The sequence below is a fragment of the Salmo salar genome, chromosome ssa12 (assembly GCF_905237065.1).
Source record: "Salmo salar chromosome ssa12, Ssal_v3.1, whole genome shotgun sequence".
Classification (NCBI taxonomy): Eukaryota; Metazoa; Chordata; class Actinopteri; order Salmoniformes; family Salmonidae; genus Salmo; species Salmo salar.
The window spans coordinates 101,127,325-101,677,876 of NC_059453.1; the positions used below are offsets into that span (position 1 = coordinate 101,127,325).

General features: G+C 44.5%; 6 protein-coding genes, 2 long non-coding RNA genes and 1 pseudogene across 11 annotated transcripts; 5 read left to right on the forward strand and 4 right to left on the reverse strand.

The window, feature by feature from the left end:
• Positions 1 to 7,271: 7,271 nt before the first annotated feature.
• Positions 7,272 to 44,525, reverse strand: nuf2 (UF2 component of NDC80 kinetochore complex). Its single transcript, XM_045692005.1, has 13 exons — positions 44,250 to 44,525; positions 43,836 to 43,974; positions 43,487 to 43,561; positions 38,335 to 38,411; positions 33,700 to 33,761; positions 27,391 to 27,488; positions 18,428 to 18,501; positions 17,500 to 17,593; positions 17,319 to 17,381; positions 16,964 to 17,242; positions 10,669 to 10,844; positions 10,310 to 10,445; positions 7,272 to 10,161 (listed from the first exon to the last, which is right to left on the reverse strand). The coding sequence occupies exons 2-13, from the start codon at positions 43,956 to 43,958 to the stop codon at positions 10,054 to 10,056; spliced, it is 1,365 nt and encodes a 454-aa protein (XP_045547961.1). The 5' UTR covers positions 43,959 to 43,974; positions 44,250 to 44,525; the 3' UTR covers positions 7,272 to 10,053.
• A 4,513-nt stretch (positions 44,526 to 49,038) lies between these two features.
• On the forward strand, positions 49,039 to 90,722 carry LOC106566283 (CCHC-type zinc finger nucleic acid binding protein). 3 transcript variants are annotated; one of them, XM_045692006.1, is made up of 7 exons: positions 49,039 to 49,340; positions 56,654 to 56,776; positions 60,121 to 60,128; positions 78,630 to 78,695; positions 81,731 to 81,801; positions 89,218 to 89,345; positions 90,024 to 90,722. In XM_045692006.1, exons 2-7 carry the CDS (start codon positions 56,673 to 56,675, stop codon positions 90,139 to 90,141), a joined length of 495 nt encoding a protein of 164 aa, XP_045547962.1. In that variant the 5' UTR covers positions 49,039 to 49,340; positions 56,654 to 56,672; the 3' UTR covers positions 90,142 to 90,722. The 3 variants fall into 3 exon arrangements, with proteins under 3 accessions (XP_045547962.1, XP_013989646.2, XP_013989647.2); XM_014134171.2 differs by lacking the exon at positions 60,121 to 60,128 and having other exon boundaries at positions 49,046 to 49,340; XM_014134172.2 differs by lacking the exons at positions 49,039 to 49,340; positions 60,121 to 60,128 and adding an exon at positions 54,767 to 54,797.
• Positions 90,723 to 91,667: 945 nt separating this feature from the next.
• LOC123725589 (uncharacterized) lies at positions 91,668 to 91,842 on the reverse strand. Its single transcript, XR_006758130.1, has 2 exons — positions 91,763 to 91,842; positions 91,668 to 91,732 (listed from the first exon to the last, which is right to left on the reverse strand). It is a non-coding gene; the product is annotated as an uncharacterized lncRNA (long non-coding RNA).
• An 18,219-nt stretch (positions 91,843 to 110,061) lies between these two features.
• isy1 (ISY1 splicing factor homolog) lies at positions 110,062 to 163,613 on the forward strand. Its single transcript, XM_045692007.1, has 10 exons — positions 110,062 to 110,250; positions 117,642 to 117,664; positions 125,920 to 125,971; positions 126,114 to 126,222; positions 126,321 to 126,433; positions 131,337 to 131,454; positions 131,558 to 131,680; positions 139,509 to 139,621; positions 140,810 to 140,902; positions 162,741 to 163,613. The coding sequence occupies exons 1-10, from the start codon at positions 110,248 to 110,250 to the stop codon at positions 162,846 to 162,848; spliced, it is 855 nt and encodes a 284-aa protein (XP_045547963.1). The 5' UTR covers positions 110,062 to 110,247; the 3' UTR covers positions 162,849 to 163,613.
• LOC123725590 (uncharacterized) lies at positions 137,469 to 137,997 on the reverse strand. Its single transcript, XR_006758131.1, has 4 exons — positions 137,927 to 137,997; positions 137,763 to 137,838; positions 137,567 to 137,686; positions 137,469 to 137,512 (listed from the first exon to the last, which is right to left on the reverse strand). It is a non-coding gene; the product is annotated as an uncharacterized lncRNA (long non-coding RNA).
• A 14,106-nt stretch (positions 163,614 to 177,719) lies between the features above and the next one.
• Positions 177,720 to 233,091, forward strand: LOC106566275 (probable E3 ubiquitin-protein ligase makorin-2). Of its 2 annotated transcripts, XM_045692008.1 has the most exons (9): positions 177,720 to 178,006; positions 197,589 to 197,717; positions 197,852 to 198,042; positions 209,144 to 209,463; positions 210,049 to 210,254; positions 210,298 to 210,306; positions 210,917 to 211,025; positions 217,887 to 218,033; positions 231,734 to 233,091. In XM_045692008.1, exons 1-9 carry the CDS (start codon positions 177,981 to 177,983, stop codon positions 231,890 to 231,892), a joined length of 1,296 nt encoding a protein of 431 aa, XP_045547964.1. In that variant the 5' UTR covers positions 177,720 to 177,980; the 3' UTR covers positions 231,893 to 233,091. The 2 variants fall into 2 exon arrangements, with proteins under 2 accessions (XP_045547964.1, XP_045547965.1); XM_045692009.1 differs by lacking the exon at positions 210,298 to 210,306.
• Positions 233,092 to 237,301: 4,210 nt separating this feature from the next.
• On the forward strand, positions 237,302 to 254,380 carry LOC106566277 (uncharacterized; annotated as a pseudogene).
• A 7,386-nt stretch (positions 254,381 to 261,766) lies between these two features.
• LOC106566274 (synapsin-2) lies at positions 261,767 to 484,785 on the reverse strand. Its single transcript, XM_045692010.1, has 13 exons — positions 483,490 to 484,785; positions 457,518 to 457,575; positions 430,692 to 430,783; positions 407,372 to 407,528; positions 405,156 to 405,245; positions 331,293 to 331,355; positions 329,029 to 329,171; positions 318,472 to 318,546; positions 312,675 to 312,777; positions 285,185 to 285,316; positions 280,414 to 280,465; positions 267,266 to 268,415; positions 261,767 to 262,491 (listed from the first exon to the last, which is right to left on the reverse strand). Exons 1-13 carry the CDS (start codon positions 483,891 to 483,893, stop codon positions 262,335 to 262,337), a joined length of 2,676 nt encoding a protein of 891 aa, XP_045547966.1. The 5' UTR covers positions 483,894 to 484,785; the 3' UTR covers positions 261,767 to 262,334.
• Positions 338,082 to 383,704, forward strand: LOC106566273 (metalloproteinase inhibitor 4). Its single transcript, XM_014134161.2, has 5 exons — positions 338,082 to 338,681; positions 360,227 to 360,324; positions 370,285 to 370,399; positions 381,189 to 381,313; positions 382,354 to 383,704. Exons 1-5 carry the CDS (start codon positions 338,528 to 338,530, stop codon positions 382,549 to 382,551), a joined length of 690 nt encoding a protein of 229 aa, XP_013989636.1. The 5' UTR covers positions 338,082 to 338,527; the 3' UTR covers positions 382,552 to 383,704.
• Positions 484,786 to 550,552: the final 65,767 nt, after the last annotated feature.

Below are 550,552 nucleotides of genomic sequence, written 5' to 3' on the forward strand. Positions count from 1 at the left end.
CTTCCTTTGTCACCAGGCTGCAAGACGGTTGCGCAGGTGCCTTGCCTGCTGGGATCAATGGCGTTGGCGATTAGCGTGGGCTCAGCAGCCTTGGCCTCTGTGGCAGGTTTCTCCCACCTCCCCGCCGCTTTGATCTGATGCTGCCGTTGGGCGAAGCCACTTTCTAATATCCATCACGCTATCAGCTACCTCGCTAACTGTTAACATTAGCTAAATTCCATCCAGCTGCGCAGTGAAACTTTTATTTTGTAGCACGTAACTTTGAAACCCTAACCCTTCTACCGTGAAGGCCAATCAAAATGTTTTTTGTTTTTTTCAACTGGTAAAATGCAAGGGAGTTGGATGAACGAAGTGTAACAGTTCAGCTTCCGTTCCTCGCCCCAACCTGGGCTTGAACCAGGGACCCTCTGCACACATCGACAACAGCCACCCTCGAAGCATCGTTACCCACAAAAGCCGTGGCCCTTGCAGAGCAAGGGGAACAACTACTTCAAGGTCTCAGAGCGAGTGACGTCACCGATTGAAACGCTATTAGCGCGCACCCCGCAAACTAGCTAGCCATTTCACATCGGTTACAGAAGCATACACAACAAATCGGTTGGGCATGACGGAGGGGGCAGAATAGGGATCCAAAACTGATGGGGCACAATATTCCAACTAAGGGGGCATTGCCCCCTCGTAGGCCCAGGCCTGAATCACCTCTGCTTGTCTAACCAACGTAAGCCAAATATGTGACTCGTTTCAGGAAACTAGGTGTACTACTTCACAGGAGCGCTATTTGAAAGTAAACTTTTTTTTTTTTTTTACTCAAAATGCGTTTTTGGAACATGTGAACTTTCATGTGGCATAATAACAAACTTGTATGCCATCTGTAAATATGAATAAAATTGTTAAATTACGAGCTTTGTTGGTTAAGCCACTGAAAGACAGCAAACTTCCCGCTAGCCATGATTGGCTGAGATAACGAGTGGGCTGGGCATGCCGAGAAATGAGTTTGGATTGGTCTGCCATGTAGCACTCTTCTGTTTATATCACGTAGTAGAACTGCATGAATGTTGCTCTCCACTTTCTGGGGGACCGAGTTTTGAAATCAGTGGAATTAGAGTATGATAACTAAGGAGATATTTGATTGCAAATATGCAGACAGAGTCGAAAAGAGAACACGCAGAAGGCTGTTGTATATAACACCTGTCTCCGGATTACATCTTCAAACTAAGGGCAACCATGGCATACCTGACAGAGAGGGAGAAGCATCCATCCATGTATACGGGTAAGAGAGTCTAGCTAGCTACATTTTCAGATATTACACGTTTCTAATATTGTCAGAAAGTCGTTTTCATTTCAAGTTAAACTGTACTATTAGCTAGCTAGCTAACGTTGTGTATGAAACATTACGTGTACGTTACGTGTTGTTAGTCAACTTTCAAAGCAGAATTACTTTCCCATTGTTCCTCAACTGTAGTGTATGATATACCAGTCTCTACTTTAATCCAATGTATAAAACACAATTTCAAATTTTGCTACATTAGACCGAATCGAGCCAGTCGGTCACGTATGATGTGGCTGTCCAAGGTACTGATTTATGTGTAAGTAGAAAAAAACATGTTGACTCACCCTACTTGTAGAGAAATGCCAATGCCATCCTCCTCTCTTTCATGTTGGCGAAACGGTCTATGACTCTGTCATACAGTTACACGCTTTACATTTTTGTTGTCCTAAGCTACCTGGCTAAAATGCTTGCTCGCTAGCCTAACTTCCTTTCATGGGCAATGATTAGCCAGCTGGTTAACATTAGCCTTAAGTTACTACATTTAGCCACATGTTGAACTTACATCCTCTCAGGCCAGGGGCACAATGTACGAGTCACCATTAGAATCATTGGCCAGTACGGAGAATTAAGTAAAACCACAAGTCCAAATCCTTATCTCCATCCATGGCTAATTTTGGAAAGGGCTGATTTTAGCTAGCTAGCTAGCCTCCGGAGGACAACGACACAACATTTCAAGTTTTCTTTCAATGTCGTTTGGCTTCTATTGTGATGTGATTGGTGTGAAGCCAAATAAAAAAAACTGTCAGTCCACTTTTGGGACTGTTCACAGCTGAGCTCACTCAGTTTAGCTCAACACTGATTGGCTATTTTATTTTAAAACATATCAACAGAGGCCTTCCACAAAGTTGGAAGCACAGAGTCATCTATAATGTAATTATAAGCTGTAGCATTTAGATTTGCCTTAACTGGAACTAAGGGGCCCGAACCATGAAAAACAGCCCCAGACCATTATTCCTCCTCCACCAAACTTTACAGTTGGCACTATGCATTGGGGCAGGTAGTGTTCTCCTGGCATCCACCAAACCCAGATTCGTCCGTCAGACTGCCAGATAGTAAAGCCTGATTCATCACTCCAGAGAACACGTTTTCACTGCTCCAGAGTCCAATGGCAGCGAATTTTACACCACTTCAGCCGACCCTTGGCATTGCGCATGGTGATCTTAGGCTTGTGTGCGGCTGCTCAGCCATGGAAACCCATTTCATGTAGCTCCTGACGAACAGTTCTTGTGCTGACGTTGCTCCCAGATGCAGTTTGGAACTCGGTAGTGAGTGTTGCAACCAAGGACAGATGATTTTTACACGCTTCAGCGGTCCCATTCTGTGAGCTTGTGTGGCCTACCACTTCCTGGCTGAGCTGTTGTTGCTCCTAGACATTTCCACTTCACAATAACAGCACTACCAGTTCACAGAGGGCAGCTCTAGCAGGGCAGAAATTTTACGAACTGACTTGTTAGAAAGGTGGCATCCTATGACGACGCCACGTTGAAAGTCACTGAGCTCTTACCTTACAAAAAAGATTGCAGTTACTGCAGTCGACTGTGGTATTTTGGACGCAGTAATTGCAAAATAACTGCAGTGTACTGCAGTTATACAGCACTCAGTGAAGTTACACTGCAAGATTACTGCAGTAAAAAAATACTGTTATTTTGGACACAGTATTTGCAGCATACTGCAGTTATACTGCACTCTGACTGCAATCTTTTTTTCGTAAGGGTTCAGTGGGGCCATTCTACTGCCAATGTTTGTCTATGGAGATTGCATGGCTGGGTGCTTGATTTTACACACCTGTCAGCAACGGGTGTGGCTGAAATAGACGAATCAACAAATTCTTGCTAGCAATCTGGCCATCCAGAGCCATGACGACACGGTGACTTCTTCCGCATGGAAATGTGCACATTCTAACCATCTATGGGGCAGAGGTCTGTGATTTGTTGTGATTCTGGATGGACAGATGACGAGCAACAACGACAAGAAACTGCCATGTAGGGGGCTCGTTTCGTCTTGATAGCATGTCTTGTTTTGAGGTGTTTTGACTGATTTCATGTCAATGCCAATATGGGAAAAAATTTGCTTGCTAGCTAACCAAGAACTGTAAAAATGTATTTGAGAGACAAGTGCTCATTGTCCAAATGTATTTACGTTTTCAATAAACATTGGAGACGAAATATCGGTTACACATCGTCAACATTCTAAGCCAACCACGTCTATAAAACCTGCAGAGGATGTCTCTTTCTGTTACTACGCACAGAACATGGTAGTACTTGAGCTGGAGACTTATATTTCCCTCACTAACTGTAAACATCAGCTATCTGAGCAGCTAACCGATCGCTGCAGCTGTACATAGGCCATCTGTAAATAGCCCACCCAATCTACCTACCTCATCCCCATATTGTTTTTATTTACTTTCTGCTCTTTTGCACACCAGTATCTCTACTTACACACCATCCTCTGCTCATCTATCACTCCAGTGTTCATTTTCTAAATTGTAATTACTTCACTACCATGGCCTATTTATTGCCTTACCGCTTCACGGCATTTGCACACACTGTATATAGACTTTTTGTTCTACTGTATTATTGACTGTACGCTTGTTTATTCCATGTGTAACTCTGTGTTGTTGTATGTTGTCGAACTGCTTTGCTTTATCTTGGCCAGGTCACAGTTGTAAATGAGAACTTGTTCTCAAATGGCCTACCTGGTTAAATAAAGGTAAAATAAAAAAGTACTTGGTTTACTTTTCAATTCTGTTGCTATAATTCTATATTATGGATTTGTGTTACAAAATACATGTTAACAAAACATACAGCACTTGGTCCTTTGCAGCTCAGTAGGTAGAGCATGTTGCTTTTATCAGCAGGGTAGTGAGTTCGATTCCCGGGACCACACATACGTAAAAATGCATGCGCTTATAACTAAATCGCTTTGAATAAAAGCGTCTGCTAAATTACACATTACTAGCTCTACAGTATTGATTGCCCCATCTTCTGTTCTCCTGTTTGAAGGAAGAATGTGCTGGGGTCTAGGACTGGATTCAAACCTTATGTTAGGTCGCGTCAATTCGAATCTGGTATCAGAACAAAATATTCAGCACATAGTAACTTATGATTTCTTTGTACTTTAATTAATGCAAACATTTGAATGGTAAATATGTGGTTCGTATATACGGGGTCGCTGTGTCACCACGCAGGGCAGACAGAGAACTGAGTTACACATCCTTTGCTTTTCATTAAATACTCTGACAGAGATAGTTCCCGCTCACTGCTGGCCTGTCAGAGGGAGGATGAGCGTGGTTTAAACTTCCTCATCCTATCGTTGGCGTGCAGGTTGGTCCCAACCTCAAGACGCCTCCTGTTGCCGGGTGTAGTTATTATCTTTGGCAGTCGATTTATCTTGTGACGGCACAATGCACAGTTCTCTAAAACCCCGACACCCCTCTGCATATACATTTCACCCATATCCTGCCCTTATCTTTTAACAAGCTCTTCCATATCCCTGATTTACAGCATCTGCATTCTTTCCATATGACTCAACATCCCATGAGCCCCTTCCTCTCACACAGCAGTATGCTCTTATCATATAGAGTATAAACTTAATATTATAGCATAGCTTCTTTGTTATATTATATAGGTTATGCAAACAAATAGTTGGTCAAACCCTAACACTTAGCACCGAAAATCAGTGTAGTGTGGTGGAAATTTAAAGGTAATTTCCATTGAGCCGACTTCTATACGGTTTACGTGTGTAGAACTTTCTCGCATGCTTGTTCGTGGGTGGAATTGTTTTATTGGGGCAGTGGACTCTTAATTGCGTTCCACCGAGACAGGAAGTCCACCTTGTGTAGTGTTTATCCACTATATTCCCAAACTGGGGTACCTGGTATCTGTTGAGGGTTTCACTTTCTTTCTCACATTTTCAAACAGTTATGTTTTCCAACGGGGCTATACATTAGGTTGAGGTTTCTCACCTTAGTAGCATCATTTCACTGCCATTTAGTGTTCAGTGAAATAACACAATGACAAATACAGGTAACCGAGTCAAATAATTAACATCCAATCACATTAACCGTTACTCTCTCGCGGGAATTCCACTAACGGTCCGTATGTAGCCAATCGGTAGCTGCTGCTCATGTTGGTATCTGTACTGATGGAGCTAAAGCCATGACAGGAGACATAGTGGAGTGGTAAGGCGCCTGCAAGCAGTTGCTCCCGACGCCACCTGGGTCCACTGCAGCATCCACCGAGAGGCTCTTGCTGCCAAGGGAATGCCTGACAGCTTGAAAGACGTTTTGGACACTACAGTGAAAATGGTTAACTTTGTTAAAGCAAAAGGCCCCTGAACTCTCGTGTATTTTCTGCAATATGCAACTATGCAATGATATGGGCAGCGACCATGTAACGCTTTTACAACATACAGAAGAGCGCTGGTTATCAAGGGGCAAAGTATTGGCACGTTTTTTAAATCGAGACACGAGCTTAAACTTTTCTTTACTGTCCATAATTTTCACTTGTCTGACCTCTTGCATGATGACGAGTTTCTCACACGACTGGACTACTGGGTGATGTTTTTCTCTCCTGAATGATCTGAATCTGGGATTACAGGAACTCTCCGCAACTATATTCAATGTGCGGGACAAAATTGAGGCTATGTTTAAGAAGTTGGAGCTCTTCTCTGTCTGCATTAACAAGGACAACACACAGGTCTTTCCATCATCACCTCTTCCGGTCTTTGTAGCTGGGTCAGAGGTTGATGGAGTTGCAGGGCAGAGAGCACGGGTGCGCCTGGACGGTTGGTTGGCTGTTGGAGAGAGGGGCCGGGGCGGTGGAGAGAGGGGCCCGGGGCGGTGGAGAGAGGGGCCGGGGAGGTGGAGGGGCCGGGGCGGTGGAGAGAGGGGCCGGTGAGATGATGAACCAAGGGGCAATGAACCATCTATAGATGGGCCCTCAGTGCTCTGCTCTGTCCAAAACACACACCCCACCTCTACAAGCAGATGGCCAATACATAGCAAGCTTCTTAAAACATCTCCATGGTCTCTGTTGAGTTGAAACGTTTACCCAAAAGAACTGATTTCATAAACATCTGCTAATCATTATAACACCACAGTGTCTGTGTTCAGATGTTTGAACTAGCCCTGCTAATATGTATGATTTGACAACAGGCACTGAACATTTCACACTCAATTTCTCCTTTCCAGAAAAGTAACTAGGTCTGCTGAACATAAGACCACAAACACACCCCTCAGCCCCGCTCCTCCGCAACCCAACTCCTCCAGCCCAACTCCTCTGCAGCCCTTCACCCTTCACAGATCCACGTTTCTTTGATATTAGCGTTCAAATTTCCTGAGGTCTGTGACATATCCCTCCAGCGGTTGTGTTTTGGTGCTGCTTGTCAGAATATGACCTCATCGAAAGGGTTGGAAAGGTGTTCATGTCTCACCAGTTTGCACAGACGCTCCTCAAAACTGGACAAAGACGCAAATCTCAAAATAAAACCACAAAACAGGAAGATTCCGCTGCTGCTTCTTTTCTGTGGGTTTAATGGCTACACCAAAAAAGTGTATTGCCGCCACCAACTGGACAGTTTGAAACCAAACATTTTTAAAAATCCATAGGTAACAGCAGTGGCGACCTGTCATTCGGGGCAGGTGGGGCACGCCACATTTTCAGCAAAAACAAAAAAGAAAACTCCCACTTCTTCCTTCTTTTAGTTCACCATATCTCCCGTTCCAGGACCCGACGGGGCGGCGCGGCTCCGGGACCCGACGGGGCGGCGCGGCTCCGGGACCGGGACCCGACGGGGCGGCGCGGCTCCGGAATTGGTTTGGAGACCGTAAAACAGCAGCCATCTCCTCCGGCACCATCTAATTATATATTCATGCTATGCAAATGTTTTGTCTAATATACAAGATTGAAAAGTGGTCACATTAATAGATGGTGACACCGCAGAGTGAGGAGAGATTTTTATTCACAAATAAAAGTTGCATGTTATCAAAATAGGACATGGAGAGGAGTCAACAACACTGGGTTAGAAGTTAGCAGAACTAATGACAGGGATGGAGAGGAGTCAACAACACTGGGTTAGAAGTTAGCAGAACTAATGACAGGGATGGAGAGGAGTCAACAACACTGGGTTAGAAGTTAGCAGAACTAATGACAGGGATGGAGAGGAGTCAACAACACTGGGTTAGAAGTTAGCAGAACTAATGACAGGGATGGAGAGGAGTCAACAACACTGGGTTAGAAGTTAGCAGAACTAATGACAGGGATGGAGAGGAGTCAACAACACTGGGTTAGAAGTTAGCAGAACTAATGACAGGGATGGAGAGGAGTCAACAACACTGGGTTAGAAGTTAGCAGAACTAATGACAGGGATGGAGAGGAGTCAACAACACTGGGTTAGAAGTTAGCAGAACTAATGACAGGGATGGAGAGGAGTCAACAACACTGGGTTAGAAGTTAGCAGAACTAATGACAGGGATGGAGAGGAGTCAACAACACTGGGTTAGAAGTTAGCAGAACTAATGACAGGGATGGAGAGGAGTCAACAACACTGGGTTAGAAGTTAGCAGAACTAATGACAGGGATGGAGAGGAGTCAACAACACTGGGTTAGAAGTTAGCAGAACTAATGACAGGGATGGAGAGGAGTCAACAACACTGGGTTAGAAGTTAGCAGAACTAATGACAGGGATGGAGAGGAGTCAACAACACTGGGTTAGAAGTTAGCAGAACTAATGACAGGGATGGAGAGGAGTCAACAACACTGGGTTAGAAGTTAGCAGAACTAATGACAGGGATGGAGAGGAGTCAACAACACTGGGTTAGAAGTTAGCAGAACTAATGACAGGGATGGAGAGGAGTCAACAACACTGGGTTAGAAGTTAGCAGAACTAATGACAGGGATGGAGAGGAGTCAACAACACTGGGTTAGAAGTTAGCAGAACTAATGACAGGGATGGAGAGGAGTCAACAACACTGGGTTAGAAGTTAGCAGAACTAATGACAGGGATGGAGAGGAGTCAACAACACTGGGTTAGAAGTTAGCAGAACTAATGACAGGGATGGAGAGGAGTCAACAACACTGGGTTAGAAGTTAGCAGAACTAATGACAGGGATGGAGAGGAGTCAACAACACTGGGTTAGAAGTTAGCAGAACTAATGACAGGGATGGAGAGGAGTCAACAACACTGGGTTAGAAGTTAGCAGAACTAATGACAGGGATGGAGAGGAGTCAACAACACTGGGTTAGAAGTTAGCAGAACTAATGACAGGGATGGAGAGGAGTCAACAACACTGGGTTAGAAGTTAGCAGAACTAATGACAGGGATGGAGAGGAGTCAACAACACTGGGTTAGAAGTTAGCAGAACTAATGACAGGGATGGAGAGGAGTCAACAACACTGGGTTAGAAGTTAGCAGAACTAATGACAGGGATGGAGAGGAGTCAACAACACTGGGTTAGAAGTTAGCAGAACTAATGACAGGGATGGTGAGGAGTCAACAACACTGGGTTAGAAGTTAGCAGAACTAATGACAGGGATGGAGAGGAGTCAACAACACTGGGTTAGAAGTTAGCAGAACTAATGACAGGGATGGAGAGGAGTCAACAACACTGGGTTAGAAGTTAGCAGAACTAATGACAGGGATGGAGAGGAGTCAACAACACTGGGTTAGAAGTTAGCAGAACTAATGACAGGGATGAGAGGAGTCAACAACACTGGGTTAGAAGTTAGCAGAACTAATGACAGGGATGGAGAGGAGTCAACAACACTGGGTTAGAAGTTAGCAGAACTAATGACAGGGATGGAGAGGAGTCAACAACACTGGGTTAGAAGTTAGCAGAACTAATGACAGGGATGGAGAGGAGTCAACAACACTGGGTTAGAAGTTAGCAGAACTAATGACAGGGATGGAGAGGAGTCAACAACACTGGGTTAGAAGTTAGCAGAACTAATGACAGGGATGGAGAGGAGTCAACAACACTGGGTTAGAAGTTAGCAGAACTAATGACAGGGATGGAGAGGAGTCAACAACACTGGGTTAGAAGTTAGCAGAACTAATGACAGGGATGGAGAGGAGTCAACAACACTGGGTTAGAAGTTAGCAGAACTAATGACAGGGATGGTGAGGAGTCAACAACACTGGGTTAGAAGTTAGCAGAACTAATGACAGGGATGGAGAGGAGTCAACAACACTGGGTTAGAAGTTAGCAGAACTAATGACAGGGATGGAGAGGAGTCAACAACACTGGGTTAGAAGTTAGCAGAACTAATGACAGGGATGGAGAGGAGTCAACAACACTGGGTTAGAAGTTAGCAGAACTAATGACAGGGATGGTGAGGAGTCAACAACACTGGGTTAGAAGTTAGCAGAACTAATGACAGGGATGGTGAGGAGTCAACAACACTGGGTTAGAAGTTAGCAGAACTAATGACAGGGATGGAGAGGAGTCAACAACACTGGGTTAGAAGTTAGCAGAACTAATGACAGGGATGGTGAGGAGTCAACAACACTGGGTTAGAAGTTAGCAGAACTAATGACAGGGATGGAGAGGAGTCAACAACACTGGGTTAGAAGTTAGCAGAACTAATGACAGGGATGGTGAGGAGTCAACAACACTGGGTTAGAAGTTAGCAGAACTAATGACAGGGATGGAGAGGAGTCAACAACACTGGGTTAGAAGTTAGCAGAACTAATGACAGGGATGGAGAGGAGTCAACAACACTGGGTTAGAAGTTAGCAGTCATCTTGACGATGTCGTCGTTGCCCTCGACGACGTGGTTCTGTATGCGTTTATGGAAATGATCCAGAGCTGCCAGCAGACGATCAAACAGGTCCTGGTGGAAATATAGAGAAATATGAGAAGGTGATTGGCTCAGTGTCAAGGTTGATATTATACTACACACCTCACTATATATTATACTGTATAACTACACATCTCACACTATAGATATTATATATGTAAGGTGTGTAGATATACAGTACCTGAGCTTTCTCAGTCTCCTGGCTGCAGGTGTCCCTCAGGTTGGTCATCTGACTGCGGAGGTGTTGAGTCTCTCTGTCTCTCTCCTGGATCTGGTCGGCTATCTGCTCCCTCTTCTGGTGAACATGGTCACACTGACTGGAGAGACACACATATTTCATTTAAGCATACGCCTCCTCTCTCCCACTCCTCCACTCCCCTACTCCTCTCCTCCCCTGCTCCTCCTCTCTCCCACTCCTCCCCTCCCCTACTCCTCTCCTCTCCTGCTCCTCCCCCTCCCCTCCCCTCCTCCTCCTCTCCTCCCCTGCTCCTCCCCCACTCCTCCCCTCCCCTACTCCTCCCCTCCTCCTCCCACTCCTACCCCAGTACATCCTCAATGTGTTGATCCTTAATCTCCTTCTTCTTCTGTCGTCGTATCTGTTGTTTGGACTCCTTGTCCATCTTCATCCCTAAAGATCTCTTCAGCTGGCCCTCCTCCACACCATGGTTCTTCAGTTCCTTCTGCTGTGCCTCATACACACACACCAGAGCCTGGGCCTAACACACACACACACACACACACACACACACACACACACACACACACACACACACACACACCTTAGCCTATTGCACCTCAGACGGCAAAAGCATTACATTTGAGGTCCAAGTTCAATAACCCAGTAGGACAGCACCCAGTAGGACAGCAACACAGTAGGACATCAACCCAGTAGGACAGCAACCCAGTAGGACAGCAACACAGTAGGACAGCAACACAGTAGGACAGCAACACAGTAGGACAGCAACACAGTAGGACAGCACCCAGTAGGACAGCAACACAGTAGGACAGCAACCCAGTAGGACAGCAACACAGTAGGACAGCAACACAGTAGGACAGCAACACAGTAGGACAGCAACACAGTAGGACAGCAACACAGTAGGACAGCAACACAGTAGGACAGCAACACAGTAGTACAGCAACACAGTAGGACAGCAACACAGTAGGACAGCAACACAGTAGGACAGCAACCCAGTAGGACAGCAACACAGTAGGACAGCAACACAGTAGGACAGCAACCCAGTAGGACAGCAACCCAGTAGGACAGCAACCCAGTAGGACAGCAACACAGTAGGACAGCAACACAGTAGGACAGCAACACAGTAGGACAGCAACACAGTAGGACAGCAACACAGTAGGACAGCAACACAGTAGGACAGCACCCAGTAGGACAGCAACACAGTAGGACAGCAACCCAGTAGGACAGCAACACAGTAGGACAGCAACACAGTAGGACAGCAACACAGTAGGACAGCAACACAGTAGGACAGCAACACAGTAGGACAGCAACACAGTAGTACAGCAACACAGTAGGACAGCAACCCAGTAGGACAGCAACCCAGTAGGACAGCACCCAGTAGGACAGCAACACAGTAGTACAGCAACACAGTAGGACAGCAACCCAGTAGGACAGCAACCCAGTAGGACAGCAACCCAGTAGGACAGCAACACAGTAGGACAGCAACACAGTAGGACAGCAACACAGTAGTACAGCAACACAGTAGGACAGCAACCCAGTAGGACAGCAACCCAGTAGGACAGCAACCCAGTAGGACAGCACCCAGTAGGACAGCAACACAGTAGTACAGCAACACAGTAGGACAGCAACCCAGTAGGACAGCAACCCAGTAGGACAGCAACCCAGTAGGACAGCAACACAGTAGGACAGCAACACAGTAGGACAGCAACCCAGTAGTACTAACGTCTACATGGTGCTGTTGGGTCTAACAACAACAGTACTAACCTCTTCCTGGTGCTGTTGGGTCTAACAACAACAGTACTAATCTCTTCCTGGTGCTGTTGGGTCTAACAACAACAGTACTAACCTCTACCTGGTGCTGTTGGGTCTAACAACAACAGTACTAACCTCTTCCTGGTGCTGTTGGGTCTAACAACAACAGTACTAACCTCTTCCTGGTGCTGTTGGGTCTAACAACAACAGTACTAACCTCTTCCTGGTGCTGTTGGGTCTAACAACAACAGTACTAACCTCTACCTGGTGCTGTTGGGTCTAACAACAACAGTACTAACCTCTTCCTGGTGCTGTTGGGTCTAACAACAACAGTACTAACCTCTTCCTGGTGCTGTTGGGTCTAACAACAACAACAGTACTAACCTCTACCTGGTGCTGTTGGGTCTAACAACAACAGTACTAACCTCTTCCTGGTGCTGTTGGGTCTAACAACAACAGTACTAACCTCTTCCTGGTGCTGTTGGGTCTAACAACAGCAACAACAGTACTAACCTCTACCTGGTGCTGTTGGGTCTAACAACAACAGTACTAACCTCTTCCTGGTGCTGTTGGGTCTAACAACAACAACAGTACTAACCTCTTCCTGGTGCTGTTGGGTCTAACAACAACAGTACTAACCTCTACCTGGTGCTGTTGGGTCTAACAACAACAGTACTAACCTCTACCTGGTGCTGTTGGGTCTAACAACAACAGTACTAACCTCTTCCTGGTGCTGTTGGGTCTAACAACAACAGTACTAACCTCTACCTGGTGCTGTTGGGTCTAACAACAACAGTACTAACCTCTTCCTGGTGCTGTTGGGTCTAACAACAGCAACAACAGTACTAACCTCTACCTGGTGCTGTTGGGTCTAACAACAACAGTACTAACCTCTTCCTGGTGCTGTTGGGTCTAACAACAACAACAGTACTAACCTCTTCCTGGTGCTGTTGGGTCTAACAACAACAACAGTACTAACCTCTTCCTGGTGCTGTTGGGTCTAACAACAACAGTACTAACCTCTTCCTGGTGCTGTTGGGTCTAACAACAACAGTACTAACCTCTTCCTGGTGCTGTTGGGTATAACAACAACAGTACTAACCTCTTCCTGGTGCTGTTGGGTATAACAACAACAGTACTAACCTCTTCCTGGTGCTGTTGGGTCTAACAACAACAACAGTACTAACCTCTTCCTGGTGCTGTTGGGTCTAACAGCAACAGTACTAACCTCTACCTGGTGCTGTTGGGTCTAACAACAACAACAGTACTAACCTCTTCCTGGTGCTGTTGGGTCTAACAACAACAGTACTAACCTCTTCCTGGTGCTGTTGGGTCTAACAACAACAGTACTAACCTCTACCTGGTGCTGTTGGGTCTAACAACAACAGTACTAACCTCTACCTGGTGCTGTTGGGTCTAACAACAACAGTACAAACCTCTTCCTGGTGCTGTTGGGTCTAACAACAACAGTACTAACCTCTTCCTGGTGCTGTTGGGTCTAACAACAACAACAACAGTACTAACCTCTACCTGGTGCTGTTGGGTCTAACAACAACAGTACTAACCTCTTCCTGGTGCTGTTGGGTCTAACAACAACAGTACTAACCTCTACCTGGTGCTGTTGGGTCTAACAACAACAACAACAGTACTAACCTCTTCCTGGTGCTGTTGGGTCTAACAACAACAGTACTAACCTCTTCCTGGTGCTGTTGGGTCTAACAACAACAGTACTAACCTCTTCCTGGTGCTGTTGGGTCTAACAACAACAGTACTAACCTCTTCCTGGTGCTGTTGGGTCTAACAACAACAACAGTACTAACCTCTACCTGGTGCTGTTGGGTCTAACAACAACAGTACTAACCTCTTCCTGCTGCTGTTGGGTCTAACAACAACAGTACTAACCTCTTCCTGGTGCTGTTGGGTCTAACAACAACAGTACTAACCTCTTCCTGGTGCTGTTGGGTCTAACAACAACAACAGTACTAACTTCTTCCTGGTGCTGTTGGGTCTGACAACAGTACTAACCTCTTCCTGGTGCTGTTGGGTCTAACAACAACAGTACTAACCTCTACCTGGTGCTGTTGGGTCTAACAACAACAGTACTAACCTCTTCCTGGTGCTGTTGGGTCTAACAACAACAGTACTAACCTCTACCTGGTGCTGTTGGGTCTAACAACAACAGTACTAACCTCTTCCTGGTGCTGTTGGGTCTAACAACAACAGTACTAACCTCTTCCTGGTGCTGTTGGGTCTAACAACAACAGTACTAACCTCTTCCTGGTGCTGTTGGGTCTAACAACAACAGTACTAACCTCTACCTGGTGCTGTTGGGTCTAACAACAACAGTACTAACCTCTTCCTGGTGCTGTTGGGTCTAACAACAACAGTACTAACCTCTTCCTGGTGCTGTTGGGTCTAACAACAACAGTACTAACCTCTACCTGGTGCTGTTGGGTCTAACAACAACAGTACTAACCTCTACCTGGTGCTGTTGGGTCTAACAACAACAGTACTAACCTCTACCTGGTGCTGTTGGGTCTAACAACAACAGTACTAACCTCTTCCTGGTGCTGTTGGGTCTAACAACAACAGTACTAACCTCTTCCTGGTGCTGTTGGGTCTAACAACAACAACAGTACTAACCTCTACCTGGTGCTGTTGGGTCTAACAACAACAGTACTAACCTCTTCCTGGTGCTGTTGGGTCTAACAACAACAGTACTAACCTCTACCTGGTGCTGTTGGGTCTAACAACAACAGTACTAACCTCTTCCTGGTGCTGTTGGGTCTAACAACAACAGTACTAACCTCTTCCTGGTGCTGTTGGGTCTAACAACAACAGTACTAACCTCTACCTGGTGCTGTTGGGTCTAACAACAACAGTACTAACCTCTTCCTGGTGCTGTTGGGTCTAACAACAACAGTACTAACCTCTTCCTGGTGCTGTTGGGTCTAACAACAACAACAGTACTAACCTCTACCTGGTGCTGTTGGGTCTAACAACAACAGTACTAACCTCTTCCTGGTGCTGTTGGGTCTAACAACAACAGTACTAACCTCTACCTGGTGCTGTTGGGTCTAACAACAACAGTACTAACCTCTACCTGGTGCTGTTGGGTCTAACAACAACAGTACTAACCTCTACCTGGTGCTGTTGGGTCTAACAACAACAACAACAGTACTAACCTCTTCCTGGTGCTGTTGGGTCTAACAACAACAGTACTAACCTCTACCTGGTGCTGTTGGGTCTAACAACAACAACAGTACTAACCTCTTCCTGGTGCTGTTGGGTCTAACAACAACAACAGTACTAACCTCTTCCTGGTGCTGTTGGGTCTAACAACAACAACAGTACTAACCTCTTCCTGGTGCTGTTGGGTCTAACAACAACAGTACTAACCTCTTCCTGGTGCTGTTGGGTCTAACAGCAACAACAGTACTAACCTCTTCCTGGTGCTGTTGGGTCTAACAACAACAGTACTAACCTCTACCTGGTGCTGTTGGGTCTAACAACAACAGTACTAACCTCTTCCTGGTGCTGTTGGGTCTAACAACAACAACAGTACTAACCTCTTCCTGGTGCTGTTGGGTCTAACAACAACAGTACTAACCTCTACCTGGTGCTGTTGGGTCTAACAACAACAGTACTAACCTCTACCTGGTGCTGTTGGGTCTAACAACAACAGTACTAACCTCTTCCTGGTGCTGTTGGGTCTAACAACAACAGTACTAACCTCTACCTGGTGCTGTTGGGTCTAACAACAACAGTACTAACCTCTTCCTGGTGCTGTTGGGTCTAACAACAACAGTACTAACCTCTTCCTGGTGCTGTTGGGTCTAACAACAACAGTACTAACCTCTTCCTGGTGCTGTTGGGTCTAACAACAACAACAGTACTAACCTCTACCTGGTGCTGTTGGGTCTAACAACAACAGTACTAACCTCTTCCTGGTGCTGTTGGGTCTAACAACAACAGTACTAACCTCTACCTGGTGCTGTTGGGTCTAACAACAACAGTACTAACCTCTACCTGGTGCTGTTGGGTCTAACAACAACAGTACTAACCTCTTCCTGGTGCTGTTGGGTCTAACAACAACAGTACTAACCTCTTCCTGGTGCTGTTGGGTCTAACAACAACAGTACTAACCTCTTCCTGGTGCTGTTGGGTCTAACAACAACAGTACTAACCTCTTCCTGGTGCTGTTGGGTCTAACAACAACAGTACTAACCTCTACCTGGTGCTGTTGGGTCTAACAACAACAGTACTAACCTCTACCTGGTGCTGTTGGGTCTAACAACAACAGTACTAACCTCTTCCTGGTGCTGTTGGGTCTAACAACAACAACAGTACTAACCTCTTCCTGGTGCTGTTGGGTCTAACAACAACAACAGTACTAACCTCTACCTGGTGCTGTTGGGTCTAACAACAACAGTACTGACCTCTACCTGGTGCTGTTGGGTCTAACAACAACAGTACTAATCTCTACCTGGTGCTGTTGGGTCTAACAACAACAGTACTAACCTCTTCCTGGTGCTGTTGGGTCTAACAACAACAGTACTAACCTCTTCCTGGTGCTGTTGGGTCTAACAACAACAGTACTAACCTCTACCTGGTGCTGTTGGGTCTAACAACAACAGTACTAACCTCTACCTGGTGCTGTTGGGTCTAACAACAGTACTAACATCTTCCTGGTGCTGTTGGGTCTAACAACAACAGTACTAACCTCTACCTGGTGCTGTTGGGTCTAACAACAACAGTACTAACCTCTACCTGGTGCTGTTGGGTCTAACAACAACAGTACTAACCTCTTCCTGGTGCTGTTGGGTCTAACAACAACAGTACTAACCTCTACCTGGTGCTGTTGGGTCTAACAACAACAGTACTAACCTCTTCCTGGTGCTGTTGGGTCTTGTTCATGGAGCTCTGGAGGTCCTGCAGTAGTTTAAATATCAGCTGAATGTCAGCCTCGCTTTGAGTCACACCCTGGACATCACTCTGCAGCCCAACCAGACGCTCGTCTGCCGTCTCGATGGCCAATTTGATGTTCTTCACGTTTTCCTTCATCTTCTCCATCTGAATCTTCATCTCTTCAGGAGACTCAACGATCTGAGACTTTAGCTTACCAATGTTCTCCTTTAGAGTGGCCACATCAACCTTCAACTGGGTCTGACAGACACACATTTTAGTCGTAGGATTATCATTTTAACATTTCAAAGCATTCTTCAGCTTGATCATAACGTACCAATTTTTGGGACTTCTCTGCCATCTCAGTTTTCCACTCTGCAATATTCTCATTGATAGCATTCTGAAACAAAACATACAAGTTTCTTCTTGAACAAGTCCACATAGTCCCTCCCCGTTTGTCTTTTGTTCCATATGGTACCTAATGAATATGACCTGGTGGAGTACTGTACAGTACCTACCACTTCCTGGTATTGGTGCATGGTGTTGGTCTGCAGGTCAGAGAGAGCAGAGTCCAATTCCCTCGCTTCAGCCTGCTGCTCTGGGGGGATGGTACTGAAGAGAGGAGGGGAGTGAGAGGTCAGGACTCTCTGTATAACAGATCGTTTCATCTTCCAGGGCTGCATCTCAATAGTCTAATGCCCTACAGATCGTTTTATCTTCCAGGGCTGCATCTCAATAGTCTAATGCCCTACAGATCGTTTCATCTTCCAGGGCTGCATCTCAATAGTCTAATGCCCTACAGATCGTTTCATCTTCCAGGGCTGCATCTCAATAGTCTAATGCCCTACAGATCGTTTCATCTTCCAGGGCTGCATCTCAATAGTCTAATGCCCTACAGATCGTTTCATCTTCCAGGGCTGCATCTCAATAGTCTAATGCCCTACAGATCGTTTCATCTTCCAGGGCTGCATCTCAATAGTCGAATGCCCTACAGATCGTTTCATCTTCCAGGGCTGCATCTCAATAGTCTAATGCCCTACAGATCGTTTCATCTTCCAGGGCTGCATCTCAATAGTCTAATGCCCTACAGATCGTTTTATCTTCCAGGGCTGCATCTCAATAGTCTAATGCCCTACAGATCGTTTCATCTTCCAGGGCTGCATCTCAATAGTCTAATGCCCTACAGATCGTTTCATCTTCCAGGGCTGCATCTCAATAGTCTAATGCCCTACAGATCGTTTTATCTTCCAGGGCTGCATCTCAATAGTCTAATGCCCTACAGATCGTTTCATCTTCCAGGGCTGCATCTCAATAGTCTAATGCCCTACAGATCGTTTTATCTTCCAGGGCTGCATCTCAATAGTCTAATGCCCTACAGATCGTTTTATCTTCCAGGGCTGCATCTCAATAGTCTTGTGGCATCTCCTTCACTCGTTCAACACTTACGTCAGCTTGTCCATTTTCTTCTGAGCTTCTTTAGTTCCTCGTGAGTAAGCCTGGAGCTTGTCCATGTCTTCTCTCTGAAACAACGAGAACAGACTACTGTTACCGTACTGTACACTACCGTACCCTCACACTACCGTACCCTACACTACCGTACCCTACCCTTCACACTACCGTACCCTACACTACCGTACCCTACCCTTCACACTACCGTACCCTACACTACCGTACCCTTCACACTACCCTACCCTTCACACTACCGTACCCTACACTACCGTACCCTACCCTTCACACTACCGTACCCTTCACACTACCGTACCCTGCCCTTCACACTACCCTACCCTTCACACTACCCTACCCTGCCCTTCACACTACCCTACCCTTCACACTACCGTACCCTACCCTTCACACTACCCTACCCTTCACACTACCGTACCCTTCACACTACCCTACCCTTCACACTACCCTACCCTACCCTTCACACGACCCTACCCTTCACACGACCCTACCCTTCACACTACCCTACCCTTCACACTACCGTACCCTACCCTTCACACTACCGTACCCTGCCTTTCACACTACCCTACCCTTCACACTACCGTATTCTACACTACCCTACCCTTCACACTACCCTACCCTTCACACTACCCTACCCTTCACACTACCCTACCCTTCACACTACCGTACCCTGCCCTTCACACTACCCTACCCTTCACACTACCGTATTCTACACTACCCTACTGTACCCTTCACATTACCCTACTGTACCCTTCACATTATTGTACCCTGCCCTTCACACTACCGTATCCTACCCTACCGTACCCTTCACATTACCCTACCGTACCCTGTCCTTCACACTACCCGTACCATAGCCTTCACACTACCCTATCCTACACTACCGTACCGTACACTTCACATACCCTACCGTACCCTTCACAGTACACTACCGTACCCTGCCCTTCACAGTACCCTACCATACCCTGCCCTTCACACTACCCTACCATACCCTGCCCTTCACACTACCCTACCATACCCTGCCCTTCACACTACCCTACCATACCCTGCCCTTCACACTACCCTACCATACCCTGCCCTTCACACTACCCTACCATACACTACCATACAGTACCCTACCGTACCCTTTACAGTACACTACCGTACCTTTCACAGTACACTACCGTACCCTTCACAGTACACTACCGTACCCTTAACAGTACCCTACCGTACCCTTAACAGTACACTACCGTACCCTGCCCTTCACACTCCCCGTACCATACCCTTCACACTACCGTACCCTTCACAGTACCCTACCGTACCCTTCACAGTACCCTACCGTACCCTTCACATTACCCTACCGTACCCTTCACATTACCCTACCGTACCCTTCCGTACCCTTCACAGTACCCTACCGTACCCTTCACCATACCCTACCGTACCCTTCACATTACCCTACCGTACCCTTCCGTACCCTTCACAGTACCCTACCGTACCCTTCACCATACCCTACCGTACCCTTCACAATACCCTACCGTACCCTTCACAGTACCCTACCGTACCCTTCACATTACCCTACCGTACCCTTCACATTACCCTACCGTACCCTTCCGTACCCTTCACAGTACCCTACCGTACCCTTCACCATACCCTACCGTACCCTTCACATTACCCTACCGTACCCTTCACCATACCCTACCGTACCCTTCACATTACCCTACCGTACCCTTCACATTACCCTACCGTACCCTTCACAGTACCCTACCGTACCCTTCACCGTACCCTACCGTACCCTTCACAATACCCTACCGTACCCTTCACAGTACCCTACCGTACCCTTCACATTACCCTACCGTACCCTTCACATTACCCTACCGTACCCTTCACATTACCCTACCGTACCCTTCCGTACCCTTCACAGTACCCTACCGTACCCTTCACATTACCCTACCGTACCCTTCCGTACCCTTCACAGTACCCTACCGTACCCTTCACAGTACCCTACCGTACCCTTCACAATACCCTACCGTACCCTTCACAATACCCTACCGTACCCTTCACATTACCCTACCGTACCCTTCACACTACGCTACCGTACCCTTCACACTACGCTACCGTACCCTTCACACTACGCTACCGTACCCTTCACACTACCCTACCGTACCCTTCACACTACCCTACCGTACCCTTCACACTACCCTACCGTACCCTTCACACTACCTTACCCTTCACACAATCCTACCCTACCCTTCACACTATCCTACCATATACTACCCTACCATATACTACCGTACTAGAGGTCAGCCGAATGATTTAGGGCTGATTTCATAACAATTGGTAATCAGACTTTTTGGATGCCGATTATGGCCGATTACGTTGCAATCCACGAGGAAACTGCGTGGCAGGCTGAGCACCTGTTACGCGAGTGCAGCGTCAAAAGGACCTGGTGGCTGCAAGGAGCCAAGGTAAGTTGCTAGCTAGCATTAAACTTACCTTAGAAAAACCAATAAATCTTTACATAATCACTAGTTAACTATACATTGTTGATATTACTAGGTTAACTAACCTGTTCTGCGTTGCATATAATCAATGCGGTGCCTGTTAATTTATCATCGAATCACAGCCTACTTCAACTTCGCCAAACGAGTGATGATTTAACAAAAGCACATTCGCAAAAAAAGCACAATCATTGCACAAATGTACCTAACCAAAAACATCAACGCCTTCCTTAAAATCAATACACGGAAGTATATATTTTTTAACCTGCATATGTAGTTAACCTCTCTGCGAGTAAGGCTAGTTTCCTGAATTTCTGCCTGTCTGACGTGCCCAAAGTAAACTGCCTGTTACTCAGGCCCAGAAGCTAGGATATGCATATAATTGGATAGAAAACACTCTGAAGTTTCTAAAACTGTTAAAATAATGTCTGTGAGTACAACAGAACTGATATGGCAGGTGAAAACCCGAGGACAATCGATCCAGAATTTCTTTGGGGGGAGCTCAGAATGACTTCCAATGCAATGCTATTGAAAGATCTAATTTCCGCCTCCCAGATTGCAGTTCCTATGGCTTCCAGTAGATGTCAACAGTCTTTATACAAGGTTTTAGGCTTGTTTCTTTTTTAAATGAAGAAGTATTTGTAGTCGTTCCAAGTCTTTTTGCGCGCGTAAACGTGGGCACGCTCTTTGTTCTTTTCCTTTGCTATTGAACATAGTAATCTCCGTCTGAAATACTGTAATTCATTTAGATATTAGACAACATGAGGATTAACCTGATATGGATAGGGGGCAGTATTTTCACGGCCGGATGAAAAAACGTACCCGATTTAAACTGGTTACTACTCTTTCCCAGAAACTAGAATATGCATATTAAATTTGTAAGTCGCTCTGGATAAGAGCGTCTGCTAAATGACGTAAATGTAAATTACTAGATTTGGATAGAAAACACTGAAGTTTTTAAAACTGTTTGAATGGTGTCTGTGAGTATAACAGAACTCATATGGCAGGCAAAAACCTGAGAAAAAGTTAACCAGGAAGTGTAGGATCTGAGAAATGTAGTTCTTTCTAGTCCCTTTCGAAACTACAGTATCTGTGCTGTTACGTTGCACTTTCTAAGGCTTCCATTGGCTGTCTAAAGCCTTCAGAAAGTGGATTGAGCCTTCTCCTGTCTCTGGGCAGAGTATAGGAGTTCAGTTACTGAGTGGTCTGCCTGAGGACAAAGCGATTGGATATGCGCGTTCCCGCGAGCACGCTGTTTTTTATTTTCCTCCTTGAATGAATACACTATTGTCCGGTTGGAATATTATCGCAATTTTACATTAGAAATATCATAAAAATTGATTTTAAACAGCGTTTGACATGCTTCTAAGTACGGTAATGGAACATTTTCACTTTTTGTGTCTCGAAATGCGCTCGCGCGTTACCCTTTGGATAGTGACCTGAACGCACGAATAAAACGGAGGTATTTGGACATAACTATGGATTATTTCGAACAAAAACAACATTTCTTGTGGAAGTAGCAGTCCTGGGAGTGCATTCTGACGAAGATCAGCAAAGGTAATACAATATTTCTTATACTAATTCTGAGTTTGTTGCCGTGATGGCGAGCTATGTACTCAGAATATTGAAAAATGTGCTTTCGCCGAAAAGCTATTTTAAAATCTGACACAGCGATTGCATAAAGGAGTTCTGTATCTATAATTCTTAACCTGTTATGGCTAGGGGGCAGTATTTTCACGGCCGGATAAAAAACGTACCCGATTTAATCAGATTATTAGTCCTGCCCAGAAACTAGAATATGCATATAATTATTAGCTTTGGATAGAAAACACTCCAAAGTTTCTAAAACTGTTTGAATGGTGTCTGTGAGTATAACAGAACTCATTTGGCAGGCCAAAACCTGAGAAGATTCTATACAGGAAGTACCCTGTCTGACCATTTCTTGCCCTTCTTGATTATCTCTATCCATTACAGAGGATCTCTGCTGTTACGTGACACTTCCTACGGCTCCCATGGGCTCTCAGAAGGCGGCAAAAAGCTGAATCGTGGCTTTGCAGGCTCTGGCTGAAAAAAAGTAGCGCGTTTGGATAGTGGCTGGTCACAGTACTGTGAGACTCAGGCTCGTGCACGAGGGGATCCCATGCTTTTATTTTCTCTCTCTTTGTACGTATACACGCTTTCCCGGTCGGAATATTATCGCTTTTTTACGAGAAAAATGGCATAAAAAATTATTTTAAATAGCGGTTGACATGCTTCGAAGTACGGTAATGGAATATTTAGATTTTTTTTGTCACGAAATGCGTCGTGCTCGTGACCCTTATTTACACTTCGGATAGTGTCTTGAATGCACAAACAAAACGGCGCTATTTGGATATAACAATGGATTATTTTGAACCAAACCAACATTTGTTATTGAAGTAGCAGTCCTGGGAGTGCATTCTGACGAAGAACATCAAAGGTAATCAAACTTTTCTAATAGTAAATCGGAGTTTGGTGAGTGCTAAACTTGGTGGGTGTCTAAATAGCTAGCCGTGATGGCTGGGCTATCTACTCAGAATATTGCAAAATGTGCTTTCACCGAGAAGCTATTTTAAAATCGGACACCTCGATTGCACAAAGGAGTTCTGTATCTATAATTCTTAAAATAATTGTTATGTTTTTTGTGAACGTTTATCGTGAGTAATTTAGTAAATTCACCGGAGGTTTGCGGGGGGTATGCTAGTTCTGAACGTCACATGCTAATGTAAAAAGCTGGTTTTTGATATAAATATGAACTTGATTGAACAAAACATGCATGTATTGTATAACATAATGTCCTAGGTGTGTCATCTGATGAAGATCATCAAAGGTTAGTGCTGCATTTAGCTGTGGTTTGGGTTTTTGTGACATTATATGCTAGCTTGAAAAATGGGTGTCTGATTATTTCTGGCTGGGTACTCTGCTGACATAATCTAATGTTTTGCTAGCGCTGTAAAGCCTTTTTGAAATCGGACAGTGTGGTTAGATAAAGGAGAGTCTTGTCTTTAAAATGCTGTGAAATAGTCATATGTTTGAAAAATGGAAGTTTTTGTATTTTTGAGGAATTTGTAATTCGCGCCACGCCTATCATTGGATATTGGAGCAGGTGTTCCGCTAGCGGAACGTCTAGATGTAAGAGGTTAAAATAATTGTTATGTATTTTGTCAACGTTTATGATGAGTATTTTTGTAAAGTCACCGGAAGTTTTGGGTGGGAATACATTTTCTGAACATCACGCGCCAATGTAAAAAGCTGTTTTTGGATACAAATATGAACTTGATTGAACAAAACATACATGTATTGTATAACATAATGTACTAGGAGTGTCATCTGATGAAGATCATCAAAGGTTAGTGCTTCATTTAGCTGTGTTTTGGGTTTTATTGACATATATGCTTGCTTGGAAAATGGCTGTGTGGTTATTTTGGTCTATGTATTCTCCTGACATAATCTAATGTTTTGCTTTCGCTGTAAAGCCTTTTTGAAATCGGACAACGTGGTTGGATTCAGGAGAGGTTTATCTTTCAAATGGTGTAAAATAGTCGTATGTTTGAAAAATTGAAATTATTGGATTTTTGAGGTTTTGTATTTTGCGCCATGCGATCCCATTGGCTGTTGGCTAGGGGTTCCGCTAGCGGAACGCCTTGATGTAAGAGGTTAAAAAAAACATTGTTTGACTCGTTTGGACGAACTTTGCTGGTAACTTTTTGGAATCCTTTGTATGCATGTTGAAGGAGTGGACTATTGAATTCAATGGCACCAACTAAACCGCGTTTTTGGGATATAAAGAAGGACTTTATCAAACAAAACAACCATTCATTGTGTAGCTGGGACCCCTGGGATTACAAACAGAGGAAGATCTTCAAAAGTAAGTGATTTATTTTAATCGCTATTTTGTGTCGCCTGTGCTGGTTTGAAAAGGATATTGTTGTGGGGCGCTGTCCTCAGACAATCGAATGCTATGCTTTCACCGTAAATCCTTTTTGAAATCTGACAACGCAGTTCGATTACCAAGATTCTAAGCTAAAGAATCATGTATGACACTTGTATTTTCATGAATGTGTAATATTACGATTTTGTATTTGGCGCGCTCCGATTTCACCGGATGTTGTCGAATTTGATCCCGCTAGCGGGTTCTCCGCTCTAAGAGGTTTTAAAAGAACTGCATGTTAACAGGCAATATTAACTAGGGAAATGGTGTCACTTCTCTTGCGTTCAGTGCTAGCAGAGTCAGGGTGTATGCAGCAGTTTGGGCCGCCCTTCTCTTGCGTTCAGTGCTAGCAGAGTCAGGGTGTATGCAGCAGTTTGGGCCGCCCTTCTCTTGCGTTCAGTGCTAGCAGAGTCAGGGTGTATGCAGCAGTTTGGGCCGCCCTTCTCTTGCGTTCAGTGCTAGCAGAGTCAGGGTGTATGCAGCAGTTTGGGCCGCCCTTCTCTTGCGTTCAGTGCTAGCAGAGTCAGGGTGTATGCAGCAGTTTGGGCCGCCCCTTCTCTTGCGTTCAGTGCTAGCAGAGTCAGGGTGTATGCAGCAGTTTGGGCCGCCCTTCTCTTGCGTTCAGTGCTAGCAGAGTCAGGGTGTATGCAGCAGTTTGGGCCGCCCTTCTCTTGCGTTCAGTGCTAGCAGAGTCAGGGTGTAGGCAGCAGTTTGGGCCGCATGGCTCGCTGTGAACTGTTGAAAGGCCATCTATTCCTAACAAAGACCGTAATTCATTTGGCAGAATTCTACAGAATTATTACATAACGTTGAAGGTTGTACAATGTAACAGCAATATTTAGACTTAGGTTGCCACCCGTTCGATAAAGTACGGAACGGTTCCTTATTTCACTGAAAGAATAAATGTTTTGTTTTCGAAATGATAGTTTCTGGATTTGACCATATTAATGACCAACGGCTCGTATTTCTGTGTGTTTATTATAATTAAGTCTATGATTTGATATTTGATAGAGCAGTCTGACTGAGCGGTGGTAGGCAGCAGCAGGCTTATAAGCATTCATTCAAACAGCACTTTACTGCGTTTGCCAGCAGCTCTTAGCAATGCTTGAAGCACAGCTCTGTTTATGACTTCAAGCCTATCAACTCCCGAGATTAGGCTGGCAATACTAAAGTGCCTATAAGAACATCCAATTGTCAAAGGTATATTAAATACAAATGGTATAGAGAGAAATAGTCGTTGCGTCATAATTGCTATAACTACAACCTAAAACTTCTTAACTGGGAATATTGAACCACCAGCTTTCACATATTCTGAGCAAGGAACTTAAATGTTAGCTGTTTTACATGGCACATATTGCACTTTTACTTTCTTCTCCAACACTATGTTTTTGCATTATTTAAACCAAATTGAACATGTTTAAATATTTATTTATGTATTAAGTTAAAATAAAAGTGTTCATTGTTAATTCAATATTGTTGTAATTGTCATTATCACACACACACAAATAAATAGGCCAATTAATCGGCATCGGAGTTTTTTGGTCCTCAAAAAATCGGTATCGGTGTTGAAAAATCATAATCGGTCGACCTCTATACTGTACCCTACCCTACACTACACTATCCTACCGTACCCCACCATACCCTACACTACCATACCCTACCGTACCCTACCCTACTGTACCCTTCACACTACTGTACCCTACCGTACCCTACCATACACTACCCTACCGTACCCTTCACACTACTCCACCCTACCCTACCGTACCCTTCACACTACTGTACCCTACACTACCGTAGCCTACTCTACTACACCCTACCCTACCATACCCTACTGTACCCTACCGTAGCCTACCATACCATACCCTACCCTTCACACTACTTTACCATACCCTACCGTAGCCTACCCTACCGTACCCTTCACACTACTGTACCCCGTACCCTACCCTACTGTACCCTTCACACTACTGTACCCTACCCACTACTGTACCCTACCCTACTGTACCCTACTAATCACCTAGTACAGACTACTGTTACAGTACCATACTAATGAAGCACACAATGCAACACATAATAGTGTTTAGTCTTAGAACACAATGCAGCTAGTCTGGTACAATGCTTTTAAGAGCTACCAACCAACATTCTGTTGTTACACCATATAGCCCTACCCTCACAGCACACAAGGTCCCGTCTCTGACAACGTGCTCTGCAGGGGTAACTGAGCAGGAGGGGATAATGCGTCTCCGTGGTAACTGAGCAGTAGGGGATAATGCGTCTCCGTGGTAACTGAGCAGTAGGGGATAATGCGTCTCCGTGGTAACTGAGCAGTAGGGGATAATGCGTCTCCGTGGTAACTGAGCAGGAGGGGATAATGCGTCTCCGTGGTAACTGAGCAGGAGGGGATAATGCGTCTCCGTGGTAACTGAGCAGTAGGGGATAATGTGTCTCAGTGGTAACTGAGCAGTAGGGGATAATGTGTCTCCGTGGTAACTGAGCAACAGTGGATAATGTATCTCAGTCAGACTTACAAATCTCTCCTGGTGTCCCATAGTCATATCCAGCCTCTGCTTCCTGAAGTGAAGGTAGTTCATGATGCCACTCAGGATGGTCACCGTCCTCTTCACCTCTGTGAAGGACAGACGGGGAGACAGGAAGGTTACCTAAGGGTGATGGGCCTGGATAGGAATTTAACATATCAGCTAACAACATGATATGAATTAGCAATCTGGTGCCTGACTGCAGAGTCGATGACATGGCACACAAGATTGGCGCTAGGCATGTGCATCTTTCCCTTTCAAGCCGATTCGATACATGGGCTCTCTAATACGATAAGTTTTAGTTTGAAACTATTCGGTTTGATTAAAGGAATGAATTGATACAATGCAGAAACATTAATTTCCCCATTGTAAATGAAAATCTGCTGCTGATGGAGGTCGTGAGCTAGCGTGTGACCCTGATTTGTGCTCCGTCACCCTCGACCCCCCTATCTGAGATATCTACTGCAGCCCTCATCCTCCACATACAGCACCCGTTCTGCCAGTCACATTCTGTTGAAGGTCCCCAAAGCACACACATCCCTGGGTCGCTCCTCTTTTCAGTTCGCTGCAGCTAGCGACTGGAACGAGCTGCAACAAACACTCAAACTGGACAGTTTTATCTCCATCTCTTCATTCAAAGACTAAATCATGGACACTCTTACTGACAGTTGTGGCTGCTTTGTGTGATGTATTGTTGTCTCTACCTTCTTGACCTCTGTGCTGTTGACTGCCCAATAATGTTTGTACCATGTGTTGTGCTGCTACCATGCTGTGTTGACATGTGTTGCTGCCTTGCTAGGTTGTCGTCTTAGGTCTCTCTTGTTGTGATGTGTTTTGTCCTATATTTATATTGTATTTTTAACCCATGTCTACACAACTGGCAGCTTCATTAAATAGTACCCGCAAAACACCAGTCTCAACGTCAACAGTGAAGAGGCGACTCTGGGATGCTGGTCTTCTAGGCAGAGTTCCTCTGTCGAGTGTCTGTGTTCTTTTGCCCATCTTAATTTTAATTTCTATTGGCCAGTCTGAGATATGGCTTTTTCTTTACAACTCTGCCTAGAAGGCCAGCATCCCGGAGTCGCCTCTTCACTGTTGACGTTGAGACTGGTGTTTTGCGGGTACTATTTAACGAAGCTGCCAGGTGAAGACTAGTGAGGTGTCTGTTTCTCAGACTAGACACTCTAATGTACTTGTCCTCTTGTTCAGTTGTGCACCGAGGCCTCCCACTCCTCTTTCTATTCTGGTTAGAGACAGTTTGCAGTGTTCTGTGAAGGGAGTAGTACACAGCGTTGTACGAGATCTTCAGTTTCTTGGCAATTTCTCGCATGGACTAGCCTTCATTTCTCAGAACAAGAATAGACTGATGAATTTCAGAAGAAAGTTCTTTGTTTCTGGCAATTTTGAGCCTGTAATCGAACCCACAAATGCTGATGCTCAAGATACTTAACTAGTCTAAAGAAGGACAGTTTTATTGCTTCTTTAATCAGGACAACAGTTTTCAGCTGTGCTAACATAATTTCGTAACTGCAAAAGGGTTTTCTAATGATCAATTAGCCTTTTAAAATCATAAACTTGGATTAGCTAACACAACGTGCCATTGGAACACAGGAGTGATGGTTGCTGATAATGGGCCTCTATAATTAATGGAATATCTATGTAGGCGTACAATCTGCCATTTCCAGCTACAATAGTCATTTACAACATTAACAATGTCTACACTGTATTTCTGATCAATTTGATGTTATTTTAATGGACAAAAGAAATGTGCTTTTCTTTCAAAAACAAGGACATTTCTAATTAACCCCAAACTTTTGAACGGTAGTGCATATTGTATTGATTAAAAGTAATGTGTGTTTAAAGATATACATATACATTTTATTTTATTTTTTAAATATCACATTTACATCAGTATTCAGACATTTTACTCAGTACTTTGTTGAAAGCACCTTTGGCAGCGATTACATCCTTGAGTCTTCTTGGGTATGACCCTACAAGCTTGGCACACCTGTATTTGGGGAGTTTCTCCCATTCTTCTCTGCAGATCCTCTCAAGTTCTGTCAGGTTGGATGTGGAGCGTTGCTGCACAGCTATTTTCAGGTCTCTCCAGAGATGTTAGATTGGGTTCAAGTCTGGGCTCTGGCTGGGCCACTCAAGGACATTCAGAGACTTGTCCCGAAGCCCATCCTGTGTTGTCGTGGCCGTGTGCTTCGGCTCGTTGTCCTGTTGGAAGGTGAACCTTCGCCCCAGTCTGAGGTCCTGAGCGCTCTGGAGCAGGTTTTCATCAAGGATCTCTCTGTACTTTGCTCCGTTCATCTTTCCCTCGATCCTGACTAGTCTCCAGTCCCTGCCGCTGAAAAACATCCCCACAGCATGATGCTGCCACCACCATGCTTCACCGTAGGGATGGTGGCAGGTTTCCTCCAGACGAGATGCTTGGCATTCAGGCAAAAATGTTCAATCTTGGTTTTATCAGACCAGAGAATCTTGTTTCTCATGGTCTGAGAGTCTTTAGGTGCCTTTTGGCAAACTCCAAGTGGGCAATCATGTGCTTTTTACTGAGGAGTGGCTTTTGTCTTGCCACTCTACCATAAAGGTCTGATTGGTGGAGAGCTGCAGAGATGGTTGTCTTTCTGGAAGGTTCTCCCATCTCCACAGAGGAACTCTGGAGCTCTGTCAGTGACCATCAGGTTCTTGTTCACCTCCCTGACCAAGGCCCTTCTCCCCTGATTGCTCAGTTTGGCCGCGCAGCCCGTTCCAGGAAGAGTCATCTTCCATTTAAGAAGTTCCTGTCTCGGAGCTCTATGGACAATTCCTTCGACCCCATGGCTTGCTTTTTGCTCTGACATGCACTGCCACTGTAGGAAGAGTCTTGGTGGTTCCGAACACCTTCCATTTAAGAATGGAGGCCACTGTGTTCTTGGGGACCTTCAATTCTGCAGACATTTTTTGGTACCCTTCCCCAGATCTGTGCCTCGACACAATCCTGTCTCGGAGCTCTACGGACAATTCCTTCAACCTCATGGCTTGGTTTTTGCTCTGACATGCACTGTCAACTGTGGGACCTTATATAGACAGGTGTGTGCCTTTCCAAATCAGGTCCAATCAATTGAATTTACCACAGGTGGACTCAAATCAAGTTGCAGAAACACCTCAAGGATGATCAATAGAAACAGGATGCACCTGAGCTCAATTTAACTAGGCAAGTCAGTTAAGAACAAACAATTATTTACAATGACGTCCTACCAAAAGGCAAAAGGCCTCCTGCGGGGACGGGGGCATGAGATTTAAAAAAAACTAAAACAATATAAATAAAGGACAAAACACACATCACAATGAGACAACACAACATAGAGACCTAAGACAACAACATAGCAAGGCAGCAACACATGACAACACAGCATGGTAGCATCACAACATAACAACAACATGGTAGCAGCACAAAAAAAGGTACAAACATTATTGTTCACAGACAACAGCACAAAGGGCAAGAAGGTAGAGACAACAATACATCACACAAAGCAGCCACAACTGTCAGTAAGAGTGTCCATGATTGAGTCTTTGAATGAAGAGGTGGAGATAAAACTGTCCAGTTTGAGTGTTTGTTGCAGCTCGTTTCAGTCGCTAGCTGCAGAGAACTGAGATAGGGGAGTGAACGTGTTGTGATAAGGGGGCTTTAACAGATAATCTGTGATAGGGGAGTGAACGGGTGTTGTATGTGGAGGATGAGGGCTGCAGTAGATATCTCAGATAGGGGGGGGAGTGAACGGGTGCTGTATGTGGAGGATGAGGGCTGCAGTAGATATCTCAGATAGGGGAGAGTGAGGCCTAAGAGGGTTTTATAAGCATCAACCAGTGGGTCTTGCGACCAGTTTACAGAGGATTATAGAGTGCAGTGATGTGTCCTATAAGGAGCATTGGTGGCAAATCTGATGGTCGAATGGTAAAGAAAATCTAGCCGCTTGAGATCACCCTTCCCTGCCGATCTATAAATGATGTCTCTGTAATCTAGCATGGGTAGGATGGTCATCTGAATCAGGGTTAGTTTGGCAGCTGGGGTGAAAGAGGAGCGATTTCGATAGAGGAAACCAAGTCTAGATTTAGCCTTAGCCTGCAGCTTTGATATGTGCTGAGAGAAGGACAGTGTACCGTCTAGCCATACTCCCAAGTACTTGTATGAGGTGACTACCTCCAGCTCTAAACCCTCAGAGGTAGTAATCACACCTGTGGGGAGAGGGGCATTCTTCTTACCAAACCACATAACCTTGTTCTGAACACCTCCAAAAACAAAGGTCAAGGGTAGAGAAAGCTTGTTGGACACTAAGAAATATTTGTTGTAGAGCATTTAGCACAAAATCCGGGGAGGGGTCAGCTGAGTAGAAGACGATCATCTGCATATAAATGGATGAGAGAGTTTCCTACTGCCTGAGCTGTTGTTGTTGATGTAAATTGAGAAGAGCGTGGGGCCTAGGATGGAGCCTTGGGGTACTCCCTTGGTGACAGGCAGGGCTGAGACAGCAGATTTTATATATATATATATATATATATATATATGAATGTAGTTTACCTATAGCCAGATGAGTGTAGTTTACCTATAGCCAGATGAGTGTAGTTTACCTATAGCCAGATGAGTGTAGTTTACCTATAGCCAGATGAGTGTAGTTTACCTATAGCCAGATGAGTGTAGTTTACCTATAGCCAGATGAATGTAGTTTACCTATAGCCAGATGAGTGTAGTTTACCTATAGCCAGATGAGTGTAGTTTACCTATAGCCAGATGAGTGTAGTTTACCTATAGCCAGATGAATGTAGTTTACCTATAGCCAGATGAATGTAGTTTACCTATAGCCAGATGAATGTAGTTTACCTATAGCCAGATGAGTGTAGTTTACCTATAGCCAGATGAATGTAGTTTACCTATAGCCAGATGAATGCAGTTTACCTATAGCCAGATGAATGCAGTTTACCTATAGCCAGATGAATGTAGTTTACCTATAGCCAGATGAATGTAGTTTACCTATAGCCAGATGAATGCAGTTTACCTATAGCCAGATGAATGTAGTTTACCTATAGCCAGATGAGTGTAGTTTACCTATAGCCAGATGAATGTAGTTTACCTATAGCCAGATGAGTGTAGTTTACCTATAGCCAGATGAGTGTAGTTTACCTATAGCCAGATGAGTGTAGTTTACCTATAGCCAGATGAATGTAGTTTACCTATAGCCAGATGAATGTAGTTTACCTATAGCCAGATGAGTGTAGTTTACCTATAGCCAGATGAATGTAGTTTACCTATAGCCAGATGAATGTAGTTTACCTATAGCCAGATGAGTGTAGTTTACCTATAGCCAGATGAGTGTAGTTTACCTATAGCCAGATGAGTGTAGTTTACCTATAGCCAGATGAATGTAGTTTACCTATAGCCAGATGAATGTAGTTTACCTATAGCCAGATGAATGCAGTTTACCTATAGCCAGATGAATGTAGTTTACCTATAGCCAGATGAATGTAGTTTACCTATAGCCAGATGAATGTAGTTTACCTATAGCCAGATGAATGTAGTTTACCTATAGCCAGATGAATGTAGTGTACCTATAGCCAGATGAGTTGTGCTTAGGCTACTTTTAATCAGGTAAAACACCATTTTCAACAGCGCATTTGATACAGAAATAACCTGAGCAAATTACTTTGGTTGCCACTCAACTAATAAAGCCTAATCTTGCACAAGCCATTTCACCAACATTTGAATGTTGAAGGTGACCTGCAGATGTGCCAGATCAGGAAAAGGCCTACCTCTCATTGGTCAGCGGGCGAAGCTGCGCACAGTTTGACTAGACTACTGATATTGCCTGGTGTTGTTCGGCATGCAAAATGACTTGTAGATCAATGACTGTCAATATAATTACATGCTTAGTTCAACACTGAAGGAGAGGACGCAGAGGTATTTTCTGGAAGGTAGAAAGAAAGCATTTTAGTGAACCGGCGATCCGTAACCTTGCATGCTACATTTGGATCGTTTGGGGTTCCACGCTCATATCTGAAACATTTGAACCTGGGACCGATGCATATTAGTGAATCGTTACGTCCCTAATTGATGCAATTCAATGTAGTTGGGCAGGAACTTGACTAAGATGGACGTTCAGTTTCCGACAGCAGCCAGGTGACATCCTCAATGTGAGACAAATATCTGCTAGGTCATATGGTGAAAATAACCCTTCCACTGCAACATCTTGGCACCAGTCAGCTAAGGAAGACAGAAATAGTGTAGATGTCATCCTCTTTCAGACAGCTCATACTCACTGGGAGCCAGCAGGTCGTTCAGTGAGAAGTCATACACGTAGCACATCCGCAGGAACTGACGCCTGGAACAGAAGAGACACACAGCATGAAAAACACCGACTCCACACTGTTAAAACAGTATAGTTGATTCACACTGTGACAATAATTTCTAATAATTTCTAAGAAACAAGGTTCATGAAATCAATTACTTGCTTGTAACAGATGACATTCATATTCTGACTATCTCTGAAACTCACTTAGATAACACCTTTGATGATTCAGTTGTAGCAATATAGAGTGGTGACTGACTTTCATCAAGCTGCCCACTAAAGAAAAACCTTCAAACTGTAACCAGTCAACCTACCAGGGTAGTTACAAACAGCACAGGAATTAAATCCACATGTACAGTGAGGGGAAAAAGTATTTGATCCCCTGCTGATTTTGTACGCTTGCCCACTGACAAAGAAATGATCAGTCTATAATTTTAATGGTAGGTTTATTTGAACAGTGAGAGACAGAATAACAAAAAAAACCAGAAAAACACATTTCTAAAATGTTATCAATTGATTTGCATTTTAATGAGGGAAATAAGTATTTGACCCCTCTGCAAAACATTATTTACCGTAATTTCCGGACTATAAGCCGCAACTTTTTCCCCAGGCTTTGAACCTCGCGGCTTAAACAATGACGCGGCTAATATATGGATTTTTCCCGCATTCAATTTTTTTTTAATTTTTTTTTTAAAAAACACATTCTGTGACGTGCTCAGTTTTTGGGCGGCATGAAGCTTTCATTAGACCAATGAAATTGCCGAACGGGTTAAGGTCAAACAACTTTTTGGTTTACTGTTTAGAATAAATCGAGCGCTCTCAAACTTCCCATCATTCTGATTACGGTAGTTATTTTGTCACCCTCATCATGGCAAAGACACGGAGAAATGCATATGATGCAGCTTTCAAGTTGAAGGCGATTGATCTGGCTGTTGGAAAAGGAAATAGAGCTGCTGCACGGGAGCTTGGTCTTAATGAGTCGATGACAAGCCGTGTTTCGTTAAAGCCTGTGTAAAGTTCAGTTGTTTCAATGTACCGGTAGACACCTGCGGCTTATAGACATGTGCGGCTTATTTATGTTCAAAAAAAAAAATTAAACATTAAATTCAGTGGGTGCGGCTTATATTCAGGTGTGCTCAATAGTCCGGGAATTACGGTAGTACTTGGTGGCAAAACCCTTGTTGGCAATCACAGAGGTCATATTAGTGGGTCGCCAAAACCGTTCGGATGCTACAGACGTTTGTGAGAAGACCGATTTTAGGGATGTCTCATGGTCTGACAAACACCAGTCTAGTTCTGCCACCTTTCACCGAAGACGCGGAAGGAAACACATCTCTAGCTTAAAATAGACAATTTAAAAATTCCCATCAAAATCTATGTTAAATCGATTTCTTCAGGGTGCGGATTTTTTAGTCTAAGGGTTAATGATATTTTCATTGGCAAGGTTAGCAGACTTTGGCATAACTTGCCAGCAACACATGCAAAACCTACACATCCAAGTATAACTGACGAAATTATGAAAGGCAAGCGTTGTAAATTTAGTGTGGAAGAGGGGGGTAAACAATTCTAGCAACAATGACAACTTGGATGGAAAATTACTGCAGACGATATTGCCACTCCTATTTGCTCTCTCTTCAATCTAAGCTTACAAAGAAAGTGTGTACCATGAGGCCTGGAGGGAAGCAAGTCATTCTTCCACTCAAGAATAGTTAAGCACCCTTTACTAGCTCAAATAGCAGACCAATCAGAATGTTACTAACCCTTAGTAAACTTTGTGTTTGACCAGATACAATGCTATTTTACAGTAAACAAATTGACAGACTTTCAGCACACTCATAGAGATGGGCATTCAACATGCATGGCACTTACACAAATGACTGATGATTGGCTGAGAGAAATTTATGATAAAACGATTGTGGGGGCTGTCTTGTTAGACTTCAGTGTGGCTTTTGACCGATGACAGTCTGCTGCTGGAAAAATGTACATGTTTTGGCTTTGCACCCCCTGCTATAATGGCTTTGCACCCCCTGCTATAATGTGGATAAAGAGTTCTGTCTTACAGAACACAGAGGGTGTTCTTTAATGGAAGCCTCTCCAACATAATCCAGGTAGAATCAGGAATTCCCCAGGGCAGCTGTCTAGGCCCCTTACTTTTTTCAATATTTACTAATGACATGCAACTGGCTTTGAGTAAAGCCAGAGTGTCTATGTATGCGGATGAATCAACACTATACAGGTCAGGAACTACAGCGAGTGAAATCACGCAACACTTAAAGAGATGCAGTCAGTTTCAGAATGGGTGGCAATAAATAAGTTAGTACTAAATATTTCAAACACTAAAAGCATTGTATTTGGGACAAATCATTCACTAAACCTCAACTAAATCTTGTAATGAACAATGTGGAAATTGAGGAGACTAAACTGCTTGGAGTAACCCTGGATTGTAAACTGTTACGGTAAAAACATATTGATGCAAGTATCTAAGATGTAGCTAAGATGGGGAGAAGTCTGTCCATAATAAAGTGCTGCTCTGCCTTCTTAACAACACTATCAACAAGGCAGGTCCTACAGGCCCTAGTTTTGTCACACCTGGACTACAATTCAGTCGTGTGGTCAGGTGCCACAAAGAGGGACTTGGGAAATTGCAGTTGTCTCAGAACAGGGCAGCACAGCTGGCCCTTAAATGTACACGTAGAGCTAACATTAATATGCATGTCAATCTCTCACTGCTCAAAGTGGAGGAGAGATTGACTTCATCACTACTTGTTTTTGTAAGACTATGAGAGGCGCGCAGTACTACTCCACATCAATTTTCTATTCTATTTAAGTAGACAAGTCAATTAAGATCAAATTCTTATTTACAATGACGGCCTTCCCCCGGCCAAACCCTAACGACGCTGCGCCAATTGTGCCCCGCCTTATAGGACTCCCAATCGTGGCCGATTGTGATACAGCCTGGAATCGAACCAGGGTCTGTAGTGACGCCTCTAGCACTGAGATGCAGTGCCTTAGACCGCTGAGCCACTCGGGAGCCCTAAAACTCATGCAAGAAGTAAAATATGGAGAAGAATAATACAAATACACCTTATGGAACAGCAAGGACTGTGAAGTCACACTCACAGGCACACAACAAACGCCCTACACACCTGGATAGTGTGTTGTAGTAGACTAGTGGCCTGAGGACTTAATTTACTGTGAAATCTGTTGGAAAATGTATTTTAATGTTTAAAAATGTTACTATAATGTATATTATACTGCCTTAATTTTTGCTGGACCCCAGGAAGAGTAGCTTCTGCCTTAGCAGCAGCTAGTGGGGATCCATAATAAATACAAATACAACTCCATGACCCCGAGCCATCCACCAGGGATCCATAATAAATACAACTCCATGACCCCGAGCCATCCACCAGGGATCCATAATAAATACAACTCCATGACCCCGAGCCATCCACCAGGGATCCATAATAAATACAACTCCATGACCCCGAGCCATCCACCAGGGATCCATAATAAATACAACTCCATGACCCCGAGCCATCCACCAGGGATCCATAATAAATACAACTCCGTGACCCCGAGCCATCCACCAGGGATCCATAATAAATACAACTCCGTGACCCCGAGCCATCCACCAGGGATCCATAATAAATACAACTCCGTGACCCCGAGCCATCCACCAGGGATCCATAATAAATACAACTCCATGACCCCGAGCCATCCACCAGGGATCCATAATAAATACAACTTCATGACCCCGAGCCATCCACCAGGGATCCATAATAAATACAACTCCATGACCCCGAGCCATCCACCAGGGATCCATAATAAATACAACTCCATGACCCCGAGCCATCCACCAGGGATCCATAATAAATACAACTCCATGACCCCGAGCCGTCCACCAGGGATCCATAATAAATACAACTCCGTGACCCCGAGCCATCCACCAGGGATCCATAATAAATACAACTCCGTGACCCCGAGCCATCCACCAGGGATCCATAATAAATACAACTCCGTGACCCCGAGCCATCCACCAGGGATCCATAATAAATACAACTCCGTGACCCCGAGCCATCCACCAGGGATCCATAATAAATACAACTCCATGACCCCGAGCCATCCACCAGGGATCCATAATAAATACAACTTCATGACCCCGAGCCATCCACCAGGGATCCATAATAAATACAACTCCATGACCCCGAGCCATCCACCAGGGATCCATAATAAATACAACTCCATGACCCCGAGCCATCCACCAGGGATCCATAATAAATACAACTCCATGACCCCGAGCCGTCCACCAGGGATCCATAATAAATACAACTCCATGACCCCGAGCCATCCACCAGGGATCCATAATAAATACAACTCCGTGACCCCGAGCCATCCACCAGGGATCCATAATAAATACAAAATAACTGACTCCACACTGTTAGAACCTTATGACAGATTCACACTTAAATCAGTGTGGAATGAGTTTCACAGATCAGTAACGAGCAATCTCAGGTCACGAGCAATCTCAGGTCACGAGCAATCTCAGGTCACGAGCAATCTCAGGTAGACGACGCCAATTGGCATCCTCAGGTAGACAACAACTCACATCCTCAGGTAGACACTCATGACAGCAGTGGGCCACTCATGGAGCTGAGGGTGCTGGATGTTCTCAGAGAATGGGACCTGTAGGGAAACACATCAGATAGAAATAACAGGGTTCAGATTCATCAGATACATACAGTGCCTTTAGAAAGTATTCACAGGCCTTTTCCACATTTGTGATACGGCCTGAATTTAAAATTGATTATATTTAGATTGTGTCCCTGGCCTATACACAATACCCGAAAATATGAAAGTGGACCTACGTTTTTAGAAATTGTTACAAATCAATAAAAAATGAAAAGCTGAAATGTCTTCAAGTCACACAATAAGTTGCATGAACTCACTTTGTGCAAAAATGTTGTTTTTTTTGAATGACTACTTCATCTCTGTATCCCACACATAGAATTATCTGTAAGTTCCCTCAGTCAAGCACTGAATTTCAAACAGATTCAACCACAAAGACCAGGGAGGTTCTCCAATGCCTTTCAAATAATGGGTCACCATAAGACCAATGGGGACTTTAAAAGAGTTAAGAGTTGAATTGCTGTGATAGGAGAAAACAGAGGATGGATCAACAACATTGTAGTTACTCCACAATACTAACCTAAATGACAGCGTGAAAAGAAGGAAGCCTGTACAGAATAAAAATATTCAAAAACATGCATCCTGTTTGCAATAAGGCGCTAAAGTAAAACCTGCTAAAAATGTGCCAAAGAAATGTACTTTATGTCCTGATTACAAAGCAGTATATTTGGGGCAAATCCAACACATTACTGAGTACCACTTCATATTTTCAAGCATGGTGGTGGCTGCATCATGTTATGGGTATGCTTGTCATTGGCAAGGACTAGGGAGCTTTTGTTTTGTATAAAAAGAAACATAAATAGCTAAGCACAGGCAAAATCCTAGAGGAAAACCTGGTTTGGTCTGCTTTCCAACACTCACTGGGAGACAAATTCACCTTTCAGCAGGACAACAACCTAAAACACAAGGCCAAATATACACTGGAGTTGCTTTCCAAGATGACATTGAATGTTCCCGGGTGGCCGAGTTACAGTTTTTACTTAAAATCTGCTTGGAAATCTAATGGCAAGACATGAAAATGGCAGTCTAGCAATGATCAACAATCAACTTGACAGCGCTTGAAGAATTTTATAAAGAATAAAATGTGCAAATATTGTACATTGAAGAATTTTATAAAGAATAAAATGTGCAAATATTGTACAATCCAGGTGTGGAAAGCTCTTGGAGAGTTACCCAGAAAGACTCACAGCTGTAATCGCTGCCCATGGTGCTTCTACAAAGTATTGACTCATATCCTAACTGTAGGTAGTGAGTGTAAGGCTGGTCAACATGAGTCTGGGACTCAGGGGTGTGAATACTAATGTAAATGGGATGTATTTCGTTTTCAATACATTTGCAAAAATGTATAAAATGTTTCGCTTTGTCACGATGGGGTATTGTGTGTAGATGGGTTAGATAAAGAAAAAAATATTGAATCCAAATGGCGTTCCGTAGCAGAGACCCAAACGGCGTTCCGTAGAGACCCAAACGGCGTTCCGTAGAGACCCAAACGGCGTTCCGTAGCAGAGACCCAAACGGCGTTCCGTAGCAGAGACCCAAACGGCGTTCCGTAGCAGAGACCCAAACGGCGTTCCGTAGCAGAGACCCAAACGGCGTTCCGTAGCAGAGACCCAAACGGCGTTCCGTAGCAGAGACCCAAACGGCGTTCCGTAGCAGAGACCCAAACGGCGTTCCGTAGCAGAGACCCAAACGGCGTTCCGTAGCAGAGACCCAAACGGCGTTCCGTAGCAGAGACCCAAACGGCGTTCCGTAGCAGAGACCCAAACGGCGTTCCGTAGCAGAGACCCAAACGGCGTTCCGTAGCAGAGACCCAAACGGCGTTCCATAGAGACCCAAACGGCGTTCCGTAGCAGAGACCCAAACGGCCCAAACGGCGTTCCATAGAGACCCAAACGGCTTTCCGTAGCAGAGACCCAAACGGCGTTCCGTAGCAAAGACCCAAACGGCGTTCCGTAGCAGAGATCCAAACGGCGTTCCGTAGCAGAGACCCAAACGGCGTTCCATAGCAGAGACCCAAACGGCGTTCCATAGCAGAGACCCAAACGGCCCAAACGGCGTTCCATAGCAGAGACCCAAACAACCCAAACGGCGTTCCGTAGCAGAGACCCAAACGGCGTTCCGTAGCAGAGACCCAAACAACCCAAACGGCGTTCCGTAGCAGAGACCCAAACGGCGTTCCGTAGCAGAGACCCAAACGGCGTTCCGTAGCAGAGACCCAAACGGCGTTCCATAGCAGAGACCCAAACAGCCCAAACGGCGTTCCGTAGCAGAGACCCAAACGGCGTTCCGTAGCAGAGACCCAAACGGCGTTCCGTAACAGAGACCCAAACGGCGTTCCGTAACAGAGACCCAAACGGCGTTCCGTAACAGAGACCCAAACGGCGTTCCGTAACAGAGACCCAAACGGCGTTCCGTAACAGAGACCCAAACGGCGTTCCGTAACAGAGACCCAAACGGCGTTCCGTAACAGAGACCCAAACGGCGTTCCGTAACAGAGACCCAAACGGCGTTCCGTAACAGAGGCCCAAACGGCGTTCCATAGCAGAGACCCAAACGGCGTTCCATAGCAGAGACCCAAACAGCCCAAACGGCGTTCCGTAGCAGAGACCCAAACGGCGTTCCGTAGCAGAGACCCAAACGGCGTTCCGTAGCAGAGACCCAAACGGCGTTCCGTAGCAGAGACCCAAACGGCGTTCCGTAGCAGAGACCCAAACGGCGTTCCGTAGCAGAGACCCAAACGGCGTTCCGTAGCAGAGACCCAAACGGCGTTCCGTAGCAGACCCAAACGGCGTTCCGTAGCAAAGACCCAAACGGCGTTCCGTAGCAGACCCAAACGGCGTTCCATAGAGACCCAAACGGCGTTCCATAGCAGAGACCCAAACGGCGTTCCGTAGCAGAGACCCAAACGGCGTTCCGTAGCAGAGACCCAAACGGCGTTCCGTAGCAGAGACCCAAACGGCGTTCCATAGCAGAGGCCCAAACGGCGTTCCGTAGCAGAGACCCAAACGGCCCTAACGGCGTTCCGTAGCAGAGATCCAAACGGCGTTCCATAGCAGAGATCCAAACGGCCCAAACGGCGTTCCATAGCAGAGACCCAAACGGCGTTCCGTAGCAGAGACCCAAACGGCGTTCCATAGCAGAGACCCAAACGGCGTTCCATAGCAGAGACCCAAACGGCGTTCCATAGCAGAGACCCAAACGGCGTTCCATAGCAGAGACCCAAACGGCGTTCCGTAGCAGAGACCCAAACGGCGTTCCGTAGCAGAGGCCCAAACGGCGTTCCATAGCAGAGACCCAAACGGCGTTCCGTAGCAGAGACCCAAACGGCGTTCCGTAGCAGAGACCCAAACGGCGTTCCGTAGCAGAGACCCAAACGGCCCAAACGGCGTTCCGTAGCAGAGACCCAAACGGCGTTCCGTAGCAGAGGCCCAAACGGCGTTCCGTAGCAGAGGCCCAAACGGCGTTCCGTAGCAGAGACCCAAACGGCGTTCCGTAGCAGAGACCCAAACGGCGTTCCGTAGCAGAGACCCAAACGGCGTTCCGTAGCAGAGACCCAAACGGCGTTCCGTAGCAGAGACCCAAACGGGGTTCCGTAGCAGAGACCCAAACGGCGTTCCGTAGCAGACACAAACGGCGTTCCGTAGCAGAGACCCAAACGGCGTTCCATAGCAAAGACCCAAACGGCGTTCCATAGAGACCCAAACGGCGTTCCGTAGCAGAGACCCAAACGGCATTAAAATGTGCAGTTTTCACACAACACAATGCCACAGATGTCTCAAGTTGAGGGAGAGTGCAATTGGCACTTTGACCGCAGGAATGTCCACCAGAGCTGTTGCCAGAGAATTTAACGTTAATTTCTCTGCCATAAGCCGCCTCCAAATTCCTTTTGGGTGGGCCTATGCTCTCCCAAGGCTGTGCCCCTGCCCAGTCATATGAAATACATAGATTAGGGATGAAGTTATTTCAATTGACTGATATGAACTGTAACGGCGTAAAATCTTTGCATGTTGAGTTTATATTTTAGTTCAGTAAATACAGTACCAGTCCAAAGTTATGACACACCTAATCATTCCAGGGTTGTTCTTTATTTTTTACTATTTTCTACATTGTAGAATAGTGAAGACATCAAAACTATGAAACACACACACACACACACACACACACACACACACACACACACACACACACACACACACACACATATATATTAGAACCTTTATTTAACTAGGCAAGTCAGTTAAGAACAAATTCTTATTTACAATGACTGCCTACCCCGGGCAAAACCCGGAAGACTCTGGGCCAATTGTGCGCCGCCCTATGGGACCCCCAATCACAGCCGGATGTGATACAACCCGGATTCGAACCAGGTACTATAGTGACGCCTCTTGCACTGAGATTCAGTGCCTTAGACCGCAGCGCCACTCGGGAGCCTGAGTGGGGGCATCGGGAAAAGCATTGTACGACATCTTCAGTTTCTTGGCAATTTCTCGCATGGAAAAGTCATAATTTCTCAGAACAAGAACAGACTGACGAGTTTCAAATGCTGATGCTCCAGATACCAGATACTCAACCAGTCTAACGAAGGACAGTGTTATTGTTTCTTTAATCAGAACAGTTTCCAGCTGTGCTAACATAATTACAAAAGGGTTTTCTAATGATCAATTTGCCTTTTAAAATGATCAACTTGGATTAGCAAACACAACGTGCCATTGGAACACAGGAGTGATGGTTGCTGATAATGGGCCTCTGTACACCTATGTAGATATTCCATTTAAAAAAAATCAGCCGTTTCCAGCTACAATAGTCATTTACAACATTAACAATGTCTGCACTGTATTTCTGACCAATTTTATGTTATTTTAATGGACAAAGAAATTTGCTTTTCATTCAAAAACAAGGACATTTCTAAGTGACCCCAAACTTTAATACAGTAGTGTACATTGTATTGATTAAAAGTAATGTGTGTTTAAAGATAGATAACCATATATGTACAAGCAAGTCGCTACATCCGCAATAAGCTAAACATGTGTATGTGACCAATAAAATGATATTTGTAGTGTAAGTGTACATACCATGTAATGACACTCAGGCTTGAAGCGGTACAGGAGTTGCAGTATTCTCATGTACAGTCTCTGTACTGCATCTGGCTACAATGAGGACAACAACATTGTATTACACTACCAACATTGGCAGCTACAAATAAATGATCACTTTTATATGAGTCATGTACACAATACAGCCTCTGTGTGTGTGTGTGTGTGTTATGGGTCTGTGTGTGTGTTATGGGTCTGTGTGTGTGTTATGGGTCTGTGTGTGTGTTATGGGTCTGTGTGTGTGTGTGTGTGTGTGTTATGGGTCTGTGTGTGTGTGTGTGTGTGTGTGTGTGTGTTATCGGTCATGCTAATTTATAACGTGTATTACCTTCGGGCTCGGGGCCAGGTCGTTCTTAGTGAAATGTTTTGCCTCCTGCCCGGTAAGGACCTCCGTGCGGAAAAAGGTAACAATGGCGTCCACCTTATACACTGGGAAAGTGTTCTCCGTCATGGTTCCTAGGGGGAAACTGAATCAACAAGCAATTCAAATTCAGATCAATGTTTTCACTTGGGTATTTGGTTACGGTACACTTCCATTATTCATATCTGTACATTTGAACTTGTTATCTGCTTTAACGGTAATTAGCTAACGTTAACTATTCACTATTTAACGTTAGCCCAGACAGCTAACTTGGCTACCTCGCTTGCTTTGTCTGACACATAATCGTTGTAAATGTTTAAAGCTAGATTATTCAAACAGTGATTCTTAGTATAACGACTTTGCAGTGAATAGTTTGATTACCTGATATTGTGTTGTGTTGTTGACGACGGAGCGAACAAGTAGCTAACTACTTCACGTCAGGTATTTTGATTTTTGGCGCTTTCGCGGTAACTTCCGTGTTTTTCTTATTCGTCTGTTGATTATTGGTGAGCGACAGCGCCACCGCATGGTTTGGGGTCGTCACTGGTTTAAACAGCGACAAAGTCATAAACCATGCCCATTTCTACAGTTTCTCTTCTTAAAATCTCATTTTCAACCTAACCTTAACCACACTGCAAACACTTGGTGGCAGGTAGCCTAGTGGTTAGAGCATTGGGCCAGTAACCAAAAGGTTGCTGGATAAAATCCTGAGCTGACAAGATAAAAATCTATTGTTCTGCCCCTGAACAAGGCAGTTAACCCACTGTACCCTGGTAGGCTGTCATTGTAAATAAGAATTTGTTCTTAACTGACTTGCCTAGTTAAAATAAATTAGCCTAACCTTAAATGATGATCAAAAACCATTTCAGTTTTCATGAATTTTTAAGACTTTTTGTAAAGTTACCGATAAAACTCATTTAGAACACGCAGTCCCAATCTACATCTGGTTAGCTAGCTGCCGCAGAGAACTCCACATGTCAGGTGGAGTTACAAGCAGAAAGGTAAACAAAGTCTACTTATAAAGACGGAAAAGCTGGGTTACATGTAGCATAGTCAGTGTATGGAGAAGTCAGGGCTAGCCAGCCAGACACTTCAGAGGACATGGGCTCCTTGGCCTGGGCCACGTTGGGTATGTTTTTATATTCTGGAATGTTCAGTTGAACGGAAACGGTGCTGTACTGAATGACGAGTTGGAAAACGGGGAGGGGTTGTGAAACGCTGTCAGCATGGCCAATGTAGCCTAGTGGTTAGAGGGCCAGTAACCGAAAGGTTTCCATCTAGCAAAGAGGAATCGGCCCAGAAGTGTCCCTCTTCCGTGGGACCGGAACTGATTGAATCAGCCAGGAATCGGGTGTCGGACTCGGCCCGGAATCAAAATGAATGACTGCCCAGAATCGGCCCAAGTACATCGGCCGTTTCCGCCTACCGGAATTCAGCCGACTTTGGCGACATCTTAAAGAATCCCCCCAGAAGCGGCCCTATGAAAATGTAAATAAATGTATTAGAGGTCGACCGATTAATCGGAATGGCCAATTAATTAGGGCCGATTTCAAGTTTTCATAACAATCGGTAATCGGTATTTTTGGACACCGATATGCCGATTTTTATATAAATATATTTTTATATACCTTTATTTAACTAAGCAAGTCAGTTAAGAACACATTCTTATTTTCAATGACGGCCTAGGAACGGTGGGTTAACTGCCTTGTTCAGGGCAGAACGACAGATTTTTACCTTGTCAGTTCGGGGATTCGTTTTTGAAACCTTCCGGTTACTAGTCCAATGCTCTAACCACCTGCCTTACATTGCACTCCACAAGGAGCCTGCGTGGCAGGCTGACTACCTGTTACGCGAGGGCAGTAAGAAGCCAAATCAAATCAAATCAAATGTATTTATATAGCCCTTCGTACATCAGCTGATATTCTCAAAGTGCTGTACAGAAACCCAGCCTAAAACCCCAAACAGCAAGCAAAGCATGTGAAAGAAGCACGGTGGCTAGGAAAAACTCCCTAGGAAAAACTCCCTAGAAAGGCCAAAAACCTAGGAAGAAACCTAGAGAGGAACCAGTCCTCTTCTGGCTGTGCAGGGTGGATATTATAACAGAACATAGTCAAGATAAGTTGCCAAGATAAGTTGCTAGCTAGCATTAAACTTATCTTATAAAAAACAATCAATCTTAACATAATCACTAGTTTATCTAGCGTGTCCTGCGTTGCATATAATCGATGCGGTGCCTGTTAATTTATCATTGAATCACAGCCTACTTCGCCAAACGGGTGGTGATTTAACAAGCGCATTGCGAAAAAAGCACTGTCGTTGCACCAATGTACCTAACCATAAACACCAACGCCTTTCTTTAAAATCAATACACAAGTATATATTTTTAAACCTACATATTTAGTTAATATTGCCTGCTAACATGAATTTCTTATAACTAGGGAAATTGTGTCACTTCTCTTGCGTTCCGTGCAAGCATAGTCAGGGTATATGCAGCAGTTTGGGACACCAGGCTCGTTGCGAACTGTGTGAAGTCCATTTTTTCCTAACAAAGGCCGTATTTAATAATGACATAACATTGAAGGTTGTGCAATGTAACAGCAATATTTAGACTTAGGGATGCCATCCGTTAGATAAAATATGGAACGGTTCCGTATTTCACTGAAAGAATAAACGTTTTGTTTTCGAAATGATAGTTTCCTGATTCGACCATTTCGCTACACTCGCAATAACATCTGCTAACCATGTGTATGTGACCAATAACATCTGATAACCATGTGTATGTGACCAATAACATCTGCTAACCATGTGTATGTGACCAATAACATCTGCTAACCATGTGTATGTGACCAATAACATCTGCTAACCATGTGTATGTGACCAATAACATCTGCTAACCATGTGTATGTGACCAATATCATCTGCTAACCATGTGACCAATAACATCTGCTAACCATGTGACCAATAACATCTGCTAACCATGTGACCAATAACATCTGCTAACCATGTGACCAATAACATCTGCTAACCATGTGACCAATAACATCTGCTAACCATGTGACCAATAACATCTGCTAACCATGTGTATGGACCAATAACATCTGTTAACCATGTGTATGGACCAATAACATCTGCTAACCATGTGTATGGACCAATAACATCTGCTAACCATGTGTATGGACCAATAACATCTGCTGACCATGTGACCAATAACATCTGCTAACCATGTGACCAATAACATCTGCTAACCATGTGTATGGACCAATAACATCTGCTAACCATGTGTATGTGACCAATAACATCTGCTAACCATGTGTATGGACCAATAACATCTGCTAACCATGTGACCAATAACATCTGCTAACCATGTGACCAATAACATCTGCTAACCATGTGTATGGACCAATAACATCTGCTAACCATGTGTATGTGACCAATAACATCTGCTAACCATGTGTATGGACCAATAACATCTGCTAACCATGTGACCAATAACATCTGCTAACCATGTGACCAATAACATCTGCTAACCATGTGTATGGACCAATAACATCTGCTAACCATGTGTATGTGACCAATAACATCTGCTAACCATGTGTATGGACCAATAACATCTGCTAACCATGTGTATGGACCAATAACATCTGCTAACCATGTGACCAATAACATCTGCTAACCATGTGACCAATAACATCTGCTAACCATGTGACCAATAACATCTGCTAACCATGTGACCAATAACATCTGCTAACCATGTGTATGGACCAATAACATCTGCTAACCATGTGACCAATAACATCTGCTAACCATGTGACCAATAACATCTGCTAACCATGTGTATGGACCAATAACATCTGCTAACCATGTGACCAATAACATCTGCTAACCTTGTGTATGGACCAATAACATCTGCTAACCATGTGACCAATAACATCTGCTGACCATGTGTATGGACCAATAACATCTGCTAACCATGTGACCAATAACATCTGCTAGACATGTGTATGGACCAATAACATCTGCTAACCATGTGACCAATAACATCTGCTGACCATGTGTATGGACCAATAACATCTGCTAACCATGTGACCAATAACATCTGCTAACCATGTGTATGGACCAATAACATCTGCTAACCATGTGTATGTGACCAATAACATCTGCTAACCATGTGTATGTACCAATAACATCTGCTAACCATGTGTATGGACCAATAACATCTGCTAACCATGTGACCAATAACATCTGCTAACCATGTGTATGGACCAATAACATCTGCTAACCATGTGACCAATAACATCTGCTAACCATGTGTATGGACCAATAACATCTGCTGACCATGTGACCAATAACATCTGCTAACCATGTGACCAATAACATCTGCTAACCATGTGTATGGACCAATAACATCTGTTAACCATGTGACCAATAAAACTTGATTTGAAATGTTAGGCGTTCCTGAGAAAAGGACAGCCAAATAGGCCTACCAATAAACATGTATCCATTAGCTAAAGTTAAACTATGCCCTGGCACCATAGAAAGCCTATCAAAGGTTTGATACTTCGGCACTACAGACAGGGATCGGTAGTCTACTTTGTGAGTGGCTGTCTGGCTAACACATTTGATTAATAAATTGGGGGTGAACGCCGACCTTGCAGGAGAGAAACTGCGTTACACCAGTGTCCTGAAGACGACCTTGTCGGTGGTCTGGGTATGTGGCGGAAGGGATGACATGACATGGACGTTGTGCTCCTTCCTCGAGTTGAGGAGCTCCATGTTGAAGACGTGGCTGCTGTCAGTCAAAATCAAATCAAATTTTATTTGTCACATGCGCCGAATACAACCTTACAGAGAAAGCTTACTTACAAGCCCTTAACCAACAATGCAGTTTTAAGAAAAATAAGTTTTGAGTTAAAAATAATTAAAGAGCAACAGTAAAATAGCAGTAGCGAGGCTACATACAGGGGGTACCGGTACAAAGTCAATGTATGGGGGCACAGGTTAGTCGAGGTCATATGTTAATGTAGGAGTTAAAGTGACTATGCATAGATAATAAACAGAGAGTAGAGGCAGCGTAAAAGTGTGCGTGTGGGGGGCTCTTGAGCAAGGCACTTAACCCTAATTGTAGGGAGAAAGCTATTTTTACCAGAAGCCTGCCAGCTCCTGGAGGTACATGTCCTGACTCTGCTCTGTCAGAGCACCTCTCATTTTCTCCTCACTCCACTGATTGTGTTTCATCCATTTTCTTTTTTTACTGTACATGGCGTGACGGTTTAACAAGGCTCCTTCCAACAGATACATGCAGTATAAACAACAGAGGCCTAGTATGGGGAGCCGACTTAATGTAACTGTTTGAAAAGCAGAGCAGAGCCGTGTGCAGAAGCAGCGCCCATGTGGAGGGGAGAAGCACAAGGACCGTGTGCAAACCGCGTGTGGCGCAGAGGAGAGACCGAAAACAACCAGGCGCAGTCTGAGGTGAGTGGCTGTAATAAAGGACAACAATATAACCTGTGGAAGATATGTTTAAATACTTCACATGTGTCGTAAAGATTCGCACTCTGTCTAAAGTACGACCGAAATGTAAATAAATGCACGACGAGCTGTTGTGATTCCTTGGCTAGCTAGCTAACGTTAAATACATTTTGCAGAATTTAATTATTTATTTTTTCCAGATCCAGACTTTGTCTCGAGGAAAAAAAATCAGCAAATGTATTGAACTCACAATTGGAAATGATTTTTATAAAACGCATATCGTCTTTGTTTTGGTGTTGTTTACCAAGTTAGCCACCGTAGACAGATACGGTGGTATCGAAGACTACACGGTTTCTAAACCCCGCGAAACATCGCGAGACTTCCGGCCGAGCAGGCCGGGATTTGAGAAGTCTCAGGTTCACTTCTCAACATTTCCCCAAATATAAAGGCACAACCTGGATTGAACATGTTAATACTCCAACCGCGTGAAAGTGACAAACTGACACGTTTTCATTTTTAATTAAAAACAACTTTATATAAGAGTGCATTTCTGATTTGACGGTTTGCACATGCGTAGTTCGACGTGGGAATGAGCGTAGCGACGTCGCCTATTTATTAAATTATTTATTGCAACAATATTACCCATCAATACAGGGACATTTCTGTGAATACAATGACCTTTTTTAAAATAATATAACACAAGGCAAACCCCTCGCCCCACCAAAAAAAGATTAATTTAGGACATCATTAATATGTAACAAGGCAATGAGACATTAACGGACATTCAGAGACACGACTTATAATTTTTCAAACTTTTTAAGTTTCACAAGTTTCACAAGTTTGAGGGATTTAGAAAATTGTAACAGTTCAATAAAATAAAAAACTGCAAAATAAGGAATTTTTCCACTCCATTTACATTTGTGAATATAATATTTGGCCAAGAGAAGAATAATGTTAATTGTTATGATCATGATTACAAGGATAAGCAAAATGCCATTTAACATCATCAAAGATAAACATAGGTAATCCTGGAGATTTCATAAACAACCATTCATGAATTTCAATCCATAGTTTATACTAGAATGGCGGCATGAAAAAAACAACAACTAGATTCTGAATCAGAGGAACAAAAAACACAAGGCATTTTGTCAAAATTGAATCTTTTGTGCAAGAAATCATTAACAGGGTAGATGGTAGAAAACATTTAAAAATGTGTTTCTTTAACTTTTGGGATAACTGGACAAGTAAGGAAAAAGATAAGTCACTTTTGACCATCATGGGCTGGTCACTTCCATAGGATATACAGAATTATAATCACCAAAAATGACTTCATTAACTGCCAATCGTATCCACTTATTGTTGCTTTTTTTTATCCAAAAGATTCAAGTCATTACTTTGTAAACTAGGAAAAGTGGGAACAACCTCATAAAATAACAACGTGTTCTTAATAAGTCCATGTAAAGGAAGTGGAATTCCTTTGCAAACCTTCATATATTCTCTACAGTAATATTAACCTGACATTTACCAATGAACTCATCAAACGGCAAAAACTCCCCAGTGTTGTCTACCAAATCACATAGACAATGAATACCTTTGTCAAACCAAAGGCCTTTGAAAATGGATTCCCTATTAATTTTAATAACTATATTATTCCAAATCAATGTTTTGTGGGAGGGGAATTGGGCTTGAATATCATTTTCCAGAAAAATAACATTTTCTGGTGAAACTTACACAAATTCACAGGTAATTTTAGAGGGTCAAAATCAAATTTCATTAGGAATTCAAGTCCACCAAGTTTATTAAACAGACTGTTAGGGATATCATATCACATAGAGGTAGGATTAGACAGACATCATTTCAACCATTTAATTCTAAAAGCACCTACTAACGACTCAAAATCAATAGCCTGTAAACCTCCACGATCATAGTCTTTCACTAATTGTGATTTCCGAATATAATGCGTTTTATTCCTCCAAACAAATCTAAATAACAGAATTTACTTTTTTTATGTTATTAGAAGAAAGAAAACAGGGACTGACTTGGGTAAATTATTCTAGATAAACCATCTGTCTTGGACAAAAGAATACAACCCAAAATTGAGATATCAATGAAACTCTCATGGAATTAATCCTATTTTTTTTTATGTTTAAAGATTCTCTATCTGAAACGTTTTTAGTGATAACACTTCCTAAATATTTAACTTCCTTTTTAACAGGTATGGAGGGAATGTTGACGGAGTATGACATCGCCTAGTTACAGTGGTTGTCAACTGATTTTGCCTGGGGACCCAAATTTGACAATGACAATTAAGTCGCGACCCAATATTATGGACTATTGATTCCATTTTGTAATGTCATATTGCAGCTGTCTTCTTGGGCACGCTTCACTTCAAATCAAATGTTATTTGTCACATACACATAGTTAGCAGATGTTATTGTGAGTGTAGTGAAATGCTTGTGCTTCTAGTTCCGACAGTGCAGTAATAACGAACAAGTAATATCTAACAATTTCACAACAACAACAACCTAATACACACATCTAAAAGGGGTGAATGAGAATGTCCATATAAGTATATGGATGAGTGATGGCCGAGCGGCATAGGCAAGGTGCAATATATAAAATAACTATATACATGTGGTATGAGTAATGTGAGATATGTAAACATTATTAAAGTGTCATTACTTAGAGTTGCATTGTATAAAGTGACTAGTGATCCATTTATTAAAGTGCCCAGTGATTGGGTCTCAGTGTAGGCAGCAGCCTCTCTGAGTTAGTGATGGCTGTTTAACAGTCTGATGGCCTTGAGATAGAAGCTGTTTTTCAGTCTCTCGGTCCCAGCTTTGATGCACCTGTACTGATCTCACCTTCTGGATGGTAGCGGGGTGAACAGGAAGTGGCTCGGGTGGTTGCTGTCCTTGATGATCTTTTTGGCCTTCCTGTGACATCGGGTGCTGTAGGTGTCCTGGAGGGCCGGTAGTTTGCCCCCGGTGATGCGTTGAGGTTAACAGGTTTTTTCAGTGTGTCGCCGTGCGCTTTGTTGATCAGATTCTGAATCTTGAAATCAGCATTGGGAAACATGTCAATCCTCCCGTTAGAAACATGATTTGCCCAAAGAGTAAGCTTCATCTTGAAGGAATCCACTTTGTCCATCTGTTCAAATCGATTGTGCCCCGGTCCCTTTCTTTGGCACATTGAGCTAATTCAGATGATCAAAAATAACCGCCGGGTAGGCAACCTTCGCGAGCCATTCCTCACAATCCAAATGTTCAGTCAGAGGTGACTTGTTTGCCACGTTTCTTTCAGAAATCTCAGCTTGAAGCTCAAAAAAGCGACGATTCATCAAGCTGCAGTGCGTAATGTCCATTTGCACTGATGCGCTCTGATGTCTGGCGCGTTGTCCTCTGACATGTCCTGGATTCTCCTCCTCATGGTGTCAAGGATAAGGGTATGATGGTTTTAAGTTTGTTGGTGGCTGACTCTCCCAACATTTCTGTGCACATATCAATCGCAGAAGGGAGTATGAGATCCTCTGAGCTGGTGTGGGCTTTTTTGCACTTAGCAATGCGCTGGGCAACAAGGCGTGATGCGCAAAGTGCCTTTTCTTGTACCGTTCAGTCGTTCTTCAATGCATCTTGTGAGGCCTCCAGATATTGACATTTTATTTTAAAGTCAGCTGTCTTTGTGGCTTGGTGTCCAGATGCCTTTTCCTTTTGGAGGGTTTCATGCTCTCATTGGCTAACAGCTCATTCCATAGGATGCACAGCGGTCTACACTCACCCTGCCTGTCTTCTATATATGTAAAACCATATTTGATGAAGTCGGGGTGGTATTTTCTCTTCTTGACAGGGACCGGGTTGTCTGCCTTGTTGACATTGGAAGCAGCAGTAGATAAAGAGGAAGCTGCACCTTTTAAAAAAAAACTGGTCCATGATTTTAATCTGACAGCTAGCCTACATGTGCAATGTTGCAGAACGACATTTTTTACTGGATCAGTGTGTGTGTTTAGAAATCTGTCATTTCATTGGATCAGTGTTTGTGTGTGTGTGGGGCGAGAACGTTATTGTATTGGTCAGTGTGGATGTGCCAACCCTCTGAAACTAGCTAGCCATTTCGCTCTGCACGTGTAAAGTCAGCAACAATAAGCGGTGCGACGGTATCCTTTCAAAATAAAAGTTTAGGTGCAGCGGTTACCTTTCAAAATAATATGATTATTTTTTATATATTCCTGCGACCCCTTAAAATCCTCCCGCAACCCCCAAGTTGAGAATCACTGGCCTAGTATGATTGGGGATTTACAGTGCATTCGGAAAGTATTCAGACTCCTTGAATTCTTCCACATTTTGTTCCGTTACAGCCTTATTTAAAAAATGTCTAGTCTACACAATACTCCATAATGACAAAGCAAAAACATGTTTTTAGACATGTTTGCTAATTTCTTCAAAATAAAAACGGAAATATCACATTTACATAAGTATTCAGACCCTTTAGTCAGGACTTTGTTGAAGCACCTTTGGCAGCGATTACAGCCTCGAGTCTTCTTGGGTATGACGCTACAAGCTTGGCACACCTGTATTTGGGGAGTTTCTCCCATTCTTCTCTGCAGATCCTCTCAAGCTCTGTCAGGTTGGATGGGGAGCGTCGCTGCTCAGCTATTTTCAGGTCTCTCCAGAGTAGAGGTTGACCGATTATGATTTTTCAACACCAATTCCGGTTATTGGAGGACCAAAAAAAAGCCAATACCGATTAATCGGCTGATTTTTACATATATAATTTGTAATAATGACAATTACAACAATACTGAATGAACACTTATTTTAACTTAATATAATACATAAATAAAATCAATTTAGTCTCAAATAAATAATGAAACATGTTCAATTTGTTTTAAATAATGCAAAAACAGTGTTGGAGAAGAAAGTAAAAGTGCAATATGAGCCATGTAAAAAAGCAAACGTTTAAGTTCCTTGCTCAGAACATGAGAACATATGAAAGCTGGTGGTTCCTTTTAACATGAGTCTTCAATATTCCCAGTAAAGAAGTTTTAGGTTGTAGTTATTTTAGGAATTATGATGCGTCGACTATTTCTCTATACCATTTGTATTTCATATACCTTTGACTATTGGATGTTCTTAACTGTGTCCTTGGGGACCTTCAATGCTGCAGAAATGTTTTGGTACCCTTCCCCATATCTGTGCCTCGACACAATCCTGTCTCGAAGCTCTATGGGAAAATCCTTCGACCTCATGGCTTGGTTTTTGCTCTGTCATGCACAGTCAACTGTGGGACCTTGTATAGACAGGTGTGTGAGCCTTTCAAAATCATGTCCAATCAATTGAATTTACCACAGGTGGACTCCAATCAAGTTGTAGAAACATCTCAAGGATGATCAATGGAAACAGGATGCACCTGAGCTCAATTTACAGTCTCATAGCAAAGGGTCTGAATACTTATGGAAATAAGGTATTACTGTTTTCTTTCACTTTGTCATTATGGGGCATTGTGTGTAGATTGAGGAAAAACATTTTATTTAATACATTCTATAGTAAGGCTGTAACGTAACAATGTGGGAAAAGGGGAAGGGGTGTGTGTGTGTGTGTGTGTGTGTGTGTGTGTGTGTGTGTGTGTGTGTGTGTGTGTGTGTGTGTGTGTGTGTGTGTGTGTGTGTGTGTGTACAGTACCAGTCAAAAGTTTGGACACACCTACTCATTCAAAAGTTTCTTTATTTTTACTATTTTCTACATTGTAGAATAATAGTGAAGACTTCAAAACTATGAAATAACACAATGGAATCATGTAGTAACCAAAAAAGTGTTAAACAAATCAAAATATATTTGATGTTTGAGATTCTTCAAAGTAGCCACCCTTTGCCTTGATGACAGCTTTGCACACTCTTGGCATTCTCTCAACCAGATTCTCAAATCATATACATTTATTTTAATGCATTCAATATTATTTTTCCAGTCTTCCACAAATGTGGACTGTCCCGAGCTCACTGGCGTGGGAAACTCTGAGGGCCCAGAATATTTTATACAATGTTGCAAGTTTGTGGCTACACATGGCCTGTCTGGAAATGTGATTTATAGGATATTTAGTTTTACCAGGATGTTTTCTACCTGCAGGCTGCAATGTTATTTTTTGGAGGGCTTTATGTAGGCTATTTTTACGTAGTTGGCAACGGCAATAGAAGTTACCTTTTTAGGTTTGTTTGTTTTCATTTAGATTTTGATAGAATTTTGAAGAAATAAAGACGTTATAATAAATTAAACAGTTTCATGAAAATTTGCATATGAAAACCATAACTGGCACGCAGATCGGTAGAAATGGTAAGATAAAGTGGCATTCTACGTGAGAAAGGTTGACGACTCCTAGAGTAATGGCAGAATCAGCGAAAGCCAGCAGGAGCGGGAGGAGAATGGTTGGGTCAGGTTAAAGGTTTTCTCTTCTCCTTATCTAGATCTCTGGCACCCTCTTGAGGCATCAAACCTTAAGCTTAAAGCATCAAACCAGCTCAATGCACATAGGGTGTGTCTATATATGAAAAAATTACTCATTGAAATATTTAGAGAAATCAATTGGTCGAAGAACAAATGACTTTTGGTCTACCAAGATTTTGTTTAATCGAGGGACAGCCCTAGACTGTCTGGCTGTATTAGGGCTGACTGTATGTGTTTAATCGGGGACAGCCCTAGACTGTCTGGCTGTATTAGGGCTGACTGTATGTGTTTAATCGGGGACAGCCCTAGACTGTCTGGCTGTATTAGGGCTGACTGTATGTGTTTAATCGGGGACAGCCCTAGACTGTCTGGCTGTATTAGGGATGACTGTATGTGTTTAATCGAGGACAGCCCTAGACTGTCTGGCTATATTAGGGCTGACTGTATGTGTTTAATCGGGGACAGCCCTAGACTGTCTGGCTATATTAGGGCTGACTGTATGTGTTTAATCGGGGACAGCCCTAGACTGTCTGGCTATATTAGGGCTGACTGTATGTGTTTAATCGGGGACAGCCCTAGACTGTCTGGCTATATTAGGGCTGACTGTATGTGTTTAATCGGGGACAGCCCTAGACTGTCTGGCTGTATTAGGGCTGACTGTGTATCGGGGACAGCCCTAGACTGTCTGGCTGTATTAGGGCTGGTGTAATCGGGGACAGCCCTAACTGTCTGGCTGTATTAGGGCTGACTGTATGTGTTTAATCGGGGACAGCCCTAGACTGTCTGGCTATATTAGGGATGACTGTATTTGTTTAATCGGGGACAGCCCTAGACTGTCTGGCTATATTAGGGCTGACTGTATGTGTCTGTCTCTCTTCTCAGGTTGTAGGAACTAGTGGAGATGAGTAGTAATGAGTGTTTTGGATGCGGACGTACCGGCCACTGGATCAAGAACTGTCCGAATGCCGGGCGGGGACGAGGCAAGGGCCGCGGGAGGGGGGAAAGGTACTGACTACATTACAGGGTAGTGATCAATAGACGGGGAAAGGTACTGACTACATTACAGGGTAGTGATCAATAGATGGGGAAAGGTAAGGTACTGACTACATTACAGGGTAGTGATCAATAGACGGGGAAAGGTAAGGTACTGACTACATTACAGGGTAGTGATCAATAGATGGGGAAAGGTACTGACTACATTACAGGGTAGTGATCAATAGATGGGGTAAGGTAAGGTACTGACTACATTACAGGGTAGTGATCAATAGACGGGGAAAGGTAAGGTACTGACTACATTACAGGGTAGTGATCAATAGATGGGGAAAGGTACTGACTACATTACAGGGTAGTGATCAATAGATGGGGTAAGGTAAGGTACTGACTACATTACAGGGTAGTGATCAATAGACGGGGAAAGGTAAGGTACTGACTACATTACAGGGTAGTGATCAATAGACGGGGTAAGGTACTGACTACATTACAGGGTAGTGATCAATAGATGGGGAAAGGTACTGACTACATTACAGGGTAGTGATCAATAGACGGGGAAAGGTAAGGTACTGACTACATTACAGGGTAGTGATCAATAGATGGGGAAAGGTACTGACTACATTACAGGGTAGTGATCAATAGATGGGGTAAGGTACTGACTACATTACAGGGTAGTGATCAATAGACGGTGAAAGGTAAGGTACTGACTACATTACAGGGTAGTGATCAATAGATGGGGAAAGGTAAGGTACTGACTACATTACAGGGTAGTGATCAATAGATGGGGAAAGGTAAGGTACTGACTACATTACAGGGTAGTGATCAATAGATGGGGAAAGGTACTGACTACATTACAGGGTAGTGATCAATAGACGGGGAAAGGTACTGACTACATTACAGGGTAGTGATCAATAGATGGGGAAAGGTAAGGTACTGACTACATTACAGGGTAGTGATCAATAGATGGGGAAAGGTACTGACTACATTACAGGGTAGTGATCAATAGATGGGGAAAGGTACTGACTACATTACAGGGTAGTGATCAATAGATGGGGAAAGGTAAGGTACTGACTACATTACAGGGTAGTGATCAATAGATGGGGAAAGGTAAGGTACTGACTACATTACAGGGTAGTGATCAATAGATGGGGAAAGGTACTGACTACATTACAGGGTAGTGATCAATAGATGGGGTAAGGTAAGGTACTGACTACATTACAGGGTAGTGATCAATAGACGGGGAAAGGTAAGGTACTGACTACATTACAGGGTAGTGATCAATAGACGGGGTAAGGTACTGACTACATTACAGGGTAGTGATCAATAGATGGGGAAAGGTACTGACTACATTACAGGGTAGTGATCAATAGATGGGGTAAGGTACTGACTACATTACAGGGTAGTGATCAATAGACGGTGAAAGGTAAGGTACTGACTACATTACAGGGTAGTGATCAATCGATGGGGAAAGGTAAGGTACTGACTACATTACAGGGTAGTGATCAATAGATGGGGAAAGGTAAGGTACTGACTACATTACAGGGTAGTGATCAATAGATGGGGAAAGGTACTGACTACATTACAGGGTAGTGATCAATAGACGGGGAAAGGTACTGACTACATTACAGGGTAGTGATCAATAGATGGGGAAAGGTAAGGTACTGACTACATTACAGGGTAGTGATCAATAGATGGGGAAAGGTACTGACTACATTACAGGGTAGTGATCAATAGACGGGGTAATGTACTGACTACATTACAGGGTAGTGATCAATAGACGGGGTAAGGTACTGACTACATTACAGGGTAGTGATCAATAGACGGGGAAAGGTACTGACTACATTACAGGGTAGTGATCAATAGACGGGGTAAGGTACTGACTACATTACAGGGTAGTGATCAATAGATGGGGAAAGGTAAGGTACTGACTACATTACAGGGTAGTGATCAATAGACGGGGAAAGGTACTGACTACATTACAGGGTAGTGATCAATAGACGGGGAAAGGTACTGACTACATTACAGGGTAGTGATCAATAGATGGGGAAAGGTAAGGTACTGACTACATTACAGGGTAGTGATCAATAGACGGGGAAAGGTAAGGTACTGACTACATTACAGGGTAGTGATCAATAGATGGGGAAAGGTAAGGTACTGACTACATTACAGGGTAGTGATCAATAGACGGGGAAAGGTACTGACTACATTACAGGGTAGTGATCAATAGATGGGGAAAGGTACTGACTACATTACAGGGTAGTGATCAATAGATGGGGAAAGGTACTGACTACATTACAGGGTAGTGATCAATAGACGGGGAAAGGTAAGGTACTGACTACATTACAGGGTAGTGATCAATAGATGGGGAAAGGTAAGGTACTGACTACATTACAGGGTAGTGATCAATAGACGGGGAAAGGTACTGACTACATTACAGGGTAGTGATCAATAGATGGGGAAAGGTACTGACTACATTACAGGGTAGTGATCAATAGATGGGGAAAGGTAAGGTACTGACTACATTACAGGGTAGTGATCAATAGACGGGGAAAGGTAAGGTACTGACTACATTACAGGGTAGTGATCAATAGATGGGGAAAGGTAAGGTACTGACTACATTACAGGGTAGTGATCAATAGATGGGGAAAGGTACTGACTACATTACAGGGTAGTGATCAATAGATGGGGTAAGGTACTGACTACATTACAGGGTAGTGATCAATAGACGGGGTAAGGTAAGGTACTGACTACATTACAGGGTAGTGATCAATAGATGGGGAAAGGTACTGACTACATTACAGGGTAGTGATCAGTAGATGGGGTAAGGTACTGACTACATTACAGGGTAGTGATCAATAGATGGGGAAAGGTACTGACTACATTACAGGGTAGTGATCAATAGACGGGGTAAGGTACTGACTACATTACAGGGTAGTGATCAATAGATGGGGAAAGGTAAGGTACTGACTACATTACAGGGTAGTGATCAATAGACGGGGAAAGGTACTGACTACATTACAGGGTAGTGATCAATAGATGGGGTAAGGTACTGACTACATTACAGGGTAGTGATCAATAGATGGGGAAAGGTAAGGTACTGACTACATTACAGGGTAGTGATCAATAGACGGTGAAAGGTAAGGTACTGACTACATTACAGGGTAGTGATCAATAGACGGGGTAAGGTCAGGTACTGACTACATTACAGGGTAGTGATCAATAGACGGGGTAAGGTCAGGTACTGACTACATTACAGGGTAGTGATCAATAGACGGGGAAAGGTACTGACTACATTACAGGGTAGTGATCAATAGACGGGGTAAGGTACTGACTACATTACAGGGTAGTGATCAATAGAGGGGGAAAGGTAAGGTACTGACTACATTACAGGGTAGTGATCAATAGATGGGGAAAGGTACTGACTACATTACAGGGTAGTGATCAATAGACGGGGAAAGGTAAGGTACTGACTACATTACAGGGTAGTGATCAATAGAGGGGGTAAGGTACTGACTACATTACAGGGTAGTGATCAATAGACGGGGAAAGGTAAGGTATTGACTACATTACAGGGTAGTGATCAATAGATGGGGAAAGGTAAGGTACTGACTACATTACAGGGTAGTGATCAATAGATGGGGTAAGGTACTGACTACATTACAGGGTAGTGATCAATAGATGGGGAAAGGTACTGACTACATTACAGGGTAGTGATCAATAGATGGGGAAAGGTACTGACTACATTACAGGGTAGTGATCAATAGACGGGGAAAGGTAAGGTACTGACTACATTACAGGGTAGTGATCAATAGATGGGGAAAGGTACTGACTACATTACAGGGTAGTGATCAATAGACTGTGAAAGGTACTGACTACATTACAGGGTAGTGATCAATAGACGGGGAAAGGTACTGACTACATTACAGGGTAGTGATCAATAGATGGGGAAAGGTAAGGTACTGACTACATTACAGGGTAGTGATCAATAGATGGTGAAAGGTAAGGTACTGACTACATTACAGGGTAGTGATCAATAGATGGGGAAAGGTACTGACTACATTACAGGGTAGTGATCAATAGATGGGGTAAGGTACTGACTACATTACAGGGTAGTGATCAATAGATGGGGTAAGGTACTGACTACATTACAGGGTAGTGATCAATAGATGGGGAAAGGTAAGGTACTGACTACATTACAGGGTAGTGATCAATAGATGGGGAAAGGTACTGACTACATTACAGGGTAGTGATCAATAGACGGGGAAAGGTAAGGTACTGACTACATTACAGGGTAGTGATCAATAGACGGTGAAAGGTAAGGTACTGACTACATTACAGGGTAGTGATCAATAGATGGGGAAAGGTAAGGTACTGACTACATTACAGGGTAGTGATCAATAGACGGGGAAAGGTAAGGTACTGACTACATTACAGGGTAGAGATCAATAGAGGGGGAAAGGTAAGGTACTGACTACATTACAGGGTAGTGATCAATAGACGGTGAAAGGTACTGACTACATTACAGGGTAGTGATCAATAGATGGGGAAAGGTACTGACTACATTACAGGGTAGTGATCAATAGACGGTGAAAGGTAAGGTACTGACTACATTACAGGGTAGAGATCAATAGACGGTGAAAGGTACTGACTACATTACAGGGTAGTGATCAATAGACGGTGAAAGGTAAGGTACTGACTACATTACAGGGTAGTGATCAATAGACGGTGAAAGGTAAGGTACTGACTACATTACAGGGCAGTGATCAATAGACGGGGAAAGGTACTGACTACATTACAGGGTAGTGATCAATAGATGGGGAAAGGTACTGACTACATTACAGGGTAGTGATCAATAGATGGGGAAAGGTACTGACTACATTACAGGGTAGTGATCAATAGATGGGGAAAGGTACTGACTACATTACAGGGTAGTGATCAATAGATGGGGTAAGGTACTGACTACATTACAGGGTAGTGATCAATAGACGGGGAAAGGTACTGACTACATTACAGGGTAGTGATCAATAGACGGGGTAAGGTAAGGTACTGACTACATTACAGGGTAGTGATCAATAGATGGGGAAAGGTACTGACTACATTACAGGGTAGTGATCAATAGACGGGGTAAGGTACTGACTACATTACAGGGTAGTGATCAATAGATGGGGAAAGGTACTGACTACATTACAGGGTAGTGATCAATAGATGGGGAAAGGTAAGGTACTGACTACATTACAGGGTAGTGATCAATAGATGGGGAAAGGTACTGACTACATTACAGGGTAGTGATCAATAGATGGGGAAAGGTACTGACTACATTACAGGGTAGTGATCAACAGACGGGGAAAGGTAAGGTACTGACTACATTACAGGGTAGTGATCAATAGATGGGGAAAGGTACTGACTACATTACAGGGTAGTGATCAATAGATGGGGAAAGGTAAGGTACTGACTACATTACAGGGTAGTGATCAATAGACGGGGTAAGGTACTGACTACATTACAGGGTAGTGATCAATAGATGGGGAAAGGTACTGACTACATTACAGGGTAGTGATCAATAGATGGGGAAAGGTAAGGTACTGACTACATTACAGGGTAGTGATCAATAGATGGGGTAAGGTACTGACTACATTACAGGGTAGTGATCAATAGACGGGGAAAGGTAAGGTACTGACTACATTACAGGGTAGTGATCAATAGATGGGGAAAGGTAAGGTACTGACTACATTACAGGGTAGTGATCAATAGATGGGGAAAGGTAAGGTACTGACTACATTACAGGGTAGTGATCAATAGATGGGGAAAGGTACTGACTACATTACAGGGTAGTGATCAATAGATGGGGAAAGGTAAGGTACTGACTACATTACAGGGTAGTGATCAATAGATGGGGAAAGGTACTGACTACATTACAGGGTAGTGATCAATAGACGGGGTAAGGTACTGACTACATTACAGGGTAGTGATCAATAGATGTGGAAAGGTAAGGTACTGACTACATTACAGGGTAGTGATCAATAGACGGGGAAAGGTAACGTACTGACTACATTACAGGGTAGTGATCAATAGATGGGGAAAGGTAAGGTACTGACTACATTACAGGGTAGTGATCAATAGACGGGGAAAGGTAAGGTACTGACTACATTACAGGGTAGTGATCAATAGATGGTGAAAGGTACTGACTACATTACAGGGTAGTGATCAATAGATGGGGTAATGTACTGACTACATTACAGGGTAGTGATCAATAGACGGGGAAAGGTACTGACTACATTACAGGGTAGTGATCAATAGACGGGGAAAGGTACTGACTACATTACAGGGTAGTGATCAATAGATGGGGAAAGGTAAGGTACTGACTACATTACAGGGTAGTGATCAATAGACGGTGAAAGGTACTGACTACATTACAGGGTAGTGATCAATAGATGGGGAAAGGTACTGACTACATTACAGGGTAGTGATCAATAGATGGGGAAAGGTAAGGTACTGACTACATTACAGGGTAGTGATCAATAGATGGGGAAAGGTAAGGTACTGACTACATTACAGGGTAGTGATCAATAGACGGGGAAAGGTACTGACTACATTACAGGGTAGTGATCAATAGACGGGGTAAGGTACTGACTACATTACAGGGTAGTGATCAATAGATGGGGTAAGGTACTGACTACATTACAGGGTAGTGATCAATAGACGGGGAAAGGTACTGACTACATTACAGGGTAGTGATCAATAGACGGGGTAAGGTACTGACTACATTACAGGGTAGTGATCAATAGATGGGGAAAGGTACTGACTACATTACAGGGTAGTGATCAATAGAGGGGGAAAGGTAAGGTACTGACTACATTACAGGGTAGTGATCAATAGATGGGGAAAGGTAAGGTACTGACTACATTACAGGGTAGTGATCAATAGATGGGGAAAGGTAAGGTACTGACTACATTACAGGGTAGTGATCAATAGATGGGGAAAGGTAAGGTACTGACTACATTACAGGGTAGTGATCAATAGAGGGGGAAAGGTAAGGTACTGACTACATTACAGGGTAGTGATCAATAGAGGGGGAAAGGTACTGACTACATTACAGGGTAGTGATCAATAGATGGGGAAAGGTAAGGTACTGACTACATTACAGGGTAGTGATCAATAGACGGGGAAAGGTAAGGTATTGACTACATTACAGGGTAGTGATCAATAGATGGGGTAAGGTACTGACTACATTACAGGGTAGTGATCAATAGATGGGGAAAGGTACTGACTACATTACAGGGTAGTGATCAATAGATGGGGTAAGGTACTGACTACATTACAGGGTAGTGATCAATAGATGGGGTAAGGTACTGACTACATTACAGGGTAGTGATCAATAGATGGGGTAAGGTACTGACTACATTACAGGGTAGTGATCAATAGATGGGGAAAGGTAAGGTACTGACTACATTACAGGGTAGTGATCAATAGATGGGGTAAGGTAAGGTACTGACTACATTACAGGGTAGTGATCAATAGATGGGGTAAGGTACTGACTACATTACAGGGTAGTGATCAATAGACGGGGAAAGGTATTGACTACATTACAGGGTAGTGATCAATAGACGGGGAAAGGTACTGACTACATTACAGGGTAGTGATCAATAGACGGGGAAAGGTAAGGTACTGACTACATTACAGGGTAGTGATCAATAGATGGGGTAAGGTACTGACTACATTACAGGGTAGTGATCAATAGATGGGGAAAGGTAAGGTACTGACTACATTACAGGGTAGTGATCAATAGACGGAGAAAGGTATTGACTACATTACAGGGTAGTGATCAATAGACGGGGAAAGGTACTGACTACATTACAGGGTAGTGATCAATAGACGGGGTAAGGTAAGGTACTGACTACATTACAGGGTAGTGATCAATAGATGGGGAAAGGTACTGACTACATTACAGGGTAGTGATCAATAGACGGGGAAAGGTACTGACTACATTACAGGGTAGTGATCAATAGATGGGGTAAGGTACTGACTACATTACAGGGTAGTGATCAATAGACGGGGTAAGGTACTGACTACATTACAGGGTAGTGATCAATAGATGGGGTAAGGTAAGGTACTGACTACATTACAGGGTAGTGATCAATAGATGGGGAAAGGTAAGGTACTGACTACATTACAGGGTAGTGATCAATAGACGGGTTAAGGTACTGACTACATTACAGGGTAGTGATCAATAGACGGGGAAAGGTACTGACTACATTACAGGGTAGTGATCAATAGACGGGGAAAGGTAAGGTACTGACTACATTACAGGGTAGTGATCAATAGACGGGGAAAGGTAAGGTACTGACTACATTACAGGGTAGTGATCAATAGATGGGGAAAGGTAAGGTACTGACTACATTACAGGGTAGTGATCAATAGATGGGGAAAGGTAAGGTACTGACTACATTACAGGGTAGTGATCAATAGATGGGGAAAGGTACTGACTACATTACAGGGTAGTGATCAATAGATGGGGAAAGGTAAGGTACTGACTACATTACAGGGTAGTGATCAATAGATGGGGAAAGGTACTGACTACATTACAGGGTAGTGATCAATAGACGGGGTAAGGTACTGACTACATTACAGGGTAGTGATCAATAGATGTGGAAAGGTAAGGTACTGACTACATTACAGGGTAGTGATCAATAGACGGGGAAAGGTAACGTACTGACTACATTACAGGGTAGTGATCAATAGATGGGGAAAGGTAAGGTACTGACTACATTACAGGGTAGTGATCAATAGACGGGGAAAGGTAAGGTACTGACTACATTACAGGGTAGTGATCAATAGATGGTGAAAGGTACTGACTACATTACAGGGTAGTGATCAATAGATGGGGTAATGTACTGACTACATTACAGGGTAGTGATCAATAGACGGGGAAAGGTACTGACTACATTACAGGGTAGTGATCAATAGACGGGGAAAGGTACTGACTACATTACAGGGTAGTGATCAATAGATGGGGAAAGGTAAGGTACTGACTACATTACAGGGTAGTGATCAATAGACGGTGAAAGGTACTGACTACATTACAGGGTAGTGATCAATAGATGGGGAAAGGTACTGACTACATTACAGGGTAGTGATCAATAGATGGGGAAAGGTAAGGTACTGACTACATTACAGGGTAGTGATCAATAGATGGGGAAAGGTAAGGTACTGACTACATTACAGGGTAGTGATCAATAGACGGGGAAAGGTACTGACTACATTACAGGGTAGTGATCAATAGACGGGGTAAGGTACTGACTACATTACAGGGTAGTGATCAATAGATGGGGTAAGGTACTGACTACATTACAGGGTAGTGATCAATAGACGGGGAAAGGTACTGACTACATTACAGGGTAGTGATCAATAGACGGGGTAAGGTACTGACTACATTACAGGGTAGTGATCAATAGATGGGGAAAGGTACTGACTACATTACAGGGTAGTGATCAATAGAGGGGGAAAGGTAAGGTACTGACTACATTACAGGGTAGTGATCAATAGATGGGGAAAGGTAAGGTACTGACTACATTACAGGGTAGTGATCAATAGATGGGGAAAGGTAAGGTACTGACTACATTACAGGGTAGTGATCAATAGATGGGGAAAGGTAAGGTACTGACTACATTACAGGGTAGTGATCAATAGAGGGGGAAAGGTAAGGTACTGACTACATTACAGGGTAGTGATCAATAGAGGGGGAAAGGTACTGACTACATTACAGGGTAGTGATCAATAGATGGGGAAAGGTAAGGTACTGACTACATTACAGGGTAGTGATCAATAGACGGGGAAAGGTAAGGTATTGACTACATTACAGGGTAGTGATCAATAGATGGGGTAAGGTACTGACTACATTACAGGGTAGTGATCAATAGATGGGGAAAGGTACTGACTACATTACAGGGTAGTGATCAATAGATGGGGTAAGGTACTGACTACATTACAGGGTAGTGATCAATAGATGGGGTAAGGTACTGACTACATTACAGGGTAGTGATCAATAGATGGGGTAAGGTACTGACTACATTACAGGGTAGTGATCAATAGATGGGGAAAGGTAAGGTACTGACTACATTACAGGGTAGTGATCAATAGATGGGGTAAGGTAAGGTACTGACTACATTACAGGGTAGTGATCAATAGATGGGGTAAGGTACTGACTACATTACAGGGTAGTGATCAATAGACGGGGAAAGGTATTGACTACATTACAGGGTAGTGATCAATAGACGGGGAAAGGTACTGACTACATTACAGGGTAGTGATCAATAGACGGGGAAAGGTAAGGTACTGACTACATTACAGGGTAGTGATCAATAGATGGGGTAAGGTACTGACTACATTACAGGGTAGTGATCAATAGATGGGGAAAGGTAAGGTACTGACTACATTACAGGGTAGTGATCAATAGACGGAGAAAGGTATTGACTACATTACAGGGTAGTGATCAATAGACGGGGAAAGGTACTGACTACATTACAGGGTAGTGATCAATAGACGGGGTAAGGTAAGGTACTGACTACATTACAGGGTAGTGATCAATAGATGGGGAAAGGTACTGACTACATTACAGGGTAGTGATCAATAGACGGGGAAAGGTACTGACTACATTACAGGGTAGTGATCAATAGATGGGGTAAGGTACTGACTACATTACAGGGTAGTGATCAATAGACGGGGTAAGGTACTGACTACATTACAGGGTAGTGATCAATAGATGGGGTAAGGTAAGGTACTGACTACATTACAGGGTAGTGATCAATAGATGGGGAAAGGTAAGGTACTGACTACATTACAGGGTAGTGATCAATAGACGGGGTAAGGTACTGACTACATTACAGGGTAGTGATCAATAGACGGGGAAAGGTACTGACTACATTACAGGGTAGTGATCAATAGACGGGGAAAGGTAAGGTACTGACTACATTACAGGGTAGTGATCAATAGACGGGGAAAGGTAAGGTACTGACTACATTACAGGGTAGTGATCAATAGACGGGGAAAGGTAAGGTACTGACTACATTACAGGGTAGTGATCAATAGATGGGGTAAGGTACTGACTACATTACAGGGTAGTGATCAATAGACGGGGAAAGGTACTGACTACATTACAGGGTAGTGATCAGTAGATGGGGAAAGGTACTGACTACATTACAGGGTAGTGATCAATAGATGGGGAAAGGTAAGGTACTGACTACATTACAGGGTAGTGATCAATAGATGGGGAAAGGTAAGGTACTGACTACATTACAGGGTAGTGATCAATAGACGGGGTAAGGTACTGACTACATTACAGGGTAGTGATCAATAGATGGGGAAAGGTACTGACTACATTACAGGGTAGTGATCAATAGATGGTGAAAGGTACTGACTACATTACAGGGTAGTGATCAATAGACGGTGAAAGGTAAGGTACTGACTACATTACAGGGTAGTGATCAATAGATGGGGTAAGGTACTGACTACATTACAGGGTAGTGATCAATAGACGGTGAAAGGTACTGACTACATTACAGGGTAGTGATCAATAGATGGGGTAAGGTACTGACTACATTACAGGGTAGTGATCAATAGATGGGGAAAGGTACTGACTACATTACAGGGTAGTGATCAATAGAGGGGGTAAGGTACTGACTACATTACAGGGTAGTGATCAATAGATGGGGAAAGGTAAGGTACTGACTACATTACAGGGTAGTGATCAATAGACGGTGAAAGGTACTGACTACATTACAGGGTAGTGATCAATAGACGGTGAAAGGTACTGACTACATTACAGGGTAGTGATCAATAGATGGGGAAAGGTACTGACTACATTACAGGGTAGTGATCAATAGACGGGGAAAGGTAAGGTACTGACTACATTACAGGGTAGTGATCAATAGACGGGGAAAGGTACTGACTACATTACAGGGTAGTGATCAATAGATGGGGAAAGGTAAGGTACTGACTACATTACAGGGTAGTGATCAATAGATGGGGAAAGGTACTGACTACATTACAGGGTAGTGATCAATAGACGGGGTAAGGTACTGACTACATTACAGGGTAGTGATCAATAGATGGGGAAAGGTAAGGTACTGACTACATTACAGGGTAGTGATCAATAGATGGGGTAAGGTACTGACTACATTACAGGGTAGTGATCAATAGATGGGGAAAGGTACTGACTACATTACAGGGTAGTGATCAATAGATGGGGAAAGGTAAGGTACTGACTACATTACAGGGTAGTGATCAATAGATGGGGAAAGGTAAGGTATTGACTACATTACAGGGTAGTGATCAATAGATGGGGTAAGGTACTGACTACATTACAGGGTAGTGATCAATAGATGGTGAAAGGTACTGACTACATTACAGGGTATTGATCAATAGATGGGGAAAGGTACTGACTACATTACAGGGTAGTGATCAATAGACGGGGAAAGGTACTGACTACATTACAGGGTAGTGATCAATAGACGGGGAAAGGTAAGGTACTGACTACATTACAGGGTAGTGATCAATAGATGGGGAAAGGTAAGGTACTGACTACATTACAGGGTAGTGATCAATAGACGGGGAAAGGTACTGACTACATTACAGGGTAGTGATCAATAGACGGGGTAAGGTACTGACTACATTACAGGGTAGTGATCAATAGATGGGGAAAGGTAAGGTACTGACTACATTACAGGGTAGTGATCAATAGACGGGGAAAGGTACTGACTACATTACAGGGTAGTGATCAATAGATGGGGAAAGGTACTGACTACATTACAGGGTAGTGATCAATAGATGGGGAAAGGTAAGGTACTGACTACATTACAGGGTAGTGATCAATAGATGGGGAAAGGTACTGACTACATTACAGGGTAGTGATCAATAGATGGTGAAAGGTAAGGTACTGACTACATTACAGGGTAGTGATCAATAGATGGGGAAAGGTAAGGTACTGACTACATTACAGGGTAGTGATCAATAGATGGGGAAAGGTACTGACTACATTACAGGGTAGTGATCAATAGATGGGGAAAGGTAAGGTACTGACTACATTACAGGGTAGTGATCAATAGACGGGGAAAGGTAAGGTACTGACTACATTACAGGGTAGTGATCAATAGACGGGGAAAGGTAACGTACTGACTACATTACAGGGTAGTGATCAATAGATGGGGTAAGGTAAGGTACTGACTACATTACAGGGTAGTGATCAATAGACGGGGAAAGGTACTGACTACATTACAGGGTAGTGATCAATAGACGGGGAAAGGTAAGGTACTGACTACATTACAGGGTAGTGATCAATAGATGGGGAAAGGTAAGGTATTGACTACATTACAGGGTAGTGATCAATAGATGGGGAAAGGTACTGACTACATTACAGGGTAGTGATCAATAGACGGGGAAAGGTAAGGTACTGACTACATTACAGGGTAGTGATCAATAGACGGGGTAAGGTACTGACTACATTACAGGGTAGTGATCAATAGATGGGGTAAGGTAAGGTACTGACTACATTACAGGGTAGTGATCAATAGATGGGGAAAGGTAAGGTACTGACTACATTACAGGGTAGTGATCAATAGATGGGGTAAGGTACTGACTACATTACAGGGTAGTGATCAATAGACGGGGTAAGGTACTGACTACATTACAGGGTAGTGATCAATAGATGGGGAAAGGTAAGGTACTGACTACATTACAGGGTAGTGATCAATAGATGGGGAAAGGTAAGGCACTGACTACATTACAGGGTAGTGATCAATAGATGGGGTAAGGTACTGACTACATTACAGGGTAGTGATCAATAGACGGGGAAAGGTAAGGTACTGACTACATTACAGGGTAGTGATCAATAGACGGGGAAAGGTAAGGTACTGACTACATTACAGGGTAGTGATCAATAGACGGGGAAAGGTAAGGTACTGACTACATTACAGGGTAGTGATCAATAGATGGTGAAAGGTACTGACTACATTACAGGGTAGTGATCAATAGATGGGGAAAGGTAAGGTACTGACTACATTACAGGGTAGTGATCAATAGATGGGGTAAGGTACTGACTACATTACAGGGTAGTGATCAATAGATGGGGAAAGGTAAGGTACTGACTACATTACAGGGTAGTGATCAATAGATGGGGAAAGGTACTGACTACATTACAGGGTAGTGATCAATAGACGGGGTAAGGTACTGACTACATTACAGGGTAGTGATCAATAGACGGGGAAAGGTACTGACTACATTACAGGGTAGTGATCAATAGACGGGGAAAGGTACTGACTACATTACAGGGTAGTGATCAATAGATGGGGAAAGGTAAGGTACTGACTACATTACAGGGTAGTGATCAATAGACGGGGTAAGGTACTGACTACATTACAGGGTAGTGATCAATAGATGGGGAAAGGTAAGGTACTGACTACATTACAGGGTAGTGATCAATAGATGGGGAAAGGTACTGACTACATTACAGGGTAGTGATCAATAGATGGGGAAAGGTACTGACTACATTACAGGGTAGTGATCAATAGATGGGGTAAGGTACTGACTACATTACAGGGTAGTGATCAATAGACGGTGAAAGGTACTGACTACATTACAGGGTAGTGATCAATAGACGGTGAAAGGTACTGACTACATTACAGGGTAGTGATCAATAGATGGGGAAAGGTCCTGACTACATTACAGGGTAGTGATCAATAGACGGGGAAAGGTAAGGTACTGACTACATTACAGGGTAGTGATCAATAGACGGGGAAAGGTACTGACTACATTACAGGGTAGTGATCAATAGATGGGGAAAGGTAAGGTACTGACTACATTACAGGGTAGTGATCAATAGATGGGGAAAGGTACTGACTACATTACAGGGTAGTGATCAATAGACGGGGTAAGGTACTGACTACATTACAGGGTAGTGATCAATAGATGGGGAAAGGTAAGGTACTGACTACATTACAGGGTAGTGATCAATAGATGGGGTAAGGTACTGACTACATTACAGGGTAGTGATCAATAGATGGGGAAAGGTACTGACTACATTACAGGGTAGTGATCAATAGATGGGGAAAGGTAAGGTACTGACTACATTACAGGGTAGTGATCAATAGATGGGGAAAGGTAAGGTATTGACTACATTACAGGGTAGTGATCAATAGATGGGGTAAGGTACTGACTACATTACAGGGTAGTGATCAATAGATGGTGAAAGGTACTGACTACATTACAGGGTAGTGATCAATAGATGGGGAAAGGTACTGACTACATTACAGGGTAGTGATCAATAGACGGGGAAAGGTACTGACTACATTACAGGGTAGTGATCAATAGACGGGGAAAGGTAAGGTACTGACTACATTACAGGGTAGTGATCAATAGATGGGGAAAGGTAAGGTACTGACTACATTACAGGGTAGTGATCAATAGACGGGGAAAGGTACTGACTACATTACAGGGTAGTGATCAGTAGACGGGGTAAGGTACTGACTACATTACAGGGTAGTGATCAATAGATGGGGAAAGGTAAGGTACTGACTACATTACAGGGTAGTGATCAATAGACGGGGAAAGGTACTGACTACATTACAGGGTAGTGATCAATAGATGGGGAAAGGTACTGACTACATTACAGGGTAGTGATCAATAGATGGGGAAAGGTAAGGTACTGACTACATTACAGGGTAGTGATCAATAGATGGGGAAAGGTACTGACTACATTACAGGGTAGTGATCAATAGATGGTGAAAGGTAAGGTACTGACTACATTACAGGGTAGTGATCAATAGATGGGGAAAGGTAAGGTACTGACTACATTACAGGGTAGTGATCAATAGATGGGGAAAGGTACTGACTACATTACAGGGTAGTGATCAATAGATGGGGAAAGGTAAGGTACTGACTACATTACAGGGTAGTGATCAATAGACGGGGAAAGGTAAGGTACTGACTACATTACAGGGTAGTGATCAATAGACGGGGAAAGGTAACGTACTGACTACATTACAGGGTAGTGATCAATAGATGGGGTAAGGTAAGGTACTGACTACATTACAGGGTAGTGATCAATAGACGGGGAAAGGTACTGACTACATTACAGGGTAGTGATCAATAGACGGGGAAAGGTAAGGTACTGACTACATTACAGGGTAGTGATCAATAGATGGGGAAAGGTAAGGTATTGACTACATTACAGGGTAGTGATCAATAGATGGGGAAAGGTACTGACTACATTACAGGGTAGTGATCAATAGACGGGGAAAGGTAAGGTACTGACTACATTACAGGGTAGTGATCAATAGACGGGGTAAGGTACTGACTACATTACAGGGTAGTGATCAATAGATGGGGTAAGGTAAGGTACTGACTACATTACAGGGTAGTGATCAATAGATGGGGAAAGGTAAGGTACTGACTACATTACAGGGTAGTGATCAATAGATGGGGTAAGGTACTGACTACATTACAGGGTAGTGATCAATAGACGGGGTAAGGTACTGACTACATTACAGGGTAGTGATCAATAGATGGGGAAAGGTAAGGTACTGACTACATTACAGGGTAGTGATCAATAGATGGGGAAAGGTAAGGCACTGACTACATTACAGGGTAGTGATCAATAGATGGGGTAAGGTACTGACTACATTACAGGGTAGTGATCAATAGACGGGGGAAAGGTAAGGTACTGACTACATTACAGGGTAGTGATCAATAGACGGGGAAAGGTAAGGTACTGACTACATTACAGGGTAGTGATCAATAGACGGGGAAAGGTAAGGTACTGACTACATTACAGGGTAGTGATCAATAGATGGTGAAAGGTACTGACTACATTACAGGGTAGTGATCAATAGATGGGGAAAGGTAAGGTACTGACTACATTACAGGGTAGTGATCAATAGATGGGGAGGTAAGGTACTGACTACATTACAGGGTAGTGATCAATAGATGGGGAGGTAAGGTACTGACTACATTACAGGGTAGTGATCAATAGATGGGGGTAAGGTACTGACTACATTACAGGGTAGTGATCAATAGACGGGGAAAGGTACTGACTACATTACAGGGTAGTGATCAATAGACGGGGAAAGGTACTGACTACATTACAGGGTAGTGATCAATAGACGGGGAAAGGTAAGGTACTGACTACATTACAGGGTAGTGATCAATAGATGGGGAAGGTAAGGTACTGACTACATTACAGGGTAGTGATCAATAGATGGGGAAAGGTAAGGTACTGACTACATTACAGGGTAGTGATCAATAGATGGGGAAAGGTACTGACTACATTACAGGGTAGTGATCAATAGATGGGGAAAGGTACTGACTACATTACAGGGTAGTGATCAATAGATGGGGTAAGGTACTGACTACATTACAGGGTAGTGATCAATAGATGGGGAAAGGTAAGGTACTGACTACATTACAGGGTAGTGATCAATAGATGGGGAAAGGTACTGACTACATTACAGGGTAGTGATCAATAGACGGGGTAAGGTACTGACTACATTACAGGGTAGTGATCAATAGACGGGGTAAGGTACTGACTACATTACAGGGTAGTGATCAATAGACTGGGAAAGGTACTGACTACATTACAGGGTAGTGATCAATAGATGGGGAAAGGTAAGGTACTGACTACATTACAGGGTAGTGATCAATAGACGGGGTAAGGTACTGACTACATTACAGGGTAGTGATCAATAGACGGGGAAAGGTAAGGTACTGACTACATTACAGGGTAGTGATCAATAGATGGGGAAAGGTAAGGTACTGACTACATTACAGGGTAGTGATCAATAGACGGGGAAAGGTACTGACTACATTACAGGGTAGTGATCAGTAGACGGGGTAAGGTACTGACTACATTACAGGGTAGTGATCAATAGATGGGGAAAGGTAAGGTACTGACTACATTACAGGGTAGTGATCAATAGACGGGGAAAGGTACTGACTACATTACAGGGTAGTGATCAATAGATGGGGAAAGGTACTGACTACATTACAGGGTAGTGATCAATAGATGTGGAAAGGTAAGGTACTGACTACATTACAGGGTAGTGATCAATAGATGGGGAAAGGTACTGACTACATTACAGGGTAGTGATCAATAGATGGTGAAAGGTAAGGTACTGACTACATTACAGGGTAGTGATCAATAGATGGGGAAAGGTAAGGTACTGACTACATTACAGGGTAGTGATCAATAGATGGGGAAAGGTACTGACTACATTACAGGGTAGTGATCAATAGATGGGGAAAGGTAAGGTACTGACTACATTACAGGGTAGTGATCAATAGACGGGGAAAGGTAAGGTACTGACTACATTACAGGGTAGTGATCAATAGACGGGGAAAGGTAACGTACTGACTACATTACAGGGTAGTGATCAATAGATGGGGTAAGGTAAGGTACTGACTACATTACAGGGTAGTGATCAATAGACGGGGAAAGGTACTGACTACATTACAGGGTAGTGATCAATAGACGGGGAAAGGTAAGGTACTGACTACATTACAGGGTAGTGATCAATAGATGGGGAAAGGTAAGGTATTGACTACATTACAGGGTAGTGATCAATAGATGGGGAAAGGTACTGACTACATTACAGGGTAGTGATCAATAGACGGGGAAAGGTAAGGTACTGACTACATTACAGGGTAGTGATCAATAGACGGGGTAAGGTACTGACTACATTACAGGGTAGTGATCAATAGATGGGGTAAGGTAAGGTACTGACTACATTACAGGGTAGTGATCAATAGATGGGGAAAGGTAAGGTACTGACTACATTACAGGGTAGTGATCAATAGATGGGGTAAGGTACTGACTACATTACAGGGTAGTGATCAATAGACGGGGTAAGGTACTGACTACATTACAGGGTAGTGATCAATAGATGGGGAAAGGTAAGGTACTGACTACATTACAGGGTAGTGATCAATAGATGGGGAAAGGTAAGGCACTGACTACATTACAGGGTAGTGATCAATAGATGGGGTAAGGTACTGACTACATTACAGGGTAGTGATCAATAGACGGGGAAAGGTAAGGTACTGACTACATTACAGGGTAGTGATCAATAGACGGGGAAAGGTAAGGTACTGACTACATTACAGGGTAGTGATCAATAGACGGGGTAAGGTACTGACTACATTACAGGGTAGTGATCAATAGATGGTGAAAGGTACTGACTACGTTACAGGGTAGTGATCAATAGATGGGGAAAGGTAAGGTACTGACTACATTACAGGGTAGTGATCAATAGATGGGGTAAGGTACTGACTACATTACAGGGTAGTGATCAATAGATGGGGAAAGGAAGGTACTGACTACATTACAGGGTAGTGATCAATAGATGGGGAAAGGTACTGACTACATTACAGGGTAGTGATCAATAGACGGGGTAAGGTACTGACTACATTACAGGGTAGTGATCAATAGACGGGGTAAGGTACTGACTACATTACAGGGTAGTGATCAATAGACGGGGAAAGGTACTGACTACATTACAGGGTAGTGATCAATAGATGGGGAAAGGTAAGGTACTGACTACATTACAGGGTAGTGATCAATAGACGGGGAAGGTAAGGTACTGACTACATTACAGGGTAGTGATCAATAGACGGGGAAAGGTAAGGTACTGACTACATTACAGGGTAGTGATCAATAGATGGGGAAAGAAGGTACTGACTACATTACAGGGTAGTGATCAATAGATGGGGAAAGGTACTGACTACATTACAGGGTAGTGATCAATAGATGGGGTAAGGTACTGACTACATTACAGGGTAGTGATCAATAGATGGGGAAAGGTAAGGTACTGACTACATTACAGGGTAGTGATCAATAGATGGGGAAAGGTACTGACTACATTACAGGGTAGTGATCAATAGACGGGGTAAGGTACTGACTACATTACAGGGTAGTGATCAATAGACGGGGTAAGGTACTGACTACATTACAGGGTAGTGATCAATAGACGGGGAAAGGTACTGACTACATTACAGGGTAGTGATCAATAGATGGGGAAAGGTAAGGTACTGACTACATTACAGGGTAGTGATCAATAGACGGGGTAAGGTACTGACTACATTACAGGGTAGTGATCAATAGATGGGGAAAGGTAAGGTACTGACTACATTACAGGGTAGTGATCAATAGATGGGGAAAGGTACTGACTACATTACAGGGTAGTGATCAATAGATGGGGAAAGGTACTGACTACATTACAGGGTAGTGATCAATAGATGGGGAAAGGTACTGACTACATTACAGGATAAATGAAAGGTCAAAGTTTAGTAAAAACGCTTTGAAACTGTAAATTAATGTTCAGGTAGTATTCAACCTTCCCATGCAACTCCGTTTCAAAACATTTTCTCCTGTTTGGTGTTCCAGAGCATGGCCCTGGGCAGCACTGAGCCTGTGTGTTAACTTGGCCCTGGGCAGCACTGAGCCTGTGTGTTAACTTGGCCCTGGGCAGCACTGAGCCTGTGTGTTAACTTGGCCCTGGGCAGCACTGAGCCTGTGTGTTAACATGGCCCTGGGCAGCACTGAGCCTGTGTGTTAACTTGGCTCTGGGCAGCACTGAGCCTGTGTGTTAACTTGGCCCTGGGCAGCACTGAGCCTGTGTGTTAACTTGGCCCTGGGCAGCACTGAGCCTGTGTGTTAACTTGGCCCTGGGCAGCACTGAGCCTGTGTGTTAACTTGGCCCTGGGCAGCACTGAGCCTGTGTGTTAACTTGGCCCTGGGCAGCACTGAGCCTGTGTGTTAACTTGGCCCTGGGCAGCACTGAGCCTGTGTGTTAACTTGGCCCTGGGCAGCACTGAGCCTGTGTGTTAACTTGGCCCTGGGCAGCACTGAGCCTGTGTGTTAACTTGGCCCTGGGCAGCACTGAGCCTGTGTGTTAACATGGCCCTGGGCAGCACTGAGCCTGTGTGTTAACTTGGCCCTGGGCAGCACTGAGCCTGTGTGTTAACTTGGCCCTGGGCAGCACTGAGCCTGTGTGTTAACTTGGCCCTGGGCAGCACTGAGCCTGTGTGTTAACTTGGCCCTGGGCAGCACTGAGCCTGTGTGTTAACTTGGCCCTGGGCAGCACTGAGCCTGTGTGTTAACATGGCCCTGGGCAGCACTGAGCCTGTGTGTTAACTTGGCCCTGGGCAGCACTGAGCCTGTGTGTTAACTTGGCCCTGGGCAGCACTGAGCCTGTGTGTTAACTTGGCCCTGGGCAGCACTGAGCCTGTGTGTTAACTTGGCCCTGGGCAGCACTGAGCCTGTGTGTTAACATGGCCCTGGGCAGCACTGAGCCTGTGTGTTAACTTGGCCCTGGGCAGCACTGAGCCTGTGTGTTAACTTGGCCCTGGGCAGCACTGAGCCTGTGTGTTAACTTGGCCCTGGGCAGCACTGAGCCTGTGTGTTAACTTGGCCCTGGGCAGCACTGAGCCTGTGTGTTAACTTGGCCCTGGGAAGCACTGAGCCTGTGTGTTAACTTGGCCCTGGGCAGCACTGAGCCTGTGTGTTAACTTGGCCCTGGGCAGCACTGAGCCTGTGTGTTAACTTGGCCCTGGGCAGCACTGAGCCTGTGTGTTAACTTGGCCCTGGGCAGCACTGAGCCTGTGTGTTAACTTGGCCCTGGGCAGCACTGAGCCTGTGTGTTAACTTGGCCCTGGGCAGCACTGAGCCTGTGTGTTAACTTGGCCCTGGGCAGCACTGAGCCTGTGTGTTAACTTGGCCCTGGGCAGCACTGAGCCTGTGTGCTAACTTCTAAGTCATTCCTATTGCCACATGTCTAGCAAAGCAATGATGTGATTTTCCAATAATAATGTTCTTCCTGTTCCTCAGATCTGTTCTGCTATCGCTGTGGAGAGCCTGGTCACGTCGCCAGGGACTGTGAGAGGACTGAGGATGGTGAGGACGTCTCCATCTTAGAACAATGTTGACCACACTTGTGTGGACATCACACCAATTTAGAAGTTTGACTGGTAGTGTGATGTCGGATTAGTGAGATGTTCCTGTATGTGTTAGTTCTCTCCCAGCGTGCTGTAACTGTTCTGTGTTTCTGCAGCGTGTTATAACTGTTCTGTGTTTCTGTTATAACTGTTCTGTGTTTCTGCAGCGTGTTATAACTGTTCTGTTTCTGCAGCGTATAACTGTTCTGTGTTTCTGCAGCTTGTTATAACTGTTCTGTGTTTCTGTTATAACTGTTCTGTGTTTCTGCAGCGTGTTATAACTGTTCTGTGTTTCTGCAGCGTGTTATAACTGTTCTGTGTTTCTGCAGCGTGTTATAACTGTTCTGTGTTTCTGTTATAACTGTTCTGTGTTTCTGCAGCGTGTTATAACTGTTCTGTGTTTCTGCAGCGTGTTATAACTGTTCTGTGTTTCTGCAGCGTGTTATAACTGTTCTGTGTTTCTGCGGTATAACTGTTCTGTGTTTCTGTTATAACTGTTCTGTGTTTCTGCAGCGTGTTATAACTGTTCTGTGTTTCTGTTATAACTGTTCTGTGTTTCGGTGTTATAACTGTTCTGTGTTTCTGCAGTATAACTGTTCTGTGTTTCTGCAGCGTGTTATAACTGTTCTGTGTTTCTGTTATAACTGTTCTGTGTTTCTGCAGCGTGTTATAACTGTTCTGTGTTTCTGATATAACTGTTCTGTGTTTCTGCAGCGTGTTATAACTGTTCTGTGTTTCTGCAGCGTGTTATAACTGTTCTGTGTTTCTGTTATAACTGTTCTGTGTTTCTGTTATAACTGTTCTGTGTTTCTGCAGCGTGTTATAACTGTTCTGTGTTTCTGTTATAACTGTTCTGTGTTTCTGTTATAACTGTTCTGTGTTTCTGCAGCGTGTTATAACTGTTCTGTGTTTCTGCAGCGTGTTATAACTGTTCTGTGTTTCTGTTATAACTGTTCTGTGTTTCTGCAGCGTGTTATAACTGTTCTGTGTTTCTGCAGCGTGTTATAACTGTCCTGTGTTTCTGCAGCGTGTTATAACTGTTCTGTGTTTCTGTTATAACTGTTCTGTGTTTCTGCAGCGTGTTATAACTGTTCTGTGTTTCTGTTATAACTGTTCTGTGTTTCTGCAGCGTGTTATAACTGTTCTGTGTTTCTGTTATAACTGTTCTGTGTTTCTGTTATAACTGTTCTGTGTTTCTGCAGCGTGTTATAACTGTTCTGTGTTTCTGTTATAACTGTTCTGTGTTTCTGCAGCGTGTTATAACTGTTCTGTGTTTCTGTTATAACTGTTCTGTGTTTCTGTTATAACTGTTCTGTGTTTCTGCAGCGTGTTATAACTGTTCTGTGTTTCTGCAGCGTGTTATAACTGTTCTGTGTTTCTGTTATAACTGTTCTGTGTTTCTGCAGCGTGTTATAACTGTTCTGTGTTTCTGCAGCGTGTTATAACTGTTCTGTGTTTCTGCAGCGTGTTATAACTGTTCTGTGTTTCTGCAGCGTGTTATAACTGTTCTGTGTTTCTAGTATAACTGTTCTGTGTTTCTGCAGCGTGTTATAACTGTCCTGTGTTTCTGTTATAACTGTTCTGTGTTTCTGCAGCGTGTTATAACTGTTCTGTGTTTCTGCAGCGTGTTATAACTGTCCTGTGTTTCTGCAGCGTGTTATAACTGTTCTGTGTTTCTGCAGCGTGTTATAACTGTCCTGTGTTTCTGCCGCATGTTATAACTGTTCTGTGTTTCTGGTATAACTGTTCTGTGTTTCTGGTATAACTGTTCTGTGTTTCTGCAGCGTGTTATAACTGTTCTGTGTTTCTGCAGCGTGTTATAACTGTTCTGTGTTTCTGATATAACTGTCCTGTGTTTCTGTTATAACAGTTCTGTGTTTCTGCAGCGTGTTATAACTGTTCTGTGTTTCTGCAGCGTGTTATAACTGTCCTGTGTTTCTGCAGCGTGTTATAACTGTCCTGTGTTTCTGCAGCGTGTTATAACTGTTCTGTGTTTCTGCTATAACTGTCCTGTGTTTCTGCAGCGTGTTATAACTGTTCTGTGTTTCTGCAGCGTGTTATAACTGTTCTGTGTTTCTGCAGCGTGTTATAACTGTTCTGTGTTTCTGCAGCGTGTTATAACTGTTCTGTGTTTCTGTTATAACTGTTCTGTGTTTCTGTTATAACTGTTCTGTGTTTCTGTTATAACTGTTCTGTGTTTCTGTTATAAATGTTCTGTGTTTCTGCAGCGTGTTATAACTGTCCTGTGTTTCTGCAGCGTGTTATAACTGTTCTGTGTTTCTGCAGCGTGTTATAACTGTTCTGTGTTTCTGTTATAACTGTCCTGTGTTTCTGCAGCGTGTTATAACTGTTCTGTGTTTCTGCAGCGTGTTATAACTGTCCTGTGTTTCTGCAGCGTGTTATAACTGTTCTGTGTTTCTGCAGCGTGTTATAACTGTTCTGTGTTTCGGTGTTATAACTGTTCTGTGTTTCGTGTTATAACTGTCCTGTGTTTCTGCAGCGTGTTATAACTGTTCTGTGTTTCTGCAGCGTGTTATAACTGTCCTGTGTTTCTGCAGCGTGTTATAACTGTTCTGTGTTTCTGCAGCGTGTTATAACTGTTCTGTGTTTCTGCAGCGTGTTATAACTGTTCTGTGTTTCTGCAGCGTGTTATAACTGTTCTGTGTTTCTGTTATAACTGTTCTGTGTTTCTGCAGCGTGTTATAACTGTTCTGTGTTTCTGTTATAACTGTTCTGTGTTTCTGCAGCGTGTTATAACTGTCCTGTGTTTCTGCAGCGTGTTATAACTGTTCTGTGTTTCTGCAGCGTGTTATAACTGTTCTGTGTTTCTGCAGCGTGTTATAACTGTTCTGTGTTTCTGTTATAACTGTTCTGTGTTTCTGCAGCGTGTTATAACTGTTCTGTGTTTCTGCAGCGTGTTATAACTGTTCTGTGTTTCTGTTATAACTGTTCTGTGTTTCTGCAGCGTGTTGTAACTGTTCTGTGTTTCTGCAGCGTGTTACAACTGTGGTCGTGGAGGACACATCTCCAGAGACTGTAAGGAGCCCAAGAAGGAGAGGGAACAGGTGTGTTATAACTGTGAAGGCTTGGGTGTTGTAATATTATTATCTAGCAGGCCGGTGTGCTGATGTTGTTATTATTAGCTCCCTATAAAATCACTTATTTTTTTTGCCCGATTCTGTTTTTTGTTGTTGTGGGGGGGGGGGGTGTAGTTTCCTTTTAATACAAGTGTTCACCAGCCAGAGACTGTTGTTTGGTTAGCAGTGTTTCTGTAGCACAGCCACCTAGCACTGTTGTTTGGTTAGCAGTGTTTCTGTAGCACAGCCACCTAGCACTGTTGTTTGGTTAGCAGTGTTTCTGTAGTACAGCCACCTAGCACTGTTGTTTGGTTAGCAGTGTTTCTGTAGCACAGCCACCTAGCACTGTTGTTTGGTTAGCAGTGTTTCTGTAGTACAGCCACCTAGCACTGTTGTTTGGTTAGCGGTGTTTCTGTAGTACAGCCACCTAGCACTGTTGTTTGGTTAGCGGTGTTTCTGTAGCACAGCCACCTAGCACTGTTGTTTGGTTAGCAGTGTTTCTGTAGCACAGCCACCTAGCACTGTTGTTTGGTTAGCAGTGTTTCTGTAGCACAGCCACCTAGCACTGTTGTTTGGTTAGCAGTGTTTCTGTAGTACAGCCACCTAGCACTGTTGTTTGGTTAGCAGTGTTTCTGTAGTACAGCCACCTAGCACTGTTGTTTGGTTAGCAGTGTTTCTGTAGCACAGACACCTAGCACTGTTGTTTGGTTAGCGGTGTTTCTGTAGTACAGACACCTAGCACTGTTGTTTGGTTAGCAGTGTTTCTGTAGCACAGACACCTAGCACTGTTGTTTGGTTAGCAGTGTTTCTGTAGCACAGACACCTAGCACTGTTGTTTGGTTAGTAGTGTTTCTGTAGTGCTTCTGTGATGGTGCAGAGTTTTCAAAACAAATGATCTCTATAATTCTGCCAGGTAGGCATATGCTACTTTGTAGTTAAAATTTAATAGAGGAGGTTTGGGAAAGTCTTTCCCTCTACCAGAAGACAGTTATCATTAGCATTATCTCTAACAGCTGCACAGAGTGTAGACCAGACATACAGAGCAGCACAACACACAGTGTGTAGACCAGACATACAGATCAGCACTACACACACAGTGTAGTCCAGACATACAGAGCAGCACTACACACAGAGTATAGACCAGACATACAGAGCAGCACTACACACAGAGTGTAGACCAGACATACAGAGCAGCACTACACACAGAGCAGCACTACACACAGAGTGTAGACCAGACATACAGAGCAGCACTACACACAGAGTGTAGACCAGACATACAGAGCAGCACAACACAGAGTGTAGACCAGACATACAGAGCAGCACTACACACAGAGCAGCACTATACAGAGTGTAGACCAGACATACAGAGCAGCACTACACAGAGTGTAGACCAGACATATAGAGCAGCACTACACACAGGAGTCAGACAGAGCAGCACTCACACAGAGTGTAGACCAGACAAACAGAGCAGCACTACACAGAGTGTAGACCAGACATACAGAGCAGCACTACACACAAGAGTGTAGACCAGACATACAGAGCAGCACTACACACAGAGTGTAGACCAGACATACAGAGCAGCACTACACACAGAGAGTGTAGACCAGACATACAGAGCAGCACTACACACAGAGTGTAGACCAGACATACAGAGCAGCACTACACACAGAGAGTGTAGACCAGACATACAGAGCAGCACTACACACAGAGTGTAGACCAGACATACAGAGCAGCACTACACACAGAGTGTAGACCAGACATACAGAGCAGCACTACACACAGAGAGTGTAGACCAGACATACAGAGCAGCACTACACACAGAGCAGCACTACACACAGAGTATAGACCAGACATACAGAGCAGCACTACACACAGACAGACAGGGGCCCTGTGCTCTTTCAGGAAGTTGCACTGATCCAATCACTGATGCATTTTGTTCGTATCTTATGATTAACTTGGGCAAATTAATCCATTTCATAATTTTCACTATGAAAATGTTTGCACTCACTACTGTAAGTCGCTATGGATAAGAGTGTCTGCTAAATGACAATAATACAGTAAGCTTTCTTGAATTTGTTCTGTATTTGGGGACTGTGAAAAGACCCCTGGTGGCATGTCTGGTGGGGTAAGTGTGTGTGTCGGATCTGTGTGTAGTTGACAATGTAAAAAATGTGGGATCTAACACAATCTATATATTTTTTATTTAACTAGGCAAGTCAATTAAAAACTAATTCTTATTTACAATGACGGCCTGGGATAAAAAAATGTAAATGTTTTTAAATATATAAATATAGGACAAAAGACACTTCTTATAAGAAGAAGTGATGCAGTCAGTCTTTCCTCAACTCTTAGCCAAGAGAGACTGGCATCCATAGTATTAATATCAGCCCTCTGATTACAATGACGAGCAAGACGTCCCGCTCTGTTCTGGACCAGCTGCAGCTTAACTAGGTCTTTCCTTGCAGCACTGGACCACACGACTGGACAATAATCAAGATTAGACAAAACTAGAGCCTGCAGGACCTGCTTTTTACAGTGTGGTGTCAAAAAAGCAAAGCATCCCTTTATTACGGCCAGACCTCTCCCCATCTTTACAACCATTGAATCTGTATGTTTTGACCATTAGAGTTTACAATCTAAGGTAACGCCAAGTAATTTAGTCTCCTCAACTTGTTCAACAGCCACACCATTCATTACCAGATTCAGCTGAGGTCTAGAACTCTAGGAAGGATTTGTACCAAATACAACGCTCTTAGTTTTAGAGATGTTCAGGACCAGTTTATTACTGGCCACCCATTCCAAAACAGACCTCAACTCTTTAAGGTTTTCAGTGACTTCATTAGCTGTGGTTGCTGATGCGTCTGTGGTTGAATCATCAGCATACATGGACACACAGGCTTTGTTTAATGTAGAGGTCGACCGATTATGATTTCTCAACGCCGATACTGATTTATTGGAGGACCAAAAAAAGCCAATACCGACTAATCGGACGAATTAAAAAATAAATAATAATAATTATGTATTTTTTTTTATATATATATATATGTGTAATAATTACAACACTACTGAATGAACAATGAACACTTTTTTATTTTAACTTAATATAATACATAACTAAAATCAATTTAGTCTCAAATAAATAATGAGGCATTTTCAATTTGGTTTAAATAATGCAAAAACACAGTGTTGGAGAAGAAAGTAAAAGTGCAATATGTGCCATGTAAAAAAGCTAACGTTTAAGTTCCTCGCTCAGAACATGAGAACATATGAAAGCTGGTGGTTCCTTTTAACATGAGTCTTCAATATTCCCAGGTAAGAAGTTTTAGGTTGTAGTTATTAGAGTAATCATAGGTCTATTTCTCTCTATACCATTTGTATTCCATATACCTTTGACTATTGGAATGTTCTTACAGGCACTTTAGTATTGCCAGCCTAATTCTGGGAGTTGATAGGCTTGAAGTCATAAACAGGGCTGTGCATCCCAGCATTGCTAAGAGCTGCTGTTTAAATGAATGCTTACGAGCCTGCTGCAGACTGCTCTATCAAATATCAAATCATAGACTTAATTATAATAAACACAGAAATATGAGCCTTAAGTCATTAATATGGTCAAATCCAGAAACTATCATTTATTTATTCTTTTTATTCTTTCAGTGAAATAAGGAACCGTTATGCATTTTATCTAACGGGTGGCATCCCTAAGTCTAAATATTGCTGTTACATTGTACAACCTTCAATGTTATGTAATAATTCTGTAGAATTCTGCCAAATGAATTACGGTCTTTGTTAGGAATAGATGGCCTTTCAACAGTTCACAGCGAGCCATGCGGCCCAAACTGCTGCATACACCCTGACTCTGCTAGCACTGAACGCAAGAGAAGGGCGGCCCAAACTGCTGCATACACCCTGACTCTGCTAGCACTGAACGCAAGAGAAGGGCGGCCCAAACTGCTGCATACACCCTGACTCTGCTAGCACTGAACGCAAGAGAAGGGCGGCCCAAACTGCTGCATACACCCTGACTCTGCTAGCACTGAACGCAAGAGAAGTGACACCATTTCCCTAGTTAATATTGCTTGTTAACATGAAGTTCTTTTAACTACATATGCAGGTTTAAAAAAATACTTCTGTGTATTGATTTTAAGGAAGGCATTGATGTTTATGGTTGGGTACATTTGTGCAACAATTGTGCTTTTTTTCGCGAATGTGCTTTTGTTAAATCATTGCCCGTTTGGCAAAGTTGAAGTAGGCTGTGATTCGATGATAAATTAACAGGTACCGCATTGATTATATGCAACGCAGGACAAGCTAGTTAACCTAGTAATATCATCAACCATGTATAGTTAACTAGTGATTATGTAAAGATGTATTGTTTTTTCTAAGGTAAGTTTAATGCTAGCTAGCAACTTACCTTGGCTCCTTGCAGCCACCAGGTCCTTTTGACGCTGCACTCGAGTAACAGGTGGTCAGCCTGCCACGCAGTTTCCTCGCGGATTGCAACGTAATCGGCCATAATCGGCATCCAAATAGTCCGATTACCGATTTGTTATGAAAACTTGAATTCGGCCCAAATTAATCGGCCATGCAAATTAATCGGTTGATCTCTAGTTTAATGCCAGTGCCAGGTCATTGGTAAAAATACACCTGTTTGTTGTTGGCATTTCCTGCAAAAGTTTGTAATTAATGAAATAATTGCCATCTGATTTGATGAAAGATGGAATTGAATTTCTGCCCATAATATAATTTATAGTTTTAAGTTTTTTCCCATTTTTCTTTATCATTGTCATATCTTGGCTTCATAATACAGTTTCTTATTTTTGTTGAGTTTAGTCACATAATTTGCATTTAGTCAGCCAGTCAGATGTACAGCCAGACTTATTAGCCACTCTTTTTGCCCCATCTTTCAACTACACAGACATATGAGTCACAGCTAAATCTTTTGTATGATCTCTCATACACTATGTTAGGCCCAGCTGTTGGAACTTTGTCTTTCCTGGATATGGCCACTATAATTGTGATCACTGCATCCAATGGGTACGGATACAACTTTAGAACAAAATTCTACAGTATTAGTAAAAATGTGATCAATACATGTGGATGATCTTGTTCCTGTAGTGTTTGTAAACACCCTGGTAGGTTGGTTAATAACCTGAACCAGATTACAGGCACTGGTTACAGTGAGAGGCTTCCTCTTGAGCGGACAGCTTGATGAAAACCAGTCAATACTCAGGTCCCCAAGAAAGTAGACCTCTCTGTTTACATCACATACACTATCAAGCATTTCACACATATTATTTAGATACTGACTGTTAGCACTTGGTTGCCTATAGCAACACCCTTAAAGAAAAGGCTTTGCCAATAAGATCTCCTCTGAGCATTACAGGGATGTGGCTCTGAATATTCAGTTGAAGTCAGAAGTTTACATACTCCTTAGCCAAATACATTTAAACTCAGTTTTTCACAATTCCTGACATTTAATCCCAGTAAAAATTCCCTGTCTTAGGTCAGTTAGGATCACCACTTTATTTTAAGAATGTGAAACGTCAGAATAATAGTAGAGAGAATGATTTATTTCAGCTTTTATTTCTTTCATCACATTCCCAGGGGGTCAGAAGTTTACATACACTCAATTAGTATTCGGTAGCATTGCCTTTAAAATTGTTTAACTTGGGTCAAACGTTTCGGGTAGCCTTCCACAAGCTTCCCACAATAAGTTGGGTGAATTTTGGCCCAATCCTCCTGACAGAGCTGGTGTAACTGAGTCAGGTTTGTAGGCCTCCTTGCTCGCACACGCTTTTTCAGTTCTGCCCACAAATGTTCTATTGGGTTGAGGTCAAGGCTTTGTGATGGCCACTCCAATACCTTGACTTTGCTGTCCTTAAGCCATTTTGCCACAACTTTGGAAGTATGCTTGGGGTCATTGTCCATTTGGAAGACCCATTTGCGACCAAGCTTTAACTTCCTGACTGATGTCTTGAAATGTTGCTTCAATATATCCATATCATTTTCCTCCCTCATGATCCCATCTATTTTGTGAAGTGCACCAGTCCTGTGTGCTGCGGGGTTGAAGCTATGAACCCATAGGCTTGGCGCTCTCATCCCTTCCAGGAGGGAGGGTGTTCTATGAGCCTGTCATAGCAGATGTAAGCAATGTCCCCACGCGCTCTGTCAGCTTTCATGGCTGGGATCAGTTCTTTCCTCTTCTGGGGCACAGCTTCAAGATAGTCCTCGTTGAGGAAGATGAACCGTCCTCTCAAGTTATTGGCTCTTTCAAGAGCCTTGGTCTGTCACCTGGACCGGTGGCCGGGGGCGGTGGTGGGTTTTCCAGTCCTGTGGGCCGCGATCCACCGCGATCCACCTCAATCTTCTTGTGGTGCATCTTCAATTTCTCAGAGATCATTTCCCTCACATTGTCCTCAGACTCCGTCCAAGTCTCATTTGGAGATTCTGCAATTCCGTCCACAGCCATGTTGTTCCGTCTTGATTGTCCCTTGAGATGATCTGATTTCTCCATCATTGTTGTCATGGATTCACACACAGAACTGTTCCTCAGGTCCTGAACCTCTCCGGTCAGGTCGTCCATTTTTTTATTAGTTGAATCCACCAGTATTTGGACAAAACACTTGAAAATATTTTCTTGTTGTAACAGCTGCTTTTAGAACTCTCTTTGTTCGTGTTTAAAAGATCCTTCACCTGTGGTTTAGAGACGCCACTGTCCTTAACGGTAGTCCCGCCAGCTTTGGTCTTTGTCATGGCAGCAATGTAGGTTACGCTGTTACTCCTCTCAGTTCCAGACAGGGCAGGTCTCAGGGAAGATTGAAAATAACAACAACAAATAGCAGGGCTCTAGACAGCAACAGGCCCAGGAGAGTCCGCTGTCCCAGCCATAATGGATAACAGCGTTGCAGGCTGCATTCAGGCCCTCAACACTGCTAGCTTGATAGCCTACTGATGCTGACTGCGTCTGTGTTCCGTCCACATTTTCCACAATGCAGATTTTATAGGCCCCTAATATAATACAGGTTTTATAGGCCCCTAATATAATGCAGGTTTTATAGGCCCCTAATATAATGCAGATTTTATAGGCCCCTAATATAATGCAGGTTTTATAGGCCCCTAATATAATGCAGATTTTATAGGCCCCTAATATAATGCAGGTTTTATAGGCCCCTAATATAATGCAGGTTTTATAGGCCCCTAATATAATGCAGGTTTTATAGGCCCCTAATATAATGCAGGTTTTATAGGCCCCTAATATAATGCAGGTGTGTTATCGCTGTGGCAAGGCCGGTGATTATATTCTTAATTGTTACTGTTATAATGCTTTCCAGGTCTGTTATAACTGTGGCAAGGCCGGGGTGTTATGTCATTGTGTTACTGTTATCATGTTATAATGCTATACAGGTCTGTTATAACTGTGGCAAGGCCGGCCATGTGGCCCGGGACTGTGACCATGCCAACGAGCAGAAGTGCTACTCCTGTGGAGGCTTCGGACACATCCAGAAGGGCTGTGACAAGGTCAAATGTTACAGGTGAGTTAACACACACCCAGAAGGGCTGTGACAAGGTCAAATGTTACAGGTGAGTTAACACATCCAGAAGGGCTGTGACCAGGTCAAATGTTACAGGTGAGTTATCACACATCCAGAAGGGCTGTGACCAGGTCAAATGTTACAGGTGAGTTATCACACATCCAGAAGGGCTGTGACAAGGTCAAATGTTACAGGTGAGTTATCACACATCCAGAAGGGCTGTGACAAGGTCAAATGTTACAGGTGAGTTAACACATCCAGAAGGGCTGTGACCAGGTCAAATGTTACAGGTGAGTTAACACACATCCAGAAGGGCTGTGAGAACATATTGTTTTGTTACAAGGTGTACTGGCCAGTGTATCGTTAAGCTGCTTCCCTGTGATATGTTTGAGTTGTGGCAGCCCTGAACAGCTTTATAAATGGACATCAAGAATCAGGTGTGTGTGTGTGTGTGTGTGTGTGTGTGTGTGTGTGTGTGTGTGTGTGTGTGTGTGTGTGTGTGTGTGTGTGTGTTGATCAGCAGGCAGGACTTCTGTGTCCGGTACAAATTAGTTGGTATCAGGCCTAAACATCACCTTTCCAAAAGATGAGACGTTATAGCAGAATAACAAATGAATGAAAACACTCTCTCTTGTCTTAGCTAAACCTCATCTCTCTCTCCTCTCTGTCTCCCACCAGGTGTGGTGAGATCGGCCATGTTGCCGTCCAGTGCAGCAAGGCCAGCGAAGTCAACTGCTACAACTGTGGAAAGTCTGGTCACCTGGCTAAAGAATGCACCATCGAGGCCACGGCCTAGCGCTCTGCTGCCTTCCTACGCCCCTCCCTTTTCACATGGATGGTTGTATTATTTTGTCTGAATCGTCCCCTCTGGCCCACAGCAGGCTACGGAGGATAGTCCCACACCAGTCCGCTGGAAAAGCAGGACAGGGGGGTAAACATCCACTTTCTGCATTTAATCAAACATGTTTGTTTAGTTTGGTAGAGGTTAATGTATAATGCTTGTTAAAGAACCCCCTTTCCATGCCACTGGTGACCAGGGATGAATGATGAGTGGATGCCCTCCCTACCAGGTCTGGGAAACCAGCACTTAGTGAGAGTGAGTGGGTAGGAAGTCTGAGCTTCCCATAAAGATTGACTTTGTTTTAGTTTTCTTGAACAAAACGGAGTCTACCTGCAAGAGAGTGACTGACAGCAGCCCCGGCCAGCGGTCATTATGTTTACGGCTCAGTCCAACGGCAGCAGGCAGACAGACAGATAGACGGCAGCAGGCAGACAGACAGATAGACGGCAGCAGGCAGGCAGACAGTCCAATGGCAGCAGGCAGGCAGGCAGACAGACAGACGGCAGCATGCAGACAGACAGTCCAATGGCAGCAGGCAGGCAGGCAGACAGACAGACAGACGGCAGCATGCAGACAGACAGTCCAATGGCAGCAGGCAGGCAGACAGATAGACAGACGGCAGCAGGCAGACAGACAGTCCAATGGCAGCAGGCAGGCAGGCAGACAGACAGACAGACGGCAGCATGCAGACAGACAGTCCAATGGCAGCAGGCAGGCAGACAGACAGACGGCAGCATGCAGACAGACAGTCCAATGGCAGCAGGCAGACAGACAGACAGACGGCAGCATGCAGACAGACAGTCCAATGGCAGCAGGCAGACAGACAGATAGACGGCAGCATGCAGACAGGGAGACAACCCCCCCAACACTGTATGAAAACTGTGAGAGAAATTACAAGATTGTTATAATACTTTTATTGCATCAAATGGCTGTTTTATGCAACAGCATAGAGGGTTCTTATAACTCTATTGTGTCTGTGTGAACTGAAAGTGGGCCTCTGGGAGATTTAACACTAACAGGAGATTTCCGATGTCTTTTGGGTGATAAAACCTAAAGAGACCGCATTCCATAGCATGAGTTAATGTTTCTGTTCTATATGGTACCAGGGGGAGATGACCTCAGGGCCAGACCCTGGTCTTTACACAATGAGTACTGTTTTTACAGCAGATACTGTCTGCTGTGAATAACAAGTATCTTTCATACTAATCTTAACCTTGTGACCCATTCCATACATCTGTTGTTCGTCATGTAGACTGAAAGGGGTGTATCTTGGCTGTAAAAGACCTTTGTACTTTTGTCTCGGGGGCTCTAAATGAATCATCTGAGGGTGATTCACCTCTAAACGAATCGTCTGAGGGTGATTCACCTCTAAACGAATCGTCTGAGGGTGATTCACCTCTAAATGAATTGTCTGAGGGTGATTCACCTCTAAATGAATCATCTGAGGGTGATTCACCTCTAAACGAATCGTCTGAGGGTGATTCACCTCTAAACGAATCGTCTGAGGGTGATTCACCTCTAAACGAATCGTCTGAGGGTGATTCACCTCTAAACGAATCGTCTGAGGGTGATTCACCTCTAAATGAATCGTCTGAGGGTGATTCGTCGACCAGCCATCATTATCGTCGAGCACTCAATCGATTCACTTTATATGTGTGTGTTGTATTGACCTGCTCCCTTATTAATAAGTGAATAAAGATTTAGTTTAAGTACAACTCTGACTTGTGATAAGTTTCTCTCATTTTATTGTAAAGAAATTAACCAACACAATAGACAGTCAAAGCAAATAAAATAAAATGATTATCAATTCATAAAGGTGCATTTCTTTGAACAGTGTCAGTTGTTGAAGGTCCAACACACTGCAGAAAGAGTTTTGATCTCATGATTGGAGCATGGATGATGTATTATAACCATGGAGAAAGATGAAACTTCAACAAGGAACGAGTAGATAAGAAAATCTAAACTTTCTTTTTTGTACAATATATCACTTCGACTACTGTAAAAAAAAATATAATTTGCTTGTACTCCATTTTTAAGTGGAAAGGTAATGCAACTGAAGTCCTAGGATATTAAAATGTGTAATGTAATTGTAACCTGAATAAAGAGCCAATTTGTAAGTCGCTCTGGATAAGAGCGTCTGCTAAATGACTAAAATGTAAAATGTAAGAGCAGGAAGGTGAGTTTGAACATTCTGAGTTCATATCTTCAAACGGTTAATGTTTTCTGTTTATTCACATTGACGTATAATGACAACACATGAGGTTGGTGGCATCCCTCAGCAGCCTCCACTGATTGACAAGCATGTTTACAAACTACGTGTACATACAGTATTTTTCTCACTGTCTCATGGAGTACTGATGACACATTCTACATGTGTGAAGAACTTTGAGTTGGTTAAGTGAGTTTTGATCTATTATAGCTAAACGAGGTTTAGGGCTCGCAAACATCGCGATCTAGCGTTCGTCTGCCGATCGTTCGGTAAATTGTTTCGCGCGATTCTCCAAGCCGACTCGGTGCGTGCACTATTCGCAAATTACGTTCCCCAAGTACTCAGCCAGCGAATTATATCGGCATGTCTGAGCCCTTTTAAAGTTGCTGAGCTAGATCTAGTTAAAGGAGGGTTAGACCTTTTGAGTTGACCTAAGAGTGTAGAGTTTTTATTTTACCTTTATTTAACTAGGCGTCAGCTAAGAACTAATTCTTCTTTTCAATGACGGCCTAGGAACAGGCAGAACGACAGATTTTAACCTTGTCAGCTCAGGGATTCAATCTTGCAACCTTTAGGTTACTAGTCCAACGCTCTAACCACTAGGCTACCTGCCCCGCCCTGAAGCAAGGGGTCGCCGGCCCTTTGGTGCAGAATGAAAAGACTGTTCTAATTCTTGTCATCTGGAGCTATGGATCCATTTCAGCACCACAGAGAGTACCTTCAGGTGATGTTAGCAGTGTAAATATAGCCAGTTAGAAAACAGACTTTACACACAGAGAAATCACATTCCACATCTCCCACCTTTCTCTTATCAGACTTAAATACTAGGTGTACAGTATGTAAATCAAGTCTATGTACAGTTATAATAATCAAGTAGTAAATACGTAATTCCAATGAAGAGAAAAGACCATGTAACCAGGGAAATTATGCACCCGCACAGTCTGAGTTGACACAAAGTACAGGGGTTGGAGAATTCTCCAGTCTGAGTTGGCACAAAGTACAGGGGTTGGAGAATTCTCCAGTCTGAGTTGGCACAAAGTACAGGGGTTGGAGAATTCTCCAGTCTGAGTTGGCACAAAGTACGGGGGTTGGAGAATTCTCCAGTCTGAGTTGGCACAAAGTACGGGGGTTGGAGAATTCTCCAGTCTGAGTTGGCACAAAGTACAGGGGTTGGAAACACCTGAAACAGCTTTTTCCTGCAATCTAGAGCCATAATCATTATGCTTATGTCAAAAATATGTATATTTTTCTGCATATCTAAGCATACCTCTTGAGCTGTCTGCTGGTTCTTTTTTTATAAGAAACTAAATGTGCATTTCTGCATCTCTGCTAAAATCTGGGTAAAAGATAATAAGACTCACATTCCTTTCTAAGTACATTTAATTATTACTAACTTTTCTAAAGTCCAGCAGACATGCCAGCTAAGATAGTTAAACAAGCTAGCTACTCCAACTTGATTGATAGCCTGAAATGGCTTCTTGGTAGCTAGTTATGAGATTGGGAACTGATCTGGGCTAGCTAAAGGGACCCCGCTGGTATTGATATGGCGACTCAACTGTTTTATCAAGATCATGGAAAGGCTCAGACATCTGAAAAAATACATTTTAATTTAGCTTTGGGTAAGAATATCTGTTACTGTGTCACCAATCTGCAGTCTAGAAGGGTATAGGGGTATCTCTATAGTAGGAGGGGATCTGTCTATATTGTTGTCTAGAAGGGTATAGGGGTATCTCTATAGTAGGAGGGGATCTGTCTATATTGTTGTCTAGAAGGGTATAGGGGTATCTCTATAGTAGGAGGGGGATCTGTCTATATTGTTGTCTAGAAGGGTATAGGGGTATCTCTATAGTAGGAGGGGATCTGTCTATATTGTTGTCTAGAAGGGTATAGGGGTATCTCTATAGTAGGAGGGGGATCTGTCTATATTGTTGTCTAGAAGGGTATAGGGGTATCTCTATAGTAGGAGGGGATCTGTCTATATTGTTGTCTAGAAGGGTATAGGGGTATCTCTATAGTAGGAGGGGGATCTGTCTATATTGTTGTCTAGAAGGGTATAGGGGTATCTCTATAGTAGGAGGGGATCTGTCTATATTGTTGTCTAGAAGGGTATAGGGGTATCTCTATAGTAGGAGGGGATCTGTCTATATTGTTGTCTAGAAGGGTATAGGGGTATCTCTATAGTAGGAGGGGGATCTGTCTATATTGTTGTCTAGAAGGGTATAGGGGTATCTCTATAGTAGGAGGGGGATCTGTCTATATTGTTGTCTAGAAGGGTATAGGGGTATCTCTATAGTAGGAGGGGGATCTGTCTATATTGTTGTCTAGAAGGGTATAGGGGTATCTCTATAGTAGGAGGGGATCTGTCTATATTGTTGTCTAGAAGGGTATAGGGGTATCTCTATAGTAGGAGGGGGATCTGTCTATATTGTTGTCTAGAAGGGTATAGGGGTATCTCTATAGTAGGAGGGGATCTGTCTATATTGTTGTCTAGAAGGGTATAGGGGTATCTCTATAGTAGGAGGGGGATCTGTCTATATTGTTGTCTAGAAGGGTATAGGGGTATCTCTATAGTAGGAGGGGGATCTGTCTATATTGTTGTCTAGAAGGGTATAGGGGTATCTCTATAGTAGGAGGGGGATCTGTCTATATTGTTGTCTAGAAGGGTATAGGGGTATCTCTATAGTAGGAGGGGATCTGTCTATATTGTTGTCTAGAAGGGTATAGGGGTATCTCTATAGTAGGAGGGGATCTGTCTATATTGTTGTCTAGAAGGGTATAGGGGTATCTCTATAGTAGGAGGGGGATCTGTCTATATTGTTGTCTAGAAGGGTATAGGGGTATCTCTATAGTAGGAGGGGATCTGTCTATATTGTTGTCTAGAAGGGTATAGGGGTATCTCTATAGTAGGAGGGGGATCTGTCTATATTGTTGTCTAGAAGGGTATAGGGGTATCTCTATAGTAGGAGGGGGATCTGTCTATATTGTTGTCTAGAAGGGTATAGGGGTATCTCTATAGTAGGAGGGGATCTGTCTATATTGTTGTCTAGAAGGGTATAGGGGTATCTCTATAGTAGGAGGGGGATCTGTCTATATTGTTGTCTAGAAGGGTATAGGGGTATCTCTATAGTAGGAGGGGATCTGTCTATATTGTTGTCTAGAAGGGTATAGGGGTATCTCTATAGTAGGAGGGGATCTGTCTATATTGTTGTCTAGAAGGGTATAGGGGTATCTCTATAGTAGGAGGGGATCTGTCTATATTGTTGTCTAGAAGGGTATAGGGGTATCTCTATAGTAGGAGGGGGATCTGTCTATATTGTTGTCTAGAAGGGTATAGGGGTATCTCTATAGTAGGAGGGGGATCTGTCTATATTGTTGTCTAGAAGGGTATAGGGGTATCTCTATAGTAGGAGGGGGATCTGTCTATATTGTTGTCTAGAAGGGTATAGGGGTATCTCTATAGTAGGAGGGGGATCTGTCTATATTGTTGTCTAGAAGGGTATAGGGGTATCTCTATAGTAGGAGGGGGATCTGTCTATATTGTTGTCTAGAAGGGTATAGGGGTATCTCTATAGTAGGAGGGGATCTGTCTATATTGTTGTCTAGAAGGGTATAGGGGTATCTCTATAGTAGGAGGGGGGATCTGTCTATATTGTTGTCTAGAAGGGTATAGGGGTATCTCTATAGTAGGAGGGGGATCTGTCTATATTGTTGTCTAGAAGGGTATAGGGGTATCTCTATAGTAGGAGGGGATCTGTCTATATTGTTGTCTAGAAGGGTATAGGGGTATCTCTATAGTAGGAGGGGGATCTGTCTATATTGTTGTCTAGAAGGGTATAGGGGTATCTCTATAGTAGGAGGGGGATCTGTCTATATTGTTGTCTAGAAGGGTATAGGGGTATCTCTATAGTAGGAGGGGGATCTGTCTATATTGTTGTCTAGAAGGGTATAGGGGTATCTCTATAGTAGGAGGGGGATCTGTCTATATTGTTGTCTAGAAGGGTATAGGGGTATCTCTATAGTAGGAGGGGGATCTGTCTATATTGTTGTCTAGAAGGGTATAGGGGTATCTCTATAGTAGGAGGGGGATCTGTCTATATTGTTGTCTAGAAGGGTATAGGGGTATCTCTATAGTAGGAGGGGATCTGTCTATATTGTTGTCTAGAAGGGTATAGGGGTATCTCTATAGTAGGAGGGGATCTGTCTATATTGTTGTCTAGAAGGGTATAGGGGTATCTCTATAGTAGGAGGGGATCTGTCTATATTGTTGTCTAGAAGGGTATAGGGGTATCTCTATAGTAGGAGGGGATCTGTCTATATTGTTGTCTAGAAGGGTATAGGGGTATCTCTATAGTAGGAGGGGATCTGTCTATATTGTTGTCTAGAAGGGTATAGGGGTATCTCTATAGTAGGAGGGGGATCTGTCTATATTGTTGTCTAGAAGGGTATAGGGGTATCTCTATAGTAGGAGGGGATCTGTCTATATTGTTGTCTAGAAGGGTATAGGGGTATCTCTATAGTAGGAGGGGGATCTGTCTATATTGTTGTCTAGAAGGGTATAGGGGTATCTCTATAGTAGGAGGGGATCTGTCTATATTGTTGTCTAGAAGGGTATAGGGGTATCTCTATAGTAGGAGGGGGATCTGTCTATATTGTTGTCTAGAAGGGTATAGGGGTATCTCTATAGTAGGAGGGGGATCTGTCTATATTGTTGTCTAGAAGGGTATAGGGGTATCTCTATAGTAGGAGGGGGATCTGTCTATATTGTTGTCTAGAAGGGTATAGGGGTATCTCTATAGTAGGAGGGGGATCTGTCTATATTGTTGTCTAGAAGGGTATAGGGGTATCTCTATAGTAGGAGGGGGATCTGTCTATATTGTTGTCTAGAAGGGTATAGGGGTATCTCTATAGTAGGAGGGGATCTGTCTATATTGTTGTCTAGAAGGGTATAGGGGTATCTCTATAGTAGGAGGGGATCTGTCTATATTGTTGTCTAGAAGGGTATAGGGGTATCTCTATAGTAGGAGGGGATCTGTCTATATTGTTGTCTAGAAGGGTATAGGGGTATCTCTATAGTAGGAGGGGGATCTGTCTATATTGTTGTCTAGAAGGGTATAGGGGTATCTCTATAGTAGGAGGGGATCTGTCTATATTGTTGTCTAGAAGGGTATAGGGGTATCTCTATAGTAGGAGGGGATCTGTCTATATTGTTGTCTAGAAGGGTATAGGGGTATCTCTATAGTAGGAGGGGATCTGTCTATATTGTTGTCTAGAAGGGTATAGGGGTATCTCTATAGTAGGAGGGGATCTGTCTATATTGTTGTCTAGAAGGGTATAGGGGTATCTCTATAGTAGGAGGGGATCTGTCTATATTGTTGTCTAGAAGGGTATAGGGGTATCTCTATAGTAGGAGGGGATCTGTCTATATTGTTGTCTAGAAGGGTATAGGGGTATCTCTATAGTAGGAGGGGATCTGTCTATATTGTTGTCTAGAAGGGTATAGGGGTATCTCTATAGTAGGAGGGGATCTGTCTATATTGTTGTCTAGAAGGGTATAGGGGTATCTCTATAGTAGGAGGGGATCTGTCTATATTGTTGTCTAGAAGGGTATAGGGGTATCTCTATAGTAGGAGGGGGATCTGTCTATATTGTTGTCTAGAAGGGTATAGGGGTATCTCTATAGTAGGAGGGGATCTGTCTATATTGTTGTCTAGAAGGGTATAGGGGTATCTCTATAGTAGGAGGGGATCTGTCTATATTGTTGTCTAGAAGGGTATAGGGGTATCTCTATAGTAGGAGGGGATCTGTCTATATTGTTGTCTAGAAGGGTATAGGGGTATCTCTATAGTAGGAGGGGATCTGTCTATATTGTTGTCTAGAAGGGTATAGGGGTATCTCTATAGTAGGAGGGGATCTGTCTATATTGTTGTCTAGAAGGGTATAGGGGTATCTCTATAGTAGGAGGGGGATCTGTCTATATTGTTGTCTAGAAGGGTATAGGGGTATCTCTATAGTAGGAGGGGATCTGTCTATATTGTTGTCTAGAAGGGTATAGGGGTATCTCTATAGTAGGAGGGGGATCTGTCTATATTGTTGTCTAGAAGGGTATAGGGGTATCTCTATAGTAGGAGGGGATCTGTCTATATTGTTGTCTAGAAGGGTATAGGGGTATCTCTATAGTAGGAGGGGATCTGTCTATATTGTTGTCTAGAAGGGTATAGGGGTATCTCTATAGTAGGAGGGGATCTGTCTATATTGTTGTCTAGAAGGGTATAGGGGTATCTCTATAGTAGGAGGGGGATCTGTCTATATTGTTGTCTAGAAGGGTATAGGGGTATCTCTATAGTAGGAGGGGATCTGTCTATATTGTTGTCTAGAAGGGTATAGGGGTATCTCTATAGTAGGAGGGGGATCTGTCTATATTGTTGTCTAGAAGGGTATAGGGGTATCTCTATAGTAGGAGGGGGATCTGTCTATATTGTTGTCTAGAAGGGTATAGGGGTATCTCTATAGTAGGAGGGGGATCTGTCTATATTGTTGTCTAGAAGGGTATAGGGGTATCTCTATAGTAGGAGGGGATCTGTCTATATTGTTGTCTAGAAGGGTATAGGGGTATCTCTATAGTAGGAGGGGGATCTGTCTATATTGTTGTCTAGAAGGGTATAGGGGTATCTCTATAGTAGGAGGGGATCTGTCTATATTGTTGTCTAGAAGGGTATAGGGGTATCTCTATAGTAGGAGGGGGATCTGTCTATATTGTTGTCTAGAAGGGTATAGGGGTATCTCTATAGTAGGAGGGGATCTGTCTATATTGTTGTCTAGAAGGGTATAGGGGTATCTCTATAGTAGGAGGGGGATCTGTCTATATTGTTGTCTAGAAGGGTATAGGGGTATCTCTATAGTAGGAGGGGGATCTGTCTATATTGTTGTCTAGAAGGGTATAGGGGTATCTCTATAGTAGGAGGGGGATCTGTCTATATTGTTGTCTAGAAGGGTATAGGGGTATCTCTATAGTAGGAGGGGGATCTGTCTATATTGTTGTCTAGAAGGGTATAGGGGTATCTCTATAGTAGGAGGGGGATCTGTCTATATTGTTGTCTAGAAGGGTATAGGGGTATCTCTATAGTAGGAGGGGATCTGTCTATATTGTTGTCTAGAAGGGTATAGGGGTATCTCTATAGTAGGAGGGGGATCTGTCTATATTGTTGTCTAGAAGGGTATAGGGGTATCTCTATAGTAGGAGGGGATCTGTCTATATTGTTGTCTAGAAGGGTATAGGGGTATCTCTATAGTAGGAGGGGATCTGTCTATATTGTTGTCTAGAAGGGTATAGGGGTATCTCTATAGTAGGAGGGGATCTGTCTATATTGTTGTCTAGAAGGGTATAGGGGTATCTCTATAGTAGGAGGGGATCTGTCTATATTGTTGTCTAGAAGGGTATAGGGGTATCTCTATAGTAGGAGGGGGATCTGTCTATATTGTTGTCTAGAAGGGTATAGGGGTATCTCTATAGTAGGAGGGGGATCTGTCTATATTGTTGTCTAGAAGGGTATAGGGGTATCTCTATAGTAGGAGGGGATCTGTCTATATTGTTGTCTAGAAGGGTATAGGGGTATCTCTATAGTAGGAGGGGGATCTGTCTATATTGTTGTCTAGAAGGGTATAGGGGTATCTCTATAGTAGGAGGGGGATCTGTCTATATTGTTGTCTAGAAGGGTATAGGGGTATCTCTATAGTAGGAGGGGATCTGTCTATATTGTTGTCTAGAAGGGTATAGGGGTATCTCTATAGTAGGAGGGGGATCTGTCTATATTGTTGTCTAGAAGGGTATAGGGGTATCTCTATAGTAGGAGGGGGATCTGTCTATATTGTGTATACTATCCTGACCAGACCAATACAGGATCCTACCCTGAACAGAGGTCCTACTGCCACTATCTCTCTCTCCTGACAGCCTGAGTAACCTGGCACTCCACACCTCATCACTGGAGTTCCCGAAGCGGGGGAGGAAGAAAAAGGATTAGGGTTAGGATGGGGGATAAACAGTTAGGATGGGGGATTAGGGTTAGGATGGGGGATAGAGGGTTAGGATGGGGGATAAACAGTTAGGATTGGGGATAAACAGTTAGGATTGGGGATTAGGGTTAGGATTGGGGATAAACAGTTAGGATTGGGGATAAACAGTTAGGATTGGGGATAAACAGTTAGGATTGGGGATAAACAGTTAGGATTGGGGGATAGAGGGTTAGGATGGGGGATAAACATTTAGGATTTGGGATAAACAGTTAGGATTGGGGGATAGAGGGTTAGGATGGGGGATAAACAGTTAGGATTGGGGATAAACAGTTAGGATTGGGGATTAGGGTTAGGATTGGGGGATAGAGGGTTAGGATTGGGGGATAGAGGGTTAGGATTGGGGATAAACAGTTAGGATGGGGGATAAACAGTTAGGATTGGGGGATAGAGGGTTAGGATTGGGGGATAGAGGGTTAGGATTGGGGATTAGGGTTAGGATGGGGGATTAGGGTTAGGATTGGGGTTAAACAGTTAGGATTGGGGATAAACAGTTAGGATTGGGGATAAACAGTTAGGATTGGGGGATAGAGGGTTAGGATTGGGGGATAAACAGTTAGGATGGGGGATAAACAGTTAGGATGGGGGATAAACAGTTAGGATTGGGGGATAGAGGGTTAGGATTGGGGGATAGAGGGTTAGGATTGGGGGATAGAGGGTTAGGATTGGGGGATAGAGGGTTAGGATTGGGGGATAGAGGGTTAGGATGGGGGATAAACAGTTAGGATTGGGGATAAACAGTTAGGATTGGGGGATAGAGGGTTAGGATTGGGGGATAGAGGGTTAGGATTGGGGGATAGAGGGTTAGGATTGGGGGATAGAGGGGTTAGGATGGGGGATAAACAGTTAGGATTGGGGATAAACAGTTAGGATTGGGGGATAGAGGGTTAGGATGGGGGATAAACAGTTAGGATTGGGGGATAAACAGTTAGGATTGGGGGATAGAGGGTTAGGATTGGGGGATAGAGGGTTAGGCTTGGGGGATAAACAGTTAGGATTGGGGGATAGAGGGTTAGGATTGGGGGATAGAGGGTTAGGATGGGGGATAAACAGTTAGGATTGGGGTTAAACAGTTAGGATTGGGGATAAACAGTTAGGATTGGGGATAAACAGTTAGGATTGGGGATAAACAGTTAGGATTGGGGGATAGAGGGTTAGGATTGGGGGATAGAGGGTTAGGCTTGGGGGATAAACAGTTAGGATTGGGGGATAGAGGGTTAGGATTGGGGGATAGAGGGTTAGGATGGGGGATAAACAGTTAGGATTGGGGTTAAACAGTTAGGATTGGGGATAAACAGTTAGGATTGGGGATAAACAGTTAGGATTGGGGATAAACAGTTAGGATTGGGGGATAGAGGGTTAGGATTGGGGGATAGAGGGTTAGGCTTGGGGGATAGAGGGTTAGGCTTGTGTGTTTCTTCCCAGCTCGGCCCAGTGTATGGTGGGAAGGATGCAGAGCTTACAGCAACAGCACATTGACAGCCAAAGGGAGATAGTGGACCTACAGGAAGGGCTGAGACGGGTCAGAACAGCTGAGATGGACCGGGTCAGAGCACAGATAAAACTGCTGGAGGCCCAGATGCAGGTGTAGAGAGAAAAACAGAGACATGGCCTGATCTTATGTACTTTTGCATTTCATTTATAAAACATGAGACTAATAAAGCATATGGGTAGAACATGCTGTCATTGGTACGTAATCTGTCTCTCTCTTCATTCAAATGTTAGGATGTTGGAGCCCCGTCTCTCTCTTCATTCAAATGTTAGGATGTTGGAGCCCCGTCTCTCTCTTCATTCAAATGTTAGGATGTTGGAGCCCTGTCTCTCTCTTCTCACAGAATCCAAGATGGCGTAGCAGTCAGACGACTTTGTCTTGTCTCGTCCCATGTATATATCTTTTTCTTCGCATTCTTTTTAATATATTTCCTAAACCTCAACTTCTAAATCCTCTCCTGCAACCCGCCTCATCCAATGTGGTGTGGATCTGTTTTTTCTTCTAAAGTATTTATATTTACCTCCGAACTGGAATACCTCAACTGAAGCTAGCTAGCTAACTAGCTACCAGCTATCAGTCAGCTAACCTTTAGCTCGGAAAGCTCTCGCTAGTTCGTACAACGCGTTTCAAACAAGAGCATACCAGACCTATTTTTCTCTCCATTCCCCGGATTCCTACCGCAAACTCTGAACCCTTTCATCTGGATCATGGCAGCTAGCTAACCACAACCCGGGTTGACTACTCCTGGCTAACGTTTCTGTGCTGGAGCAAGCACCAACTAGCCTGGGGCTAGCCCATGCTAGACCCATCTCCCGGCTAGGGCTCCTGGGCTACTCCTGAAGCTCGGCTACAATATCCGGACCCCTTCTACTGCCGGTACGGGGCACGGAACCCCGCCGATCCTTTACGACTGGAATACCAACATAATCTGCCTGAGGATCCCAACAGGCCCCTCAGACGCGACGTCCCCTGAAGGCCCATTCTGCTAACCGCAGCCTGCTAGCTATCGAGAGCATATTGGACTGTTAGCCGATCCACCGGCCAGTTTCTTGGACCACTATACCCATTTGGACTTGAACCCCTCTGCTACTTGGAACCCTACTAATTCCACGACTGGTCTATCAACGTCACCGCACGAGGAGGCAAAAACAGACTTTTCCCCCATCGCGACGTCCCTATAAGGCCCTTATGCTAGCTTGCTAGCCCCGGCCTGCTAACTGCTAGCTTGCTGCCCCGGCCTGCTAACTGTCTGAATCGCCGTGTCCCCAGCCAACCCAACCATTCACTGGACCCATACGATCACTTGGCTACGCATGCCTCTCCCTAATATCAATATGCCTTGCCTATTACTGTCCTGGTTAGTGATTACTGTCTTATTTCACTGTAGAGCCTATAGCCCTGCTCAATATGCCTTAACCAACGGTGTTGTTGCACCTCCCACATATGCGATGACATCACCTTGTTTAAACATCTCTAGAGACTATATCTCTCTCTTCATTACTCAATGCTTAGGTTTACCTCCAACGTACTCACATCCTACCATACCTTTGTCTGTACATTATGCCTTGAATCTATGCTATCGTGCCCAGAATCCTGCTCCCTTTACTCTCTGTTCCGAACGTGCTAGACGGCCAGTTCTTTTAGCCTTTAGCCGTACCCTTATCCTACTCCTCCTCTGTTCCTCTGGTGATGTAGAGGTTAATCCAGGCCCAGCAGTGCCTAGCTCCACTTCTACTCCCCAGGTGCTCTCATTTGTTGACTTCTGTAACCGTAAAAGCCTTGGTTTCATGCATGTTAACATTAGAAGCCTACTCTCTAAGTTTGCTTTATTCACTGCTTTAGCACATTCTGCCAACCCGGATGTCTTAGCCGTGTCTGAATCCTGGCTTAGGAAAACCACCAAAACCCCTGAAATTTCCATCCCTAACTATAACATTTTCCGCCAAGAAATAACTGCCAAAGGGGACGGTGTTGCAATCTACTGCAGAGATAGCCTGCAGAGTTCTGTACCAAAACAATTCGAGCTTCTACTTCTAAAAATTCACCTTTCCAGAAACAAGTCTCTCACCGTTGCCGCTTGCTATAGACCACCCTTTGCCCCCAGCTGTGCCCTGGACACCATATGTGAATTGATTGCCCCCCATCTATCTTCAGAGCTCGTGCTGCTAGGTGACCTAAACTGGGACATGCTTAACACCCCGGCCATCCTACAATCTAAGCTTGATGCCCTCAATCTCACACAAATTATCAATGAACCTACCAGGTACAACCCCAAATCCGTAAACACGGGCACCCTCATAGATATCATCCAAACTAACTCGCCCTCCAAATACACCTCTGCTGTTTTCAACCAAGATCTCAGCGATCACTGCCTCATTGCCTGCATCCGTAAAGGGTCTGCGACCAAACGACCACCCCTCATCACTGTCAAACGCTCCCTAAAACACTTCAGCGAGCAGGCCTTTCTAATTGACCTGGCCCGGGTATCCTGGAAGGATATTGACCTCATCCCGTCAGTAGAGGATGCCTGGTTGTTCTCTAAAAGTGCCTTATTCACCATCTTAAATAAGCATGCTCCATTAAAAAAAAATTGAACCAGGAACAGATATAGCCCTTGGTTCACTCCAGACTTGACTGTCCTTGACCAGCAGAAAAACATCCTGTGGCGTTCTGCAGTAGCATCGGATAGCCCCCGTGATATGCAACTTTTTAGGGAAGTTAGGAACCAATATACACAGGCAGTTAGGAAAGATAAGGCTGGCTTTTTCAAACAGAAATTTGCATCCTGTAGTACAAACTCAAAAAAGTTCTGGGACACTGTAAAGTCCATGGAGAATTAGAGCACCTCCTCCCAGCTGCCCACTGCACTGAGGCTAGGAAACACTGTCACTAACGATAAATCCACAATAATTGAGAATTTCAATAAGCATTTTTCTACGGCTGGCCATGCTTTCCACCTGGCTACCCCTACCCCGGTCAACAGCCCTGCGCTCCCCACAGCAACTCGCCCAAACCTCCCCCATTTCTCCTTCACCCAAATCCAGATAGCTGATGTTCTGAAAGAGCTGCAAAATCTGGACCCCTACAAATCAGCCGGGCTAGACAATCTGGACCCTCTCTTTCTAAAATTATCCGCAGAAAATTATTGCAACCCCTATTACTAGCCTGTTCAACCTTTCTTTCGTATCGTCTGAGATTCCCATAGATTGGAAAGCTGCCACAGTCATTCCCCTCTTCAAAGGGGGGGACACTCTAGACCCAAACTGCTACAGACCTATATCTATTCTACCCTGCCTTTCTAAGGTCTTTGAAAGCCAAGTTAACAAACAGATTACTGACCATACTGGCCGTATTTATCAACCTGGCCAAGGCTTTCGACTCTGTCAATCACCACATTCTTATTGGCAGACTCAACAGCCTTGGTTTCTCAAATGATTGCCTCACTTGGTTCACCAACTACTTCTCCGATAGAGCTCAGTGTGTCAAATCGGAGGGCCTGTTGTCCGGACCTCTGGCAGTCTCTATGGGGGTGCCACAGGGTTCAATTCTCAGGCCGACTCTTTTCTCTGTATACATCAATGATGTCGCTCTTGCTGCTGGTGATTCTTTGATCCACCTCTACGCAGACAACACCATTCTGTAAACCTCTGGCCCTTCTTTGGACACTGTGTTAACTAACCTCCAGATGAGCTTCAATGCCATTCATCTCTCCTTCCGTGGCCTCCAACTGCTCTTAAATGCAAGTAAAACTAAATGCATGCTATTCAACCGATCGCTGCCCGCACCTGCCCCCCGTCCAGCATCACTACTCTGGACGGTTCTGACTTAGAATATGTGGACAACTACAAATCCCTAGGTGTCTGGTTAGACTGTAAACTCTCCTTCCAGACTCACATTAAACATCTCCAATCCAAAATTAAATCTAGAATCGGCTTTCTATTTCGCAACAAAGCATTCTTCACTCATGCTGCCAAACATACCCTCGTAAAACTGACCATCCTACCGATCCTCGACTTCGGTGATGTCATCTACAAAATAGCCTCTAACACTCTACTCAACAAATTGGATGCAGTCTATCACAGTGCCATCCATTTTGTCACCAAAGCCCCATATACTACCCACTACTGCGACCTGTATGATCTCGTTGGCTGGCCCTCGCTTCATACTCGTCGCCAAACCCACTGGCTCCAGGTCATCTACAAGTCTCTGCTAGGTAATGCCCCGCCTTATCTCAGCTCACTGGTCACCATAGCAGCACCCACCCGTAGCACGCGCTCCAGCAGGTATATCTCACTGGTCACCCCCAAAGCCAATTCCTCCTTCGGCCGCCTCTCCTTCCAGTTCTCTGCTGCCAATGACTGGAACGAACTGCAAAAATCTCTGAAGCTGGAGACTCTTACCTCCCTCACTAACTTTAAGCACCAGCTGTCAGAGCAGCTCACAGATCACTGCACCTGTACATAGCTCATCTGTAAATAGCCCATCCAACTACCTCATCCCCATACTTTATTTATTTATCTTGCTCCTTTGCACCCCAGTATCTCTACTTGCACATTAATCTTCTGCACATCCTACCATTCCAGTGTTTAATTGCTATATTGTAATTATTTTGCCACCATGACCTATTTATTGCCTTACCTCTCTTATCCTACCTCATTTGCACATGCTGTATATAGATTTCCCTACTATATTATTGACTGTATGTTTGTTTATTCCATGTGTAACTCTGTGTTGTTGTATGTGTCGAACTGCTTTGCTTTATCTTAGCCAGGTCACAGTTGTAAATGAGAACTTACCTACCTGGTTACTGACCTACTGGCTACTGACCTACCTGGTTAAATAAAGGTTAAATAAATAAAAAATCATTCAAATGTTAGGATGTTGGAGCCCTGTCTCTCTGTTCATTCAAATGTTATAACCATATCCTGTATAAAACAAATGGCTGTTATCATACACTGTATAAAACAAATGGCTGTTATCATACACTGTATAAAACAAATGGCTGTTGTTACCATAGTGCTTACAGTTAGTTTTACAAACGAAGTCAATTAATTATCTAACAACTATGTTACTAAATACTGTTGGTCTGGAGGGTAGTAGGTATTTATTTTACAGTATAGTGGGGTTAGGACAACCCCTTTATATTAAAGACCCCTCACGTAGTGGGGATAGGACATCCCCTAAATATATTAAAGACCCCTCACATAGTGGGGATAGGACATCCCCTAAATATATTAAAGACCCCTCACATAGTGGGGATAGGACATCCCCTAAATATATTAAAGACCCCTCACATAGTGGGGATAGGACATCCCCTTTATATTAAAGACCCCTCACGTAGTGGGGATAGGACATCCCCTTTATATTAAAAACCCGTCACATAGTGGCGATAGGACAACCCCTTTATATTAAAGACCCCTCACATAGTGGGGATAGAACAACCCCTTTATATTAAAGACCCCTCACATAGTGGGGTCCTAAACACACACAAAGGTTATTATGTTATTTATTCAAACAGCAAAATGTAAAACATGTAATAAGAAAAGGGTGAACAATAGCTGCAACCTGTAGAGAGCTGACATAACGTTCAGATTACGTTCAGAACCTGTAGAGAGCTGACATAACGTTCAGATTACGTTCAGAACCTGTAGAGAGCTGACATAACGTTCAGATTACGTTCAGAACCTGTAGAGAGCGGACATAACGTTCAGATTACGTTCAGAACCTGTAGAGAGCTGACATAACGTTCAGATTACGTTCAGAGCCTGTAGAGAGCTGACATAACGTTCAGATTACGTTCAGAACCTGTAGAGAGCTGACATAACGTTCAGAACCTGTAGAGAGCGGACATAACGTTCAGATTACGTTCAGAACCTGTAGAGAGCTGACATAACGTTCAGATTACGTTCAGAGCCTGTAGAGAGCTGACATAACGTTCAGATTACGTTCAGAACCTGTAGAGAGCTGACATAACGTTCAGAGCCTGTAGAGAGCTGACATAACGTTCAGATTACGTTCAGAACCTGTAGAGAGCTGACATAACGTTCAGATTACGTTTCAGAACCTGTAGAGAGCTGACATAACGTTCAGATTACGTTCAGAACCCGTAGAGAGCTGACATAACGTTCAGAATACGTTCAGAGCCTGTAGAGAGCTGACATAACGTTCAGATTACGTTCAGAACCCGTAGAGAGCTGACATAACGTTCAGATTACGTTCAGAACCCGTAGAGAGCTGACATAACGTTCAGATTACGTTCAGAACCCGTAGAGAGCTGACATTACGTTCAGATTACGTTCAGAACCCGTAGAGAGCTGACATAACGTTCAGAATACGTTCAGAGCCTGTAGAGAGCTGACATAACGTTCAGATTACGTTCAGAACCCGTAGAGAGCTGACATAACGTTCAGATTACTTTCAGAACCTGTAGAGAGCTGACATAACGTTCAGATTACGTTCAGAGCCTGTAGAGAGCTGACATAACGTTCAGATTACGTTCAGAGCCTGTAGAGAGCTGACATAACGTTCAGATTACGTTCAGAACCTGTAGAGAGCTGACAATGTTCAGATTACTTTCAGAACCTGTAGAGAGCTGACATAACGTTCAGATTACTTTCAGAACCTGTAGAGAGCTGACATAACGTTCAGATTACGTTCAGAACCTGTAGAGAGCTGACATAACGTTCAGATTACTTTCAGAACCTGTAGAGAGCTGACATAACGTTCAGATTACGTTCAGAACCTGTAGAGAGCTGACATAACGTTCAGATTACGTTCAGAGCCTGTAGAGAGCTGACATAACGTTCAGATTACGTTCAGAACCTGTAGAGAGCTGACATAACGTTCAGATTACTTTAAGAACCTGTAGAGAGCTAACATAACGTTCAGAATACTTTCAGAACCTGTAGAGAGCTGACATAACGTTCAGATTACTTTCAGAACCTGTAGGAGAGCAAAGGAAAATTATTCAATGTTTTATAGTCAATGCTTAATTTTTTTCATTTATTTCACCTTTATTTTATCAGGTAGGCCAGTTGAGAACAAGTTCTCATTTACAACTGTGACCTGGCCAAGATAAAGCAAAGCAGTGCGACAAAAACAAACAACAGAGTTACACATAAACAAATGTACAGTCAATAACACAATAGAAAGGGAGGTAGGCAATAAATAGGCCATAGCGGCGAAATAATTACAATTTAGCATTAACACTGGAGTGATGGATGTGCAGATGATGATGTGCAAGTAGACATACTGGGGTGCAAAAGTGCAAGAGGGTAAGTAATAATATGGGGATGAGGTAGTTAGATGGGTTATTTACTGATTGGCTGTGTACAGGTACAGTGATCGGTAAGCTGCTCTGACAGCTGATGCTTAATGAACACCGTGACAAACATAACAGTTATCTAGGCTATTTCAGCTGTGTGAATAGTAAACAAGCACCATCAGGACAATTCTTAGACGTGATGGCTACGCAATATTCACAGTTTTGTGTAGCATTCTTACAATATACCCACAATATATCATGAATGTAGGCAGTTGAGGTAAAAATGCACAGAAAGAATACAACAAACATAGTTACAACAGTCAGAGTCATACAAAAATAAAGAAACAGCTTACACCATGAGATTCAGTTCGATTGTTTATGAAGCCTTTTCAACAAATCTGGACTATTTGATCATAAAAAAATGCGTTATGTATAAGCTAAAACAAAAATCAGAATTGCCGCACGTTTGAGTGCCTTTGCCTCAACTTTCAACTTTGACTCCAGAATGCAACGTTCTACTTCCGGTTGGTTTCGCAGCGTGCACCACAGAGTTTCTCAACTCAGAGGCGCAACATCACGAGACTTCCGGGAAAGGTCGGAGTTTGGAGTTTGAGAAGTCATTGAGAAAAGTGAAAAATACTTCCTTAGTTGTTAATTTTCGCGAAATCTAAAGGCATAGCCTAGATTCGAGACAATGTCTTAAGTAGTTGAACATGTTATTACTCCAACCGCGTGAAAGTGACAAACTGACAGTGAAGTGCCTTTGAATTGACGGTCTGCACATGCGCAGTTCGGCGCGAGACGACCGTTAGATCCGATGACTAGTTTCTGCGCATGCGCTCATCTAGCCGACGTCGCCATGACATCGCCTTCACGTGTGATTTCTATTGGAGGAGCAGTTTTAGCCTATCTTCATACGGTACTGTCTTTGGTTCACCCGCTTTCAACTTGTGAAAAACATCTAGCAAACGTTTCGGAAGAGGTGTTCAAAGACTTGAAGTAACTACTTTAGCTAGATAATCAATATATATGGTAAGTAATAAACGTACTTCATTTATTTCGTCAGAGATAAGTAATAATTGAAGAAGTTAATGTAGCTATCAATCTTGCTATTAGCTAGCTGGCTAACTTTAGCTGCTAGCCCAAGAAGCTAGCTTGTTATCACAAATGTTTAAATAAAAAATCCTCGACTAACTAGCTAATTGTTTGAGTTAATTTCCCATGAACCAAGTGATACTACTGACTTTCATAGCTGTAAGAAACGCACTATTTAACTATGGGAAAATCCATCACTTTTAGACAGCATCTCTTTTGATTCAAACAACTTTCCATACATGTTTGCCTATGGGAGATGTGGTCAGAACGTTACATTTTGGACCTGGTTGCCAAAACATTCAGGAGATATAGGTGCTCAAAGTTAACCCTTATTGCATGCATTTATATTTTAGTCATTTAGTAGACGTTCTTACCCAGAGCGAATTACAGGAGTAATTAGAATTACAGGAGTAATTAGAATTACAGGAGTAATTAGGGTGAAGTGTCTTGCTCAAGGACACATCAACAGATCTGACACTTGGACTGCTCGGGATTCCAGCTAGTCAAAAAGTTAAGATTTAAAGTGGGCTTTTTGTTGTTGTTTTGAAATAGATATCGCTTCTCCCTAAATAGCAGGAAGCAGAGTGTACAGTCAACTTGCCAGTTCTTGATTATGGTGACACCATTTACCAGATTGCAGCAGCCACTACTCTTAAACCTTTGGATGCTGTCTACGATAGCGCCATTAGTTTTTATCACTGGTGACAGTTTTAATACTCACCACTGCATCCTGTATCAAAAGGTTGGAGTCCTGTAGATCAATTCATTATTCCATTTTTGTTTCCAAAGCCCTACTACACAAGCTTCCAACTTACCTAACTCTGTTGCTAACATATAAAAGAACGAGATACCATACCCACTAGCAGGATTGGTTAATTCTTGAGGTCCCTCTGGTTTCTACCAATTGAGGCAAATCCTCCTTTAGCTTATTTGCTCCAAATTGTTGGAATAACCTACAAAATGTCTTGCATCTTGATCCCCTAGTCCTCCTAGTGCAGTTTAGGACTTTGTTGTTGAGTGAATTTATTGAGGATTGCAGTTGTTTTGATTGTAGTGGTATATTTGTTGAAGTTGTGTCTTGTTATTTTTATTCTTGTTTTGTGATCTTAATTGTTCTTCATGTTGTGACAAAATGTTTGTACTCAATACACCATTGGGAATGAGACCCTGGTCTCAGTTGGGCTACTCTGAATAAATACAAGTTAATAATAAATCAAATAAATTGAAGACTTGTCTGGGGTAAATGGGGGAGAGAAAAAAATGTCGGACAACCAGAATATACATTTCAGCTGTTCGAATGGACAAGTAAAAAAACATCACTATCAAACTATTCCTCCGATCAGGCAGTGGCGCTGCCGCAGCACACAGCAGGGCAGTGCATAGTTTACTTTCTGAGTAAATTGCCTATAGTCCTATTTGCTATAGCCCATTTCATTTAATGTGTTATATTTACACAAAGCAAGGGAACAATGTAGAAAGAGCTAGTCTCACCAAAGCGGTGCAAAATATCCGGTCAGAAAATGTTGTTTCTCTCTCTTGACTGTTGGATGATCTGGGTTATTTCTCTAGCGGACACTCCAGTGTCTGTCTGATTGTTGTATCAGTCCATATCTTTGACCTGGCCTATTAAACCCCTCAGTGACCTGGCCTATTAAACCCCTCAGTGACCTGGCCTATTAAACCCCTCAGTGACCTGGCCTATTAAACCCCTCGGTGACCTGGCCTATTAAACCCCTCGGTGACCTGGCCTATCAAACCCCTCAGTGACCTGGCCTATTAAACCCCTCAGTGACCTGGCCTATTAAACCCCTCAGTGACCTGGCCTATTAAACCCCTCAGTGACCTGGCCTATTAAACCCCTCAGTGACCTGGTCTATTAAACCCCTCAGTGACCTGGCCTATTAAACCCCTCAGTGACCTGGCCTATTAAACCCCTCAGTGACCTGGCCTATTAAACCCCTCAGTGACCTGGCCTATTAAACCCCTCAGTGACCTGGCCTATTAAACCCCTCAGTGACCTGGCCTATTAAACCCCTCAGTGGATGACCTGGCCTATTAAACCCCTCAGTGACCTGGCCTATTAAACCCCTCAGTGACCTGGCCTATTAAACCCCTCAGGGATGACCTGGCCTATTAAACCCCTCAGTGACCTGGCCTATTAAACCCCTCAGTGACCTGGCCTATTAAACCCCTCAGTGATGACCTGGCCTATTAAACCCCTCAGTGACCTGGTCTATTAAACCCCTCAGTGACCTGGTCTATTAAACCCCTCAGTGACCTGGTCTATTAAACCCCTCAGTGACATGGCCTATTAAACCCCTCAGTGGATATGACCTGGTCTATTAAACCCCTCAGTGACCTGGTCTATTAAACCCCTCAGTGGATATGACCTGGCCTATTAAACCCCTCAGTGGATATGACCTGGCCTATTAAACCCCTCAGTGACCTGGTCTATTAAACCCCTCAGTGACCTGGCCTATTAAACCCCTCAGTGGATATGACCTGGTCTATTAAACCCCTCAGTGACCTGGTCTATTAAACCCCTCAGTGGATATGACCTGGCCTATTAAACCCCTCAGTGACCTGGCCTATTAAACCCCTCAGTGACCTGGTCTATTAAACCCCTCAGTGACCTGGCCTATTAAACCCCTCAGTGGATATGACCTGGCCTATTAAACCCCTCAGTGACCTGGTCTATTAAACCCCTCAGTGACCTGGCCTATTAAACCCCTCAGTGGATATGACCTGGCCTATTAAACCCCTCAGTGACCTGGCCTATTAAACCCCTCAGTGGATATGACCTGGTCTATTAAACCCCTCAGTGACCTGGTCTATTAAACCCCTCAGTGACCTGGTTTACCTCAGTGACCTGGTCTATTAAACCCCTCAGTGACCTGGCCTATTAAACCCCTCAGTGGATATGACCTGGTCTATTAAACCCCTCAGTGACCTGGTCTATTAAACCCCTCAGTGGATATGACCTGGCCTATTAAACCCCTCAGTGACCTGGTCTATTAAACCCCTCAGTGACCTGGCCTATTAAACCCCTCAGTGGATATGACCTGGTCTATTAAACCCCTCAGTGACCTGGTCTATTAAACCCCTCAGTGGATATGACCTGGCCTATTAAACCCCTCAGTGACCTGGCCTATTAAACCCCTCAGTGACCTGGTCTATTAAACCCCTCAGTGACCTGGCCTATTAAACCCCTCAGTGGATATGACCTGGCCTATTAAACCCCTCAGTGACCTGGTCTATTAAACCCCTCAGTGACCTGGCCTATTAAACCCCTCAGTGGATATGACCTGGCCTATTAAACCCCTCAGTGACCTGGCCTATTAAACCCCTCAGTGGATATGACCTGGTCTATTAAACCCCTCAGTGACCTGGTCTATTAAACCCCTCAGTGACCTGGTCTATTAAACCCCTCAGTGACCTGGTCTATTAAACCCCTCAGTGACCTGGCCTATTAAACCCCTCAGTGGATATGACCTGGTCTATTAAACCCCTCAGTGACCTGGTCTATTAAACCCCTCAGTGGATATGACCTGGCCTATTAAACCCCTCAGTGACCTGGTCTATTAAACCCCTCAGTGACCTGGCCTATTAAACCCCTCAGTGGATATGACCTGGTCTATTAAACCCCTCAGTGACCTGGTCTATTAAACCCCTCAGTGGATATGACCTGGCCTATTAAACCCCTCAGTGACCTGGCCTATTAAACCCCTCAGTGACCTGGTCTATTAAACCCCTCAGTGACCTGGCCTATTAAACCCCTCAGTGGATATGACCTGGCCTATTAAACCCCTCAGTGACCTGGCCTATTAAACCCCTCAGTGACCTGGTCTATTAAACCCCTCAGTGACCTGGTCTATTAAACCCCTCATATTTTCCTTGCCAAAAAATCCGATACCAATATTGAAAATTTTAGCCTGTTACGGCTAGACATTCCTTTCGATAACATCCGGTGAAATTGCAGAGTGCGAAATTCAAATTAAATTATTCGAAATATTTACCTTTCATAAAATCACAAGTGCAATACACCAAAATAAAGCTTAACTTCTTGTTAATCCAGCCGCCGTGTCAGATTTCAAAAAGGCTTTACGGCGAAAGCAAACCATGCGATTATCTGAGGACAGCGCCCCATCATAGAAACACATGAAAGTAATATTTCAACCAGGCAGGTGCGACGCGAAAGTCAGAAATAACGATATAATTAATGCCTCACCTTTGAAGATCTTCTTCTGTTGGCACTCCAAAATGTCACAGAAACATCACAACTGGTCCTATTGTTTGATAAATTCCTTGTTTATATCCTGAAAACGCCCGTTTATTTGGCACGTTCGATTCAGAAAATACACCGGTTCCAACTCGCCCAACATGACTACAAAGTATCTAATAAGTTACCTGTAAACTTGGTCCAAACATTTCAAACAACTTTCCTAATCCAACCTTAGGTATCCTAAAATGTAAATAATCGATAAAATATAAGACGGAATATACTGTGTTCAATAGCGGATAAAATCAACGTGGAGCGAGCTCCAGGTCGTGCGCAACAAACAATGGAATCCACTTGGCTTGACACTTAAAGTACAGCCGTACTTCTTCATTTCTCAAAAGAAGAACATCAACCAATTTCTAAAGACTGTTGACTTCTAGTGGAAGCCATAGGAACTCCAACCAGGTGCCTCATAAATATAGTTCCCCATAGAAAACCAATTGAAAACACAGTGAACTCAAAAAAAAATAAAACATTTTGTCCTCGGGGTTTCGCCTGCCAAATAAGTTATGTTATACTCACACGTTATTTTAACAGTTTTAGAAACTTTAGTGTTTTCTACCCAAATCTACCAATTATATGCATATCCTGGCTCTACTAAATATATTATTTATCACTGTCATGATAACTCTTGTCCCTCCTGTTGCATTCCAGCTAAATGCGTAACAGTCTTTTCTATTGTACATTTTCTTTTTTAGCTGTCCACTAGGGGGCGTTAACATCGTCTAGGGGGCGTTAACATCCTCTAGGGGGGCGTTAACATCGCTTGGGGGGCGTTAACATCGTCTATGGGGGTGGCGTTAACATCGTCTATGGGGGGCGTTAACTCGTCTATGGGGGCGTTAACTCGTCTATGGGGGGCGTTAACATCGCTAGGGGGCGTTAACTTCGCTAGGGGGGCGTTAACTTCGCTAGGGGGCGTTAACATCGTCTAGGGGGCGTTAACATCCTCTAGGGGGGCGTTAACATCGTCTAGGGGGCGTTAACATCGTCTAGGGGGCGTTAACATCGTCTAGGGGGCGTTAACATCGTCTAGGGGGCGTTAACATCGTCTAGGGGGCGTTAACATCCTCTAGGGGGCGTTAACATCGCCTATGGGGGGCGTTAACATCGTCTAGGGGGCGTTAACATCGTCTAGGGGGGCGTTAACATCGTCTAGGGGGGCGTTAACATCGTCTAGGGGGCGTTAACATCGTCTAGGGGGCGTTAACATCCTCTAGGGGGGCGTTAACATCCGCTAGGGGGCGTTAACATCCGCTAGGGGGGCGTTAACATCCGCTAGGGGGCGTTAACATCCGCTAGGGGGGCGTTAACATCCGCTAGGGGGCGTTAACATCCGCTAGGGGCGTTAACATCCGCTAGGGGGCGTTAACATCGCCTAGGGGGGCGTTAACATCGCTATGGGGGCGTTAACATCCTCTGGGGGGGGCGTTAACATCGCCTAGGGGGCGTTAACATCCTCTAGGGGGCGTTAACATCGTCTAGGGGGCGTTAACATCGTCTATGGGGGCGTTAACATCGTCTATGGGGGCGTTAACATCGCCTAGGGGGGCGTTAACATCGCTCTGGGGGGCGTTAACATCGCTAGGGGGCGTTAACATCGTCTAGGGGGGCGTTAACATCGGCTAGGGGGGCGTTAACATCGCTAGGGGGGCGTTAACATCGTCTAGGGGGGCGTTAACATCGTCTAGGGGGCGTTAACATCGTCTAGGGGGGCGTTAACATCGTCTAGGGGGCGTTAACATCGTCTAGGGGGCGTTAACATCGTCTAGGGGGGCGTTAACATCGTCTAGGGGGCGTTAACATCGTCTAGGGGGGCGTTAACATCGTCTAGGGGGGCGTTAACATCGTCTAGGGGGCGTTAACATCGTCTATGGGGGGCGGTAACATCGTCTATGGGGGGGCGGTAACATCGTCTATGGGGGGCGGTAACATCGTCTATGGGGGGCGGTAACATCGTCTATGGGGGCGTTAACATCGTCTATGGGGGCGTTAACATCGTGTATGGGGGGGCGTTAACATCGCCTATGGGGGGCGTTAACATCGCCTATGGGGGGGCGTTAACATCGCCTATGGGGGGGCGTTAACATCGCCTATGGGGGCGTTAACATCGCCTATGGGGGGGCGTTAACATCGCCTATGGGGGGGCGTTAACATCGCCTATGGGGGGCGTTAACATCGCCTATGGGGGGCGTTAACATCGCCTATGGGGGGCGTTAACATCGCCTATGGGGGCGTTAACATCGCCTATGGGGGGCGTTAACATCGCCTAGGGGGGCGTTAACATCGCTAGGGGGCGTTAACATCGTCTGTGGGGGGCGTTAACATCGTCTGTGGGGGGCGTTAACATCGCTATGGGGGCGTTAACATCGTCTGTGGGGGGCGTTAACATCGTCTGTGGGGGGGCGTTAACATCGCCTAGGGGGGCGTTAACATCGCCTAGCGGGGGCGTTAACATCGCTATGGGGGCGTTAACATCGTCTGTGGGGGGCGTTAACATCGCCTGTGGGGGCGTTAACATCGCCTGTGGGGGGGCGTTAACATCGCCTGTGGGGGGGCGTTAACATCGCCTGTGGGGGGGCGTTAACATCGCCTGTGGGGGGGCGTTAACATCGCCTGTGGGGGCGTTAACATCGCCTGTGGGGGGGCGTTAACATCGCCTGTGGGGGGGCGTTAACATCGTCTTGGGGGGGCGTTAACATCGTCTATGGGGGGGCGTTAACATCGTCTATGGGGGGGCGTTAACATCATCTATGGGGGTGGTCACCAACCAAGCGCAGACGTTTATTTCAGATCCCTCCTATGTACTTTTCAGTCACCCTTTTGGCCGATGGTATTATGGACTCTTTTTCGCACAAGTAAAAAATCTGTTGTACATGGACAAGTTAAAAACTCTTATCTTTTGTTTTGGCATTTAGGTGCAAAAATTCACTTTCTGAGCACTTCTAAAATGGGCAAATATGTATGGAAAGTTTCATTCAAATAGAAAAGGTTGCTGTCAGTGATTGGGTTCAAATGGATTGACCATTTATTGTTTTCTTTCTAATAGGCTCGTAATGCGGAGAAGGCCATGTAAGTATATGCTTGCCTTATATTGTGATTTATATTTGAGCCATAGGCCTACTGTCATAACTTAATGTCAGAGAATACTGATGCTATTTCTGTTTATATTCCATGTGGTGTCTCGGTCACGTAGCCACTGAACATGTCACTCACTGTGTTATGCTCTGGTGATGATGCAGTGTTTTCTATTCGCGCCGGCTGTCGACTAATCAGCTGGTTACAGGCTCATTTTCAGCCAGCTATGTTTTCCATTTCATATTAACTAGGCTACTTTTCATTTAGAAGTTTCAATTCGCTAGTCTGTCGAGCCCTTTCCTGCTGGAATGAACGATAAGCATCTCCTAGTGATCTATTGATAGGTCAGTCACAAAGCCAGCGATGACAGAAATACAGCAGAGAGGAAGAGGCGACAGGTTTCACTCTCGCCAAAATCTGTCCAAAATAAGCCCTATGCATTTCTATGGATTTAATTTGGTCTCCTGCCTTCCCGCTTTTGGGACAACAACTTCCATTGTTGGGGTGGAGACCTGAGCATCTCATCATTATATACAGATCTCTAGTTGCAGTTGAATGTATTTACACCGAGGAAGGAGAGAAAGCATGATGCTCGTGAATTTGCATGTCCCATGTAATGTAAACGGTAATGATGAGTCAATCCCCTTAGACAAATTATTGTTTTCTGACTCATTTATTTTATTTTGTGTGTTTCACATAGCCAGCCACTCAAAGTCGTGGCGACAGTAGGCTATTTACTGTGCGTTGATTGACAACTGAACAGCAAGTGCTGACTAGTTGATATAAAAGGTGTTAAACTGACTGAATAAAGTCTCTATGGGGCGGCAGGTAGCCTAGTGGTTAGAGCGCTGGGCCAGTAACCAGCAGGTAGCCTAGTGGTTAGAGCGCTGGGCCAGTAACCAGCAGGTAGCCTAGTGGTTAGAGCGCTGGGCCAGTAACCAGCAGGTAGCCTAGTGGTTAGAGCGCTGGGCCAGTAACCAGCAGGTAGCCTAGTGGTTAGAGCGCTGGGCCAGTAACCAGCAGGTAGCCTAGTGTTAGGCTGGGCCCGGGTTGAGCGCTGGGCCAGTAACCAGCAGGTAGCCTAGTGGTTAGAGCGCTGGGCCAGTAACCGAAAGGTTGCTAGATCGAATCCCCGAGCTGACAAGGTTAAAAGTCGTTCTGCCCCTGAACAAGGCAGTTAACCCACTTTTCCCTGGTCGTCATTGTAAATAAGAATTTGTTCTTAACTGACTTGCCTAGTTAAATAAAAATAAATAAAATATCCCTTTGCCATTCTTAAATCATGCCATGTAGTTGTATAGTGCATTCGGAAAGTATTCAGATCCCTTGACTTTTTCCACATTTTGTTACGTTACAGCCTTATTCTAAAATTAATTCAATAAATAACATCCACACACAATACCCAATAATGACAAAGTGAAAACGGGTTTTTAGAAAAAGTTGCAAAAGTATTACAAATAAAAAACATACCTTATTTACATAAGTATTCAGACCTTTTGCTATGAGACTTGAAATTATGCTCCGGTGCATCCTCTTTCCATTGATCATCCTTGATGTTTACACAACTTGATTGGAGTCCACCTGTGGTAAATTCAGTTGATTGGACATGATTTGGAAAGACACACACCTGTCTATATAAGGTCCCACAGTTGACAGTGCATGTCAGAGCAAAAACCAAGCCATGAGGTCGAAGGAATTGTTCGTAGAGCTCCGAGACAGGATTGTGTTGAGGCACAGATCTGGGGAAGGGTACCAAAACATTTCTGCAACATTAAAGGTCCCCAAGAACACAGTGGCCTCCATCATTCTTAAATGGAAGAAGTTTGGAACCACCAAGACTCTTCCTAGAGCCGGCCGCACGGCCAAACTAAGCAATCGGGGGAGAAGGGCCTTGGTCAGGGAGGTGACCAAGAACCCTATGGCCACTGACAGAGCTCCAGAGTTCCTCTGTGGAGATGGGAGAACCTTCCAGAAGGACAACCATCTCTGCAGCACTCCACCAATCAGGCCTTTATGGTAGAGTGGCCAGACGGAAGCCACTCCTCAGTAAAAGCACATGACAGTCTGCTTGGAGTTGGACCAAAAGGCACCTAAAGGACTCTCAGACCATGAGAAACAAGATTATATTGTCTGATGCATAGTCACTGTAACTCTACCTACATGTACATATTACCTCAATTACCTCGACTAACCGGTACCCCCTATATATAGCCACGCTATTGATATTTTCTTGCTGCTCTTTAATAATTTGTTACTGTTTAACATTTTTTACTTTACACTTATTTTTTCTTAACTGCATTGTTGGTTAACTGCATTGTTGATTAAGGGCTTGTAAGTAAGCATTTCACTGTAAGGTCTACACCTGTTGTTTTCAGCGCATGTGACAAATACAATTTGATTTGATGAAACGAAGATTGAACTCTTTGGCCTGAATGCCAGGCGTCACGTCTGGAGGAAACCTGGCACCATCCCTACGGTGAAGCATGGTGGTGGCAGCATCATGCTGTGGGGATGTTTTTCAGTGGCAGGGACTGGGAGACTAGTCAGGATCGAGGGAAGGATGAACGGAGCAAAGTACAGAGAGATCCTTGATGAATCCGGCTCAGAGCGCTCAGGACCTCAGACTGGGGCGAAGGTTCACCTTCCAACAGGACAACGACCCTAAGCACACAGCCAAGACAACGCAGGATGGGCTTCGGGACAAGTCTCTGAATGTCCTTTTGTGCCCCAGCCAGAGGACAGACTTGAACCCAATCTAACATCTCTGGAGAGACCTGAAAATAGCTGTGCAGCGACGATCCCCATCCAACCTGACAGAGCTTGAGAGGATCTGCAGAGAATATTGGGAGAAACTCCCCAAATACAGGTGTGCCAAGCTTGTAGGGTCACACCCAAGAAGACTTGAGGCTGTAATCGCTACCAAAGGTGCTTCAACAAAATACTGAGTAAAGGGTCTGAATACTTATGTCATATCAGTTTTTTTATATATTCTTTTGCCCAAATTTCTAAAAACCTTTTTTTTTTTTTTTCAATCAAATCAAGATGTATTTGTCATGTGCTGAGTACAAGTGTAGAGCTTACAGTGAAATGCTCACTTACAAGCCCTTAACCAACAGTTCAGTTCAAGAAGAGTTAAGAAAATATTTACCAAAAAAATAAAGTAACATAATGAGGCTGTATACAGGGGTTACCGGTACCGAGTCAGTTTGCTGGGTTACAGGTTAGATGAGGTAATTTGTCCATGTAGTTAGTTTGTACATGTAGGTAGGGGCGAAGTGACTATGCATAGATGATAAACAGCGAGTAGTAGCAGTGTACAAAGCAAATGAGGTCTGGGGGGGTCAATGTAAATAGTCCGTTGGCCATTTGTTTAGTTAAGGTGTTCATCAGTGTTATGGCTTGGGTGTAGAAGCTGTTAACCTCTTACATCTAGACGTTCCGCTAGCGGAACACCTGCTCCAATATCCAATGATGGGCGTGGCGCGAAATACAAATTCCTCTAAAATCCGAAAACTTCAATTTTTCAAACATATGACTATTTCACAGCATTTTAAAGACAAGACTCTCGTTAATCTAACCACACTGTCCGATTTCAAAAAGGCTTTACAACGAAAGCAAAACATTAGATTATGTCAGCAGAGTACCCAGCCAGAAATAATCAGACACCCATTTTTCAAGCTAGCATATAATGTCACAAAAAACCAGAAGACAGCTAAATGCAGCACTAACCTTTGATGATCTTCATCAGATGACACACCTAGGACATTATGTTATACAATACATGCATGTTTTGTTCAATCAAGTTCATATTTATATCAAAAAACAGCTTTTTACATTAGCATGTGACGTTCAGAACTAGCATACCCCCCGCAAACCTCCAGGGAATTTACTAACAATTTACTAAATTACTCACGATAAACGTTCACAAAAAGCAGAACAATTATTTTAAGAATTATAGATACAGAACTCCTCTATGCACTCGATATGTCTGATTTTAAAATAGCTTTTTGGTGAAAGCACATTTTGCAATATTCTAAGTACATAGCCCAGCCATCACGGGCTAGCTATTTAGACACCCGGCAAGTTTAGCACTCACCAAAATCAGATTTACTATTACAAAAGTTTGATTACCTTTTGTTGTCTTCGTCAGAATGCACTCCCAGGACTGCTACTTCAATAACAAATGTTGGTTTGGTCCAAAATAATCCATCGTTATATCCGAATAGCGGCGTTTTGTTCGTGCGTTCCAGAAACTATCCGAAATGGTAAATCAGGGTCACGCGCATGGCGCATTTCGTGACAAAAAAATTCTAAATATTCCATTACCGTACTTCGAAGCATGTCAACCGCTGTTTAAAATCAATTTTTATGCAATTTATCTCGTAAAAAAGCGATAATATTCCGACCAGGAATCTCCTTTTCGGCAAACAGAGGAAAAAACACAAAGACGGGGGCGGCCAGTGCACGCGCCTAAGCCCACAGTCCCTTGATCGGCCACTTGAGAAAGGCGATAATGTGTTTCAGCCTGGGGCTGGGATGACGACATTCAGGTTTTTCCCGGGCTCTGAGAGCCTATTGGAGCCGTGGGAAGTGTCTCGTTAGCGCAGAGATCCTTTGTAATAGATAGAGATGGCAAAGAAGTTCAAGAAATGGTCAGACAGGGTACTTCCTGTACAGAATCTTCTCACGTTTTGGCCTGCCAAATGAGTTCTGTTATACTCACAGACACCATTCAAACAGTTTTAGAAACTTTGGAGTGTTTTCTATCCAAAGCTAATAATTATATGCATATTCTAGTTTCTGGGCAGGACTAATAATCAGATTAAATCGGGTACGTTTTTTATCCAGCCGTGAAAATACTGCCCCCTAGCCATAACAGGTTAAGGAGCCTTTTGGACCTAGACTTGGCGCTCCGGTACCGCTTGCCGTGCGGTAGCAGAGAACATTCTATGACTTGGGTGGCTGGGGTCTCTGACAATTCTATGGGCCTTCCTCTGACACCACCTAGTATATAGGTCCTGGTTGGCTGGAAGCTTGTCCCCAGTGATGTACTGGGCCGTTCGCACTACCCTCTGTAGTGCCTTAAGGTCAGATGCCGAGCAGTTGCCATACCAGGCGGTGATGCAACCAGTCAGGATGCACTCGGTGGTGCAGCTGTAGAACGTTTTGAGGATCTGGGGACTCATGCCAAATATTTTCAGTCTCCTGAGGGGGAAAAGGTGTTGTCGTGCCCTCTTCACGACTGTCTTGGTGTGTTTGGACCAAGATAGTTCGTTGGTGACGTGGACGCCAAGGAACTTAACTCTCAACCCGCTCCACTACAGCCTGTTCGGCCCGCCTTTTCCTGTTGTCCACGATCAACTCCTTTTGTTTTGCTCACATTGAGGGAGAGGTTGTTGTCCTGGCACCACACTGCCAGTTCTCTGACCACCTCCCTATAGGCTTTTGTCATCGTTGTCTGTGATCAGGCTTACCACTGTTGTGTTGTTAGCAAACTTAATGGTGGTGTTGGAGTCGTGTTTGGCCACGCAGTCGTGGGTGAACAGGGAGTACAGGAGGGGACTAAAGTACACACCCCTGTGGGGATCAGCATGGCAGATGAGTTGTTACCTACTCTTACCACCTGGGGACGGCCCGTCAGGAAGTCCACGATCCAGTTGCAGAGGTGTTTAGTCACAGGATCCTTAGCTTAGTGATGAGCTTAGTGATGAGCTTTGAGGGCACTATGGTGTTGAATGTTGAGCTGTAGTCAATGAACAGCATTCTCACATAGGTGTTCCCTTTGTCCAGGTGGGAAAGGGCAGTGTGGATTGCAATTGAGATTGCGTCATCTGTGGATCTGTTGGGGCGGTATGTGATTTGGAGTGGGTCTAGGGTTTCTGGGATAATGGTGTTGATGTGAACCATGACCAGCCTTTCAAAGCACTTCATGGCTACAGACGTGAGTGCTACGGGTCAGTAGTCATTTAGGCAGGTTACCTTAGTGTTCTTGGGCACATGGACTATGGTGGTCTGCTTGAAACATGTAGGTATTACAGACTCGGTCATGGAGAGGTTGAAATTGTCAGTGAAGACACTTGCCAGGTGGTCCGCGCATGCATTGAGTACAAGTCCTGGTAATCCAAGGATTTTGCTTTGTCATTATGGGATATTGTGTGTCGATTGGTGAAGGGGGGGGGGGAAACTATTTAACAATTTTTGAAGAAGGCTGTAACAAAATGTGGGAAAAGTAATGGGGTTTGAATACTTAACGAATGCACTGTATGTCCATGGTGTCGCATCGGGAATGGTGTCGCATCGGGAATGGTGTCGCATCGGGAATGGTGTCGCTCGCATCGGGAATGGTGTCGCATCGGGAATGGTGTCGCATCGGGACACGTAAACCAAAATAATTCTTAGGTTTCCTTTCCTAGGATATCGGGGTTTGCCAGACAATGATGGTAAAGTGAGAGACTCTCGTCAGTCAGTGTAGCCAACCGAATCACATCGGTGAGAAAGCTGTTCATTTGGGTTAACCCTAACCCTAATTTTCATAGGATACTGGTGGACTTTTTGGTGATCATCTGCAGATAAATTCTGAAAATATTCTATGAAGACGGTGAATCATCACTGTTGGTAGTGGAGAGCCTCATTCTGGGCCAAATATGATCGTTATTGCCCTCGCAGAATCCACACATTAAAACAGAATGAAACAATTTTAGTAGGGAATTAACTGAATGTATTGAACACTTATTCATTTTCCCAAGTTTATCATAAGACATGAACCGAATGCTTCAGTGATTCGTATTTCCTGCAAATTTCTGAAGAGGCAACAAGAATGCCCCTGCGTTTACGTAGCCGTTAGCGATGATGCTAATGAAAGTAGCCTGTGTTTACTTGGCAGAATGATATCGTGATGATTTTCATCAACCCAGTAGGTGTTTGTTTGGCAAACTCTACCATCACACGTGCACTACAAAAACACAGCTAAACGGCCTCTTGCTTGGTGCTCACTTGAATTAAAGGATAACTAAAACCACAAACATTTCCAAAAGTGGTCTCCTCACGTGGTGTAAGCATTGTTGTGGACTTTAGAACGCGCGGGGAGGGGCATTTAGAACGCGCAGGGAGGGGCATTTAGAACGCGCAGGGAGGGGCATTTAGAATGCGCGGGGAGGGGCATTTAGAACGCGCGAGGGAGGGGCATTTAGAACGCGCGGGGGAGGGGCATTTAGAACGCGCGGGGAGGGGCATTTAGAACGCGCGGGGAGGGGCATTTAGAACGCACGGGGAGGGGCATTTAGAACGCGCGGGGAGGGGCATTTAGAACGCCGCGGGGAGGGGCATTTAGAACGCGCCGGGGAGGGGCATTTAGAACGCGGGGGAGGGGCATTTAGAACGCGCGGGGAGGGGGCATTTAGAACGCAGCGGGGAGGGGGCATTTAGAACGCGCGGGGAGGGGCATTTAGAACGCGCGGGGGAGGGGCATTTAGAACGCGCGGGGAGGGGCATTTAGAACGCGCGGGGAGGGGGCATTTAGAACGCGCGGGAGGGGCATTTAGAACGCGCGGGGAGGGGGCATTTAGAACGCGCGGGGGAGGGGGCATTTAGAACGCGCGGGGAGGGGCATTTAGAACGCGCGGGGAGGGGCATTTAGAACGCACGGGGAGGGGCATTTAGAAAGCGCGGGGAGGGGCATTTAGAACGCGGGGAGGGGCATTTAGAACGCGCCGGGGAGGGGCATTTAGAACGCGCCGGGGAGGGGCATTTAGAACGCCCCGGGGAGGGGCATTTAGAACGCGGGGGGAGGGGGCATTTAGAACGCGGGGAGGGGGCATTTAGAACGCAGCGGGGGAGGGGCATTTAGAAGCGCGCGGGGAGGGGCATTTAGAAGGCGCGGGGAGGGGCATTTAGAAGGCGCGGGGAGGGGCATTTAGAAGGCGCGAGGGGAGGGGCATTTAGAAGGCGCGAGGGAGGGGCATTTAGAAGGCGCGACGGGGAGGGGCATTTAGAACGCGCGAGGGGGAGGGGCATTTAGAACGCGCGGGGAGGGGGCATTTAGAACGCGGCGGGGGAGGGGCATTTAGAACGCGCGGGGGAGGGGCATTTAGAACGCGCAGGGGGAGGGGCATTTAGAACGCGCGAGGGGAGGGGCATTTAGAACGCACGGGGCCGGGGACCCTGGCTGGCTACTCTATGTACTGGTCATGAATGTATTATTAATCAGTGTGTATTTGTATTAACTTGTGAAATGCACCTCGTCTCCCCAGGACGGCCTTGGCCCGGTTCAGAAATGCTCAGCTGGAGGAGGGCAAAGTCAGGGTGAGGAAGATGATGTCATCATGTCCTTTAGGGGAATGATTACACATTTTAGATTTCTTGTCCCAGAGTTCACTGAACACCATAAAGTCATGTCGTCGTGGCTCTTGTGTTGTCATCCTGACATGTTTGTTGACTGTTCCAGGAGAGGAGACCGTTCCTGGCCTCAGAATGTACTGAGCTGCCGAAAGCAGAGAAGTGGAGACGACAGATTATCAGTGAGATCTCCAAGAAAGTTGCTCAGATTCAAAACGGTGAGTTGTCCTACATGTGACATTGAACCGTTTAATAAATGTTTATGAATGAAGAGCATAACCTCATCCATGTGTTTGCCTGTTATTCTCTCTGATAGCTGGTCTGGGAGAGTTTAAGATCCGGGACCTGAACGATGAGATCAATAAGCTGCTGAGAGAGAAAGGTCACTGGGAGGTCAGGATCAAGGAGCTGGGAGGACCTGACTACGGGGTAATGGAGTTGGGAGATTTCAACCTTTATCCTATGGTGGTTATGTGCCCCCTCCATCCAGTTATGTGCCCCCTCCATCCAGTTATGTGCCCCCTCCACCTTCCATTAAAAGGATCACATACATTCTTACATCACATTTAAACCAGTCAGTCCATCATGTTACATTCACTAACAACACAGAGGACATCACTACATTCACTAACAACACAGAGGACATCACTACATTCACTAACAACACAGAGGACATCACTACATTCACTAACAACACAGAGGACATCACTACATTCACTAACAACACAGAGGACATCACTACATTCACTAACAACACAGAGGACATCACTACATTCACTAACAACACAGAGGACATCACTACATTCACTAACAACACAGAGGACATCACTACATTCAATTCACTAACAACACAGAGGACATCACTACATTCACTAACAACACAGAGGACATCACTACATTCACTAACAACACAGAGGACATCACTACATTCACTAACAACACAGAGGACATCACTACATTCACTAACAACACAGAGGACATCACTACATTCACTAACAACACAGAGGACATCACTACATTCACTAACAACACAGAGGACATCACTACATTCACTAACAACACAGAGGACATCACTACATTCACTAACAACACAGAGGACATCACTACATTCACTAACAACACAGAGGACATCACTACATTCACTAACAACACAGAGGACATCACTACGTTCACTAACAACACAGAGGACATCACTACATTCACTAACAACACAGAGGACATCACTACATTCACTAACAACACAGAGGACATCACTACATTCACTAACAACACAGAGGACATCACTACATTCGCTAACAACACAGAGGACATCACTACATTCGCTAACAACACAGAGGACATTACTACATTCGCTAACAACACAGAGGACATTACTACATTCGCTAACAACACAGAGGACATCACTACATTCGCTAACAACACAGAGGACATCACTACATTCACTAACAACACAGAGGACATCACTACATTCACTAACAACACAGAGGACATCACTAACAACACAGAGGACATTACTACATTCGCTAACAACACAGAGGACATCACTACATTCGCTAACAACACAGAGGACATCACTACATTCGCTAACAACACAGAGGACATCACTACATTCGCTAACAACACAGAGGACATCACTACATTCGCTAACAACACAGAGGACATCACTACATTCGCTAACAACACAGAGGACATCACTACATTCGCTAACAACACAGAGGACATGACTACATTCGCTAACAACACAGAGGACATGACTACATTCGCTAACAACACAGAGGACATGACTACATTCGCTAACAACACAGAGGACATCACTACATTCGCTAACAACACAGAGGACATCACTACATTCGCTAACAACACAGAGGACATTACTACATTCGCTAACAACTACACTATTTAGATACAGTTGAAGTCAGAAGTTTACATACACTTAGGTTGGAGTCATTCAAACTTGTTTTTCAACCACTCCACAGATTGCTTGTTAACAAACTATAGTTTTGGCAAGTCGGTTAGGACATATACTTTGTGCATGACACAAGTCATTTTTCCAACAATTGTTTAAAGACAGATTATTTCACTTATAATTCACTGTATCACAATTCCAGTGGGTCAGAAGTTTACATACACTAAGCTGACTGTGCCTTTAAACAGATTGGAAAATTCCAGAAAATTGTCATGGCTTTAGAAGCTTCTGATAGGCTAATTGACATCATTTGAGTCAATTGGAGGTATACCTGTGGATGTATTTCAAGGCCTACATTCAAACTCAGTGCCTCTTTGCTTGACATCATGGAAAAATCCAAAAAAATCAGCCAAGACCTCAGAAAAAAAAATGGTAGACCTCCACAAGTCTGGTTCATCCTTGGGAGCAATTTCCAAATGCCTGAAGGTACCACGTTCATCCTGTTTGAGTTTCTGCCTATAGGAAGGGAGGAGCAAAATGGAGTTGTGGTCAGATTTGCCTGAAAGGAGGGTGGGGGAGGGCCTTGTATTCATCGCAGAAGTTAGAGCAGCAGTGATCCACGAGATCTACTGTCAATACACTGATAGAATTTAGGTATTGTTAAAATTCCCAGCTACAATAAATGTAGCCTCAGGGTGTACGGTTTCCAGTTTACATAAAGTCCAGTGAAGTTCCTTGATGGCCGTCTTGGTATCGTCTTGAGGGGGGGGGATGTACACGGCTGTGACGATAACCGAGGAGAATTCCCTTGGGAGATAATACGGTCGTCGTTTGATTGTGAGGAATTCTAGGTCAGATGAACAAAAGGACTTTAGTTCCTGTATGTTACAATTACACCATGTGACGTTAATCATGAAACATACACCCCCCCCCCCGCCCTTCTTCCCAGAGAGATGTTTATTCCTATCGGCACGACATCGGTTTTCAGTGCAATTTTGACGGCCAACTACAAGCTGATAAAGATTGAGAGGGTTTATCTGCTGTTAGATATGAGCTCATCTCGCTCTGGATCACAGTAGTTGTTGCTGATTTGCGACTGAAGGGCGGAGAGCGTACCTTTTTTTCATGGTTGTTTGGTCAATCGGACTGTAAAGTTCCCAAATGTATGAGGACTGCCGTGTTGTTGAAATATTTGTAGAAAACCAATCAGGTGTATTTTGTGGCTTTTGTGAATGCTTTCTAAAGTCACGCTGTTGCTACTGCTTGTAAACACACAGTCCAGTTCAAAGTGAATGGTGCCAGGCCATGTGGCAAATGGCTTGCTTGCATATAGGCCTACTGTAGCTCTGATTGGCTATGGCGCACTGCTCTGTGGCCTGGACAAGACACGTTTTTATTACTCTAGAATTGTCACAAATGCCTTACTCTATTATTCCAAAACCTTCTATGGAAGTATGAAAAAGGTTGGTGGTTCGAATACCCGAGCCGACAAGGTGAAATATCTGACTGCCCTTGAGCGTCTCAATCCATTGCATCTGCCGATGTCACTCTTCCGCATCGGTGGTGAAAGGTGACAGAGCTACACTGGTGTTTGTCAGACCATGAGACAACCCGAAAATCGGTCTTCTCACAAAATCGTCTGTAGCGTCCGAACGGTTTGGCTTACAAACTATTATGACCCCTCTATGGAGAAATGAGACTCTCACGAACACTATGGTGTTCTCCAACCCCCACAAGCGTCTTGGGACTCGTCTGAAGTCGGACCAGCCAATCTGCCAACTTCCAATCAGTCCAAAGTGTGTGTGTGTGTGTGTGTGTGTGTGTGTGTGTGTGTGTGTGTGTGTGTGTGGAGGTGTGTGTGTGTGTGTGTGTGTGTGTGTGTGGAGGTGAGCGAAAGCTTAGGAGGGACAAGCGGGAGGGGGGGTACCTGTACCAGATAGGGGAGGGGGGGGGTACCTGTACCAGATAGGGGGGAGGGTACCTGTACCAGATAGGGGGGGAGGTACCTGTACCAGATAGGGGGGAGGGTACCTGTACCAGATAGGAGGGGTACCTGTACCAGATAGGGGGGGGGACCTGTACCAGATAGGGGGGGGTACCTGTACCAGATAGGGGGGGGGGGAGGGTACCTGTACCAGATAGGGGGAGGGGGGAGGGTACCTGTACCAGATAGGGGGGGGGGGTACCTGTACCAGATAGGGGGGGAGGGTACCTGTACCAGATAGGGGGGGGAGGGTACCTGTACCAGATAGGGGGGAGGGTACCTGTACCAGATAGGGGGGGGGGAGGGTACCTGTACCAGATAGGGGGGGAGGGTACCTGTACCAGATAGGGGGGAGGGTACCTGTACCAGATAGGGGGAGGGGGTACCTGTACCAGATAGGGGGGGGTACCTGTACCAGATAGGGGGGGGGGTACCTGTACCAGATAGGGGGGGGGGGGTACCTGTACCAGATAGGGGGGGGGGTACCTGTACCAGATAGGGGGGAGGGTACCTGTACCAGATAGGGGGGGGGGTACCTGTACCAGATAGGGGGGGAGGGTACCTGTACCAGATAGGGGGGGAGGGTACCTGTACCAGATAGGGGGGGGGGTACCTGTACCAGATAGGGGGGGGAGGGTACCTGTACCAGATAGGGGGGGAGGGTACCTGTACCAGATAGGGGGGGGGGTACCTGTACCAGATAGGGGGGGGAGGGTACCTGTACCAGATAGGGGGGGGAGGGTACCTGTACCAGATAGGGGGGGAGGGTACCTGTACCAGATAGGGGGGGGGGTACCTGTACCAGATAGGGGGGGAGGGTACCTGTACCAGATAGGGGGGGGTACCTGTACCAGATAGGGGGAGGGGGGGTACCTGTACCAGATAGGGGGGGGGGTACCTGTACCAGATAGGGGGGGGGGTACCTGTACCAGATAGGGGGGGCCCAGATAGGGGGGGTACCTGTACCAGATAGGGGGGGGAGGGTACCTGTACCAGATAGGGGGGGGAGGGTACCTGTACCAGATAGGGGGGAGGGTACCTGTACCAGATAGGGGGGGGGGTACCTGTACCAGATAGGGGGGGGGGTACCTGTACCAGATGGGGGGGAGACAGGCCAGGGCAGATGGTGAACAGATCGCCAGGTGTAATCCAAGCAACAGGCAACGGGAGTAGGTTTCACACCCTAGTGGGAGAAGTTTTTGTCGTGAAGCTGAGTAGGAGAAGTCGTGTTCAACCTTACCAGACCGGTGCGTGGTGGAGACATAAGTTCGAAGTGAAAAAGCTGAACGAAACACACTTGTAAAATGGCTAAATTCCAAAGCCAAATCAGAGTCAAGTCATTACCTGATCACTGATGTAATGTTAATGAGATATTAAGTGACTCTCAGTACAGTGTTAGTCTTGTCCTGAATAATCTTTGTTCTCTTGTATCTATCTTCCAGAGAGTGGGACCAAAGATGCTGGACCACGAAGGGAAGGAGGTCCCAGGAAACAGAGGATACAAGTACTTTGGAGCAGCTAAAGACCTGCCTGGAGTCAGAGAGCTGTTTGAGAAAGAACGTAGGTTTACTGGCAATTTATACTCCATGGATGATATCCAGTTTAGTTTAATACCATGTTTATACCACTGTTGAATGTGTACTGATCACCACCCCCCCCCCAGCCATCCCTCCCCCCAGGAAGAGCAGAGCTGAGCTGATGAAGGACATCGATGCTGAGTACTACGGATACAGAGATGAGGATGATGGGGCGCTGGTCCCTCTGGAGCAAGAGTACGAAAAAGAAGGTATTCCCCTGCTGGTTGACCCCCCCCCTCTGTTGTAGATTACCGTAAATTCCGGACTATAAGCCGCAACTTTTTTCCCACGCTTTGAACCTCGCGGCTTAAACAATAACGCGGCTAATATATGGATTTTTCCCGCATTGAAAAAAAAAAAAAAAACACATTCTGTGACGTGCTCAGTTTTTTGGCGGCATGAAGTTTTCATTAGACCAATGAAATTGCCGAACGGGTTAAAGTCAAGCAGTGACGAGAGCAACGATGAAAACGATCCAATATCGGATGAAGTAATTCTGAGGCTATTCAACTCCGACGCCGAAGGAGATGACTTCAGTGGTTTCAGTCTACAGGAGGAGGAAGATGGTGACCAATGACTTTCTTGGTAGGCTACTGTTTACTGCTAATTTTGTATTTTTTTGTTACAAGCCGTGTTTCGTTAAAGCCTCTAAAGTTCATTTGTTTCAATGTACCGGTAGGCACCTGCGGCTTATAGACATGTGCGGCTTATTTATGTTCAAAATAAAATAAAAAATGTAATTCAGTGGGTGCGGCTTATATTCAGGTGCGCTCAATATTCCGGGAATTACGGTAATATCCTCCCTGCTGGGTGTGTGGTACTGAGGCCATGGTGAGGAGTTGGGCAGGTCACTCAGGAGTCCTCCTGTGTCTCTGGAAAGGGAACGTGTCAGCACAAGACTTTAGTTAACGTGACTCCAGGTTGTGACATTGGGCTGTCCCTCTGCTGTCCCAGGATGTGACATTAGGCTGTCCCTCTGCTGTCCCAGGATGTGACATTAGGCTGTCCCTCTGCTGTCCCAGGATGTGACATTAGGCTGTTGGCCTCTACCCTCAGCTGGAGGAGGTTGGCCTCCTCTACCCTCAGCTGGAGGAGGTTGGCCTCCTCCTCTACCCTCAGCTGGAGGAGGTTGGCGGCCTCCTCTACCCTCAGCTGGAGGAGGTTGGCCTCCTCTACCCTCAGCTGGAGGAGGTTGGCCTCCTCTACCCTCAGCTGGAGGAGGTTGGCCTCCTCTACCCTCAGCTGGAGGAGGTTGGCGGCCTCCTCTACCCTCAGCTGGAGGAGGTTGGCCTCCTCTACCCTCAGCTGGAGGAGGTTGGCCTCCTCTACCCTCAGCTGGAGGAGGTTGGCCTCCTCTACCCTCAGCTGGAGGAGGTTGGCCGCCTCTACCCTCAGCTGGAGGAGGTTGGCCTCCTCTACCCTCAGCTGGAGGAGGTTGGCCTCCTCTACCCTCAGCTGGAGGAGGTTGGCCTCCTCTACCCTCAGCTGGAGGAGGTTGGCCTCCTCTACCCTCAGCTGGAGGAGGTTGGCCGCCTCTACCCTCAGCTGGAGGAGGTTCGGCCTCCTCTACCCTCAGCTGGAGGAGGTTGGCGGCCTCCTCTACCCTCAGCTGGAGGAGGTTGGCGGCCTCCTCTACCCTCAGCTGGAGGAGGTTGGCGGCCTCCTCTACCCTCAGCTGGAGGAGGTTGGCGGCCTCCTCTACCCTCAGCTGGAGGAGGTTGGCGGCCTCCTCTACCCTCAGCTGGAGGAGGTTGGCGGCCTCCTCTACCCTCAGCTGGAGGAGGTTGGCGGCCTCCTCTACCCTCAGCTGGAGGAGGTTGGCGGCCTCCTCTACCCTCAGCTGGAGGAGGTTGGCGGCCTCCTCTACCCTCAGCTGGAGGAGGTTGGGGCCTCCTCTACCCTCAGCTGGAGGAGGTTGGCCTCCTCTACCCTCAGCTGGAGGAGGTTGGCCTCCTCTACCCTCAGCTGGAGGAGGTTGGCCTCCTCTACCCTCAGCTGGAGGAGGTTGGCCTCCTCTACCCTCAGCTGGAGGAGGTTGGCCTCCTCTACCCTCAGCTGGAGGAGGTTGGCCTCCTCTACCCTCAGCTGGAGGAGGTTGGCCTCCTCTACCCTCAGCTGGAGGAGGTTGGCGGCCTCCTCTACCCTCAGCTGGAGGAGGTTGGCGGCCTCCTCTACCCTCAGCTGGAGGAGGTTGGCGGCCTCCTCTACCCTCAGCTGGAGGAGGTTGGCGGCCTCCTCTACCCTCAGCTGGAGGAGGTTGGCGGCCTCCTCTACCCTCAGCTGGAGGAGGTTGGCGGCCTCCTCTACCCTCAGCTGGAGGAGGTTGGCGGCCTCCTCTACCCTCAGCTGGAGGAGGTTGGCGGCCTCCTCTACCCTCAGCTGGAGGAGGTTGGCGGCCTCCTCTACCCTCAGCTGGAGGAGGTTGGCGGCCTCCTCTACCCTCAGCTGGAGGAGGTTGGCGGCCTCCTCTACCCTCAGCTGGAGGAGGTTGGCGGCCTCCTCTACCCTCAGCTGGAGGAGGTTGGCGGCCTCCTCTACCCTCAGCTGGAGGAGGTTGGCGGCCTCCTCTACCCTCAGCTGGAGGAGGTTGGCGGCCTCCTCTACCCTCAGCTGGAGGAGGTTGGCGGCCTCCTCTACCCTCAGCTGGAGGAGGTTGGCGGCCTCCTCTACCCTCAGCTGGAGGAGGTTGGCGGCCTCCTCTACCCTCAGCTGGAGGAGGTTGGCGGCCTCCTCTACCCTCAGCTGGAGGAGGTTGGCGGCCTCCTCTACCCTCAGCTGGAGGAGGTTGGCGGCCTCCTCTACCCTCAGCTGGAGGAGGTTGGCGGCCTCCTCTACCCTCAGCTGGAGGAGGTTGGCGGCCTCCTCTACCCTCAGCTGGAGGAGGTTGGCGGCCTCCTCTACCCTCAGCTGGAGGAGGTTGGCGGCCTCCTCTACCCTCAGCTGGAGGAGGTTGGCGGCCTCCTCTACCCTCAGCTGGAGGAGGTTGGCGGCCTCCTCTACCCTCAGCTGGAGGAGGTTGGCGGCCTCCTCTACCCTCAGCTGGAGGAGGTTGGCGGCCTCCTCTACCCTCAGCTGGAGGAGGTTGGCGGCCTCCTCTACCCTCAGCTGGAGGAGGTTGGCGGCCTCCTCTACCCTCAGCTGGAGGAGGTTGGCCGCCTCCTCTACCCTCAGCTGGAGGAGGTTGGCCGCCTCCTCTACCCTCAGCTGGAGGAGGTTGGCCGCCTCCTCTACCCTCAGCTGGAGGAGGTTGGCCGCCTCCTCTACCCTCAGCTGGAGGAGGTTGGCCGCCTCCTCTACCCTCAGCTGGAGGAGGTTGGCCGCCTCCTCTACCCTCAGCTGGAGGAGGTTGGCCGCCTCCTCTACCCTCAGCTGGAGGAGGTTGGCGGCCTCCTCTACCCTCAGCTGGAGGAGGTTGGCGGCCTCCTCTACCCTCAGCTGGAGGAGGTTGGCGGCCTCCTCTACCCTCAGCTGGAGGAGGTTGGCGGCCTCCTCTACCCTCAGCTGGAGGAGGTTGGCGGCCTCCTCTACCCTCAGCTGGAGGAGGTTGGCGGCCTCCTCTACCCTCAGCTGGAGGAGGTTGGCGGCCTCCTCTACCCTCAGCTGGAGGAGGTTGGCGGCCTCCTCTACCCTCAGCTGGAGGAGGTTGGCGGCCTCCTCTACCCTCAGCTGGAGGAGGTTGGCGGCCTCCTCTACCCTCAGCTGGAGGAGGTTGGCGGCCTCCTCTACCCTCAGCTGGAGGAGGTTGGCCGCCTCTACCCTCAGCTGGAGGAGGTTGGCCTCCTCTACCCTCAACTCAAATCGCTCATTCACTCTCCATGTCTCCTGCTTTCTGTTTCATCATGACATTCTGGAACAAAGCAGTATTGTTGGTGTCATGGTATCTCTCCCCTGAATTTGTGCCTTAATTCAATACTTAACCCAATACACAATACTTAACCCAATACACAATACTTAGCCCAATACTTAGAGCGTTGGACTAGTAACCGAAAGGTTGCACGATCGAATCCCCGAGCTGACAAGGTCAAAATCTGTCATTATGCCCCTGAACAAGGCAGTTAACCCACTGTTCCTAGGCTGTCAATGTAAATAAGAATTTGTTCTTAACTGACTTTCCTAGTTAAATAAAGGTAAAAAATAAATACCCAGTACTTAACCCGATACAACCCAATACACAATACTTACCCCACTTGAACCCAATACACAATACTTAGGCCAATGCAACCAAATACTTAGGCCAATACAACCAAATACTTAGGCCAATCAAATCACATTTTATTTGTCACATGCCCGGAATACAACACTTTACAGTGAAATGCTGACTTACAAGCCCTTAACCAACAATGCAGTTAAGAAAATACCGAAACAAAAAGTAAGAGAATGAGAATGACAAATAATTAAAGCGCAGCAGTAAATAATAGCGGGCTGTAAACGGGATACCGGTACAGATGGTAATATGTAGGTAGAGTTATTAAAGTGACTATGCATAGATAATAACAGAGTAGCAGCGTAGGGAGGGGGTTGGGGGCAATGCAAATAGTCTGGGTCGCCATTTCATTAGCTGTTCAGGAGTGTTATGGGGGTAGAAGCTGTTTAGAAGCCTCTTGGACCTTTACTTGGCGCTCCGGTACCGTTTGCCGTGCGGTATCAGAGAGAACAGTTTATGACTAGAGTGGCTGGAGTCTTTGACCATTTTTAGGGCCTTCCTCTGACACCGCCTGGTGTAGAGGTCCTGGATGGCAGGAAGCTTGGCCCCAGTGATGTACTGGGCTGTACGCACTACCCTCTGTAGTGCCTTGTGGTCGGAGGCTGAGCAGTTGCCATACCAGGCAGTGATAAGACCAGTCAGGATGCTCTCGATGGTGCAGCTGTAGAACCTTTTGAGGATCTGAGGACCCATGCCAAATCTTTTCAGTCTTCTGAGGGGGAATAGGTTTGTTGTGCCCTCTTCACGACTGTCTTGGTGTGCTTGGACCATGTTAGTTTGGTGATGTGGACGCCAAGGAACTTGAAGCTCTCAATCTGCTCCACTACAGCCCCGTCGATGAGAATGGGGGCGTGCTCTGTCCTCCTTTTCCTGTAGTCCACAATCATCTCCTTTGTCTTGATCACGTTGAGGGAGAGGTTGTTGTTCTGGCACCACCCGGCCAGGTCTCTGACCTCCTCCCTATAGGCTGTGTCAGTCATAGTTGTCGGTGATCAGGCCTACCACTGTTGTGTCATCTGCCAGCTTAATGATGGTGTTGGAGTCGTGCCTGTCCATGCAGTCATGAGTGAACAGGGAGTACAGGAGGGGACTGAGCACGCACCCCTGGGGAGCTCCAGTGTTGAGGATCAGCGTGGCGGATGTGTTGCTACCTACCCTTACTACCTGGGGGCGGCCCGTCAGAAAGTCCAGGATCCAGTTGCAGAGGAAGGTGTTTAGTCCCAGGATCCTTAGCTTAGTGATGAGCTTTGAGGGCACTATGGTGTTGAACGCTGAGCTGTAGTCAATGAACAGCATTCTCACATAGGTGTTCCTTTTGTCCAGGTGGGAAAGGGCAGTGTGGAGTGGCAATAGAGATTGCATCATCTGTGGATCTGTTTGGGCGGTATGCAAATTAGAGTGGGTCTAGGGTTTCTGGGATAATGGTGTTGATGTGAGCCATGACCAGCCTTTCAAAGCACTTCCTGGCTACAGACCTGAGTGCTACGGGTCAGTAGTCATTAAGGCAGGTTACCTTAGTGTTCTTGGGCACAGGGACTATGGTGGTCTGCTTGAAACATGTAGGTATTACAGACTCAGTCAGGGAGGGGTTGAAATGTGTTCAAAACAAGGTAAAACAACGCTAAAAGACAAACAAAATAGCATGGTTGGTTAAGAGCCGGTAAGACGGCAGCCTTCCCCTCCGGCACCACCTTCACTAGTCCAATACAACCCAATACTACACAGTACTACACAGTACTACACAGTACTTAACCTGATACTACACAGTACTACACAGTACTACACAGTACTACACAGTACTTAACCCAATACTACACAGTACTACACAGTACTTAACCTGATACTACACAGTACTACACAGTACTTAACCTGATACTACACAGTACTTAACCTGATACTACACAGTACTTAACCTGATACTACACAGTACTTAACCCAATACTACACAGTACTTAACCTAATACTACACAGTACTACACAGTACTTAACCTGATACTACACAGTACTTAACCTGATACTACACAGTACTTAACCCAATACTACACAGTACTTAACCCAATACTACACAGTACTACACAGTACTTAACCTGATACTACACAGTACTACACAGTACTTAACCTGATACTACACAGTACTTAACCCAATACTACACAGTACTTAACCTGATACTACACAGTACTTAACCTAATACTACACAGTACTTAACCTGATACTACACAGTACTTAACCCGATACTACACAGTACTTAACCCAATACTACACAGTACTTAACCCAATACTACACAGTACTACACAGTACTTAACCTGATACTACACAGTACTTAACCCAATACTACACAGTACTTAACCTAATACTTTACACAAAACAACCCAATATTTAACCCAATACACAATACTCAGCACAATACAACCCAAGGCACAGTACTTAGCCCGATACAACCCATTCCAGGCTGTATCACAACCGGCTGTGATTGGGAGTCCCATAGGGCGGCCCAGCGTCCTCCAGGTTTGGTGTAGGCTGTGATTGGGAGTCCCATAGGGCGGCCCAGCGTCCTCCAGGTTTGGTGTAGGCTGTGATTGGGAGTCCCATAGGGGGGCCCAGCGTCCTCCAGGTTTGGTGTAGGCTGTGATTGGGAGTCCCATAGGGCGGCCCAGCGTCCTCCAGGTTTGGTGTAGGCTGTGATTGGGAGTCCCATAGGGCGGCCCAGCGTCGTCCGGGTTTGGCCGGGGAAGGCCGTCATTGTAAATAAGAATTTGTTCTTGACTGACTTGCCTATTTAAATAAAAAATACACAATGCTTAACCCCATACAACCCAATACACAATACATAACCCAATACATAACCCAATACACTATACATAACCCAATACACAATACATAACCCAATACACTATACATAACCCAATACACTATACTTAACCCAATACACTATACTTAACCCAATACACTATACTTAACCCAATACACTATACATAACCCAATACACTATACATAACCCAATACACTATACATAACCCAATACACTATACATAACCCAATACACTATACATAACCCAATACACTATACATAACCCAATACACTATACATAACCCAATACACTATACATAACCCAATACACTATACATAACCCAATACACTATACATAACCCACTACACTTAACCCAATACTTAACCCAATACATAACCCAACACATAACCCAATACACTATACATAACCCACTACACTTAACCCAATACATAACCCACTACACTATACATAACCCAATACACTATACATAACCCACTATACATAACCCACTACACTATACTTAACCCACTACACTATACTTAACCCAATACAACCCAATACACAATACATAACCCAATACACTATACATTACACAATACATAACCCAATACACAATACATAACCCAATACACTATACATAACCCAATACACTATACATAACCCACTACACTATACATAACCCACTACACTATACATAACCCACTACACTATACATAACCCACTACACTATACTTAACCCACTACACTATACTTAACCCACTACACTATACTTAACCCACTACACTATACATAACCCACTACACTATACATAACCCAATACACTATACATAACCCACTACTTAACCCACTACACTATACATAACCCAATACAACTCTATACATAACCCACTACACTATACTTAACCCACTACACATGGTCGCCTCAAGTAACGTGTGTGTGTGTGTGTGTGTGTGTGTGTGTGTGTGTGTGTGTGTGTGTGTGTGTGTGTGTGTGTGTGTGTGTGTGTGTGTGTGTGTGTGTGTGTGTGTGTGTGTGTTTCAGTGATATTGAAGGCAGTGGAGAAATGGAAAGCGGAGAGAGAAGCGCGGCTTGCAGGAGGAAGAGAGGAGGTAGAGGAAGAGGAGGAACACATGTATGCTGTAAAGGAGGATGAGGTGAATATCAGTCAAAACATACTGACTCTGATTTACTGGCCATTTTAAAGTCAAAAGGTATTCCCATGATAACCTAACCTTTTGATCTGTCAGCATTCAGATGATAACCTAACCTTTTGATCTGTCAGCATTCAGATGATAACCTAACCTTTTGATCTGTCAGCATTCAGATGATAACCTAACCTTTTGATCTGTCAGCATTCAGATGATAACCTAACCTTTTGATCTGTCAGCATTCAGATGATAACCTAACCTTTTGATCTGTCAGCATTCAGATGATAACCTAACCTTTTGATCTGTCAGCATTCAGATGATAACCTAACCTTTTGATCTGTCAGCATTCAGATGATAACCTAACCTTTTGATCTGTCAGCATTCAGATGATAACCTAACCTTTTGATCTGTCAGCATTCAGATGATAACCTAACCTTTTGATCTGTCAGCATTCAGATGATAACCTAACCTTTTGATCTGTCAGCATTCAGATGATAACCTAACCTTTTGATCTGTCAGCATTCAGATGATAACCTAACCTTTTGATCTGTCAGCATTCAGATGATAACCTAACCTTTTGATCTGTCAGCATTCAGATGATAACCTAACCTTTTGATCTGTCAGCATTCAGATGATAACCTAACCTTTTGATCTGTCAGCATTCAGATGATAACCTAACCTTTTGATCTGTCAGCATTCAGATGATAACCTAACCTTTTGATCTCTCAGCATTCAGATGATAACCTAACCTTTTGATCTCTCAGCATTCAGATGATAACCTAACCTTTTGATCTGTCAGCATTCAGATGATAACCTAACCTTTTGATCTCTCAGCATTCAGATGATAACCTAACCTTTTGATCTGTCTCTCAGCATTCAGATGATAACCTAACCTTTTGATCTGTCTCTCAGCATTCAGATGATAACCTAACCTTTTGATCTGTCTCTCAGCATTCAGATGATAACCTAACCTTTTGATCTGTCAGCATTCAGATGATAACCTAACCTTTTGATCTGTCAGCATTCAGATGATAACCTAACCTTTTGATCTGTCAGCATTCAGATGATAACCTAACCTTTTGATCTGTCAGCATTCAGATGATAACCTAACCTTTTGATCTGTCAGCATTCAGATGATAACCTAACCTTTTGATCTCAGCATTCAGATGATAACCTAACCTTTTGATCTCTCAGCATTCAGATGACGAGTCTAGAGAACAGATGGAAGGAGAGGATGGAACTCTCACTTCCTTTATCGCTCACGTCCCTGTGCCGTCACAGAAAGAGGTGCCTGCATTCACACACACATCTCTAGACTGTGTAGAAAGTCATGTTCCAACGAGTCTGAGTGGGGCTCAGTACATTAATGCTAATCTATTAGTATGTACATCTCTGTTTCCAGATTGGGGATGGATAGGGCTAGTTTAGTGATGTCTTTGATCCTCTCCAGATTGGGGATGGTTAGGGCTAGTTTAGTGATGTCTTTGATCCTCTCCAGATTGGGGATGGATAGGGCTAGTTTAGTGATATGATCCTCTCCAGATTGGGGATGGATAGGGCTAGTTTAGTGATATGATCCTCTCCAGATTGGGGATGGATAGGGCTAGTTTAGTGATATGATCCTCTCCAGATTGGGGATGGGTAGGGCTAGTTTAGTGATATGATCCTCTCCAGATTGGGGATGGGTAGGGCTAGTTTAGTGATATGATCCTCTCCAGATTGGGGATGGATAGGGCTAGTTTAGTGATATGATCCTCTCCAGATTGGGGATGGATAGGGCTAGTTTAGTGATGTGATCCTCTCCAGATTGGGGATGGATAGGGCTAGTTTAGTGATATGATCCTCTCCAGATTGGGGATGGATAGGGCTAGTTTAGTGATATGATCCTCTCCAGATTGGGGATGGATAGGGCTAGTTTAGTGATATGATCCTCTCCAGATTGGGGATGGATAGGGCTAGTTTAGTGATATGATCCTCTCCAGATTGGGGATGGATAGGGCTAGTTTAGTGATGTCTTTGATCCTCTCCAGATTGGGGATGGATAGGGCTAGTTTAGTGATATGATCCTCTCCAGATTGGGGATGGATAGGGCTAGTTTAGTGATGTCTTTGATCCTCTCCAGATTGGGGATGGATAGGGCTAGTTTAGTGATATGATCCTCTCCAGATTGGGGATGGTTAGGGCTAGTTTAGTGATATGATCCTCTCCAGATTGGGGATGGATAGGGCTAGTTTAGTGATGTGATCCTCTCCAGATTGGGGATGGATAGGGCTAGTTTAGTGATATGATCCTCTCCAGATTGGGGATGGATAGGGCTAGTTTAGTGATATGATCCTCTCCAGATTGGGGTTGGATAGGGCTAGTTTAGTGATATGATCCTCTCCAGATTGGGGATGGATAGGGCTAGTTTAGTGATGTCTTTGATCCTCTCCAGATTGGGGATGGATAGGGCTAGTTTAGTGATGTCTTTGATCCTCTCCAGATTGGGGATGGATAGGGCTAGTTTAGTGATATGATCCTCTCCAGATTGGGGATGGATAGGGCTAGTTTAGTGATATGATCCTCTCCAGATTGGGGATGGATAGGGCTAGTTTAGTGATATGATCCTCTCCAGATTGGGGATGGATAGGGCTAGTTTAGTGATATGATCCTCTCCAGATTGGGGATGGATAGGGCTAGTTTAGTGATATGATCCTCTCCAGATTGGGGATGGATAGGGCTAGTTTAGTGATATGATCCTCTCCAGATTGGGGATGGATAGGGCTAGTTTAGTGATATGATCCTCTCCAGATTGGGGATGGATAGGGCTAGTTTAGTGATATGATCCTCTCCCGATTGGGGATGGATAGGGCTAGTTTAGTGATATGATCCTCTCCAGATTGGGGATGGATAGGGCTAGTTTAGTGATATGATCCTCTCCAGATTGGGGATGGATAGGGCTAGTTTAGTGATATGATCCTCTCCAGATTGGGGATGGATAGGGCTAGTTTAGTGACATGATCCTCTCCAGATTGGGGATGGATAGGGCTAGTTTAGTGATATGATCCTCTCCAGATTGGGGATGGATAGGGCTAGTTTAGTGATATGATCCTCTCCAGATTGGGGATGGATAGGGCTAGTTTAGTGATATGATCCTCTCCAGATTGGGGTTGGATAGGGCTAGTTTAGTGATGTCTTTGATCCTCTCCAGATTGGGGATGGATAGGGCTAGTTTAGTGATATGATCCTCTCCAGATTGGGGATGGTTAGGGCTAGTTTAGTGATATGATCCTCTCCAGATTGGGGATGGATAGGGCTAGTTTAGTGATGTGATCCTCTCCAGATTGGGGATGGATAGGGCTAGTTTAGTGATATGATCCTCTCCAGATTGGGGATGGATAGGGCTAGTTTAGTGATATGATCCTCTCCAGATTGGGGATGGTTAGGGCTAGTTTAGTGATATGATCCTCTCCAGATTGGGGATGGATAGGGCTAGTTTAGTGATATGATCCTCTCCAGATTGGGGATGGATAGGGCTAGTTTAGTGATATGATCCTCTCCAGATTGGGGATGGATAGGGCTAGTTTAGTGATATGATCCTCTCCAGATTGGGGATGGATAGGGCTAGTTTAGTGATATGATCCTCTCCAGATTGGGGATGGATAGGGCTAGTTTAGTGATGTCTTTGATCCTCTCCAGATTGGGGATGGATAGGGCTAGTTTAGTGATATGATCCTCTCCAGATTGGGGATGGATAGGGCTAGTTTAGTGATGTCTTTGATCCTCTCCAGATTGGGGATGGATAGGGCTAGTTTAGTGATATGATCCTCTCCAGATTGGGGATGGATAGGGCTAGTTTAGTGATATGATCCTCTCCAGATTGGGGATGGATAGGGCTAGTTTAGTGATGTCTTTGATCCTCTCCAGATTGGGGATGGTTAGGGCTAGTTTAGTGATATGATCCTCTCCAGATTGGGGATGGATAGGGCTAGTTTAGTGATATGATCCTCTCCAGATTGGGGATGGATAGGGCTAGTTTAGTGATGTCTATGATCCTCTCCAGATTGGGGATGGATAGGGCTAGTTTAGTGATATGATCCTCTCCAGATTGGGGATGGATAGGGCTAGTTTAGTGATATGATCCTCTCCAGATTGGGGATGGATAGGGCTAGTTTAGTGATATGATCCTCTCCAGATTGGGGATGGATAGGGCTAGTTTAGTGATATGATCCTCTCCAGATTGGGGATGGATAGGGCTAGTTTAGTGATATGATCCTCTCCAGATTGGGGTTGGATAGGGCTAGTTTAGTGATATGATCCTCTCCAGATTGGGGATGGATAGGGCTAGTTTAGTGATGTTTGATCCTCTCCAGATTGGGGATGGATAGGGCTAGTTTAGTGATATGATCCTCTCCAGATTGGGGATGGATAGGGCTAGTTTAGTGATATGATCCTCTCCAGATTGGGGATGGATAGGGCTAGTTTAGTGATGTCTTTGATCCTCTCCAGATTGGGGATGGATAGGGCTAGTTTAGTGATGTCTTTGATCCTCTCCAGATTGGGGATGGATAGGGCTAGTTTAGTGATATGATCCTCTCCAGATTGGGGATGGATAGGGCTAGTTTAGTGATATGATCCTCTCCAGATTGGGGATGGATAGGGCTAGTTTAGTGATATGATCCTCTCCAGATTGGGGATGGATAGGGCTAGTTTAGTGATGTCTTTGATCCTCTCCAGATTGGGGATGGATAGGGCTAGTTTAGTGATATGATCCTCTCCAGATTGGGGATGGATAGGGCTAGTTTAGTGATATGATCCTCTCCAGATTGGGGATGGGTAGGGCTAGTTTAGTGATATGATCCTCTCCAGATTGGGGTTGGATAGGGCTAGTTTAGTGATATGATCCTCTCCAGATTGGGGATGGATAGGGCTAGTTTAGTGATGTCTTTGATCCTCTCCAGATTGGGGATGGATAGGGCTAGTTTAGTGATATGATCCTCTCCAGATTGGGGATGGTTAGGGCTAGTTTAGTGATATGATCCTCTCCAGATTGGGGATGGATAGGGCTAGTTTAGTGATGTCTTTGATCCTCTCCAGATTGGGGATGGATAGGGCTAGTTTAGTGATATGATCCTCTCCAGATTGGGGTTGGATAGGGCTAGTTTAGTGATATGATCCTCTCCAGATTGGGGATGGATAGGGCTAGTTTAGTGATATGATCCTCTCCAGATTGGGGATGGATAGGGCTAGTTTAGTGATATGATCCTCTCCAGATTGGGGATGGATAGGGCTAGTTTAGTGAATTGATCCTCTCCAGATTGTGGATGGATAGGGCTAGTTTAGTGATATGATCCTCTCCAGATTGGGGATGGATAGGGCTAGTTTAGTTATATGATCCTCTCCAGATTGGGGATGGATAGGGCTAGTTTAGTGATGTCTTTGATCCTCTCCAGATTGGGGATGGATAGGGCTAGTTTAGTGATATGATCCTCTCCAGATTGGGGATGGATAGGGCTAGTTTAGTGATATGATCCTCTCCAGATTGGGGATGGGTAGGGCTAGTTTAGTGATATGATCCTCTCCAGATTGGGGATGGATAGGGCTAGTTTAGTGATATGATCCTCTCCAGATTGGGGATGGATAGGGCTAGTTTAGTGATATGATCCTCTCCAGATTGGGGATGGATAGGGCTAGTTTAGTGATATGATCCTCTCCAGATTGGGGATGGATAGGGCTAGTTTAGTGATATGATCCTCTCCAGATTGGGGATGGATAGGGCTAGTTTAGTGATATGATCCTCTCCAGATTGGGGTTGGATAGGGCTAGTTTAGTGATATGATCCTCTCCAGATTGGGGATGGATAGGGCTAGTTTAGTGATATGATCCTCTCCAGATTGGGGATGGATAGGGCTAGTTTAGTGATATGATCCTCTCCAGATTGGGGATGGATAGGGCTAGTTTAGTGATATGATCCTCTCCAGATTGGGGATGGTTAGGGCTAGTTTAGTGATATGATCATCTCCAGATTGGGGATGGATAGGGCTAGTTTAGTGATATGATCCTCTCCAGATTGGGGATGGTTAGGGCTAGTTTAGTGATATGATCATCTCCAGATTGGGGATGGATAGGGCTAGTTTAGTGATATGATCCTCTCCAGATTGGGGATGGATAGGGCTAGTTTAGTGATGTCTTTGATCCTCTCCAGATTGGGGTTGGATAGGGCTAGTTTAGTGATATGATCCTCTCCAGATTGGGGATGGATAGGGCTAGTTTAGTGATATGATCCTCTCCAGATTGGGGATGGTTAGGGCTAGTTTAGTGATATGATCCTCTCCAGATTGGGGATGGATAGGGCTAGTTTAGTGATGTGATCCTCTCCAGATTGGGGATGGATAGGGCTAGTTTAGTGATATGATCCTCTCCAGATTGGGGTTGGATAGGGCTAGTTTAGTGATTTGATCCTCTCCAGATTGGGGATGGATAGGGCTAGTTTAGTGATATGATCCTCTCCAGATTGGGGATGGATAGGGCTAGTTTAGTGATATGATCCTCTCCAGATTGGGGATGGATAGGGCTAGTTTAGTGATGTCTTTGATCCTCTCCAGATTGGAGATTGATAGGGCTAGTTTAGTGATATGATCCTCTCCAGATTGGGGATGGATAGGGCTAGTTTAGTGATATGATCCTCTCCAGATTGGGGATGGATAGGGCTAGTTTAGTGATGTCTTTGATCCTCTCCAGATTGGGGATGGATAGGGCTAGTTTAGTGATATGATCCTCTCCAGATTGAGGATGGATAGGGCTAGTTTAGTGATATGATCCTCTCCAGATTGGGGATGGATAGGGCTAGTTTAGTGATATGATCCTCTCCAGATTGGGGATGGGTAGGGCTAGTTTAGTGATATGATCCTCTCCAGATTGGGGATGGGTAGGGCTAGTTTAGTGATATGATCCTCTCCAGATTGGGGATGGATAGGGCTAGTTTAGTGATATGATCCTCTCCAGATTGGGGATGGATAGGGCTAGTTTAGTGATATGATCCTCTCCAGATTGGGGATGGATAGGGCTAGTTTAGTGATATGATCCTCTCCAGATTGGGGATGGATAGGGCTAGTTTAGTGATATGATCCTCTCCAGATTGGGGATGGATAGGGCTAGTTTAGTGATGTCTTTGATCCTCTCCAGATTGGGGATGGATAGGGCTAGTTTAGTGATGTCTTTGATCCTCTCCAGATTGGGGATGGGTAGGGCTAGTTTAGTGATATGATCCTCTCCAGATTGGGGATGGATAGGGCTAGTTTAGTGATATGATCCTCTCCAGATTGGGGATGGATAGGGCTAGTTTAGTGATATGATCCTCTCCAGATTGGGGATGGATAGGGCTAGTTTAGTGATATGATCCTCTCCAGATTGGGGATGGATAGGGCTAGTTTAGTGATATGATCCTCTCCAGATTGGGGATGGATAGGGCTAGTTTAGTGATGTCTTTGATCCTCTCCAGATTGGGGATGGATAGGGCTAGTTTAGTGATATGATCCTCTCCAGATTGGGGATGGATAGGGCTAGTTTAGTGATATGATCCTCTCCAGATTGGGGATGGATAGGGCTAGTTTAGTGATATGATCCTCTCCAGATTGGGGATGGATAGGGCTAGTTTAGTGATATGATCCTCTCCAGATTGGGGATGGATAGGGCTAGTTTAGTGATATGATCCTCTCCAGATTGGGGATGGATAGGGCTAGTTTAGTGATATGATCCTCTCCAGATTGGGGTTGGATAGGGCTAGTTTAGTGATATGATCCTCTCCAGATTGGGGATGGATAGGGCTAGTTTAGTGATGTCTTTGATCCTCTCCAGATTGGGGATGGATAGGGCTAGTTTAGTGATATGATCCTCTCCAGATTGGGGATGGATAGGGCTAGTTTAGTGATATGATCCTCTCCAGATTGGGGATGGATAGGGCTAGTTTAGTGATGTCTTTGATCCTCTCCAGATTGGGGATGGATAGGGCTAGTTTAGTGATGTCTTTGATCCTCTCCAGATTGGGGATGGATAGGGCTAGTTTAGTGATATGATCCTCTCCAGATTGGGGATGGATAGGGCTAGTTTAGTGATATGATCCTCTCCAGATTGGGGATGGATAGGGCTAGTTTAGTGATATGATCCTCTCCAGATTGGGGATGGATAGGGCTAGTTTAGTGATGTCTTTGATCCTCTCCAGATTGGGGATGGATAGGGCTAGTTTAGTGATATGATCCTCTCCAGATTGGGGATGGGTAGGGCTAGTTTAGTGATATGATCCTCTCCAGATTGGGGTTGGATAGGGCTAGTTTAGTGATATGATCCTCTCCAGATTGGGGATGGATAGGGCTAGTTTAGTGATATGATCCTCTCCAGATTGGGGATGGATAGGGCTAGTTTAGTGATGTCTTTGATCCTCTCCAGATTGGGGATGGATAGGGCTAGTTTAGTGATATGATCCTCTCCAGATTGGGGATGGTTAGGGCTAGTTTAGTGATATGATCCTCTCCAGATTGGGGATGGATAGGGCTAGTTTAGTGATGTCTTTGATCCTCTCCAGATTGGGGATGGATAGGGCTAGTTTAGTGATATGATCCTCTCCAGATTGGGGATGGATAGGGCTAGTTTAGTGATATGATCCTCTCCAGATTGTGGATGGATAGGGCTAGTTTAGTGATATGATCCTCTCCAGATTGGGGATGGATAGGGCTAGTTTAGTTATATGATCCTCTCCAGATTGGGGATGGATAGGGCTAGTTTAGTGATATGATCCTCTCCAGATTGTGGATGGATAGGGCTAGTTTAGTGATATGATCCTCTCCAGATTGGGGATGGATAGGGCTAGTTTAGTGATATGATCCTCTCCAGATTGGGGATGGATAGGGCTAGTTTAGTGATGTCTTTGATCCTCTCCAGATTGGGGATGGATAGGGCTAGTTTAGTGATATGATCCTCTCCAGATTGGGGATGGATAGGGCTAGTTTAGTGATATGATCCTCTCCAGATTGGGGATGGGTAGGGCTAGTTTAGTGATATGATCCTCTCCAGATTGGGGATGGATAGGGCTAGTTTAGTGATATGATCCTCTCCAGATTGGGGATGGATAGGGCTAGTTTAGTGATATGATCCTCTCCAGATTGGGGATGGATAGGGCTAGTTTAGTGATATGATCCTCTCCAGATTGGGGATGGATAGGGCTAGTTTAGTGATATGATCCTCTCCAGATTGGGGATGGATAGGGCTAGTTTAGTGATGTCTTTGATCCTCTCCAGATTGGGGATGGATAGGGCTAGTTTAGTGATATGATCCTCTCCAGATTGGGGATGGATAGGGCTAGTTTAGTGATATGATCCTCTCCAGATTGGGGATGGTTAGGGCTAGTTTAGTGATATGATCCTCTCCAGATTGGGGATGGATAGGGCTAGTTTAGTGATGTGATCCTCTCCAGATTGGGGATGGATAGGGCTAGTTTAGTGATATGATCCTCTCCAGATTGGGGATGGATAGGGCTAGTTTAGTGATATGATCCTCTCCAGATTGGGGTTGGATAGGGCTAGTTTAGTGATTTGATCCTCTCCAGATTGGGGATGGATAGGGCTAGTTTAGTGATATGATCCTCTCCAGATTGGGGATGGATAGGGCTAGTTTAGTGATATGATCCTCTCCAGATTGGGGATGGATAGGGCTAGTTTAGTGATGTCTTTGATCCTCTCCAGATTGGAGATTGATAGGGCTAGTTTAGTGATATGATCCTCTCCAGATTGGGGATGGATAGGGCTAGTTTAGTGATATGATCCTCTCCAGATTGGGGATGGATAGGGCTAGTTTAGTGATGTCTTTGATCCTCTCCAGATTGGGGATGGATAGGGCTAGTTTAGTGATATGATCCTCTCCAGATTGAGGATGGATAGGGCTAGTTTAGTGATATGATCCTCTCCAGATTGGGGATGGATAGGGCTAGTTTAGTGATATGATCCTCTCCAGATTGGGGATGGGTAGGGCTAGTTTAGTGATATGATCCTCTCCAGATTGGGGATGGGTAGGGCTAGTTTAGTGATATGATCCTCTCCAGATTGGGGATGGATAGGGCTAGTTTAGTGATATGATCCTCTCCAGATTGGGGATGGATAGGGCTAGTTTAGTGATATGATCCTCTCCAGATTGGGGATGGATAGGGCTAGTTTAGTGATATGATCCTCTCCAGATTGGGGATGGATAGGGCTAGTTTAGTGATATGATCCTCTCCAGATTGGGGATGGATAGGGCTAGTTTAGTGATGTCTTTGATCCTCTCCAGATTGGGGTTGGATAGGGCTAGTTTAGTGATATGATCCTCTCCAGATTGGGGATGGATAGGGCTAGTTTAGTGATGTCTTTGATCCTCTCCAGATTGGGGATGGATAGGGCTAGTTTAGTGATATGATCCTCTCCAGATTGGGGATGGATAGGGCTAGTTTAGTGATATGATCCTCTCCAGATTGGGGATGGATAGGGCTAGTTTAGTGATGTCTTTGATCCTCTCCAGATTGGGGATGGATAGGGCTAGTTTAGTGATGTCTTTGATCCTCTCCAGATTGGGGATGGATAGGGCTAGTTTAGTGATATGATCCTCTCCAGATTGGGGATGGATAGGGCTAGTTTAGTGATATGATCCTCTCCAGATTGGGGTTGGATAGGGCTAGTTTAGTGATATGATCCTCTCCAGATTGGGGATGGATAGGGCTAGTTTAGTGATGTCTTTGATCCTCTCCAGATTGGGGATGGATAGGGCTAGTTTAGTGATGTCTTTGATCCTCTCCAGATTGGGGATGGATAGGGCTAGTTTAGTGATATGATCCTCTCCAGATTGGGGATGGGTAGGGCTAGTTTAGTGATATGATCCTCTCCAGATTGGGGTTGGATAGGGCTAGTTTAGTGATATGATCCTCTCCAGATTGGGGATGGATAGGGCTAGTTTAGTGATGTCTTTGATCCTCTCCAGATTGGGGATGGATAGGGCTAGTTTAGTGATATGATCCTCTCCAGATTGGGGATGGTTAGGGCTAGTTTAGTGATATGATCCTCTCCAGATTGGGGATGGATAGGGCTAGTTTAGTGATGTCTTTGATCCTCTCCAGATTGGGGATGGATAGGGCTAGTTTAGTGATATGATCCTCTCCAGATTGGGGTTGGATAGGGCTAGTTTAGTGATATGATCCTCTCCAGATTGGGGATGGATAGGGCTAGTTTAGTGATATGATCCTCTCCAGATTGGGGATGGATAGGGCTAGTTTAGTGATATGATCCTCTCCAGATTGGGGATGGATAGGGCTAGTTTAGTGATATGATCCTCTCCAGATTGTGGATGGATAGGGCTAGTTTAGTGATATGATCCTCTCCAGATTGGGGATGGATAGGGCTAGTTTAGTTATATGATCCTCTCCAGATTGGGGATGGATAGGGCTAGTTTAGTGATGTCTTTGATCCTCTCCAGATTGGGGATGGATAGGGCTAGTTTAGTGATATGATCCTCTCCAGATTGGGGATGGATAGGGCTAGTTTAGTGATATGATCCTCTCCAGATTGGGGATGGATAGGGCTAGTTTAGTGATATGATCCTCTCCAGATTGGGGATGGATAGGGCTAGTTTAGTGATATGATCCTCTCCAGATTGGGGATGGATAGGGCTAGTTTAGTGATGTCTTTGATCCTCTCCAGATTGGGGTTGGATAGGGCTAGTTTAGTGATATGATCCTCTCCAGATTGGGGATGGATAGGGCTAGTTTAGTGATATGATCCTCTCCAGATTGGGGATGGTTAGGGCTAGTTTAGTGATATGATCCTCTCCAGATTGGGGATGGATAGGGCTAGTTTAGTGATGTGATCCTCTCCAGATTGGGGATGGATAGGGCTAGTTTAGTGATATGATCCTCTCCAGATTGGGGATGGATAGGGCTAGTTTAGTGATATGATCCTCTCCAGATTGGGGTTGGATAGGGCTAGTTTAGTGATTTGATCCTCTCCAGATTGGGGATGGATAGGGCTAGTTTAGTGATGTCTTTGATCCTCTCCAGATTGGAGATTGATAGGGCTAGTTTAGTGATATGATCCTCTCCAGATTGGGGATGGATAGGGCTAGTTTAGTGATATGATCCTCTCCAGATTGGGGATGGATAGGGCTAGTTTAGTGATGTCTTTGATCCTCTCCAGATTGGGGATGGATAGGGCTAGTTTAGTGATATGATCCTCTCCAGATTGAGGATGGATAGGGCTAGTTTAGTGATATGATCCTCTCCAGATTGGGGATGGATAGGGCTAGTTTAGTGATATGATCCTCTCCAGATTGGGGATGGGTAGGGCTAGTTTAGTGATATGATCCTCTCCAGATTGGGGATGGGTAGGGCTAGTTTAGTGATATGATCCTCTCCAGATTGGGGATGGATAGGGCTAGTTTAGTGATATGATCCTCTCCAGATTGGGGATGGATAGGGCTAGTTTAGTGATATGATCCTCTCCAGATTGGGGATGGATAGGGCTAGTTTAGTGATATGATCCTCTCCAGATTGGGGATGGATAGGGCTAGTTTAGTGATATGATCCTCTCCAGATTGGGGATGGATAGGGCTAGTTTAGTGATGTCTTTGATCCTCTCCAGATTGGGGTTGGATAGGGCTAGTTTAGTGATATGATCCTCTCCAGATTGGGGATGGATAGGGCTAGTTTAGTGATGTCTTTGATCCTCTCCAGATTGGGGATGGTTAGGGCTAGTTTAGTGATATGATCCTCTCCAGATTGGGGATGGATAGGGCTAGTTTAGTGATATGATCCTCTCCAGATTGGGGATGGATAGGGCTAGTTTAGTGATATGATCCTCTCCAGATTGGGGATGGATAGGGCTAGTTTAGTGATATGATCCTCTCCAGATTGGGGATGGATAGGGCTAGTTTAGTGATGTCTTTGATCCTCTCCAGATTGGGGATGGTTAGGGCTAGTTTAGTGATGTCTTTGATCCTCTCCAGATTGGGGATGGTTAGGGCTAGTTTAGTGATATGATCCTCTCCAGATTGGGGATGGATAGTGCTAGTTTAGTGAAATGATCCTCTCCAGATTGGGGATGGATAGGGCTAGTTTAGTGATTTGATCCTCTCCAGATTGGGGATGGATAGGGCTAGTTTAGTGATATGATCCTCTCCAGATTGGGGATGGGTAGGGCTAGTTTAGTGATATGATCCTCTCCAGATTGGGGATGGATAGGGCTAGTTTAGTGATATGATCCTCTCCCGATTGGGGATGGATAGGGCTAGTTTAGTGATATGATCCTCTCCAGATTGGGGATGGGTAGGGCTAGTTTAGTGATATGATCCTCTCCAGATTGGGGATGGGTAGGGCTAGTTTAGTGATATGATCCTCTCCAGATTGGGGTTGGGTAGGGCTAGTTTAGTGATATGATCCTCTCCAGATTGGGGTTGGATAGGGCTAGTTTAGTGATATGATCCTCTCCAGATTGGGGATGGATAGGGCTAGTTTAGTGATATGATCCTCTCCAGGTGGGGATGGATAGGGCTAGTTTAGTGATATGATCCTCTCCAGATTGGGGATGGGTAGGGCTAGTTTAGTGATATGATCCTCTCCAGATTGGGGATGGATAGGGCTAGTTTAGTGATATGATCCTCTCCAGATTGGGGTTGGATAGGGCTAGTTTAGTGATATGATCCTCTCCAGATTGGGGATGGATAGGGCTAGTTTAGTGATATGATCCTCTCCAGATTGGGGATGGATAGGGCTAGTTTAGTGATATGATCCTCTCCAGATTGGGGATGGATAGGGCTAGTTTAGTGATGTCTTTGATCCTCTCCAGATTGGGGATGGATAGGGCTAGTTTAGTGATATGATCCTCTCCAGGTGGGGATGGATAGGGCTAGTTTAGTGATATGATCCTCTCCAGATTGGGGATGGATAGGGCTAGTTTAGTGATGTCTTTGATCCTCTCCAGATTGGGGATGGATAGGGCTAGTTTAGTGATATGATCCTCTCCAGATTGGGGATGGATAGGGCTAGTTTAGTGATATGATCCTCTCCAGATTGGGGATGGATAGGGCTAGTTTAGTGATATGATCCTCTCCAGATTGGGGATGGATAGGGCTAGTTTAGTGATATGATCCTCTCCAGATTGGGGATGGATAGGGCTAGTTTAGTGATATGATCCTCTCCAGATTGGGGATGGATAGGGCTAGTTTAGTGATGTCTTTGATCCTCTCCAGATTGGGGATGGTTAGGGCTAGTTTAGTGATATGATCCTCTCCAGATTGGGGTTGGATAGGGCTAGTTTAGTGATTTGATCCTCTCCAGATTGGGGATGGATAGGGCTAGTTTAGTGATATGATCCTCTCCAGATTGGGGATGGATAGGGCTAGTTTAGTGATATGATCCTCTCCAGATTGGGGATGGATAGGGCTAGTTTAGTGATGTCTTTGATCCTCTCCAGATTGGGGATGGATAGGGCTAGTTTAGTGATGTCTTTGATCCTCTCCAGATTGGGGATGGATAGGGCTAGTTTAGTGATATGATCCTCTCCAGATTGGGGATGGATAGGGCTAGTTTAGTGATATGATCCTCTCCAGATTGGGGATGGATAGGGCTAGTTTAGTGATATGATCCTCTCCAGATTGGGGATGGGTAGGGCTAGTTTAGTGATATGATCCTCTCCAGATTGGGGATGGGTAGGGCTAGTTTAGTGATATGATCCTCTCCAGATTGGGGATGGATAGGGCTAGTTTAGTGATATGATCCTCTCCAGATTGGGGATGGATAGGGCTAGTTTAGTGATATGATCCTCTCCAGATTGGGGATGGATAGGGCTAGTTTAGTGATATGATCCTCTCCAGATTGGGGATGGATAGGGCTAGTTTAGTGATATGATCCTCTCCAGATTGGGGATGGATAGGGCTAGTTTAGTGATATGATCCTCTCCAGATTGGGGATGGATAGGGCTAGTTTAGTGATGTCTTTGATCCTCTCCAGATTGGGGTTGGATAGGGCTAGTTTAGTGATATGATCCTCTCCAGATTGGGGATGGATAGGGCTAGTTTAGTGATGTCTTTGATCCTCTCCAGATTGGGGATGGTTAGGGCTAGTTTAGTGATATGATCCTCTCCAGATTGGGGATGGATAGGGCTAGTTTAGTGATATGATCCTCTCCAGATTGGGGATGGATAGGGCTAGTTTAGTGATATGATCCTCTCCAGATTGGGGATGGATAGGGCTAGTTTAGTGATATGATCCTCTCCAGATTGGGGATGGATAGGGCTAGTTTAGTGATATGATCCTCTCCAGATTGGGGATGGATAGGGCTAGTTTAGTGATGTCTTTGATCCTCTCCAGATTGGGGATGGTTAGGGCTAGTTTAGTGATGTCTTTGATCCTCTCCAGATTGGGGATGGTTAGGGCTAGTTTAGTGATATGATCCTCTCCAGATTGGGGATGGATAGGGCTAGTTTAGTGATATGATCCTCTCCAGATTGGGGATGGGTAGGGCTAGTTTAGTGATATGATCCTCTCCAGATTGGGGTTGGATAGGGCTAGTTTAGTGATATGATCCTCTCCCGATTGGGGATGGATAGGGCTAGTTTAGTGATATGATCCTCTCCAGATTGGGGATGGATAGGGCTAGTTTAGTGATTTGATCCTCTCCAGATTGGGGTTGGATAGGGCTAGTTTAGTGATATGATCCTCTCCAGATTGGGGATGGATAGGGCTAGTTTAGTGATATGATCCTCTCCAGATTGGGGATGGATAGGGCTAGTTTAGTGATATGATCATCTCCAGATTGGGGATGGATAGGGCTAGTTTAGTGATATGATCCTCTCCAGGTGGGGATGGATAGGGCTAGTTTAGTGATGTCTTTGATCCTCTCCAGATTAGGGATGGATAGGGCTAGTTTAGTGATATGATCCTCTCCAGATTGGGGATGGATAGGGCTAGTTTAGTGATATGATCCTCTCCAGATTGGGGATGGATAGGGCTAGTTTAGTGATGTCTTTGATCCTCTCCAGATTGGGGATGGATAGGGCTAGTTTAGTGATATGATCCTCTCCAGATTGGGGATGGATAGGGCTAGTTTAGTGATATGATCCTCTCCAGATTGGGGATGGATAGGGCTAGTTTAGTGATATGATCCTCTCCAGATTGGGGATGGATAGGGCTAGTTTAGTGATGTCTTTGATCCTCTCCAGATTGGGGATGGATAGGGCTAGTTTAGTGATGTCTTTGATCCTCTCCAGATTGGGGATGGATAGGGCTAGTTTAGTGATATGATCCTCTCCAGATTGGGGATGGATAGGGCTAGTTTAGTGATATGATCCTCTCCAGATTGGGGATGGATAGGGCTAGTTTAGTGATATGATCCTCTCCAGATTGGGGATGGGTAGGGCTAGTTTAGTGATATGATCCTCTCCAGATTGGGGATGGGTAGGGCTAGTTTAGTGATATGATCCTCTCCAGATTGGGGATGGATAGGGCTAGTTTAGTGATATGATCCTCTCCAGATTGGGGATGGATAGGGCTAGTTTAGTGATATGATCCTCTCCAGATTGGGGATGGATAGGGCTAGTTTAGTGATATGATCCTCTCCAGATTGGGGATGGATAGGGCTAGTTTAGTGATATGATCCTCTCCAGATTGGGGATGGATAGGGCTAGTTTAGTGATATGATCCTCTCCAGATTGGGGATGGATAGGGCTAGTTTAGTGATGTCTTTGATCCTCTCCAGATTGGGGTTGGATAGGGCTAGTTTAGTGATATGATCCTCTCCAGATTGGGGATGGATAGGGCTAGTTTAGTGATGTCTTTGATCCTCTCCAGATTGGGGATGGTTAGGGCTAGTTTAGTGATATGATCCTCTCCAGATTGGGGATGGATAGGGCTAGTTTAGTGATATGATCCTCTCCAGATTGGGGATGGATAGGGCTAGTTTAGTGATATGATCCTCTCCAGATTGGGGATGGATAGGGCTAGTTTAGTGATATGATCCTCTCCAGATTGGGGATGGATAGGGCTAGTTTAGTGATATGATCCTCTCCAGATTGGGGATGGATAGGGCTAGTTTAGTGATATGATCCTCTCCAGATTGGGGATGGATAGGGCTAGTTTAGTGATATGATCCTCTCCAGATTGGGGATGGATAGGGCTAGTTTAGTGATGTCTTTGATCCTCTCCAGATTGGGGATGGTTAGGGCTAGTTTAGTGATGTCTTTGATCCTCTCCAGATTGGGGATGGTTAGGGCTAGTTTAGTGATATGATCCTCTCCAGATTGGGGATGGATAGGGCTAGTTTAGTGATATGATCCTCTCCAGATTGGGGATGGGTAGGGCTAGTTTAGTGATATGATCCTCTCCAGATTGGGGTTGGATAGGGCTAGTTTAGTGATATGATCCTCTCCCGATTGGGGATGGATAGGGCTAGTTTAGTGATATGATCCTCTCCAGATTGGGGATGGATAGGGCTAGTTTAGTGATTTGATCCTCTCCAGATTGGGGTTGGATAGGGCTAGTTTAGTGATATGATCCTCTCCAGATTGGGGATGGATAGGGCTAGTTTAGTGATATGATCCTCTCCAGATTGGGGATGGATAGGGCTAGTTTAGTGATATGATCATCTCCAGATTGGGGATGGATAGGGCTAGTTTAGTGATATGATCCTCTCCAGGTGGGGATGGATAGGGCTAGTTTAGTGATGTCTTTGATCCTCTCCAGATTAGGGATGGATAGGGCTAGTTTAGTGATATGATCCTCTCCAGATTGGGGATGGATAGGGCTAGTTTAGTGATATGATCCTCTCCAGATTGGGGATGGATAGGGCTAGTTTAGTGATGTCTTTGATCCTCTCCAGATTGGGGATGGATAGGGCTAGTTTAGTGATATGATCCTCTCCAGATTGGGGATGGATAGGGCTAGTTTAGTGATATGATCCTCTCCAGATTGGGGATGGATAGGGCTAGTTTAGTGATATGATCCTCTCCAGATTGGGGATGGATAGTGCTAGTTTAGTGATATGATCCTCTCCAGATTGGGGATGGATAGGGCTAGTTTAGTGATATGATCCTCTCCAGATTGGGGATGGATAGGGCTAGTTTAGTGATGTCTTTGATCCTCTCCAGATTGGGGATGGATAGGGCTAGTTTAGTGATATGATCCTCTCCAGATTGGGGATGGATAGGGCTAGTTTAGTGATATGATCCTCTCCAGATTGGGGATGGATAGGGCTAGTTTAGTGATATGATCCTCTCCAGATTGGGGATGGATAGGGCTAGTTTAGTGATGTCTTTGATCCTCTCCAGATTGGGGTTGGATAGGGCTAGTTTAGTGATATGATCCTCTCCAGATTGGGGATGGATAGGGCTAGTTTAGTGATGTCTTTGATCCTCTCCAGATTGGGGATGGTTAGGGCTAGTTTAGTGATATGATCCTCTCCAGATTGGGGATGGATAGGGCTAGTTTAGTGATGTCTTTGATCCTCTCCAGATTGGGGATGGTTAGGGCTAGTTTAGTGATATGATCCTCTCCAGATTGGGGATGGATAGGGCTAGTTTAGTGATATGATCCTCTCCAGATTGGGGATGGATAGGGCTAGTTTAGTGATGTCTTTGATCCTCTCCAGATTGGGGATGGTTAGGGCTAGTTTAGTTATGTCTTTGATCCTCTCCAGATTGGGGATGGTTAGGGCTAGTTTAGTGATATGATCCTCTCCAGATTGGGGATGGATAGGGCTAGTTTAGTGATATGATCCTCTCCAGATTGGGGATGGATAGGGCTAGTTTAGTGATATGATCCTCTCCAGATTGGGGATGGATAGGGCTAGTTTAGTGATATGATCCTCTCCAGATTGGGGTTGGATAGGGCTAGTTTAGTGATATGATCCTCTCCAGATTGGGGATGGATAGGGCTAGTTTAGTGATATGATCATCTCCAGATTGGGGATGGATAGGGCTAGTTTAGTGATATGATCCTCTCCAGATTGGGGATGGATAGGGCTAGTTTAGTGATGTCTTTGATCCTCTCCAGATTGGGGATGGATAGGGCTAGTTTAGTGATATGATCCTCTCCAGATTGGGGATGGATAGGGCTAGTTTAGTGATGTCTTTGATCCTCTCCAGATTGGGGATGGATAGGGCTAGTTTAGTGATATGATCCTCTCCAGATTGGGGATGGATAGGGCTAGTTTAGTGATATGATCCTCTCCAGATTGGGGATGGATAGGGCTAGTTTAGTGATATGATCCTCTCCAGATTGGGGATGGATAGGGCTAGTTTAGTGATATGATCCTCTCCAGATTGGGGATGGATAGGGCTAGTTTAGTGATATGATCCTCTCCAGATTGGGGATGGATAGGGCTAGTTTAGTGATATGATCCTCTCCAGATTGGGGATGGATAGGGCTAGTTTAGTGATATGATCCTCTCCAGATTGGGGATGGATAGGGCTAGTTTAGTGATATGATCCTCTCCAGATTGGGGTTGGATAGGGCTAGTTTAGTGATATGATCCTCTCCAGATTGGGGATGGATAGGGCTAGTTTAGTGATATGATCATCTCCAGATTGGGGATGGATAGGGCTAGTTTAGTGATATGATCCTCTCCAGATTGGGGATGGATAGGGCTAGTTTAGTGATGTCTTTGATCCTCTCCAGATTGGGGATGGATAGGGCTAGTTTAGTGATATGATCCTCTCCAGATTGGGGATGGATAGGGCTAGTTTAGTGATGTCTTTGATCCTCTCCAGATTGGGGATGGATAGGGCTAGTTTAGTGATATGATCCTCTCCAGATTGGGGATGGATAGGGCTAGTTTAGTGATATGATCCTCTCCAGATTGGGGATGGATAGGGCTAGTTTAGTGATATGATCCTCTCCAGATTGGGGATGGATAGGGCTAGTTTAGTGATATGATCCTCTCCAGATTGGGGATGGATAGGGCTAGTTTAGTGATATGATCCTCTCCAGATTGGGGATGGATAGGGCTAGTTTAGTGATATGATCCTCTCCAGATTGGGGATGGATAGGGCTAGTTTAGTGATATGATCCTCTCCAGGTGGGGATGGATAAGGCTAGTTTAGTGATATGATCCTCTCCAGATTGGGGTTGGATAGGGCTAGTTTAGTGATATGATCCTCTCCAGATTGGGGATGGATAGGGCTAGTTTAGTGATATGATCCTCTCCAGATTGGGGATGGATAGGGCTAGTTTAGTGATGTCTTTGATCCTCTCCAGATTGGGGATGGATAGGGCTAGTTTAGTGATATGATCCTCTCCAGATTGGGGATGGATAGGGCTAGTTTAGTGATATGATCCTCTCCAGATTGGGGATGGATAGGGCTAGTTTAGTGATATGATCCTCTCCAGATTGGGGATGGATAGGGCTAGTTTAGTGATATGATCCTCTCCAGATTGGGGATGGATAGGGCTAGTTTAGTGATATGATCCTCTCCAGATTGGGGATGGATAGGGCTAGTTTAGTGATATGATCCTCTCCAGATTGGGGATGGATAGGGCTAGTTTAGTGATATGATCCTCTCCAGATTGGGGATGGTTAGGGCTAGTTTAGTGATATGATCCTCTCCAGATTGGGGTTGGATAGGGCTAGTTTAGTGATATGATCCTCTCCAGATTGGGGATGGGTAGGGCTAGTTTAGTGATGTCTTTGATCCTCTCCAGATTGGGGATGGATAGGGCTAGTTTAGTGATATGATCCTCTCCAGATTGGGGATGGATAGGGCTAGTTTAGTGATGTCTTTGATCCTCTCCAGATTGGGGATGGTTAGGGCTAGTTTAGTGATATGATCCTCTCCAGATTGGGGATGGATAGGGCTAGTTTAGTGATATGATCCTCTCCAGATTGGGGATGGATAGGGCTAGTTTAGTGATATGATCCTCTCCAGATTGGGGATGGATAGGGCTAGTTTAGTGATGTCTTTGATCCTCTCCAGATTGGGGATGGATAGGGCTAGTTTAGTGATATGATCCTCTCCAGATTGGGGATGGATAGGGCTAGTTTAGTGATATGATCCTCTCCAGATTGGGGATGGATAGGGCTAGTTTAGTGATATGATCCTCTCCAGATTGGGGATGGATAGGGCTAGTTTAGTGATATGATCCTCTCCAGATTGGGGATGGATAGGGCTAGTTTAGTGATATGATCCTCTCCAGATTGGGGATGGATAGGGCTAGTTTAGTGATATGATCCTCTCCAGATTGGGGATGGATAGGGCTAGTTTAGTGATATCATCCTCTCCAGATTGGGGATGGATAGGGCTAGTTTAGTGATGTCTTTGATCCTCTCCAGATTGGGGTTGGATAGGGCTAGTTTAGTGATATGATCCTCTCCAGATTGGGGTTGGATAGGGCTAGTTTAGTGATGTCTTTGATCCTCTCCAGATTGGGGATGGTTAGGGCTAGTTTAGTGATATGATCCTCTCCAGATTGGGGATGGATAGGGCTAGTTTAGTGATATGATCCTCTCCAGATTGGGGATGGATAGGGCTAGTTTAGTGATGTCTTTGATCCTCTCCAGATTGGGGATGGTTAGGGCTAGTTTAGTTATGTCTTTGATCCTCTCCAGATTGGGGATGGTTAGGGCTAGTTTAGTGATATGATCCTCTCCAGATTGGGGATGGATAGGGCTAGTTTAGTGATATGATCCTCTCCAGATTGGGGATGGTTAGGGCTAGTTTAGTGATGTCTTTGATCCTCTCCAGATTGGGGATGGATAGGGCTAGTTTAGTGATATGATCCTCTCCAGATTGGGGATGGATAGGGCTAGTTTAGTGATGTCTTTGATCCTCTCCAGATTGGGGATGGATAGGGCTAGTTTAGTGATATGATCCTCTCCAGATTGGGGATGGATAGGGCTAGTTTAGTGATATGATCCTCTCCCGATTGGGGATGGATAGGGCTAGTTTAGTGATATGATCCTCTCCCGATTGGGGATGGATAGGGCTAGTTTAGTGATATGATCCTCTCCAGATTGGGGATGGATAGGGCTAGTTTAGTGATATGATCCTCTCCAGATTGGGGATGGATAGGGCTAGTTTAGTGATATGATCCTCTCCAGATTGGGGTTGGATAGGGCTAGTTTAGTGATATGATCCTCTCCAGATTGGGGATGGATAGGGCTAGTTTAGTGATATGATCCTCTCCAGATTGGGGATGGATAGGGCTAGTTTAGTGATATGATCCTCTCCAGATTGGGGATGGATAGGGCTAGTTTAGTGATATGATCCTCTCCAGATTGGGGATGGATAGGGCTAGTTTAGTGATGTCTTTGATCCTCTCCAGATTGGGGATGGATAGGGCTAGTTTAGTGATGTCTTTGATCCTCTCCAGATTGGGGATGGATAGGGCTAGTTTAGTGATATGATCCTCTCCAGATTGGGGATGGATAGGGCTAGTTTAGTGATATGATCCTCTCCAGATTGGGGATGGATAGGGCTAGTTTAGTGATATGATCCTCTCCAGATTGGGGATGGATAGGGCTAGTTTAGTGATATGATCCTCTCCAGATTGGGGTTGGATAGGGCTAGTTTAGTGATATGATCCTCTCCAGATTGGGGATGGATAGGGCTAGTTTAGTGATATGATCCTCTCCAGATTGGGGATGGATAGGGCTAGTTTAGTGATATCATCCTCTCCAGATTGGGGATGGATAGGGCTAGTTTAGTGATGTCTTTGATCCTCTCCAGATTGGGGTTAAGTTAAAAACACGCACCGCAACTTTGTCGACTACTAAGCATTTTTTAAACGCTTTGGGCTGGATGTGTTAATGTAAAGTTTGAATATGCATAATCTATGAGCAGACTTACTGCTTTACCTCAGTTAGCGATGAAATCCCTAGTTTAAAAGTGACTGTTTTCTGGAAACTGTGCAGCACCATTTTCCCTAAATGGGCCAGCACCCTAGCCGTTCGAGTTCTAGCCAATGAGCTTCAGCCCCTCGCCATTTGAGCGACAGCTAGAAAGAGGCACATCATACACACACACACAGCAGAGCGATGACGTACACAGTTTTCTGGGACGTGAACGCTACTTTCAGAACTACTGGCTAAGAAGTATACAAAAAAAAGTACCAGAGAACCTCTTGAATAAATCTTTGTGTTTCTAGATTGAGGAGGCGTTGGTGAGAAGGAAGAAGATGGAGCTCCTTCAGAAGTACGCCAGTGAGACCCTGATGGCCCAAAGTGAGGAGGCCAAGACACTGCTGGGGCTGTAGTGGAGAGAGGGAGATCGAGGACTGAATGGGCTGTAGTGGAGAGAGGGAGATCGAGGACTGAATGGGCTGTAGTGGAGAGAGGGAGATCGAGGACTGAATGGGCTGTAGTGGAGAGAGGGAGATTGAGGACTGAATGGGCTGTAGTGGAGAGAGGGAGATCGAGGACTGAATGGGCTGTAGTGGAGAGAGGGAGATCGAGGACTGAATGGGCTGTAGTGGAGAGAGGGAGATCGAGGACTGAATGGGCTGTAGTGGAGAGAGGGAGATCGAGGACTGAATGGGCTGTAGTGGAGAGAGGGAGATCGAGGACTGAATGGGCTGTAGTGGAGAGAGGGGGATCGAGGACTGAATGGGCTGTAGTGGAGAGAGGGAGATCGAGGACTGAATGGGCTGTAGTGGAGAGATGGAGGAGAGATCGATCTCTCTAGGGCTGAAGGAGTGTAATAATGTTGGGATGAGGTGTCATGGCCTGCTTTTCCCAGACTATATAACCAACTCCTTCCTATTCTTAGTGCTCGTACTAAACTAATCAGAGGTTTGGCTGTAGCAGGAACAGACCTGGGACCAGGTTAGTCATGAGAATGGGATAATGTCTTGCTTGGTCTGTTGGAGGTACAGAACCACATTGTCTTGTATCATGATGTAATGTTACAAGCCTTGTAAATAAATAACTTTCTTTTTTTTTTAAAATTTTTAAAACAATTTTACATTTTCCGAAGTACTCTATTTTCATCTGAATAAAATATTGTCCATCATTCCTTTCCACCACTGGTAGCGTTGATTCTAGCATTTCCATTATTGACCTGTTGAATGTTTCTGCGTTAGACCCCATGCCTCCCATCACCCTGTGTGTGTGTGTGTGTGTGTGTGTGTGTGTGTGTGTGTGTGTGTGTGTGCGCTGTAAACAGTAGATTGGAGGAACGCTAGTTCATGTGACAGTAGGACCATAGGAACTAGTGACTCCCTCCCCAGCAGGACTCAAATATACACTGAGTGGACAACATGCTCTTTCCATGACATGGACTGACCAGGTGAATCCAGGTGAAAACTTTGATCCCTTATTGATGTCACTTGTTAAATCCACTTCAATCAGTGTAGATGAAGGGGAGGAGACAAGTTAAAGAAGGATTTCTAAACCTTGAGTCAATTGAGACATGGATTGTGTATGTGCCATTCAGATGCTTAGTAGACAAGACAAAAGATTGAAGTGTCTTTGAACAGGGTATGGTAGTAGGTGCCAGGCGAACCGGTTTGTGTCAAGAACTGCAACGCTGCTGCTTTTTCACGCTCAACCGTTTCCCGTGTGTATCAAGAATGGTCCCCCACCCAAAGGACATCCAGCCAACTTGACACAACTGTGGAAAGAATTGGAGTCCACATGGGCCATCATCCCTGTGGAACCCAGTTATAACTAAAAGCATTGTGTTTGGGACAAATCATAAATTAAACCCTAAACCTCAACTAAATTTCGTAATGAATAATGTGCAAGTTGAGGTGACTAAACTGCTTGGAGTAACCCTGGATTGTAAACTGTCCTGGTCAAAACATATTGATACAACAGTAGCTAAGATGGGGAGAAGTCTGTCCATAATAAAGCACTGCTCTGCCTTCTTAACAACACTATCAACAAGGCAGGTCCTACAGGCCCTAGTTTCTACCTTCTTAACAACACTATCAACAAGGCAGGTCCTACAGACCCTAGTTTCTACCTTCTTAACAGCACTATCAACAAGGCAGGTCCTACAGGCCCTAGTTTCTACCTTCTTAACAGCACTATCAACAAGGCAGGTCCTACAGGCCCTAGTTTCTACCTTCTTAACAACACTATCAACAAGGCAGGTCCTACAGACCCTAGTTTCTACCTTCTTAACAGCACTATCAACAAGGCAGGTCCTACAAGCCCTAGTTTCTACCTTCTTAACAACACTATCAACAAGGCAGGTCCTACAGACCCTAGTTTCTACCTTCTTAACAACACTATCAACAAGGCAGGTCCTACAGGCCCTAGTTTCTACCTTAACAACACTATCAACAAGGCAGGTCCTACAGGCCCTAGTTTTGTCACACCTGGACTACTGTTCAGTCGTGTGGTCAGGTGCCACAAAGAGGGACTTGGGAAAATTGCAGTTGTCTCAGAACAGGGCAGCACAGCTGGCCCTTAAATGTACACGGGGAGCTAACATTAATATGCATGCCAATCTCTCACTGCTCAAAGTGGAGGAGAGATTGACTTCATCACTACTTGTTTTTGTAAGAGGTGTCAGTTTAAAATACTAGCACACAGCTCTTACAAAAACAAGTAGTGATGAAGTCAATCTCCCCACAAGACATGCCACCAGAGGTCTCTTCACAGTCCCCAAGTCCAGAACAGACTATGGGAGGAGCACAGTACTGCATAGAACCATGACTACATGGAACTCTATTCCACATCAGGTAACTGATGCAGCAGTCGATCAGATTTAAAAAGCAGATAAAAATTCACTTTATGGAACAGCGGAGACTGTGAAGCAGCACAGACACATGTAAACACACACACATGGATTTTGAGTTGTAGACCTGTGGTAGTGGTGTATGGGCCTGAGGGAACACGGTGTGTTGTGAATTCTGTAATGACTGTATTGTAATGTTTTTAAAATGGTATAACTGCCTTAATTTCCCCAGGAAGAGTAGCTGCTGCCTTAAATACAAATAACAGCATTCCCCTGCGTTCCACTGGCCAAGTGAGTCTGCAGTCACGTGGTGCCAAAGAAATGGCTTCAAATGTCCTATCATTCTGTCATCAGGTAGGAGGGAAATGTAGAATGCTAAAGACTCATCTTCAGTTTACTATTTTAATAGATGACAACTGTTTATTACAGATTTCTAAGTCTACCTTTTGGGTTTATAGATCAATTATAAATCAGTAATAAACAATTATGTCAATTTGAAACTGTAAAACCTAAAAGTCCTTGATAGTTTATGGCTGGACCTTTTTAATAATAATAATGTAGTAGGAAAAATAATGGAATGGAATTGGCCTATATAGAACATTACGTTCCATTTAGGACAAGAAGACAGCTGACAGTGAGAATGGCACTGGAGGGGACAGTGAGAATGGCACTGGAGGGGACAGTGAGAATGGCACTGGAGGGGACAGTGAGAATGGCACTGGAGGGGACAGTGAGAATGGCACTGGAGGGGACAGTGAGAATGGCACTGGAGGGGACAGTGAGAATGGCACTGGAGGGGACAGTGAGAATGGCACTGGAGGGGACAGTGAGAATGGCACTGGAGGGAACAGTGAGAATGGCACTGGAGGGAACAGTGAGAATGGCACTGGAGGGAACAGTGAGAATGGCACTGGAGGGAATAGCAGCTGTTTTACGGGCTCCTGACCAATTGGGCTAATTGGTGTTATTTAGTGCTTATTGTAATTTTTGGGTGGGACAACTCAAATCAAATGTTATTTGTCACATGTGCCGAATACAACAGGTGTAGACCTTAGTGAATTGTTTGCTTACAAGTCCTTAACCAACAATACAGTTAAGAAAAATACAAAAAAAAGAGAAATAAAAGTAACAAATAATTAAAGAGCAGCAGTAAAATAACAATGTGGAGGCTATATACAGGGGGTACCAGTACAGAGTCAATGTGGAGGCTATATACAGGGGCACAGGTACAGAGTCAATGTGGAGGCTATATACAGGGGGTACCGGTACAGAGTCAATGTGGAGGCTATATACAGGGGGCACCGGTACAGAGTCAATGTGGAGGCTATATACAGGGGGTACCGGTACAGAGTCAATGTGGAGGCTATATACAGGGGGTACCGGTACAGAGTCAATGTGGAGGCTATATACAGGGGGTACTGGTACAGAGTCAATGTGGAGGCTATATACAGGGGGTACCGGTACAGAGTCAATGTGGAGGCTATATACAGGGTATTACGGTACAGAGTCAATGTGGAGGCTATATACAGGGTGTACCGGTACAGAGTCAATGTGGAGGCTATATACAGGGGGGTACCGGTACAGAGTCAATGTGGAGGCTATATACAGGGGGTACCGGTACAGAGTCAATGTGGAGGCTATATACAGGGGGTACCGGTACAGAGTCAATGTGGAGGCTATATACAGGGGGTACCGGTACAGAGTCAATGTGGAGGCTATATACAGGGGGTACCGGTACAGAGTCAATGTGGAGGCTATATACAGGGGTACCGGTACAGAGTCAATGTGGAGGCTATATACAGGGGTACCGGTACAGAGTCAATGTGGAGGCTATATACAGGGGGTACCGGTACAGAGTCAATGTGGAGGCTATATACAGGGGGTACCGGTACAGAGTCAATGTGGAGGCTATATACAGGGGGTACCGGTACAGAGTCAATGTGGAGGCTATATACAGGGGGTACCGGTACAGAGTCAATGTGGAGGCTATATACAGGGGGTCCCGGTACAGAGTCAATGTGGAGGCTATATACAGGGGCACCGGTACAGAGTCAATGTGGAGGCTATATACAGGGGGTACCGGTACAGAGTCAATGTGGAGGCTATATACAGGGGGTCCCGGTACAGAGTCAATGTGGAGGCTATATACAGGGGGTACCGGTACAGAGTCAATGTGGAGGCTATATACAGGGGTACCGGTACAGAGTCAATGTGGAGGCTATATACAGGGGGTACCGGTACAGAGTCAATGTGGAGGCTATATACAGGGGGTCCCGGTACAGAGTTAATGTGGAGGCTATATACAGGGTATTACGGTACAGAGTCAATGTGGAGGCTATATACAGGGTATTACGGTACAGAGTCAATGTGGAGGCTATATACAGGGGGTACCGGTACAGAGTTAATGTGGAGGCTATATACAGGGTATTACGGTACAGAGTCAATGTGGAGGCTATATACAGGGGGGTACCGGTACAGAGTCAATGTGGAGGCTATATACAGGGGGTACCAGTACAGAGTCAATGTGGAGACTATATACAGGGGTACCGGTACAGAGTCAATGTGGAGGCTATATACAGGGGGTACCGGTACAGAGTCAATGTGGAGACTATATACAGGGGGTCCCGGTACAGAGTCAATGTGGAGGCTATATACAGGGTATTACGGTACAGAGTCAATGTGGAGGCTATATACAGGGGGTACCGGTACAGAGTCAATGTGGAGGCTATATACAGGGTATTACGGGACAGAGTCAATGTGGAGGCTATATACAGGGGGGTACCGGTACGGAGTCAATGTGGAGGCTATATACAGGGTATTACGGTACAGAGTCAATGTGGAGGCTATATACAGGGGGTACCGGTACAGAGTCGATGTGGAGGCTATATACAGGGGGTACCGGTACAGAGTCAATGTGGAGGCTATATACAGGGGGTACCGGTACAGAGTCAATGTGGAGGCTATATCCTCGTAACAGCCACTGGCAGCCTGTGGCGCGATTTTCAAAACCTTAAAAATCCTATTACTTCAATTTCTCAAACATATGACTATTTTACAGCTATTTAAAGACAAGACTCTCGTTAATCTAACCACACTGTCCGATTTCAAAAAGGCTTTACAACGAAAGCAAAACATTAGATTATGTCAGCAGAGTACCAAGCCAGAAATAATCAGACACCCATTTTTCAAGCCAGCATATAATGTCACCAAAACCCAGAAGACAGCTAAATGCAGCACTCACCTTTGATGATCTTCATCAGATGACAACCCTAGGACATTATGTTATACAATACATGCATGTTTTGTTCAATCAAGTTCATATTTATATCAAAAACCAGCTTTTTACATTAGCATGTGACGTTCAGAACTAGCATACCCCCGCAAACTTCCGGGGAATTCGCTAACATTTTACTAAATTACTCACGATAAACGTTCACAAAAAGCACAACAATTATTTTAAGAATTATAGATACAGACCTCCTCTATGCACTCGATATGTCCGATTTTAAAATAGCTTTTTGGTGAAAGCACATTTTGCAATATTCTAAGTACATAGCCCAGGCATCACGGGCTCGCTATTTAGACACCCGGCAAGTTTAGCACTCACCATAATCATATTTACTATTATAAAAGTTTGATTACCTTTTGTTGTCTTCGTCAGAATGCACACCCAGGACTGCTACTTCAATAACAAATGTTGGTTTGGTCCAAAATAATCCATCGTTATATCCGAATAGCGGCGTTTTGTTCGTGCGTTCCAGACACTATCCGAAATGGTAAAGAAGTGTCGCGCGCATGGCGCAATTCGTGACAATAAAATTCTAAATATTCCATTACCGTACTTCGAAGCATGTCAACCGCTGTTTAAAATCAATTTTTACGACATTTTTCTCGTAGAAAAGCGATAATATTCCGACAGAGAATCTCCTTTTCGGCAAACAGAGGAAAAAATCCCAAAGGCTGGGGCGGTCGGGTCATGCGCATAAGCCCAGTGTCCCTTGATCGGCCACTTGAGAAAGGCGATAATGTGTTTCAGCCTGGGGCTGGAATGACGACATTCTGTTTTTTCCCGGGCTCTGAGCGCCTATGGACGACGTGGGAAGTGTCACGTTAGAGCAGAGATCCTTAGTAAATGATAGAGATGGAAAAGAAGTTCAAGAAATGGTCAGACAGGCCACTTCCTGTAAAGGAATCTCTCAGGTTTTGACCTGCCATTTGAGTTCTGTTATACTCACAGACACCATTCAAACAGTTTTAGAAAATTTAGGGTGTTTTCTATCCATATGTAATAAGTATATGCATATTCTAGTTACTGGGTAGGAGTGGTAACCAGATTAAATCGGGTATGTTTTTTATCCAGCCGTGTCAATACTGCCCCCTAGCCCTAACAGGATATACAGGGGGTACCGGTACAGAGTCAATGTGGAGGCTATATACAGGGGGTACCGGTACAGAGTCAATGTGGAGGCTATATACAGGGGGTACCGGTACAGAGTCAATGTGGAGGCTATATACAGGGGGTACCGGTACAGAGTCAATGTGGAGGCTATATACAGGGGGTACTGGTACAGAGTCAATGTGGAGGCTATATACAGGGGGTACTGGTACAGAGTCAATGTGGAGGCTATATACAGGGGGTACCGGTACAGAGTCAATGTGGAGGCTATATACAGGGGGTACCGGTACAGAGTCAATGTGGAGGCTATATACAGGGGGGTACTGGTACAGAGTCAATGTGGAGGCTATATACAGGGTGTTACGGTACAGAGTCAATGTGGAGGCTATATACAGGGGGTACCGGTACAGAGACAATGTGGAGGCTATATACAGGGGGTACCGGTAGGGGGTACCGGTACAGAGTCAATGTGGAGGCTATATACAGGGGGTACCGGTACAGAGTCAATGTGGAGGCTATATACAGGGGGTACCGGTACAGAGTCAATGTGGAGGCTATATACAGGGGGTACCGGTACAGAGTCAATGTGGAGGCTATATACAGGGGGTACCGGTACAGAGTCAATGTGGAGGCTATATACAGGGGGTACCGGTACAGAGTCAATGTGGAGGCTATATACAGGGGGTACCGGTACAGAGTCAATGTGTAGGCTATATACAGGCGGTACCGGTACAGAGTCAATGTGGAGGCTATATACAGGGGGTACCGGTACAGAGTCAATGTGGAGACTATATACAGTGGGTACCGGTACAGAGTCAATGTGGAGGCTATATACAGGGGGTACTGGTACAGAGTCAATGTGGAGGCTATATACAGGGGGTACCGGTACAGAGTCAATGTGGAGGCTATATACAGGGGGTACTGGTACAGAGTCAATGTGGAGGCTATATACAGGGGGTACTGGTACAGAGTCAATGTGGAGGCTATATACAGGGGGTACCGGTACAGAGTCAATGTGGAGGCTATATACAGGGGAGTACCGGTACAGAGTCAATGTGGAGGCTATATACAGGGGGTACCGATACAGAGTCAATGTGCGGGGCACCGGTTAGGCGAGGTAATTGAAGTAATATGTACATGTGGGTAGAGTTATTAAAATGACTTATGCATAGATAACAGAGGTTGGAGTCTTTGACCATTTTTAGGGCCTTCCTCTGACACCGCCTGGTATAGAGGTCCTGGATGGCAGGAAGCTTGGCCCCAGTGATGTACTGGGCCGTTCCCACTACCCTCTGTAGTGCCTTGCGGTCGGAGGCTGAGCAGTTGCCGTACCAGGCAGTGATGCAACTGGTCAGGACGCTCTCAATGGTGCAGCTGTAAAACCTTTTGAGGATCTGAGGACCCATGCCAAATCTTTTCAGTCTCCTGAGGGGGAATAGGCTTTGTCGTGCCCTCTTCACGACTGTCTCGGTATGTTTGGACCATGTTCGTTTGTTGGTGATGTGGAAGCAAAGGAACTTGAAGCTCTCAACCTGCTCCACTACAGCCCCGTCAGTGAGAATGGGGGCGTGCTCGGTCCTCCTTTTCCTGTAGTCCACAATCATCTCCTTAGTCTTGATCTTGTTGAGCGACGTGAGTGCTACGGGTCTGTAGTCATTTAGGCAGGTTACCTTAGTGTTCTTGGGCACAGGGACTATGGTGGTCTGCTTAAAACATGTTGGTATTACAGACTCAGACAGGGAGAGGTTGAAAATGTCAGTTAAGACACTTGCCAGTTGGTGAGTACACGTCCTGGTAATCCGTCTGGCCCTGCGGCCTTGTGAATGTTGACCTGTTTAAAGGTCTTACATCGGCTGCGGAGAGCTTGATCATACAGTTGTCCGGAACAGCTGATGCTCTCATGCATGTTTCAGTGTTACTTGCCTCAAAGCGAGCATAGAAGTAATTTTGCTCATCTGGTAGGCTCGTGTCACTGGGCAGCTCTCGGCTATGCTTCCCTTTGTAGTCTGTAATAGTTTGCAAGCCCTGCCACATCCCGTGTGGCTCAGTTGGTAGAGCATGGTGTTTGCAACGCCAGGGTTGTAGGTTCGATTCCCACGGGGGACTAGTACGGGGGGAAAAAATGTTTGAAATGTATGCATTCACTACTGTAAGTCGCTTTGGATGAGAGCGTCTGCTAAATTACTAAAATGTAGAAAAACATCCAACGAGCGTCGGAGCCGGTGTAGTACGATTCAATCTCAGTCCTGTAATGATGCTTTGCCTGTTTGATGGTTCGTCGGAGGGCATAGCGGGATTTCTTAGAAGCTTCCGGGTTAGAGTCCCGCTCCTTGAAAACTGCAGCTCTACCCTTTAGCTCAGTGCGGATGTTGCCTGTAATCCATGGCTTCTGGTTGGGGGTATGTACGTAATGTCACTGTGGGGACGACATCATCGATGTACTTATTAATGAAGCCGGTGACTGAGGTGGTGTACTCCTCAATGTTATCGGAAGAATCCCGGAACATATTCCAGTCTGTGCTAGCAAAACAGTCCTGTAGTTTAGCATCTGCTTCATCTGACCACTTTTTTATTGACCGAGTCACTGGTGTTTCCTGCTTTAATTTTTACTTGTAAACAGGAATCAGGAGGATAGAATTATGGTCAGATTTGCCAAATGGAGGGCGAGGGAGAGCAATGTGGTCACACATCACATTGATGACCTGTGGCATTTAAAGTAATTACTGTGAATTCCAAATATATAGTAATGATGAAACTGGACTATTGTATATAGACATTGTTACTTAGTCAGTCCTATGCTTTTTAGTCTCTTTATTGCCTCAGACACAACGTCAGCTGTCTCTTGGGCTGGCGTTGCCGATTTAGCCAGGAAATAGCTAAATACCCGCGTGGGAGACGTAAACAAGCAGGGGTAAGACAAGTGTCTTATTAGGGAGTGGAAAGTTAAACAGTAGTCATGTATTGTCTGATAACTCAGTCACATAATTACCTGTTTCCATTTTGAACCATAACAATCCTGGCCTGATTGACAACGTCGCCCTTGATGGTTAAGCCGTCGATGGCGTCCCTTTCGCAATCTAGATGGTTTTTTTTTTTATTACCGTTACTTCAAACATTAGGGACACATTTATTTCTGTTGTGCTCATATTTCTGACCAGGAGTTCCATCTTTTCCATGACTGAGTCAAGGAATCCTGTCTTCAAAATAAAATAATTATTAATTTAGTAGTTAGTAGTGTATATGAACTCATCCCTGTAGTCTGCAGACTTCTGGGGTATATGTCACCTTCTCTTCAATCAAAACGGACACATTCCTCTGTGAGATACCACCATAACAACCATTGCCTGATTAGCAGTAGTGTAAAGTACATAAGTAAAAATACTTTAAAGTACTACTTAAGTAGTTTTTTTGGGGTATCTGTACTTTACTATTTATATTTTGGGCAACTTTTACTTCACTACATTCCTAAAGAAAATAATGTACTTTTTACTCCTATATTTTCCCTGACACCCAAAAGTACTCATTACATTTTGAATGCTTAGCAGGACAGGGAAATGGTCCAATTCACACACTTATCAAGAGAACATCCCTGGTCTTCCCTACTGCCTCTGATCTGGAGGACTCACTAAACAGAGAACATCCCTGGTCATCCCTACTGCCTCTGATCTGGAGGACTCACTAAACAGAGAACATCCCTGGTCATCCCTACTGCCTCTGATCTGGAGGACTCACTAAACAGAGAACATCCCTGGTCATCCCTACTGCCTCTGATCTGGAGGACTCACTAAACAGAGAACATCCCTGGTCATCCCTACTGCCTCTGATCTGGAGGATTCACTAAACAGAGAACATCCCTGGTCATCCCTACTGCCTCTGATCTGGAGGACTCACTAAACAGAGAACATCCCTGGTCATCACTACTGCCTCTGATCTGGAGGACTCACTAAACGGAGAACATCCCTGGTCATCCCTACTGCCTCTGATCTGGAGGACTCACTAAACACAAATGCATCTTTTATAAATTATGTTGGAGTGTTGGAGTGTGCCCCTGGCTATCTGTACATTTTTAAAACAAGAAAATGGTGCCGTCTGGTTTGCTAAATATAGGGAATTTGAAATTATTTATACTTTTACTTTTGATACTTAAGTATATACTTTTACTCAAGTAGTATTTTAGTGGGTGACTTCCACTTTTACATGAGTAACTTTCTATTAAGGTATCTATACTTTTACTCAAGTATGATCATTTCCCCCCCACTGCTGATTAGCCACACTTTATCCTATGAAACATTTTCAGTTGCTGCCCTCTTAAACCTGATTGATCTTTTGAAGCAATGCTCTAATTCAGGGCTGCCCAACCCTCTTCCTGGAGATCTAACATCCTGTCGGTTTTCAGTCCAACCCTCTTCCTGGAGATCTGACGTCCTGTCGGTTTTCAGTCCAACCCTCTTCCTGGAGATCTAACGTCCTGTCGGTTTTCAGTCCAACCCTAATTTAGCGGTTCTGATTCAGCTTGTTAAGGTCTTGTTGAGCAGCTAATTAGTAGAATCAGGTGTGTTAAATTAGGGTTGGACTGAAAACCCACAGGACGGTAGATCTCCAGGAAGAGGGTTGGGCAGACCTGCTCTAATGCTACACATGGTGTATGTCCTTCTCTAATGCTACACATGGTGTATGTCCTTCTCTAATGCTACACATGGTGTATGTGTCACGGTTGTCGAAAGGAGAAGAGCGACCAGCAGCAAGAGCGACATCATTGATGTATACAGAGAAAAGAGTCGGCCCTAGAATTGAACCCTGTGGCACCCCCATAGAGACTGCCAGAGGTCCGGACAACAGGCCCTCCGATTTGACACACTGAACTCTGTCTGAGAAGTAGTTGGTGAACCAGGCGAGGCAGTCATTTGAGAAACCAACGCTGTTGAGTTTGCCGATAAGAATGTGGTGATTGACAGAGTCGAAAGCCTTGGCCAGGTCGATGAAGACGGCTGCACAGTACTGTCTCTTATCGATGGCGGTTGTGATATCGTTTAGGACCTTGAGCGTGGCTGAGGTGCACCCATGACCAGCTCGGAAACCAGATTGCATAGCAGAGAAGGTACGGTGTGATTCAAAATGGTCAGTGATCTGTTTGTTAACTTGGCTTTTGAAGACCTTAGAAAGGCAGGGTAGGATAGATATACGGTTGAAGTCAGAAGTTTATATACATTTAGGTTGGAGTCATTAAAGCTCGTTTTTCAACCACTCCACAAATTTCTTGTTAACAAACTATAGTTTTGGCAAGTCAGTTAGGACATCTACTTTGTGCATGACACAAGTCATTTTTACCCCAAATATTTACAGACAGATTATTTCACTTCTACTTCACTGTATCACAATTCCAGTGGGTCAGAAGTTTACATACACTAAGTTGACTGTGCCTTTAAACAGCTAGGAACATTCCAGAAAAGTATGTAATGGCTTTAGAAGCTTCTGACATCATTTAAGTATTTTGGAGGTGTACCTGTGGATGTATTTCAAGGCTTACCTTTATACTCAGTGCCTCTTTGCTTGACATCATGGGACAATCAAAAGAAATCAGCCAAGACCTCAGAAAAACAATTGTAGACCTTCATAAGTCTGGTTCATCCTTGGGAGCAATTTCCAGATGCCTGAAGGTACCACGTTCATCTGTACAAACAATAGTATGCAAGTATAAACACCATGGGACCACGCAGCCGTCATACCGCTCAGGAAGGAGACGCGTTCTGTTTCCTAGAGATGAATGTACTTTGGTGCGAAATGTGCAAATCAATCCCAGAACAACAGCAAAGGACCTTGTGAAGATGCTGGAGGAAACAGGTACAAAAGTATCTATATCCACAGTAAACGAGTCCTATATCGACATAACTTGAAAGGCCGCTCAGCAAGGAAGAAGCCACTGCTCCTTAACCGCCATAAAAAAGCCAGACTACGGTTTGCAACTGCACATGGGGACAAAGATTGTATTTTTTGGAGAATTGTCCTCTGGTCTGATGAAACAAAAATAGAACAGTTTGCCCATCGTTATGTTTGGAGGAAAAAGGGGGAGGCTTGCAAGCCGAAGAACACCATCCCAACCGTGAAGCACGGGGGTGGCAGCATCATGTTGTGGGGGTGCTTTGCTGCAGGAGGGACTGGTGCACTTCACAAAATAGATGGCAGGGAAATTATGTGGATATATTGAAGCAACATCTCAAGACATCAGTCAGGAAGTTAAAGCTTGGTCGCAAATGGGTCTTCCAAATGGACAATGACTCCAAGCATATTTCCAAATTTGTGGCAAAATGGCTTTAGGACAACAAAGTCAAGGTATTGGAGTGGCCATCACAAAGCCCTGACCTCAATCCTATAGAAAATTTGTGGGCAGAACTGAAAAAGCGTGTGCGAGCAAGGAGGCCTACAAACCTGACACAGTTAAACCAGCTCTGTCAGGAGGAATGGGCCAAAATTTACCCAACTTATTGTGGGAAGTTTGTGGAAGGCTACCTGAAACATTTGACCCAAGTTAAACAATTTAAAGGCAATGCTACCAAATACTAATTGAGTGTATGTAAACTTCTGACCCACTGAGAATGTGATGAAAGAAATAAAAGCTCAAATAAATCATTCTCTCTAATATTCTGACATTTCACATTCTTAAAATAAAGTGTTGATCCTAACTGACCTAAAACAGGGAATTTTTACTAGGATTAAATGTCAGCAATTGTGAAAAACTGAGTTTAAATGTATTTGGCTAAGGTGTATGTAAACTTCCGATTTCAACTGTAGGTCTGCAGCAGTTTGGGTCTAGAGTGTCACCCCCTTTGAAGAGGGGGATGACCGCGGCAGCTTTTCAATTTTCGGGGATCTTAGATGATACGAGAGGTTGAACAGGCTAGTAATAGGGGTTGCAACAATTTTCTGCGGATAATTTTAGAAAGAGAGGGTCCAGATTGTCTAGCCCGGCTGATTTGTAGGGGTCCAGATTTTGCAGCTCTTTCAGAACATCAGCTATCTGGATTTGGGTGAAAGAGAAATGGGGGAGGTTTGGGCAAGTTGCTGTGGGGGGTGCAGGGCTGTTGACCGGGGTAGGGGTAGCCAGGTGGAAAGCATGGCCAGCCGTAGAAAAATGCTCATTGAAATTCTCAATTATCGTGGATTTATCAGTGGTGACAGCGTTTCCAAGCCTCTGTGCAGTGGGCAGCTGGGAGGAGGTGCTCTTATTCTCCATGGACTTTATTGTGTCCCAGATGTTGACATGACCAATCCAATCGAAGCTACGGTTGGTATATCTTCATTTGACGTCATTTTATCTGTGGCCAATGACCTTGAGCTTTCTTGGATGGGCACTTCTAATGTTACTCTATGGCAGCACCCAAGGGGCTTGAATTCTCAAGCTCTACCCGTAGATTATGCGGTGACCTAGTGTCCCCATGCATGACAGAACACTGAGCCAATCACAGCGCGACTAGAGAACATTACCAACCTCTATGCTCCATATTTTCCGCTGGCTGCCCCACCACCACAGAAAGCACTGAGCGAGTCTGAAACACCTGCATTTTGGAGCTGCCTAACTCAAGACAGCAAAAAAGAGACCATGTTTGTTTGCAGCTTTATTAACTCGATTGTTTTTATTTACATTGTTTGCAAACTGATGTGATACCTGTTAATGCCAAAATAACATGCAAAACAGGCAAAAATAAATAACATTACACTAAACAGGTGGGGCTCAAACTCTGCCCCTTTTTACACTTCTTGCATTGCATTGGGTTTTGTACATATGCTCTGACATGTATCTTATATCCCAACTTTATATAGAGTGGTTAACACTCATCAAACATCAGTAATACAGATACACTTTGCTCCCTTCCCCATACGGTCATTAGACGTGCATTAACTACTTCTGGAATTTTTTGCCTATGATATTGACTATCAATGTCCAAAAGGACTCCAGTGATAACACCATACACCTCCTGGTTACTTTGTCTGCATCCACTTTTCCCAACGCCTTCTTCACCATCCTCGTGACTTCAAACGGGTTTTCCCAAATAAACCCATTCTAAGACTTCACTGTTGTCCACTCATCTTTGTCGCTCATTGTACTGGACCTGCTTTCAGCTTTTCAAACGACGCTTCTGCTTCAGCCATTTCCCCGGCGACCAGTCTGCCAACACCGCGTCCGGAACCTTAACATCGGAACCTTATTTTTATTGATTCTGGGGGTTCATAGGCGGGTGTTTCGGTTTGCACTCAAACGTGACAACGAAAACATAAATACTGTTGCGCCAATGTTATCGATGAACAAAAATGAGCACGAAGCAAGTCACCTGCAGGTAGAATTGTTTAATGGTTTTACTATTCCTTGAGTACGTTTCTTGCCTCAAGCTGTGTGATGTTTCCGGTCTTGTAATTAGGAAATGTTAGCTAGCTTCTTAGCTAGCTGGCTGGCTAGCCAACATTAGCTAACTCGTTGCCGTTGCTAGTTAGCTTGCTAACGTTAGCTTTGAAGCTGAGACCAGTCTGGTGCGACATATGAGAACATGCGGTAGTATGTTGCTCAGATTGAACATGTCCATTGATCACGCGATTTGTGTTTTTGTTTGCTAGTTAGCGCTAAAGTGTAGCCTAGGTAGCCGACAGTGGGCGCTAGATCTGCACTATAATCGATGATGATGCCCGGCTCTTATATAAATAGGCTGGACACATGACATGTTTAACAAAGCTTTTTCAGTTAACTAGTTCATTGCATCCGCCATGGAGCCCAGTTTCATAATATGACCATATTTCTCAGCTGCTTGCTGTACTTTTGAAGTAATCACGAAAAAACAGGCCTTATTTTAGGGCATTTTCACCATACCAGCTCCTATTAGTTATATTGAGCAACATGGCACCAACTCTCCTTCCGACTGTACTATTCCCAGCCCATTGTTCTTTCACCTGCTTTGTTATTGTTAGCAATCATGCTGACCACACCGCTCGCATCCACGAGCATTGCAAAATAAATGTAAACATGCATGTTATTCAATTATTGCGCCAACGAGCTCTGCGTTGCCAAGTGCTAAAATAGAAGTCAGTTGTGAACTCGGTGCAAGTCCTGCCTCTCCCATCTCCTGGTTGGTTTATAGAAGTAGATACCCACGTGCCATCTCCTCAATGGTTATACCCACGTGGGTGATTGAAAGATGATCTAAGTTAGGTCGGTTGTCGTGGTAACTATGAAAGGTAGATGCCAATCGTCATATAAAGTCCAAAGAAGAAAAAACCCTTGAAGGAGGAATGATGACTAGAAATGATTCGGTTGGCCGTTTTATGTGTGGATTAATTGTCGGAGTGGAGGACCTTGAGCATTTCAGGTAAAATAACAACTCAACGTTTATATCCCAGGACAAATTAGCTAGCAACAGCAAGTTAGCTTAATAGGACAAATTAGCTACAAACTGCAAGCTAAATAGCTAAATTGCCATAAATGTTTAATGCTCTTCGACCTGTCCCCATATTAATATAGTTGGTTCAGAGTTTGTTTTTATATTTCAACCTGCGTGTCATGATCGCGTTTGGTGTGGGGCGACAAAATCAACTTGCGAATGATGGCGTGCGACTGGATGTTGATTTTTGTACCCCCACACCAGACATGATCAGGACATGCAGCTGTAAATATCAAAAACTGAACCAATTATTTTAATTTGGGGAGAAGTCGAAAAGCATTAAACATTTATGGTAAGCTAGCTAGCTAGCTAGCTTGCTTTTGCTAGCTAATTTGTCCAGGGATATAAACATTGGGTTGTTATTTTACCTGAAATGCACAAGGTCCTCTACTCCCACAATTAATCCACAGATAAAACGGTGAACCGAATTCCTTTCTCATCATCTCTCCTCCTTCCTCAGGCTTCTTTTTTACTTCTTTGGACTTTATATGGTGGTTGGCAACCAACTTTACAGTGCATTACTACTAGAGGTCGACCGATTATGATTTTTCAACACCAATACCGATTTATTGGAGGACCAAAAAAAAAAGCCGATACCGATTAATCGGCCGTTTTACTTATATATATAGTTGAAGGCGTAAGTTTACATTCACCTTAGCCAAATACATTTAAGATCTGTTTTTCACAATTCCTGACATTTAATCCTTGTAAAAATTCTCAGTTTTAGGTCAGTTAGGATCACCACTTTATTTTAAGAATGTGAAATAACCAGAATAATAAAGAGAGTGATTGATTTATTTCAGCTTTTATTTCTTTCATCACATTCCCAGTGGGTCAGAAGTTTACATACACTCAATTAGTATTTGGTAGCATTGCCTTTAAATTGTTTAACTTGGGTCAAACGTTTCAGGTAGCCTTCCACAAGCTTCCCACAATAAGTTGGGTGAATTTTGTCTCATTCCTCCTGACAGAGCTGGTGTAATGGAGTCAGGTTTTTAGGCCTCCTTTGCTCGCACATGCTTTTTCAGTTCTGCCCACAAATGTTCTATTGGATTGAGGTCAGGGCTTTGTGATGGCCACTCCAATACCTTGACTTTGTTGTCCTTAAGCCATTTTGCCACAACTTCGGAAGTATGCTTGGGGTCATTGTCCATTTAGAAGACCCATTTGCGACCAAGCTTTAACTTCTTGACTGATGTCTTGAGATGTTGCTACAATATATTCACATAATTTTCCTGCCCTCATGATCCCATTTATTTTTGTAAAAGTACACCAGTCCCTTCTGTAGCAAAGCACCCCCACAACATGATGCTGCCACCACCGTGCTTCACGGTTGGGATGGTGTTCTTTGGCTTGCAAGCCTCCCCCTTTTCCTCCAAACATAATGATGGTCATTATGGCAATACAGTTCTATTTTTGTTTCATCAGACCAGAGGACATTTCTTCAAAAAGTACAATCTTTGTCCCCATGTGCAGTTGCAAACCGTAGTCTGGCTTTTTTTATGGCGGTTTTGGAGCAGTGGCTTCTTCCTTGCTGAGCGGCCTTTCAGGTTATGTCGATATAGGACTTGTTTATCTGTGGGTATAGATACTTTTGTACCTGTTTCCTCCAGCATCTTCACAAGGTCCTTTGCTGTTGTTCTGGGATTGATTTGCACTTTTCACACCAAAGTACGTTCATCTCTAGGAGACAGAACGCGTCTCCTTCCTGAGCGGTATGACGGCTGCATGGTCCCATGGTGTTTATACTTGCGTACTATTGTTTGTACAGATGAACGTGGTACCTTCAGGCATCTGGAAATTGCTCCCAAGGATGAACCAGACTTGTGGAGGTCTACAATTTTTTTTTCTGAGGTCTTGGCTGATTTCTTTTGATTGTCCCATGATGTCAAGCAAAGAGGCACTGAGTTTGAAGGTAAGCCTTGAAATACATCCACAGGTACACCTCCAAAATACTTATAATGTCAAAAGCTTCTAAAGCCATGACATAATTTTATGGAATTTTCCAAGCTGTTTAAAGGCACAGTCAACTTAGTGTATGTAAACTTCTGACCCACTGGAATTGTGACACTGAAATAATCTGTCTGTAAACAATTGTTGGAAAAATGACTTGTGTCATGCACAAAGTAGATGTCCTAACCGACTTGCCAAAACTATAGTTTGTTAACAAGCAATTTGTGGAGTGGTTGAAAAATTAGTTTTAATTACTCTAACCTAAGTGTATGTAAACTTCTGACTTCAACTGTGTGTGTGTTTTGTAATAATGACAATTACAACAATACTGAATTAACACTTATTTTAACTTAATATAATAACATCTTTTTGGTCTCCAAATAAATAATGAAACATGCTTAATTTGGTTTAAATAATGAAAAAACACAGTGTTGGAGAAGAAAGTAAAAGTGCAGTATGTGCCATGTAAAAAAAGCTAACATTTAAGTTCCTTGCTCAGCACATGTGAAAGCTGGTGGTTCAATATTCCCAGTTAAGAAGTTTTAGGTTGTAGTTATTATAGCAATTATGACGCAACGACTATTTCTCTCTATACCATTTGTATTTAATATACCTTTGACTATTGGATGTTTTAATAGGTACTTTAGTATTGCCAGCCTAATCTCGGGAGTTGATCGACTTGAAGTCATAAACAGAGCTGTGCTTCAAGCATTGCTAAGAGCTGCTGGCAAACACAGTAAAGTGCTGTTTGAATGAATGCTTATAAGCCTGCTGCTGCCTACCACCGCTTAGTCAGACTGCTCTATCAAATATCAAATCATAGACTTAATTATAATGAACACAGAAATACGAGCCTTAATTCATTAATATGGTCAAATCCGGAAACTATCATTTCGAAAACAAAACGTTTATTCTTTCGGTGAAATACGGAACCGTTCCGTATTTTATCGAACAGGTGGCAACCCTAAGTCTAAATATTGCTGTTACATTGCACAACCTGTAATGTTATGTAATAATTATGTAAAATTCTGGCAAATTAGTTTGCAACGAGCCAGGCGGCTCAAACTGCTGCATACACCCTGACTCTTGTGTGCAATGAATGCAAGAGAAGAGGCACAATTTCCCTAGTTAATATTTCCTGCTAACATGAATTTCTTTTAACTAAATATGCAGGTTTAAAAAAATATACTTCTCTGTATTGATTTTAAGAAAGGCATGTTGATGTTTCGTGCAACGATTGTGCTTTTTTTCGTGAATGCGCTTTTGTTAAATCATCACCCGTTTGGTGAAGTTGAAGTAGGCTGTGATTCGATGATAAATTAATAGGCACCGCATTGATTTTATGCAACGCAGGACAAGCTAGTTAACCTAGTAATATCAATCATGTGTAGTTAACTAGTGATTATGTGAATATTGATTGTTTTTTTATAAGATAAGTTTAATGCTAGCTAGCAACTTACCTTGGCTCCTTGCTGCACTCGCGTAACAGGTGGTCAGCCTGCCACGCAGTTTCCTCGTGGAATGCAATATAATCGGCGTCCAAAAATGCCAATTATCGATTGTCATAACTTGAAATTGGCCCTAATTAATCGGCCATGCCGATTAATCGGTCGACCTCTAATTACTAGAACTGTCATCCACACTCCAGTCAGTTGATCTGTCAATCACCCACGTGGGTATATGCTCTTAAAAACCAATGAGGAGATGGGAGAGGCCTGACTTGCAGCGTGTTGAGCATCACAAATAGAACCTATTTCTATTTTTAGCGCCTGGCCACGCACACTCTCGCTGTGGTGCGCAAGCAGTGTGGGTGCAATGATTGAATAACATGCATGTGTACATTTATTTTGCAGTGTGGGTGTGGTCATGATGTGAGTCCTGCCCACGTTGCTGGTAGTTAAATTGTATACAACAACAGGAAATGACTCATGGAACTCTGTGGTCGTCCCATTGTTTTCTATTTGGTAATAGAGGCATGTCTGTCTATTTCGTCAAATATCTCGCAATGTGTATATTTAGATTTTTTTCAAGTCAAACGCCATTTTAATCATGGGAATCTCCTCTTTCCAATCATGTAAGTTTGGGCAGCGAGCTCGGTTGTCATCCAATGCTAGCCCCAAATACCTTTTGCCCTTGGAACGCTGAGCTCTCCCCATTGGCATGCATCTCCATAGGAAAACAATCTATTTCGCCAAATATCTCACAATGTGTATATTTACATTTTTTTTCAAGTCGGGCACCATTTTCAATCAGGAGAATCTCCTCTTTGTAATTATTTAAGTCTGGGCAGCAAGCTCGGTTGTCATCGGTCACTAAACCAGAAATAGTCTGTTTAGTCCGTTTTCATTTTTTCCTGCTCTATCATTACGCAGACATAAGCACAGTTGACACCATCGTGGTGCAGATGTTTACTTTATACACAAGTGGTTTTTTTATTTACATTTTTTTTTCCTGTTTCGTCTCACGAACAGAATCTTTTTTTTTTTTTTTGTGCCATTTAGGCGAAATGGAATTCGAAGCATCACTCCAGTCAAAACAGGCTCTGCGAACGTTCATTTGCTGTGGACTCGCGCTAGCGTTCCAGCTTAGCCAACGTTCTTTTGCCGTTTTTCAGCCTTGGGTGAATTTTGACTCGTTCTATTGTCCAGGCTAATATAAAGCATCCTCAATTCAGGCTGCAAACACATCATTTCCCTTCCTATCTAGCTTTAATGGCCGTTGGGAAAAATGTGTACTGTCTTAATAAAAATAAAAAAAGTTCACATTTTTCGGACAATTTAGGATGTTGCACACCACGTTCAGCCAAGGGTGTGCAATATCCTAAGTTAATGGAAAATGGTTTTATTAGGACGTTAAGGAGGAAAGTGATTCCTTTGCAGCCTGAATGGAGGATACTTTATGTACAAGCCGGAACACCAGTGTATTAGCTGGAATCCACATCAATCCTAGATGATAGTGCAGATCTACTGCCCTCTATTGGCTGCCTAGCCTATAGAAAGTGCAGCTACAGATTGTTACTCCAGATCATGTGATTTAATCCAAAGATTTATGGTATCCATTACTGGGAGTTACAAATTAGGTACTGTGATGTAGCACAGAATTTTCGACCAACCTTAGTATCGTAAGTTATCTTTGTTCTTGTTTCGGCCAAATATGTATCTTTTAAAATGTCGGTGTGTAGTTGCAGGTGGTGCATTTGAATTTAGAAAATGCATTTTTCTCTATGTAATCCAACACCGCCATCTGTCTATTTCAAATCTTCTAATTGAGTGAGACAGGTGAGTCCACCCCAAACTTTCTCGCCATGATGACACTTGCCTGTCTTGATCAATGAGATTTGAAATAGACAAGATGGCGGCGTACACATTGTTTGATTACTAAAAGGCCGACCTAAGAGGAAGTTGCTGCACCTATTTCCAGTAATTCCTGTCCTAGAGTGGAAATTCTCTTTTAGGTTCCACCTCTAAGACTGATGCAGGCTGCAAATATATATTCAGGAATTGGAAGTGGGAAAGTTGTGGTGATTTCCACATTTAGCAGAGAAATAACCACAAATAGGCCACTGACTGACAGCTGTCAGTGTAGCTAGCATGCAAGCCTTAGCCAGCTAATGAAAGTTATGTCAATTTTCAGTTTGTCTGTAATTATGAAGTGCTTTGAAGGGCTGATTATGACACACATCAACACCATCATCCCAGACACCCTGGAAAACCACCATCATCCCAGACACCCTGGAACCACCATCATCCCAGACACCCTGGAACAACCACCATCATCCCAGACACCCTGGAACAACCACCATCATCCCAGACACCCTGGAACCACCATCATCCCAGACACCCTGGAACCACCATCATCCCAGACGCCCTGGAACCACCATCATCCCAGACGCCCTGGAACCACCATCATCCCAGACGCCCTGGAACCACCATCATCCCAGACGCCCTGGAACCACCATCATCCCAGACGCCCTGGAACCACCATCATCCCAGACGCCCTGGAACCACCATCATCCCAGACGCCCTGGAACCACCATCATCCCAGACGCCCTGGAACCACCATCATCCCAGACGCCCTGGAACCACCATCATCCCAGACGCCCTGGAACCACCATCATCCCAGACGCCCTGGAACCACCATCATCCCAGACGCCCTGGAACCACCATCATCCCAGACGCCCTGGAACCACCATCATCCCAGACGCCCTGGAACCACCATCATCCCAGACGCCCTGGAACCACCATCATCCCAGACGCCCTGGAACCACCATCATCCCAGACGCCCTGGAACCACCATCATCCCAGACGCCCTGGAACCACCATCATCCCAGACGCCCTGGAACCACCATCATCCCAGACGCCCTGGAACCACCATCATCCCAGACGCCCTGGAACCACCATCATCCCAGACGCCCTGGAACCACCATCATCCCAGACGCCCTGGAACCACCATCATCCCAGACGCCCTGGAACCACCATCATCCCAGACGCCCTGGAACCACTCCAATTCGCATTCCAAAGATGATGCAACCTCAGTTGCGCTTCACATTGTCCTCTCCCACCTGGACGAGGGGACATAACTATGTGAGGATGCTGTTCATAGACTACAGTTCAGCGTTTAACACCATAGTCCCTTCCCAGCTCATTACCAAGCTAGGAACCCTGGGACTGACCCATCCCTCTGCAACTAGATCCTGGACTTCCTGACGGGCCGCCCCCAGGTGGTAAGGGTAGGTAACAACGCCTACGCCATGTTGATCCTCAACACGGGGGCCCCTCAGGGGTGTGTGCCTAGTCACTTCCTGTTCACCCAGGACTGTGTGGCCACTCAGGACTCCAACACCATCATTAAGTTTGCTGACGACACAACGGTGGTAGGCCTGATCACCGACGGCAATGATTCAGCCTATAGGGAGGAGGTCAGAGACTTAGCAGTGTGGTACCAGGACAACATCCTCTCCCTCAACATCAGTAAGACCAAGGAGCTGATTGTGGACTATAGGAGAAAGAGTGGAGAGCACACCCCCATACACATCGACAAGGCTGTTGTGGAGCAGGTCGAGTGCTTTGAGTTTCTTGGCGTCCACATCACTAACGACCTAACATGGCGCACACACACACACACACACACACACACACCCACCCGCACCGTCATGAAGAGGGCATGGCAGCGCCGCTTCCTCCTTAGGAGGCTGAAAAAATGTGGCATGGGCCCTCGCGTCCTCAAGTTCAACAGCTGCGCCATTGAGAGCATCTTGACTGGCTTCATCCTCGCTTGGATATGGCAAATGCATCGTCCTTGACCGCAAAGAGTGGCAGGTAGCCTAGTGGTTAGAGCGTTGGACTAGTAACCGGAAGGTTGCAAGATCGAATCCCCGAGCTGACAAGGTAAAAATCTGTCGTTGTGCCCCTGAACAAGGCAGTTATTAACCCACTGTTCCTAGGCCGTCATTGTAAATATGAATTTGTTCTTAACTGTCTTGTCTAGTTAAATAAGAGCTACAGATGGTGGTGCGGACAGCCCAGTACATCACTGGTGCCGAGCTCCCTGCCATCTAGGAACTTTATATCAGGCTGCGTCAGAGGAAGGCCCGAAAAAATTCCCCAAGACTCCAGCCACCCATCCATCAACTGTTCACTCTGCTTGCAAGCGGTACCGGAGTATCGGCAAGCGGTACCGGAGTATCGGCAAGCGGTACCGGACTATCGGCAAACGGTACCGGAGTATCGGCTCTTGGGCCAACAGGCTCCTAGACAGCCATAAAACTGTTAAATAGCTGGACTGCTAATTAGTCAATTAATGGTACTCAAACTATGTGCACTGACTCACTCTGATCCTATGCACACTCACTAGACTAAACAGTGCCTTCAGAAAGTATTCACACCCCTTGAGTTATTCCACTTTGTTGTTGCAGCTTGAATTCAAAATTGTTTTAAATTAGGATTTGTTTTGTGACACTGGCACCACAATTTCCAAGTGTGTGTAGAGTTATTTTCTACATTGTAGAATAATTGTGAAGACATCAAAACTATGAAATAACACATGGAATCATGTAGTAACAAAAAAGTGTTAAACATCAACATATTTATATTTGAGATTCTTCAAAGTAACCACCCTTTGCCTTGATGACAGTTTTGCACACTCTTGGCATTCTCTCAACCAGCTTTATGAGGTTGTCACCTGGAATGCATTTCAATTAACAGGTGTGCCTTGTGAGTATAGAGACTAAGTGGAGTCGCAATTCAACGGCTTAGACATGAGACGTATGTGGCAGGGTCTACAGACAATCACGGACTACAAAAGGAAAACCAGACACGTCGCGGACACTGACATCTTGCTTCCAGCCAAGCTAAACACCTTATTTGCCCGCTTTGAGGATAACACAGTGCCACCGAACCGGCCCGCTACCAAGGACTGTGGGCTCTCCTTCTCCGTGGCCGATGTGAGTAAGAAACTTAAACGTGTTAACTCTCGCAAGGCTGCCGGCCCAGAAGGCATCCCTAGCCAGGTTCTCAGAGCATGCGCAGACCAGCTGGCTGGTGTGTTTACTGACATATTCAATCTCTCCCTATCCCAGTCTGCTGTCCCCACATGCTTCAAGATGGCCACCATTGTTCCTGTACCCAAGAATGCAAAGCTAACTAAAATAAATGACTATCGTCCCGTAGCACTCACTTCTGTCACCATTAGGTGTTTTTAGAAACTAGTCATGGATCATATCACCTCCATCTTACTTGTCACCCTAGACCCACTCCAATTTGCTTACCGCCCCAATAGGTCCACAGACGATCCAATCACCATCACACTGCCCTATCCCATCTGGATGAGGAATGCTGCTCATCATTAAGCTTGAGACACTGGGTCTGAACACCGCCCTGTGCAGTTGGGTCCTGAACTTCCTGACGGGCCGCCCCCCAGGTGGTGAAGGTAGGAAACAACATCTCCACTTCGCTGGTCCTCAACACTGGGGCCCCACAAGGGTGTGTACTCAGCCCCCTCCTGTACTCCTTGTTCACCCACGACTGCGTGGCCACGCACGCCTCCAACTCAGTAATCAAGTTTGCAGACGACACAACAGTAGTGGGCTTGATTACCAACAACGACGAGACAGCCAGAGGGAGGAGGTGAGGGCCCTCGGAGTGTGGTGTCAGGAAAACAACCTCTCACTCAACGTCAACAAAACAATGGAGATGATTGTGGACTTAAGGAAACGGCAGAGGGAGCACCCACCTATCCACATCGACGGAACAGCAGTGGAGAAGGTGGAAAGCTTCAAGTTCCTCTGCATACACATCAGGGACAAATTGAAATGGTCCACTCACACAGACAGTGTGGTGAAGGCGCAACAGCGCCTCTTCAACCTCAGGAGGCTGAAGAAATTTGGCTTGTCATCTAAAACCCTCACAAACTTTTACAGACGCACAATCGAGAGCATCCTGTCCGGCTGTATCACAGCCTGGTACGGCAGCTGCTCCGCCCACAACCGTAAGGCTCTCCAGAGGGTGGTGAGGTCTGCACAAAGCATCACCGGGGGCAAACTACCTGCCCTCCAGGATACCTACAACACCCGATGTCACAGGAAGGCCAAAAAGATCATCAAGGACAGACGACCACCCGAGCCACTGCCTGTTCACACCGCTATCATCCAGAAGGTGAGGTCAGTACAGGTGCATCAAAGCTGGGACCGAGAGACTGAAAACAGCTTCTATCTCAAGGCCATCAGACTGTTAAACAGCCATCACTAGCACAGAGAGGCTGCACAGACTTGAAATCATTGGCCACTTTAATAAATTGAACACTAGTCACTTTAATAAAATCTCCACACCGTAACTGCAGTCCCTGGTTCGAATCCAGGCTGCATCACATCCGGCCGTGATTGGGAGTCCCAATTGGCCCAGCGTCGGCTGTGGTAGGCCGTCATTGTAAATACGAATTTGTTCTTAGCTGACTTGCCTAGTTAAATAAAGGTGTAAAAAAAAAAAAACTTGTTTACATATCTTGCATTACTCATCTCATATGTGTATATACTGTATTCTATCATTTGCAGCTTAGTCTATGCCGCTCTGACATTGCTCGTCCATATATTTATATATTCTTAATTCCATTCCTTGCTTAGATTTGTGTGTTTTGGGTATATGTTGCGAAATTGTTAGATTACATGTTAGATATTTCTGCACAGTCGGAACTAGAAGCTTAAGCATTTCGCTACAACCGCAATAACATCTGCTAACCATGTGTATTTGATATGTTAAAAATTAATTTATGGAATTTATTTTCTTCTTAATGCATTTGAGCCAATCAGTAGTGTTGTGACATGGTAGGGGTGATGGTATACAGAAGATATAACTATTTGGTAAAAGACCAAGTCCATATTATAGGAAGAACAGCTCTAATAAGCAAAGAGAAATGGCAGTCCGTCATTACTTGAAGACATCAAGGTCAGTCAATCCTGAAAATCTCAAGAGTTTTGAAATATTCTTAAAGTGCAGTCACAAAAACCATCAAGTGCTGTGATGAAACTGGCTCTCATGAGGACCACCACAGGAAAGGAAGAGCCAGAGTTTCCTCTGCTGCAGAGGATACGTTCATTAGTTACCTGCACCTCAGATTGCAGCCCAAATAAATGCTTCACAGAGTTCAAGTAACAGACACATCTCAACTGTTCAGAGGAGACTGTGAATCAGGCCTTCATGGTCGAATTGCTGCAAACAAACCACTACTAAAGGACACTAATAAGAAGAAGAGACTTGCTTGGGCCAAGAAACACGATCAATGGACATTAGACCAGTGGAAATCTGTCCTTTAGTCTGATGAGTCTAAATTTGAGATTTTTGGTTCCAAACGTCGTGTCTTCGTGAGACACCGAGTAGGTGAACGGATGATCACCGCATGTGTGGTTCCCACCGTGAAGCATGGAGGAGGAGGTGTGATGGTGTGGGGGTGCTTAGCTGGTGACACTGATTTATTTAGATTTAGACACTTAACCAGCATGGCAACCACAGCATTCTGCAGCGATACGACATCCCGTTTGCGTTTAGTGGGAAAATAATTTTGTTTTTTTACAGGACAATGACAAACACACCTCCAGGCTGTGTAAGAGCTATTTCACCAAGGAGAGGGATGGAGTGCTGTATCAGATGACCTGGCCTCCACAATCACCAAACCTCAACCCAATTGAGATGGTTGGGGATGAGTTGGACTGCAAAGGAAAGCAGCCAAGTGCTCAGCATATGTGGGAACTCCTTCAAGACTGTTGGAAAAGCATTCCAAGTGAAGCTGGTTGAGAGAATGCTAAGAATGTTCATAGTTGTCATCAAGGCAAAGGGTGACTACTTTTAAGAATCTCAAATATAAATCTTATTTTGATTTTAGTTACTACATGATTCCATATGTGTTATTTCATAGTTTTGATGTCTTCACTATTATTCTACAATGTAAAATTAAAGAAAAACCCTTGAATGAGTAGGCGTGTCCACTTTTGACTGGTGTGTGTGACACACTCACACGTTCAAGTTTGGGGTCACTTAGAAATGTCCTTGTTTTTGAAAGAAAAGCAAAAATATTTGTCCATTAAAATAATAGCAAATTGATCAGAAATCTGGTGTAGACATTGTTAATGTTGTAAATGACTATTGTAGCTGGAAACGGCAGATTTTTTATGGAATATCTACATAGGTGTACAGAGGCCCATTATCAGCAACCATCACTCCTGTGTTCCAATGGCACGTTGTGTTAGCTAATCCAAGTTTATCATTTTAAAAGGCTAATTGATTATTAGAAAACCCTTTGCAGTTATGTTGGCACAGCTGAAAACTGTTGTTCTGATTTAAAGAAGCAATAACACTGGTCTTTTAGATTAGTTGAGTATCTGGAGCATCAGCATTTGTGGGTTTGATTGCAGGCTCAAAATGGCCAGAAACAAAACTTTCTTCTGAAACTTGTCAGTCTATTCTTGTTCTGAGAAATGAAGGCTATTCCATGCGAGAAATTGCCAAGAAACTGAAGATCTCGGACAATGCTGTGTACTACTCCCTTCACAGAACAGCGCAAACTGGCTCTAACCAGAATAGAACGAGTGGGAGGCCCCGGTACACAACTGAGCAAGAGGACAAGTACATTATAGTGTCTAGTTTGAGAAACCGACACCTCACGAGTCCTCACCTGGCAGCTTCATTAAATAGTACCCACAAAACACCAGTCTCAACAGCAAATGAAGAGGCGACTCCGGAATGCTGGCCTTCTAGGCAGAGTTCCAAAGAAAAAGCCATATCTCAGACTGGCCAATAAAAAGAAAAGATTAAGATGTGCAAAAAGAACACAGACACTGGACAGAGGAACTCTGCCTAGAAGACCAGCATCCCGGAGTCGCCTCTTCACTGTTGATGTTGAGACTGGTGTTTTGCGGGTACTATTTAATGAAGCTGCCAGTTGAGGACTTGAGAGGCGTCTGTTTCATCCCCGAGTCACCTTTTCGCCTCTTCACTGTTGACGTTATAAGGAAATCTGTCAATTGAAATAAATTCATTAGGACCTGATCTATCGATTTCAAATTATTGGGAGTACAGATACAGGTGAAGTAGGAAGTTTACATACACTTAGGTTGGAGTCATTAAAACTCATTTTTTAACCACTCCACAAATTTCTTGTTAATAACTATAGTTTTAGGAAGTCGGTTAGGACTTCTCCTTTGTGCATGACACAAGTACTTTTTCCAATAATTGTTTACAGGCAGATTGTCACTTATAATTCACTGTATCACAATTCCAGTGGGTCAGAAGTTTACATACACTAAGTTGACTGTCTTTAAACAGCTTGGAAAATTCCAAACAATTATGTCATTGCTTTAGAAGCTTCTGATAGGCAATTGACATCATTTAAGTCAATTGGAGGTGTACCTGTGGATGTATTTCAAGGCCTACCTTCAAACTCAGTGCCTTTGCTTGACATCAGGTGGAAAACAGCCAATATCTCAGAAAAAAAATGGTAGACCTCCGCAAGTCTGGTTCATCCTTGGGGAAAATTTCCAAACGCCTGAAGGTACCACGTTCATCTGTACAAACAATAGTACGCAAGTATAAACACTTTGGGACCATGCAGCCGTCATACCGCTCAGGAAGGAGACGCGTTCTGTCTCCTAGAGATGAACGTACTTTGGTGCGAAAAGTGCAAATCAATCCCAGAACAACAGCAAAGGACCTTGTGAAGATGCTGGAGGAAACAGGTACAAAAGTATCTATATCCACAGTAAAACAAGTCCTATATCGACATAACCTGAAAGGCCGCTCAGCAAGGAAGAAGCCACTGCTCCACAACCGGCGTAAAAAAGCCAGACTACGGTTTGCCACTGCACATGGGGACAAAGATTGTACTTTTTGGAGAATTGTCCTCTGGTCTGATGAAACAAAAATCAAACTTTTTGGCCATAATGACCATCGTTATGTTTGGAGGAAAAAGGGGGAGGCTTGCAAGCCGAAGAACACCATCCCAACCGTGAACCATGGGGGTGGCAGTATCATGTTGTGGGGGTGCTTTGCTGCAGGAGGGAAAAATTATGCGGATATATTAAAGCAACATCTCAAGACATCAGTCAGGAAGTTAAAGCTTGGCCGCAAATGGGTCTTCCAAATGGACAATGACCCCAAGCATACTTCCAAATTTGTGGCAAAATGGCTTAAGGACAACAAAGTCAAGGTATTGGAGTGGCCATCACAAAGCCTGACCTCAATCCTATAGGAAATGTGTGGGCAGAACTGAGAAAGTGTGTGCGAGCAAGGAGGCCTACAAACCTGACTCAGTTACACCAGCTCTGTCAGGACGAATGGGCCAAAATTCACCCAACTTATTGTTGGAAGGTTGTGGAAGGCTACCTGAAACGTTTGACCCAAGTTAAACAATTCTAAAGGCAATGCTTCCAAATACTAATTGAGTGTATGTAAACTTCTGACCCGCTGGGAATGTGATGAAAGAAATAAAAGCTGAAATAAATCATTATTCTGACATTTCACATTCTTAAAATAAAGTAGTTATCCTAACTGACCTAAGACAGGGACTTTTTACGAGGATTAAATGTCAGGAATTGTGAAAAAATGAGTTTAAATGTATTTGGCTAAGGTGTATGTAAACTTCTGATTTCAACTGTATGCATCTGTTGGTCACAAATACCTTTAAAAAAATTTTCTGGTCATGTAGGACAACACATCTCCTTTAATTTAAGTTGATCAGGTGTTTGATTGTGGCCTGTGGAATGCTGTCCCACTTCTGTTCAATGGCTTTGCGATGTTGCTGGATATTGGCGGGAACTGGAACACGCTGTCATTCACTTCGATCCATAGCATTCCAAACATGCTCAATGGGTGACGTGTTTGAGTATGCAGGCCAAGGAAGAACTGGGACATTTTCAGCTTTTTTCACAACATTCTATTCTCTGGCAACAGCTCTGGTGGACATTCCTGCAATCAGCATGTCTATTGCACGCTCCCTCAACTTGACATCTGTGGCATTGTGTTGTGACAAAATAAAGTGGTAATCCTAACTGACCTAAAACAAGGATTTTTTTACTAGGATTAAATGTCAGGAATTGTGAAAAACTGAGTTTAAATGTATTTGGCTACGGTGTATATAAACCTCCGAAAATAAGCGACACCTGGAGGGGTTGGAGACAATGACAAGGAAAAAACAGATCAGGGTATGACACTGACCATAATTCTATCTATCCTCCTGATTTTTATTTAATTAAAAATTAAAGAGGGAAGCCCTAGAGACAAGATCATTAAAAAAAGTGGTCAGATGAAGCAGATGCTGAGCTACGGGACTGTTTTGTTAGCACAGACTGGAACATGTTCCGGGATTCCTCCGATGGCATTGAGGAGTACACCACATCAGTCATTAGCTTCATCAATAAGTGCATCGATGACGTCGTCCCCACAGTGACCGTACGTACATAGCCCAACCAGAAGCCAAGGATTACAGGCAACATCCGCACTGAGCTAAAGGCTAGAGTTTCCGCTTTCAAGGAGCGGGACTCTAACCCAGAAGCTTATAATAAATCCCGCTATGTCCTCAGACGAACCATCAAACAGGCAAAGTGTCAATACAGGACTAAGATTGAATCGTACTATACCGGCTTTGAAGCTCATTGTATGTGACAGGGCTTGCAAACCATTACAGACTACAAAGGAAGGCACAGCCGAGAGCTTCCCAGTGAAACGAGCCTACCAGATGAGCTAAACTACTTCTATGCTCGCTTCGAGGCAGATAACACTGAAACATGCATGAGAGCACCAGTTGTTCCGGAAGACTGTGTGATCACGCTCTCTGAGTAAGACCTTCAAACAGGTCAACATTCACAACACCGCAGGGTCAGACGGATTACAAGGATGTGTACTGTGAGCATGCGCTGACCAACTGGCAAGTGTCTTCACTGACATTTTTAACTTCTCCCTGTCCGAGTCTGTAATACCACAACATGTTTTAAATACCACAACAGCTAAAATTAATTACTAACCTTTGTTGATCTTCATCAGATGACACTCCCAGGACTCAATGTTACACAATACATGCATGTTTTGTTTAATAAAGTTCATATTTATATCCAAAAACCCCATTTTACATTGGCGCGTGATGTTCAGAAAATGTTTTGCCACCAAAACTTCCGATGATTTTGCAGAGAGCCACATCAATTTACAGAAATACTCGTCATAAACGTTGATAAAGTATTCAACAGTTAATGAAAGAATTATAGATAAACATCTCCTTAATGCAACCGCTGTGTCAGATTTCAAAAAAGTTTCACGGCGAAAGCACACGTTTGCAATAATCTGAGTACAGAGCTCAGAAAACAACCACAAGCCAAGCAGAAACCCGCCATCTTGGAGTCAAGAAAACTCAGAAATAGTTTTATAAATATTCACTTACCTTTGATGATCTTCATCAGAATGCACTCCCAGGAATCCCAGTTCAACAATAACATTTCGTGTTGTTCGATACACTTCATCTTTATGTCCAAATACCTCCATTTTGTTTGCGTGTTAGGTTCACTACTCCAGGCGCACGCTTGCTAACTTCAGACGAAAAGTCCCAAAAGTTATACTACAGTTTGTAGAATCATGTCAAACGATGTATAGCATCAATATTTAGGATGTTTTTAACATAAAACTTCAATAAAATTCCAACAGGACGATTCCGTTCTCTTTAGGAATGAATATGAAGTCAGCTCGTTCCCAAGCCTGTGTTCGTGACTGAACTCGTGCCTTATCCTGGGACACCGGTTTCCAGAAGCTCTTGTTGGCTGTCTGTTCACAGTAAAAGCCTGAAACAACGTTCTAAAGACTGTTGACATCTAGTGGAAGCCTCAGGAAGTGCAACATGACCCCGTAAACACTACAAATTCAATAGAAATCCACTTGAAAAACTACAAGCCTCAGATTTTCCACTTCGTGGTTGGATTTTCCTCAGGGTTTTCGCCTGCCATATGAGTTCTGTTATACTCACAGACATCATTCAAACAGTTTTAGAAACTTCAGAGTGTTTTCTATCCAAATCTACTAATAATATGCATATCCTACCTTCTGGGTCCAGTACCAGGCATTTTACTTTGGGCACGTTTTTCATCCGGACGTGAAAATACTGCCCCCTATCCCTAAGAGGATTTATTAAGCAGACCACCATAGTCCCTGTGCCCAAGAACACTAAGGTAACCTGCCTAAATGACTACCGACCCGTAGCACTCACGTCTGTAGCCAGGAAGTGCTTTGAAAGGCTGATCAAAGCTCACATCAACACCATTATCCCAGAAACCCTAGACCCATTCCAATTTGCATACCGCCCCAACAGATCCACAGATAGGAACACCTATGTGAGAATGCTATTCATTGACTACAGCTCAGCATTCAACACCATAGTGCACTCAAGGCTCATGAATAACCTACAGACCCTGGGTCTAAACACTTCCCTCTGCAACTGGATCCTGGACTTCCTGACAGGCCGCCCCCAGGTGGTGAGGGTAGGTAACAACACAGCCGCCACGCTGATTCTCAACACAGGGGCCCCTCAGGGGTGCGTGCTCAGTCCCCTCCTGCACTCCCTGTTCACTCATGACTGCACGGACAGGCACGACTCCAACACCATCATTAAGTTTTCTGATGACACAACAGTGATCACCGACAATGCCTGATCACCGACAATGACGAGAGAGCCTGTAGGGAGGAGGTCATAGAACTGGCAGTGTGGTGCCAGGACAACAACCTCTCCCTCAACGTGATCAAGACAAAGGAGATGATTGTGGACTACAGGAAAAAGAGGACCGAGCATGCCCCCATTCTCATCGACGGGGCTGCAGTGGAGCAGGTTGAGAGCTTCAAGTTCCCTGGTGTCCACATCACCAACAAACTAACATGGTCCAAGCACACCAAGACAGTCGTGAAGAGGGCACTACAAAATCTATTCCCCCTCAGGAGACTGAAAAGATTTGCCATGGGTCCTCAGATCCTCAAAAGGTTCAACAGCTGCACCATCGAGAGCATCCTGACTGGTCGCATCACTGCCTGGTATGGCAACTGCTCGGCCTCCGACCACAAGGCACTACAGAGGGTAGTGCAAACGGCCCAGTACATCACTGGGGCCAAGCTTCCTGCCATCCAGGACCTCTATACCAGGCGGTGTCAGAGGAAGGCCCTAAAAATGGTCAAAGACTCCAGCCACCCTAGTCATGGACTGTTCTCTCTGCTACCGCACGGAAAGCGGTAAGGGAGCGCCAAGTCTAGGTCCAAGAGGATTCTAAACAGCTTCTACCCCCAAGCCATAAGACTCCTGAACATATAATGAAATGGCTACCCAGACTATTTGCATTGCCCCCCCCCCGCCCTCCTCTCTGTTGTCATCTATGCATAGTCACTTTAACAACTCTACCTACATGTACATATTACCTCAACTAACCGGTGCCCCGACACATTGACTCTGTACTGGTACCCCCCTGTATATAGTCTCGCTATTGTTATTTTACTGCTGCTCTTTAATTACTTGTTACTTTTATTTCTTATTCTTATCTGTAATTTTTTTACTGAATTGTTGGTTAGGGGCTTGTAAGTAAGCATTTCACCGTAAGGTCTACTACACCTGTTGTATTCGGTGCATGTGACTAATACAATTTATAAAAGTGGAAGGATGAAAGCAACAGTAGGCTGGCGTCTGCTCAGATAATGCCCCAGTGCAGGGTAAGGTTCCAAGGTATATTCAAGTAGGCCTCGAGTTTCATAGACCTGTTTTGTATGTCTCCTTAAACTCTGTATGCAATATTGCACTATTGTCCAGTGTGTTTGCAGCTACATGAAACAAAGGTAAACGGAGACCACAAAAAGCTTTTCAGCTACAAACACTGATCAAACAAAGACATGCTTGTCTCCATCTTGAAACGGGAGTATGAACCTAATCAGACTATATATCAGTTCTCAGAACACCGGCCTGAATAAGCAGAAACCAAGGTATCATGACTAACCCACAGCTTGCTCATTCTGCCGTTTTTTTGTGTGTTGCTGTGCAGGTATTTTCTCCATGGTGTCTGCCGAGAGGGGAATAGATGCATGTTCTCTCATGACCTGACCACCAGTAAACCTTCAACCATCTGTAAGTTCTACCAGAGAGGTGTGTGTGCCTACGGAGACCGCTGCAGGTAAGATCCAACATACTGACCACACCCGATGGGCTGGAATGTACAGTTACTGTATGATGTTTTATACTCATCTATAGTGTTCAATAAATGTGTGTTTATTATCATAGTGTGTGTTTTGACTGTGTCTGTTGTAGGTATGACCACATCAAGCCGGCTGGTGGTGGTGGTGGAGGAGGAGGGAGAGTTGTGCCCATGGACCTCCCTAACAGAAACCCCATCACTGCTGGGGCCTTCATCCCCCCTGGGGTGCCTGGACCTCTCGCCCCCACTGCACCCCAAGCCAGGCATCAGGGCGGGAAGAAACCGCTGGTGCTGAGAGATAGAGGTAAGCAAGGTGGAATCTCACTGACCAGTTTACATGCCCACCAATATCCCGTTATTATTCTGTTTTTGAGTTGACGCTAGGACTGGGCAATATATACAATTAATTTGATTCATTCAAATGTATGTTTTTGCGCGGTATTTGAAATGCCTGTGTCAAGAATGAAGGTTTTGTTATTTTTCATTTTTATGAACGTTTGTCCGCTTGTTCTCATGTTGTCTTTTTGGTCTTGTCTCGTTCGCTCCTGTGCTGTGCATCTTCCCATTTACACCAAAGATCTGTATATAATGACGAGATGCTCACGTCTCCACCCTAACAATGGGAGTCGTCCCAAAGGCAGGAAGGCAGGCGACAAGCTTAAGGACAAAATAAGCCCATAGAAACGCATTGGCCTTATTTTGGACAGAATTTTATCAAGAGTGAAACCTCTCGCTTTGCACCTTCCTCTATGGTTTACACACACACACCAAGCCCCTCCCCTTCCTCTCACGCCAACAAAGTTGAGAGATCACATCTTCCCCTCTGACAAAGCGGTTTCAACTCGCTAGTTGTATTTGAGGTTTGGTCCAACAGAATCAGTCATATCAGTCAACTTCTCCTCTAATACAGTAAAATTAACTTTTCTACCCGTTTTGTCTCAACTACTCAAAATGCAAGCAGAGCAGACACTCTTGTTTTAGTAGTATCAATGAACATTGATTATTGAAAATGAATGCTCAGTTTGTTGCGCACGGCATTGGGGTACCACTGTAATACTAGCTGCCTTGTCTGCAATAAGTATAAAACACAATTATATATATTTTGTATTGCTTTTTTCCCCGCATTATTTAACTGATTTTATACATAATGTTGCTGCCACCGTCTCTTATGACTGAAAAGATCTTCTGGAAATCAGGACAGCGATTACTCACCTCGAACTGGATGAAGATTTTTTTATTTTAAGTCCGACGCGAAGGATATACTGCCTCTCCGAGACCAGGCCCAAATCCCAGTCATTCGTGTGAAGAAAAAAAAGGAAATACAAGGGTTGTAGATCGGGGTGCCTTGGGAGCATTCGTCGGCGAGTGGGTAACCCGCCTCTACCATCCGTTCTATTGGCCAACGTGCAATCACTGGAGAATAAACTGGATGATTCCGGTTGAGACTATCCTACCAACGCGACATAAAAAATTGAATATTTTATGTTTCACGAGTCGTGGCTGAACGACGAACGGATAATATTCATTTGGCTGGGTTTTCATCGGCAGTACGGAACAGCTGCGTCTGGTAGGACGAGGGGTGGGTGTGAAACTATTTGTCAATAACAGCTGGTCTACCAAGTGTTTTCCACACTCCACCAAGAGAGTTTTCATCTATATTTTTTGAAGCTGTTTATTTACCACCACAGACCGATGCTGGCATTAAGACCGCACTCAACCAACTCTATAAGGCCATAAGCAAACAAGAAAATGCTTATCCAGAAGCAGCGCTCCTAGTGGCCGGGGACTTTAATGCAGGGGAACTTAAATCAGTTTTACCTAATTTCTACCAGCATGTTACATGTGCAACCAGAGGTAAAAAAATTCTAGACCACCTTTACTCCACACACAGAGACACATACACATCTGACCATAATTCTATCCTCCTGATTCCTGCTTACAAGCAAAAACTAAAGCAGGAAGTACCAGGGACTCGTCAGATGACGCGGATGCTAAGCTACAGGACTGTTTTGCACAGACTGGAATATGTTCCAGGATTCATCCAATGGCATTGAGGAGTATACCACCTCAGTCATCGGCTTCATCAATAAGTGCATCGACGATGTCGTCCCCACAGTGACCGTACGTACATATCCCAACCAGAAGCCATGGATTACAGGCAACAGAGCTGCCGCTTTCAAGGAGCGGGACACTAATCCAGACGCTTATAATAAATCCCGCTATGCCCTCAGACGAACCATCAAACAGGCAAAGTGTCAATATAGGACTAAGATTGAATCCTACTACACTGGTTCTGACGCTCGTCGGATGTGGCAGGGATTGTACACTATTACGGACTACAAAGGGAAACGGACACAAAAAAAAAAAACTTTCTGAACGTGATAATACCTTGACAAAGTTGTTAAATAGCATGTTAGTACATATTCTTTCAATATTAGAACGTTTTAGAAAGTTCTGTTACGTACCTGTAATAGTAGAAAGAACGGACACAAGTTTACGTCTGCATAGTTCTGGCTTTTTCTTTATTCTGAAGAATGGAGCGCATGCTTGGCCAGAACTCGCTGTTTCTCCTACTGCCACAGTGCAACATCGCCATCTATTGGCCTGATGGACTAAAGCATACTGACAAAAGCATAATGCTAAAGCATGTGGAATATACAATTTTGATTTATACAAATACATAAACAAATTAGTTAAAAATAATGGGTGTCTGTTTATAGTGACTTCAACCTATTGCAGCCACAAAGCTCATCACTAAGCTAAGTACCCTGGGACTGAACCCCCTCCCTCTGCAACTGGATCCTGGACTTCCTGACGAACCGCCCCCAGGTGGTAAGGGTTGGCGGCATCATATCTACCACACTGACCCTCAACACGGGGCCCTTGAGGGGTGTGTGTGCTTAGTCCCCTCCTGTACTCCCTCTTCACCCACGACTGCGTGGCCAAACACGAGTCCAACACCATCATTAAGTTTGCTGGTGACACGAGTGGTAGGCCTGATCACCGACAGCGATGAGACAGCCTACAGGGAGGAGGTCAGAGACCTGGCAATGTTGAGCCAGGACAACAACCTCTCCCTCAATGTGAGCAAGACAAAGGAGATGATTGTGCACTACAGGGAAAGGAGGACTGAGCACGCCCCCATTCACATCGACAGGGCTGTAGTGGAGCAGGTCGAGAGCTTCAAGTTCCTTGGTGTCCACATCACCAACAAACTATCATGGTCCAAACACACCAAGACAGTCATGAAGGGGGCACGACAACACCTTTTCCCCCTCAGGAGACAAAGTTTTGGCATGGGTCCTCAGATCCTCAAAAAGTTATACGGCTACACAATAGAGCATCCTGACCGGTTGCCTCACCGCCTGGTATGGGAATTCCTCAGCATCCGACCATAAGGCGCTACAGAGGACAATGCGTACAGCTCAGTACATCATAGGGGCCAAGCTTCCTGCCATCTAGGACCTACAGGTGAAGTCAGAAGTTTACATACACTTAGGTTGGAGTCATTAAAACTCGTTTTTCAACCACTCCACAAATTTCTTGTTAACAAACTATAGTTTTGGCAAGTCGGTTAGGACATCTACTTTGTGCATGACACAAGTCATTATTCCAACAATTGTTTACAGGCAGATTACAACAAATCATCCTTCACTCATGCTGCCAAACATACCCTCGTAAAACTGACTATCCGACCGATCCTTGACTTTGGCGATGTCATTTACAAAATAGCCCCCAACACTGTACTTAGCAAACTGGATGCAGTCTATCACAGTGCCATCCGTTTTGTCACCAAAGCCCCATATACTACCCACCACTGCGACCTGTATGCTCTCGTTGGCTGGCCCTCACTACATATCCGTCGCCAAACCCACTGGCTCAAGGTCATCTATAAGTCTTTGCTAGGTAAAGCCCCGCCTTATCTCAGCTCACTGGTCACCATAGCAGCACCCACCCGTAGCACGCGCTCCAGCAGGTATATTGCACTGGTCATCCCCAAAGCCAATTCCTCCTTCGGCCACCTCTCCTTCCAGTTCTCTGTGGCAATGACTGGAACGAATTGCTAAAATCTCTGAAGTTGGAGTCTTATATCTCCCTCTCTAACTTTAAGCACCAGCTGTCAGAGCAGCTTACTGATCATTGTACCTGTACACAGCCCATCTGTAAACAGCCCACCCAACTACCTCGTCCCCAAATTATTACTGTTGGGGTCCTTTTCTTGGGCTGTTATTTAATAATGAATTGTCAATGTGCACTTATAAATCATATCAATTTTAATCAAAATACAGCTGTAGACAGAAGTCAAGGATCAAACTTACAAATTATTTCTCTCCAGAGTTCTGCAAAATAGGAAAAGTTGCTTTTAGTCAACCCCTAGTGATGTAACTGCCTACTTCAACACCTTCTACTCATGAGACCAAGCCCATGCATATCAAATCAAAGTTTGTCACGTGCACCGAGTTCAACAGGTGTAGACCTTACAGTGAAATGCTTACTTAAGGCTCTAACTAACAGTGCAAAAAAGGTATTAGGTGAACAATAGGTAAGTAAAGAAATAAAACAACAGTAAAAAAGACAGTGAAAAAAAAACAGTAGCGAGGCTATATACAGTTTTGCAAACTTGCAGGAGAGAACAATAGAACAATGTTTTCTAAGGGCTCAGCAGTAATTTTCCACTCCCGTGTGGCCTTATAGTGGTATGTCTGACTTGTCTCTTATCTCTTTCACTCCCCTGCAGGGTTTTGTGTCTATGAATCTCTTTTAGCCTCGAGGCGCTTTCTCACAGACACCCTGTTCTGACTGCAATAACTCACACATCTCTCAGACCGTTTCTTATAAGAAGCAGAGACTAGAAAATAACTGTGGAACATTATTAAACCTTATAATGCATATATATATATATATATATATATATATATATATATATATATATATATATATTTATATTGCTAATCTGTAGTCCAGGACCCTATAAATGTAGTGGAGGAAGGGTCTTATAGCCCTTCCCCTTCTATTAATACAACATAAGCATAATCAGGGACTGCGGTTGAAAATTAGCCGGCTGGCTAAAACCGGCACTTTTACTGAAACGTTGATTAATAATGTGCACTGTCCCTGTAAAAATAAACTCAATCAAATTATTATAATACATCGAACATTTGGTGCAGCCCCTATCATGACCCCAAGGTGAGCCCAAGGTGAGCCCAAGGTGAGCCCAAGGTGACCCCAAGGTGAGCCCAAGGTGACCCCAGGGTGACCCCAAGGTGAGCCCAAGGTGACCCCAAGGTGAGCCCATCATTACTTACCCTCTTGCTCTTCTCGTGCTCTTTTTCACCCCAGTATCTCTACTTGCACATCATCATCTGCACATCCATCACTCCATTATTCATTCTATTATCTATTATAATTCATCACTCCATTATTAATTCTAAATTGTAATTATTTTCGCCTCTATGGCCTATTTATTGCCTACCTCCCGACTCTTCTACATTTGCACACACTGTTCATAAATAGAAAAATCTTTCTTTTCTATTGTGTTATTGACTGTACGTTTATTTATGTGTAATTCTGTGTTGTTTTTTGTCGCACTGCTTTGCTTTATCTTGGCCAGGTCGCAGTTGTAAATGAGAACTTGTTCTCAACTGGCCTACCTGGTTAAATAAAGGTGAAATTAAAAATGGCATAGGTGTTGTGTGATGTTTTCATCTGATTGTTGTTAGCAGCTGATGTTATTCTTTAATAACACAGACCCCAAAGAAAATCGGGGGAGGAAAATAGGTTTATTCAAATAGGACAAATCATGCTTGGAAGTAGATGGTAATTCTCCCCTGTCCTCGGTGATGCTCTCCAGTGATTCTCTCCTGTGGTTCTCCCCACAGATCAAAGGGACAGGATCTAGTTTTATAACCCAGCCCTAGCCTGTGGTTCACCAATTAGAAGTCCTTGCAGTACAACTGAGCCTATGGCCAAATAACAAGTGTCCTATTTCAGGCTCACTGTATAGACAAATTCCTCCCATGTCTCTGACCCATTTGATAAATGATTCCCTATTACAGAAAAAACACTATTTCCATTGATCGTTGAGTCTATTGACTTCTCGTCCTCTTGACCCCTCGTACTCTCTCTGCGTTGTGTATTTATCTTCGAAATATTCTTCTATTTTCAAACAGATCACTTCAGAAAGTATGCTACCTGCGCAGTTCGATCCACAATAGTAATTTAGCCTACTATCATTAATTTACTATAATTTAAATTAAGTTTCTGTTTATAATTTCCAACATTTGGTTGGCCATTTGTTTGTCAACTATAGTTGGATACATTCAGCTTCTCTTCTGTCTTAAATTGTTGCCCTGTCCTAAAAGACTAAATAAATGAGCCTTCACCAGATTGTCTTACATTGATCTAATGAATGTGTTTAGTAATCTAGTTAACACCGGTGAAGTTGAGTTGTTTCCTTTAGGGACCGGGGAGAAAAAGCAATAACTCCTAAACAGTGGAAAGATTGTTCCTGTACAATATGTCCAAATATCATTAGTTTGACCGGTTTTAAGGAAATGAAAAGCTGAGAACTAAGAAACACATTTCTGATAAGACTTCACACAGCCATGCAATCTTCATAGACAAACATTGGCAGTAGAATGGCCTAACTTGAGAGCTTAGTGACATGGCACCGTTATAGGATGCCACCTTTCCAACAAGTCAGTTCATCAAATTTCTACCCTGCTTGAGCTGCCCCAGTCAATTGTAAGCGCTGTTATTGTGAAGTGGAAATGTCTAGGAGCTTCAACGGCTCAGCCGCGACGTTTTAGGCCACACAAGCTCACAGAACGGGACCGCAGAGTGCTGTAGCGCATTAAAATCATCTGTCCTCAGTTGTAAAACTCAGTATCAAGTTCCAAACAGCCTCTGGAAGCAAAGTCAGCACAATAACTATTCGTCGGGAGCTTCATGAAATTAGTTTCCATCGCCGAGCAGCCGCACACAAGCCTAAGATCACCATGTGCAATGACAAACGTTGGACGGAGTTGTGTAAAACTCGCTGCTATTGGACTCTGGAGCAGTGGAAACACGTTCTCTGGAGTGATGAATCACGCTTCACCACCTTGCAGTCTGATGGACAAATCAGAATGCATAGTGGCAACTGTAAAGTTTGGAGGATGAATAATGGTCTGGGGCTGTTTTTCATGATTCAGGCTAGGCCTCTTAGTTCCAGTGAAGGGACATCTTAATGCTCCAGCATACAATGACATTCTAGACAATTCTGTGCTTCCAACTTTGTGGAAACAGTTTAGGGAAGGCCCTTTCCTGTTTCAGCATGACAATGCCCCCATGCACAAAGTGAGGTCCATATAGAAATGGTTTATCGAGATCGGTGTAGAAGAACTTGACTGGCCTGCACAGAGCCCTGACCTAAACCCCATCGAACACCTTTGGGATGAATTGGAACGCCGATGCTGTTGTGGCTGAATGGAAGCAAGTCCCCACAGCAATTGTTTTATATATTGAACTTTTATTTAACTAGGCAAGTCAGTTAAGAACAAGTCTTTATTTACAATGACGGCCAAACCCTAACCCGGATGACGCTGGGCCAATTGTGCGCTGCCCTACGGGACTCCCAATCACAGCCGGTTGTGATACAGCCTGGAATCGAACCAGGGTCTGTAGTGATGCCTCTAGCACTGAGATGCAGTGCCTTGGACCGCTGCACCACACTCGGGAGCGATGTTCCAACATCTACAGTGGCTTGCGAAAGTATTCACCCCCTTGGCATTTTTCCTATTTTGTTGCCTGGAATTAAAAATGATTTTTTGGAGGTTTGTATCATTTGATTTACACAACATGCCTACCACTTTGAAGATGCAAAATATTTTTCATTGTGAAACAAACAAAAAATAAGACAAAAAAACAGAACTTTAGTGTGCATAACTATTCACCCCCCCAAAGTCAATACATTTAAAGCCACCGTTTGCAGCAATTACAGCTGCAAGTCTCTTGGGGTATGTCTCTATAAGCTTGGCACATCTAGCCACTGGGATTTTTGCCCATTTTTCAAGGCAGAACTGCTCCAGCTCCTTCAAGTTGGATGGGTTCCGCTGGTATACTGCAATCTTTAAGTCATACCACAGATTCTCAATTGGGTTGAGGTCTGGGCTTTGACTAGGCCATTCCAAGACATTTAAATGTTTCCCCTTAAACCACTCGAGTGTTGCTTTAGCAGTATGCATAGGGTCATTGTCCTGCTGGAAGGTGAACCTCCGTCCTAGTCTCAAATCCATGGAAGACTGAAACAGGTTTCCCTCAAGAATTTCCCTCTATTTAGCGCCATCCATCATTCCTTCAATTCTGACCAGTTTCCCAGTCCCTGCCGATGAAAAACATCCCCACAGCATGATGCTGCAACTGCCATGCTTCACTGTGGGGATGGTGTTCTCGGGGTGATGAGAGGTGTTGGGTTTGCGCCAGACATAGCGTTTTCCTTGATGGCCAAAAAGCTCAATTTTAGTCTCATCTGACCAGAGTACCTTCTTCCATATGTTTGGGGAGTCTCCCACATGCCTTTTGGCAAACACCAAACGTGTTTGCTTATTTTTCTTCTTTAAGCAATGATTTTTTTTCTGGCCACACTTCCGTAAAGCCCAGCTCTGTGGAGTGTACAGCTTAAAGTGATCCAATGGACAGATACTCCAATCTCCCCTGTGGAACTTTGCAGCTCCTTCAGGGTTATCTTTGGTCTCTTTGTTGGCTCACTGATTAATGCCCTCCTTGCCTGGTCTGTGAGTTTTGGTGGGCGGCCCTCTCTTGGCAGGTTTGTTGTGGTGCCATATTCTTTCCATTTTCTAATAATGGTTTTAATGGTGCTCCGTGGGATGTTCAAAGTTTCTGATATTTTTTTATAACCCAACCCTGATCTGTACTTCTCCACAACTTTGTCCCTGACCTGTTTGGAGAGCTCCTTGGTCTTCATGGTGCCGCTTGCTTGGTGGTGTTGCAGACTCTGGGGCCTTTCAGAACGTGTGTGTGTGTATACACGGAGATCATGTGACACTTAGATTGCACACAGGTAGACTTTATTTAACTAATTCTGTGACTTCTGAAGGTAATTGGTTGCACCAGATCTTATTTAGGGGCTTCATAGTAAAGGGGTGAATACATATGCACGCACCACTTTTCCATTTTTAATACTTTTTTTGAAACAAGTAATATTTTTAATTTCACTTCACCAATTTGGACTATTTTGTGTATGTCCATTACATGAAATCCAAATAAAAATCAATTTAAATTACAGGATGTAATCAACAAAATAGGAAAAACGCCAAGGCAGATGAATATTTTTGCAAGGCCCTGTAGTGGAAAGCCTTCCCAGAAGAGTGGAGGCTGTTATAGCAGCAAAGGGGCGACCAACTCCATATTAATGCCCATGATTTTGGAATGAGATGTTTGACGAGCAGGTGTCCACATACTTCTGGTTATGTAGTGTACTTTCTGCTTGCATAATAATGTCAAAGATGACATTACACAGACATTCACATTTTCCCAAGACATGCTGAAAGATCTTATTTCTCCACTCCTGTTCCCGAGACATTAACATGTGTTGTATAATTTTGCAAAAGTTAATATTATACTAGTCTACATGTGAGAGGGTACCGTTGAAGTCGGGAGTTTACATACACCTCAGCCAAATACATTTAGTAAAAATTCCCTGTCTTAGGTCAGTTAGGATCACCACTTTATTTTAAGAATGTGAAACGTCAGAATAATAGTAGAGAGAATGATTTATTTCAGCTTTTATTTCTTTCATCACATTCCCAGTGGGTCAGAAGTTTACATACACTCAATTAGTATTTGGTAGCATTGCCATTAAATTGTTTATCTTGGGTCAAACATTTCAGGTAGCCTTCCACAAGCTTCCCACAATAGGTTGGGTGAATTTTGTCTCATTCCTCCTGACAGAGCTGGTGTAACTGAGTCAGGTTTGTAGGCCTCCTTGCTCGCACACGCTTTTTCAGTTCTGCCCACAAATTTTCAATAGAGTTGAGGTCAGGGCTTTGTGATGGCCTCTCCAATACCATGACTTTGTTGTCCTTAAGCCATTTTGCCACAACTTTGGAAGTATGCTTGAGGTCATTGTCCATTTGGAAGACCCATTTGCGACCAAGCTTTAACTTCCTGACTGATGTCTTGAGATGTTGCTTTAATATATCCACATAATTTTCCTCCCTCATGATGTCATCTATTTTGTGAAGTGCACCAGTCCCTCCTGCAGCAAAGCACCCCCACAACATGATGCTGCCACCCCATGCTTCACGGTTGGGGTGGTGTTCTTTGGCTTGCAAGCCTCCCCCTTTTTCCTCCAAACGTAACAATGGTCATTATGGCCAAACAGTACTATTTTTGTTTCATCTTGCCAGAGGACATTTTTCCAAAAAATACGATCTTTGTCCCCATGTGCAGTTGCAAACCGTAGTCTGACCTTTTTATGGTGGTTTTGGAGCAGTGGCTTCTTCCTTCCTGAGCGGCCTTTCAGGTTATGTCGATATAGGACTCGTTTTACTGTGGATATAGATACTTTTGTACCTGTTTCCTCCAGCATCTTCACAAGGTCCTTTGCTGTTGTTCTGGGATTGATTTGCACTTTTCGCACCAAAGTACGTTCATCTCTAGGAGACAGAACGCGTCTCCTTCCTGAGCGGTATGACGGCTGCATGGTCCCATGGTGTTTATACTTGCGTACTATTGTTTGTACAGATGAACGTGGTACCTTCAGGCGTTTTGAAAATTGCTCCCAAGGATGAACCAGACTTGTGGAGGTCTACAATTTATTTTCTGAGGTCTTGGCTGATTTCTTTTCTTTTGTCCATGATGTCAAGCAAAGAGGCACTGGGTTTGAAGGTAGGCCTTGAAATACATCCACAGGTACACCTCCAATTGACTCAAATGATGTCTATTAGCCTATCAGAAGCTTCTAAAGCCATGACATAATTTCTTTCAATTTTCCAATCTGTTTAAAGGCACAGTCAACTTAGTGTATGTAAACTTCTGACCCACTTGAATTGTGATACAGTGAATTATAAGTGAAATAATCTGTCTGTAAACAATTGTTGGAATAATGAGTTGTGTAATGCACAAAGTAGATGTCCTAACCGACTTGCCAAAACTATAGCTTGTTAACAAGAAATTTGTGGAGTGGTTGAAACACGAGTTTTAATGACTCCAACCTAAGTGTTTGTACATTTCTGACTTCAACTGTATAGTTGTGTCTCAGATTTAAATAAATAGTTTTAGTATGTAGTTTGTCACTAGGAGGTGTCCATGTGATGCAGCCAGTACTATGAATGGTGAATCCAGTATTCTGTGGCCTTGACTTCAGCTGTCTTTCACTCTCTGTTTGTGCCTGTGTGTTCCAGCCCTGGGGTGTGACAGTACAATGATGCCCTTCGGTGGGGGTGGCTCAGAGGCGGACTGTTGGACGGAGTACCATGACAACAGTGCCCATGCCAAACCTCCACACTCCTACCTGGATGCCATCAGGACCGGTCTGGAGTGTTCTGCCACGGCCGGCCCCTACCATGTCCCTGGCACCCAGCCACAGCTCTGTCCCTACGCCGCTGCAGGACAGTGTAACTACGGAAACACCTGTCCCTATCTCCACGGTGATATGTGTGACATCTGCCGTCTGCAGGTGCTCCACCCACACAACCCTGAGCAGAGGAGAGCTCACGAGAAGGTAGGACCCATATTTTAACCCTGACCCCCACATGACCCCGAGCAGAGCTCAGGAGAAGGTAGGACCCATACTTTAACCCTGACCCCCACATGACCCCGAGCAGAGCTCAGGAGAAGGTAGGACCCATACTTTAACCCTGACCCCCACATGACCCCGAGCAGAGCTCAGGAGAAGGTAGGACCCATACTTTAACCCTGACCCCCACATGACCCCGAGCAGAGCTCAGGAGGAGGTAGGACCCATACTTTAACCCTGACCCCCACATGACCCCGATCAGAGGAGAGCTCAGGAGGAGGTAGGACCCATACTTTAACCCTGACCCCCACATGACCCCGATCAGAGGAGAGCTCAGGAGGAGGTAGGACCCATACTTTAACCCTGACCCCCACATGACCCCGAGCAGAGCTCAGGAGAAGGTATGAGGCCATGTGGTTCTGTAGTCTCTAATTACACTGTCTGATGCATCTTTATGTTGATAGAAGTGTGTCCTATGTGGAGGACAATGGACAAGTCAAACAAAACTGTTGGCTGAAGATGATACTGTTTTGGATATTAATCAGTACATGTGTCGCCCTCCTCTGTCAGATGTGCATGTTGGTGTTTGAGGCGGACATGGAGAAGGCGTTTGCAGCGCAGCACAGCCAGGACAAGGTGTGTTCTATCTGTATGGAGGTGGTTTATGAGAAAACTGCTGCCTCGGAGAGACGCTTCGGGATCCTCTCTTCCTGCTGCCACACATACTGCCTCTCCTGCATCCGCCAGTGGCGCTGCGCCAAGCAGTTTGAGAACAAGTGAGTTGATAACTACTATAAACACCAAGCAGTTTGAAAACAAGATCATCAAGTGTTGATGGTTGCTAATATACTATGGTAGTAGAGCTTCTACATAATAGGGAGGATGTGGTAGTTGATTCACCACAGTAACCACCAGGGGGCTAATGTAAAGGCATAACCTCCACTGTTATTACTGTGTAATACTGTATCAGTTAATCATGTAACCCTGATCACGTTTCAGCAGGATGCCACTGTAGTGGCATTGTGGTACTCAGCAGTTATGAAGTAGCACAGAATCACTGGACATAGTATACAATGTTGTGGTTAGCCTTCCCTGTAGCTCAGTTGGTAGAGCATGGTGTTTGCAACACCAGGGTTGTGGGTTCGATTCCCACGGGGGGCCAGCACAGAAAAAAAAAAAAATGTATGAAATGTATGCATTCACTACTGTAAGTCGCTCTGGATAAGAGCGTCTGCTAAATGACTAAAATGTAAATGTAAATGGTTAACTGTCTGTCTGTCTGTGGTCAGGTCTTGTCCAGAGTGCAGGTCTTGTCCAGAGTGCAGAGTGGTGTCTGAGTTTGTCATCCCCAGTGGTTACTGGGTGGAGGACCAATGTTGTGGTTAACTGTGTACACAGGGATGTGGCTAACCGTGTGCCTCTCTCTCTCTCTCTCCAGGTCGTGTCCAGAGTGCAGAGTGGTGTCTGAGTTTGTCATCCCCAGTGGTTACTGGGTGGAGGACCAGGATGAGAAGAACAGACTGATAGAGGACTTCAAGTCTGGAGTCAGTGTGTGTGTGTGTGTGTGTGTGTGTGTGTGTGTGTGTGTGTGTGTCAGTCAAAAGTTTGGACACACCTACTCATTCCATTTACATTGCAGAATAACAGTGAAGACATCAAAACTATGAAATAACACATATGGAATCATGTAGTAACCCAACAAATATTTTATATTCGAGATTCTTCAAAGTAACCACCCTTTGCCTTGATGACAGCTTTGAACACTCTTGGCATTCTCTCAACCAGCTTCATGAGGTAGTCACCTGGAATGCATTTCAATTAACAGGTGTGCCTTGTTAATTTGTGGAATTTCTTTCCTTCTTAATGCGTTTGAGCCAATCAGTAGTGTTGTGACAAGGTAGGGGTGGTGGTATACAGAAGACAGCCCTATTTGGTTAAAGACCAAGTCCATATTATGGCAAGAACAGCTCAAATAAGCAAAGAGAAACGACAGTCCATCATTACTTTAAGACATGAAGGTCAGTCAATACGGAAAATGTCAAGAACTTTGAAATATTCTTCAAGTGCAGTCACAAAAACCATCAAGCATTATTATGATGAAAATGGCTCTCATGAGGACCGCCACAGGAAAGGAAGACCCAGAGTTACCTCTCCTGCAGAGGATAAGCTCATTAGAGTTAACATCACCTCAGATTGCAGCCCAAATAAATGCTTCACAGAGTTCAAGTAACAGACACATCTCAACAGCAACTGTGTGAATCAGGCATTATTGGTTGAATTGCTGCAAAGACACCACTACTAAAGGACACCAGGAAACACAAGCAATGGACATTTAGACCGGTTGAAATCTGTCCTTTGGTCTGATGAGTCCAAATCTGAGACTTTTGGTTCCAACCGTCGTGTCTTCGTGAGACACCGAGTAGGTGAACGGATGATCTCTACATGTGTGGTTCCCACCGTGAAGCATGGAGGAGGAGGTGTGATGGTGTGGGGATGCTTTGCTGGTGAGACTGTGATTTATTTAGAATTCAAGGCAAACTTAATCAGCATGCACAACAATACGCCTCCCATCTGGTTTGCGCTTAGTGGGACTTTCAACAGGACAATGACCGAAAACACACCTTTTTTTATGTGACCTTTATTTTAACTAGGCAAGTCAGTTAAGAACAAATTCTTATTTTCAATGATGGCCTAGGAACAGTGGGTTAACTGCCTTGTTCAGGGGCAGATGACAAATTTGTACCTTGTCAGCTCGGGGATTCGATCTTGCAACCTTTCAGTTACTAGTCCAATGCTCTAACCACAAGGCTACGCTGCTGCCCAAGGGATATTTGACCAAGGATGGATTGCTGCATCAGATGACCTATCCTCCAAAATCACCCAATCTCAACCCCAATCTGAGATGGTTTTGGATGAGTTGGACTGCAGAGTGAAGGAAAAGCAACTAACAAGTGCTCAGCATATGTGGGAACTCCTTCAAGACCGCATTCCTCATGAAGCTGGTTGAGAAAATGCCAAGATTGTGCAAAGCTGTCATCAATGCAAAGGGTGTTTACTTTGAAGAATCTAAAATATGAAATATATTTTGATTTGTTTAATACCTTTTTGGTTACTACATGATTCCATGTGTGTAATTTCATCATGTCGATGTCTTCACTATTATTCTACAATGTAGAAAATACTAAAAATAAAGAAAACCCCTTGAATGAGTAGGTGTGTCCAAACTTTTGACTGGTACTGTATACATGACAAAACATATGTGAACACCTGCTTGTCAAATATCTCATTCCAGCATCTTTTGAGAAAATGTGAATGCGTGTGTGACGTCGAAGGTGTTCATCACTCGAAAGGAAACGCGTTTTTCACTGCTCCAGGGTCCAATGGCAGCGAGCTTTTCACCTCTCTAGCTGACGCTTGGCATTGCGTATGGTGATCTTAGGCTTGTTATGGAAACCCATTTCATGAAGCTCCCGATGAACAGTTCTTGTGCTTACGTTTCGTCCAGAGGCAGTTTGTAACTTGGTTGTAAGTTTTGCAACTGAGGACAGACGATTTTTACGCTGTGCATGCTTCAGCACTCAGCGGGACCCGTTCTGTGAGCTTGTATGGCCTACCACTTCGCGGCTTAACAGTTGATGCTCCTAGACGTTTCCACTTCACAATAACAGCACTTACAGTTAACTGGGGCAGCTCCAGCAGGGCAGAAATATGACGAACTGACTTGCTGGAAAAGTGGTATCCTATGATGGTGCCACGTTGAAAGTCACTGAGCTCTTCAGTAAGGCCGTTCTATTGCCAATGTTTTTCTATGGACATTGCATGGCTGTGTTAGCAACAGGTGTGGCTAAAAAAAAGCAGACTCCACTAATTTTAAGGGGTGTCCACATACTTTTGTATATATAGTGTACATAAACCCTAAGAACAGCCTCAGTTCATCAGGGCATGGACTACAAGGTGTCAAAGGCGTTACACAGGGATGCTGGCCCATGTTGACTCCAATGCTTCCCACAGTTGTGTCAAGTTGTCTGGATGTCCTTTGGGTGGGGGACCATTCTTGATACACACGGGAAACGGTTGAGCGTGAAAAAACCCAGGTGCTCCTGGCACCTACTACCATCCCCCGTTCAAAGGCACTTCAATCTTTTGTCTTGCCAATTCACCGTCTGAATAGCACACATGCGCAATCCATGTCTCAATTGTCTCTAGACTTAAAAAGAATTATTTGACCTGTCTCCTCCCCCTTCATCTACACCGGTTGAAGTGGATTGAACAGGTGACATCAATAAGGGATCATAGCTTCACCTGGATTCATCTGGTCGGTCTGTCATGGAAAGAGCAGATGTTCCTAATGTTTTGAACACTAACTACACATTAAGGATGAGAACAACAGTTAAGGTCTGCAGTCAGGTACAAGCTAATACTGTGTGTACTAACTACACAGCACACTGACCACAGCTCTATATGATAGACAGGAGGACTCTGACTACAGCTTTAGAACAGAAGAGATCTGTGGGCTGCTGACCTTTTACTGTGTCTCAAAGCAGAACAACATAATACCATCTAACCTCATAGTGGAACAACGTAATGCCAGCTAACCTCATAGTGGAACAACATAATGCCAGCTAACCTCATATTGGAACAACATAATACCAGCTAACCTCATAGTGGAACAACATAATGCCAGCTAACCTCATAGTGGAACAACATAATGCCAGCTAACCTCATAGTGGAACAACATAATGCCAGCTAACCTCATAGTGGAACAACGTAATGCCAGCTAACCTCATAGTGGAACAACATAATGCCAGCTAACCTCATAGTGGAACAACATAATGCCAGCTAACCTCATAGTGGAACAACATAATGCCAGCTAACCTCATAGTGGAACAACATAATGCCAGCTAACCTCATAGTGGAACAACATAATGCCAGCTAACCTCATAGTGGAACAGCGTAATACCAGCTAACCTCATAGTGGAACAACATAATGCCAGCTAACCTCATAGTGGAACAACATAATGCCAGCTAACCTCATAGTGGAACAACATAATGCCAGCTAACCTCATAGTGGAACAACATAATGCCAGCTAACCTCATAGTGGAACAACGTAATGCCAGCTAACCTCATAGTGGAACAACATAATGCCAGCTAACCTCATAGTGGAACAACATAATGCCAGCTAACCTCATAGTGGAACAACATAATGCCAGCTAACCTCATAGTGGAACAACATAATGCCAGCTAACCTCATAGTGGAACAACATAATGCCAGCTAACCTCATAGTGGAACAACATAATGCCAGCTAACCTCATAGTGGAACAGCGTAATACCAGCTAACCTCATAGTGGAACAACATAATGCCAGCTAACCTCATAGTGGAACAACATAATGCCAGCTAACCTCATAGTGGAACAACATAATGCCAGCTAACCTCATAGTGGAACAACATGAGGTTAAACAAACAAACACACCGCCTCAGTGTTAACAGTAGTCTTCCTACTAGGGCACACCACCTCAGTGTTAACAGTGGTCTTCCTATAGGACACACCACCTCAGTGTTAACAGTGGTCTTCCTACTAGGACACACCACCTCAGTGTTAACAGTGGTCTTCCTACTAGGACACCACCTCAGTGTTAACAGTGGTCTTCCTATAGGACACACCACCTCAGTGTTAACAGTGGTCTTCCTATAGGACACACCACCTCAGTGTTAACAGTGGTCTTCCTACTAGGACACACCACCTCAGTGTTAACAGTGGTCTTCCTATAGGACACACCGCCTCAGTGTTAACAGTGGTCTTCCTATAGGACACACCACCTCAGTGTTAACAGTGGTCTTCCTACTAGGATAACACCACCTCAGTGTTAACAGTAGTCTTCCTATAGGACACACCACCTCAGTGTTAACAGTGGTCTTCCTACTAGGACACACCGCCTCAGTGTTAACAGTGGTCTTCCTACTAGGACACACCACCTCAGTGTTAACAGTGGTCTTCCTACTAGGATAACACCGCCTCAGTGTTAACAGTGGTCTTCCTATAGGACACACCACCTCAGTGTTAACAGTGGTCTTCCTACTAGGATAACACCACCTCAGTGTTAACAGTGGTCTTCCTACTAGGACACACCACCTCAGTGTTAACAGTGGTCTTCCTACTAGGACACACCACCTCAGTGTTAACAGTGGTCTTCCTACTAGGACAACACCACCTCAGTGTTAACAGTGGTCTTCCTACTAGGATAACACCACCTCAGTGTTAACAGTAGTCTTCCTACTAGGACACACCACCTCAGTGTTAACAGTGGTCTTCCTACTAGGACACACCACCTCAGTGTTAACAGTGGTCTTCCTACTAGGACACACCACCTCAGTGTTAACAGTGGTCTTCCTACTAGGATAACACCACCTCAGTGTTAACAGTGGTCTTCCTACTAGGATAACACCACCTCAGTGTTAACAGTGGTCTTCCTATAGGACACACCGCCTCAGTGTTAACAGTGGTCTTCCTACTAGGACACACCACCTCAGTGTTAACAGTGGTCTTCCTATAGGACACACCGCCTCAGTGTTAACAGTGGTCTTCCTATAGGACACACCACCTCAGTGTTAACAGTGGTCTTCCTACTAGGATAACACCACCTCAGTGTTAACAGTAGTCTTCCTATAGGACACACCACCTCAGTGTTAACAGTGGTCTTCCTACTAGGACACACCGCCTCAGTGTTAACAGTGGTCTTCCTACTAGGACACACCACCTCAGTGTTAACAGTGGTCTTCCTACTAGGATAACACCGCCTCAGTGTTAACAGTGGTCTTCCTACTAGGACACACCACCTCAGTGTTAACAGTGGTCTTCCTACTAGGACACACCACCTCAGTGTTAACAGTGGTCTTCCTACTAGGACAACACCACCTCAGTGTTAACAGTGGTCTTCCTACTAGGATAACACCACCTCAGTGTTAACAGTAGTCTTCCTACTAGGACACACCACCTCAGTGTTAACAGTGGTCTTCCTACTAGGACACACCACCTCAGTGTTAACAGTGGTCTTCCTACTAGGACACACCACCTCAGTGTTAACAGTGGTCTTCCTACTAGGACACACCACCTCAGTGTTAACAGTGGTCTTCCTACTAGGATAACACCACCTCAGTGTTAACAGTGGTCTTCCTATAGGACACACCACCTCAGTGTTAACAGTGGTCTTCCTATAGGACACCACCTCAGTGTTAACAGTGGTCTTCCTACTAGGACACACCACCTCAGTGTTAACAGTGGTCTTCCTACTAGGATAACACCACCTCAGTGTTAACAGTGGTCTTCCTATAGGACACCACCTCAGTGTTAACAGTGGTCTTCCTACTAGGACACACCACCTCAGTGGTAACGGTGGTCTTCCTATAGGACACACCACCTCAGTGTTAACAGTGGTCTTCCTACTAGGACACACCACCTCAGTGTTAACAGTGGTCTTCCTACTAGGATAACACCACCTCAGTGTTAACAGTGGTCTTCCTATAGGACACACCACCTCAGTGTTAACAGTGGTCTTCCTACTAGGACACACCACCTCAGTGTTAACAGTGGTCTTCCTACTAGGATAACACCACCTCAGTGTTAACAGTGGTCTTCCTACTAGGATAACACCACCTCAGTGTTAACAGTGGTCTTCCTACTAGGATAACACCACCTCAGTGTTAACAGTAGTCTTCCTATAGGACACACCACCTCAGTGTTAACAGTGGTCTTCCTATAGGACACACCACCTCAGTGTTAACAGTGGTCTTCCTACTAGGACACACCACCTCAGTGTTAACAGTGGTCTTCCTACTAGGACACACCACCTCAGTGTTAACAGTGGTCTTCCTATAGGACACCACCTCAGTGTTAACAGTGGTCTTCCTACTAGGACACACCACCTCAGTGTTAACAGTGGTCTTCCTATAGGACACACCACCTCAGTGTTAACAGTGGTCTTCCTATAGGACACACCACCTCAGTGTTAACAGTGGTCTTCCTACTAGGATAACACCACCTCAGTGTTAACAGTGGTCTTCCTATAGGACACCACCTCAGTGTTAACAGTGGTCTTCCTATAGGACACACCACCTCAGTGGTAACAGTGGTCTTCCTACTAGGACACACCACCTCAGTGTTAACAGAGTAACTCTGGTTCATAGGCACATGATTACTGCTTACAATAGCTGTAGGATCAACAGAGGTATTCTGTGTCAATGCCCGTAGGATCATGTAAATGTGATGCAGCCTTATGATGACTCATTGTCAGAATGGTCGGGATTAACTGAGCTGGTCTTGGATCATTGAACAGTCAGTTAGCCATGTAAATACTTTGACCAGGGTGCTGGTCCCTAACTCTAACCCTGTCCTGTTGTCTTCCTTCTGTAGTAAGAAGGCGTGTAAGTACTTTGACCAGGGCCGGGGAACCTGTCCGTTTGGAGGGAAGTGTTTCTACATGCACGCTTACCCCGACGGAACACGGGCCGAGCCGGACAAACCTCGCAAGCAGCTGGGCTCTGAGGGGAACGTGAGGGTAAGACACCACTACTACTCTCATTACTCAATGACTCCTCTCTGACACCACTACTACTCTCATTACTCAATGACTCCTCTCTGACACCACTACTACTCTCATTACTCAATGACTCCTCTCTGACACCACTACTACTCTCATTACTCAATGACTCCTCTCTGACACCACTACTACTATCATTACTCAATGACTCCTCTCTGACACCACTACTACTCTCATTACTCAATGACTCCTCTCTGACACCACTACTAGTCTCACACCACTACTACTCTCATTACTCAATGACTCTCCTCTCCTCTGACACCACTACTACTATCATTACTTAATGACTCTGCTCTGACACCACTACTACTCTCATTACTCAATGACTCTTCTCTGACACCACTACTACTCTCATTACTTAATGACTCTTCTCTGACACCACTACTACTCTCATTACTCAATGACTCTGCTCTGACACCACCACTACTCTCATTACTCAATGACTCCTCTCTGACACCACCACTACTCTCATTACTCAATGACACTTCTCTGACACCACTACTACTCTCATTACTCAATGACTCTCCTCTGACACCACTACTACTCTCATTACTCAATGACTCCTCTCTGACACCACTACTACTCTCATTACTCAATGACTCTGCTCTGCTCTGACACCACTACTACTCTCATTACTCAATGACTCCTCTCTGACACCACTACTACTCTCATTACTCAATGACTCTGCTCTGACACCACCACTACTCTCATTACTCAATGACTCTGCTCTGACACCACTACTACTCTCATTACTTAATGACTCTGCTCTGACACCACTACTACTCTCATTACTTAATGACTCTTCTCTGACACCACTACTACTCTCATTACTCAATGACTCTGCTCTGACACCACCACTACTCTCATTACTCAATGACTCCTCTCTGACACCACCACTACTCTCATTACTCAATGACTCTTCTCTGACACCACTACTACTCTCATTACTCAATGACTCTCCTCTGACACCACTACTACTCTCATTACTCAATGACTCCTCTCTGACACCACTACTACTCTCATTACTCAATGACTCTCCTCTGACACCACTACTACTCTCATTACTCAATGACTCCTCTCTGACACCACTACTACTCTCATTACTCAATGACTCTGCTCTGACACCACTACTACTATCATTACTCAATGACTCTCCTCTGACACCACTACTACTCTCATTACTCAATGACTCCTCTCTGACACCACTACTACTCTCATTACTCAATGACTCTCCTCTTCTCTGACACCACTACTACTCTCATTACTCAATGACTCCTCTCTGACACCACCACTACTCTCATTACTCAATGACTCCTCTCTGACACCACTACTACTCTCATTACTCAATGACTCTTCTCTGACACCACTATCACCACTCGGTTCGATACTGAGACCAAAACAGTTGCGTTTCTGACTGTTTTTCTTTGGCAGTGAGACACACAATTTTAATTGGTCGCAAGGGTGCCAGTAAAAAATGTACCTGGTCATGTTCGTTTTTGGTTCACAATTAGCTTTTTTTATTATCATGATTTATTCAAACAGTAATGTTTAATTTACCCCCCAAAATAAGCCAGCATTCTGAAGAGGCAACAACGGCATGGGAATGCCCCTTTCTGTTTGTGTGTGTAGGGCCTATATGTCTACCACTGTGTAGCTGCTAGCAATGCTAACGATAGCACTAACAGTCTGAGTCAATCGAGTGGCCATTTGTTTTGAAAACTCAATCACAAGGCCGCCTGCAGACACACTGTAGCCGGCCTGTCCACAAGCTCATCTTCCCCTAAAGTACATTTGAATTAAATTGCCAAAATTATGTAGCCGAATTATCAGACTCCTGTCTATACAGACACAAATGTAATAATTCAGAATAGGCTACTATACCAGAAATAGGCTACTATTCCATGATTTGGCCACAGAGAATCATTAGCTTCTTTAAAAGGAATAAGCTATGGATTGTTTTAAATTGCATTGCCTACAGTCGGAAGGGCCCACAATTTGTTGAGTTGCGTCGGTCAGTAAAGAGGCCCAGCCAAGCATTTTACAATATTTCATCATAGTTTGGAAAGCAAATAGCTATTGCTGTAAAGAATGAGAAACACTGTCTTTTGCAGTTATTCAAATTCTAGAAAAAGTATTCGGAAAGTATTCAGACCCATTTACATAATATTCAATAATATTTACATAATATTCAGACCCTTTAGTCAGGACTTTGTTGAAACACCTTTGGCAGCGATTACATCCTTGAGTCTTCTTGGGTATGACGCTACAAGCTTGGCACACCTGTATTTGGGGAGTTTCTCCCATTCTTCTCTGCAGATCCTCTCAAGCTCTGTCAGGTTGGATGGGGAGTGTTGCTACCCAGCTAATTTCAGGTCTCTCCAGAGATGTTCAAGTCTGGGCTCTGGCTGGGTCACTCAAGGACATTGAGACTTGTCCCGAAGCCACACTCTTGGATTCATCAGACCAGAGAATCTTGTTTCTCATGGTCTGAGAGTCCTTTAGGGTGCCTTTTGGCAAACTCCAACTGGGATGATATGTGCCTTTTACTGAGGAGTGGCTTCCGTCTGGCCACTCTACCATAAAGACCTGATTGGTGGAGTGCTACAGAGATGGTTGTCCTTCTGGAAGGCTCTTCCATATCCACAGAGGAACTGTGGAGCTCTGTCAGAGTGACCATCAGGTTCTTGGTCACCTACCTGAGCAAGGTCCTTCTCCCCCGATTGCTCAGTTTGGCCGGGCGGCCAGCTCTAGGAAGAGTCTTGGTGGTTCCAAACTTCTTCCATTTAAGAATGATGGAGGCCACTGTGTTCTAGGGGGGACCTTCAATGCTGCAAAAAAATGTAGTACCTTTCCCCAGATCTGTGCCTCGACACAATCCTGTCTTGTAGCTTTACGGACAATTCCGTTGACCTCATGGCTTGGTTTTTGCTCTGACATGCACTGTCATGACTCTCCTGTGAGGATCCAAAGGATCAGTTTACAGTGTATCAGCTCTACAGAACTCTCTCTCTCCTACAGAGGGGGGAGAGGGATTGGGATGGGGGTTTTATGACACCTCATACCCATTGTAAATTGTAAGGCAGCAGATAATTCCTTTGTGCTCTAGCATGGGCGACTGGAATGTCTGTGCCTTTATGTAGAGTTTACAGCCCAAAACTACCACATCAAACAATGGAGACGGGGACACTATTTCATCCTTTGAATGCTGGTAATGATAAGAGATGGAATGTGAAATTTAGTTTTGTGATGTCATTAAAAGTTAAATGAAGACATTATGACAAACATTAACTTGAAGAGTTTTCATAATGTTTACATACTTTGTGTAGAAAATATCCAGATTAAAGAGTGTTTTTGTGACGATGAGACTGTGATTTTAGTTGTCTATCAGATCATAGTAAATTGTGATACCTTGCCTCGTAACTAGCTACGCCCCAGGGAACCCAAAGAGCCTGCCAGCAAGACGGAAACACCTCTTTCTACCCAAGGGTATAAAGCATTTTAGTTAACCTCTCTATGGTCGGCGGGACGAAATCGTCCCACCTACGTAACAGCCAGTGGAATCCTGTGGCGCGTTATTCAAATACCTTAGAAATGCTATTACTTCAATTTCTCAAACATATGACTATTTTACACCATTTTAAAGACAAGACTCTCGTTAATCTAACCACACTGTCCGATTTCAAAAAGGCTTTACAACGAAAGCAAAACATTAGATTATGTCAGCAGAGTACCCAGCCAGAAATAATCAGACACCCATTTTTCAAGCTAGCATATAATGTCACATAAACCCAGAAGACAGCTAAATGCAGCACTAACCTTTGATGATCTTCATCAGATGACAACCCTAGGACATTGTTATACAATACATGCATGTTTTGTTCAATCAAGTTCATATTTATATCAAAAACCAGCTTTTTACATTAGCATGTGACGTTCAGAACTAGCAAACTTCCGGTGAATTTACTAAAACTTTACTAAATTACTCACGATAAACGTTCACAAAAAGCATAACAATTATTTTAATACAGAACTCCTCTATGCACTCGATATGTCCGATTTTAAAATAGCTTTTCGGTGAAAGCACATTTTGCAATATTCTCAGTAGATAGCCTGGCATCACAGGGCTAGCTATTTAGACACCCAGCAAGTTTAGCACTCACCGAAGTCCGATTTACTATAAGAAAAATGTTATTACCTTTGCTGTTCTTCGTCAGAATGCACTCCCAGGACTTCTACTTCAATAACAAATGTTGGTTTGGTTCAAAATAATCCACAGTTATATCCAAATAGCGGCGTTTTGTTCGTGCGTTCAAGACACTATCCGAATGGTAAAGAAGGGTGACGAGCACGACGCATTTCGTGACGACAAAAAAAATCGAAATATTCCATTACCGCACTTCGAAGCATGTCAACCGCTGTTTAAAATCAATTTTTATTCAATTTTTCTCGTAAAAAAAGCGATAATATTCCGACCGGGAATCTGCGTTTAGGTAAAAAGACAAAAGAAAATAAAGCATGGGGTCGACTCGTGCACGCGCCTAAGCCCATTGTCCTCTGATCGGCCACTTGCCAAAGGCGATAATGTGTTTCAGCCAGGGGCTGCCTCGATATCATTCAGCTTTTTCCCGGGTTCTGAGAGCCTATGGGAGCCGTAGGAAGTGTCACGTTACAGCAAAGATCCTCAGTCTTCAATAAACAGAGACAAGAAGCTCAAGGAATGGTCAGAGAGGGCACTTCCTGTAAGGAATCTTCTCAGGTTTTTGCCTGCCATATGAGTTCTGTTATACTCACAGACACCATTCAAACAGTTTTAGAAACTTTAGGGTGTTTTCTATCCAAAGCCTATCCAAATAATGATATGCATATTCTAGTTTCTGGGCAGTAGTAATAACCAGATTAAATCGGGTACGTTTTTTTTATCCGGCCGTGTAAATACTGCCCCCTACCCCCAACAGGGTAAGAATTAACATACCAGACTAGGATGACCACGCGCTGCAGCCGAGGTCTGCAATTAGTCACGACCCCAAAACGCAACACGAGGTTGAAGACAAATAAAACCTCTTACCAATCAATGCTACGGTTGAGTACTGTATCTACGAAGGTGAATTTAAGCAGGGCCATCCGGCTATTCTCTTCAGGTCATTGTTTGTCTACTCTGCTTTCATCCCCAAGCTGGGATCAGCTACATGGCTGATTAGCCATCCTCAGAAGACCACTCTTCCAGAACAAGTACAAGGAAACAGACAACTAAGGGAAAGGACATTGTGACATCTTGTGGACAATCAGTCACTTACACCTGAGAACGAAGGAGACGGCCATCCAAAAAACAAGGCCTACGTCGAATCTCTCTCACTAAGCGGAACTTGGCCCACGAAGGCCTGGGCCCAACAGCGATACCAAACGGAGACCTTCAACACGTAAATACATGCATTACACTTCTTACCCATAAGAGCGGCAGTTCGGGGCAAGGTATTAGGGATAAACTAAGCGTTGTTTACAAATGTATCCAAGTGTTATTTCTCTCTCACTCTCTTTCTTTAAATCTCCATCTTGTGTAACACGTGTCGTATTGTGTTGGTCCGCTAGGGACTTGTTGTCATCGTATTAAGTACAATAACCTATACCGTGTATCTTTATCTTATGTTATCATTTAGCTTGTTAGTAAATAAATCATCAAATCAATTTGTGTGGTACGAAATAATCGATGAGACACGGGTTTGTGCGGATTTACGGAGTCAGCGACATTCAGAATGAGACTGATATGAGGAAATTATTGATTGATGACTGGTATGATATTGATATGTTCTTCAGTTAATTCGGGAAACGGTAACTCATTAAACAAACTTTTCCCGTGGTGCCCCAGATTCCTAATGATTGAATTGTTACATGATTAATTTAATCAGGTAATAATTAAACGTTAGGTAATTATTTGATGAATATCATGTCATCACATTAATGATAGTCACAACAACTTTTAACTGTGGAACCTTATATAGACGGGTGTGTGCCTTTCCAAATCCTGACCAATCAATTGAATATACCACAGGTGGACTCCCAAGTTGTAGAAACATCTCAAGGATGATCAATGGAAACAAGATGCACCTGAGCTCAATTTCATGTCTCATAGCAAAGGGTCTGAATACTTATCTAAATAAGGTATTTGTTTTTTTATTTTGAATAAATTTGCAAACATTTTTAAGCCTGTTTTCGCTTTTTCATTATGGGTTATTGTGTGTAGATTGATGAGGGGGGAAAAAATGATTTGATCCATTTTAGAATGAGACTAACGTAACAAAATGTGGTAAAAGGGAAGTGGTCTGAATACTTTCTGAATGCACTATACCTGATATAGCCTAGGACTACACTACGCCACTACTTACTCAGCCAATAGTGATTGAGTTATATTATTAGGCTCAATTATGAGTATCCAATCTAATCATCACATTAGTAATAGTAGGCTTTCTTAGTCTGCAAATGTGATAATAGATGCATGGAATGCTTTATTATAAAGGTGGAATTTTATGGGTTAGGGTTAATGACTGCTCTGATAAGACTAGGGTTAATGACTGCTCTGATAAGACTAGGGTTAATGACTGCTCTGATAAGACTAGGGTTAATGACTGCTCTGATAAGACTAGGGTAAATGACTGCTCTGATAAGACTAGGGTTAATGACTGCTCTGATAAGACTAGGGTAAATGACTGCTCTGATAAGACTAGGGTTAATGACTGCTCTGATAAGACTAGGGTTAATGACTGCTCTGATAAGACTAGGGTAAATGACTGCTCTGATAAGACTAGGGTAAATGACTGCTCTGATAAGACTAGGGTAAATGACTGCTCTGATAAGACTAGGGTAAATGACTGCTCTGATAAGACTAGGGTTAATGACTGCTCTGATAAGACTAGGGTTAATGACTGCTCTGATAAGACTAGGGTAAATGACTGCTCTGATAAGACTAGGGTAAATGACTGCTCTGATCAGACTAGGGTTAATGACTGCTCTGATAAGACTAGGGTAAATGACTGCTCTGATCAGACTAGGGTTAATGACTGCTCTGATCAGACTAGGGTAAATGACTGCTCTGATCAGACTAGGGTTAATGACTGCTCTGATAAGACTAGGGTTAATGACTGCTCTGATAAGACTAGGGTAAATGACTGCTCTGATAAGACTAGGGTAAATGACTGCTCTGATAAGACTAGGGTTAATGACTGCTCTGATAAGACTAGGGTTAATGACTGCTCTGATAAGACTAGGGTAAATGACTGCTCTGATAAGACTAGGGTTAATGACTGCTCTGATAAGACTATGGGTTAATGACTGCTCTGATAAGACTAGGGTCAATGACTGCTCTGATAAGACTATCACCACTACTTTTAATTTTTATTTCTTTAACTAGGCAAGTCAGTTAACCTCTCTAGGGGGTGTGGGATCCTACCGTCCCACCTGGCCAACATCCAGTGAAATTGCAGAGCGCCAAATTCAAAAACAGAAATGCTCATTATAAAAATTCATAAAACATATAACAAGTGTTATACATCGGTTTAAAGATGAACTTCTAGTTAATCCAACCACAGTGTCAGATTTCAAAAAGGCTTCACGGCGAAAGCAAACCATGCTATTATCTGAGAACAGCGCCCAGCAGACAAATCATTACAAACAGTTAGCAGCCAAGTAGACGAGCAACAAAAGTCAGAAATAGCGATAAAATTAATCACTTACCTTTGATGATCTTCATATGGTTACACTCACACGTCTCCCAGTTACCCAATAAATGTTAGTTTTGTTCGATCAAGTCCCTCTTTATATCCAAAATTCTCCATTTTGTTAGTGCGTTTTGTTCAATAATCCACTGTCTCAAACAACATCCGGTGAAATTGCAGAGCGTGAAACTCAACAAAACAGAAATTCTCATAATAAACATACATAAAAGATACAAATGTTATACACCAGCTTAAAGATAAACTTCTTGTTAATCCAACCCCTGTGTCAGATTTCAAAAAGGTTTTACGGCGAAAGCATACCATGCGATTATCTGAGAACAGCGCCCAGCAGACAAATCATTACAAACAGTTAGCAGCCAAGAAGAGGAGTAACAAAAGTCAGAAATAGCAATAAAATGTATCACTTACATTTGATCTTTCTATGGAAGCACTCCCAAGAATCTATGTTACACAATAAATGTTTGTTTTGTTCGATAATGTCCCTCTTTATATTCAAAAACCTCCGTTTTGTTTGCGCGTTTTGTTCAGTAATCCATTGGAACAAAGCGCGGTCACAGCATGCAGATGAAAAATCTAAAAAGTACCATAAAAGTTCGTAGAAACATGTCAAACGATGTTTATAATCAATCCTCAGGTTGTTTTTGTCATAAATAGTCGATCATATTTCAACCGGACAATAGCTTCGTCAATAGAAAAGGAGAAACAAGAATGTCGCGCTCCCGGTCGCGCGCTGGAGCCAGATTTCTGGATTTTTGTTTTAGATTCCGACTCTCACAGTTGAAGTGTACCCACGGGGGACCAGTACGGAAAAAAAATGTTTATGAAATGTATGCATTCACTACTGTAAGTCGCTCTGGATAAGAGCGTCTGCTAAATGACTAAAATGTCAAATGTAAATGTACCTATGATTAAAAATTACAGACCTCTACATGCTATGTAAGTAGGAAAACCTGCAAAATTGGCAGTGTATCAAATACTTGTTCTCCCCACTGTATGTGAGAATGCTGTTCGTTGACTACAGCTCAGCATTCAACACCATGGTACCCTCCAAGCTCATCATTAAGCTTGAGGCCCTGGGTCTCAACACCGCCCTGTGCAATTCGGTCCTGAACTTCCTGGCGGGCCGCCCCCCAGGTGGTGAAGGTAGGACACAACATCTCCACTTCGCTAATCCTCAACACAGGGGCCCCACAAGGGTGCGTGCTCAGCCCTCTCCTGTGCTCCCTGTTCACCCATGACTGCGTGGCCATGCACGCCTCCAACTCAATCATCAAGTTTGCAGACGACACAACAGTAGTGGGCTTGATTACCAACAATGACGAGACAGCCTACAGAGAGGAGGTGAGGGCCCTCAGAGTGTGGTGTCAGGAAAACAACCTCTCACTCAACGTCAACAAAACAATGGAGACAATCGTGGACTTCAGGAAACAGCAGAGGGAGCACACCCCCTATCCACATCGACGGAACAGCAGTGGAGAAGGTGAAAAGTTTTTTTTTTTAAGTTCCTCTGCGTACACGTCACGGACAAACTGGAATGGTCCACTCACACAGACAGCGTGTTGAAGACGCAACAGCGCCTCTCCAACCTCAGGAGGCTGAAGAAATTTGGCTTGTCATCTAAAACCTTCACAAACCTTTACAGGTGCACAACTGAGAGCATCCTGTCGGGCTGTATCACAGCCTGGTACGGCAACTGCACCGCCCTCAACCGCAGTGCTCTCCAGAAGGTGGTGCAGTCTGCACAAAGCATCACCGAGGGCAAACTACCTTCCCCCCAGGACACCTACAGCACCCGATGTCACAGGAAGGCCAAAAAGATTATCAAGGACAGCAACCACCCGAGCCACTGCCTGTTCACCCCGCTATCATCCAGAAGGCGAGGTCAGTACAGGTGCATCAAAGCTGGGACTGAGAGACTGAAAAACAGCTTCTATCTCAAGGCCATCAGACTGCTAAACAGCAATCACTAACTCAGAGAGGCTGCTGCCTACATACAGACTTGAAATCATTGGGCACTTTAATAAATGGATCACTAGTCACTTTAATGCCACTTTAATAATGTTTACATATCTTGCATTGCCCATCTCCATATGTATTTACTGTATTCTATACCACCTATTGCGTCTTGCCTATGCCGCTCTGTCATTGCTCATCCATATATTTATATGTACATATTCTTATTCCATTCCTTTAGATTTGTGTGTATTAGTTAGTTGTTGTGTAATTGTTGGATTACAGGTCAGATATTGCTGCACTGTCGGAACTAGAAGCACAAGCATTTTGCTACACTCACAATAACATCTGCTGACCATGTGTATGTGACCAATACAATACTGAAAATCTATGCAACACTACCATGATGCTAATTTCATTTTTTTTTTAACCTTTAATTAACTAGGCAAGTCAGTTAAGAACAAATTATTATTTACAATGATGGCCTGGCAAAATGCCTCCTGCGGGGACGGGAAAAAAAGAAACGTCCTCTCTCTGTCAACTGTGTTTGTCAGCAAACTTAACATGTGTAAATATTTGTATGAACATAAGATTCAACAACTGAGACATAAACTGAACAAATTCCACAGACATGTGACTAACAGAAATGGAATCATGTGTCCCTGAACAAAGGGGGTCAAAATCAAAAGTAACAGTCAGTATCTGGTGTGGCCACCAGCTGCATTAAGTAGTGCTGTGCATCTCCTCCTCATGGACTGCACCAGATTTGCCAGTTCTTGCTGTGAGATGTTACCCCACTCTTCCACCAAGGCACCTGTAAGTTCCCGGACATTTCTGGGGGGGAATGGCCCTAGCCCTCACCCTCCGATCCAACAGGTCCCAGACGTGCTCAATTGGTTTGAGATCCAGGCTCTTCGCTGGCCATGGCAGAACACTGACATTCCTGTTCTGCAGGAAATCACGCACAGAACGAGCAGTATGGCTGGTGGCATTGTCATGCTGGAGAGTCATGTCAGGATGAGCCTGCAGGAAGGGTACCACATGAGGGAAGATGATGTCTTCCCTGTAACGCACAGCGTTGAGATTGGCTGCAATGACAACAAGCCCAGTCCGATGATGCTGTGAACACACCACCCCAGACTATGACGGACCCTCCACCTCCAAATCGATCCCGCTCCAGAGTACAGGCCTCGGTGTAATGCTCATTCCTTCGACGATAAACGCGAATCCGACCATCACCCCTGGTGAGACAAAACCGCAACTCGTCAGTGAAGAGCACTTTTTGCTAGTCCTGTCTGGTCCGGTGACGGTGGGTTTGTGCCCATAGGCGACGTTGTTGCCGGTGATGTCTGGTGAGGACCTGCCTTACAACAGTCCTACAAGCCCTCAGTCCAGCCTATTGCGGACAGTCTGAGCACTGATGGAGGAATTGTGCATTCTGTACCGATCCTGTGCAGGTGTTACACATGGTCTGCCACTGTGAGGACGATCAGCTGTCCTTCCTGTCTCCCTGTAGCGCTGTCTTAGGCATCTCACAGTACGGACATGCAATTTATTGCCCTGGCCACATCTGCAGTCCTCATGCCTCCTTGCAGCATGCCTGAGGCACGTTCACACAGATGAGCAGGGACCCTGGACATCTTTTATTTGGTGTTTTTCAGAGTCAGTAGAAAGGCCTCTTTAGTGTCCTAAGTTTTCATAACTGTGACCTTAATTGCCTACCGTCTGTAAGCTGTTAGTGTCTTAATGACCGTTCCACAGGTGCATGTTCATTGATTGTTTATGGTTCATTGAAGAAGCATGGGAAACAGTGTTTAAACCCTTTACAATGAAGATCTGTGAAGTTATTTGGATTTTTACGAATTATCTTTGAAAGACAGGGTCCTGAAAAAAGGGACATTTCTTTTTTTTTGTGCTGAGTTTACGACAAAATACACATCACGACAAGAGACAACACTACATAAAGAGAGACCTAAGACAACAACATAGCAAGGCAGCAACACATGACAACACAGCATGGTAGCGACACATGACAACACAGCATGGTAGCGACACATGACAACACGGCATGGTAGCAACACAACATGGTAGCAGCACAAAACATGGTACATACATTATTGGGCCCAGACAACAGCACAAAGGGCAAAAAGGTAGAGACAACAACACATCACACAAAGCAGCCACAACTGTCAGTAAGACCGTCCATGATTGAGTCTTTGAATGAAGAGATTGAGATAAAACTGTTCAGTTTGAGTGTTTGTTGCAGCTCGTTCCAGTCGTTAGCTGCAGCGAACTGAAAAGATGAGCGACCCAGGGATGTGTGTGCTTTGGGGACCTTTAACAGAATGTGACTGGTGTTGTATGTGGAGGATGAGGGCTGCAGTAGATAGATAGGGGGAGTGAGGTCTAGGAAGGTTTTTATAAATAAGCATCAACCAGTCGGTCTTGCGACGGGTATATGGAGATGACCAGTTTACAGAGGAGTATAGAGTGCAGTGATTTGGTGGCAAATCTGATGGCCGAACGGTAAAGCACATCTAGCCACTTGAGATCACCCTTCCCTGCCGATCTATAAATGATGTCTGTGTAATCTAGCATGGGTAGGATGGTCATCTGAATCAGGGTTAGTTTGGCAGCTGGGGTGAAAGAGGAGCGATTACGATAGAGGAAACCAAGTCTAGATTTAACTTTAGCCTGCAGCTTTGATATGTGCTGAGAGAAGGACAGTGCACCGTCTAGCCATACTCCCAAGTACTTGTATGAGGTGACTACCGCAAGCTCTAAACCCTAAACCCACTGTCTCTTTAACCCAAAATCCGGGGAGGGGCCAGCTGAGTATAAGACTGTATCATCTGCATATAAATGGATGAGAGAGCTTCCTACTGCCTGAGCTATGTTGTTGATGTAAATTGAGAAGAGCGTGGGGCCTAGGATGGAGCCTTGGGGTACACCCTTGGTGACACGCAGTGGCTGAGACAGCAGATTTTCTGACTTTATACACTGCGCTCTTTGAGAGAAGTAGTTACCAAACCAGGCCAAAGACCCTCAGGGATACCAATACTCCTTAGCCGGCCCACAAGAATGGAATGGTCTACCGTATCAAAAGCTTTGGCCAAGTCAATAAAAATAGCAGCACCACATTGCTAATACTAAACCTCTATACAACACTACAATGATGCTAATACTGAGCCTCTATACTAAACTACCATGATGCTAATACTGAACCTCTATACAACACTACAATGATGCTAATACTGAACCTCTATACAACACTACCATGATGCTAATACTGAACCTCTATACAACACTACCATGATGCTAATACTGAACCTCTATACAACACTACAATGATGCTAATACTGAACCTCTATACAACACTACAATGATGCTAATACTGAGCCTCTATACAACACTACAATGATGCTAATACTGAACCTCTACCATGATTTTATTTTTATTTATTTAAACTTTATTTAACTAGGCAAGTCAGTCAAGAACAAATTCTTATTTACAATGACTGCCTACCCCGGCCAAACCCTAACCCGGACGACACTGGGCCAACTGTGCACCCCCCTATGGGACTCTCAATCACGGCCGGTTGTGATACAGCCTGGAATCGAGCCAGGGTCTGTAGTGGCGCCTCTAGCACTGAGATACATTGCCTTGGACCGCTGCACCACTCAGGGGCCCATTGCTAATACTGAACCTCTATACAACACTAACATGATGCTAATACTAAACCTCTATACAACACTACAATGATGCTAATACTGAGCCTCTATACAACACTACAATGATGCTAATACTGAACCTCTATACAACACTACAATGATGCTAATACTGAGCCTCTATACAACACTACAATGATGCTAATACTGAACCTCTATACAACACTACAATGATGCTAATACTAAACCGGTATACTGGTACTAAAATTAAAGTACTTGCTGTGAATTGTCCTGTGTTGTTGTCTTGTAGTTCCTGAACTCTGTCCGTCTGTGGGACTTCATCGAGGAGCGCGAGCAGCGCGGCGTTGCCCAGCCGCAGGAAGATGAGGTCAGCGAACTGCGAGAACTCTTCATGCAGATGTCTGGTCCAGGAGGGGAGGAGAGCAGTGCAGTGTCTGCCCAGCCCTGAGCCCTCAACCTGGGGCCCTAACTACCCGTTATCCAGGCCTAGCCCCAGCACTCTGACCAACGGCTCATATCAAAATGCAAACATACATACATACAACACTGGACAATAAAATGTACTCACTAGTAAGCCTTTCATGTTGATGGTTTCAGGCTTTTTTTAAATGATATTTTTACTCATGGTACATTTGTGTGGAAAATAACATAGTAAATCTGTACATAGAGCTGTAATGGTTCTGTTAGAGAAGCTGCTATATTTTCCGGATATGTTTTAGATAATTTATCTCTGGAAGGCTTTTTATATGAATGGGGTAGACATCTATAGAATGAACCATAAGGTCACTCGTTTTCAAGTACAGTGAAATGCCTTTACTTTCTTTTCATTGGATCTATAGAATCAGTTTGAGGTTGTATAGATAGATCGAGCTATGTAATGATAGATCAGACTGCCTCTCAGCCAGGCTACAACATGTGTTACAGGTAGGTCACATATAGACATTTTTAAAAGAAACAAAACGTTGAATTCAAATCAATGCACCCAGGGGCTCTATTCAAGCTGGGTTGCTGAAGTGATAGGAATTCCTTTCATTCTCCATTGAGCCAAACATATTCAGTGTTCACTGTGAATGCAGTCGCCGCTAGCGCAGTAACATTTGCTTTAAATTTAAATCGCGCTGTAAACGCTGAACTTCCACGATACGGATTGAATAGAGCCCCAAGTCTGTTTCATTCTCAATGTCCATGAAATTATGGTGTGTTCATTTAGAGGCTTTTACATTTACGTTGCAACTTGTTCCTTCTATAGGAACTATTTAGTGTTGATGGATGCTCACATTATGAGGTCCAGTGACTTTATCCTTTTAATGGTATAAAATGATGTTGCCCTTATTATCCTACATCATTCATCTATAGTAAGAGAATAAAGCAGACCATGGGTGATCTGTCTATCAGTCAGCCTGTAGAGGTGCAGAGGAATGAGCTCCTTCCAGTAGTCTATCATCTAATGTATTGAGTGAAGCTGCCTGGGGAGACTATAGTGTTTAGATAATATTATGCTACAGTGTTTAATGTATATTCTATGGGAAATCAGAATCACTATGTTGGCTTTTATTTATCCAATTTCTTTTTCATTTTGAATGATAATTTCAGTTTTTGTTCAATAGCAGCAGTCCATTCATTCAATAAAGAAAATGTTTGACAGCAGGGGAGTGTGTTATTTCATCCTCCCTCTAACGTAGGGGTTCATGTATGGATTGAGGCCAGACAATATAGTACTGCTATATATCCTGCGGTTCACAGCCCTGGTTGTACGGATGGAATGGTGTGGGTGGGTGTGGAGTACCTTTTCTGTGTTCTGTTGGCGGCCGATTCCAACCCGAGTTAAGCACGCATAAATGGAAGGTAATTCCCTTTTTATGCGCTTTTCTCTCTATGCGTAGACCTTGGATTTAAGCGTGACGATAGCATGCTATTCACCTGCTAATTGTTCTGGGTGGAGATCTAAGAAATGAAGGTGTTGCTCTAGTAATGCTATATTCTGACCTTGACTTAATTCCCCCCTACCGTTATGCGGGAGGAAACCATGAATAAGGTGGAGCGAACCTTTCGGTTCCACGTGGAAAAAGCATGTCCTTTTTCCTGATAGAAATAGCATTCTCCATGCACTGTAATTTAGAAATAGCATTCTCCATGCTCTGTAATTTAGAAATAGCATTCTCCATGCACTGTAATTTACAAATAGCATTCTCCATGCACTGTAATTTAGAAATTGATGAGACCACAGGGACGATCCTGGGAATCCGGAGCGGACCGGTCGCCTCAGAAACCTGACGAACCGGCTGAGTGAGAGCCTGATGAGCCGGCTGAGTGAGATCCTGACGAGCCGGCTGAGTGAGATCCTGACGAGCCGGCTGAGTGAGAGCCTGATGAGCCGGCTGAGTGAGAGCCTGACGAACCGGCTGAGTGAGAGCCTCCGGGTGCCTTGGTTGAGGTACAGGAACCTGTTCACCCAGCTGAGGCATGGGAGCCTATCGAACCCGCTGAGGCATGGGAGCCTATCGAACCCGCTGAGGCATGGGAGCCTATCGAACCCGCTGAGGCATGGGAGCCTATCGAACCCGCTGAGGCATGGGAGCCTATCGAACCCGCTGAGGCATGGGAGCCTATCGAACCCGCTGAGGCATGGGAGCCTATCGAACCCGCTGATGCATGGGAGCCTATCGAACCCGCTGAGGCATGGGAGCCTATCGAACCCGCTGAGGCATGGGAGCCTATCGAACCCGCTGAGGCCTCCCAGGTAGCTCCGGCTCCAACACAAATCTGTTTAAAAAACACTCCCTGATGCTTCCCTTTGTTGAGTCGTCATTCTATAATAATGTTATAATATAATAATAATATAAATAATATATAATAATGTTCGCTGAGAGTCGGGAAGCAAGTTCAGGGAGTGAATACATTTAATAAATAAATGAACAAAACAAGAAACACAAACAGCACACCGACATGAAACGGCAACAATGACGACTGGGGAAGAAACCAAAGGGGAGCGACATATAAAGGGCAGGTAATCAAGGAGGTGATGGAGTCCAGGTGAGCGTCGTTAGGTGCATAACGCTGGTGATAGGTGTTCGCCCTAACGAGCAGCCTGTTGACCTAGAGGGCGGAGAGGGAGTACACGTGACTCCTATTGAATAAAAACTGCAAAGCCTGTTACGCACCTTGTTATGCACCTTGTTCCGCACCTTGTTACGCACCTTGTTACGCACCTTGTTCCGCACCTTGTTCCGCACCTTGTTACGCACCTTGTTCCGCACCTTGTTACGCACCTTGTTACGCACCTTGTTACGCACCTTGTTCCGCACCTTGTTACGCACCTTGTTACGCACCTTGTTACGCACCTTGTTACGCACCTTGTTACGCACCTTGTTCCGCACCTTTTTATGCACCTTGTTATGCACCTTGTTACGCAACTTGTTACGCACCTTGTTACGCACCTTGTTACGCACCTTGTTACGCACCTTGTTACGCACCTTGTTATGCACCTTGTTACGCACCTTGTTACGCACCTTGTTACGCACCTTGTTCCGCACCTTGTTACGCACCTTGTTCCGCACCTTGTTATGCACCTTGTTCCGCACCTTGTTATGCACCTTGTTCCGCACCTTGTTACGCACCTTGTTACGCACCTTGTTACGCACCTTGTTACGCACCTTTTTACGCACCTTGTTATGCACCTTGTTATGCACCTTGTTCCGCACCTTGTTCCGCACCTTGTTACGCACCTTGTTACGCACCTTGTTATGCACCTTGTTCCGCACCTTGTTCCGCGCACCTTGTTACGCACCTTGTTACGCACCTTGTTCCGCACCTTGTTATGCACCTTGTTCCGCACCTTGTTACGCACCTTGTTACGCACCTTGTTACGCACCTTGTTCCGCACCTTTTTATGCACCTTGTTATGCACCTTGTTCCGCACCTTTTTATGCACCTTGTTATGCACCTTGTTATGCACCTTGTTCCGCACCTTGTTACGCACCTTGTTACGCACCTTGTTACGCACCTTGTTACGCACCTTGTTACGCACCTTGTTACGCACCTTGTTCCGCACCTTGTTATGCACCTTGTTATGCACCTTGTTACGCACCTTGTTACGCACCTTGTTCCGCACCTTGTTACGCACCTTTTTATGCACCTTGTTACGCACCTTGTTCCGCACCTTGTTATGCACCTTGTTACGCACCTTGTTACGCACCTTGTTACGCACCTTGTTACGCACCTTGTTCTGCACCTTGTTCCGCACCTTGTTCTGCACCTTCATAAGGTAAGTCTGAATACCTAATAATGAGAAGTGTGAAGGAAAGGCGTACATTTCCTAAATCGGAATCGGGCCCATTGACAATATTTAAATAAATTCTAAACAAGGTGTTTGTTTGGCTTTATTTTATGAAAATGAATAATCTTTTATCCCTATAATGCTACACCGTTACAAAATACCGGCTCGAACCTGCGTGTCCACTATAAAACAAGAAGGCGGCTGTTCTGAATGTTCAGACTGAAGCTGATATAATTGTAATTCCATATCACTGGTCTGTTCAGAAACACTGTCTCTTCAGTGAGAGAATTGGCATCAATTGCAATGAAAATGTTCTTTACACTTTGATCCAATGTCTTCCTGATGTCATTCCATGAAGCTGGCTGCAGATAGCTGATCCTGTGAATAGACTGTTCAGTCTGGACTGAAACCCCTCTAGACACGGGGTGGCAGGCAGAGTAGAAGACAGACCTTGGCCTGGTAGCAAGCTCAGTCTGGACTGAAAGCCCTCCAGATACAGTGGCTTGCGAAAGTACTTTTCTTATTTTGATGCCTTACAAACTAGAATTAAAATAGATTTTTGGGGGGTTTGTATCATGTGATTTACACAACATACCTACCACTTTGAAGATGCAAAACAATAAATTAGACTAAAAAAATGAAAACTTGAGTGTGCATAACTATTCACCCCTCCAAAGTCAGTACTTTGTAGAGCCACCTTTTGCAGCAATTACAGCTGCAAGTCTCTTGGGGGTATGTCTCTATAAGCTTGGCACATCTAACCACTGGTAAGTGAGTGTGCTAAGAAGGAGGAACAGCCCAGCACGTCCACCCCCAGTCAGAAGAGGATGGTCCAGAGGCTGACCTACGGTGACTCCCAGGCTGGGTGGGGGGGGGGGGGAGGCCTTGAGTTAGAAAGTCTAAAGTCCCTCTGTAACTTCAAACATACACTACAGCTGCAAGCAGCAATGCCCGGGGTTCAGCTGTGGGCCCAATGTGTCACCAACAGGACAAAGAGGACACGCTTGCCAAATATCAAAACTCAAAATCCAACTGATTACGCAATATGCTTTCGATGTATTTTGGACTATTTTTAATGATGTTGACTACTTTAAACGTCTTCTTCTCCAGAACCGCTGGACCGATCGGCACCAGTAATGAACTTATTCTCTTTATTCATTATTGCAGGAATAGTATTACTGGCATTGCTTTTCTTATATGTTAATTTTCTCAACTACTATACATGTGATAAACATCATAAAATCCTATAGCTTTTACCATGTGTCAGAAACGATTGGAGGTACTGGGAACACTGTCTGCATTTAAAATAATACCTTATACACTATGTGACTCTGATCAAAAGTTGTGCGCTAAATTGGGTATATACTACACTCTTCTAAAAAATTGTAAAAGCTAGAAGCTGAAAGGGTTATTTGGCTGTTCTCATAGGAAAACTCTTTGAAGAACCCTTTTGGATTCCAGGTAAAAAAAAACTATTTTGGGGTCCATGTTTCTTTCCACAGAGGATTTTGACCCGTCTTTCTCTGTGCTCTAGTGTCGGGTCGGAAGAGTACACATAAGTCACAGCGCTGGGTGATCCCGATGGAGCTCCCAGTCCCGGGGGAGCTCCCGGTCCCGATGGAGCTCCCAGTCCCAGCTGAGCTCCTGGTGGAGCTCCCGGTCACCTGTGGGGACAAAGACGGCATGCTCAACAGGGACAAGCTGACCAAAGGTGGGTGGTTCGGCCTGAATAACCTTGCCTAAGACTTAACACTAACACTGGGGTTCTATAATACCCCTGAGTCACTGAGTGTTCATTTAAATCTTGAATCAAAACTATAAATGTTATATTTGAGGAAAAATATAAAACCCGAGTATGTATGATATCTGACTTCCTCATTGGTCTGTCTCAGGGGAAAGTTGCATTTTGGTCCAGGGTCATTGGTTAACCCCCAGTAGGTTTGAGGAGTTTGGGGGTGAAGAAGAGCAGTAAGAACTGGAAGTACAGTGTCCGCTGTAGCGACACCACTCTGGGAAAACTGATCCAGGTACAGCATATAGCTGATTTTCATACTCTTATCAAGCCCATAAGATTTGTACAATATTGCCATATACTACGCTCTTGGTCTAGATGTTGGCCTACATAGGTCTGTATTACTGTATAGTCTTAAAGGGCAATAACAGAACATTTGTCTATGTTGCTAAACCCCTCTGACTCGTTGTTGGAATGTCTGTCAAAGTGTGCACCCCTATCATTAAGGGAGAGCGAGGGAGAGCGAGGTAGAGCGAGCTAGAGTGAGGGAGAGCGAGGGAGAGCGAGCTAGAGTGAGGGAGAGCGAGGTAGAGCGAGGGAGAGCGAGGTAGAGCGAGGTAGAGCGAGGGAGAGCGAGGTAGAGCGAGGGAGAGCGAGGTAGAGCGAGGGATGGCGAGGTAGAGCGAGGGAGAGCGAGGTAGAGCGAGGGATGGCGAGGGAGAGCGAGGGAGAGCGAGGTAGAGGGAGGTAGAGCGAGGTAGAGCGAGGTAGAGGGAGGGAGAGCGAGGTAGAGGGAGGGAGAGAGAGGGAGAGCGAGGTAGAGGGAGGGAGAGCGAGGTAGAGGGAGGGAGAGAGAGGGAGAGCGAGGTAGAGCGAGCTAGAGGGAGAGCGAGGGAGAGCGAGGTAGAGCGAGCTAGAGGGAGAGCGAGGGAGAGCGAGGTAGAGCGAGGGAGAGCGAGGGAGAGCGAGGGAGAGCTACGTTACAGAGCTAGGATAGAACTCACATCTACGGAAAATGTAAACGTTCAGTCACAGCGAAAACACTAAATTGGGGAAGTCTTATCGATTTTGAAATATGGCATATACATTTTCTGTGATACATTTGGGTAGCGGGTTCACAGTTTTATCTTTTCTGAGATCTCTGCCAAGCAAGGAGGAAAAAGCAGCCAGCTCATGCAACAACACACACAGGAGGTGGCTACTCATAAATACAACACATCGGCAGTTTTCAAAATGGCCTACGTCAGTCTTTAGCACATCACCAGACCCAACACAACGCTCCTTTTACTATATTGCCAGAAGCAACATCAGACCCCGGTAGTTGCCAATTTAATTGGTCTCTTTCAATGCTCTGGAAACCAAGCTGTGCTCTTTGAAGATGGCATCGTAGCCACACAAATACATTAGAAGATAATTGTTGATCTGATCAGAAACGCTGTGCTCACAACCTTTATCTCCTAAATAATGTCGCTGGTGTATTTTGTTAGAATTTTGGATTATATTGTGCAATAGGCTATAAGGTTTTTACCAGCTGTGAGTCCTTCCAGGCTCGAGTACCGTGCACAAAACAAGACACATAACGAGCTCGAGGAATGTATACTGAAGCAAAGTCTCACCCACATCAGAACCTAGGCTATCTATTATATTTGCAACATAAATTAATTTACAAGGTTATGTTCGATGTCAGCTGGCTACTATAGGAAAGTTACTATCTAATGAAACATTTTTTTACATAAATTATCCTTTGATTTTATGAAGTGGACGTTATGTTACACAATCACTTGTCTTTCCCTCTCATTTTAGTAGATATATACTGCTCCAAAAAATAAAGGGAACACTTAAACAACACAATCCGTGTTGCTTCCTAAGTGGACAGTTTGATTGTGTTGTTATTCACCGGGGGGCCTAACTTACAGTCAGAGAGGGAAGATAAACAATGTTGATTAGCAGGGGAAATCATGGACGTCACCAGGACCTGGTGTAATGGTGTAAAAAATAAAATGGTGAACTGAATGCGCCACTGAATGTGCCATTTCTCAGACTGGTGATATGTCTCACAAGATCACTTAATGATTAATTAGTATTCTACATAACAACCCCACTAATAGCATGATAATGTCAGGCTATGGTTATACCAAAAACCCCATGTCATTTCTTATGACAATTTAGGATGATTGTGCTGAAATGTTGCTTTTTTATATCATGCAGTGGCAGTGTTTATCTGCTCCAGAATGTGACTAGTTCAGCCAGTTAGCCACGCTTACTTACATCAGTCAAGATCAAAATGCATATTCCCATGAAACTGATAAGGATCAAATTGTTGACATGCATGCATTATATATTTTGTTTACATTGTTTGCTAACTAATATGATATAATATTGTGACACAAAATAATGCCAGAATTACATTCAGAACAGCGCCATCTGCTGGACAGAATTACATTCAGAACAGCGCCATCTGCTGGACAGAATTACATTCAGAACAGCGCCATCTGCTGGACAGAATTACATTCAGAACAGCGCCATCTGCTGGACAGAATTACATTCAGAACAGCGCCATCTGCTGGACAGAATTACATTCAGAACAGCGCCATCTGCTGGACAGAATTACATTCAGAACAGCGCCATCTGCTGGACAGAATTACATTCAGAACAGCGCCATCTGCTGGACAGAATTACATTCAGAACAGCGCCATCTGCTGGACAGAATTACATTCAGAACAGCGCCATCTGCTGGACAGAATTACATTCAGAACCATCTGCTGGACAGAATTACATTCAGAACAGCGCCATCTGCTGGACTGGTGGAGCTGTTCCTCACTTGCCCTGAATGAGGCGTCACCAGTGCATATGTTGAAGTTGTTGTAGTTTATACATACTGATATTACAGTTATGTAATATTGTGGAAACTATGTTCTTTTTAGGTTTGGGCATCATTCTGTGGATAAACCCTCCATATTGGTGCCCTTACGACGTATAAAGATCTGGATAACTGCAGCAGAAAAAAAGTGCAAGATGAGACATCTCTCCCTTCTCTTTCTCTTTCTCTCGCTCCCTTTTCTCTCTCTCTCTCTCTCTCTCTCTCTCTCTCTCCTTGTCTTCCTTCTCTCTCTCTCTTTCTCTCTTCTCTCCTTGTCCTCCTCTTTCTCTCTCTCAAGATCCGTCGTTCCACTCTTATGTGTCTGCGTCTCCTGTCCCTCCCGGGCTTCCGTCTGAGTGATGTCCTGAGGGAGTCTCTGTCCCAGGACCACCTGGAGAGTGTGGCCCCACCTGCTCTCTTTACAACACCTCTCCTTGCTGGACCGTCGCCTGAAAACCATACATTTACATTTACATTTAAGTCATTTAGCAGACGCTCTTATCCAGAGCGACATACTGCAGGCTGTACACCTGTCTGGAGTACCATGAGGATTTACAGGGATATGATGTTAACTTATACCACCACTAGACAATAATAAAGACTGTACATCCATTTGCAAAACCATCACTGCAAGACGTCTATCATTGGATTCAGCTGTGGTTGATGATAAGATGATTGTATTTATCAATTAACCAGTTAATTATTTGTGTACATTCATGGCACAGTTTAACTGCATGTGTTGCCTTGTGAAATTAAAAGAAAGAGAGAGTGTTGTGTCATTACAAGGGTGGTGTAGTGTTACTGGAGTTTTCAGACAGTAAGGCCATATGATCACAACAATGTCAGTACTCAGTAGAAAGAGAATGCAGTATATCAGGAATTTATGGTAAATATTAAAATCATAAGCAATACAAATGAATATAAATACATTTACCTAATAAATTACTGGAAGATTATATATAGAGCGTGTGACTCTCTTCATTTCTATAGCTCATAGCTTATTCGCCATGAGTCAGCACCTCTAAATAAAATAATTTTCTCTGGGCCAGCTCAAGTTTTTTACCAGTATATTAAAATCATAACCTCCTCATTCTATTCAACAGCAACAGATTAAACCACTCAAATAGGTTCCTTCCACTCATGTGTGTGTGTGTGCGCGGTTGTTTTCCTACATTATCTGGACCCCAATGTCCAAACATTTCACCTGAATGTGAAACTATATATTCACATCCTTCCCTCCTTTGTGAAGATTTCCAACTCTGTAACAACCACCACTAATGGGGCGGGGGTCATCCCCCATGTACACCCCACAGGGAACGCAACAAGGGTCACTTCTACCCCTCACAGGAAGGCAGTCAGCCAGACATACTGAAGGTCACCCCATCACTGGGACGTACGTCTCCTAAGTGCTGAGAGGATTCCGGGCAGGGCAATCCAAAAGCGCTGGGGCTAAGAATTTCTGTTTTACGTAATTTTTGTTTAACGTAATAGAATAGAAAAATGCATTTCCTGCTTTGTACTTTGTTTTTCTCCCACAGACTTAAACAAATATTTAATTTGACGTAATGCTTTAAACAGTTGAAGTCGGAAGTTTACATACACCTTAGCCAAATACATTTAAACTCAGTTTTTCACAATTCCTGACATTTAATCCTAGTAACAATTCCCTGTTTTAGGTCAGTTAGGATCACCACTTTATTTTAAAAATGTGAAATGTCAGAATATTATGTATATGTATATATATACGTTTCGGGTAGCCTTCCCAATAAGTTGGGTGAATTTTGGCCCATTCCTCTTGACAGAGCTGGTGTAAATGAGTCAGGTTTGTAGGCCTCCTTGCTCGCACACACTTTCTCAGTTCTGCCCACACATTTCCTATAGGATTGAGGTCAGGGCTTTGTGATGGCCACTCCAATACCTTGACTTTGTTGTCCTGAAGCCATTTTGCCACAACTTCGGAAGTATGCTTGGGGTCATTGTCCATTTAGAAGACCCATTTGTGACCAAGCTTTAACTTCCTGACTGATGTCTTAAGATGTTGCTTCAATATATCCACATAATTTTCCTGCCCTCATGATGCCATCAATTTTGTGAAGTGCACCAGTCCCTCCTGCAGCAAAGCACCCCCACAACATGATGCTGCCACCCCCGTGCTTCACGGTTGGGATGGTGTTCTTCGGCTTGCAAGCCTCCCCCTTTTTCCTCCAAACGAAACAATGGTCATTATGGCCAAACAGTTATATTTTTGTTTCATCAGACCAGAGGACATTTCTCCAAAAAGTACAATCTTTGTCCCCATGTGCAGTTGCAAACCGTAGTCTGGCTTTTCTATGGCAGTTTTGGAGCAGTGGCTTCTCTCTTGCTGAGCGGCCTTTCAGGATATGTCGATATAGGACTTGTTTAACTGTGGGTATAGATACTTTTGTACCTGTTTCCTCCAGCATCTTCACAAGGTCCTTTGCTGTTGTTCTGGGATTGATTTGCACTTTTCGTTCCAAAGTACGTTCATCTCTAGGAGACAGAATGCGTCTCCTTCCTGAGCGGTATGACGGCTGCGTGGTCCCATGGTGTTTATACTTGCATACTATTGTTTGTACAGATGAACGTGGTACCTTCAGGCATTTGGAAATTGCTCCCAAGGATGAACCAGACTTGTGGAGGTCTAAAAAAAGAAATCTGAGGTCTTGACTGAATTCCTTTGATTTTCCCATGATGTCAATCAAAGAGGCACTGAGTTTGCAGCCATCTCTCCCTGGTACCTTCCAGTCAAGCACACAGACACTAATCATGCTATGGAATGCAGTCTTGTTAGGTTTATCACCAATCCATCGTAAATCCACTGTCAGTGTTAAATCTCCCAGAGGCACACGTTCAGTTCACACAGACAGAGTTATAAGAACTCTTTATTCTGTTGCATAAAACAATCATTTGATGCAATAACAGTATTATAACAATTTTGTAATTTCTCTTCTGGCAGTACACAAGCATGAGGGAGGGAACATATGGAGCACAAGATTGTTGCGGCTATGGAGCACAAGATTGTGGGACAAAAACGAGCAAGGGACACTGAAAGGTGAGATGAGGAAGGGGTTTGGGTTGTGCTTTGAGACAGTAAATGTATTGTTGTGTATGAGAGTGACCATTTCTCCTTAATCTCACATACACAAGAATTTTTACTGTGTAAAAACTGCCCTCCTAAGACATTTCACACCTTCTTCTTTATCCCTCCAGCCCATTCCCTTTGTTGACTGATCTTTCCTCTCAAAAGCAGCTCCCAATGTCCCTCATCGTCCCTAAACAATACACTAGTCTGTCTCTAAACACTTAGGTCCCAAACGGTTGACACCTTTAACAAAGAAAGGCATCTTGCCCTACGTCCCTTCCACAAAAAGTGTAAAATGCTAAACCACAACCATGTCTTTCCAGGAGACGTGAAGTACCAGCAAATCTTCTACAAGAGGTCCAAACGGTTGGTGGTTAAGGTCTACGAGCCCTACACCAATTCCGACAGTCTTACCCAGGTGGCCGTACACCGCTGACTGGACAAGACCATTTTCCACAAGCACTCTACTTTCACAGCCCACCATGCCAAACACCATTGCCAGTGTACCCGAAGCCTAATAAAGGACAATAAAGTATGGATATTTTCGACCAATCCTCAAAATTTGTCTGCTTTATGGATTCACAGAAGATATTGTAGCAAGATCAATGGTGTGGGGATTCCACATCACCATGTTCAATAATAAAACAGGCACCAGTAGCACAAATAGAATGCGAAGGGGAAGTTTATTAGGGATTTTGGTACACAGGGAAAGAAGGGGGAATTCAATCACCTCACAGTCCACAAGCCATTCTCTTTGTCCGTTCCCTTTTCCAGGGGTAATCCTCACACTCGGGTCCTCAGCCAATCCGGTCTGGTACACAGGGGGTGTAGTCCGACAGTCCAGGTCACAATGGGCAATCACACAGAGTTTTTGTTGTTGTCTCTCACTCTTCATACCTCTCTTGTCGCACTCTTCATACCTCCCTTGTCTCTCACTCTTCATACCTCCCTTGTCGCACTCTTCATACCTCCCTTGTCTCTCACTCTTCATACCTCCCTTGTCTCTCACTCTTCATACCTCTCTTCTCACTCACTCACTCTTCATACCATACTCACTCACTCACTCACTCACTCACTCACTCACTCACTCACTCACTCACTCACTCACTCACTCACTCACTCACCTCTTCATACCTCCCTTGTCTCTCACTCTTCATACCGCTCTGCTCTCTCACGCTTCATACCTCTCTTCTCACTCACTCTTCATACCTCCCTTGTCTCTCACTCTTCATACCTCTCCTCTCTCACTCTTCCTACCTCTCTTCTCACTCACCCTTCATACCTCTCTGCTCACTCACTCTTCATACCTCCCTTGTCTCTCACTCTTCATACCGCTCTGCTCTCTCACGCTTCATACCTCTCTTCTCACTCACTCTTCATACCTCTCCTCTCTCTCTTCCTACCTCTCTTCTCACTCACCCTTCATACCTCTCTTCTCACTCACTCTTCATACCTCCCTTGTCTCTCACTCTTCATACCTCTCCTCTCTCACTCTTCCTACCTCTCTTCTCACTCACCCTTCAAACCTCTCTTCTCACTCACTCTTCATACCTCCCTTGTCTCTCACTCTTCATACCGCTCTGCTCTCTCACGCTTCATACCTCTCTTCTCACTCACTCTTCATACCTCCCTTGTCTCTCACTCTTCATACCTCTCCTCTCTCACTCTTCCTACCTCTCTTCTCACTCACCCTTCATACCTCTCTTCTCACTCACTCTTCATACCTCCCTTGTCTCTCACTCTTCATACCGCTCTGCTCTCTCACGCTTCATACCTCTCTTCTCACTCACTCTTCATACCTCTCTTCTCACTCACTCTTCATACCTCTCCTCTCTCACTCTTCCTACCTCTCTTCTCACTCACCCTTCATACCTCTCTTCTCACTCACTCTTCATACCTCCCTTGTCTCTCACTCTTCATACCTCTCCTCTCTCACTCTTCCTACCTCTCTTCTCACTCACCCTTCATACCTCTCTTCTCACTCACTCTTCATACCTCCCTTGTCTCTCACTCTTCATACCGCTCTGCTCTCTCACGCTTCATACCTCTCTTCTCACTCACTCTTCATACCTCTCTTCTCACTCACTCTTCATACCTCTCCTCTCTCACTCTTCCTACCTCTCTTCTCACTCACCCTTCATACCTCTCTTCTCACTCACTCTTCATACCTCCCTTTTCTCTCACCTCCTCTGCCCCTTTGTGCAGGCTGCTTCCTCCTTAAATTCTTAAGGTATAGGGGGCAGTATTTTCACGGCAGGATGAAAAACGTACCCAAATTAATCTGGTTACTACTCCGGCCCAGGAACTAGAATATGCATATTATTAGTAGATTTGGATAGAAAACACTCTGAAGTTTCTAAAACTGTTTGAATGGTGTCTGTGAGTATAATAGAACTCATATGGCAGGCAAAAACCTGAGAAAACCTGAACTCACGAACAAAACAGAGGTATTTAGATAAAAATATGGATTATTTCGAACAAAAACAACATTTCTTGTGGAAGTAGCAGTCCTGGGAGTGCATTCTGACGAAGATCAGCAAAGGTAAGAGAATATTTATAATACTAATTCTGAGTTTAGGTGACCCCAGAACTTGGCGGGTGTCTGTATAGCTTGCTGTGATGGCAGAGCTATGTACTCAGAATATTGAAAAATGTGCTTTCGCCGAAAAGCTATTTTAAAATCTGACACAGCGGTTGCATAAAGGAGTACTGTATCTATAATTCTTAAAATAATTGTTATGTATTTTGTCAACGTTTATGATGAGTATTTTTGTAAATTGATGTGGGAATACATTTTCTCAACATCACGCGCCAATGTAAAATGCTGTTTTTGGATATAAATATGAACTATTGTGTAACATGATGTCCTAGGAGTGTCATCTGATGAAGATTGTCAAAGGTTAGTGCTTCATTTAGCTGTGTTTTGGGTTTTTGTGACATATATCCTTGCTTGGAAAATGGCTGTGTGGTTATTTTTGTCTATGTACTCTCCTAACATAATCTAATGTTTTGCTTTCGCTGTAAAGCCTTTTTGAAATCGGACAATGTGGTTACATTAAGGAGAAGTGTATCTTTAAAATGGTGTTAAATAGTCGTATGCTTGAGAAATTGAAATGATGATATTTTTGCTGTTTTGTATTTCACGCAATGCGATTTCACTGGCTGTTGAATAGTGTGGGACGGTCACGTCCAACCTAGCCCAGAGAAGTTAATCCCCAAGCACTCCCTGGCTTAACGACCACAGCCTTTCCTCGTTGAGGTCCATATAACACTTGGGGTTGGAGCCAGCTACCTGCAAGATCTCTCCTCAATTAACGTAAACTTTTGTACATCCTGCTGGTCCGTACAATTGACCTTATTTTAGCGCCCAAAAAATGCAATACTTCCAGATCAACTGTAATATCAATACCATTGTAAAGCACAATTTCTCCCCTTACCAACAAAATCCATGACGAGACCTTCATGATGCCCATCTCTGCATAATTCAAGAAGGCAATGAGCTCCGTCAGGTCTTTTTAAAAATGGCGGGTGGGGAAGCTAAACCTATTACGTGATAGTGAGAAGGAGAGATGTCATGTGGGGAAACGGCTTTTTTCACTCGATCTGTCCAACTTATCAACTTATCGCCTCAAAAAATGTAAATAAAACACTATAAAGAGTTTATATAATGTGTCATTACATACCTATTTGAAGGTTTGTGTCGAATTTGAATCGGGTTTTTAGGGCGGTGCTAAAGTGATCTTCAGAAGTAAACAGCGTCTTTTGAGAGTCATGATAGCTTGTAGTGATGATGGAAAAAATGACTAGGTATCCCCCCTTACCCTGTCCCTGTCCCCTTATCCTGTCCCTGTCCCTGTCCCCTTACCCTGGCCCTGTCCCCTTACCCTGTCCCTGTCCCTTTCTTGTTTTTAAACGGTGAGAGAAGTGCTACCCCTGGTGGAGAGAGGCTGTAAGACAGAATTAGTTGCTTTATGCTGTACGTTAGGCCATGACACGTCACGATGTAACGTTCAGCGTCGGAGGGGTCCGTTTTTTCAACTTTTCTCCAATACTAAAGGTCCATTACCATGTCAATCAACGCTTGAATAGAAACGTAGTTCACACCCCAGATGTTGACGTCAACACAGTCGCTACAGTCCCATTAGTTTTCTTTGCAGCCTCCTTTGACTGTCGCGGTTGTTCACATTTGTATGGAATGGGGTTAGCCTACATTACCACTCCCCTCACCTCTCCCTGCCATCTGCCACAATATTTATATAAGCTGTACAGGGCTCTGGAGCATCAAACAGATGTTAGACATTCAGATATATCCAAATAATGTTTATTTGTCAAAATCTAAAATACAAGGGAGTGTACAATATATGATGCTAACTAAAAAGGAGAACTGGGTATTCAACAAGAATGGTATATCTTGTTATGGATAGGGGGCAGTATTTTCACGGACGGATAAAAAACGTACCCGATTTAATCTGGTTATTACTCCTGCCCAGAAACTAGAATATGCATATAATTAGTAGCTTTGGATAGACAACACGCCAAAGTTTCTAAAACTGCTTGAATGGTGTCTGTGAGTATAACAGAACTCAAATGGCAGGCCAAAACCTGAGAAGATTCTGTACAGGATGTACCCTGTCTGACCATTTCTTGGCCTTCTTTGTCATCTCTATGCAAAACAAAGGATCTCTGCTGTAACGTGACACTTTCTAACGCTCCCATAGGCTCTCAGAAGGCGCCAGAATGTTGAATGATGACTCTGCTGTCCATGGCTGAAAAACAGTAGCGCATTTGGTAAGTGGTCGATCTGAGAACAATGAGACGGGCGTGCGCGTGCACGTGAAGAGTTCATTTTAGATTTTGAGTCTTTGAACGGAAAGGACGTCTCCCGGTCGGAATATTATCGCTTTTTTACGAGAAAAATCGCATAAAAATAGATTTTAAACAGCGTTTGACCTGCTTCGAAGTACGGTCACGAAACGCGTCCGCGCGTCACCCTTCGGATAGTGTCTTGAACGCACAAACAAAACGCCGCTATTTGGATATAACTATGGATTATTTGGAACCAAACCAACATTTGTTGTTGAAGTAGAAGTCCTGGCAGTGCATTCTGACGAAGAACAGCAAAGGTAATCCAATTTTTCTTATAGTAAATCTGAGTTTGGTGAGTACCAAACTTGGTGGGTGTCAAATTAGCTAGCCCGTGATGGCGAGCTATCTACTCAGAATATTGCAAAATGTGCTTTCACCGAAAGGCTATTTTAACCTCTCTGGGCTAGGCGGGACGAATTCGTCCCACCTACGTAACAGCCACTGGCAGCCTGTGGCGTGATTTTCAAAACGTTAAAAATCCTATTACTTCAATTTCTCAAACATATGACTATTTTACAGCTATTTAAAGACAAGACTCTCGTTAATCTAACCACACTGTCCGATTTCAAAAAGGCTTTACAACGAAAGCAAAACATTAGATTATGTCAGCAGAGTACCAAGCCAGAAATAATCAGACACCCATTTTTCAAGCCAGCATATAATGTCACCAAAACCCAGAAGACAGCTAAATGCAGCACTCACCTTTGATGATCTTCATCAGATGACAACCCTAGGACATTATGTTATACAATACATGCATGTTTTGTTCAATCAAGTTCATATTTATATCAAAAAACAGCTTTTTACATTAGCATGTGACGTTCAGAACTAGCATACCCCCCGCAAACTTCCGGGGAATTCGCTAACATTTTACTAAATTACTCACGATAAACGTTCACACCGCGATTGCATAAAGGAGTTCTGTATCTATAATTCTTAAAATAATTGTTATGTTTTTTGTGAACGTTTATCGTGAGTAATTTAGTAAATTCACCAGAAGTGTTCGGTGGGAATGCTTGTTCTGAACGTCACATGCTAATGTAAAAAGCTGTTTTTTTATATAAATATGAACTTGATTGAACAAAACATGCATGTATTGTATAACATAATGTCCTAGGAGTGTCATCTTGTCACGTCCTGACCAATATTTAGGTATTATTTCTATTATATTTGGTCAGGACGTGGCAGAGGTATATTTGTTTTGTATTATGGGGTTTTGTGTGTGGTGTAGTGGGGTGTATTAGTTTGGTATAGGTTCTAGGTTTGTTTTTCTATGTGTAGTTTTGGGTGCTGGACTCTCAATTGGAGGCAGGTGTTTCTAGTTGCCTCTGATTGGGAGTCCCATAAGTAGGTGTGTGTTTGTTTGGTTTTCGTGGGTAGTTGTTTTTGCACTGCGTGTTGTGTGCCTGCAAAACTGTTCCTGTCGTGTATATTGTTTTCCAGTGGATGCGTTACTCCTTTTTTGAATTAAAACATGAGCATCCATATTCCCGCTGCAGTTTGGTCTATTCAACACGGCTCTTTTTGTGACAGAACTACCCACCACCAAAGGACCAAGCAGCGGAGAAGAGGACAGAGGCAAGTGAGGGAGGAATGTTGGAGGCAGCCCCAATAATTTTTTAGGGGGGGGCACAAGGGCTATTTGGCGGGGGCGAGATTACAGCCCCAGGCCAGCTCCCCGTGCCCTTGTAGGGCAGACTGGACAGGTCCCGTGCTTTAGGGTTGGGGCTGTGGTGAGGCCTGGGATTTTCAGGCCGGTAGGCAAGGTACCAGCGCCCCGCATGTGCCAGGGCGAAGTAGGCATCGAGCCGGAAGGGGTGATGCCAACCCTGCGCTCAAGACCGCCAGTGCGCCCTTTCGGTCCGGTGTTTCCCGCTAGATGCACTAGCATGGAGGTGCGTGTCTCCAGGCCGGCACGTCCAGTACCAGCCCCACGCATCAGGAGTCTAGTGCGTCAGCCCAGCACCGCCAGTCAACAGTCGTCGGAGCTGCCCGCCAGTCAACAGTCGTCGGAGCTGCCCGCCAGTCAACAGTCGTCGGAGCTGCCCGCCAGTCAACAGTCGTGGGAGCTGCCCGCCAGTCAACAGTCGTGGGAGCTGCCCGCCAGTCAACAGTCGTGGGAGCTGCCCGCCAGTCAACAGTCGTCGGGAGCTGCCCGCCAGTCAACAGTCGCCGGAGTGGCCAGACTGCGCTGAACTGCCGGAGTGGCCAGACTGCGCTGAACTGCCGGAGTGGCCAGACTGCGCTGAACTGCCGGAGTGGCCAGACTGCGCTGAACTGCCGGAGTGGCCAGACTGCGCTGAACTGCCGGAGTGGCCAGACTGTTCCCCGGCCCAGCCCGAGGGGCCAGACTGTTCCCCGGCCCAGCCCGAGGGGCCCTCCTGTCCCCCGGCCCAGCCCGAGGGGCCCTCCTGTCCCCCGGCCCAGCCCGAGGGGCCCTCCTGTCCCCGGCCCAGCCCGAGGGGCCCTCCTGTCCCCCGGCCCAGCCCGAGGGGCCCTCCTGTCCCCCGGCCCAGCCCGAGGGGTCCGTCTGCCTGGCGCAGCTATCGGCTCCACCGAAGTGGGCGACGCCGAGGGTGGAGCAGGGTCCACGTCCTGCACCGGAGCCACCTCCAGGATAGGTGGGTTGGGGAGGGAGGGTGTAGCACAGTGCCGTCGTTGATGGCAGCCACCCTCCCTTCCCTCCCTTATTGTTTAGGGGGTATTGCTTTTTGGTTTTGTTGGGGTAATGGGGATTTTTTGTGTGTTTTCTTTTAAGGTGCATTCCGGGGTCTGCACCTTTAGGGGGGGGTAATGTCACGTCCTGACCAATATTTAGGTATTATTTCTATTATATTTGGTCAGGACGTGGCAGAGGTATATTTGTTTTGTATTATGGGGTTTTGTGTGTGGTGTAGTGGGGTGTATTAGTTTGGTATAGGTTCTAGGTTTGTTTTTCTATGTGTAGTTTTGGGTGCTGGACTCTCAATTGGAGGCAGGTGTTTCTAGTTGCCTCTGATTGGGAGTCCCATAAGTAGGTGTGTGTTTGTTTGGTTTTCGTGGGTAGTTGTTTTTGCACTGCGTGTTGTGTGCCTGCAAAACTGTTCCTGTCGTGTATATTGTTTTCCAGTGGATGCGTTACTCCTTTTTTGAATTAAAACATGAGCATCCATATTCCCGCTGCAGTTTGGTCTATTCAACACGGCTCTTTTTGTGACACATCTGATGAAGATCATCAAAGGTTAGTGCTGCATTTAGCTGTGGTTTGGGTTTTTGTGACATTATATGCTAGCTTGAAAAATGGGTGTCTGATTATTTCTGGCTGGGTACTCTGCTGACATAATCTAATGTTTTTCTTTCGCTGTAAAGCCTTTTTGAAATCGGACAGTGTGGTTAGATAAAGGAGAGTCTTGTCTTTAAAATGGTGTAAAATAGTCATATCTTTGAAAAATTGAAGTTTTGGGATTTTCGAGGAGTTTGTATTTCGCGCCACGCCCTATCATTGGATATTGGAGTGGTGTTCCGCTAGCGGAACGTCTAGATGTAAGAGGATATGGTCAAAGTAACATACAGTACAAAAAAATACACAACGAACAGTGTAGAGTTCAATGTGTCTGGGGTGTAGAGTTCAATGTGTCTGGGGTGTAGAGTTCAATGTGTCTGGGGTGTAGAGTTCAATGTGTCTGGGGTGTAGAGTTCAATGTGTCTGGGGTGTAGAGTTCAATGTGTCTGTAAGGCAGAGAACTGGTAGCTACGCATTGTTACTACAGATCATGTGATTTAACCAAAGAATTTTGGTATCCAATATTAGGAGTTGCAGAATAGGTACTATTAGGTATAGCACAGAGAATGTTCGACCAGCCTTAGCGATGCCGTCGTCGTCCTCAGTTGGTGGAAACAGGAGTCTCAAAATGTCTGTGTCCAGTTGCAGGGGATGTGTTGGAATTTAGAAAATGCTCCGTTATTAAAATAATAACATTTTTGCTCCATGAAGTAATCCAACAGTGTACGTCATTGATTGAGACAGGTGAGTGTCCACCCCAAAGTGCCGCAGGTCATTATGACGCACACACACAGCCACACACACAGCCACGCACGCCACACACACACACACACACACACACACACACACACACACACACACACACACACACACACACACACACACACACACACACACACACACACACACAGCCTATATTCAATGGAGAGAGTTCAAAGTTTCATGAGTGGCTGACACACTTGCTATTCATGACAGTCTCATGTAACTTATTATCAGGAAGTCCCAGGTAAAGTATAAAGCATAACACACAACAACAAGTCACATCCTCTCTTACACAAACATCCTTCCCTCCTCTGTGAAGATGTCCAGCTCTCAAACAACCACCACTAATGGGGTGGTGGTCATCACCCATGTCCACCCCTATGGGAACGGTGATGGCTGCAGCACCGTGTTTGGATAATATTGGAGTAGCCAGTGGAATATTTGTCTGGGGATCTATCATTGTGAGTGAGCTGCTCTGTCTAACAATTCTCCCTTACATTTCCTGTCTGCCTGGATGCAAAACAAAACGTCCTCATAGTTAAATCATGTCACTTTAAAAAATATATTTATTTAAGTTGAAGTAATGCTTTAAAAATAATGACTTGTCTTAACTAACAATTTGTCTTAACCAATGACTTTTATCAACATATATGTATTTGGCTAGGCCTATGCCATGTATTCACTCATGCATTTCATTTTGTATTGACTTCTATGTGGGAGTAATTAAACTTGAATTTGAACTTTAGTCATACTGTAGAAATCTGTGTGTCTCAAAAGGCACAGTATTCCCTATATAATGCACTATGTAGGAAATAGGGATACAGTATTCATATGGTGCACTATGTAGGGAATAAGGATACAGTATTCATATGGTGCACTATGTAGGAAATAAGGATACAGTATTCATATGGTGCACTATGTAGGGAATAAGGATACCGTATTCATATGGTGCACTATGTAGGAAATAGGGATACAGTATTCATATGGTGCACTATGTAGGGAATAGGGAGCCATTTAGGATGCGCTTGAATAATCTCTTCCTTGTTCCTTCTCAGTATGTAATTGCAGGCTCTCTCACTGTTGCCGCTGACAACAAACTGAACAAATGTCTGGTCAGTATCAATATTTTTTTCCCCCAATAAAGTTTAGGCTTTTGATTTATAAAGTTCCACTCTATTTGACGACATAGAATCTACTGTACGACAGACACTCATGTTTTCGTTCATCTGCTTGTTTTCCTCCCAAAACACAAACAGTGTGGAGGCCACTGGCATTAACTGTGGATTTCCCCTTTAAAGAATCGTAATAACAATGATAAGGAATAACAACATACTGAATTCGGTATTGCGTTCAATGCTTCCGAAATTTCCTTCCACAACCAGCCATTCCCATGTCCTCTTTCTTCTCTCTCTCTCTGTCCCTTAGGTGGAAGGCTCCCTGGGAATGAACGTTGTCGCCACGGTTACTGCTCTTACTGGCATCATCCTCCATTCTTTAGACAGTGCTGGGATCATGTTATACTGTGACTATCCATACCATTATCCACACGATTTCTGTCAACAGTACTGGGTATATACCAAATGCTTATTCATTTTTAACTTTCATTGGTCAGGAGATAATTGTAAATTGATAAAGGGTTATATATAATCTATAATCTTTTATATTGTACTGTTGAAAATTTAAATTAGCTTAATAAAAAATAATGCCTACATGTGACATTGGCAACATGAAAGCAATAGTAAGGTAGATAACTGTTATAACGTTTGTTTATAGTTCATTTTAGTCCACATTAAAACTGAAAGTTGACAAAGTGTTCATAATTGCTCCAAAATGGCGGTGTAGTCTAGTTAACTGCTGTTTCCTGTTCCTCTCTGTCTATAGGTCAGGTCCCAGGGAATATCAGGTGTTTTGGCTGTTTTCTCCTTGCTGGAGTTCATAGTGTCCATCTGTGTCTCGTCATTCGCCTGCAGAGCTGTCTGCCTGTGCTGCCATTCCACCCCTGAGGTGAGTCTATAGACTTAGATTTCTGTAAAAAAAAACATTTTTTGTTACAAAATGTTGTAAATCTCAAGGTTATTTACCCAAGTTCTCTGATATTATGAGTTAAGTACGTATTTCACAAGTGGAATTTCATTCCAAAAGTCTCACTTTGGGGTCACTAGCCATTCCAGCCCGTGGGGCTACCGTGCGTAAGAGCGCAGTCAAAAGTGTGCCGTAGGGCAGTGGTCCCCGACCGGTTTAATGTCAGACAATATTTTCACGGACTGGCCTTTAAGGTGTGGCGGATAAATACACAAAATAAAATGACTCGACCGGCATAAAAACCTTGGTATTTATTAAATATAATAATAAACGTGAATCCACTGTGCGTCCTCGTAACATCGCACCAACAACATAACATGAGTAACATCCTCTCTGCCCCTAACACTCTCTGGTTGCTATGGTAACGTTTAAACATGCCTTAAAAATACGATACAACACAAAAACAAATATAAAGTGCATGAAAAATACAACTCACCATAACGCTAAATCAGTGGGAGCACTGAGCTTGTCTCTCTGCAACGAGACGGTCCCATCTAGGGGTAATGGGAGACAATGACACCCGAAGTGTGTTGCTTATGTCCAGTCTACTCCGTCATTTGGTTTTGGTTGCTGTCACTGCAGAAAATCCCGCTTCACACAAATAGGATGTTGGAAATGGCAACAGGGTTTTCAGTGCTGTTGTGGCGATCTGAGGGTATTCTGCCGTGTCTTTAATCCAGAACACCGGCAGAGTTGTTGTCTCGAACATACTTTTAAGGCCGCCATCTTTTGCGATCTCCAGCAGTTGATCTTCTTCTTGCATAGACATGCTGGATTCACCTGGTTTGTTGACAAATGGGTCGCGGATCCATTCCTTGGCAGTTCGTGGGTCTTTTGTGGTTGGGAAGTAGCGCTCAAACTCTTTTAAAAGCAAAGACAGGTGATCGTGCACCAGCTGGGACAATGAAGGCTCAGTCTCTTCCAAAATCCCCGCGAATGTTTGAAACATGTCAAATATAACTCTGTTAACGCGCCGTCCCCACAAATCCAGTTTGGCTTTAAATGCAGTTAATTTATCTGCCAACTTGAAGACAGTTGTCATTTTCCCCTGAAGTGACCGATTGAGTTCATTGAGCAGGTTGAATATGTCGCACAAGTAAGCAAGTTTTGCGACCCATTCCTCATCACTGAAATGTGCTGCCAGCGGTGACTTTTTTTCTGAGAGAAGTCTCTGCAGCGGCTCTCGTAATTCAAACAGTCTGGCCAGCGATCTCCCTCGGGATAACCATGTTATTTCTATGTATAAGAGAAGGTGTCTGTGCTCCGCGTTCATCTCCTCACAAAGCTGCTCGAACAGGCGCGAGTTAAGGGCGTGTGCTTTGATGGGGTTAATAACTTTAACGACATCATTCAATACGCTGTTAAGTTCCGGTGGTGTTTTTCGGCTAGCCAGCATTTCCCTGTGAATGACACAATGCGTAGACTCACATTCAGGTGCAACCTCCTTAATCCGAGTCGTTAAACCAGACAGCCGTCCGGTCATGGCAGCAGCTCCATCTGTGCATATGCCGCCACAAAAGGACCATTTCAGTTTTCCTGATATATAATCATCCAGCGACTTGAATAGTTCTGCGGCTGTGGTTTTGGTTGGCAACGATAGTGCACATAACATATCCTCATGCACATCCTCCTGATAAAGATATCGCACATAAACAAGTAGTATTGCCTTGTTGTCAATATCTGTAGACTCGTCAACCTGGAGTGCGTACCACGGTGATGTATTAATCCTCTCCAACAATTGTGTCTCAATGTCCTCTGCTATTTCCTCAATGCGCCTAGTGATGGTGGTAGCCGAAAGAGGCACCTGTGCCATCCTTTTAACCGCAGCCTTTTAACCGCAGCCTCTCCTAGAAGTTCACGGCAAATGTCTTTAGTGGCGGGCAGGATCAATTCTTCACCAATGGTGAATGGCTTCTTAGCCTTAGCAATACGATTAGCCACCAAGTATGATGCTCTCAGTGCACTCGCATTTGTTGATGTGGTGGCCCTCAGTAATTGCATCTGTCCTTCTTGTTCATGCTTTTTTCTTTCAAAATACTCCGAAGGCTTGTCTTTTAATGCAGGGTGCTTGGTCTCCAAGTGGCTTCATTGCCTCATTAGAGAGCCGGAGCGGGCTTGGTGCGCGGGAATCACCTGTCGCGATAAAGCCATATTTTAAGTAGGACTCCTGGTATTGTCTATTAAATGCAGCTTTCTTTTTCTTGGAAGTCGTAGGCTCTTCTGTCTCCTCACTGGGCCTTTTCCACTTCGCAAAGAAACTTTCCAAAGACGTTTGTTTTTTACTCATTTTGCTTTGCTTGGGGGTTTAATTTTAGCAGCAACGTATCACGTGACCGAGACAAGCGTCAAGAGTGAGTCATAGACGGAGTGAGTCATAGACGGAGTGAGTCATAGACGGAGTGAGTCATAGACGGATGTAACAGAGGGATTCCGGTAATTTTTCAAAATAAAACATCGTTCAGACTCAGATAATAAATAAAACGGAAATAATGTAAGTTATTTATTCTTTCTCTGGGGCCCGGTACCGGGGGTTGGGGACCGCTGCCGTAGAGCGTCAGGCAGTGTTGCAAAAGGCTCATGAAGAAACTGAGGGCCAGACTTCTTAATCCACTGCCAATCGGACAGCTATGAGACAGGTATGTCTTGTTCCTGCTCTGTGTAGAGTATGGTGTGCTGTACTGGCTATACATGAAGCTCCGAGAGGATGTTCCCGAGTTCTCCGAAACGAGCTAAGTAAACTACAGCATGTGAAGTGAAGGCCGCCCAAAGCCAGAAAGGGCTAAGGGGCATTCGCTGTGAACCCTATAAACCTTATCCTGTATAAAGGGGAGTTAGGCTTTAGAATCCCTTTACTAGAACATGTGGGAAGTCAGCACCTGTTACGGCTAGACGTTCCGCTAGCGGAACCCCTCGACTACATCGGTGAAATGGCAGAGCGCCAAATTCAAATTAAATTGCTATAAATATTAAACTTTCATGAAATCACAAGTGCAATACATCAAATTAAAGCTTAACTTGTTAATCCAGCTGCCATGTCAGATTTCAAAAAGGCTTTAAGGCGAAAGCAAACCATGCGAATATCTGAGGACAGCGCCCCATCATACAAATGCATAACAAATCCTTTTCAACCAGGGAGGTGCGACACGAAAGTCAGAAATAGCGATATAAAAAATGCCTTATCTTTGATGCTCTTGTTCTATTGGCACCCCAAAATGTCCCAGTTACATCACAAATGATCCTTTTGTTCGATAATGTCTGTCTTTATATCCATAAAACTCAGTTTAGCTGACGCGCTTCAGTCAAAAATCCACTCAGTTTCCCTCCGTCAAGATGCATTAAAAATGAATCCCAAACGTTACTAATAAACTTTTCTAAACAAGTCAAAAAAAGTTCAAACCTTAGCCTAATGCAAATTTTTAAACAATACAATTTAAGACGGAGAATCGTTATTGTCTTTACCGGAGATAAACAAAAAGAACGCGCACTCGTCCATGCGCAAGGAAACACTTCAAGCCAAAATGGGAGCCACCTAGAAAACTACAATTTCTGGGTCATTTTTCCAAAAACCAGCATGAAACTCTTTCTAAAGACTGTTGACATCTAGTGGAAGCCCTGAGAACTGCAATTTGGGAGGACAGGGGCTTATAATTATAGTACTAGCCATTGAAAATAGAGGTAAGCTGAATTATTTGGGGGGGGGATGGTTTGTCCTCGGGGTTTCGCCTGCCATATCAGTTCTGTTATACTCACAGACATAATTTTAACAGTTTTAGAAACTTTAGAGTGTTTTCTATCCAAATCTACCAATTGCATATCCTAGCTTCTGGACCTGAGTAGCAGGCCGTTTACTTTGGGCACGCTTTTCACCCAGACGTGAAAATACTGCCCCCTAGCCCGAAGAGGTTAACCTGTTAGGGACAATCAATATCACCAATATCCAATGGTAGAGCGTGGCGCGAAACACAAATACCTTAAATGCTATAACTTCAATTTCTCAAACATATGACTATTTTACACCATTTTAAAGACAAGACTCTCGTTAATCTAACCACATTGTCCAATTTCAAAAGGCTTTACAGTGAAAGCAAAACATTAGATTATGTCAGGAGAGTACCCTGCCAAAAATAAATCACACAGCCATTTTCAAAGCAAGCATATATGTCACAAAAACAAAACCACAGCTAAATGCATAACTTTTGTTAATAGGAATTATGTTATACAATACATGCATGTTTTGTTCATATTTATATCAAAAAACAGCTTTTTACATTAGCATGTGACGTTCAGAACTAGCATACCCACCGCAAACTTCTGGTGAATTTACTAAATTACTCACGATAAACGTTTACAAAAACCATAACAATTATTTTAAGAATTATAGATACAGAACTCCTTTATGCAATCGCGGTGTCCGATTTTAAAATAGCTTTTCGGCGAAAGCACATTTTGCAATATTCTGAGTACATAGCTCGGCCATCACAGGCTAGCTAATTTGACACCCACCAAGTTTGGGGCTCACCAAACTCAGATTTACTATAAGAAAAATTGGATTACCTTTGCTGTTCTTCGTCAGAATGCACTCCCAGGACTTCTACTTCAACAACAAATGTTGTTTTGGTTTGAAATAATCCATAGTTATATCCAAATAGCTCCGTTTTGTTGTGCGTTCAGATCAGTATCCGAAGGGTGACACGCGGGCGCATTTTGTGACAAAAAAAATCAAAATATTCCATTACCGTACTTCAAAGCATGTCAAACGCTGTTTAAAATCAAATTTTATGCAATTTATCTCGTAAAATAGCGATAATATTCCGACCGGGAATCTCCGGAAAAATCACAAAGACGGGGGCGGCCGTTGTTTTCCTGACACCACACTCCCAGAGCCCTCACCTCCTCCCAGTAGTCTGTCTCGACATCGTTGGTAATCAAGCCTACTACTGTTGTGCCGTTTGCAAGCTTGAGGATTAAGTTGGTGGCATGCTTGGCCATGCAGTCCTGGGTGAACAGGGAGACAGGAGGGGGCTGAGCACACACCCTTCTGGGGCCCCAGTGTTGAGGATCAATTAATTAATTTATTTAACCCTTATTTTACCAGGTAAATTGACTGAGAACACATTCTCATTTATAGCAACGACCTGGGGAATAGTTACAGGGGAGAGGAGGGGGGATGAATGAGCCAATTGTAAGCTGGGGATGATTAGGTGGCCAGGATGGTATGAAGTCCAGATTGGGAATGTAGTCAGGACACCGGAGTTAATAACCCAACTCTTACAATAAGTACCATGGGATCTTTGGTGACCACAGAGTCAGGACACCTGTTTAACGTCCCATCCGAAAGAGATATCTACCACAATATATCAGTCATAGAGATATCTACCACAATATATCAGTCATAGAGATATCTACCACAATATATCAGTCATAGAGATATCTACCACAATATATCTGTCATAGAGATATCTACCACAATATATCTGTCATAGAGATATCTACCACAATATATCTGTCATAGAGATATCTACCACAATATATCAGTCATAGAGATATCTACCACAATATATCAGTCATAGAGATATCTACCACAATATATCAGTATAGAGATATCTACCACAATATATCAGTCATAGAGATATCTACCACAATATATCAGTCATAGAGATATCTACCACAATATATCAGTATAGAGATATCTACCACAATATATCAGTCATAGAGATATCTACCACAATATATCAGTCATAGAGATATCTACCACAATATATCAGTCATAGAGATATCTACCACAATATATCAGTCATAGAGATATCTACCACAATATATCACATTAATGGTCCCTTCCACCACCTTCTGGACAGAAAGAACAGCTGCATTTATCCATTTATAACAAAACAAGTTAGTCATTGTAAATGGAGGAGTCAGTAATACAGATACATTAGTGGAACGATTTACCACATCTTTATTTATTGACATTTATGTACAGGTAACATTACTATGGTACCAAGGGTCACTGGGTCATATTGGTCATGCAAGGCAGTACTGCATACGGACAAATAAAACAGTACAGGAACCTACAATACATTATCAATGATTCATTATCACAAAATAAACTTCTGGATGACTCACATACAGTAACGGTACAATACAACATTTACAAAGCATTAACAATATAACATGTTAGATGGCTTTAAGTTGATATAAGCTGACAGGTTGGTAGAACTGCTGTACACCAAGGTGCTTACAGGACAGATGATCTGAAACGTTATTGAAACTGACCGGTTCTGGTGTTGGCTTGACCACTTAGAGAGTGGTCGGATAGCTTAAATGAAGGTCTGACACCTTAAAGGAGAGGTCTAACCGAGTTTAAGGAGCGGTCTGACTGATTAAATAGAGATCTGACTGAGTTAAAGGAGCGGTCTGACTGATTAAAGGAGTGTACTGACACCTTAAAGAAGAGGTCTGACTGATTAAAGGAGGGGACTGACTGATTAAAGGAGAGGTCTGACTGATTAAAGGAGAGGTCTGACTGATTAAAGGAGAGGTCTGATTGATTAAAGGAGGGGTCTGACTGATTAAAGGAGAGGTCTGATTGATTAAAGGAGAGGTCTGATTGATTAAAGGAGAGGTCTGACTGATTAAAGGAGAGGTCTGATTGATTAAAGGAGAGGTCTGACTGATTAAAGGAGAGGTCTGACTGATTAAAGGAGGGGTCTGACTGATTAAAGGAGAGGTCTGACTGATTAAAGGAGAGGTCTGACTGATTAAAGGAGGGGACTGACACCTTAAAGGAGAGTTCTGACTGATTAAAGGAGAGGTCTGACTGATTAAAGGAGAGGTCTGACTGATTAAAGGAGAGGTCTGACTGATTAAAGGAGAGGTCTGACTGACCTTAAAGGAGAGGTCTGACTGATTAAAGGAGAGGTCTGACTGATTAAAGGAGAGGTCTGACTGATTAAAGGAGAGGTCTGACTGATTAAAGGAGAGGTCTGACTGATTAAAGGAGAGGTCTGACTGATTAAAGGAGGGGTCTGACTGATTAAAGGAGGGGTCTGACTGATTAAAGGAGGGGACTGACTGATTAAAGGAGAGGTCTGACAGATTAAAGGAGAGGTCTGACTGATTAAAGGAGAGGTCTGACTGATTAAAGGAGGGGACTGACACCTTAAAGGAGAGGTCTGACTGATTAAAGGAGAGGTCTGACTGATTAAAGGAGAGGTCTGACTGATTAAAGGAGGGGACTGACACCTTAAAGGAGGGGTCTGACAGATTAAAGGAGGGGACTGACACCTTAAAGGAGAGGTCTGACTGATTAAAGGAGGGGACTGACACCTTAAAGGAGGGGTCTGACAGATTAAAGGAGTGTACTGACACCTTAAAGGAGGGGACTGACTGATTAATAAAGGAAAGGTATACTTGTATGTATGAGTGACAGTGGTCAACAGCCACAACAGAGGTATTATTATTAAATAACTGTTAATGATGAAGAACGTACTGCAGATATCTGTACTACACAGGAAGTACATATGGCGATATAGGAGTCAGGGGTCACCACTCACAGTCACTAATCTGTAATAAAACACATCATCACATTAAGGCTACAACATCCAGAGGCAATGGGTAACATCAACTCAACACAAACATCCATTCTGCTCCACAACACCTACTGATGGAGCCGTCATCTTCATGCATTAGAACGTCATATATATCTCCTCCTCCTCACACACTGACCGAGGGCCAAGCTTCACGCAGGTAGCTAGCTACAGGTAGTTACAGGTAGCTGGCACTTTGACATCATCACACTCAACTGGCCAATTGAGTCCTCAGAGACACAGAGAGGCAGGGGATGGAGGCGGGACTTGGGAGTTATACAGTTACACACAGTTAATCTCAGACTGGGTCACGTTTATGTCAATGAAGTCATCAGCCAATCCTAGAGCATGTGGGAGAGGACTAATCAGAGAAGAGGCTGGCGAAGGACTTGCGGATGTTCCGGATGGTCTCGGCCTTGGCTTCATCCTCTCCGCCCGCCGAGGAGCTGGTCGAGCTGGAGCGGAAGAACGACGCATCTCCCAACGCGCTGAAGGCATTGGTCAGGGACTGGGACTTACTGAAACACACAGAGACATAACGTTAACCCTAACAATAACTCCTAACCTTAACCCCTAATCTGGTCAGGGACTGGGATTTACTGTAGATACATCACATTAAACCTGACTTTAAACCTTAACCCTAAACCTAACCTTGTCAGGCACTGGGATTTACCGCAGAGATATCACATTAAACCTGACCAAACCTCGTAAGGATCGGACATTTTTGTAAATTTTTGCTTAAAATGACATCCAAATCTAACTGCCTGTAGCTCAGGACCTGAAGCAAGGATATGCATATTCTTGATAACATTTGAACGGAAACACTTTGAAATTTATGGAAATGTGAAATGAATGTGGGAGAATATAACATATTAGATCTGGTAAAAGATAATGCAAACAAAAAAACATACGTTTTCTATTATTTATTTTTTCATCATCTTTGAAATGCAAGAGAAAGGCCATAATATAATATTGCAGTTTTGCGCAATTTAGCGGGTTGTGTGCATAGTTTCACAGTATTTTGCATGAAGTCTGACCAAATGTGCCGAATTGGTCAATTGATACATTTTCAAGTACATAACTATAGAGAGCATACAAACATCCTATGGTAATATAACATTATAGTTTATACATTTTAAATTTTTTTTAGTCATTTTAGCAGACGCTCTTATCCAGAGCAACTTACAGTAGTGAATGCATACATTTCATACATTTTTTTTTTTCTGTGCTGGCCCCCCGTGGGAACCGAACCCACAACCCTGGCGTTGCAAACACCATGCTCTGCCAACTGAGCTACAGGGAAGGCAGTCCCAGGAATGTCATGCATGATGGATCATTAGCTGATACACTAACTTTCACACATCTACAGTTGAAGTTGGAAGTTTACATACACCTTAGCCAAATACATTTAAACTCAGTTTTCACAATTCCTGACATTTAATCCTAGTATAAATTCCCTGTTTTAGGTCAGTTAGGATAATCACTTTATTTTAAGAATGTGAAATGTCAGAATATTAGAGAGAATGATTTATTTCAGATTTTATTTATTTCATCACATTCCCAGTGGATCAGAAGTTTACATACACTCAATTAGTATTTGGTGCATTGCCTCTAAATTGTTTAACTTGGGTCAAACGTTTCGGGAAGCCTTCAACAAGATACCCACAATAAGTTGGGTGAATTTTGGCCCATTCCTCCTGACAGAGCTGGTGTAACTGAGTCAGGTTTGTAGGCCTCCTTGCTTGCACACACTTTCTCAGTTCTGCCCTCACATTTCCTATAGGATTGAGGTCAGGACTATGTGATGGCCACTCCAATACCATGACTTTGTTGTCCTTAAGCCATTTTGCCACAACTTTGGAATTATGCTTGGGGTCATTGTCCATTTGGAAGACCCATTTGCGACCAAGCTTTAACATCCTGACTGATGTCTTGAGATGTTGCTTCAATATATCCATATAATTTTCCATCCTCATGATGCCATCTATTTTGGGAAGTGCACCAGTCCCTCCTGCAGCAAAGCACCCCCACAACATGATGCTGCCACTCTCGTGCTTCACGGTTGGGATGGTGTTCTTCGGCTTGCAAGCATCCCTCTTTTTCCTCCTAACATAACGATGGTCATTATGGCCAAACAGTTTTATATTTGTTTCATCAGGCCAGAGGACATTTCTCCTAAAAGTACGATCTTTGTCCCCATGTGCAGTTGCAAACCGTAGTCTGGCTTTTTTATGGCGGTTTTGGAGCAGTGGCTTCTTCCTTGCTGAGCAGCCTTTCAGGTTATGTCGATATAGGACTCGTTTTACTGTGGATATAGATACTTTTGTACCTGTTTTCTCCAGCATCTTCACAAGGTCCTTTGCTGTTGTTCTGGGATTGATTTGCACTTTTTGCACCAAAGTACGTTAATCTCTAGGAGACAGAATGCGTCACCTTCCCGAGCAGTATGACGGCTGGGTGGTCCCATGGTGTTTATACTTGCATACTATTGTTTGTACAAATGAACGTGATATCTTCAGGTGTTTGGAAATTGCTCCCAAGGATGAACCAGACTTGTGGAGGTCTCGGTCTTGGCTGATTTCTTTTGATTTTCCCATGATGTCAAGCAAAGAGCCACTGAGTTTGAAAGTAGGCCTTTAAATACACCCACAGGTACACCTCCAGTTGACTCAAATTATGTAAATCAGAAGCTTCTAAAGCCATGACATAATTTTCTTAGCTGTTTAAAGGCACAGTCAACTTAGTGTATATAAACTTCTGACCCACGGGAATTGTGATACAGTGAATTATAAGTGAAATAATCTGTCTGTAAACAATTGTTGGAAAAATGACTTGTGTAATGCACAAAGTAGATGTCCTAACCGACTTACCAAAACTATAGTTCGTTAACAATAAATTTGTGGAGTGGTTGAAAAACGAGTTTTAATGACTCCAACCTAAGTGTATGTAAACTTCCTACTTCAACAGTGGGGTGGTTCTGGAGCCAGAGGCAGCAGGTGTTCAAACTGTAGAACCCAGTTCCTACATTTGAATATAAAAATGTTTTTATCAAACAAAACTATGCTACATTTTATTTCTGGGACCCTCAAGATGACAAATCAGAGCAAGATTACTGAATGTTAGTACATTATTTACCTTCAGAGGTGATTGTATCAAACCAGTTACAGTGATAAAAGTTTTTTGTTGTCGTGCACTCTCCTCAAACAATAGTATGGTATGTTTTCACTGTAATAGCTACTGTAAATTGGACACTGAAGTTAGATGAACAAGAATTTAAGCTTTCTGCCAATATAAGACACACCTATGTCCTGAAACGTTTGTTGGTACTTACAACGTAATTCTAGTCACATTAGCGCATGTTAGCGCACGTTAGCATCAACTGTCCCAGGGACACCGATCGTATTGAGGTTAAACCCTAAAGCTAACCTGGTCAGGGACTGGGATTTACTGCTGAGACAGAGACATCATGTTAAACCTGACCTTAAACCCTGAAGCTAACCTGGTCAGGGATTTACTGCAGAGACAGAGACATCACATTAAACCTGAACTTAAACCCTAACCCTAAAGCTAACCTGGTTAGGGACTGGGATTTATTGCAGAGACAGAGACATCCCATTAAACCAGACCTTAATGAGGCTAGGGGGCAGTATTTGCACGGCCGGATAAAAAACGTACCCGATTTAAACTGGTTACTACTCTTGCCCAGAAACGACAATATGCATATAATTAGTAGATTTGGATAGAAAACACTCTAACGTTTCTAAAACTGTTTGAATGGTGTCTGTGAGTATAACAGAACTCATATGGCAGGCCAAAACCTGAGAAGATTCCATGCAGGAAGTGGAAATCTGATTTGTGGAATCACTTTCAAGCCTTTGGCTATGAAACACACAGTGAGTTAGGATTCATTTAGCTTCCTAAGGCTTCCACTAGATGTCAACAGTCTTTACAAAGTGGTTTGAGTCTTCTCCGGTAAAAACTGACCGAACGAGAGGCCTGGAAAGTTTGTCATAGAGGGAGGGCCATTACTACTATGACGCGCATGCCCGTGGGTACCCTCTCGTTACGAAACGTTTAGTAAGACAATGCAATCGTCCGCCTTGAATATTATTGAAGCTCTGATTGAAAAGGCCCTAAAGATTTATGTTATACAACGTTTGACATGTTTGAACGAACGTAAATACATTTTTTTTGCACATTCGTGACGACAAGTCCCGCGCGCCTCGTACATTATGAGTAGCCTTCGGAACGCGCTAACAAGAAGGAGCTATATGGACATAAATTATGAACTTTTTCGAACAAAACTACATTTGTTGTGGACCTGGGATACCTGGAAGTGCCTTCTGCTGAAGATAATCAAAAGTAAGGGAATATTTACAATAGTATATTTGATTTTAGATGGTTCCAAGATGGCGCTAACCTGTATCGCCTAGCCTATTTTTCTGAGCATAGCACCTCGTTTATTGCAAAGTGTGATTTCCCAGTAAAGTTATTTTTAAATCTGGGAATGCGGTTGCATTCACGAGATGTTAATCTATAATTATTTGAATGACAATATTATATTTTACCAATGTTTTCGAATAGTAATTTTGTAAATTGTAGCGCTGATTCACCGAAAGCATTTGAGGGAAAATATTTTCTGAACATCACACCGATGTAAAATGCTGTTTTTATATATAAATATGAACTTTATCGAACAAAAGAATGCATGTATTGCCTAACATGATGTCCTAGGAGTGTCATCTGATGAAGATTGTCAAAGGTTAGTGCTTCATTTAGCTGTGTTTTGGTTATTTGTGATGCATGTGATTGGTCAGAAAATGGCGGTGTGGCTATTTGTGTTGATGTACTCTCCTAACATAATGTAAGGAGAGTACATCAAGAAGTGTATCTATAAAACGGTGTAAAATAGTCCTATGTTTGAGAAACAGAAATTATTAGATTTGGTTATGAATATGGCGGCCTGATTTTTCGCTGGATTTTGATCCCGAATACGCGATCAGAGCGTCAAGAGGTACCCTATCCCTAAAGCTAACCTGGTCAGGGACTTACTACAGAGACAGAGACATCACCTTAAACCTGACCTTAAACTCTAAGCCTAAAGCTAACCTGGTCAGGGACTTACCGCAGAGACAGAGACATCCCATTAAACCTGACCTTAAATCTAACGCTAAAGCTAACCTGGTTAGGGACTGGGATTTACTAGAACAAACACACAGTACATCAGGGTAATGGCTCTGACAACATTGTCACCATGTCATCATTTTTGTTTAATGTAGCTAAAGCTCTTACTTCAGCAGTGGATGGCCCTTGGGTGCTGGCTGTTCTTCAACCGGAGGCTGAGCTTCAGCTGATTCTGGGGCTGGGGCGGGGGCTGAGACTGGTAGTGGGGATGAAGCTGAGCCTGGGGCTGAGACTGGGGCTGGGGATGAGGCTGAGTCTGGAGCTGGGGATGAGGCTGAGACTGGGGATAAGGCTGCGGATGGGAATGAGGCTGAAACTGAGACTGGAGTAGGCTCTGGAGCAGGCTCAGGAGCCATGGCAGTGCCAGTGGAGGACATGGGCATCATAATAGGGGTGGGGTCTGGGTGAAAGTCTGGGGAAAGGACCGTTGGTGGCTGAGCTTTAGCTGGAGACTGGGGCAAGAAAGGGGACTGCACCCTCCCAGGGGACCTCTTTGGGGACAGGGACTGGCCTGGCGCTCTGGATGAAGACACAGCATCAGGATTGGGCTTCAGGCCAAGGGGTGGAAGGGGGGTCTGGGGTTTGGGCTGGATCAGGGGCTTGGAGTTGCGGCGTACAGGAGGTATAGGCTTGGGCTTGGGAGGCAGAGGGGGCAGCTCTGCTGGCTTCCCTGGGGGAGGGGCTGGTGATGGAGACATCTGAGGCTGGGGCTTGGGCTGCTGTGTAGTGGGGGCAGGGGTTGGGTGGGAGACAGGGGCAGCAGCTGGGACTCGGGGTGAGACAGGGGCAGGGACTGAGACAGGGGCAGCAGCTGGGGCAGGGACTGAGACAGGGGCAGCAGCTGGGGCTGGGGCTGGGGGTGAGACAGGGGCAGGGACTGAGACAGGGGCAGCAGCTGGGACTGGGGCTGAGACAGGGGCAGCAGCTGGGACTGGGGCTGAGACAGGGGCAGCAGCTGGAACTGGGGCTGGGGCAGGCTTTTGCACTGGGGAAGGGATAGGCTTTGGTACTTGAGCAGAGGTCATCTTTACCATCGCAGGAGGGGGTGGCTTTGGTGGAGGGGAAGAGGATTTCTTTTGCACTGGGGCAGGGGCTGGCCTAGAGACCGGAGCAGAGTATGGTTTTGCCACTGGAGTGGAGGCTTGCTTTTGAATGGGGATGGTGGCCGCTCTTAAAACCGGAGGGGACACCTTGGGCGCTAACTCTGCTGGAGGCTCCACACTCTGTGGTTGAGTGAGCTGGGCCTGCACTGCACCCCCTAAAGGTAGGACACAGAACAGTATCATGTTATAATACATACTGGAAAATACAATACAAAACACAAAATAAAGAAAAACCCTGACAAATACCAAAAAGCTTTTGTTTAAAATCTTTCTAAATCAAGTGTATGGAGACAGACAGGCAGACAGACAGACAGACAGACAGGCAGACAGACAGGCAGACAGGCAGACAGACAGACAGGCAGACATCACTAGTCTCAGCAAGGGAATAGAGTCAATGTATTGGAGGGTTAAGAGGGTTAGAGGCTGAGGGTTGTGGTGTGGCCAGCAGGGGGAACCTGCAGGTTGTGGTGTGGATCAACATAACAGTGGGATTGACCAGATCAACATGGTGGTTAGCCAGCCCTATGGGATCAATAGTCTTATGTTCATCAATGTATGTCATAAACATCCCAATGGTTGCTTGTGACTCAAATAAGACTTAGACATAATTAAAACATCATTACTGTATGTATTACTGCACTATGTAATACAGTACTATGTAATACAGTACTATGTATTACTGCACTATGAATTACAGTACTATGAATTACTGCACTATGAATTACTGTACTATGAATTACTGCACTATGAATTACTGTACTAGGAATTACTGTATTATTTATTACTGCACAATATATTACTGCACTATGTACTACTATAAGCATTACCACACTATGAATTACTGTACTACGAATTACTGAACAATGTATTGCTGCACTATGTATTTCTGTACTATGTATAACTGCACTATGCATTTCTGCGCTTTATATTACTGTATGTATTACTGGACCATGTATTACTGTACTATGTATTAATGTACAATGTATTGCCGCACTATGTATTGCTGTACTATGCATTACCGCATTATGTATTACTGTACTATTTATTTCTGCACTATGTATTACTGTATGTGTTAATGTACTATGTATTACTGTATGTATTACTGCACTATTACTGTACTATGATTTACTGCAATCTGTGTTATTATATATATTACTGTACTATGTATTACTGCACCATGTATTACCGCATTATGTGTTACCGTACTATGTATTACCGTACCATGTATTACTGCACTATTACTGTACTATGTATTACTGTACTATGTATTTCTGCACTTTATATTACTGTATGTATTACTGTACTATGTATTACTGGACCATGTACTATGCATTACTGCACTATGATTTACTATATGTATTACTGTACTATGTATTACTGCAATCTGTGTTATTATGTGTTACTGTACTATTTATTACCGCACTATGTATTACTGCACCATGTATTACTGTACTATGTACTGCTCTACTATGTGTTACTGTATGTATTATTAAAGTATCTTTTACTGTACAGTCATGGCCAAATGTTTTGAGAATGACACAAATATTAGTTTTCACAGTCTGCTGCCTCAGTTTGTATGATGGCAATGTGCATATACTCCAGGATGTTATGAAGAGTGATCAGATGAATTGCAATTAATTGCAAAGTCCCTCTTTGCCATGCAAATGAACTGAATCCCCCAAAAACATTTTCACTGCATTTCAGCCCTGCCACAAAAGGACCAGCTGACATCATGTCAGTGATTCTCTCGTTAACACAGGTGTGAGTGTTGATGAGGACAAGGCTGGAGATCACTCTGTCATGCTGATTGAGTTCGAATAACAGACTGGAAGCTTCTAAAGGAGGGTGGTGCTTGGAATCATTGTTCTTCCTCTGTCAGTCATGGTTACCTGCAAGGAAACATGTGCCGTCATCATTGCTTTGCACAAAAAAAGGGCTTCACAGGCAAGGATATTGCTGCCAGTAAGATTGCACCTTAATCAACCATTTATCGGATCATCAAGAACTTCAAGGAGAGCGGTTCAATTGTTGTGAAGAAGGCTTCAGGGCGCCCAAGAAAGTCCAGCAAGCGCCAGGACTGTCTCCTAAAGTTGATTCAGCTGCGGGATCGGGGCACCACCAGTACAGAGCTTGCTCAGGAATGGCAGCAGGCAGGTGTGAGTGCATCTGCACGCACAGTGAGGCGAATACTTTTGGAGGATGGCCTGGTGTCAAGAAGGGCAGCAAAGAAGCCACTTTTCTCCAGGAAAAACATCAGGGACAGGCTGATATTCTGCAAAAGGTACAGGGATTGGACTGCTGAGGACTGGGGTTAAGTCATTTTCTCTGATGAATCTCCTTTCCGATTGTTTGGGGCATCCGGAAAAAAGCTTGTCCGGAGAAGACAAGGTGAGTGCTACCATCAGTCCTGTGTCATGCCAACAGTAAAGCATCCTGAGACCATTCATGTGTGGGGTTGCTTCTCAGCCGAGGGAGTGGGCTCACTCACAATTTTGCCTAAGAACACAGCCATGAATAAAGAATGGTACCAACACATCCTCCGAGAGCAACTTCTCCCAACCATCCAGGAAGCACCTTGCCATAAGGCAAAAGTGATAACTAAGTGGCTCGGGGAGCAAAACATCAATATTTTTGGTCCATGGCCAGGAAACTCCCCAGACCTTAATCCCATTGAGAACTTGTGGTCAATCCTCAAGAGGCGGGTGGACAAACAAAAACCCACAAATTCTGACAAACTCCAAGCATTGATTATGCAAGAATGGGCTGCCAGTCAGTCAGTATGTGGCCCAGAAGTTAATTGACAGCATGCCAGGGCGGATTGCAGAGGTGTTGAAAAAGAAGGGTCAACACTGCAAATATTGACTCTTTGCATCAACTTCATGTAATTGTCAATAAAAGCCTTTGACACTTATGAAATGCTTGTAATTATACTTCAGTATTCCATAGTAACATCTGACAAAAATATCTAAAGACACTGAAGCAGCAAACTTTGTGGAAATTAATATTTGTGTCATTCTCAAAACTTTTGGCCTCGACTATGTATTACTGTACTATGAATTACTGTATTACTGTACTATGTACTGCTGTATGTAGTATTGTAATATGTATTATTGTATTATGTATGACTGTACTATGTACTACTATGTATTATTCTAGAATTATAACTATTTATTACTGTACTATGAATTAACGTATGTATTAAGGTACTATGTATTACCATACTATATTTTACTGTATGTATTACTGTATGTATTACTGTACTCTATTACTGTACTTTGTATTACTGAATGTAGTACTATGTATGTATTGCTCTACTATGTATTACTGTATGTATTACTATAGTATGTATTACTGCAAGAATTATTGTACTACATATTATTGTTTGTATTTCTCTACTATTTATTTCTGTACCATGTATTGCTTTATGTATTACTGTACTATGTATCTGTATTTACCATACTATTTTTTACTGTACTATATATTACTGTAGGTATTACTGTAGTATGTATTACTTTATGTCTTACTTTACTACGTATTACGGTACTATGTATTATTGTATGTATTACTCTACAATGTTTAACTGTACTATGTATTACTTTATATATGTACTATGTATTACTGTACTATGTGTTACAGTATAATATATTGTTGTATGTATTACTGTACTATGTATTATTGTGTGTTTAACTGTACTATGTATTACTGTACTTTGTATTAATTCATGTATTACGATACTACGTATTATTGTATGTATTACTGTACTATGTATTATTGTATGTATTACTGTACACTACCAGTCAAAAGTTTTACTACATTGTAGAATAATAGTGAAGACTTCAAAACTATGAAATAACACATGGAATCATGTAGTAACCAAAAAAGTGTTACACAAATCAAAATACATTTTATATTTGAGATTCTTCAAACAGCCACCCTTTGCCTTGATGACAGCTTTGCACACTCTTGGCATTCTCTCAACCAGCTTCATGAGGTAGTCACCTGGAATGCATTTCAATTAACGGGTGTGCCTTCTTAAAAGTACATTTGTGGAATTATGGCAAGAACAGCTCAAATAAGCAAAGAGAAATGACAGTCCGTCATTACTAAGACATAAAGGTCAGTCAATCTGGAAAATGTCAAGAACTTTGAAAGTTTCTTCAAGTGCAGTCACAAAAACCATCAAGCGCTATGATGAAACTGGCTCTCATGAGGACCACTGCTACCCAGAGTTACCACTGCTGCGGAAAATAAGTTCATTAGAGTTACCAGCCTCAGAAATTTCAGCCCAAATAAATGCTTCAACATCAACTGTTCAGGGGAGACTGTGTGAGTCAGGCATTCATGGTTGAATTGCTGGAAAGGAACCACTACTTGAATTAATATTTTTATTTAACCTTTATTTAAGTCAGTTAAGAACAAATTCTTATTTACAATGACGACCTACTGGGAACAGTGGGTTAACTGCCTTGTTCAGGGGCAGAATGACAAATTTGTACCTTGTCAGCTCAGGGATTTGATCCAGCAACCTTTCGGTTACTGGCCCAACGGTCTAACCACTAGGCTACCTGCCACCCCTACTAAAGGACACCAATAATAAGAAGAGACTTGCTTGGGCCAAGAAACACGAGCAATGGACATTAGAACGGTGGAAATCTGTCCTTTGGTCCGGAGTCCAAATTGGAGATGTTTGGTTCCAACCGCCATGTCTTTGGGATCTCCGCATGTGTGGTTCCCACTGTGAAGCATGGAGGAGGAGATGTCATGATGTGGGGGTGCTTTGCTGGTGACACTGTCTGTGATTTATTTAGAATTCAAGACAAACTTAACCAGCATGGCTACCACAGCATTTTGCAGCAATACGCCATCCCATCTGGTTTGGGCTTAGTGGGACTATCATTTGTTTTTTAACAGGACAATGACCCAACACACCTCCAGGCCGTGTAAGGGCTATTTTACCAAGAAGGAGAGTGATGGAGTGCCGTGTCAGATGACCTGGCCTCCACAATCACCCGACCTCAACCAAATTGAGATGAGTTGGACCGCAGAGTGAAGGAAAAGCAGCAAACAAGTGCTCAGCATACGTGGGAACTACTTCAAGACTGTTGTAAAAGCATTCCAGGTGAAGCTGGTTGAGAGAATGCCAAGAGTGTGCAAAGCTGTCATCAAGGCGCAGGTTGGCTATTTGAAGAATCTCAAATATAAAATATATTATTAATTGTTTAACACAATTTTGGTTACTAGATGATTCCATATGTTATTTCATAGTTTTGATGTCTTCTCTCTCTAAAAAAAAGATAAAAATACACCGGTGACTGTAAAGCAATGCAAACATATGCAAAGACACATGAATACACACACGATAACATACGCACTATACACACACGTACACATTCATTTTGTGTTGTAGATATGTTGTAGTAGAGTAGGGCACACATCTAATGTGTTGCGAAATCTGTTGTGAATGTATTGTAATGTTTTTAAATTGTATAACTGCCTTAATTTGGCTGGACCCCAGGAAGAGCCTTGGCAGAAACTAATGGGGATCCATAATAAACCCCAGGAAGAGTAGCTGCTGCCTTGGCAGGAACTAATGGGGATCCTTAATAAACCCCAGGAAGAGTAGCTGCTGCCTTGGCAGGAACTAATGGGGATCCATAATAAACCCCAGGAAGAGTAGCTGCTGCCTTGGCAGGAACTAATGGAGATCCATAATAAACCCCAGGAAGAGTAGCTGCTGCCTTGGCAGGAACTAATGGGGATCCATAATAAACCCCAGGAAGAGTAGCTGCTGCCTTGGCAGGAACTAATGGGGATCCATAATAAACCCCAGGAAGAGTAGCTGCTGCCTTGGCAGGAACTAATGGGGATCTATAATAAATACAAAACACCCTGAACAATCAACTCTTTTGGATATTATTTTAACATCACAAGTACAGTATAAAGCCAATGGAATCAGTGACCATTGTCCCATTTCCTGCATTAGAGATACACATTATTATAAAGAGACATTTTAGAACTTTCACTGAGCAAAATTTCCTGGTTGACCTGGGGATGACCTGGGGAGGGTGTGTCTTCAATCTCTGATTCAGATCCTTAAATGTTTTACCTCTCTGTTTAACTCTGTTGTAGATAAGCATGATCCATATAAGAGATTAAGGGTAAAGGACAGATCTAACCCATGGTTCACGTATGAATTGTCTAAAAGTTTTCCTGTAAGAAACTTAGCTAGGGCTAAGGCTAGATTGAATTGTGTATCTGAAAGTGGTGGAAATCCTGTTCAATTCTTGAAAGTGGTCAAGTCTGAACTAACTCACTAACCCTAACCCCCCCCCCCATTTGTGGTATTTTTGATAAGCATTTATCCTAAGCTGGCCATCTGTTTGAAAGAATGGTTTCTGAAAATACCTCAAATTCCGCTAGGAAGTCCTTTACTCACCTCTAAAAAGATAGCTGAGAATAATGCCCCTCCACTCACTATTTTCCATTTGAAACATTTCAATGATGTACTAAGTGCCTTGCAAAAAAGTTATGCAAAAAAATCCACAGGAGCTGATTCGCTTGATCTCTTTCTACTGCAGCTTTCTGCCCCCTCATTGTATATTCTTTGACCCGCATTTTTTATTGAACAATTGCTTCTGATGCTATCCATGATCTGGAAGTTGGAACATATCCTCCCCTTTAGATAATTACCATCCGATGTCTAAACTATCATGCCTTGCAAAAATATTAGAAACACTGGCAAACTCTCAGCTAAGAACTTTTTAACTTCAAATTATACTCTTAATGTGCACCAGTCTGGTTTTAGACCTGGACAGCACTGTTTCAGCTGCTATGCTTGTCTTAAATGATGTATTAAATAGCTTAGATCATAGGAATCACTGTGCTGACATATTTATAAACCTATCCAAGGCTTTTGATACTGTCGACCATCCCCTACTCATTCAAAGGTTGTCTGAAATGGGCCTCGAACAGGTTTTTTGCAAGTGGTTTGGGAACCGTCTGTCAGATAAGGCTGCGGTCCCCAACCCCCGGGCCACGGACCGGTACTGGTCCGTGGGTCATTTGGTACCGTGCCGCAGAGAAAGAATAAATAACTTACATTATTTCCGTTTAAAATATATATATATATATATATTTTATTTTTTATTATCTGAGTCTGAACTATGTTTTATTTTGAAAAATGACCGGATTCCCTCTGTTACATCTGTCTATGACCCACTTGTGTCATTCACAGGGAAATGCTGGCTAGCCGAAAAACACCACCGGAACTTAACAGCGTATTGAATGATGTCGTTAAAGTTATTAACCCCATCAAAGCACACGCCCTTAACCAGCGCCTGTTCGAGCAGCTTTGTGAGGAGATGAACGCGGAGCACAGACACCTTCTCTTATACATAGAAATAAGATGGTTATCCCGAGGGAGATCGCTGGCCAGACTGTTTGAATTACGAGAGCCGCTGCAGAGATTTCTCTCAGAAAAAAAGTCACCGCTGGCAGCACATTTCAGTGATGAGGAATGGGTCGCAAAACTCGCTTACTTGTGCGACATATTCAACCTGCTCAATGAACTCAATCGGTCACTTCAGGGGAAAATGACAACTGTCTTCAAGTTGGCAGATAAATTAACTGCATTTAAAGCCAAACTGGATTTGTGGGGACGGCGCGTGAACAGAGGTATATTTGACATGTTTCAAACATTCGCGGGGATTTTGGAAGAGACTGAGCCTTCATTGTCCCAGCTGGTGCACGATCACCTGTCTTTGCTTTTAAAAGAGTTTGAACGCTACTTCCCAACCACAAAAGACCCACGAACCGCCAAGGAATGGATCCGCGACCCATTTGTCAACAAACCAGGTGAATCCAGCATGTCTATGCAAGAAGAAGATCAACTGCTGGAGATCGCAAAAGATGGCGGCCTTAAAAGTATGTTCGAGACAACAACTCTGCCGGTGTTCTGGATTAAAGACACGGCAGAATACCCTCAGATCGCCACAACAGCACTGAAAACCCTGTTGCCATTTCCAACATCCTATTTGTGTGAAGCGGGATTTTCTGCAGTGACAGCAACCAAAACCAAATGACAGAGTAGACATAAGCAACACACTTCGGGTGTCATTGTCTCCCATTACCCCTAGATGGGACCGTCTCGTTGCAGAGAGACAAGCTCAGTGCTCCCACTGATTTAGCGTTATGGTGAGTTGTATTTTTCATGCACTTTATATTTGTTTTTGTGTTGCATCTTATTTTTAAGGCATGTTTAAACGTTACCATAGTGACCAGAGAGTGTTAGGGGCAGAGAGGATGTTACTCATGTTATGTTGTTGGTGCGATGTTACGAGGACGCTGCTAATAAAGTTGCATACGAGTACACAGTGGATTCACGTTTATTATTATTATTATATTGTCACGTTCTGACCTGTAAAGGTGTGATGTGTTAGTGTTTAGTTTGGTCAGGACGTGGCAGGGGGTATTTGTTTTATGTGGTTCAGGGTGGTTGTGTGTATGTGTCCATGTAGAGAGGGGTATTTGATTTATTAATCCAGGGTTTTGGTTATTGTTCTATGTTAGTTTATTTCTATGTTCTGTCTAGTCATTTGTATTTCTATGTTTAGTTAATTGGTGTTGGGGCCTTCAGTTGGAGGCAGCTGTCTATCGTTGCCTCTGATTGAAGGTCCTATAATTAGGGGTGTGTTTGTATTGTGGATTGTGGGTAGTTGTATTCTGTTTTGTGCTTGTCACCTGACAGAACTGTTAGTGTCGTTTCTGTTAATTGTATACGTGTTTATTTTGTTTCTCCTTCTTATATATTAAAAAGAGAAGATGAGTATACACTTCCCTGTTGTGTCTTGGTCCTCCACACACACGACACTCGTTACAGAACTACCCACCACAACCGGACCAAGCAACAGAAGAGGGAGCAGCCAAGGTAGCAGGAGGACTACAGGGAATCGTGGTCATGGGAGGAAATCCTGGCGGGAGAAGGTCCGTGGCGAAGGAACGGTGAGGACCGGGAGAAGTACGTTGGGACACGGCTAGCAAGGAAGCCTGAGAGGCAGCCCCAATAAAAAAAATTGGGGGGCACACAGGGTGGGTGGCTGGGCAAAGGATGCCCCTGAAGCCAACACCTCGTGTTTATTATGGGGAGCACATGGAGTGGAGAGCGTCGAAGTACGAAGAGGTACGCAAGATCTAGCCCATGCGCACGCACAGTCCGGTGCGTGTGATCTCAGCCCCAATTAAAGGCCGTACTAGAGTGGGCATCCAGCCTGGGCATCCACCGGTACACCTCCGAAGTCCAGGCTACAGGACACCTCCTCGACGCACGGTGACCATCAGGCCCCTGCATAGCCCAGTCCACCCTGTACCAGCACCCCGAACGTACAGGGCTACTACTGCCATCCAGCCAGGACGGGTTGTGCAGGAGGTGAGCTCGAGACTTCCAGTACTCACCCAAGGCCCGGTGTATCCTACTCCTGCTCCCCGCACAAGCCTACAGGTGTGTGTCCCTAGTCTGACTCCCCCGAAGCCAGCACCATGCACCAGGCTCCCAGTGCGGCAGCCCAGCCCAACTCGTCCTACTCTTGCCCCTAGCACTAGCCCTGAGGTACGTGGGCCTAGTCCGGCATCCCCTACGCCAGCCCCACGTACCAGGCCTTCAGTGCACGCGCCTCGCCCAGAGTGCCCAGCGACAGCGCCTAACCCAGAGTGCCCAGCGACAGCGCCTAACCCAGAGTGCCCAGCGACAGCGCCTCGCCCAGATGGCACAGCGACAGCGTCTCGCCCAGAGTGCCCAGCGACAGCGCCTAACCCAGAGTGCCCGACGACAGTGCCTCAGCCCGAGTGTCCGGCACCTATGCCCGAGAGAGAGTCGCCCTCCAGTCCGACGCAGCCAGAGTCGCCCTCCAGTCCGACGCAGCCAGAGTCGCCCGTAGCGAGGATCCCAAGTCCGAGGTTGACAAAGAGGGACCTCGCCCCAGAGTCTGCAAAGAAGAGGGGTGAGCAAGTGGCGGAGCGAGGGATACGTCCCGCTCCAGAGCCACCTCTGTAGGGACTAGTATGCGGGAAGGGGGGAGCGTTGCAGAGGTATTGTCGGTGACGGTGGCCGCCCTCCCTTCCCTCCCATATAAGCGGGGAATTTTTTTGTTTTGGGGTTTATTTTTGTATTTTCTTTTTGTTAGGTGCATCCGGGGTTTGCACCTTTGGGGGGGGGGGGGGGTACTGTCACATTCTGACCTGTAAAGGTGTGATTTGTTAGGGTTTAGTTTGGTCAGGACGTGGCAGGGGGTATTTGTTTTATGTGGTTCAGGGTGTATGTGTCCATGTAGAGAGGGGTATTTGATTTATTAGTCCAGGGTTTTGGTTATTGTTCTATGTTAGTTTATTTCTATGTTCTGTCTAGTCATTTGTATTTCTATGTTTAGTTAATTGGTGTTGGGGCCTTCAGTTGGAGGCAGCTGTCTATCGTTGCCTCTGATTGAAGGTCCTATAATTAGGGGTGTGTTTGTATTGTGGGTAGTTGTATTCTGTTTTGTGCTTGTCACCTGACAGAACTGTTAGTGTCGTTTCTGTTAATTTTGTTTCTCCTTCTTATATATTAGAAAGAGAAGATGAGTATACACTTCCCTGTTGTGTCTTGGTCCTCCACACACGACACTTGTTACATATATTTTAAAAATACCACCGTTTTTATGTCGGTCGAGTCATTTTATTTTGTGTATTTATCTGTCTGACATTAAACCGGTCCGTGGCCCAAAAAAGGTTGGGGACCGCTGAGATAAGGCACAATGTGTGCTTTCTGATGGTGTGAAGTTACCTCAATATTACTAAAGGTGTCTTGCAGGGATCGAGTTTGGGACCTGTCCTCTTGTCACGTCCTGGCCAGTATAAGGGTTAATTGTTATTGTAGTTTGGTCAGGACGTGGCAGAGGGTATTTGTTTTATGTGGTTTGGGGTGGTGGTTTGGTAAAAGGGTGTTTGATTTAGTATTTCCGTGTTTTTGGGTTATGATCTATGTAATTCTATGTTTAGTCTAGGTAGTCTGTTTCTATGTAGAGTTAATTGGGGTGGACTTCCAATTGAAGGCAGCTGTGTGGTGTTGCCTTTGATTGGAAGTCCTATATTAGTTGGGTGTGTTTGTCTGTGTGTTTGTGGGAGATTGTTCTGTGTTTAGCCTTGTGCCTTGCCAGACTGTCTGTATATCGTTCGTTCACTTGTTTTGTTATTTTGGTGTTCATTTTGGGAAGTTAATAAACGGCAAGATGAGCGTACACATACCTGCTGCGTTTTGGTCCTCCATTACCGACGACAACCGTGACACCTCTTTACTAATTAGATAAATAATGTTAGTCTATCTGTAAAAACCTGTAACATTCATCTGTATGCAGATTACTGGTATGTATGCCATTGCCCTTATGGCTGACCAGGCTATGTTGGAGCTGAAATCTGATTTTGTTGCCTTGCAGAAAGTCCTGGTTGATTTAAAATTGGTACTTAATGCAGGAAAAACTAAATGTATGTTTTCTAATTCTCATAGAAATATTTCAGATGGCTTAAACATTTATGGTTCTTTCTTTACTTTGCTGACTATTGTCCCCATGGGGACCTTTTGTTGCAGTAACATGTACATGTTTAATTAAAGTGGCATTTAAATACAGCAGACCACAAATTGACAATACAAAATTCCTAAGTTACATACAGTGCACTTTTGCGTGCGTCCTCCGAAACACGACCCTGCCAAGCCGTACTACTTCTTTACACACTCCTCGCTTAAACCGGAAGCCAGCTTACCAATGTGTCGCAGGAAACACGTACACCTGGCGACCGAAGTCAGCTTGCATGCGCCTGGCCCGCTGCAAGGAGTCGCTAGAGCCCGACAGGACAAGTACATCCCGGCCGGCCAAACCATTGCCTAACCAGGACGACGCTGGGCCAATTGTGCGCCGCCTCATGGGTCTCCCGGTCATGGCCAGCTGTGAAACAGCCTGGGATCAAACCCGGGTCTGTAGTGATGCCTCAAGCACTGCGATGCAGTGCATTTGACCGCTGCGCCACTCAGGAGGCCAGCCTGAGATTTCTAACTGGCCAATCACTTGGCCTGAACCTGAGTGGTTTCTACAGCAACACCATTACGGTCTAGGATGTAAAGTAAACAACCTTGAGATTGGCGCCACTGTCCGGGGTTCTTGGTTGGCTCTGCCACTTCCTTCTGAAACAGACAGAGACATGAACAGACATCATGACAGGTAGCACGGGTATAGTTACATGGTGGAATAGCTCAGGTATCAGCAACATAATCAGCAGTACAATACAGGTCTGTGACAGCTGTAACACATTAAACATTGATTACAGTTTTCCTGGATTGCTAAGACTCTTTTAATGAACTGGGATCCACTTGATCCCCATCAGAACCTACTGAGCACAACAGTATTATTTTTAGCTAAAGTGTAAGCAATTTCTCATTGCTTTCACACACAATGCAAACGCTAAGCACATTTTTGCAAAACAGTAAACACTCCAAAAAACGCAAAAGCTGATACAAATTACTGCGCATGTGCAAAACTTATTTGCCCAATTGTTCAATCAGACCTTATTCATGCATAAAAGAGGCCACCTCTGAATTGCTTTTTGCAAGAATGGACCAAGTAAGAGGCCAAGGACAAAGGAGAGGTAGAGGGGCCCTTAGAGGAAGAAAGTTCAGCTCTAAGTTCAAATGGAAAAAGTTCAAGAAAAGCCTTTTGTTTCTGGATATTCATGCTCTTTAGTGACATTCTTTCTGCATTGGTCATCTTTGGTCAAAATAATTTTAGGAAAAAGTAATATAGCCCATGCTGTGATAATATTTTTACTGCCCATTATGGTGCATACTATAATTATATACTAAGCTATATGGAATTGTTTTAATAAGGTCATACCAAGGATAATGTAGCTGTTTGATTTTTAAAACCCCGTGAAAAAAAAATATATATATATACACACACACACACACACATACACACACACACACACACACACACACATACAGTACCAGTCAAAAGTTGACACCTACTCATTCAAGGGTTTTTCTTATTTTTTTCTTAATTTTCTACATTGTTGAATAATAGTGAAGACATCAACACTATAAATAACACATATGGAATCATGTAGTAACCAAAAAAGTGTTAAACAAATAAAATATAATTTATATTTGAGATTCTTCAAAGTAGACACCCTTTGCCTTGATGACCTGCTTTGCACATTCTTGGCATTCTCTCAACCAGCTTCATGAGGTAGTCACCTGGAATGCATTTCAATTAACAGGTTGCCTTGTTAGAAGATAATTTGTGGAATTTCTATCCTTCTTAATACGTTTGAGTGAATCACTTGGTTGTGCCAAGGTAGAGGTGGTATACAGAAGATGGTCTTTTACCAAATAAGGCTAAGTCCATATTATGGCAAGAACAGCTCAAATAACCAGAGAGGAACAGTCCATCATCACTTTAAGACATGAAGGTCAGTCAATCTGGAAAATTAAGAACTTTTAAAGTTTCTTCAGGTGCAGTCGCAAAAACGATCAAGCGCTATGATGAAACTGGCTCTCACGAGGACTGCCACAGGAATGGAAGACCGAGTTACCTCGGCTGCAGAGAACAAGTTCATTAGAGTTACCAGCCTGAGAAATTGCTGCCCAAATAAATGCTTTACAGAGTTCAAGTAACAGACACATCTCAATCTCTCAAGAAACACGAGCAATGGACATTAGACCGGTGGAAATCTGTCCTTTGGTCTGATGAGTCCAAATTTGAGATTTTTGGTTCCAACCACCATGTCTTTGTGAGACGTAGAGTAGCTGAACGGATGATCTCTGCATGTGTGGTTCCCACCGTGAAGCATTGAGGAGGAGGTGTGATTGTGTGTGGATGCTTTGCTGGTGACACTGTCTGTGATTTATTTAGAATGTAAGGCACACTTAACCAGCATAGCTACCACAGCATTCTGCAGTGATACGCCATCCCATCTGGTTTGTGCTTAGTGTGTCTATCATTTGTTTTTCAAGAAGACAATGACCCAAAACACACCTCCAGGCTGTGTAAGGGCTATTTGACCAAGAAAGAGAGTAATAGAATTTTGCATCAGATGACCTGGCCTCCACAAACACCCAACATCAACCCAATTGAGATGGCTTGGGATGAGTTGGACCGCAGAGTGAAGGAAAAGCAGCCAACAAGTGCTTAGCATGTGTGTGAACTCCTTGAATACTGTTGTAAAAGCATTCCAGGTGAAGCTGGTTGAGAGAATGCCACGAGTGTGCAAAGCTGTCATCAAGGCAAAGGGTTTACCACTATTTTGGTTACTACATGATTCCATATGTGTTATTTCATAGTTTTGATGTCTTCACAATTATTCTACAAAGTTGAAAATGGTACAAATAAAAGAAAAACCCTTGAATGAGTAGGTGTGTCCAAACTTTTGACTGGTACTGTATATATTTAATGAAAACATTTTTGGGGCCTTACTGCTATTAGCCCTTACAAACACAGTGAATAACTTATATTCACTACATGGAACAACAGATAGTCCCCCCCCAAAAAATCTAAAGGAAGTTTATTCTGAAGTGTCTTTCCTATATCTGAGCAATATAAGAAAGATCAAGAAACATTTGTTATTTTTTTTACATGTATTTAGCCCCATTTTTTGGCACTAAACAGTGCCTTCAGAAAGTATTCAGACCCCTTGATTTTTTCAACATTGTTGTGTTACAGCCTTATTCTAAAATGGATTAAATAAAAAAAATCCTCATCAATCTACACACAATACCGCATAATGACAAAAGGGAAACAGGTTTTTAGAAATTTTGGCAAATATATTAAATAAAAAAAAAATAAAAAAGTGTTATTTACGTAAGTATTCAGAGCCTTGAGTATCAACTTCAACTTGATTGGAGTCCACCTGTCATACATTTCATTGATTGGACATGATTTGGAAAGGCACACACCTGTCTATATAAGGTCGCACAGTTGACAGTGCATGTCAGAGCAAAAACCAAGTCATGAGGTAGAAGGAATTGTCTGTAGAGCCCCGAGACAGGATTGTGTCGCGGCACAGATCTGGTGAAGGGTACTAAATATCTGCAGCATTGAAGGTCCCCAAGAACACAGTGTTCTCCATCAATCTTAAATGGAAGAAGTTTGGAACCACCAAGACTCTTCCTAGAGCTGGCCGCTCAGCCAAACTGAGCATTCGGGGGAGAAGGGCATTGGTCAGGGAGGTGATCATGGTCACTTTGACAGAGCTCCAGAGTTCCTCTGTGGAGATCGGAGAACTTTCCAGAAGGACAACCATCTCTGCAGCACTCCACCAATTAGGCCTTTATGGTAGAGTGGCCAGACGGAAGCCATCCCTACGTCGAAACATGGTGGTGGCTGCATGAAGCTGTGGGGACGTTTTTCAGCGGCGGTGACTGGGAGACTAGTCAGGATCGAGGCAAAGATGAACGGAGGCGAATGTTCACCTTCCAACAGGACAACGACCCTAAGCACACAGCCAAGACAACACAGGGGTGCTTTCGGGACAAGTTTTTGAATGTCCTGAGTGGGACAGCCAAAGCCCGGACTTTTCAGGAGAGACCTGAAAATAGCTGTGCAGCAAAGCTCCCCATCCAACCTGACAGAGCTTGAGATGATCTGCAGAGAAGAATGGGAGAAACTCCCCAAATACAGGTGTGCCAAGCTTGTAGCGTCATACCCAAGAAGACCCGATGCTGTGTTTGCTGCCAAAGGTGATTCAAAGTACTCAGTAAAGGGTCTGAATACTTATGTAAATGGTATATTTCCAGGTTTGTTTATTTTATAAATTCGCAAACATTTTCTTTAAATCTGTTTTTGCTTTGTCATTATAGGGTATTGTGTGTAGATTGATGAGGGGAAAAAAACAATTTAATCAATTTTAGAATAAGGCTGTAACGTAGCAAAACGTGGAAAAAGTCAAGGGGTCTGAAAACTTTCCGAAGGCACTGTATACTTCCATTAATTTTATTCAACTGGTACTGGGGGACCTTCAGATGAGTGTTGTGAGGCCTATGGGCATCCTAGAGCAAAACAACCGACACGTGTTTGTGAGAGTCTCACCTTTCCACAGAGGGAAAAGCCCAAACTGGTGTAGCCCAAACTGTTCATACGCTACAGACCGGCTGTACCAACTTCACACGCTTGTAGGGGTCTTATAGCAAAATGTAGGCCAAACCATTCGGACGCTACAGACGATTTTGTGGGATATCTCATGGTCTGACAAACACAACTTTTACCGCGGAAGTGCGACATTGGCAGATGTGGTGGATTGAGACACATCCAATAAAAAAAAACATCTCTAGCTTAAACTGACAGATTTTTATGGGAATTGTTGTATTATGCTAATTGGATTTTTGCGGGAGCCCAGACATCAACTATAGGGGTTTAATGCATTTTGCAAATGAAGTGGGTTATTTTGGCCACCGTGTTTCAGTTTGGGGCTGCGTGTTAATTGTTTTGAAAAAGTGAATTCTGATTGGACAAATGTACTCAAGCAATTGAGAAAAACTGTAACATATAAGGCTGTTGACAAATAAAGACAAACATGACAGAATGTACAATGAGAAAGGACTGATAATGAGTCTTCCCACCAGGGGGCGACGTGAGCAAAGACAAACTGTTCTGAAAACAACATGACAGCAAAGATCAAACTTCATCTGCATTTCACTCCTCACATCTTTAACCTGCAACTCAGATATAGTGTCTATTGAGGGATGCAGATACACAGTAGAGATAGCTTCCTTACCGGTCTCTGGACAGGACAGTGATAGCTTCCTTACCGGTCTCCGGACAGGACAGTGATAGCTTCCTTACCGGTCTCTGGACAGGACAGTGATAGCTTCCTTACCGGTCTCTGGACAGGACAGTGATAGCTTCCTTACCGGTCTCTGGACAGGAGAGTGAGCGGTCGTCCTTGGCTGAGCCTGGTTCATCTTAGTCAGCACCAGATCAGAGATGAGCTGCCTGTCCTCTGCCTGGTGCTCTCCGATCAGCTGCATGGAGGAACCCACAACCTGGCAACCCAAAGGCACAGTATACAGCAGTTAGAACTACAACTAACCTGGCAACCCAAAGACACAGTATACAGTCGAGGCCAAAAGTTTGAGAATGACACAAATATTACATTTCCACAAAGTTTGCTGCTTCAGTGTCTTTAGATATTTTTGTCAGATGTTACTATGGAATACTGAAGTATAATTACAAGCATTTCATAAGTGTCAAAGGCTTTTATTGACAATTACATGAAGTTGATGCAAAGAGACAATATTTGAAGTGTTGACCCTTCTTTTTCAAGACCTCTGCAATCCGCCCTAGCATGCTGTCAATTAACTTCTGGGCCACATCCTGACTGATGGCAGCCCATTCTTGCCTAATCAATGCTTGGTGTTTGTCAGAATTTGTGGGTTTTGGGGCGACCAACCAGTGCTCCCGTACATTGGCTAACCGCGCTATCTGCATTGTGTCCCGCCACCCACCACCGGGCTATCTGCATTGTGTCCCGCCACCCATCACCTCCTCTTTTGCGCTACTGCTACTCTCTGTTCGTCATATATGCATAGTCACTTTAACCATGTACATACTACCTCAAATCAGCCTGACTAACCTGTGTTTGTATGTAGCCTCGCTACTGTATATAGCCTGTCTTTTTACTGTTATTTTATTTCTTTACTTACCTGTTCTTACCTAACACCTTTTTTGCTCTATTGGTTAGAGCCTGTAAGTAAACATTTCACTGTAAGGTCTACACCTGTTGTATTCGGCGCATGTGACAAATAAACTGATTTGATTTTGTTTGTCCACCCACCTCTTGAGGATTGACCACAAGTTCTCAATGGGATTAAGGTCTGGGGAGTTTCCTGGCCATGGACCCAAAATATCGATGTTTTGTTCCCCGAGCCACTTAGTTATCACATTTGCCTTATGGCAAGGTGCTCCATCATGCTGGAAAAGGCATTGTTCGTCATCTAACTCTTCCTGGATGGTTGGGAGAATTTGCTCTCCTTGTCTTCTCCGGACAAGCTTTTTTCCGGATACCCCAAACAATCGGAAAGGGGATTCATCAGAGAAAATGACAGTCCTGGCGCTTGCTGGACTTTCTTGGGCGCCCTGAAGCCTTCTTCACAACAATTGAACCGCTCTCCTTGAAGTTCTTGATGATCCGATAAATGGTTGATTTAGGTGCAATCTTACTGGCAGCAATATCCTTGCCTGTGAAGCCCTTTTTGTGCAAAGCAATGATGACGGCACGTGTTTCCTTGCAGGTAACCATGGTTGACAGAGGAAGAACAATGATTCCAAGCACCACCCTCCTTTTGAAGCTTCCAGTCTGTTACTCGAACTCAATCAGCATGACAGAGTGATCTCCAGCCTTGTCCTCGTCAACACTCACACCTGTGTTAACGAGAGAATTACTGACATGATGTCAGCTGGTCCTTTTGTGGCAGGGCTGAAATGCAGTGAAAATGTTTTTTGGGGATTCAGTTCATTTGCATGGCAAAGAGGGACTTTGCAATTAATAGCAATTCATCTGATCACTCTTCATAACATTCTGGAGTATATGCACATTGCCATCATACAAACAGAGGCAGCAGACTTTGTGAAAATTAATATTTGTGTCATTCTCAAAACTTTTGGCCACGGCTGTACACCAGTTAGAACTAGAACCAAACTGGCAAACAAAATAAACAGTAAATTGAGTCCGGTATGGAGTCCGGCAGAATAAATAGTGGGGGTACTATGGAGTCCAGCAAAATAAATAGTGGGGGTACTATGGAGTCCAGCAAAATAAATAGTGGGGGTACTATGGAGTCCAGCAAAATAAATAGTGGGGGTACTATGGAGTCCAGCAAAATGAATAGTGGGGGTACTATGGAGTCCAGCAAAATGAATAGTGGGGGTACTATGGAGTCCAGCAAAATGAATAGTGGGGGTACTATGGAGTCCAGCAAAATGAATAGTGGGGGTACTATGGAGTCCAGCAAAATAAATAGTGGGGGTACTATGGAGTCCAGCAAAATGAATAGTGGGGGTACTATGGAGTCCAGCAAAATGAATAGTGGGGGTACTATGGAGTCCAGCAAAATGAATAGTGGGGGTACTATGGAGTCCAGCAAAATAAATAGTGGGGGTACTATGGAGTCCAGCAAAATAAATAGTGGGGGTACTATGGAGTCCAGCAAAATAACTAGTGGGGGTACTATGGAGTCCAGCAAAATAAATAGTGGGGGTACTATGGAGTCCAGCAAAATAAATAGTGGGGGTACTATGGAGTCCAGCAAAATGAATAGTGGGGGTACTATGGAGTCCAGCAAAATAACTAGTGGGGGTACTATGGAGTCCAGCAAAATAAATATTGGGGGTACTATGGAGTCCAGCAAAATGAATAGTGGGGGTACTATGGAGTCCAGCAAAATGAATAGTGGGGGTACTATGGAGTCCAGCAAAATAAATAGTGGGGGTACTATGGAGTCCAGCAAAATAAATAGTGGGGGTACTATGGAGTCCAGCAAAATAACTAGTGGGGGTACTATGGAGTCCAGCAAAATAAATAGTGGGGGTACTATGGAGTCCAGCAAAATAACTAGTGGGGGTACTATGGAGTCCAGCAAAATAAATAGTGGGGGTACTATGGAGTCCAGCAAAATGAATAGTGGGGGTACTATGGAGTCCAGCAAAATGAATAGTGGGGGTATGCTGTACTGGTAAAATATGAGCCTATCACAATTACGAGACGGAGGCGCAAGCAGACAACAGTGGAAGCATCAATTCATTCTACAGGCTTAAGCCTAATGACAATCGCAGAATGTCATTACAATACACTAGGTGTTTTGTAACAGATGTCTCTTTCCATTCATCAACAATGCACTGTTGGAGTTTGGATGATGGAATTATTTTGTGAGGGAACGGATAGCCTAGGTCTACAGGAGCGCCTTTTTTAAGTGATTGTTTGACAATTAGATGTAAACATCATGACAGGTTGTGTTTTTGCCACATTAAAAGGCATAGTCCATAAGGCTAGGGAAGCTAAGCTTTCCCTAAAGTAAATTGAACTAAATTGCCAAAATGATATAGTCTAATTAGCTTACTCCTGTCTATACCGAAAAAAATACAATTATTCAAAATAGGCTACTACACCAGAAGGCATGATTTGGCCACATAGGATCATTAGCTTCTTTTATTTATTTATTTGTTGTGGATTGTTTTAAATCGCATAGCCTACAGTCGGAAGGGCCCGCAGTTTGGGCAGCATGTGCAGCAAATACCAAATAGATGATTTTTGAGTTACGGCTGTCAGTGAAAAGAAGAGAGACCCAGCCAGGGATATCGCAATATTTAAAAATACAATCGCAGAAAAACAGTTTAGAAAGCAAATGGCTATTGCTGTAAAGAGATGACAATGAAAAGACTCCAATCTGTCTTTTAGTTATCAAAATTAAATTTATTGAGCAAACAGTATCCTAAATTATTAGCACCAGCAGAGAACATCAGCCATATCCCCGGTGAGTGAGCATATTCACTGTCTTTCTTATGAGATTAGATTCAACTTTATTGTCATTGAACAAGTACAGTACCACGAAATGCAGTTAGCATCTGGTCAGAAGTGCAAATAAAAGAGTGCATAAAAATTACATTGTACTTAATTGTTTTACTTGTATGTTATTAAGTGGGATGTATAAATGTGCAATGACGGCAAATGGCAAATACAAATGACAAGTCTAAATGTGCAATGAAGGAACATTTAAAGTGCAAGGAGGCATGCAACTGAAATGCAGGGATAGCAGCAATGAGGTTACCGAGGTAGACATGTACAACTGAATAATGTCCTTAATCAGAATTTGCAAAGCAATGTCAGAGTCCAGTAGTACCGTAAACAGTGAAAAGGGAGTATTGCAACCAGGTCCCTGAGAGGCAGTACTCAGCGGTGGGCGGGTGGCTATGGCTAGTGCCGTGTCACAGAGTTCAGCAGGGTTACAGTAGCTGGAAAGAGACTGTTCTTGAGCCTGCTAGTGTGGGAACGTAAAGACCTGTACCGCCTGCCTGATGGTAGGAGGGAAAACAGTTTGTGGTATGGATGTGAAGGGTCCCTGATGATGCCGCGCGCCCTACGCAGACACCGCTTGCACTGGAGGTCTAGGATGGCAGGGAGCTGGGCACCAGTGATGTGCTGGGTCGTTTTCAACACCCGTTACAGCATCTTCCGGTCGACCACGGAGCATCCGGCAAACCACACGGTGACGCAGTTAGTCAGAATGCTCTCAACCGTGCAGTGGTAAAAGTTCACCAGGATCTTGGGAGACAGGCGGGCCTTCTTCAGCCTCCTCAAAAAGTACAGGTGCTGCTGTGCCTTTTTGACCAGGGTTGAGGTGTTGAGGGTCCAGGAGAGGTCATCAGAGATGTAGACACCCATGAATTTGAAGCTGGGCATACTCTCCACCTCAGTGCCATCAATGAGAACTGGGGCGTGGCTGCAGCTTTTAGACTTCCTGTAATCCACAATGAGCTCCTTGGTTTTCTTTGCATTGAGGGTCAGGTTGTTATCAGCACACCATGCAGCCAGGTGCTTGACCTCCTCCCTGTAGGCTGACTCATCATTGTCACTGATCAGGCCTACCACCGTAGTGTCATCTGCGAAGTTGACGGTGGTGTTGGAACCATGTACAGGAACGCAGTCGTAGGTGAAGAGGGAGTACAGGAGGGGGCTCAGCACGCAGCCCTGTGGCACACCGGTGTTCAGGTTCAGGGTTGAGGAAGTGAAGTTGTCTAACCTGACAGACTGGGGTCTGTTGGTTGTGAAGTCCAAAGCCCAGTTACAGAGAGAGGGGCTGATCCCTTGGTCATGGAGTTTGGTGACCAGCCTAGAGGGACTGACCGTACTGAATGCTGAGCTAAAGTCTATGAACAGTATTCTCACATAATGTAGGTGTTGGTTTTGTCCAGGTGGGTCAGGGCAGAGTGTAAAGCTGTGGAGATGGCGTCCTCTGTAGACCTGTTTGGTCTGTTGGCAAACTGGTGGGGATCCAGTGTTGGAGGGAGGCAGAGCTTAATAAGGTAGGCCAAAACCAGTCTTTCGAGGCACTTCATGATTGTGGGAGTGAGTGCAACAGGTCGGAAGTCATTCAGGCTTGATGCGGTCGACTGCTTCGGCACTGGCACAATGGTTGTGGCCTTGAAGCACGTGGACACAACCACCTGGGCCAGTGACAGGTTGAAAATGTCAGTGAAGACCTCGGCCAGCTGCCCAGCACATGCTCTGAGCACACGACCAGGGATGCCATCAGGACCAGCAGCCTTGCGTGCATTCACCCTGCTCAGTGCAGACAACACATCTGCGATGGATAGTCTGAAGGGGAGGTTGTCTGGGCGGAGCTCAGCTTTAATGGCTGGATCTTTGTTGACCCTGTCGAAGCTAGCATAGAACCTGTTTTACTCGTCGGTGATGGAGACGTCGCTGGCTGTGGGGGTAGGGTTTTTTGTCTGGTAGTCTGATGGCTTGGATGCCCTGCTACATGCGTCGAGGGTCGGAGTTGTTGTAGAAGTGCTCCTCAACCCGCAGTTTGTGGTCATGTTTAGCCATCTTAATGCCCTTTTTCAGGGGCCCTGGATGAGCTGTAGGCTTCCGCATCGCCGGATCTAAAAGCAGCGTTGCGTAGTCGGACCTCTCTGTTCATCCAAGGCTTCTGGTTGGGGAAGGTCTTTATTAGTTCATGGGTGGTGACATTGTTGATGCAGATGTAATCCAGAACGGAAGAAGCATATGTTTCAATGTCCGTATGGGAGTCAAGGGTGGCCTGAGTGGCAAACAATCTCCAGTCTGTGTGTTGAAACTGGTGCTGTAGTAATGAGTCTGACCCCTCTGGCCACACTTTCACTGTTCCTACTTCCCAAGTACTTACCCCTCATTAACCTGTTAGGGCTAGGGGGCAGTATTGACACGGCCGGATAAAAAACGTACCCGATTTAATCTGGTTACTACTGCCCAGTAACTAGAATATGCATATAATTATTGGCTTTGGATAGAAAACACCCTAAAGTTTCTAAAACTGTTTGAATGGTGTCTGTGAGTATAACAGAACTCATATGGCAGGCCAAAACCTGCCAGCTTTATTTTCTTTCGTCTGTTTACCTAAACGCAGATTCCCGGTCAGAATATTATCGCTTTTTTATGAGAAAAATTGCATAAAAATTGATTTTAAACAGCGGTTGACATGCTTCGAAGTACGGTAATGGAATATTTAGAATTTTCTTGTCACGAATTGAGCCATGCTCGTCACCCTTATTTACCCTTTCGGATAGTGTCTTGCACGCCGCTATTTGGATATAACTATGGATTATTTTGAACCAAACCAACATTTGTTATTGAAGTAGAAGTCCTGGGAGTGCATTCTGACGAAGACAGCAAAGGTAATAACATTTTTCTTATAGTAAATCTGACTTTGGTGAGTGCTACATTTGCTGGGTGTCTAAATAGCTAGCCCTGTGATGCCGGGCTATCTACTGAGAATATTGCAAAATGTGCTTTCACCGAAAAGCTATTTTAAAATCGGACATATCGAGTGCATAGAGGAGTTCTGTATCTATAATTCTTAAAATAATTGTTATGCTTTTTGTGAACGTTTATCGTGAGTAATTTAGTAAATTCACCGGCAGTGTTCGGTGGGAATGCTAGTCACATGCTAGTCACATGCTAATGTTAAAAGCTGTTTTTTGATATAAATATGAACTTGATTGAACAAAACATGCATGTATTGTATAACATAATGTCCTAGGAGTGTCATCTGATGAAGATCATCAAAGGTTAGTGCTGCATTTAGCTGTGGTTTGGGTTTATGTGACATTATATGCTAGCTTGAAAAATGGGTGTGTGATTATTTCTGGCTCGGTACTCTCCTGACATAATCTAATGTTTTGCTTTCGTTGTAAAGCCTTTTTGAAATCGGACAATGTGGTTAGATAAAGGAGAGTCTTGTCTTTAAAATGGTGTAAAATAGTCATATGTTTGAAAAAAATTGAAGTTTTTGGATTTTTGAGGAATTTGTCATTCGCGCCACGCCCTATCATTGGATATTGGAGCGGTGTTCCGCTAGCAGAACATCTGGATGTAAGAGGTTAAGGACAAGTGTATCTTGAAAATGGTGTAAAATAGTTGTATGTTTGAGAAATTTGTATTATGAGATTTTGTTGTTTTGAATTTGCCGCCCTGATATTTCACTGGCTGTGTCCCGCAGGTGGGACGCTAGCGTCCCACGTAGCCCATAGAAGTTAACAAGTTTATGTGATAGATCTGTTCCTGGGGCCGTCGGATCCGATAATTAACTTCTCCTATTCTCTCCAGTACCTCATATGGTCCTTTCCATGTGGCTAGTAGTTTGCACTCTACCGTGGGGATCAGCACTAACACCTTATCTCCCGGTTGAGATTCCCTCAGGGTAGCCTGCCGGTTATAAGTGTGCCACTGGTGCTCTTGTGCTTGTCTAATGAGCTCGCTGACGACATTTACATTTTAGTCATTTAGCAGACGCTCTTATCGAGAGTGACTTACAGTAGTGAATGCATACATTTCATTTCATGCATTTTCTTTTTTTTAAATGTTTTTGTACTGGCCCCCCGTGGGAATCGAACCCACAACCCTGGCGTTGCACACGCCATGCTGGTGTTGCAAACACCATGCTCTACCAACTGAGCCACAGGGAAGACTACGGGCATGACTGTGGCTATCCTGTCTTGCATTGCCGTGACGTGCTCAATGACAATAGTATACGGGGTGGATTGGTGCTCCCAGGTTTCCCGGGCGATGTCTAAGATTCCCCAGGGGTGCCTCCCATATACCAGCTCAAAGGGAGAAACCCCAGCGAGGCTTGAGGAACCTCTCTAATGGCAAACATCAGATATAGCAACATGCAATCCCAGTTTTTCCCATCCTTATCGATTACCTTCCTGAGCATTGACTTCAGGGTACGGTTGAATCTCTCAACCAGCCCGTCCGTCTGAGGATGGTAAACTGATGTCCTCAACTGTTTCACCTGCCAGAATTTACAAAGGTCCGCCATAAGGCGGGACATAATGGGGGTCCCCTGGTCAGTAAGGATCTCCTTTGGAACCCCTACCCTGGTGAACAAGAGCACACACCTTGGCGATATTTTTGGAAGCCATCGTCCGAAGGGGAATGGCTTCTGGGTAGCGAGCGGCATAATCTAGAATAACCAGAATGTATTGGTGCCCTCTGGCGGATTTGGGTAGTGGGCCCACTATATCCATCGCTATCCTCTCAAATGGCGTTTCGATTATGGGGAGTGGCACTAACAGGCTTCTAACAGCTGGTCGGGGAGCTGTTAACTGGCACTCCGGGCACTCTCCACAATGCCGAGCGTCTTCAGCCTGAATTCCTGGCCAGTAAAACCTCCTTACAATCTGGTCTCGGGTTTTATCGATACCAAGGTGTCCACCCAGAATGTGCCCATGAGCTAGATCCAGTACTGTCCTCTGGTACCTGGTGGGGACCAACAACTGTTCCACCACATCAACCCCTATTTTTGAGATTCTGTACACCAAACCCTTTTTCATGATGAAGTGGGGAAAACTATTAGGCATCATCCCATCATTTATGGGAGTACCATCTACGACCTGCACGTCTGCTCTGGCTTGCTGCAGGGTTGGATCCTGGTGTTGGGCCGTCCCGAAATTAGTCAAGGACCCTGCCAGGTCTGCTGGTTCTAGATAATCGTCCTCTGGATTCAGATCGACCCCAGCCCCACTAGTACCGGGCTGTTTGTTATCAACGAGGTTTGCCACTTCATCCTCATCGTCCCCTACTAGCACCTGTGAGGTTGGCCCCTGGGAAACCTCTTTTCTTGGCTTTGGTTGGAGGCTACATGCTACTTCCTGCTTGGTCAGGGTTGTTGGCTTCACAAATATGCCGTTCTTCTAGCCTAACTTCACAAAGTTAGGAAAGTATCTACCCAATATTACATCATATGGCATCTTTGGGACCACGCCAACCTCATAATCCAGCAGACCATCCTCTATTTGTATGCTCACTAAGGCTGTGGGGTACAGACGGGTATCCCCATGAATGCACGTAACACTGATATCCTGATGAGCTATTTGTTGAGCTCTAGTTGCCTCTTGTTGGGCGGCCGCCGCTTGTAACAGGGCCTGTATGGCTCCCTCCATACTCATTTTCCTGAGAAACTGTCCTAACCAAACAAAGCCACAAAAAAAACCTGACTCCCCTTTGGAGTGCTAACTGAAAAAAAACTATTCTACCTAACCAGCGGTATGGCTAGTCCATTGCCCGCATTCTCCACCACGTGTGGCAAACCTCTTCAAGGTTAGGAGCGTTTGTCACAAATGAAGTGGGAAACTGTCAACAAAATCACCCCAGAATGAGAGTTATTTCGAACAGGACAGTACCTGTGTGTTTGTTTCTCCGTCCTGGTCCACCCAGGCCACAGGCAACATCAAGGATAGCAGGGTTCGGTACACGAATCGGGTTCTCGGTAGGTCCAGGTCCAAATGCCAACAGGTAAGTTCAAAACAGTCCAGCTCATACACGGTAAATCCAGCCAATATATTTTGTCTCTTTCTCTATGGTTCATAGATCCTTCCAGCCCTCTTTCTCTCTCTTCCTAGTTTGTCTTGACCCTTTATCTGTGGGTTGGCTCCACCTTCTGAGGGTTCCCCTTGCTTCTGGGAATTGTAGTTTTGGCAGTCGGTCATTTTGTGATCTGTAGTTCTGACCGGGGTGGCCATTTTAGTGATCGGGCAGAGCCCGTTTATTAGTTCTGCTCTCACATATCTGCCATTTATCACTCGAACCCCTTCGTTGACACAGATATCACAAAACAAACTTGACAGGATTTATTGTTTAGATCCCCACAGACCATTTCCCACATTCTTTATGTTAGAAATATTGTCTCTCTCTCCACACAAAGGATTTTTGACTTCTCCATACTGCAGTGCAAGAGAGAGAAAGTTTACGACCGGTCGTTAAGTCATAAAAATTCCCATTCCCTCGGGACGAGCCTAACCAAAACAAAACATCCATCTCCAATACAGCAAAACGTGCAGTCAATACAATGCGTGTCAGGGCTACACACTGGCTAAAAAAAACAAATACGTATTGACTGCACTCCCTCGAAGGACAAATCAGCCTATACTTGATTTAGGCAAAGGACCAACATAGTCCACCAGTGACCTGCTGAAAGGTTTGTCAAAAGCAGGTATAGGCTGCAAAGGTGCAACCAGCACTGTCAGCTGGCAAACGCGACAGGATTCACAGTAAACCACAACATCCTGTTTCAAACCTGACCAGAAGAAGTTACGCAAGATAAGGTCAAATGTCTTCTTGACCCCAAGATGGCCTGCGATACTACCATTGTGTGAGAATCTCAGTATCTCTTGTTGAAGTGGAACTGCAACGACAATTTGAAATGCAGTGGGCCAATCGTCTTGCCCAGAATTTGTATTTATCTTTATTAAGGATCCCCATTAACTGCTGCCAAGGCAGCACCTAATATTCCTGGGGTCCAGAAACATTAAGGCAGTCATATACAATTTAAAATATTACATGACATTACATTTTGTAACACTTTTCACAACATATTTAGTGTGTTCCCTCAGGCCACTACTCTACTACCACATATCTACAATACAAAATCCATGTGTACATGTGTGTAGAGTGTGTGTCTTATCATGTGTATGTGTGTGTGTGTGTCTCCACATTCCCCGCTGTTTCATAAGGTGTATTTTTACCTGTTTTTTAAAATCTGATTCTACTGCTGCATCAGTTACCTGATGTGGAATAGAGTTCCATGTAGTCATGGCTCTATGTAGTACTGTGCGCCTCCCATAGTCTGTTCTGGACTTGTGGATTGTGAAGAGACCTCTGGTGGCATGTCTTGTGGGGTATGCATGGGTGTCCGAGCTGTGTGCTAGTAGTTTAAACAGACATCTGAAGTCCACAAGTGAAGGGAAAAGGTGAGAAAATGAACTGTTTGCGTGTGATCAGGGGTGCATTCATACCGCCGATTCTGTTGAAAAACATTTCTTATACAGAATGAAATGGGGATAAACATAAGTTAATTTGTCCAATAGAAACTGTTGGACTAATGATTACAACTAGATCAGCTAGATGCAGGCAAGAGTGTGCAAGCCGGTATTTAATGTGTCACCGTCACCTTGATTACTCTAATTCCTCTTGACCTGTGCACTACGTTGTATACTTTAATTCATAGGCTAGGTTGTAGCAACCTCATGATGGGTATAGGGAGAAATTGAGTAATGTAGTAGCTTAACCTCTATGGGCTAGGTGGGACGCTTGCCTACTCAACAGCCAGTGTAATCCCGTGGCGCCATATTCGAATACCTCAAAAATGCAAAAACTTCAATTTTTCAAACATATGACTATTTTACACCATTTTAAAGACAAGACTCTCGTTAATCTAACCACACTGTCCGATTTGAAAAAGGCTTTAGAACGAAAGCAAAACATTAGATTATGTCAGCAGAGTACCCAGCCAGAAATAATCAGACACCCATTTTTCAAGCTAGCATATAATGTCACATAAACCCAAACCACAGCTAAATGCAGCACTAACCTTTGATGATCTTCATCAGATGACAACCCTAGGACATTATGTTATACAATACATGCATGTTTTGTTCAATCAAGTTCATATTTATATCAACAACCAGCTTTTTACATTAGCATGTGACTAGCATGTTACTAGCATTCCCACCGAACACTGCTGGTGAATTTACTAAATTACTCACGATAAACGTTCACAAAAAAAATAACAATTATTTTAAGAATTATAGATACAGAACTCCTCTATGCACTCGCTATGTCCGATTTTAAAATAGCTTTTCGGTGAAAGCACATTTTGCAATATTCTCAGTAGATAGCCCGGCATCACAGGGCTAGCTATTTAGACACCCAGCAAGTTTAGCACTCACCAAAGTCAGATTTACTATAAGAAAAATGTTATTACCTTTGCTGTTCTTCATCAGAATGCACTCCCAGGACTTCTACTTCAATAACAAATGTTGGTTTGGTCCCAAATAATCCATTGTTATATCCAAACAGCGGCGTTTTGTTCGTGCGTTCAAGACACTATCCGAAAGGGTAAATAAGGGTGACGAGCATGGCGCATTTCGTGACAAAAAATGTCTAAATATTCCATTACTGTACTTCGAAGCATGTCAACCCGTTTAAAATCAATTTTTATGCAATTTTTCTCGTAAAAAAGCGATAATATTCCGACCGGGAAATCTTTTTTTATTACAAAGAGAGTGAAAGTAAAAGCATGCTATCCCCTCATGCACTAGCTTCAGTCTAATGGCCCTCTGATAGAGCACTTGGCAAACGCGCTAATGTGTTTCAGCCTGGGGATGGAATTACATCGTTCAGCTTTTTCCCGCCTTCTGAGAGCCCATGGGAGCCGTAGGAAGTGTCACGTCATGCCAGAGATCCCCTGTATTTGTTATAGATGATCAAGGAGGGCAAGAAATGGTCAGACAGGCCACTTCCTGTAAGGAATCTTCTCAGGTTTTGGCCTGCCAAATGAGTTCTGTTATACTCACAGACACCATTCAAACAGTTTTAGAAACTTTAGGGTGTTTTCTATCCAAAGCCAATAATTATATGCATATTCTAGTTACTGGGCAGGAGTAGTAACCAGATTAAATCGGGTACGTTTTTTATCCGGCCGTGCAAATACTGCCCCCTAGCCCCAACAGGAATATGAATGAGTCATCCAATATGCTGTAATAGAAATAAGGCCATGCTCATAAAACGTTTTTTTTGTCCTCCCTCATCTTAAACGGCTCCGACTCCCACCGGGGTGTATACCCACGGCTGATACCGGCTGAGAGTCGGGGCACTCGGCTGAGAGTCAGACTCGGCCGACGTCATGTGGCCTGAGTCTGGGCCGCCTTCGGCAGTATTACTTATAGGATGCGGGGATTGAGCTCGGGCAGATTCCAGTGTGTTATCTGGGCCAAATGTATTACTTGGGGCTCGGGCCGATTGGGGCTACGCTCTGGCAGATGATTACACGGGCTGCATTATATAAATATTTAATTATTTATTTTTTCCAAATTTTCAGTCTCAACATCAACAATGAAGAGGTGACTCTGGGATGCAAAGAAAAATCCATAGCTTAGACTGGCCAATAAAAATAAAATATTAAGATGGGCAAAAGAACACAGACACTGGACAGAGGAACTCTGCCAAGAAGGCCAGCATCCTGGAGTCACCTCTTCAATGTTGACGTTGAGACCGTTTTTTTGCGGGTACTATTTAATGAAGCTGCCAGTTGAGGACTGTGAGGCATCTGTTTCTCAAACTAGACACTCTAATGTACTTGTCCTCTTGCTCAGTTGTGCAACGGGGCCTCCCACTCCTCTTTCTATTCTGGTTAGAGCCAATTTGCGCGGTTCTGTGAAGGGAGTAGTACACAGCCTTGTACGAGATCTTAAGTTTCTTGCCAATTTCTCGCATGGAATAGCTTTAATTTCAAAGAACAAGAATAGACTGAGTTTCAGAAGAAAGTTCTTTGTTTCTGGCCATTTTGAGCCTGTAATCGAACCCACAAATGCTGATGCTCAAGATACTGAACTAGTCTAAAGAAGGCCAGTTCCCAAAAAATATTTAACCTTTATTTAACCAGGTAGGCTAGTTGAGAACAAGTTCTCATTTACAACTGCAACCTGGCCAAGATAAAGCAAAGCAGTTCAACACATACAACAACACAGAGTTACACATGGAATAAACAAACATACAGTCAATAATACAGAAGAAAAAGTCTATATACACTGTGTGCAAATGAGGTAGGATAAGGGAGGTAAGGCAATAAATAGGCCATGGTGGTGAAGTAATTACAATATAGCAATTAAACACTGGAATTGTATATGTGCAGAAGATGAATGTGCAAGTAGAGATACTGGGGTGCAAAGGAGAAAGATAAATAAATAACAGTATGGGGATGAGGTAGTTAGAAAGATGGGCTGTTTATAGATGGGCTATGTACAGGTGCAGTGATCTGTGAGCTGCTCTGACAGCTGGTGCTTAAAGCTAGTGAGGGATATATGAGTCTCCAGCTTCAGTGATTTTTGCAGTTCGTTCCAGTCATTGGCAGCAGAGAACTGGAAGGAAAGGCGGCCAAAGGAAGAATTGGCTTTGGGGGTGACCAGTGAGATATATCTGCTGAGTGCGTGCTATGGGTGGGTGCTGCTATGGTGACCAGTGAGCTGAGATAAGGCGGGGTTTTACCTAGCAGAGACTTGTAGATGACCTGGAGCAAGTGGGTTTGGCGGTGAGTATGAAGTGAGGGCCAGCCAACGAGAGCGTACAGGTAGCAGTGGTGGGTAGTATATGGGGCTTTGGTGACAAAACGGATGGCACCGTGATAGACTGCATCCAATTTGTTGAGAAAAGTGTTGGAGGCTATTTTGTAAATGACATCTCCGAAGTCAAGGATCGGTAGGATGGTCAGTTTTACGAGGGCATGTTTGGCAGCATGAGTGAAGGATGCTTTGTTGCGAAATAGAAAGCCGATTCTAGATTACATTTTGGATTGGAGATGCTTGATGTGAGTCTGGAAGGAGAGTTTACAGTCTAACCAGACACCTAGGTATTTGTAGCTGTCCACATATTCTAAGTCAGAACCGTCCAGAGTAGTGATGCTGGACGGGCGGGCAGGTGCAGGCAGCGATCGGTTGAAGAGCATGCATTTCGTTTTAATTGCATTTAAGAGCAGTTGGAGGCCACGGAAGGAGACTTGTATGGCATTGAAGCTCGTCTGGAGGTTAGTTAACACAGTGTCCAAAGAAGGGCCAGAGGTATACAGAATGGTGTCATCTGCGAAGAGGTGGATCAAAGAATCACCAGCAGCAAGAGCGACATCATTGATGTATACAGAGAAGAGAGTTGGCCCAAGAATTTAACCCTGTGGCACCCCCATGGAGACTGCCAGAGGTCCGGACAACAGGCCCTCCGATTTGACACACTGAACTCTATCTGAGAAGTAGTTGGTGAACCAGGCGAGGCAATCATTTGAGAAACCAAGGCTGTTGAGTCTGCCGATAAGAATGTGGTGATTGACAGAGTCGAAGGCCTTGGCCAGGTTGATGAATACGGCTGCACAGTAATGCCTCTTATCGATGGCGATTATGATATCGGTGCACCCATGACCAGCTCTGAAACCAGATTACATAGCGGAGAAGGTACGGTGGGATTCGAATTGGTCGGTAATCTGTTTGTTAACTTGGCTTTCGTAGACCTTAGGAAGGCAGGATAGGATAGACATAGGTCTGTAGCAGTTTGGGTCTAGAGTGTCTCCCTCTTTGAAGAGGGGGATGACCGCGGCAGATTTCCAATATTTGGGAATCTCAGACGATACGAAAGAGAGGTTGGAACAGGCTAGTAATAGGGGTTGCAACAATGTTGGCAGATAATTTTCGAAAGAGAGGGTCCAGATTGTCTAGCCCAGCTGATTTGTAGGGGTCCAGATTTTGCAGCTCTTTCAGAACATCAGCTATCTGGATTTGGGTGAAGGAGAAATGGGGGATGCTTGGGCGAGTTTCTGTGGGGGGTGCAGGGCTGTTGATCAGGGTAGAGGTAGCCAGGTAGAAAGCATGGCCAGCTGTAGAAAAATGCTTATTGAAATTCTCAATTATAGTGGATTTATCGGTGGTGACAGTGTTTCCAAGCCTCAGTGCAATGGGCAGCTGGGAGGAGGTGCTCTTATTCTCCATGGACTTTACAGTGTCCCAGAACCTTTTTGAGTTTGTGCTACAGGATGCAAATCTGCTTGAAAAAGCTAGCCTTAGCTTTCCTAACTGCCTGTGTATATTCGTTCCTAAATTCCCTGAAAAGTTGCATATCACGGGGGCTATTCGATGCTAATGCAGAACGCCACAGGTTGTTTTTGTGCTGGTCAAGGACAGTCAGGTCTGGAGAGAACCAAGGGCTATATCTGTTCCTGGTTCTACATTTTTTGAATGGGGCATGCTTATTTAAGATGGTGAGGAAGTCACTTTTAAAGAATAACCAGGCATCCTCTACTGACGGGATGAGGTCAATATCCTTCCAGGATACCCGGGCCAGGTCAATTAGAAAGGCCTGCTCACTGAAGTGTTTTAGGGAGCGTTTGACAGTGATGAGGGGTGGTCATTTGACCGCAGACCTATTACGGATGCAGGCAATGGGGCAATGATCGCTGAGATCTTGGTTGAAAACAGCAGAGGTGTATTTGGAGGGCAAGTTGGTTAGGATGATATCTATGAGGGTGCCCGTGTTTACGGATTTGGGGTTGTACCTGGTGGGTTCATTGATAATTGTGTGAGATTGAGGCATCAAGCTTAGATTGTAGGATGGCCGGGGTGTTAAGCATGTCCCAGCTTAGGTCACCTAGCAGCACGAGCTCTGAAGATAGATGGGGGCAATCAATTCACATATGGTGTCCAGGGCACAGCTGGGGGCAGAGGGTGGTCTATAGCAAGCGGCAACGGTGAGAGACTTGTTTCTGGAAAGTGGATTTTTAAAAGTAGAAGCTCGAATTGTTTGGGTACAGACCTGGATTGTAAGACAGAACTCTGCAGGCTATCTCTGCAGTAGATTGCAACACCGCCCCCTTTGGCAGTTCTATCTTGTCGGAAGATGTTACAGTTAGGGATGGAAATTTCAGGGTTTTTGGTGGTCTTCCTAAGCCAGGATTCAGACATGGCAGAGTGTGCTAAAGCAGTGAATAAAACAAACTTATGGAGCAGGCTTCTAATGTTAACATGCATGAAACCAAGGCTTTTACGGTTACAGAAGTCAACAAATGAGAGCACCTGGGGAGTAGGAGTGGAGCTAGGCACAGAGAGGAAGAGGTTCCTCAGCAGAGGAACAGAGGAGGAGTAGGATAAGGGTACGGCTAAAGGCTACCAGAACTGGTTGTCTAGTACGTTCAGAACAGAGAGTAAAAGGAGCAGGTTTCTGGGCGCGATAGAATAGATTCAAGGCGTAATGTACAGACAAAGGTATGGTAGGATGTGAGTACGTTGGAGGTAAACCTAGGCATTGAGTAATAATGAGAGAGATATTCTCTCTTGAGACGTTTAAACCAGGTGATGTCACCACATATGTGGGAGGTGCAACAACACCATTGGTTAAGGCATATTGAGCAGGGCTATAGGCTCTACAGTGAAATAAGACAGTAATCACTAACCAGGACAGTAATGGACAAGGCATATTGATATTAGGGAGAGGCATGTTTAGCCGAGTGATCATAGGGATCCAGTGAGTGGTTGGGCTGGCTGGTGACACGGCGATTCAGACAGCTAGCAGGCCGGGGCTAGTAAGCTAGCAGAAGGGCATTAGAGGGACGTCGCAATGGAGGAAAGTGTGTTTCAGCCTCCACGTGCGGTGACATCGATAGACCAGTCGTGATAGATTAGTAGGGTTCCGAGTAGCAGAGGGGTCCAAGTCCAATTGGCAAAATAGGTATAGTGGCCCAAGAAATTGTCTGATGGATCTATTCAGCTAACAGTCCAATATGCTCTAGACAGCTAGCGGGCCGGCTAGCAGGCTAGCAGATGGGCATTCAGGGGACGTCGTGGCGTAGGGGCCAGTTGAATACCCCCTCGAGCAGGTTACGTCGGTAGTCCAGTCGTGAAGGATCGGTGGGGTTCCGTGCCCCGTACTGGCTGATTGGCCTCTTCAGCTAGCCGGGAGAATGGGCCTAGCTTGGGCTAGCTCCAGGCTAATTGGTGCTTGCTTCCGGACAGACGTTAGCCAGGGGTAGTCACTCAGATTGCAGCTAGTTAGCTGCGATGATCCAGGTGAAAAGGTTCAGAGTTGCGGTAGGAATCCGGGGATATGGAGGGAAAATAGGTCCGGTATGCTCTGGTTTGAGTCGCGTTGTACAAACTGGCGAGAACTTTCCGAGCTAAAGGTTAGCTGATGACCGCTAGCAGTGGTTAGCTGACTACTGACTCTGGTGTTCAACCTTCCCAAGTTCTCTCACGTCACCCCGCTCCTCCGCTCTCTCCACTGGCTTCCAGTTGAAGCTCGCATCCGCTACAAGACCATGGTGATTGCCTACGGAGCTGTGAAGGGAACGGCACCTCCATACCTTCAGGCTCTGATCAGGCCCTACACCCAAACAAGGGCACTGCGTTCATCCACCTCTGGCCTGCTGGCCCCCATACCTCTGAGGAAGCACAGTTCCCGCTCAGCCCAGTCAAAACTGTTCGCTGCTCTGGCACCCCAATGGTGGAACAAGCTCCCTCACGACGCCAGGACAGCGGAGTCAATCACCACCTTCCGGAGACACCTGAAACCCCACCTCTTTAAGGAATACCTAGGATAGGATAAAGTAATCCTTCTAACCCCCCCCTTAAAAGATTTAGATGCACTATTGTAAAGTGGTTGCTCCACTGGATATCATAAGGTGAATGCACCAATTTGTAAGTCGCTCTGGATAAGAGCGTCTGCTAAATGACTTAAATGTAAATGTAAATACTAGCTAGTAGCTAGTGAGCTGGCTAGCTTCTGTTGGGGGATTCCGGTTCCGTGGTAAATAAAAATACTTTAGAAAAAACAGATCCACACCACATTGGGTGAGGCGGGTTGCAGGAGAGTATTTTGAAGTTGAGGTTTAGAAAAATATAAAAAAGATATGCGAAGAAAAGATATAAAGAGATATATACATGGGACACGACAAGACGAAGGACAAAGACGTCTGACTGCTACGCCATCTTGGATAGAAGAAAACTAAAAACTAAAAATAAACTTTTTGCCTCTTTAATCAGAACAGAGGTTTTCAGCTATGCTAACATAATTGCAAAAGGGTTTTCTAATGATCAACTAGCCTTTTAAAATGATAAACTTGGATTAGCTAACACAATGTGCCTTTGGAGCACAGGAGTGATGGTTGTTGATAATGGGCCTCTGTACGCCTATGTAGATATTCCATTAAAAATTTGCTGTTTGCAGCTACAGTAGTCATTTACAAAATGAACAATTTCTGCACTGTATTTCTGATAAATTTTATGTTATTTTAATGGACCAAAAATGTGCTTTTCTTTCAAAAACAAGGACATTTCTAAGTGACCCCAAACTTTTCAACGGTAGTGACCATGCAACTTAAAAGTTTTTATCACAATTTGATTTGAAATCTTTTGGACATCAGAGCAATCTTGAGGGATTCCTATTTGAGTCAGAAAAGGATTGAAATTGGTTGCTGCGGAAAAAGGAGGAGGTCAAAGGGGGGGTGAGTGTAACCGATGTGAAATGGCTGGTTAGTTAGCGGTGGTGCGCGCTAATAGCATTTCAATCAGTGACGTCACTCGCTCTGAGACTTGAAGTAGGGTTTCCCCTTGCGTTGCAAGGGCTGCGGCTTTTGTGGCGCAATGGGTAACGATGCTTCGGTGGGTGTCAGTTGTTGATGTGTGCAAGGGTCCCTGGTTCGAGCCCGGGTTGGGGCGAAGAGAGGGACGGAACCTACACTGTTACATTGATGCTGTTGACCCGGATCATTGGTTGCTGCGGAAAAGGAGGAGGTCGAAGGGGGGGTGAGTGTAACCGATGTGAAATGGCTAGTTAGTTAGCGGTGGTGCGCGCTAATAGCATTTCAATCAGTGACGTCACTCGCTCTGAGACTTGAAGTAGGGTTTCCCCTTGCGTTGCAAGGGCTGCGGCTTTTGTGGCGCGATGGGTAACGTTGCTTCGTGGGGTGTCAGTGGTTGATGTGTGCAAGGGTCCCTGGTTCGAGCCCGGGTTGGGGCGAGGAGAGGGACGGAACCTACACTGTTACATTGCAGAAAGACTATCCAACTGACAAGCTCTCAGAAAAAAAAAAACTATTGGAACCAAGACTTAAAAATATCAGATATTTTTTTTAAAATTTAACCTTTATTTAACTGGGCAAGTGTTACGTTCCCCAGTTTCTGTGTTGTTGTGGGTTTATGTGTGTTTCAGGAAATGGCTTCCTGAAGTCCAAAGCAGCGGATTGGTCAGCCCCATTGCTAATTGGAGTTCTGACCCCGCCCTCTCGTCAGGGAATACAGCTGTCTTGAATTACAGACTCCTTCTGCAGCAGGATATAAGCCAGTGTTCCTTTGTTAAGATAGAGAGTGCTTCTTGGTATGTCCTGTGTTTTGTTGTTGGTTTGTGTGAATTTTTGTAAAGCATTTTTATTTTTATTTTTTTAGCTGGTCCTGCTGATGTTTGTGTATGGCATAGGACTTTAAGTTTATATTATTCTGTTTTTATCCCCAGGGGGGAAGGAGTGCTTAGGCAAGAGGCCTGCAGGCATACATATACCCGTAGTATGTACTATGTCTATGCACACTAGGTAGACCTGGGCGGACCATCCCCTGTATTTTGATTAGTGTGCTAGTTAGATAAGTTGTGGGTATGTAGGAGAGGGGGGCTCTTTTACTTTCTTTGCTTTGGTTCCCTTTCCACCAAATTACTGTGTGAAGGAAATAAATTACCTGTAAACAGTAAAATTCTCTGTCTGTCATCCTCACAACACTCCCAGTGGAGTGAAAGAGGTGAGTGTAGCAGGGTGTTGCGTTACACCTCCAAGAGGCGTGCGTAACAGAAAGTTGGTTAAGAACAAATTGTTATTTACAAAGACAGCCTAGGAACAGGGAGTTAACTACCTTGTTAAGGGGCAGAACAACAGATTTTTTTACCTTGTCAGCTCAGGGATTCGATCTAGCATGTGTGAATAATACTTGTTTGCTATCTTTAACTACAAATGCAATTGTTAAATTACGTGCCTGGTTGTTTTAGCCACTGAAAATGACATGAACCTTCCCTCTAGTCATGATTGGTTGAGATAATGGATGTGCTGGACATGCTGAGAGATTAGTTCGGATTGGTCTACCATGTAGCAGGCTTCTGTCTAACATGAGCTTCTCATTATGTGTAGGTAATTCTTTTTAACGCAGCTTTTTTGAAGGATATAAAGCACTGCAAAACTGTTGATGCTCTCCACTTTCTGGAGGACTGAGGTTTGAAATCAGTGGAATGCCCGATGGAAGCAGAGTATGATAGCTAAGGAGATGGCGTTTTGATTGCAAATATGTGGAGCGAGTCAAAAAGAAAGAAGGCTGTTGTATAAAACACCTCTCTCCGAATTACATCTTCAAACTAAGGGCAACCATGGCATCCCTGACAGAGGGAGAAGCATTCATCCATGTATACGGGCAAAAGAGTCTAGCTAGCTACATTTTCTGATATGTCTCAAATTTTGTCCAAGTTGGTGTACTGTTATCTAGCTAACGTTAGTTAGCTGCCCTTACGAAAAAAGATTGGAGACAGAGTGCAGTCTAACAGCAGTATGTTGCAAGTACTGTGTCCATTTTTTTTTTTTATTACAGTCATTCTGCAGTGTAACTGGGGTTACAGTGCAGTGCATTGCAGTTATTCTGCAATTACTGAATTACTGCGTCCAAATTACCAGTTTCAAAACTGTAATCTTTTTTTGTAAGGGTGGCTGGCTCGCTAGCTAACATTGTCTATGATCTTAATTTATTCCTACTTAGATTTGTGTGTAATTTGTTAGGTATTACTGCACTGTCGGAGCTAGAAGCACAAGCATTTCGCTACACCCGCAATAACATCTGATAATCACGTGTATGTGACCAATAAAATATGATTTGATTTGACTTTCTGTATCCTGTGCATGTGACAAATCAAAGTTGATGTAGTGTGGGTTTACCAGAGACGGTAATGTGTAGAACAATATGACCTGCACCAACGTCAAATTGGGATATAACATTAGGCCAACAAGGCAGTGTCCAAGTTCTAAAATTCTCAGCTAGAATGCCCTGCTTTTCTTTCATCACACTCTCAACCATAAGCAATTTTTTTGTAATTAGTTCACCATTAACTTGTAAATGATGTTATTTATAAGTTAAGACATTGTCAGCTATATGATATGGTCATTATTTGAACTAGCTAGCCAGCTAATTTAGCGCTAGCTAGCTAACAAGCTACAAATGAACCAAGACATTGTTTCAAAATTTGCTAGATTGACAAATATTACATTTTTAAATGGATGGGTTTATTGGTGTTAAAATACACCAGTTATGCTATTTAGGACCAACATGCTGCTGATATAATGCAGCCTGTCATTTTTGTGATTAGACTTTTTCATACTGAGATTAACTTTGATGTTGGATGACATTAGAATGTTCATGATGTAACTGCGACAACTGTCTACAGACATGTCAATAGACGTAGTATAAACCATCCTTTAGTCTTAATCTTTGGTTGTTTAGTACACTACCGCCTCACATGTGAATGCTTAAAGATATGGGTGGGAACGATGCTGAATGGGTGTAGACAAAGAACTCTCCAGTAAGTGCACAAACATTCAAGGGCCATTTTCTTAAAAATGGGGTTGCAAGTTTATCAACTTTCAAAGCATAATTACTTTCCCATTGTTCCTCAACTGTAGTGTATGATATACTATTTTCTAGCTCTGAGTCTCTACTTTTATCCAATGCAAAAAAACACAATTTCAAATATTGCCACATAAGATCGAGTCGGTCGGTCAAATTCTACAGCATAACGGCGAAGTCATGTGTTGAGTGTAAAACTAACAATGACTCAATAATCCATGGCATTCTATTGAAATGGATTACCAGCTACGTCTATCAACAGAACATTCTATTGAAATGGATTCCCAGCTACGTCTATCAACAGAACATTCTATTGAAATGGATTCTTGCATAGTGGAGTCTTTTGTTAAGACATGTATCTAGCTAGCTAAACAATGAACCATAATCCCAACTCATAACGTTACTACCCTGCATAAATCTGCAGGTAGCTAATTTACATTAGGCTATAGCTAGCTAACATTAGGCTATAACTAGTCATTGTTCCACCATTGGCACCCCAATGGTGGAACAAGCTCCCTCACGACGCCAGGACAGCGGAGTCAATCACCACCTTCCGGAGACACCTGAAACCCCACCTCTTTAAGGAATACCTAGGATAGGATAAAGTAATCCTTCTAACCCCCCCCCCCCCTTAAAAAATGTAGATGCACTATTGTAAAGTGGTTGTTCTACTGGATATCATAAGGTGAATCCACCAATTTGTAAGTCGCTCTGGATAAGAGCGTCTGCTAAATGACTTAAATGTAAATGTAAATGTAAGATCATACACGTAACGTTAGCTAGCAAGCCAGCCAGCTAATGTTAGCTAGATAACAGTACACTTTAACTTGAAATGAAACCACATTCTGCCAAAATTAGAAACGTGTAATATCTGAAAATGTAGCTAGATAGACTATCTCACCCGTAAACATCATCGATGGACAGTGTATCCTGTCAGATGCCACGGTTGCCCTTAGTTTGAATATGTAATCCGGAGACAGGTGTTTTCTACATCTCCTTAGCTATCATACTCGAATTCCACTGATTTCAAAATTCGGTCCTCCAGAAAGTGGAGAGCATACACGTAACGTTAGCTACTGAGCCAGCCAGCTAACCTTAGCTCGCTAACAGTACACTTTAACTTCACATTAGGCTTATACAGTTTTACTACACGATACATTTAAAAAAAAAGCAGAGTTAGACAGGATTACCTAGACATACTGACCGGCTCAAATAGACATTTACGTTCATTTTACATTTTAGTCATTTAGCAGACGCTCTTATCCAGAGCGACTTACAGTAGTGAATGAATACATTTCATTTTTTTTTTCCCTGTACTGGTCCCCCATGGGAATCGAACCCACAACCCTGGTGTTGCAAACACCATGCTCTACCAACTGAGCCAAATGGGACCCCAGAAGCGTGCTATATGGCAGACCAATCCAAACTCATCTCTCGGCACGTCCAGCCCACTCATTATCTCAGCCAGTGTCGGATTTAGGTATAGGCAACATGGGCCGCCAAATGGCGGCATCTCTCCGGGGTGGCACGGGGTGCCTGAACAAAAAAAATTGGAATGGGGACATTTGCGCGATCGGTTTTCTATCGCTCATTTGCGCGTCACGTCAATGATATGTCCCCGTGTGGGACTGTGGGTCAATTAACCTTGTTGGAGTGGGCGCCCTGATTCTAGTTTGTTTGCTAGGCAGGCTACTGCCTGGGAAGGTCTCCCACTCAGAAGTACGAGATGTGGAGAGGGGCGGGGGTAGGTTGACCTCAGGTCTCCCCATTGGAAGCCCGAGGTAGGAGGGCGGGGGTAGGTTGACCTCAGGTCTCCCCACTGGAAGCCTGAGGTAGGAGGGGCAGGGGGTAGGTTGACCTCAGGTCTCCCCTCTGGAAGCCCGAGGTAGGAGGGGCAGGGGGTAGGTTGACCTCAGGTCTCCCCTCTGGATCCCGAGGTAGGAGAGGCAGGGGGTAGGTTGACCTCAGGTCTCCCCTCTGGAAGCCCGAGGTAGGAGAGGCAGGGGAATCTATCAAATAGCGCACATCTAACTTTGTACAGTACTAATGCAATTAGTAAAATCAGTCACACTACGAAATGCTACCAAATAAACCACAGGTCATTCATAATACTGTGAATATATAGTTTCAAAGACATATTGTTGCATTTTTTTATGGTTTGTGCGAAATCGTTAACCTGGGCTAGGGGGCAGTATTAACACGGCAGGATAAAAAACGTACCCGATTTAATCTGGTTACTACTCCTGCCCAGTAACTAGAACATGCATATAATTATTGGCTTTGGATAGAAAACACCCTGAAGTTTGTAATACTGTTTGAATGGTGTCTGTGACTATAACAGAACTCATATGGTAGGCCAAAACCTGAGAAGATTCCATGCAGGAAGTGGCCTGTCTGACAAGTTGTTGTTCATCTTGGCTCTTTTTATTGAAGACTGAGGATCTTTGCTCTAACGTGACACTTCCTAAAATTGATTTTAAACAGCGGTTGACATGCTTCGAAGTACGGTAATGGAATATTTAGAATTTTTTTGTCACGAAATGCGCCATGCTCGTCACCCTTATTTACCCTTTCGGATAGTGTCTTAAATGCACGAACAAAACGCCGCTATTTGGATATAACAATGGATTATTTGGGACCAAACCAACATTTGTTATTGAAGTAGCAGTCCTGGGAGTGCATTCTGACGAAGAACAGCAAAGGTAATAACATTTTTCTTGTAGTAAATCTGACTTTGGTGAGTGCTAAACTTGCTGGGTGTCTAAATAGCTAGCCCTGTGATGCCGGGGGTCGCCGAGTGAGCCATACCAGCTAGAACCGCCACTGATCTCACCCAATCATGGCTAGTGGGAAGGTTGCTGACTTTTTCTGTGGTTAAACCAACTAAGCTTGTAATTTAACAATTTTATTTGTATTCACAGATGGCATACAAGTTTGTTATTAAGGCACATGAAAGTTCACATGTTCCAGAAAGCATTTCTGCCAAAAAACACATTTTGATTTAAAAAAAGTTGACGTTCAAACGGTTCTCCTGTGAAGTAGTGACTCGCGACATATGCCAAGTTTCCACATTTTTAAGTTTCAAATATTCAAAATTGTATATTATCTCAAATCAGGTCTACTAGCAGCCCCTACTACCAGCCCTACTAGCAGCCCCTACTACCACTACCAGCCCTACTACCAGCCCTATTACCAGCCCTACTACCAGCCCTACTACCCCTACCAGCCATATTACCAGTCATAATACCAGCCTTAGTATCAACCCCTACTACCACTACCAGCCCTATTACCAGCCCTATTACCAGCCCTACTATCAGCCCTACTATCAGCCCTACTACAACTACCAGCCCTATTATTAGTCCTACTATCACTATCTTCCTTACAAGCATCCCTACTACCAGCCTTACTACAACTACCAGCCCTGCTATCAGCCCTACTATCAGCCTTACTACAACTACCAGCCCTGCTATCAGCCCTACTATCAGCACTACTACAACTACCAGCCCTTCTATAAGCACTACAACAACAACAAACCACACTACCAGCCCTTCTACCACCACCAACCCCACCACCAGCCATACTACCACTACCAACCCCACTACCACTATCACCCCTACTACCAGCCATACTAGCATTACCAGCCCCACTATCAGCCCTACTACCAGCCCCACTGTCAGCCCTAACACCAGCCTTACTAGCACTACCATCCCCAATTTCAGCCCTACTACCAGCCCTACCACCAACCCTACCAGCCTTACTAGCACTACCAGCCCCACTATCAGCCCTACTAGTACTATCAGCCCTATTATCAGCCCTACTACCAGCACTACTAGTACTACCAGCCCTACTACCAGCCCCACTACCAGCCTTACTAGCACTACCAGCCCCACTATCAGCCCAACTAGCACTCTCAGCCCTACTACCTCTACTAGCCCTACTATGAGCCCAACTAGTACTCTCAGCCCTACTACCTCTACTAACCCCACTATCAGCCCTACTATCACTATCAGCCTTACTACCTCTACTAGCCCCACTATCAGCCCTACTACCTCTACTAGCCTCACTATCAGCCCTACTATCACTATCAGCCCTACTACCTCTACTAACCCTACTATCAGCCCTACTTGCACTATCAGCCCTACTACCTCTACTAGCCCCACTATCAGCCCTACTACCTCTACTAGCCCCACTATCAGCCCTACTAGCACTATCAGCCCTACTACCTCTACTAGCCCCACTATCAGCCCTACTACCTCTACTAACCCCACTATCAGTCCTAATAGCACTATCAGCCCTACTACATCTACTAACCCCATTATCAGCCCTACTATCAGCCCTACTATCAGCACTACTACAACTACCAACCCCACTATCCGCCCTACTAATACTATCAACACTACTACAACTATCAGCCCTACTACCTCTAGTAGCCCCACTATCAGCACTAACATCCCTACTACCAGACCTACTACCAGCCCTACTATCAGCCCAATGACCTCTACTAGTCCCACTAATAGCCCTACTACCAGCCCTACTATCAGCCCAACGACCTCTACTAGTCCCACTAACATCCCTACTACCAGACCTACTATCAGCCCAATGACCTCTACTAGTCCCACTAATAGCCCTACTACCAGCCCTACTACCAGCCCTACTATCAGCCCAACGACCTCTACTAGTCCCACTAACATCCCTACTACCAGACCTACTACCAGCCCTACTATCAGCCCAATGACCTCTACTAGTCCCACTAATAGCCCTACTACCAGCCCTACTACCAGCCCTACTATCAGCTCGACTACCAACCCTACTTAGAAGGAAAAACACTTTAAACAATGACATACAGGCTAAAATGAACTACATAACTCTTCATTGGTCTACTGAACACCACCACAGACAAATAGATTGTGTAACATATCAGCTAATTGATGGGATTTTAATGACAATATTATAGAGATCAGAGCATACCTCAGTGATGTAGTCCTTCCCATCCTTTCCACAGATGGCTTTGACTGCACAGATCTCTAGACCTCCAAAGATCTCTGAGCAGATGTCCACCCACTGCTTGTACCTGACAAGAGAGACAGGGTTAGCCCACAGAGCTAAAGACAACCACAGCTTGTTGCTGAGAGAGACAGGGTTAGCCCACAGAGCTAAAGACAACCACAGCTTGTTCCTGACAGGAGAGAGACAGGGTTAGCCCACAGAGCTAAAGACAACCACAGCTTGTTCCTGAGAGAGAGAGGGTTAGCCCACAGAGCTAAAGACAACCACAGCTTGTTGCTGAGAGAGACAGATTTAGCCCACAGAGCTAAAGACAACCACAGCTTGTTGCTGAGAGAGACAGATTTAGCCCACAGAGCTAAAGACAACCACAGCTTGTTCCTGAGAGAGACAGGGTTAGCCCACAGAGCTAAAGACAACCACAGCTTGTTCCTGAGAGAGACAGGGTTAGCCCACAGAGCTAAAGACAACCACAGCTTGTTCCTGAGAGAGACAGGGTTAGCCCACAGAGCTAAAGACAACCACAGCTTGTTCCTGAGAGAGACAGGGTTAGCCCACAGAGCTAAAGACAACCACAGCTTGTTCCTGACAGGAGAGAGACAGGGTTAGCCCACAGAGCTAAAGACAACCACAGCTTGTTCCTGAGAGAGACAGATTTAGCCCACAGAGCTAAAGACAAACACAGCTTGTTGCTGAGAGAGACAGGGTTAGCCCACAGAGCTAAAGACAACCACAGCTTGTTCCTGAGAGAGACAGGGTTAGCCCACAGAGCTAAAGACAACCACAGCTTGTTGCTGAGAGAGACAGGGTTAGCCCACAGAGCTAAAGACAACCACAGCTTGTTCCTGAGAGAGACAGGGTTAGCCCACAGAGCTAAAGACAACCACAGCTTGTTCCTGAGAGAGACAGGGTTAGCCCACAGAGCTAAAGACAACCACAGCTTGTTCCTGACAGAAGAGAGACATCACAATGTCAGTGTAACCAACCAGGTATCAAAACCTGGGTCGTTCACATTAATCAAGACGGTGTAAATCCACTGAGCTAAATCCTGGCCATTATCATGGGGAGCTAACACGAGTCTTCAGGTCTCAGGCAAGGTTACATATCACAAGCGCATAGTTCACTGAACCACCTCAGTTACAGCATGTGGACTACAGGCCCTCCAGTGAGCCTACAACTCTAAGATGAGCTACAGTGACTGATGAAACCCATTAGACTCAACCACACTGAGGCGACTCCACACCGACTGTACTGTATCTGCAGGCTACATAGTCTCACAAAGTATTTCCTCGAATGCCAAGAAGCCATATCATTATTCAAGTCCGCTGGTTTCAGACAAAGAGGAGGTTGGCTTCTTGGGAGGAGAGGAGGCAGGCGGAGTAGAGCAGCTTGGCCATCAATAATTCAGTCATTGTCTGCTAGCGTGATCTACTCAGAACCACCCTGGACAGAACACGCTCCACAACATCCAGGATTTGAGGGAAGTGCAAATCTCTCTGTATTGGGAATCTTTAAAAGGAGTAGAGTGGTGTTGCTAGCATTGTCTATAATTGACTTGGTCAGTGAAGAGCAGAGTAGAGTTGATAAAACCCTAACCCCTACATATACCAATAACCCTAACCCCTCCCTATAACCCTAACCCCTCCCTATAACCCTAACCCCTCCCTATAACCCTGACCCCTCCCTATAACCCTGACCCCTCCCTATAACCCTGACCCCTCCCTATAACCCTGACCCCTCCCTATAACCCTGACCCCTACATATAACCATAACCCCTACATATAACCATAACCCCTCCCCTAACCCTAACCCTCCATATAACCCTAACCCCTCCCTATAACCCTGACCCCTCCCTATAACCCTAACCCCTCCCTATAACCCTGACCCCTCCCTATAACCCTGACCCCTCCCTATAACCCTAACCCCTCCCTATAACCCTGACCCCTCCCTATAACCCTGACCCCTCCCTATAACCCTGACCCCTCCCTATAACCCTGACCCTCCCTATAACCCTAACCCCTCCCTATAACCATAACCCCTCCCTATAAACCTAACCCCTACCTATAACCCCTACATATAACCCTAACTCCTCCCTATAATCCTAACCCCTACCATTAACCCTTACCCCTACATATAACCCTAACCCTAACCCCTACCATTAACCCTAACCCCTACATATAACCCTAACCCCTCCCTATAATCCTAACCCCTACCATTAACCCTAACACCTACATATAACCCTAACCCTAACCCCTACCATTAACCCTAACCCCTACATATAACCCTACCCCTCCCTATAACCCTAACCCCTACCATTAACCCTAACCCCTACCATTAACCCTAACCCCTACATATAACCCTAAATCCTCCCTATAACCCTAACCCCTACCATTAACCCTAACCCCTACCATTAACCCTAACCCCTACATATAACCCTACATCCTCCCTATAATCCTAACCCCTACCATTAACCCTTACCCCTACATATAACCCTAATCATAACCCCTACCATTAACCCTAACCCCTACATATAACCCTAACCCTAACCCCTACCATTAACCCTAACCCCTACATATAATCCTAACCCCTACCATTAACCCTAACCCCTACCTATAACCCTAACCCCTACCTAGAACCCTAACCCCTACATATAACCCTAACCCCTACCATTAACCCTAACCCCTACCATTAACCCTAACCCCTACCATTAACCCTAACCCCTACCATTAACCCTAACCCCTACATATAACCCTAACCCCAACCCCTACCATTAACCCTAACTCCTCCCTATAACCCTAACCCCTACCATTAACCCTAACCCCTACCATTAACCCTAACCCCTACATATAACCCTAACCCTAACCCTAACCCCTCCCTATAACCCTAACTCCTCCCTATAACTCTAACCCCTACCATTAACCCTAACCCCTACATATAACCCTAACCCTAACCCCTCCCTATAACCCTAACTCCTCCCTATAACCCTAACCCCTACCATTAACACTAACCCCTACCATTAACCCTAACTCCTCCCTATAATCCTAACTCATGAATATAAACCTAAACCTAACCTATAACCCTAACCACTACCATTAACCCTCTACAATGTAGAAAATAGTAAATATAATGAGAAGGTGAATGAGTAGTTGTTCTAAAACTTTTGACCGGTAGTGTATAACCCTAACTCATACCTATAACCCTAACCCCTCCCTATAACCCTAACCCCTACCTAGAACCCTAACCCCTACCTAGAACCCTAACCCCTCCCTATAACCCTGACCCCTCCATATAACCCTGACCCCTACATATAACCATAACCCCTCCATATAACCCTGACCCCTCCCTATAACCCTAACCCCTCCCTATAACCCTAACTCCTCCCTATAACCCTAACCCCTACCTATAACCCTAACCCCTACCTATACCCCTAACCCCTCCCTATAACCCTAACCCCTACCTATAACCCTAACCCCTCCCTATAACCCTAACCCCTACCTATAACCCTGACCCCTCCCTATAACCCTAACCCCTACCTAGAACCCTAACCCCTACCTATAACCCTAACCCCTCCCTATAACCCTAACCCCTCCCTATAACCCTAACCCTAACCCCTCCCTATAACCCTAACCCCTCCCTATAACCCTGACCCCTCCCTATAACCCTGACCCCTCCCTATAACCCTGACCCCTCCCTATAACCCTAACCCCTCCCTATAACCCTGACCCCTCCCTATAACCCTGACCCCTCCCTATAACCCTAACCCCTACATATTACCATAACCCCTCCCTATAACCCTAACCCTAACCCTAACCCTCCCTATAACCCTGACCCCTCCCTATAACCCTGACCCCTCCCTATAACCCTGACCCCTCCCTATAACCCTAACCCCTCCCTATAACCCTGACCCCTCCCTATAACCCTGACCCCTCCCTATAACCCTAACTCCTCCCTATAACCATAACCCCTCCCTATAAACCTAACCCCTACCTATAACCCCTACATATAACCCTAACTCCTCCCTATAATCCTAACCCCTACCATTAACCCTTACCCCTACATATAACCCTAACCCTAACCCCTACCATTAACCCTAACCCCTACATATAACCCTAACCCCTCCCTATAATCCTAACCCCTACCATTAACACTAACCCCTACATATAACCCTAACCCTAACCCCTACCATTAACCCTAACCCCTACATATAACCCTAACCCCTCCCTATAACCCTAACCCCTACCATTAACCCTAACCCCTACCATTAACCCTAACCCCTACATATAACCCTAAATCCTCCCTATAACCCTAACCCCTACCATTAACCCTAACCCCTACCATTAACCCTAACCCCTACATATAACCCTACATCCTCCCTATAATCCTAACCCCTACCATTAACCCTAACCCCTACCATTAACCCTAACCCCTACCATTAACCCTAACCCCTACATATAACCCTAACCCCAACCCCTACCATTAACCCTAACTCCTCCCTATAACCCTAACCCCTACCATTAACCCTAACCCCTACCATTAACCCTAACCCCTACATATAACCCTAACCCTAACCCCTCCCTATAACCCTAACTCCTCCCTATAACCCTAACCCCTACCATTAACCCTAACCCCTACCATTAACCCTAACCCCTACATATAACCCTAACCCTAACCCCTCCCTATAACCCTAACTCCTCCCTATAACCCTAACCCCTACCATTAACACTAACCCCTACCATTAACCCTAACTCCTCCCTATAATCCTAACTCATGAATATAAACCTAAACCTAACCTATAACCCTAACCACTACCATTAACCCTCTACAATGTAGAAAATAGTAAATATAATGAGAAGGTGAATGAGTAGTTGTTCTAAAACTTTTGACCGGTAGTGTATAACCCTAACTCATACCTATAACCCTAACCCCTCCCTATAAACCTAACCCCTACCTAGAACCCTAACCCCTACCTAGAACCCTAACCCCTCCCTATAACCCTGACCCCTCCATATAACCCTGACCCCTACATATAACCATAACTCCTCCATATAACCCTGACCCCTCCCTATAACCCTAACCCCTCCCTATAACCCTAACTCCTCCCTATAACCCTAACCCCTACCTATAACCCTAACCCCTACCTATACCCCTAACCCCTCCCTATAACCCTAACCCCTACCTATAACCCTAACCCCTCCCTATAACCCTAACCCCTACCTATAACCCTGACCCCTCCCTATAACCCTAACCCCTACCTAGAACCCTAACCCCACCTTGAACCCTAACCCCTCCCTATAACCCTAACCCCTACCTATAACCCTAACCCCTCCCTATAACCCTAACCCCTCCCTATAACCCTAACCCCTCACTATAACCCTAACCCCTCCCTATAACCCTAACCCTCCCTATAACCCTAACCCCTCCCTATAACCCTGACCCCTCCCTATAACCCTAACCCCTCCCTATAACCCTGACCCTCCCTATAACCCTGACCCCTCCCTATAACCCTGACCCCTCCCTATAACCCTGACCCCTACATATAACCCTGACCCCTCCCTATAACCCTAACCCCTCGCTATAACCCTGACCCCTCCCTATAACCCTGACCCCTCCCTATAACCCTAACCCCTCCCTATAACCCTGACCCCTCCCTATAACCCTAACCCCTACATATAACCCTAACCCCTACATATAACCCTAACCCCTACCTAGAACCCTAAGCCCCTACCTTGCTTGTAATATTAGTCAGACCGATGTGACTCACTTGTCTGTCATGGCCACTTGTTCCAGCATGGCTGATCCTGTGTTGCTCTTCCAGTTCCCAGAGATGGAGGTCCGCCTGGGGGAGAAAAATTAACAGACATGGTGAACACACACACACCTACACCTATTCAGGACCTCGATACCAATCAATGTGGGGTCATGTGGTGTCAAACAACATCAGGAGGGCTAGCTCGGAACTTCTGAAAATTGATTTTAAAGAACTGATTCTAGCGCTGAAAGAATCCAAAAAGCGGCCAAAGGTTTCTGGTCCAGTACCATCATTGGGCCGCGGGTGTGAAAGATCTGTTGGAAACACTTTAATAGATAACTTTGACACCTTCTGGAAACATAAGATACTCTACAGGAATGACGGAGTCCATCCAAATCATCTTGGCTCCTGGACTCTGTCCACATATTTCAAGGCTGCTTTACTTACCAATGACCCAAAACCAACTCAGTTAATCCCTACCATTGTGTTGCTGAGTTGTCATAATGCTGCATCAAATGTACATTATCCTAGGGGCATTGGCAGACACAATGTAAGTAACTTACTTTATGTATCCCGAACTGCCCTGAATACCTCTGTTGATCCTACAGCTATTGTATGCAGTAATCATGTGCCTATGAACCAGAATTATACTGTTAGCACTGAGGCGGTGTGCCCTAGTAGGAAGACCACTTTATGCAGCTCACCCTGCACTATCAGCTCCAATGTAAATAACATGAGCAAGTCTACTTCTGATAAGCTTCCCAGTAAAGCATTAAAAACAATCAAGCATCCCAGAAAAGTGCTAGAAATAGCCCATATTAAAATATGTAGCTTAAGAATCAGGTTTATGAAGTCAATAACTTGCTTGTAACAGATGACATTCATATTCTGACTATCTCTGAAACTCACTTGGATAACACCTTTGATGATACAGTGGTAGCGATACATGGTTATAACATCTACCGAAAAGACAGAAATGCCAATGGGGGTCTATTGCGGTCTATATTCATAACCACATTCTGTCACAATCTGATCTGTTTCATCTGTTTTTGTGATTGTCTCTACCCCCCTCCAGGTGTCACCCTATCTTCCCCATTATCCCCTGTGTATTTATACCTGTGTTCTCTGTTTGTCTGTTGCCAGTTCATCTTGTTTGTCAAGTCAACCAGCGTTTTTTGTCTCAGCTCCTGTATTTCCCCAGTCTCTCTTTTTCTCAAGCTCCTGGTTTCGACCCTTGCCTGTCCTGTCTCTGAACCCTCTTGCCTGACCACTCTGCCTGCCTCTGACCCTGAGCCTGCCTGCTGTCCTGTACCTTTGCTCCACCTCTGGATTACCAACCTCTGCCTGACCTGACCCTGAGCTTGCCTGCCGTCCTGTACCTTTGTCCCTGTTGCTGTAATAAACATTGTTACTTCGACACAGTCTGCATCTGGGTTTTACCTTCAAACCTGACAGTACGAACTGGCCATGACTGACCCAGCAGACCCGGGCCAGCTGCGCGATGCCATCTCCTCCCAAGGAGTCACCATCGGGAGGCATGAGGAACTGCTTCGTGGCCTTATGGAGGGGGTCCAAACATTGGCTGAACGCCATGACCGGGCATTGGACAGTTTGCTGGAGCAATTCCGCGGGCTGTCTGGGAGGCAACCTACGACGCTGGTAACCCCTGAGCCCCTCAGTAACCCAGCTGCTAGCAGTGTCATCTCATCGGTCACTCCACCTTCTCGGGAGCCCCGCTTACCCACCCGGGAATGCTTCAATGGAGAGCCGAGCACCTGTCGGGCATTTCTAGCTCAGTGTGCCCTCATTTTTGAGCTTCAGCCCTCCTCCTTCCCCTTGGATTGCTCCAAGATAGCCTATCTCATCACGCTGATGTCCGGGAGGGCTCTCACCTGGGCTACTGCTGTATGGGAAAGACAGCCGACCATATGTGTTAGTCTGGAGGGGTTTGTGGGAGAGGTGAAGAAGGTTTTTTTGCCTCTTTTCCAGAAGAGAAGCTGCCTGGAAGCTAATCCAGCTTCAGCAGGACTCCTGTAGTGTGGCCGACTATGCGGTGGAATTACGCACGTTGGCAGCGGAGAGTGCTTGGAACCAGGAAGCTCTGTTCGATATGTTCCTGCACGGCGTCTCGAAGGAGATCAAGGACGAGCTTGCGCTCGGGAGTTACCCACAGACCTCGATTCCCTCATCACTTTGACCATCTGAATCGATGGGCGACTATGGGAATGACGGAGGGAGAGGAAATTCGACTTCGCTCGCATGCCCAGGGATTCCACCTTGCCTCCGAGTCATCCCGGAGGTTCCCGACAATCCCGTTGCCGAGAGAACCAGAGGTTACCTGACCTTCCCGAGAGTCGCCGAAGACAGCTGAGTCACCGCTTCCCGAGCCTATGCAACTAGATAGAGCTGGGCTATCACCAGTGGAACGGCAATACAGGATCAACACAACATTCTTGTCCTTTAAAAAGATCAGGCTCTCTGGTAGGAGCGAGTACTCTGGTGGGCCATAGGGAGAACTTTCCTGCTTCCCTTGCACACACACCTGTTCATGCCATTCTACTGTGGGGAAACCAGCCTAAATCTCTCCGGGGCCGGGGGCCGATGACTCTGGGGTCGATGAGAGTTTTTTTGGACGCTACCCTGGCTTCTGAGCTGAACGTCCCCACTCAGCCCCTCTCCACTCCCATGGATGTTAGAGCACTGGACGGGCTCTCTCTAGGCCATGTCACTCATAATACCACTCCCATCAACCTATGGGTGTCAGGGAATCACAGCGAGACTATTCAATTCCTGCTCATCAAGTCTCCTCAGATACCCATGGATTGGGATTCTCCTGGCTCCAGCGACACAATCCCCTCATTAACTGGTCTACTGGTGCCATCATGGCTGGAGTCCGTTCTGCCATGCCCAGTGTCTGAAGTCCGTGCAACCTTCCCCGGGACATCTTTCTGGGGGCTTGGAAGGTGCCCCAGACCGCTCCACAATTCCCGCGGAGTACCAGGACCTTCGGGAGGTGTTCAACAAGACCTGGGCCACTTCACTTCCACCGCACCGACCATATGACTGCAGGATTAACCTTCTCCCTAGCACCACTCCGTCCCGGGGACGACTATACTCGCTGTCGGGACAGGAGACCGAGGCTATGGACACCTACATTGGGGACTCCCTAGCTGCAGGATTTATACATCCCTCGTCCTCTCCAGCGCAGGGTTCTTCTTTGTGGAGAAGAAGGACAAGACCCTGCGCACGTGCATTGACTACTGGAATTCAATGACATAACGGTGAAGAACCGCTATCCGCTACCACTGATCTCCTTGGCCTTTGAGCCACTCCAGAGGGAGCGCCTACCACCTAGTGCGGATACGAGAGGGGGATGAGTGGAAGACCGCCTTCAACACGGCCAGCGGCAACTACGAGTATTTGGTCATGCCATTTGGCCTCACCAACGCCCCTGCTGTTTTCCAGGCTCTGTTAAATTATGTTCTCCGCGACATGTTGAACAGGTTCATCTTTGTCAACATTGGTGACATCCTCGTCTTCTCCCGCTCCCCCCAAGAACATGTACTCCACGTCCGACAGGTTCTTCAACGCCTCCTGGAAAACTAGCTGTTTGTTAAGCCAGAGAAGTGCAAGTTCCATCGCTCCACCATCCCCTTTCTGGGGTACATCATCTCCGCTAGAAGTGTCCAGATGGATCCCGGGAAAGTGAGAGCGGTGGTGTATTGGCTCCAGCCTTCATAAAGGGTGCAGCTTTCCTGGGGTTTGCCAACTTCTATCTCCGCTTCATCCGAGGTTACAGCACCCTGGTTTTCCCCCTGTCAGCACTCACCTCTCCCAAGGTTCCATTCACGTGGTCCCATCCTGCTGACTGGACGTTCCGGGACCTCAAACACCGCTTCACAACTGCTCCCATCCTGGTTCATCCTGACCATTCCCATCAGTTTGTGGTGGTGGCCTATGCGTCTAATGTAGGAGTGGGGGCAGTCCTGTCCCAGAGTTCTGCCCTGGAACTGAAGCTACATCCCTGCGCTGCCTTCTCCCATCGCCTCAAAGCCACAGAGAAAACCTACGTTGGAGGAATGGAGGCACTGGCTGGAAGGGACGGAACACCTGTTCATCGTATTGACTGAACACAAAAATCTGGAGAATCTTCGCACCGCCAAACGCCTCAACTCCAGGCAAGCTAGATGGGCCCTGCTGTCCACACGGTTCAACTCCTCTCTCTCCTATCGGCCAGGATCCAAAAATATCAAGCTGGATGCACTGTCTTGCCGTTATATCCCCACGGCTATTACTCCGGAGCCCGAGACCATCCTTCCCACCTCGTGCCTGGCACTGCCCGGCATCTGACCATAAGGTGCTACAGAGGGTAGTACGTACGGCCCAGTAAAACCAACAATGGAGAGACAGCCTATAGGGAGGTGGTCAGAGACCTGGCCGTGTGGTGCCAGGACAACAACCTCTCCCTCAACGTGATCAAGACAAAGGAGATGATTGTGGACTACTGGAAAAGGAGGACCGAGCACGCCCCCATTCTCATCGACGGGGCTGCAGTGGAGCAGGTTGAGAGCTTCAAGTTCCTTGGTGTCCACATCACCAACAAACTATCATGGTCCAAACACACCAAGACAGTTGTAAAGAGGGCACGACAAAGCCGATTCCCCCTCAGGAGTCTAAAAAGATTTGGCATGGGTCCTCAGATCCTCAAAAGGTTCTACAGTTGCACCATCGAGAGCATCCTGACTGGTTGCATCACTGCCTGGTATGGCTCGGCCTCTGACCGCAAGGCCAAGCTTCCTGCCATCCAGGACCTATATAACAGGCGGTGTCAGAGGAAGGCCCTAAAAATTGTCAAAGACTCCAGCCACCCTAGTCATAGACTGTTCTCTTTGCTACCGCATGGCAAGCGGTCCCGGAGCGCCAAGTCTAGGTCCAAAAGGCTTCTTAACAGTTTCTACCCCCAAGCAATAATATTTTACTGCTACTGCTAAATTATTTGTTACTAATATTTTCTTTTTTTTACTTTACTTCTTAAAGCATTGTTGGTTATGGGCTTGTAAGTAAGCATTTCATTGTAAGGTTTACACCTGTTGTATTTGGCGCATTTGACAAATACAATTTGATTTGATTTGTTCATTGGGGCCAAGCTACCTGGAAGAGGAAGAGTCTGGTGGTTCCAAACTTCTTCCATTTAAAAATGATGGAGGTTCTTGGGGACCTTCAATGCTGCAAAAAACATTGGTACAATTCCCAACATCTGTGCCTTGACACAATCCTGTCTCAGAGCTCTATGGACAATTCCTTCAACCTCAAGGCTTGGTTTTTGCTCTGACATGCACTGTCAACTGTGGGACCTTATATAGACAGGTGTTTGCCTTTCCAAATAATGTCCAATCAATAGAATTTACCACAGGTGGACTCCAATCAATTTGTAGAAACATCTCAAGGATGATCAATGGATACAGGATGCAACTGAGCTGAATTTCGAGTCTCATAGCAAAGGGTCTGAATAATTATGTAAATAAGCTATTACATTAAAAAAAAAAAATTGAAAAACCTGTTTCCCCTTTGTCTTTATGGGGTATGGTGTGTAGATTGATGAGGGAAAAAATATTATTAATAGATTTTAGAATATCTGTAACGTAACAAAATATGGCAAAAGACAAGGGGTCTGAATACTTTCCGAAGGCACTGTATGTAGTGGTGTAATAATGTTATATTGTGTTCTATATGTAATGTAAGTGCCTTAATGTGTTTGGACCCCAGGAAGAGTAGCTGCTGTCTTGGTAACAGCTAATGGGGATCCCTAATATATACAAATACAAGGCGATGTCAGAGGAAGGCCCCCCCCCAAAAAGACTCCAGCCACATAAAGTCATACACTGTTCTTTTGGCTAATGCACGGCAAATGTTACCGATGCACCAAGTCTGGAACCAACAGGACCCTGAACAGCTTCTAACACCAAGCCATAAGACTGTTAAATACTTAGTCTGGCTACTATCTGCATTGGCACAAATAGTTTGTTTGTTTGACATACGCTGCTGCTACCTTTTTAATACAATGCCTTCAGAAAGTCTTCACACCCCTTGAGGTGGGATTTTTACAAAGTGGGATTAAAATAGATTTAATTGTCATTTTTTTGTCAACCATCTACATAAAATACTCATGTCGAAGTGGAAGAAAAATTGTAACATTTGTAAAACATTTATTAAAAATAAAACATATCTTGATAACATAAGTATTCAACCCCCTGAGTCAATACATGTTAGAATCACCTTTGGCAGCGATTACAGCTTTGAGTCTATCTGGGTATGTCTCTAAGAGCTTTGCACACCTGGATTGAACAATATTTGCCCATTATTCTTCAATAAACTATTCAAGCTCTGTCAAGTTGGCTGTTGATCATTGCTGGACTGCCATTTTCAAGTCTTGCAATAGATTTGTAGGCCAATTTAAGTCAAAACTATAAACCTTGTGTTTTAGGTTATTGTCCTGCTGAAAGGTGAATTTGTCTTCAGTCTGCTTTCCAACAGACACTGGAAGCTGGTTTTCCTCTAGGATTTTGCCTGTGCTTAGCTCTATTCCGTTTCTTTTAATCCTAAAAAACTCTCTTGTCCTGTCCGATGACAAGCATACCCATAACATGATGCAGCCACCACCATCTTTGAAAATATGAAGAGTGGTACTCAGTGATGTGTTGTGTTGGATTTCCCCCAGACTTAACACTTTGTATTCAGGACATAAAGTTGATTTCTTTAACACATTTTTAGCAGTTTTACTTTAGTGTGTTATTGTAAACAAGATGCACGTTTTTTAATATTTTATCCTGTACAAGCTTCCTTCTTTTCACCCTGTCATTTAGGTTAGTATTGTGGTGTAACTACAATGCTGTTGATCCACCTCAGTTTTCTCCTATCACAGCCATTAAACTCCAACTATTTTAAAGTCACCAATTGCCTCATGGTGAAATCCCTGAGCGGTTTCCTTCCTCTCCTGAAACTAGGTTAGGAAGGACACATGTATCTTTGTAGTGACTGGGTGTACTGATACACCATCCAAAGTGTACTTAATAACTTCACCATGCTCAAAGGGATATAAAATGTCTGCTTTTTTTATTTTACCCATCTACCAATAGGTGCCCTTCTTTGCGAGGCATTGGAAAACCTCTCTGGTCTTTGTCATTGAATCTTGGTTAGATATTCACTACTCGACTGAGGGAACATACAAATAATTGTATGTGTGGGGTACAGATATGAGGTAGTTATTAAAAAAAAAAAAAAATTATTGCACACAAAGTCAGTCCATACAATGTATTATGTTACTTGTAAAGGACATTTTTACTTGTGAACTTATTTAGGCTTGATTCAAGACATTTCTGCTTTTAATTTTTTATTAATTTGTAAAAATGTCTAAAAACAGAATTCCTCTTTGACATTATGGGGTATTGTGTATCTCAATTTAATCCATTTTAAATTCAGGCTGTAACACAAAATGTGGAACAAGTCAAAAGGTGTGAATACTTTCTGAAAGCACTGGACCTGTCGCTTTATTCCTCGTTATATGTGCATATCTACCTCAATTACCTCGTACCTCTGCACGTCAGTCGGTACTGGTACCCCATGTATATAGCCAAACAGTGGTGGAAAAAGTACCCAATTGTCATACTTGAGTAAAAGTAAAGACACCTTAATATAAAATGACTCAAGTAAAAGTGAAAGTCGCCCAGTACAATCCTACTTGAGTAAAAATCTAAAAGTATTTGGTTTTAAATATACTTAAGTATCAAAAGTAAATGTAATTGCTAAAATATACTTACGTTTCAAAAGTAGAAGTAAAAGTATAAATAATTTCAATTTCCATAGATCACCATTTTCTTGTTTTTTTAAATTTACAGATTGCCAGGGGCACAGACCTGAAGGACTCTCAGACCATGAGAAATAAGATTTTCTGGTCTGATGAAACCAAGATGGAACTCTTTGGCCTGAATGCCAAGTGTCATGTCTGCAGGAAACCTGGCACCATCCCTACGGTGAAGGATGGTGGTAGCAGCATCACGCTGTAGGGATGTTTTTCAGCGGCAGGGACTGGGAGACTCGTCAGGATGGAGAGAAAGATGAACAGAGCAAAGTACAGACAGATCCTTGATGAAAACCTGCTCGAGAGTGCTCAGACTGGGGCGAAGGTTCATCTTCCAACAGGACAACGACCCTAAGTGTAACCGATGTGAAATGGCTAGTTAGTTAGCGGTGGTGTGCGCAAATAGCGTTCCAATCGGATGACGTCACTTGCTCTGAGACCTGAAGTAGTTGTTCCCCTTGCACTGCAAGGGCCGTGGCTTTTGTGGAGCGATGGGTAACGATGCTTCGTGGGTGACTGTTGTTGATGTGTGCAGAGGGTCCCTGGTTCAAGCCCAGGTTGGGGCGAGGAGAGGCACGGAAGCTATACTGTTACACAGCATCAAAAGGACCTTGTGGCTGCAAGGAGCCAAGGTAAGTTGCTAGCTAGCATTAAACTTATCTTATAAAATAACAATACATCTTCACATAATCACTAGTTAACTACACATGATTGATGATATTACTAGGTTAACTAGCTTGTTCTGCATTGCATATCATCAATGCGTTGCCTGTTAATTTATCATCGAATCACAGCCTACTTCAACTTGATGATTTAACAAAAGCACATTTGCGGAAAAAGCACAATCGTTGCAATAAACCATAAACATCAATGCCTTTCTTAGAATCAATACACAAGTATTAAACCTGCATATGTAGATAAAATAAATTCATGTTAACAAGCAATATTAACTAGGGAAATTGTGTCACTTCTCTTGCGTTAAGTGCTAGCAGAGTCAGGGTGTATGCAGCAGTTTGGGCCGCCCTTCTCTTGCGTTCAGTGCTAGCAGAGTCAGGGTGTATGCAGCAGTTTGGGCCGCCCTTCTCTTGCGTTCAGTGCTAGCAGAGTCAGGGTGTATGCAGCAGTTTGGGCCGCCCTTCTCTTGCGTTCAGTGCTAGCAGAGTCAGGGTGTATGCAACAGTTTGGGCCGCCCTTCTCTTGCGTTCAGTGCTAGCAGAGTCAGGGTGTATGCAGCAGTTTGGGCCGCCCTTCTCTTGCGTTCAGTGCTAGCAGAGTCAGGGTGTATGCAGCAGTTTGGGCCGCCCTTCTCTTGCGTTCAGTGCTAGCAGAGTCAGGGTGTATGCAGCAGTTTGGGCCGCCCTTCTCTTGCGTTCAGTGCTAGCAGAGTCAGGGTGTATGCAGCAGTTTGGGCCGCCCTTCTCTTGCGTTCAGTGCTAGCAGAGTCAGGGTGTATGCAGCAGTTTGGGCCGCCCTTCTCTTGCGTTCAGTGCTAGCAGAGTCAGGGTGTATGCAGCAGTTTGGGCCGCCCTTCTCTTGCGTTCAGTGCTAGCAGAGTCAGGGTGTATGCAGCAGTTTGGGCCGCCCTTCTCTTGCGTTCAGTGCTAGCAGAGTCAGGGTGTATGCAGCAGTTTGGGCCGCCCTTCTCTTGCGTTCAGTGCTAGCAGAGTCAGGGTGTATGCAGCAGTTTGGGCCGCATGGCTCGCTGTGAACTGTTGAAAGGCCATCTATTCCTAACAAAGACCGTAATTCATTTGGCAGAATTCTACAGAATTATTACATAACGTTGAAGGTTGTACAATGTAACAGTAATATTTAGACTTAGGGATGCCACCCGTTAGATAAAATGCATAACGGTTCCTTATTTCACTGAAAGAATAAACGTTTTGTTTTCTAAATGATAGTTTCTGGATTTGACCATATTAATGACCAACGGCTCGTATTTCTGTGTTTATTATATTATACTTAAGTATATGATTTGATATTTGATAGAGCAGTCTGACTGAGCGGTGGTAGGCAGCAGCAGGCTCGTAAGCATTCATTTAAACAGCAGCTCTTAGCAATGCTGGGATGCACAGCGCTGTTTATGACTTCAAGCCTATTAACTCCCGAGATTAGGCTGGCAATGCTACAGTGCCTATTACAACATCCAATAGTCAGAGGTATATGGAATACAAATGGTATAGAGAGAGAAATAGTTGACGCATCATAATTCCAATAATAACTTCAACCTGAAACTTCTTACCTGGGAATATTGAAGACTCATGTTAAAAGGAACCACCAGCTTTCATATGTTCTCATGTTCTGAGCAAGGAACTTAAACGCTAACTTTTTTACATGGCACATATTGCACTTTTACTTTCTTCTCCAACACTGTGTTTTTGCATTACTTAAACCAAATTGAACATGTTTCATTATTTATTTGAGACTAAATTGATTGTATTTATGTATTATATTAAGTTAAAATTAAACTATTCAATGTTCATTCAGTATTGTTGTAATTGTAATTTATTACAAATATATAAAATCGACCGATTAATCGGTATCGGCTTTTTTGGGCCTCCAATAATCGGTATTGGTATCGGCGTTAAAAAAAATCATAATCGGTCGACCTCGAGGCTATACCTGTTGTTTACGACACATTTGACAAATAAAATGTGATTTTTGAGCTACACACACACACACCTACAGTACATACAAGGACAGGTACTTACATATAAGCCTTGTAATCGCTGCCAATCCGCTGGATCCTGATGTTGTACTTGGCATCTATGAAGGGTTCTGTGGTGGTGTAAGTCTGAGTGATGGCTACCACACTGGCTATATCCTGGAAGTCACTCAGGTTATCCACCTTTACCTGGATACACAGACAGCATAACACAACATCATCATTACAGGCTGCAGATATAGCTGAATACACAGTAGATTACAGATATAACTGAATACACAGTAGATTACAGATATAACTGAATACACAGTAGATCACAGATATAACTGAATACACAGTAGATCACAGATATAGCTGAATAAACAGTAGATCACAGATATAGCTGAATACACAGTAGATCACAGATATAGCTGAATACACAGTAGATCACAGATATAGCTGAATACACAGTAGATCACAGATATAGCTGAATACACAGTAGATTACAGAAAGAGATCAATTAGATGAAGGAGAGATGATGAACATGTCAACATGTATGGTTCCAATTCTAGTTTCTCCTATTAGTGATTTGTCAATAAGTAATCATAGCTTTCACCTGATCAGTCTATGATCCGGTGTTCCTAATGTTCTGCGTAAACAGTGCATTCTGACAGTATTCAGACCCTTTGGCTTTTTCCACATTTTGTTATGTTACAGCCTTATTCTAAAATGGATTAAATATATAAAAAATCCTCAGCAATCTACACACAATACCCCATAACGACAAAGCGGAAACTGGTTTTTCGAGATTTTTACAAATGTATAAAAATAAATAAAAATAATTAGCTTATGTACATAAGTATTCAGACCCTTTGCTATTAGACTCAAAATTGAGCGAAGGTGCATCTTGTTTCCATTGATCATCCTTGAGATGTTTCTACAACTTGATTGGAGTCCACCTGTGGTAAACTCAATTGGTTGGACATGATTTGGAAAGGCACACACCTGTCTATATAAGGTCCCACAGTTGACAGTGCATGTCAGAGCAAAAACCAAGCCATGAAGGACTTGTACATAAAGCTCCGAGACAGGATTGTGCTGAGGCATAGATCTGGGGAAGGGTACCAAAACATTTCTGCAGCATTGAAGGTCCCCAAGCACACAGTGGCCTCCATCATTCTTAAATGGAAGAAGTTTGGAACCACCAAGACTCTTCCTAGAGCTGACCGCCTGGCCAAACTAAGCAATCGAGGGAGAAGGACTTTGGTAGGGAGACCAAGAACCCGATGGTTACTCTGACAGAGCTCCAGAGTTCTTCTGTGGAGATGGTAGGAACTTCCAGAAGGACAACCATCTCTGTAGCACTCCACCAATCAGGCCTTTATGGTAGAGTGGCAATACGGAAGCCCCTCCTCAGTAAAAGGCACATGACAGCCCGCTTGGAGTTTGCCAAAAGGCCCCTAAGGACTGTCAGACCATTGAAACAAGATTCTCTGGTCTGATGAAACCAAGATTGAACTCTTTGGCTTGAATGCCAAGCCTCACGTCTGGAGGAAACCTGGTACCATCCCTAAGATGAAGCATGGTGGTGGCAGCATCATGCTGTGTAGATGTTTTTCAGTGGCAGGGACTGGGAGACTAGTCAGGATTGAGGCAAAGATGAACGGAGCAAAGTACAGAGAGATCCTTGATGAAAACCTGCTCCAGAACGCTCAGGACCTCAGACTGGGGTGAAAGTTCATCATCCAACAGGACAACGACCATAAGCACACAGCAAAGACAACGCAGGAGTGGCTTTGGGAAAAGTCTCTGAATGTCCTCGAGTGGCCCAGCTAGAGACCGGACTTGAACATGATCGAACATCTCTGGAGAGACCTGAAAATAGCTGTGCAGTGACGCTCCCTATCCAACCTGACAGAGCTTGAGAGGATCTGCAGAGAAGAATGGGAGAAACTCCCCAAATACAGGTGTGCCAAGCTTGTAGCGTCATACCCAAGAAGACTTGAGGCTATGATCTTCAACAAAGTACTGAGTAAAGGGTCTGAATACTTATGTAAATGTGATATTTCAGTTTAAAATGGTTTATACATTTGCCAAAATGTCTAAAAACCTCTTTTGCTTTGTCATTATGGGGTATTGTGTGTAGATTGATGAGGGGAAAAATAACAGTTTAATCCATTTTAGAATAAGGCTGTAACATAACAAAATGTGGAAAACGTCAAATGACATGTATTTCATTGTATGTGGACATTATACCGGGGCTATTGGCGGCAGGTAGCCTAGTGGTTAGAGCGTTGGACTAGTAACCGAAAGGTTGCAAGAGTGCATTACCTTTCCCATTCCAGAGTGTGCGTGTCCTATCTTCACCACCACAGGGAAGGAGGGCATGGAGATCTGAAAGAGAAGACATGTTGGAATGACTGACTGGCTGAATGACTCGCTGACTGGCTGGCTGACTGAATGAACAATTGATTTGCTGACTGACTGAATGACTGATTGGCTGACTGCCTGGATGACTGATTAGCTGACTGACTGAATGAATGACTGAATAACTGATTGGCTGACTGGCAGACTGACTGACTGAATGTAACCATGTTGCTCCAGGAGACACACCAGGGCTAGTAGACATTTAACCATAGAGACACACCAGGGCTAGTAGACATTTAACCATAGAGACACACCAGGGCTAGTAGACATTTAACCATAGAGACACACCAGGGCTAGTAGACATTTAACCATAGAGACACACCAGGGCTAGTAGACATTTAACCATAGAGATACACCAGGGCTAGTAGACATTTAACCATAGAGACACACCAGGGCTAGTAGACATTTAACCATAGAGACACACCAGGGCTAGTAGACATTTAACCATAGAGACACACCAGGGCTAGTAGACATTTAACCATAGAGACACACCAGGGCTAGAAGACATTTAACCATAGAGACACACCAGGGCTAGTAGACATTTAACCATAGAGACACACACCAGGGCTAGTAGACATTTAACCATTTGTATATGTATTTATTATGGATTCTCATTAGCTGGTACAAAGGCAGCAGCTACTCTTCCTGGGGTCCAGCAAAATTAAGGCACTTTAAACAATTTAAAAAACATTACAATACATTCACAGATTTCACAACACACTGAGTGCCCTCAGGGCCCTACTCCACCACTACCACATAACTACAGTACTAAATACATGTGTGTGTGTGTGTGTGTGTGTGTGTGTGTGTGTGTGTGTGTGTGTGTGTGTGTGTGTGTGTGTGTGTGTGTGTGTGTGTGTGTGTGTGTGTGTGTGTGTGTGTGTGTGTGTGTATAGTGTGTATAGTGTGTATAGTGTGTATGTTATCATGTGTGTCTGTGTGTATGTGTCTGTGCCTATGTTTATGTTACTTCACAGTCCCCACTGTTCCATAATGTGTTTTTTTAATTTGTTTTTTAAATCAAATTTTACTGCTTGCATAAGTTACTTGATGTGGAATAGACTTCCATGTTGTCATGGCTCTATGTAGTACTGTGCTTCTCCCATAGTCTGTTCTGGACTTGGGGACTGTGAAGAGACCTCTGGTGGCATGTCTTGTGGGGTATGCATGGGTGTCCGAGCTGTGTGCCAGTAGTTTAGACAGACAGCTCGGTGCATTCAACATGTCAATACCTCTCATAAATACAAGTTGTGATGAAGTCAATCTCTCCTCCACTTTGAGCCAGGAGAGATTGACATGCATATTATTAACATTAGCTATATGTGTACATCCAAGGGCCAGCCGTGCTGCCCTGTTCTGAGACAATTGCAATTTTCCTAATTCCTACAAAACTAGGGCCTGTAGGACCTGCCTTGTTGATCGTTTTGGTTTAGGATAGGGGGCAATATTTTCACGGCCGGATGAAAAAACGTACCCGATTTAAACTGGTTACTACTCTTGCCCAGAAACGAGAATATGCATATTATTAGTAGATTCGGATAGAAAACACTCTGAAGTTTCTAAAACTGTTTGAATGGTGTCTGTGAGTATAACAGAACTCATATGGCAGGCAAAAACCTGAGAAAATTCCAAGCAGGAAGTGGCCTGTCTGAGAATTTGTAGTTCTTCTTTTGATTCTCTATCGAAACTACAGTATCTGTGGGGTTACGTAGCACTTTCTAAGGCTTCCATTGGCTCTCTAAAGCCTTCAGAAAGCGGATTGAGGCGTCTCCTGTCTCTGGGCAGAGTATAGTAGCTCAGTTTGTCAGTGGTCTGCCTGGTGACAAAGAGATTGGATATGCGCATTCACACGAGCACGCTGTTTTTTCTTTTCCTCTTTGAATGAATACACTATTGTCCGGTTGGAATATTATCGCTATTTTACTAGAAAAATACCATAAAAATTGATTTTAAACAGCGTTTGACATGCTTCTAAGTACGGTAATGGAACATTTTGAATTTTTTTGTCTCGAAATGCGCTCGCGCTTTACCCTTTGGATAGTGACCTGAACGCACGAACAAAACGGAGGTATTTGGACATAACTATGGATTATTAGGAACAAAAACAACATTTATTGTGGAAGTAGCAGTCCTGGGAGTGCATTCTGACGAAGATCAGCAAAGGTAATACAATTTTTCTAATACTAATTTTGAGTTTAGTGTGCCCCGAACATGGCGGGTGTCAAAATAGCTAGCCGTGATGGCTGAGCTATGTACTCAGAATATTGCAAAATGTGCTTTCGCCGAAAGCTATTTTAAAATCTGACATAGCAATTGCATAAAGGAGTTCTGTATCTATAACTCTTAAAATAATTGTTATGTATTTTGTCAATGTTTATGATGAGTAATTTAGTAAATTCACCGAAAGTTTTCGGTGGGAATGCATGTTCTGAACATCACATGCCAATGTAAAAAGCTGTTTTTTGATATAAATATGAACTTGATTGAACAAAACATGCATGTATTGTATAACATAATGTCCTAGGAGTGTCATCTGATGAAGATCATCAAAGGTTAGTGCTTCATTTAGCTGTGTTTTGGGTTTTTGTGACATATATGCTTGCTTGGAAAATGGCTGTGTGATTATTTTGGTCTATGTACTCTCCTAACATAACCTAATGTTTTGCTTTCGCTGTAAAGCCTTTTTGAAATCGGACAATGTGGTTAGATTAATGAGAGTCTTATCTTTAAAATGGTGTAAAATAGTTGTATGTTTGAAAAAGTTGAAATTATTGCATTTTTGAGGTTTTTGTATTTCGCGCCACGCTGTTCCATTGGATATTGGCTAGGCGTTCCGCTAGCGGAACGTCTGTCCACAACAGGTTTTAAGGCAGGGCATCGCTTTATTATGGACAGACTTCTCCCCAGCTTAGCTACTACTGTATCAATATGTTTTGACCATGACAGTTTACAATCTAGGGTTACTCCAAGCAGTTTAGTAATCTCAATTTGCTCAATTTCCACGTTATTTATTACAAGATTTAGTTGAGGTTTAGGTTTTAGTTAATGTTTTGTCCAAAATACAATGCTTTTAGTTTCACAAATATTTAGGGATAACTTATTCCTTGCCCCCCACTCTGAAACTAACTGCAGCTCTTTGTTGAGTGTTGCAGTCATTTCAGTGTTGCTGTAGTAGCTGACGTGTATAGTGTTGAGTCATCCACATACATAGACACTCTGGCTTTACTCCAAGTCAGTGGCATGTTGTTAGTAAACATTTTAAAAAGCATGGTGCCAAAACAGCTACCCTGGGGAATTCCTCAATCTACCTGGATTGTGTTGGAGAGGCTTTCATTGAAGAACACCCTTTGTGTTCTGTAAGACAAGTAACTCTTTATCCACATTATATCAGGGGGTGTAAAGCCATTATAGCAGGGGGTGTAAATCCATTATATCAGGGGGTGTAAAGCCATAACACACATGTTTTTTAAGCAGCAGACTATGATCGATAATGTCAAAAGCTGCACTGAAGTCTAACAAGACCAGCCCCCACAATCATTTTAACATCAATTTCTCTCAGCCAATCATCAGTCATTTCTGTAAGTGCTGTGCTTGTTGAGTGTCCTTCCCACAATGCGTGCTGTTGTCCATGTGTTTACTGTGAAATAGCATTGTGTCTGGTCAAACACATTTTTTCCCCCAGAAGTTTACTAAGGGTTGGTAACCATAGAGAGACACCAGGGCTAGTAGACATTTAACCATAGAGACACACCAGGGCTAGTAGACATTTAACCATAGAGACACACCAGGGCTAGTAGACATTTAACCATAGAGACACACCAGGGCTAGTAGACATTTAACCTCTTGGGGCTAGGTGGGACGCTAGCGTGCCACCCGTGGTGCACTCCATCAACAGCAGGTGCATTTCAAGAGCGGCAAATTTGAATCCAAATAAATGTCAAAATTCAAATTTTTCAAAAATACAACTATGTTACACCATTTGAAAGATAAACATCTCCTTAATCTAACCACGTTTTACGATTTCAAAAAGGTTTTACGGCGAAAGCATAAATTTAGAGTATGTTAGGACAGTACATTTACAAGAGTTGTGTGTAATGTTTTGTCAAGTCAAAGACAGGGTCACCAAAACCATAAAACCAGCTAAAATGATGCACTAACCTTTTACAATCTCCATCAGATGACACTCCTAGGACATTATGTTAGACAATGCAGCCATTTTTAGTTCTATCAAGTTCATATTTATATACAAAAACAGCGTTTTACTATGGCATTGATGTTGAGGAAATCGTTTCCCTCCAATAACCGGCAGTCAAGTCAGCGTCAGAAATTAAATAATTAAAATTAGAAAACATTGGTAAAATATTATATTGTCATTTAAAGAATTATAGATTTACATCTCTTGAACGCAATCAACTTGCCAGATTTAAAAATAACCTTACTGGGAAATCACACTTTGCAATAATCTGAGCACTGCGCCCAGAAAAATACGCGTTGCGATACAGACTAGACGTCATGTTGGGGAGATCTAAAATCGAAAATACTATGTAAATAATCCATTACCTTTGATTCTCTTCATCAGATGTCACTTCCAGGTATCACAGGTCCATAACGAATGTAGTTTTGTTCAAAAAAGCTCATCATTTATGTCCAAAAATCTCCGTCTCGTTAGCACATGATGTAAGCCAGCCGGACTTCTCGTCATGAACGAGGGGAAAAAAATATATTTCCGTTCGTTCAAACATGTCAAACGTTGTATAGCATAAATCATTAGGGCCTTTTTTAACCAGAACATGAATAATATTCAAGGTGGACGAATGCATACTCTTTTATAACGTATTGGAACGAGGGTACCCAACATGAAGTAGCGCGCCAGGTGTCTAATGGGACATCACCGTTCCATGGCTCTTGTTCGGTCAGATCTCCCTCCAGAAGACTCAAAACACTTTGTAAAGGCTGGTGACATCTAGTGGAAGCAATAGGAAGTGCCAAAATATTCCTAAACCCCTGTGTTTTTCAATGGGATAGGTTTAAAGTCAATACAACACATCAGGTATCCACTTCCTGTCAGAAAATGTCTCAGGGTTTTGCCTGCCAAATGAGTTCTGTTATACTCACAGACACCATTCAAACAGTTTTGGAAACTTTAGAGTGTTTTCTATCCATATATAATAAGTATATGCATATTCTAGTTACTGGGTAGGATTAGTAACCAGATTAAATCGGGTACATTTTTTTTATCCAGATGTGCAAATGCTGCCCCCTAGACCCAACAGGTTAACCATAGAGACACACCAGGGCTAGTAGACATTTAACCATAGAGACACACCAGGGCTAGTAGACATTTAACCATAGAGACACACCAGGGCTAGTAGACATTTAACCATAGAGATAAACACTGCTGTTGCCAAACTGTGTGAATGAGTCAACTCACAGGCTGGGGAGCAGGGATATGACAAAACAGGCTGGGGAGACGGTATTTGTGACAGAGTTAGATGTATTGCAATAAACAACAAGAGATATTGTATGCAAACAGAACCAAATGAAAGTAACATCTATCCATGTTTTGTTGTGTATCAGTGAGAATGTGCTCATGGTTAATAACCTGAGACAGGAGAGTAGGTGTGTTGATGCCACCACCCACACCACGCACGCACCACCCACACCACAGACGCACCACACACACCACGCACGCACCACCCACACCACGCACACACCACCCACACCACGCACGCACCGCACGCACCACACACACCCACACCACGCACGCACCACACACACCACCCACACCACGCACGCACCACCCACACCACGCACGCACCACCCACACCACGCACACACCACCCACACCACGCACGCACCACACACACCACACACACCACACACACACCACCCACACACACCACACACACCACACACACCACCCACACCACGCACACACCACACACACCACACACACCACACACACCACGCACGCACCACACACACCACACACACCACACACACACCACACACACCACACACACCACGCACACACCACACACACCACACACACCACACACACCACACACACCACACACACCACCCACACCACGCACGCACCACCCACACCTCGCACGCACCACACACACCACACACACCACACACACCACACACACCACCCACACCACGCACGCACCACCCACACCACGCACGCACCACAGACACCACACACACCACATGCACCACACACGCACACAGAGACTCCACTAGTGTCCACGACATATTGAGGGCTCGTGTCCAGCATAATAATCAAGCTGTGAATCTCCAAGACAGAAGATGAAATCTCCTCTCAACTGTAACACTACATTTCAGCGCCACAGCTGAACTACAAAGTTCCAAACGTGTTCCAGACTGTAATCTAGGTCTCATTAAAACAAATCACACAGAGCCATCAGTCAACTCCTATGATTCAAAACAAGCTGCAGTTCTCCTGGTCTACTTTCCCACCGTCAGAGATGTTCTTCTACTTGTGTTTTTAACTGAGGCACAAACTGAGCTGATGACTGAATACACTCACTCACTGCTGCCTGGTAGGGGTGGAGGGGAGGAGTGGAGGGAGGGAGAAGAGGGGAGGAGTGGAGGGAGGGAGGGAGAAGAGGGGAGGAGGAGGGAGGGAGAAGAGGGGAGGAGGAGGGAGGCGGTCTGAAGATGTAGGGTACATAAGAGGTTCCCAGTCTCACCCGCTAAGGATTCAGAGAGAGAGAGAGCTTGTGAAAGAATGAGTCTGAAAAAGAGAGAGACTGAGATATAGGAAGGTGGTAGTAGCAGCAGATTCTGAACATACCAGTCAGTAGTAGTGGGGTTGTTTCTCTAGCAACCTCTCATCTCTCATACAGAACTGATAGATGAAATAGATTGATAATGTGTTGATCCTCCAGGGGAAATCCAGTCAGAAACAGAAGAAGTGGGACAGATCTAAACAGACAGCTGATCTCTATAGATTTCCAGGTTAGTCAGGTCAGTCTCTCTGAGATAGAATCTCTTCTACAAGAGGGACCTGGGAAGTGAAAAAGAAGGCGCTGATCTGAAGAGAGGGGTTTTTCTGGTCGGTGAGAGAGAGAGAGAGAGAGAGAGAGAGAGAGAGAGAGAGAGAGAGAGAGATGGGCATTCCCCTGCCTGGCTGTGTGTCCCTGACCCCCCTGGTCTTGACCCTGACCCTCACCCTGCTGCTGGCCCTCAGGCTGGACCACCTGGTGGAAGCATGCAGCTGCAACCCAGCCCACCCCCAGCAACACTTCTGCAGCGCTGAGATAGGTATGTTTATCCACGTAAAGGTCTGTTTACACCTTCATTTAGCCAGGTGTGTTGGTCTGGGTGGATGATACACATCCAGGGAGTGCAGGTGAAGACTGGCTGGTGTTTCCAGTATCTAGACTACAGAGACAGAAAGGTTTGGTGTTTCCAGTATCTAGACTACAGAGACAGAATGGTTTGGTGTTTCCAGTATCTAGACTACAGAGACAGAATGGTTTGGTGTTTCCAGTATCTAGACTACAGAGACAGAATGGTTTGGTGTTTCCAGTATCTAGACTACAGAGACAGAATGGTTTGGTGTTTCCAGTACCTAGACTACAGAGACAGAATGGTTTGGTGTTTCCAGTATCTAGACTACAGAGACAGAATGGTTTGGTGTTTCCAGTATCTAGACTACAGAGACAGAATGGTTTGGTGTTTCCAGTATCTAGACTACAGAGACAGAATGGTTTGGTGTTTCCAGTATCTAGACTACAGAGACAGAATGGTTTGGTGTTTCCAGTATCTAGACTACAGAGACAGAATGGTTTGGTGTTTCCAGTATCTAGACTACAGAGACAGAATGGTTTGGTGTTTCCAGTATCTAGACTATAAAGACAGAAAGGTTTGGTGTCTCCAGTATCTAGACTACAGAGACAGAATGGTTTGGTCTTTCCAGTATCTAGACTACAGAGACAGAATGGTTTGGTGTTTCCAGTATCTAGACTACAGAGACAGAATGGTTTGGTGTTTCCAGTATCTAGACTACAGAGACAGAATGGTTTGGTGTTTCCAGTACCTAGACTACAGAGACAGAATGGTTTGGTGTTTCCAGTACCTAGACTACAGAGACAGAATGGTTTGGTGTTTCCAGTATCTAGACTACAGAGACAGAATGGTTTGGTGTTTCCAGTATCTAGACTACAGAGACAGAATGGTTTGGTGTTTCCAGTACCTAGACTACAGAGACAGAATGGTTTGGTGTTTCCAGTACCTAGACTACAGAGACAGAATGGTTTGGTGTTTCCAGTATCTAGACTACAGAGACAGAATGGTTTGGTGTTTCCAGTATCTAGACTACAGAGACAGAATGGTTTGGTGTTTCCAGTATCTAGACTACAGAGACAGAATGGTTTGGTGTTTCCAGTATCTAGACTACAGAGACAGAATGGTTTGGTGTTTCCAGTATCTAGACTACAGAGACAGAATGGTTTGGTGTTTCCAGTATCTAGACTACAGAGACAGAATGGTTTGGTGTTTCCAGTACCTAGACTAATCTATGGTCTTTCTCTTTATTTTATTTGACCTTTATTTAACTAGGTAAGTCAGTTAAGAACAAATTCTTATTTACAATGACAGCCTACCAAAAGGCAAAAGACATCCTGCGGGGATGGGAGCAAAACACACATCACGACAAGAGAGACAACACAACACTACATAAAGAGAGACCTAAGACAACAACATAGCAAGGCAGCAACACATGACAACACAGCATGGTAGCAACACAATATGACAACTACATGGTAGCAACACAACATGGTACAAACATTATTGGGCACAGACAACAGCAAAGGGCAAAACGGTAGAGACAACAATACACCACGCAAAGCAGCCACAACTGTCAGTAAGAGTGTCCATGATTGAGTCTTTCTCTGCTCTCCTTTGATGAATAGCTGTGAGACAACACTACTAGCTACTGCTATTATTATTATGAAAACTGTTGTGCATCATACATTTGGATTTAACAGTTAAAGGGCTGATTGTTACAAGCTAATCTAGTTGTTGTTATTTGTTTGATACTACTAACAGCACAGGAACATCCTAATTTAATCTCGTCAAATGGATTTAGCTTAGAGGAAATGGCCACGTTCAAAAATATGAAGTAAGTGCACTCGTTTACTCTCACGTGTACTCTCATGTGCACTCTCACATGCACTCTAAAATCCAATGAAAGTCAGAAGGCCCACCCACAGCATCAAACTGCTCAGAAAACAATGGTCTCTCTCTCTGCCAAAACCAACAGTTCAGTTTGACTCTGGGTCCCCTGAACTAGATTGAAGAGTTCTAGGGGGTATAACACCATTGAAGAGTTAGCCAGATAACTTTCCTACATATCCTTAAACAAATCCATATGTCTTTAGTGTTACAGGAAGACTGGAAAGTCAAACAGCTACTGTATTTGAAGGTTTGTCTTGAGATGGATAACATTTGGATCATACTCTGCAATACAGCCCAGTAGAGATAACTGTAGAGGGGAAAGCTCTCTGACACAAGCGTTCTTGTGATTTCATCTTTGATCCAATTGCTGATGACTTTGTTTTATATAACACCTCTCATTTTGACGTTAAGACAAACGACTTCAATGATGGCAGTCTCAGACTGAAGTATGAAGCGAACAATAGAGCAGCGGAAGAATTCCGTTTGAGTCATCAGGCAAGCAACAGTGATGAAAAAAGGTCTGTTTTCAAGACTAAAAACACCCAGATGAGATCTAGGCCATGAGGACACCCAGAACCCAAATTGAGTCAGTGGTTTTGTGTTTTTAGGACAACAGGTCTGAACTACAGAGTTACTACAGGTCTGAACTACAGAGTTACTACAGGTCTGAACTACAGAGTTACTACAGGTCTAAACTACAGAGTTACTACAGAGTTACTGCAGGTCTAAACTACAGAGTTACTACAGGTCTAAACTACAGAGTTACTACAGGCCTAAACTACAGGGTTACTACAGAGTTACTACAGGTCTAAACTACAGAGTTACTACAGAGTTACTACAGGTCTAAACTACAGAGTTACTACATAGTTACTGCAGGTCTAAACTACAGAGTTACTACAGAGTTACTGCAGGTCTAAACTACAGGGTTACTACAGAGTTACTACAGGTCTAAACTACAGAGTTACTACAGAGTTACTACAGGTCTAAACTACAGAGTTACTACATAGTTACTGCAGGTCTAAACTACAGAGTTACTACAGAGTTACTGCAGGTCTAAACTACAGGGTTACTACAGAGTTACTACAGGTCTAAACTACAGAGTTACTACAGAGTTACTGCAGGTCTAAACTACAGAGTTACTACAGAGTTACTACAGGTCTAAACTACAGAGTTACTGCAGGTCTAAACTAGAGGTCGACCGATTAATCAGCATGGCCGATTAATTAGAGCCTATTTCAAGTTTTCATAGCAATCGGTAATTGGCCTTTTTGGACGCCGATTATGGCCGATTACATTGCAATCCATGAGGAAACTGCGTGGCAGGCTGACCACCTGTTACTCGAGTGCAGCATCAAAAGGACCTTTTGGCGGCAAGGAGCCAAGGTAAGTTGCTAGTTAGCATTAAACTTATGTTATAAAAAAACAATACATCTTCACATAATCACTAGTTAATCACACATGGTTGATGATATTACTAGGTTAACTAGCTTGTTCTGCGTTGCATATAATCAATGCGGTGCCTGTTAATTTATCATCGAATCACAGCCTACTTCAACTTGATGATTTAACAAAAGCGAATTTGCGAAAAAAGCACAATCGTTGCGATAAACCATAAACACCAACGCCTTTCTTAAAATCAGTACACAAGTATATTTTTTTAAACCTGCATATGTAGTTAAAATAAATTCATGTTAGCAAGCAATATTAACTAGGGAAATTGTGTCACATCTCTTGCATTCAGTGCTAGCAGAGTCAGGGTGTATGCAGCAGTTTGGGCCGCCCTTCTCTTGCGTTCAGTGCTAGCAGAGTCAGGGTGTATGCAGCAGTTTGGGCCGCCCTTCTCTTGCGTTCAGTGCTAGCAGAGTCAGGGTGTATGCAGCAGTTTGGGCCGCCCTTCTCTTGCGTTCAGTGCTAGCAGAGTCAGGGTGTATGCAGCAGTTTGGGCCGCCCTTCTCTTGCGTTCAGTGCTAGCAGAGTCAGGGTGTATGCAGCAGTTTGGGCCGCCCTTCTCTTGCGTTCAGTGCTAGCAGAGTCAGGGTGTATGCAGCAGTTTGGGCCGCATGGCTCGCTGTGAACTGTTGAAAGGCCATCTATTCCTAACAAAGACCGTAATTCATTTGGCAGAATTCTACAGAATTATTACATAACATTGAAGGTTGTACAATGTAACAGCAATATTTAGACTTAGGGATGCCACCCGTTAGATAAAGTACGGAACGGTTCCGTATTTCACTGAAAGAATAAACGTTTTGTTTTCAAAATGATAGTTTCTGGATTTGACCATATTAATGACCGACGGCTCATATTTCTGTGTGTTTATTACAGTGGAGGAAAAAAGTATTTGATCCCCTGCTGATTTTGTACGTTTGCCCACTGATAAAGAAAGGATCAGTCTATACTTTTAATGGTAGGTTTATTTGAACAGTGAGAGACAGAATAACAACCAAAAAATCCATAAAAACGCATGTCAAAAATGTTATAAAATGATTTGCATTTTAATGAGGGAAATAAGTATTTGACCCCCTCTCAATCAGAAAGATTTCTGGCTCCCAGGTGTCTTTTATACAGGTAACGAGCTGAGATTAGGAGCACACTCTTAAAGGGAGTGCTCCTAACCGCAGCTTGTTAACTGTAAAAAAGACACCTGTCCACAGAAGAAATCAATCAATCAGATTCCAAACTCTCCACCATGGCCAAGACCAAAGAGCTCTCCAAGGAGATCAGGGACAAGATTGTAGACCTACACAAGGCTGGAATGGGCTACAAGACCATTGCCAAGCAGCTTGGTGAGAAGGTGACAACATTTGGTGCGATTATTCGCAAATGGAAGACACACAAAAGAACTGTCAATATCCCTCGGCCTGGGGCTCCATGCAAGATCTCACCTCGTGGAGTTGCAATGATCATGAGAATGGTGAGGAATCAGCCCAGAACTACACGGGAGGATCTTGTCAATGATCTCAAGGCAGCTGGGACGATAGTCACTAAGAAAACAATTGGTAACACACTACGTCGTGAAGGACTGAAATCCTGCAGCGCCCGCAAGGTCCCCCTGCTCAAGGATACATATACATGCCCGTCTGAAGTTTGCCAATGAACATCTGAATGACTCAGAGGACAACTGGTGAAATTGTTGTGGTCAGATGAGACCAAAATGGAGCTCTTTGACATCAACTCAACTCGCCGTGTTTGGAGGAGGAGGAATTCTGCCTATGACCCCAAGAACACCATCTCCACCATCAAACATGGAGGTGGAAACATTATGCTTTGGGGGTGTTTTTCTGCTAAGGGGACAGGACAACTTCCCCGCATCAAAGGGATGATGGACGGGGCCATGTACCGTCAAATCTTGGGTGAGAAACTCCTTCCCTCAGCCAGGGCATTGAAAATGGGTCATGGATGGGTATTCCAGCATGACAGTTACCCAACACACACGGCCAAGGCAACAAAGGAGTGGCTCAAGAAGAAGCACTCCCAACCTTGATTCCAATGAAAATCTGTGGAGGGAGCTGAAGGTTCGAGTTGCCAAACGTCAGCTTCGAAACCTTAATGACTTGCAGAAGATCTGCAAAGAGGAGTGGGACAAAATCCCTCCTGAGATGTGTGCAAACCTGGTGGCCAACTACAAGAAACGTCTGACCTCTGTGATTGCCAACACGGGTTTTGCCACCAAGTACTAAGTCATGTTTTGCAGAGGGGTCAAATACTTATTTCCCTCATTAAAATGCAAATCATTTTATAACATTTTTGACATGCGTTTTTCTGGATTTTTTGTTGTTATTCTGTCTCTCACTGTTCAAATAAACCTACTATTAAAATTATAGACTGATCCTTTCTTTGTCAGTGGGCAAACGTACAAAATCAGCAGGGGATCAAATACTTTTTTCCCCCACTTTATATTATAATGAAGTATATGATTTGATATTTGATAGAGCAGTCTGACTGAGCGGTGGTAGGCAGCAGCATGCTCGTAAGCATTCATTTAAACAGCAGCTCTTAGCAATGCTGGGATGCACAGCGCTGTTTATGACTTCAAGCCTATCAACTCCCAGAATTAGGCTGGCAATACTAAAGTGCCTGTAAGAACATTCCAATAGTCAAAGGTATATGGAATACAAATGGTATAGAGAGAAATAGACCTATGATTACTCTAATAACTACAACCTAAAACTTCTGAACTGGGAATATTGAAGACTCATGTTAAAATCAAATCAAATTCTATTGGTCACATACACATGGTTAGCAGATGTTAATGCGAGTGTAGCGAAATGCTTGTGCTTCTAGTTCCGACCGTGCAGTAATATCTAACAAGTAATCTAACAATTCCACAACAACTACCTCATACACACAAGTGTAAAGGAATGAATAAGAATATGTACATATAAATATATGGGCGAGCAACGGCCGAACGGCATAGGCAAGATGCAGTAGATGGTATAGAGTACAGTATATACATATGAGAGGAGTAATGTAGGGTATGTAAACATTATATAAAGTGGCATTGTTTAATGTACCTAGTGATACATTTATTACATCAAATTTTTTATTGTTATGTGGCTAGAGAAAGGACCCACCAGCTTTCATATGTTCTCATGTTCTGAGCAAGGAACTTCAACGTTAGCTTTCTTACATGGCACATATTGCACTAATACTTTCTTCTCCAACACTGTGTTTTTGCATTATTTAAATCATATTGAACATGTCTCGTTACTACAGGTCTAAACTACAGAGTTACTACAGGTCTAAACTACAGAGTTACTACAGAGTTACTACAGGTCTAAACTACAGAGTTACTACAGAGTCACTACAGGTCTAAACTACAGAGTTACTACAGAGTCACTACAGGTCTAACTACAGAGTTACTACAGGTATAAACTACAGAGTTAGTACAGGTCTAAACTACAGAATTAAAACAGGTCTAAACAACAGAGTTACTACAGGTCTAAACTACAGAGTTACTACAGAGTTACTACAGGTCTAAACTACAAAGTTACTACAGGTCTAAACTACAGAGTTACTACAGGTCTAAACTACAGTTACTACAGGTCTAAACTACAGTTACTACAGGTCTAAACTACAGAGTTACTACAGGTCTAAACTACAGAGTTACTACAGAGTTACTACAGGTCTAAACTACAGAGTTACTACAGAGTCACTACAGGTCTAAACTACAGAGTTACTACAGAGTCACTACAGGTCTAAACTACAGAGTTACTACAGAGTCACTACAGGTCTGAACTACCGAGTTACTACAGGTATAAACTACAGAGTTACTACAGGTCTAAACTACAGAATTAAAACAGGTCTAAACAACAGAGTTACTACAGGTCTAAACTACAGAGTTACTACAGAGTTACTACAGGTCTAAACTACAAAGTTACTACAGGTCTAAACTACAGAGTTACTACAGGTCTAAACTACAGTTACTACAGGTCTAAACTACAGTTACTACAGGTCTAAACTACAGAGTTACTACAGGTCTAAACTACAGAGTTACTACAGGTCTAAACTACAGAGTTACTACAGGTCTAAACTACAGAATTAAAACAGGTCTAAACTACAGAGTTACTACAGGTCTAAACTACAGAGTTACTACAGAGTTACTGCAGGTCTAAACTACAGAGTTACTACAGCGTTACTACAGGTCTAAACTACAAAGTTACTACAGAGTTACTACAGGTCTAAACTACAGAGTTACTACAGGTCTAAACTACAGTTACTACAGGTCTAAACTACAGTTACTACAGGTCTAAACTACAGTTACTACAGGTCTAAACTACAGAGTTACTACAGGTCTAAACTACAGAGTTACTACAGGTCTAAACTACAGAGTTACTACAGGTCTAAACTACAGAGTTACTACAGGTCTAAACTACAGAGTCACTACAGAGTTACTACAGGTCTAAACTACAGAGTTACTACAGAGTCACTACAGGTCTAAACTACAGAGTTACTACAGAGTCACTACAGGTCTAACTACAGAGTTACTACAGGTATAAACTACAGAGTTACTACAGGTCTAAACTACAGAATTAAAACAGGTCTAAACAACAGAGTTACTACAGGTCTAAACTACAGAGTTACTACAGAGTTACTACAGGTCTAAACTACAAAGTTACTACAGGTCTAAACTACAGAGTTACTACAGGTCTAAACTACAGTTACTACAGGTCTAAACTACAGTTACTACAGGTCTAAACTACAGAGTTACTACAGGTCTAAACTACAGAGTTACTACAGGTCTAAACTACAGAGTTACTACAGGTCTAAACTACAGAGTTACTACAGGTCTAAACTACAGAATTAAAACAGGTCTAAACTACAGAGTTACTACAGGTCTAAACTACAGAGTTACTACAGAGTTACTACAGGTCTAAACTACAGAGTTACTACAGAGTTACTGCAGGTCTAAACTACAGAGTTACTACAGAGTTACTACAGGTCTAAACTACAGTTACTACAGGTCTAAACTACAGTTACTACATGTCTAAACTACAGAGTTACTACAGAGTTACTACAGGTCTAAACTACAAAGTTACTACAGAGTCACTACAGGTCTAAACTACAGAGTTACTACAGAGTCACTACAGGTCTAACTACAGAGTTACTACAGGTATAAACTACAGAGTTACTACAGGTCTAAACTACAGAATTAAAACAGGTCTAAACAACAGAGTTACTACAGGTCTAAACTACAGAGTTACTACAGAGTTACTACAGGTCTAAACTACAAAGTTACTACAGGTCTAAACTACAGAGTTACTACAGGTCTAAACTACAGTTACTACAGGTCTAAACTACAGTTACTACAGGTCTAAACTACAGAGTTACTACAGGTCTAAACTACAGAGTTACTACAGGTCTAAACTACAGAGTTACTACAGGTCTAAACTACAGAGTTACTACAGGTCTAAACTACAGAATTAAAACAGGTCTAAACTACAGAGTTACTACAGGTCTAAACTACAGAGTTACTACAGAGTTACTACAGGTCTAAACTACAGAGTTACTACAGAGTTACTGCAGGTCTAAACTACAGAGTTACTACAGAGTTACTACAGGTCTAAACTACAGTTACTACAGGTCTAAACTACAGTTACTACATGTCTAAACTACAGAGTTACTACAGAGTTACTACAGGTCTAAACTACAAAGTTACTACAGGTCTAAACTACAGAGTTACTACAGGTCTAAACTACAGAGTTGTTAGCCCTGTGGACCAACACAGCCCTGTAGACTAACCCAGCCCTGTAGACTAACCCAGCCCTGTAGACCAACACAGGCCTGTAGACCAACACAGCCCTGTAGACCAACACAGCCCTGTAGACCAACACAGCCCTGTAGACCAACACAGCCCTGTAGATTAACACAGCCCTGTAGACCAACACAGCCCTGTAGACCAACACAGCCCTGTAGACTAGTAGTTGGAGGTAAGCCAGTGGGAAAGCAACAGTAACACACTACTGAATCTCAATCTGCAGCTTCATTACCATCTCTATAGGACCAGGCTCACACTCTGCATACTAATTTTCATTACTTTAAAGGCTCTGACAGCCCATCTTTGTGAACATGACAAGGACACTGATTCATTTGTTGAGTTAGAAGTTTATACATTTGTTCTCAGGCTTAACGTGAAGACAGACATTTTTATATTGTTCTCTCTATCTGTCATTCATCTGACAAACTTAAGCACCAATGTTCAGAGGGTACACCTAGACACTTCAGATACCGTCTATCTACGGTGCACAGGAATTCTGTCTGTCTGTCTGTCTGTCTGTCTGTCTGTCTGTCTGTCTGTCTGTCTGTCTGTCTGTCTGTCTGTCTGTCTGTCTGTCTGTCTGTCTGTCTGTCTGTCTGTCTGTCTGTCTGTCTGTCTGTCTGTCTGTCTGTCTGTCTAAAAAAGCATGTGCGAGCAAGGAGGCCTACAAACCTGACTGAGTTACACCAGCTCTGTCAGGAGAAATAGGCCAAAATTCACCCAATTTATTGTGGGAAGCTTGTGGAAAGCTACCCGAAACGTTTGACCCAAGTTAAACAAATTAAAGGCAATGCTACCAAATACTGTTTGAGTGTATGTAAACTTCTGACCCACTGGGAATGTGATGAAAGAAATAAAAGCTGAAATAAATCATTCTCCCTACTATTATTCTAACATTTCACATTCTTAAAACTTCTTAGGGATAGGGGGCAGTATTTTCACATCCGGATGAAAAGCGTGCCCAGAGTAAACTGCCTGCTATTCAAGCCCAGAAGCTAGGATATGCATATTATTAGTAGATTTGGATAGAAAACACTCTGACGTTTCTACAACTGTTTGAATAATGTCTGTGAGTATTACAGAACTGATTTGGCAGGCGAAACCCTGAGCACAATCCATCCTGGGATTTTGTTTTGGAGGTCAATCTGTTTTCCATTCATTTCGATGGTAAGCCCTTTTTAATAGGAATCTGCTTGCAGTTCCGATGGCTTCCACTAGATATCAACAGTCTTTAGAAATTGGTTGATGTTTTTCTTTTGAGAAATGAAGAAGTAGCCCTGTCCATGGAAAATGTGTCACTCCAGGTGGACTCAAGTCTTTTGGTGCGCGCGACCTGGAACGCGCTTCACTTTGTTTTCATCCGGTATTGAACACAGTTTATCCCGTCTTAAATTTGATTGATTATTTACATTTTAGGATACCTAAGGTTGGATTAGGAAAGTTGTTTGAAATGTTTGGACAAAGTTTACAGGTAACTTATTAGGTACTTTGTAGTCATGTTGGGCGAGTTGGAACCGGTGTATTTTCTGAATCAAACGCGCCAAATAAATGGACATTTTGGGGATATAAAGAAGGAATTTATCAAACAAAAGGACCATTTGTGATGTTTCTGGGACATTTTGGAGTGCCAACAGAAGAAGATCTTCAAAGGTAAGACATGAATTATATGAATTATATCTTTCTCACTCTCTTTCTCTCTCCAGAGTCTATCTATATTATCTATAGTATTTATCTATAGTATTTATCAATAATATTTATCTATAGTATATATCTATAGCATCTATATACAGAATCTACCTATAGTATCTATCTATCTATCTATCTATCTATCTATCTATCTATCTATCTATCTATCTATCTATCTATCTATCTATCTATCTATCTATCTATCTATCTATCTATCTATCTATCTATCTATCTATCTATCTATCTATCTATCTATATTTTAGTCATTTAGCAGACGCTCTTATCCAGAGCGACTTACAGTAGTGAATACATACATAAAAAAAAAAATTGTACTGGCCCCCCGTGGGAATCGAACCCACAACCCTGGCGTTGCACACACCATGCTGGCGTTGCAAACACCATTCTCTACCAACTGAGCCACAGTTCTATGTATCTATCTTTCTCCTGCATGTTGATTTTGTCCATCCACACCAGACTCGAACAAGACACGCAGGTTGAAGAGACAGGCTACACTCAGAGACAGTTCCAGAGAGTTGTTTTCATAACAGGTTAAAACCAACTGTGAACCAACTATAATAATTTTGGGGCAGATCGAAAAACACATGAAACATTCCTGGACATGTATCTAGCTACCTGTTGCTCTCTGCAACCTCTCTCTGTTTCAACCTCTCTCTGTTGCCTCCTCTCTCTGTTTCAACCTCTCTCTGTTTCAACATCTCTCTGATTCAAGCTCTCTCTGCTGCACCATTGTCTTTCATCGTGGGTGTGTGTGTATCTTCCTGATATCTGATAAGGACTTGTAGTGCATGGAGCGTCTCTAATAAAACACTTGTTAACCCTAACCCTTGGCTATGCAGATGCATGTTAGCCCTAACCCTAACCCTTGGCTATGCAGATGCTTGTTAACCCTAACCATAACCCTTGGCTATGCAGATGCTTGTTAACCCTAACCATAACCCTTGGCTATACAGATGCTTGTTAGCCCTAACCCTAACCCTTGGCTATACAGATGCTTGTTAGCCCTAACCATAACCCTTGGCTATACACATGCTTGTTAACCCTAACCCTTGGCTATACAGATGCTTGTTAGCCCTAACCATAACCCTTGGCTATACAGATGCTTGTTAGCCCTAACCCTAACCCTTGGCTATGCAGACGCTCGTTAGCCCTAACCCTAACCCTTGGCTATACACATGCTTGTTAGCCCTAACCCTAACCCTTGGCTATGCAGACGCTCGTTAGCCCTAACCATAACCCTTGGCTATGCAGACACTTGTTAACCCTAACCCTTGGCTATGCAGACACTTGTTAACCCTAACCCTAACCCTTGGCTATGCAGACGCTCGTTAGCCCTAACCATAACCCTTGGCTATGCAGATGCTTGTTGACCCTAACCCTAACCCTTGGCTATGCAGACGCTCGTTAGCCCTAACCATAACCCTTGGCTATGCAGACACTTGTTAACCCTAACCCTTGGCTATGCAGACACTTGTTAACCCTAACCCTAACCCTTGGCTATACAGATGCTTGTTAGCCCTAACCCTAACCCTTGGCTATGCAGATGCTTGTTAACCCTAACCCTAACCCTTGGCTATGCAGACACTTGTTGACCCTAACCCTAACCCTTGGCTATACAGACACTTGTTAACCCTAACCATAACCCTTGGCTATACAGATGCTTGTTAGCCCTAACCCTAACCCTTGGCTATGCAGATGCTTGTTAGCCCTAACCCTTGGCTATACAGATGCTTGTTAACCCTAACCATAACCCTTGGCTATGCAGACACTTGTTAACCCTAACCCTAACCCTTGGCTATGCAGATGCTTGTTAGCCCTAACCCTAACCCTTGGCTATGCAGATGCTTGTTAACCCTAACCCTAAACCTTGGCTATACACATGCTTGTTAACCCTAACCCTAACCCTTGGCTATGCAGACACTTGTTAACCATAACCCTTGGCTATACAGATGCTTGTTAGCCCTAACCATAACCCTTGGCTATGCAGATGCTTGTTAACCCTAACCCTAACCCTTGGCTATGCAGATGCTTGTTAGCCCTAACCCTAACCCTTGGCTATGCAGATGCTTGTTAGCCCTAACCCTAACCCTTGGCTATACAGATGCTTGTTAGCCCTAACCCTAACCCTTGGCTATGCAGATGCTTGTTAGCCCTAACCCTAACCCTTGGCTATGCAGATGCTTGTTAGCCCTAACCCTAACCCTTGGCTATGCAGATGCTTGTTAACCCTAACCCTAACCCTTGGCTATGCAGATGCTTGTTAACCCTAACCCTAAACCTTGGCTATACACATGCTTGTTAACCCTAACCCTAACCCTTGGCTATGCAGACACTTGTTAACCATAACCCTTGGCTATACAGATGCTTGTTAGCCCTAACCATAACCCTTGGCTATGCAGATGCTTGTTAACCCTAACCCTAACCCTTGGCTATGCAGATGCTTGTTAGCCCTAACCCTAACCCTTGGCTATGCAGACGCTCGTTAGCCTTAACCATAACCCTTGGCTATGCAGATGCTTGTTAGCCCTAACCCTAACCCTTGGCTATACAGATGCTTCTTATCCCTAACCATAACCCTTGGCTATGCAGACGCTTGTCAACCCTAACCCTAACCCTTGGCTATGCAGACGCTCGTTAGCCCTAACCATAACCCTTGGCTATGCAGACACTTGTTAACCCTAACCCTTGGCTATGCAGACACTTGTTAACCCTAACCCTAACCCTTGGCTATGCAGATGCTCGTTAGCCCTAACCATAACCCTTGGCTATGCAGATGCTTGTTAACCCTAACCCTAACCCTTGGCTATGCAGACGCTCGTTAGCCCTAACCATAACCCTTGGCTATGCAGACACTTGTTAACCCTAACCCTTGGCTATGCAGACACTTGTTAACCCTAACCCTAACCCTTGGCTATGCAGATGCTCGTTAGCCCTAACCATAACCCTTGGCTATGCAGATGCTCGTTAACCCTAACCCTAACCCTTGGCTATGCAGACGCTCGTTAGCCCTAACCATAACCCTTGGCTATACAGATGCTTGTTAGCCCTAACCCTAACCCTTGGCTATGCAGACACTTGTTAACCCTAACCCTAACCCTTGGCTATACAGATGCTTGTTAGCCCTAACCCTAACCCTTGGCTATGCAGACACTTGTTAACCCTAACCCTAACCCTTGGCTATGCAGACACTTGTTAACCCTAACCCTTGGCTATGCAGATGCTTGTTAGCCCTAACCCTAACCCTTGGCTATGCAGACACTTGTTAACCCTAACCCTAACCCTTGGCTATACAGATGCTTGTTAGCCCTAACCCTAACCCTTGGCTATGCAGATGCTTGTTAACCCTAACCATAACCCTTGGCTATACAGATGCTTGTTAGGCCTAACCCTAACCCTTGGCTATACAGATGCTTGTTAGCCCTAACCCAAACCCTTGGCTATGCAGATGCTTGTTAGCCCTAACCCTAACCCTTGGCTATGCAGACACTTGTTAACCCTAACCCTAACCCTTGGCTATGCAGACACTTGTTAACCCTAACCCTTGGCTATGCAGATGCATGTTAGCCCTAACCCTAACCCTTGGCTATGCAGACACTTGTTAACCCTAACCCAAACCCTTGGCTATACAGATGCTTGTTAGCCCTAACCCTAACCCTTGGCTATGCAGATGCTTGTTAACCCTAACCCTAAACCTTGGCTATACAGATGCTTGTTAGCCCTAACCATAACCCTTGGCTATACAGATGCTTGTTAGCCCTAACCCTAACCCTTGGCTATACAGATGCTTGTTAACTCTAACCCTAACCCTTGGCTATGCAGATGCTTGTTAGCCCTAACCCTTGGCTATACAGATGCTTGTTAGCGCTAACCATAAACCTTGGCTATACACATGCTTGTTAACCCTAACCCTAACCCTTGGCTATGCAGACACTTGTTAACCCTAACCCTTGGCTATACAGATGCTTGTTAGCCCTAACCATAACCCTTGGCTATGCAGATGCTTGTTAACCCTAACCCTAACCCTTGGCTATACAGATGCTTGTTAGCCCTAACCCTAACCTTTGGCTATACAGATGCTTCTTATCCCTAACCATAACCCTTGGCTATGCAGATGCTTGTCAACCCTCACCCTAACCCTTGGCTATGCAGATGCTTGTTAGCCCTAACCATAACCCTTGGCTATGCAGATGCTTGTTAACCCTAACCCTAACCCTTGGCTATACAGATGCTTGTTAGCCCTAACCCTAACCTTTGGCTATACAGATGCTTCTTATCCCTAACCATAACCCTTGGCTATGCAGATGCTTGTCAACCCTCACCCTAACCCTTGGCTATGCAGACGCTCGTTAGCCCTAACCATAACCCTTGGCTATGCAGACACTTGTTAACCCTAACCCTTGGCTATGCAGACACTTGTTAACCCTAACCCTAACCCTTGGCTATGCAGACGCTCGTTAGCCCTAACCATAACCCTTGGCTATGCAGATGCTTGTTAACCCTAACCCTAACCCTTGGCTATGCAGACGCTCGTTAGCCCTAACCATAACCCTTGGCTATGCAGACACTTGTTAACCCTAACCCTTGGCTATGCAGACACTTGTTAACCCTAACCCTAACCCTTGGCTATACAGATGCTTGTTAGCCCTAACCCTAACCCTTGGCTATGCAGATGCTTGTTAACCCTAACCCTAACCCTTGGCTATGCAGATGCTTGTTAGCCCTAACCCTTGGCTATGCAGATGCTTGTTAACCCTAACCCTAACCCTTGGCTATACAGATGCTTGTTAGCCCTAACCCTAACCCTTGGCTATACAGATGCTTGTTAACCCTAACCCTAACCCTTGGCTATACAGATGCTTGTTAGCCCTAACCCTAACCCTTGGCTATGCAGATGCTTGTTAGCCCTAACCCTTGGCTATACAGATGCTTGTTAACCCTAACCATAACCCTTGGCTATGCAGACACTTGTTAACCCTAACCCTAACCCTTGGCTATACACATGCTTGTTAGCCCTAACCCTAACCCTTGGCTATGCAGATGCTTGTTAGCCCTAACCATAACCCTTGGCTATGCAGATGCTTGTTAACCCTAACCCTAACCCTTGGCTATACAGATGCTTGTTAGCCCTAACCCTAACCCTTGGCTATGCAGATGCTTGTTAGCCCTAACCCTAACCCTTGGCTATGCAGATGCTTGTTAACCCTAACCCTAACCCTTGGCTATGCAGATGCTTGTTAACCCTAACCCTAAACCTTGGCTATACACATGCTTGTTAACCCTAACCCTAACCCTTGGCTATGCAGACACTTGTTAACCATAACCCTTGGCTATACAGATGCTTGTTAGCCCTAACCATAACCCTTGGCTATGCAGACGCTCGTTAGCCCTAACCATAACCCTTGGCTATGCAGACACTTGTTAACCCTAACCCTTGGCTATGCAGACACTTGTTAACCCTAACCCTAACCCTTGGCTATGCAGATGCTCGTTAGCCCTAACCATAACCCTTGGCTATGCAGATGCTCGTTAACCCTAACCCTAACCCTTGGCTATGCAGACGCTCGTTAGCCCTAACCATAACCCTTGGCTATGCAGACACTTGTTAACCCTAACCCTTGGCTATGCAGACACTTGTTAACCCTAACCCTTGGCTATGCAGATGCTTGTTAGCCCTAACCCTAACCCTTGGCTATGAAGAACACTTGTTAGCCCTAACCCTAACCCTTGGCTATGCAGACACTTGTTAACCCTAACCCTAACCCTTGGCTATACAGATGCTTGTTAGCCCTAACCCTAACCCTTGGCTATGCAGACACTTGTTAACCCTAACCCTAACCCTTGGCTATGCAGACACTTGTTAACCCTAACCCTAACCCTTGGCTATGCAGATGCTTGTTAACCCTAACCCTAGCCCTTGGCTATGCAGACGCTCGTTAGCCCTAACCATAACCCTTGGCTATGCAGACACTTGTTAACCCTAACCCTAACCCTTGGCTATGCAGATGCTTGTTAACCCTAACCCTAACCCTTGGCTATGCAGACACTTGTTAACCCTAACCCTAACCCTTGGCTATGCAGATGCTTGTTAACCCTAACCCTAGCCCTTGGCTATGCAGACGCTCGTTAGCCCTAACCATAACCCTTGGCTATGCAGACACTTGTTAACCCTAACCCTTGGCTATGCAGACACTTGTTGACCCTAACCCTAACCCTTGGCTATGCAGATGCTTGTTAACCCTAACCCTAGCCCTTGGCTATGCAGACGCTCGTTAGCCCTAACCCTAACCCTTGGCTATGCAGACACTTGTTGACCCTAACCCTTGGCTATGTCGACACTTGTTCATTTGTGCAAGTGGTGTCGGTGAAATTATTGAATAACATGTATGTGTACATTTATTTTGCAAAGCTTGCATGTAAACCTTCATAGAACCTTAACCAGGTCTCTGTAACCCTAATCCACGCCTCTGTAACCCTAATCCAGGCCTCTGTAACCCTAATCCAGGCCTCTCAGAGGTACTTAGAGGGACTGAACCCTAAACCTCCAGAGGCCTCTCAGAGGGACTTCAGTCTGTACAGCTGAATGAGCATTCAGCCTCTCAGACTGAACAATGAGGAAGGAATGACAGACATGTGTTTGTAACAATGAGAAAGGAATGACAGATATGTGTTTGTAGTTGTAGACAGATTCTTCAGGGAAGCTGAGTTGTTAGCTGCTTTTCCACCACCCAGATCCCAGGCTTCAGTAACACTGTACTGTACTGTATTGTTCTTAACTCACTGAAACATTAGTACACAACCCTGGTTTAACTAGTATTTAATGTCAAGACTAATAACAACAATAACATGTCTATAGTTATAGTTCTCTATTTTTAGGGTAGATTCAGCAGCATGCTGGCTAGCGGTCCTATTCATTCATCCAGCAGTGAGACTGGTTCTGTGTTGTTTAATCTGAGCATGGAGGAGCCAGGTACTTGTGATTCCAGGAGGGTCGTTGATTTCTATCCCAGAAATAAGTAAATCAGGACTCATTACTGTTGGATGAGATACCTAGATTTGTCTGTGTAGCAGTGTATGTACAGAGAGTGGGTGTGGGGGGGGTAATCAGAATGTATGTCTTTGTGCTCTCCAGGAGCACGAGTACAGGACATAAATACGATGCTCCCAAACATTTTAAACCTGCATCAGGAAATGTAGTTTATTATAGTTCATGTGGGATTCAATGACATTAGGAAGGAATGCTCAGAACAACTGAAGATGGATTTTTAAAGAACTGATTGGGACTCTGCTTGATACCAACAAACACCTCATAATATCTGGCCCTCTGCCCTTCCTAAATCGTGGCATTGAACGGTTTAACAGACTGTCAGCCCTCCATAACTGACTATGAGACAATTGCAGCTTTGTGTGTGTAACATTGATTGACAGTTTTGACACCTTCTGGAAACAAAGCTCGTATTATAAGGAGGATGGAATCCACCAAAATAATGTGGGTTACTGGATCCTTCACAGCATTATAAGGCTGCGTTGAGACAATGACTTATCAATGACCCGAGTCCAGCTCATTTAATCCCTACCAAATGTACATTATCCCAGGGGCGTTGGAAGACACAATGTAAGTAACCTAATTTATGTGTCTCTAACTGACCTGAATGCCTCTAATGATCCCACAGCTATTGTATGCAGTAATCATGTGCCTATGAAGCAGAGTTATACTGTTAGCACTGAGGTGGTGTACTCTAGTAGGAAGACCACTGTGTGCAGCTCATCCTGCACTAACATAAATAACATGAGCATGTCTACCTCTTGTCTGTCTTGTTAGACTTCAGTGCAGCTTTTGACATTATCGATCATAGTCTGCTGCTGGAAAAACTTACAGTGGCAAGTGAAAGTATTCACCCCCTTGGCATTTTTCCTATTTGTTGCCTTACAGCCTGCAATTAAATTGGATGTTTGGGGGGGTTGTATCATTTGATTTACACAACATAACTATTCACCACCCCAAAGTCAATACTTTGTAGAGCCACCTTTTGCAGCAATTACAACTGCAAGTCTCTTGGGGTATGTCTCTATAAGCTTGGCATATCTAGCCACTGGGATTTTTGCCCATTCTTCAAGGCAAAACTGCTCCAGCTCCTTCAAGTTGGATGGGTTCCGCTGATGTACAGCAATCTTTAACCTGTTAGGGATAGGGGGCAGTATTTTCACGGCCAGATAAAAAACGTACCCGATTTAATCTGGTTACTACTCCTGCCCAGAAACTAGAATATGCATAGAATTAGTAGATTTGGATAGAAAACACTCTAAAGTTTCTAAAACTGTTTGAATGGTGTCTGTGAGTATAACAGAACTCATATGGCAGGCCAAAACCTGAGTAGATTCTATACAGGAAGTGCCCTGTCTGACAATTTGTTCTCCTACTAGGGCATCTCTATCAAAAATACAGCATCTCTGCTGTAACGTGACATTTTCTAAGGCTTCCATTGGCTCTAGGAAGGCGCCAGAAAGTGGAATGAGAGCTCTCCAGTCTCTGGGCCACCAAGTACTAAGTCATGTTTTGCAGAGGGGTCAAATACTTATTTCCCTCATTAAAATGCAAATCAATTTATAACATTTTTGACATGCGTTTTTTCTGGATTTTATTGTTGTTATTCTGTCTCTCACTGTTCAAATAAACCTACCATTAAAATGATATAGACTGATCCTTTCTTTGTCAGTGGGCAAACGTACAAAATCAGCAGGGGATCAAATACTTTTTTCCCTCACTGTAACAGATGCAGTGAAATTAGATAAAAAAAACAGATAAAAATACACCTTCTGAAACAGCGGGGACTGTGAAGCAACACAAACAGACACATGCATACAAACGGTAATACACGCACTATACACACACCAACAAATTAATTTTGTGTTGTAGATATGTGGTAGTAGAGTAGGGGCCTGAGGGCACACACTTAATGTGTTATGAAATCTGCTGTGAATGTATCGTAATGTTTAAAAAAAATGTCATAATTGCCTTAATTTTGCTGGACCCCAGGAAGAATAACTGCTGCCTTGGAAACAACTAATGAGGATCCATAATAAATGCAAATACAAATGTCCAGTGGCGTGGATGTGGGGGGTTAATCAGAATGTACAGTGCATTCGGAAAGTATTCAGACCCCTTCACTATTTCCACACATTGTTACGTTACAGCCTTATTTCAACATTGATTAAATTGTTTTTCTTCTTCATTTTTTGCATATTCATAAAATAAAAAAATACTGAAAAATGACATTTACATAAGTATTCAGAACCTTTACTCAGTACTTTATTGAATCACCTTTGGCAGCGATTTCAGCCTCGTGTCTTCTTGGGTATGACACTACAAGCTTGGCACACCTGTATTTGGGGAGTTTCTCACATTCTTCTCTTCAGATCCTCTCAATCTCTGTGAGGTTGGATGGGGAGCGTTGCTGCACAGATATTTTCAGGTCTCTCCAGAGATGTTAGATTGGGTTCAAGTACGGTCTCTGGCTGGGCCATTCAAGGACATTCAGAGACTTGTCCCAAAGCCACTCGTGCATTGTCTTGGCTGTGTGTGTAGGGTCGTTGTCCTGTTGGAAGGTGAACCTTCGCCTCAATCTGAGGTCCTGATTGCTCTGGAGCCGGGTTTCATCAAGGATCTCTCTGTACTTTGCTCCATTCATCTTTCCCTCGATCCTGACTAGTCTCCCAGTCCTTGCCTTTGAAAAACATCCCCGCAGCATGATGCTGCCCCCACCGTGCTTCACTGTAGGGATGGTGCCAGGTTACCTCCAGATGTGATGCTTGGCATTCAGGCCAAAGAGTTCATTCTTGGTTTCATCATACCAGAAAATCTTGTTTCTCATGGTCTGAGAGTCCTTTGAGTGCCTTTTGGCAATCTCCAAGCGGGCTGTCATGTGCCTTTTTCAGAGGAGTGGCTTCCGTCTGGCCACTCCACCATAAAGGCCTGATTGGTGGAGTGCTGCAGAGATGGTTGTTTTTCTGGAAGGTTCTCCCATCTCCACAGAGGAACTCTGGAGCTTCTACCCTGATTGCTCAGTTTGTCCGGGCGACCAGTTCTTGGAAGAGCCTTGCTGATTCCAAACTTCTTCCATTTAAGAATAATGTAAGCTACTGTGTTCTTGGGGACCTTCAATGCTGCAGACATTTTTTGGTACCCTTCCCCAGATCTGTGCCTCGACACAATCATTTCTCGGAGCTCTACGGACATGTCCTTCGACCTCATGGCTTGGTTTTTGTTCTGACATGCACTGTCAACTGTTGGACCTTATATAGACAGGTGTGTGCCTCTCCAAATCATGTCCAATCAATTTTATTTACCACAGGTGGACTCAAATCAAGTTGTCGAAACATCTCAAGGATGATCAATGGAAACAAGATGCATCTGAGCTCAATTTCAAGTCTCATAGCAAAGGGTCTGAATGCTTATGTAGGCATTTCTGTTATTTATTTTGAACACATTTGGAAACATTTCTAAAAACCTGTTTTCGGTTTGTGATTATGGGGTATTGTGTGAAGATTGATGAAGAACATGTTTTATATAATCCATTTTAGAATAAGGCTGTAATGTAACAAAATGTGGAAAAACGGAAGGGGACTGAATCGTAATGTAATGCTAATCAGATCCTCTCTTTATTCTCAGTGATCAGAGCAAAGATCTCTGGGGAAAAGGTTGTGTCTCCTAGCAACAGCTCTTCTCCTTACCTGAAGATGATCCAATATGAGATCAAACTGATCAAGGTGAGTCCAGTAGAACCTTGGTCCTGTATTTACATCTTTATCTACAGTAGAACCTTGGTCCTGTATCTACAACTCTATCTAAAGTAGAACCTTGGTCCTGTTTCTACAGCTTTATCTACAGTAGAACCTAGGTCCTGTATCTATAGCTTGATCTACAGTAGAACCTAGGTCCTGTATCTACAGCTTTATTTACAGTGGAACCTTGGTCCTGTATCTACAGCAGAATATTGGTCCTGTTTCTACAGCTTTATCTACAGTAGAACCTTGGTCCTATATCTACAGCTATATCTACAGTAGAACCTTGGTCCTTTATCTACAGCAGAATATTGGTCCTGTATCTACAGCTCTTTCTACAGTAGAACCTTGGTTCTGTATCTACAGCTTTATCTACAGTAGAACCTTGGTCCTGTATCTATAGCAGAATATTGGTCCTGTATTTACAGCTCTATCGACAGTAGAACCGTGGTTCTGTATCTACAGCTCTTTCTGAAGTAGAACCTTGGTCCTGTATCTACAGCTTTATCTAGGGTAGAACCTTGGTCCTGTATCTACAGCTCTATCTAAAGTAGAACCTTGGTCCTGTATCTACAGCTTTATCTACAGTAGAACCTTGGTCCTGTATCTACAACTCTATCTACAGTAGAACCTTGGTCCTGTATCTACAGCTTTATATAGGGTAGAACCTTGGTCCGGTATCTACAGCTTTATCTAAAGTAGAACCTTGGTCCTGTATCTACAGCTCTATCTACAGTAGAACCTTGGTCCTGTATCTACAGCTTTATCTACAGTAGAACCTTGGTCCTGTATCTACAGCTTTATTTACAGTGGAACCTTGGTTCTGTATCTACAGCTTTATCTACAGTAGAACCTAGGTCCTGTATCTATAGCTTGATCTACAGTAGAACCTTGGTCCTGTATCTACAGCAGAATATTGGTCCTGTTTCTACAGCTTTATCTACAGTAGAACCTTGGTCCTATATCTACAGCTATATCTACAGTAGAACCTTGGTCCTTTATCTACAGCAGAATATTGGTCCTGTATCTACAGCTCTTTCTACAGTAGAACCTTGGTTCTGTATCTACAGCTTTATCTACAGTAGAACCTTGGTCCTGTATCTATAGCAGAATATTGGTCCTGTATTTACAGCTCTATCGACAGTAGAACCTTGGTCCTGTATCTACAGCTCTTTCTGAAGTAGAACCTTGGTCCTGTATCTACAGCTTTATCTAGGGTAGAACCTTGGTCCTGTATCTACAGCTCTATCTAAAGTAGAACCTTGGTCCTGTATCTACAGCTTTATCTACAGTAGAACCTTGGTCCTGTATCTACAACTCTATCTACACTAGAACCTTGGTCCTGTATCTACAGCTCTTTCTGAAGTAGAACCTTGGTCCTGTATCTACAGCTTTATCTAGGGTAGAACCTTGGTCCGGTATCTACAGCTTTATCTAAAGTAGAACCTTGGTCCTGTATCTACAGCTCTATCTACAGTAGAACCTTGGTCCTGTATCTACAGCTTTATCTACAGTAGAACCTTGGTCCTGTATCTACAGCTTTATTTACAGTGGAACCTTGGTTCTGTATCTACAGCTTTATCTACAGTAGAACCTAGGTCCTGTAACTACAGCTTTATTTACAGTAGAACCTTGGTTCTGTATCTACAGCTATATCTACAGTAGAACCTTGGTCCTGTATCTACAGCTTTATCTACAGTAGAACCTTGGTCCTGTATCGACAGCTTTATTTACAGTAGAACCTTGGTCCTGTATCTACAGCTTTATTTACAGTAGAACTGTCACGTCCTGACCAGTATAGAGGATTATTTGTTATTGTAGTTTGGTCAGGACGTGGCAGAGGGTAGTTAGTTTATGTATTCCGGGGTTTTGGGTTTCTTTTCTATGTTTGTGTTTCTATGGGTTTTCTATCTGTTCTGTTTCTATGTTAGTTAATTGGGGTGTGGACTCTCAATTGAAGGCAGGTGTTTTCTAGTTGCCTTTGATTGGGAGTCCTATATATTAGGGTGTGTTTGGTCTTGTTGTTTGTGGGTAGTTATTTTACACTGCTAAAGTATCTGTATAGCCTGTAAAACTGTTACTAGTCGTTCTTGTTTATTGGTTTCCCGTGTTCACTTTATTCAAATATAATTAAAGATGAGCATACATATCCCGGCTGCGTTTTGGTCTATTCAACACGGCTATATTCGTGACAAGAACCTTGGTCCTGTATCTAAAAACGGTTGATCAAAGTGAGTCCAGTAGAACATTGGTACTTTATCTACTAAAAGTTGATCAAGGTGAGTCCAAGAAACCTTGGTCCTGCATTGCATCTAATAAAGGTTTACCTGCAGTTTTATCTACAGTCAGTCCTTAAATTATAAATGGGGATGTGCCAGAACAAATAGTGAGCGCTAGAGGGGGATGACCTGGGGAGTTCTGATGTACCGGAACACATGAGAAAAGAAATCACCTGTATGATAAAGCATCGCATGCATATCATCACATTTGTGTAGTGGCATAGAGCAGTAGAGTAGAGGTCAGTTATAGTTGCACACATGGGGAACATTTTTAGTAGCTTAGGGTTGGCAGAATCTTTTTTAATACAGCACAAATGATTGAAATGGCAGGCTACTTTGACACTGACAAACTGAGATCAATAAAAATGACCTCGTCTTGAATACGTCATGGTCTAGGTGTGTGGAAACACAAATTGTAGGCTAAAATAGGAGGAAATTATAAACATATCAAAATATATTTTATATTTGAGATTCTTCAAAGGAGCCACCCTTTGCCTTTATGACAGCTTTGCGCACTCTTGGCATTCTCTCAACCAGCTTCACCTGAAATGCTTTTCCAACAGTCTTGAAGGAGTTCCCACATATGCTGAGCACTTGTTGGCTGCTTTTCCTTCACTCTGCGGTCCAACTCATCCCAAGCCATCTCAATTGGGTTGAGGTCGGATGATTGTGGAGACCAGGTCATCTGATGCAGCACTCCATCATTCTCCTTCTTGATCAAATAGCCCTTACACAGCCTAGAGGTGTGTTGGGTCATTGTCCTCTTGAAAAACAAATGATTGTCCCACTAAGTGCAAACCTGTAGATGGGATGGCGTATCGCTGCAGAATGTTTTGGTAGCCATGCTGGTTAAGTGTGCCTTGAATTCTAAATTAATCACAGACAGTGTCACCAGCAAGGCACCCCCACACCATCACACCTCCTCCTCCATGCTTCACGGTGGGAACCACACATGCGGAGATCATCCGTTCACCTACTCTGCGTCTCACAAAGACACGGCGGTTGGTACTAAAAATCTCAAATTTGGATTCATTAGACCAAAGGACAGAATTCCGCAGGTCTAATGTCCATTGCTCGTGTTTCTTGGCCCAAGCAAGTCTGTTCTTCTTATTGCTGTCCTTTAGTAGTGGTTTCTTTGCAGCAATTTGACCACGAAGGCCTGATTCACGGAGTCTCCTCTGAACAGTTGATGTTGAGATGTGTCTGTTACTTGAACTCTGTGAAGCATTTATTTGGGCTGCAATTTCTGAGGCTGGTATCTCCAATGAACTTATCCTCTGCAACAGAGATAACTCTGTGTCCTTCTATCCTGTGGCGGTCTTCATGAGAGCCAGTATCATCATAGCGCTTGATAGTTTTTGCGACTGCATTTGAAGGAACTTTAAAAGTCCTTGACATTTTTTTGAGCTGTTCTTGTCATAATATGAACTTTGTCTTTTACCAAATAGGGCTATCTTCTGTATACCACCCCTACCTTGTCACAAAACAACTGATTGGCTCAAATGCATTAAGAAGGAAAGAAATTCCACAAATTAATGTTTAACAAGGCACACCTGTTAATTGAAATGCATGCCAGGTGACTACTTCATGAAGCTGGTTGAGAGAATGCCTTGGCAAAGGGTGGCTACTTTGAAGAATCTCAAATATAAAATATATTTGGATTTGTTTAACACTTTTTTGGTTACTACATGATTCCATATGTGTTATTTCATAGTTTTGATGTCTTCAATATTATTCTACAATGTAGAAAATAGTAAAAATAAAGAAAATCCCTGGAATGAGTAGGTATGTCAAAACTTTTGACAGGTACTACACATGTACAAATTACCTCAACTATCCTGCACATTGATTCGGTACTGGTACCCCCTGTATATAGCCTCATTATATTTTTCACTTTAGTTTATATAGTAAATATCTTCTTAACCTGTTAGGGCTAGGGGGCAGTATTTGCACGGCTGGATAAAAAAAATGTACCCGATTTAATCTGGTTACTAATCCTACCCAGTAACTAGAATATGCATATACTTATTATATATGGATAGAAAACACTCTAAAGTTTCTAAAACTGTTTGAATGGTGTCTGTGAGTATAACAGAACTCATTTGGCAGGCAAAACCCTGAGACATTTTCTGACAGGAAGTGGATACCTGATGTGTTGTATTACCTTTAAACCTATGCCATTGAAAAACACAGGGGCTGAGGAATATTTTGGCACTTCCTATTGCTTCCACTAGATGTCACCAGCCTTTACAAAGTGTTTTGAGTCTTCTGGAGGGAGATCTGACCGAACAAGAGCCATGGAACGATGATGGCCCATTAGACACCTGGCACGCGAGTTCATGTTGGGTACCCTCGTTCCAATACGTTATAAAAGAGGATGCATTCGTCCACCTTGAATATTATTCATGTTCTGGTTAAAAAAGGCCCTAATGATTTATGCTATACAACGTTTGACATGTTTGAACGAACGTAAATATATTTTTTCCCCTCGTTCATGAAGTGAAGTCCGGCGGGCTTAGATCATGTGCTAACAAGACGGAGATTTTTGGACATAAATGATGAGCTTTTTTGAACAAAACTACATTCGTTATGGACCTGTGATACCTGGAAGTGACATCTGATGAAGAGAATCAAAGGTAATGGATTATTTACATAGTATTTTCGATTTTAGATCTCCCCAACATGACGACTAGTCTGTATCGCAACGCGTATTTTTCTGGGCGCAGTGCTCAGATTATTGCAAAGTGTGATTTCCCAGTAAGGTTATTTTTAAATCTGGCATGTTGATTGCGTTCAAGAGATGTAAATCTATAATTCTTTAAATGACAATATAATATTTTACCAATGTTTTCTAATTTTAATTATTTAATTTGTGATGCTGACTTGACTGCCGGTTATTGGAGGGAAACGATTTCCTCAACATCAATGCCATAGTAAAACGCTGTTTTTGGATATAAATATGAACTTGATAGAACTAAAAATGCATGCATTGTCTAACATAATGTCCTAGGAGTGTCATCTGATGGAGATTGTAAAAGGTTAGTGCATCATTTTAGCTGGTTTTATGGTTTTGGTGACCCTGTCTTTGAATTGACAAAACATTACACACAACTCTTGTAAATGTACTGTCCTAACATACTCTAAATTTATGCTTTCGCCGTAAAACCTTTTTGAAATCGTAAAACGTGGTTAGATTAAGGAGATGTTTATCTTTCAAAGGGTGTAAAATAGTTGTATGTTTGAAAAATTTGAATTTTGACATTTATTTGGATTCAAATTTGCCGCTCTTGAAATGCACCTGCTGTTGATGGAGTGCACCACGGGGGGGACGCTAGCGTCCCACCTAGCCCATAGAGGTTAACTCTGTTGTCTTAAGAACTGCGTTGATGGTTAAGGGCTTGTAAGTAAGCATTTCACAGTAAGGTCTACACCTGTTGTATTCGGCGCATGTGACTGTTGTCATGACGTTGCCCTCTTTGGGTACAGCGAGCACAGTTGACCCCCTCCCCCTGCACCTCCCCCTGCACTTCTTCACCATCTCCCGCTGTCTCCTACACCCAGGCTGCTGTGGTCAGAAGGGGTCGTAAATTCCTAAGAAAATGTCCCACCTCATGGCCACAGTATAAAGAGACAGTGTTTTCATGGAGAGACAAAGGAATTCTTCCACCTCACAGAATTAGAGAACCGAACGACATTTATGTTCTGGAGAAGGTATAAAAGATTGGTGAAGAATCCAGCTATGAACTGGTCCGTTTGGTACAATTTTGTGAAACTCATGAGAGACAATACGGCCATATTACCATAATAATGTTTATATACTAGCCTCAGCTATGAGACTTACATCTAAATGGTTGTATAAAATTAACCTGTTGGGGCTAGGGGGCAGTATTTGCACGGCTGGATAAAAAAATGTACCCGATTTAATCTGGTTACTAATCCTACCCAGTAACTAGAATATGCATATACTTATTATATATGGATAGAAAACACCCTAAATTTTCTAAAACTGTTTGAATGGTGTCTGTGAGTATAACAGAACTCATTTGGCAGGCAAAACCCTGAGACATTTTCTGACAGGAAGTGGATACCTGATGTGTTGTATTACCTTTAAACCTATGCCATTGAAAAACACAGGGGCTGAGGAATATTTTGGCACTTCCTATTGCTTCCACTAGATGTCACCAGCCTTTACAAAGTGTTTTGAGTCTTCTGGAGGGAGATCTGACCGAACAAGAGCCATGGAACGATGATGGCCCATTAGACACCTGGCGCGCGAGTTCATGTTGGGTACCCTCGTTCCAATACGTTATAAAAGAGGATGCATTCGTCCACCTTGAATATTATTCATGTTCTGGTTAAAAAGGCCCTAATGATTTATGCTATACAACGTTTGACATGTTTGAACGAACGTAAATATATTTTTTCCCCTCGTTCATGAAGTGAAGTCCGGCGGGCTTAGATCATGTGCTAACAAGACGGAGATTTTTGGACATAAATGATGAGCTTTTTTGAACAAAACTACATTCGTTATGGACCTGTGATACCTGGAAGTGACATCTGATGAAGAGAATCAAAGGTAATGGATTATTTACATAGTATTTTCGATTTTAGATCTCCCCAACATGACGGCGAGTCTGTATCGCAACGCGTATTTTTCTGGGCGCAGTGCTCAGATTATTGCAAAGTGTGATTTCCCAGTAAGGTTATTTTTAAATCTGGCAAGTTGATTGCGTTCAAGAGATGTAAATCTATAATTCTTTAAATGACAATATAATATTTTACCAATGTTTTCTAATTTTAATTATTTAATTTGTGTTGCTGACTTGACTGCCGGTTATTGGAGGGAAACGATTTCCTCAACATCAATGCCATAGTAAAACGCTATTTTTGGATATAAATATGAACTTGATAGAACTAAAAATGCATGCATTGTCTAACATAATGTCCTAGGAGTGTCATCTGATGGAGATTGTAAAAGGTTAGTGCATCATTTTAGCTGGTTTTATGGTTTTGGTGACCCTGTCTTTGAATTGACAAAACATTACACACAACTCTTGTAAATGTACTGTCCTAACATACTCTAAATTTATGCTTTCGCCGTAAAACCTTTTTGAAATCGTAAAACGTGGTTAGATTAAGGAGATGTTTATCTTTCAAAGGGTGTAAAATAGTTGTATGTTTGAAAAATTTGAATTTTGACATTTATTTGGATTCAAATTTGCCGCTCTTGAAATGCACCTGCTGTTGATGGAGTGCACCACGGGTGGGACGCTTGCGTCCCACCTAGCCCATAGAGGTTAATGAATAAGGATAGAACTGTTTGTGATATTGTGTAATGTGATTTTGGACTGTTTAATGATGGAAACTCCAATTCCCTTTGGAGTCTTAACCTGTTTGGGCTAGGGGGCAGTATTGAGAATTTTGGAAAAAATATGTGCCCATTTTTAACTGCCTCCTACACCAACTCAGAAGCTAGAATATGCATATTATTGTTCAGGTTTGGATAGAAAACACCCTGAAGTTTCTAAAACTGTTTGAATGGTGTCTGTGAGTATAACAGAACTCCTATGGCAGGCAAAAACCTGACAAGGTTTCATGCAGGAAGTGGCCTGTCTGACAAGGAGTCGTGCGTCTTGCATCTGTTTATTGAAAAGTAAGGATCTTAGCTGTAACGTGACAATTCCCAGGGCTCCAATAGGCTCTCAGGACGCGGGAAAATCATGAAGGTTGACGAGGCAGCCTCAGGCTGAAACAGATTATCATCTTATTCAAGTGTCCCATTAGGTGACAATGGAGTGAGGCGCGTGCGCGATTAGCCCCCGTGGAGTATTTTAATTCGGCTGTTTAGTTTATTGCAGATTCCCGGTCGGAATATTATCGCTTTTCTACGAGATAAATGGCATAAAAATTGGTTTTAAACAGCGGTTGACATGCTTCGAAGTACGGTAATGGAATATTTAGAATTTTATTGTCACGAATTGCGCCATGCGCGCGACACTTCTTTACTATTTCGGATAGTGTCTGGAACGCACGAACAAAACGCCGCTATTCGGATATAACGATGGATTATTTTGGACCAAACCAACATTTGTTATTGAAGTAGCAGTCCTGGGTGTGCATTCTGACGAAGACAACAAAAGGTAATCAAACTTTTATAATAGTAAATATGATTATGGTGAGTGCTAAACTTGCCGGGTGTCTAAATAGCGAGCCCGTGATGCCTGGGCTATGTACTTAGAATGTTGCAAAATGTGCTTTCACCAAAAAGCTATTTTAAAATCGGACATATCGAGTGCATATAGGAGGTCTGTATCTATAATTCTTAAAATAATTGTTATGCTTTTTGTGAACGTTTATCGTGAGTAATTTAGTAAAATGTTAGCGAATTCCCCGGAAGTTTGCGGGGGGTATGCTAGTTCTGAACGTCACATGCTAATGTAAAAAGCTGGTTTTTGATATAAATATGAACTTGATTGAACAAAACATGCATGAAGATCATCAAATGTGAGTGCTGCATTTAGCTGTCTTCTGGGTTTTGGTGACATTATATGCTGGCTTGAAAAATGGGTGTCTGATTATTTCTGGCTTGGTACTCTGCTGACATAATCTAATGTTTTGCTTTCGTTGTAAAGCCTTTTTGAAATCGGACAGTGTGGTTAGATTCATTCTCGGTTCAACATTACCATGTAACTTATTACTTTGTACAGTAGTAGTAATTATTGGTTAAACATTAAAATCTAACACAGTACTTTCTATAAAAGTCATTGGCTCAACATTAACATGTAACTGATCACAGCTGGAATGTATTTCACAGTACAAACTTATGTTTGATACAGATGCACTGAAATGATTTCCCCTTCAGTATGGTATGGTACATGTAGATTATAGTTGGAGCACTGCGCAACACTAGAGGTTTGTATGGTACCTTAATTCAACACCCGCCATCGCCAAATGCAGGTAGATTTTGGCGTTGGCAGGTAAAATGTATATTTCACCAGTCACGTTGGTGGGTGGTCAAGGCTCCACAGCGCATTTCACTCACATTTCTAAATAAAAAGTCAAGTTGATTACTGTAAATGCTGTAAAATAAATGCTGCTGTAGCTGTTTTCAAAGTATTTCTGCCATTTTGTTTCATAGCTAGTAAAGTAATCGCACAAAGTCAAAGAACTACGAATCCTATATAGCCTATCCCACCTCGCGCTGCAATACCTCCCTCGGGGCTGTGCACACCTGAAGAGCTGAGTGAAAGATACATTTTTAGAAGTGCTACTCACAGGTATAAAAGTTGGTCTAATTTACTTGAAACGAAAGTCTACTGAAGTGTCCTTGTGTTTCTTGGCTATTTACATTGTTTTGTTCACAAGCTAGGTTGTTTTTCAATGTTTGAGTTTCAACTGTTAGGGAAGAGAATACAACATGGCTTCTAGTCAGACTCTCAATCTCACAGGCACTAACATGACTCTAGTCGTTTTACCACTGTGATATTTTGGTTAAAAGACATTTAATTTTAAACAACATATCACATTACTTCTTAATAGTAATACATTTGTGTTTGTTGGTGTAATTTTTGCTGGTACATTTTTTTTAATGGCTGGTAGTTAATTTTAGGCCCTGGTTGGAGCACTGTGCAACACTAAAGGTATGTTTTTGTCCTCCACCCTGTAGATGTTTAAAGGCTTTGAGAAGGTGAAGGACATCCAGTATGTGTACACACCCGTCTTCTCCTCCCTGTGTGGAGTCAAACTAGACTCCAACAACAAGGTCCACTACTTGCTGTCAGGTAAAGTACTGCTTCATAAGAAAATAGAACACTGCTGGGCTGGGGAATAGAGGCCATCGCCTATGGTTCATATGATAATATAACTGCACCTGTACATAGCCCATCTGTAAATAGCCCATCCAACTACAGCATCCCCATACTGTATTTATTTATTTATCTTGCTCCTTTGCACCCCAGTATCTCTACTTGCACATTCATCTTCTGCACATCTACCATTCCAGTGTTTAATTGGTATATTGTAATTACTTCTCTACCATGGCCTATTTATTGCCTACCTCCCTTATCCTACCTCATTTGCACACACTGTATATAGACCTTTTCTACTGTATTATTGACTGTACGTTTGTTTATTTCATGTGTAACTCTGTGTTGTTGTTTGTGTCGAACTGCTTTACTTTATCTTGGCCAGGGCGCAGATGTAAATGAGAACGTGTTCTCAACTAGCCTACCTGGTTAAATAAAGGTGAAATAAAAATAAATAAATAAATAACACTACTGGGCAGGGGAATAGAGCCCATCACCTATGGTTCATATGATAATAAAACACTACTGGGATAGGGGAATAGAGCCCATCACCTATGGTTCATATGATGAGAGAACACTGCTGGGCAGGGGAATAGAGCCCATCACCTATGGTTCATATGATAATACAACACTACTGGGATAGGGAATAGAGCCCATCACCTATGGTTCATATGATAATACAACACTACTGGGATAGGGAATAGAGCCCATCACCTATGGTTCATATGATGAGAGAACACTGCTGGGCTGGGGAATAGAGCCAATCACCTATGGTTCATATGATGAGAGAACACTGCTGGGCTGGGGAATAGAGCCCATCACCTATGGTTCATATGATAATAAAACACTACTGGGATAGGGAATAGAGCCCATCACCTATGGTTCATATGATAATAAAACACTACTGAGATAGGGAGTAGAGCCCATCACCTATGGTTCATATGATAATTAAACACTACTGGGATAGGGAATAGAGCCCATCACCTATGGTTCATATGATAATAAAACACTACTGAGATAGGGAGTAGAGCCCATCACCTGTGGTTCATATGATGAGAGAACACTGCTGGGCTTTTCAATAGAGCCAATCGCCTGTAGTTCACATTATAATAAAACACTACTGGGCATGGGAATAGAGCCCATCACATATCCAAATCAAATCAAATGTTATTTGTCACCTCCACATGGTTAGCAGATGTTAATGCGAGTGTAGCAAAATGCTTGTGCTTCTAGTTCCAAAAGTGCAGTAATATCTAAAATTCCCAATAACTACCTACGACACACAAATCTAACAAGTAATCTAACAATTCCCCACTAACTACCTAATACACACCAATCTAAAGGGGTGAATGAAAATATGTCCATATAAATATATGGATGAGCGATGGCCTAGCGACATAGGCAAGGTGCAGTAGATGATATAAAATACAGTATATACATGTGATATGAGTAAAGTAAGACATGTAGACATTATTAAAGTGGTATTGTTTAAAGTGACTAGTGATCTATTTATTAAAGTGGTATTGTTTAAAGTGACTAGTGATCTATTTATTAAAGTGGTATTGTTTAAAGTGACTAGTGATCTATTTATTAAAGTGGTATTGTTTAAAGTGACTAGTGATCTATTTATTAAAGTGGTATTGTTTAAAGTGACTAGTGATCTATTTATTAAAGTGGTATTGTTTAAAGTGACTAGTGATCTATTTATTAAAGTGGTATTGTTTAAAGTGACTAGTGATCTATTTATTAAAGTGTCCAGTGATTGGGTCACGTTTGTCGTATTGATGGGACCAAAACACAGCGGGAATGTGTAAACTCATCTTCTTTTATTAGAAGGAACGTGAACACAAAACAAAATAACAAACAATGACGACAGTCCTGTCAGGCTCAACGCTAAACACGGAACAACAACTACCCACAAATCCCATAGACAAAACACCCCTATTAAATAGGACCTTTTACTGGTCAGGACGTGACAGATTGGGTCTCAGTGTAGGCAGCAGCCTCTCTGAGTTAGTGATGGCTATTTAACAGTCTGATGGCCTTGAGATAGAAGCTGTTTATCAGTCTGATGGCCTTGAGATAGAAGCTGTTTATCAGTCTGATGGCTTTGAGATAGAAGCTGTTTTTCAATCTCTCGGTCCCAGCTTTGATGCACCTGTACTGACCTCACCTTCTGGATGATAGCGGGGTGAACAGGCAGTGGCTCTGGTGGTTGTTGTCCTTGATGATCTTTTTGGCCTTCCTGTGACATCGGGTGCTGTAGGTGTCATGGAGGGCAGGTAGTTTGCCCCCGGTGATGCTTTGTGCAGACCGCACCACCTTCTGGAGAGCCTTGCGGTTGAGGGCGGTGCAGTTGCCCTACCAGACTGTGATACAGCCCGACAGGATGCTCTCAGTTGTGCATCTGTAAAAGTTAGTCAGGGTTTTGGGTGACAGGCCAAATTTCTTCAGCTTCCTGATGTTGAAGAGGCGCTTTTGCGCCTTCTTCACTACACTGTCTGTGTGGGTGGACCATTTCAGTTTGTCTGTGAGGTGTACGCTCAGCATCTTAAAACTTTCCACCTTCTCCACTGCTGTCCCGTCGATGTGGATAGGTGGGTGCTCCCTCTGCCGTTTCCTTAAGTCCACGATCACCTCCATTGTTTTGTTGACGTTGAGTGAGAGGTTGTTTTCCTGGCACCACACTCCGAGTGCCCTCACCTCCTCCCTGTAGGCCGTCTTGTCGTTGTTGGTTATCAAGCCCACTACTGTTGTGTCATCTGCAAACTTGATGATTGAGTTGGAGGCGTGCATGGGCACGCAGTAATGGGTGAATAGGGAGTACAAGAGAGGGCTGAGCACACCCTTGTGGGGCCCCAGTGTTGAGGGTCAGCGAAGTGGAGATGTTATTCCCTGCCTTCACCACCTGGGGGCGGGTCGTCTGAAAGTCCAGGAACCAGTTGCACAGGGAGGGGTTCAGACCCAGGGCCTCCAGCTTGATGATGAGCTTGGAGGGTACTATGGTGTTGAATGCTGAGCTGTAGTCAATGAACAGCATTCTTACATTGGTATTCTTTTTGTTCAGATGGGATAGGGCAATGTGCAGTGTGATGGTGATTGCGTCATCTGTGGACCTATTGGGGCGGTATGCAAACTGAAGTGGGTCTAGGGTGGCTGGTATGGTGGTGGTGATATGATCCTTGACTAGTCTCTCAAAGTACTTCATGATGACAGAAGTGAGTGCTACGGGGCGATAGACACTTAGTTCAGTTACCTTTGCCTTCTTGGGTACAGGAACAATGGTAGCCATCTTGAAGCATGTGGGGACAGCAGACTGGGATAGGGAGCGATTAAATATGTCTGTAAACACACCAGCCAGCTGGTCTGCACATGCTCTGAGGACACGGCTAGGGATGCCATCTAGGCCAGCAGCCTTACGAGGGTTAACATGTTTCAATGTTTTACTCACACCAGCCACTGAGAAGGGGGGGGTATCCTCAAAGCGGGCAAAGAAAGTGTTTAGTTTGTCTGGAACCGTGACATTGCTGTTTTTGTTTTTATAGTCCGTGATTTCCTGTAGACCCTGCCACATACGTCCCGTGTCTGAGCCTTTGAATTGCGACTCCACCTTGTCCCTGTACTGGCATTTCGCTTGTATGCTTGCCTTGCGGAGGAAATTACTACACTGTTTATATTCAGCCATATCTCCAGACCTCTTTCCATGGTTAAATGCGGGGGATCGCACTTTCAGGTTTACGCGAATGCCGCCATCCATCCACGGTTTGTGGTTAGGGTAGGTTTTAATGGTCACAGTGGGTACGATGTCTCCAATGCACTTATTTATAAATGCACTCACCGAGTCAGCGTATAGGTCAAAATTATAATAATATTGTAATAATGTGGTTTATATGATGAGAGAACACTGCTGGGCAGGGGAATAGAGCCCATCACCTATGGTTCATATGATAATTAAACACTACTGGGATAGGGGAATAGAGCCCATCACCTATGGTTCATATGATAATTAAACACTACTGGGCAGGGGAATAGAGCCCATCACCTATGGTTCATATGATAATTAAACACTACTGGGATAGGGGAATAGAGCCCATCACCTATGGTTCATATGATGAGAGAACACTGCTGTGCAGGGGAATAGAGCCCATCACCTATGGTTCATATGATAATAAAACACTACTGGGAAGGGGATTAGAGCCCATCACCTATGGTTCATATGATGAGAGAACACTGCTGGACAGGGGAATAGAGCCCATCACCTATGGTTCATATGATAATAAAACACTACTGGGAAGGGGATTAGAGCCCATCACCTATGGTTCATATGATGAGAGAACACTGCTGTGCAGGGGAATAGAGCCCATCACCTGTAGTTATTATGACAATAAAACACTTCTGGGATTGGTATAGAGCACATCACCTATGGCTCATATGATGAGAGAACACTGCTGGACAGGGAGGTAGAGCCCATCGCATGCACACCCAAGTGCCGGCAGGTTTAAGATCGTTGTACCAGCAATTGAAAGGGCGCTGGTTTGAATACTCGATTTGTCCTTGAGCAAGGCACTTCATCTGAATTACCTTGACTAACTTATACACCCACACATTGACGCGGTACAGGTACCCCCTGTATACAGCCTTGTTATTGTTATTTTATTGTGTTACTTTTTATTAACATTTTTACTTTAGTTTATTTAGTAAATATTTTATTTACTCTATTTCTTGAACTTCTTTGTTGGTTAAGGGTTTGTAAGTAAAACATATTGTAAGGTTAGGGTTGTATTCGGTGCATGGGAAAAATAAAATGTGATTTGAATCTGACCAATTTATGAAAGACAAGTACTTTTGCGTTCCAGAAAGTGAGTTTTGAAAAATGGTTTTCTATCAACAATGACAAGCCACCGGGGTCTGACATCCTGGATGGAAAATTACTGAGGATAATAGGACGATATTGCCACTCCTATTTGCCACATCTTCAATTTAAGTCTACTAGAAAGGGTGTGCCCTCAGGACTGGAGGGAAGTAAAAGTCATTCCACTATCCAAGAATAGTAAAACCCCCTTTACTGGCTCAAATAGCCGACCAATCAGCCTGTTACCAACCCATAGTAAACTTTTGAAAGAAATTGTGAGTGACCAGATACAATGCTATTTTACAGTAAACAAATTGAAAAACAGACTTTCAGCACGCTTATCGGGAAGAACATACAGTACAACAAGGACAGCACTTACACAAATGACTGATGATTGGCTGCTAGAAATAGACGATAAAAAGATTGTGTGGGCTGTTTTGTTAGACTTTAATGTGGCTTTTGACATTTGTTAACATATTTGTCATGGCTTTACACTCCCTACTGTATTGTGGATAAAGAGTTACTTGTCTAACAGAACACAGGGGTATTCTTTAATGGAAGCCTCTCCAACATAATTAAGGTAGAGTCAGGAAATCCAGCAGTCTAGGCCCCTTACATTTTTCAATCATTACTAATAACATGCCACTGGCTTTGAGTAAATGCGGATGACTCAACACTATATGAAGATACATTAAGTTCGGAAAGTATTCAGACCCATTCACTTTTTCCACATTTTGTTGTTACAGCCTTATTCGAAAATGTATTAAATCGTTTTTGTCACTCATCAATCAACACACAATAACCCATAATGACCAAGCAGAAACAGGTTTTTAGACATTTTTGCCAAAAAATATAATAATCATTTTAATATCACATGTGCGTAAGTACTTTAGACCCTTTACTCAGTACTTTGTTGAAGCACCTTTGGCAGCGATTACATCCTAGAGTCTTCTTGATTATGACACTACAAGCTTGACACACCTGTATTTGGGGAGTTTCTCCCATTCTTTTCTGCAGATCCTCTCAGGCTCTGTTAAGTTGGATGGGGAGCGTTGCTGCACAGCTATTTTCAGGTCTCTCCAGAGATGTTAGATCGGGTTCAAGTCCAGGCTCTGGCTGGGCCACTCAAGGACATTCAGAGACTTGTCCCGAAGCCACTCGTGCATTGTCTTGGCTGTATGATTACGGTTGTTGTCCTGTTGGAAGGAGAACCAATGCCCCAGTCTGGGGTCCTGTGCGCTCTGGAGCAGGTTTTCATCAAGGATCTCTCTGTACTTTGCTCCAGTCATCTTTACCTCGATTCTGACTAGTCTCCCAGTCCCTGCCGCTGAAAAACATCCCCACATCATGATGCTGCCACTACCGTGCTTCATCTTAGGGATGGTTTCCTCCAGACGTGACACTTGGCATTCAGGCCAAAGACTTCAATCTTGGTTTCATCAGACCAGAGAACCACATTACCATAAAGGCCTTCAAGATTGTTTTGATCACACGGAATGGGATATGTTCCGGGTAGCTTCCGAGAATAACATTGACGAATATCCTTATATGGTGACTGAGTTCATCAGGAAGTGCATAGGAGATGTTGTACCCACTGTGACTATTAAAACGTACCCTAACCAGAAACTGTGGATAGATGGCAGCATTCGCGCAAAACTGAAAGCGCAATCCACCACATTTAAACATGGCAAGGTGACTGGGAACATGGTAGAATACAAGCAGTGTAGTTTTCCCTTTGCAAGGCAATCAAATAGGCAAAACATCAGTATAGAGACAATCATGGACTACAAAGAGAAAACCAGCCACCTCGTGGACAGCGACTTCTTGCTTTCTGACAAGCTAAACATCTTCTTCACCCGCTTTGAGGATAACACAGTGCCACTGCCGCGGACCGCTACCAAGGACTGTGGGCTCTCCTTCGCTGTGGCTGACTTGAGTAAGACATTTAATGTGTTAACCCTCGCAAGGCTACTGGCCCAGATGGCATCCCTAGCCACATCCTCAGATCATGTGCAGTTCAGCTGGCTGGTGTGTTTACGGACATATTCAATCGCTCCCTATCCCAGTCTGCTGTCCCCACATGCTTCAAGATGGCCACCATTGTTCCTGTACCCAAGAAAGCAAAGGTAACTGAACTAAATTACTATCACCCCATAGCACTCGCTTCTGTCATCATGAAGTGCTTTGAGAGACTAGTCAAGGATCATATTACCTCTACCTTACCTGTTTTTTTTGTACTATTTTTCAGATGCTTCAGTTGCTCTACCGGAGTTACACAGGTATAAAGTCACTGCTATTAGCTTCACGACTGACATTTGGACCAGCAATATCAGCCCCATGAGCATGCTGAGTCTCACAGCACAGTGGGCTGTCGAGGATTTCGTACTGAGGAAAGTCATATTGCATGCTCATGAATATGCTGGTTGTCATACCTCTACTGCCATTTCAATGGCATTTGAGAACATGTTTGAAACTTGGAAACATGAACACACTAGCTAGCTCCATTCGAACAACTGACTGGAGAAATAAGCTCATCAACTGTGCCTGCAGCAGACGCGATACCCTCTCTCATGGCATTGAAATGCTGAACAAAACTGACAGGGATGTAAACAAATGTGCACAAAATTTGAGAAGTTTTATGTGCGTATGGAACATTTCTGGGATCTTTTTTTTCAGCTCATGAAACATGGGACAAACACTTTACATGTTGCGTTTATACTTTTGTTCAGTGTAGTATTTGTATTCTAATTCCTAATTCTAACGCCACTGATTCTGTCACATAACAGCAGAGTGCGCATTCCCATTCTGACTTCACCAATGTTTAAGCTAACCAGTTTTTACTGGCCCACATTGGTGAATGAAACAGTTGCCCTTGACAACAGTTTGCCCTGTCAACAAAACTGCCCACATGTCGCCACCATGCTTTACTGTGTCACCACCATGCTCGATGCTATGTACAAGGACCGCTACTTCGATGCAGACAAAAAAACAGGGTTTAGATGAAATGTTACATACTCAGCTGGACAAGATGGAAATGGACACAGTGACAGTGCACACGGAGGAAGAGAGGCCACGGACAGACAAAGCTGAAACTTCAGTGCTTGACATGTATGATGCAATTCTGGTTGAGAATGAAAAGACTGAACAAATGAACAATGAAACAGCACAGCAAGTAAGTGAAAGAAATAGGTTTTGATTATGTTTTACTGGTAATGGGGACTTACGTAAATGCCCCAAAAAGTACTTTTTGGTCAGTGTGGTGTGTGTGTGTGTGTGTGTAACCTTTTTTTAACTAGGCAAGTCAGTTAAGAACAAATTCTTATTAACAATGACGGCCTAACCCAGCCAAACCCGGACAACGCTGGGCCAATTGTTCGCCGCCCTAGGGACTCCCAATCACGGCCGGATGTGATACAGCCTGGATTCGAACCAGGGACTGTAGTGACGCCTCTTGCACTGAGATGCAGTGCCTTAGACCGCTGTGACCATGTGTGTGTGTTAACTATTTAACTGTACTAGAATGCATAAAAGGCTGCTAAAAATGGTAAATTATGGAAAATATTGGATAGCGGTATCGGACAAAAATGTCATATCGGTGCATCACTACTCGTCACCCTTAATAATGTTTACATATATTGCAATACTCATCTCGTATGTACAGTATATACTGTATTCTATTCTACTGCATTTTAGTCTATGCCGCTCTGACATTGCTCGTCCATATGTTTATCAAATCAAATTGATTTATATAGCCCTTCTTACATCAGCTGATATCTCAAAGTGCTGTACAGAAACCCAGCCTAAAACCCCAAACAGCAAGCATAGAAGCACATGGCCAAGATGTTCAAATGTTCATAGATGACCAGCAGGGTCAAATAATAATAATCACAGTGGTTGTCGAGGGTGCAACAGGTTATCACCTCAGGAGTAAATGTCAGTTGGCTTTTCATAGCCGATCATTCAGAGTATCTCTACCGCTCCTGCTGTCTCTAGAGAGTTGAGTTTAGATATTCTTAATTCCATTCCTTTACTTAGATTTACAATTTACGCTTTTTTACCAACTTTTACTGACACCGGCCATATTCAACTGGTGTTGAGTGTTCGTAAATTCGTCAGTTATTCTGCACTCTGGCACACTCAGATGAGAGTGCTCTGAAATTAGAGTAGATAGCCAGAGCGCATTTACCAGCTACGTCTATCTACAGTTGTCGCAGTGACATTCTATTGAAATGGATTCTTGCATAGTGGAGTCTTTTGTTAAGACATGTAGCTAGCTAGCTAAACAATTAACCATAATCCCAACTCATGACGTTACTACCCTGCATGAATCTGCAAGTAGCTAACCAACCAGGTTCAATGTTAGCTAGCTAACATTAGGCTGTAACTCGCAAAGCTAATGGCTCTGAGATACGAATAATAAGATCATGCACGTACCATTAGCTAGCGAGCCAGCCAGCTAATGTTAGCTAGCTAGCTTACAGTACACTTTAACTTGAAATGAAAATTACGTTCTGTCAAAATTAGAAACAAGTAATATCTGAAAATGTAGCTAGCTAGACTATCTTACATCATAGATGGGTGCTTCTCCCTGTCACAGATGCCATGGTTGCCCTTAGTTTGAAGATCCGTAGACTGGTGTTTTCTCCATCTCCTTAGTTATCATACTCTAATTCCACTGATTTCAAAACTCGTTCCTCCAGAAAATGGCGAGCAACACTTATGCAGTTCTACTACGTGATACATAAAAATAAAGCTGCGTTAGACACATACACATACTGACCGGCTCAAATAGACAGAAGCGTGCTATGTGGCAGACCAATCCAAACCTATCTCTCGGCATGTCCAGCCCACTCATCATCTCAGCCAATCATGGCTAGCGGGAAGGTGGCTGTCTTTTTCTGTGGCTAAACCAACTAGGCTCTAATTTAACAATTTTATTTGTATTTACAGATGGCATACAAGTCTGTTATTAAGGCACATGAAAGTTCCAGAAAGCATTTCTGCCGAAAAACACATTTTGATAAAATAATAAGTTAATGTGCAAATGGCTCTCCTGTGAAGTAGTAACCCGTGACATACGCCTAGTTTCCTGAAACGAGTCACAAATCTTCCAAAACATGAATCCTGTTTGCAATAATGCACTAAAGTAAAACTGCAAAAAATATGTCAAATGAACTTAATCTCCTGAATACAAAGTGTCATGTTTGGGACAAATCAAACACAACACATCACTGAGTACCACACTTCACATTTTCAAGCATGGTGGTGGCTGCATCATGTTATGGATATGCTTGTTATCTGCAAGGACTGGAGAGTTTTTTAGCATAAACATAAACGGAATAGAGCTAAGCACGGTCAAAATCCTAGGGGAAAACCTGTATGGTACATGTAGATTAAAGTTGGAGCACTTTGCATTTCCAACAGACACTGGGAGATGAATTCACCTTTCAGCCGGAAAGAGCGGCTTAGTTACAGTTTTGACTTAAATCAGCTTGGAACTCTATGGCAAGACTTGAAAATGGCTGTCTAGCAACGATCACCAACCAACTGGACAGAGCTTGTAAAAAGAGAGCGTAAATATTGTCCAATCCAGGTTGCAAAGCTCATACAGAGTTACCCAGAAAGACTCACAGCTGTCATCACTGCCAAAAGTGATTCTATCAAGTGTTGACTCATGGATGTGAATTCTTATGTACATTTCTGTATTTTATTTTCAATAAATTTGCGAACATAAAAAAATCTGTTTTCACTTTGTCATTATGGGCTATTGTGTGAATCCATTTTGAATTCAGGCTGTAACACAACAAAATGTGGAATAAGACAAGGGGTATGAATACTTTCTGAAGGCACTTTACAACACATACTGTACCTTCATTGGCTTACAGTGTTGACCCAATTTACGTTGTTCTGCAGGTAGTATGTGGAGTGATGGGAAGGTGTCCATTGGACTGTGTGATCTGGTAGAACCCTGGGACAACTTGTCCATGTCGCAGAAGAAGAACCTCAACTACAGATACCAGATGGGCTGTGACTGCAAGGTGAGTTCTCAATGTCTCACTGTCTTTGTCTTTTTCTCTCTCTCTCTCTCACAGTAAGCTATAACATAACCCACACCCCTTCCTGTTGTCCCCAGATTGTCACTATAACCCTTTCTGTTGTCCCCAGATTAACACTATAACCTGTCTTGTTGTCCCCAGATTGTCACTATAACCCTTTCTGTTGTCCCCAGATTAACACTATAACCTGGTTGTTGTCCCCAGATTGTCACTATAACCCTTTCTGTTGTCCCCAGATTGCCACTATAACCTGGTTGTTGTCCCCAGATTACCACTATAACCTGGTTGTTGTCCCCAGATTAACACTATAACCTGTCTTGTTGTCCCCAGATTGCCACTATAACCTGGTTGTTGTCCCCAGATTAACACTATAACCTGGTTGTTGTCCCCAGATTGCCACTATAACCTGGTTGTTGTCCCCAGATTGCCACTATAACCTGGTTGTTGTCCCCAGATTAACACTATAACCTGGTTGTTGTCCCCAGATTGCCACTATGATCCTTTATGTTGTCCCCAGATTACCATTATTACCAAGTTATTGTCCCCAGACTACCACTAGAACCTGGTTATTGTCCCCAGATTACCACTAGAACCTGTTTATTGTCCCCAGATTACCACTAGAACTATTGTCCCCAGATTACCACTGGAACCTGGTTATTGTCCCCAGATTACCACTAGAACCTGGATATTGTCCCCAGATTACCACTATAACCTGGTTGTTGTTACCAGATTGCCACTATAACCTGGTTGTTGTCCCCAGATTGCCACTATAACCTGGTTGTTGTCCCCAGATTGCCACTATAACCTGGTTGTTGTCCCCAGATTAACACTATAACCTGGTTGTTGTCCCCAGAACCTGGTTGTTGTCCCCAGATTGCCACCAGAACCTGGTTGTTGTCCCCAGAACCTGGTTGTTGTCCCCAGATTGCCACCAGAACCTGGTTGTTGTCCCCAGACCCTGGTTGCTGTCCCCAGATTGCCTCTATAACAACCTAACCCAAACCCCTTGTCATTATCCTCAGATTGCTACCTGCTACTCAGTGCCTTGTGCCACCACTACGGATAATGAGTGTCTTTGGACCGACTGGCTGCTGGTTAACAGTCTGAGTGGGGAGCAGGCCAGACAGTATGCCTGCATCAAACGCTCAGACTCTTCCTGCAGCTGGTACCGGAGCGGCCCACCACCAGAGAATGACTTCATGGACATGTCAGACCCCTGAGAGGGGTAGAATTGGGGTTAGGGAGGTGCTTCTGTACTCCAGGACAGAGAGAGAAGAGGAGCACTGACTACACTACTGCTGCGTTCATGTGCTACTTGGAAATTCATACACGTTTGACTGGGAAACTTGAGTTGCTGTTTTCTCATGGAATTATCAATAATACAGTTTCCAACATCCAAAACAATGTTTAGTAGGATTGCTGAGTTTCTGATTTTCAGAGGAGCACATGAACGAAGCACCAGACACAGAATATCTCTTCCTATTTCCTGACTAGTTCTCCAGAGTCCAGAGGCTCCTTGTATCTCCTCCTCCCTCTGACTTAGGGATGAGGTCTGTCCTGTCACTATGTATGTATGACTATGAAGGTAACAAGAGACAGGAAATGCCCCGACACAACCCAGGCAGAAAAGGAGAGATGGAGTGATGTATGACTATGAAGGTAACAAGAGACAGGAAATGCCCCGACACAACCCAGGCAGAAAAGGAGAGATGGAGAGTGATGTCAGCCTCTTCTGTGTATTTTCCCTCTCTAGTACTGTAAAGAACAAACTTTCCATGCATTCAGGTTTCTGTGTGTTTTCTCACTATATTGCATGTCCTACTGCCATCTAGACATTACAGTAGATTCTGAAGTTTTGGAAATGCAGTACAAAACCCACTGGATTCAGTCCTTTGAGCTTGTACAAGTATGAAATCACCACTAGACACTCAAGTCTTATATTCAGTATATTGGAAAAATTATCCACATTAGATACAAACATCTAAATTCGAGTAATGTACAATATCTACAGATGATCTGTGATGAACACACTAAAATGCCTGTGTCCTGTGTGAGAATGTGTACATACTGTATGATTATAACTGTTCCAGTGTTAACAACAGCTAAACTACAGTAAAAAGGTACTCTGAGTACAACATTGATGTCCATTTTAATAGTTGTGTGTATTACTTCCTTGTGGCCCATGTACTGTTGATGCATTGTGGCAAAAAAAGCTAATCCACTGGTTTAACATACACACCAGTAGAAGTCAAGTCAGTCTCTCCTTAGCAACATGTTTTATATTTAAAGGAATGGTTTAAAAAGTATTTAATTGTCTTTTTCTATAGCTTTCTATTTCACTGTACCAAAAACATATAAAATCCAGATCCAGGACTTCACGTTGTTATGGGTCCGTTATTCTCAACCATTCATATGGTTTAGGTAGAGATAGGTAGTTCATATGGTTTAGGTAGAGATAGGTAGTTCATATGGTTTAGGTAGAGATAGGTAGTTCATATGGTTTAGGTAGAGATAGGTAGTTCATATGGTTTAGGTAGAGATAGGTAGTTCATATGGTTTAGGTAGAGATAGGTAGTTCATATGGTTTAGGTAGAGATAGGTAGTTCATATGGTTTAGGTAGAGATAGGTAGTTCATATGGTTTAGGTAGAGATAGGTAGTTCATATGGTTTAGGTAGAGATAGGTAGTTCATATGGTTTAGGTAGAGATAGGTAGTTCATATGGTTTAGGTAGAGATAGGTAGTTCATATGGTTTAGGTAGAGATAGGTAGTTCATATGGTTTAGGTAGAGATAGGTAGTTCATATGGTTTAGGTAGAGATAGGTAGTTCATATGGTTTAGGTAGAGATAGGTAGTTCATATGGTTTAGGTAGAGATAGGTAGTTCATATGGTTTAGGTAGAGATAGGTAGTTCATATGGTTTAGGTAGAGATAGGTAGTTCATATGGTTTAGGTAGAGATAGGTAGTTCATATGGTTTAGGTAGAGATAGGTAGTTCATATGGTTTAGGTAGAGATAGGTAGTTCATATGGTTTAGGTAGAGATAGGTAGTTCATATGGTTTAGGTAGAGATAGGTAGTTCATATGGTTTAGGTAGAGATAGGTAGTTCATATGGTTTAGGTAGAGATAGGTAGTTCATATGGTTTAGGTAGAGATAGGTAGTTCATATGGTTTAGGTAGAGATAGGTAGTTCATATGGTTTAGGTAGAGATAGGTAGTTCATATGGTTTAGGTAGAGATAGGTAGTTCATATGGTTTAGGTAGAGATAGGTAGTTCATATGGTTTAGGTAGAGATAGGTAGTTCATATGGTTTAGGTAGAGATAGGTAGTTCATATGGTTTAGGTAGAGATAGGTAGTTCATATGGTTTAGGTAGAGATAGGTAGTGCTTATGGTTTAGGTAGAGATAGATAGTTCGTATGGTTTAGGTAGAGATAGGTAGTTCGTATGGTTTAGGTAGAGATAGGTAGTTCATATGGTTTAGGTAGAGATAGGTAGTTCATATGGTTTAGGTAGAGATAGGTAGTTCATATGGTTTAGGTAGAGATAGGTAGTTCATATGGTTTAGGTAGAGATAGGTAGTTCATATGGTTTAGGTAGAGATAGGTAGTTCATATGGTTTAGGTAGAGATAGGTAGTTCATATGGTTTAGGTAGAGATAGGTAGTTCATATGGTTTAGGTAGAGATAGGTAGTTCATATGGTTTAGGTAGAGATAGGTAGTTCATATGGTTTAGGTAGAGATAGGTAGTTCATATGGTTTAGGTAGAGATAGGTAGTTCATATGGTTTAGGTAGAGATAGGTAGTTCATATGGTTTAGGTAGAGATAGGTAGTTCATATGGTTTAGGTAGAGATAGGTAGTTCATATGGTTTAGGTAGAGATAGGTAGTTCATATGGTTTAGGTAGAGATAGGTAGTTCATATGGTTTAGGTAGAGATAGGTAGTTCATATGGTTTAGGTAGAGATAGGTAGTTCATATGGTTTAGGTAGAGATAGGTAGTTCATATGGTTTAGGTAGAGATAGGTAGTTCATATGGTTTAGGTAGAGATAGGTAGTTCATATGGTTTAGGTAGAGATAGGTAGTTCATATGGTTTAGGTAGAGATAGGTAGTTCATATGGTTTAGGTAGAGATAGGTAGTTCATATGGTTTAGGTAGAGATAGGTAGTTCATATGGTTTAGGTAGAGATAGGTAGTTCGTATGGTTTAGGTAGAGATAGGTAGTTCATATGGTTTAGGTAGAGATAGGTAGTTCATATGGTTTAGGTAGAGATAGGTAGTTCATATGGTTTAGGTAGAGATAGGTAGTTCATATGGTTTAGGTAGAGATAGGTAGTTCATATGGTTTAGGTAGAGATAGGTAGTTCATATGGTTTAGGTAGAGATAGATAGTTCATATGGTTTAGGTAGAGATAGGTAGTTCATATGGTTTAGGTAGAGATAGGTAGTTCATATGGTTTAGGTAGAGATAGATAGTGCTTATGGTTTAGGTAGAGATAGATAGTTCATATGGTTTAGGTAGAGACAGGTAGTTCATATGGTTTAGGTAGAGATAGATAGTGCTTATGGTTTAGGTAGAGATAGATAGGTAGTTCTTAATGTTTTAGGTAGAGATAGATAGGTAGTTCTTAATGTTTGGATAGAGATAGGTAGTTCTTAATGTTTGGATAGAGATAGGTAGTTCTTAATGTTTGGATAGAGATAGGTAGTTCTTATGGTTTTGGTACAGAAACGTGTCACGACTTCTGCCGAAGTCAATGCCTCTCCTTGTTCGGGCGGTGTTCGGGCGGTGTTCGGCGGTCGACGTCACCGGCCTTCTAGCCATCGTGATGCATTTTTCATTTTCCATTTGTTTCGTCTCGTTTTTCCACACACCTGGTTCTCATTGTCCCTCATTATGTGTTGTGTATTTAACCCTCTGTTTCCCCCATGTCTTTGTGTGGTATTGTTTATCTGTGTTGATGTATGCGCACGTTAGTCTGGTTGCGCTGGGTTATGTATACCCGTTTTGTATTTCGTGTTCATTGTGCCGTGCGCTTTTGGTTCACCTGAATAAAAGGCTCTGTGTGCTACCAAATACCTGCTCTCCTGCGCCTGACTCCCTTGCAGCCACTTACGCATGCCTGACAATACGTACAGTGAGGGAAAAAAGTATTTGATCCCCTGCTGATTTTGTACGTTTGCCCACTGACAAAGAAATTATCAGTCTTTATCTTTAATGGTAGGTTTATTTGAACAGTGAGAGACACAGAATAACAACAACAAAAAATCCAGAAAAACACATGTAAAAAATGTTATAAATTGATTTGCATTTTAATGAGGGAAATAAGTATTTGACCCCCTCTCAATCAGAAAGATTTCTGGCTCCCAGGTGCCTTTTATACAGGTAACGAGCTGAGATTAGGAGCACACTCTTAAAGGGAGTGCTCCTAATCTCAGTTTGTTACCTGTATAAAAGACACCTGTCAACAGAAGCAATCAATCAATCAGATTCCAAACTCTCCACCATGGCCAAGACCAAAGAGCTCTCCAAGGATGTCAGGGACAAGATTGTAGACCTACACAAGGCTGGAATGGGCTACAAAACCATCGCCAAGCAGCTTGGTGAGAAGGTGACAACAGTTGGTGCGATTATTCGCAAATGGAAGAAACACAAAAGAACTGTCAATCTCCCTCGGCCTGGGGCTCCATGCAAGATCTCACCTAGTGGAGTTGCAATGATCATGAGAACGGTGAGGAATCAGCCCAGAACTACACGGGAGGATCTTGTCAATGATCTCAAGGCAGCTGGGACCATAGTCACCAAGAAAACAATTGGTAACACACTACGCCGTGAAGGACTGAAATCCTGCAGCGCCCGCAAGGTCCCCCTGCTCAAGAAAGCACATATCCATGCCCGTCTGAAGTTTGCCAATGAACATCTGAATGATTCAGAGGACAACTGGGTGAAAGTGTTGTGGTCAGATGAGACCAAAATGGAGCTCTTTGGCATCAACTCAACTCGCCGTGTTTGGAAGAGGAGGAATGCTGCCTATGACCCCAGGAACACCATCCCCACCGTCAAACATGGAGGTGGAAACATTATGCTTTGGGGGTGTTTTTCTGCTAAGGGGACAGGACAACTTCACCGCATCAAAGGGACGATGGATGGGGCCATGTACCGTCAAATCTTGGGTGAGAACCTCCTTCCCTCAGCCAGGGCATTGAAAATGGGTCGTGGATGGGTATTCCAGCATGACAATGACCCAACACACACGGCCAAGGCAACAAAGGAGTGGCTCAAGAAGAAGCACTCCCAACCTTAATTCCATAGAAAATCTGTGGAGGGAGCTGAAGGTACGAGTTGCCAAACGTCAGCCTCGAAACCTTAATGACTTGGAGAAGATCTGCAAAGAGGAGTGGGACAAAATCCCTCCTGAGATGTGTGCAAACCTGGTGGCCAACTACAAGAAATGTCTGACCTCTGTGATTGCCAACAAGGGTTTTGCCACCAAGTACTAAGTCATGTTTTGCAGAGGGGTCAAATACTTATTTCCCTCATTAAAATGCAAATCAATTTCTAACATTTTTGAGATGCATTTTTCTGGATTTTTTTTGTTGTTATTCTGTCTCTCACTGTTCAAATAAACCTACCATTCAAATTATAGACTGATCATTTCTTTGTCAGTGGGCAAATGTACAAAATCAGCAGGGGATCAAACACTTTTTTCCCTGACTGTAGATACAGTAGGTCATTTTTATGGTTTAAGTAGAGACAAGTAGTTATGGTTTAGGTAAGGATAGGTCGTTCTTATTGTTTATGTAGAGATAGGTAGTGCTTATGGTTTAGGTAGAGATAGGTAGTGCTTATGGTTTAGGTAGAGATAGATAGTGCTTATGGTTTAGGTAGAGATAGGTAGTTCGTATGGTTTAGGTAGAGATAGGTAGTGCTTATGGTTTAGGTAGAGATAGGTAGTTCGTATGGTTTAGGTAGAGATAGGTAGTGCTTATGGTTTAGGTAGAGATAGATAGTTCGTATGGTTTAGGTAGAGATAGGTAGTTCATATGGTTTAGGTAGAGATAGGTAGTTCATATGGTTTAGGTAGAGATAGGTAGTTCATATGGTTTATGTAGAGATAGGTAGTGCTTATGGTTTAGGTAGAGATAGGTTGTGCTTATGGTTTAGGTAGAAATAGGTAGTTCATATGGTTTAGGTAGAGATAGGTAGTTCATATGGTTTAGGCAGAGATAGGTAGTTCATATTGTTTATGTAGAGATAGGTAGTTCATATGGTTTAGGTAGAGATAGGTAGTTCTTATGGTTTAGGTAGAGATACGTGGATACAGTAGGTAGTTTTTATGGTTTAACCTGTTGGGTCTAGGGGGCAGCATTTGCACGTCTGGATAAAAAAAATGTACCCGATTTAATCTGGTTACTAATCCTACCCAGTAACTAGAATATGCATATACTTATTATATATGGATAGAAAACACTCTAAAGTTTCCAAAACTGTTTGAATGGTGTCTGTGAGTATAACAGAACTCATTTGGCAGGCAAAACCCTGAGACATTTTCTGACAGGAAGTGGATACCTGATGTGTTGTATTGACTTTAAACCTATCCCATTGAAAAACACAGGGGTTTAGGAATATTTTGGCACTTCCTATTGCTTCCACTAGATGTCACCAGCCTTTACAAAGTGTTTTGAGTCTTCTGGAGGGAGATCTGACCGAACAAGAGCCATGGAACGGTGATGTCCCATTAGACACCTGGCGCGCTAGTTCATGTTGGGTACCCTCGTTCCAATACGTTATAAAAGAGTATGCATTCGTCCACCTTGAATATTATTCATGTTCTGGTTAAAAAAGGCCCTAATGATTTATGCTATACAACGTTTGACATGTTTGAACGAACGGAAATATATTTTTTCCCCTCGTTCATGACGAGAAGTCCGGCTGGCTTACATCATGTGCTAACGAGACGGAGATTTTTGGACATAAATGATGAGCTTTTTTGAACAAAACTACATTCGTTATGGACCTGTGATACCTGGAAGTGACATCTGATGAAGAGAATCAAAGGTAATGGATTATTTACATAGTATTTTCGATTTTAGATCTCCCCAACATGACGTCTAGTCTGTATCGCAACGCGTATTTTTCTGGGCGCAGTGCTCAGATTATTGCAAAGTGTGATTTCCCAGTAAGGTTATTTTTAAATCTGGCAAGTTGATTGCGTTCAAGAGATGTAAATCTATAATTCTTTAAATGACAATATAATATTTTACCAATGTTTTCTAATTTTAATTATTTAATTTGTTACGCTGACTTGACTGCCGGTTATTGGAGGGAAACGATTTCCTCAACATCAATGCCATAGTAAAACGCTGTTTTTGGATATAAATATGAACTTGATAGAACTAAAAATGCATGCATTGTCTAACATAATGTCCTAGGAGTGTCATCTGATGGAGATTGTAAAAGGTTAGTGCATCATTTTAGCTGGTTTTATGGTTTTGGTGACCCTGTCTTTGACTTGACAAAACATTACACACAACTCTTGTAAATGTACTGTCCTAACATACTCTAAATTTATGCTTTCGCCGTAAAACCTTTTTGAAATCGTAAAACGTGGTTAGATTAAGGAGATGTTTATCTTTCAAATGGTGTAACATAGTTGTATTTTTGAAAAATTTGAATTTTGACATTTATTTGGATTCAAATTTGCCGCTCTTGAAATGCACCTGCTGTTGATGGAGTGCACCACGGGTGGCACGCTAGCGTCCCACCTAGCCCCAAGAGGTTAAGTAGAGACAAGTAGTTATGGTTTAGGTAAGGATAGGTCGTTCTTATGGTTTAGGTAGAGATAGGTAGTGCTTATGGTTTAGGTAGAGATAGTTCTGATTGTTTGGGTAGAGCTAGATAGGTAGTTCTTATGGTTTGGTACAGATACGTGGATACAGTAGGTAGTTTTTATGGTTTAAGTAGAGACAAGTTGTCACGGTTGTCTGAAGGATCAGACCAAAACGCAGCGTGTTCGTAGTTCCACATATTTATTTATTCCGTGAAACTAAATGCAATACACTCAATACTTGAAGCACAAAACAACAAAACGTGACGCAGAGAGGAAGACACACTACTCAAGATGAATCACCCACAAACACAGGTGGGACAAACATCAACATAAATATGACCTCCAATTAGAGGTAACGAGGATCAGCTGCCTCCAATTGGAGATCAACCCAAACAACACCAACATAGAAATACAAAACTATAAACTGAACATAGAAATACAAAAACAGACAAACACCCCCTGTCACACCCTGACCTACTCTACCATAGAAAATAACAACTTACTATGGTCAGGACGTGACACAAGTAGCTATGGTTTAGGTAAGGATAGGTAGTTCTCATGGTTTGGGTAGAGATAGATACATAGATATTATGGTTTAGATAAAGATAGGTAGTTCTTATGGTTTGGGTAGAGATAGGTAGTTATTATGTTTTATGTAGAATTAGGTAGTTATTATGGTTTATGTAGAGACAGGTAGATAGGTAGTTCTTATGGTTTAGGTAAAGATAGACAGGGTCATGACTGTCCTGTGAGGATCCAAATAGGTCAGATGAGGTTTGCAATGAATAACTTCAATTAGACCCCCTCTCACCCGCAGAGGGAGGAGGAGGGAACTGGTGGGGGTTAACAACTAACGCCCTGTTGTAAATCAAGGACAGAACATTCAGCTCTCCCTTTCTAAATTCCCCCAAGGAATGTGACTTTGTTTCAGGAGATTTTTCCAGGCAAAACTCTAACACTTTCAAGGGCAACTACTGGAACAGTGTTTCTAACATAGAATGTGGTGAATGGTCAGTGGTGATCTAAAGAACACTAATGACGTTTTGTTTGTTATTTCATGATGTCATTCAAAATGTTATAAAGGAAATACTGTAACTTGGAAAGTATACCCACCACATTTGTGAAGTGTCCATCCTATGCGTTGTGCACAAAATATAAAAAATAATTAAAGTGTTTTTGTTAAGAGAGGGGCATGATTTTAGGAGCCATAAGAGATAATTGTTTTACATAAACGTTGCACAATTACAAGCTATGGCCCTGAGTGAGGTCAGAGAGCTTGTCAGATTGATGGAACCGCCCTTTCTAACAAACTGTATGACATGATCGGTTATCAATTAACATATCAGACCAGAGATACATAGAGCTGCAGGTCACGCTTCAAAGTGCTTTGAACTCTGAATCTCAACACGAGGTAGAGACGATAATGTCACCTCCCGGACAATCAGTGGTACGGCTGATTAGCTGTCCTAAGTAAAGTATCTAAAAAAGCAAATTGAAGTGGAACCATTCTACTACTCTGCTCAAACCACCGTAGTACGCTACTCTCATCACCCCACTGGAAACCAGCGACACGGCAGGCTAGCCTATCTTCAAAGAAGCATCTTCCAGAGTGAATGGAAGGAGAATAAACTCTGTATTTCTGTTCAGGACTATACAACAAGTCACCGGATACCGGATAACTACAGAAAAGGACTAACCCTAACCCTAACCCAGAACCATTTCGGACAATCAGAGCCTTACAAGTGTAACGCGAAAAGGCCTAACCCCCTTTCCAAGGCGGCCCAATTCCGAGAGAGATACACGGCGAACCAAGGCATTTTCACGTAAATACCTTCATGATTTCTTACTCCAAGCGGGTGGCGGCTCGTGTGCAAAGTACAAGAGTACTATAAGTGAGAGTAGTTTCTAAATGTACCAAAGTTAAGTGTCTCTGTCCCTCTCTCTCGCCCTCTCCATGTCTTTTGTAACAAGCAGACATATTGTTGTCAGTCTGCTAGGGACCTGTTTTTAATGTATTAAGTGTGTATATTTATCCTGTGTTAGCATTTAGTTTATCCTGTGTTACCATTTAGTTAGCTAGTAAATAAATAATTAAACCAATTTGTGTAGTACTGAATCATAAGTAAAGCTTGGATTTTGCAGATGCAAAGAGGTTATGACTGTTCAGAATGATGATATGATACGAGGTTATGATTAATAAGTTAACTGTTTATAGATGTGATAGGTAAAGAACTTTAGAGTTTAATTCGGGAGATGGTAACTCTTTAAACAACCGCTCTTGTGGTGCCCCAGATCCTAATGACTTAATTGTTACATTATTAATTTAATCAGGTAACAATTAAACATGTTTAGGTAATTAGATAAATAACAGTCTTCAGATTGATGTTAAGATCATGTCATAACAACAGATAGGTAGTTCTTATGGTTTATTTCAATTGACTGATTTTCTTTTATGAACTGTGTCTCTCTCTAGGTAGAGAGTAGTGATGTCCATCTCTCATTGCATGAACTATTTGACACGCATCTACACTGAACAAAAATATAAACTCAACAATTTCAAAGATTTCACTGAGACACAGTTCATAAAAGAAAATCAGTCAATTGAAATAAATTCATTAGGCCCTAATTGTCACGACTTCCGCCGAAGTCGGTTCCTCTCCTTGTTCGGGCGGCATTCGGCGGTTGAAGTCACCGGTCTTCTAGCCACCGCCGATCCACCTTTCATTTTCCATTTGTTTTGTCTTGTTTTCCCACACACCTGGTTTACATTTCCCACATTACTTGTCGTGTATTTAACCCTCTGTTCCCCCCATATCTGTGTGTGAAATTGTTTATTGTTTCGTGTATGCGCACGTTAGACTGGTTGCGCTGGGTTATGTTACGCGTATTGTGTTTAGTGTTCTTAGTGCCGTGTGTTTTTGTTCGCCTAAATAAAAGGCTCCGTTTGCTACCCAAATTCTGCTCTCCTGCGCCTGACTCCCTTACAGCCAGTTACGCATACCTAACACTAATCTATGAATTTCACATGACTGGGAATATAAATGTTCATCTGTTGGTCAAAGATAACATTTAAAAAAAGGTAGGGGTGTGGATAAAAAAAACTGTCAGTGTCTGGTGTGACCACCATTTGCCTCATCCAGCGCGACACATCTCCTTCGCATAGAGTTGATCAGGCTGTTGATGTTGTCCCACTCCTGCTGCTATAGACCACCAAGTACTAACAGTCAGTATCTGGATAACATGTGTGAAATGCTTGATAATGTCTGTGATATCAACAGAGAGGTATATTTTCTGTGTGATTTAAATATTGACTGGCTTTCATCAAGCTGCCCACTCAAGAAAAAGCTTCAAACTGTAACCAGTGCCTGCATCCTGGATCAGGTTATCAGTCAACCTACCAGGGTAGTTACGAACAGCACAGTAATTAAATCATCAACATGTATTGATCACATCTTTACTAATGCTGCAGAAATGTGCTTTAAAGCAGTATCCAAATCCATAGGATGTAGTGATCACAATGTAGTAGCCATATCTAGGAAAACCAAAGTTCCAAAGGCTGGCCCTAATATAGTGTATAAGAGGTCATACAATACATTTTGTGCTGATTCCTATGCTGTTGATGTAAATATTTTTTGCTGTTCTGTGGTATGTAATGTGGAGCAACTAGATGCTGCACTTGACACATTTATGAAATTGCTGATTCCACTTACTAATAATCACAAAAACTGATAAATCGTTGTGGAATTGAGAAATTGTATGGTTGAGAGGGATGAGGCAAAAGGAATGGCAAATACATCTGGCTGCACAACCGATTGGCAAACGTACTGCAAATTGAGAAATCATGTGACTAAACTGAATAAAAATAAGAAAATATTCTATGAAACAAAGATGAATGATAGTAAAAAGCTTTCGAGTCCCTTAAATGATATTTTGGGCAAAAAGGCAAACTCGGCTCCATCATTCATTGAATCAGATGCTCATTCACCACAAAACCCACTGATGTTGCCAATTACAATTAAGATTAGCAAATTTAGGCATGACATGCCAGCAACAAAAGCTGACACTACACATCCATGTACAACTGATCAAATTATGAAAGACAATCATTGTAATTTAAAATTTCATAAAGTGGAAAATTACTGAGGATAATAGCGGATGATTTTACCACTCCTATTTGCCATATCTTCAATATAAGCCTACTAGAAAGTGTGTGCCCTCGGGCCTGTAGAAAGTGTGTGCCCTCGGGCCTGTAGAAAGTGTGTGCCCTCGGGCCTGTACAAAGTGTGTGCCCTCGGGCCTGGAGGGAAGCAAAAGTCAAGTAAAGCCTCCTTTACTAGCTCAAATAGTGGACCAATCAGCCTGTTACCAACCCTTAGTAAACTTTTGGAAAAAATTGTATTTGACCAGATACAATGCTATTTTACTGTAAACAAACTGACAAGACTTTTAGGGAAGGACATTCAACATGCACAGCACTTACACAAATGACTGATGATTGGCTGAGAGAACTTGATAAAAAGATAGTGGGAGCAGTTTTGTTAGACTTCAGTGCAGCTTTTGAAATTATCAATCATTGTCTGCTGCTGGAAAAGGTATGTGTTATGGCTTTACACCCCCTGCTATATTGTGGATAAAGAGTTACCTGTCTCACAGAACACAGAGGGTGTTCTTTAATGGAAGCCTCACCAACATAATCCAACATAATCCTGGTTGAATCAGGGATTCCCCAGGGCAGCTGTCTAGGCTCCTTATTTTTTTTACCTCTCTGGGCTAGGTGGGACGCTTGCGTCCCACCTACTCAACAGCCAGTGTAATCCCGTGGCGCGATATTCAAATACCTCAAAAATGCAAAAATGCAAAAACACTCATTTTTCAAGCTAGCATATAATGTCACATAAACCCAAACCACAGCTAAATGCAGCACTAACCTTTGATGATCTTCATCAGATGACAACCCTAGGACATTATGTTATACAATACATGCATGTTTTGTTCAATCAAGTTCATATTTATATCAAAAACCAGCTTTTTACATTAGCATGTGACTAGCATGTGACTAGCATTCCCACCGAACACTGCCGGTGAATTTACTAAATTACTCACGATAAACGTTCACAAAAAACATAACAATTATTTTCTGAATTATAGATACAGAACTCCTCTATGCACTCGATATGTCCAATTTTAAAATAGCTTTTCGGTGAAAGCACATTTTGCAATATTCTAAGTAGATAGCCCGGCATCACAGGGCTAGCTATTTAGACACCCAGCAAGTTTAGCACTCACCAAAGTCAGATTTACTATAAGAAAAATGTTATTACCTTTGCTGTTCTTCATCAGAATGCACTCCCATGACTTCTACTTCAATAACAAATGTTGGTTTGGTCCCAAATAATCCATTGTTATATCCAAATAGCGGCGTTTTGTTCGTGCGTTCAAGACACTATCCGAAAGGGTAAATAAGGGTGACGAGCATGGCGCATTTCGTGACAAAAATGGTCTAAATATTCCATTACCGTACTTCGAAGCATGTCAACCACTGTTTAAAATCAATTTTTATGCCATTTTTCTCGTAAAAAAGCGATAATATTCCGAAAGCGTGTATACGTACAAAGAGAGAGAAAATAAAAGCCCTCGTGCACGAGCCTGAGTCTCAGAGTACTCTGATCGGCCACTATCCAAACGCGATAATGTGTTTCAGCCTGGGGCTGCCTCGATATCATTCAGCTTTTTCCCGGGTTCTGAGAGCCTATGGGAGCTGTAGGAAGTGTCACGTTACAGCAAAGATCCTCAGTCTTCAATAAAAAGAGCCAAGATGAACAACAACTTGTCAGACAGGCCACTTCCTGGTCAGAATCTTCTCAGGTTTTTGCCTGCCATATGAGTTCTGTTATACTCACAGACACCATTCAAACAGTTTTAGAAACTTTAGGGTGTTTTCTATTCAAAGCCAATAATTATATGCATATTCTAGTTACTGGGCAGGAGTAGTAACCAAATTAAATCAGGTACGTTTTTTATCCGGCCGTGTAAATATTGCCCCCTATCCCCAACAGGTTAACCTGTTGGGTCTAGGGGGCAGCATTTGCACGTCTGGATAAAAAAAATGTACCCGATTTAATCTGGTTACTAATCCTACCCAGTAACTAGAATATGCATATACTCATTATATATGGATAGAAAACACTCTAAAGTTTCTAAAACTGTTTGAATGGTGTCTGTGAGTATAACAGAACTCATTTGGCAGGCAAAACCCTGAGACATTTTCTGACAGGAAGTGGATACCTGATGTGTTGTATTGACTTTAAACCTATCCCATTGAAAAACACAGGGGCTTAGGAATATTTTGGCACTTCCTATTGCTTCCACTAGATGTCACCAGCCTTTACAAAGTGTTTTGAGTCTTCTGGAGGGAGATCTGACCGAACAAGAGCCATGGAACGATGATGTCCCATTAGACACCTGGCGCGCGAGTTCATGTTGGGTACCCTCGTTCCAATACGTTATAAAAGAGTATGCATTCGTCCACCTTGAATATTATTCATGTTCTGGTTAAAAAAGGCCCTAATGATTTATGCTATACAACGTTTGACATGTTTGACGTAATTGAACGGAAATATTTTTTCCCCTCGTTCATGACGAGAAGTCCGGCTGGCTTACATCATGTGCTAACGAGACGGAGATTTTTGGACATAAATGATGAGCTTTTTTGAACAAAACTACATTCGTTATGGACCTGTGATACCTGGAAGTGACATCTGATGAAGAGAATCAAAGGTAATGGATTATTTACATAGTATTTTCGATTTTAGATCTCCCCAACATGACGTCTAGTCTGTATCGCAACGCGTATTTTTCTGGGCGCAGTGCTCAGATTATTGCAAAGTGTGATTTCCCAGTAAGGTTATTTTTAAATCTGGCAAGTTGATTGAGTTCAAGAGATGTAAATCTATAATTCTTTAAATGACAATATAATATTTTACCAATGTTTTCTAATTTTAATTATTTAATTTGTGACGCTGACTTGACTGCCGGTTATTGGAGGGAAACGATTTCCTCAACATCAATGCCATAGTAAAACGCTGTTTTTGGATATAAATATGAACTTGATAGAACTAAAAATGCATGCATTGTCTAACATAATGTCCTAGGAGTGTCATCTGATGGAGATTGTAAAAGGTTAGTGCATCATTTTAGCTGGTTTTATGGTTTTGGTGACCCTGTCTTTGACTTGACAAAACATTACACACAACTCTTGTAAATGTACTGTCCTAACATACTCTAAATTTATGCTTTCGCCGTAAAACCTTTTTGAAATCGTAAAACGTGGTTAGATTAAGGAGATGTTTATCTTTCAAATGGTGTAAAATAGTTGTATTTTTGAAAAATTTGAATTTTGACATTTATTTGGATTCAAATTTGCCGCTCTTGAAATGCACCTGCTGTTGATGGAGTGCACCACGGGTGGCACGCTAGCGTCCCACCTAGCCCCAAGAGGTTAAATCTTTGCTGATGACTGTTACGTTCCCAAGCAAAAAAAACTAATAATGTCGCTCAAACAGAAGGGGGAACTAACAAAGAATCACTGACCAACAACCAAAATGAAACAAGATGGGTTTTAGGATGAGTTCTGAAAGACACTCATGGGGGATGTCCACTGAAAGTTGACTGGCAACAACAGTTGGAACCTAAAAGACACCCACCATGAGCGCCCACTAAATTTGCCTATGAAGAGGCAAACAAAAGAAAAACCCACACCACACTTAAAGACAGGAATCGAAATCAGGGAAATCAGATAAAGGATTCTCGTCTAGAAATCAAAATACGACGTGCCAACTAAAGTATTTTATTTTACATTTTTTATTTAACTAGACAAGTCAGTTAAGAACAAATTCTTATTTCCAATGACGGCCTACCCTGGCCAACCTCGAATAACACTGGGTCAATTGTCTGCCGCCGTATGGGACTCCCAATCACAGCCGGTTGTGATACAACCAGGAATCAAACCAGGGTCTGTAGTGACGCCTCTAGCACTGAGACGCAGTGCCTTAGAACACTGCGCCACTCGGGAGTAGGTGAATGGATGATCTCCGTACGTGTGGAGGAGGTGTGACAGCGTGGGGGTGCTTTGCTGGTGACACTGTCTGTTATGTATTTAGAATTCAAGGCACAATTAACCATCATGGCTACCACAGCATTCTGCAGCGATACGCCATCCCATCTGGTTTGCGCTTTGTGGGACTATCATTTGTTTTTCAACAGAACAATGACCCAACACACCTCCAGGCTGTGTAAGGGCTATTTGACCAAGAAGGAGAGTGATGGAGTGCTGCATCAGATGACCTGGCCTCCACAATCACACGACCTCAACCCAATTGAAATGGTTTGGGATGAGTTGGACCGCAGAGTGAAGGAAAAGTAGCCGTGTGCTCAGCATATGTGGGAACTCCTTCAAGACTGCTTGAAAAGCATTCCTCATGAAGCTGGTTGAGAAAATGCCAAGAGTGTGCAAAGCTGTCACCAAGGCAAAGGGTGGCCACCCTATCAAGACAACTTAAGCACTGAGACATCCACTCTTAAAAAGCACCTGGTTCAGCACAGGTGAAACATCTTCCAACTAACGAGACAGCAATCAGCATAGGTGTAACACATACTGACTAATGAGGTGACACCAATCAGTGCACCCTACTTGCTAACAAGCTATACGTGCTAAAGAAAAACCTCAAAGCATAAATGGAAAAAACAATGTCTGTAACATGTCTGCCACTGGCTTTGAATAAAGTTAGTTAGTCCTGAATATTTCAAAAATTAAACGCATTGTATTTGGAACAATTCATTCACTAAACCGTAAACCTCAACTAAACCTTGTAATAAATAATGTGTAAATTGAGCAAGTTGAGGTGACTAAACTGCTTGGAGTAACTCTGGATAGTGAACTTTCATGGTAAAAACACGTTGATACAACAGTAGCTAAGATGGGGAGAAGTCTGTCCATAATAAAGAGTTGCTCTGCCTTTTTAACAACACATTCAACAAGGCAGGTTCTACAGGCCCTAGTTTTGTCACACCTGGACTACTGTTCAGTCACCTGGTCAGGTGCCACAAAGAGGGACCTTGGAAAATGACAATTGGCTCAGAACAGAGCAGCATGGCTGGTCCTTAAAACCTGTTGAGGTGTAGGGGGCAGTATTTTCACGGCCGGATGAAAAACGTACCCAAATTAAACTGGTTACTACTCTGGCCCAGGAACTAGAAAATGCATATTATTGGTAGATTTGGATAGAAAACACTCTGAAGTTTCTAAAACTGTTTGAATGGTGTCTGAGTATAACAGAACTTTTATAGGAGGAACCACTGTAGGTAGTTAGGCAGACAGGTAGTTAAGTAGGTAGGTAGATCTTATGGTTTGGGTACAGATAGGTAGATAGGTATTTAGGAAGATAGGCAGTTAAGTAGATACAGTTGAAGTCGGAAGTTTACATAAACCTTAGCCAAATACATTTAAACTCAGTTTTTCACAATTCCTGACATTTAATCCTAGTAAGAATTCCCTGTTTTAGGACAGTTAGGATCACCACTTTATTTTAAAAATGTGAAAAGTCACCAGAATAATAGTAGAGAGAAAGATTTATTTCAGCTTTGATTTCTTTCATCACATTCCCAGTGGGTCAGAAGTTTACATACACTCAATTAGTATTTGGTAGCATTGTCTTTAAATTGTTTAACTTGGGTCAAACGTTTCGGGTAGCCTTCCACAACCTTCCCACAATAAGTTGGGTGAATTTTCGCCCATTCCTCATGACAGAGCTGGTGTAACTGAGTCAGGTTTGTAGGCCTCCTTGCTCGCACATGCTTTTTCAGTTTTGCCCACCAATGTTCTATAGGATTGAGGTCAGGGCTTTGTGATGGCCACTCCAATACCTTGACTTTGTTGTCCTTAAGCCATTTTGCCACAACTTTGGAAGTATGCTTGGGGTCATTGTTAATTTGGAAGACCCATTTGTGACCAAGCCTTAACTTCCTGACTGATGTCTTAAATCCACATCATTTTGCTCCCTCATGATGCCATCTCTTTTGTGAAGTGTACCAGTCCCTCCTGCAGCAAAGCACCCCCACAACATGATGCTGTGACCCCCGTGCTTCACGGTTGGGATGGTGTTCTTCGGCTTGCAAGCCTCACCCCTTTTTCCTCCAAACATAACGATGGTCATTATGGCCAAACAGTTCTATTTTTGTTTCATCAGACCAGAGGGCATCTCTCCAAAAAGTATGATCTTTGTCCACATGTGCAGTTGCAAACCACAGTCTGGCTTTTTTTATGGCAGTTTTGGAGCAGTGGCTTCTTCCTTGCTGAGCGGCCTTTCAGGTTTTGTCGATATAGGACTCGTTTTACTGTGGATATAGATACTTTTGTACCTGTTTCCTCCAGCATCTCCACAAGGACCTTTGCTGTTGTTCTGGGATTGATTTGCACTTTTCGCACCTAAGTATGTTCATCTCTAGGAAACATAATGCATCTCTTTCCTGAGCGGTATGACGGCTGCGTGGTCCCATGTTGTTTATACTTGCGGACTATTGTTTGTACAGATGAATGTGGTACCTTCAGGCGTTTGGAAATTGCTCCCAAGGATGAACTAGGCTTGTGGAGGTCTACAAAAAAGATTCTGAGGTCTTGGCTGATATCTTTTGATTTTCCCATGATGTCAAGCAAAGAGGTACTGAGTTTAAAGGTAGGGCTTGAAATACATCCACAGTTACACCTCCAATTGACTCAAATGATGGCAATTAGCCTATCAGAAGCTTCTAAAGCCATGACATCATTTTCTGGAATTTTCCAAGCTGTTTAAAGGCACAGTCAACTTAATGTATGTAAACTTCTGACCCACTGGAATTGTGATACAGTGAATTATAAGTGAAATAATCTGTCTGTAAATAATTGTTGGAAAAATGGCTTGTGTCATGCACAAAGTAGATGTCCTAACCGACATGCCAAAAGTATAGTTTGTTAGCAAAAAATGTGTGGAGTGGTTGAAAAATGAGTTTTAACCTCTATGGGCTATGTGGGACGCAAGCGTCCCACCCCTGGTACACTCTATCAACAACAGGTGAAATATCAAGAGCGCCAAATTTGAAAACAATTAAATGTCATAATTCAAATTTCTCAAACATACAACTATCTTACACCCTTTGAAAGATAAACATCTCCTTAATCTAACCACGTTGTCCGATTTCAAAAAGGCTTTACGGCGAAAGCATAAAGTTAGATTATGTTAGGAGAGTACATTGACAATAGCTGTGTGTAATGTTTTGTCAATTCAAAGACAGGCGTCACCAAAAGCAGAAAACCAGCTAAAATTATGCACTAACCTTTGACAATCTCCATCAGATGACACTCCTAGGACATTATGTTAGACAATACATGCATTTTTTGTTCTATCAAGTTCATATTTATATCCAAAAACAGCGTTTTACTATGGCATTGATGTTGAGGAAATCGTTTCCCTCCCATAACCGCCAGTCAATCAGCACAACAAATTAAATAATTACTATTCGAAAACATTGGTAAAATATTATATTGTCATTCAAAGAATTATAGATTTACATCTCTTGAACGCAACCGGATTGCCAGATTTAAAAATAACCTTACTGGGAAATCACACTTTGCAATAATCTGAGCCCTGCGCCCAGAAAAATACGCTTTGCGATACAGACTAACCGCCATGTTGGAGAGATCTAAAATCGAAAATACTATGTAAATAATCCATTACCTTTGATTCTCTTCATCAGATGTCACTTCCAGGAATCCCAGGTCCATAACAAATGTAGTTTTGTTCGAAAAAGCTCATAATTTATGTCCAAAAAGCTCTGTGTTGTTAGCACATGATCTATGCCCGCCGGACTTCTCTTCATGAACGAGGGGAAAAAAAATATTTACGTTCGTTCAAACATGTCAAACGTTGTATAGCATAAATCATTAGTGCCTTTTTTAACCAGAACATGAATAATATTCAAGGCGGACGATTGCATTATCTTTTAAAACGTATTGGAACGAGAGTACCCAACATGAACTCGCGCGCCAGAGTCTAATCGGCCACCACCGTTCCAAGGCTCTTGTTCGGTCAGATCTCACAGTATAAGACTCAAAACACTTTGTAAAGACTGGTGACATCTAGTGGAAGCCATAGGAAGTGCTCAACGATGAATAAGCCCCTGTGTGTTTCAATGGCATAGGCTTAAAGGTAATTCAACACATGTATCCACTTCCTGTCAGAATTTGTCTCAGGGTTTTGACTGCCATATGAGTTCTGTTATACTTACAGACACCATTCAAACAGTTTTAGAAAATTCAGAGTGTTTTCTATCCAAACCTGAACAATAATATGCATATTCTAGCTTCTAAGTTGGTGTAGGAGGCAGTTAAATATGGGCACATATTTTTTTCAAAATTCTCAATACTGCCCCCTAGCCCCAATGACTCCAACCTAAGTGTACGTAAACTTACGACTTCAACTGTAGGTAGTTCTTATGGTTTGGGTACAGGTAGGTTGATAGGTAATTAGGTAGACAGGTAGTTAACCTGTTAGGGCTAGGGGGCAGTATTGACACGGCTGGATAAAAAACATACCCGATTTAATCTGGTTACCACTCCTACCCAGTAACTAGAATATGCATATACTTATTACATATGGATAGAAAACACCCTACATTTTCTAAAACTGTTTGAATGGTGTCTGTGAGTATAACAGAACTCAAATGGCAGGTCAAAACCTGAGAGATTCCTTTACAGGAAGTGGCCTGTCTGACCATTTCTTGAACTTCTTTTCCATCTCTATGTTTTACTAAGGATCTCTGCTCTAACGTGACACTTCCTACGTCGTCCATAGGCGCTCAGAGCCCGGGAAAAAACAGAATGTCGTCATCCCAGCCCCAGGCTGAAACACATTATTGCCTTTCTCAAGTGGCCGATCAAGGGACACTGGGCTTAGGCGCGTGACCCGACCGCCCCCGCCTTTGGGATTTTTTCCTCTGTTTGCCGAAAAGGAGATTCCCTGTCGGAAAATTATCGCTTTTCTACGAGAAAAATGGCGTAAAAATTGATTTTAAACAGCGGTTGACATGCTTCGAAGTACGGTAATGGAATATTTAGAATTTTTTTGTCACGAATTGCGCCATGCGCGCGACCCTTCTTTACCATTTCGGATAGTGTCTGGAACGCACAAACAAAACGCCGCTATTCGGATATAACGATGGATTATTTTGGACCAAACCAACATTTGTTATTGAAGTAGCAGTCCTGGGAGTGCATTCTGACGAAGACAACAAAAGGTAATCAAACTTTTATAATAGTAAATATGATTATGGTGAGTGCTAAACTTGCCGGGTGTCTAAATAGCTAGCCCGTGATGCCTGGGCTATGTACTTAGAATATTGCAAAATGTGCTTTCACCAAAAAGCTATTTTAAAATCAGACATATCGAGTGCATAGAGGAGGTCTGTATCTATAATTCTTAAAATAATTGTTATGCTTTTTGTGAACGTTTATCGTGAGTAATTTAGTAAAATGTTCGCGAATTCCCCGGAAGTTTACGGGGGGTATGCTAGTTCTGAACGTCACATGCTAATGTAAAAAGCTGGTTTTTGATATACATATGAACTTGATTGAACAAAACATGCATGTATTGTATAACATAATGTCCTAGGGTTGTCATCTGATGAAGATCATCAAAGGTGAGTGCTGCATTTAGCTGTCTTCTGGGTTTTGGTGACATTATATGCTGGCTTGAAAAATGGGTGTCTGATTATTTCTGGCTTGGTACTCTGCTGACATAATCTAATGTTTTGCTTTCGTTGTAAAGCCTTTTTGAAATCGGACAGTGTGGTTAGATTATCGAGAGTCTTGTCTTTAAATAGCTGTAAAATAGTCATATGTTTGAGAAATTGAAGTAATAGGATTTTTAAGGTTTTGAAAATCGCGCCACAGGCTTAAAGTGGCTGTTACGTAGGTGGGACGAATTCGTCCCGCCTAGCCCAGAGAGGTTAACCTCTTTGGGCTAGGGGGCAGTATTTTCAAGTCCAGATGAAAAGCGTGCCCAAAGTAAACTGCCTGCTACTCAGGCCCAGAAGCTAGGATATGCATATAATTGGTAGATTTTGATAGAAACACTCTAACGTTTCTAAAACTGTTAAAAGTATGTATGTGAGTATAACAGAACTGATATGGCAGGTGAAACCCTGAGGACAAACCACCCCCCCAAAAAAATTCAGCTTACCACTATTTTCAATGGCCTTAGTGTTTCCAAGCGCGTGGAGGAAAGTGTGTTCTTTCTTGTTTAACTCCGCTAAAGACAATAAGAATTCTCTGCCTTAAATTTGATCATTTATTTGCGTATTAGGATATCTAAGGTTTGATTATAAACGTTGTTTGACTTGTTTGGAAAAGTTTATTATTAACGATTCATTTCGTATGCATTTTGACAGAGGGAAACTGAGTGGATTATTGACTGAAGCGCGCCAACTAAACTGAGTTTTTATGGATATAAAGAAGGACATTATCGAACAAAAGGACCATTTGTGATGTAACTGAGACCTTTTGGAGTGCCAACAGAAGAAGATCATCAAAGGTAAGGCATTTTTTATATCGCTATTTCTGACTTTCGTGTCGCACCTCCCTGGTTGAAATATGTTTGTCATGCATTTGTATGATGGGGCGCTGTCCTCAGATAATCGCATGGTTTGCTTTCGTCGTAATACCTTTTTGAAATCTGACACGGCGGCTGGATTAACAAGAAGTTAAGCTTTATTTCGATATACTACCCTTGTGATTTTATGAAAGTTAAATATTTCTAATAATTTAATTTGAATTACGCGCTCTGCATTTTCACTGTATATTGTCGAGATGTTCCGCTAGCGGTAACCTAAGCAGATAGATAGCTCTTATGGTTTGTGTACAGATAGGTATTTAGCTAGATAGGTAGTTAAGTCATTCTTACCATGTCCTTGTGGTTTGGGTAGAAGGTCTGGTCGATCAGAGGGAACTTGTCAGGGCCTAGTTTCTTACAGGTGGCGATCAGCTGGGCAAACTAGTGGAGGGGTACAGGAGACAGTTAGTAGAGGTGGCCTGGGACTAGTGATTAGGCCTGGGACTAGGACTGAAGAAGACATGGCAGCTGAACTAAAATCCTACAGACCTTTCCTCCAGACACCGGGTAAGTGTTAAGAAAAAGTTGTTGAGGAACTGATGAGCCAAATTATTTACAGGACTCTGTTCCAGACACCTGGTAAATGTTCAGATAAAGCTGTAACTGGAGGAACATACAGTGATGGAAAAAAGTATTTGATCCCCTGCTGATTTTGTACGTTTGCCCACTGACAAAGAAATGATCAGTCTATACTTTTAATGGTAGGTTTATTTGAAAAGTGAGAGACAGAATAACAACAACAAAAATATAGAAAAACGCATGTCAAAAATGTTAGAAATTGATTTGCATTTTAATGAGGGAAATAAGTATTTGACCCCTCTGCAAAACATGACTTAGTACTTGGTGGCAAAACCCTTGTTGGCAATCACAGAGGTCAGACGTTTCTTGTAGTTGGCCACCAGGTTTGCACACATCTCAGGAGGGATTTGTCCCACTCCTCTTTGCAGATCTTCTCCAAGTCATTACGGTTTCGAGGCTGACATTTGGCAACTCGAACCTTCAGCTCCCTCCACAGATTTTCTATGGGATTAAGGTCTGGAGACTGGCTAGGCCACTCCAGGACCTTAATGTGCTTCTTCTTGAGCCACCCCTTTGTTGCCTTGGCCATGTGTTTTGGGTCATTCTCATTTTCAATGCCCTGGCTGAGGGAAGGAGGTTCTCACCCAAGATTTGACGGTACATGGCCCCGTCCATCGTCCCTTTGATGCGGTCAAGTTGTCCTGTCCCCTTAGCAGAAAAACACCCCGAAAGCATAATGTTTCCACCTCCATGTTTGATGGTGGGGATGGTGTTCTTGGGGTAATAGGCAGCATTCCTCCTCCTCCAAACACGGCGAGTTGAGTTGATGCCAAAGAGCTCCATTTTGGTCTCATCTGACCACAACACTTTCCCCCAGTTGTCCTCTGAATCATTCAGATGTTAATTGGCAAACTTCAGACGGGCATGTGTATGTGCTTTCTTGAGCAGGGGGACCTTGCAGGCGCTGCAGGATTTCAGTCCTTCATGGCGTAGTGCGTCACAATTGTTTTCTTGGCGACTATGGTCCCAGCTGCCTTGAGATCATTGACAAGATCCTCCCGTGTAGTTCTGGGCTGATTTCTCACCGTTCTCATGATCATTGCAACTCCACTAGGTGAGATCTTGCATGGAGCCTCAGGCCGAGGGAGATTGACAGTTTCTTTTGTGTTTCTTCCATTTGCGGATAATCGCACCAACTGTTGTCACCTTCTCACCAAGCTGCTTGGCGATGGTCTTGTAGCCCATTCCAGCCTTGTGTAGGTCTACAATCCTGTCCCTGATATCCTTGGAGAGCTCTTTGGTCTTGGCCATGGTGGAGAATTTGGAATCTGATTGATTGATTGCTTCTGTGGACAGGTGGCTTTTATACAGGTAACAAGCTGAGATTATGAGCACTCCCTTTAAGAGTGTGCTCCTAATCTCAGCTCGTTACCTGTATAAAAGACACCTGGGAGCCAGAAATCTTTCTGATTGAGAGGGGGTCAAATACTTATTTCCCTCATTAAAATGCAAATCAATTTATAACATTTTTGACATGCGTTTTTCTTGATTTTTTTGCTGTTATTCTGTCTCTCACTGTTCAAATAAACCTACCATTAAAATTATAGACTGATCATTTCTTTTTCAGTGGGCAAACGTACAAAATCAGCAGGGGATCAAATACTTTTTTCCCTCACTGTATGAGGCAAATCATTCTCTAAATGATTATCTGTTAGCTGGCTGGGGCACAATGATGGGAAGTACTAATGTAACACAGGTTATTGTGCTGGTGGTGCTGCTACAGTGATCTGGTCCATTAGCATCCAACATTAAATCAATGTTGTGCTGAGTTATAAGGTCAATTTAAAAGCCAGTTATAAAAATGTCAGGCCCTGTGTTTAATAGTGCAGCCTATTTCCCCACTGTAAAGCCTTACCACCCCCTTTGAATGTGTGTGCATGCCTGTGTGTGTGTGTACGTGTGTGTGTGCCTGTGTGTGTGTGTCTCACCGCCCAGGGCTTGTCACAGAGGCTGTAGATGGACTCCAGTGAGTTGATGCTGGGGACTCCTGCGTACTGCAGGCCGATGATCATGTTCCTGAAGTCCTCATTGTGGGCCATGCTATAGGCATGCTGCCTCATCAGGACAAAGTCAGGTTTAATGGACCTGAGAGGGTTAGAGGACAAAGTCAGGCTTGAAGGACCTGAGAGGGTTAGAGAACAAAGTCAGGCTTGAAGGACCTGAGAGGGTTAGAGAATAAAGTCAGGCTTGAAGGACCTGAGAGGGTTAGAGAACAAAGTAAGGCTTGAATGACAGGGGAGCGTAGAACAGATGTGATTTGATCACATTCAGAAATAGGGTCTGAAGTGATCAAACTGAGACATTAAAACTCTGCTGAGGTAATGTCCTGGAAAGCATACGGCCTGGGTGCCCTTAGAAAAATAAATGTGTTCCTGCAAACTTCCTGCAAGTAAATAGTGTGCCACAAAATGTTGCTAGAAGTTTCTAAATGTTTGCCACTAGTGGTGAATCGGCGGCAAAGCTTTGGCAACAAAAATATTTATTGCCAATAGTGGCAAACAGTTCACAATAGTTTTTTTTCTGACAGATAATTCTCTCAAGATTCTATTTGAATCCGTGGCAAACCTGAGGCAGGAACATCTACAGTGCCTTTCGAAAGTATTTAGACCCCTTGACTTTTTACACATTTTGTTACGTTACAGCCTTATTCTAAAATAGATTAGATAAAACTATTTCCTCAGCAATCTACACATAATACCCCATAATGACAAAGCAAAAACATTTTTTTAAATTTGTGCACATTTATTAAAAAGAAAAAAACATAAATACCTTATTTACATAAGTATTCACACCCTTTGCTATGAGACTCGAAATTGAGCTCAGGTGCATCCTGTTTCCATTGATCATCCTTGAGAGGTTTCTACGACTTGATTGGAGTCCACCTGTGGTAAATTAAATGGATTGGACATGATTTGGAAATGCACACATCTGTCTATTTAAGGTCCCACAGTTGACAGTGCATGTCAGATGAAATACAAAGCCATGAGGTTGAAAGGAATTGTCCGTAGAACTCCGAGACAGGATGGCGTCGAGAGACAGATCTGGGGAAGTGCACCAAAACATTTCTGCACCATTGAAGGTCACCAAGATTACAATGGCCTCCATCATTCTTAAGTGGAAGAAGTTTGCAACCACCAAGACTCTTCCTAGAGCTGGTCGCCCGGCCAAACTGAACGATCAGGGGAGAATGGCCTTGGTCAGGGAGGTGACCAAGAACACAATGGTCAGTCTGGCAGAGTGGCCAGACGGAAGCCACTCCTCAGTAAAAGGCACATGACAACCGGCTTGGAGTTTGCCAAACGGCACCTAAAGACTCTCAGACCATGAGAAACAAGATTCTCTGGTCTGATGAAACCAAGGTTGAACTCTATGGCGTGAACGCCAAGCGTCACGTCTGGAAGAAAACCTGACACCATCCCTACAGTGAAGCATGGTGGTGGCAGCATCATGCTGTGGGGGTGTTTTTCAGCGGCAGGGACTGGGAGACTAGTCAGGATCGAAGGAAAGATGAACAGAGCAAAGTACAGAGAGATCCTTTATGAAAACCTGCTCCAGAGTGCTCAGGACCTCAGACTGGGGCTAAGGTTTACCTTCCAACAGGAGTGGCTTCGGGACAGGTCTCTGAATGTCCTTGAGTGGCCCAGTCAGAGACCGGACTTGAATCCGATGCAACATCTCTGGAGATACTTGAAAATAGCTGTGCAGCCACACTCCCCATCCAAGCTGACAGAGCTTGAGTGGATCTGCAGAGAAGAATGGGAGAAACTTCCCAAATACAGGTGTGCCAAGCTTTTAGCATCATCCCCAAGAAGACTTGAGGCTGTAATTGTGCCAAAGGTGCTTCTACAAGGTACTGAGTAAAGAATACATATGTAAATGTGATATTTTAGTTGGATTTGTTATACATTTGCTAACATTTCTAAAAAACTGTTTTTGCTTAGTAATTAAGGGGTATTGTGTGTAGATTAAGGAAGGGAACAAATGTTTTAATACATTTTGGAATAAGGCTGTATCCTAGCAAAATGTGGAAAAAGTCAAGCGGTCTGAAAACTTTCGATGGCACTGTATGGCCGCTAGTAGCAAACAGTTTACCAGTATCCATTTCTGGTGAAAACTTGAGTTCCAAGACCAGTAACAATTGATGATAAATCAAGAAGATTAGAAACATCTGTTGGAAAATGGAAACCAAGCTATCTAGCTAGCTACAGTACCCACCAAAGTTGTCCGGTGAGTGTCTAACTTATTAATTACACTTTATAATAAAATGTAACATTTTATTAGCTTAATGGTGCCTAGTTAGCAATGTAATGTTTTATGGGATAGAGTGAAACATTTTGTTGATACCAGTTTCAATCTGTCAGCGTCACTGGAAACTATGTCTTTGTTATAGAGACATTTCCACTCATTCTGCTCCTTACTACACGCCCGTCCTCCCCAATTAAACTGCCACCGGCCTCCTGGTTTGCAATGAGGGATAGAAACCATACAGCCTGGGTACTGTACTGCGGGTTAGAAACCATACAGCCTGGGTAGTGTACTGCGGGTTAGAAACCATACAGCCTGGGTACTGTACTGCGGGTTAGAACCATACAGCATGGGTACTGTACTGCGGGTTAGAACCATACAGCCTGGGTACTGTACTGCGGGTTAGAACCATACAGCCTGGGTACTGTACTGCGGGTTAGAACCATACAGCCTGGGTACTGTACTGCGGGTTAGAACCATACAGCCTGGGTACTGTACTGCGGGTTAGAAACCATACAGCCTGGGTACTGTACTGCGGGTTAGAAACCATACAGCCTGGGTACTGTACTGCGGGTTAGAAACCATACAGCCTGGGTACTGTACTGCGGGTTAGAACCATACAGCATGGGTACTGTACTGCGGGTTAGAACCATACAGCCTGGGTACTGTACTGCGGGTTAGAACCATACAGCCTGGGTACTGTACTGCGGGTTAGAAACCATACAGCCTGGGTACCGTACTGAGGGTTAGAACCATACAGCCTGGGTACTGTACTGCGGGTTAGAACCATACAGCCTGGGTACCGTACTGCGGGTTAGAACCATACAGCCTGGGTACCGTACTGCGGGTTAGAACCATACAGCCTGGGTACCGTACTGCGGGTTAGAAACCATACAGCATGGGTACTGTACTGCGGGTTAGAACCATACAGCATGGGTACTGTACTGCGGGTTAGAACCATACAGCCTGGGTACTGTACTGCGGGTTAGAACCATACAGCCTGGGTACTGTACTGCGGGTTAGAAACCATACAGCCTGGGTACCGTACTGAGGGTTAGAACCATACAGCCTGGGTACTGTACTGCGGGTTAGAACCATGCAGCCTGGGTACCGTACTGCGGGTTAGAACCATACAGCCTGGGTACCGTACTGCGGGTTAGAACCATACAGCCTGGGTACCGTACTGCGGGTTAGAAACCATACAGCATGGGTACTGTACTGCGGGTTAGAACCATACAGCCTGGGTACTGTACTGCGGGTTAGAACCATACAGCCTGGGTACTGTACTGCGGGTTAGAAACCATACAGCCTGGGTACCGTACTGAGGGTTAGAACCATACAGCCTGGGTACTGTACTGCGGGTTAGAACCATACAGCCTGGGTACCGTACTGCGGGTTAGAACCATACAGCCTGGGTACTGTACTGCGGGTTAGAACCATACAGCCTGGGTACCGTACTGCGGGTTAGAAACCATACAGCCTGGGTACTGTACTGCGGGCTAGAAACCATACAGCCTGGGTACCGTACTGCGGGTTAGAACCATACAGCCTGGGTACCGTACTGCGTGTTAGAACCATACAGCCTGGGTACTGTATTTGTATTTACTATGGATCCACATTAGCTGCGGGCAGCAGCTACTCTTCCTGGGGCCCAGCAAAATTAAGACAGTTATACATTTTAAAAACATTACAATACATTCATAACTGATTTCACAATATATTAAGTGTGTGCCCTCAGGCCTCTACTCTACTACCACATATCTATACCAAAAATCCATGTTTTTATATAGTGCGTATGTTATCGTGTGTTTATATGCATGTGTCTATGTCTGTGTTGCTTCACAGTCCCCACTGTTCCATAAGGTGTATTTGTATCTGTTTTAAAATATAATTTTACTGATGGAATGAGTTACTTGATGTGGAATAGAGTTCCATGTAGTCATGGCTCAATGTAGTACTGTGCTCCTCCCATAGTCTGTTCTGGACTTGGGGACTGTGAAGAGACCTCTGGTGGCATGTCTTGTGGGGTATGCATGGGTGTCCGAGCTGTGTGCCAGTAGTTTAGACAGACAGCTCGGTGCATTTAACATGTCAATGCCTCTCATAAATACAAGTAGTGATGAAGTCAATCTCTCCTCCGCTTTGAGCCAGGAGAGAATGACATTCATATTATTAATGTTAGCTGTCTGTGTACTTCCAAGGGCCAGCGGTGCTGCCCTGTTCTGAGCCAATTGCAATTTTCCTATGTCCCTCTTTGTGGCACCTGACCACACGACTGAAAAGTAGTCCAGTTGCGACAAAACTAGGGCCTGTTGGACCTGCCTTGTTGATAGTGCTTTTAAAAATGCAGAGCAGCGCTTTATTATAGACAGACTTCTCCCCATCCTAGCTACTGTTGTATCAATATGTTTTGACAAAGCAGTTTAGTCTCCTCAACTTGCTCAATTTCCACATTATTCATTACAAGATTTAGTTGATGTTTAGTGAATGATTTGTCACAAATACAATGCTTTTAGTTTTTGAAATATTTAAAGAGTAACTTATTCCTTGCCACCCATTCAGAAACTAACTGCAGCTCTTTGTTAACTTTTTAAGGTATAGGGGGCAGTATTTTCGATTTCGGATGAAAAGCGTGCCCAGAGTCAACTGCCTAATACTCGGGCCCAGAGTCAAATATTTGCATATTATTAGTAGATTTGGATGGAAAACACTCGGAAGTTTCTAAAACTGTTTGAATGATGTCTGTGAGTATAACAGAACTCATACGGCAGGCAATAACCTGAGAAAAATCCAACCAGGAAGTGGGAAATCTGATGCTTGTAGTCTTTTCAAGTCATTGCCTATCTAACACACAGTGACTTAGGGTTCATTTTGCACTTCCTAAGGCTTCCACTAGATGTCAACAGTCTTTAGAACCTTGTTTCAGGCTTTTGCAGTGAACAGAGAGCGAACAAGAAGGCCGGGAAGTTGGTGACAGGTTAACCTGTTAGGGCTAGGGGGCAGTATTGACACGGCTGGATAAAAAACATACCCGATTTAATCTGGTTACCACTCCTACCCAGTAACTAGAATATGCATATACTTATTACATATGGATAGAAAACACCCTACATTTTCTAAAACTGTTTGAATGGTGTCTGTGAGTATAACAGAACTCAAATGGCAGGCAATAACCTGAGAAAAATCCAACCAGGAAGTGGGAAATCTGATGCTTGTAGTCTTTTCAAGTCATTGCCTATCTAACACACAGTGACTTAGGGTTCATTTTGCACTTCCTAAGGCTTCCACTAGATGTCAACAGTCTTTAGAACCTTGTTTCAGGCTTTTGCAGTGAACAGAGAGCGAACAAGAAGGCCGGGAAGTTGGTGACAGGTTAAGCTCATGCTATATTCTGGCTGGTATAGTCGAAATTCATCCTTCCGGCGTCACCTTCACACTGAAATTCGATGCCAATTTCGTTAGGTTCTTGCTGAGGTTGGCTTAGTTCTGTAGGTTGTCTTTGTCCTTTCAACGTGGGGATGGTAAGTCCTCACGTCCTTGGAACAGAAAGTTACATTTTCGTAAACGGGTTTATATAGTGGTGATAGAAGGGCGTTTCATAGTTTACAACCCATCTCTGTTCACTTGGGCGGGGCCTCTGAGTGAGCAAAGTGGTGTTCTTCTGACAAACTGTTCTCTCATTAAGAAGCTAAAAATTACATTTAATTTTTTCACAAATAGTTTTATATTTAAACATTTAAATTGCAGAACAATTCCATGTGAATCTGATAACTAGAATGTGTAGATTTTCCAAGATACAGTTTATGTCGTCCTATCATCAGTAATCATGTGTCAGACGTCAACTGAACTGACATCATATTCATTAAGTCCCAACGCATATTTTCAACTGGTTGGATTACCGAAATATGGTTCCGTTTCCCATTGTTTGATGTCACCAGACTCTCTCTCAATGTTAACAAAGGGATTTTCAATAGTCACATCGGTAGAGTAGAGAGAGGAAAAAGGGGAAACGTATTTATGGAGGTCATAAACCTCCCCCCTCAGGCCAACGTCATGACAACACCTATGTGAGAATGTTATTCATTGACTACAGCTCAGGATTCAACACCATAGTGCCCTCAAACCTCATCAATAAGCTAAGGACCCTGGGACTAAACACCTCCCTCTGCAACTGGATCCTGGACTTCCTGACGGGCCGCCCCCAGGTGGTGAGGGTAGGTAACAACACACCCGCCACGCTGATCCTCAACACAGGTGCCCCTCAGGGGTGCATGCTCAGTCCCCTCCTGTACTCCCTGTTCACTCATGACTGCACGGCCAGGCACGACTCCAACACCATCATTAAGTTTGCCGATGACACAACAGTTGTAGGACTGATTACCGACAACAACGAGACAGCCTATAGGGAGGAGGTCAGAGATCTGGCCATGTGGTGCCATGACAGCAACCTGTCCCTCAATGTGATCAAGACAAAGGAGATGATTGTGGACTACAGGTAAAAGAGAACCAAGCACGCCCCCATTCTCAACGCCAGGGCTGCAGTGGAGCAGGTTGAGAGCTTCATGTTCCTTGGTGTCCACATCACCAACAAACTAACATGGTCCAAGCACACCAAGACAGTCGAGAAGCGGGCACAACAAAACCTATTTGCCCTCAGGAGACAGAAAAGATTTGGCATCCTTAGCCGTGTCCTCAGAGCATGCGCAGACCAGCTGTCTGGTGTGTTTACGGACATATTCAATCAGTCCTTATCCCAGTCTTCTGTTCCCACATGCTTCAAGAGTGCCACCTTTGTTTCTGTTCCCAAGTGAAGGTAACTGAGCTAATGACTACCGCCCTGTAGCACTCACTTCATCATGAAGTGCTTTGAGAGACTAGTCAAGGACCATATCACCTCCACCCTACCTGACACCCTAGACCCACTCCAATTTGCTTACAGCCCAATAGGTCCACAGACGACGCAATCGCAATCACACTGCACACTGCCCTAAGCCATCTGGACAAGAGGAATACCTATGTAAGAATGCTGTTCATCGACTACAGCTCAGCATTTAACACCATAGTACCCTCCAAACTCGTCATTAAGCTCGAGACCCTGGGTCTCGACCCCGCCTTGTGCAACTGGGTCCTGGACTTCCTGACGGGCCGCCCCCAGATGGTGAGGGTAGGAAGCAACATCTCCACCCCGCTGATCCTCAACACTGGGTCCCCACAAGGGTGCGTTCTCAGCCCTCTCCTGTACTCCCTGTTCACCCATGACTGCGTGGCCATGCACGCCTCCAACTCAATCATCAAGTTTACAGATGACCCTACAGTGGTAGGCAAGATTACCAACAACGACGAGATGGCCTACAGGGAGGAGGTGAGGGCCCTCGGAGTGTGGTGTCAGGAACATAACCTCACACTCAATGTCAACAAAACAAAGGAGATGATCGTGGACTTCAGGAAACAGCAGAGGGAGCAGCCCCCTATCCACATTGACGGGACAGTAGTGGAGAAGGTGGGAAGTTTAAGTTCCTCGGCGTACACATCACGGACAAACTGAAATGGTCCACCCACACAGACAGCATGGTGAAGAAGGCGCAGCAGCGCCTCTCCAACCTCAGGAGGCTGAAGAAATTCGGCTTGTCATCAAAAAGACTCAAACTTTTACAGATGCACAATTGAGTGCATCCTGTCGGGCTGTATCACCGCCTGGTACCGCTACACCGCTACACTCGCATTAACATCTGCTAACCATGTGTATGTGACAAATAAAATTTGATTTGATTTGGTACACGCTTTATGCACGTCTATGGATAGGACCAAGGATATCCATGTTTGTGACCATCTTTTTGTCCGTTTTGCTAATCCAGCTCGGGGTAGGGCGCTTCTAAGCAGCATCTCTCTCATTGGATTGTGGAGGCTGTCTCCCTGGCATATGACAGCAAGGGTTGCCTAGCGGTGTGCATTCTCACTCCACTAAGGGTGTGGCGGCTTCTTGGCTATTGTACAGGGGCATGATAATTGGTGATATCTGTGCTGCAGCGAGTTGTGGGTCCCCCATACTGCTCCCAGTGTGGCTAATAATGTTATTATGGCTGGAAGTTGATGTTAGGGAGCGGGCGGGTTGCACATTTATCCGGGTTACTACAGGTTTCCTGTGGGTTTGAGCTGGGGGTTTGAGCTGTGTAACAGGGACTCTTGTCACTGCAACCAGATGAAGATCATCAAAGGTAAGTGATTAATGTTCTCACTATTTCTGACTTTTGTGACTCCTCTACTTGGCTTGAAAATGTTTGTATGCTTTTGTAAGCAGGGCGCTGTCCTAAGATAATCGCATGGTATGCTTTCGCCGTAAAGCCTTTTTGAAATCTGACACAGCGGCTGGATTAACAAGAAGTTAATCTTTAAGCCGATGTATAACACGTGTATCTTTGGTCCAAAATAATCCATCGTTATATCCGAATAGCGGCGTTTTGTTCGTGCGTTCCAGACACTATCCGAAATAGTAAAGAAGTGTCGCGCGCATGGCGCAATTCGTGACAATAAAATTCTAAATATTCCATTACCGTACTTCGAAGCATGTCAACCGCTGTTTAAAATCAATTTTTACGACATTTTTCTCGTAGAAAAGCGATAATATTCCGACAGGGAATCTCCTTTTCGGCAAACAGAGGAAAAAATCCCAAAGGCGGGGGCGGTCGGGTCACGCGCCTAAGCCCAGTGTCCCTTGATCGGCCACTTGAGAAAGGCGATAATGTGTTTCAGCCTGGGGCTGGAATGACGACATTCTGTTTTTTCCCGGGCTCTGAGCGCCTATGGACGACGTGGGAAGTGTCACGTTAGAGCAGAGATCCTTAGTAAATGATAGAGATGGAAAAGAAGTTCAAGAAATGGTCAGACAGGCCACTTCCTGTAAAGGAATCTCTCAGGTTTTGACCTGCCATTTGAGTTCTGTTATACTCACAGACACCATTCAAACAGTTTTAGAAAATGTAGGGTGTTTTCTATCCATATGTAATAAGTATATGCATATTCTAGTTACTGGGTAGGAGTGGTAACCAGATTAAATCGGGTATGTTTTTTATCCAGCCGTGTCAATACTGCCCCCTAGCCCTAACAGGTTAATAGGTTACTGTGCATTTTCCAGTAACTTAATGGCAGTTGGTCACCAGAAAGTTCATGTTTATTTTTTCAATAATTTACTTACTGTCAGCTTGCTGCTAGTACTTATTGTAACATTCACAGTAACTTACTGTACCTGATCTCTGTCACACTAAATGAACTGATGGTGTGGCAGGAAGGTCAGTTTGCTGACAACCAAAAGGTTGAGGCCAGGTGGGGCTGAGTCCCAAGTGTGCTTGCCACAAAGAATGTTTAGAAGTTGTTAACTAATGTTTGAGCTATTTTGTAATCAGAAAAGTTCAGTTAAAGTATAGTAAGTTACTGGCAGCTAGTTGCAAGTACGTTACTAGCAGTTACTCATACTAAAGAATGGGTTAATTTTGATACAAAGTCTGCCAATGGTGTAAATACTTGATCGAACTGCAATACATACCTCGGATACGTTGTAAATCTACACAGTATTGTTGTGTATTCCCTGAAAAGTAGTTAAACAAAAGTACAGTCAACAACACCATGGAGGCCATGGAAGGAGTGTTGTATGGCATTGAAACTTGTTTGGGGGTTTGGTAACAGTGTCCAAAGAAGGGCCAGGTGTATACAGAATGGTGTCGTCTGCGTAGAGGTGGATCAAGGAATCACCCGCCTCAAGAGCGACATCATTGACATATACAGAGAAAAGAGTCAGCCCGAGAATTGAAGCCTGTGGTACCCCCATAGAGACTGACAGAGGTCCGGACAACAGGCCCTCCGATTTGACACACTGAGCTCTATCTGAGAAGTAGTTGGTGAACCAGGCGAGGCAGTCATTTGAGAAACCAAGGCTGTTGAGTCTGCCAATAAGAATACGGGGATTGACAGAGTCGAAAGCCTTGGCCAGGTCAATGAAGACGGCTGCACAGTAATGTCTTTTATCGATGGCGGTTATAATATCGTTTAGTACCTTGAGCATGGCTGAGGTGCACCCATGACCAGCTTGGAAACCGGATTGCATAGCGGAGAAGGTACGGTATGATTTGTAATTCTCAGTGATCTGTTTGTTAACTTGGCTTTCAAAGACTTTAGAAAGGCAGGGCAGGATGGATATAGGTCTGTAACAGTTTGGGTCTTGAGTGTCACCCCCTTTGAAGAGCTGGATGACCGCGGCAGCTTTCCAATCTTTAGGAATCTCAGACGATATGAAAGAGAGGTTGAACAGACTAGTAATAGGGGTTGCAACAATGGCGGTGGATAATTTTAGGAAGGGAGGGCCCAGATTGTCTAGCCCAGCTGATTTGTAGGGGTCCAGATTTTGCAGCTCTTTCAGAACATCTGCTATCTGGATTTGGGTGAAGGTGAAGCTGGGGAGGCTTGGGCAAGTAGCTGCGGGGTGTGCGGGGCTGTTGGCCGGGGTTGGGGTAGCCAGGAGGAAAGCATGGCCAGCAGTAGAGAAATGCTTGTTGAAATTCTCGATTATCGTGGAGTTATCGGTGGTGACAATGTTTCCTAGCCTCAGTGCAGTGGGCAGCTGGGAGGAGGTGCTCTTATTCTCCATGGACTTTACAGTGTCCCAGAACTTTTTGGAGTTAGAGATACAGGATGAAAATGCTTTCCTAACTGACTGCGTGTATTGGTTCCTGACTTCCCTGAAAATGTGCATATTGCAGGGACTATTCGATGCTAGTGCAGTACGCCACAGGATGTTTTTGTGCTGGTCGAGGGCAGTCAGGTCTGGAGTGAACCAAGGGCTATATCTGTTCTTAGGTCTACATTTTTTGGAAAGGGGCATGCTTATTTAAGATAGTGAGAAAATTACTTTAAAAGAACAACCAGGCATCCTCTAATGACGGGATGAGGTCAATATCCTTCCAGGATACCCGGGCCAGGTCGATTAGAAAGGCCTGCTCGCTGAAGTGTTTTAGGGAGCGTTTGACAGTGATGAGGGGTGGTCTTTTGACTGCGGACCCATTACGGACGCAGGCAATGAGGCAGTGATCGCTGAGATCCTGATTGAAAACAGCAGAGGTGTATTTGGAGGGCAGGTTGGTCAGGATAATATCTATGAGGGTGCCCATGTTTATGGATTTAGGGTTGTACCTGGTGGGTTCCATGATAATTTGTGTGAGACTGAGAGCATCTAGCTTAGATTGTAGGATGGTGTTAAGCATATCCCAGTTTAGGTCACCTAACAGAACCAGCTCTGAAGATAGATGGGGGGCAATCAATTCACATATGGTGTCCAGGGCACAGCTGGGAGCTGAGGGGGGTCTATAACAGGCAGCAACAGTGAGAGACTTGTATCTGGAGAGATTAATTAAAAAAATTAGAAGCTCGAACTGTTTGGGCATAGACCTGGAAAGTATGACAGAACTTTGCAGGCTATCTCTGCAGTAGATTGCAACTCCTCCCCCTTTGGCAGTTCTATCTTGGCAGAAAAGTTGTAGTTGGGGATGGAAATCTCCGAATTTTTGGTGGCCTTCCTAAGCCAGGATTCAGACACGGCAAGGACATGAGGGTTGGCGGTGTGTGCTAAAGCAGTGAGTAAAACAAACTTAGGGAGGAGGCTTCTGATGTTAACATGCATGAAACCAAGGCTTTTACAGTTACAGAAGTCAACAAATGAGAGCGCCTGGGGACACACAGGGCCTGGATTAACCTCTACATCACCCGAGGAACAGAGGAGGAGTAGGATGAGGGTACGGCTAAAGGCTATCAGAACTGGTCGTCTAGTGCGTTGGGGACAGAGAATAAAAGGAGCAGATTTCTGGGCGTGGTAGAATAGATTCAGGTCATAATGTACAGACAGGGGTAAGGTAGGGCGCAGGTACAGTGGAGGTAAACCTCGGCATTGAGTGACGATAAGAGAGGTTGCATCTCTGCTGGGTGAGGTCACCCCATGTGTGGGAGGTGGGACAAAAGAGGTATCTGAGGCAAGTTGAGTGGGGCTAGGGGCTCCGCAGTAAAATAAAACAATGATAACTACCCTAAACAACAGTATACAAGGCATATTGACATTGGTGAGAGAGATAAAGCGAGGCATAAAGCAATCACAGGTGTTGATTGGGAGAGCTAGCTAAGACAACGGGTAAGACAGCAACAGCTAATCAGCTAAGACAACAACAGGTAAAATGGCGATGAATGAGCAGAGAGGGTCAGTTAACTACACACAGGGCCTGAGTTGACCTGTGTCATTGATTTAGACCAGATAGACAGATCACCTGCAGTGATGGAACACCTTATGCACTCGCCTATGGTTATGACTGGTTTTAATAAGGTATGATGGTGTACAAAATCAAAATACCTTACATATAAGCTTAGTTTCACTCAAAACAGCTCATAAAAATCTGTCTGTGGTATGAATACTTTGTAGAACTATGATACAGAAACCCTCTGAATGGAGACATACAGTAGTGCTGTATTGCTGTGTAATATCTGAAAATAGTTACTCTACCGGAAATAAATCCTATAATTCCTATAATTCCCTCCAATGTTATACAGTGAATTTGGAAAGTATTCAGACCCCTTGACTTTTTCCACATTTTGTTACATTACATCCTTAGTCGAAGATGGATTCAATAGTTTTTTCCCCTTTATCAATCTATACAAAATACCCCATAACGACAAAGCAAAAACAGGTTTTTAGAAATTTTAGCAAATGTATTACAAATAAAAAACAGAATTTTCAGATTTACAAACAGTTGAAGTCGGAAGTTTACATACACCTTAGCCAAATACATTTAAACTCAGTTTTTCACAATTCCTGACATTTAATCCTATTAAAATTCCCAATCCAGTTAGGATCACCACTTTATTTGAAGAATGTGAAATTTCAGAATAATAGCAGAGAGAATTATTTATTTCAGCTTTTATTTCTTTCATCACATTCCCAGTGGGTCAGAAGTTTACATACACTCAATTAGTATTTGGTAGCATTTAAATTGTTTAACTTGGGTCAAACTTTTCGGGTAGCCTTTGTAATGTGGGTCTTACAAAGGGGACCAAGGCGCAGCGTGGATAGTGCTCATTCTTTGTATTTAATGAAATCACTTTAACTTCTATGGGCTAGGTGGGACGCCTGCGTCCCACCTACTCAACAGCCAGTGTAATCCCGTGGCGCGATATTCAATTACCTCAAATGCAAAAACTTCAATTTTTCAAACATATGACTATTTTACACCATTTTAACCTGTTAGGGCTAGGGGGCAGTATTGACACGGCCGGAAAAAAACGTACCCGATTTAATCTGGTTACTACTCCTGCCCAGTAACTAGAATATGCATATATTGGCTTTGGATAGAAAACACCCTAAAGTTTCTAAAACTGTTTGAATGGTGTCTGTGAGTATAACAGAACTCATATGGCAGGCAAAAACCTGAGAAGATTCCAAACAGGAAGCGCCCTATCTGACAAGTTGTTGTTCATCTTGGCTCTTTTTATTGAAGACTGAGGATCTATCCCGTAACGTGACACTTCCTACGGCTCCCATAGGCTCTCAGAACCCGGGAAAAAGCTGAATGATATCGAGGCAGCCTCTGGCTGAAACACATTATCGCGTTTGGATAGTGGCTGGTCAAAGTACTCTGAGACTCACGCTCGTGCACGAGGGCACGAGATGTATTTATTTTCTCTCTCTTTGTACGTATACAGGCTTTCCCGGTCGGAATATTATCGCTTTTTTACGAGAAAAATGGCATAAAAATTGATTTTAAACAGCGGTTGACATGCTTCGAAGTACGGTAATGGAATATTTAGAATTTTTTTGTCACGAAATGCGCCATGCTCGTCACTCTTATTTACCCTTTCGGATAGTGTCTTGAACGCACGAACAAAACGCCGCTATTTGGATATAACGATGGATTATTTGGGACCAAACCAACATTTGTTATTGAAGTAGAAGTCCTGGGAGTGCATTCTGACGAAGATTAACGAGAGTCTTGTCTTTAAAATGGTGTAAAATAGTCATATGTTTGAAAAATTGAAGGTGTTGCATTTTTGAGGTATTTGAATATCGCGCCACGGGATTACACTGGCTGTTGAGCGTCCCACCTAGCCCATAGAAGTTAAAGACAAGACTCTCGTTAATCTAACCACACTGTCCGATTTCAAAAAGGCTTTACAACGAAAGCAAAACATTAGATTATGTCCGCAGAGTACCCAGCCAGAAATAATCACACACCCATTTTTCAAGCTAGCATATAATGTCACATAAACCCAAACCACAGATAAATGCAGCACTAACCTTTGATGATCTTCATCAGATGACAACCCTAGGACATTATGTTATACAATACATGCATGTTTTGTTCAATCAAGTTCATATTTATATCAAAAACCAGCTTTTTACATTAGCATGTGACTAGCATGTGACTAGCATTCCCACCGAACACTGCCGGTGAATTTACTAAATTACTCACGATAAACGTTCACAAAAAACATAACAATTATTTTAAGAATTATAGATACAGAACTCCTCTATGCACTCGCTATGTCCGATTTTAAAATAGCTTTTCGGTGAAAGCACATTTTGCAATATTCTCAGTAGATAGCCCGGCATCACAGGGCTATCTATTTAGACACCCAGCAAGTTTAGCATTCACCAAAGTCAGATTTACTATAAGAAAAATGTTATTACCTTTGCTGTCTTCGTCAGAATGCACTCCCAGGACTTCTACTTCAATAACAAATGTTGGTTTGGTCCCAAATAATCCATTGTTATATTCAAATAGCGGCGTTTTGTTTGTGCGTTCAAGACACTATCCGAAAGGGTAAAGAAGGGTTACGAGCACGGCGCATTTCGTGACAAAATATTTCTAAATATTCCATTACCGTACTTCGAAGCATGTCAACCACTGTTTAAAATCAATTTTTATGCAATTTTTCTCGTAAAAAAGCGATAATATTCCGACCGGGAAATCGTTTTTTATTACAAAGAGAGTGAAAGTAAAAGCATGCTATCCCCTCATGCACGAGCCTCAGTCTAATGGCCCTCTTATAGAGCACTTGCCAAACGCTCTAATGCGTTTCAGCCTGGGGATGGAATTACATCGTTCAGCTTTTTCCCGCCTTCTGAGAGCCCATGGGAGCCGTAGGAAGTGTCACGTCATGCCAGAGATCCCCTGTATTTGTTAGAGATGATCAAGGAGGACAAGAAATGGTCAGACAGGCCACTTCCTGTAAGGAATCTTCTCAGGTTTTGGCCTGCCAAATGAGTTCTGTTATACTCACAGACACCATTCAAACAGTTTTAGAAACTTTAGGGTGTTTTCTATCCAAAGCCAATAATATGCATATTCTAGTTACTGGGCAGGAGTAGTAACCAGATTAAATCGGGTACGTTTTTTATCCGGCCGTGCAAATACTGCCCCCTAGCCCCAACAACTACCCACAAACCCCAAAGGAAAACAGGCTGCCTAAGTATGGCTTCCAATCAGAGACAACGAAAGACACCTGCCTCTGATTGGAAACCATACGGCCAAAACATAGAAAACAAAACATAGAAATAGAAATCTAGAAAACCCCCACATATAAACAGAAAACCCAAAACCATCCAAAACAACCCACCTGTCACGCCCTGACCACTCTACAATGGCAAATGACCTCTTACAAGGGTCAGGATGTGACAGTACCCCCCCTAAGGTGCAGAGCCCGACTGCACCTAAACAAAAACCAACAAAAACAACCCCAAACACAAAGGGAGGGAAGGGAGGGTGACAAACGTCTATGGCGGCTCATGTGCTACACCCAGACCCTTCCTCTCCCTCTGATCCTCCAGCAACGGAGGTGGCTCCGGCTCAGGGTGTAAGCCCCGTTCCGCCCGGGGATCCCTCCGCTTCTGTAACCCTGGCCTGTGGATCATTATCGGAGCAATTGGACTGTAGATCCTTACCGGAAGCTCTGTGCTGTAGACCACCGCTGGAGGATCTGGGCTGCAGGCCGCCGCTGGAGGATCTGGGCTGCGGGCCGCCGCTGATGGCTCTGGGCTGCGGACCGTTGCTGAAGGCTCCGGACTGGGGAGCGTCGCTGGAGGCTCCGGGCTGGGGAGCGTCGCTGGAGGCTCCGGGCTGGGGAGCGTCGCTGGAGGCTCCGGGCTGAGGAGCGTCGCTGGAGGCTCTGGGCTGAGGAGCGTCTCTGTAGGTTCCGGACTGGGGACCTTCGCTGCAGGCTCCGTGCCATGGATCATCACAACTGGTTCCGCGCCATGGATCATCACTCGAGGCTTTGTGACATGGATCATCACTGGAGGCTCCGGGCCATGGATTATCGCTGGATGCTTCGTGCCATGGATCACCCCTACAGGCTCCGGCCATGGATCATCACTGGAGGCTTCGTGCCATGGATCATCCCTACAGGCTCCGGGCCATGGATCATCACTGGAGGCTTCGTGCCATGGATTATCACTACAGGCTCTGGGCCATGGATCATCACTGGAGGCTTTGTGCCATGGATTATCACTGGAGGCTTCGGACCATTGATCATCACTGGAGGCTTCCTACGGGGAGCTGGAACCAATCTCACCAGACTGGGGAGACGCACTGAGGACCGAGTGCTCAAAGCAGGCACAGGCCTTACTGGGCTATTGAGGCGAACTGGAGGGAGAGTGTGGGAAGCAGGCACAGGACTTCCTGGATCCTGGAGGCGCACTGGAGGGAGAGTGCGAGGAGCAGGCACTGGACGTACTGGGTTATGGAGGCGTACCGGAGAGAGAGTGCGAGAGACAGGCACATGCTCACCACAATAAGGACGGGGAGTTGGCTCAGGGCTCACCCCAGGCCCAGCCAAACTACCCGTGTGCCCCCCCAAAAAACATTTTTTGGCGCTGCCTCTCGTTCTTCCCCGGTAGGCTCTGATATCTGTCAATGACTTGCCCCCAAGTCCAGTTTCTCCTCTCCATCCATTCCATGTGTGACCAGGTGTCCATCTCTGCCTGGGCACACCGCTTTGATCCAGTCATGGTGGGTAGTTCTGTAACGTGGGTCGTACATATGGGACCAAGGGACCAGCATGGATAGTTCTCATTCTTTGTATTTAATGAAATCACTTTAACAACAAAACAACAAAAACGACCAACAACAGTCCCGTCAGGTACACTCGACTAAACGGAAACAACTACCCACAAACCCCAAAGGAAAACAGTCTGCGTAAGTATGGCTTCTAACCAGAGACAACTAAAGACACCTGCCACCTGATTGGAAACCATACCCGGCCAAAACATAGAAAACAAAACATAGAAATAGAAATCTAGAAAAACCCCACATATAAACAGAAAACCCAAAACCACCCAAAACAACCCACCTGTCACGCCCTGACCACTCTACTATGGCAAATGACCTCTTACAAGGGTCAGGACGTGACAGCCTTCCACAAGCTTCCCACAATAAGTTGGGTGAATTTTGGCCCATTCCTCATGACAGAGCTGGTGTAACTGAGTCAGGTTTGTAGGCCTCCTTGCTCGCACATGCTTTTTCAGTTCTGCCCACACATTTTCTATAGGATTGAGGTCAGGGCTTTGTGATGGCCACTCCAATACTTTGACTTTCTTGTCCTTAAGCCATTTTGCTACAACTATGGAAGTATGCTTTAGGTCATTGTCCATTTGGAAGACCCATTGCGACCAAGCTTTAACTTCCTGACTGATGTCTTGAGATGTCAATATATCAACATAATTTTCCTACCTCATGATGCCATCTATTTTGTGAAGTGCACCAGTCCCTCCTGCAGCAAAGCACCTCCACAACATGATGCTGCCACCCCCATCCTTCACGGTTGGGATGGTGATCTTCGGCTTGCAAACCTCCCCCTTTTTCCTCCAAACATAACAATGGTCATTATGGCCAAACAGTTTATGGCGGTTTTGGAGCAGTGGCTTCTTCCTTGCTGAGCAGCCTTTCAGGTTATTTCGATATAGGACTCGTTTTTACTGTGGATATAGATACTTTGTACCGGTTTCCTCCAGCATCTTCACAAGGTCCTTTGCTGTTGTTCTGGGATTGATTTGCACTTTTCACACCAAAGTACGTTCATCTCTAGGAGACAGAACGTGTCTCCTTCCAGAGCGGTATGACGGCTGCGTGGTCCCATGGTGTTTATACTTGCGGATTATTGTTTGTACAGATGAACGTGGTACCTTCAGGTGTTTGGAAATTGCTCCCAAGGATGAACCAGACTTGAGGAGGTCTACACATTTTTTTCTGAGGTATTGGATGATTTCAGATGATTTTCCCATTATGTCAAGCAAAGAGGCACTGAGTTTGAAGGTAGGCCTTGAAATACATCCACAGGTACACCTCCAATTGACTGAAATTATGTCAATTAGCCTATCAGAAGCTTCTAAAGCCATGACATCATTTTCTGGAATTTTCCAACCTGTTTAAAGCCACAGTCAACTTAGTGTATTTAAACTTCTGACCCACTGGAATTGTGACACAGTAAATTATAAGTTAAATAATTTGTCTGTAAACAATTGTTGGAAAAATGGCTTGTGTCATGCACAAAGTAGATGTCCTAACCGACTTGCCAAAACTATAGTTTGTTAACAAGAAATTTGTGAAGTGGTTGAAACACTTAGGTTGGAGTTATTAAAACTCATTTATGTAAACTTCCGACTTCAACTGTAAGTATTCAAACCCTTTACTCAGTACTTTGAAGCAGCTTTGGCAGCGATTACAGCCTGAAGTCTACTTGGGTATGAGGCTACAAGCTTGGCACACCTGTATTTGGGGAGTTTCTACCATTATTCTCTGCAGATCCTCTCAAGCTCTGTCAGTTATTTTCAGGTCTCTCCAGAGATGTTCGATTGGGTTCAAGGCCAGGCTCTGGCTGGGCCACTCAAGGACATTCAGAGATTTGTCCCGAAGCCACTCCTGCAATGTCTTGGCTCTGTGCTTAGGGTTGTTGCCCTGTTGGAAGGTGAACCTTCGCTCCAGTCTAAGGTCCTGAGTGCTCTGGAGCAGGTTTTCATCAAGGATCTCTCTCTCTACTTTGCTCTGTTCATCTTTCCTTCAATCCTGACTAGTATTGCAGTCCCTACCACTGAAAAACATCCCCACATCATGATGCTACCACCACCATGCTTCACCATAGGGATGGTGTCAGGTTTCCTCCTAGCATTCAGGACAAAGAGTTCAATCTTGGTTTCATCAGATCAGAAAATCTTGTTTCTCATGGTCTGAGAGTCTTTAGGTGCTTTTTGGCAATCTCCAAGCAGGCTTTCATGTGCCTTTTACTGAGGAGTGTCTTCTGTCTACCATAAAGGCCTGATTGGTGGAGTGCTGCAGAGATGGTTCTCCCATTTCCACAGAGGAACTCTGGAGCTCTCTGAGTGACCATCGGGTTGTTGGTCACCTCCCTGACCAAGGCCCTTCTCCCTCGATTGCTCAGTTTGGCCAGGCTGCCAGCTCTAGGAAGAGTCTTGGTGGTTCCAAACTTCTTCCATTTAAGAATCATGGAGGCCACTGTGTTCGTGGGGACCTTCAATGATGCAGCTATTTTTTGTTACCCTTCCCCAGATCTGTGCATCGATACAATCCTGTCTCAGAGTTCTACAGACAATTCCTTCTACCTCATGGCTTGGTTTTTGCTCTGATATGCACTGTCAACTGTGGGACCTTATATAGACAGGTGTGTGCCTTTCCAAATCATGTCCAATCAATTGAATTTACCACAGGTGGACTCCAATCAAGTTGTAGAAACATCTCAAGGATGATTAGTGGAAGCAGGATGCATCTGAGCTCAATTTCGAGTCTCATAGCAAAAGGTCTGAATATTTTTGTTAATAAGATATGTCTTTTATTTTTAATACATTTGCTAAAATTTCTAAACCTGTGTTTGCTTTGTCATTATGGTGCATTGTGTGTAGATTGATGAGGAAAACAACTTATTTAATCCATTTTAGAATAAGGCTGTAAAGTAACAAAATGTGGAAAAAGTCAAGGGGTCTGAATACTTTCCGAATGCACTGTATATTCAACCTGTAATAGTATATGCATTGGTATAACGTTTGGTTGGACATGACTGATGATTTCAACATGCTTTTGAAGCATTCTGCCATAGGGCCTACCACTCCCATTGTTTCACTAGCAGTGATCCTACTGCTGGGTGTGGTGTAAGTAAATTAATTAAACTAAGCCATATTTCTGTTCATTGTCTCTCAGAATAAATGGATGAATCACGTTTTGTCAATAAAATTAAGTAAATTTCAAATGTTTGTGTACCGCCCCTTTAAATGGCAGTCATTTTTACCACATTAATATGACAAAATTTGTATTTACTTCAAAATACTAAACTAAATGGTACTACAATCAAATGATGGTAAATCAGCTTTTTAGTACTTATGTGGATCTTGCTTTGGGAAAAATGCTGCAGATTATTTAAAGGGAACTTTTAAATGTGTGTTTTACATAATATGCAAATTAACTGTAACTTTGCTGAAACAAAAGTCTGTTTTGGTTATTTTTCATTTCAGATAAAAAAATGGACATGTCAAATGATGTTTTGATAAAAATGTTGTTGATATTTTGCTATGATTGTTGCTTTTTCCAATACATTTCTTCTTGGAGTCAAAATTACCCCAGTTGGTCATCAAGGTGCAACACAGTACAGACAGCAGGTAGCCTAGTGCTTAGAGCATTGGACTAGTAACTGAAAGGTTGCAGGATCGAATCACTGAGCTGACAAGGTAAAAATGTGCCGTTCTGCCCCAGAACAAGGCAGTTAACCCACTGTTCCTAGGGTGTCATTGAAAATAAGAATTTGTTCTTAACTGACTTGCCTAGTCAAATAAAGGTTAAATAAAATATATGTTAAGTAGGTTGGTAGTATGATGGTTGAGTTAATGTACATTTTACAATAACTTACTAAAAACTGGTTGCCAGTTAGGTTATGCAGAATTCACAGCAAATTCCACAAAATTCAGTAACTTGTTGTTTACCCAACTTTCATTGCAACCAGTAGCCTGTAGTGTACTGTACAATTGCAGGATATTTTTAACGGTGTAGTATTTCATGGCATGAAGGAAAACATGGTTGTTAACATTTCCCAATAAGAAAACCCAAACTTGTTGCTCAACAGAAAAATGGAACTAACAAATGATCCACTGACAACCAAAATGGAAAAGGTGGAGTTTTAAAAAGGGTTCTGAAATCCATGGGGGTTCCTATTGACTGGGTGCTGGCCAAGCAAACCTGAACAGGGTCAGAGCAAACTTAAGGAATCCCAGGAGTTTCCAGTACTTTATATTAGGCTGTGAAAACAATGAAAGCATGCTCAGCGCAGATTCCTGAAGTGGCCTGAAGCAGTCTGAAGTTATCTAAAGCTGTCTGAAGCGGTCTAGAGAGGTCTGGAGCTGACTCTGGTCACAGTGCAGTCTGGACCATCCTGTACATTTACTGTTACTATGTAATCATCACTCTATATAAACTCAGCAAAAAAATAAACGTCTCTTTTTCAGGACTGTCTTTCAAAGATCATTCGTAAAAATCCAAATAACTTCACAGATCTTCGTTGTAAAGGGTTTAAACACTGTTTCCCATGCTGGTTCAATGAACCATAAACAATTAATGAACATGCACCTGTGGAACGGTCGTTAAGACACTAACAGTTTACAGACGGTAGGCAATTAAGGTCACAGTTATGAAAACTTAGGACACTAAAAGAGGCCTTTCTACTGACGTTCTACTGAAAAAAACGAAAGAAAGATGCCCAGGGTCCCTGCTCATCTGCGTGAATGTGCCTTAGGCATGCTGCAAGGAGGCATGAGGACTGCAGATGTGGCCAGGGTTAGGGTTAGGGTTAGGGTTAGACAGCGCTACAGGGAGACAAGACGGACAGCTGATCATCCTTGCAGTGGCAGACCATGTGTAACAACACCTGCTCAGGATCGGTACATCTGAACATCACACCTGCGGGACAGGTACAGGATGGCAACAACAACTGCCAGAGTTACACCAGGAACGCACAATCCCTCCATCAGTGCTCAGACTGTCCACAATAGGCTGAGAGAGGCTGGACTGAGGGCTTGTAGGCCTGTTGTAAGGCAGGTCCTCACCAGACATCACCGGCAACAACGTCACCTATGGGCACAAATCCACCGGCACTGGACCCGACAGGACTGGCAAAAAGTGCTCTTCACTGACGAGTCACGGTATTGTCTCACCAGGGTTGATGGTCGGATTCGCGTTTATCATCGACGGAATGAGCGTTACACCAAGGCCTGTACTCTGGAGCGGGATCGATTTGGAGGTGGAGGGTCCGTCGTGGTCTGGGGCAGTGTGTCACAGCATCATCGGACGGAGCTTGTTGTCATTGCAGGCAATCTCAACGCTGTGTGTTACAGGGAAGACATCCTCCTCCCTCATGTAGTACCCTTCCTGCAGGCTCATCCTGACATGACCCTCCAGCATGACAATGCCACCAGCCATAATGCTCGTTCTGTGCGTGATTTCCTGCAATAGCCAGCAAAGAGCCCGGATCTCAATCCCATTGAGCACTTCTGGGATCTGTTGGACTGGAGGGTGAGGGCAAGAGCCATTCCCCCCCAGAAATGTCCGGGAACTTTCAGGAAGAGTGGGGTAACATCTCACAGCAAGAACTGGCAAATCTGGTGCAGTCCATGAGGAGGAGATGCACTGCAGTACTTAATGCAGCTGGTGGCCACACCAGATACTGACTGTTACTTTTGATTTTGACCCCCCCATTATTCAGGGACACATGATTCCATTTCTGTTAGTCACGTCTGTGGAACTTGTTCAGTTTATGTCTCAGTTGTTGAGTCTTCTTATGTTCATACAAATATTTACACATGTTAAGTTTGCTGGAAATAAACGCAGTTGTCAGCAAGAGGACGTTTCTTTTTTTGCTGAGTTTTTGACTACCATTATTACTGATATTACTACAGATATTTGGACTGATATTTGGATTACTCACCTCACCACTTTGGTTCCGTTCCTGATCAACTGTATGTCCACGTTACACGACCCGTTGGCATGGGATACCAGGTTGATCTCTGAGAATGCCGCCTGACACACACACACACACACACACACACACACACACACACACACACACACACACACACACACACACACACACACACACACACACACATACACACACACACACACACACACACACATTTTTAACACTTTATTTGAATCCACCAATCAAATGTACATTAAAAGGATCCAAACATCTCAAAAGTCACTGTATGCATGGCACTCAAGGGTACAGAAAGCACCTCCTTTTCCAAAAAGCTAGGCTGCCCACGACAGCTGAAATAGAGCAGTACCTAGCCAATGGCTTTGCCCTAGTTGTTGTCAGGCCCGCAAACTGGAGACAACGCACTGCAAGCCTGTGTATGTGTACGAGACTACCAAATATCAGCGCCACCAGCTTGCACCTACTACATGTAGCTGTCAATTGAGCAGCCCACTTCCAAAATGAGCACCTCTCCCTGGCCTCCCCCATCAACAACAATATCTGGTTCATTTGGCATCAGGAAAACACATCAACCTCATCATACCAGCATCCCCTTACACTAGGATGTTTATTCACGTGTGCTGTTGGTGAGACCACTTGTCTCACCTCGCTGGCTATCAGGTCAATAAGGCGTTCATGTCTAGCAATGTACAAATCCTTGTATGAGCAGCAGCCATTAACATGGGCAATGGACTCCATTACATTTGACTCAATACAAAATGGGTCATGGCTTGCAGGGTACCAATGTTCTGTATATAGATTTTCTTCAACTGTATTATTGACTGTATGTTTTGTTTATTCCATGTGTAACTCTATGTTGTTGTATGTGTCAAACTGCTTTGCTTTATTCTTGGCCAGGTCGCAGTTATAAATGAGAACTTGTTCTCAACTTGTCTACCTGGCTAAATAAAGGCGAAATAAAATAAAACATTTAGGGGCTTCATAGCAAAGGGGGTGAATACATATGACGGCACCATTTTTCAATTTTTTTTAGCATAGAATTTTTTGAAACAAGTCATTTTTAAAATTTCACTTCACCAATTTGGACTATTTTGTGTATGTCCATTACATGAAATCCAAATAAAAATCTATTTAAATTACAGGTTGTAACGCAACAAAATAGGAAAAATGCCAAAGGGGGTAATATTTTGCAAGGTACTGTATGTAGCAAAATTTGAAATTGTGTTTTTTTTTTACATTGGTAACAGTAGAGACTAAAAATGGTATATCATACACTGCATTTTTGAGGAACAATGGGAAAGTAATTCTGAACTCACTTTAGAGAAAATGGCCTTTGAATGTTTTGGTACCTACTGGAGAGGTCTCCTTGTTCTACACCCATTCAGCATTGTTCACACCCTCTTAAGCCAGCCCCACCCATCTCTTTAAGGAGGTCATGTGCTAAACAGTGAGTAGTGTAGTAAAGATTAAGACGAAAAGAGGTAAAAGTTGTAGCCTACAATAAGGAAAAATTCCAGGGAAACAGAAAGTGTCCAGATAAAAATATTTAATAAATATTAGGTGACACTTACCCAGGTACACTTGCATAAATTGATGTGTCATGTGAAAGAAATGCTATAACCCCCAGCCACATCTTTCCAAGTGGATGGGTCTCTACAGAAGGTATAAACGGTACAGCCAAATGGTTACTTGCATAGTAGCAATATCAGAAATAGACAGTGTCAATATACATAAAATAATATATAGTTTGTACAAGAACAATATCAATGATGATATCAGTGATAGACGAGGTAGTTATATGCATACAATCAGGGGTAAAGTGGCTGAGCAACAAGATAAAAAAAATTGTAGCAGCAATGTACGGCGTGTGTGTTAGGAGAGAGTCATTTGATTAGAGGCACTGCAGATAGTGCTGATGACTGGTCCGTCCGAACCACGCATGAACAAGGGAATATATATTCGGAGAGCCTGTTTCTGTCTTGCCCTTGACTTTGGTGCAGGGCATGTGATGTCCATAGCCTCTTCGTCGCAAAACTCCCTGATCTTCTCAAAAACATTAGTTTGTCTAGCTGTGTCCAGTTCAGGTGGTGCTTGTACATGCAGACAAGGGAAGAAGGATGTCAGTGTTGCACAGCAGCTGAAACCTGGTCCTGACTGAGTCCGAATGCTCCTTGACGACAACACCAGGCTCCAGAGCATTGAAGATGTAAAACGGGTGGGTGTTGCTATGGTGACCAGTGAGCTGAGATAAGGCGGGGCTTTACCTAGCAAAGACTTATAGATGACCTGGAGCCAGTGGGTTTGGCGACGGATATGTAGTGTGGGCCAGCCAACGAGAGCATACATGTCGCAGTGGGGGGTAGTATATGGGGCTTTGGTGATAAAACGGATGGCACTGTGATAGACTGCATCCAGTTTGCTGAGTAGAGTGTTGGGGGCTATTTTGTAAATGACATCGCCGAAGTCAAGGATCGGTAGGATAGTCAGTTTTACGAGGGTATGTTTGGCGGCATGAGCTTTGTTGTGAAATAGGAAGCCGATTCAAGATTTAATTTTGGATTGGAGATGCTTAATGTGAGTCTGGAAGGAGAGTTTACAGTCTAAGCAGACACCTAGGTATTTGTAGTTGTCCACATATTCTAGGTCAGAACCGTCTAGAGTAGTGATGCTAGTCTGGCGGGTGGGTGCGGGTAGCAATCGGTTGAAAAGCATGCACTTAGTTTTACTAGCATTTAAAAGCAGTTGTAGGCCACGGACGGAGTGTTGTATGGCATTGAAGCTTGTTTGGAGGTTTGTTAGCAAAGAAGGGCCAGATGTATACAGAATGGTGTCGCCTGCATAGAGGTGGATCAGAGAATCACCAGCAGCAAGAGCAACATCATTGATATATACAGAGAAAAGAGTCAGCCCGAGAATTGAACCCTGTGGCACCCCCATAGAGACTGCCAGAGGTCCGGACTACGGACCCTACGATTTGACACACTGAACTCGATCTGAGAAGTAGTTGGTGAACCAGGCGAGGCAGTCATTTGTGAAGCCAAGGGTATTGAGTCTGCCGATAACAATGCGGTGATTGACAGAGTCGAAAGCCTTGGCCAGGTCGATGAAGACGGCTTCACAGTATTGTCTCTTATCGATGGCAGTTATATCGTTTTGGACCTTGAGCGTAGCTGAGGTGCACCCATGACCAGCTCGGAAACCAGATTGCATAGTGGAGAAGGTATGGTGGGATTCGAAACGATCGGTGATCTGTTTATTAACTTGGCTTTCGAAGATTTTAGAAAGGCAGGGCAGGATGGATATAGGTCTGTAACAGTTTGGGTCTAGAGTGTCTCCCCCTTTAAAGAGGGGGATGACACAGCAGCTTTTCCACATACTGACCAGCTCATATTAACAGAAGCGTGCTATATGGAAGACCAATCTAAACTCATCTCTCAGGTATGTCCAGCCCACTCATTATCTCAGCCAATCATGGCTACTGGGAAAGTTGCTGTTTTTTCTGTGGCTTAACCAATTAGGCTCGTAATTTAACAATTTTATCAGTATTTACAGATGGAATACAAGTTTGTTATTAAAGCACATGAAAGTTTACATGTTCGAGAAGGCATTTATGCCAAAAAAACAATTTTGATAAACAAATAAGTTTACATTTAAATGTCTCTCCTGTGAAGTAGTGACCCGCGACATATGCCTAGTTTCCTGAAACAGGTCACATCTGTGGGACCTTATATAGACAGATGTGTGCCTTTCCAAATCATGTCCAATCAATTGAATTTACCACAAGTGGACTCCAGTCACATTATAGAAACATCTCAAGGATGATCAATGGAAACAGGATGCACCTGAGCTCAATTTTCTGGTCTAATAACAAAGATTCTGAATAGTTATGTAAATAAGGCATTTCTGTTTAAAGAAAATTCAAAAAAAATCTAAAAACCTGTTTTCACTTTATGATTATGGGGGATTGTCTTTAACTTCTAGCGCCGACAGAGATGGCCTCCTCGCTTCGCGTTCCTAGGAAACAATGCAGTATTTAGCTTTTTTATGTGTTATTTCTTACATTGTTACACCAGTAAATATTTAGGTTTTATTACATACAGTCAGGAGGAACTATTGGATATAAGAGCAACGTCAACTCACTAACATTACGACCAGGAATACAACTTTCCCGAAGCGGATCCTCTGTTTGGTCCACCACCCAGGACAATGGATCGGATCCCAGCCGGCGACCCAAAACAACGGCGCTGCAGAAGGGGCAGACGGAGCGGTCTTCTGGTCAGGCTCCATAGACGGGCACATCCAGTCTCTTGACAACAAGGTAGACGAAATCCGAGCAAGGGTTGCCTTCCAGAGAGACATCAGAGATTGTAACGTTCTTTGTTTCACGGAAACATGGCTCACTCGGGATACGTCATCAGAGTCGGTACAGCCACCCGGCTCCTTCACGCATCGCGCCGACAGAAACTAACATCTCTCTGGTAAGAAGAAGGGCGGGGGCATAAGCCTTATGATTAACGAGACGTGGTGTGATCATAACAACATACAGGAACTCAAGTCCTTTTGTTCACCTGACCTAGAATTCCTTACAATCAAATGCCGACCGCATTATCTACCAAGAAAATTCTCTTCGATCATAATCACAGTCGTGTATATCCCGCCCTAATCAGACACATCGATGGCCCTGAAAGAACTTCATTTGACTCTATGTAAACTGGAAACCACATATCCTGAGGCTGCATTTATTGTAGCTGGGGATTTTAACAAGGTTAACCTGAAAACAAGGCTCCCTAAATTTGATCAGCATATCGATTGCGCAACCCAGGCTGGCAAAACCCTGGATCATTGTTATTCTAACTTCCGCGATGCATATAAAGCCCTCCCCCGCCCTCCTTTCGGAAAATCTGACCACGCCTATAGATAGAAACTAAAACAGGAGGCACCCGTGCTCAGGTCTGTTCAACGCTGGTCCGACCAATCGGATTCCACGCTTCAAGATTGCTTCGATCACGTGGACTGGGATATGTTCCACATAGCGTCGGACAATAACATTGATGAAAACGCTGATTCGGTGAGTGAGTTTTTTAGCAAGTGCATCGGTGATGTTGTACCCACAGCGTCTATTAAAACATTCCCCAACCAGAAACCATGGATTGATGGCAGCATTCGCGCAAAACTGAAAGCGCAAACCACTGTTTTTAATCAGGGCAAGGTGACCGGAAACATGAACGAATACAAACAGTGCAGCTATTCCCTTCGAAACGCAATCAAACAAGCTAAGCGTCAGTATAGAGACAAAGTAGAGTCGTAATTCAACGGCTCAGACACGAGAGGTATGTGGCAGGGTCTATAGTCAATCACGGACTACAAAAGGAAAACCAGCCCCGTCGCGGACCACAATGTCTTGCTCCCAGACAAACTAAACAACTTCTTTGCTCGCTTTGAGGACAACACAGTGCCACTGACACGGCCCGCTACCAAAACCTGCGGGCTCTCCTTCACTGCAGCCAACGTGAGTAAAACATTTAAATGTGTTAACCCTTGCAAGGCTGCCGGCACAAACGCCATCCCCAGCCGCGTCCTCAGAGCATGCACAGACCAGCTGGCTGATGTGTTTACGGACATATTCAATCAGTCCTTATCCCAGTCTGCTGTTCCCACATGCTTCAAGAGGGCCACCATTGTTCCTCTTCCCAAGAAAGTGAAGGTAACTGAGCTAAATGACTACCGCCCCGTAGCACTCACTTCCTTCATCATGAAGTGCTTTGAGAGACTAGTCTAGGACCATATTACCTCCACCCTACCTGACACCCTAGACCCACTCCAATTTGCTTATCGCCCCAATAGGTCCACAGACGACGCAATCGCAATCACACTGCCCTAAGCCATCTGGACAAGAGGAATACCTATGTAAAAATGCTGTTCATCGACTACAGCTCAGCATTTAACACCATAGTACCCTCTAAACTCGTCATTAAGCTCGAGACCCTGGGTCTCGACCCCGCCCTGTGCAACTGGGTCCTGGACTTCCTGACGGGCTGCCCCCAGGTGGTGAGGGTAGATAACAACATCTCCACCCCGCTGATCCTCAACACTGGGGCCCCACAAGGGTGCGTTCTCAGCCCTCTCCTGTACTCCCTGTTCACCCATGACTGTGTGGCCATGCACACCTCCAAATCAATCATCAAGTTGCAGACGACACTACAGCGGTAGGCTTGATTACCGACAACCTCAGGAGGCTGAAGAAATTTGGCTTGTCACCAAAAACACTCAAAACCTTTTACAGATGCACAATCGAGAGCATCCTGTTGGGCTGTATCACCGCCTGGTACGGCAACTGCTCCGCCCACAACCATAAGGCTCTCCAGAGGGTAGTGAGGTCTGCACAATGCATCACCGGGGGCAAACTACCTGCCCTCCAGGACACCTAGACCACCCGATGTCACAGGAAGGCCAAAAAGATCATCAAGGACAACAACCACCCGAGCCACTGCCTGTTCACCCCGCTATCATCCAGAAGGCGAGGTCAGTACAGGTGCATCAAAGCGGGGACCGAGAGACTGAAAAACAGCTTCTATCTCAAGGCCATCAGACTGTTAAACAGCCATCACTAACATTGAGTGGCTGCTGCCAACATACTGACTCATCTCTAGCCACTTTAATAATGAAATATTGATGTAATGAATGTATCACTAGACACTTTAAACAATACCACTTTATATAATGCTTACATACCCTACATTACTCATCTCATACAGTGAGGGGAAAAAAGTATTTGATCCCCTGCTGATTTTGTACGTTTGCCCATTGACAAAGAAATGATCAGTCTATAATTTTAATGGTAGGTTTATTTGAACAGTGAGAGTGAATAACAAAAACAAAAATCAAGAAAAAAAATGCATGTAAAAAATGTTAGAAATTGATTTGTATTTTAATGAGGGAAATAAGTATTTGACCCCCTCTCAATCAGAAAGATTTCTGGCTCCCAGGTGTCTTTTATACAGGTAATGAGCTGGGATTAGGAGCACACTCTTAAAGGGAGTGCTCCTAATCTGAGTTTGTTACCTGTATAAAAGACACCTGTCCACAGAAGCAATCAATCAATCAGATTCCAAACTCTCCACCATGGTCAAGACCAAAGAGCTCTCCAAGGAGGTCAGGCTGGAATGGGCTACAAGACCATCGCCAAGCAGCTTGGTGAGGTGACAACAGTTGGTGCGATTATTCGCAAATGGAAGAAACACAAAATAACTGTCAATCTCCCTCGGCCTGGGGCTCCATGCAAGATCTCACCTAGTGGAGTTGCAATGATCATGAGAACGGTGAGGAATCAGCCCAGAACTACACGGGAGGATCTTGTCAATGATCTCAAGGCAGCTGGGACCATAGTCACCAAGAAAACAATTGGTAACACACTACGCCGTGAAGGACTGAAATCCTGCAGCGCTCGCAAGGTCCCCCTGCTCAAGAAAGCACATATACATGCCCGTCTGAAGTTTGCCAATGAACATCTGAATGATTCAGAGGACAACTGGGTGAAAGTGTTGTGGTCAGGTGAGACCAAAATGGAGCTCTTTGGCATCAACTCAACTCGCCGTGTTTGGAGGAGGAGGAATGCTGCCTACGACCCCAAGAACATCATCCCCACCGTCAAACATGGAGGTGGAAACATTATGCTTTGGGGGTGTTTTTCTGCTAAGGGGACAGGACAACTTCACCGCATCAAAGGGACGATGGACGGGGCCATGTAACGTGAAATCTGGTGTGAGAACCTCCTTCCCTCAGCCAGGGCATTGAAAATGGGTCGTGGATGGGTATTCCAGCATGACAATGACCCAAAACACACGGCCAAGGCAACAAAGGAGTGGCTCAAGAAGAAGCACATTAAGGACCTGGAGTGGCCTAGCCAGTCTCCAGACCTTAATTCCATAGAAAATCTGTGGAGGGAGCTGAAGGTTCGAGTTGCCAAACGTCAGCCTCAAAACCTTAATGACTTGGAGAAGATCTGCAAAGAGGAGTGGGACAAAATCCCTCCTGAGATGTGTGCAAACCTGGTGGCCAACTACAAGAAACGTCTGACCTCTGTGATTGCCAACAAGGGTTTTGCCACCAAGTACTAAGTCACGTTTTGCAGAGGGGTCAAATACTTATTTCCCTAATTAAAATGCAAATAATTTTATAACATTTTTGACATGCGTTATTCTGAATTTTTGTTGTTATTCTGTCTCTCACTTTTCAAATAAACCTACCATTAAAATGATAGACTGATCATTTCTTTGTCAGTGGGCAAACGTACAAAATCAGCAGGGGATCAAATACTTTTTTCCCTCACTGTATGCTGTACTCTATACCATCTACTGCATCTTGCCTATGCCGTTCGGCCATCGCTCATTCATATATTTTTATGTACATATTCTTATTCATTCCTTTACACGTGTGTATAAGGTAGTTGTTGTGAAATTGTTAGGTTAGACAACTTGTTAGATATTACTGCATGGTCGGAACTAGAAGCACAAGCATTTCGCTACAGTCGCATTAACATCTGCTAACCATGTGTATGTGACAAATAAAATTTGATTTGATTTGTTTAGTTTTACTCAGCCTATACTAATATTTATCAAATTAGTATAGGCTGAATGAGGTGCTTTTGGCTGGGGTCAAAATTATTCCAAAGGCCTTACATTGTTCATATTGATACAGAAACCCTAAACAATTATTTCGATTTGTTAAGAACAAGTTGAATGATAAAGTCATGAAAATTGTGAAGAATTGAATTACCCTTCCTGGTTTACCCTCTAGTGTTTCCTGGTTTACCCTCTAGGGTTTCCTGGTTTACCCTATTTTTTCCCAGTAAGGTTTGACTAATATGTCTGTAGAGGTATTAGCCATATTAAATTAAACTGCTCAGACGTTATTGAGACAGTATTATGTCCCAACCCACTCTGACGCCTAGCCAGCTGGACAGAGAGAGGAAGGACCTCCTCTGTTTCCTGTCCTGTTGAATCACCAGCCTCCGACCACAGTTCCACAGGGTTAGGGTTAGCTCTACAGCTCAAGAGGAGACAGTGGGGATCAAATCAAATCAAACTTTATTTGCCACATGCGCCAAATACAACAAGTGTAGACTTTACCGTGAAATGCTTATTACAAGCCCTTAACCAACAGTGCAGTTGAAGAAGAAGAACATATTTACCAAGTAGGATAAAATAAAAATAAATAATAAAAAGTAACACAATAAGAATAACGAGGCTGTATACAGGGGGCACCGGTACCGAGTCAGTGTGCAGGGGTACAGGCTAGTTGAGTACATGTAGGTGGGGGCGAAGTGACTAAGCATAGCTAACAAACAAACAGCGAGTAGCAGCAGTGTACAAAAGGAAGGAAGGGAGGGAGGGAGGGATGGACGGGGTCAAAGTAAATTGTCCGGTGGCGATTTTTATGAATTGTTCAGCAGCCTATTGGCTTGGGGTTAGAAGCTGTTGAGGAGCCTTCTGGTCCTAGACTTGGCGTTCTGATACCGCTGGCAGTGTGGTAGCAAAGAAAACAGTCTATAACTTGGGTGACTGGAGTCTTTGACAATTTTATGGGCTTTCCTCTGGATGGCAGGAAGCTTGGCTCCAGTGATGTACTGGGCCGTTCGCACTAACCTCTGTAGCCTTTGAGCAGTTGCCATACCAGGCGGTGATGCAACCGGTCAGGATGCTCTCGATGGGGAAGCTGTAGAACCTTTTGAGGATCTGGGGACCCATACCAAATCTTTTCAGTCTCCTGAGGGGGAAAAGGTTTTGTCGTGCCCTCTTCACGACAGTATTGGTATGTTTGGACAATGATAGTTTGTTGGTGATGTAGACAGCAAGGAACTTGAAACTCTTGACCCACTCCACTTCAGCCCCATCGATGTTAATGGGGGCCTGTTCGGCCTGCCTTTTCCTGTAGTCCACCATCAGCTCCTTTGTCTTGCTGACATTGAGGGAGAGGTTGTTGTCCTGGCACCACACTGCCAGTTCTCTGACCTCCTCCCTATAGGCTGTTTCATCGTTGTCGGTGATCAGGCCTGCCACTGTTGTGTTGTCAGCAAACTCAATGATGGTGTTGGAGTTGTGTTTGGCCACGCAATCGTGGGTCAACAGGGAATACAGGAGGGGACTAAGTACACACCCCTGAGGGGCCCCAATGTTAAGGATCAGCGTGGCAGACGTGTTGTTGCCTACTCTTACCACCTGGGGGCGGCTCGTCAGGAAGTCCAGGATCCAGTTGCAGAGGGAGGTGTTTAGTCCAGAGTCCTTAGCTTAGTGATGAGCTTCGTGGGCACTATGGTGTTGAACGCTGAGCTGTAGTCAATGAACAGCATTCTCATATAGGTGTTCCTTTTGTCCAGGTGAGAAAGGGCAGTGTGGAGTGTGATTGCATCACCTGTGGATCTGTTGGGGCGGTATGCAAATGGCCTTCGCTTCCTTGGGCACAGGGACTATGGTGGTCTGTTTGAAACATGTAGGTATTACAGACTCAGTCAGGGAGAGGTTGAAAATGTCAGTGAAGACACTTGACAGTTGGTCCGCGCATGCGTTGAGTACACATCCTGGTAATCCGTCTGGCCCAGCGGCTTTGTGAATGTTGACCTGTTTCAAGGTTTTGTTCATATCGGCTACCGAGAGCGTTATCACACAGTCATCCAGAACAGCTAGTGCTCTCATGCACTCTTCAGTGTTGCTTGCCTCGAAGCGAGCATAAAAGGCATTTAGCTCATCTAGTAGGCTCGCGTCACTAGGCAGCTCGCGTCTCGGTTTCCCTTTGTAGTCCGTAATAATTTTCAAGCCCTGCCACATCCGACGAGCGTCAGAGCCGGTGTAGTAGGATTCAATCTTAACCTCTTGACGGTCGCCTAGGATAGGGGGCGCCACAGCGCATTTTGAAAAAAATGTGTGCCCATTTTAAACGGCCTACTACTCAAACTCAGAAGCTAGGATATGCATATAATTAATACTTGTGGATAGAAAACACCCTAAAGTTTCTAAAACTGTTTGAATGGTGTCTGTGAGTATAACAGAACTCATATGGCAGTCAAAACCCAGAGACAGATGGAAACAGGAAGTGGAATTCTGAATTGCGAACTCAACTTCATCACGTTGCCTATTAATCACACCGTGAGCTATGGTTCATTGAGTACTTCCTATTGCTTCCACTAGATGTCCCCAGTCTTTACAAAGTGATTTGAGTCTCCTACTGTGAACACTGAATGAATGACACGCTGTGGAACGTGGTCACACGGAGAGGGCCATCACCATTATGACGCTGGCGCCCCTGGTTACCCTCCCCTTTCGAAACGTTTTGAAACACAATGCAATCATCCTCCTTGAATCTTATTGGCTCTCTTGTTGAAAAACGCCCTGAAGATTTATGTTATACAACGTTTGACATGTTTGAACGAACCTAAATGGGAAAAAAATGCATTTTCTCGAAATGGCTGTCCCGCGGCCGACGGAGCATTTGGATCAGCTTTCAGACGCGCTAACAAGAACAAGCTCTTGGAGCATAAAGGAGTAATTTTTTCGAACTAAAATACATTGTTGTGGACCTGGGATTCCTGGAAGTGCTTTCTGATGAAGACAACCAAAGGTAAGGGATTATTGACAATAGTATACAAGACTAGATGTGATATGCGATTGTTCCAAGATGGCGCTGACCTGTAACGTTAGCCTATTTTTCAGAGTATCGCATCCCCTTTCATCGCAAAGTATGATTACCCAGTAAAGTTAATTTTAAATCTGGCATTACAGGTGCTTTCAAGAGATATTCATCTATAAATCTTAGAATGACAATATTACATTTTAAAAATGTTTTCGAATAGTAATTTAGTAAATTGTAGCTCTGTTTCATCGGATGCATTTGAGGGAAAATAGTCAACGTTACGCACCGATGTAAAATGCTGTTTTTATATATAAATATGAACTTTATCGAACAAAAGAATGCATGTATTGTGTAACATGATGTCCTAGGTGTGTCATCTGATGAAGATTGTCAAAGGTTAGTGCTGCATTTAGCTGTTTTTTGGTTATTTGTGATGCATGTGGTTGGTCGGAAAATGGTTATGTGGCTACTTTTACGATATACTCCTCTAACATAATCTAATGATTTGCTTTTGCTGTAAAGCCTTTTTGAAATCGGACAACGTGGTTCGATTCAGGAGAGGTGTATAAAAAAATTATTAAATTTTGTTATGCTAATGGCGATATGATTTTTCGCTGGATGTCCGTCCCGTTTGATGGTTCATCGCAGGGCATTGCGGGATTTCTTATAAGCTTCCGGATTAGCCTCCCGCTCCTTAAAAGTGGCAGCTCTAGCCTTTAGCCCGATGTGGATGTTGCCTGTAATCCATGGCTTCTGGTTGGGATATGTACATACAGTCATTGTGGGTACGATGTCATCGATGCACTTATTGATGAAGCCAATGACTGAGGTGGTGTATTCCTCAATGCCATTGGATGAATCCCGGAACATATTCCAGTCTGTGCTGCAAAACAGTCCTGTAGTATAGCATCCGTGTCATCTGACCACTTCCGTATTGAGCGAGTCACTGGTACTTCCTGCTTTAGTTTTTGCTTGTAAGCAGGAATCAGGAGGATAGAATTATGGTCAGATTTGCCAAATGGAGGGTGGGGGAGAGCTTTGTATGCATCTCTGTGTGTGGAGTAAAGGTGGTCTAGGATTTTTTTCCCCCCTGGTTGCACATGTGACAAATTTGGTAAAACTGATTTAAGTTTACCTGCATTAAAGTCCCCGGCCACTAGGAGCGCCGCTTCTGGGTGAGCATTTTCTTCTTTGCTTATTGCCTTATAGAGTTGGTTGAGCGCAGTCTTAGTGCCAGCATCGGTCTGTGGTGGTAAATAGACGGCTACGAATAATACAGTTGAGAACTCTCTTGGTAGATAATGTGTTCTGCAGCTTATCATAAGGTACTCTATTCAGGCGAGCAATACCTCAAGACTTCTTTAATATTAGACATCGTGCACCAGCTATTATTGACAAAAAGACACACAGCCCCACTCCTCGTCTTACCAGAGGTAGCGTCTCTGTTCTGCGGTGCATGGAAAATCCCGCTAGCTCTATCTTGTCCGTATCTTTGTTCAGCCACGTCTCGGTGAAACATAAGATGTTACAGTTTTTAATGTCCCGTTGGTAGGATAATCTTAACCAATGATTACACGTTAGCAAGAAGAATGGAAGGCATTGGGAGTTTACACGCTCACCTCTGGATTCTCAGAAGGATCACCGATCTGCGTCCCCTTTTCCAGCGTCGTTTCTTCACGCAAAAGGCGTGGATCTGGGCCTTTTCCAGCAAAAGCAGGATATCCTTCTCGTCTGAGTCTTTAAAGGAAAACGTTTCTTCCAGTCCGCGGTGAGTAATCGCTTTTCTGAAGTTATTTTCGGTCATAAGAGACGGTAGCAGCAACATTATGTGCACAATAAGTAAAAAAAATAAGTTACACAAACACAAAAAAATTACAAAATAGCACAATTGGTTGGATGATGTGACATTAAATCCTGTGCTAGGATAAAATATAGAATGAACATCATGTGACATCATGATAGTAGATATAATCATGGTGTTGGCCTGAAGACAGTCTGTACTGATGGGTGGCTTCCCTGTGACTCAGTTGGTAGAGCATGGTGTGTGCAACGCCAGGGTTGTGGGTTCGATTCCGACGGGGGGCCAGTACAAAAAAAAAAAATAATAATAATAATAAAAAAAATGCATGAAATGAAATGTATGCATTCACTACTGTAAGTTGCTCTGGATAAGCGCTTCTGCTAAATGACTAAAATGTAAATGACTGTGGAGGACTGGTCTGTCCACCAACTTACAATAACAACAACCAAGGACCTCTCAGAAATGAAAGATAGATTAATATTATACTTACTCAAATATTGTCATTAAATAAGTCCTTTTCTCAACCTGCCTAAATAGTAGATAAAAGAGAATATACTTTGTTGAGGTTTTCTTCCTTTGTTCCTGGAGGGACAGAGGCGGTGTGTAGTACCCACCTACTGCCTGTTGGGAAAGTACTGTGTGTTGTGTATAGTGTGAGTGAGTGCAGGGTTCCCCAACTGGTGTCCTGCAGACCGAATTTGGCCCACGGGTGGTTTTATTTGGCGGCTCACGTTTTCTAAGGAAAGAAATATTATTATTGTTGGACATAAAAGACACAGTCAGGTCCATAAGTATTTAGACAGCGACACAATTTGCATCATTTTGGCTCTGTACGTCACCACAATGGATTTGAAAGGAAGCAATCAAGTTGTGCTTTAAGTGTAGACTTTCATCTTTTAATTTAAAAGGGTTTTGTCCAAATTATTGTATGAACCACCAATTACAACCATTTTTATACAGAGCACCCCAATTTTAGGGGCTCAAAAGTAATTGGACAAACTAACATAATCCTAAATTAAATTGTAAATTTTAATACTTGGTTGCAAATCCTTTGCAGTCAATGACTGCTTGAAGTCTGGACATCACCAGAGCGGGGTTTCTTCCCTGGTGATGCTCTGCCAGGCCTTTACTGCAGTGGTCTTTCAGTTCCTGCTTGTTCTTGGGGCGTTTTGACTTCAGTTTTGACTTCAGCAAGTGAAATGCATGCTCAATTGGATTCAGGTCAGGTGATTCACATGGCCATTACAGAACAGTCCACTTCTTTGCCTTAAAAAATTATTGGGTTGCTTTCGCAGTATGCTTTGGGTCATTGTGCATCTCCACTGTGAAGCGCCGTCCAATGAGTTTTGAAGCATTTGGTTGAATCTGAACAGATAATATAGCCCTAAACACTTCATCCTGCTGCTTTTGTCAGCAGTCACGTCATCAATAAATACACGGGAACCAGTTCCGTTGGCAGCCATACATGCCCATGCCGTAACACTACCTCCACCATGCTTCACAGATTAGGTGGTATGCTTCGGATCATGAGCAGTTCCTTCCCCATACTCTTTTCTTCCCATCATTCTGGTACAAGGTGATCTTTGTCTCATCTGTCCATAGGATGTTGTTCAAGAACTGTACAGGCTTTTTTAGATGTTTTTTTTGGCAAACTTTAATCTGGTCTTGTTTTTGAGGTTTACCAATGGTTTACATCTTGTGGTAAACCCTCTGTATTTACTCTGGTTTAGTCTTTTCTTGATTGTTGACTTTGACACAGATATGCCTACCTCCTGTAGGGTGTTTGTGATCTGGCCAACTGTCGCGAAGGGGATTTTCTTCACCAGGGAAAGAATTCTTCTGTCATTCACTCAGTTGTTTTCCGTAGTCTTCCAGGCCTTTTGGTGTTCCTGAGCTCACCAGTGCATTCTTTCTTTTTAAGAATGTACCAAATAGTTGATTTGGCCACACCTAATGTTTTTGCTATCTCTCTGATGGATTTGTTTAGATTGTTCAGCCTAATGATGGCTTGCTTCACTGGCAGTGACAGCTCTTTGACTTCATATTGAGGGTTAACAGCAACATATTCCAAATGCAAATGCTACACTTGAAATCAACTCTAGACCTTTTATCTGCTTACTTGTAAATGAACTAATGAGGGAATAATACACATCTGGCCATGGAACAGCTGAGCAGAGAATTCCAATTACTTTTGGTCCCTTAGAAAGGGGGGGGGCACAAAAGTGCTGTAATTCCTACACTGTTCACCCGATTTGGATGTAAATACTCTCAAATTAAAGCTGAAAGTCTGCACTTTCAGCTCATATTCATTATTTAATTTCACCTCCAACATGCTGTGGTAGACAGCTAAAATAATAACTTGGTCAATGTCCAAATATTTATGGACCTGACTGTAAACTGTAAAAACACGAGCAAATCAGCTCCAAGTGATTTGAATTATTATATACAAATTATTTGTAATTATGGTCCGACCCCTTGATCATCCTCTCAAGATAAAAATAGTCCCGCGGCTGAATATAGTTGGTGATCCCTGGTGTAGGGAGTGTGTGTGTGTGTATGTTAGAAGGGAATATGTTTGTATGAGCTGTAAAGTCTCAGATGATAGTCTGTGAGCCGTAATGAGACAGAGAGTCAGGGCTAAAGGGAATAGGGACAGATCTGACCGGGGGGAAGGAAGAAAGAGAAAGAGAGAGAGAGAGAGAAAAAAAGAGAGCGCGAGAGAGAGAGAGAGAGAGAGAGAGAGAGAAGAAAAAAGAGAGAGAGAAAAGGCCTTCTGAGGTTGAGCAGAGTCGTGAGCCGGACAGCCAAACACGTGAAGCACATTACACAGATTAAACAAAATGTGCATCCACGTTAAAGAGTGCTGTGGTGTCAGCCAGACCCTAACTAGATCTGTGGTGTCAGCCAGACCCTAACTAGATCTGTGGTGTCAGCCAGACCCTGACTAGATCTGTGGTGTCAGCCAGACCCTAACTAGATCTGGGGTGTCAGCCAGACCCTAACTAGATCTGTGGTGTCAGCCAGACCCTAACTAGATCTGTGGTGTCAGCCAGACCCTAACTAGATCTGTGGTGTCAGCCAGACCTTGACTGGATATGTGGTGTCAGGCAGACCCTTACTAGATCTACAAACAATACCCCAAAATGACAAAGCAAAAACAGGTTTTAGAAATGTTTGCAAATTGATTTAAAAAAAAAAACGGAAATACCTTATTTGCATAAGTATTCAGACCCTGTGCTATGAGACTCAAAATTGAGCTCAGGTGCATCCTATATATATATAATATATATATATAATGTGTCCAGCAACATAAAAGGAGCATATGCACCTCAGGTAGAATAACATCCCATGCTTATCTCCCAGGACAAATTAGCTAGGAACAGCAAGCTAGCTAAATGTCCAATTCTTTCTCATAGCCGCTGCAGTTATCTGCCACGTGGACAGTCACAGACTTGCGCTGCTGCCAGCTGGCGCTGCTGCCACCACCACTCTGGACCTTCTCTCCCTCACACCACAGTACAATACATACAAACACACTCTCATACACCTCACACAGTGAACCATATTAACCTGTTGGGGATAGGGGGCAGTATTTGCACGGCCGGATAAAAAAAGTACCGATTTAATCTGGTTACTACTCCTGCCCAGTAACTAGAATATGCATATAATTATTGGCTTTGGATAGAAAACACCCTAAAGTTTCTAAAACTGTTTGAATGGTGTCTGTGAGTATAACAGAACTCATGTGGCAGGCAAAAACCTGAGAGGATTCTATATGGGAAGTGGCCTGTCTGACAAGTTGTTGTTCATCTTGGCTCTTTTTATTGAAGACTGAGGATCTTTGCTCTAACGTGACACTTCCTACGGCTCCCATAGGCTCTCAGAGCCCGGGAAAAAGCTGAACGATATCGAGGCAGCCTCTGGCTGAAACACATTATCGCTTTTGGCAAGTGGCCGATCAGAGTACTATGGGCTTAGGCGCGTGCCCGAGTCGACCCCATGCTTTATTTTCTTTCGTCTGTTTACCTAAATGCAGATTCCCGGTCGGAATATTATCGCTTTTTTACGAGAAAAATGGCATAAAAATGGATTTTAAACAGCGGTTGACATGCTTCGAAGTACGGTAATGGAATATTTAGAAATGTTTTGTCACGAAATGCGTCGTGCGCGTCACCCTTCTTTACCATTCGGATAGTGTCTTGAACGCACAAACAAAACAGAGGATATTTGAACATAACTATGGATTATTTTGAACCAAACCAACATTTGTTATTGAAGTAGAAGTCCTGGGAGTGCATTCTGACGAAGAACAGCAAAGGTAATAACATTTTTCTTATAGTAAATCTGACTTTGGTGAGGGCTAAACTTGGTGGATGTCTAAATAGCTAGCCCTGTGATGCCGGGCTATCTACATAGAATATTGCAAAATGTGCTTTCACCGAAAAGCTATTTTAAAATCGGACATAGCGAGTGCATAGAGGAGTTCTGTATCTATAATTCTTCAAATAATTGTTCTGCTTTTTGTGAATGTTTATCGTGAGTAATTTAGTAAATTCACCGGAAGTTTGCGGGGGGTATGCTAGTTCTGAACGTCACATGGTAATGTAAAAAGCTGGTTTTTGATATAAATATGAACTTGATTGAACAAAACATGCATGTATTGTATAACATAATGTCCTAGGGTTGTCATCTGATGAAGATCATCAAAGGTTAGTGCTGCATTTAGCTGTGGTTTAGGTTTATGTGACATTATATGCTCGCTTGAAAAATGGGTGTCTGATTATTTCTGGCTGGGTACTCTGCTGACATAATCTAATGTTTTGCTTTCGTTGTAAAGCCTTTTTGAAATCGGACAGTGTGGTTAGATTAACGAGAGTCTTGTCTTTAAAATGGTGTAAAATAGTCATATGTTTGAGAAATTGAAGTAATAGCATTTCTAAGGTATTTGAATAACGCGCCACGGGATTCAACTGGCTGTTGAGTAGGTGGGACGATTTCGTCCTGCCGACCCTAGAGAGGTTAATCTCATTAGAGCCAAAACATAGTTTGCCTGATGCATCTTTTACTCATGCAACAGACATTAACAGTATGTGATTAATAAGGCATTCTCTGGTGGTTTCCCATAACATAGATGGATTAGTGTCATCATTGTCATTCTCTGGTGGTTTCCCATTACATAGATGGATTAGTATGCTCTCACGGAAGTCTGGGTCAGACAGGATCTTTACTTACGCTCTCACGGAAGTCTGGGTCAGACAGGATAACGTGATCACAACACTAGTTTGCTCTTTGGGAAGTTGTCTTCTTAAAGAACAACTCCATAGAAATGAATGCATGATCAGAAATATGGATTGAACCTATTGTACATCTCCTGACCAGACTAACAAGGTGTAAAGAGAAATAGGTCTAACCCCGAATATGAACCATGATGGTTAGAGAACAATGAGAAAGTAGTCTAACCTCCAATATGAACCATGAGGGTAAGTCTTTGGTTGCAGGATGTGCTATAGGCCAAATATCAGTCAGCCCTATTTCATCAATAATTTTGGCCAAAGCTTGAGAGCTTTTAGCTAATGATTTAGCTCTTGGTGACTTATCAAGATTCACCATCTTGTTCGATCTGCGTAGGTCGTATTTGTGCTGTTTAACCATACTATTTTCCCCGGTCACCTTGCCGTGTTTATAAGCAGCATCTTTCTCCTTCAGTTTCCCTACAAGGCTGCCATCAATCCATGTTTTTTGATTCTGTTAAGTCATCTATGCATTTTTTGATGAGTCCAGTGATTGAATCGGCACACTCATTGATTTTATCCCCAGAGGCGACCCGGAACATATTCCATTCCACTGGATCAAAACAGTCTTGGAGCATGGAATCTGATTGGCCATACCAACGCTGTACAGATCTGACCACTGGAACTTCCTTCTTGAGTCTTTGTTTGTATGTGGGGAGAAGCAAAATGGAGTCGTGGTCAGATTTGCCAAAAGGAGGGCAAGAGAGGGCCTCATACACATGACGAAAAGGTGTGTGGCAGTGGTTAATTCATTAATTAATTATATTTTTTATTTCACCTTTATTTAACCTCTCTGGGCTAGGCGGGACGAATTCGTCCCACCTACGCAACAGCCAGTCTAATCCAGTGGCGCGATTTTCAAATACCTTAGAAATGCTATTACTTCAATTTCTCAAACATATGACTATTTTACAGCTATTTAAAGACAAGACTCTCGTTAATCTAACCACACTGTCCGATTTCAAAAAGGCTTTACAACGAAAGCAAAACATTAGATTATGTCAGCAGAGTACCCAGCCAGAAATAATCAGACACCCATTTTTCAAGCTAGCATATAATGTCACAAAAACCCAAACCACAGCTAAATGCAGCACTAACCTTTGATGATCTTCATCAGATGACAACCCTAGGACATTATGTTATACAATACATGCATGTTTTGTTCAATCAAGTTCATATTTATATCAAAAACCAGCTTTTTACATTGGCATGTGACGTTCAGAACTAGCATACCCCCCGCAAACTTCCGGGGAATTTACTAACAATTTACTAAATTACTCACGATAAACGTTCACAAATAGCATAACAATTATTTTAAGAATTATAGATACAGAACTCCTCTATGCACTCGATATGTCCGATTTTAAAATAGCTTTTTGGTGAAAGCACATTTTGCAATATTCTATGTACATAGCCCAGCCATCACGGGCTAGCTATTTAGACACCCGGCAAGTTTAGCCTTCACCAATATCAGATTTACTATTACAAAAGTTTGATTACCTTTTGTTGTCTTCGTCAGAATGCACTCCCAGGACTTCTACTTCAATAACAAATGTTGGTTTGGTTCAAAATAATCCATCGTTATATCCGAATAGCGGCATTTTGTTCGTGCGTTCCAGACACTATCCGAATGGTAAATAAGGGTCGTGCGCATGGCGCAATTCGTGACAAAAAAAATCTAAATATTCCATTACCGTACTTCGAAGCATGTCAACCGCTGTTTAAAATCCATTTTTATGCCATTTTTCTCGTAAAAAAGCGATAATATTCCGACCGGGAATATCCTTTTAGGTAAACAGACAAAGGAAAAGAAAGCTTTCGGTCGACGCGGGCACGAGCCTGAGTCTCACAGTACTGTAACCAGCCACTACCCAAACGCGCTACTTTGTTTCAGCCAGAGCCTGCAAAGCCACGATTCAGCTTTTTGCCGCCTTCTGAGAGACCATGTGAGCCGTAGGAAGTGTCACGTTATAGCAGAGATCCTTTGTAATGGATAGAGATGGCAAAGAAGTTCAAGAAATGGTCAGACAGGGTACTTCCTGTACAGAATCTTCTCAGGTTTTGACCTGCCATTTGAGTTCTGTTATACTCACAGACACCATTCAAACAGTTTCAGAAACTTTGGAGTGCTTTCTATCCAAAGCCAATAATTTTATGCATATTCTAGTTACTGGGCAGGAGTAGTAACCAGATTAAATCGGGTACGTTTTTTATCCAGCCGTGTCAATACTGCCCCCTAGCCCTAACAGGTTAACCAGGTAGGCTAGTTGAGAACAAGTTCTCATTTGCATCTGCGACCTGGTCAAGATAAAGTGTCGTGTCTTTGGCATCATTAAAACTGAAGACATGTTTATCAAATAACTCTGTAATTATTATTACGCGATTAAACTGATTAATCGTGTAACTGTAATTAACTAGGAGGTCGGGGCACCAAGGAAAATATTCAGATTACAAAGTTATAATTTTCCTAATATAACTTTCAGATATTATAATATCGGATCTATTAGTCTTCTGATTAATGACGTATTAGTTACCTCGTCAGTCTCATTCCAAACGTCGTAAATTGTTGGTCTGCACGAACCCAGTCTTCACTATGAGTCATCCATACATCAATTGTCTTCAAATCATTTATTTACTAACTAAGTAATTCACAGAAATGCATAACAAACAGTAGACATCGTTACAAGAAATGATAGAGGAATGTACCCTAGTGGGCTAAACCGGCATGGCGGCTTGTTAGACAAAAGGGTTGATAAGAGTTGATAATTATAACAATTGAAATGCTAAACCTTTGCACATGAACGCTCACTCATTCGGGAACAATTGCAATCAATATATATATTTACGCTCAGTGTGTCGTCGGGATCTTTGTTGAAAAGTTTGTTTCTGTTGGAGAGTTCTCGCGTTCTCGCTCTCTCTCTCTCGGTTAGAATGGATATTTCAAAGTGACATTCATTGATGTCGTTATAGGACAGATGTTTCGGCGGTCTTCGCGTTCAATGATACCGAATTCCTAGCTGCAGACGAGTAATTAATATCAAAGACTTGTTATTATTCTGTCGGTATCAATAGTCTAAGAGTTTAACCATGTGGTATGGTTAAAGTTCAGTAAGAGGAATGCATGGTCTCCAACCTTTAGCCACTCGTAATGGAGGTAAGCTCGGTCTGGTGATAGAAACCCTGGGTGGGGGTTATATTCGGAAATAACAGAAAAAGGCTGTCTCATGACGCCAGGTCCCGTCTGTTCATGGGGGCGTGCGGATGACTTGGTGAAACTTTAAACAGAAATACAATTCTCTCACATTAACATCTTACAAGCATCCCAACATATTCCAAATAGCTTTATCCTTATTATTCATTTTATACAACCATTAGATGTAAGTCTCACAACTGAGGCTATTATATAACCTGTTAGGGCTAGGGGGCAGTATTGACACGGCTGGATAAAAAACATACCCGATTTAATCTGGTTACCACTCCTACCCAGTAACTAGAATATGCATATACTTATTACATATGGATAGAAAACACCCTAAAGTTTCTAAAACTGTTTGAATGGTGTCTGTGAGTATAACAGAACTCAAATGGCAGGTCAAGACCTGAGAGATTCCTTTACAGGAAGTGGCCTGTCTGACCATTTCTTGAACTTCTTTTCCATCTCTATCTTTTACTAAGGATCTCTGCTCTAACGTGACACTTCCTACGTCGTCCATAGGCGCTCAGAGCCCGGGAAAAACCTGAATGTCGTCATCCCAGCCCCAGGCTGAAACACATTATCGCCTTTCTCAAGTGGCCGATCAAGGGACTCTGGGCTTAGGCGCGTGACCTGACCGCCCCCGTCTTTGTGATTTTTTCCTCTGTTTGCCGAAAAGGAGATTCCCTGTCGGAATATTATCGCTTTTCTATGAGAAAAATGGCATAAAAATTGATTTTAAACAGCGGTTGACATGCTTCGAAGTACGGTAATGGAATATTTAGAATTTTTTTGTCACGAATTGCGCCATGCGCGCGACCCTTCTTTACCATTTCAGATAGTGTCTGGAACGCACGAACAAAACGCCGCTATTCGGATATAACGATGGATTATTTTGGACCAAACCAACATTTGTTATTGAAGTAGCAGTCCTGGGAGTGCATTCTGACGAAGACAACAAAAGGTAATCAAACTTTTATAATAGTAAATATGATTATGGTGAGTGCTAAACTTGCCGGGTGTCTAAATAGCTAGCCCGTGATGCCTGGGCTATGTACATAGAATATTGCAAAATGTGCTTTCACCAAAAAGCTATTTTAAAATCGGACATATCGAGTGCATAGAGGAGGTCTGTATCTATAATTCTTAAAATAATTGTTGTGCTTTTTGTGAACGTTTATCGTGAGTAATTTAGTAAAATGTTAGCGAATTCCCCGGAAGTTTGCGGGGGGTATGCTAGTTCTGAACGTCACATGCTAATGTAAAAAGCTGGTTTTTGATATAAATATGAACTTGATTGAACAAAACATGCATGTATTGTATAACATAATGTCCTAGGGTTGTCATCTGATGAAGATCATCAAAGGTTAGTGCTGCATTTAGCTGTCTTCTGGGTTTTTGTGACATTATATGCTCGCTTGAAAAATGGTTGTCTGATTATTTCTGACTTGGTACTCTGCTGACATAATCTAATGTTTTGCTTTCGTTGTAAAGCCTTTTTGAAATCGGACAGTGTGGTTAGATTAACGAGAGTCTTGTCTTTAAATTGCTGTAAAATAGTCATATGTTTGAGAAATTGAAGTAATAGATTTTTAAGGTTTTGAAAATCGCGCCACAGGCTTCAAGTGGCTGTTACGTAGGTGGGACGAATTCGTCCCGCCTAGCCCAGAGAGGTTAAACAGCGCCATGGTAATGTGGCCGTATTGTCTCTCATGAGCTTCACAAAATTGTACCAAACGGACCAGTTCGTAGCTGGATTCTTCACTGATCTTTTATACCTTCTCCAGAACCTAAATGTCGTTCGGTTCTCCAGTTCTGTGAGGTGGAAGAAATTCCTTTGTCTCTCTATGAAAACACTCTGTCTCTATACTGTGGCCATGAGGAGAGAATCTCCTCATAGGAATTTACGACCCCTTCTGACCGCAGCAGCCTGGGTGTAGGAGACAGAGGAAGATGGTGCAGAGGGAGGGGGTCAACTGTGCTCGCTGTACCCAAAGAGGGCAACGTCATGACTAAAGCATAGCAATTTGACACATACAACAACACAGAGTTACACATGGAATAAACAAAACATACAGTCAATAATACAGTAGAAAAAAAAGAAAACAGAAAGTCTATATACAGTGAGTGCAAATGAGGTAAGATAAGGGAGGTAAGGCAATAAATAGGCCATGGTGGCGAAGTAATTACAATATAGCAATTAAACACTGGAATGGTGGATGTGCAGAAGATTAATGTGCAAGTATAGATACTGGGGTGCAAAAAAGCAAGATAAATAAATAAATACAGTATGGGAATGAGGTTGATAGATGGGCTGTTTACAGATGGGCTATGTACAGGTGCAGTGATCTGTGAGCTGCTCTGACAGCTGGTGCTTAAAGCTAGTGAGGGAGATATGCCTTCCCTGTAGCTCAGTTGGTAGAGCATGGTGTTTGCAACACCAGGGTTGTGGTTTCGATTCCCACGGGGGGCCAGCACAGAAAAAAAAATGTATGAAATTGTATGAAATGTATGCATTCACTACTGTAAGTCGCTCTGGATAAGAGCGTCTGCTAAATGACTAAAAAAAATAATAAAAAATTAAAAAAAAAAAAAATACAAAATTAAAAAAATAAGAGTCTCAAGCTTCAGTGATTGTTGCAGTTCATTCCAGTCATTGGCAGGAAGGAAAGGCGACCAAAGAAGGAATTGGCTTTGGGGGTGACCAGTGAGATATACCTGCTGGAGCGTGCATTTACATTGGAAAGTCAATGTGTTGGTAATAATTCGGGAGCATGGACCTCAAATTACCCGCGCAACAATAAACATTGCCTCCAGGTATGCGGCCTCCAGTTTGTTTAGTGTCCAATGTAGATCTTTGAGAGTATTTTTGGTGTCGGCTTGGGGCGGGATGTACACAGCTATGGTGATAATCCCTGAGAACTCTCTCGGAAGATAAAAAGGGTGAAATTTCATTACCAAGTACTCCAAGTCTGGAGAGCAGAAGCTCGCAAGTTCTTGTACGTTTTCCGTCGCACCATATTTTGTTGGTCATAAAGCAGAGCCCACCACCTTTGTTCTTGCCAGAGAGTCTGCTTCCTATCCACTCAAAAAACTGTAAAATCCGCTGGTTGTAAATAGTCCGTTTGGATGTTGGAAAGCCAAGTCTCATAAAAACAGAGTATGTTGCAGAATCTGATGTCTCTCTGGATGGAAATCCTTGCTCTGAGTTCAAGTTTATTAATTAATGATTGAACATTGGCTAGTAGTATTCTGGGTAATGGAAGACGGGTCGCTCTACATCTTAATCTCACTAAAACCCCACCACGTCTGCCTCTATGTCCGTTTCCTTCTCTCCATTAGGACTCCCAGGCAGCCTGAGATCTCACTGAAGAGACTAGCCCATTGTTCTGCCGTCTCTGAGAATTCGGGAAGGTCGGGTGGACAGTGAGTACCCAGCGACTCATCTTCCAATTGTTCTGTCCGGGTGTATGAAGTATTTCACAAAACAAACTGAGTAAGAACATTTTACAAAAACGCTAGAAAAAATAACCTAGAAAAAGAAACCTGACATTTTTTAATAAACTCATTCTGAGGAGCATCAGTGCCATCTTACCACCCTAGGACCATGCTAACAAGATCTGTGGTGTCAGGCAGACCCACACTAGAGCTGTGTATAATTCTCCTGTCTTATTTGGTGACCAGTGTGATCTTCGGTATGTCCCCTTCTAATTGTCTCATCACTCTCTCTCCCAGAGTAACTGAGCCCTAGGACCATGCCTCTGGACTACCTGGCCTGACAACTCCTGGCTGTCCCCGTCCCCAGTCCATCTGGTCGTGCTGCTGATTCAGTTTCTGCTGTTCTGGCTGTGGCTATGGAACCCTGACCTGTTCACCAGTCATGCTACCTTGTCCATGACCAGATGTTTCTACCCTCTCTCTCTGCCGCCTCCCTCCCGTACTTGCTGTCTCTACTTCTGAATGTTCGGCTATGAAATCTCAAATCACAGGGCTTTTGTGCCATTATTCAAATTACATTTTCATTGCAGTTTACAGCTTAGAGTAGAATTTTGTACTTACTTGAAAATAATAATGCAATTAATAATTGCATTGTGGTGTTGTAGGCTCGTCTAGGTAGCATAATGTCGCTGAACAATACCAATAGGGGAGCTTTTTGAGCTGCGTGTCTCATGTCTTTACTGTTCTTTCATGCGCAATGACACACCTGGCCTCTCCACTTATATTGAACATTGGTGCAGCTTTAAATGCTTTTATGTGTGGTATGATTGCTAGTTAGCCTATTGCAGATCTGGACAAACGATCCACCTACCATTATTGTCACTATGAATGGTGGATAGAGGGCAGGATATACTGGTAGACTATATTGACCTGCGGTATAGTTGGTGTGCTGAAAAATGTAGTGCATAAGGGAAGATGAGGAAACTTGGCTAGGATGTAAGAAATTATAAAGTATAACCTGCAAAAGAGTGAATGTAGACCGGGGAAAAATTGCACTACCTTCCCCTCTGCTCGTTAACAAAACACACAACCCTCCCCAAAGCAAAAAATCCTAACCTTCTTGGTACATCCACTAACCCTAACCCTCTGGGTACAGGACAGTAGTGTTTATTACCTGAATGTCCTCTAACCCTAACCCTCTGGGTACAGGACAGTAAACAGGAAGACAACTACTGAAATGGTTCTGGAATGCACTTTGGCTCAGATTACTTAAGTTTGCCAACACAACAAATTAAGTACATACTTTTCAGTACACAACCCCATCCCTGCGTTCTTTGTGGTTGTGCCAGTTGTAAACATTGTGGTGCTAACTGATAAATATAATAATAATAATTATAATAATAAGGGTACAAAATAACTGATGATGAATGAATTCAAATTACTGGAGTGTGTGTGATTGTACACACCTGTTCCACTTTGATGTCATAGTCTCCTTGGAGCTTCTTCCCTCTGAACAGTCTGGACCTGAGAGACAGAGATATACAGTATTTAAAATAAGAGACAGAGACATAGTCACTGGTCAAATAACCATATTGCTTGGATAGATAGGTCCTCTAACCCTAACCCTCTGGGTACAGGACAGTAAACAGGAAGACAACTACTGAAATGGTTCTGGAATGCACTTCTGTTCAGATTGCATAAGCATGGCAATACAGCAAATGAAGTACATACTTTTCAGTACACAATCCCTTCCCCATGTTATTTTTGGTTGTGCCAGTTGTAAAACATTGTGGCGCTAACTGATAAATATTACAATTATTATTGTTCACATAATATGAAAGGGATGAGATTACTATAGCATCATACTACACTACCGAAACCCATGCAGTGCAGGACTGTTATGTATCACAACCCAGGACCTTAGCAGAAATGGGCTAACCTTTTTGTATAGGCTACTACCCTGTACCCAGGCACCACTATACTACCCAGTAAGCTGTTAGCAGCAGAGCAGCTGTGGAGGACGGTCAGTCACCCACTGCAGCATCCAGCCTAAACCTGCCTGGGTCCAGTATAGTCACCCAGACAGACAGACAGACAGACAGACAGACAGACAGACAGACAGACAGACAGACAGACAGACAGACAGACAGACAGACAGACAGACAGACAGACAGACAGACAGACAGACAGACAGACAGACAGACAGACAGACAGACAGACAGACAGACAGACAGACAGACCATTGTCTCTGGAAATGTTCCTTCAACAGAGCAGAGATTAGTTTTCACACCCACACATCTAAAGGTACACTACACGCCCAAAATGATGTTGACACCCCTTGAAAATAGTGGATTTGGCAATTTCAGCCACACCCGTTGCTGGCAGGTATATGAAATTGAGCACAAAGCCATGCAATCTCCATAAGTACATTGTCAGTAGAATTGCCTATACTGAAGAGCTCAGTGACTTTCAACATGGCATAGGATAATACCTTTCAAATGTATGCCCTACTTGAGCTGCACCGGTCAACTGTAAGTGATATCATTGTGAAGTGGAAACGGCTAGGAGCAACAACGGCTCAGCCGCGAAGTGGTAGGCCACACAAGCTCACAAAACGGGACTGCTGAGTGCTGAAGCGTGTGAAAATTGTCTGTCTTCGGTTGCAACACTCACTACTGAGTTCCAAACTGCCTCTGGAAGCAACGTCAGCACAAAAACTGTTCGTCTGGAGCTTCATGAAATGGGTTTCCATGTCTGAGCAGGTGCACACTAGCCGGCGATTGCAATTCCAAGCGTCGGCTGGAGTGGTGTAAAGCTCGCCGCCATTAAACTCAGCAGTGGAAACGCGTTCTCTGGAATAAGGAATCACGCTTCACCATCTGGCAGTCCGATGGACAAATCTGAGTTTGGCAGATGCCAGGAGAACGCTATCTGTCCAAATGCATAGTGCCAATTGTAAAGTTTGGTGGAGGAGGAATAATGGTCAGGGGCTGTTTTTCATTGTTCAGGCTAGGCCCCTTAGTTCCAGTGAAGGGTAATCTTAACGCTACAGCATACAATGACATTCTAGATGATTCTGTGCTCCCAAGTTTGTGGCAAAAGTTTGGGGAAGGCCATTTCTTGTTTCAGCATGACAATGCCCCATGCACAAAGCGAGGTCCATACAGAAAGGGTTTGTCGAGATCGGTATGGAAGAACTTGACTGGCCTGCACAGAGCCCTGACCTCAACCCCATTGAATACCTTTGGGACGAATTGTAAAGCCGATTGTGAGCCAGGCCTAATCGCCCAACATCAGTGCTCGACCTCACTAATGCTCTTGTGGCTGAATGGAAGCAAGTGCCTGCAGCAATGTTCCAACATCTAGTGGAAAGCCTTCCCAGAAGAGTGGAGGCTGTTATGGCACCAAAGGGAGGACCAACTCCATATTAATGCCCATGACTTTGGAATGTGATGGAGGGCAGTAAAACCGATGTGCGGATCATGTTGGCAGATTTCTCCTCAGCATTTAATACAATCAATCCGTTGGCCCTCCCGGACAGACTTCGGACTTGATGCATATCACATGGATCACCAACTTCCTAACTGATAGGTCTCAGCAGCTACGAATTGGCAACACACTCTCTGAGGTGGGCACTGTTTCAGTAGGAACCCCACAGGGCAGTGTTCTTCACCAGTACTATACATACTGTATACAGACAGCTGCCAGAGCCAGTTCCCAGGGCTCCAACTGATCAAATACGCTGATGATGCTGCTTTGGTCAGTCTTCTTGAAGGTGATGAGACAGAGCATGGATTGGCTCTGAATGATTTTACTGTCTGGTGTGAGTCATCCCATCTAATATTAAATACATAAAAAAAAAGGACCTGGTGTTTGACTTTGGAAGGAACACTACTATGCACACACAATCACTGATAAAAGGTGAGCCCATTGAAATAGTGGAGGAGTACAAATACCTTGGGCTAGTCATTGACAACAAGCTGTCCTGGGATCAGTGTACTGACGATATTTTTAAGAATGGCCAACAGAGACTGTATTTCCTACGGAAACTGCACTTTTTTAACCTGTTAGGGCTAGGGGGCAGTATTGACACGGCTGGATAAAAAAACATACCCGATTTAATCTGGTTACCACTCCTACCCAGTAACTAGAATATGCATATACTTATTACATATGGATAGAAAACACCCTAAATTTTCTAAAACTGTTTGAATGGTGTCTGTGAGTATAACAGAACTCATTTGGCAGGCAAAACCCTGAGACATTTTCTGACAGGAAGTGGATACCTGATGTGTTGTATTACCTTTAAACCTATCCCATTGAAAAACACAGGGGCTGAGGAATATTTTGGCACTTCCTATTGCTTCCACTAGATGTCACCAGCCTTTACAAAGTGTTTTGAGTCTTCTGGAGGGAGATCTGACCGAACAAGAGCCATGGAACGATGATGGCCCATTAGACACCTGGCGCGCGAGTTCATGTTGGGTACCCTCGTTCCAATACGTTATAAAAGAGTATGCATTCGTCCACCTTGAATATTATTCATGTTCTGGTTAAAAAGGCCCTAATGATTTATGCTATACAACGTTTGACATGTTTGAACGAACGTAAATATATTTTTTCCCCTCGTTCATGACGAGAAGTCCGGCGGGCTTAGATCATGTGCTAACAAGACGGAGATTTTTGGACATAAATGATGAGCTTTTTTGAACAAAACTACATTCGTTATGGACCTGTGATACCTGGAAGTGACATCTGATGAAGAGAATCAAAGGTAATGGATTATTTACATAGTATTTTCGATTTTAGATCTCCCCAACATGACGTCTAGTCTGTATCGCAACGCGTATTTTTCTGGGCGCAGTGCTCAGATTATTGCAAAGTGTGATTTCCCAGTAAGGTTATTTTTAAATCTGGTAAGTTGATTGGGTTCAAGAGATGTAAATCTATAATTCTTTAAATGACAATATAATATTTTACCAATGTTTTCTAATTTTAATTATTTAATTTGTGGTGTTGACTTGACTGCCGGTTATTGGAGGGAAACGATTTCCTCAACATCAATGCCATAGTAAAACGCTGTTTTTGGATATAAATATGAACTTGATAGAACTAAAAATGCATGCATTGTCTAACATAATGTCCAAGGAGTGTCATCTGATGGAGATTGTAAAAGGTTAGTGCATCATTTTAGCTGGTTTTATGGTTTTGGTGACCCTGTCTTTGAATTGACAAAACATTACACACAACTCTTGTAAATGTACTGTCCTAACATACTCTAAATTTATGCTTTCGCCGTAAAACCTTTTTGAAATCGTAAAACGTGGTTAGATTAAGGAGATGTTTATCTTTCAAAGGGTGTAAAAAAGTTGTATGTTTGAAAAATTTGAATTTTGACATTTATTTGGATTCAAATTTGCCGCTCTTGAAATGCACCTGCTGTTGATGGAGTGCACCACGGGTGGGACGCTAGCGTCCCACCTAGCCCATAGAGGTTAATGATGATTTAACCATCATGGTTCTCTTTTATAAATCATTAATTGAGAGCATTCTGTCCTACTGCTTGACCTGCTGGTTTGGGAATATCAAGGTTGCACAGAAAAATAGGTTGGGCAAGATAGCTAGTGTCACGTATGCTCCCTCTAGCCTCTAGGTCACCAGGCCTCTCATTATGGAGCACACCTGTCACCGTCATTACGCGCACCTGCGTGTCGTCAGACTCACCTGGACTCCATCACTTCCCTGATTACCTTCCCTATATATATATATATATACTGCTCAAAAAAATAAAGGGAACACTAAAATAACAGATCCTAGATCTGAATGAATGAAATAATCTTATTAAATACTTTTTTCTTTACATAATTGAATGTGCTGACAACAAAATCCCACAAAAATAATCAATGGAAATCCAATTTATCAACCCATGGAGGTCTGGATTTGGAGTCACACTCAAAAATAAAGTGGAAAACCACACTACAGGCTGATCCAACTTTGACGTAATGTCCTTAAAACAAGTCAAAATGAGGCTCAGTAGTGTGTGTGGCCTCCACGTTCCTATATGACCTCCCTACAACGCCTGGGCATGCTCCTGATGAGGTGGCGGTTGGTCTCCTGAGGGATCTCCTCCCAGACCTGGACTAAAGCATCCGCCAACTCCTGGACAGTCTGTGGTGCAACGTGGCATTGGTGGATGGATCGAGACATGATGTCCCAGATGTGCTCAATTGGATTCAGGTCTGGGGAACGGGCGGGCCAGTCCATAGCATCAATGCCTTCCTCTTGCAGGAACTGCTGACACACTCCAGCCACATGAGGTCTAGCATTGTCTTGCATTAGGAGGAAACCAGGGCCAACTGCACCAGCATATGGTCTCACAAGGGGTCTGAGGATCTCATCTCGGTACCTAATGGCAGTCAGGCTACCTCTGGCGAGCACATGGAGGGTTGTGCGGCCCCCCAAAGAAATGCCACCCCACACCATGACTGACCTACCACCAAAACGGTCATGCTGGAGGATGTTGCAGGTAGCAGAACGTTCTCCACGGCATCTCCAGACCCTGTCACGTCTGTCACGTGCTCAGTGTGAACCTGCGTCATCTGTGAAGAGCACAGGGCGCCAGTGGCGAATTTGCCAATCTTGGTGTTCTCTGGCAAATGCCAAACGTCCTGCACGGTGTTGGGCTGTAAGCACAACCCCCACCTGTGGATGTCGGGCCCTCATACCACCCTCATGGAGTCTGTTTCTGACCGTTTGAGCAGACACATGCACATTTGTGGCCTGCTGGAGGTCATTTTGCAGGGCTCTGGCAGTGCTCCTCCTGCTCCTCCTTGCACAAAGGCGGAGGTAGCGGTCCTGCTGCTGGGTTGTTGCCCTCCTACGGCCTCCTCCACATCTCCTGATGTACTGGCCTGTCTCCTGGTAGCGCCTCCATGCTCTGGACACTACGCTGACAGACACAGCAAACCTTCTTGCCACAGCTCGCATTGATGTGCCATCCTGGATGAGCTGCACTACCTGAGCCACTTGTGTGGGTTGTAGACTCCGTCTCATGCTACCACTAGAGTGAAAGATCAAAACATCAGCCAGGAAGCATAGGAACTGAGAAGTGGTCTGTGGTCACCACCTGCCGAACCACTCCTTTATTGGGGGTGTCTTGCTAATTGCCTATCATTTCCACCTGTTGTCTATTCCATTTGCACAACAGCATGTGAAATTTATTGTCAATCAGTGTTGCTTCCTAAGTGGACAGTTTGATTTCACAGAAGTGTGATTGACTTGGAGTTACATTGTGTTGTTTAAGTGTTCCCTTTATTTTTTTGAGCAGTGTTATATATATATAAATAACTCCCTTTGGTTCCTTACCCAGGTGTCATTGTTTCTGTTTCATGTCTGTGTGTTTCTTGTTTTGCGTTATGTTGCGTTTATTTATTAAAACACTCCCTGAACTTGCTTCCCGACATCTCTCTACCTGGGCAGAGCCCTCCATCTCTCTCTACCTGGGCAGAGCCCTCCATCTCTCTACCTGGGCAGAGCCCTCCATCTCTCTCTACCTGGGCAGAGCCCTCCATCTCTCTACCTGGTCAGAGCCCTCCATCTCTCTCTACCTGGGCAGAGCCCTCCATCTCTCTACCTGGGCAGAGCCCTCCATCTCTCTACCTGGTCAGAGCCCTCCATCTCTCTCTACCTGGGCAGAGCCCTCCATCTCTCTACCTGGGCAAAGCCCTCCATCTCTCTCTACCTGCGCAGAGCCCGCCATCTCTTTACCTGCGCAGAGCCCGCCATCTCTTTACCTGGTCAGAGCCCTCCATCTCTCTCTACCTGCGCAGAGCCCTCCATCTCTCTCTACCTGCGCAGAGCCCTCCATCTCTCTACCTGGTCAGAGCCCTCCATCTCTCTACCTGGTCAGAGCCCTCCATCTCTCTACCTGGGCAGAGCCCTCCATCTCTCTACCTGGGCAGAGCCCTCCATCTCTCTACCTGGGCAGAGCCCTCCATCTCTCTACCTGGTCAGAGCCCTCCATCTCTCTCTACCTGCGCAGAGCCCTCCATCTCTCTACCTGTGCAGAGCCCTCCATCTCTCTACCTGGGCAGAGCCCTCCATCTCTCTACCTGGGCAGAGCCCTCCATCTCTCTCTACCTGGGCAGAGACCTCCATCTGGCAAATAAAATAGCAGTTGACTCTTCCCTTCCACTCTGAATTCCAGCTCCTTCCCTCTGGATGCAGGTACAGACTATCTAAGGTAAAACATTTGGCCAAATTCTCTTTTTTATTCCGAAAGCAACTTAACAAATGTTGGACTAACTGCACTTAGCACTTGTACTATGAAACTGCACTTACCCTGCCTATTTGTTTGTAAATGTCATATGCTGTTTATTTTACATTTTTAGATGTTATGTTTTATGACTGCTGCAAGATGAATTGCCTCTGAGGACATTCACGTTTTCTGAATCTGAACAAACAGGTGTCCACATACTTGTATACTGTATGTAGCTCTTTTTCATGTTATTTGTAATTTTGTACATGTCACAGAAAATGTCGTACTCGTCATGGAAAATGTCGTACTGGAGAGAAGAGGACCAAGGCGCAGCGAGAATGTGAATACTCATGGTTTTAATTTTAAAAAAAGGAGTAAAGTATTCACTGCCAAAACAATAAAGATGACGACAGCAACAGTTTTACAGGCTCTGCAAACGCAGTGCAAAAACAACTACCCACAACCCCAAAGAAAAACACACACACCTATATAGGACTTCCAATCAAAGGCAACTCAACACACCTGCCTTCAATTGGAAGTCCCAATCACCAACAAACATTCACACACACAAAACTGCCACGTCCTGACCCCAAAACTAATACAATAGCTCCATCTGCTGGTCAGGACGTGACAGTACATAATGTTTCTGCCACCGTCTCTTATGACCGAAAAGAGCTTCTGGATATCAGAACAGTGATTTCTCACCTCGTACTGGACAAAGATTTTTGTCTTTAAGGAGTCGGACGTGAAGGAATTACTTCAGACACCGGACAAGGCCCAAATCCCTGTAAATCGCATGAAGAAGAGATGGAGATATAGGGGTCGTAGGTTGGGGTGCCTTGTAAGAATCCAATGGCAAGTGAGTAACCTGCCTCTACCATCAGTCCTATTAGCCAACATGCAATCATTGGATAATAAACTGGATGAGCTCCGATCAAGACTATCCTACCAACGGGACATTAAACTAATATCTTATGTTTCACCGAGTCATGGCTGAACGATGACATGGATAACATACAGCTGGCTGGGTTTTCCGTGCATCGGCAAGCTAGAACGGATGCCTCCGGTAAGGGGTGGCAGTCTGTCTTTGTCAGTAACAGCTGGTGCATGAAATCTAACATTAATGAAGTCTCAAGGCTTTGCTGGCCTGAGGTAGAGTATCTCTGTAGACCACACTATTTACCAAGAGTTTTCATCTATATTTTTCATAGCTCTCTATTTACCACGACAAACCGACGCTGGCACTAAGTCCGCACACAATGAGCTGTATAAGGCCATAAGCAAACAAGAAAATGCTGATCTAGGTGTGGCGCTCCTAGCGGCCGGGGGACTTTAATGCAGGGAAACTTAAATCCATTCTTCCTCATTTCTACCAGCACGTTACATGTGTAACCAGAGGTAAAAAAAAATCTAGACCACCTTTGCTCCACACAGAGACGCGTAGAAAGCTCTCCCTCGCCCTCCATTTGGAAAATCTGACCTTAACTCTATCCTCCTTATTCCTGCTTACAAGCAAAAACTAAAGCAGGCCTCCAGGTCAAGAAAGATTTATTATTTTAATCACCGGGAAAGGTAAAGGTCAAAACCGATCTGTTAAAATCAATAAATGACAAACTGGGTATACTTGAACTAGTCAGTAAGGTATAAAAGAGTTGAAGGCCTCGAGATGAGTGATGAAAAAGCTGCTACATTGGAGAAAGACACAAGCTGAAAGGGGCGGCCAATCAGATTGAAACCGAAGTTAATGAACTTAAAAAGGAGAACATCGTTCTGAGAGAAGCCTTACTTGACATACAGACTAGATCCATGAGAGAGAATCTGGTATAGTTTCCTTAAGGGAACTATACAGTCACCTCATGGCAGACCTTGTGGGTCTGCTGCCATATGTTTGGGTTTTCTGTTTAACAAAGTACTGAGTGGAGGGGGAGCCAGGCCATTTAGGATCTTGAATACAAGACATGCGTCGGTGTATTGCACAAGATTTTCCCAACTCAGGAGCTCATGCTTTCTGAGGATGTAACAGTGATGGCTATTGTGCTTCCTATCAAGCACTTTGAAAGCCTGTTTTGTAGACAGACTGAATGGGTTTTAATGTTGTACAGCAAGCTTGGGCCCAACTAGTCAAGCAGTATGTTAAGTGGGGGAGTATCACAGATTTGAAGTCCAGTTTTTTTACCTCTGTAGTCAAACAATTTCGTATAAATTGGAAATTAGCTAGGTTGAATTTGGTTATTTGAGTTACCTTTTTCACCTGATTTTAAAAAGAGAGGTTAGAATCAAGTATGATGCCAAGGTACTTAAAATCAGATACCACCTGGAGCTTCTCCCCTGATACATAGACATCTGGCTCAGTAGCATCTGTTGCCCTCTTTCTGAAGAACATGCAGAGAGTTTTTTTCACATTGAGATGCAAACACGAGTCACTGAGCCACTTTGTAACCTGGACCATTACAGTAGTGAGTTCTTATGCAGCTTGTTGTTTGTTCTTTGCATGCACATATATCACTATCATCTGCATACATTTGAACTTCAGACCCAGTACAGACAGAGGGCAGATCATTAATGTACAGGCTGAACAGGAGGGGCCCCAGTATTGACCCTTGGGGCACGCCCACATCATAGCTAAGGGTGGGCAACAGCTCATTGCTTACTCTGACACATTGAGTTTTGCCTTCGAGGTATGATTTCATCCATCTCAAGGCATCGGGGGAAAAGTTGAACTTGGACAATTTTGTGATGAGAACCTCATGGTTAACAGTATCAAAAGCCTTCCTTAGGTCCAGAAACACAGCCCCAACAACGCCCCCTTTGTCCATCTTGGACTTCACATTTTCCAGAAGAAAGCAGTCGGCCGTTTCTGTGGAGTGTTTCGCTCTGAAGCCAAACTGCATGGAGTGTAATGTGAAGGGGCTGTTGTTGAGGTGGGAAATCAGTTGTTCTGCTACACACTTTCCAACAACCTTCGTCACCACAGGTAGTATACTAATGGGCCTGTAGTTACTCACGTCAGGGTCACCCGATTTAAAGATGGTCGTTATTATGGCAAACTTCCATACCCTTGGAAACACCCCCTGACCAATAGATGTGTTGGTGACCTTAGTAATGGGGCCAATGAGTGACTCTTTGTAGTTTTTAAGAAAGGTAGAGTCCAGCCCAAACACATCTTTGGATTTAGAGTTCTTTAGTGAGCTAATCACCTTGTTCACCTTTGACTCAGAAACCTCCCTTATGATGAAGACAGGTTGAGCGTAATTTACTAGCACTGAGCCCAAGAAACCAGTGGAGGGGTTCTGTGTCAGTACCCTGACAGAGTCAATAAAGTAGGAATTGAAGGCTATTGCTATTTCTACTGCATCGAGTGTTATATTGTTATTCACCATGATTTCTAGTCTTTTTGCAGTGTTACTATGGTCTTTCCCTGTTAACTTTTTTAGATTCTCCCAGATCAATTTAGAATTTCCCTTTGCCTCACCAATTATGTTAATAAAAAAGTTTGCCTTGGCCTGCCTGATTTCTTTCATCACCTTATTTTCAACATGGTAAACCTACGTCTGTCATGCTCTAATTTAGATTTTAGGGCTGTTTTTAGAGTATATTCTCGTTCTTTCATCGGTTTCCAGATTATGATCAGACAGCCCAGTAACCATATTGAATGATTTAGTCACTCTTTCTGGTTTATTGCTGAGCACCAAATCAATCTGTGTTTTAGAGCAACAAGTCACCCTGGTTGGCCCTTTAACTAGCTGTGTAAGGTCAAAGGTATTAGTGATCCATTTGAGGGTTTTCCTACAAGACTTGTCTTCATAATTAATATTAAAATCTCCCATTAAGATGACCTCTTTCCCAAAATCACATTCCCTAAGCATGTTATTAAACTGATCAAAAAACACACTTTTGGTGGAAGGTGGTCTATACATTCCAATAAGGGTAAAAGACATTTGGGGAGACAGTAACGTTCAGGCCAATACATTCTAGTTCATTATCACATGACCACTAAATTTGTTTACATCGGATATGTTCTTTAATGTAAATCATCAGACCCCCTCCTCTTCCAATCCTGTCTCTCCTGAAAACATTGTCGCCAGGCACAATCAAAGCAGCATATGGAGAGTTTTTATGGAGCCATGTCTCTGAAAGGCAGAGGAAGTCAAGGTTGGAGTCTGTGAGAAGATGTTGAATTTGATCACTTTTTGGAACGACACTACGAATGTTCAAGTGTCCCCCTAGTAGTCCCTTGGGTTTAGCTCGTGGGTCCCAAATGACTCGAGAGTGATTGACACATTGAAAAAAAGTTAGATTTTCTGTGTTTTCTGACGGCTGGGTTAAGGCCGTTTTGTTTCGTTTTGATTAGGGGCAGTTTGGTAGTGCAATTATCTATCCCTCCCGCTTGCACTGGATGTGGGGAACTACTTAAAACAGCTTGCGTACCAGAAGCAAAGTCAGGGGTCGCATATAGCGACTTGGGTATGTTTGAAGAGTCCAAATCTATCCTGGAGCTGGGTGAATCGAGAGAAACCATGGGACGATAGCACTCACCCACTTCCACAGTAGCGACGATCAGTGGACGGATCAGTCCACTGCTTACCACTTCAGTGAGTATCGCTGGCTCGGTGATGTTAGGCCCAGGATTGAGTTGCACATCCCCGGAGAGCAGGAGGGTAGTGAACAGGTAGTTTAACAGTTTCCGATAAATGTTGGACTTGTGTTTGTTATGCCTAAGCAGGTCAGTGGAATAGGAAGCGAGGTATACTTGGCCATTATTCAGAACATTATGGTATGCTGTGTATAGTCCGCTCCCGTGGAACGGTGAACCAATGTGTTTGGTGTTGATATTCTCCGGCAGTAGATTGATTGCGTCATCCCAGCAAGGACACACTGAGATTATCAGTAGAGCAGCTACATAACTGACAATCATGGCAATGTACTGGAGATAAAACACATCATTGCGCTTTAAATCTTTGCATGAGTTACTTAGCTGGAGTCGGCGAACACCTGATGTTTTAGATAAAATAACAGCATTTGTATGAGAAGCGGCACCTGCCGCAGCACCCACCCTTCCGTCTGCCATTTAAAACAACCGTTTTTGTGACAAAACTATTGGGAGACAGACTACTCCATGGCTTTTTTTTTATTACAAAGTTCTCATAGAGGCGGCAAATAATGAAATACACAATTCATTCCCTGTTATGGATTGTAATAACACAACAAACATTCAAATATAACTAATTGGAACACAAAGGCACAAATTCAACATGGTGGAGATAAAAACAGAAGACTATGTGTGTATGTTTTGAGATGGATGGTGTGGTGTTTGAGAAAGTGTGGCGTTGAGTGAGTAATGAAATGGTTGCATATCCCTGAACCAATGTATTTCTGTGAGTGGGGGTCGTGAGAGAGCTTTCAGTGTTGTGCATGTGAGGGATATACATTTATAATGAATTATACATCTTATTTATTTATTGTCCTATCATGGTGGAACAGTGTTTTCAAATAAATTATACATCTCATTTATTGTCCTATCACGGGGAACTACATTTAAAAAAATAAATTATACATCTAATTTATTGTCCTATCATGGGTAACTACATTTAAAAAAATAAATTATACATCTCATTTATTGTCCTATCACGGGGAACTACATTTAAAAAAAAAAAATTATACATCTAATTTATTTATTTATAGTCCTATATTGATGGAACAGTCCACAACCCTATACCCTAGACACCCATCTGAATGACCCAGATACTAAGGAGAAGTCCCTAACTGTTTTATGGGCCTGCTGTAAGCGGTCTGTATTCAGCCAAAATGCAGTCAGAGACCTAGAGCAGCACTGCCCCCTCTAGATTCTGAGCCCGCTTGGCAGGGTTGGTCCTGTAGTGGTTCTGAGCCTGCTTGGCAGGGTTGGTCCTGCAGTGGTTCTGAGCCTGCTTGGCAGGGTTGGTCCTGTAGTGGTTCTGAGCCTGCTTGGCAGGGTTGGTCCTGCAAAGCCAAAGCCCCCTGAAGGGAGAGCATAATATACAAGGAAATTCTCCAAACTGCAAATGAGAACCTTGACGACCTTGTACCTAGCCGGTGGGGATTCCGGTGGGGTTCCCCGACCCAGGCAGTGGCAGTGCTGGCAACACTAGCTGCATTAACCCATGGGGAGGGGGTCACACTCAGAGAGGGGGTATATTATTGTGGGCCTGGTGGCACAAAATCAAAGGTCTGACTGCACGGAGATGCTTGGGAATATGGTCAATACGGGGGACCATGTTGTGGGTGTTTCAGGGGAAGGGGGTATATCTTCCTCCATCTAGGACGTGACAATGGTTAATATATCACGGCTGGCTCAGAACAGGGCAGCACGGCTGGCTGAGAACAGGGCAGCACGGCTGGCTCAGAACAGGGCAGCACGGCTGGCTCAGAACAGGGCAGCACGGCTGGTTCAGAACAGGGCAGCACGGCTGGCTCAGAAGAGGGCAGCACGGCAGGCTCAGAATAGGGCAGCACGGCTGGCTCAGAACAGGGCAGCACGGCTGGCTCAGAACAGGGCAGCACGGCTGGCTCAGAATAGGGCAGCACGGCTGGCGCAGAACAGGGCAGCACGGCTGGCTCAGAACAGGGCAGCACGGCTGGCTCAGAACAGGGCAGCACGGCTGGCTCAGAACAGGGCAACACGGCTGGCTCAGAACAGGGCAGCACGGCTGGCCCTTAAATGTACACGGAGAGCCAACATTAATAATATGGATTGACTTCATCACTACTTGTATTTATGAGAGGTATTGACATGTTAAATAAACCGAGCTGTCTGTCTAAACTACTGGCACACAGCTCAGACACCCATGCATACCCCACAAGACATGCCACCAGAGGTCTCTTCACAGTCCCCAAGTCCAGAACAGACAATTAGAGGCACACATTACAACATAGAGCCATAGCTACATGGAACTCTATTCCACATCAGGTAACTGATGCAAACAGTAGAATCAGATTTAAAAAAACTGATAAAAATACACCTTATAGAACAGTGGGGACTGTGAAGAGACACACATACACATTATAAGGCACGCACTTTACAGGCGCTTACACATGTATGTTGTATTGTAATTATGTGGTAGTGGACTGAGGGAACACACTAAATGTATTGGGTAAAGTGTTATGAAATGTCTTGTCATGTAATACTGTAACTTGTGCATAACTGCCTTAATGTTGCTGGACCCCAGGAAGAGTATGGTGATCCTTAATAAATACAAGAATACCTTCACACAGTTCTGCTGTCACCTTCACACAGTTCTGCTGCTACCTTCACACAGTTCTGCTGTCACCTTCACACAGTTCTGCAGTCACCTTCACACAGTTCTGCAGTCACCTTCACACAGTTCTGCAGTCACCTTCACACACTTCTACAGACAACTTCACACACTTCTACAGACAACTTCACAAAGTCTGCTGTCACTTTCACATAGTTTTGCTGTCACCTTCAAATCAAATTGTATTAGTCACATGCACCGAATACAACAGGTGTAGACCTCACAGTGAAATGCTTACTTACGAGCCCATAACCAACAGTGCAGTTTAAAAAAAATACAGATAAGAATAAAAGAAACAAGTAATTAAAGAGCAGCAGTAAAAAATAACAATAGATACAGGAGGGTGCCGGTACAGAGTTAGTGCGGGGAAACCGGTTAGTTGAGGTAGTATGTACTTGTAGGTAGAGTTATTAAAGTGACTATGCATAGATGACAACAGAGAGTGGCAGTGATGAGGGGAGGGGGGGATGCAAATAGTCTGGGTAGCCATTTTACCAGATGTTCAAGAATCCTGTGGCTTGGGGGTAAAAGCTGTTTAGAAGCGTCATGGACCTAGACTTGGCTCTCCGGTACCGCTTGAAATGCAGTAGCAGAGAGAACAGTCTATGACTACGGTGGCCTTCCTCTGACACCGCCTGGTATAGAGGTCCTGGATAGCAGAAATCTTTGCCCTATAGTGATGTACTGGGCCGTTCGCACTACCCTCTGTAGTGCCTTGTGGTCGGAGGCCAAGCAGATGCCGTACCAGGCAGTGATGCAACCAGTCAGGATGCTATCGATGGTGCAGCTGTAAAACCTTTTGAGGATCTGAGGACCCATGCCAAATCTTTTCAGTCTCCTGAGGGGGGATAGGTTTTGTTGTGCCCACTTCACGACTGTCTTGGTGTGCTTGGTTAGTTTGTTGGTGATGTGGACACCAAGGATCTTGAAGCTCTTAACTTGCTCCACTGCAGCCCGTCGATGAGAATGGGGGCGTGCTCAGTCTTCTTTTTCCTGTAGTCCACAATCATCTCCTTTGTCTTGATCACGTTGAGGGAGAGGTTGTTGTCCTTGTACCACATGGCCAGGTCTCTGACCTCCTCCCTATAGGCTGTCTCGTTGTTGTCGGTGATCAGGCCTACCACTGTTGTGTCATCGGCAAATTTAAGGATGGAGTTGGAGTCATGCCTGGTCATGAGTGAACAGGGAGTACAGGAGGGGGCTGAGCACGCACCCTCGAGGGGCCCCTGTGTTGAGGATCAGCATGGCGGATGTGTTATTATTACCTACCCTTACCACCTGGGGGCGGCCCGTCAGGAAGTCCAGGATCCAGTTGCAGAGGGAGGTGTTTAGTCCCAGGGTCCTTAGCTTATTGATGAGCTTTGACGGCACTATGGTGTTGAACGCTGACTTGTAGTCAATGTATAGCATTCTCACATAGGTGTTCCTTTTGTCCAGGTGGGAATGGGCAGTGTGGAGTGCAATAGAGATTGCATCATCTGTTGGGGCGGTATGCAAATTAGAGTTGGTCTAGGGTTTCTGGGATCATGGTGTTGTGAGCCATGACCAGCCTTTCAAAGCACTTCATGGCTACAGATGTGAGTGCTATGGGTCGGAAGTCATTTATGCAGGTTAACCTGTTGGGGGTAGGGGGCAGTATTGACACGGCCGGATAAAAAACGTACCCGATTTAATCTGGTTACTACTCCTGCCCAGTAACTAGAATATGCATATAATTATTGCCTTTGAATAGAAAACACTCCAAAGTTTCTAAAACTGTTTGAATGGTGTCTGTGAGTATAACAGAACTCAAATGGCAGGTCAAAACCTGAGAGATTCCTTTACAGGAAGTGGCCTGTCTGACCATTTATTGGCTTTCTTTGACATCTCTTTCCAAAACTTAGGATCTCTGCGGTAACGTGACACTTCCCACGGCTCCAATAGGCTCTCAGAGCCCGGGAAAAACCTGAATGTCGTCATTCCAGCCCCAAGCTGAAACACATTATCGCCTTTCTCAAGTGGCCGATCAAGGGACAGTGGGCTTAGGCGCGTGCACTGGCTGCCCCCGTCTTTCTGTTTTTTCCTCTGTTTACCGAAAAGGAGATTCCCGGTCGGAATATTATCGCTTTTTTACGAGAGAAATTGCATAAAAATTGATTTTAAACAGCGGTTGACATGCTTCGAAGTACGGTAATGGAATATTTAGAATTTTTTTGTCACGAATGCGCCATGCTCGTAACCCTGATTTACCATTTCGGATAGTGTCTGGAACGCACGAACAAAACGCCGCTATTTGGATATAACGATGGATTATTTGGGACCAAACCAACATTTGTTATTGAAGTAGAAGTCCTGGGAGTGCATTCTGACGAAGACAACAAAGGTAATACATTTTTTTTTATAGTAAATCTGATTTTGGTGAAGGCTAAACTTGCCGGGTGTCTAAATAGCTAGCCCGTGATGGCTGGGCTATGTACTTAGAATATTGCAAAATGTGCTTTCACCAAAAAGCTATTTTAAAATCGGACATATCGAGTGCATAGAGGAGTTCTGTATCTATAATTCTTAAAATAATTGTTATGCTTTTTGTTAACGTTTATCGTGAGTAATTTAGTAAATTGTGAGTAAATTCCCCGGAAGTTTGCGGGGGGTATGCTAGTTCTGAACGTCACATGCTAATGTAAAAAGCTGGTTTTTGATATAAATATGAACTTGATTGAACAAAACATGCATGTATTGTATAACATAATGTCCTAGGGTTGTCATCTGATGAAGATCATCAAAGGTTAGTGCTGCATTTAGCTGTCTTCTGGGTTTTTTGTGACATTATATGCTAGCTTGAAAAATGGGTGTCTGATTATTTCTGGCTGGGTACTCTGCTGACATAATCTAATGTTTTGCTTTCGTTGTAAAGCCTTTTTGAAATCGGACAGTGTGCTTAGATTAACGAGAGTCTTGTCTTTAAATAGCTGTAAAATAGTCATATGTTTGAGAAATTGAAGTAATAGGATTTTTAAGGTATTTGAAAATCGCGCCACTGGCTTCAACTGGCTGTTACGTAGGTGGGACGAATTCGTCCCGCCTAGCCCATAGAGGTTAAAGTCCCCGGCTACTAGGAGCGCCGCCTCTGGGTGACCATTTTTCTTGTTTGCTTATGGCGGAATACAGCTCATTCAATGCTGTCTTAGTGCCAACCTCTGACTGAGGTGGTATGTAAACAGCTACGAAGAATACAGATGAGAACTCTCTCGGTAGGTAGTGTGGTCTACAGCTTATCATGATATACTCAACCTCAAGCGAGCAATAGCTTGAGATTTACTTAGATATCATGCACCAGCTGTTATTTACAAAAATACATAGACTGCCGCACCTTGTCTTACCAGACGCCGCTGTTCTATCCTGCAGGTACATCGTATAACCAGCCAGCTGTATGTTGATATTGTCGTCGTTCAGCCACGAATCCATGAAGCATAAGATGTTAGTGTTTAATGTCCCGTGGGTAGTTTAATCTTCCCAGTAACTCGTCAATTTTATTGTCCAAAGATTGCATGTTTGCTCGCAGAATTGAGGGGAGTGGGGGTTTATTCGATCGCCTCCGACTTCTCAGAAGGCAGCCCGCTCTCCGGCCCCTCCTTCTCCGCCTCCTCTTCACGCAGATCACTGGGGTCGGGGCCTGTTCCCGAGTGAGCCGTATATCCTCGGGCTCGTCACTGTCGTGGAAGAAGAAAAAGGATTCTGCCAGTTCGAGTAATCGCAGTCCTGATGTTTTAGAAGTTATTTTCGGTCATAAGAGATGCTAGCGGCAACATTATGTACAAAATAAGTAAAAAATTAACCTCTCTGGGCTAGGCGGGACGAATTCGTCCCACCTACGTAACAGCCACTTGAAGCCTGTGGCGCGATTTTCAAAACCTTAAAAATCCTATTACTTCAATTTCTCAAACATATGACTATTTTACAGCTATTTAAAGACAAGACTCTCGTTAATCTAACCACACTGTCCGATTTCAAAAAGGCTTTACAACGAAAGCAAAACATTAGATTATGTCAGCAGAGTACCAAGCCAGAAATAATCAGACACCCATTTTTCAAGCTAGCATATAATGTCACAAAAACCCAGAAGACAGCTAAATGCAGCACTAACCTTTGATGATCTTCATCAGATGACAACCCTAGGACATTATGTTATACAATACATGCATGTTTTGTTCAATCAAGTTCATATTTATATCAAAAAACAGCTTTTTACATTAGCATGTGACGTTCAGAACTAGCATACCCCCCGCAAACCTCCGGGGAATTCGCTAACATTTTACTAAATTACTCACGATAAACGTTCACAAAAAGCATAACAATTATTTTATGAATTATAGATACAGACCTCCTCTATGCACTCGATATGTCCGATTTTAAAATAGCTTTTTGGTGAAAGCACATTTTGCAATATTCTAAGTACATAGCCCAGGCATCACGGGCTAGCTATTTAGACACCCGGCAAGTTTAGCACTCACCATAATCATATTTACTATTATAAAAGTTTGATTACCTTTTGTTGTCTTCGTCAGAATGCACTCCCAGGACTGCTACTTCAATAACAAATGTTGGTTTGGTCCAAAATAATCCATCGTTATATCCGAATAGCGGCGTTTTGTTCGTGCGTTCCAGACACTATGCGAAATGGTAAAGAAGGGCCTCGCGCATGGCGCAATTCGTGACAAAAAAATTCTAAATATTCCATTACCGTACTTCGAAGCATGTCAACCGCTGTTTAAAATCAATTTTTACGCCATTTTTCTCGTAGAAAAGCGATAATATTCCGACAGGGAATCTCCTTTACGGCAAACAGAGGAAAAAATCACAAAGGCGGGGGCGGTCGGGTCACGCGCATAAGCCCAGAGTCCCTTGATCGGCCACTTGAGAAAGGGATAATGTGTTTCAGCCTGGGGCTGGGATGACGACATTCAGGTTTTTCCCGGGCTCTGAGCGCCTATGGACGACGTAGGAAGTGTCACGTTAGAGCAGAGATCCTTAGTAAAAGATAGAGATGGAAAAGAAGTTCAAGAAATGGTCAGACAGGCCACTTCCTGTAAAGGAATCTCTCAGGTTTTGACCTGCCATTTGAGTTCTGTTATACTCACAGACACCATTCAAACAGTTTTAGAAACTTTAGGGTGTTTTCTATCCATATGTAATAACCTGTTAGGGCTAGGGGGCAGTATTTGCACGGCTGGATAAAAAAAATGTACCCGATTTAATCTGGTTACTAATCCTACCCAGTAACTAGAATATGCATATACTTATTATATATGGATAGAAAACACTCTAAAGTTTCTAAAACTGTTTGAATGGTGTCTGTGAGTATAACAGAACTCATTTGGCAGGCAAAACCCTGAGACATTTTCTGACAGGAAGTGGATACCTGATGTGTTGTATTACCTTTAAACCTATGCCATTGAAAAACACAGGGGCTTAGGAATATTTTGGCACTTCCTATTGCTTCCACTAGATGTCACCAGCCTTTACAAAGTGTTTTGAGTCTTCTGGAGGGAGATCTGACCGAACAAGAGCCATGGAACGATGATGGCCCATTAGACACCTGGCGCGCGAGTTCATGTTGGGTACCCTCGTTCCAATACGTTATAAAAGAGTATGCATTCGTCCACCTTGAATATTATTCATGTTCTGGTTAAAAAAGGCCCTAATGATTTATGCTATACAACGTTTGACATGTTTGAACGAACGTAAATATATTTTTTCCCCTCGTTCATGACGAGAAGTCCGGCGGGCTTAGATCATGTGCTAACAAGACGGAGATTTTTGGACATATATGATGAGCTTTTTTGAACAAAACTACATTCGTTATGGACCTGTGATACCTGGAAGTGACATCTGATGAAGAGAATCAAAGGTAATGGATTATTTACATAGTATTTTCGATTTTAGATCTCCCCAACATGACGACTAGTCTGTATCGCAACGCGTATTTTTCTGGGCGCAGTGCTCAGATTATTGCAAAGTGTGATTTCCCAGTAAGGTTATTTTTAAATCTGGCATGTTGATTGCGTTCAAGAGATGTAAATCTATAATTCTTTAAATGACAATATAATATTTTACCAATGTTTTCTAATTTTAATTATTTAATTTGTGATGCTGACTTGACTGCCGGTTATTGGAGGGAAACGATTTCCTCAACATCAATGCCATAGTAAAACGCTGTTTTTGGATATAAATATGAACTTGATAGAACTAAAAATGCATGCATTGTCTAACATAATGTCCTAGGAGTGTCATCTGATGGAGATTGTAAAAGGTTAGTGCATCATTTTAGCTGGTTTTATGGTTTTGGTGACCCTGTCTTTGAATTGACAAAACATTACACACAACTCTTGTAAATGTACTGTCCTAACATACTCTAAATTTATGCTTTCGCCGTAAAACCTTTTTGAAATCGTAAAACGTGGTTAGATTAAGGAGATGTTTATCTTTCAAAGGGTGTAAAATAGTTGTATGTTTGAAAAATTTGAATTTTGACATTTATTTGGATTCAAATTTGCCGCTCTTGAAATGCACCTGCTGTTGATGGAGTGCACCACGGGTGGGACGCCTGCGTCCCACCTAGCCCATAGAGGATAAGTATAGGCATATTCTAGTTACTGGGTAGGAGTGGTAACCAGATTAAATCGGGTATGTTTTTTATCCAGCCGTGTCAATACTGCCCCCTAGCCCTAACAGGTTAAGTTACAAACAACGCAGACAAAAAAAAACACATCAGTTGGGGGCACGTAAAACATCTGCCTTCTGGTCAGGCGCCATCGTACAGGTCTGCTGTAACTTTCACTCCCCCTCACAGGTCTGCTGTAACTTTCACCCCCCCTCACAGGTCTGCTGTAACTTTCACTCCCCCTCACAGGTCTGCTGTAACTTTCACCCCCCCTCACAGGTCTGCTGTAACTTTCATCCCCCCTCACAGGTCTGCTGTAACTTTCACCCCCCCTCACAGGTCTGCTGTAACTTTCACCCCCCCTCACAGGTCTGCTGTAACTTTCACCCCCCCCTCACAGGTCTGCTGTAACTTTCACACCTTCACATAGTTCTGTTTTTAACTTTCATATTTTCACAGACTTCTGCTGTCATCTTCACACAATTCTGCTGTATACTTCAGACCTTCACACAGATCTGCTGCCACCTTCACACAGATCTGCTGCCACCTTCACACAGATCTGCTGCCACCTTCACACAGATCTGCTGCCACCTTCACACAGATCTGCTGCCACCTTCACACAGATCTGCTGCCACCTTCACACAGATCTGCTGCCACCTTCTCACAGATCTACTGTAATCTTCACACAGTTTTGCTGTCACCTTCATACAGTTTTGCTGTCACCTTCATACAGTACTGCTGTCACTTTCACACCTTCCTACAGTTCTACTGCTTACTTCACATGTTCACACAGTTCTGCCTACACATTCACACAGTTTTGTTCTCACCTTCACACATTTCTGCAGTCATCTTCTGCTAAGGCAGCAGCAGCTACTTTTACTGGGGTCCAGCAACATTATGGCAGTTATATACAATAAAAAAGATTACATGACATTACATTTCATAACACTGTCTGTAGCTTATGCCTACCCATGAACTGTAACACAGTACAATCTTTGAAATTGTTGCATGTAGAGGCTTCTCTGCCTGATACCAAGCATGAAAGATGTTAATTTATTAACTATTCACCATAGAATGACGATGCCGTGTGTTTGCTCCAAAGCATGCAGTGGAGAGGAATATTGCAGTTGACATTCTGTTGTGCATTACGTTTTACACATACATCCAAAAAGATGGCGGTGCAGATAGAAACATAACAGTGGGAACTCCAAAAACCATTTCATATGCGAATGACGCATGATAATATTTCTATAGCAAAGGTGTCGCTCTCTCTCCCTTTTTTCTCGCCCTCCCTCTTTCTCTCTCTCTCTCTCTCTCTCTCTCTCTCTCTCTCTCTACCCTTCTCTCTCTACTTCCCTCCCTACCACTCACACTCTCCCTCCACCTCTCTGTGTCTCTCTCCCCCTCCCTCTCTCTCCCTCACCCTTTTTCTCTCACTCTCTGATAACATCATGGTGCAGTGGACTGGAGTAGAGTAGCCCTGAGGAGGTCATGTGACGCTGTCTCAGACTGATGCAGCACGTGTCACCACTCTGGGCGTCAGGCAGCCGTTTCCCGGGCAACAGAACAGAGTGGAACCCCACGGCCTCTTTTCACTTCCCATCAGCGTCTGTTCAGTGTGTGTGTGTGTGTGTGTGTGTGTGTGTGTGTGTGTGTGTGTGTGTGTGTGTGTGTGTGTGTGTGTGTGTGTGTGTGTGTGTACTGAGAGTCAATGGCATTACAGAGCAAGGTAGAACAGAGCACTGAGTCCTCTCTCTCTGCTATGTCTCACTAGCAGGAGGAAATGTGATTATTTACCCAGCAGGTCTTGCAGCTCAGAGCCAAATTGTGTTGTGTCCTCCTGTTAATCAGCGTTCTTTAATACCTAAAATAGATTCCCTGTCATTTCATATGAAACTCAGAGATGGTTTTATATTTCAGAGGGATCTGAAAAACAACAGGGACACAGAGCTGGTACATGATGTCACATATCACCCGTGTTTCACTGTGTAGCTTAATAATGTGACATATCACTGTGTTTCACTGTGTAGCTTAATAATGTGACATATCACTGTGTTTCACTGTGTAGCTTAATGTGACATATCACTGTGTTTCACGGTGTAACATAATGTGACATTTAGTTTTAACCCTGTAACCACATGGAATTAATGCGTCAAAAATAATATGGCATTCATTCATAATACTGCAAATTCCAAAAAGAAACTATGAGATCAGGTTGGTGTAACATGATGTGACATTTCACTGTGTTTCAGCATGTAATATGACTGTGTTCCACTTTGTAACATGATGTGACATTTCACTGTGTTTCAGCATGTAATATGACTGTGTTCCACTTTGTAACATGATGTGAATCAGATGATGGATTGAACGATTACCTGAATGCAATGGGAAGGCCTGAGGGTACCTTGGTGAATGTTGCTCTTAGTGTACCAGTGTTTAAGGGCGACCCACTAGACTACAGGTTCTTTGCACGTGTCTTTGAACATACTATTGAAGGCAGTACCGAGCAATACGCCATGGGGCGACCCAGAGATCTATTCCGCAGTTGCCAACATATGGAGTCTGACAGAAGTTATAGAGGCCTCCAATTAGGGCTGAAGATTCCGAATCCCTACAAGCCTTTGCAGTTTTTTCTCACTGGATGCCTCAACACTATGAATAAGCTTCAACATGCGACCGAACGGCTCGTTTCGGTCTTATGTATTTTTTGTACTTTTCTTCATGTTGGATAAAAGTAGAGACTCAGAGCTAGAAAATAGTATATCATATACTGCAGTTGAGGAACAATTGGAAAGTCATTCTGCTTTGAAAGTTGCTAAACTTGTAATCCTACTTTTGAGAAAATGTACCTTGAATAATTTGGTACACCTAGTGGAGAGCTCTTCTTTGTCTACAATTACTCAGTATCGTTCACACCCTCTTAAGGATTCACAGGAGGCCTTTGCTAAACAGAGTGAGTACAGTAGTGTACTAAACAACCAAAGATTTCGACACTAAAGGCTAGTTTATGCTACGCCCATTCAGATGTCTGTATACAGTTGTTGAGGTGACATCATTAACATTCTATTGTTGTCCGACATCAAACTTGTCGTTATGAAAAATCATAAACACAAAAACGACAGGCTGCATAACATCAGCATCCTGGTGGTACAAAATGGCATAACTGGTGTATTTTAACACCAATAAACCTATCTGTTTAAAAATGTATTTAATATATGTCAATCTAGCAAACCAGCAATTAAAAGCAACTTTCTAAACAAAGTTTTGTTTCATTTCTAGCTTGTAAGCTAGCTAATGCTAAATTAGCTGGCTAGCTAGTTCAAATAATGACCATATCATGTACAGTTGACGTCGGAAGTTTACAAACACTTAGGTTGGAGTCATTAAAACTCGTTTTTCAATCACTCCATACATCCTCTGTATAACATAACATCTCTCTATCCTCCTCATAACATAACACATCTCTATGCTCTTTATAACATCTCTCTCTCCTCTCTATAACATCTCTCTATCCTCTCTATTACATAACATCTCTCTATCCTCTCTATTACATAACATCTCTCTATCCTCTCTATTACATAACATCTCTCTATCCTCTCTATTACATAACATCTCTCTATCCTCTCTATAATATAACATCTCTCTATCCTCTCTATTATATAACATCTCTCTATCCTCTCTATTACATAACATCTCTCTATCCTCTCTATTACATAACATCTCTCTATCCTCTCTATAATATAACATCTCTCTATCCTCTCTATAACATCTCTCTATCCTCTCTATTACATAACATCTCTCTATCCTCTCTATTACATAACATCTCTCTGTCCTCTCTATTACATAACATCTCTATGCACTTTATTACATAACACATCTCTATCCTCTCTATAATATAACATCTCTCTATCCTCTCTATTATATAACATCTCTCTATCCTCTCTATAACATCACTCTATTCTCTCTATTACATAACATCTCTCTATCCTCTCTATTACATAACATCTCTCTATCCTCTCTATAACATCTCTCTATCCTCTCTATAACATAACTCTATCCTCTCTATAACATCACTCTATCCTCTCTATAACATCACTCTATCCTCTCTATTACATAACATCACTCTATCCTCTCTATTACATAACATCTCTCTATCCTCTCTATTACATAACATCTCTCTATCCTCTCTATTACATAACATCTCTCTATCCTCTCTATAACATCTCTCTATCCTCTCTATTACATAACATCTCTCTATCCTCTCTATAACATGTCTCTATCCTCTCTATAACATGTCTCTATCCTCTCTATAACATCTCTCTATCCACTCTATTACATAACATCTCTCTATCCTCTCTATTACATAACATCTCTCTATCCTCTCTATAACATCTCTCTATCCTCTCTATAACATGTCTCTATCCTCTCTATAACATCTCTCTATCCTCTCTATAATATAACATCTCTCTGTCCTCTCTATAACATCTCTCTATCCTCTCTATTACATAACATCTCTCTATCCTCTCTATAACATCTCTCTATCCACTCTATTACATAACATCTCTCTATCCTCTCTATAACATCTCTCTATCCTCTCTATAACATGTCTCTATCCTCTCTATAACATGTCTCCATCCTTAACATCCCTCTTAGAGCTAGCAGGGTGCTGTTGATTCCCGGGGAATAGAGTGGTAGCTGTGTGTTGAAATAGTAGAACCGTCTGACTATCAAGCTTCAAACACTAATTTCAACATGGGAAAAGGAAATAGGATGTATGCATGTAATAGAATATCATTGTCAATGCTCAGTGCTCACACACCTCAGATGCATCTTGTGCAGTCATATTTTACTGTTGTCCAACCTGATCCTAAATCAATCCAACCTGATCCTAAATCAATCCAACCTGGTCCTAAATCAATCCAACCTGGTCCTAAATCAATCCAACCTGATCCTAAATCAATCCAACCTGATCCTAAATCAATCCAACCTGATCCTGCAGCTCACCAATGAGAACTGACATTACATTTCAGACATTTAGCAGACACTCTAATTCAGAGCAACTTACATTAAGACAGTTATGACAACAAACCCAACTCCAACATCAATCTGAGGGCGTATTCTGATCCATGCGGTTATCCCTATACCCTAAGCAGGTTCCTACTGCCCTACTGGAATCCACCCTGACTGTTCTCGTATAGCCAACAGGATGAGCTGATTTGTTGAGTCATGCCGTCCAGGTGTCCACTCACCACACATACTGCTGCTCGTCGATGACCAACAGTATCTTAAATCTCTTGGAGACAGGACCAGGCCCGGGTGCTGGGTTCTGATCCACCAAGCCAGCTGACACTGCTGTCTGTTTTACCACGTTAGTGATGGAACTCAGGGAGGTCAGAGAGCTGAAGAACCCAGAGCCTGAAGAGGGGGCCGGGGCTGGGGCAGCCTGGGCAGGCTGGGGCCCACACTCTGGAGCTGGGGGGGCAGCGTTGGGGGCTGGTGCTGGAACTTGTCCTGGGGATGTGGCTGGGACTCCTGAGGTGGCTGTAGAGGGGGGAGGCGGTGGAGGATCAGATCTCTGGAGGTCTGTCATGTAGCCGTTAGGAAGATTAGCTATAAAGCTGCTGTCAGACAGCCGGCGACGCAGGAAATTCATGGTAGCGGTTGAGAGAGAGCTGACAAGAGAGATTTGAGAGAGAGAGCTAGTCGGATGGAGAGAGCTTTGCGAGTGGAGAGCTATGTATGAGGGTTGTTGCTGCTAGAGGATCCTGGAGAGCTGGATGAGGCTCCTGCACGACGTGATGGTGTAGCAGAGGCTCTAGTCCAGTCTTCTAGCTCTCTACACCACAGAGAAGAGAAGCTTGTTTCCCCCTCCGAGCTTCACCAGCTTCTCCTATGGAGTGTTGTGGCGTGTTTATGTGTCAGCAGGGTGTGTATGTGGTGATGCTGTCCCTCGATAAGGTACTGGTGGTATCCCGCTACTCTGCCTGTCCCCATCGGCGACAGAAACCTGAATGCCTGCAAGAGATGATTTCACTCTGCCTCTCGTCCTCTTTCTGCTTCTCTCTCTCTCTCTGTAGCTCTGCTCTCTCCTCTGCCTCTCTCTCTCTCTGCCTCTCCTCCACCTCTCTCTCCTGCACCTCTCTCTCTCTCTCTCTCCTCCACCACCTATATCTCTCTCTCTTTCTCAATCTCTCTCCTCCACCTTTTTCTCCTCCACCACCTCTTTCTCTCTTTCTCAATCTCTCGCTCTCTCTCTCAATCTCTCCTCCTTTTCTCTCTCTGCCGCTCTCTCTCCTCCTCCTCTCTATAGTATGTATGGTGGTTGGTTGTCCCCCTCCCCCTCTCTCTCAATTGTATTCAATTATATCTCTCTCCCCCTCTATCTCTCTCCCCCCTCTATCTCTCTCCCCTCTCTCTCTCTCTTCCTCTCTGTAGTATGTATGGTGGTTGGCTGTCCCCCTCCCCCCTCTCTCAATTCGTTTAAATTCTCCTTCTCTCTCAATCTCTCTCCTTACCCCCCTTCTCTCTCTCTCTCTGCCGCTCTATCTCTCTTCCTCTCTGTAATATGTATTCTGGTTTGCTGTCACCCTCCCCCTCTCCCTCATCATAGCTATGTGACGCAGCTCTGTGTACTGCAGCCTCTGAAGTGTTAGGGTTACAGGGAGGCAGGCTTAGTGTAGAGTAGTGTAGCTTCTGAAAGGGTTTCCAGTCAATGTGAATGTGTATAGAGAGGGAGGTGCAGTGTTGCTTACGCACAGAGACTCCACTCTACTCTGCTGTGACGGCTTCCCTCTCTGTCTCTCTCCCTATTCCTCCCCCTCTTCTTCTTTTAGCCTCATAATAAACATGAAAGCCACTGGAAACAGTGGTAGGCTGATTTTTTTGTTGTTGGGGGGGGGGATGGTTTGTCCTCGGGGTTTCGCCTGCCATTTCAGTTCTGTTATACTCACATATATTATTTTAACAGTTTTAGAATCTTTAGAGTGTTTTCTATCCAAATCTACCAATTATATGCATATCCTAGCTTCTGGGCCTGAGTAGCAGGCAGTTAACTTTTGGCACGCTTTTCATCCAGACGTCAAAATACTGCCCCCTAGCCCAAAGAGGTTAGGGGGTTGGGGTTAGGTTTTTGTTTAAGGAATCCACAAGGTCAATCTGATACCTTCAAGCTAATTCAGAGACCGGGGGAGGGTTGCGCTTTGCTTGCCGAATGGGGGAGTTAGGTTTAGGGGTTAGGTTTAGGGGGGTTAGGGTTGGGTTTAGGGTTGGGGGTAGGGGTCGGGTTAGGGTTTAGGGTTATGGTCAGGGGTTAGGGGTTAGGGTTAGGGTTCTAGTTTTGAGTCGGTTGATCCACTTCCATCTCTGACACGTGGAAGCCGAAGGGGAGGGAAGGGAATGGGTGCACTACACAGCATTGACACGCGGGCCAGGGGTTGGGGTTGGGGTTAGGGTCAGGGGTTAGGGTCAGGGGTTAGGGTCAGGGGTTAGGGTCAGGGGTTAGGGTTAGGTTTATGATAAGTTCTGTATTTTGAGGTTTTTCACCTTGCGTTTCACTGGCCTATTGTGATCTGTTATTGTTTCCATTCTGGGTTTATTGGGAGGGTTGTGTGTGTGAAAATATGACATGTATGAATAGTTTACCTACACTTACATTTTGCCATTCAATCCAAGTGGAGCCAGAGATCTAAGGGTGGCTATGCACTTGGATTCTGCGGCCTTTCTCTGGGTTAGGGTTAGGCTTAGGGGTTAGGGTTAGGGTTAGGTTTAATAAATAACAGACGAATCTGATGTGCACTGGCACTGGCAAAACCTTTAAAATAAATGGTAAGACTTATGTATAAAAATACTTTAATGACAAAAAAATAAAATAAAAGAGAACCAGAATCATAATTTAAAATAAAGCTTGGGTTAAGAACCAGGGATTCAGTACTAAGAATTAGAGACCAGGGGCCAAGGTCAGAATGATGGTCTAGAGGTTAGGGTTAGGTATGAGGGTCTAGGGGTTAAGGTTAGGGCAGGGAATTAGGGTTAGGATTTTGGAACTAGGGGTTAGGGTTAGGGTTGGGGTTAGGGTTAGGATCAGGGTTGAATTAGGATTAGGTATGGGGTCTAGAGGTTAGGGTTAGGGATGAGGGTCTAGGAGTTGGGTGGGGGATTAGGGTTAGGATTTAGGAACTAGGGGTTAGGGTTAGGTATGGGGGCCTAGGGGTTAGGGTTGGGATGGTTGGGATATTAGGAACTAGGGGTTAGAGTTAGGTATGGGGGTCTAGGGATTAAGGTTAGGTATAGGGATTGGGATTTAGGATTTAGAAACCAGGGGTTAGGGTTAAGTATTAGGGTCTATGGATTAAGTTTAGGTATAGGGACTAGGATTAGGAATTAGGAACTAGGGGTTTAGGTTAGGGATCAAAGGAAAGAAAAATAATCGAAAAGAGGAGGGCCAAAAAGGAGAACCGCCCAATAACTAAATAAACAAATAAAAAGTATGTATTAAGGACAATCATAAGTGCTATCGAACAAAGACAAATCCACAATGGACGAATCAACATACCACACTAAGTGTAAAAGTAAGTGCTTTCAACTCAAGATAAGTGCTGTAAAAGTATACAAAAATATAAATAAGGTAAAACCACGCCACACTAAGGAATAAAAAATATATAATAAAAATAAGTGCCATCATATTCATGGTAAGTGCTTAAAAAACATATATATATAAAATAAATCCATAAATAAATCATTAAATAAATGAACATTTATCATGAGCTGCTCTCCCACGGCCCCCCACCACCTCCCCCCTCCTTCCTTCCCCCTGAAAGAAGATAACCCATATCACTGCACCGGAGAGGACACCTCCCATCAGGTAAATAAACCAAGGTAATTTTCATATTTTTCATTCAGGCCCTTAGGATCTATCGTTTGGAGGCGCCCAATCCAAGTTCTTTCCATCCCCTGTCGTTGTGTCCTGGACCAGCTCCCATTTGTCTCCAGACCAAAAACACTCAAATTGTCCACTGCATGTAGGCCAAAATGCAAATACAATACAGTACTCTTTATTACCTTTAGCCATATGGTATAGATGTTGTTTGAGTCTGACCTGTAGTGCATTCTTTGTTTCTCCTATGTAAATCTTTTGGCACAATTTGCACTTAATTCCATAGATCAAGTTTACAGTGGACAATTCGATCCTCTGTCTTACGAGGAACCCCAGACCCGAGAAGGCATTAACAATATATTTGGGTCTCCCCAAATATTTATCCAATTTATTAGGTTAATCTTTCGTCTGGAAGGCAGAGTGGACTAACCTGTCCCCGAGGTTTTTATTTTTTCTATAGGCTGAGATTACTCTACAATCTAACAGCCCATCCACAGCTTGTTGAGCTTCCTGGAAGTTAGACCTCAAGATCCTACTAAATCCACCCAAGCTCCCAGAGTATGTTGTAACAAATGGTATCAAATTGTGTGTTTCTGCTGTTTTATTGTAACCCCCATCCCTGCCAAATAATTGGCCTACCTCTGCTTTTATCACCCTAAGGAAATGTTTGGAATATCCCCGTGGCCCCAAGGCTCTAAAAATAATGGTTGTGGCCTCCTCCACGTGCTCACATAATGTACATATTCTATTGAACCGGATCAACTGGGATTTAATTATCCCTCTAAAGGTATGTTTTGGATGATAACTTGCCTTATGTTGCAGAGCATGCCTATCTGTCTCCTTGAAGAAGACTTTAGTGGCCAATGATTTAGTTAACCCGGACCTATTCTCTCTCCTTTCCCCGATTTCTACCGCATGCTCTGGACATTTACACCTGGATCTTGCAGCTAAATAGCTGCTACCTGAGTGACTATTGGCAACGTCGGTCACGGAATTAACACACATTATTACGGAGCTAGCCAGCTAGCCAGCTGAAGAGTTCCGTCAGCCACTCCTGGGCTATTCCTGAGCTAGCCAGCTGAAGTGTCTCCTGGGCTACAACTCACCTATCCTGACCAGTTTTACTGCCGATGCGGAGCCCCATCGGGTCTTCACGACTGGACCACCGACGTTATCTGCCCGAGGGAGTTATCCAACTGGCCCCTCCGTCGCGACGTAACCTGATCGCCCATCTGCGGCCGGCTAATCGTTAGCTGTCTTTTCGGCTGCGATCTGAATAGGTCTATCGGACACTTTTCTTGGGCCACTATAACTAACTATTTTGCCAACTAGGACAGGTCCCCCCCTTCCACACGGAACCCCACTAACCAACAGACGGAAACGCACGAGGTGGCTAAAAACAGACCTCCCTCCCATCTTCCACCAGCTTGCTACCTATGGCCCGGCTAGCTGTCTGAATCTCACTGGACCCTTTGATCACTCGGCTAAGCATGCCTCTCCTTAATGTCAATATGCATTGTCCATTGCTGTTCTGGTTAGTGTTTATTGGCTTATTTCACTGTAGAGTCTCTAGCCCTGCTCATTATACCTTATCCAACCTCTCAGTTCCTCCACCCACACATGCTATGACATCTTCTGGTTTCAATGATGTTTCTAGAGACAATATCTCTCTCATAATCACTAAATGCCTAGGTTTACCTCCTCTGTACTCACATCCCACCATACCTTTGTCTGTACATTATACCTTGAAGCTATTTTATCGCTCCCAGAAACCTGCTCCTTTTTCTCTCTATTCTGGACGTCACAGACGACCAATTCTTAAAGCTTTTAGCCATACCCTCATACTTATTCTTCTCTGCTCCTCTGGGGATGTAGAGGTGAATCCAGGCCCTGCAGTGCCTGGCTCCACTCCTACTCCCCAGGCGCTCTCTTTTGATGACTTCTGTAACCGTAATAACCTTGGTTTCATGCATGTTAACATTAGAAGCCTCCTCCCTAAGTTTGTTTTATTCACTGCTTTAGCACACTCTGCCAACCCGGATGTCCTAGCTGTGTCTGAATCTTGGCTTAGGAAGTCCACCAAAAACTCTGAAATCTTCATCCCTAACTACAACCTTTTCAGACAAGATAGAACGACCAAAGGGGGCGGTGTTGCAATCTACTGCAGAGAGAGCCTGCAGAGTTCTGTCCTGCTATCCAGGTCTGTACCCAAACAATTTGAACTTCTACTTTTAACCTGTTAGGGCTAGGGGGCAGTATTGACACGGCTGGATAAAAAAACATACCCGATTTAATCTGGTTACCACTCCTACCCAGTAACTAGAATATGCATATACTTATTACATATGGATAGAAAACACCCTAAATTTTCTAAAACTGTTTGAATGGTGTCTGTGAGTATAACAGAACTCATTTGGCAGGCAAAACCCTGAGACATTTTCTGACAGGAAGTGGATACCTGATGTGTTGTATTGCCTTTAAACCTATCCCATTGAAAAACACAGGGGCTGAGGAATATTTTGGCACTTCCTATTGCTTCCACTAGATGTCACCAGCCTTTACAAAGTGTTTTGAGTCTTCTGGAGGGAGATCTGACCGAACAAGAGCCATGGAACGATGATGGCCCATTAGACACCTGGCGCGCGAGTTCATGTTGGGTACCCTCGTTCCAATACGTTATAAAAGAGTATGCATTCGTCCACCTTGAATATTATTCATGTTCTGGTTAAAAAGGCCCTAATGATTTATGCTATACAACGTTTGACATGTTTGAACGAACGTAAATATATTTTTTCCCCTCGTTCATGACGAGAAGTCCGACTGGCTTAGATCATGTGCTAACAAGACGGAGATTTTTGGACATAAATTATGAGCTTTTTTGAACAAAACTACATTCGTTATGGACCTGTGATACCTGGAAGTGACATCTGATGAAGAGAATCAAAGGTAATGGATTATTTACATAGTATTTTCGATTTTAGATCTCCCCAACATGACGTCTAGTCTGTATCGCAACGTGTATTTTTCTGGGCGCAGTGCTCAGATTATTGCAAAGTGTGATTTCCCAGTAAGGTTATTTTTAAATCTGGCAAGTTGATTGCGTTCAAGAGATGTAAATCTATAATTCTTTAAATGACAATATAATATTTTACCAATGTTTTCTAATTTTTATTATTTAATTTGTGACGCTGACTTGACTGCCGGTTATTGGAGGGAAACGATTTCCTCAACATCAATGCCATAGTAAAACGCTGTTTTTGGATATAAATATGAACTTGATAGAACTAAAAATGCATGCATTGTCTAACATAATGTCCTAGGAGTGTCATCTGATGGAGATTGTAAAAGGTTAGTGCATCATTTTAGCTGGTTTTATGGTTTTGGTTACCCTGTCTTTGAATTGACAAAACATTACACACAACTCTTGTAAATGTACTGTCCTAACATACTCTAAATTTATGCTTTCGCCGTAAAACCTTTTTGAAATCGTAAAACGTGGTTAGATTAAGGAGATGTTTATCTTTCAAAGGGTGTAAAATAGTTGTATGTTTGAAAAATTAGAATTTTGACATTTATTTGGATTCAAATTTGCCGCTCTTGAAATGCACCTGCTGTTGATGGAGTGCACCACGGGTGGCACGCTAGCGTCCCACCTAGCCCATAGAGGTTAAAAATCCACCTCTCCAAAAACAAGTCTCTCACCGTTGCCGCCTGCTATAGACCCCCCTCGGTACCCTAGCTGTGCTCTGGACACCATATGTGAACTGATTGCCCCCCATCTATCTTCAGAGCTCGTGCTACTAGGTGACCTAAACTGGGACATGCTTAACACCCCAGCCATCCTACAATCCAAGCTTGATGCCCTCAATCTCACACAAATTATTAATGAACCCACCAGGTACAACCCCAAAGCCGCAAACACTGGCACCCTCATAGATATCATCCTAACCAACGTGCCCTCTAAATACACCTCTGCTGTTTTCAACCAAGATCTCAGCGATCACTGCCTCATTGCCTGCACCCGTAATGGGTCAGCGGTCAAACGACCTCCACTCAACACCTTCAAACGCTCCCTGAAACATTTCAACGAGCAAGCCTTTCTAATCAACCTGGCCCTGGTATCCTGGAAGGATATTGACCTCATCCCGTCAGTAGAGGATGCCTGGTTATTTTTTTAAATGCCTTCCTCTCCATCTTAAATAAGCATGCCCCTTTCAAGAAATTTAGAACCAGGAACAGATATAGCCCTTGGTTCTCCCCAGACCTGACTGCCCTTAACCAACACAAAAATATCCTGTGGCTTTCTGCATTAGCATCGAACTGCCCCCGCGATATGCAACTTTTTAGGGAAGTTAGAAACCAATACACACAGGCAGTTAGAAACGCCAAGGCTAGCTTTTTCAAACAGAAATTTGCTTCGTGCAACTCCAACTCTAAAAAGTTCTGGGACATTGTAAAGTCCATGGAGAATAAGAACACCTCCTCCCAACTGCCCACTGCACTGAGGATAGGAAACTCTGTCACCACCGATAAGCCCACTATAATTGAGAATTTCAATAAGCATTTTTCTACGGCTGGCCATGCTTTCCACCTAACTACCCCTACTGCATCCAACAGCACTGCACCCCCCACAGCTACTCGCCCAAGCCTCCCCCATTTCTCCTTCTCCCAAATCCATTCAGCTGATGTTCTGAAAGACCTGCAAAATCTGGACCCCTACAAATCAGCTGGGCTTGACAATCTGGACCCTTTCTTTCTAAAATTATCTGCCGAAATTATTGCAACCCCTATTACTAGCCTGTTCAACCTCTCTTTGGTGTCGTCTGAGATTCCCCTAGATTGGAAAGCAGCTGCTGTCATCCCCCTCTTCAAAGGAGGTGACACTCTTGACCCAAATTGCTACAGACCTATATTCATCCTACCCTGCCTTTCTAAGGTCTTCGAAAGCCAAGTCAACAAACAGATTACCGACCATTTCAAATCCCACCGCACCCTCTCTGCTATGCAATCTGGTTTCAGAGCTGGTCATGGGTGCACCTCAGCCACGCTCAAGGTCCTAAACGACATCGTAACCGCCATCGATAAGAAACAATACTGTGCTGCCGTATTCATTGACCTGGCCAAAGCTTTTGACTCTGTTAATCACCACATCCTCATCGGCAGACTCAGTAGCCTTGGTTTCTCAAACGATTGCGTCGCCTGGTTCACCAACTACTTCTCTGACAGAGTTCAGTGTGTCAAATCGGAGGGCCTACTGTCTGGACCTCTGGCAGTCTCTATGGGGGTACCACAGGGTTCAATTCTTGGGCCAACTCTTTTCTCTGTATACATAAATGATGTCGCTCTTGCTGCTGGTGAATCTCTGATCCACCTCTACGCAGACGACACCATTCTGTACACTTCTGGCCCTTCTTTGGACACTGTGTTAACAACCCTCCAGACGAGCTTCAATGCCATTCAACTCTCCTTCCGTGGTCTCCAACTGCTCCTAAACACAAGTAAAACTAAATGCATGCTCTTCAACCGATCGCTGCCTGCACCTGCCCGCCTGTCCAGCATCACTTCTCTGGACGGTTCTAACTTAGAATTTGTGGACAACTACAAATACCTAGGTGTCTGGTTAGACTGTAAACTCTCCTTCCAGACTCACATCAATCATCTCCAATCCAAAGTGAAATCTCGAATTGGCTTCCTATTTCGCAACAAAGCATCCTTCACTCATGCTGCCAAACATACCCTCGTAAAACTGACCATCCTACCAATCCTCGACTTCGGCGATGTCATTTACAAAATAGCCTCCAATACCCTACTCAACAAGCTGGATGCAGTCTATCACAGTGCCATCCGTTTTGTCACCAAAGCCCCATATACTACCCACCACTGCGACCTGTACGCTCTCGTTGGCTGGCCTTCGCTTCATAATCGTCGCCAAACACATTGGCTCCAGGTCATCTACAAGACCCTGCTAGGTAAAGTCCCCCCTTATCTCCGCTCACTGGTCACCATAGCAGCACCCACCTGTAGCACGCGCTCCAGCAGGTATATCTCTCTGGTCACCCCTAAAGCCAACTCCTCCTTTGGTCGTCTCTCCTTCCAGTTCTCTGCTGCCAATGACTGGAACGAACTACAAAAATCTCTGAAACTGGAAACACTTATCTCCCTCACTAGCTTTAAGCACCAGCTGTCAGAGCAGCTCACAGATCACTGCACCTGTACATAGCCCATCTATAATTTAGCCCAAACTACTACCTCTTCCCCTACTGTATTTATTTATTTTATTTATTTTGCTCCTTTGCACCATATTATTTATATTTTAACTTTGAACTTTCTTCAAACTACAAATCTACCATTCCAGTGTTTTTCTTGCTATACTTTATTTACTTTGCCACCATGGCATTTTTTTGCCTTTACCTCCCTTATCTCACATCATTTGCTCACATTGTATATAGCCTTATTTTTTATTTTTTATTTTTTATACTGTATCATTGATTGTATGTTGTTTTACTCCATGTGTAACTCTGTGTTTTTGTATGTTGTCGAACTGCTTTGCTTTATCTTGGCCAGGTCGCAATTGTAAATGAGAACTTGTTCTCAACTTGCCTACCTGGTTAAATAAAGGTGAAATAAATAAATAAATAAATAAATAAATAAAAAACTCAGAAAATACAAAGAAAACCTGAGTGTCCAAAAACTCCAGTTTTTCTCTTTGTATATTGTGGGATGTTGTAATGGCAGGATATTGTGTATTGAGGGTTTCTAAAACACTCAAAGTCCTTCATAGAATTCACCCAGATGCCAAAGATGTCATCCAAATACCTGAGTTACAGAAAAGGAAGGATCTTACACTTAAGAAACACCGTCTCTTCCCAAAAACACATATAAGTTGGCAAAGGCTGAAGCAAACTTCTTACCCATGGCAGTGCCATGGATCTGAAGATAAAACTTATCATTAAAATTTAAATCATTCCTTAAAAGACCCTAACCCTAACCCTAACTCCAACAGATCTAACATTTCCTTGTCCGGGCGCTGGGGGTCAGGAAACCTGTCAAAGGCCTGTTTGACTGCCCGCAGTCCCAAAGAGGTTTCAATGTTTGTATATAATGAGTTAATATCTACTGAAAATAAGAAGTCCCCTAGTGGTAATTTGAGACCTTTAAGTTTACCAACAAAATCATATGTGTCCTTAACATAAGAAGCTTCTGCGATGGCGGATTGATAAAATAGTCAATATATTCAGCAATTCAATACGATTCCAATCCACAGTCACTAACAATTGGGCGGCCACTAGGGATCTGAAAGGGCAAAGATCTTCCAAAGGTTTATGAATTTTTGGGAGAAGATAGAATTGTCGCAGTCTTGTTACCTCCGGGCCCAACAGATAGGTATATTGCTTGGGAGTAATAAACTTTTTTTCAAGCAATTCCAACAATATCATCTTGATCATGTTTTGAGTCTCAGATTGAATAGAGTGATCTAATGCGACATAATTTTTTCGCATTATTCAATTGCCTGTTAGCCTCCAATAAATACTGTACTCTGTCCATGATTACAATCTGTGATCCTTTGTCTGCAGGTTTAATAACTATACTCCGATTTGACCCCAACAATTTAATAGTGTCTAACTCCAATGATATTCCCTTTGGTTACCGGCCCAGGCCAGAACCGCCTAAATACATCGAGATCCTTCCTGATCAATGTTTGAATATATGGAGATATCGATTGTACTCTAGGTTCCCAAACCGAGGGATCTGTAAACGGCACAAAAGGAATATCAGTTTCATAATTAAAATGATCCAACAATTTCAACCTCCTATGGTATAGGTGTAGGTCCCTACAAAGCTCCATCCAGTCTAGTATTCCAGGAGTGGGGATAAAAGACAATCCCCGTTCCAATACATTTCTTTCCATCTCAGAGAGCATATATGAGTGTGAGAGATTAGTGATATTTGAATGTGGAGCTGTATTAGAGCACTGTTCTCCCCTTACATGTTTAAATTATCCAGCCAAAAGTTTAAGATGATATTTCCTGTTTCAGATGTCCAGTGTACTGGGTCCCGTGGCAATGTGTGGAACCTAAGTTTACTAATCTCAGGTAAATAATTACATTGCTCCAGGATCTTTTGATTAAGTTGATCCAAGAGTAACTTGCTGTTTTTCCAGTCTATCTGAGTAGTTAGTAATGGGCACATAGAGTGTGGCATTAGGAAATTTACTTTCTGCCACTTTCAGCAGTTGTTGTAGTTGCTTCCAGGAGGTTAACGCCAGCTGTTTCAAAAGGCAGTTGTTTAGACCTCCCGATAACACCACCTTCTCCACTGTTGGATGTTGTTCTAATTTCTCCACTACCCCTTTTAAATGGTGAAATGTAGCACCAGGGAAGCTATCTGCTTGCACTCTGGAATCGGTAAACCCAGGTATCCGTGAAATGTTAGAGTCTCCAATTATGACAATTGGTTTTCTAATTGTAAGTTCCCAATCCAAAATGTTCCTGGTAGAATTTGGGTGCCTAACTGGTTCAAGGCAGGTGGATATAGGCCTCCTGACAGGTAAATTAATCACCAGGGTAGAAAAGGAAACCCCCGTGTAGGCCTCAGCTGGTATAAATCCCACTGTTTTACTCCGACCTGAACCAAGAGGGGAAGTCCCCGAAGGGAGTAGCAGCCGGGGAACTGGAGCGGCGGCAACGTGTGGCCCCCCTGGGGGCTCAGACAAGGACGTATTCAGGAAAGGTTCCGTTTTGTCGTCACTTATCATCATCTGTTCATCCCCTCTCGGGTCCCAAGGGCAGCCGCACACGGGTCCCGCTCCCCTCCAACTCCGGGTTCCTCCTGGCCAGAGTCAGATAAAGAGGTAATAGTATTACTACATTGTAGGACAACATTACTGTATAAAGACCTCTTAGGACTATGAACAAGAGCAGGCCTCACCTGTGTTTGTTTCCAGATATCCACCCCCCCTGAGACCAACCCTGTTGTTAATGGATCTCCAGCAAGTGTTTGGGGTCTAGGGGAATGTGTTTCAGCCGTAACCGAAATAGTTTTCCCCTCCTGGGTCACCAGATCCAGCTCTAGAGCTGATAGACCTGGAGACCTCCTAGGGGAGCTCCTCTTAGGTCTGTTTTTAGGCCCACCATTAACTAACCCACTGGCCGGACTGCTATTTCCTACTCCTTCCACATTACTGGGAGCTGGAGACAGGACACCCGACAAGGGCGGAAAAGCCTCCATGGTCGATTGGCATGGACCTACCACCTCACTAGCACTTGCCTTGGGAAGCATAGGGTTGGGGTTAGGGGTTAGGGTTGGGGTTGGGGTTAGGGGTTTGGGTTAGGTTTCTAGTTTTGAGTCGGTTGATCCACTTCCATCTCTGACACGTGGAAGCCGAAGGGGGGGAAAGGGAATGGGTGCACTCCACAGCATTGACACTCTGGCCAGAGGGGTCCGCCAAAGTTATAGACCCCATAGTTGCCCAATTGTAGATGTGCCCTGGGTTGGGCTTAGAACCGTCCGTCCGTCGGGTTAAGGGATGGTTAAGGTTAGAGTGGATAAGGTTAGAGTGGATAAGGTTAGAGTGGATAAGGTTAGAGTGGATAAGGTTAGGTTTAGGGTTAGGGGTTAGGGATTAAGGGTTAGGGGTTAGGGTTAAGGGTTAGAGGGTTAGGGTTAGGTTTATGTTAGGGTTAGGGATCAGGGTTAGCGTTAGGGTTTAGGGTTAGGGGTTAGGGTTAGGGTTAGGGGTTAGGGTTAGGGGTTAGGGGTTAGGGTTAGGGTTAAGAGGGTTTATGTTTGTGTTGGTGTCAAACCTTGGGTTGCACGGGCCTATTGCACCCCCTACCGGTCCGGAGAAAGTGGGAGGACATGGGAGACTGAGAGCTCTGAGGGGCCATCCACAACAATTCAAAAGTAGGAGGAGGACAATCATCCAAAAACAACCTGGGAGTAAAATGTTTAACCTTAAACCAAATTTCATATAAAATCACATTAAAACACGCCTACCAGATCAATTAGATAACTAAAAAAGAAAAATGTGATTTCTTTTAAAAGTTGAATAAATAATCAAGTAAATAAGATGAAGGAATCACCTGTCATGTTAAAATGTATAATATAATCAAATTCAGCACAAAATACAAAAATAGACACCACCAGGTTCAGCAATCAAATGCTTCTTTTTTATTATTTTAACCTCCTCCTCGTTCCAGTGGCCCCTCCAGCCCCCTTAATTAGGTCCCCACCCCCTCCCACTATTAGTGTTTTCTATTATTCTTTCATGTTCATGCCCAGTGGAGCCAAAGTATTACGTTTTGAAATCCACCTGGATTCGGCCGCCTTCCTCTGGCCTGTGGTCCAGGTGGATTTCATCTCCAGACCGGTAATACGGAGGGAGGTGGTTGGGTGGGTTTGAAAATGTTTGACCAGGTGTGTTTGTAAAATGTTTTTTTCAATTGTGTAGAGGTGCTGTTTGAGGCGTGTCAAGACTGTGTGACCGGTTTCTCCTATATAAATGTTATGGCATAGTGTGCATGTTATGGCATAGACAATATTAGTGCTTTGAATGGTCATGAGTTGTGAGATAGGACTGGAGGTTTGTGCATGTGGATTTTGAATGTGTGAGAGTTGTCTATAATACTGTTGTTCAATGGGTAGTTTAGGAGTGGGTTTATTGGAAAATTTTGCAAAAATTAAGAGATCCCTTAAGTTGGGGTTTCTGCGGAAAGCTGATATGGGTCTGAATTCCTGAAGTGGGGGAAATGTGCGTTGTGTTTGGGTGAAAGCGGCTTTCAGTCTAGAGTGAAGGAGTCTGTTTACGTCAGAGAAGGTGCTGATAATGGGTATAATGTGGGGTTCTGTGTCTGTTGGGGGAGTGGGAGCAGGGGGTCTGGGAAAGGTCTGAGGGTGGAGGACAGGGATAGGATGGGGGGGATAGGGATACGGACCCAGAATCGGGAAAGGGTTAGGGTTAAGGTTAAGGTTAATGTTAGGGTTAAGGTTAGGGTTAAGGTTAGGGTTAAGGTTAGTGTTAGAGGTAGGGTTAGAAGGATCAGGCAATCTGTTTTGGGGGAAGCCCGCCAGTGTGTTAGCCTTTATGTACCTCAGTGATCTCTTTGAATATCCCCTCTTCCTCAGTGCACTAAAAAGAGTCTGTGTGGCTAGATGAAAGTCTTTCTGTTGTGTACATAGTCTATGGAATCAAATGAGTTGTGATTTTACAATACCAGTGAATGTATGTTTTGGGTGATAACTGGACTTGTGAAGTAAGGCATGTGTGTCTGTGTCTTTAAAGTATACTTTTGTTTGTAAAGAGACTATGTGTGTGTCAGTATCTGGAAAGAATATTGTTGTATCCAGGAAGTTGATTGTATGTGGGTGAATGACATATTTAACAGTTATGGTCGGATGATGGTTATTGAGTATTTCGATGAACGTTTTGAAATGTACCAGATCGTGTTCCCACACTCCGAAGATATCATCCAGGTATCATCTATAAAACATGGGACGCAATGAGCATTTATCTAAGGCTGTCAACTCCCAGTCCGCCATATAAATATTAGCATAGGCTGGGGCAAACTTTTTACCCATCGCCGTCCCATGAATCTGTAAGTAGTGTTTATTATTGAATGTGAAGTCATTGTTTCTTAATCCAAGTTCTAGAAGCTGTAGGAGGTGTGAGTCTGGTCTGTCTGGATCTGGGTATCTCCGGAGTGCAGATTTCACCGCTGTTAAACCTGACAAGATATCTATGTTAGTGTAGAGAGAGTCTATATCTATGGTGAATAGGTATGCATTTGCTGGGACTGGAATGTTGTGAAGAGTGTCTATGAAGTGGTATGTGTCCTTCAGGTAGCTGGGGTGCCTTTGTGAAATGGGGTTGAGGAAGTAGTCAATAAACTCCGCTGCTGGCGAGGCCTCACTCCCACAGTCCGACACAATAGGTCTTTCCTTCGGGACCTCAAAAGGGACTGTCCAGGTATCTGGTGTTTGATGTATCTTAGGGAGGAGATATAAGAGTCTCTGTCTGGGTAAGTCTGGTCCATCTAGATATTCCTTTTGTCTATATGTAATGTATTTATTTTTATAAAGATCTGATATTATCTGTCTAATTTTTATTTGTGTCTGGATCTGTGTAGAAGCAGGGATAGAAGTATAGTGTTGTGTGTTAGAGAGTTGGCGGTGGGCTTCAAAGAGGTACTGTTGGTTGTCCATAATAATTATCTTTGAGCCTTTGTCTGCTGGTTTTATGGTTATATGTTTGTGTTTCCTTAATTTAGCTATGGCTTGTCTTTCTTCTACTGTGATATTCTGTTGTGAAGTTATGGTGGCGGTATGGAATTCTCTGATGATGTGTGTGTTGGTTTTAATGAGTTTCCTAATGGGTGCTGATATTGTCTGTGATATTGGTTCCCATCTGGATGGAGCTGTGAATGGTAGGGTTTGGTAATCAGATGTATAATCAAAGTGGTCCAAAAGCTTCAGAGCTCTATGATACCTGTAGATGTCCCTCTGGAGGTCCCCATAGTCAGAATGCAGTGGTGTGGGGATAAAAGTGAGTCCTCTCTCCAGCAGCCGAGTCTCAGAAGGTGATAAGTGAAATGTGGATGAAAGATTAAGGATGTTTGTGTCTTGGTGGAGGGGCTGTGATATAGGCATACCCTCCCCCACTATTTTAGCTGTTCCATCCAATGTTGGAGTATTTTTGCCCCTGTATCTGGTGTCCAGTGTATGTTGTCTTTCTCTGTGTGGAAATCTAAATGGTGGATTTCTAATAGGGGGTTGTAGTGTGTGGCGATGTGTGAATTAATATATTTCAACATGGTTTGTTGTTTCTCTGACAGGTGGGGAGAGTAGTTAATGATGGGGAAGTAAATGGTTGCATTGGGATACATCACTGTTGCTTTACTGTGAAGTGATTGTAGTTGTCCTATGGGTGTTTGTTTCTGTGTTTGATCTTTGTTGTTCAGGCCCAGAGACAGCACAACCACCATGGTGTTAGGATTTGGCGTAGATTTGACCAATACCCCAGTAATGTGGTGGAACTGTGCTCCAGGATAACTGTCGATTTGGATGTGTTTGTACGGATGGTAGGGTATTCTTTTCAAGTTTGAATCTCCAATGATGGCAATCGGTTTGAGAGATTTTATTTTCCAGTCATACATTTTTCTGTTTGTCATATCATGTCTAGTTGGCTGGTACAAGAATGGGGGGGTGGCTGGGGATGTTGGGGTAGAGTGTCTAGGTGAAGGTAGAGGGGAGAGTCTCACAGTGGGCTCTGAAGGAACCCTATTTTTTGGAGACAGACTAAGTGGGGTGGGTAAGAGGTATCTGGTGTGTGGAGAGGTTAGTATTGGGGAAGGTTCAGACAGGAAACTGTTGGGATTGATTTAGGGTTAGGGTTAGGGTTAGGTTTTCTAGTTTTGAGTCGGTTGATCCACTTCCATCTCTGACACGTGGAAGCCGACAGGGGTGCACTCCACAGCTCTGACGCGCTAGCCAGAGGGGTCCGGGCGCACCCGGCCAAAGTTGTAGACCCCATGGTTGCCCACTTGTAGGAGTGCCCTGGGTTGCGTTGGTTGGGCTTAGAACCGTCCGTCCGTCGGGTTAAGGGATGGTTATGGTTAGAGTAGGGGTTAGAGTGGTTAAGGTTAGGGTTAAGGTTAGGTTTAGGGTTAGAGTGGTTGGGGTTAGGGTTGGGGTTAGGGTTAAGGTTAGTTTAGGTGAGTCTTTTCAAGGTCTGTTTGTCCACGGAAGTGGAATGCATAGTTCAACCTAGGAGTTACTCCCCATCTGATCCTTCTTTATTTTTTAATTTTTAATTTTTTAATTTTTTTTTTTTTTTTTTTTCTCCACGTTGTCTATGTATTTACTTCCGTGTCGTCTGTCTTTTAGTCCTGGATGTTTTCAATCATTGGTATAATTAAGAGTTATTCCCTTCCAGGATCCTAACTCCCAATCAACACATGTCTAGTCAGATCCAGCTGGTCTGTTTGGGTATACTCGGCGTAGGGTTAGGGTTAGGGTTAGGTTTCTAGTTTTGAGTTGGTTGATCAAATTTCAAATCAAATCAAATTTATTTTTATATAGCCCTTCGTACATCAGCTGATATTCTCAAAGTGCTGTACAGAAACCCAGCCTAAAACCCCAAACAGCAAGCAAAGCATGTGAAAGAAGCACGGTGGCTAGGAAAAACTCCCTAGGAAAAACTCCCTAGAAAGGCCAAAAACCTAGGAAGAAACCTAGAGAGGAACCAGGCTATGAGGGGTGGCCAGTCCTCTTCTGGCTGTGCAGGGTGGATATTATAACAGAACATGGTCAAGATGTTAAAATGTTAAAATGTTCATAAATGACCAGCATGGTCAAATAATAATAATCATAGTAGTTGTCGAGGGTGCAACAAGCACGTCCGGTGAACAGGTCAGGGTTCCATAGCCGCAGGCAGAACAGTTGAAACTGGAGCAGCAGCACGGCCAGGTGGACTGGGGACAGCAAGGAGTCATCATACCAGGTAGTCCTGAGGCATGGTCCTAGGGCTCAGGTCCTCCGAGAGAAAGACAGAAAGAGGGAAAGAGAGAATTAGAGAGAGCATGTTTAAATACACACAGGACACCGGATAAGACAAGAGAAATACTCCAGATGTAACAGACTGACCCTAGCCCCCGACACATAAACTACTGCAGCATAAATACTGGAGGCTGAGACAGGAGGGATCAGAAGACACTGTGGCCCCATCCGATGATACCCCGGACAGGGCCAAACAGGCAGGATATAACCCCACCCACTTTGCCAAAGCACAGCCCCCACACCACTAGAGGGATGTCTCCAACCACCAACTTACCGTCCTAAGACAAGGCCGAGTATAGCCCACAACGATCTCCGCCATGGCACAACCCAAGGGGGGGGCGCCAACCCAGACAGGAAGACCACGTCAGTGACTCAACCCACTCAAGTGACGCACCCCTCCCATGGACGGCATGGAAGAACACCAGTAGGCCAGTGACTCAGCCCCTGTAAAAGGGTTAGAGGCAGAGAATCCCAGTGGAAAGAGGGGAACCGGCAAGGCAGAGACAGCAAGGGCGGTTCGTTGCTCCAGCCTTTCCATTCACCTTCACACTCCTGGGCCAGACTATACTTAATCATAGGACCTACTGAAGAGATAAGTCTTCAGTAAAGACTTAAAGGTTGAGACTGAGCCTGCGTCTCTCACATTGGTAGGCAGACCATTCCATAAAAATGGAGCTCTATAGGAGAAAGCCCTACCTCCAGCCGTTTGCTTAGAAATTCTAGGGACAATTAGGAGGCCTGCGTCTTGTGACCGTAGCGTACGTGTAGGTATGTACGGCAGGACCAAATCGGAAAGATAGGTAGGAGCAAGCCCATGTAATGCTTTGTAGGTTAGCTGTAAAACCTTGAAATCAGCCCTTGCCTTAACAGGAAGCCAGTGTAGGGAGGCTAGCACTGGAGTAATATGATCAAATTTTTTGGTTCTAGTCAGGATTCTAGCAGCCGTATTTAGCACTAACTGAAGTTTATTTAGTGCTTTATCCGGGTAGCCGGAAAGTAGAGCATTGCAGTAGTCCAGCCTAGAAGTAACAAAAGCATGGATTAATTTTTCTGCGTCATTTTTAGACAGAAAATTTCTGATTTTTGCAATGTTACGTAGATGGAAAAAAGCTGTCCTTGAAACAGTCTTGATATGTTCTTCAAAAGAGAGATCAGGGTCCAGAGTAACGCCGAGGTCCTTCACAGTTTTATTTGAGACGACTGTACAACCATCCAGATTAATTGTCAGATTCAACAGAAGATCTCTTTGTTTCTTGGGACCTAGAACAAGCATCTCTGTTTTGTCCGAGTTTAAAAGTAGAAAGTTTGCAGCCATCCACTTCTTTATGTCTGAAACACAGGCTTCTAGCGAGGGCAATTTTGGGGCTTCACCATGTTTCATTGAAATGTACAGCTGTGTGTCGTCCGCATCGCGGTGAAATGTAACATTATGTTTTCGAATGACATCCCCAAGAGGTAAAATATATAGTGAAAACAATAGTGGTCCTAAAACGGAACCTTGAGGAACACCAACATTTACAATTGATTTGTCAGAGGACAAACCATTCACAGAGACAAACTGATATCTTTCTGACAGATAAGATCTAAACCAGGCCAGAACTTGTCCATGTAGACCAATTTGGGTTTCCAATCTCTCCAAAAGAATGCGGTGATCGATGGTATCAAAAGCGGCAATAAGATCTAGGAGCACGAGGACAGATGCAGAGCCTCGGTCTGACGTCATTAAAAGGTCATTTACCACCTTCACAAGTGCAGTCTCAGTGCTATGATGGGGTCTAAAACCAGACTGAAGCGTTTCGTATACATTGTTTGTCTTCAGGAAGGCAGTGAGTTGCTGTGCAACAGCTTTTTCAAAAATTTTTGAGAGGAATGGAAGATTCGATATAGGCCGATAGTTTTTTATAATTTCTGGATCAAGATTCGGCTTTTTCAAGAGAGGCTTTATTACTGCCACTTTTAGTGAGCTTGGTACACATCCGGTGGATAGAGAGCCGTTTATTATGTTCAACATAGGAGGGCCAAGCACAGGAAGCAGCTCTTTCAGTAGTTTAGTTGGAATAGGGTCCAGTATGCAGCTTGAGGGTTTGGAGGCCATGATTATTTTCATCATTGCGTCAAGAGATATAGTACTAAAACACTTTAGTATCTCCCTTGATCCTAGGTCCTGGCAGAGTTGTGTAGACTCAGGACAATGGAGCTTTGGAGGAATACCCAGATTTAAAGAGGAGTCTGTAATTTGCTTTCTAATGATCATGATCTTTTCCTCAAAGAAGTTCATAAATTTATTACTGCTGAAGTGAAAGCCATCCTCCATTTGCGAAGGCTGCTTTTTAGTTAGCTTTGCGACAGTATCAAAAAGAAATTTCGGATTGTTCTTATTTTCCTCAATTAAGTTGGAAAAATAGGATGATCGAGCAGCCGTAAGGGCTCTTCGATACTGCACGGTACTGTCTTTCCAAGCTAGTCGGAAGACTTCCAGTTTGGTGTGGCGCCATTTCCGTTCCAATTTTCTGGAAGCTTGCTTCAGAGCTCGTGTATTTTCTGTATACCAGGGAGCTAGTTTCTTATGACAGATGTTTTTAGTTTTTAGGGGTGCAACTGCATCTAGGGTATTGCGCAAGGTTAAATTGAGTTCCTCGGTTAGGTGGTTAACTGATTTTTGTCCTCTGACGTCCTTGGGTAGGCAGAGGCAGTCTGGAAGGGCATCAAGGAATCTTTGGGTTGTCTGAGAATTTATAGCACGACTTTTAATGCTCCTTGGTTGGGGTCTGAGCAGATTATTTGTTGCAATTGCAAACGTAATAAAATGGTGGTCCGATAGTCCAGGATTATGAGGGAAAAACATTTAGATCCACAACATTTATTCCATGGGACAAAACTAGGTCCAGAGTATGACTGTGGCAGTGAGTAGGTCCAGAGACATGTTGGACAAAACCCACTGAGTCGATGATGGCTCCGAAAGCCTTTTGGAGTGGGTCTGTGGACTTTTCCATGTGAATGTTAAAGTCACCAAAAATTTGAATATTATCTGCTATGACTACAAGATCCGATAGGAATTCAGGGAACTCAGTGAGGAACACTGCATATGGCCCAGGAGGCCTGTAAACAGTAGCTATAAAAAGTGAGTGAGTAGGCTGCATAGATTTCATGACTAGAAGCTCAAAAGACGAAAACGTCATTGTTTTTTTTTTTGTAAATTGAAATTTGCTATCGTAAATATTAGCAACACCACCGCCTTTGCCGGATGCACGGGGGGTATGGTCACTAGTGTAACCAGGGGGTGAGGCCTCATTTAACACAGTAAATTCATCAGGCTTAAGCCATGTTTCAGTCAGGCCAATCACATCAAGATTATTATCAGTGATTAGTTCATTGACTATAACTGCCTTGGAAGTGAGGGATCTAACATTAAGTAACCCAATTTTGAGATGTGAGGTATCACAATCTCTTTCAATCATGGCAGGAATGGAGGAGGTCTTTATACTAGTGAGATTGTGTAACGGCTGTCTTCTGTGGAAATGGACCAAGGCGCAGCAGGTATGTGAATACTCATCTTTAATTAAAATAAAGGAGTAGAGCATCCACTTAACAATACAAACAAAATATAAGACAGGAACAGTTTTGCAGGCACACAACACGCAGTGCAAAAACAACTACCCACAAAACCAAGTGACAAACATACTCCTACATATATGACTCCCAATCAGGAACAACGATCCCCAGCTGTTCCTGATCAGGAGTCACAAGACCAACACAGAACAATCACACACACAAGACTGCCACGTCCTGACCCCAAAACTACAACAACAGCTCCATCTGCTGGTCAGGACGTGACAGTACCCCCCCCTCAAGGTGCAGACCCCGGAATGCACCTAACAACGAAAAAACACCAACAAACAAAATCCATAAACAATAACCCCTAAACAATAAGGGAGGGAAGGGAGGGTGGCTGCCGTCAACGACGGCACTGTGCTACACCCTCCCTCCCCAACCCACCTATCCTGGAGGTGGCTCCGGTGCAGGACGTGGACCCTGCTCCACCCTCGGCGTCGCCCACTTCGGTGGAGCCGATAGCTGCGCCAGGCAGACGGACCCCTCGAGCCGGGCCGGAGGACAGGAGGGCCCCTCGGGCCGGGGGACAGGAGGGCCCCTCGGGCTGGGCCGGGGAGCAGGAGGGCCCCTCGGGCTGGGCCGGGGAGCAGGAGGGCCCCTCGGGCTGGGCCGGAGAGCAGGAGGGCCCCTCGGGCTGGGCCGGAGAGCATGCGGGCCCCTCGGGCTGGGCCGGAAGGCATGCGGGCCACTCGGGCTGGGCCGGAAGGCATGCGGGCCACTCGGGCTGGGCCGGAAGGCATGCGGGCCACTCGGGCTGGGCCGGAAGGCATGCGGGCCACTCGGGCTGGGCCGGAAGGCATGCGGGCCACTCGGGCTGGGCCGGAAGGCATGCGGGCCACTCGGGCTGGGCCGGAAGGCATGCGGGCCACTCGGGCTGGACCGGAGGGCAGGAGGACCACTCAGGCTGATCCTGACAGGCCGGGCACCCTGGCAGATCAGGGCAGGCGGGCACCTCTGGCAGAACAAGGCAGTCCGGCCACTCTGGCAGAACAGGGCAGTCCGGCCACTCTGGCAGAACAGGGCAGTCCGGCCACTCTGGCAGAACAGGGCAGTCCGGCCACTCTGGCAGAACAGGGCAGTCCGGCCACTCTGGCAGAACAGGGCAGTCCGGCCACTCTGGCAGAACAGGGCAGTCCGGCCACTCTGGCAGAACAGGGCAGTCCGGCCACTCTGGCAGAACAGGGCAGTCTGGCCACTCCGGCAGTTCAGGGCAGTCTGGCCACTCCGGCAGTTCAGGGCAGTCTGACCTCTCTGGCGACTGTTGACTGGCGGGCAGCTCTGACGACTGTTGACTGGCGGGCAGCTCTGACGACTGTTGACTGGCGGGCAGCTCTGACGACTGTTGACTGGCGGGCAGCTCTGACGACTGTTGACTGGCGGGCAGCTCTGACGACTGTTGACTGGCGGGCAGCTCTGACGACTGTTGACTGGCGGGCAGCTCTGACGACTGTTGACTGGCGGGCAGCTCTGGTGACTGTTGACTGGCGAGGCTGGGTTGACACACTAGACTCCTGATGCGTGGGGCTGGTATAGGACGTGCCAGCCTGGAGACACGCACCTCCATGCTAGTGCGTCTGGCAGGAAACACCGGACCGAAAGGGCGCACTGGCGGTCTTGAGCGCAGGGTTGGCATCACCCGTTCCGGCTCGATGCCTACTTCGCCCTGGCACATGCGGGGCGCTGGTACCTTGTCTACCGGCCTGAAAATCCCAGGCCTCACCACAGCCCCAACCCCAAAGCACGGGACCTGTCCAGTCTGCCCTACAAGGGTACGGGGAGCTGGCCTGGGGCTGTAATCTCGCCCCACCAAATAGCCCTTGTGCCCCCCCCTAAAAAATTCTTGGGGCTGCCTCCAACATTCCTCCCTCACTTGCCTCTGTCCTCTTCTCCGCTGCTTGGTCCTTTGGTGGTGGGTAGTTCTGTAACGGCTGTCTTCTGTGGAAATGGACCAAGGCGCAGCACGTATGTGAATACTCATCTTTAATTAAAATAAAGGAGTAGAGCATCCACTTAACAATACAAACAAAATATAAGACAGGAACAGTTTTGCAGGCACACAACACGCAGTGCAAAAACAACTACCCACAAAACCAAGTGACAAATATACTCCTACATATATGACTCCCAATCAGGAACAACGATCCCCAGCTGTTCCTGATCAGGAGTCACAAGACCAACACAGAACAATCACACACACAAGACTGCCACGTCCTGACCCCAAAACTACAACAACAGCTCCATCTGCTGGTCAGGACGTGACAGTTTGCTAAAGCGAACACCGCCATTTTTAATTTTGCCCAACCTAGATCGAGGCACAGACACGGTCTCAATGGGGAAAGCTGAGCTGACTACGCTGACTGTGCTAGTGGCAGACTCCACTAAGCTGGCAGGCTGGCTAACAGCCTGCTGCCTGGCCTGCACCCTATTTCATTGTGGAGCTAGAGGAGTTAGAGCCCTGTCTATGTTCGTAGATAAGATGAGAGCACCCCTCCAGCTAGGATGGAGTCTGTCACTCCTCAACAGGCCAGGCTTGGTCCTGTTTGTGGGTGAGTCCCAGAAAGAGGGCCAATTATCTACAAATTCTATCTTTTGGGAGGGGCAGAAAACAGTTTTCAACCAGCGATTGAGTTGTGAGACTCTGCTGTAGAGCTCATCACTCCCCCTAACTGGGAGGGGGGCCAGAGACAATTAATCGATGCCGACACATCTTTCTAGCTGATTTACACGCTGAAGCTATGTTGCGCTTGGTGACCTCTGACTGTTTCATCCTAACATCGTTGGTGCCGACGTGGATAACAATATCTCTATACTCTCTACACTCGCCAGTTTTAGCTTTAGCCAGCACCGTCTTTAGATTAGCCTTAACGTCGGTAGCCCTGCCCCCTGGTAAACAGTGTATGATCGCTGGATGATTAGTTTTAAGTCTAATACTGCGGGTAATGGAGTCGCCAATGACTAGGGTTTTCAATTTGTCAGAGCTAATGGTGGGAGCCGTCGGCGTCTCAGACCCCACAACGGGAGGAGTAGAGACCAGAGAAGTCTCGGCCTCCGACTCCGACTCGCTTAATGGGGAGAACCGGTTGAAAGTTTCTGTCGGCTGAATAAGCGACACCGGTTGAGCATTCCTACAGCGTTTCCCTCCAGAAGCCATGAGAAAGATGTCCGGCTGCGGGGACCGTGCGAGGGGGTTTATACTAACGTTACTATCTGTACTTACTGGTGGCACAGACGCTGTTTCATCCTTTCCTACACTGAAATTGCCCTTGCCTAACGATCGCGTCTGAAGCTGGGCTTGCAGCACAGCTATCCTTGCCGTAAGGCGATCGTTCTCCTGTATATTATAAGTACAACGACTGCAATTAGAAGGCATCATGTTAATGTTACTTAGCTTCGGCTGTTTGAAGTCCTGATGAACCATGTCCAGATAAAACCTCCGGGGTGAAAAAGTTGAGTGAGGGAAAAAGTAAAAATATACGGTAATGAAAAAGTAAAAAACCGTCAGGTAGCAAAGTAAGATCGGCAACAAAAAAATATTAAAAAATAACGCAGCGTAAACAAGTCTGCAAGTTGTGACCGGAAACAGGAAATGACGCTGGTTGATCCACTTCCATCTCTGACACGTGGAAGCCGACAGGGGTGCACTCCACAGCTCTGACGCGCTGGCCAGAGGGGTCCGGGCGCACCCGGCCAAAGTTGTAGACCCCATGGTTGCCCACTTGTAGAAGTGCCCTGGGTTGCGTTGGTTGGGCTTAGAACCGTCCGTCCGTCGGGTTAAGGGATGGTTAAGGTTAGGGTTAAGGTTAGAGTAGGGGTTAGAGTGGTTAAGGTTAGGTTTAGGGTTAGAGTGGTTAGAGTGGTTGGGTTTAGAGTTGGGGTTAGGTTTAAGGTCAGGGTTAGGTTAAGGGTTAGGTTTAGGTGAGTCTTTTCAAGATCTGTTTGTCCACGGAAGTGGAAAGCATAGTTCAACCTAGGAGTTACTCCCCATCTGATCCTTCTTTTTTTCTCCACGTTGTCTATGTATTTACTTCCGTGTCCGTCTGTCTTTTAGTCCTGGATGTTTTCAATCATTGGTATAATTAAGAGTTATTCCCTTCCAGGATCCTAACTCCCAATCAACCCATGTCTAGTAGAATCCAGTTGGTCTGTTTGGGTATACTCGACGTAGGATCAGGCAAAGGCCCTTGAGTAGCGTACCTTGTGTAGGTCCGGCCCTCAGTTGGTTGCCATGTGTCCCTGTCGAGTGGTAAGTCATTGAACTTCCAATGGTTTGAGCAGACAAAAACCCAAAGGGCAAGCCTTCTTTACGGTTGTCATGCATCCGCCCTTGGAGTTCCGTCCAGCGTCCTTGTAGATACATGTCAGGTTAAGGATCAGGCAAAACCCCATAGTCTTTTTACTGTATGAGGGTCCGGTTTCTCGGATTGGTTGCCATGTTTCCATACCAGTCATGTCAGTCTGTCATACTTGTGAGTTTCAGCAGACAAAGAAACCCTCAAGGAGGAAACCTCCCAGTTGTCGTGCATCCGCCCCAAGTGTAGTCCTGGGTCATCCGGTGGTTCGGGTGGCAGTGACCAATTGGGCTACTCCCTTTCAGGATCGTAGTGTACCAGTGGTATGTCATCCCTAGACAGTGGATTTTGTCATAGTCAGAAAGGTCAAAAAGTGTTTCGGTTGTCCAGGCAGAGTACGGCGGGGCGAGGTCTCCCCCAGTGAAAAATTGTTCTGTGGGATGAAATGCTCCGCCAGACATCATCTGGGCACCCCAGGGATTTCCCGGCCCGGGGATAATTCCAGTGGCACCGCCCACCTCCCAAAGCACCACTTTACCTTAACTTAAAAGAACTCTACCCACACGAAGTAAACACGCGCTACTGGACATACTACCAATCCAATTCTAAACTGGGGTAGGTAGTCGTCCAGCGCGGTACGTGAGCCCTCATTTGGCGGGGTTGAGATTGTTGGCCTGTCGGTCTGCACAACAGGTCTCGGAGAGGTCCCGAAGGAGTCCAGTCTATCCACTTTATCCTGCGATTTCCTTCGGGAGTGGAAGGGCCTATTTTGCTTAGAAGAGCAATCGCTGCGGGGGAGTCCCCAAGGTCAGGGTCCCCAGAGTTGTTGGAGAAAAAATACTTCTCGTCCGTTGGGGGTGTAGGTGGGTATATCCAAAAAGAAGTTTGCAAAAATGTTTTCTGAAGATGGTAGGTTGGTGAGAGGATGTTATAGGTCAAGATTTATATTACCCTATTCATCCAGGGGTCCATGGTCATGGTAACCCCAAGTAGAGAGATTTTTATGAGTGTGGAGTATGGGTTCTGTAGGTGTAGTGTGTTTCCAGGAGGCTTTGTTGTTTAGACATTTTTAGGAGGACCCTCCTAGGCCTCTAGGTCCCCGGTGAGATTCTTTGGTTTCTTGTTGGAGCTTTAGAGGTGGTTGCCTACATTTGCTGTGGGGTCCTGTTGCCAACTGGGGAGGTCTTCTTTTTTATTTTTTTCCATCCAATTTTTAGATGATGTTGGGGTGTTGTAATGGTATTGCTCAGTCTCATCAGTCTCTGTAAGTTGGTGAAATATTTGTCACCCGGTGAGATTTCTTTGGTTCTTTGTGGGAGCTTTGGAGACGGCTATGTACCTAGGAATCCCTCAGGCTGGTATTTATTTTGTAGGTCCGGATGGGTGTGTGGAGAGGAAGTAGTTGCTATGAGTAGCCTCTTCTTAATTCTGGTCGCCACCCGGCAGCTTGATGAGTTGTAGGTCATAATGATTGTTATAATTTTGTTGACTTTGAAGAGTATATGGAAGTAGATGGTTGGGGAGTTGTAACCTGCTCCTGCTGATTTTCATTCCATACCACCCTGGTCTGGGTATGGGATGGAAATGAAAGTTCAGAGGCCACCTTAACACTCTACCTCTGCTCCCCTCCCTCAATCACCCTGGTCAGGGTATGATGTGGGGGTAGGTTAGGAGGGTTTGTTTCCCCAAAAGGAACCCTCCCTGTGCCACCCTGGTCGGGGTATGGCCGGGTCTCTGGGTCCCCGGGTATGGTGGGGGTTTGCCGCTTTCTTGGAAAGGTTTCGTTTTGTTGTTGAAATATTTTTCCATGCTGTGTGTCCCTGTGTAAAACTCAAAGTAAGGGGAGAGAAAAGTACAAAGTAAAATAAGTAGCCAAAAGGAGATACCTCTGACGTCCGTGTGGATCCTGCCTTCCTTACAGCTGCACAACAGATCTAGAGGTATCCCAGCCATGACGCGTTTCTGCCTTACTCGGCTTCATCAGGTAGCAGGGAGGTAAAAAGTAACAATGTGCCAAAAATGTGCACTCGGTCGTAGTACGGAAAAAAGCCGTTCTTTCGACCGAAAAAATGGTTTATGTGTGTGTTTGTATGTGGGTGAGTGTCGTGGAGGTTGAGACGCTATGGTCTGAAGTTCGATGAAGTTTCTTGATGAGAGGTGGAGGCTCTGTAGTCTGGAAGTTCCTAAAGTAGGTTGGAGTTGTCCAAGTTCTGGGTGTAGAATGGGGCTGGAGCCTGGTGGTATGTTGAAAGGTGGTGGTCCAGAGTATGGTGTATTCGCTGAAGGTTAAAAGATCCAAGTTGTCTGTTCTTCCAGTAGAAGCGTCTTCAAAAGGTTTTTCGACCGAATGGTGCTGATACTGAGGGATGCTCTTCTTTTATAGGAGAGGAGGGGGGTGTGATCCCCAGGTTTGGTCGAATCCTATTGGTCCATGAGGCGTGCATGCACTGTACATGTGAGAGGTATGGCCCTTGTCATCCAATGGGATTGCTCCGTTTTTTTCAAGGTGTAGGGCCTGTAGCCCGTTTGTGTTGGTAAAAACCTCCTCCATTGATTCCTATGGGGAATTATCTAGGGTGGTAGCCTCTTACATCTTGGGGTACTGTTTTTGTTGTGGGTATCCGGGGAGTTCAAGGTGAATTTTGGATAAGACTAGAAGTCCCAAGGGTTAGAATAATCCATTCCAGAAGTTCCTGTGATGTGTTGAAGGTTATTAGATCCCTCTGTGAAGGCAGTGTATTTGAAAAACACTTTTACGCTTATGTCCAGTGATATTTTGTTCCAAAATAAGATTCCAGAGGTGATGTCCTGAGGAGTCCGTATGGAGTTATTTTTAGGTTGCCTTTTAGATATGTATTATATGATTAACCTAATTTAAACCTTTTCACCAACCCATCATTCCTAAAAAATGGTGGATAAAAATTCACCCTTATAAAAAGGTCAGATTAAATTATCTAAAAAGATTTAAAAAAGTTATAAAATTGTAAAAAGATCCCAGATAAAGTACCAGGATAAAAAGTCAATGGCTTGATGCGTCCAGACCCAGCGGCCAGCAATGCCACGGTGACAGGCTATTGGTTTGGTTTCTAGTTTTGAGTCGGTTGATCCACTTCCATCTCTGACACGTGGAAGCCGACAGGGGTGCACTCCACAGCTCTGACGCGCTGGCCAGAGGGGTCCGGGCGCACCCGGCCAAAGTTGTAGACCCCATGGTTGCCCACTTGTAGAAGTGCCCTGGGTTGCGTTGGTTGGGCTTAGAACCGTCCGTCCGTCGGGTTAAGGGATGGTTAAGGTTAGGGTTAAGGTTAGAGTAGGGGTTAGAGTGGTTAAGGTTAGGTTTAGGGTTAGAGTGGTTAGAGTGGTTGGGTTTAGAGTTGGGGTTAGGTTTAAGGTTAGGGTTAGGTTAAGGGTTAGGTTTAGGTGAGCCTTTTCAAGATCTGTTTGTTCACGGAAGTGGTTAGGGTTAGGTTGTTGTTTGGTGGAGCAAACAAAGAGACATACACGCACGCAGGAAGGCAGGAGAGAGAAGCTATGAACAGCAGACTAAAACGTGATTGTGGGCTTTGTTCCAAGCGGAATATCGTGCGGATAGACCGACATTTCAAGTCTGTCCATGCACTTAAGCCTGCTACTACAGAATGGAAGCGTGCTATGCAATCTAGCCGGCGTTCAACTGAGAGACAGCAGCCCGAATCATGGCAGTGTATGCAGCCTAACAACGGTGTTGCACCGCGGCTGGAGCCCTGGGAGAACCCTGGATATTTCCAGTGTGTTGAAAGTGAGTTGTCCGTGGAGCAGCAGCTGGTAGACAAGGGTGAGCAGTCCGCGGTGGTGGATCAGCAGCTGTGGGACGAGAGTGAGCAGGCGGCGGCGACTGCGCCGGTGCAGTCAACCAGTCAGATCGGTGGTGAACCATGCTCGGAACCGAGGGAGCAAGGCTGCGTCATGGTGACTTCCACGGAGAGCGAGAGTGATGAAGGCGGCGGTGTGTCCTCCAGAATTGAAGGTTGGAGGAATGGAATTTTGACTGAATATGAACACTTTGCTATGGGTAAAAACCCTTCAGTTAAACGAATTGACAATAGTCGCACCAGTCTATCCCGAGTACGACAATTCCTCCGCTATATGTCAGAGGGCAAGGCCGATGAAGGACTGTGTTCTCTGGATAACTACAGACGTGTGTCTGAGTGGTATGGTCAATGTGAAGACCGTTGTTTGGCACCATCCACGTTAAAAATGTACCGAGCTGATGTTCGAAGTTTCTTGAATTATCTTATTCAGTTCCGGCCAAAGGTCTGCAGGCTAAAGCCAGTGGAATTCGAAAGGTGTTACTCTGCTTGGCAAAGATGGACAGGGATTCGCGGCAGAGCCAGGCAACACACAGGGCAAAATTCCGCAAACGGTGCAGGGACGAGGTGCTCAGCGCTGCGGAGTTAAGCCGGTTTGTTGAGCTAAGTAATCAAGCTATTCCTTCGGTTCTCAGTAGGCTGGAGGTCCGAGCCACCTGCGCTGATAGACGTAGGTTTGCGGCTCTCATGTCCAGCCGGTTGGCCATCTTTAATGGCACTCGACGATCCCCAGTCACCACCTTCAGTGAGAGGGAATTTATTGAAGTAACCCCGGAAAGTGGGGGTTATCAGATGTGCATTTCAAGCCACAAAACGAACTATAGCTTCGGTGAGTGCAGAGTTGTTCTATCTGAGCAGGAATACACTTGGCTTAAACGATTCCATCAGATCAGGCCTAATCTGAGTGGAATCACCTCAGACACAACACTCTTCTTTTTCACGTCCTGTGGTCAACCGTACAGCAATCTCTGTGAGTATGTGGGCCAGATATTTGCAGAGTTTGGCATTGGAAGTAAAGTCACCTTCGGTACAATTCGACGAAGCGTTGCTACATTGAACTTTAATCAAGGCTCGGTTACAGACCGGGGAACTGTGGCTGACCATATGTGTCATTCTCTGGAAACGCAGGCACGGTACTACCGGTACCATAATTTGCCTCGTAACGCCAGCCGAGCGCGGTCACTAATTGAGGGACAAATCAACCCATGATTCACTGATAAATAAAGAACATTTATTTGAAATTCACCCATGTCTTTGTGTGTCATTTGGTCATGGTTGAGAATGTATGGAGGCCTGAGGGTCTGAAATACCAGGGTGTTATGGGGTACCAGGTGCACTGAGCTGAAGAGACAGGCCGCGATAGAGGGCAGGCAGGTGGGCAGGCAGGGTAGAGAGAGTAAGCCCAGAGGAATGGAGCTATGGAGCTCCCTTGGTAACCAGTTCAATCACCAGGTACACATGCTGGACTTAGTGCAATGAGAGAGAAGTATGACTCTGTCATTGAATTGTATTGGGTTACCAGGTGACCTTGGTGGGGGGTGTGGGTCCCCCCTATGGGGTCTCCCTAACCCCCCTATGGTGGTCTCAGAGTGGGCATGTAGGTCTGTATACCCTTTAAAAATGTCACCCCTGGTAACCCAAAGTAATACCAGGTGCACATATGCTACGGACACGTCCCCACCAAAACCTTAAAACTTCCATAAAACACTCATTCTTTATCCCACTGACATGGGACAGCAGTGGGGTGCTGAAACATGTGTCCTGGGGGTGGTGATGGCCTTTAAAGGTATTTAAAACCTTTTTTAAAAAATGGTCCTGGTAACCCAAACATAAAACATAGTGCAATTTCTGAGAGGTGAAACATAGCCGTTTTTGTGAGACTTTTGGACTTAGTCATTTTTCAGAGAATTATTTGAAAGCTCCATAAATTGATCTATGGCGCCCTCAAGTGACTTTTTAAATGTACTTTTGCTTTCGATTTATTCAAGTTTAAAGTGTCCTACCGTGACATGGGAAAAGCCTTGAAACCGTGTGAGTGACAGTTATTTTTACACACTCGTGGCCGTGTGGGGCAGACAGGTGCCGGCGCGATTTGAGAAACCTGGTTTTTGACAACTGGAGAACCACATTCTGTCGGCGACCAATAGGTGGTTGCTACTCTGGCCGAATAGGGAGTGCTTTATGGACATTTTTGAGGGTTGCTTGTCCCTCAGAACCATGGTTCCTTTGGTCCATATCCCTTCTGCGCATGATTGGTCGTTACTACACAGGCCGAATAGGGAGTGCTTTATGCAATAAGATCTAGGAGCACGAGGACAGATGCAGAGCCTCGGTCTGACGTCATTAAAAGGTCATTTACCACCTTCACAAGTGCAGTCTCAGTGCTATGATGGGGTCTAAAACCAGACTGAAGCGTTTCGTATACATTGTTTGTCTTCAGGAAGGCAGTGAGTTGCTGTGCAACAGCTTTTTCAAAAATTTTTGAGAGGAATGGAAGATTCGATATAGGCCGATAGTTTTTTATAATTTCTGGATCAAGATTCGGCTTTTTCAAGAGAGGCTTTATTACTGCCACTTTTAGTGAGCTTGGTACACATCCGGTGGATAGAGAGCCGTTTATTATGTTCAACATAGGAGGGCCAAGCACAGGAAGCAGCTCTTTCAGTAGTTTAGTTGGAATAGGGTCCAGTATGCAGCTTGAGGGTTTGGAGGCCATGATTATTTTCATCATTGCGTCAAGAGATATAGTACTAAAACACTTTAGTATCTCCCTTGATCCTAGGTCCTGGCAGAGTTGTGTAGACTCAGGACAATGGAGCTTTGGAGGAATACCCAGATTTAAAGAGGAGTCTGTAATTTGCTTTCTAATGATCATGATCTTTTCCTCAAAGAAGTTCATAAATTTATTACTGCTGAAGTGAAAGCCATCCTCCATTTGCGAAGGCTGCTTTTTAGTTAGCTTAGCGACAGTATCAAAAAGAAATTTCGGATTGTTCTTATTTTCCTCAATTAAGTTGGAAAAATAGGATGATCGAGCAGCAGTAAGGGCTCTTCGATACTGCACGGTACTGTCTTTCCAAGCTAGTCGGAAGACTTCCAGTTTGGTGTGGCGCCATTTCCGTTCCAATTTTCTGGAAGCTTGCTTCAGAGCTCGTGTATTTTCTGTATACCAGGGAGCTAGTTTCTTATGACAGATGTTTTTAGTTTTTAGGGGTGCAACTGCATCTAGGGTATTGCGCAAGGTTAAATTGAGTTCCTCGGTTAGGTGGTTAACTGATTTTTGTCCTCTGACGTCCTTGGGTAGGCAGAGGCAGTCTGGAAGGGCATCAAGGAATCTTTGGGTTGTCTGAGAATTTATAGCACGACTTTTAATGCTCCTTGGTTGGGGTCTGAGCAGATTATTTGTTGCAATTGCAAACGTAATAAAATGGTGGTCCGATAGTCCAGGATTATGAGGAAAAACATTTAGATCCACAACATTTATTCCATGGGACAAAACTAGGTCCAGAGTATGACTGTGGCAGTGAGTAGGTCCAGAGACATGTTGGACAAAACCCACTGAGTCGATGATGGCTCCGAAAGCCTTTTGGAGTGGGTCTGTGGACTTTTCCATGTGAATGTTAAAGTCACCAAAAATTTGAATATTATCTGCTATGACTACAAGATCCGATAGGAATTCAGGGAACTCAGTGAGGAACACTGCATATGGCCCAGGAGGCCTGTAAACAGTAGCTATAAAAAGTGAGTGAGTAGGCTGCATAGATTTCATGACTAGAAGCTCAAAAGACGAAAACGTCATTGTTTTTTTTTTTGTAAATTGAAATTTGCTATCGTAAATATTAGCAACACCACCGCCTTTGCCGGATGCACGGGGGGTATGGTCACTAGTGTAACCAGGGGGTGAGGCCTCATTTAACACAGTAAATTCATCAGGCTCAAGCCATGTTTCAGTCAGGCCAATCACATCAAGATTATTATCAGTGATTAGTTCATTGACTATAACTGCCTTGGAAGTGAGGGATCTAACATTAAGTAACCCAATTTTGAGATGTGAGGTATCACAATCTCTTTCAATAATGGCAGGAATGGAGGAGGTCTTTATACTAGTGAGATTGCTAAAGCGAACACCGCCATTTTTAATTTTGCCCAACCTAGATCGAGGCACAGACACGGTCTCAATGGGGAAAGCTGAGCTGACTACGCTGACTGTGCTAGTGGCAGACTCCACTAAGCTGGCAGGCTGGCTAACAGCCTGCTGCCTGGCCTGCACCGTATTTCATTGTGGAGCTAGAGGAGTTAGAGCCCTGTCTATGTTCGTAGATAAGATGAGAGCACCCCTCCAGCTAGGATGGAGTCCGTCACTCCTCAACAGGCCAGGCTTGGTCCTGTTTGTGGGTGAGTCCCAGAAAGAGGGCCAATTATCTACAAATTCTATCTTTTGGGAGGGGCAGAAAACAGTTTTCAACCAGCGATTGAGTTGTGAGACTCTGCTGTAGAGCTCATCACTCCCCTAACTGGGAGGGGGGCCAGAGACAATTAATCGATGCCGACACATCTTTCTAGCTGATTTACACGCTGAAGCTATGTTGCGCTTGGTGACCTCTGACTGTTTCATCCTAACATCGTTGGTGCCGACGTGGATAACAATATCTCTATACTCTCTACACTCGCCAGTTTTAGCTTTAGCCAGCACCGTCTTTAGATTAGCCTTAACGTCGGTAGCCCTGCCCCCTGGTAAACAGTGTATGATCGCTGGATGATTAGTTTTAAGTCTAATACTGCGGGTAATGGAGTCGCCAATGACTAGGGTTTTCAATTTGTCAGAGCTAATGGTGGGAGCCGTCGGCGTCTCAGACCCCACAACGGGAGGAGTAGAGACCAGAGAAGTCTCGGCCTCCGACTCCGACTCGCTTAATGGGGAGAACCGGTTGAAAGTTTCTGTCGGCTGAATAAGCGACACCGGTTGAGCATTCCTACAGCGTTTCCCTCCAGAAGCCATGAGAAAGATGTCCGGCTGCGGGGACCGTGCGAGGGGGTTTATACTAACGTTACTATCTGTACTTACTGGTGGCACAGACGCTGTTTCATCCTTTCCTACACTGAAATTGCCCTTGCCTAACGATCGCGTCTGAAGCTGGGCTTGCAGCACAGCTATCCTTGCCGTAAGGCGATCGTTCTCCTGTATATTATAAGTACAACGACTGCAATTAGAAGGCATCATGTTAATGTTACTTAGCTTCGGCTGTTTGAAGTCCTGATGAACCATGTCCAGATAAAACCTCCGGGGTGAAAAAGTTGAGTGAGGGAAAAAGTAAAAATATACGGTAATGAAAAAGTAAAAAACCGTCAGGTAGCAAAGTAAGATCGGCAACAAAAAATATTAAAAAATAACGCAGCGTAAACAAGTCTGCAAGTTGTGACCGGAAACAGGAAATGACGCTGGTTGATCCACTTCCATCTCTGACACGTGGAAGCCGACAGGGGTGCACTCCACAGCTCTGACGCGCTGGCCAGAGGGGTCCGGGCGCACCCGGCCAAAGTTGTAGACCCCATGGTTGCCCACTTGTAGAAGTGCCCTGGGTTGCGTTGGTTGGGCTTAGAACCGTCCGTCCGTCGGGTTAAGGGATGGTTAAGGTTAGGGTTAAGGTTAGAGTAGGGGTTAGAGTGGTTAAGGTTAGGTTTAGGGTTAGAGTGGTTAGAGTGGTTGGGTTTAGAGTTGGGGTTAGGTTTAAGGTCAGGGTTAGGTTAAGGGTTAGGTTTAGGTGAGTCTTTTCAAGATCTGTTTGTCCACGGAAGTGGAAAGCATAGTTCAACCTAGGAGTTACTCCCCATCTGATCCTTCTTTTTTTCTCCACGTTGTCTATGTATTTACTTCCGTGTCCGTCTGTCTTTTAGTCCTGGATGTTTTCAATCATTGGTATAATTAAGAGTTATTCCCTTCCAGGATCCTAACTCCCAATCAACCCATGTCTAGTAGAATCCAGTTGGTCTGTTTGGGTATACTCGACGTAGGATCAGGCAAAGGCCCTTGAGTAGCGTACCTTGTGTAGGTCCGGCCCTCAGTTGGTTGCCATGTGTCCCTGTCGAGTGGTAAGTCATTGAACTTCCAATGGTTTGAGCAGACAAAAACCCAAAGGGCAAGCCTTCTTTACGGTTGTCATGCATCCGCCCTTGGAGTTCCGTCCAGCGTCCTTGTAGATACATGTCAGGTTAAGGATCAGGCAAAACCCCATAGTCTTTTTACTGTATGAGGGTCCGGTTTCTCGGATTGGTTGCCATGTTTCCATACCAGTCATGTCAGTCTGTCATACTTGTGAGTTTCAGCAGACAAAGAAACCCTCAAGGAGGAAACCTCCCAGTTGTCGTGCATCCGCCCCAAGTGTAGTCCTGGGTCATCCGGTGGTTCGGGTGGCAGTGACCAATTGGGCTACTCCCTTTCAGGATCGTAGTGTACCAGTGGTATGTCATCCCTAGACAGTGGATTTTGTCATAGTCAGAAAGGTCAAAAAGTGTTTCGGTTGTCCAGGCAGAGTACGGCGGGGCGAGGTCTCCCCCAGTGAAAAATTGTTCTGTGGGATGAAATGCTCCGCCAGACATCATCTGGGCACCCCAGGGATTTCCCGGCCCGGGGATAATTCCAGTGGCACCGCCCACCTCCCAAAGCACCACTTTACCTTAACTTAAAAGAACTCTACCCACACGAAGTAAACACGCGCTACTGGACATACTACCAATCCAATTCTAAACTGGGGTAGGTAGTCGTCCAGCGCGGTACGTGAGCCCTCATTTGGCGGGGTTGAGATTGTTGGCCTGTCGGTCTGCACAACAGGTCTCGGAGAGGTCCCGAAGGAGTCCAGTCTATCCACTTTATCCTGCGATTTCCTTCGGGAGTGGAAGGGCCTATTTTGCTTAGAAGAGCAATCGCTGCGGGGGAGTCCCCAAGGTCAGGGTCCCCAGAGTTGTTGGAGAAAAAATACTTCTCGTCCGTTGGGGGTGTAGGTGGGTATATCCAAAAAGAAGTTTGCAAAAATGTTTTCTGAAGATGGTAGGTTGGTGAGAGGATGTTATAGGTCAAGATTTATATTACCCTATTCATCCAGGGGTCCATGGTCATGGTAACCCCAAGTAGAGAGATTTTTTATGAGTGTGGAGTATGGGTTCTGTAGGTGTAGTGTGTTTCCAGGAGGCTTTGTTGTTTAGACATTTTTAGGAGGACCCTCCTAGGCCTGTAGGTCCCCGGTGAGATTCTTTGGTTTCTTGTTGGAGCTTTAGAGGTGGTTGCCTACATTTGCTGTGGGGTCCTGTTGCCAACTGGGGAGGTCTTCTTTTTTATTTTTTTCCATCCAATTTTTAGATGATGTTGGGGTGTTGTAATGGTATTGCTCAGTCTCATCAGTCTCTGTAAGTTGGTGAAATATTTGTCACCCGGTGAGATTTCTTTGGTTCTTTGTGGGAGCTTTGGAGACGGCTATGTACCTAGGAATCCCTCAGGCTGGTATTTATTTTGTAGGTCCGGATGGGTGTGTGGAGAGGAAGTAGTTGCTATGAGTAGCCTCTTCTTAATTCTGGTCGCCACCCGGCAGCTTGATGAGTTGTAGGTCATAATGATTGTTATAATTTTGTTGACTTTGAAGAGTATATGGAAGTAGATGGTTGGGGAGTTGTAACCTGCTCCTGCTGATTTTCATTCCATACCACCCTGGTCTGGGTATGGGATGGAAATGAAAGTTCAGGGGCCACCTTAACACTCTACCTCTGCTCCTCTCCCTCAATCGCCCTTGTCAGGGTATGATGTGGGGGTAGGTTAGGAGGGTTTGTTTCCCCAAAAGGAACCCTCCCTGTGCCACCCTGGTCGGGGTATGGCCGGGTCTCTGGGTCCCCGGGTATGGTGGGGGTTTGCCGCTTTCTTGGAAAGGTTTCGTTTTGTTGTTGAAATATTTTTCCATGCTGTGTGTCCCTGTGTAAAACTCAAAGTAAGGGGAGAGAAAAGTACAAAGTAAAATAAGTAGCCAAAAGGAGATACCTCTGACGTCCGTGTGGATCCTGCCTTCCTTACAGCTGCACAACAGATCTAGAGGTATCCCAGCCATGACGCGTTTCTGCCTTACTCGGCTTCATCAGGTAGCAGGGAGGTAAAAAGTAACAATGTGCCAAAAATGTGCACTCGGTCGTAGTACGGAAAAAAGCCGTTCTTTCGACCGAAAAAATGGTTTATGTGTGTGTTTGTATGTGGGTGAGTGTCGTGGAGGTTGAGACGCTATGGTCTGAAGTTCGATGAAGTTTCTTGATGAGAGGTGGAGGCTCTGTAGTCTGGAAGTTCCTAAAGTAGGTTGGAGTTGTCCAAGTTCTGGGTGTAGAATGGGGCTGGAGCCTGGTGGTATGTTGAAAGGTGGTGGTCCAGAGTATGGTGTATTCGCTGAAGGTTAAAAGATCCAAGTTGTCTGTTCTTCCAGTAGAAGCGTCTTCAAAAAGGTTTTTCGACCGAATGGTGCTGATACTGAGGGATGCTCTTCTTTTATAGGAGAGGAGGGGGTGTGATCCCCAGGTTTGGTCGAATCCTATTGGTCCATGAGGCGTGCATGCACTGTACATGTGAGAGGTATGGCCCTTGTCATCCAATGGGATTGCTCCGTTTTTTTCAAGGTGTAGGGCCTGTAGCCCGTTTGTGTTGGTAAAAACCTCCTCCATTGATTCCTATGGGGAATTATCTAGGGTGGTAGCCTCTTACATCTTGGGGTACTGTTTTCGTTGTGGGTATCCGGGGAGTTCAAGGTGAATTTTGGATAAGACTAGAAGTCCCAAGGGTTAGAATAATCCATTCCAGAAGTTCCTGTGATGTGTTGAAGGTTATTAGATCCCTCTGTGAAGGCAGTGTATTTGAAAAACACTTTTACGCTATGTCCAGTGATATTTTGTTCCAAAATAAGATTCCAGAGGTGATGTCCTGAGGAGTCCGTATGGAGTTATTTTTAGGTTGCCTTTTAGATATGTATTATATGATTAACCTAATTTAAACCTTTTCACCAACCCATCATTCCTAAAAAATGGTGGATAAAAATTCACCCTTATAAAAAGGTCAGATTAAATTATCTAAAAAGATTTAAAAAAGTTATAAAATTGTAAAAAGATCCCAGATAAAGTACCAGGATAAAAAGTCAATGGCTTGATGCGTCCAGACCCAGCGGCCAGCAATGCCACGGTGACAGGCTATTGGTTTGGTTTCTAGTTTTGAGTCGGTTGATCCACTTCCATCTCTGACACGTGGAAGCCGACAGGGGTGCACTCCACAGCTCTGACGCGCTGGCCAGAGGGGTCCGGGCGCACCCGGCCAAAGTTGTAGACCCCATGGTTGCCCACTTGTAGAAGTGCCCTGGGTTGCGTTGGTTGGGCTTAGAACCGTCCGTCCGTCGGGTTAAGGGATGGTTAAGGTTAGGGTTAAGGTTAGAGTAGGGGTTAGAGTGGTTAAGGTTAGGTTTAGGGTTAGAGTGGTTAGAGTGGTTGGGTTTAGAGTTGGGGTTAGGTTTAAGGTTAGGGTTAGGTTAAGGGTTAGGTTTAGGTGAGCCTTTTCAAGATCTGTTTGTTCACGGAAGTGGTTAGGGTTAGGTTGTTGTTTGGTGGAGCAAACAAAGAGACATACACGCACGCAGGAAGGCAGGAGAGAGAAGCTATGAACAGCAGACTAAAACGTGATTGTGGGCTTTGTTCCAAGCGGAATATCGTGCGGATAGACCGACATTTCAAGTCTGTCCATGCACTTAAGCCTGCTACTACAGAATGGAAGCGTGCTATGCAATCTAGCCGGCGTTCAACTGAGAGACAGCAGCCCGAATCATGGCAGTGTATGCAGCCTAACAACGGTGTTGCACCGCGGCTGGAGCCCTGGGAGAACCCTGGATATTTCCAGTGTGTTGAAAGTGAGTTGTCCGTGGAGCAGCAGCTGGTAGACAAGGGTGAGCAGTCCGCGGTGGTGGATCAGCAGCTGTGGGACGAGAGTGAGCAGGCGGCGGCGACTGCGCCGGTGCAGTCAACCAGTCAGATCGGTGGTGAACCATGCTCGGAACCGAGGGAGCAAGGCTGCGTCATGGTGACTTCCACGGAGAGCGAGAGTGATGAAGGCGGCGGTGTGTCCTCCAGAATTGAAGGTTGGAGGAATGGAATTTTGACTGAATATGAACACTTTGCTATGGGTAAAAACCCTTCAGTTAAACGAATTGACAATAGTCGCACCAGTCTATCCCGAGTACGACAATTCCTCCGCTATATGTCAGAGGGCAAGGCCGATGAAGGACTGTGTTCTCTGGATAACTACAGACGTGTGTCTGAGTGGTATGGTCAATGTGAAGACCGTTGTTTGGCACCATCCACGTTAAAAATGTACCGAGCTGATGTTCGAAGTTTCTTGAATTATCTTATTCAGTTCCGGCCAAAAGGTCTGCAGGCTAAAGCCAGTGGAATTCGAAAGGTGTTACTCTGCTTGGCAAAGATGGACAGGGATTCGCGGCAGAGCCAGGCAACACACAGGGCAAAATTCCGCAAACGGTGCAGGGACGAGGTGCTCAGCGCTGCGGAGTTAAGCCGGTTTGTTGAGCTAAGTAATCAAGCTATTCCTTCGGTTCTCAGTAGGCTGGAGGTCCGAGCCACCTGCGCTGATAGACGTAGGTTTGCGGCTCTCATGTCCAGCCGGTTGGCCATCTTTAATGGCACTCGACGATCCCCAGTCACCACCTTCAGTGAGAGGGAATTTATTGAAGTAACCCCGGAAAGTGGGGGTTATCAGATGTGCATTTCAAGCCACAAAACGAACTATAGCTTCGGTGAGTGCAGAGTTGTTCTATCTGAGCAGGAATACACTTGGCTTAAACGATTCCATCAGATCAGGCCTAATCTGAGTGGAATCACCTCAGACACAACACTCTTCTTTTTCACGTCCTGTGGTCAACCGTACAGCAATCTCTGTGAGTATGTGGGCCAGATATTTGCAGAGTTTGGCATTGGAAGTAAAGTCACCTTCAGTACAATTCGACGAAGCGTTGCTACATTGAACTTTAATCAAGGCTCGGTTACAGACCGGGGAACTGTGGTTGACCATATGTGTCATTCTCTGGAAACGCAGGCACGGTACTACCGGTACCATAATTTGCCTCGTAACGCCAGCCGAGCGCGGTCACTAATTGAGGGACAAATCAACCCATGATTCACTGATAAATAAAGAACATTTATTTGAAATTCACCCATGTCTTTGTGTGTCATTTGGTCATGGTTGAGAATGTATGGAGGCCTGAGGGTCTGAAATACCAGGGTGTTATGGGGTACCAGGTGCACTGAGCTGAAGAGACAGGCCGCGATAGAGGGCAGGCAGGTGGGCAGGCAGGGTAGAGAGAGTAAGCCCAGAGGAATGGAGCTATGGAGCTCCCTTGGTAACCAGTTCAATCACCAGGTACACATGCTGGACTTAGTGCAATGAGAGAGAAGTATGACTCTGTCATTGAATTGTATTGGGTTACCAGGTGACCTTGGTGGGGGGTGTGGGTCCCCCCTATGGGGTCTCCCTAACCCCCCTATGGTGGTCTCAGAGTGGGCATGTAGGTCTGTATACCCTTTAAAAATGTCACCCCTGGTAACCCAAAGTAATACCAGGTGCACATATGCTACGGACACGTCCCCACCAAAACCTTAAAACTTCCATAAAACACTCATTCTTTATCCCACTGACATGGGACAGCAGTGGGTTGCTGAAACATGTATCCTGGGGGTGGTGATGGCCTTTAAAAGTATTTAAAACCTTTTTTAAAAAATGGTGCTGGTAACCCAAACATAAAACATAGTGTAATTTCTGAGAAGAAAAACATAGCCGTTTTTGTGAGACTTTTGGACTTAGTCATTTTTCAGAGAATTATTTGAAAGCTCCATAAATTGATCTATGGCGCCCTCAAGCGACTTTTTAAATGTACTTTTGCTACCAAACAACGGGCGTGGAAATTCTATATACACGGTATATGTATTTAAAACTGTTAAAAAAAAATTGTCCTGGTAACCCAGAATAATACCAGGTGCACATATGCTACGGACACGTCCCCACCAAAACCTTAAAACTTCCATAAAACACTCATTCTTTATCCCACTGACATGGGACAGCAGTGGGGTGCTGAAACATGTGTCCTGGGGGTGGTGATGGCCTTTAAAGGTATTTAAAACCTTTTTTAAAAAATGGTCCTGGTAACCCAAACATAAAACATAGTGCAATTTCTGAGAGGTGAAACATAGCCGTTTTTGTGAGACTTTTGGACTTAGTCATTTTTCAGAGAATTATTTGAAAGCTCCATAAATTGATCTATGGCGCCCTCAAGTGACTTTTTAAATGTACTTTTGCTTTCGATTTATTCAAGTTTAAAGTGTCCTACCGTGACATGGGAAAAGCCTTGAAACCGTGTGAGTGACAGTTATTTTTACACACTCGTGGCCGTGTGGGGCAGACAGGTGCCGGCGCGATTTGAGAAACCTGGTTTTTGACAACTGGAGAACCACATTCTGTCGGCGACCAATAGGTGGTTGCTACTCTGGCCGAATAGGGAGTGCTTTATGGACATTTTTGAGGGTTGCTTGTCCCTCAGAACCATGGTTCCTTTGGTCCATATCCCTTCTGCGCATGATTGGTCGTTACTACACAGGCCGAATAGGGAGTGCTTTATGCAATAAGATCTAGGAGCACGAGGACAGATGCAGAGCCTCGGTCTGACGTCATTAAAAGGTCATTTACCACCTTCACAAGTGCAGTCTCAGTGCTATGATGGGGTCTAAAACCAGACTGAAGCGTTTCGTATACATTGTTTGTCTTCAGGAAGGCAGTGAGTTGCTGTGCAACAGCTTTTTCAAAACATTTTGAGAGGAATGGAAGATTCGATATAGGCCGATAGTTTTTTATAATTTCTGGATCAAGATTCGGCTTTTTCAAGAGAGGCTTTATTACTGCCACTTTTAGTGAGCTTGGTACACATCCGGTGGATAGAGAGCCGTTTATTATGTTCAACATAGGAGGGCCAAGCACAGGAAGCAGCTCTTTCAGTAGTTTAGTTGGAATAGGGTCCAGTATGCAGCTTGAGGGTTTGGAGGCCATGATTATTTTCATCATTGCGTCAAGAGATATAGTACTAAAACACTTTAGTATCTCCCTTGATCCTAGGTCCTGGCAGAGTTGTGTAGACTCAGGACAATGGAGCTTTGGAGGAATACCCAGATTTAAAGAGGAGTCTGTAATTTGCTTTCTAATGATCATGATCTTTTCCTCAAAGAAGTTCATAAATTTATTACTGCTGAAGTGAAAGCCATCCTCCATTTGCGAAGGCTGCTTTTTAGTTAGCTTTGCGACAGTATCAAAAAGAAATTTCGGATTGTTCTTATTTTCCTCAATTAAGTTGGAAAAATAGGATGATCGAGCAGCAGTAAGGGCTCTTCGATACTGCACGGTACTGTCTTTCCAAGCTAGTCGGAAGACTTCCAGTTTGGTGTGGCGCCATTTCCGTTCCAATTTTCTGGAAGCTTGCTTCAGAGCTCGTGTATTTTCTGTATACCAGGGAGCTAGTTTCTTATGACAGATGTTTTTAGTTTTTAGGGGTGCAACTGCATCTAGGGTATTGCGCAAGGTTAAATTGAGTTCCTCGGTTAGGTGGTTAACTGATTTTTGTCCTCTGACGTCCTTGGGTAGGCAGAGGCAGTCTGGAAGGGCATCAAGGAATCTTTGGGTTGTCTGAGAATTTATAGCACGACTTTTAATGCTCCTTGGTTGGGGTCTGAGCAGATTATTTGTTGCAATTGCAAACGTAATAAAATGGTGGTCCGATAGTCCAGGATTATGAGGAAAAACATTTAGATCCACAACATTTATTCCATGGGACAAAACTAGGTCCAGAGTATGACTGTGGCAGTGAGTAGGTCCAGAGACATGTTGGACAAAACCCACTGAGTCGATGATGGCTCCGAAAGCCTTTTGGAGTGGGTCTGTGGACTTTTCCATGTGAATGTTAAAGTCACCAAAAATTTGAATATTATCTGCTATGACTACAAGATCCGATAGGAATTCAGGGAACTCAGTGAGGAACACTGCATATGGCCCAGGAGGCCTGTAAACAGTAGCTATAAAAAGTGAGTGAGTAGGCTGCATAGATTTCATGACTAGAAGCTCAAAAGACGAAAACGTCATTGTTTTTTTTTTGTAAATTGAAATTTGCTATCGTAAATATTAGCAACACCACCGCCTTTGCCGGATGCACGGGGGGTATGGTCACTAGTGTAACCAGGGGGTGAGGCCTCATTTAACACAGTAAATTCATCAGGCTTAAGCCATGTTTCAGTCAGGCCAATCACATCAAGATTATTATCAGTGATTAGTTCATTGACTATAACTGCCTTGGAAGTGAGGGATCTAACATTAAGTAACCCAATTTTGAGATGTGAGGTATCACAATCTCTTTCAATAATGGCAGGAATGGAGGAGGTCTTTATACTAGTGAGATTGCTAAAGCGAACACCGCCATTTTTAATTTTGCCCAACCTAGATCGAGGCACAGACACGGTCTCAATGGGGAAAGCTGAGCTGACTACGCTGACTGTGCTAGTGGCAGACTCCACTAAGCTGGCAGGCTGGCTAACAGCCTGCTGCCTGGCCTGCACCGTATTTCATTGTGGAGCTAGAGGAGTTAGAGCCCTGTCTATGTTCGTAGATAAGATGAGAGCACCCCTCCAGCTAGGATGGAGTCCGTCACTCCTCAACAGGCCAGGCTTGGTCCTGTTTGTGGGTGAGTCCCAGAAAGAGGGCCAATTATCTACAAATTCTATCTTTTGGGAGGGGCAGAAAACAGTTTTCAACCAGCGATTGAGTTGTGAGACTCTGCTGTAGAGCTCATCACTCCCCCTAACTGGGAGGGGGCCAGAGACAATTAATCGATGCCGACACATCTTTCTAGCTGATTTACACGCTGAAGCTATGTTGCGCTTGGTGACCTCTGACTGTTTCATCCTAACATCGTTGGTGCCGACGTGGATAACAATATCTCTATACTCTCTACACTCGCCAGTTTTAGCTTTAGCCAGCACCGTCTTTAGATTAGCCTTAACGTCGGTAGCCCTGCCCCCTGGTAAACAGTGTATGATCGCTGGATGATTAGTTTTAAGTCTAATACTGCGGGTAATGGAGTCGCCAATGACTATGGTTTTCAATTTGTCAGAGCTAATGGTGGGAGCCGTCGGCGTCTCAGACCCCACAACGGGAGGAGTAGAGACCAGAGAAGTCTCGGCCTCCGACTCCGACTCGCTTAATGGGGAGAACCGGTTGAAAGTTTCTGTCGGCTGAATAAGCGACACCGGTTGAGCATTCCTACAGCGTTTCCCTCCAGAAGCCATGAGAAAGATGTCCGGCTGCGGGGACCGTGCGAGGGGGTTTATACTAACGTTACTATCTGTACTTACTGGTGGCACAGACGCTGTTTCATCCTTTCCTACACTGAAATTGCCCTTGCCTAACGATCGCGTCTGAAGCTGGGCTTGCAGCACAGCTATCCTTGCCGTAAGGCGATCGTTCTCCTGTATATTATAAGTACAACGACTGCAATTAGAAGGCATCATGTTAATGTTACTTAGCTTCGGCTGTTTGAAGTCCTGATGAACCATGTCCAGATAAAACCTCCGGGGTGAAAAAGTTGAGTGAGGGAAAAAGTAAAAATATACGGTAATGAAAAAGTAAAAAACCGTCAGGTAGCAAAGTAAGATCGGCAACAAAAAATATTAAAAAATAACGCAGCGTAAACAAGTCTGCAAGTTGTGACCGGAAACAGGAAATGACGCTGGTTGATCCACTTCCATCTCTGACACGTGGAAGCCGACAGGGGTGCACTCCACAGCTCTGACGCGCTGGCCAGAGGGGTCCGGGCGCACCCGGCCAAAGTTGTAGACCCCATGGTTGCCCACTTGTAGAAGTGCCCTGGGTTGCGTTGGTTGGGCTTAGAACCGTCCGTCCGTCGGGTTAAGGGATGGTTAAGGTTAGGGTTAAGGTTAGAGTAGGGGTTAGAGTGGTTAAGGTTAGGTTTAGGGTTAGAGTGGTTAGAGTGGTTGGGTTTAGAGTTGGGGTTAGGTTTAAGGTCAGGGTTAGGTTAAGGGTTAGGTTTAGGTGAGTCTTTTCAAGATCTGTTTGTCCACGGAAGTGGAAAGCATAGTTCAACCTAGGAGTTACTCCCCATCTGATCCTTCTTTTTTTCTCCACGTTGTCTATGTATTTACTTCCGTGTCCGTCTGTCTTTTAGTCCTGGATGTTTTCAATCATTGGTATAATTAAGAGTTATTCCCTTCCAGGATCCTAACTCCCAATCAACCCATGTCTAGTAGAATCCAGTTGGTCTGTTTGGGTATACTCGACGTAGGATCAGGCAAAGGCCCTTGAGTAGCGTACCTTGTGTAGGTCCGGCCCTCAGTTGGTTGCCATGTGTCCCTGTCGAGTGGTAAGTCATTGAACTTCCAATGGTTTGAGCAGACAAAAACCCAAAGGGCAAGCCTTCTTTACGGTTGTCATGCATCCGCCCTTGGAGTTCCGTCCAGCGTCCTTGTAGATACATGTCAGGTTAAGGATCAGGCAAAACCCCATAGTCTTTTTACTGTATGAGGGTCCGGTTTCTCGGATTGGTTGCCATGTTTCCATACCAGTCATGTCAGTCTGTCATACTTGTGAGTTTCAGCAGACAAAGAAACCCTCAAGGAGGAAACCTCCCAGTTGTCGTGCATCCGCCCCAAGTGTAGTCCTGGGTCATCCGGTGGTTCGGGTGGCAGTGACCAATTGGGCTACTCCCTTTCAGGATCGTAGTGTACCAGTGGTATGTCATCCCTAGACAGTGGATTTTGTCATAGTCAGAAAGGTCAAAAAGTGTTTCGGTTGTCCAGGCAGAGTACGGCGGGGCGAGGTCTCCCCCAGTGAAAAATTGTTCTGTGGGATGAAATGCTCCGCCAGACATCATCTGGGCACCCCAGGGATTTCCCGGCCCGGGGATAATTCCAGTGGCACCGCCCACCTCCCAAAGCACCACTTTACCTTAACTTAAAAGAACTCTACCCACACGAAGTAAACACGCGCTACTGGACATACTACCAATCCAATTCTAAACTGGGGTAGGTAGTCGTCCAGCGCGGTACGTGAGCCCTCATTTGGCGGGGTTGAGATTGTTGGCCTGTCGGTCTGCACAACAGGTCTCGGAGAGGTCCCGAAGGAGTCCAGTCTATCCACTTTATCCTGCGATTTCCTTCGGGAGTGGAAGGGCCTATTTTGCTTAGAAGAGCAATCGCTGCGGGGGAGTCCCCAAGGTCAGGGTCCCCAGAGTTGTTGGAGAAAAAATACTTCTCGTCCGTTGGGGGTGTAGGTGGGTATATCCAAAAAGAAGTTTGCAAAAATGTTTTCTGAAGATGGTAGGTTGGTGAGAGGATGTTATAGGTCAAGATTTATATTACCCTATTCATCCAGGGGTCCATGGTCATGGTAACCCCAAGTAGAGAGATTTTTTATGAGTGTGGAGTATGGGTTCTGTAGGTGTAGTGTGTTTCCAGGAGGCTTTGTTGTTTAGACATTTTTAGGAGGACCCTCCTAGGCCTGTAGGTCCCCGGTGAGATTCTTTGGTTTCTTGTTGGAGCTTTAGAGGTGGTTGCCTACATTTGCTGTGGGGTCCTGTTGCCAACTGGGGAGGTCTTCTTTTTTATTTTTTTCCATCCAATTTTTAGATGATGTTGGGGTGTTGTAATGGTATTGCTCAGTCTCATCAGTCTCTGTAAGTTGGTGAAATATTTGTCACCCGGTGAGATTTCTTTGGTTCTTTGTGGGAGCTTTGGAGACGGCTATGTACCTAGGAATCCCTCAGGCTGGTATTTATTTTGTAGGTCCGGATGGGTGTGTGGAGAGGAAGTAGTTGCTATGAGTAGCCTCTTCTTAATTCTGGTCGCCACCCGGCAGCTTGATGAGTTGTAGGTCATAATGATTGTTATAATTTTGTTGACTTTGAAGAGTATATGGAAGTAGATGGTTGGGGAGTTGTAACCTGCTCCTGCTGATTTTCATTCCATACCACCCTGGTCTGGGTATGGGATGGAAATGAAAGTTCAGGGGCCACCTTAACACTCTACCTCTGCTCCTCTCCCTCAATCGCCCTTGTCAGGGTATGATGTGGGGGTAGGTTAGGAGGGTTTGTTTCCCCAAAAGGAACCCTCCCTGTGCCACCCTGGTCGGGGTATGGCCGGGTCTCTGGGTCCCCGGGTATGGTGGGGGTTTGCCGCTTTCTTGGAAAGGTTTCGTTTTGTTGTTGAAATATTTTTCCATGCTGTGTGTCCCTGTGTAAAACTCAAAGTAAGGGGAGAGAAAAGTACAAAGTAAAATAAGTAGCCAAAAGGAGATACCTCTGACGTCCGTGTGGATCCTGCCTTCCTTACAGCTGCACAACAGATCTAGAGGTATCCCAGCCATGACGCGTTTCTGCCTTACTCGGCTTCATCAGGTAGCAGGGAGGTAAAAAGTAACAATGTGCCAAAAATGTGCACTCGGTCGTAGTACGGAAAAAAGCCGTTCTTTCGACCGAAAAAATGGTTTATGTGTGTGTTTGTATGTGGGTGAGTGTCGTGGAGGTTGAGACGCTATGGTCTGAAGTTCGATGAAGTTTCTTGATGAGAGGTGGAGGCTCTGTAGTCTGGAAGTTCCTAAAGTAGGTTGGAGTTGTCCAAGTTCTGGGTGTAGAATGGGGCTGGAGCCTGGTGGTATGTTGAAAGGTGGTGGTCCAGAGTATGGTGTATTCGCTGAAGGTTAAAAGATCCAAGTTGTCTGTTCTTCCAGTAGAAGCGTCTTCAAAAAGGTTTTTCGACCGAATGGTGCTGATACTGAGGGATGCTCTTCTTTTATAGGAGAGGAGGGGGGTGTGATCCCCAGGTTTGGTCGAATCCTATTGGTCCATGAGGCGTGCATGCACTGTACATGTGAGAGGTATGGCCCTTGTCATCCAATGGGATTGCTCCGTTTTTTTCAAGGTGTAGGGCCTGTAGCCCGTTTGTGTTGGTAAAAACCTCCTCCATTGATTCCTATGGGGAATTATCTAGGGTGGTAGCCTCTTACATCTTGGGGTACTGTTTTCGTTGTGGGTATCCGGGGAGTTCAAGGTGAATTTTGGATAAGACTAGAAGTCCCAAGGGTTAGAATAATCCATTCCAGAAGTTCCTGTGATGTGTTGAAGGTTATTAGATCCCTCTGTGAAGGCAGTGTATTTGAAAAACACTTTTACGCTATGTCCAGTGATATTTTGTTCCAAAATAAGATTCCAGAGGTGATGTCCTGAGGAGTCCGTATGGAGTTATTTTTAGGTTGCCTTTTAGATATGTATTATATGATTAACCTAATTTAAACCTTTTCACCAACCCATCATTCCTAAAAAATGGTGGATAAAAATTCACCCTTATAAAAAGGTCAGATTAAATTATCTAAAAAGATTTTAAAAAGTTATAAAATTGTAAAAAGATCCCAGATAAAGTACCAGGATAAAAAGTCAATGGCTTGATGCGTCCAGACCCAGCGGCCAGCAATGCCACGGTGACAGGCTATTGGTTTGGTTTCTAGTTTTGAGTCGGTTGATCCACTTCCATCTCTGACACGTGGAAGCCGACAGGGGTGCACTCCACAGCTCTGACGCGCTGGCCAGAGGGGTCCGGGCGCACCCGGCCAAAGTTGTAGACCCCATGGTTGCCCACTTGTAGAAGTGCCCTGGGTTGCGTTGGTTGGGCTTAGAACCGTCCGTCCGTCGGGTTAAGGGATGGTTAAGGTTAGGGTTAAGGTTAGAGTAGGGGTTAGAGTGGTTAAGGTTAGGTTTAGGGTTAGAGTGGTTAGAGTGGTTGGGTTTAGAGTTGGGGTTAGGTTTAAGGTTAGGGTTAGGTTAAGGGTTAGGTTTAGGTGAGCCTTTTCAAGATCTGTTTGTTCACGGAAGTGGTTAGGGTTAGGTTGTTGTTTGGTGGAGCAAACAAAGAGACATACACGCACGCAGGAAGGCAGGAGAGAGAAGCTATGAACAGCAGACTAAAACGTGATTGTGGGCTTTGTTCCAAGCGGAATATCGTGCGGATAGACCGACATTTCAAGTCTGTCCATGCACTTAAGCCTGCTACTACAGAATGGAAGCGTGCTATGCAATCTAGCCGGCGTTCAACTGAGAGACAGCAGCCCGAATCATGGCAGTGTATGCAGCCTAACAACGGTGTTGCACCGCGGCTGGAGCCCTGGGAGAACCCTGGATATTTCCAGTGTGTTGAAAGTGAGTTGTCCGTGGAGCAGCAGCTGGTAGACAAGGGTGAGCAGTCCGCGGTGGTGGATCAGCAGCTGTGGGACGAGAGTGAGCAGGCGGCGGCGACTGCGCCGGTGCAGTCAACCAGTCAGATCGGTGGTGAACCATGCTCGGAACCGAGGGGAGCAAGGCTGCGTCATGGTGACTTCCACGGAGAGCGAGAGTGATGAAGGCGGCGGTGTGTCCTCCAGAATTGAAGGTTGGAGGAATGGAATTTTGACTGAATATGAACACTTTGCTATGGGTAAAAACCCTTCAGTTAAACGAATTGACAATAGTCGCACCAGTCTATCCCGAGTACGACAATTCCTCCGCTATATGTCAGAGGGCAAGGCCGATGAAGGACTGTGTTCTCTGGATAACTACAGACGTGTGTCTGAGTGGTATGGTCAATGTGAAGACCGTTGTTTGGCACCATCCACGTTAAAAATGTACCGAGCTGATGTTCGAAGTTTCTTGAATTATCTTATTCAGTTCCGGCCAAAGGTCTGCAGGCTAAAGCCAGTGGAATTCGAAAGGTGTTACTCTGCTTGGCAAAGATGGACAGGGATTCGCGGCAGAGCCAGGCAACACACAGGGCAAAATTCCGCAAACGGTGCAGGGACGAGGTGCTCAGCGCTGCGGAGTTAAGCCGGTTTGTTGAGCTAAGTAATCAAGCTATTCCTTCGGTTCTCAGTAGGCTGGAGGTCCGAGCCACCTGCGCTGATAGACGTAGGTTTGCGGCTCTCATGTCCAGCCGGTTGGCCATCTTTAATGGCACTCGACGATCCCCAGTCACCACCTTCAGTGAGAGGGAATTTATTGAAGTAACCCCGGAAAGTGGGGGTTATCAGATGTGCATTTCAAGCCACAAAACGAACTATAGCTTCGGTGAGTGCAGAGTTGTTCTATCTGAGCAGGAATACACTTGGCTTAAACGATTCCATCAGATCAGGCCTAATCTGAGTGGAATCACCTCAGACACAACACTCTTCTTTTTCACGTCCTGTGGTCAACCGTACAGCAATCTCTGTGAGTATGTGGGCCAGATATTTGCAGAGTTTGGCATTGGAAGTAAAGTCACCTTCGGTACAATTCGACGAAGCGTTGCTACATTGAACTTTAATCAAGGCTCGGTTACAGACCGGGGAACTGTGGCTGACCATATGTGTCATTCTCTGGAAACGCAGGCACGGTACTACCGGTACCATAATTTGCCTCGTAACGCCAGCCGAGCGGTCACTAATTGAGGGACAAATCAACCCATGATTCACTGATAAATAAAGAACATTTATTTGAAATTCACCCATGTCTTTGTGTGTCATTTGGTCATGGTTGAGAATGTATGGAGGCCTGAGGGTCTGAAATACCAGGGTGTTATGGGGTACCAGGTGCACTGAGCTGAAGAGACAGGCCGCGATAGAGGGCAGGCAGGTGGGCAGGCAGGGTAGAGAGAGTAAGCCCAGAGGAATGGAGCTATGGAGCTCCCTTGGTAACCAGTTCAATCACCAGGTACACATGCTGGACTTAGTGCAATGAGAGAGAAGTATGACTCTGTCATTGAATTGTATTGGGTTACCAGGTGACCTTGGTGGGGGGTGTGGGTCCCCCCTATGGGGTCTCCCTAACCCCCCTATGGTGGTCTCAGAGTGGGCATGTAGGTCTGTATACCCTTTAAAAATGTCACCCCTGGTAACCCAAAGTAATACCAGGTGCACATATGCTACGGACACGTCCCCACCAAAACCTTAAAACTTCCATAAAACACTCATTCTTTATCCCACTGACATGGGACAGCAGTGGGTTGCTGAAACATGTATCCTGGGGGTGGTGATGGCCTTTAAAAGTATTTAAAACCTTTTTTAAAAAATGGTGCTGGTAACCCAAACATAAAACATAGTGTAATTTCTGAGAAGAAAAACATAGCCGTTTTTGTGAGACTTTTGGACTTAGTCATTTTTCAGAGAATTATTTGAAAGCTCCATAAATTGATCTATGGCGCCCTCAAGCGACTTTTTAAATGTACTTTTGCTACCAAACAACGGGCGTGGAAATTCTATATACACGGTATATGTATTTAAAACTGTTAAAAAAAAATTGTCCTGGTAACCCAGAATAATACCAGGTGCACATATGCTACGGACACGTCCCCACCAAAACCTTAAAACTTCCATAAAACACTCATTCTTTATCCCACTGACATGGGACAGCAGTGGGGTGCTGAAACATGTGTCCTGGGGGTTAGGGTTAGGGTTAGGGTTAGGGTTAGGGTTAGGGTTAGGGTTAGGTTAGGGTTAGGGTTAGGGTTAGGGTTAGGGTTAGGGTTAGGTTAGGGTTAGGGTTAGGGTTAGGTTAGGGTTAGGGTTAGGCCAGGTTAGGGCCAGGCCAGGTTAGGCCAGGTCAGGGCCAGGGCCAGGCCAGGGTCAGGGTTAGGTCAGGGCCAGGGTCAGGTCAGGGCCAGGGTCAGGCCAGGCCAGGTTAGGGCGAAAATAGGCCAGGTCAGGGCCAGGCCAGGCCAGGGTTAGGCCAGGCTAGGGTTAGGGTTAGGGTCAGGCCAGGTCAGGCCAGGGTCAGGTTAGGTTAGGTCAGGGTTAGGGTTAGGGTTAGGTTAGGGTTAGGCTAGGTTAGGGTTAGGGTTAGGGTTAGGGTTAGGGTTAGGGTTAGGGTTAGGGTTAGGGTTAGGGTTTAGGGTTAGGGTTAGGGTTAGGGTTAGGGTTAGGGTTAGGGTTAGGTTTGAAAAAAACAGACGAATCTGATATGCACTGGCACAGGCAAAACTTTAAATAAATGGTAAAAACCTAGTATAAAATACCTTAATTAAGAACAGGGGAGGGAAAAAGAAAAAAGAGGGGGGGGAAGGAAGGAAAGAAGGAAAATAAAAATATTTACAAACAGATTACCCGGAAGATAAACCTAGGTTTGCAACCCAAGATGCAATCCCTAAGGGATAGAAGCCAAAACCCAAGGTCAAGACCACCAGCCTGAAATTAGGATGGTCATAGACATACAGGGGTTGAAGTACGGCACACCAGCTCCAAGAGTTAGGGCCAAACGGGGTGATATAAGGGTCAAGAGGGTATAAGGGTTAGAATTAGATGAGGGGATATGAAAGTTAGATAAGGGGGTATAAGGGTTAGGATTAGATAAGAAGGTATACAGGTTAAGGTTAGATAAAAGGGTATAAGGGTTAAGGTTAGAACTAAGGGGATGTAAAGGTATAATAAAGAAATATAAAGGGTAAACTGAGGGTTAGATAAGGGGATGTAAAGGTTTGGGTAGGTAAGGGGGTATCAAGGTTAGGGTTAGATAAGCAGGTATAAGGGTTAGGATTAGATAAGGGGTATAAGGTTAAGGTTAGAGCTAAGGGGATATAAAGGTTACATAAAGGGATACAAAAGGTTAAGGTTAGGATTATAAGGGAGTATAAGAGTTAGGGTTAAATAACGGGGTATCAAGGTTAGGATTAGGTAAGCAGGTGTAAAGGTTAGGGTTAGATAAGGGGATATAAAGGTTAAGATCAGAACTAGAGGGGTATGAGGATTAAATAAAGGAATATGAGGGTTCGGGTAGGGGTTAGGTAAGAAAGGTGCAGAGATTGAGGTGAAAATGGAAAAATAAGGGTTGGGACCTAATAACCAGGGGTTGGGGTTAAAGTTAGGATCAATCCAAGAATCAGGTTTAGATCTAGGGTCTAGGGGTTAAGGTTAGGGTTAGGGTTAGGGTTAGGGTTAGGGTTAGGGTTAGGGTTAGGGTTAGGGTTAGGGTTAGGTTAGGGTTAGGGTTAGGGTTAGGGTTAGGGTTAGGGTTAGGGTTAGGGTTAGGGTTAGGGTTAGGTTTGAAAAAAAACAGACGAATCTGATATGCACTGGCACAGGCAAAACTTTAAATAAATGGTAAAAACCTAGTATAAAATACCTTAATTAAGAACAGGGGAGGGAAAAAGAAAAAAGAGGGGGGGGAAGGAAGGAAAGAAGGAAAATAAAAAATATTTACAAACAGATTACCCGGAAGATAAACCTAGGTTTGCAACCCAAGATGCAATCCCTAAGGGATAGAAGCCAAAACCCAAGGTCAAGACCACCAGCCTGAAATTAGGATGGTCATAGACATACAGGGGTTGAAGTACGGCACACCAGCTCCAAGAGTTAGGGCCAAACGGGGTGATATAAGGGTCAAGAGGGTATAAGGGTTAGAATTAGATGAGGGGATATGAAAGTTAGATAAGGGGGTATAAGGGTTAGGATTAGATAAGAAGGTATACAGGTTAAGGTTAGATAAAAGGGTATAAGGGTTAAGGTTAGAACTAAGGGGATGTAAAGGTATAATAAAGAAATATAAAGGGTAAACTGAGGGTTAGATAAGGGGATGTAAAGGTTTGGGTAGGTAAGGGGGTATCAAGGTTAGGGTTAGATAAGCAGGTATAAGGGTTAGGATTAGATAAGGGTATAAGGTTAAGGTTAGAGCTAAGGGGATATAAAGGTTACATAAAGGGATACAAAAGGTTAAGGTTAGGATTATAAGGGAGTATAAGAGTTAGGGTTAAATAACGGGGTATCAAGGTTAGGATTAGGTAAGCAGGTGTAAAGGTTAGGGTTAGATAAGGGGATATAAAGGTTAAGATCAGAACTAGAGGGGTATGAGGATTAAATAAAGGAATATGAGGGTTCGGGTAGGGGTTAGGTAAGAAAGGTGCAGAGATTGAGGTGAAAATGGAAAAATAAGGGTTGGGACCTAATAACCAGGGGTTGGGGTTAAAGTTAGGATCAATCCAAGAATCAGGTTTAGATCTAGGGTCTAGGGGTTAAGGTTAGGGTTAGGGTTAGGGTTAGGGTTAGGGTTAGGGTTAGGGTTAGGGTTAGGGTTAGGGTTAGGGTTAGGGTTAGGGTTAGGGTTAGGGTTAGGGTTAGGTTTGAAAAAAAACAGACGAATCTGATATGCACTGGCACAGGCAAAACTTTAAATAAATGGTAAAAACCTAGTATAAAATACCTTAATTAAGAACAGGGGAGGGAAAAAAGAAAAAAAGAGGGGGGGGAAAGAAGGAAAGAAGGAAAATAAAAAATATTTACAAACAGATTACCCGGAAGATAAACCTAGGTTTGCAACCCAAGATGCAATCCCTAAGGGATAGAAGCCAAAACCCAAGGTCAAGACCACCAGCCTGAAATTAGGATGGTCATAGACATACAGGGGTTGAAGTACGGCACACCAGCTCCAAGAGTTAGGGCCAAACGGGGTGATATAAGGGTCAAGAGGGTATAAGGGTTAGAATTAGATGAGGGGATATGAAAGTTAGATAAGGGGGGTATAAGGGTTAGGATTAGATAAGAAGGTATACAGGTTAAGGTTAGATAAAAGGGTATAAGGGTTAAGGTTAGAACTAAGGGGATGTAAAGGTATAATAAAGAAATATAAAGGGTAAACTGAGGGTTAGATAAGGGGATGTAAAAGGTTTGGGTAGGTAAGGGGGTATCAAGGTTAGGGTTAGATAAGCAGGTATAAGGGTTAGGATTAGATAAGGGGTATAAGGTTAAGGTTAGAGCTAAGGGGATATAAAGGTTACATAAAGGGATACAAAAGGTTAAGGTTAGGATTATAAGGGAGTATAAGAGTTAGGGTTAAATAACGGGGTATCAAGGTTAGGATTAGGTAAGCAGGTGTAAAGGTTAGGGTTAGATAAGGGGATATAAAGGTTAAGATCAGAACTAGAGGGGTATGAGGATTAAATAAAGGAATATGAGGGTTCGGGTAGGGGTTAGGTAAGAAAGGTGCAGAGATTGAGGTGAAAATGGAAAAATAAGGGTTGGGACCTAACAACCAGGGGTTGGGGTTAAAGTTAGGATCAATCCAAGAATCAGGTTTAGATCTAGGGTCTAGGGGTTAAGGTTAGGGTTAGGGTTAGGGTTAGGGTTAGGGTTAGGGTTAGGGTTAGGGTTAGGGTTAGGGTTAGGGTTAGGGTTAGGTTTGAAAAAAAACAGACGAATCTGATATGCACTGGCACAGGCAAAACTTTAAATAAATGGTAAAAACCTAGTATAAAATACCTTAATTAAGAACAGGGGAGGGAAAAAGAAAAAAGAGGGGGGGAAGGAAGGAAAGAAGGAAAATAAAAAATATTTACAAACAGATTACCCGGAAGATAAACCTAGGTTTGCAACCCAAGATGCAATCCCTAAGGGATAGAAGCCAAAACCCAAGGTCAAGACCACCAGCCTGAAATTAGGATGGTCATAGACATACAGGGGTTGAAGTACGGCACACCAGCTCCAAGAGTTAGGGCCAAACGGGGGTGATATAAGGGTCAAGAGGGTATAAGGGTTAGAATTAGATGAGGGGATATGAAAGTTAGATAAGGGGGGTATAAGGGTTAGGATTAGATAAGAAGGTATACAGGTTAGGGTTAGGGTTAGGTTAGGTTAGGGTTAGGCCAGGCAGGCGAGGCAGGGCAGAGGCAGGCCAGGCAGCAGGGCAGGAGGACAGGCAGGCAGGCCGGCCAGGAGGGAGGCGGCAGGCCAGGCCAGGCCAGGTAAGCCGCAACAGGCCAGGCAGGCCAGGCCAGGCAGGCAGGGCCAGGAAAGCAGGCCAGGCCAGGCCAGGGGGCCCGCAGGCCAGGCAGGCAGGCAGGCAGGCAGGAGGAGCCAGGCCAGGCAGGCAGGCAGAGCCAGGCCAGGCCAGGCAGGCAGGCAGGCCAGGCAGGCCAGGCCAGGCCAGGCAGGCCAGGCCAGGCGCCAGGGAGGCCAGGCCAGGCAGGCAGGCCAGGCAGGCCAGGACAGGCCAGGCCAGGTCAGGCCAGGCAGGCCAGCAGGCCAGCAGGCCAGGCAGGAAGGCCCAGGCAGGCAGGCCAGCCAGGCCAGGCAGGAGGGCAGGCAGGCAGGCCAGGCAGGCAGGCGCAGGCCAGGCAGGCCAGACAGGCAGGGAGGCCAGGCAGCAGAAAAAAGGCCAAGAAGGACAACAGAGACACACAGGACAGGAGAGGAGGTTAAAGATAGCAGGCAGGCAAGGCAGAAGGCAGGAAGGCAGCAGAGGCAAGGAGAACAGGCCCAGAAGAAAAGACAAAGGAGCAGGCCAGGCAGGGCAGCAGGAGGAGAACGCACCAGGCCAGGCCAGGCCAGGCCAGGCAGGCCAGGAGGAGGAGGCAGGCAGGCACAGGACAGCAGGCGAGAGCAGGCCAGGGCAGGCAGGAGGACAGGAGCAAGGAGGCAGGGAGGCAGGCCGAGGCAAGACAGGCCAGGCCAGGCCAGGCAGGCGCAAATAGCAGGCAGAGCAGGCAGGGCGCCAGGGCCAGGGCAGGCCAGGCAGGCAGGCAGAGAGCCAGGCAGAGGCCAGGCCAGGCACACAAGCAGAGGCAGGGCAAGGCAGGCAGGCAGGCCAGGCAGGACAGCAGGCAGGGGGCCATCAGGCAGACAGCAGGGCCAGACAGGACAGGCCAGGCAGCAGCAGGCCAGGCCACAGGCAGGCCAGGCCAGGCAGAGGCAGGCCAGGGCGGCAGGGCAGGAGGCAGGCAGGCCAGGACAGCAGCGACCAGGCCAGGCCAGGCACCAGGCCAGGCCAGGCAGGCCAGGCCAGGCAGGGCCAGGCAGGCCAGGAGCCAGGCAGGCAGGCAGGCAGCCAGGCCAGCAGGCAGGAGGCAGGCAGGCAGAGAGCAGGCAGGCCAGGCCAGGCCAGGCCAGGCAGGCAGGCAGAAACAAGCAGGTCAGTCAGGCAGGAGGCAGGACAGGCCAGGGAGCAGGCCAGGCCAGCACCAGGCGCAGGCCAGGCAGGCAAAAGAGGCACAGGCAGGCCAGCGCCAGGGACAGGCAGGCCAGGGCCAGGCCAGGCCAGGCAGGCAGGCCAGGCAGGAGGCAGGCAGGCCAGGCAGGCCAGGCAGGCAGGCAGGTCAGAGAGAGAGGGCCAGGCCAGCAGCAGGCAGGCACAAACAGACAGGAGGCACAGGGAGGAGGCCAGGCCAGAGGCAACACAGGCAGGGAGAGCAGGAGGCCAGGCAGCAGGACAGCAGGCAGGCCAGGCCACACAACAGGAGAGGAGCAGGCAGGCCAGAGCCAGGCAGGCACAGCAGGCAGCAGGAGGCAGGCCAGGCAGCACAAGAGGCCAGGCACAGAGCAGTCAGGCCAGGCCAGGCCAGGCCAGGCCAGGCCAGGGCCAGGCCAGGCCAGGCCAGGCCAGGCAGGCAGGCGAGGCAGGCCAGGCCAGGCCAGGCAGGGCAGGGCCAGGCAGGCCAGGAAGGAGCAGGCCAGGCCAGGCAGGCAGGAGGCAGGAGGAGAGGCAGGCAGGCAGGCAGGCAGGAAAGGAAATGGAAAAAGAGGGACCAGGCCAGGCAGCAGGCAGGCAGGCAGGACAGGCAAAAGAAGGCAGGAGAGGAAAAAGGCAGGCAGGGAACAGGGAGCAGGCAGGAGCAGGCGAGGATCAGGCAAAAAAACAGCAGGAGCAGCAGGCAGGCACAGGCAGGCAGGCAGGACAGGCAGGCCAGGACAGAGGGGACAGGCCACAGAGGACAGCAGGAGCAGCAGGCAGGACACAGGAAAGGCCAGGCAGCAGAACAGCCAGGCAGGATCAGGCAGGGAACAGCAGGTCAGGCAGGCCAGGCCAGGCCAGGCAGAGGGAGAGGCAGAGGAGCAAAAAAAGGAAAAGAGGCCAGGCAAGAAAGGAAGAGCACAGGCAGCAGGCCAGCCAGGCAGGCCAGGCCAGGTCAGGCCAGGCAGGCCAGCAGCAGCAGGAAGAGGGCAGGCAGAGCAGGCAGGCAGGCAGCCAGGAGGCAGGCCAGGCCAGGCAGGCCAGGCCAGAGCAGCCAGGCAGGAGGAGGCCAGGCCAGGCAGGCCAGGCCAGAGGAGAAAAAAAGCCAAAACAAAAGCCAGGCAGCAGGCAGGAGGCAGGCAGCAGGCAGAGAGGGAGGCAGGCCAGGCACAGCAGGGCCAGGACAACAGCAGGCCAGAGGCAGAGCAGGCCAGGAACCAACAGAAGAAAGAGAGCAGGCAGGCAAAGAGCAAGGAGGCAACAGCAGGACAGCAGCAGGAGAGACAGAGGAAAAAGAGAAGAACAGGCCAGGCCAGGCCAGGTCAGGCAGGGAGCAGGCCAGGGCACAGAGCAGGCAGCCAGGCAGGCAGGCCAGGGCAGGCCAGGCCAGGCAGGACAGGCAGAGCAGAAAAGAAAAATGGCAGGCCAGGCCAGGCAGGACAGGCAGGCAGGCCAGGCAGGCAGGCAGGCAAGGCCAGGCCAGGCCAGAGCCAGGCAGGCAGGCCGAAAGAAGGGCCAGCAGAGGTCAGGCCAGGCAGGCCAGGCAGGCCAGGCAGGCAGGCAGGCAGCAGGCAGCAGCAGGCCAGGCAGGGCAGGAGGAGGCAGGAGGCAGGAGGAAGGAGGAGAGGGACCAGGCAGGCAGCAGGCAGGCCCAGGCAGAAAAAAAGAAGAGGGGAGCGAGGGCAGGCCAGGCAGGCAGGCCAGGCCAGGCCAGGCAGCAGCAAGGCAGGCCAGGGCAGGTCAGGGAGGCAGAAAACAGGCCAGGGGTCAGGCAAGGCAGCAGGCAGGGGCAGGCAGGCAGGCAGGGAAACAGGCCAGGCAAGGCCAGGGAGAGGCAGGCCAGGCAGGGCCAGGCAGGAGGCAGGCCACAGGCAGCGCAGGCCAGGCACGCCACAGAGGAATAAGGCAGGCCAGGCACCAGGCAAAACACAGGCACCAAAGCAGGCCAGCAGAAGGCAGGCAGGGCAGGCCAGGCAGGCAGGCAGCAGGGACAGGAGGTCACAGGCAGGCCAGGGCAGCCAGGCCAGTGGCCAGGAAAAAGGCAGGCCAGCCAAGGCAGGCCAGGCCAGGCAGGCCAGGCCAGGCCAGGTCAGGACATCAGCCAGGCAGGCAGGTGAAAAGGTGAAACAGGCCAGGCACAGGTCAGGCAGCACAGGCCAGGCAGGGCAGCCAGGCAGGCAGGCCAGGGCCAGGCAGGCCAGGCCAGGCCAGGCCAGGCCAGGCCAGGCCAGGCCAGGCCAGGCAGCCAGGCAGGGGCCAGGACAGGCAGGTCACAGGAGGAGGTCAGGCAGGCAGGCATCAGGCAGGCCAGGCCAGCCAGAGAGCAGGTCAGGGACAGGAGGAGAGGCAAGGCCAGGCCAGGAGGCCAAGGCAGAGGCCAGGTCGCCAACAGGGCAGCCAGCAGGCAGGCAGAGAAAGAGGCCAGGCCAGGCCACAGGGGGCAAGCCAGGACAGGGACAGACAGGAAAAGCAGGCAGGTCAGGCGCAGCAGGGCAGGCAAAAGCCAGGCATCACAAGCAGCCAGGCAGGCCACAGGCCAGGCAGGCCAGACAGGGAGAGCAGGAAGGCAGAGAGAGGCGACAGGCAGTCAGGAAGGCCAGGCCAGGACTCAGGCCACAGGCAAATAGGCAGGCCAGGAGTCAGAAACAGGCACAGGCAGCAGGCAGAAGAACAGCCAGGCAGGAAAAGGCCAGGCCAAGACGCGCAGTCAGGCCAGGCCAGGTCAGGCCAGGCCAGGCCAGGCCAGGGCCAGGCCAGGCCAGGCAGCAGGCAGGCCAGCCAGCCAGGCCAGGCCAGGCCAGGCCAGGCCAGGCAGGCCGAAAAGCAACAGGGCGCAGAGGCAGGAGGCAGCAGGCAGGCAGGTCAGGCAAAGGCCAGGCCAGGCAGGCAGCAGAGGCCAGGGCCAGGAAACAGCCAGGCCAGCAGGCAGGCCAGGGCAGGCCAGAGAGGCCAGGAAAAACAACAAGCAGGCAGGCAAAACAGCAGGAGCAAGCAAGCAGGCCAGGCGGAGCAGGCAGGCCAGGCAAAAAGCCAGGCCAGGCTCAGGCACACAGAGGTCAGGCCAGGACACAGAAGGACAGGCGCAGCCAGATCAGAGAATAGGCCAGGCAGGCCAGGGCCACAAACAGGCAGGCCAGGCCAGGAGGAGCACACAAGGCAGGCAGGCAGGGCCAGGCCAGGCCAGCCAGGTCAGGCCAGGCAGTCAGGCAGGCAGGCAGCAGGCCAGGTCAGGTCAAAAACAGCAGAGGCAGCAACAGGCAGGCAGGCAGGCAGGCAGGCCAGGCCAGGCAGGTCAGGCGGACACAGGCAGGCAGGCAGCAGGCAGGCCAGGCCAGGCAGGCCAGGCAGAGAAGGAAACAGTCAGGAGGCAGGTCAGGGGCACACACAGGCCAGGGTCACAGCACAGAGGCCAGGCCAGGCAGGGCCAGGGCCAAAAAGGCAGGGACACAGGCAGGCCAGCAGGAAAACAGCAAGGACAGGCCAGGCCAGGCCAGCCAGGAAAACAGGCCAGGCAAGGCACAGGCAGGCAGGCAGGCAGCAGGTCAGGAAGGTAGGCAGGAGGCAGGAGGACACAGGCCAGGCAGGGCCAACAACAGGCAGGCCAGGCAGTCAGGAGGCCAGGAGTCAGGAGGGCCAGCGGGGCAGGTCAGGCAGGTCAGGAGCAGGCAGGGTCAGGCAGAACAGGCAGAAAGAACAAAAGGCCAGGCCAGGCCAGGCAGGCCAGGCCCAGGCCGAAAGGCCAGGCAGGCAGGCAGAAACACAGGAAAAAAAGGCCAGCAGGCAGGCAGGCCAGACAGGAGGCCACCAGGCAGCAGGCAGGCCAGGCAGGCCAGGCCAGGTCAGGCCCAGGCAGGCAGGTCAGGTAGAAGCAACAGGCAGAGAAACAGGCCAGGCCAGGTAGGCCAGGCCAGGCCAGGCAAAAAGCAGGACAGGCCGGCAGGCCAGGTCAGGCAGGCAGGCAGCCAGGAACAGGAGGCAAGGCAGCAGGCAGGCCATAGAGACAGAGGCCAGGCAGGTAGAAAGGCAGGCAAGCAGGCAGGCAGGCCGAAAAGCAGGCCAGGCAGGCAGGAGGCAGGCCAGGCAGGCAGGGCAGGCAGGCCAGGTCAGGCGAAAAAGGGAGGCAGTCAGGCAGGCCAGGAGGCACAGGCAGTAGGCCAGGTGAGGCCAGTCAGGCCAGGCAAGTCAGGCCAGGGAGGACAGCATAGGCAGGCCAGGCCAGGGAAAAAGGCCAGGCCAGGACAGCAGCGGTGCAAGCCAGGAGGTCAGGCAACAGGCAGGCAGGTCAGGCCAGGCAGGGTCAGGCCAGGGAAAAATAGGCCAGGCCGGGAGGCCAAGGCAGGCCAGGAGGCCAGGCCGAACAGGCAACAGAGGCAGGCAGGCCAGGCCAGCAGGGCAGGCCCAAAAGTGGCAGGTAGGCAGGCAAGCAGGCCAGGCCAGGTCAGGTCAGGCCAGGCAAAAGGTCAGGTCAGGCCAGGGCCAGGGCCAGGCAGGCAGGCAGGCCAGCAGAGTCAGGAAAGGAGCAGGCACAGGAGGTCAGGAAGATCAGGCCAGGCCAGGCCCAGGTCAGGCCAGGCCAGGCAGGCCAGGCTGCAGGAGAGAGGAGGAGCAGAGGAGAGAGGAGGCAGGAACAGTAGGAGGCCAGGTCAGGGGCCAGGCCAGAGCAGGCAGGAAGCAGGGCCAGGCAGGGTCAGGCAGGCAGGAGGAAAAGCAGGGGACAGAGGCGGCCAGGAGGGCAGGAAAAAAAGGAAGGCCAGCAAAGGCAGGCAAGGCAGGTCAGGCAGGCCAGGCAAGGCCAGGCAGAGGCCAGGCCACAGGCAGGAAGAGGTCACAGCACAGGAGGCACAGGAGACAGGCAGGGAAAACACAGGCCAGCACAGGCAGGCAGGCAAGGCAGGTAAGGCAGGCAGGACAGGCAGGCAGGAAAGAGCAGGCCAGAAAGGCCAGGTCAGGCAGGGCAGGCCAGGTAGGCAGGCAAGGGAAAGGCCAGGCCAGCAGGCAGGCCAGGCAGGCAGGAGGAGGCCAGGGCAAAGGGAAAACAGAACAGGAAAGCAGCAGGCAGAAAGGCCAGGTAGGCCAGGAGGCAGGTCAGGCAAGACAGGCCAGGGCAAAAGGCAGGCCAGGCCAGGCAGGCAGGCAGTCAGGAGGCAGGCAAAAGGCCAGTAGAGGACAGCAGCAGGAAAGGCAACAGGCCAGGCAGGAGGCAGGTAGGCCAGCAGGAGGCAGGACAGGAACAGGCAGGCCAGGTCAGGCCAGGCCGAGGGCAGGTCAGAGCAGTAGGCAGCAGCGGAGGAGCCAGGCAAAAGGCAGGCCAGGCCAGGCAGGCAGCAGGCAAACAGCAGCAGGCAGGACAGGAGGGTCAGGCCAGGAGGCCAGGCAGGCCAGAGGCAGGCCAGGCCAGAGGCCAGGTCAGGCCAGGCTCAGGCCAGGCCAGGCCAGAGCCAGGTAGGCAGCAGGCCAGGAAAGCCAGGCCAGGCAAAAGGCACCAGGCCAGGAGGAGGCCAGGCCAGGCAGGGAAATAGGCCAGGCAGGCAGGCCAGGCAGGCCAGGCCAGGAGGAGGAGGCCAGGCCAGGCAGGGGCGAGAGGCCAGGCCAGGAGGCAGGGCCAGGCCAGGCAGGCAGGCCAGGCCAGGAAGAGGCCAGGTCAGGCAGGCAGGCCAGGCAGGCCAGGCAGAGGTCAGGCCAGGTCAGGCAGGAGGGAGGTGGCCAGGCTGGCAGGGCAAAGGCCAGGTAGGCAGGCCAGGCCAGGGCAGGCCAGGCAGTCAGGAGGCCAGGCAGGCAGGCAGGTCAGGCCAGGCAGGCCAGGGGCAGGCCAAGGCCAGGCCAGGCCAGGCTCAGGCAGGTAGGCCAGGCCAGGCCAGGGCCAGGTCAGGCCAAAGGCAGCCAGCAGGCAAATAGGCCAGGCCAGGCAGGCAGGCCAGGTCAGGCCAGGCAGGCCAGGCCAGGTGGCATAGCCAGGCTGAGCCAGGGCCAGGCCAGGCAGGCCAGGCCAGGCCAGGCCAGGTCAGGCAGGCAGGCCAGGCCAAGCAGGCTGAAAACAGTCAGGCCAGGCCAGGCCAGGCCAGGTCAGGCCAGGTCAGGCCAAAGGTCAGGCCAGGAGCAGGCCAGGCCAGCCAGGCAGGCCAGGCCAGGCAGTCAGGTCAGGCCAGGAAGGCCAGCAGGGCCAGGCCAGGCCAGGCAGGCAGCCGAAAACAGGCCAGGCCAGCCAGGCCGAAAGCAGGCCAGGGGAGGAAAAGGAGGCATGAAAAAAAAGGAAAGGTAGGGGAGGAGAACAGGCAGGCTAAAATAGTCAGGTCAGGCAAAACAGGCCAGGTCAGGCCAGGCCAGGCCAGGCCAGGGCAGGCAGCCAGCCAGGCAGGGGCAGGCAAACAGGCCAGGCCAGGCCAGGCGAAAATGGCAGGTCAGGCCAGCAGGCAGCAGGCCAGGCAGGCAGGCCAGGGAGGTCAGGCCAAGCCAGGCCAGGCCAAGGCCAGGCAGGCCAGGCAAAACAGGTCAGGCAGGCCAGGCCAGGCCAGCCAGCAAAAAAGGCAGGTAGGCCAGGCCAGAAACAGGCAGGCAGGCGCAGGCCAGGCCAGGAAAGGCCAGGCCAGGCAGGCCAGGCCAGGCAGGCAGGCCAGCCAGACAGGCAGGGACAAAGGCCAGGCAGGTCAGGCCAGGCCAGGCAGGCCAGGGCAGGCAGGCCAAGGCCAGGCCAGGCCAGGCCAGGCAGGCAGGTCAGGCCAGGCCAGGCAGGCAGGGGCAGGCCAGGACAGGACAGGACAGGCCAGGCCAGGCCAGGACAGGCCAGGCCAGGCAGGCCAGGGCCAGGCAGGCCAGGCCAGGTCAGGCCAGGCCAGGCAGAAAAGGCCAGGCCAGGCCAGGCCAGGCAAAAACAGGCCAGGAAGGCCAGGGGCCAGGCCAGGCGTACAGAGCAGCCAGCAGGCCAGGCCAGGCAGGCTCAGGCCAGGTCAGGCCAGGCCAGGCAGCGGCCAGGCGGCCGGCCAGGCCAGGCCAGGCCAGGTCAGGCAGGCCAGGCCAGGGGCCAGGCCAGGCCAGGTCAGGCCAGGTCAGGGCCAGGCAGGCCAGGCCAGGCCAGGGTCAGGTCAGGCCAGGCAGTCAGGCCAGGAGGGCAGCCAGGCCAGGCTGAGGCCAGGCCAGGCCAGGCACCAGGCCCAAGCCAGGCCAGGCCAGGCCAGGCCAGGCAGTCAGGCCAGGCCAGGCCAGGCCAGCCAGGTCAGGCCGTCAGGCCAGGCCAGGGCCAGACAAACAAAAGGCCAGGCCAGGAGCAGGCAGGCAGGCCAGGGACAGGCCAGGCCAGGTCAGGCCAGGCCAGCCAGGCCAGGCCGACAGGCCAGGCCAGGCCAGGCCAGGAGACAGGCCAGGCCAGGCAGGCAGGCCAGGCCAGGCCAGGCAGGCCAGGCAGGCCAGGCAGGGCAGGTCAGGCCAGGGGCCAGGCCAGGCCAGGCCAGGCCAGGAGGCCAGGCCAGGCCAGGCCAGGTCAGGCCAGGCCAGGCCAGGTCAGGCCAGGCCAGGCCAGGCCAGGCCAGGTCAGGCCAGGCAGGGTCAGGCCAGGTCAGGCCAGGGCAGGCAGGCAGGCCAGGCCAGGCCAGGCCAGGGCCAGGTAGGCCAGCAGGCAGGCAGGCCAGGCCAGAGCCAAGGCCAGGCCAGGCCAGGCAGGCAGGCCAGGCCAGGCCAGGCGAAAACAGGCCAAGGCAGGCAGGTCAGGCCAGGCCAGGCCAGGAACAGGCCAGGCCAGAGGTCAGGCCAGGCCAGGGCCAGGCCAGGCAGCCAGGCAGCGAAAAGGCAGGCAGGCCAGGCAGGCAGGCCAGGCCAGGCCAGGTCAGGCAGGCCAGGCCAGGCCAGGCCAGGCCAGCAGGCAGGCCAGGCCAGGCAGGCAGGCCAGGGGCCAGGTAGGCAGGAGGTCAGCCAGGCCAGGCCAGGCCAGGCAGGCCAGGCCAGGCAAGGCCAGGCCGAAATAGGCCAGGCCAGGCAGGAAGAGGCCAGGACAGGCCAGGCAGGCCAGGCGGGCCAGGCAGGCCAGGTCAGGCCAGGTCAGGGCCAGGCCAGGCCAGGCAGGCCAGCAGGTCAGGCCAGGCAGGCCAGGCAGGCCAGGCAGGCCAGCCAGGCTGAGGCCAGGCCAGGCCAGGCCAGCACCAGGAGGCCAGGCCAGGCAGGCCAGGCAGCCAGGCCAGGCAGGCCAGGCAGGCCAGGCAGGCCAGACAGGCCAGGCAGAGGCCGGAGGCCAGCCAGGCCTGGCCAGGTCAGGCAGGCCAGGAAAAAGGCTAGGGCAGGTCAGGCCAGGCCAGGCCAGGTCAGGCCAAACAGGCCAGCCAGGCAGCCAGGCAGGCCAGGCCAGGCCAGGCCAGGGGCCAGGCCAGGCCAGGCCAGGCCAGGCAGGCCAGGCCAGGCCAGGCAGGCAGGCCAGGGCCAGGCAGGAGGCCAGGCCAGGCCAGGCCAGGCCAGGCCAGGCCAGGTCAGGCCAGGCCAGGGTCAGGTCAGGCCAGGAGCCAGAGGCCAGGCAGGCCAGGCAGGGCCAGGCCAGGTCAGGCCAGGGCCAGGCCAGGCAGGCCAGGCCAGGCAGGCCGGCCAGGTCAGGCCAGGCCAGGCCAGCCAGGCAGGCGGGAGGGTCAGGCAGGCAGGCCAGGGCCAGGCCAGGCAGGAGCCAGGCGGCAGGCAGGTAGGTCAGGCAGGCCAAATAGGCCAGGCAGGAAAGGTCAGGCCAGGAGGGCAGGCCAGGCCAGCCAGGAGGCCAGGCAGCAGGTCAGGCCAGGCAGGCCAGGCAGGCAGGCAGGCCAGGCAGGCCAGGTCAGGCCAGGCAGGCCAGGCAGGTCAGGCCAGGCCAGGCCAGCCAGGCAGGCGGCCAGGTCAGGCCAGGCCAGGTCAGGCCAGGAGCCAGGCAGGCCAGGCAGGCAGGCAGGCAGGCCGAAACAGGCCAGGCCAGGCCAGGCCAGGCCAGGCCAGGCAGGTCAGGCAGGCCAGGCCAGGCCAGGCCAGGCCGAAAAAAATAGGCAGGAGGGCCAGGCACAGCAGGCCAGGCCAGCAGGCCAGGCCAGGCCAGGCCAGGCCAGGCCAGGCCAGGTCAGGCCAGGCAGGCCAGGCAGGCAGCAGGG

Bases quoted from the DNA above. Each gene is read 5' to 3' on its own strand.
- nuf2 (XM_045692005.1), bottom strand. From the start codon at position 43,958: ATGACGGAGAACACTTTCCCAGTGTATAAGGTGGACGCCATTGTTACC. The intron at 17,382-17,499 runs GTAGGTACTGTA...GTTTTGTTTCAG, and splicing joins TGCACCAATACCAGGAAGTG to AATGCTATCAATGAGAATAT. The intron at 10,162-10,309 runs GTACTGTATATC...TATTTCCACCAG, and splicing joins AGGAGACTGAGAAAGCTCAG to GACCTGTTTGATCGTCTGCT.
- LOC106566283 (XM_045692006.1), top strand. From the start codon at position 56,673: ATGAGTAGTAATGAGTGTTTTGGATGCGGACGTACCGGCCACTGGATC. The intron at 78,696-81,730 runs GTGAGGACGTCT...GTGTTTCTGCAG, and splicing joins CTGTGAGAGGACTGAGGATG to CGTGTTACAACTGTGGTCGT. The intron at 81,802-89,217 runs GTGTGTTATAAC...AATGCTATACAG, and splicing joins CCAAGAAGGAGAGGGAACAG to GTCTGTTATAACTGTGGCAA.
- isy1 (XM_045692007.1), top strand. The intron at 126,223-126,320 runs GTGAGTTGTCCT...TCTCTCTGATAG, and splicing joins AGTTGCTCAGATTCAAAACG to CTGGTCTGGGAGAGTTTAAG. The intron at 131,455-131,557 runs GTAGGTTTACTG...CCCCCCCCCCAG, and splicing joins AGAGCTGTTTGAGAAAGAAC to CCATCCCTCCCCCCAGGAAG.
- LOC106566275 (XM_045692008.1), top strand. From the start codon at position 177,981: ATGAGCACGAAGCAAGTCACCTGCAG. The intron at 178,007-197,588 runs GTAGAATTGTTT...GTTGCTGTGCAG, and splicing joins ACGAAGCAAGTCACCTGCAG to GTATTTTCTCCATGGTGTCT. The intron at 211,026-217,886 runs AGTGTGTGTGTG...TCTTCCTTCTGT, and splicing joins AGGACTTCAAGTCTGGAGTC to AGTAAGAAGGCGTGTAAGTA.
- LOC106566273 (XM_014134161.2), top strand. From the start codon at position 338,528: ATGGGCATTCCCCTGCCTGGCTGTGTGTCCCTGACCCCCCTGGTCTTG. The intron at 360,325-370,284 runs GTGAGTCCAGTA...TCCACCCTGTAG, and splicing joins ATGAGATCAAACTGATCAAG to ATGTTTAAAGGCTTTGAGAA. The intron at 370,400-381,188 runs GTAAAGTACTGC...GTTGTTCTGCAG, and splicing joins GGTCCACTACTTGCTGTCAG to GTAGTATGTGGAGTGATGGG.
- LOC106566274 (XM_045692010.1), bottom strand. From the start codon at position 483,893: ATGAATTTCCTGCGTCGCCGGCTGTCTGACAGCAGCTTTATAGCTAAT. The intron at 430,784-457,517 runs GTGTGTACAATC...TGTGTGTGTCAG, and splicing joins ATGACATCAAAGTGGAACAG to GCGGCATTCTCAGAGATCAA. The intron at 329,172-331,292 runs GTAATGCACTCT...CTGTGTATCCAG, and splicing joins CACACTCTGGAATGGGAAAG to GTAAAGGTGGATAACCTGAG.